The sequence below is a fragment of the Poecilia mexicana genome, unplaced genomic scaffold (assembly GCF_051168715.1).
Source record: "Poecilia mexicana isolate PSO_F unplaced genomic scaffold, ASM5116871v1 scaffold_10, whole genome shotgun sequence".
NCBI classification, from domain to species: Eukaryota; Metazoa; Chordata; class Actinopteri; order Cyprinodontiformes; family Poeciliidae; genus Poecilia; species Poecilia mexicana.
The window spans coordinates 16,787,714-17,252,982 of record NW_028263379.1 but is presented as its reverse complement, the minus strand read 5'-3'; the positions used below and the strand labels follow the sequence as shown (position 1 = coordinate 17,252,982).

At 39.4% G+C, this 465,269-nt stretch overlaps 19 protein-coding genes across 29 annotated transcripts in view; 13 read left to right on the top strand and 6 right to left on the bottom strand.

Annotated features, from left to right (window-relative positions):
• Positions 1–1,149: 1,149 nt before the first annotated feature.
• ints5 (integrator complex subunit 5) lies at positions 1,150–8,342 on the bottom strand. The gene is made up of 4 exons (XM_015007726.2): positions 8,047–8,342; positions 5,924–6,176; positions 3,129–5,114; positions 1,150–2,193 (listed from the first exon to the last, which is right to left on the bottom strand). Exons 1-4 carry the CDS (start codon positions 8,298–8,300, stop codon positions 1,486–1,488), a joined length of 3,201 nt encoding a protein of 1,066 aa, XP_014863212.2. The 5' UTR covers positions 8,301–8,342; the 3' UTR covers positions 1,150–1,485.
• A 4,307-nt stretch (positions 8,343–12,649) lies between these two features.
• On the top strand, positions 12,650–18,010 carry LOC106930250 (phospholipase A and acyltransferase 3-like). Of its 2 annotated transcripts, XM_088009501.1 has the most exons (6): positions 12,681–12,784; positions 12,875–12,993; positions 13,335–13,409; positions 13,702–13,810; positions 15,495–15,763; positions 17,348–18,010. In XM_088009501.1, exons 3-6 carry the CDS (start codon positions 13,395–13,397, stop codon positions 17,468–17,470), a joined length of 516 nt encoding a protein of 171 aa, XP_087865627.1. In that variant the 5' UTR covers positions 12,681–12,784; positions 12,875–12,993; positions 13,335–13,394; the 3' UTR covers positions 17,471–18,010. The 2 variants fall into 2 exon arrangements, with proteins under 2 accessions (XP_014863174.2, XP_087865627.1); XM_015007688.2 differs by lacking the exon at positions 12,875–12,993 and having other exon boundaries at positions 12,650–12,784.
• A 2,119-nt stretch (positions 18,011–20,129) lies between these two features.
• On the bottom strand, positions 20,130–31,274 carry scyl1 (SCY1-like, kinase-like 1). The gene is made up of 18 exons (XM_015007679.2): positions 31,023–31,274; positions 30,326–30,466; positions 28,865–28,987; positions 28,520–28,746; positions 28,355–28,445; positions 28,078–28,233; positions 27,715–27,873; positions 27,516–27,623; positions 27,082–27,195; positions 26,837–26,992; positions 26,563–26,751; positions 26,163–26,238; positions 25,044–25,247; positions 23,987–24,129; positions 23,823–23,906; positions 23,436–23,744; positions 22,245–22,320; positions 20,130–21,334 (listed from the first exon to the last, which is right to left on the bottom strand). Exons 1-18 carry the CDS (start codon positions 31,128–31,130, stop codon positions 21,210–21,212), a joined length of 2,589 nt encoding a protein of 862 aa, XP_014863165.1. The 5' UTR covers positions 31,131–31,274; the 3' UTR covers positions 20,130–21,209.
• Positions 31,275–44,884: 13,610 nt separating this feature from the next.
• LOC106930094 (uncharacterized) lies at positions 44,885–61,050 on the top strand. Its single transcript, XM_015007435.2, has 7 exons — positions 44,885–45,054; positions 46,213–47,779; positions 49,995–50,023; positions 52,748–52,876; positions 53,336–53,402; positions 53,511–53,618; positions 59,077–61,050. The coding sequence occupies exons 1-7, from the start codon at positions 44,954–44,956 to the stop codon at positions 59,707–59,709; spliced, it is 2,634 nt and encodes an 877-aa protein (XP_014862921.2). The 5' UTR covers positions 44,885–44,953; the 3' UTR covers positions 59,710–61,050.
• Positions 61,051–65,145: 4,095 nt separating this feature from the next.
• On the top strand, positions 65,146–74,006 carry rom1b (retinal outer segment membrane protein 1b). Of its 2 annotated transcripts, XM_088009500.1 has the most exons (6): positions 65,146–65,628; positions 65,750–65,905; positions 69,037–69,279; positions 69,854–70,041; positions 70,513–70,759; positions 73,219–74,006. In XM_088009500.1, the coding sequence occupies exons 2-6, from the start codon at positions 65,756–65,758 to the stop codon at positions 73,474–73,476; spliced, it is 1,086 nt and encodes a 361-aa protein (XP_087865626.1). In that variant the 5' UTR covers positions 65,146–65,628; positions 65,750–65,755; the 3' UTR covers positions 73,477–74,006. The 2 variants fall into 2 exon arrangements, with proteins under 2 accessions (XP_087865626.1, XP_087865625.1); XM_088009499.1 differs by having other exon boundaries at positions 65,146–65,905.
• A 3,105-nt stretch (positions 74,007–77,111) lies between these two features.
• Positions 77,112–136,366, top strand: ccdc88b (coiled-coil and HOOK domain protein 88B). Its single transcript, XM_088009498.1, has 28 exons — positions 77,112–77,341; positions 79,160–79,308; positions 81,640–81,748; positions 87,999–88,068; positions 88,263–88,321; positions 90,285–90,368; positions 91,178–91,318; positions 93,901–94,046; positions 94,619–94,700; positions 96,415–96,573; positions 100,668–100,814; positions 100,959–101,136; positions 101,280–101,395; positions 101,530–101,598; positions 103,738–104,433; positions 108,491–108,670; positions 110,738–111,078; positions 111,220–111,379; positions 112,841–113,170; positions 115,103–115,264; positions 116,423–116,700; positions 116,807–116,950; positions 120,408–120,594; positions 124,131–124,276; positions 128,857–128,964; positions 133,078–133,235; positions 135,766–136,104; positions 136,189–136,366. The coding sequence occupies exons 1-28, from the start codon at positions 77,282–77,284 to the stop codon at positions 136,254–136,256; spliced, it is 4,866 nt and encodes a 1,621-aa protein (XP_087865624.1). The 5' UTR covers positions 77,112–77,281; the 3' UTR covers positions 136,257–136,366.
• Positions 136,367–159,179: 22,813 nt separating this feature from the next.
• Positions 159,180–335,729, bottom strand: macrod1 (mono-ADP ribosylhydrolase 1). 5 transcript variants are annotated; one of them, XM_015007650.2, is made up of 11 exons: positions 335,207–335,729; positions 334,140–334,238; positions 332,878–332,985; positions 239,570–239,599; positions 213,162–213,278; positions 178,626–178,747; positions 174,541–174,571; positions 171,739–171,812; positions 166,737–166,818; positions 164,584–164,613; positions 159,180–159,546 (listed from the first exon to the last, which is right to left on the bottom strand). In XM_015007650.2, the coding sequence occupies exons 1-10, from the start codon at positions 335,616–335,618 to the stop codon at positions 164,609–164,611; spliced, it is 1,080 nt and encodes a 359-aa protein (XP_014863136.2). In that variant the 5' UTR covers positions 335,619–335,729; the 3' UTR covers positions 159,180–159,546; positions 164,584–164,608. The 5 variants fall into 5 exon arrangements, with proteins under 5 accessions (XP_014863136.2, XP_014863129.2, XP_087865623.1 ...); XM_015007643.2 differs by lacking the exon at positions 164,584–164,613 and having other exon boundaries at positions 335,207–335,727; XM_088009497.1 differs by lacking the exons at positions 164,584–164,613; positions 166,737–166,818.
• On the top strand, positions 253,794–305,953 carry flrt1b (fibronectin leucine rich transmembrane protein 1b). The gene is made up of 3 exons (XM_015007598.2): positions 253,794–254,004; positions 298,550–299,515; positions 303,599–305,953. Exon 3 carries the CDS (start codon positions 303,619–303,621, stop codon positions 305,803–305,805), a length of 2,187 nt encoding a protein of 728 aa, XP_014863084.1. The 5' UTR covers positions 253,794–254,004; positions 298,550–299,515; positions 303,599–303,618; the 3' UTR covers positions 305,806–305,953.
• A 2,037-nt stretch (positions 335,730–337,766) lies between the features above and the next one.
• fermt3b (FERM domain containing kindlin 3b) lies at positions 337,767–348,301 on the top strand. The gene is made up of 15 exons (XM_015007524.2): positions 337,767–337,955; positions 338,771–338,897; positions 340,399–340,632; positions 341,931–342,047; positions 342,200–342,368; positions 343,127–343,229; positions 343,328–343,435; positions 344,415–344,549; positions 344,748–344,794; positions 344,875–344,999; positions 345,210–345,316; positions 345,443–345,664; positions 346,329–346,453; positions 347,134–347,275; positions 347,500–348,301. The coding sequence occupies exons 2-15, from the start codon at positions 338,774–338,776 to the stop codon at positions 347,677–347,679; spliced, it is 1,938 nt and encodes a 645-aa protein (XP_014863010.1). The 5' UTR covers positions 337,767–337,955; positions 338,771–338,773; the 3' UTR covers positions 347,680–348,301.
• A 630-nt stretch (positions 348,302–348,931) lies between these two features.
• trpt1 (tRNA phosphotransferase 1) lies at positions 348,932–351,725 on the bottom strand. Of its 2 annotated transcripts, XM_015007564.2 has the most exons (8): positions 351,596–351,725; positions 351,462–351,513; positions 351,182–351,263; positions 350,543–350,712; positions 349,559–349,736; positions 349,420–349,476; positions 349,196–349,306; positions 348,932–349,116 (listed from the first exon to the last, which is right to left on the bottom strand). In XM_015007564.2, the coding sequence occupies exons 3-8, from the start codon at positions 351,234–351,236 to the stop codon at positions 349,094–349,096; spliced, it is 594 nt and encodes a 197-aa protein (XP_014863050.2). In that variant the 5' UTR covers positions 351,237–351,263; positions 351,462–351,513; positions 351,596–351,725; the 3' UTR covers positions 348,932–349,093. The 2 variants fall into 2 exon arrangements, with proteins under 2 accessions (XP_014863050.2, XP_087865620.1); XM_088009494.1 differs by having other exon boundaries at positions 351,462–351,712.
• A 20-nt stretch (positions 351,726–351,745) lies between these two features.
• zbtb3 (zinc finger and BTB domain containing 3) lies at positions 351,746–358,375 on the top strand. 2 transcript variants are annotated; one of them, XM_015007536.2, is made up of 4 exons: positions 351,746–351,822; positions 352,141–352,248; positions 353,362–354,167; positions 355,147–358,375. In XM_015007536.2, exons 3-4 carry the CDS (start codon positions 353,365–353,367, stop codon positions 356,210–356,212), a joined length of 1,869 nt encoding a protein of 622 aa, XP_014863022.2. In that variant the 5' UTR covers positions 351,746–351,822; positions 352,141–352,248; positions 353,362–353,364; the 3' UTR covers positions 356,213–358,375. The 2 variants fall into 2 exon arrangements, with proteins under 2 accessions (XP_014863022.2, XP_087865619.1); XM_088009493.1 differs by lacking the exon at positions 351,746–351,822 and having other exon boundaries at positions 351,860–352,248.
• Positions 358,376–358,414: 39 nt separating this feature from the next.
• Positions 358,415–360,481, bottom strand: rnaseh2c (ribonuclease H2, subunit C). Its single transcript, XM_015007588.2, has 5 exons — positions 360,373–360,481; positions 359,476–359,630; positions 359,159–359,271; positions 358,917–359,036; positions 358,415–358,567 (listed from the first exon to the last, which is right to left on the bottom strand). The coding sequence occupies exons 2-5, from the start codon at positions 359,627–359,629 to the stop codon at positions 358,544–358,546; spliced, it is 411 nt and encodes a 136-aa protein (XP_014863074.2). The 5' UTR covers position 359,630; positions 360,373–360,481; the 3' UTR covers positions 358,415–358,543.
• Positions 360,482–362,381: 1,900 nt separating this feature from the next.
• Positions 362,382–368,128, top strand: LOC106930124 (seipin-like). Its single transcript, XM_015007497.2, has 10 exons — positions 362,382–362,802; positions 363,492–363,750; positions 363,823–363,901; positions 364,268–364,411; positions 364,502–364,537; positions 365,778–365,912; positions 366,026–366,123; positions 366,948–367,077; positions 367,183–367,231; positions 367,321–368,128. Exons 1-10 carry the CDS (start codon positions 362,691–362,693, stop codon positions 367,455–367,457), a joined length of 1,179 nt encoding a protein of 392 aa, XP_014862983.2. The 5' UTR covers positions 362,382–362,690; the 3' UTR covers positions 367,458–368,128.
• A 510-nt stretch (positions 368,129–368,638) lies between these two features.
• Positions 368,639–375,564, top strand: LOC106930120 (inositol-trisphosphate 3-kinase A-like). The gene is made up of 8 exons (XM_015007483.2): positions 368,639–368,859; positions 369,026–369,873; positions 370,693–370,777; positions 371,702–371,915; positions 373,213–373,417; positions 373,508–373,609; positions 374,632–374,703; positions 374,798–375,564. The coding sequence occupies exons 1-8, from the start codon at positions 368,763–368,765 to the stop codon at positions 375,020–375,022; spliced, it is 1,848 nt and encodes a 615-aa protein (XP_014862969.2). The 5' UTR covers positions 368,639–368,762; the 3' UTR covers positions 375,023–375,564.
• A 968-nt stretch (positions 375,565–376,532) lies between these two features.
• Positions 376,533–391,500, top strand: nxf1a (nuclear RNA export factor 1a). Of its 2 annotated transcripts, XM_015007461.2 has the most exons (23): positions 376,533–376,783; positions 376,864–376,947; positions 379,336–379,395; positions 380,113–380,320; positions 383,318–383,498; positions 383,585–383,668; positions 383,756–383,860; positions 384,011–384,091; positions 384,617–384,686; positions 384,885–384,973; positions 385,061–385,168; positions 385,900–386,009; positions 388,269–388,305; positions 389,477–389,545; positions 389,674–389,729; positions 389,843–389,950; positions 390,062–390,120; positions 390,199–390,314; positions 390,400–390,442; positions 390,533–390,611; positions 390,751–390,933; positions 391,013–391,073; positions 391,155–391,500. In XM_015007461.2, exons 2-23 carry the CDS (start codon positions 376,893–376,895, stop codon positions 391,191–391,193), a joined length of 2,001 nt encoding a protein of 666 aa, XP_014862947.1. In that variant the 5' UTR covers positions 376,533–376,783; positions 376,864–376,892; the 3' UTR covers positions 391,194–391,500. The 2 variants fall into 2 exon arrangements, with proteins under 2 accessions (XP_014862947.1, XP_014862956.1); XM_015007470.2 differs by lacking the exons at positions 376,533–376,783; positions 376,864–376,947; positions 379,336–379,395 and adding an exon at positions 378,878–379,268.
• A 782-nt stretch (positions 391,501–392,282) lies between these two features.
• atg2a (autophagy related 2A) lies at positions 392,283–418,606 on the top strand. Of its 2 annotated transcripts, none has more exons than XM_088009492.1 (42): positions 392,283–392,813; positions 393,144–393,306; positions 394,525–394,674; positions 394,872–394,974; positions 397,354–397,498; positions 397,678–397,890; positions 397,980–398,079; positions 398,838–399,002; positions 399,703–399,845; positions 400,003–400,078; positions 400,195–400,438; positions 400,661–400,802; positions 401,354–401,452; positions 402,610–402,765; positions 403,342–403,615; positions 405,198–405,270; positions 405,447–405,621; positions 405,701–405,843; positions 406,929–407,050; positions 407,192–407,349; positions 407,733–407,862; positions 408,156–408,340; positions 408,425–408,505; positions 409,731–409,837; positions 409,918–410,010; positions 410,157–410,227; positions 410,697–410,773; positions 411,527–411,697; positions 411,967–412,090; positions 412,543–412,760; positions 412,849–413,078; positions 413,168–413,303; positions 414,106–414,327; positions 414,420–414,521; positions 414,833–414,917; positions 415,223–415,385; positions 415,474–415,543; positions 415,641–415,723; positions 415,816–415,937; positions 416,032–416,186; positions 416,269–416,427; positions 417,173–418,606. In XM_088009492.1, exons 1-42 carry the CDS (start codon positions 392,643–392,645, stop codon positions 417,407–417,409), a joined length of 6,036 nt encoding a protein of 2,011 aa, XP_087865618.1. In that variant the 5' UTR covers positions 392,283–392,642; the 3' UTR covers positions 417,410–418,606. The 2 variants fall into 2 exon arrangements, with proteins under 2 accessions (XP_087865618.1, XP_014862933.2); XM_015007447.2 differs by having other exon boundaries at positions 407,730–407,862.
• Positions 418,607–428,716: 10,110 nt separating this feature from the next.
• On the top strand, positions 428,717–431,990 carry trmt112 (tRNA methyltransferase activator subunit 11-2). Its single transcript, XM_014983667.2, has 4 exons — positions 428,717–428,952; positions 429,798–429,899; positions 430,004–430,096; positions 431,606–431,990. The coding sequence occupies exons 1-4, from the start codon at positions 428,878–428,880 to the stop codon at positions 431,705–431,707; spliced, it is 372 nt and encodes a 123-aa protein (XP_014839153.1). The 5' UTR covers positions 428,717–428,877; the 3' UTR covers positions 431,708–431,990.
• Positions 431,991–434,335: 2,345 nt separating this feature from the next.
• Positions 434,336–446,029, top strand: tgfb5 (transforming growth factor, beta 5). Its single transcript, XM_088009491.1, has 7 exons — positions 434,336–435,608; positions 437,844–438,007; positions 439,311–439,443; positions 439,525–439,635; positions 441,269–441,449; positions 441,846–441,999; positions 444,981–446,029. Exons 1-7 carry the CDS (start codon positions 435,266–435,268, stop codon positions 445,137–445,139), a joined length of 1,245 nt encoding a protein of 414 aa, XP_087865617.1. The 5' UTR covers positions 434,336–435,265; the 3' UTR covers positions 445,140–446,029.
• Positions 446,030–451,651: 5,622 nt separating this feature from the next.
• Positions 451,652–465,269, bottom strand: part of LOC106915803 (uncharacterized) — a 13,640-nt gene continuing 22 nt past the window's right edge. The window contains exons 1-8 of the mRNA XM_014983663.2: positions 464,633–465,269; positions 461,630–461,779; positions 459,809–460,077; positions 457,229–457,346; positions 456,961–457,121; positions 455,592–455,778; positions 453,563–453,699; positions 451,652–453,474 (exon numbers count right to left, since the gene is read on the bottom strand). The exon at positions 464,633–465,269 is cut by the window's right edge and continues 22 nt beyond it. Coding sequence (XP_014839149.1) covers positions 452,422–453,474; positions 453,563–453,699; positions 455,592–455,778; positions 456,961–457,121; positions 457,229–457,346; positions 459,809–459,997 — 1,845 coding nt within the window. The 5' untranslated portion in view covers positions 459,998–460,077; positions 461,630–461,779; positions 464,633–465,269 and the 3' untranslated portion in view covers positions 451,652–452,421. The remainder of the gene's footprint in view (positions 453,475–453,562; positions 453,700–455,591; positions 455,779–456,960; positions 457,122–457,228; positions 457,347–459,808; positions 460,078–461,629; positions 461,780–464,632) is intronic.

Sequence of the window (465,269 nt, the reverse complement as noted above, 5' to 3'; positions counted from 1 at the left end):
TTTTAATACTTTATTCTGTTTATATTTTTTGCCCAAATTAAATTCAAAAATACTTTATCAACCCCAAAGGGAACTTAAATGTTGTAGGTGATTATCCCAGGTTCTTCAGTGGTGTTGTAGATGGCTGTGGCCAAGAAGGATCTCCAGTAGCAGTCTGAATTACAGCTAATCTGAAGATTCTGACTGAAAACACTCTGTTGTTGGAAAGCAGTCTCATGAAGATGGTTGTCCATTTTATTGATATGTTAAAGAATCCGTTGCACCATCATCTCCACAGTAGTCCACAGAACAGAAACAGCCTTCTTCAGATTGACTACAGAAAATATGCAGCATGTAAGTTGTATTGCTAGATTTCATTTAACATAAACTGAATGCACAAAATTTTCCCTGATTTTTGTAAATTAAAGTATTTTTGTCTTGAAAATCTGAAGGCAAGAAATCATCAATTTGAAAACTAAATAAAGGTGTACCCCAAGGTCCAGTTCCTAGCTTTAGTCATGTAATTGATTTTCTATATTTGTATGCTGGTTTGCTGATGACAATTGGTTTTATGTTGTTGGTAAAGACATTGCTTCTGTTATCTTGCATTTAGAGTCCACTGAATTGAATTTAATAGAAATAAAATACTGTTTCTGCCCAGCAGAGCCGACAATAACAAACAAAACTTTTACAAAATTATCAGGACTCCAGGCAGCGCAATTCATCTTAAATAATTAAAAAACCCAACAGCTAAATGCATAAAAGGCCTCACGTAATCGCCCACTTTGGGGATAAATAAACCTGCTTCCTAATGGTAGAAAGATGCAGAAGATATTTAAAGGATAGATGTTGCTTTCTTAGTGACTCTTGAAGACCTGGTTGAGTTCTCTTAAGGCATCACCAGCAATGTTTGTAGATTATGAAGTTTTACATGTAGCTGGTGCAGACATCGTACATGTTTCAGTCCTCCATTAGTCACTGTAACACAGCTCTAGGTAAAACAGCAGAGAGATCACCATGTTGAATTACCTGGAGAACTAGAAATGAAATATGACTGATTTTAATTTAGAAGCTAAAGAAGTGTGAAGAATCTCCATTTAAAACTTATTACCTGTAATGATCTCCAGATTGACCTGATGATGCAGCAAAAAAGTACAAATTCAGCAGCTGTTTACAACTAAATGGAGATTTATTTTGCAATGTGGTATAAACAAGTTTGTTCCTATAACAAAAGATGGAAAGTATGTTTATAGAACAACAAGAATTAGTGGTTTTTCTGGAACCAAAATGACAAATTAAGTTTGAAAACTATCTTTCTTTACAGTTAAACAGTTCCCAGAGCTTTCTAATATAAGTTGAATGGAAAAGTACAGAAAATATCATCTAAAACACAAACTTATACACAAAGCTTTACATTTATGAATATTCAGTCCATTCTTTAAGTAACAACAGTAATCTCGCCGTTTGACAGTAACTGCTGACTTGCATCACCAGTTTGTTTCCCTCTCAGAGCTGAAACCGCCAGCACAGATGTCCCAGCCTGTCGATGTTTTTATGCAGGACGCTGTGGATCGGTGCCACGTACCTGGACACGTCCCCGTCCCGTGAGAAATCCCTGCAGAAAATGCCTTTGTCTGAGCTGAAAACAAACTTCTGGGGCAGCGGCCCGTTGCCCCTGACGTATTCCCAGACGGCCAAGAGCAGCAGCCTCACCTCAAACGGGGTCAGGTGAGCGAAAGCCTCGTGGACGTTGGCCAGCACAGGCGGCAGGAGCTGGCCTTCGCCCATGCAGGACACCAGCAGGCAGGAGGCCTGCAGGTGCCAAGGAGAGTCTGTTGACGAAGCCTCGCGGGAACCCTCCCAGTGGGACAGCAGCGTAGCCAGGAGGCCTCTGAGCACGGCGGAGCAGTAGCAGAGCGCCGGCCGCCCGGCCGCCACAACCTGAAGCAGAGGGAAGAGGACCGGGTGGGCCTCGAAGCACCGCCGGATGTGGATGTCTCGCTCCACGGTGGTGCGGGCGTGCTCCTCAGGGGGCCAGGACAGCTCCCCGTTGGCCACGTCTGGACAGACGTTTTCCACCAGCGTGACGGCAATGACCTTGGCTGCCTCGGCGTTGATGGGTGGCGGCTCTTCGGGATCGGACGGCGACTGTGAGCCGTTGAGGCTGGACGAACTGCAGCACTGGACGATGACGGCCAGGAGAGTCTGGATGTTCTGCAGAGAAAATACAGAAACGCCGCTTACACAACTGGCTTTGGTCTTATTGATTTAGACCCTGTAAGTGTGAAGGAATCAACGACTATATTTACAAAGTGATAGTCAGCAGTTTGCATACAGATAGTATTTACATTACTTTTTAACCTTCATTTAAATTATTTAAAGGGGCAGTATTATGTGTCTTCCAGGCGCAATGTGCCATTTTATAGCATAATTAGCTATAAGACTGAATCAGCAGTTGTTGAAATGTTACATATATCATATATGACTTAAAAGGAATTAGACTTTGAAATTTAATGCCTTGAAATTGGGCCTCTGTTTCTTTAAAAACTCCTGCTCTTTCAGAAACTCGGCCTTCGGGAAGTTATCAAAACATGGCTCCTCTATTAACTCTTTAACAACATTTTTACAAATAAATTAGAGCTCAGCAGATGTGCAGTTGCACCAGGTGTTTGCTAATTGCTGCTGGCTAGTCTGAAGGAGCTGAGTCAGGGAGTTGCAGGAGAGGACTGCTCTGTGAGTCTGAAGCTTGGAAACTGCAGCTCTGAGTAGGAGCTGCGCCTTGAAGGCGGTGCTAGGCCCACCCAAGTGTTTTACACACCTGACTGGTTGCCATGAAGATTGGAGGATTTCTCAAACATGCGTAAAAGAGTCAAGGCAATAATCCTGGTATGTTTTGCATCAGGGAATAACAGCATAACATGATATAAAGATAAAAAAGTTACATTACATAATAACGCCCCATTAAATTGTTTCAAGGGGAAATTACAACAACATCATGAATAAAAATGAAGGAACTGGTGCCCAGGTCTCAATTTGTTGTGTATTTTCACTGATATAGCTGTTAAAATTAATCGCTAAAGGATCATCATTAATATGTATTGGTGTCCATAATGAGTAAACCCCTGATCAGAACTCCATTAGTAACCCACCTGGATGACTCCTGATGGGTCGGGCAGATTTGCAGCAGTGCGAGGCTTCAGTCCTTTCCCGATCACTCCTGCGTGGAACACCGACCACACGCTGCCGGAAAAGTTCACCGTGGTGCCGAACCGACAGTTAATGTCCAGCAGAGACGCGCCCAGGTCAGGGGACACGGACGGGGAGGCCACGGGAGCTCCAGACATGTCAGCGATCTGGCCGCCGAACAGCTCAGCGTTGCCCTTGTGCAGTGCCCCCTCCACCAGCTGCTGAAGGATGGCCTTCAGGGTGAGGGCAGAGTACGCCGCGAACCGGGTCAGGAGCAGAACTGAGCAGCTCACTGCCTCGCCTGACTGCCCCACATCTCGGCCCGTCTTCCCTGCCTCCCCACGTCTCCGCAGTGCCAGGAAAAAATGCGTGACGGCGGCTCTGGAGAGCAGCAGCAGGTGCGCGGGGGAGGCGGTGCGAGGCAGCGGGCTGCAGGACAGGAGACGCACGGCAGCGTGAGACACGGCAGGGTCACCGTGGAGAAGGAGAGGCCCGAAATCGTGGAGGTGCACAGAGACTGCGGAGCCAATCTGGGCGGCCATGGAGGACTGAGCTCCTGCTGCTGACCCTGCTGCACCTGCTGCCTTCTTCTCCTCCTCCTGGCTCTGCAGCGCCGCAGCCAGGTTGAGCAGCAGCTGCCGCAGCTGCCGCCAGCCCAGCGTGTGCGTGTGAATCTGAGCCACGCAGTGCGCCACGGCGGCCGGAACGAGCCCTGCCATGCAGGATGACAGCGTGGCGTGGAGCTGCCAGGCCAGGGCCAGCTCCTCCGGGTTGCGGGCCTGGGTGAGGAGCTGGCAGAGCGTCTCCGTGGCGACGCTGGGACCGCCGTACACCGACAGAAGGCACAGCAGCTGATGCAGCCAGAGGTGGCGCTTCCTCTCCAGGCGCAGCGTCTCCGCGCAGAGTGGAGCGACATGCGAGCGCAGCTCCTCCAGGAACGGGATGACCCTCTGTGGCTGAGAGGAGGCCGAACCGAAAGGGCCGACGTCTGACCCGTCGGAGCGGTTGAAGACCAGTTTGTGGAGATGCAGCAGCAGCATCTGCAGCAGGCGGTCGCAGCCTTCTCGGACTCCTTCGTGAGGCGACGGCGTCGGACCGGAGATGATAACGGATGCTGGCGTCGCCGTGTCTGCCAGAAAGCGGAGGACCCGGGCGCCCCCCGTGGGACTCTGGCTAATGAGGTGGACGGCCAGCCCCAGCATGTTGTCCAGCTCCTCCCTGGGGAGGCCCTGCAGCAGAGCCTGCAGCTGCAGCAGCACTGCAGGCCGCAGCAGCTCCACCAGCTCCGAAGACACGGCTCCGAACAGGTTGGGAGACATGGCGGCGAGCTGCAGCAGGAACGGCACAGCGGCGCGCCGCAGCTGGGGGGACGCCTCCCAGGAAGTGGAGGAGGACGAGGGAGAGAGGGGAGTGGAGGGGGCCAAGCTCTCCTGAAACATTCTGAGCAGCTCCTTCCTGATGCTGTCGGAGTGATGCGCGGCGAGATGGCCCAGGATCCCCACCACGGAGCCAATCTTCGGCACTCTGCTGCCTTTCTCCACCAGGGGCCCCTGATCTTTGGCCCCGTGGGAGCAGAAGTCCTTCAGCCCGCAGGCCAGCACTCTGCTGATGATGGTTCCAGGGAAGGCGGAGCCGATGTGAGCCACCACCCAGTCAAAATGTGGCGAGTGTTTGACCGACGTGTCCAGCAGTGCGTCCACGCAGGCGTCCGGGCACCAGGCCAACATGGCCGCCAGGCACTGGGAGTAGGACTCCATGAGGGAGCGCGTGGCGGCGCAGGACATCCACAGCTGCAGCAGCTCGTTGAGGCTGGAGGAGTGGGGGGCCACCCTGCGGCCGGCGTGCTTGCTGCTCAGCTGGCCCAGAAGGTCCACGGCCCAGGTGGAGACCAGCGGGGCCCAGGCCCGCGGGTTCAGACGGATGAACTCCGACAGGACGCCATGAACCTCCTGCAGCAGACAGGAAGGGATGAAGGAATAATCCACACAAATATTTGATACATGGAACATAATCCCTTATATTCCAAGATTTCAGAATATTCTAGACATTTGAGAAACATTTATCACAAGTTGCCAAGTTTGGCTTCTTTTTCAGGATCATGTCACTGTTTTTATTTGTATCTGGAGCAACTGGGATGCACTTCATTCTATGGCTGCAATTAATGATTATTTTAGTTATTAATTAGTTTATCGATTAGTCCCAACTATTAATCGGACACAAAAATTGACATATTTTGCACATTTTTTATGTAACCACAGAAGTTTTTTTCAAATTTCTATTTTTAAATATGAATTTAAATGGCAAATACCGTTTTTTTTTTGAGTCTTAACACTCCAGTTAATGATTAATCGATTAATAAATTAGTTGACAATTTTTTCAGTAAATCAATTCATCATAATTAATTCAATTGTTTCAGCCCCACCAAAATCTATGACACTAAAACTGTAATAACACAAATTATTGTTATTCCAGCTTTTTGTGCAAATATTTTAGTACACTGGAAATAAGAAAAAAGTAACTCACAAGTAACTTTTCAGCAGGAAGTAGCAGCATGTTTCAAGTCAATAATTCCTTAATATTAATGAAAAGGTACAAGTTCCACTTTTAACAAGACATTTTCCCATGTTATAAGTGTTATCCGATTAATCGTCAGAATAATCGATTACTAAAATAATCATTAGTTGCAGCTCGCTTTTATGGAAATAACCACTTTTCTAAATATTTTAAGGCTGCGTAGGAAACCTGGATGAAGTCTCACCTGTATGATGTCCTCCAGGTTGGAGGTCGCCCCAGAGCTGGCGTTTCCCTCCGTCTCCAGGTTGTGAAGAAACGTCGACACATGCTCGTCGTATACGCCCCTCAGATGCTCCAGCACGGCGCCCCTGCAGGCCGGGACCGAGCGCAGCAACCGCACGGCACAGCGGGCGTGCTCCCTGACGCTGAGCTTCCGGCCCTGAACGGCGTCAACGCCACTGATGAAGGACTTGATCTCCTGGGAGAGTTCCTGGGCACTGCAAGGGAAAGGACAGGATTAAAGCAGGACAACAAATGATAAGTTGTTGCTAAAGAAAAAAAATCTGAAAAAGTTACATATACCAACTCACGGTTATAAACTTGTACTACATACAATATTTCATTGGTACTTGATTTGACCTGGAAAAGCCCCATTCACGTAAAATGCTAAAAATACAAACATAAAACTGCACAACAATCTGAAAACACAGACAATACAGTGTTTCATATTAGTGGGATGTTTTGCTTCAGCCTAACAGGGAAATCAGTCAGAGTTGATGTGAAGATGGACGGAGTTAAATACTGGACAATCCTGAAAGAAAACCTGTTAGATGCTGCAAAACACCCAAGACTGGGGTGGAGGTTCGCCTTCCAGCTGAACTAAGACCTTAAACATACAACCAGAGCTGCCTGGGGATTAGATCATGTGTTAGAAAGAAAGTCCAGACCTACATTTAAATAGGAAACTCTGACAAATTAGAAAATTGGTGCTGCCCTTTCTATTTGACTGAACTACAGATGCTTTTCAAAGAAGATTCTGCCAAAACTCTTCGATGCCTAGATGTGTAAAGCAGGTAGAGACGTTCACTGAAAAGACTCACAGCTGTAAATGCAGCAGAAAGTGGATGCACAAAGGACCAAGGTGGAAATCTTTACTTTTAACGTAGAAAGTACTCCTAGACTAGCGCTTCTGTGTTTTTTGTGTCTGCTCTGCTTCTCAAGCCCACAGTCAGTCGAGGCAGATGGCTGTTTACACTGAACCTGGTTCTGCTGTAGGTTTCTTCCTGATAAAGAAGAGATTTCCTCTCTGCTGTCGCTACATGCATGCTCAGCATCAGGGATTGCTGTAAAGTCAACAACACAATGGAATTGTGCTGAATAAATGAATTGGTCCTGTATAAATAAACTGAGTCAAATTAAGTGTAAATGAAAGACAATTTTTTATCCTACTTTACAATTAAGTAGTACATTTGTATTAGGACTGAAGCGATTAATCAAATGAATCGTGACTATCAAAATAATCAACTAATGTAGTTATCAATTAATTTTAACTGGAGTATTAAGACTCAAAAAGGCCAACTGCTGAAAAAACAAGCTTAGGTCAATAATTAAGCCAAAACTATAGCAAAAATACATACATTTTGCATCTACGATAAAAGAAACCTCTGTAAATATGTTTTTAGCTTCAAATTCTACAAAAAAGTTATCTTATTAAGCACCTTATGCTACCAATTCATTAATCAAGTAATAATAGCTACCAAGTTATTTCTATTTTTATTTCTCTGTATTTCTATTATTGTACAAAAAAGTCTTAAATGAAAATCTGCATATAGTGTCAATGTTTTTAACCGACTAATCAATAGCTAAAATAATCGTTAGTTGCAGCCCTACTTTATATGAGATAAAAATCTTAATAAAATGCATTTAAGTTCAAGGTTATGTAAAAAATATATTAAAAGGCTCCCGAGATATGAATACTTTAATAAGGGACTCAAACTGTTATGTCTTACATTCAGATTATTAAAGCTTCTTTAGACAGTGTTTCTAAAATGAGCATTTTATTCGTTATACTCTTTTTTCCCTCAATGGTACTGTTTTTTTATCTTCTCGCATAATCTGTGCTGTTTACATTTGTAAAAATTATTCTACTGTAATTATATGCAATTAATTTCCCTTCTGGGACAGATACAGTGTCTGTCGGCTGGGAGATAAACAGCATACAGAGTGCTGAACAGCTACAACGCAAACAGATACCAGAAACAATCTGTATACATCATCCCGAACTGAATGGACCCCTGCTGCTGGAGCTGGTTCCGATGTGACAGAGAACATGTCTCTGTCCTGCCTGCTGAGGGCTCCTCCTCCTACCTCAGAGCGGCCGGAGCTGTGTGGCTGTGGGGGCTCTGCATCGCTTTCAGCGGACTCCCGTCAAAAACCACAGACATGGTGGACTCCTTCAGCACCAAGCCGGCACATTTAACCCGTCCCTCCGTCTCAGGGCCTCGAACCGGGGAGTTTATCAGGAGCTTTCTGGGTGTTTGATGAAATTCAGGACAAATACAACCATAGGGCGGTCCACAGCCGGAAGTTGGAACTTCTTTTGCCGTTAAAACCGGAAGCATGATATCCACCAAGTGTTCTCATTGGCGACACCTAGCGGCGACTGTGGGTTTTAACTTTCGTTTCTATTCCTTTTCGATTTTTTAAAAATCTTTTTTACAGACATCATATTTTTTAAAATTATGCTATAACTAAGCCGCATTGTGATTCTTGTCACTCAGGGTCGATCAAATATAAACTTTAAACATGCGACTTCTGCTTTCTTATTTGTAGTTTACTTTAAAGTATTTACATATAAATGGAAGTCTATTGAGAAAACGTATAAGTTTGGGATAAATATGGAGAATTTTACCTCATGTTGAAGTTCCCTAACAGGAGCACTAGATTAATTATGAAGAACAAAATTTTATCAATACATCAGTACAAACTTTACTATAAGATTTATAGGTATGGTTTTGATAGTGTTTAATTTTATCATTGACAAGTTTCTCCATGCCTGGCCAAGACCCAGCAGAGATGGCAGTTTAATAAATGTGTTACAGTCTCTGACTAAATTAGTAAAACCTACAATTTTCATCCAAATCCTTACCAAGTTAATCCAAGTTTATTGTTATGAGGGTAATTTTGTGCAACATTTTGAAATTATGTGACCTTTTAAATCATACATGCCTCCCTCCAATTTATATGTTTATTCCAAAGAAACTTTCCTCTGGGTGATATGTGAGCTGTTAATGTCTTTCCTTATGTGTCTTTCCTTTTCCTTATGTGTTTCCTTTATCGTCCATGGCTATTTTAACTTTCTTTGGTAACACTTTATTTGAATGGGGGTGAATAAGACTGTCATGACACTTTCATTAACATGACATAACACCTGTCATGAACATGAATAAGCCTTCATAAATATTTATGACTGTTGTCATAAAGCGTCATTCGGTAAATTATGACACTTTTAATACAAAGTTGACATTACTCAAAATGTCTTTGTTATGACAACTTGACATTAACCAAGAAATCATTACTGTTTAAACTTTACCTTTAATAACATAAAGTTACATAATTTTTAAAGTGCAATCAGTAATACTTTTATAACAAATTTATATCAGTAATGACTTCTTGGTTAATGTCAAGTTGTCATAACAAAGACATTTTGAATAATGTCAACTTTGTATTAAAAGTGTCATAATTTACCGAATGACGCCTTCTGACAACAGTCATAAATATTCATGAAGGCTTATTCATGTTCATGACAGGTGTTATGTCATGTTAATGAAAGTGTCATGACAGTCTTATTCACCCCCCTTCAAATAAAGTGTTACCCTTTCTTTTCTTATTTCTTTCCCTTTTAACCAGTGATGTTACAAAGCATTTTAAGACAAGGTTTTAATTTCAGATAAGATCAGTAACCTCTGCAGAAGTTATGCCCTGCAGAGGGAAATGAAGTGTAACAGAGTAACAGACCAGTTACTCTGGGGAGAAACTATGACTATTTTTTATGCTGGGAAAACTTTAAAATTACTCTCAAGGAGCCAGATCGTGTTGCTGAAAAGAGGGATGTCTGTTTTCATCCTGTGGCCAAATCTTTGATAAGTGGAAGAAAATGAATGGATGGATGAACAGAGGTGGGTAGAGTAACCAAAAGTTTTTCTCATTTATAGTAGCAATACCTCAATATATTTTTACTCAAGTAAAATTAAAAGCAGATCTCTAAGACATCACTCAAGTAAGAGTGAAAAAAATTGGTAAAAAGGATATGAAATGATCATTATGTCTGACTCAATATTTTACAATTGTTTCATCAGACAAAAATAAGTTATGTCCAAAGTTATGTTAAAGACTAAAATGAAAAAAGAAGGATACAAATAAATAACAAACAAATTAAATCAGAAGAAACACACCCACACACACACAAATGTCACAACAGGCTTCACAGTTGGAAAATAACATAAAAAAAGAAAAGATTGTGTGCGAACAAGAGGTCTCACTTTAACATGAACTGCAGGTTTGTCTCTGTGTCTCATGTATTTTTGGTTGAAACATGTTTGTTCTTTATTCAGTGAAGTTACTCACAGTGAATAGAGTATTAAGACATTTTTTCCATCAAAGAGTAGTGACATCTCATAATAATATTAAGATAAAATATAAAGTATGATGTAGTAAGACTACTCCTAAAAGTACATGTCTTCCAAAAAGTTACTCAAGTAAATGTAATTAGTTACTACTAGATGAATATGCAGTGATTACATTTGATCACAGAGCTTACTTCATCTAGCAATATGTGGTAAAAAAAAAGTAGAAATATCACTTCAGCTTTTCATTCACTTTAAAATCCAAACAATTGTCATATAAAAATGTGAAATAGGTGCATCAAGTAGAATCTAAGATTTTAAATTGTGACAGTCATGACTCTCAGCAGGTGTAAGTTTTGCAGCTGTCTGACTGAGTGTGCAGTGTTGTGGTTCTCACCCACAAAAGCAAAGTTTCTTCATGGTTCCTCATGAGTTTGACAGCACATGATTGTGTCCATCAGGCATGTGGTGCTCTGGTGACCGGTCATCTTTCTATGTATGACAACTTAATAAATCCAGAGACTTAAAGAAACTAAAAGAAATCTAACCAGCACAGTCCAAAAACCAATATTTTCTTTCTTAGAATCCCAGCATTTCATCACATGTAAGATGTGTGATGAAGTGTCATGAAAGATGAGGACAGAGGGCAGAGTCCTCTTACCAAGCTGGATATTTACTCAGGCCAGACATCAATAACTACAGTAATATCTAAAGAAAGACAATATTTCATTTGAATGTATTGATCAGAGATAAAGGAAGAGGTTTTGCCTTGAGTCTGTTCATTTAAAATGAATATTTCTTTGTGTAAAAACCAGATCAACGTCTTCCCCATCTGTGCAACTTTGACTAAATGATTGATAAATGATTTCATCATCCTGGTTATCTCTGGTTAATCAAAGTTAACACACTGTTTGGTTATTAATATACAGTAAAGGTCTATTGCATCAACATCCTTCTTTTTTTTAATCTCATACTATAAAATTTTATGCTCCAAGATACAATCTTTCTGAGTGTTTCAAAACACCCATAAAGATTAGTAATTATATTACAATATAATATGCAAACAATATAATGTATACACACGCCCTTTTATTGGGCACCTTTGACCAAAGTCATCAAAAGACCAGAACGTTTCAGGATGCTGAAAGATGTTTTTATTACATGTTGATTTTAATTTAAAACAATGACAGGAAGCAAAGCATGTTTATATGATTGAAACATAAAACAATTTTTAAATTCATGTCAACCAATTTATTAAAATGTATTTATTTATTCATTTATACTGGACAAAAGGAAAGAAAGGGCATAAACAGAACAACTATAAAAAATCATCAAACAAGTTTGTTTATATTGTTGAGAGTGAAACCAAAAAAATTGAATGAATAATAACTCTCAGTTTAAAACAGAGTCAAGTTTTGAAACAATATTCCAAACTTTAAATATACCACAAAACTACAAATAGTATATGGTACAGCTGCAGACATACCTCAGATGTGTGAGTTTGTTGACAAATAAACTATTTAACGCATTTTACACATTTGACTTCTGTGGGAAAGTGCCAAGAAGAAACCCATTAGACGTCTCAGTTAGTTTACCTGAAGTCATGTCTGGGGAAACACAAGGAAATGTGAAACAATGTGAAACCAAGATGGATGGAGCCATGTACCGGGTAATCTGTGAACAAAAGCTATTAATTCAAATTCAAAAACACTAAAGTGATCCCAAACGGAAATTAAATATTAGAAGCTGCAAAGAGCTTGAGATTGGAATTGAGGAATCTGTCAGTACTTGATATTTGGTGCTTACAGTCACTATCCTGTCCAAACTTCCTGAGCATAAATTATTTTGCAAAAAAATAATAGGCAGAGCTTTCAGTGTACGCAGCTGGAACAGACACTCCTTAAAAGCCTTTCAAGCTGTAATTACAGTGAAATGTGGCTCTATAAAGAATTGACGCAGGAGTCCTAAATACCAAATGAATGCCACGTTTTCAAACATTTCTTGACAAGCTTGATATACTTCTTTGCGTTAGTTTACGCCGTAAATTACCAACAAAATACATTTAAAAAGCTTTTAACAAGATTAATAAAAAGAGGAATAAAGTCTAAAAGTATGAAAGAGTTTAAAGGTGCTGCATTGTCTATTTATTTATTTATTTATTTATTTATTTATTTATTTATTTATTTATTCATCCATTCATTTATACATCCGTTTTTAGGAAGACTGGATTGTTATAAAACCGTAACATAAACAGTTATTACCATTTAAATCAAAATCGGCAACATTTAAGAATATTCGCATCTGAAATGAAGAAACGTGCGTCCATCGTGACGTTTGCTCGCTCGGTGACGTGTTTTTTTATTTTTTGTTGAGGTCACGTGTCAGTAGCAGGCAGCTGAGCCTCCAGCAGCTGAGCTTTAACTTCGGCGTCACTGGTGGCGCCTGGCACTTCACAGAACAACCTGACCCCGTCGCCTGAGGTAAGGGCAGCATTATAACCCTTTAAAATGGGTCGGAACCGGCCTGTTCTGGTAACCGTGTGCCTTTGGTGTGATGCTGCGGCGTTTCAGAGCTGATCTGGGATCAGCGCAGCGGTTCGTGGAGGCTAGGATGATGTAAACACAGACCCGTTCAGGTCAATACGCGTTTAAAGATTAGCATTTTGTGCTGCCACGACTCATTTTGTTTGGTAAGTCGTTAAAATTGGGACGTTACACGTTAAATAACGCGCTAAATAACGCTGTTCATAATGTCACCACTCTATTCTGTTCTATTTTAAATGAATCAAATGCATTTGTGTTTGCATCAAATTAGTAGCAGTAAATATGTAATATTCTAAAGAAGACTCATCTGAGCAAATAAGCATGTTATTATTAATAACACTAATTAAATGCATTTTTATTCTTTTAAAAGTCAGTCACCGAGGCTCATGCTTTCAATACGATGGTTTTAACAATTACATTAGACTCAATCTTTTAAATCTTTGAGCTGCTGTAAGAATTCGTGTTAAAGCTTATTTTGTCTCCGCAGGTGTTTAATCAGAAAGTGAAAGCATTTCAAGCCACTGCGGATTTGAAGAAAAGTCCTGACATGGCTCCAACACTGGTGAGAAGGCTGTATTTAAATAGAAGCTTGTTATGTGTGACCACCACTAGAAAATATGCAAAGCACAGTCTAAGTTATTCTTGTTTTTTTACTATTCACAATTGTTAGATTGTTGTGAATAGTAGAAAAACAAAGTGTTATGTGTATGTAGTTTGACTGAATATGTTTAGTTGAATCTAAAAGTCTTGTGTTGGTTACAGCCATCTCTTGTTTTGCAGTGAAATGAGGTCAAATGTTGCGCACAAAATCTGTTGCAATGTTCAACTTGTTTCTGTCTGTCTTCTGATCCCAGTATGATGAGAAACCAGAGCCAGGGGACCTGATAGAGATCGACCGTGGCTCATACCAGCACTGGGCTGCCTATGTGGGCGAGGGCTTCGTCGTTCACTTGGCACCACCCTGTGAGTGAATCCCACACAGAACTGGTTTCCAAATGACAGATTGGAAAAAATGCAGCTAAAGACAGCCCACAGCGTCACTGGGTGTGTGCTTTTTCAGACTGCAGTAGAGATTCATAGAACTTTTTAAAATCTGAAATAAATGTACTGTCAGTTTTAAAGATTGCTGTGTTTGAAAATAAACAAAGATTCTCAGAGTTTTACACTTTCTGTGCAGGTATTTTAGAACAAACTCAGGCTTTTCTTAGTTTGTTGTGTCAAGTCAGCAGAAGCAGAAAATAATACAGAAAACTGGTCTTATTCAGCAGCGCTCTTCTATTTGTACCTAAAAGTTGAAATGTAAAACTTGAAATTTAATCAGAATATCAATAGAAGTCACCATGTAAACTAGGAAAGCTAAAGTTTTCTCACTAACGCCAACTTAAAAATCCAATATAGTTGCCTTGTGCATGGAATTTAGTGACAACGAAAATAAAGAAAACTGTTATTGGAAGCACCTCTGTTGATTTGTATCAGTTGTAGTATAAAACCTACTGTACTGTAGTGAGCATGTTGCTAAAGTATTTAAAGAACAAAATGCAGAGATTTACCTTGTTAGCTTCTGTTGTTACTAGCAATTAGCCTGATTGCTGAGAAGAACAATGAGGAAATCTCAATTGGATCTGAAACATGGTTAAGTTTGGGTTGATATCACTGACAAATTTAAGTCATTTGAACACATTTGAACACTTTCAGGTTATAAAGGAGATGCTACTGTCTTGTGTTGTTTGACTTGTTTTGGGCTCTTATTCTGATTTGCTATCCATTCTTATTTTGATTTGATCAGCCTGTTTCAGTTTTCCTTTGGTCCAGTTCTTTCTTTAGTTTTGTTATGTTCCTTATATCTAGTTATTTGTTAGTGTTAGATACATTTCTTGGTTCCCCTGTTTGTGTACTCTCCCTCGCCTCCTGTACCATTTTCTCTCAGTCTGCCTTCTTCTCTGTCCTCTCACACCTGCAGTCGATTAGCTAATCAGCCCAGGTGCTTTGCTCCAGTATTCTCTCTCCCAGTATTTATAAATCTCTTCTCCTTTCATTCCTCGCTGGTTCCTCCTGTTACTTCCCATCATGCTCTCCTTGCACCTGCCTCCTGCCTTTTCTGTTCTCCTGGCTTGTTGTAAGTTTTTGTATTTATCTCTTTTTTTCAATTTAATGTTTCACAATCTACTGGATGTCTCTGCCTCTCTGTGTACATGGGTCCACTAGAAACTCACCACAACATGACAGCTACTGTCCACTGTCGCCACATGCTTCCCCAGGAGGAAGGAGAGCTGCAAAGTCAATAACTTGATTCAATCACCTTGATTTCCTTAAATAACTTTTTACCAGTTTGTACGACAAATTGCATTGGATTGTGTTATAGTGTAACTTTGACTGAATCCATCAGTTGACTTAATTATATATTTCTGTCTGAATTAACTTGACTTAACGCACATTGTAAACTAGCACTGAACTGAATAGGGAGCTTCCAGCAACTTCAACCAAGTCTATTTTAATCCTCTACACAACAGTAAAAACATGTAGATTTACTCTGCAGAATGTATCTGTTTTTGTATCACCAGAGACAGTACACTAATAGTAAGCTTACCACAGTTTAAAAACAAGGCCAGCGCGACCTCATGATGTTTTCCTGTTTGTGTTTTATCAGCTGAAGTTCCTGCTGCAGGCTCCAGCAGCATAATGTCCGTCCTGGCCGAGAAGGCCATCGTCAAGAAGGAGGAGCTCTGGGACGTGGTGGGAACAGACAAGTGGCTGATAAACAACGGTCTGGACCAGAAGTACAGGCCTCGCCCGGCTCATGTTATTGTTCGTGAGGCCTGTAATATGGTTGGTCAGGAGCTGCCGTACTGCATCTTCAGGGGAAACTGCGAACACTTCGTCAACGAGCTGCGCTACGGGAAAGCAGAGTCCCGACAGGTACTCTACTTTATGTAAAAGATCACATACATATAGGAATAGGTCAGAATAGGTCTATGTGCTACACAAAATATGTTCATGACATTTTCTGCACAAACTCGCTCAGGAGATTTTATTCTGGTCAGTTCTGCCTATTCTGAGATCGTTTCACTTTGAGCTTTTTTAGGGCATCTTGTCACTTTAAATCCAAATAAGCTGCTCCTGGCCAAGACCCCTCGTGAAAATGGCTGCAAACATCACACTTATATAATCGTACAGCTGTGAAAAACAGAAGTAGGGCTTCCTGCACAACTAAAAATGGAGCAAGTGGTTTCTGGATAATAAGGCAACAAAACACTTGTCTTTTCCTGCAGCCATTATACAGCAGCTGACCAAACGTGCTGGAGCTCAGACTGGGATTACTAGGTGAGGGTTTGGGTTGCTAGGTAGCTGCGCAAGACCTTATGATTCACTGAACAATTGGGAGGTTTTTGTTACTGCTCATTTTCCAGACACCAAAAAATATTAACCTGTTTCCAAAAACCGTCTGGGTGCTTTTTTTTTTTTAAGAGCTTGGTTTGTTTTCAGAAGCAGTTGAGTTCTTTTATAAATACAAAAATGTCCGAAATGTGAATTCTGCATAGTCTTTAATATCGTGAAAAATGTTGACAATACTTCAGGAACACTGAACTCTGACCTTAATGCATAACACAACGGCCCCTCAACGCAAAACTATTAAGTCTGCAGCTTGAATAGGAGTTCAAGTAGAGTTGTTTTTTTATAGTGAGGAAGTCAGGAAATTTTGAACTAACACCAAATTTCAAACTTGATGCATTTTCATTACCCATATATTTACACATTAAAATTACTTCTCGTTTTTGAAAACTGACAGGAAGCTCAGCTGTGGGATATTTAGGACTTTTATGGTTCTGACATTAGCATAGGATAACATACAACATGATCTTTAATGTACTGTACAGCTCCTCTCTGATGTGACTCACACAGCTCCATCCTTCTCTTCCTAACAGTGGCTTTATTTTAAGATCTGTCCCATATTTTCAGACACAAGCTGCTCTTGGCACAAATATCTCAGCGTCGCAGTGTAAAGCTCTAAACCACTGATTAATACAGAAGATGAACAAAGGTGTAACTACATTTAATGTAAAAGAAAAAGTAGTTTGGGACATTTCTTGTGGCAAAAAGATTGTGATAACTTTAACTTAGGTGGAGCTGAACTGCATACAACTGGACACTGCTGATAAGAGCCTCTCTATGTAAATCTAATAAAAAAGACTTCTGTTTTTTTGCAGATCATTTATTGTCTTATAGATATGTGGTTTAAAACTTTAAAACATGTTTACTTCGATCACTGTTGCACATTATTTCTAATCTAAAACATCAAGAGTACCAGGGCAGAATGGAGACAGTGGCAAGAACAAAATGAAAACTAAAATAGTCAGACTGTGGCTACATAAAAAAAATTCAAAAGATAATCTTAACCAGATATGAATAAACCAATCTGTCTGTGGATTGAGTCGCTGCTTTAGTTTAAATTCAGCTTCAGTTTTTTTTAAGTAACTAAAGTTGAATTTTCCTCTGCTGCAGGTGCAGAAGGCAGGTGAAGCTGCGGTGGTGGCTGGTGCGGCTGCATTCGTGGGTATTGGTGTCTTCGCTCTGGCCAGCGCTCTGTTTGGAGGCAGCAGAAAGGAAAAGAAAAACACCCAGTGACTGAAACCACAGCAGCAGCTTTGAATAACTCATCACCAGCGAAGCCTAACGGCCACTTGCCTCTACTGATCACAGATAACACTGCCTGACATTAAATGGAACTGGCTGACTTCCAACTCGTCTTTAACAATCCATCAGCTGAGTTTTAAGGTTTATGATTTGATCATTTCCCTCTATTTCAGGGTCTAAAATTTCTACAGAAAGCACAAAAACAACAATTAATATTTTTACTTGAACAGGTGCTGAAAGAAAAAATGGTCAAATGTTTAATATATGAAGTTCATAGGACAATATTTTCAACAATAAATTAACTTCTTTGTAAACACAGAAGATATTTACGACTGCAATCAAAGTGTAACAATTTGAAAATCAAAATGAAAAATTTTATTGCTAAAAAATGCCTTATGAAGTAATAAATACATGTATTTAGAATGCATAACTTTCAAATGAAATTAATTTCTAATTGTTCATAGAAATGTTTTATTTTTTGTCCTTCAGGTACGTACTTGTTTGTTGTTAATAAACAAAAACATGTGAGAATGTTGGTATCCATTTTTTTTTTGTCAATAAGTGTTACTGGGGAAAGATTAAGGTAAAGCTATCCTGTCAGGTTTTGTTTGAAAGTGTTTAAAAAAACTCTACGCAGCCCTGAAAGTCACTTTATAAGCAGATTTTATAACCCTGTAGAAATTTCACAGTAAATATCATAATCTATTGAAGTGGGAAGTTGATTTTTAAAATCCTTCAAGAAATAAAGACATCATAGAAACACGAAGTTTCAAATACATTTTAAATACATGACTTTGCTTATCTTCTCTAAAACAGCCTCTTTTTTACATTATGACTAATGTATCATTCAGGATGATTTTTAAATGACACTAATGGAAAGGTTTACATTTTATCTTGATCAAATCTTGCCATAAGCCCTGTCATGTTTTTTTTCTGTGACCAAGTAAAACTCCATAATGTTTCTGTTATTTTCTAGTTTTAAGGTAAACCTGTATAGTTTTTTTTAACCCACCTTTAGGCTTCACAGAAAATTTCCTTAGACCCAGATCTAAGCAGCATATTATTGTTTCCTGTGGCCTGTCGTTCATCTCATTGACAAGCTAAAGGAAATCTTCATAGATCACGTTTCTCCATGCTGAAACATGATGGTGGTAGTATCATCCTGTGGGATTGTCACTCCTGGAATCATAAACCAAAAGACTGGTAGGTGTAAATGGTGGTTCCACAATGTATTCACTCAGGGTGGTTAAATGCAAATGGTCAAGAAAACCCAAGATCATCCCATTTCTCCATGCTGGAGATTTTAGTAAGTAGTAACAAATAATAATTTACCTTTAAAGTTAATCACACAAGTGACATCAAGACCCAAAAATAGAGTCAAACTTTAATAAAATCAGTCTGGTTGTGTGTGTTTTTGTCTCCTACAAACTTTGCTTTAATTCTACTTCTTTCTACTCATAAAAATATCATAGACACGGGGAGAGTCAAACACAGGAAGAGCAGGTTTACTGAACAGAGGAAGTAAGCTCCCAACCTGCAGAGGTATAAAAATAGTTGAGATTGTTCCTTATTTCAGAGCATAAACGTTTTAAAGAATGAAGTCTAAACATTTTGAGCAATTGAGAGTTGTCACATGGCCTTTCTCTAATACACTTATGTAGAAAAAAGGTATAAAATGCCCCTGAAAAGGGGAACTAGGGTTCTTTGTCTCCAGTGTGAAGTCAAGCCAACTTAACGCAGAAAGAAGACCAGCAGAGGACCGCGCCCTGCAACCACGGAGAAGCAAAGACTCTGCACTGCTAGTGGGACAAGACGCATCGGCCCTCATTCCTGGTTCCTGATTCAACCTCTGCTCCTGGCTCAGCCCAAAGATCTCAAAGCTGTTGCAACAGACTTGGAAGATGGACAAAGGTCATGGGGTGACAAAGATCTGAGTGTCTGGAGGACATCAACCAGTTCTACTTTGTTTCTATTCAAAAAGGATTTTGCCGTACAGACAAGACTCTGACCAAGGACATCAAAGCTTCCTGTTGCCAAGATCATCCAACACCTGGGTGTGAGTTGAACTGCTTCCCAAAGCCTCGCTCAGTGACACAGCGTAGGGAAAGAGGTTAGGAAAGATTGAAGTGATTTAGATCATTCTAAACTTTTATTTTTGACTTTTAATCATTGATAATTAACCTGTTGTCATAATCCCTGCTTAATAAAGATGCACTAAGCTTCTATTGAGATTTGTGGTCATTCAAATTAAAATTCATGAGCATGGCTCTAGACATGTGGTGGCTTCAGACGTTCTTTAGTTTGGTCAAATAATGACCTTGGAGCTTGTTCTTAGCCACTAAACCTGTTTAGAGTCAGACTCAGGGGTTTTAGAGATTTTCCGGACCCGTTAGACAGAGAGCTGGTCAGTAGTCAGTCCATGGGAGTTGTGAGGATTAGGGTGGGGCTGGCTATTGCGCAATAACAAAATGCACACCACACTTTTCAGATAGTTATTCATAAGGAATTTTAAAAACTGACTGATTCTTCTTCACGAAACTGTTGTTACTTTTCCACTGTACTGTAAGTCAGAGAACTGTTTAGTCTGACAAAACACTAAAACCACTTTGACAAATTAAAGTCTGACTATGTAAAAAATACATAAACCAAATTGTATAACTTTTAAATATTTGTTTTTATTTTGGAATAGCACACATGCACCATGATTTGACCGGTGACCCTCTTCAGACCAAAACCACACAGCTTCTTACAGATTAGCGCCTTGCAGTTGACTCTGTCCCTGGCTTCAAGGATTTTTAATCAGTACAAACCCCAACAGAAACAGAAGATAAAAGGCTACGATGAAAGTATGAGTTAAAAAGAGAGTGCGCTAAAGTTCAGAAGTTTAGGAGCCAAAGTGTTTGATGGTGAAGATTTTGGTTTTGGGAGTTTATCATTAGAGTAGATCTGCAGCCAAACAACAAGGCACAAACATGTACATTTCACCCTCACCAAACTACTATGGATGCCCTTTCCTTTTGTGTCTGCAGCGCCCCCTGCTGGAATCTTAAATCCTCCATCAGACGAGGAAAAATTGTAAACAGTTTCTACTATAAATTAAAATCTTTCTGCTTTTCTGTTTGCTCAAGCTGATTCATCATCGGTCCAAGAAAGGCTTCACTGACATGCCTGCAGCCAGCCAGCTGTGCCCGCTCTCTCAGAGTAAATACAGTGCTATATGTGCAAAGTGAAGACACAAATGTAATCTACTGCAATGGAGATTGTTGTTAGGCCACACAGGTGCATGCATGGACTGATTTTCAGTCTAAAATCTGGAACAGATGGACTAAAAACAGTCATATCCATGTGTGTGAATACGGAACGCACTGAAAGACATTCAGTGAAACGTCACAGGATGTTCTGCATGTTATACGTATCTCTCTTAAAAAAAAAGAAGTAATTTAACACATGATGCACAGGGTATATACATTTACTGTACAACAGCAACTTTATGATTCATTTTGTTAATGCATCCTGCTTTAAGTCTCTTTGGAGTTTCCACCACATTTCTGTCTTTACCTTCACTTTCATCAGTCTTTTAAAGAGAAAAGACAGAAAATCCTCCTTCTTTTCAGCATCCAAGCCTTCTCTGTTAAAGGAACTGCTCAGTTTTCTTTACTGGCTGCTAGTGGAAACTCTGTCCACTGCTGGGCTCCGGTCTCCGTGTGCCAGCCCTCCTGTTCGACCAGAATCAGTCCAGCTTGCGTGCTCCGAGTTTCAGAGGACCTTTGGCGGCTTTACGTTCCGCCCGCTTGGCCTCCAGCTCTTTCCTCCTTTCCTCTCGTTTCTTCTTTGACAGCTCCGCCTTGCTGAGATCTGGGCGACGAAAAGCAGACGAATGTCATACAAACGTTTTCATTTCTGGCCATTTAATATGAAGTCAATGTGGAAAATTATGACTCGGATCTGTTAGATATTAAATCTGTGCTTTTAATTATAACTGATTCGGTGTTACAGATGTATAAGAAGCAGATTGAGATAATGACTTCATTAGTAGTCACACTAATGTTTATTTAAAGATCTATAGTTTTACTGTAACATTGGCACAAAATGATCTGAAGGTACATATGGATTCAATAGAGGTTGAAGGTTGCTCTTAAAAACATCACAAAAAAAGAAACTGCTGCATTATTTTAAAAAGTGTTTGAGTTATTTTGTTGGTTCTATAAACAAAACCCAAATGTGAGCCCCCATTTTTCAGCCTTTTATTTCTAAAACACAGTGAAAATTGTGCCATGCATCATTAACCTTCACAATTATAATCTACTTCATCACTTAAAATCTCATTACATTGTGTTATATCTTGTGGCAATGTGACAAAGACATGAAAATGTTCAAGGTTTGTTTTGTAAGGCATTTTATTACTGCCAGGCTAAACTGAGCTGCTTTTATCTTAAACCTTGAAAACCTGAGATGAGATGCCTGCAAAAAAAAAAAAAAAAACTAGAAATATTTTTACCCGGTTCCACAAAACCAAGTTCAGGTTTCTGACTTAATCAGACAACGGAGTAAAAAAGATCTTAATTCTGCCTGATATCCTGAAATGTTAAGCAACCTTTCTGAAAATGTGTATTTATTTTAGTGGAAACGTGACTCTAGATCTGAGGCTGAGGAACCAAAGAGTTACATTGTAGAAGCAAAACATCCTGAATCACAGAGAAGGAAAGAACAGAACATTTTGAGGACATGTGGAGTAAAAAGATCAGGTTTGAGTTGAAGGACTCACTCTGGCCTCCCTCGACTGACTCCCAGCTCTCGGTGCCCCAGTCTCCGGTCGTCTCTGCGCTCCAGCCCTCTCCAGTCTGTCGACGGGAGACAAAACAAATCATCAGTGAGCAGGAACTCCACTGAGCTGGGGTTTTAAATTATTCAGCCAAAATTATTCTTCGTTGAACACTTTTATTAAAGCAGCCATTATTGCTTAAATTAAACATGTTTTCTTGCCTTGGTAGAAGATGTAGAACAACATAAGCCTGACACAAATGAATCTTTTTGGCTTAAATTCATTTTCTACCATTCATGAACAAGTTTCATTGTAATTTTTTTTTATATTTGCTTTCATCATATTTAAAAAAACATTCCAATTACTAATTTATAAAACCGATTAATTGCCCAGTTCAGTGTGTGGCTGTTCAATTTCAACACACTGAAGACTTTAGTCAGTGGGAAGGTGAAGAGAGCAATCAGTGACATTTCCTGGTCGGCTGTTTATGTCAGCATTACGGTATTTATGTCTAAATATCTCATGTTTAGACATAAATATAGAGAGAAGAGCCCACTATATCTACAACTTCTTTTTTTTTCTTTTTCATTTCAATAATACAGTAATTATGTAGCCTAGTTTCAAATTTAAATGAGCTTCTGGATGTTTAATGCCGTATTTGTAACAACGAGCTTAACAGTAAAACAACGAGGTAATATTTGAATAGTGAACTGACGATATCCAATAAAAATATATAAAAAGGTAAAGTAGCATGACTACTTAATGTGTGACAAATGTGTATTAATCTAAGTTTTAAAACAAAAATAAGGACGTTGCTGAAAAGGAGTTCTGAGAGAAAAGTTGCTGCAGCCAAAATTTAAAATCAAATCAAGTTAATCACGTTTCCAGCAGCCATACAGTGATAAAATCAGATAACCAAATGTGCTGGAACTCTGCTGGCATTGCTAGGTAACGGGGCTGGACTCTGCTGGGGTTGCTAGGCAACAGCAAAGTGCCATTTTATTGTGATTAAATTGCTCATTTTCCAAAAAATATCACCTTGGAATGTTTTTTAAGCACTTCTGCTGTTTTTAGACCCAAATGAAAGTAGAAAAATATAAACCATCAGTGTTGCAGCTGAAAAACACAGATTTAAACATCCAAGACACGCTCAATCTTCCTGCGTCTCCCGTTTTTTTCCTGTTGGGACCTCACCGTGGCAGCAGCCGTGTTTCTCTGGGACACGCTGGCGAACAGGTCGTTCTGCGTGGCGCCCTTCCCGGAGCTGCTGTCCCAGTTGTACTCGCTGGCCAGCCGGACGCCTTCAGGCAGCGGCAGGTTCTTACTGGCCGGCGTCACGTCCGTCTCCTCCTCCCCCCAGTCGTTGCCCCAGCCCTCCTCGCCCGCTGAACTCTGACCCTGGCCTTCCTTCTCGTTGGACCAGCTGTCGTCGGCGTCCCAGCCGGAGCTGCTCCAGTCAGAGCTTTGCTTTTTCACCGCCATGGAGGCGGACGATCGTCCAGCCTACGTATCGAAAGAAATCGCTTTAAAACAAGCACCATGGTTACCGTAGAAACAGCCTTCAGGATAAATGGTTCGTACTCCTCTATCGGTGGCTTTCTTTTTGGATGATGCAGCTCCAGACCAGTCGGTGTTCCAGTCATCAGTCTGAGCTTTTTCTGGATCCTGGAGAAAAAGACTCAATGATTCACAAACTCAAAACGTACAGCTCCATGACAACGCACCGTCAGAAGTAATAAATGCACCTCTAAGCTACCCCAGTCCTCTTCATCGTCCCAGCGGTCTCCGATTTGCTCTTCATCGTTGTCTGTGGCTTCAGGCGTCGGCGACTGGTTGGTACGATCAGAGGCACCGTGGTGAGACGAGGAGGAGAGTTGGGTTTTATCTTCTGCATCAGAGAACAGAGTGAATTATCATCATGTCAGACAAAATACACACAGGGTTTATACATATTTCCCACAGAAAAATTCAAGCACTTTTCAAACATTTTCAAGAAAAGTTCTCAAATTTTTCCACTGGCACACTTTGGAAATAAATAAAAAAATCAGTACAAAAGAACTGAAGAAGATATTTTCAATTCCTTATTTCATATCATTTATTAATAACATACTGTCATAGTATTCTATATTCTACAGCAGAGACAAGCTAACCTGAAATATAACAACATTTTATGTTTTTTATCATCTGACTGAATCGAGAAAGTTACAAAAGAAAATCTAAAAAAAAAAAAGGAAAACGTTCTTGCTAGGTTTTTTTTGGCATTTAGCAAGTAGAAATAATTTTGGTAATTCTAGCTAACCCTAAAACAAGAGAAATTAAATTCAAACAGGGAGAAACAAAATGTGCCTTATTATCTGTACATATCTGGTTTCAACTGCAAATAATGCTTTACAAATGTAGCCTCACAAAACTCTGCAGTTTGAATATCAAACACTTTCAAGGACTTTACACAGAACTCAAACACTTTGCAAACCTTGAAATGTAGAGATGTTGAAAATATTATTATTTATTTGATTCTTCCTTTCTTGTTCTTCATTTTTGTAATTGTTTAGCTGTTTTATGTCCTTTTAATATATTTATGAATTTTATTCTCTTTGATGTTTTATTTGTCTGACCAGAACTTCGGTCCTCTGTATTTTTCTTAAAGGTGCTTTACAAATAAAACTGGATTGGACTGAAAACGACTCACTAAAATTCAATAACCTTGAAGGATTTCAATAAGAACCCTGTGCATAGAAGAGCTTCATTACAATGTAATGCGGTTCATTCTCAGTTTATTCTAATAATAGGAAAAAGCTGTACCTTTGCTTAAGGCTGACGCTCCATCAGTGGCGCTGGTGGGACTGGTGGCGCTGGACGGCCCGCTGCCCTCGGCTGCGGCGCTGCCCTCGCCTCCCGGGTTGTTGCGGATCAGCTTGGAGGTGAGCGAGGAGACGCCGGTCACGGCCCAGCCGGCCCAGCTGGACGAAGCTCCTGCCGGCTGAGCGCTCGATCCCACATCCTTCTCTGCAGGAACGATAACCCAGAAATCAGAGATGCCTTTTCCCCCTTTACATTATTTGATCGACAGATACGTTCATATATTTACATTATTATTACTTCCTCACTTACCAGTCTGAAACTGGTAAGTATGAAGTCTTCCACATCCTTTAAAACTAATCTAGTCAGACTAACACACTTTCAAAAACTGAATACTGAAACTATCCCAACCCTAAAGTAAGTTCAGCTGCAACATCAACCTCTCAAAAATCTTAAAAAATAAAAATAAGTCAAAAAAGACCTTTGGAGTAAATGTAGGTATGTTTTCTCAACATGTGAACCTGAACATCCATTAAATCGATAGAGGTGGTTAGAGTAGTCAAACTTTTACACAAGTGAGTAAAATGTAGCCGCAACAAGAAATTACAAGAGGAGAAAAGTATTAAGTAACTATCAATTGTTTAATATTTCATAATTACATCATTAGATGGACCAAATATATAGTTATGTGGAAATATTTGGTATTTTGTAGATCAAAATAAAAATAATTAATGTAATAAAATAATTACAAAAATAACAAAATCAAGCAAAAGAGAAACATGTTGGTTGAATCAAAGCTTCATTTAAAATATTAAAAGTTCAAAGGTTGAATCAGCTGCAATGGTTCCCATCTTTCTCAAAAACTGAGATTGTATGTAAACATAAAACATCTAAACACACTGAGCCAAATTCTCAAGTCATTACAGATACATTTTGATCAGACATTAAAGACTTAAAGCATTTCTCTAAAACAAACCTTTGAAAGACCTCAATAACAAAAGAGAACTAGCCTGGCACCTTCGCAGTAAAGTGTAAAGGATGAAGGCCGACTCAAGACTTTTGCACAGCGGAGTACAGCAGTGACAGAAGTAGCTGTGCAGGTCAGAGCAGTTTGTTACGTACCGATCTCAGCCAGCTTGCTTGGATCCTCAGAAACCGTCTCCAGCTTGGTGAGGAAGCTCTTGATGGCTTTGAACGCCTGACAGAAGCAGAGAGAGACGAGTTGGCAAACCGTGATCAGAGACCGGATTAAAAATATGTTCAATTATTATTAATCTGGGTTAAAACTGCTGGAACTGATGAAACAAGCTGTCAGAGCTGCTAATTAAAATGGTTCTAACAACTCATGTTGTTACTATATTATTGTGCATTTTAGTGGAAATATCAAACTAACCTTTGTTTTTGCTACTATAAGTGAATAAATAAGTTTTATTCCCAACAGATAAACCATAAATGTTGCTGATTACATAATAAATGATGAGTAAATATCTTTCGGACCGGTCAAGGTAAACAACGGTCACACCTGCTCCCTGACGCCCTTATCGGGATCCACGGTGACGGCGCAGAGCGTGGGCAGGATGCGGGCGGCGATCTCTGTGACGCTGTAGTAGTTGTGTGTTGCTGCGAAGCCCAGCACGCCGGCTGAACGCGAGGCAGGAAACGGGTCTTTAGTGGCTCGAGAAAACGCAGAGACCAGGATTCTCTGCCGGGTCTGCGACGAAAAGGACGATGGAGATCGTCACGTTTTGGTTGTTAAGTTTAAAGACAAAAAACTTCCAGGGCGTTTCGTGTTTTACCCCGGCGTTGAGGTAGGAGGCGATTTTGCCCAAGCACACGGTGGTGTTGCAGCGGATCGGGCCCTGCTCGTCTCTGGCCTGCAGTCGGGCGAAGTGACGCATGAGCTCCTGGTTCAGGTTGGTCTCGTTCAGTTTGGGCGCCAGCAGCAGCATCGACTGCAGCCGCCAGGAAGAGAAACGTGGAAGGTTAACGTCCGCAGGAGGCGTCGCTCCGGCTGCCATGTCCGATTCTGTAAACGTCGTACCTTAACCGTCTGCTCTCTGATGGCGGGGTTGGTGTCCGTGAAGCCGTGGACGACGTGAGGGAAAATCTGGGAGTTGACCGCCGCCTCGTTCAGATACTGAATGAACTGCTCCATCTGAGAAACACAACAAAACTCAGCAAAGTGGATGAATATTCACATTTTACCTGCGATAATGTTTATTATTATTCACTAAACGGCTTTCTGACGCTAATAAACAAGCTTTTAATGTTTATTTACAGTTTTATTTACAGTGCAGTTCAGAAGTGTACATTCACTTCATTTTAGGTTCCTAACGAAACATCGAAACCTTTTCAAATTCACAAATTAAAAGATCTTTGCTACAAATCCAGCTCCACTTGTTTGTGAAATCTAACTCAGGCGCTGCCTGGAGCTAAATATCACGATTTAATCCAGTCGTCAGGAATGCGAAATACCTGCTGGAGAAGTCGTATCCTCATCGCTCGGTCTGTGGAGGAAAACATCTTCACTATGACAGGAATGATTTTCTGTTGGTATTCTTCTGCTGACAAGAACTTCCCCACCTGAAACGCAGAGAGAGAGAAACGACGTTCATAATGCGTTTTCTTTCTCTCACGGTGAAAATAATCAGGTTGATGAGGGATTAAAAGTTGCCTTAAATAGCGGCGTGAGGATGACGGCGCCCGCGTTTCCGAACTCGAAGGCGGTGAGCAGCTGAGGGAGGACCTTATGTTTACAGAAGTCTTCAGGAAAAGAGTCTAGGTGATCATTCAGGTCCTGGAAAAACTGCTGCTTCTCAGCTGGATCCTTGATCTGGAGCAGATTGGAGGGGTTTTCATCATTCTTAGGAATCACTGAATTAACACCAGAAATTCACCTTGAATAAATAAAATTGAAGAACAATTTACATTTTTGAAACTCTCTAACCAAACAAACCCACACATATCTCAGAGATTCAGTAAAAAAAGAAAAAGTATTACTTTCAATCTGGCAGAGAGAAATATTGGATTCGCTGACCTGGATCTCCTCCAGGAAGAGGTTGCTCTCCACGAAGCTGTTGCTGAGGAAACCTCCGGGAGCCCTGCAGTTCTGGAGGAAGCGGGCCGGGTTCGGTCGAGCCCGGGGATTCGCCCCGACCAGCTCACAGTAGTGGGGCACCAGCGACTTGGGAATCTGTATAAAAGACAAACAAGGAATAAAAATTAGACAAAAAGTTCACAATATAGAAAATATGATTAATCACCTTTTTTAACTTCCGTGTTAGAGTTGTAACTAGCTTAAAAACGCAACTTACTTTTCCCAGAGATCGGAGAGATGACGTCCGAGGGAGGGGTCCGTTAAAAACCTCCCATATCAAACATCCCAGTCGCCACACCTCCCCCGCCCTGGATAACAAAAATAAAACCAAATCAATATCAATAATAAATAACAAATATCCTTGAAGCCTCTCTTTCCTCACCATTTCTCCCCGCTGCTGTTGGACGCCTCCGGCGGGTCGTACTTCTCCATGTCCGGGTAAACGGCCTTCGGCGTGGGGAGGGAGACGCCGCTGGGGTCGCCCTGCTCCGGCGCCAGGTGGTCGAGGGCGCCGAGCTTCCACTCTCCGGCTCGATCCACGAAAACCGCCCAGATACCCAGGTTGTTGTGGAGCAGGTGGCAGTCGTTGACCAGAAAACTCAGAGCTTTCTGAGAAGAAAAACGACAGGAATAAAATGAAGCGAAAGGCGACTTTCAGCGCATAATGGATGATTCTTGCTAAACTCAGGTTGGCCTGGTAGGATCTGATATCCTGTCAGATTCTTACCACAATCTGGTGGAGACCCCAGGAGATCTCCAGCTCTCCGGCGCCCCCCTTCTCTGCCTGGGCCTTCAGGTGAACTGAGAGAGGAGTCACCTGCTCAGTGACCACATAGAGGCTCTTATCTGTCTGCAAAAATAAATAAACACGTATTAATAAAGGTGGGGAAGTTTAAGTTATAAAATGACTGACCAACATTTTTAACATTATATGGCTGTAAAGCACCAGAGCTTGAGTTCTTCATATGGCAACATATTGTTGTTCTGTTTTGAATACAGAACAACATGGATGGATGAATTTACAGTCGGGTGAAAGAATGAATCTTTAACACAACAGGACAAAGAATGAATCTGGATGAAGCAGAAGTTTTTTCGCTCTTATCCAGAAAAGGGAAAATACTAAATCACAATATGGTTTATAAACTTCTTTGTAACCTGCAGGAGAGAAAAAACATTGGTACACTAATTTAGAAAGCCAGAAAAAGCTTTGGCATTGACAAACCGAAACATTTTGAGTACTGTGTAGCGCAGCTCATTTTGGAAGAACAGCAAGTTCTACATGAAAAGCCTGAAACACGATATTGAAGTGGATGTCACTTTGAAACTTGTCTGGAAGACAAACATTGTTCACAGAGCAATCACAAACCTGAATGAGCTTCAGCTGCAGCAGTGCATTACAGGAGATTAACACGTTATAATGTAAAGAAAGTAAAAAAAGAAAAACATCCTAAATAATTTTCAGTCTTCAACCACCCGGATTGTCTAAGATTCAATACCTACACATTGAAATCCTAACAGACTTCCTACATATAAATAAAAACTAAAGCCTGGCTTCTTTTTAAGTACCAATACAAAAGTTCACTATGAACTTAGAGCAAATTTTACTACAAACTTTATGATTTAAATTTGAAATCAGCAAAAATGTCTGCACGTTGGGTATCAGAAGACCATTAAACAGACAAAGAATGAATGAAAAGATGGACGAACAAAAGGACGGCAAGACAGGAACAGGACATATAGATTTAGGAAGTGGGTCAGCAAATGGATGAAGGCAGGAGCAGATGGACGGATAAAAGACAAGCAGAACTGATTAATAAATGGAAGGATGGATAAACAAATGGATCACTGAACTTAGATAATGGGAGAGGAAAGGAAGTAAAAGTAACATACTGGCAGACAGTTTCTTCCACACTTATCTAATTTTTTATATGTTCTTATATATTTCCTGAGTGTGTAATAAAGCCACTGATAGCAACAGGATACCTCCATCTAATTAAAACTTGTAGGTGATAAATAAGAGATCTAATCGCTGTTCAGGAAGGATCTAGGATCTTGCTTCTAAGATGACAGGACAAACAGTAAATGATCACTTACCTCTCTCTGAACAAAAAGCATGCACATAAAAAGCATAAGTTACACAGTCGAATATCTGAGGCAAACGGAGTCTAAAGACATATAAATCACATACCTCTAGTCCATCTACATATGCCAGAATGTTAGGATGCCGCAGGGTCTTCATCCTCTTGAAGGCAGCCTTGGCTAGCTGGGTCTGCTGCTCTGTTCCCTGAGCCACCTCGTAGACAAACACCGACACCGGATCTCCTGATGTCTGCAAGAAGTGGGCAACCATTAATTCACACTTATGTAGCTTAAGGATGAAATGCTGACAGTGGATCAATGTGATCATTATTGAGGCTGATAGAAGGAGGAAGTTGGTGTCCAGCTGTCATCTGACCCTGCGGTAAAAATCATGACAGAGAAAGGATGGTTTCAGCTTCTCAGTGATAATAATCACAGCAGTGGGGTCCACACAGTTGGCAATCTGTAACGTCACCTTTTTTTAATGCGATACAGACAATGGCTTGAGCCGCAGTTTTAAATAGGAGCAATTAACTTGAATAAAACAGGGTGACGTGGCGAGATGTACGTGTCTCTGCAGGGGTAAACACCGAGCGCTAGCTACACACACTTCGGCAGAGAACAGAAAACCAGAACAATAAACCTGTACTGGGACTTAACGGATAAAACAACTTCTGAGAATACGCCAACTCTCCTTATCAAGACGTCAAACTCCAACTTATCCTGCTTGGCTGATTGAAAGGCATTCATAAACAAGCTAACGCTAACCGTTAGCGGAAGATCCGCAACGATCTGCCGCTACTTACCTTTCTCTTCCCCCGATGCAGAGTCCATATTCCCGACTTCTCCGGGCTTTCCGGGAGAATTTCATAAGCGAAGTCTTTGACAGGATCCCTGGCGAAAAAGGACCACATTTCCCCCCGCTTCTCAACCTCATCAAACACTCACAGAAACACAGCGACAGACCTGTACAAACTGCAGCCAGAGGCGGCTAGCTGCTGTGGCTAATACTAACCCGAAATGGAACGGATGAAAAATAACTCCGCGAGAACTTTGATTTCTGCACATTAGTTCCGGGATTCAGTTCAGGTCTCTTCTCGGAAACAGGACCTATGGGGAAATAAGTCAAAAGAACCTAATTAATTCATCATTATAAATACGTAAAAAATATTAAAGACAGGAAATTCTAACTTTAATATCAGAATTCACTTTTTGTCTGGTCTGAGAATAAATAAATTTAGAATCATGAGAAAAACGACAGAATTATACGATTAAAGTCAGCTTTTTTCCCCCCAGTGGCCTTAATCCTGAAAAATGCTTAAGATAACCATAAATAAACTATTGATTTGGATTTTATTGCCAATTATGAGAAGCTTCAATTTTAGCTTCAGCCCCCGCCCCATTTTTAAAGCTTAAATGTCTCAATTCCTATTGGCACATCTTGACGACAATTTTCTCATCTCTGTTAATCAGCAGGCTAGGAATTTGAGGGATCTTTGTCAGTGCTGAATGTTTCTTCTCTGTAAAGTAGTGTGGTCAAGGATCAGTAAGGTGAACAAAAAAACAGCCTCAGCCACCAGTTCCATTTTCTTCTGATGACTTTTATTTGTTACTTTTGACTTTGACAACCATCCTGAGATTCTTCTTCTTCTTGTCGGTTTTACTGGTGGTTGGCAACAAACTGTTAGTAACATGACTGCCACTTACTGGTATGGAGTGTGGTTCATGATGGTCTAAATATTTATCCATATCTATACATATATTCTACCTAAACATACACACGTAAAAAGACATACATGCTTATGCACAACTTTGTATACCATTCTTCTGTATTAAGACACATTCACAAACACACCTACTATAATCAAATTCTACCATCCTGAGCTTCCAAGAACTCACTGTTTTTATAGCTAAATGGCAACACACCTGCACTTGAGTGGACCAAGCTATAATTAAACAGGTAAAAAAAAAAAGTCTAAACAGAGAAACAATAAAATTATGAATTTTATTTATAAACTCATCTACATAATGAAATGGTCTGCAAAATAAATAAACCATATAATACAAGATAACCCAAAAAGTTAGTTTAAAGAAAAACAAACAAAGCAATACTCAAAAGAAAACCCTCTAATTGGTAGAGCCCAGCAAGATAATCAATGACGCCATCCAGCCATTTAAGCAGGAAATACTGGGCCGGCCCCTCCCATACTCCTGGCCTGCTGCAGGTCTACAAGGGACAAACAATGGTGAGTAAAAAGGAAAACAAATACCATAAATATACCTTAGAACAAAATAGACAAATTCAACCAATAGTCCAGAAATAGTAGCTTTAACCTAAAACATATAAAAAGATGGAAACTGCAACATAATGCTAATGCGAACAAACCCAGGATAGTAAGTGAAGCAAAGTTCCAAAGTAATGTTTAAATTTAAGCATTATAACCAACTATAGAAAGTAAGTGAATCAGAAATAAGAATAAAGGACAAGTGGTGAACACAAACTGAACCACCTTGTCACATCCTCCTCTAGATTTCTGTTCTTAGTTATCTAGGGATAATTTCTGCTGTTCTAGAAATTCCTCTGCACCGTGGTTTACATGGGGAAAACTAAAAGAGAGTTAAAAATTTTATGGCTGCAGACCCACCAGGTCATGTTTACATGTTTGCAGTTAACAATAGTGACCCCACTGTTATCAACTCAGTGACTTTCTTGTTATTCATCAACATTTCGGGCTTTTTAAAGGTCGATCGACCAGAACACTGCAATCAGTGCAACCCTAGTAAGAACTCCAACAAGGTTCAGAAAGGGATAACTCAACAAATACAAGTAGATGCCAATACCTGAGGCTCTGGAGACTGGCAAACAAAGCCTTGACTGAATGGAAATGAATACTGTTCTCCCCCAAACTACCTAAACCATATTTTAGGAGGTACATAAACATCGATAATTTTGCTTAGATTCTGTTGTACACTCACAGTTATCTTTTTAAAAAGTTTCCTGATTCTTTTTATGCTGATACTGCTACTGATACATAAAATCAGTTGAACTGAACTTATTGGAAGTTATCCTATTGGTGAAAAACTATTTTATAAAAAGAACATCACACCAACAGTGAAACACGTAGTTTGTAGTGTAATTGTGTGGAGCTGCTTTGATGCGTCAGGATCTTGATGAAACCGTAAAATCTTTTCTCTAGTTGAAACTCTTCAAGAAGAGCAACAATCCAAAGCACGCCAGCAACTCCATGTTTAAATGACTCAAGTAATGAAAACCCATTTTTTGAAAGATCTAATCAAATTCTAAATGTAAATCATGTGAATTAAACAAATTCTGAAAAGATTCCTCTAATTATTAGCAGATGTTGACAAGAGTGGTACAATCAGTTGAGAGGCATAGAGGGCAATTATTTTTTTATATGCAGGTTGGCTTTGATTGTTTATTCCCCTCAATAACAAAATGTATCACCTGACAGTTGCAGGTGATACGTACTTCTGCTGCATTTTGTGTTTGCTCAGGTTATTCAATTTTATGTCCTGGAAGTGTGACAACAAGCAAAACCTGAAGAAATCTATGAAGGGGGTGAATACTTTTCACAGACCTGCCTTTAATTAATTGAATGTGGATAATAATTATATATTTAATTCAAACTTAATACCAAAAGAGAAATCTTACGACTTCTTCTTGTTTCAACTCATATTTTATTTGCTTATTTAACCGAGTCAAATTTTTCTTAGTTACATGTACTGTTGCTGTGTTTGTAAAGAAAAAAAAAAATTTTTTTATTAAAAAAAATTAATTTATTTATTATTTCTCTTGTAAATGAATCAATGAGATAACCTGGATAAATAAAAGTCAAATATTTATATTTAATATATATTTAGGCAGTGGGTCAGCAAAGGCAGGAGTAGAAGGCCGGATAATATTTAATGTATGTAAAACATTTTACATTTTTTAAAAATAAGCAAGTTTTACAGGAAAAATTATAACAATATATAAAACAAAAAACAAGCCATTTTGCTCAAAATCAAATTTTATTTCCATAGCAATTTACAACAGTGACATCTAAACCAAAGTACTTTCCATGAGTGCAGTATTAAAGGAAGAGTTTAACTTTAGCCAGAAGTCTGATCTGAAAAAAAAAAAAGATTTCCAACAAAATTGTTTGTCAAATTTATAAATATATATGACACTTGTCAACCATTACTCCTAAATTTTTCATCACAGATCTACAGAAAGGAGCCATAGTGTCAAGATTATGAAGAAAATTTGTCCATATTTTAGCCTCAAACAAAAATATATAGTTTAATTTTCATTCAGGTGCAAAAAAAATTGCATGTCTTTAATAAGCACAGATGATTTTTTTTCCACAATACAATACAAGCTCAGTTGTGTTGTGGGAATCTTTCCTCTGATCATGCCTGGTTTATGGTAAAATTCCCTTTCCCCCCATGTTTCTCACGGAAATGTTTAAGTTTAGAAAAACACCTGTAACCAACACCATCATTATAATTTACACCGATATTGAAGTGAAGGTATTCCTAGCCTAATCTCTCCTAACATTACATCCCGTGTAATGGGATGTAATGTCCATTACACGGGATGTAATGGACCAGATGTTAATCTGGTCCAGCTTAACATCTGGACCAGATGTTAAGCATCTGTTGGTCACTTCCCTCTGAGCAGCTTTACCCAAACAGCAAACTAAAAGCAAGACACCGCAGGGATTTGAACCCCGTCCTGACCAGGTCAGGAGTGCCACCACCGGAGTCTTTTGCTTTTTTGTGCTTGCTATAACTTGGGCAAAAGCAAAACCTGGAGGAACAAAGATTTGTTCCTCCAGGAAAAGAAAGCCCCTCGGCACCGCTGCTCTAATCCTGTTGACCATGGACCTTTCTCTTGATCATGAGGCTGAAACTAGAAGACAGAATGTTTCCCCGATCCCAGAAGATTCCCACAATATTGTATTTGACTTATTCCATGAGTTCCATTTATAGCCATATAAACAAAGCCACGATACCAGGATTCCTGTTCATACTCAAAGCCATTCCCATTTGCAATGTGGCCGGACTTGATGACCAAAAGAATGCTTCTAAAGCTGTAATGGGATAAAAAAGAAACAGACAGTTTAAGGAACCCCTCCCCTCCCCCCATATTAACCCCAGACTATGATTGGTTATGCCAAATAGGGTTTACCACATCGATACGCAACGGTGTTGGATTCTTCCACATATTTAAGTTTGATCCCTAGAAGCTGGCTGAACTCAAGTCATCTTGTTACTCTGCTGATGCTTAGGCTGCTCGATTCAGTAGCAAGTTTAGCTGAACGAGAAATCTGGAAGGGAAAAAAAGAGAATAGCGTTGCACCCCCCCCAAAAACACCCCTTACCAGTAACTACTGAAAGGTTTGACAACGATTTAATGAAAATTATGTTGCGTTGTGCAAATTAAATGTTATGCAGAGCTGACTTGGCATGCAACATGTTGAGTTACACATTTAAGCAATGAGGGGGAAAAAAATAATCTAGGGAACCAAAATTACTTAACTTAGCACCCACGAGACTGAAGAGATGCAGTATTAGAAACAAGCTTGCAGTTCTCGATCTTAATATGACAGGATTCTCAGTGTCCATCACAGGTTAGGCCATCCCAGAGGAAATTTAGAAATTTGGCAATTTGACCTGAGAAACCAGAGGGAAAGAAAAGGCACACAAACACAAAAAGAGCAGGGCTTCTGCAAAGGACGCCAGGGTTCAGATTTAAGCTCAAGCGAACAGGGAGGGGGTCGGTGCTTCATTCAGAGGGTCACACTCATTTGTTGACAGCTTCCACAGATGACTTTGCATTCAGAGGCAGGTGAGATCGGAGTGGACAGACGAGAATGATCTGAAACAAAGTGATCTACACAACACACCCACCACACATTTGACACAATACAAAGATTTGTGTTCTACTCATGTGGTTTAAAGATGCAAAGCAGTAAGGCCCCAGGGCCAAAGAGGTATGTACTAGTAAAGCATTGTTACTGATGATTTCAGGTTAACATAAAGCCAGTTCCAAGATGTTTTGTTTACTACACATTGCAAAAGATTGGGTAAGATGAGCCAGCTTCTTACTACATGCTCCAGGTTAGAGGACTTCGCTTGTGCTTCTGTCTTGTATTTGGATTTCTGTGAAGAAAAGTGTAGGAACACGCGCAACCGAAACATGTGCATGTACTAAAGCAACACATTTGCGCTGCATTTTACTCCAAATATGAGCTGCACCATGCACAGCTCTCCTCAGCACCTTCAATTTGTTAAATCTGCACAGTTGCGCAATGGAGTGAAATGGGAATAACCTGCCTCTTGCACAGTTGCACAAGGGCTGGTAGCTGAGGACTAATTATTTTCTTAAAACTACAAAGATCAACCTGACCCTTTCTGAGCAAACTGCATGTAGGTCATGTTCAAAGGGCAGGAAGATTCCTGAGCTGTCCAAGGTAGACTGCATTCTTCCTTTGGACTTCTGTAAGATCAAAAAGAGAGAAGACACCCCTGCTCCCTCCCCACAGTATCGTAGAACTGACTGTTGTTATCCTTACCCAAATGCTTTACTGCAGATAATGTCAAATCAATGAAGCCTCCGTGTCTTCCTCTTATCACAAGACTATTAAGAAAGCACAACAGTGCTATTTCTGCAATCAAGTATAGCAAGTTGCTTTCGTGGCAAGAATAAACAACGCACGAATAGTGCACTTAAGATTGCCCACTTTGGGATGAATATTCATCTTTCCAAAAGTCATTAGATGATTCAACTTATCTGCCTTCAATTTCCACTTTCATTTGAGCCCAGGTCACATCCGTGCTCTACACCAAGCTTTAGTCATACCTGAAAAAGCACAAGAAAAGCTCCCCCACAACAAGCCCCCAAAAAGAACAAATGCATTCCAAAAACTGTAATCACAACAAGCTATGCATTTATTGTGCAAAAATAAAATCCTTTACAGATAGTTCACTCGTATTGTCAATACAAGGCACAGCAACTAATTGCAAAGGAATTGCAAATGGAGGCATCTAGCCAAACAATGAATGTTAAAGTAAATGTGAACACATTTAGTGAGCTTACGTGACGCTCGATGCGCAAGGAAACTTGTACAAACAATGAGTTAGGAGAGTTCCTGATGGTCTTGGGTATTGGAAAGCACACGGGACACAGCACACTGAAAAATGCAAAGGAAAAAAGCCTTCTCCCCACAAACCCTTCCAAATACAAGTATGTACAAAGCTACAGGACAAATACTGTTACAGCAAGCAATTGTCGGACTTCCTCGACTGAAGGGCTAATACAATTTAGAGATGGATGGGATCATTTTCCACAAATAGTATTTGAATACCACAGGCCTGCGTACTGGGAGTTCCTTCCAACAGCAGATGTAGACTTGAATGTGGATTTAAGTGACGGTTGGGCCTTTACATTAATCTGCAAAAGGCAAAGATACAAACCCCCCTCCCACAAGGCAACTGCAAATCAAAAGTAAAATTGCTTCTAGTAAGGAGACTTGTTACCGCACTCTCTGGGACAAAAGCAGCTTCTCTAAATCCAGGAGACTAGCTTTGTGGAGTTGCTATCCCGCATGGCAAAGTGTCCACTTGAAGCTTGTTGGGAACACCTGGATGATTCCTATTCAAGCCTTTCTTATATTGGCAAATGAGGAGCTGTGAAGTCTAGGAAGAGACTGATTAACGCCCCACAACCCCTCCCTCACATTAAGCTCCCCAACAAAATACCCCCCCATTTCAAACATAATGGTCCAAGCAGGAAAATGATGAAACGGAATTGATTTTGTTAAACACAAAATACCTTCCTACACCTTGTTAAATCACGGTAGTTGCATATGATCCCAATCCTTAGCACTATAGTACGCAAGATGGGCTCAACTTGTACGGGGTGGCTACCACCAGGGGGCTTTCGATGAACTGATGAACTGCTTTAGGGGCGCATGCCTGTAAAAGAAAAACTCCAGACACATTTTAAACACCCCACACCCCCCCTCCCCTGAACCCATTCAAACCCTTTTAAAAGCGAAGGACAACGATTCCATTTCATTTTGAGCGCAAATATTACAAAGATGATTACTTATGTACAGGATCGTTACACCACATGTACATTCCATGCATTGACTCACTGCTTGGGTTAAGAGGTAGTTGTAGCTTATCTGTACCAATCGGGGAGATGACAATGACGTTTTGCAGAACACACCGCATTGGCTGAACAGATGACCATCCACTCTCACAATCCAGTGCTGTAAACTTCTCAGAAGACCTATTAAACGACATTGGGTTGCCTTTCCTTCCAGTTGGGGGGGGGAGAACTATTGATCGCAGGGAGTTGAAGTCCAAACAAGTAGCTCCTCTCGCCAGCACACAACCAAGGCATTCATCACAGCAGACACCACCAATATCATGTCAGCGCAAGAGGAGATGTGACCACGGTACAAAACGCTTTACACCGCTTGCCTGTAAAAAGGAAGAGAGAGCTGTGCGAGAAATTGTGTTCTACAATGGTTTTATAAAAAGTGGTAATGAAGCCAAGCTTCTGAGTGTTACAGAGATACCTCAGCCCAAAATACAAACCAATGACCCGCTTTACACTCCTGAAGCTAGAGACTGCGTGCCCATCCCACTCTGGAGCTGCTGCAGCGCTGGCCTCTCATCTACTCTGCCCTGTGCTTCTGGCGCCCTCTGTAGACCTCCTGATCGCATCGCCTCTCTCTGCTCCTGCCTCCACGCCCTCTGGACTTGTCCTGCCTGGCTCGTCTTTGGTCCTCCCACGCCCTCTGGCCTTGTCCTGCCTGGCTCGTCTCTGGTCCTCCCACGCCCTCTGGCCTTGTCCTGCCTGGCTCGTCTCTGGTCCTGTCCTGCCTGGTCCCAGTCTGGTCCTCTCCCCGTCTCCTACGATTCTGTAGCCACGCTGGTCCTGAATCTTCAGATTAACAAAGTCCATTCTTCCCCACATTAACTAAGTCCATTCCCCCCAACAACTCAGTCCATTTTCCCCGGGATAAAAAAAAAAAAAAAAAAAATCTTCTGTCTTCTGTAAGTCAAAAAAATTTTTTTTTCTTCGATTGACTAAAGAACTTTTTTTTTTATATTGAGAACTAAACTTGTGATCCACTTGAGATGAATACAACTTAGCCATTATTCTGTATAAGGCATACAGGCTTTTTTTTTTTTTTTTTTTTTTTTTTTTGAGTAGAGAAAATTAAAATCAAAAATCTGAAAGTCAAATTTGACTTCATTAAAAAAAATCTTCTGTCTTCTGTAAGTCAAATTTTTTTTTTCTTCTTCTTCGATTGACTAAACTTTTTTTATATTGAGAACTAATCTTGGGATCCACTTGAGATGAATACAACTTAGCCATTATTCTGTACAAGGCATACAGGCTTTTTTTTTTTTTTTTGAGTAGAGAAAATTAAAATCAAAAATCTGAAAGTCAAATTTTGACTTCATTAAAAAAAATCTTCTGTCTTCTGTAAGTCAAATTTTTTTTTTCTTCTTCTTCGATTGACTAAACTTTTTTTATATTGAGAACTAATCTTGGGATCCACTTGAGATGAATACAACTTAGCCATTATTCTGTACAAGGCATACAGGCTTTTTTTTTTGTTGTTGTTGTTTTTTGAGTAGAGAAAATTAAAATCAAAAATCTGAAAGTCAAATTTGACTTCATTAAAAAAAAATCTTCTGTCTTCTGTAAGTCAATTTTTTTTTCTTCTTCGATTGACTAAACTTTTTTATATTGAGAACTAAACTTGTGATCCACTTGATGAATACAACTTAGCCATTATTCTGTACAAGGCAATCAGCTTGTGTTTTTGTTTTTTTTTTGAGTAGAGAAAATTAAATCAAAAATCTGAAAGTCAAATTTGACTTCATTAAAAAAAATCTTCTGTCTTCTGTAAGTCAAAATTTTTTCTTCTTCTTCAATTGACTAAACTTTTTTTATATTGATAACTAAACTTGTGATCCACTTGAGATGAATACAACTTAGCCATTATTCTGTACAAGGCATTCAGCTTGTTTTTTAGTAGAGAAAATTAATATAAAAAATCTGAAAGTCAAATTTGACTTCATTAAAAAAATCTTCTGTCTTCTGTAAGTCAAAATGTTTTCTTCTTCTTCAATTGACTAAACTTTTTTTTATATTGAGAACTAAACTTGTGATCCACTTGAGATGAATACAACTTTGCCTTTTATTCTGTACTCTGGTCCTTTTCTTCTTTTTGTTTTTTTTTTTAAAGAGAAGTCTGTTATTTATGGCGTTATAATAGTAATGGTAACAATCCGTAGGTAAAAAGAAATTCTAAGCCTTTAAGTCTTCTCCAAACTGCATGTCAATGTAAATAGACAAATCTATACTGCCATAGGCATTTGGAAAAGCAACTGATATAACGTTAGGTTTAAGCTGTTTAAGACGGACAAAAAAGAAAAATCTCAAAGGCTCACCACAGAAACACAACTATTTGTTTTCTTAGGTTATACTGCCATAAACAAAGGAGGTTATTTGTTAACTGCATTGGTAGCTCAACACTGCCATAGGCATTAGAAAAATTAACTGACATGTTAAGACAAAGCCATTTAAGTTGGACAAAACAGAAAAACCTCAAAGGCTAACCACAGAAACACAACTACTTGTTTTCTTAGGTTAATCTATCGTAAACAATGGGAGGTGGGGGGTTATTATTCGTTAACTGTATCGGTAGCTCAAAATAGCCATAGGCAAAACTTAACTGATAAGATTTTAGCCCGTTTAGCTCGGATATAAAATCTAAAGCCTCATCACACAAACACCCCTATTAGTTTTTTTTTTTTAATTCATGCTACCGTTTTTTTCCCGTTAACTTTACCGGCAGCTCAAAATAGCATTCGAAACATTAACAGACATGTTAAGCCATTTAAGTAGGACAAAGAGGAAAACTGAAAGGCTCACCACAGAAAAGCAACTACTCGATCTCTTAGGTTATGCTACCGTAAAAAACAGGGAATTATACTCCATTAACTACCGGCAGCTCAGAGCCATAGTCGGGCATGCGTCTAGAAACATCCTGACCACTCCCCGCTTTTCTGCCCATTACGTCACGGCGTTATTATGAGTCAACCAACGGCTAACATTTGCCAAGTTTTACGTCACGGCGCCCATATTAAGACAACAGCCGTTAAGAATACCAACTGAAAAAAACAATTTCTTGAAAAACAGCTTAACCCGATTTCTTGTAGAAAGCTCAACAAAAAACATTTAGTCTGAGAAAACAAAAGATAATCACGTAATGTTTATCTTAAGCGTTCTGAAACTACGTTTTTCAAACCAAGCTAGGCGTTAACTTAGTAATCAAGTTAATAAAAAAGAAAAAAAAATAGTAATCGCTTTTAGCTTAATAATAGGGTCATTACTAGGTAATAAGTTAAAAAGCATGAGAAAAATAACGTCTATTGAGATTGGAGCCAAATGTGAAAAATGAACGGTAAAAAAAACGATTTATAGCAGTAAACATATTGTCCTACGCAATTAAATAAAAAATAAATGAATGCATCTTCTTTTTAGGATTATCTTTTGATCAAAAAAGAAAAATGCGTCAACCTGTACCGTTCGCCTGCCTTACGTGAGATCAAGAAGTGCGTCGATGTTTTGTGAAACGAAATGGCGTCCTTGCTATTTATATCCATCTGGCTCCACGTCATTCGACCAGGGCAAAGACTTATTTGTTCATCCGCTCAAAGTAGTTCCTTCTTATTGCAAACAACTACGCATCTAGAAGCGAAATGTAATAAACTATATTGCTGTACTAACGATGTAATGCCAGTTATTACAGCAAAACTGTAATAAATGACATGACACAACAAACAATTATCCAACTGAAAACGGATCCATATTATTGTGTATCTATTTAAAGTACACAAATCCATTAAAGTATGGCAATAATATAACTAAGGTTGAAATACAAAAACATTTTTGCTTATTGTAGAGATTGTGCTTATATTATTGAGCTTATATCATGATTAAAACCTTTTTAAACCGTAGTTATTCGTCTTCGAGGATAATTTTTTTAAAAGAAAACAAAACAGCCGTTGCTGGCTCCGCGGACCGATCGTAACACGTGCATGACAGGGCTCTTCAGAACCGGATGAAACCAGTATGTAGCTGGGTGAGTTGTCGGATCTACTTTCCTTTTTTACTGCATTGATAAGCAGTTTGTTGTGATTAAAAAACAAAAGAAAGCAGCAGACTCATTACTTTCAACTTCCAGGGACTATATGGAAGAATTGGTATTTTCATTTTTACTGAACTGTGCATTATTGCCTGTAAACAGTTTCTGATGTTTGCTGTATTTTATCAAAAGCCTTGGTCTCCAAAATACTCAAATACCGGTGTTGATACAATGTTATTTTTGAAGACAGGAAATGAGTTAGCATTGTGTAAGGGGAAAAACAAAGCAAGTTGGAAAACTAGATGATTCTAGAAACCTCCAGTGTAATGGAGCTGTGAAAATTGTGGAAAAGTACCAGTTAAACATTGTAGTTACTTTTGTTCACCAGCAGGGGGGTGTCGTAAAATACGTGCTATGAGTCACGTTTCTCCCAATGATGGAAAAAGCTGTTTCTCCCTTCCCCCTTGCTTTTCAATGCAGAATTGAGTTTGGGCTTGGTTACAATAGAAGAAACAAGTCTGGGCATCTATCTTATACAACTGTGTGTATTACTGTGTAGCACCCAATTGATCAGCAGCAGTTGGAGGCTGGGAAAGTATCCTGAGGCCTAGTTTCAGCCCCACCACAAAGCCAATGAATTGATCTCATTCTCTCCTAAACAGGATAAAGTCAAAGCTGTGCAGACCTTTGAAAGAGAGACTTCTTCATATGACGAACAAGGCAAACAATGACTAGTAGTTACCATTATTGTGCTGAAAGGCTATATTTTTTTTTGCAATGAGTCAAAAATCTAGACAGATTATCTTTTAAAGTGAAAGCTGTAACAATGCCTTGCAAAACTATTCAAACCCCTTAAACCTTTGTTACACTTGGTCACATAAACATAGAACTCATATTCCGGTTTTATGTAAGTCACAAAATAGTGACTTTGTGAAGAGGAAGGAAAATAACATAAAAAAACTTAAAATATGAAAACTCTAACCTGCTTATATATTCAGTCATCAATAATTTGCCTCATTTACAATTGCAAGTCCTTTTCAGCATGTCTTTAGTAACTTCGCAGATTAGATTGAAATATTTGCTCATACCTTTTTCCCCAAAAAGTCTCAGTTCATTTAGAGTGGGTGGAAAACATCTACATTTCAGTCTGATTGCAACTACGCCCTTATAATACAAGAATGTGCTAAGATCCAACCCTTTTAATGTACCCCTCGCTGTTTGTCCTGCTGGAAGGTGAGCCTCTCCCACAGTCTCAAGTATTTTGCCACCTCTAGCAGGTTTGACACATTCAGGTGGAAAGCTAGCAATAGTACCTTTGCACTTGTGCAACACTCTTTCATTTCTGGATAATATATTGAACAGTGCCCATTAAGGTGCATCAAAGTGAAGAAGGGTCAATACAAATGAATACAAATCTTCATTTCTAGAAATTGTTAAAAAATAAGATCCTTCTCCTTTCAACATTATACCCTAATATGCATTGATTCATCACATTATAAGATACCAAAGTATTGTGGTTGTAATGTGACATTCCCAAGATATGGAAATGTTGAAAATGCAAGACTACTTTTGCAAGTCACTGCTAATAACAAAGTGCTATCTGATGTGACATATTTAAGCTACATTCACATTTCTACCAGAATTTGAATCATACTGTTTATGCAGTCCTTGAATAATAATTCATTAAAAAAACATTATGTTAGCAATCAAATTTACATATCTGGAAATTATGCTTAAAATAAATTGGTGCTATAATGAAAAAAGGTTGAAAAGATGTGTGTAGTCTGTTAAATTTATGTAATGAGATGACATATGTTTTGAGTGTGATTATGCATGCCTCATCTAGAAGCAGGAAATCTCTTAAAATCAATGGGGAAGAGGAAGGGCAACTCAATAGTTTTGATTGGATGTATGTGCACTTTTTGGAAATAAAACGTGAACTACTAAAAAAACAAAATGTATATATATATTCATTAAAACTGAATGAATGAATATGAAAGAGATTTAAACATGAAGTTGCGTAACCAAGAGTCAAGTTTATTAGTGCAAATAAATGGGGTTTATATAGATTTAGTTTCCTGGGGCTCTGGTCAATTGTCTCCTCGGTGAGGACAAAGGTCCCACCCTTTGTTTTGGTTCGATGAGCATCCAGCTGCTCATGCGTGATGAAAAATCAAGCCACTGTCCAGGAATTCATTCATCCCATTATTCTGAAGTTAGATGTTGAGGGAGACAAACATACACAAGAGGCACACAGACAATCCACCTGTGTACTAAATACTCAGAGGGCTGCAATTTTTGTGCAGTGTTTTATTTAATTAATTTGAGGACTTTGTAGGTTTATTAACTAGATTAGATTATTTTTTTTAGCAATATCTGCAATATGGGTACCAGTTTTTGGAAATGGTGGTAAACTTGGGAGTTATATTTTACTAAACATTAGTCTTGTAGTCAAAAACCAGGGTAAAAACAGCCACAGACTAAGCAGCAGATATTTAGTAACCTGTGGCAGGACGGGATCTGTAGCTTGGGAACCAGGAAAGAGACGCATAATGGACAAGTTCTTTAAACCCGTCCACAGACCTTCTTTTGATCAGACTAAGAAACAGAGGAACCACCATCATCATCATCACCAAGACACTCGTTCACAGAGGTAGGAAGGTTATTTTTACCCAAAGAGAAAGAAAAACAAAATCTAGAGCTTCATAGTAAACATAAAGCTGAAATCAGATGTTTACAAGAAATGTATAAAAAAATAGATTGCAATTTTTTCTCACTGTTTCCGATTAAATCAGACTACTCTCTTCCTGTTTGTCATTACAATTTGCAAAATTATTTTATAACTAATTTTTAGAAAGATGATAGAAATAATGTTTTTGAGCATATGAACTTTTGTCAAAATATGATTCCTTAGCATTTAACTTCTGGGAAACATTTTGGGTAAAACATTGTCTTGTTTCCTTGAATTCTGGCCCATTCTTTATGACAGAACTGGTGTAACTGAGGGAGTTTGAAGACCGTTACAAACGGTCTTCAAACTCCCTCCGTTTGAAGACCGTTCAAACGGAAATTTTCAGTAGACTGAGATCGGAACCTCGTGATGGTCACTCCAAAACAATTACTTTGTTGTATTATTTGCATTACTGTCTGTTTGGAGGACTTGGTGAGGTCCATGGTTTAAAATCCTAGGAGATGTAATGAAATGTTGCTTCTGTATTCACACATAAAGGCTGAGCATGTTAGCATTTATTTTGTAAAACGTTTCAGTCACTGCTGCAACAAAACACCCACACAAGTTAGTTTACTTCACAGTTGAGATGGTGTTCTCAGTAATGCCAATGTCTACCTTGTTTGCACTGTTGTAACAATTGTTACTGTGATTAGTTTGATCAGTCCATGGGACATGTCTCCAAGTAACACTGAGCATGTATGATGGTGCAGGAGTTAAGACTGTTGCCTTACTTTCTCCAAGGATTCACAAAAATTAAAAGGGTGTAGAAATGGATGGATGGATGGATGGAAAGATCTCTTGTAACTATTGTATCATGTTGGCTTTCACAAAATTGTTTAGTAAGACATAGGCATTGTAAACTTTACTGTATTTAAATTTCTAACTTTGAAGAAAGTATTTAAAAATAGCTAAAAGGAATCTCACTCACATTTTTCTGGTATTCAGCAAATACAAATAATTTAGTTAATTCTTACTGACTAATCAAGAAACATGTTCTTTTTAAAGTATCTGTTAAAATGTGTTTTTAACTCCATGTGTGGATACAATTGGCACATTATGTTTCTTTTTAATTTGATGTAGGTATTCGAAGCTCGATGACAGTGATAGGCATACAGACGACAGCCGGGGGCACCATCGCCGCCACCAGTACAGTGAATATCTCTATGACAGCCCCCATCCCGATGCCCAGTATCTGTACCACCAAGACATTGAGAAACTTTATGACCACCGAACTTCTGTTACCCTCTCCAGGGCCTCTTCCTCTTCACTCTCCTCCACTTCTTCCTCCTCTTCCACTTCTTGGTACACAGAGACAAGTGCCAACGAACCCTTCTCCCTTCAGCAAGCTGAGAGGCCGCAGCATTCCCTGTCCTGCTCCAATATCTCGGATGTGCGCAGAGCTTTCAGAGATGATGACAGCAGCGAGCCCATTGTCTTTGCCACTGTCAAGCACAGCAAAAAGGGCAACATTGTCAGCAAGTTGAATGATGGCTCACTCCAAAGCAGAAATAATGATCTCTACGACCTGAACAGAGGTCACAGTCGAAGTGAAGAAGGGCTTCTGCAGTGCAATGAAATAGATGGCGGTAGAGGACGGTCCAAAGTGTCTACAATCGACCACGGGCCCTTGTTTAAGACAACTAGTCTGAACCGAAGCTTGGCTTTCAGTGAGGAGGACATTGTTTTAGGGGTGCCCAGGGGTCCCAAGAGGGCAGTCTCTTCGAGTCAGTTACCCAGCAAGGGGATACTCAAAAACAAGGAGAATAACAATGACATTCGCAAGGCTAAGTCAATGGAGGTACTTTCTCCAAGAGTCACCACGGGAGAAGGTCAAAGTGGGCAGAAAGGGAAAGGTATCACTCAGGTTGAGATAGAGCAAGCCCGGGCAAACTTTGTGGAGGGAAAGTTGCAGTTTTCAGCTTTTTTAGATGAGATCACAAAACAGGTTATGAGTCCTTCCCAACTCTCCATCTTTGGCGTGAACCCCAACAAAACAACTGAGAAGACCCCTTCCCCAGTCCCCAAACCTGAGCCAGTCAAGCCTGAGCTTCCTCCCAAGAAGCACAGAGGTGGGAAACGGAGTGACACCGAGCTCCCATTGAAGCAACACAGCAGGCAAGTGAAACCGACCATCGGCTCGCGAAAACATTCAGACTGCTCCGATTCGGACAGGCTGACAACATACGTAGCAAGGAAGCACCGCGGCAGCCCCCCACCTCGTCACTACACGCAATCTGCCGGCCATGGACGGAAAGATAGGAGGCCCTCTCCAACTGGAGACTCCATGTCAGGGGACAGATACGGCAGATATGGGCCTCATCATACAGACGGAACCAGCACCAGTCCTGAACCAGCCCAACCCAAGCAGCGCCACCACCGCAAATACTATCCCAGCAACTTTCAAAACCAAAACCCACATACCCAACACTTCCCAATGCAGACGCACCATGAGGCTGAGCACGGAGGGCTGAGCAACTCCCCTCCACACTCATCCCAGCTTGCAAGACAAGGGTTCGGCTCTGAGTCCTCATCCACAAAGTCCGACTCATCCAGGGGCCGAGACACTGCCTCCACGGCTACCAGCCACAGCTCAGAGCAGGGATGCCAACCCCAGTCACAGCCCTTGGGGATCTCTAAGCAGCACAGGGTAAGCTAAAACAATAAGATGTCTGATAGTTTCAGCAGAAAAAAGATCTAAGGCCATAGCTGACTAAAATCTAACTCAAGGTTCTTCATCTGAGCCCTTCCTCACAGTTTTTCATCCTTCAAAGCCCACAGATATGAGTGATATTCCAAACCAGGATTAGTTTTCACACGTTATCTTGACACGTAAAAGTAAAAACGAAGGACATGTTTTAAAAAGGTCCACTAAAGTGGTGTTTTGACAAAGGTTGTGCAATTTGTAAGTAACCAAAACTAGTATCAGCCAACTTGATTCAGTCTACAGCACACATTAATGTCAGGTCAAGTCAACCCAAAAGACAATAGCCCACGTTGACTTAAAGTTTATGTAAAACAAAGGGAGTTTTCCGTTGAAATGCACACCCTTGGTAAGGATGTGTAAAATGTCATAAAACAAGTTTTTTGTTGCAGTACCAAATAAAAATGCAGAACCTTACAATTAATATTTGGAGAATGTTTTTCCCCCATGATTTTTCATCATCAAGCCTTGTTTCCAGTTCCAGTTTCTTTTAACTTTTTAATTATTTTAACTCAAAATAATAGAGGCAACATTAACACACATCTGCCTTACAACCTTGACTTAGAACTGTTTCGTCATAAATCTTTTGGATTAAGGATTCTCAGACACCATCATCAGCTTAATAATAATACACAAGTCATGAAAATTAACATGCAGGTTCCGTGCTTCATGTTTTCTTGTCTTTCCCTTTTTTAAGAGAAACTGGGGTACATGTCATGAATGTCATGGGTCATTATTTAAAAGTTGATTGATACTCTAATCAGTTTAATTAGCATATATTATGAAAATAAACATATAGGCACCTTACTTGATTGCATGCTCCCTTGTCTTTCCCATTTTAGAGAGAAATTGGCTTATGACATGGAGTTGGATGGATTACAAAATAAAAGTTCCTTTACACTGATTAACTCAATAAATAAATAACTTATAAAGACCAAGACAAAGCCAATCTTGATCTTAATAATAATATTAATTGAATATGTTCTCTTCTCTTTCCTATTTTGTAAGGAAGTGGGCCTCTGATGAACTTAAACATTCATTTGATAAATATGCTTATTATTTCTTAATAAATATCACTAGTTTTTTTTTTTCAACAAAATACAGATACTAAAATTGAAGGTTGAAGTTTTCAAATATTTTGGTTTGCATAATAATAATATATATAATAAACATAATAATTTGCCCGGACAAGTTCAGAATTAAGTCCATCAAATGACTTAGCAGAGTGAAACTGTTGATTATGGTATAAAATTAGCCCAGATGAAGGTCCTGAAGACAGAAATAGCACTAAATCTCTCTACAGAGTGAAGTGCCTGAACAAATTAAAAGCAACGTTCCTTCTTTCTTGCAGAGGCAGTGCAGCTGAGTCAGAGGGTATGTGTGGGATGTGTCAAATACTCCGCATTGCAAGCTGACTCATCCTCCAGCTATGCAGCAGATAACTCTCCTGTGCTTCTATGGGACATTTCCTTTGAAAGGCTCTAATTTGTCACTACTGTGACGTTTTGTTTGTTCCCGAGGCGTTGCTCCTTCTGTTCTCTGAAATGACTGTGCATTCAGAAAATGAAACGGCACTCCCACAACCCATTTGTACCTCATTCCAGATACCTCGATGAGAACTGGTATGAGGATAATTTTACACATCATTATATAAGACTTCCCTTTCACGGGGTGTTGGAACTGCTCATACATGATGACAACAGGAAAAACCGGGGAACATTTTAGACAGAACAGATCGATACTTGTGGGACTCCAGGCATTATTCAATAATTTATTGAATCTCTCAGATCCTCAGTAATGTGGTCGAGGCGTGTCCTGGTTATACAATTTCCGTTGCCCTCGTTGTAACTCTATCCTGTCTCTGTTTGCTTGCTAATGGTATCAAGTGAAGCTAGTTCTTTAGTCATAGTTATTGTCATTTAAATCTCCAAATCTCTGGAATTCAAAATAAATCATGCAAACTGTGGAGCTGAAGAGCTTTGATTCAGTCACAGGGCTGTAGAAATAATCCCTCCCAGATTCAGATACAATCAGATCATCTACAATTTAGTGAATCTAAAATTCTCTTAAAACGTTTGTGAAATATTTATTGGAAGCCTTCTGTCCTTGTATTTCCTGCCATGTCTCACTTCCTGTCTATGTGTTCTTGTCTTTATTATAGAACATGCTATGCGATCCGGACCACCTTCAGTAAGTGTCCTCTGTGTTTGTCTTTTTTTTCTCTTGATTCGCTCTGTGCGAGAGGATTTATTGATCCCAATAATGAGTGTTCTCCTGTTTAAAAAAGGAGGGGAAAGTTTTGTCATGGAACTAATTTATGTAACAAACTCGATCTCATCGCTAATGCAGTCACATGAAAGGGTGTGGGGGAAAAAAAAAATCATCAGAATGACTATATATATATATATATATATATAGTAATACTACTATTTGCTACATTGTCATAGATGATACATAATTCAAACACCAGATTTTGTCATTTTTGCAAAGAACTTTTTTTTTTTTTTTGCAAATTTGTTCATTATTATCTATTTAAAAGTCAGAAATAAATTCCTCTATTACCTCCCAATTCATTCATTAAAATGTAGAAAGACTTTGAAGCCAGATGACGGGTTCTGTACGGTCCGGTCCTTGATGTCATTCCTATTTTGTAAAACATAAATCATTGATTGGTACTACGCATGTCTTGTTAATGCAGTACACTGTGTGCAGGTTACAGATGTGAACTATCAGCTCTTCTGACTGTGTCTCTCTTTAAACCTGTGGAACAGATTGTACTATTCAGTCTTGATTAGCAAACATTTTCCTTCAGTTTTTCTGATTCATAACATGAAGAGGAATACATGATATCTCTTTGGATTGACATAAGCAGCACGATGACTTGCAACCAGGACTCACTGAAATCAGCTTTGACATATTAATTCCCTTATCAAAGTCCCAATTCTGAGCTACATTGATATGACAAGTAGATTAGGCTGCAAGCTAAAAGCCCCTACTTAAAGTATTTTACATGAACAAATAATTTATTTTCCTCTTTTACTTGAAGAAGAGAAACCCCACCGCAGCATTTATCATAATAACCATGCCCACTTCCACTTTCTGACTAATCACAATTACAACTGAAAAACATTTGTGCTAGTAGTAAGTCTGGGCCAAAAATGACTTTCTCTTGTTTTTGCAGCTCCAGGAGGGAGAACATTATTTTCTGTTCTTGCAGAAAAGGTCTTGGCATTAAATGCGAGGCCTGGTCTCATAGTGCACTGGTCTTGTAGTCAGAAGTTGCAGTTTTTGAATCCCAAAACAGAAAAAAAATAGGACTAATTTAGAAACTGAAATTGTTAGTCCTAGTGAGTTGGAAGTTCCCAAGAAGTCCCAAGGTCAGATATCTTAGTACGCCGTTCTGTTACATCAAATGTAGGAAAAGTTGCTAGGCGGAAGAGTTTACTACCTTATTGTTTATATCTCATCAAACCAGGTTTCCACTGGTGTACTGACAATGTTATTGTACAGTTTATTTTCATCCAAATTGACCAAATGTGAATGCTTAAAATATAGAAAAATGCATAGTTATTGGCTTGTTATACTAATAGTTGTTTGCACCACAAGAAAGGGAAAATCACACTGGTTTTCCAGCTCACATGTACAACAAGCTCAATACAGTGACTTAACGACCACCTCTAAAGCTGAACTTCCAAAGCAAAAATGCACTCAGTAAATGATATATAGGTTTGGTTGAAGGCCTCATGAGAGATTTCTGTTATGGTGAATAGATTTGTAGTCAGAGTTTACATTTCAGAGATTTCTTAGGAAGGAATTTTCACATTGAACATCTGGGATGTCCTCAAAGAGCCTCTCAGGTAGAAATCAAGTATGGGTTTTACACAAAGCTTCAACATTTAGAGACCTGTCCGTCATTTGATTGGATTGTATCTCAGTAAAGCAGTGGTCAGAACTCACTGAATTCAGAGGTCACTCAGTAGACACTTCTTCATTATCCAACGTGGCTGCTCCATGTATAAAATGTAGTGAAAGTTTTGGGAATAAATAGTTCCTTTCTTTTGTCTGTGCTGTTCTGTTTCTGTTTATCCATGTTTTTCTTGTTCATACAACAGAAATATGTCCTGCTAACAGTTTTATCTCCAATGGTTTTCCAACAACTTTGAAAGAGAAAGCATTGAACTCAGATGTGATGCCAATCCTAGACCCAAAGACTGATTTCAATCTCCATTTGAATGTAGCATTTGAAGTGTAGATTAGTTGTAGACTGAAAATGAAACCAGGACCTTCTGGTTCATCGTAAACTACAAAAATGAAACAGAAGGATTTCTGATGCGGGAATTCCTACATGGAAAGTCCCCAGAGTTTGATATCCAAAATGGACTGTTTTTATGTCACAGGTACACAGATCTGAAGAGTATGTTTGTCTTCTTTTTCTGCTTAAATGGGTTGATCGGTGGCAAATACATTGCTATTGGTTTGTAATGCTAACAGCAGTTAGCACTTCAACAACGAGACAATCAAAGTGATTACAGCAGATGCTATAAAGCCCAAATCTCACATCCTGCCAACATTTAGTGAAACCATCATAATTCAGATAGACACATGCAGTAACATGTGATGAGCATATTTATAATCTAATAGGATTGTAGGTAAAATAGATTAGGATTTTTACCTAAGAGTGGCCCTTTCTTGAAAATGACTATTTATGATAAAACTGCTATGGGTGCAACAGCAGGGGCTGATTAAATTTACCCAACAATAACTCAAAACAAGATGTTTGACAATATCCAAGTGCTACTCAGATTTCCCTGATATCCTTTAGCCCTGTCTTTGCAGCACAAAGCAGATAGCAGATATCGCCAGTCCTTATTTATGGAGTCAAGCTGTCCTCCCCTCCCCCATCTCTGTGTTCAGGGCGTTGCAGGAGGAGAATGCTGATCTCCACCAGAACCTGCTGCAGACCGTGGTTTGCATTGAGAGCCTGGAGGCAGAGCTGCAGAGGACCAGAGACGAGCTCAGTCATGTCAAGGAGAAATATAAAAGGTGATTTGTGCAGATAAATAAGGCAGATCTTTAAATGTGCAGCAAGATGACACAAGACACAAAAAATACCACATGTAAGAGGCAATCACTGTAATGCAAGGGCTTGCACAAGGATGTTATGGATTAAATGATCTATGCAGCATTCTGCATCAGCAATACGAGCCGTAGAGTTTACCAAATTAACAGAGAGAGGCCAACTAAAACCGTCCACAGTCGCTGGTCAGGCCTGAATCTGTTACCAAACAACTGCTGCTGCATACTAAGCACATACCGGTCGTTCCTCAGCATGCTGCAGCTACTGGGATGAATGGTTGCCTCACACTGGGCTCCAGTTGGGAGTCATTTGTTGCACACTCATTATTTTTAAGTGTACGTTTGCTACTCTCAGACAGCTGCTATTACATGTCCGGAAGCCCAGCTTAAATAATAATTATGTATTTATTTTCTGTTGTTACAAAGCCTGCTGCAGACACATAGTGGGACAAAAGAGGCAAATAATCTACTGGGAGAGCACCTTCACAAAGCGGTGAGTCTTTGGGTGCAATAATAATAAAAAGATTAATGTGTCTTGTTTTGCAACTTGTTGCATTAAAAGCCTAACGTGTCACTCTGTTCTTCTCCCGTGTGTTTGCAGTCGGAGAGCCTGAGCAGTGAGAGAAAATTTCTGCTGAATCGGGTCTCCCAGCTGGGCTCAGAGCTGAACGACGCCCACAGGACCATCGCAGCGCTGGAGAACATTAACGTGAGTATACTGCCATCTAATGGACACGTATGCACACTTCAACTCAAGGCCAACCAAAGGCTGTCCTGAGGAGAAAAACTCTGAAAATACACTAGCACTATTTTACCAAAAGTAAAGATAGATCACCAGTATGTGTGACATGTGCTACTTCACTTTTACTGACTTTTATTTTATTACCACCAAATACACATTATTTCTAATACAAGCCTCTATTAAAATCTTTATTTGCATAATGCATTAAGGTAAAAACATTTAGATTGCATGGCTGATAATATTTTTATTGCCTTTCTCTGAAGTTGTAGTGTGCAGTAGCTACTTTTTAGTGCTGAAAATTCCAACAAATATCAACTAAAAACACAAAATGTTGGAAGTTATATATAAATACAATGACAGCGTGAGGGAGTATGATTATTCATAAATAAAGGTTTATGCAGGGGTTGCCAACAAATAAAGAAATTTAACATATTTGCAAAAATTACAATATAAAAATATATTGTGCATACGGTGGTAAAACTTTGTAAATATCTGTAGTTTTGGCAGCCTGAGGTTCATGTCCTTGAGGACGCATTGCTTGGGTGTGAGAATGTGAAAAGACAGCTATTAGTTTTGCCCTAAACAGATTTGAACTTTATGGAAGAGGGACAATAAGAAAACTGTTGCTAAAAGAGAGCTGGATGGAACTACAAGTGAGGTTCTCAGGTTTAAATTTGTCAAAACAAAAACTGAAAACCCTAATCTTGTTTGATCATGTCAAGTTCTAAAAGCTTCAGCCAGCCAGCTCTTCTTTGTTGGTAGTTTATTAAAACAATAAGAACTTGAGAACATTGTCACAGTGAGAAAATGTTTTACAGTGCAAGGACGTGTCAATAAGAGCACAATGGTTGGATAGTCCATAAGATGACCCAACTAGTTTCCTGTCCTAATTTGATAATCACTTACACATTACACATTATGAATTAATTTGCTCCAGACTCTGTTCTGAACAAAATGTTTTTGTTCAGAGCAGAGACTGTGCACAGATGATTTGACCAGAGTGTCTTATCAGCTGATCGCTCTTCCTGCCAGTATTTGACCCAGCTTGGTGTGTTTATCAAACACACTGGGTCACAGTGACCGCTCCCATGATCCTGTTGCCTTAAACTCATAAACGTATCCATACCCTCCTTTCAGGCATCCAAATCCTCAACTCTAAATGAAGGTTTTTCTACTAAGCTAATAAAATACATCAAGATTTGTGGCTAAAATGTACAAAACGTGACGGCACTTTTGCAAGTTGTTTCATGTCAATCATCTAGGTTAAAAAAACTTCTTTAACATTCAATGTTATACTGATTTTTGTGTCTCTAAGTCACTTGAAAAGGTACAAAATCCAAAGTGGACGTTTTTATTGATTAAGTAATCTGTTAAAAGCACGGGAAGTTTTTGTTCTGCTGATCTCACCACATCTCAGAGTCAGACTCTCTGTCAGGTTGTTTCCAACCTTTATACTCTCTGCAGCGTCTGTGAGGTGGATTGGTCTCACCGAGGTAGCAGGTTATAATTTTATCACAGGAAAAAAATAGAGTAAAATGTGTTGAAAACAATTATACTTAATTTTGTTTGATTTTGTTTCGATTGCTGTACACCGAAACCAAAGGTTACCTCACAGGAAAGGCGGAGTTGAGTCTAAACACAGATTGAGGAATCAAAGTGCGTCATGGGAAATACAAAGGCTTCACATACTAAACCATGAAATCATCATGAGTTTGAACAAATTCTGACATTAAACATCTTAATGTCTTAACCCCTAGAACCCGACGGACCCACCGGTGGGTCCAGCTGCCACGACCTCGGCTTGCTCTGTAAACAAAGGCTCCACGTGCCTTTAAATTTTTTTTTATTTTTTATTATCCGCTAAAAGAGGCTTTGATCTTTCAAAAACTATTCCGCATAAAGGTTTTGCCCAAAATGTTAAGTTTAAATTTATTTATACCCCCTGAGGGTGTAAGAGGTTTTAAATATGCTTCAGGAATTGAGTATTTTGAATAGAGTTGGAGACTTCTTCCTGCTGCAGAGTCAAAATTAATCTAATTTAAAGTAGAAAAGGACAAAACAACAAGGTCTGTGGGCTTTAAGTGGTGTAGACTTCCATTTGTCACCCCTAAGGAGCCGATCGGGACTTTACTTCAGGGGAAATTGAGAGAAAAGTCATGGATGCAGGTCATCAGCCTCTTAATGACTCTTTTAAAGTCTCAAGTAATTATCTGTTTTGTGCAGGAGGGATGTGCTAGACAGAACAATCTGTTTTATCTAACACAGAGCTGGAGTCATCCTCCTTACTCAAAACTGGAAAAAACATTTTGAAGTTTTAAAATAGCAGACCATCTTATTTTCTATGCTTATTGTGCAAAAGTTTGAAGTCATCTATATTTAAAATTTATTTCCAAGAAACATGAGTTTCTTGTAATCTAACAAAAGGCAAAGAAAAGGTTATTTCTCTTTTGTATAGCATAATTATTGATTGAACAAGATATTTTGAATTGCTAAAAGAAAAACAAAAAACAAGCAAAATAAAATAAAAAAAAATCATCACATACACCAAGAAACACCAAGTATTTCACAAAACAACAACCGCTCGAGACATGGTCACAGTAAAACAAATAAAATTTAAGCAAATAAAGAACCAAAACATGATTGGAAAGACATCAGTTGTTGCCTTTTACACAAAAGCTGCTGTCAACAGTAATGATTTTAAAGAGCTTCCATTTTCTGACGATTTCAGTGAGTTGGTCCAAAAATACTGACTGTAGGAACTCACTGCTGCCTCCTAGTGTCGGTTCTGTGAACTGGTCTCTGATGACCTAAGGGGTTTGAATGTATCATAAAATACATTTAGACCCAAGACAAACTCGGTGCCTTCTAGACCATTAGCAAAATTTTACAATCTATTTGTTGACAAACAGGACAGGATAGTGTAGGAAACTGGCTTATGGACTTGTGTAAAATTATTTTCTGGGGTTAGTCAGGACTCTGGATTAGATCTGAACTGCAGTGTCCTGCTTTGAAAAGCAACCATATACTCTGTTTTTTAGTGGATGGTTTGGGTGATAAAATTTCAGTCTGAAGTCTTCATGTTCACCTTCCTCTGTGAAGATATTTGGATCAGATAGTTAGATATTTAGCTCAATGGAGCTAAATATCTTCAGTTTTAACTTCTAACCTGTTATTTTCTGCATTAAGCTGGAGGAAACTCTGACTCATTTACTCACATTATATTGTACAAACTGATTTATAGAGGACAACATATAAAGTTGCATGCAGAAATGTTGCTGACGGTGTTGTAGTACTCCATAATCTTTAATTAAAAGAGGTCTTAGCACATTGCCTTGAGGTACCCCATATCTGAGCTGCGTTTGCTATGATTTTAAATTACTGAATGACACAAAGATTTATTTGACACAAATCTGTCAAATAAGACTGATCACTGTTGAGACGTCCTGTAGGTTCTTTAATAATCCATTCCCATTGCTGTGATGTGATTAAAAATCTGATTGAAAACCATCAAAGATCCTTTTTTGAGATAAACTAACATTTCAATTATCTTGGCCAAAAACATTAAATTAGTAAATTAGAAAGGGACTGATGATTAATTATCAGGGAAGCATCCAGATCAGTGTTTAATGAAGTGATGCTGATCCATCTTTATTCGTGCTTTACAAATATTTCTCCTCTAAATCACAATTTTCTTTTTATTTCCTGTGGGAACATCTTCAGACCTGGCTCTTCTTTGTCTTTCACCTGCTCACCTTCCTTAAACTTAAGGACAGATCTCACTGTCAAAGCATAAATGTTTAGTATTTCCAAACGTTCGTAAAAATGTGGAAATGCTAAAAATGTTTGTTGCACAGATGAACCTCAAATATGTGACATTAGTTCCCTGCAGGTCTTTCATAATGTCACATGTAGTTTATTGCAACATAATAGCTTTGATTTCTTTACAGATTCACACTAAGACGGTAGGGAATTATGTTTATTACAAGCAGAAACTTGAATTACACAATTAATTATAGTCATATGCTATTTAATGATGTGATTCTGAATTGAAAAATCATTTTCAAATGACATTTGTTCAAGGTCTTCAGAAGGATTTCCCAGATTCTGTGTGAAAACCCATTTTGATAAGTTATACTGAGATTCATGTGTGGTATGTGTGCTCCGTCTTGATTGGTTTGTCACTTTGGTCCGCTGTAGTCCTAAATCTAAATCTGAATCTGGTCCTTTTTTTATTTTTCTCAGCTCCAATCATCTACAGACTGAAGAATTGCCCCTTCACCTGAACAACATAAACTCTTGTTGGTTTATAGAGTGTCTCTGCACATCAGTGTTCAAGTCTTTCAAAGATTCTCAAATGGATTTAGATATAAACTTGGAGCATACTTTTTTCAAAGTGGGGTCCGCAGTCCCTTTGGGAGCCACCAGGGGGCGCTTTGGGGCCTCAGAAAGCTGGAGCGTAGCTATAGAAACAAAAAATAAATAAAATAAAAAATTTCAAATACTTTTTTTAATCACAACTTTTTAATATATTTTTTTAAATCATAAAATATAATCTGTTTTCAGTCATTGTTATAAAATATAAATTAAAATAACTTACTGCATTATTACTTGAAATGCTCATTGTGTTGATTGGCTGCCAGTGAAATTCACAGAGCTATTTTGCTCCTCAAGCTCGCTTCGCAAGTGCAAAATGGGCAAGATTTTGACAATATGAGGACCAAAGGAAACGACCTGCTGCAAAAAATCCTTAGAAACTCACAGAAAACTAAGATCAGAATGCATGAGGCAGCATTTATGCTAAATAAATGTATTAATTATTGAATACTGAAAAAAGTGAGAAAAACTTGCAAAAGTTGGTGTTTCTTTACATTCTGAAAGTTTGCAAAGGAGTCTTTGCCCAGAAGCTAATTGTTTGGGGGACCATGACAATAGTTTTGATCTAAACCTCTATTGTGTTAAAAACCTCTATTTTGATATAAACCTTAAATACACCCTGCATGTATTTAAGGATGTTGTCCTGCTGGAAGGAGAACCACTGGGACTGTAATTAATAACAGATGCTCGTTATGCCTGTGTTTGTCAAGTCATGAAATTACTTTCCATGACAGAATGTCGCTAAAAATACGCGTGATATTATTTTAAATATATTTTTTTGTCATTAATGTGGGCACTAAGTGCTCCCCCCCCCTGTTTTCTTTAAATTTCAGCAGCCCACATAAGGAAATGTATCCATCCACTTTTCTACAACAATGTATTTTTCTTTCTTTTAAACCTAAAACAGAAAACAGGGCTCTTTAAAAATTGCAACAAAATTCCCAAAGTAGATATTTATCAACATTTATAAGTTTTCTATGTTTAAAAGGTCATGTACCATTTGCAGCGCTGACAGCAAACAGTTAACCTGTGTTTGGTTTCTTCCCTGCAGGTACCAGTTTTGGTAAAGGAGCTCCTGGAGAAATATTTTGGTTCTGCTGAAGCCATTCAAACTTTTCTCACAAACTCTTTTCCGACCAGCCAGCAGACAGATGGCCAATCCTGCGATCCTAGAGCAGAGGAAGCAGCACAAGGTTGCCTGAGCGAGTCAGAGGCAGGTCGGCAGAGGGTCACGGCCTTCATGCCGATTAAACAGGCTCTGACCCCAGCTAAAAATGAGGGCAGTCTTCCAGGCCAGCATGAGTCCACTCACGGTCCATCGTTCTCTCTGGCTGAAATGGGAGCAGCTTCCTATAAAACCACAGCTCCCAGTTATCCTGCCAGACCACAGCCTGTTTACCCACAAACCCAGCAGCAGTTACTGCGGAGCGCTGCCCACACCGACGCCGCTCCAGACCCTCAGCACGCCCACGCGGCGGGTGACAGATGGGAAGGAAGAGGAGGGTTGAAGGTGCTGCTCTTCGAGCAGGATGCAGGGGACGTGAACTCCATGTCGGCCCAGCAGATCCTGGATGATTTCATGCATCATCTGCAGGCACACAAGGAGGCCGGGGGAGGGAAGGAGCAGCAGAGTGGGCAGGAGTGGATGAACGGGGTGGAGCAGGCAGGGAAAGTGGGAGACTGAGATCGCCATGTGAGGAGCTTATTCCTGTCCTAATTATTTGCCAGCAGTGATTGTTCTTTAGGTGGCTAAAAGAGTCAGAGGGTGTAGATCTATTTAATTAATACATGATGTTGTGTTTGTAGAGTTTTATATAGCTGAATGAAGCTAACACTTCAAGGTTGGAAACAAAAACAGTTCAGAGCAACTTTTGCGAACAAAAAGAAGAGATTTGCATATGCCATCTGGAATGTTCATGTCTAAAAGATATTATTTTTAAATATTCACACAATGTGTTTTCTATCAAGTTGTAGTCCCCAAAACAGTGCAGAAAATACCGTTACATATTTGTAACACTGAATAGAAAGTCCCCGTTAACTCTGAAAATGTAGAACATTTGTTTAACAGCTAAACAAAAATAGATTTTGAATGATAGGGATGATTTCAGATGAAAACTGTTCACTCAGTTTCATTTACTGAGCAGCTTCAGTTGAATCTTGGTATGAATTAGCACAAGACAAAAACAAACTAAAAATGTATACACCCGGGGTTTCAACGACAAGAAAACACTAAACTGGAAAGTTTAAGCAGAAGGTCTTTCTGTTAATTTTATGTAATTTGTGAATTGTTAAGTCTTTCTAACTGAGGACAAATACAACTTTAAAGAGAAAATTGGCAGAAAATCTCTCAAACATGTTGAAAAAAGTATTTGGCCACACTTGAAACGATGTCATGTTTAAATATAAACTCTTTAATATGCTGTTGGTTCCCATTTTTCAGCTGCAAGAACTTCTTCTCTTCTTTGAGAGGTTTTCATAGAACATTTTTGTGTTGATTTGTTCTGTAGAGCATTTATGAGGTCAGGCACTGACGCTGGACTCAAAGGTCTGGTTGGCCTTGGAATCCCTACTTCAAACCTGTTTGATGGGATTAAAGTCTGGATTATGTGAATCAGATGAATAAAATGTCTTTACTTGGCTATAATGAGTTAAAAATGTTTGACTGACTTTCCAATTAAAAGTGGTGGCCATATACTTCTGTAAATGTTGTCTATCTCATCACATGTAATGCTTTTAAAATGCTTTCCTGTGTTATCCAGCTGTGTTATCGAGTTAAGTGTGTTAGTAAAGATGAGTATGAATGCACAGATGTACATACTTCACAGAATGTATAATTATTTAACACGGTGGTCCTTCCATGTTAAAATAGAGGCTCTATGCTGCTTTAGTGACCTTGATGTACAGTAAAATATGAATGTATGTAATATGAATGGATTTTCAAGCTGTAGATTAAACAAAAAGCAAAATTAAAGTTATTTTAGTCTGTGTAATATCAGTTTCACTATTAAATGTGCACAGTGTGTTTAATTTGTGTGTCTTTGTTACTGCAACCAGTAGAGATGCTTGTAAATGGCTTGGAATATAGACTTATTCCCATTTATTATTTTTTGTGACGATCATCAACTTTATTTCTTCCTTCAAAATGAAAACCTGAGTTGTGTATTTGCAGACCACAGTTTTTTGGTTTTTATTTGCAATATACATTTGTATAAATAAACAGGGCCGTGCAGAGACCACTAAAGGGGCAGGTGCTCAAAAAAAAAAAGGGCACATCTAACCGCATTCTAGGACAGAATATTAACAAAGACACTCAGCTTTCATAGTTTAATAAACAATAACAAAATTGTGAGATATACAATCAAAACTAAAGAAAATCTCTATATAGAGCATACAACTATGCATATGTAAGATATTTTACTAGTAATTTCTTTCTGCAGGTCTATTTTGTTATAGGAACGTACTGCTATATTTAGCAGGATATGTAAATCATAGCTAGACCACCAGACATATTTTGTCTTTACAGAATTACACTTTTAAAAATATGAACAAGGGCACAATGCAACCTTTTAGTGACTGTAATCTATTAAAAAGAGCTGCCTGTTTGCTACACTTGCAGTGGAGATGAAGATGGTCCATTCAGGAAAGCAGAGCTGCATCAAACTTTAACGTGGAACTGCAGAAAAAAAAAAAAAAAAGAAAAAATTAAATTGTTAATGCATGTCACCATGACAAAACCCTACTGAGTATTGTTTAAAAAACTTTTCTCACATGAAGTCGTGGGCAGGGCCAAAAATCGCAACAAAAGATTTCTGATGTGTGCAAATAAAAGTTTATGTTAGGCAAATAACTTTTTAAATTCACGAAACAGGAGCCCGGTTCTGTCCTTGTGTTTTATTGAGCACTAGAAAGTCGAGAAACACCAGAAAGTCGGGAACCAGCAGCGTGTCGAGAGCCAGCAGTGAGTCGGGAACCAGCAGCAACTCGAGAACAAGCAGCAACTCGAGAGCCAGCAGCCAGTCGGGAACCAGCAGCCAGTCGGGAACCAGCAACGAGTCGGGAACCAGCAGCGACTCGACGAACCAGCAGCAACTCGAGAGCCAGCAGCGAGTCGAGAGCCAGCAGCGAGTCGGGAACCAGCAGGAAGGTGGGAGCCAGCAGCAAGTCGGGAACCAGCAGGAAGTCGGGAACCAGCAGCGAGTCAGGAACCAGCAGGAAGGTGGGAGCCAGCAGGAAGTTGGGAGCCAGCAGGAAGTTGGGAACCAGCAGCGAGTTGGGAACCAGCAGCGAGTTGGGAACCAGCAGCGTGTCGAGAGCCAGCAGCGAGTCGGGAACCAGCAGCGACTCGACGAACCAGCAGCAACTCGAGAACAAGCAGCAACTCGAGAGCCAGCAGCGAGTCGGGAGCCAGCAGTGAGTCGAGAACCAGCAGCCAGTCGGGAACCAGCAGCCAGTCGGGAACCAGCAGGAAGGTGGGAGCCAGCAGCAAGTCGGGAACCAGCAGCGAGTCAGGAACCAGCAGGAAGGTGGGAGCCAGCAGCAAGTCGGGAACCAGCAGCGAGTCAGGAACCAGCAGGAAGGTGGGAGCCAGCAGGAAGTTGGGAATCAGCAGCGAGTCAGGAACCAGCAGGAAGGTGGGAGCCAGCAGGAAGTTGGGAGCCAGCAGGAAGTTGGGAACCAGCAGCGAGTTGGGAACCAGCAGCGAGTCGGGAACCAGCAGCGACTCGACGAACCAGCAGCGACTCGAGAACAAGCAGCAACTCGAGAGCCAGCAGCGAGTCGGGAGCCAGCAGCGAGTCGGGAGCCAACAGCGAGTCGGGAGCCAGCAGTGAGTCGAGAGCCAGCAGCCAGTCGGGAACCAGCAGCCAGTCGGGAACCAGCAACGAGTCAGGAACAAGCAGCGACTCGACGAACCAGCAGCAACTCGAGAACAAGCAGCAACTCGAGCCAGCAGTGAGTCGGGAGCCAGCAGCGAGTCGAGAGCCAGCAGCGAGTCGGGAACCAGCAGGAAGTTGGGAGCCAGCAGCGAGTTGGGAACCAGCAGCGAGTCGGGAGCCAGCAGCAAGTCGGGAACCAGCAGCCAGTCGGGAACCAGCAACGAGTCGGGAACCAGCAGCGACTCGACGAACCAGCAGCAACTCGAGAACAAGCAGCAACTCGAGCCAGCAGCGAGTAGGGAGCCAGCAGTGAGTCGAGAGCCAGCAGCAAGTCGGGAACCAGCAGCCAGTTGGGAACCAGCAACGAGTCGGGAACCAGCAGCGAGTCGAGAGCCAGCAGCGAGTCGGGAATCACAAGCGAGTCGGGAACCAGCAGCGAGTCGAGAACCAGCAGCGAGTCGAGAGCCAGCAGCGAGTCGGGAATCACAAGCGAGTCGGGAACCAGCAGGAAAGTCAGGAGCCAGCAGCGAGTCGAGAACCAGCAGCGAGTCGAGAGCCAGCAGCGAGTCGGGAATCACAAGCGAGTCGAGAACCAGCAGCGAGTCGAGAACCAGCAGCGACTTGGGAGCCAGCAGCGAGTCGAGAGCCAGCAGGGACTCGGGAACAAGCAGTGAGAACCAGCAGCCACTCGAGAAACCAGCAGCAAGTCGGGAACCAGCAGCAAGTCGGGAACCAGCAGCGAGTCGAGAGCCAGCAGCGAGTCGAGAGCCAGCAGCGATGTGCCCCGTATTGCATAAGCGATACTGAAGAATGACTATCATTAATGATACAGGGAAGAAGCTTTTTATTTATCTTGCTTTGCTAGCAAAGTCGTTAGATAGCAGCTAGCTAATTAGCACAACAACAACAGCCTAATGTCTGTATGATAAAAATACTGAATCGATAGATAAGAACAGTTTTTCCTCACTTGGCTGTCTCCTCCCCTCAGTAGTTCTTCAGAGAAAGGCAGACGCAGAGGCCTGTCAGTGTCTGTTGTATTTCATTACCTCTCTGCTAAACCGCTACTCCGTGCTGAAGCAGAAACGATACAACGTTCAACGTGGTTTGCTGTCATCTGACAAGTAGCAAGTCTACTCCACTTTATTCACCAAAAGCGTTTTTTTTTTAATTCACCAAAAACTGTTCTGTGATCTGGAACTTTCACTGCGTTGAGCTCCAGTTTGCCGCCCAATCTCACTGTGCGAAAGGCAACTGCGTCACGGGCAAAAGGTCAAAGGTAACAAGGTGACCGGCTTATTATGTTGTACAAAAAATCCTCCAACAAAATGCAAATAATTTTAGTACATGTTATGTGTCAGAAGAGGGCTTAGGAAATAATAATACAAAAAAAAATTGACCAAAAGGGCACTTGGGGACAAGGAGCAGAAGGGGCAGGTCCTCAAGCACCCCCAGCTACCCTCCCAACCCTCTGCACGTGCCTGTAAATAAAGATGTGTGTTGTTCTTAGCATGAAATACCAAATAAAACACTGGGTTGTGAATACTTTTACCAGAGACTATGAAAGTTAATAACATGCAACTCACGTCAAGCTAACTGCAGCTCTGATTCAAGCTGTCATAAATACTTACAATGACAGTTTAAGCCAATTGGTCCCACCTCACAACCTCCCCACATAATCCTCTGTAGGCATAACTCCTCTCATACTTTCACTGTTAATGCTGTTCAAGAGTCATTTTATAAACAATGTGGACTTGGTTTTAATTGTTTTTAACTAGAAAAGTTTATTCTAAGTCTAATTACTCCTAACTAGGAATCAAAGAATTGAGAAATTCAGATTATTTTCACTCAAAACTGCACATCAGGCTGGAAATCAACTTGTTTTTATGTGAAACAATAATCAGATTGAGATCAGTTTTGTCACTTAGTTGAAGAAATTACTCAGGCTGAGGCTTTTGACAGCATAATAAAACATCAAGGTGAATAAATTTCACTTTATTGAGACTAACAGTCAAAATCCCTGTAATCTTCAAACAATAACAAAGCATTTCCTGATTCTTCGGCCTCCATATTGATCAACCTGACAGGTTTCAGGTAAGGCTACTGTAGATATACACCAACAGACCCGCCCATTGTGATGTGTCCATCAGAACAAGTTTGCTGATCAAACACTGGCCTGCTTTCCAATTGGCCCCTGGTCTTAATAGGATCCTGGAGACTCTGATGGGGGATTACGGTTCCAAACTCTCCACTTAGCCCAGTCTCTTTCACCTCCCACCATGGCTGCAGCTGTTTAGGGGGGTGCCGCACCTGCACAGACCCAGCGGGGTGCCATCAAAAGACAACATCACATCACAAGGAAGAAATAGGTGGTTTCAGCTTGAAGGAAGGGGGGGAAGACGGCCTTGTGAAAAAAAATCTTTAGAAAAACCCTGTAAACTCTGGAAACGGATTATTATCTCTTTCATCCTTATTTCGTTTTCGTCTTTTTTCCTCTTTAACTTTCCTGCTGTGGTCTCCACACTGATTTGGATTACAAGGAATCTTTTCAGCACAATTTCTCCAAACGAGTGAAAGAATTTGGATTATCCTCTGAGGTCGACTGCGTCCTTCACCATCTCAAGGATCTACCTGCTTATCCGCTCCACCTGGAACAACTTAGATGAGCTCAACCTGCTTATAACTCACCAAGCAAAAGGCCTGCACCAACAACTGATCATTCCAGTTGCAAAGTTTGTACGACACTGAAACCACTTTCTCTTCTTCTTGTGAGCTGTCAGCTTTTCATCACATCTGGATAGACTCCTTATCTCACGTTTCTTCCTTGTCTTTGCGTTGATCGTTGCATGGTAGTAAGCCATGGCGCTGCTGAAGATGAAGTTCAGCCAGCAGAGGCGGGTGCGTCTGGCCCAGGGCCTCTGGCTGCTCTCCTGGCTGGCAGTGATGTGTGGGGCCCTCATCTTTTGTCTGGGGGTTTATCTCAAGATCGAGCTGCTTCGTAGAGATGAGGTAGAGCGACTCTTACACTCACACGGATGATGAACCACGCACTAGATGCCCAAGTGGTACTGAAGTTTAAAAACAACAAATCTGTCTATTTAGAGTCAGACAAATATGTGACTGTTTGCTCAGACATTTGCCTCGGAGCGCAGCAGTTTACCGAGCCCGCTCCGCTGTCGCTTATCTGTCCTTTAAATGTAAACTTTGCTTAATCCTTCAACAACAAAACAGACAAAATACAAGTGTCAACATGGGCGCTCATGCATATAAAGTCATGTTGGGTGCAGCATGCTGAGAAGCTTCTTTTAAACCTCAGCATTTCTCTTCCAGAATCATTACCATGCAGTGTGTATTGATTGCTGAGGTGGCCAGCAGGCGAAGGTTACAGCCTCTGGAAGAGTTGTGTATTTGTTCACGCCATCCAGTCACCGCACGTGATTGGCCACTATTGGATTTTAGAAAAGATGGAATCGTTGAAATCCAGACGACTACACAGGAAAGCAGCAAGGCATGAGCGAATGCCTTAGTATATCGATTGATCTCCACAAGGATAATCCAATAGATAAAGCCTCAGTGTGACTGGAGTTATGAAGCGTTTGGAAAATGGTATCAGGAAGGAATTACAAAAAATATTCTCTTTAAGTGGAGAAAAACATCATTAATAGTTTTTTTTTTTTTTTTTTGCATTTTGCTCCACTTTATTGTTAAAAAGACTGATAATTAAAATTGGAACCAACACAATGGGTTTTAATTGTCATATTACAGGTGGTCAGAAGATAGCAACCCTCGCTTTGACAGAATACCTGTAAATTTAACAAACAACAAAAAAAGCAAGAAAAGTTGTTTCAACAGCCAGCACAGTATAACGTGGTTTTGTTTGTGTCATAAATCATTGGTAAAAATGTAAGCAGCATCATAGGATGTGTAATTGAGAAGTGACAAAAATTTGGGTTTATATCCAGCATTAGCTAGTTAATGAGTAGCGCTAATGCTAAGCTAATGCTAAGCTAATGCTAAACTTGCTAGTAAAACATTTAAATGCCACCTTTTCTTATATTTAATACTATTTCACTAAAGTTTTATGCCTTAATCAGTCACCTGCTGCGTTGGTGTGGGCAGCTCTCTGCAGTAACTGCTGCTGGCTTTGTGGGTAAACAGGCTGTGGTCTGGCAGGATAACTTCAGCAGAGCCAAGCATAAAAAAAATCCTAATTTTATGGGTTTTTTAAAAAAAGACTTGTCAAAAAACCTGCTGATGATCAAAATAATTATAATCATCTGAGGCTCGAAAAATGTTTAAGTTTTATCATTACATTTTAATAATTTGTTGGAATTTGATAAATTCATTTTTATATCTCTGTTGGTAAACATACATGAGATTTTCTCTAAAACAGTGTCTACATTCAACCGATAGTTTTTAAAGTTACCTTTATTTAAGCAGAAAAGTCCCATTGAGATTAAAAACCTTTACCTCAAGGTAGTCCTGGCCAAAAGGCAGCAAAGGTTTAATGAAACATTGCATTAAATTAAAATGTTTGCAAATTGTTTGACTAATTTTGGTTAAGCCAGAGGTGTTGAACTCCAGTGGGCTGCATGTTTTAGACGTATCCCTGCTCTAACTCAGCACGTTCAAATGGCTGATTCAGCTCCTCAACATGTCACCTAGCTCAGCAGATGCCTGCTAATTAAACACTCATTTAATTCAGGTATGGTGAATCAATAATATCTAAGCAATATTTAAGACATGCAGGACACTGTCTCTTGAGGACTGACCTTGAGTAACCCTGGGTGAAGTGGTTAAAATCTAATAGTTTAATTAGTGCAGATTTTTTTAAAAACTCAGCAAAATATCATCCAAAACTGATGATTGATAGACAATCAATCAATCAATCAATCAATCAATCAATCAATCAATCAATCAATCAATCAATCAATCAATCAATCAATCAATCAATCAATCAATCAATCAAGGGATTATTTACCTAATGGATATGATGATGTTTGAAGTACTGAGGAAACAATTGCATTATCAAATTCCGATAAGTGTGTTAAATCAAAGATCAACCAATCAATTAATCAGTCATATTTGTGCACAAAGAACTTTACAAATACTTGACCACAGTGTTGTACAGCAAGTAAAACATGACAAAAATAAAAAAAATACATAAATAAAGGTAATAACCTATGCAAAAGGAAAAAAGGAAAATAGACACCATTATAATACCTCACTTTGTCTTGAAGACCAAGAATCAAAGATTTTAAAAATATATTGATTAAACCTGTCTTTTGTGGAGGCAGACTATTCCACAGTGTCAGGGCTGCCTCTGCAAAGCTCTTTCATCTCTGGATTTACAATAAACTTCAGCTGCTGTTAGAAGCATCTGATCTGCTGACCTGAAAGTAAAAGTTGGAAATTAAGCATGCAATATTTCAGAAAGGTCTTAAGAGACTTAAAAACAAAAAAGAGAATATTACATTCAACCCTTTTGCACAGTCTTGCAGATCACAAATAAAGAAAAGAAGAAAAAAGTTAAACTACAATCAAAATGTATTTTCATCAACTATTTTAAAAGTTCATTAATAACAGCAATAAAAATCCATCCCCTAAAATAATTCACAATAATAATGGTAATATGTCCAGGCTAGGCCCAGTAGGAATCTAAAACATATATTTAACTTAATTATATAATGAAAAATGTCATTTCTTAGAAAATGCTGACAATGCTAAGGCTACACATTGTTAACAGCAACATGTTAATAGCAACATTAAATTAAATTAAAATGTTTGCAATTATTTCCCTTTTGACATTGACATCCACATCATACAAGATGCTAACTTTAAGTATTTGGCTTACTTCTGCTAACATGCCAACATTAGCATCTTATGAAAAAGTAGCAGCTTTCTCTGATGGTTACGGATAGTTTGTTATAATTCAAATTAAAAAAAGGTTGAAATCTGTTTTGGAATAGCAACATAAAATCCAGTATTATAAATCCATTTAAAGTTAAAAGTCTAACAAATGTACAGATATAATGAACTTTGTATGTGTAATAAAGCACATCTATCAGATTAGAAAGTGAAAAGGGAGAGGAAGTTACAAAGTGACAGCTGCATTCTTTGACTCTTCTCTCGTTCTTGAGGTGATGGAGAACACAGAGATCCATGTAGTACCAAACCTCCTAATGATGGTCGGCCTGGCCTCCATTGGAGCCAACTGGGTTGCCAGTCGGGTGTGCCAGGACTCCCTGGATGCCAGCCGCTTCCCCCGCTGGAAGGTCCTCTTGCTGGGCTGGTATGCTGTGGCTCTGCTGCTGTGCTGCCTGCTCCTTGCTGTGGTCGTCCTCAGTTATGCCCTGCAGGGGAGGCTGGAAGAGTCGCTGAAGGTGAAAGTCACTAAAAAAAGAGTATTGATTCCGACAGATCAAGAGGGTGAATTACAGTGTGACAGTGTGACCTCAATAGGTTAAAAGGGTTAGCTGATCTGAATACAAGATGAAGATGGAATAGCATAAGAGAACTGTGCTAACAGGGGTGAAAAAACTGACAAGAAAATGTGTGAAAAATATTGTTTTTTTTGACACATTTATGAATGAAAACACCTAAAATTGTTGGAAAAGAAACAGAAAACATTCAATGCTGCATCTATTGTAATGCAAATAAAATTTTTATTTAAATTTTTAAAACCTGTTACATTTAAAGATAAAAAAGCAAAGCAAGATTTTGTTTTTAGCACAAAATACATCAGTGTTTGATATTTGTGACTCACTATCTGTCATGTTTTAGATGTGTTTCTGCTTAGCATAGCATCCTTCCTTTGTCTGAAGCCTGTTCATCATGCAGTCATCTAAGTTTTAGTAAAATAACTAAAACATGCAAGATAGAGAGGGTCCTGGTACTAGAACTACTACATTATTTAATTCTCTAAAACATTTTGCAAACGGTATTCTTTGTTGTTAGGTGGGTCTGAGGAATGGCATCCGGTTCTACAAGGATACGGACGTCCCTGGCCGCTGCTTCCAAAAGGAGACCATTGATCGCCTGCAGATGGAGTTTCGCTGCTGTGGAAACAACAACTTCAAGGACTGGTTCGAGGTCCAGTGGGTCAGCAACCGATACCTGGATTTCACTTCCCAGGAAGTCAAGGAGTGAGTAAACAACAACAAATACACAAGTATGATATGAGACGAAGAGAAATGAGATCAAAAGCAGAGAATCTAAAATGATGTGGGGTGTAAGAGAGAGAATTGGGCCGCATAAGTGACAGATGAGTGGACTTCACATCCAAAAAGGTCAAACTACATGTTAGAGAGAGAAAGAGAGGAAGCTTGATGTGCAGAGGAGATGAGGAGATGGTTTAAAAATAGACATGGCCTTTAGTTTTGAAAAGAGAGACAGAGAGGTTGAAGCATGAGAGGATTGGTTGGTCAAAGATTAAATAAGTGAAAGGCAATGAGTAAACAGAGGTTTTGACACGATGCCACTTGTATTGATGTGCTATTCACTTCTCACTAAGCTGAATCCCAGGCCCTTAACATTTTTTAAAAGGTTTTGTTCCTCCTGTCTCCTTTCACTTTTAACCTTTATACTTCTTCATCGTTTTCATCTATTACCTGCAGTCGTATGCGGAGTAACGTGGATGGCCGCTACCTGTTAGATGGCGTTCCTTTCAGCTGCTGCAACCCTGCCTCCCCTCGGCCTTGCCTGCAGAACCAGCTGACAGATAGCAGGGCCCACTACAACTATGAATACCAATCAGAGGAGCTCAACCTGTACAGCCGTGGCTGCAGGCAGGCTTTAACCGACTACTACATGGGTTTGATGAACTCAACCGGACCTGGTGTGCTGTCAGTCATCTTAATTCAGGTGAGCAAAGGTGAAAAAATGTAGCTAGGAAGTAAATCAGTGAGACGGAGTAGTTTATTAGCAGATTGTGCATTTATCTTTCTATTTAAGTAGTCAATGTTGCACAGATATTTAAATAAAGAAAAATAGTCATGGTCCAACCACATGTTAAAAAAAATGCAAACAGTTTTATTATTGAAGATACAGAGTGAGCTTGGCTACAACTGTGTCACAGAAAATGGTAAAGGCATGTTAGCAAATCTCATTTTCTGCAATGCTAACATGTCCAAGTAAAGGACAAGAGGTTATTTGTGCGAAAAACTGTTTAGACTGGCTATGGTTAATTGGTAATCTGGTAATCTTATCCAAGTTTGTGTCAGTGTTGAAAAATGTTGGTGGACAGTAATCAATGTCAGGTGGACAGTAGCCAATGTCAGGTGGACAGTAGTCAATGTCAAGTGGACAGTAGCCAATGTCAGGTGGACAGTAGCCAATGTCAGGTGGACAGTAGTCAATGTCAAGTGGACAGTAGCCAATGTCAGGTGGACAGTAACTAATGTCAAGTGGACAGTAGTCAATGTCAGGTGGACAGTAGCCAATGTCAGGTGGACAGTAGCCAATGTCAGGTGGACAGTAGTCAATGTCAGGTGGACAGTAGCCAATGTCAGGTGGACAGTAGTCAATGTCAGGTGGATAGTAGTCAATGTCAGGTGGACAGTAGTCAATGTCAGGTGGACAGTAGCCAATGTCAGGTGGACAGTAGCCAATGTCAGGTGGACAGTAGTCAATGTCAGGTGGACAGTAGCCAATGTCAGGTGGACAGTAGCCAATGTCAGGTGGACAGTAGTCAATGTCAGGTGGACAGTAGTCAATGTCAGGTGGACAGTAGCCAATGTCAGGTCGTTATTGACCAATGTCAGGTGGTTTGTAACCAGTGTCAGTGTAATCTATGTGGTCAGTGACTTATGTCAAGTGGTAATCAACCATGGTCCTTATGGCTACTCATGGCAGGAGCCAAACCTAAACAAAACACCCCATGGTCTCTAAATCCGGAAGAAATAAAAGCAACGCCACAGTCCTTAGTGACAGCATCACAAAAAACCCCAGAATCTTATTTGCCTTTTTGTCTTCTGACTCACTGCCTCCCATGACAACTAAAACAAAGAAAAAACATCACAGACACACCAGCTACCCTGGTTCCATCAAACATGCGTTGTCATCTCTTTGTAAAGTCCCGGTATTGATGTCACATTCTATTCTCGAGCCCTAGAGGCTGAAACAGGAAGTTGATGCACAACCACACACTGCCCACAGCTGATCACACAATCCATACTTCTAAATGCAGAACCTGAGTGCTGCAGGTTTTCTTCGTCTTCTTCACACTGGGACAGATGGCTGTCATGTTATGGAGGCATCAAGTCCAGCACAAGTTGTTTTTCTGGCTTTGCATCATGTTGCCTGCAGCTGACTGAAAAAGAGGAAAAGGAAGCGTGATATTAAATGTGATGAGCAACATTGTGTGTGAGTGTTGTTGTTTTTAGTACAACTGGAGCCATGAAGAGCAAATAGACACATTATAAAAGTATTCACACCTCCTTTGCAATTTCAGCAAATTTTATTATGTTTTGTTGGGTTTTATGTGATAGAGCAGTACAAAGAAGAGTCCAATTGTAAATAATGGAACTTTGACAAATAAAAATCTGAATTTATGTTCAGCCCAATTTACTCTGATACTCCTAAATAAAATCCAGTGCAACGGGCACCTATTCAGTAAATAAAGTCTGTATGTGTTTGATTTTGCCTCACTATAAATTACAAAGGCCTAAGAAGCTTATCTGGAAACAATAGAGAGCAAAGAGTATAACGCAGACCAAATAACACACGAGTCAGGTCACGACTAAACATGTGAAGAAGTGTCAGCATCATGCTGTGGTAATGATTTCCTGCAGCAGGAATGAGGAAACTGGTTATGAAGATACCTGGAGCTAAATACTCACAATTCTGGAAGAAAACATGATATGCACAAAAAGCTTTAAGCTTGAGGCGGAGGTTTATCTTTGAATATAATAATGAGACTAACATGCAGACAAAATTACAATTAAACATATATTCATGTGTTTTCAATATAAAATTGCTGCTCATTGCAGTCCTTCCAGTCCGACTGAGCTTAAACTGTTTTGCAAAATGGTCAAACACTTTAGTCTCATGATATAGAAATCTGGCAGAAATTTACTCCAAAACACTTTTAGCTGTAATTTGTAACAAGAAGAATGTCAACACTTATAAATTAAGTCACAAAGGATGAAAAGAAATGTACATAGAAAAGATTTTCATTGGTAAAAATGTTGAAAATGACGTTATCTTTTCCTGGTACTTTAGAGCTATGGTCTGTGGATTGAAGTGTGTAGTTGTAATTTTATGATGTAAATCAAGTTCAAGGGTTATGCATACCATCTGACTATATTCTTCTTTCTCTTCAGCTGTCTGTGCTCCTGAGCATGCGCTACCTGCAGACAGCCGTGGAGGGAGCAATGGCTCTGGAGTCTCCAGAGGGTGAAAGTGAGGGTTACATCCTGGAGAAGGACGTGAAGGCAACCTACGCTGACGTCAAAGCCAAGGCTCTCGACCTCCTAAAGTTTGCCCAAGTCGATCCGGCTTCCGAAGCCGCAGGGGCTGAAGAGGGGGAGAAAGCAGATGAAGCCATGGAGAAGGCCGCCACGCCACCTCCGGCCAGCTAGAACAAAGAAAACAAAAAAGATACAAAAACGAGCTGAGGAGGATGGGAGGCAGAGTGGGCATCTGTGTTTCATTTATTTATTTTCATTTTTGGTTGTGTGACTTGGATGGAAGCAGGTTGGGTTTTGAGACCGGTAGGCTTGATTTGTGCTCCATCTATGAAGCAGCCACAGCTCCCTTGAACATGACCAGAACAGGGCAACACAAAGGAAAAATAAATCTTCTCTGTGCAGGACTCCACGAACCATCAGAGAATCCGCTCACGAGGTTGTGTAGTACCTTTTGTTTCTTTTCTTTTTTCTAGAAGACATCCAAAATTTACTCAGGTGTAGCATAAACACAGAAAAAAACATATCTGACATGTTTTGAATCAAATTTGGGAAAGTTAAACTCAGGAAGCTAAGTTTTATCCCATGTGCACTGTATTATTCATCTCTCCGCTGTAGAGTTTGTACTGAACTGCAATGAGATGCTTAGGCACTTGTTAAACTGACACATGAATATTAAATTAAAGGTAGAAGTTTCTAACTGCTTTGTAGTGTCTGCTTCCTTTTGTGCATGTAAAACAATCGAGGTGTTATGGGTTATCTCAGGGCAGCAAGCAGGGGCGGATTAAGAGTCTGTGATTATGCTGTATGTGTGAGTGTGATGGCCTACATGAAGCTGTCATCGCATCTATTCTGGCAGCCCTGAAACAATCTGATAATCCCAGTGCGGTTAATCCCAGAACTGCTGCATAGGCGATAACCAACAAGCCCCTCCAGCAGCACGCAAGAACGCTCACCTTCACACAGAGGCAGCTGGAGCACACCGATGAAATGTGCTGGCATGAAACAAGAAATGGGCTTTTTCATCTGCAAGGAACGGATCACAGTGATTTGTCCTATAGGTACAGGTTTACCCAATGTGAGCACGATCTTCTGAAATAAAATTTGTATCACAGAATAAGTTCAATGAATGTTTTCTTTTGGTTCCAAACAAGCACGTGAATGTCGCTGTCTGTAGCTGCAAAAGGCAAGGTTCTTTAACGAGGAAACACAAATGGAGGCTAATTAAAAGTCAAGGTAAATAACTGATTTTAATGTCAAATATTAAAACATAATACTTACTTCCTAATAAAGTAAAGAGTAGAAGTTATTTACAGGGCTAGTCCAATATGAAATAATTACTTTTATGACAGTAAAGTTCATTTTTAAAAGTCAGCATGATCTGGTAATGATTAAATATGTTGAGTATTAAAGTTTAAATGGCTTCAAGAGTTATATTTTGCTTGAAACAAGAGGAATAAAATAATCATTGTTGCAGTTCACAGTCAAACTGATTCAATTCAGAAATATGTCATTGAGTCAATTCAATACAGAACAATACAATCATAGATTAATTTTTTGCCTTTCATTTGATGCATAATAATAAATTTCATTAATGCAATGAAATTTAGTTTATAATTCCTGATAAAGTTATTCTGTCATTTGCTCCTTCTAAGCAAACATGTGGCAACAGTGGAAATAATGACTTTCTTTTAACAGAAAAAAAGAAATTCAGGCTCAGTATGTGCAGGTATATAACAACCAAATGTGACAAGGAGATAAATTAAATAATCTTATTTTGATATGAGACACTGTTCCAATTAACAATGAATCAAGAACAACACAGAATGCCTTCTGTCATTATTTTATTGAAGGGTCAAAGAAAAGAATGGCCATTGAGATTCTCAATGTGAGAATGAAGGAAAAATACATACACTGCTCTGTTTATCCACCAGCCCTCCCCGCTTGGGGAATTTCCCAGCAGCCTCGTGCAAAAACAAAAAAGATGCAGTTTATTTCACATCTCCGGCACAGCAGCTGTGTGACCCTGGACGGTTCAAAATGAGTTCAGGAAGAGAAAACCAACCTCTCAGAAATATCTTTTCATATGTGTTTAACGTAATAAGCCATGATCTGTCATAACACGTGACAGAACAGATGTGCTTTACATGCGTGAGAAAACCAGCGTACACCATGAATCAGCTGCTCTGTTAGTATCTTCCTCTAGGAGAGAAACATTGATAAACACAGATGAGTGCAGAGCTAATGCTGCAATATTTTTAACAAACTGATTACATTTTCTTTCGGAGTAGTCAAACAGCATAACTCAAAAAGTTGATCAGAAATTGTCTTGCAAGACAAGATTATTTGTTTACACTGTCAAATGTCAACTCAAAATCAAGAGCATGAAGAAGCAAAAAGTGTTTCTTACCATCAAAGTCTACATTTATGTTAGCATTTGGAGTGCATGGTAAAAATCAGAAGATCTGAAAATGGGTTTGAAATTAAAGGCCTGGTTGCTCATACAAAACTACAAACAAAACGTTTTTTGAATTTACAATTTGAATAATTAAAACTAATTATTTTCAGAGGAAAGAGCCCATCTGACTCAACAAACTCATTAACAAAGCTGATGCTATCATAACAAATACCTTGGAAAGGTTTGAGTCAGTCCATTTCCTCTCCTTTGTGACATCATGCAGAGATAGGGAGTTATTTCTCCAGCAGACTCTAACAGCTGTGCTGTGAAATAAAAGTTGCATAACCGCATGAGATATGAAGGATCTTATAGTGACTCTTGTACACTAATTCCACTGCCCTAAACAGTTTATTACAGAAATATTTACAGCTGAAACCAGATATTGAAATATATTGCATGAAAAGATGCATCACTTTGTTTTTGTTTCCTAACAATCTTAACATTTGATCAGACTACAACACTCTCACTTTGGGTCATTTAGAATTAATAAAATAACTTCTGATGACAAAATAATAAACAGAACATTTTTTTATTATTTGAAGGTAACTTCTTTCATCAGTATTTGACAAAATCTATCTATCTATCTATCTATCTATCTATCTATCTATCTATCTATCTATCTATCTATCTATCTATCTATCTATCTATCTATCTATCTATCTATCTATCTATCTATCTATCTATCTATCTATCTATCTATCTATCTATCTATCTATCTATCTATCTATCTATCTATCTATCTATCTATCTATCTATCTATCTATCTATGTATCTTTCTTTCTTTCTTTCTTTCTTTCTTTCTTTCTTTCTTTCTTTCTTTCTTTCTTTCTTTCTTTCTTTCTTTCTTTTAATTCGTCTTGATAAAAAGAGAGAGGAGAAAACAGAAGCATGGAGAAGGAACATTCCCCTGAGTGGTTTCGTTACGGAAATAATGATGCAAGTCATTTATCTGGAACAGGAAAGAATGTAATTCCATTCCCAACCAGCAGAGGTCAGGGTTACACAGTGCTTGATTTACATCCACACGTATTATTGCGGTAAAAAAAAACAAAAAAAAAAAAAAACACCCATCTGAACTTTGAGGCGACGAATCACGTTGTTTTCAGCAACACTAAATCAGTAAACAATAGGAGTACTAAACAGCATCATTTCAAAGGTGAAATATTCCTTTAAAGCAGTTTACAATGATTTTCAGAGAATTAATCGACATTTTTTTTGTTGTTGCCACATTTCAGTCATGTACTTTAAGATCCTGAGATATCTGCTTGAGTGAGGTGACGTGTGTGTCGTGTGTTGAGGGAAAAAAAACGCAACATGTGTGTTTTGAGAAATTCCGGTGCGGTTTAGAAACCAACTGACAGTCATAGAGGAAGAAAGAGGCGAGGTGGAGGGAGGGCAGGGCCGCAGATATGTCAAGCTGCTTCACGCGGCTCAGCATGGATCCTCGCTCTTTGATTCATCACAAACAGAAAAGTTGATGATATTTTGTAATTCTCCATTTGAGTCCTCGTTAACACAACAATGGAGTCCGGAATTAAGGAGATAATAGAGGAATTCATGGGGAGTGCGCTGGCGCAGTGGGTACGTCATTTATCATTTGTCACCTTGAATGAGAGAAAATTTCGACAAATAGAGGAATACAAGACGATAATGTAGGAAACGGTCGGCGCAAGCAGTTTTCTGCAGTTTGTGTTAATCCTAATAATGCTCTATCTTACATTTAAACAAATTCAGAATCTTCTTGATCAGTTTATCTTACTTACAAATACATATAGAAAGTCTAATTCAAATAAATGGCAAAGTCTCGTTGTTCTTGATAATGTGCGCAGAGAAGCAAAGGCTACTTCTCCTTTTGGCTTCCTTTGCCATTTAATGACCAGCGTTTTTTTCCTCTCAGTATTAACGCTTCCGTGTCCTGTAGAGCTGTTTTGAAAATGACACCATTCACTGTGCTTGACAGAAATGTGTCACTTTACTACCACAAACTAGGCTTTCACACGTAAAAATCTGTTACTGTCCCGTTACTGTACTGTAATACCCCTAAATAAATCCAGGGCTACCAGTTTCCTTTAGTAAACAGAGCTCACCTGTTTGAGTTTTTATCTTAGTGTAAATCCAGCTGTTCGGTGGTTTGTTGGAGAACATGAGCGAACACAGAGGTGAAGTTGTGTAGAGGGGCCACATATGGAGCTCATTAATCAGATGAGCTGTGGTGAAGGGTTTTTTCAGCAGAAAGAGGGAAAATTGGATTAAAATTCAGATCCTGGAAGTAAACCTGTTGGAGGCAGCAAAAGACTTGAGGCTGAGGTGGAGGTTCCTCTTCCAGCAGGACAACCATAAACATAAAGATCTATTAAATGATGTAGAAGAATAATAATATTGCTTTAACACATCTGAATCAAATGGCTTAGCTACCTCCTCCTGATGATAACACATTCATTTGATTAATGTTTGCTGAATTGATTTAAAGCTTTATTGCCGCTTCAGACATCACTGGTTAAGATCAAATCATTTCCACATGTTAGAAAGTTAAAGTCTGGATCTAAATCCACTTGAGAATCTGTGGAAAGAGCTGAAAAATTACGTCCAACATTCGTCCAACCTGACAGACTGAGCATTGAAGAATCGGCGGACATTTTTATCTCTACATGTTCCAAAACATTGCCTGTAACTTTCCGATGTAAACAACAAACATTAAACCGACAAAATGTAGAAAACTATTGGAAGAGTTTGAATATTCAGTGTTTTGTCTCTGAAATAATGAGGATTTGTTTCATTTATAAGGCTGGATTTATTTAACAGGAAATCAGTTACTGTGAACTTCAACCTTCTGGTCTGTGTGCAGTGTTTATGGTGACCTATTATACTTTTGGGTTCCCTCTTGTTTGTTGCACTTCACCAATGAAAATCTCATAAATTCCAGCTTTATGTTTATTTTCTCAGTGTCTTTCGAAAGGTCACATCATCTCTGACTTCAACCTGGTTTTCATATGCTGTTGGACATCCAAACGGCTGGAGGCTCTTAAGCTGCTCTGCTTCCTCTTACCAGACAAAGTTTGTGACCAATGGTGCGTTTTTAGAGGTGCCGCTGGAACAAAACCTTCAAAAATATTGCAGTTTGTTTTGGCAAAGCTCATCTAAGCAGAAAGAGACCTTGGCTGCTGTCCTGGTTGGCTGCTTGTCACTGTGAAGTGCTTCCCAGTGTGAAAGCATGAATCCCACCTGTTCAGCCAGGTGCATCTACTCAAGTGGCTTCCTTCCTGTGTGAAAATGTTTGGACCTGGACATATCCTTCCTCTGTCCACACTGTTTTTGCCGTTTTATTTTTGTCCACCTCTCAGTTCACACTTAAGGCTAAACCAGATTTCAAAATAATCTCACAAATTCTACCTCCTGCAGGTTCAGCTGTTTGAGAATATGGTGGAGAACGAGACCAGCATCCAGCTCTACAGCCAGTATATGGAGGTAAACTCCGTTTCCCAGAATGCTCTGGAGCGCTACAAGAGGCTGACCAATGGGATTTTTCTCAATGAAGTCATGAGGATCATGTAAGACTATCATTTTAAGATTTTGTCTCTTTGCTGCATTGCTGCCATCCACACAGACTCCAGTGAAAGTGAGAAATAAATGCTAACTTTATTCATTTCCTTTATAAGAGGGTAAAATGGCAGATTTAGATGAGACAAATGAAATAAGAAATATAAACTGGGTAAATCAAAAACATGACCATGAAAAAACTTTGATTGAAGAGAGCAAATATATTCTCCAGTGCACAATACTTGAGTACATTAAATAGCATAAGAAATATTATCTGATCTATAAGGATATAATGAATTATTTTGATAATGTAGACAGAAAAATCAAAATCTCATTAAAAGAAGACATGTATAAGCTTCTGTTTTGTTCAGAGACTTTACAATTTTTTTTACCATTAAAAATGTTTATTATTCCCATTTAAACCTGAAAAAGACCTCATATGTTAAGAACTGCATTACAAAGGATTAGTTCTGGTTGTTTGGGCTTGAAGCAGGTGTTGATTTCACTCTTCAAGGAGGTTCTTACATTTTACAGATAGAAAACAAAAAAAACAACAAAAAAAACCCCCAACAATTTCCGTTTTGGAAAAATCCAGGAAGAAAACACATGCTCCAAGTTACATTTAGAAAATCATCAGTCATAGAGTTTTTCTTCCCATCTCTGGAGGCAGAACAAGATGAAAAGATGCAAAAAAGCTTCAAACAAACTAAAGCTGTCTGTGTGATATTTATACCTTTATAATGAAGGTATTTAAAGATGTATTTTTTTTTCTGCTCAAACATTCAGCTAATTATAGACAGGATCTTAACTGTGCAACAGTCTTTGCTTTCAGAGGAGAGCGGTAATTAGAAAGTTTAACCTTGCTTTGGCGTCCTGAGACAGAAAGATCTGCGAGCTGCATAGAGATTCAACTTTCCCTTTTAAACCTGTTTTTGGAAAGAAACTCTGTTTCTGTAAAATCATGCGTGGGTGTTTTTGAAAAGAGTGATTTTGCTTCAAAGTTTTCCCTGCAACTGAACACAACATAGGACAAAAAATTAAAACAAGAAAGTTTAAATGCAACATTTAATATTTTTGCCCTAAACTTTTTCACATTTTGTAACATTGCAAACACAAACCTCAATATATTCTATTCAGATTCTCCTGGGCCAACACAAAGTAGTGCACAATTGTGAAATGTAAGACAAATTGTTATTGTTATATATTTTTTTACAAACATGAAAAGTGAGTCAATATATATGGGGAGCTGCCTCTTTGAGGGTATATCTACATCTAGATATTCACATTTTGGCTTGTTGGTGTTTACAAAATGTCTTGCAGTTGGAGAATAGTGTCTGTAAACATCAACTTTCAATTTTTGCCCCAGATTTTCAGTTGGATTTAGTTTATAACTTTGACTGGGCCATTTTAAATCATCCCATTGTGGTTCTGGGTGTGTATGTAGGATATTTGGGGGGGGGGGTTAAACCAAGAATGCCCTGTATGTAGTTAGATTAACCAGTAATGAAAACAATTTATGAAACAAAGATGAAAGTAAAACATTGTGCCTTGATTCTTAAAAATGTTGGACAGGTGTATTAAATACAATATATACTGAGAGTGACAACAACAAACAGGTAGCAAAGATCTTCTAAATAGATCTGTGGGGGATAGATATGCCTCTGAATTGAAGGCAGTACATCAGATGACATGGAGTACTTGTTTGCACCTAGGGAATCATAAAACACTGCTTATGCATAAATACTTTCCAAATAGCTGATTCCCGTGAGTGTATTTCTAATTGGCGAATGTTAACATGCTAAAACGCTAAACTGAAGCGGCGAACACAGCAGACATTATATCTTGTTTTCCCTGAGCCACAGCACAGCCTCAGAGAGTTATAAGCATGGCAGCAGAATCCTAATGCTCTCTCCTTGAATAAAATGTGACGTAACATTCATCACCCACCCTTTCATAACCTCACATTGTTCTGCTGCTTCTGAGAAAGAATGGCTGGCTTGAACGTACGACCCACAAATTTCAAGTAAATCACAAAACGGGGTTCTGCATACTTGCCGTCTTGTTAGTCATCGCCACTGAATTTCTTGTCCTCTTGTTCAAATTTCTGCTGGAGTAAAGCTTCTGTCTGCTGTCAGGGAAGACAAGATTTTAGTGGAGCAGGTGATTAATTTGGTCTGACCTGAGCAATGTTATTTCAGCAAATAATTACATGTGGATCCACATTACCCGCTTCTCAAGCTCATTAAGGTTTTATTTACTCTGCTCAAATGAACAGTTGCATAAGAGTTTCTCATCTGTTGCTGGGGTGTTTGATCAGTGATTTATTTCTTCTGTTCACCCAGAGACCCAAACCCCAAGGTGGAGCGACTCTACAACAGCGAGAAAGATGACCACATGCTAAGAGTCCAGAACTTCTCCATTTTAAATCGACACCTCAGGGCCTTCTACCAGGTAGGGGAGGCTCCCAGTGGGGCGGTGGTAGAAACTGAGCTATGAGATTAAATCATCAGAGGGAACTCAAAACTGTTTACCGGAGGGAATATCCGTATTCTTATGAGTTTCCACTGGAGGAAAACCGCTGAATGCACAATGATCTTCTAGTATGTTTTGAGTTTAGTGTTATTATTAGTACCAGGTCAAGGCTGGATGATTGGACATTAAAACCTTAGACATCTCTTTAGCATAACTTCTGTGACAATAGAGAGCGATGTCTTTTAATTTTAATTTGTGCCTTAAATGTTTAAGAAATTCATATCTTTGCTTCTTTGTTTTTTTTTAAACCAAACTCCAGCGTTTTCTATGAATGCGATGATGTAATCTTCCTCTTTCAACTTAGCTTTAGCAAGTAAGAAATATTGCTGCAAACATGCAACACTGATACAAAAAAAAAAAACTATCAATCTAATTTTTAAGTCCTCATTCACCTTCATTAGAATCCTTTGCTTCCATAAACACTAGTGCAATCATTTTGTTGTCTGGATGGATTGAAACGCCTCAGAGCTCACTGTAAGCTAAAAAAGTCTGAAGATTCATGCTGAAACTTAACTCCAGGCTACACCAAATGGCGAGGGAGAAGAGGCTGAAAAACAGAGAAGTTGTTGACTTGCTTTAAGGTGGTAAAACAGGACAAGATGAAGCTCACGTGTCAGTCGTAGCACATTAATATTTTGCCTTAGGATACTGTATAGAGTTTGAAGTGTGTGCGGGGGTGTGACAGAGCATTTGCACAAAAGAGAAGATGAAACACAGGATTTCCATCCTCAGTAGACACGTCCTTGCATATTATCAGGCCGTGGGGTGAGGAAAAAATGGAGGAGTTTCAAGCAGGGTTTTTATTTATTTTTTTTAGCCACATCTGTGGTTAAAGGCTATAGCATAAAAATCTCTTCAATAGCTCCCAGTATCATGCATTTCACAATGTGCGTGGTTGGCGCCTGTGGCATTTCAGGAACTGACACAATTATTTCCTCTGAGGATAATTCAAAAGCCTCTGTTCTCAGCCCAGAGAGCATTCGCGAGCACCAGTCAGGTGGACTGAACATGCGCTAGTTAGCTTGTCACACAGCTTACGAACAGCGTCTACAAGGTTTCACTTCCTAATTTCTAGTGAGCCGCTAATGTCCCTTGAAAGCTCAGGGCTTCGGAAAACGCAGGCAGTAAATGGGAAGCTCTTATTAGGCACGCTAGAGTTACATCAGGTGCTCTCACACTTGGCTCCACTGTCACTGAGGACGTTGGTTTCCGCATTGGTCACAGTTTTACTTCTCACTCACGCTGTTGCGACTTAGAGGCTCAGGCAAGCGTGCGACTCAAAAGACAATGAACTTAAGCCAGAGCAAGAGTGTGAAGTGAGGCTGCTCTGCTCTCAGCTTCTCCAATACATCAGTTCAGCTAATTGTAGATTATTATGTGTGAAAGCAGCGCCTTTTCACTGGATGCACCTATTTTTACTGTAAAAGTACCATTTAAAATCACTGTGAAGAAGCTATGATTCATTGCATTGAGCCTTTTTGTGTTTTGGTCTGATTCATTTACTCTCTGTTGTTTTGATTGGCTCTGTTTAAATGACTCGCATGCATTTCAACCTTTAGCTAACAGGATTTTTAGTGTTTAGTCGCTTGACTAATAATTTATAGAGTCCTTAAAGGGATCTGTGGCAGCTAAATTATGACATTTCTTAAGGGAAAAGAGCATTTAATAAATAAGGTCTGGTTTTCTTAATTAACCTTGTGTTGGCAGAGCCCCCTAGATGCAAAGGTAAAATTGCCAACGCAGCAAATGTTTCATATAAGGTACGAGACATCTGGTTGATATATTTATTATACATGATGAAATAAGATAATAAGCTTGAGACCACTGGTCTGTGAGCCGCATCTGACTGTGGTCAGAGCAGGAGGTGGAGCTACTTTATTTTTATGTGAGTTTATTGATACAGCAGATACATTTAGAGGTTTGAGAGAAGAGTATTTGTTCTCAGTCATTACATTTTTTTTTATCAGCCATTCAAACACAGGGTGTAGCTGTAGTTTTCTGGCCTGATACTGTGGTGAAATCTTTAATTTGTTTTTCATCTGCTATTAAAATTTAGGATATTGAAAGTAGCTAAACTGTCCATTAAATCCAGTGGAGCAGAAAGCAAACTGTTTGCATTTAAATTGAAATGTAGGTAGAGTTGACCTGTGAGATTGCATAAAAATGTAAATGAAGCACCTCAAAATTTCACTGTAATGCTATATTTAGATAAAACTGGCTCTTTCCCACAACTTTTATGCAATACTGTTCAAATATGTTGAACCATCTCTGTTTTTTATCGTTCTCTGAGGAGCCAGGTTTTCTAACTCCTTTTAACAGATTGCCTGTTTGATTCAGAAAAGTGTTGGAAACGTTTTGTTTCTTATGGACATAATCTCTTCTTCTTCTTTGAAAACATTTTCACTGGAGGACATTATCTCACTATCTTGTTCAAGAAGCCAGTTAGAGATAATCTGACATGAGGTTTTGCTTCTGTCTGTTTCTTTCTGACCCCTGGCAGCAAAAGGACATTTCCATCCAGACTACCCAGTGTTTCCATCCAGAAACACTGGGTTATTTAAATATTCTCTATAAACCTTAGAGATGGTTGTGTGTAAAATCCCAGTAGATTAGCAGTTTCTGAAATTCTCAGCTTTGCCCATCTGGCACCAACAACCACGCCGTATTCAAAGACAATGAAGCCGCTTTCTTTCCCAGTTTCTACTGCAGCAAATCTTCTTCAACATGCTTAGATTGGCTGACTCTTGTTGTTAACAAGCAATTTCTATATAAAAAAAAACACATTATATTTCAGACGTTCATCTGTTTTTGGCCAAGTTTTGAGTTTTCAGAAAAAAATTTTGGGTGCTGAAATATTGTTTTATAAGATTTATAAAATAATATCTGGTATTTTTCATAAATTCAACTAAAGGAACTAGAGCCAACAGTGTCTTGGAGTCAGGCTGCCAGAAGCATAAAGTGATGAGTTTTTATTCCTAAATGAGTCAATTAACAAACCAAAAAGTCTTCGTCTGAAAATGGACAGGGACTGAACTGAATATAAATAAGAAGTCTGGAGAAAAACTTTGAAAGGCCTCCAGAAAATGTTTTCCAAAGCCTGGAGAACCATCAATTACTAAAACTCTTAAAGAGGCAATGCATTAAAAAAATTGAGTTGTTAAGTATTTCAAAACTATTTATAATAGAGGTGGATAAAAAGCAGTTTTTACGTTGAGAAGTTTGGATCATGAACACTTTCAAAGAATACAAGAATATCTCCCTACTTGGAAGCAAAATATTAAGAAACAAGGACAGACTTAAGACTTTTGCACAATACTTTGCCCCATATTCAACTGTCGCAGAAATCACACAGCGTAGCACAGGCAATGTGTGTCGCTCATGTTGTTTTCACATTTCCTCTGAAGGGATGCATTACTGTACCAAGCGATTTAAATTATAGCAGCTGAGAAATTTGAGCAAATATAACCCTGAACTGTACGTGGATCTTGGCTGCACTGCCAAGCAGGGAGTTATTCACACAGAGGCCTGAGCATGCCAACAACAACAAGCCGCTGCTATATAATTTTCAGAGTGTCTAGTCTGCTGCAGGAGTCTATTTGGCATCCGGAGCGACGATGACCATGTCAGGGCTGCAGAGGCTATTATCCTGCACAGCCTGAAAGGAGCAGAGATGTAAGCTTGGCTGCACATTGCAGTTGTTAAAGGAAGTCCTTGCCTGACTCTCCTGCTGTACAGTTTATAAATTAAAACAAGGAGCTGCGATTGCGACTTGTTCCTGCAGCCTGATTTCCCTTTGATGGATGTGAGCAGACTTCCAGAGCATTTGGGGACGGAGCTCGCCAGCGTCAGAGTGTGGCTTTTTGACAGAAATGTTTTTAATTACCATGGATGCTGCTCTTGTCTAAGACTAATTAAATAAAATGAGCAGCAGAAGGATCACCTGCTAAACTCTGACTGCATTAGCTGTAGGAGGAGGCGGAGGAGCACGCTGCAGACCGGCACCACGAAGCCTCCGCTGCTGCCAGGGAAGCCAGGTTTTCTGGATGGGAAATGTCTGAGGCGTCTGCAGTCCAGCTTGATTCAGCGTCATTTGATAGAGCCAGGAGATTTGTCCAAGAGCTCAGAGCACAAATTACAACTCGATGAAACAAGCTGACCACGATGTTGGGCCTTCTGCCGCTCCTCCATCATGCCGTTTCCTCTGAAACACATTATAGATGCTTTGTTGAACAATCAAGAGTTTATTCTGTTTGGCTTTAGAGGCTGGAAGTTTATTAGCTTTAGTAATCTCTGCCTTTTAGAAGAGTTTCTAAATGTGGAATAAGTGGATTTATTTCACATTTAGATCATACAGTCAGATTATACAAAAAAAAGAGTGAAAGTCTAACAAAAGTATTCAAGCTTTTGAACCGTTTTTGTCTTATTGCAAACATAAATGTCAGTTCATTTAATGGAGATGTTTTGTGGTTGGTTGAATTCATGTGTAATAGAGATTTCAGTCAATATAGAACCATTTTTACTGCAATTAGTTAAAATACTTTAGAGGTATTTCTACCAGTTTTGTAGTTCTAGAGAATAAAGTGTTTATTTTTCTTCACAAAAGGATTCAAGCTCAGTCAGATGAGATGGAGAGCGTCTGTGGGCATCAATGATCAGATTTCGCCTCACATTTCAAGATGGAAATACGTCTTTACTTTGACTAGGCCATTCTGTCACAGTAATATGGCTGTATGTTTAGGACGGTTGTCTTGCTGAATCGAGTCTTCTGCTTGACAGTCGAGGTTTCTTCCAGAATCTATATTCCTATCAGCAGCTTCACCGTCCCTGCTAAAGAGAACCGTCCCGCAGCATGATGGTGCCATCACCACCTTCTTCCATATGTTTGTCGTGTTCCCCATCAAATCTTTTCTTGTCAGATCTGCTAAGAGCAACAGGTTACTCTACCTGAGGTCTGCAGCTCCTCCAGAGTTGCTATTATCCTCCTGGCTGCTTTCTGTGATCAGTCCTTCAGTTTAGATGAAAGGCCTTTTTCTGACCAGTTTACAGAAATTAAACTGAGATTGGTTGTGTTGATCTTTATTTAGAGGTGAAACGAACCCTCTGTATTCAGAGGTTAGGAACCATAGCTGCCTGCAAATTACAAAAATCGCTGAACTTGAAACACTTCCTAAAAACATTTACAAATGCGTATTTTAATAGTTTAAACACCAAGCATATCTTAATATTCAGTAGCATGCACAGCGGAAAATATTTTAGCATTACTACAGAAGCCACCTCTTTATCTTCCTGTCTATCTTGGGTCTGATTTGCAAATGAAAGTCAGCAGCGTATCAGCTAGCTTTGTGTCGAGGTTTTCAGCTTCCTAAGCTGCATTTTCTTTCGAATATTTTAGATGTGCTCTACAAAAATTCCACAAATAATTTGGAGTTACTCTGCATAGAAAAATCTCTGAATGCTGAACTGCTTGTAGGCAGAGGGTGTTACGCAGTTTTTATATATAAAAAAGAGAGAACAGTGTATTCTTTTTCTTTTTACTTCTCAATTATGCTGCTTTCTCACATGAAGCCCCAAGAAAGTCCTTGCTTAAAATATGAGTGAATATCGAAAGGTTTAAGAAGCACTTATATGTTTGCAATGCTCTGTAAATCTGCAACAAAACCATCTTCTCATCTAAAACAAGAAAAACTTCAATATTTTAATGTACAGATTTTATGAAGAGCAGTTTGTTGGTAATGTTAGCCACTGTGTGCTGCCAGTAACTCTTGATGCAAGTGACGTCTGATGTGATCTTCGTGTCTCGGTGTTTGTCCCGGTGCCCACATTACCCTCATATTATTACAGAATCAGAGGCGATAACTGAAAACACTTCACCAATTTTTATTCCTGTAATAACATTACCCCTTTCTCTTTGTTTTTACTAAATGGATGCAATTTAGAAATTATAGAAGCAGGAATATGTTAAAGCAAGTTTTACCGAGCCTTCTTGAGCTAAAATGGTGCAATAAATGCCTTCTCATTTGGCGTCTTCTCTTTGTTTACACTACAAATTACAGCAGCCCGGTGGAAAATGTGGCTCCTGGCATTAATCCAGCCCCACTTTCTGCAGACAGACCGGGCCGACGAGAAAATTACTTGTGCTTAACTCTCCACATTCATCCTTTTCATACAGGAAGACCTGCAGCAGTTGATCCTCATGCCTCTCCCAAATGTTGCCATACTGGGGCAGGACCCCCTAACAGGTACGAGATAACAAGATGATCCTATCAGTGGCGCGTGTCTCAGCCTCCAGAAACTCATTATTTCATGCACGAGTCCGTATCTGGGCGATCTATGAAGCACATTAAGGTGATAATGATGGGGGGACTGTGGAGCATGATGATGATGATGATGATGATGATAATGAGGATGATGACAGTTATTTCTGTGTCCTCAGAGGCGGCTGTGGAAGAGCTGCGGAGACTGCTGCTGCTCTTACTGGGATGTGCAGTGCAGGTGATCTCACACACTCACACACACACACACACACACACACACAGACACACACACACACACACACACACACGCACACACACACACGCACGCGCACGCACACAAAGGGAGGTAATTACACAACGTCCATTTTTAGATGAGTATCATAAAACCAAAACTTCTTTCCTTTTAAAAATTGCCTTAATGGAGATTTTTTTGGGCTCCAACTAACTAATTATTTTTGGTAATTGGTTATTCTGTCGATTATTCTGATGATTAATTGGATAAAAAAAAATGAGATGCAAATTTTTTCATTTAGCACTTAAGTTTATTTTATGCTGTTTCAGAAATGCATAAAAATGCATAAGAAATAATTCAATTACTTTCTTTAAAATAAGAAAATGTGGTGAATGCTTAATTATTTTTAGCAAAAAATGCAACAAAAAATCTTCTGACATCTACATACAGCTCAGCCATCTATACGAGTTGATTATTTTTTAGATTAACTAATTAATATTTGTATAGAAAAAAAGTCATTAATAGTAGGTAATACTAGAGCTGTGCCACTAGTTCTGTGTAGAACATATTTACTGACAGATTTTTTAAACATTTTTTTTAAATGCAAAATATAATTACTGCTTTGACCGTGCTGTTCTTTCAACAAATGGCCTTTACTCCAGTTAATGATTAACCGATTACTAAATTAGTTGACAGTCATTTTAATAATCAATTAATCTGATTGTTTAAGCCTCAACATTTTTTTAAGCTTTTATTTATTTTTTGCTTATATCAAAGGTTCCTGAGTTCAACTTAGACCAAAGCAATAAAGAGCTGTTTCAGCTGACATGTTAAAATCACCGCACTGAAAATGTGCAGTTACCTTAAGCCTCCACTTGCTTCACTCGGGAAATGATTGGAAATAATTCACCTGGCACAATTAGCCTGGCGCTTCTCGTCCTTGGAAGTTTCTTCTCTCCTTCTCCACAGAAATATTCAAGCTCATCTCCAGGACTTTCACAGTTTCCCTGATTATTCTTTCCTGAAGCCATTTGTGCTTCTTCTTGGCAGCTTGCTCTGCGCTGCTGAAGGGAACTCAGGATCTCTGCCATGGTGATAAGTGTTAAAGCCAGAGTGATAAGCCAGGAAGTCTGTTGACGGTTCCAAACTTGAATCAGTGGCGGCATCTGAGCCTTGGGGACACTGAAGAAACGTTCCCCCATCATTACCTCCACATGTCGAGCTTTTTACTCCCATACAATGGTTGTGTTTAGACATAGTTCTGTTTAAACGTGATATTTCTCTTAAAACAAGCGACTGGTTTATGCTTTTGCCTTTTATTGGTGGGAAAAAAAGATACAAAACAATTCACTACCAATTAAAGGCCAAATGAACGAGTCATATGTTTCTTTCTGTGCCGTTTTAAGAAGAGTCTCTGAAGATTAAAGAGATTTTGAAGCCAAAGATGAGGGGCGAAACAGAAACATTAATGAAGTCGATCTACTATCGTAAATAGCTGCGATGCTTTCAAGGGTTTTAAATGCAGGAATTTTTAATTACCTGACAAAATGTTGCAATAAACAGCTTTTTCTTCTCTGATCTAAAGAAATTCATCCCAAGGATTCATACACGGTTCAATGGTGTGTGAATCCAGTCACCATGTAATTTAAAATTTTTATGATCTGAAAGCATTTTCCACTTTTACTGTAGCTTGTTTTTCTGGTGTTTTAGAAAAAGTTTTTTTTTATGAGTTCCTAAGCCTGCATATTGCTTTGTACCCGTATCAGATGTCCTTTTTTTTGTTATCTTAGCCTGGTTTTGTATTTGCTGGTTTTGTGCGATGTACAACCCAAAATTTTAAAGTGAATTATTAAGGAGAACCTTCAGCTGACTAAATAATATGAGCCTTACCTTGTGGGGACTGCTTTTTTTCCAAATACAAATCACATTTGTGCATGCACTTCATTCCTCCTCCTCATTTGTTTTGCAGTGTGAGAACAAGGAGACCTTCATCCAGCAGATCCAGTCTCTGGACATCGAGACTCAGGCAGCCATTGCCATCTGTATTCAGCAGGTAAGTGAAGATGTGTGAAATAAATCAGATGAGGCCCTTCCTAAAAAAATAAAAGGTTTTCGCTGGGGTATATTTTGTCCTGGGGAGAGTTTCTAAAGAACACATTTGTCCCTAAATAATATATTGCGCAGTATTTCTGTGGTGTCTGCCTGTAGGCAAAGAGAGCTGGATTATTATTCCTCTTTCTGATGCTACAAGTAAGTGTGAAAATGAGCTAGTTGTCATTCTGCTGGCTGCCTTGTCGAGACCTCTGGCTGCCCCATGGTGATGGATCTTCCACCCGTCATGTCCACCTCTCCACCTCCACCTCTGTCACATCACCGCTTCATCTTTTCTTGCTTTTTGTCATTCCCCCTCGTCTGTTAAAGCATAAATGCCACTTGGCTCCCTCTTTGAAAATACCCCCTCCATTAATAATTGCCAGCTTCACAAAAACAGCATGCTGAATACCAGCGTGGCTGAATTTCAGGAACAGCGTGTAGCCCACCAGCCTTTTTATTGCCAAAGTTTCCAGCCTAATAAATCACAGAGGTGAGAAGTGCTCCTCCTGCGTAGATGGATGCATCCCCTGCTTCCTGCTCATATGGCCTCCACCCGCGAACCTCTCAAAGCCATCAACATGATCATTAGTTTTGCATGCATGAGTCGAGCCAGGCAGAATGTAAAATGTACTTGTTTCTAATCTACGCAGATGCTTGGTATTCAACGCACACTCGCTCTGCCTGGAGGGCTTGTTCCCTGATCTGCTGGTTGGATCAGACTTACATTGATTTTTATCGCAGGAACCTGAAGAACTGTCCTTGCTGCAGGTGACTCAGGATCCGAGAGCGGTGCTGCCTCTTCAGTGGGAGGAGCTGGTGGAGGCAGAAGGTGCAGAGTTACAGCTGGTCTTCAGCTCCATGGCCAAGCAAGTCCAGAGCCTGCTGGCACAGAGAGACACACACCTGGAGGTTCGTATGGTCACAAATCGAGGAATAACTACCTTCTTCCAGGAGAAAATCTGGGTGAGAGCATCCAGGCATGCATACCAACTAATGCACAAAATTATTATTACCGTTATATAATTAGATTTTAAGAGAAAAGTGGATGAAAAGCCCAGATTTGATTTATAGAAACGTGTTTGTTAAATACAGCGGTGGACAGCTGAAATTAATTAGCCCTGCAAAGTTTAACTGATTAAAACCAAAAAGTACATATGCTGGAAAAAAGTAAAAATAGTTTATCATCAGCATTTATAAAGAGCCTCAGCAGCTGAAACAATGTGCTTGATGTCAGAGATAAATAAGCTAAAAGAAAAGATCAAATAAAATTACAAAATGAAACACAGCAATGTGAGGAAATTAAAAACTTAAAACAATACTACAAGGCAGCACTCTGCAGGATGTTGTGACGACTTGGTGAGGAAATTGATTAAGTTGTCCAAATTTATTAAAAGCATGTGCATATATATCACTTGTGAAGAGACTTTGTGGAAAACTGTGGCTCGAGAAATAAAGCAAAGTACAAGCAGAAAGATATTTAGAAAAAGGTCCAAAAAATATTTCTAAATAGTTATATGGAAGATGAAACACATAAATAGTTAAATATGTTTAGATAAATATAGTATAAAATTTGGTTTTTTGTGCAAGATTGGATGCAGGACATGTTTGACAAAGATATGCATTATTTGAAGTATTGAAACTGAAACATCCATGTCGATATAAAGCTCTTGTTTGTTATTATTGAGAAGTCATTCCTCAAGAGCTCCAACAAAGATGAAATAGTTTAATTTGCTCCTCTGCATGTTATCAAGTTCTCCAGGAACATGCAAACTACCCATTCCTTTGATTCAGGTGTGTTTAAAAAGGGAAACATTTAAAGCATGCAGGACGCAAGTAGGGCTGATCAGCCGATACTAACATGTGAAACCAATCTTATCCATTGATCTTATTCGCTGATCTTACCTGTGTCTGCAAACGTCTAAAAAAACTGCCACTGTCCCCTTTTGCTCTGCTGTGAAAGACGGACGGACTGACAGACCCGGCCGCCAGCTCACATCTAAACTTTTCACGTAGACGGGACCCGAGTCTGTCCTCGGGCCAGTTCCAGCATGTGAAGTTAGAACAAATTTGTACTTTTTCACAGATATTGCTCAATGATTTTTATGTGAGTTTAATAACCAACACTGACAGTGTCGGCTTTAAGAAATTATTAATCGAAATTTTAATCTTCAGATGTTTTAAAGATCGATAATTGGACAGGAAACTGTAACCTGTCCTCCTCTGACACCGGTCCTTCAGGATTTATTTGGACACTTTCCGTATTTTGCTGGTTAAAACAGTTTCAGAGTTTTCTATCTGCTGTTTCCCTCAATAAACACAATCTTTGAAATGCCTCAGTATCACTCTTTCCTCGACGCATTTAGGTGTCAATTTATAATAATAGTGTCTATAATCCATGCTAGAAGTGTGTAATTCTAAAGGGTGAGAACCTGACTTTGTACATAGATGAAGCCTTTGTTTTCACTTCCACCTTATTTAGAAATGCATTCATTTCACATTCTGTGGAGTTTCTTTTGGTACCGAGTGTGTGATTCTGAGAGTGTGATTCTTAAGTTATATTTACATTTATTTGCATAGTTAAATGGAGGCATGTCTGGTGTTAGGGCATCTCCAATTCAACATGTTTCAGGACATACAAAGGAAAGGCTTTGATTCCTGCCAGCCCAGCCAGCAGTAACCTTTTCAGGAAGGGAGTGCGATGCTGCAGTACGTAGGACAGACCGTCTGCTCTTCTGTTTTAACACAAAACAAAGAAGAAAACAGTGAAAAGGCGTGTCGGCCATAGCAAACCCGCAGCATCCACAGCTCCTTTGTGTCTGAGAAACGTTGTGGTTTTCGTAAACTTTTCACCTCTAAGGGGAAGGACTTTTATGGATATAAAGGAGTCATATTTTCTCTACCATATAGGTGAAGTCCTAAAATCCAAAACATGAACTAAAAAGCTAAAATAAATAGTAGAAGTAATCTTTAGTAAGGTATCTCTCTCTCTCCTGTTGCTCTCTGGGTGGTGTCAGTTTGTCATCACTTCCTTCTGTCATTGTGGTAAACAGAGCATTTCCTGTGTATGTGCAAAATAAAAATAATCTTGGTAAATATAGACCTTACTAAATGAACTTGATCAAAGCATTTGCAAATGCTAAATAGAAACCATTATTTAAAAAACCATATAGTTTATAATAAGCAAATAAAAAATACACAGTGCTGTCTGCATGGTGAGTTTAAATACTAAAAATATAAAATGTTATTTTCTAAATAAATTCTTCTTTTTCATCTGACTTAAAACTTTCTGTAGGAAAAGTATTTTGAGACATGGTGTAACCAACTCTTTTATATTTTTCTAAGCTAATTTAATCTGTAATTTATTCTAATTTTCTGTGAATTTAGACATATTTCACATTACTAAACCTGCCAATATTTGGCAGAAATCTTTTTATGCTGCATTAAATGAAGTCTTAAGGATGTTTTAAAGAGTTCTCTGCCTTCTTCCTCAGAGGATAGCGGAGTTGTGTCAGGAGCGTGAAACCCACGGCGATTCAACGCAGACGCAGCTGGGGGGCCATCTTGATGATCCGCCGCAGAGTCTGGCCCTCCAGCTGGCCGACAGCAAGGCCAAACTCCGTCGCCTCAAACAACAACTGTGAGTGTTTGTGTGCTTTCCAACAAATATTACATTCCCCATAAGAAGAAGTTCTGTTTTTTGGGCTAGGGGTCGAGTTTAGGGTGTGAAATGAGTAATGGTCAGGTTTAGCGTAAGGGTTACAGAAATGAATGTAAGTCAGTGTGAAGATAGAAAAATGTAGTGTGTGCGTGCGTGTGCGTGCATGTGTATGCGTGTGTGTGCGTGTGCGTGTGTGTGTGTGTGTGTAAGAAAAGCCCTGGAGAACCTTTAGTAAAGTTGTCATAAAGGTCAGCGTTAATGATGTGCAAATTTTGTCTCTCCTCTCAATGCACAAAAATGACTTGTTTCTCAGCAACGACTCGGGTTCTCAGTGTAACAATCTAATATCCACTGTGTATTAAAATGCATTCAAAGGTCAAAGTTCGGCTAAAAGTCACAAGTTATAATTTCAGGGTTTTTTTATGTCTTTCCTGCTTATGTGCTTTTATCCTTGTACTTTTTGCTTCAGCTATCAGAGATCTGACCATAAGGAAGCATCAGGAAGATAAAGCATTCAGCTCTGAGAGTTTTATGGGTTTTTTTTTTTTCAGGGAAGATAAAGGTGATCAGATTTTGGATTGCAAGCAGGAGATTCAGACGATGGAGGATCAGCTGAAGAAACTTCAAAAAGAGGTTCGAAGATGTACCACAGTCTGGATATACACAAAAAAATAAAAGATTTATTTTTTATCCCTGATACTGATCTGAGTCAATTATCAGTAAAGCCTCTGCTGATAGTCACAATTAAAATTGAAATTAGTAGAGACTCAAGCTACTTTGGCGCCTTGGGTGGGATTATAGTTTCACATTTAACAAGTCCACATGAATTAACTGTTAAAATTATAAAACATTTGGCTGTTTGAAAATGCAAACTATAAATAATTAGCCTGGCCTGCAGGAGGATGACAGAAAACAACTTTAGTTTGGGAGTAGAAAAGAACTACTGTCCTATAACCAGTCATTAATACGCGAAAAATGTGAATAATAAACTGCACTTTTTTTGATTATAGGATAAGTTTTATTGTATTTACTTGAGTTTAAATCTGCCTGGACGACTGGATAAAATTGAGTTCATATACATATATATATATATATATATATATATATATATATATATATATATATATATATATATATATATATATATATATATAAAACCACCTGGATATGATATGACATATGGGTTCAAATCCCATCCTGTTGTCTTCCTGCATGGAGTTTGCATCCATGCATGTTGTGCATGCATGGCTCTCCCACGGTATCCTGGCATGGAAACAAGAGTTTTAGGTAATAAGTTAAGGTAAATTAGATAATAATGAGGTATGAATGTGAGCATAGTCGTTTCCTTTGTGTGTCTCTGTGTTGCTCAGTGATGGACTGGCATTTTAGACAATGGATAAATAAACTGAATTTAACTGTTTTATTGAGTAATTTTCTGGAAATCCTAATTTTTCAGAAAAATGGTTTAAACATAAATAAATAAATGTATCAGTAATTTTAATGAATCAGTAATTTATTAAATACACAATTGAATGTAAAACACGACCATTTTTAATTTAAACTCTTTCTAAAATCCTTATTTCTTTGCTGCTGCGCTACAGAGCAGTTCATCAAATTATCTAAACCATCGCTTTGTTTTTTTTGGCGCTATCAGCAAGTCGACTTGAGAGTAAATATATCAACTAGTTCTGAAAATACAGAAGAAGGAACTTGTAGAAAAACTTCATGCACCGGCAATCGATCCTTAAAAATAATAATAAAACACCTATGTCTTGTTTTTTGCACTGTAAAAATGACACAAAGAATGCATTTTATCATCTGGAGAACAGAGTTCGACCATTTCTCTCAGTCCGGCGCAGAGACACTGATATCTACTTTTATAACATGACAAATTGATTACTGTAATTCTCTGATGACTGATCTTTCTATGGAAACCACAGCGCCACTGCAGTTATTACAAAACGAAGCTGCAAAAATGCTGACTTGGTTTAAATGAGAACTCCCACCAACTTTAATGTCGCTGCAGCGACTGCATGGGCTTGGTAGAATCAACGTTAAGATACTCTCACTGGTTTGAAATGCATGTTACGTTGCAGTCTCTCACCTCGGATAACTTACCTAATTTCTAAATGGGAGAAATCCCAGTAACACTTCACCTGAAAGCTGCAAACATTCCTTTAAATTAGGATCTCCTGGGAATGGATTGTGAGCACATTCTGTGCTCACAGTCAAAGGCACATTTTCTTCTTCTTGCATCATACTCTGCTTTGGCTTTTCTGCACATCCTCCCTTGATCAATGCTCAACCCTGTTTGCTGTGTGTGATTCTGTGTCTTGTGTTCCTCCAGAACCGCTCCCTGCAGAACGAGGTGAGGGGAATGCGCACGCTGCGGGACGAGCTGGACTGCGCCCGGGAGCGAGCTGCACGGACCGAGCAGCTCCAGGTTGAGCTGCAGAGCTGCAAACACAGACTGCGCAGCCTGGAGCTGACTCGCACTCAGCTGAAGGTACAAATGCAAACAAAATGCTTGCATGCATCTCTAAAAACACATTGAAACTGGTTGCAGTCCCAGCCAAATCGGAGATATTAAAACCTTCAGTAAAGCATATCTGTAACCCCATAATTCTTCTTGCAGGAAGTGGTAATATGAATATAATCAGAGAAGCTCATATCAAAAAGATCTCAAATTAAATTCACCTTGGAATAGCCAATATCCGACAGTAAAAAGTGTCATTTAATCTTATTATTATTCCCTCCTACGGCCCTCAGTGTTTCACTCAAAAGCGAGCGCGAACAACTATGAAATCCAAAGCCATAGAACAAGATTATACTGCTTGATGTCATCTGGATTTACAGCTCAGAGCTGCTCCGTTGACGAGGAGGAGCAGGAGTTTGCCTCTAGTCGCTGGAACTTTTACAACTAAATAAAATTTATTCTGAACTAGCTGAAATGTTCTGGGGCAGAAAATGTCCTCACATCCTTGTAAAACATCTCCTGGTGTCCTCACTGTCACCTTCTCTGACTTATTTGATTCATTCTTCCTTCTGGCTACGTCCTTGCACTTGTTAGTTTACCCAGTTTGTTGTGAAATAAATGCCACAAACACTTGTCAAAGCAAAAGCTAAATTAATAGTTGAATCTGTAAACATTAACTCATGACCTGCGTCTCTAAATGAGTAATTAAATGTTTTTCTGCACTGTTTTTTTGGGGGCTCATCCTTTCATTGTTGTCTCTACAAGGTCGGTAAACACAAGGACACACTTCAATTAAAAGAGGTTGAAATTATTTAGAACTGCCATTAGAAATATTACTTCACTGAGTTTGTGTAAGAAAATAAATTTGACTTTCTCTCTTTCCTGTAAGGATGAATGAACGGCTTCTAGTCCTGTCACACTTCTGCGAAATGTTTCGTTTTGACAGACGGAGATTCAGCTATGGAGAAAATTAAGAGACATCTTAAAATTATCAGTTTCTCTGCTTTACTTTTAACAGGTCTATGTTTGCATAAAATGAACATTGTTCTTTTACTTTCCGAACTACTGACAACATGTCTCAGAAATTCCATGCAAAAATTTAGCATTTATTTGCAGAAAATGAGAAATGATCAAATTAAGGAAAAAGATGCTCAAATATTGCAAAGAAAACAAGTTCATATTCGTGTAGAAACTACAATACTAATGTTTTAGCTCAGGAAGAGTTCAGAAATCAATGTTTGGTGGAAGAACCATGAGATTCAGTGCAGTCATCTCTTCATGTTTTCCAGAGCTGCACAACACAATAATGCCACTGCATTCACAATTTGATCGCGAAAGAAGCCTGACATCCTACCCTGCAATGATATTTTTGATATCATCACTTTCCTAAAATCATTTTTGCAAAAAGTGATTTTGGCAACAAAATTCCCACTTCTTTCTTCCCAAAACATAATATATGCAAATAATAATAATAATAATAATAATCACTCTTATCTAAGAATGACTTCGGAAGGCGACGATATGTGAAAACATTTTGACTCCATGAGCGACCCAGATTTTCTACGATTATCACAAATATCTGGCATTCATACTAAATGTACCACAATGGACTCAAATATCTGAGTAAGGATGGTGAACGTGATCTCATGGTTCATTGTTTACTCACCTCAGGTTGTTGGATGCTTGAAACTGGTGTAGCAATCTACTTTGTGGTTTATCCTACAAATAATGATCTGACCATTTGAGGAACTGCAGATCATTGATGATCAAGTGATCCCAAACATGGATAAATAAATTTAAAGGGAGAGTGTAATGCTGCTGTGCCTGTCTGTCCTGAGGCAGCACCAACATTTCTACTACACATCTACTATTCAGAGCAAATGAAAACCGACACAAATGCTTCAACGATTTGACAGAACTTAATCTTCCACAAAATGCCTTTCATTTCATCGTGTTTAACCCCACAAAGTGTTTTTTTTTTACTTTTTAGCAGTGTGACAGAAGCATGAATATAGAGGATTTTCCACAGTAAAAAGCTGAGAGTAACTTTTTCCCATTCCAGACTACATTTGCTCTCCTTTGAAATTAGTGTAAAATATATTCCATAGCCGATATCAGCTTTTGAGAGTTTTTTCACTCAATTTGGTGTCAGACTGGCGAATAGTTCACATGCTGTGGGATTGAAATTTTCCCTGCATCTCTGCAGACTTCTGCTCTTTCTGCTCCTGTAGAAGAGCAGGATTGCTCCTCATGATGTTTCTGTAAATGCGGTCTCTTTCTGTACCGTGAAGCAGAGCGCATCCCCATGTCATCTGATGCTGACAAGCTAACATGGTTCGGTTCTGAGATGAGAATCCACCTATGTAGAGGCTCAGACTCTCCTGCAATGAATTCGGAATAATAAAAAAAGGGCATCAATGCACAGATGGAGACATTTTTCTGCTATTGTTACCTCTCATGGTGAAGCATCTGAAAAATACTTCTGATCGCTCGCTGGATCTTGTTCCTGTCAAACTTTGACTCTAAAGTTATTTTTTCTTAATTACAATCACAACTCAAATATGGTTGTTAATTTTTCTGTCAATAAATTATATGATCATAAAGAGCTGAACCAAAAAAAAAAAAACCCTTCAAATTTAAAATTATTTAATTCAACACAGAAGTTTTGACAGGAAATGAGACACAAAGGAAAGGCACAATGAATATCAATTTATATGCATTGTACTAATAACAACCTCAGCAATTATTTAAAAAATCTTCTTGAATTAAATAATCTTTATTTTATAGCAATAAAATCAGATCAGATATTACTCCCAGTAGAGAGAAACATGTTTGTTACTTTAAATCTAAATCTGTTGGAATAATTTTGTGAATCATAATATTTTTCAAATTGCATCAAATATCTTACATACATATAAAGCACAATCGTTTTATAAAATGCTTTCAAAATTAAATTATTATGATAATAGAAACGATTAATGTCAGTGTAGTAGAGCTTTGAACATATAAAACAATTCAATAATTTCAGGCCTATTTGCTAATTTTAATGTATTTATTTCGTGTAGTCTAGACAGCCTCTGATGCAACAGGCAGAATAAAAAAATCATTCTAATATTTCAAGAACATTTCTGCAGCACATCTTATAAAGACCGTAAATCTCTTGGTCTCCATGTTGTTAACGTCATAAATCGGCTTTTTAATTTAAACAGTAGGAGATTTAGCTGTAACAGCATTGTTGCTTTCAGCTGCTCTAAATATCAGAAGTGTTGTGTTCGAGTAGACCTCTGAGATTGAAAGTCTTCTTCCTTTAATGTGCACAAAGCCACGTTTAGAAGACCTCGGTTTATTTCTAGAGGTTTTTTTTTTTTTAGCTATTTGCTTTGATGAACTCACAGTCAGGTTAGTTCAGGATAAGCCAGAGAAATCCTGGATATGCTGGGCTTTTTGGTCCAGATCACTGGTTTTACTTTGATGTAGTAATCTCACTTCGACATGTTTAAAAGCGCTTAAGCTGTAAAATCTTTATGGAGCCACTGAAGAGTCTTAATAAGGCTGTGAAAACTGAAAACACGGCACAAGTTTTATAATCAACCCACATTTTGTTCTTACATCTTCAAATTTTTCAAAAGTTTTCTTTGTAGAAGAAGTAAGAATCCTTTAGGAAAATACAGATACATTTAGGATGGATGAGTTGATTTTATTCTGAAATTATGTGATGGGCCAACACAAAGCTGTACATAATTATAGCTGGAAAGTCCCACCTCATTTTCTAAATTTCTGTACTAATAGAAACATCTAAAAAGTTTGAGATCCTTTTGTGTTCATCTATCCTGAGTCACATTTCTCTGCAGTTACAGCTGCAAGGTCTCTAAAACAGGGATAAGAATCGCTCTTGTTTTTTATTTATTTAGAATTTTTCTATTACTGTTGAAAACTGTTATAAAAATGTGACTCATTTCTTCTCAATAACAGCATTTAACGCAAACCTTGTGTGGATTTTGCACAAGAAACGTCTGTTAAATGTGTCAAAGTTTGTTGCAATTTCATAAAATGTGAAAAAAATGTTGTAGCTAGCATTGCATTTCGGTAAACTAGAGACACTCTGTCTGTGGCCCCTCTTTCAGGAGCAGCAACATCTGTGTGCAGCGCTGCAGGAAACCAAAAGTCTTCTAGAAGAGCAGCTGGCAGATTCTCGGGCGCGTTGCTCCTCCATACGGGAGCTGGAGAAGGACAATCTTCTTCTGCGTCAGAGGATCATGGACGTGGAGGCGGTGGGTGGAGCTGTTGCTCTAGCGTTAAAGTTTGTTCGATATGCCAATAATCTGGTATTTCCAATGATTTTTGTAAGTTTGATGTAAGATCTCGGCTTCTTTAGTAACGTCTGCATGGCGCACCGTTTCTGTTTTGATGTGAAGGAGCGGGACACTGAAAGACAGCGGGTTGACGAGCTGCTGGAGATGAACATGAGCCTGGAGGCAGACCTAAGGCAAAGGAGCACGTCAAAGGGAGGTGGTTCCCCCCCGAATGTCGCCATCCATCAGCGGTTTCTGCAGTCAGAACTGGACTCTGATGAGGAGCCCTGCCAGCTGATCGGTTAGAAAACCCGTCTTTCTGTTCCCCAACATGCACCGCAGTTTTATGAACTGATGCTTTTCTCATTAAAATTTCAGCGACTTGTAATTTCATTTTCTAATTCATGGTGTGTCATGGTTCTCTGTTTGTTCCTGCTGTCTCAGATCAGAAGCCGCTGAGCGTGGAAGTGGGTGAGGCCTCAACGCTGCGGCTGCTGGGAGCCGAACAGGAAAACGCCGAGCTGAGGAGGCGGCTGGAGGAGCTGCAGGCCCAGCAGGAGGTCAGGGTTCAGAAATTCAACATAAATAATCCATCACTGCTCCTCTGCCGTGCTAATATTACTAGTGACACATTGAGCTACGTACAGGATGATGTGATGTGGAAGTGTTAACCGTCTGCGCTCCTTTACTGCAGGCTGATTCCCCCGATGCCAAAGATGAGCTGGCCTGCCTGGAGGTGGAACATCAGAAAACACTCAGAGAGGTGAGAGGAGAGAAGGGGAGGAAAGGGAAGGGAAGGGGAGGGGAGGGGAGGGGAGGGGAGGGGAGGGGAGGGGAGAGGAGAGGAGAGGAGAGGAGAGGAGAGGAGAGGAGAGGAGAGGAGAGGAGAGGAGAGGAGAGGAGAGGAGAGGAGAGGAGAGGAGAGGAGAGGAGAGGACTTTGTGCTTCAGGTCTGATGTCACTCCGACTGGAGTCAGAGACGAGTCTCTGACAAAACCAAAAACACACACAGAGAAAATGTCACATTACGTCTCAAAAAAATTCCTTTTTCACTTAAAAAGACACCTTAACACCTCCTACATGAAGGGTGGCATGGAGGAAAATAATGTTTATAAAAGTGATATTCTCTGCACTCTGGCAGCTATGATGGTTGACCGTGAAGCCCCAACGTTTTGGTGGGATTTATTTTCTTCATTTCCATTACAAAATTATGTTGTGCTATCTCATTTACCCAAGCATGATTTTCACAGGTCATTTTGACTTTGTAGTTTTACTTTTTCCACATTTTGAAATATGTTTTGACATTTCCACCTATTAAGCATTTTGCCTTTTCTCCCCATCATTTCAACTTTATTATTGATCTCCTACTTTTTCTCTTGTGTTTTCAGATAGTTTATCATAATTTTGACTTCAATTTATGCTTCTAATTTCTTCAGTTTTCCTCTAGTTAACATAAAACCCGGTTGTCTTCCTGTATGTGAGCAGCAGTTCAAGATGGAGGAATCGACTCTAAGCCTCTTCCTGTTTGCGTTGGTGACAGACAGCTGTTGGTCTAACATCTGGACTGTGATGTTTGCAGATGACATTAATTTACCGTCTCCAGTGGTCCTTCATGATATTTTTACTCAGCAGTGATTTCAATAGATGTGATTTTTACCCATTCACTTTCATTTTGTTGACTCATGACCTTTGACCTCAACTCATCCAGAGGCATGTTTGCTTCAGATGTTGTTCTGTTTTCCTAGATGAGTTGTCGATGCACTCTTGGAGTAAATTTGGTAGCTTAGCCGTAACCTGGGAAGGGTCACATGGTTTCTCTGTTTAAGGATAAGGAGTCCCAGATTAGACTCATTAACTTTGTTTCTCATTTGTTCCTGAATTTCTTTAGAAAAAAAAAAACCCTTCATGTTGTCAGACAGGTTCTAATGTGATTAATCAGAAGTATTTATGACGTGACTTAGTTAGGTTGCTTTGAATATACATTAAAAATGAAATCATCTTTTGATTCAGGACATTTTGTTGGATCATTTAGTTGGAACAAAAAAGCCAAAAACCTAAAGAAATCAGCCTTATACTCAATAATTATAGCCTTGAATACCTCCACAGTGAATCAGCTGAAAGTTTGTGGAAAATCTCTTAAAATCTGTGCAGCGTGTAATTATTGTATATCAGGAATAATATCTGTATGATGCGGACAGGTTAATAACAGTCGTATGTCTTTGCCCTCTGTGCAACGCCACAGTGGGTTTGAATGGAAGCAATCAAGATGCGATTGAAGACTTTCAACTTCTATTGACGAGAAGTTTAAGAAAAGAAAGAAACGCATTCTGACTCATCGTCGTTGTCGTCTGTTAAGAAATTATCTGTATTTTTAAGAAGCACTCGAAAGAAAAATGAAAGTCTAGACCTCAATCATGTCTTGATTGCTGCATTTCAAATGTGAACCTGATGAAAACGACATCACTGCCCAAATACAAACCAACCATTAGTGTCAAACGGTATGAAGGAGAAAATCACTCATCTAAACGGGCTATTGGTGGAAACAGTGATTAATACTACAGTTTGCCTTTGTATGACAAATGGATATGGTAATTTGATGTACTATGTCTACAGCAGCCGCATCAGCTGTTTTGGATCGATGCTGTTGGACCTGTCAAATTAATAAAATGAATCATGTTCCCTTTGACGTTTAAAGCCTGTTTTTCTAATACTATTTTCTGCTTCGTTCTGCTTTTTAGGTTATTTATGATGAGATTCTTATTCGTCTATTTATACGTTAAATCATTTGGTTTAGTTTCCCATTATGGGATTGTAAAGAGATGGAGAAAGAATTTTATCTGCTCCAGCAAGGACTCAAAGCTTTAAAGTGCTATTAAAATTTCTCTTATCTTCCATTTTTCAGGTTCAAAACTTGAAGAATGAAAATGGCACTCTGAAGCAGCGGCTGGAGGAGCTGCTGAGGGAGTTTCAACACCTTCAAGAGAAGAGGAAGGAGGAAGGTGTGAAGAAGCTGGGCCGAGAAAAGGAGAAGGAGGAAGAGGAGGGGGAGGCGGTGAGAGGAGTCCAGGGCTCTGAAAGCAGCAGGGGAGAAGGGGAAGGATGGGTGAGGCTGATGGAGGAGAGGGAGAAAAGGGGAGAAATCATAGGGGCACGGCGGGAAGCAGGAGTGGGTGAAGAGGGTCTGCATGTTCAAGTGGGAAAAGGCGAAGTCTGTGATGAGGAGATCCAGAGCAAATGGCGGGGCGAGGCTGAAGGTGGGCAGAAAGAACTGGAAAAACAAGAGAAAGAACCAAAGATGGAAGACGCTGGATCAGAGGCTGTAAAGCGTCCCGTTGAAGATAACGCCGAGACGGCAGAGACGCACCAGGACGCCTGCTCCCCATCCGGGCCTGACTTGGCGCTCCTGACGAGCCGACTCCAGGAGGCGCAGGAGGAGGCCGACCGGCAGGCGAAGTCAGCCCAGGAGCTGCGATCGAGGCTGGGGGAGCAAAGCAGGAAGACGTGGGAGACTGAGCAGAAGCTGGTGCTGGTGGAGGCCGAGCTGCAGCGCCTGAAGAAAGCTGGAGAGAGTCTGATGGAGGCTCGCCGGCATATAGAGGTGAGAAGCCTGCAGGTCTGTCAATGAATAGATTCATGAAATCCAATTAAAGGTTATTAAGATGTGTTTGGCGAGTAAGTTGAAGAGCTGAAACTAATTTAGGTTATGTCTCACACCAGTGTAAAACCTAGCACCCTCTACCTTTATTGGCACCACTGCTAAAAGTGATTAAAATCCACTTTATTGTGTTTTACATCAGGTTATAATGTTATTCATCTAAAACATACCTGGAGTTTTGTTTTGATTCTTTCATTCATGTTTGAGAAATCCTTGAATTTCCAATGGCAACCATTCAGGAAGCAAAAACGCTTTCTCCTCCTCAAAGCTGCAGTTTCCCGTCTCACAGACACCCCACACCCCACACCTCCTTCTTTCTGCTCCTTAAGACTAGCAGCAGCAGCCATTGCAAACATTTGGTGGAACTGTGCCTTTGCTGAGCTCATTATACAAGCTACTTCTCAGTGAAACACTCCAAAGAGCGTCATAAAGGAGAAATGTTGTAGTGATGGGCTAAAGGGGGAGTGTCAAAAAGACCAGGAGCTTCTTAAAGAGACAGAGGACCAATTTCAGGGTGTTAAATTGTGAAGTCAAATTTCTATTAAGTTATGTTTGATGCAGTATATACAGCATATTAATAGCAAACTTGATTGTGCTATTAAATGGCACTATGTGCCTGGAAAGTACACAATACAGTCCCTTTAAATTAAACATAACTTTCATTGATGTAGCAAAATGTCACACTGGAAGATTCAGAAAAATCCACCGTTTAATTTGAGTGGGAAAGAAAAACTTTTATCTGCATCTCTGAATCAAATGACTGAATTATTCTCTCCTGTGATGGAGCTCTTCATTTCATTCGGGTGTGCAGGAGACGGGATGCATCTAAAAGTTGCAGAACGTAGCTCTTCAGGAATGGAGACTCTGCACAGAACAACCTGGTTTTAGTCGTGTTGATGTGCGCTTCCCGCAGGCCTAAAGGTTGAAAATGTTCTCAAAAAAAGGTTCAGCATTTCTGAAACACAATATTATTACCAAGAACATGTTTTCACGTTATAACTGGGCCATCATGAGGTTTCCTGCACCACACAGTTAGCTTAGGTTACAGCGTCAAACGAAGTGTCAGTGGAGAGGAGAGGCAGACTTCACTGAAGATGATGAGTAAATCGATATCAGTCAGGATGAAGAGACCGAGTCCATAAGTGAGGTTGGTTATGCCGAGGAAGAGGAGGAGGAAGTACAGAAGGGATGGTCGATGAAGTGTTGTCACGGCCGCTGCATGTTTTAAACTGATTGTGGAACCAGCTTGATTAATGCAACACAGTTTTTCTGAAGAAATTTCCAGTTTTTGACGCATTACTGCTGTCGTTTAATCACAAACAAAATGCAACATTCAATCTATATTTAGCTGTTTAAAGATTATATTGTGATTGACAAATATTAGGAAAGTGAGAACTGAACTGTGCAGACATTTTAGTGATAAGATGTAAATAGTTTTCATGTTTTTTTTATTTATACTAAAGTAATTCCTGCAGAGAATTTATAAAAATTACAAAAAAATGTACTTTATGTTTTAATGAGGTGTAATAATTTGACCTGCATAAGACCAGGATGTTATTCTTAATCTAGTTGGTCTAAATAAGAACGTTTGAAAGTTTATTCAGGATAAAGATGCTTTGTTTGATCTTGACACTTTAAATAATTAAAGGTATAGGTTCGGTGACATTTAAAGATGAAGCTGAGGTGATAAATAGGGAATTCTGATGTGCAGTTATAGAAATTGACAGACTAAAAAAAATAGAGTAAAATTTTGAGTCAAAAATCAAAAATATGACTAAAAGTCAAGAACCAAGGAGTCAAAAACAGACACAATGTCAGGGAACAAAACAAACAAACAAATGTTCTGCAAAAGCAGAATATGCAGCAAAATTACTAAAACTTTAGAGGAGGAACCTAAGAAAACGGGTAGGATAATTGTGTCATGGTAACCACGGCAACACGAGGATCAGAGAAAGCAAACAGGAAACCCGGAACTGCAGAGGAAAAAGGAGAAACTGATTCTACAAAATAAAACAGGAAGTAAAGTCAAAAAACTGAAACCAAACCTTGACAGAACAGAAAACATAAAACAGAAACCCAGAGTTAACACCTTGTCAGGAAAACTGCAGGGAAAAGTGACAGAGGAAGAAAAGTCTGTTTAATATCATTGAAATCACATGGCAGAGATTTTAGGAAAACCGTCTGAAAACTGACAATAAATAGTCGAGGGAGGATTCAAACTAAAGATTAATTATAAAAGCAAATTCAAAAAATGATATTTTATTGTAGTTCAATAATAAACATAGATAAATTAAGAATAATCCAGGCATTATTTTGAGTTTATTTATTCTGGGGGGAAATATTGCAATAAAATAATTGTTTTAAATAAAATCTTTGATAACAGAGTTGCAGGTTCCCCTGCTGCCAGCTTTTAGTTTTGTGGATTAACATTTCAAAAGGCTGCAGAAAACAGAGGAGGATCTGTTTCATCATTCCTCTGTGCACAATCTGTGGATCACAAAGAGTCCTGTCTTCTTTCATGACGCTCTCTCCAGCTCAAAGGTTTCATATGGATTTAGGCCCGGAGGCTGTTAATAGTAAACAATTCCTATTTTGAGAGTTAGGGTTATATTTTGAATAAATATCCTGCATGACATAAAACCACGTAAAATCTGGTATTTCAAAGTTTTCATGAAGCCAGTGTTTTTAAACGCTGGTCGTCAAGGCAAACATCTGAAGTCTTGCTCACACTGAGATCATTTTAGGCGTATGTGAAAGTTTTCAGTCACGTAGGCTGTGCGTTCACACAGGTTTGATGTCTTAGGGAGAGGAGAAATGATTGTTTCTGAAACCAAGTTCCACAGCGGAAAGATTTCAGAGCGGTGGTTTCATGTTTCCCTGTTGCTGTGTGAGCAGTTCGGTGTTTTTTTCTCTGGTAGTGTTACAGCGCCACCACCTGATCTGGCAGACTGAATAGATAATTTTCTGCCAAGCCTTCTGACATGTTTCCCTGTGGAAAAGAAACAGGCCCACAGCATCCCACATCCTCAGCCATACCTAACACTGTCTTTCCCAAAATAATTTCACTGGAGTCTTTGTTGCTTAAAACTCAATTTTAGTCTCATCCGATCAAATAAAACAGTTTTACCTTCTAACATTGTTTAGAGATTTATTCTGGCATCGCCTCAATCAGCTGGTTAGAATGAATCTAAAGACTGTTGTGGAGACTTTGCGACCCCAAGATGACGCTTTTTGTTTAATTTCCATTACAACTAGCTTTGCCTCAATATGTACTGAGGCAAAGCTAGTTGCAATAAGCAATGAATCAATAAATTGCATGATAAATGAAGCTCAGCTTGATAAATTTAATTCTGATCAATATTTTTTGAAAGATATCATAATTCAATGTATTTGTGATTTTGATTGTGTTTTTTATTCCAGTTTTATTTATTGTTTTATTTTTATTTTGGATATCTAAAATGTGTTCCAGTGCCAAATATTCTTTACAAATCAAAGTTTATTGGTCTTTGAGAGTGCAAACTTGCATTACTATGCCATTATCAATATATCAAAACAACATTATTGTTTATCATAAAAATTACTGGGACAATTTATTGTCCAGAAAAATTTGTTATTGTAACGGGCAAGAAGAGCGTGGCTCCTCATTCGGCCCCTCGCTGAAAGAAGAAAGAATATTTTTTCAAATAAAAAGTCATGAATTGCTACAAATGCCAAAAAATGCTCCCCAACTGAAAACTCCAAAATATGAATTAAAAAAAAAGTATAACATCAAAAGGACTGCAAAGATAACTGCAATTGCCCAGAGTAAGATGTAAGATGACACAATTACCATAAAGGATAAATTTATTTTAAAGGTTTATTGGGGGGTTTGCAAACATATATGGCTGACCCGGTCGATCCTAAAGAGAACTGAGATGTGTTCAGTGAATTAACTCACCCAGCATTTATGAAGGGCGGCCGGTTCTGCAGCTCCGTGATCGTCTCCCTGTTGTTCCTGCAGGTCCTTCAGTCGGAGGGTCTGAACATGGAGGAGGAGCTGTGCCGCCTGCGGAGCCAAGCGGAGCTCCACCGGATGCAGACCACGGTCATCGCCACCCTGGAGGGGGAGCGGGCGGCGCTGGAGAGAGACAGGGACACGCTGCGCAGCACGGTGGACGCCCTGCGAGCCGCCCAGCGAAAGGTCAGGAGCAGACAAGACGTGGATGGATTTTTGTTGTTGTTGTTCTGCTGTTGTCGTTCTGAAATAAAGATAGAGAAGTTTTGTGCACTATAAAACATTATTTTAGTATAAAGTTCTCAGCTGCAATACCTGAATAAGAAACAAATGAACTCAGAGCTGAAATCCTTGTCGTCACTTCAGCTTTTTAACATGATTTCATTTAAAAATGAAACCTAAAACCAGCTTGTTCAGACATTCTGCATCAGCAGAATGAAGTCCAGGTGAATGTTATGTTTAATGTCCTATTTGCAGTAAAATTTCAGGACATGAGTAAAGCTGCAAGTTAAGGAAAAGAGCACTGCATAGTCAGCATTAAAGAAATACCATAAAACAAGCTTGGTGAACGCCTCCTGCACAGAAAGAGCTGTTAATGATTTCTGATCTTCCTCCATGTCACACTGATTCTTTTTAAAAAAGAATCCAGCTTCTTTGTGTTCATGCAATTTTTACAGCCAATTAACACCACTTTTATTCAAGTTTTAAGTTTTCCAAGACAAATATTTTTACAATTTGACATTAAAAGAAAGCTTGCTCTCCTTGTTCAGATGACAGTTTAGTGAAGAAGTTCACGGCCTTCTTGGATGCTGTGATTTCCTGACAAGAACTAAATGCAGCTGCTTCCCGCAATATCAGAGCGATGCGGCTTCTTGGCCTCCTCGGTTTATGAATTAAATAACATTAGTTGTACATCTGCATAGTCAGCTTGAAAATAAAAATTTGTACATTTGAATATTTGATGATTCAGTTCATGAAACGGAAAAAGCCACGTACAGCCCTACATCTTGACCACAGCAGCAGAGACTTTGAGCTCCTGGGCTTTAAATTGGTGAATGTTAAATGAAACATGAAGTGCACTCTACTTCCCTGAGCTTCAGGCCTGAATTTAACCCAAATGGAAAAAATGACTTGTTATCCCCCGTCTCTTTTTTCATGTGTGAGCTCACTGAGCTATTCTGTGTGATGATAATGTAGCTTAGCTCAGAAACTGTTTAGACTGCAACAAACGATAAGGTCTGCAGCGAGGATCATTGACGCTAGCCTTCACTCCAAACAGGACATACATCTCTGCAGACCCCACACATCTTGGACACAAACTGTTTAAACTTTTACCTTTAGGTTGGCCCTATAGAACGCTATTTACTAGAACGAACCACCATAAACTCAGTTTGTTCCCACAGGCTATCTCTCTAATGCTTACATTGATACTACACATGTTTACATTAATTCAACCTCGTCTTTTCTTCTTCTTCCAAATTTATAGACTTATATTTGAATCTCTGCAGATTGAGAGCAAAGTTGAACAAAGGTCAAATTCCCTGTTTTCGTGTACAAATATGGCAAATGAAGCCGATTCTGAACTTTAGCTTAAACTGATATATAGATCTATGATGTTGCTGCAGAAAAGTTGCAGTTTTTGTTGTTAAATTTAAATCTTAAACCAGAGGATTATTAAACAAAATTCAGAATAATAGAAATCCTAGCAATCCCTTGGTGATCTAGCATCTATAATTTAGCTTTAAACATAATTTTGCTAAACATTTCAATTGAGTTTAGTTTATTTGGACAGTGCCAATTCACAACAAATGTCATCTCCAGGAACTTTACAGAAAAAAATAATTTAAATTCAATCACACATATATTCCAATTGATCCTAGCTCTCAAACAGTTCATTAAGCTCAATAACACATTAAGTTAAACTTTTTTCTCATATTTTTTATAATGGACAGAAGCAGACTTTCCTACACATAAATTGCTAGCGTTCTGCTGTATTTAAACATAAAAGCTAAATTTTAATTGTCTTCTAATATGAGAAGCTCATGGTTTACGGAGCTCCCATGCAGTTCTATCTGGGTTTTATTTTATTCATGACTTCTGTCTTCACTGTAGTTTATCACCTGGATCACAGTCAGGTCTGTCTAGAGATTCAGTCATGTTGGTTATCTCCTGCTGGATCAAATAGTTTTTTGCCTCGTCTGTCCAGAAAGTAATAAAAATGGCATCATTAATTCATCCGTCTTCTGCCATCAGACTGACCAGCTGGAGCTCACCATCCAGACTCTGAGAGCGGAGCTGGAGCGTCAGGGCCGCAGTCTGGAGACCTCGCGGCGTCGGGAGGAGCAGCTGGAGGCGGAGCTCCACGAGGCCGCCCTGGAAGCAGAGTCTCTGGTCCGAGCGCGCGACCAGGCGCTGCTGGAGGCGTCGCGGCTGGAGCAGGAGAAGGACGTGTGCCAGTCGGAGCTGGACGGCGAGCGGAAGGAGGGCCGTCAGAGAGAGAGGGAGGCGGCGAGGCTCAGGCAGCAGCTGGAGAGCACGACCTTGGCTCTGGAGCACAGCAACCAGAGAGCGTGTGCCCTGGATGCTGAACACAGGTGCACTCATATTTAACCTTCATTCTGCAATTAACTTTTACAAGGCATCAGAGAGAGCTGCTTGCTTGCGCCTTGCCATTATCTGTAATGCGAAATCTTCAGTCAACCCTCCTCTGACCCGTGTTCCTGCTGTGTGTGTAGACGTGTGTGTCAGCAGCTGACTGAGTCCAAGGAGCTCAGCGCTCGGCTGCAGGACCTGGAGAAAAAGCTCAGCTCTCGACTGAGCAGCATGGAGGGGGTGAAGCAGCAGCTGCAGGAGCAGCATGCAGAAGCCCTGGCCAAGATCAGCTCACTGTCTCAGGTGTGTTTTTGAAAAAAGGCTCACGTTATACCCATAGTTCTGCTGCACAAGGTGAATATGCACTCTGGATTTACCTGAACAAAACAAATTCACTGCCAAAGAATTAGATTTTTAAACATGCATCACGCTCAAAAAGCAAAAAGAGAAAAGCGAGGGTTTCCCCCAGTACAGACGACTGTAAAACCGAGGGGGCTGGGATTCCTCTGTGGGTCATAAAACCCCTCACCGGGGGGTCCGGAAATGATCTCCAGAAATTAAAATGAAAGTAAAATTTATTGCTAATTGCACATTTTTCTGTTAATTGTTACAAGACAGAAAAAGACATTAGTTACAAATGCATAAAACTGTTACAGTGGTTGTTGTGATTGTCATTATCCCAATGCTAATTAGCATACTAACTCACTTCAACCAGTAAAAGTTGAGGTTATTAGTTTTTGTGGCTATAATTTCTGTGCTGCAAGCTGGAAAACCTGGAGATGTTGCATTTGTGCACAAATGAGATGATGAACCTGCTGTTTGATGCTGTCATAAATGTACACAAAAGAGAGATAAAATTCACAAGTGATATTATGGATCTCAAAAATACACTCATTAAATAGATGTATTTATAGCCTCTTAAATATTGTTCAAACTCAGAGTGACATGCTAATTTTTTTTAGTTTATAGCCTGCAAAAAACATAACAGTCTTATTCATTATCGTGTTTGGAACAAAATTATGTTTTATCCATCATCAATAATATTTATTATGACCACTCATTGCATGAATGTATCAACAAATAATTTAAAATGTGTGTATTTTTCTGCCAGATTCTAAATTAATCACAAAATAATTTAAATATTGCACATGCATCATACATTTTGAAACTTGATCGGTCAAACGGCTGACCACTAGGTGGCAGCAAAATGATTACAACATGGTCATTGGGGTATAATGAATATGCATCAAAAAGCATAAGTGGTGCAAACCAGCTGGACTTTATTGTCATATTTGGATATATTTAATGCACTCTGCTACTCTGTGAATCCTGTGCAGAAGTTTTGCAAATATCTGGTGCTAAACAATTTAAAGATTGTTTGCAGTTAGATCAGAGGTCCAAAACAACAGAATATCCCTGTTTTGTCAAATTTCTGTGCAGAGGTTACATTAAAAAGGTTGTTCCACATAGAGTTACCTATTACAAGTGTTTGCAAGTAAACAATAATTAAAACCAAAAGAAAGAAGATCCAGTTTTCTTGTTCATCTTGGAGCTACTGCTGTAGATGACCAGGCTTATTGGCTCTAACAAAGTTTTACAAGAAAGGTTGTCCTTGAATCAAATCCCAGGATTTATATTAAACAGATTGTGCAAATCCTCCTGCTAGATATTCTTCTTTATGTTAATGCATTGTTTTTTGTTTTTTTTAGTATTCCTCAGATTTTAATCTTTTAATCCTTTCCCACCCACTCTCCATCTCCGTAGGATCTATCCAGTGAGCAGAGTTCAGCTCAGAAACTGGCTGCCGAAGTCGACAACCTGAGGCAGAAGTTGCAGAGATCCGAGGCTGAGCTCAGGGCGACGACAGATTCTCTAAAGCGGTCTCAGGAGAAAGCCGAGTCGCTCTCACAGCAGCTCAATACGAGCGAATCTCCTCCCGTTTCAAATTCAGAACTGTCGCACAAAAGCAAGATGCCACATCTAGATCAAAGCCCTGAAGCCGGCAGAGAGCTCGCCCTGTGCATGACCCGGCGGCACACCACAGGAGAGTCAGAGCGGCTGCTGAGTGAGAGGGTGCTGGAGCTGGAGAAAGAGGTGTGTAAGCCTGTAAGCGATGTGTGCGTCTGTGTTTATGTGAGGGGTTGGGCCGTATTCTGCTAAAATTGTTGCTGTAGGGACACTCTGCGACTATCAGCTCGCACAAGGCCACTTCCCCGAGCGTGGCGGTTTATTTCCAGAACTTGGGTTTTATCTCTGCTCATCAGTTTTAAAATGTCACCTCGGCTACTGTTAATCTTCCTTATCTCCTCTGCTGCTCCCCGGATGCAGCTCATGCTGTTCCTCTCTGCCTCAAAAACACACATTAACCCCAACATCAAGCTGTTAGAGTGGAGCTGCATCATCTCCAAGGTCAGGAATTTCATCCAGTGCATTTCTCAGCCAGCGCTGCATTATTGCTGGTAAACTTTTAAGAGATTAAGGACAGCTGAACGAAGACGCGGCCAGCTCTGGGCTTTAATTCCTGGTTCAGTCAGAAACATTTTGGTGCAGCTTTGATTCTTATGTAAAAACACTCAACAAGATGTGTGCATTTAAAATATATAATACAATAAAATAGAAATATTACTAATAATTTTAAGTAGTGAAAGGGCTTAAAAGTGTAGAAAATGTATGGTTTTCTTATAATCATCAGGAGATTGTGCCACCCAGTTACACAAATGTTTATGTAGATACAGCTCCAGTTTGACATTATTCAATCTTTGAAATAATTAAAATTAGATTTAAAGGTGTAAAATTTAATTAAAGGGTGTGCACCCAGTTCTGTACATCATTAAAAGCCCAACATTAATAATGCATATATGCCAACGATGGAAGGATGTGAACTGATGGTAAATTATCCCTCAAAAGCAGTTTGAAACGTCGTTACACAGGCTGCAGCAGCAGCGGCTTGAGGTGGTTGTCAAGCTCTCCAACTTTTGTGTTTTGGTATAAAACTTAACAAGCTAACATGTGTAACCCAAACTGCATTAATAGTGGAAAAACTTAAAAACCAAAAAGGCCTCTTCACTCTCCACCACCAGCACATTTGCATCCAGATATTTCACTTTGTCATGTCCATATTTAACCTAGAAGTCTCATTTTATGTTGATAATACTCTGATCTGATTTTCTGCAGCAAACGCAAAAATGTTAACAAATACTCTTAATTTAATGAACTTGCAGGAAGACAGTTTCAGCCACAGTGCAGACAGAATAGTTTAGTCGGAGAGGTAAAATCTCCTTCGCAGGATGGAGGTGCTTATTAAAGCAGCAAATCTATTAGCTGTTGTTCTGTGGATTCGTCATCTGATATAGAAATAGCCCAATTTTCCAATACTGAAATTTAATGACACAGTCAGAAGAGTGAATTGTGCTGCAGGAAAGCAAAATTTTAAAGGTGCCCATTTACGAAGGAAGAAATTTCCGGCGTATGATTGAGTCAGCAATGTTAAACATGAGGAAAATGTGGTTTAAAAAAAGAGCTGTCACACACTAAACCTGAGCTGCACGCGCACAAATCCATGCTCCAACGCTGTTTCCCTGCCTGTGTGTGCAAAAATACCGTCAGGCTGCATGGTGGGAACAGAAATGAGCCGTGATGTGCTGCTGCAGATCAATTTTGGAGCAAGACACTTTTTTTTTTTATGCCGTCAGCATTTTTCCCTCAGATTATGTCTGACAATGCCTAATCAACATATTTAGGCGTGGGTTACACAGTGTCAAGTGTCAGTAATAAGTATGCATATTTACAGGGCGGAAAAAAAAGTTTAGAAATTTACTTTATGACAGGTTTGGGATGAATTTCAGTGTTTATAGATTGATATAAAGGTCAGATAGCCCTCAACGTCTGACCTGCATGGGAGTAATTTAAAAGGTCAGCTGCTGATTCCACTCAACTCCAAATCGCATGGATATTTCCAGAGGTATTTGAATACCACGGCGTTGCTGCAGACCTTGTTAAAATGGAAGCTTTCTCTCCCTCCCTCAGAGAGCCGTGGCGGCGGCGCGGCAGGAGGCTCTGCAGATGCGCCTGTCTCAGTCCCAGGAGGCCTGTGAGCACCTCAAGGAGCAGCTGGAGGCTCTGCGCCGCCACTCCCTCAGCCTGCAGGACTCCTGCACCAGCCTGCAGACGCTCAACACTCAGCTACAGGTGACCACACACACAAGCAGCAGGACGATGATGGAGTGAGCTCGTTACCCCCAGCGTCGCTTCCTTAACGTTTTTGATCGAAACACGTCGGCTATTTTCAAAGAACCGGTTCGACATCGAAGTGTTTAGAATTACCGTCGTGCAGATGGTTGTGTGGAAAGAGTGATGCTTGCTGCACCATTTTACACCTGATCTATAAAATATTAAATGCTTAGCTTAGCAGAAATAGCATAATGTCAATAATTTAGGAACCCACAAAGTTAAACATATTCTGTTTTGTGTGACCCCATTTTTTATTAAACCCCAGACTGTCCTTATGAGTGCACTTTGGTGTTAGAGCAAATATTACAGTGCAAACATTGTTCCTGCACCTGCACTGACATGGATGAAGGATTCAGAACTCTTCAATTGCTCTCAACATTTCAATTTTCAATGTACTTTGTTGGCATTTTATATAATTAATCTGACTTTAGCACAATTTCAAATTAGCTGCTGGATTCTCTTCATGTTTGTTCACTGATGTTCCTTAAGAAACATCTGAAACCTTCACAGAACAGTTGCGTTTACAGAGAGAACTCGATTTGAACTCTACTTAGGCAACTTCTGAAGGCAATTGGTTTCTCTTGACTTTATTTAGGGGTATCAAAGTAAAGGATGGCAAACCAGAGTTTCTGATTTTGCAATTTTTATCATTTCATTCCACATCACAAATGTGCACTCCTCTGTGTTGGTCTGTCAGATAAAATCAGGAAAAAAAACATGCAAAGGTCTTCAGTCAGCTCTCATTTTTATATACTTTCTTCCAAAAGGCCAAACCTCTTTGTCATGTTTTAAATTCACCTTGAGTGGCAATTATTTGAGCTTTCAAAGATTTCTTTTACTGACATTTGCAATTTTTAGAGGAGTTACTTATGTAGTCTTTTCCCTTTTACATGTTCTGTCCTCAGTTTGCTCACTTTGCTCATTCTTTGCTTGGATTGATGGATGCATTTGTTTAATAAAAATAATATAAATAAAAAAATACAACAATAAATAAAGAACAGTCAAAGTCTTCAGGAGACACAAATACCCAAGTGGATAATTTAAGATGCACAAGTCTAGAAGCTAGGTTGATGTTCACATCCATAGACATGGTCTGTCTGCCACATGCACACTCAGGTGGAGCAGGCCTCCCTAAACTCCCAGCATGCAACAGTGCTGGCACGATGCAGCGAGAGCGAGGCCCGGTGCGCCACGCTGGAGGCCGAGTCGAAGGTGTGGGCGCGGGAGCGAGAGGAGTCGGTGTCCAGAATGGAGGCTCTGAGGCGGGATCATGAGCGGATGACGGCGCTGCAGCAGCAGCAGGAAGTGGAGCTGGAGGAGCTGCTGGAGAAATACTCCCAGCTGAGGGCCGGCTACCGCAGCCTGGAGGGTCAGCACAGGGAGCTGGAGGGCAGGTGTGTAAACTTTCTCCCAAAAACAACTTCAGAAAACCAGGACGCTTCAGCCAACAGTCTGGAGTTCAACATTCCTGTTGGTTTCAGTGATGTTTGTGTTTTCAAGGTACAAGGAGCACCTGGATCGTAAAACCCAGCTGGAGGAGGAGGAGAGGGAGATAAAGCTGGAGAGGCAGAAGATGGAGGCAGAAGCCCAGAGGACGCTGGAGAGAGAGCGAGAGCTGGAGCGGCTGAGAGACGACAACGAGAGGTAACCGATCCGGACAGCTTCCTCAGAGTCACTTTCATGAGATCTGATCAGCCTTTCATGGCAGTCTTGTTCATTTGAATGCAGGGAGCTGCGGCGGTAATGCCTCTATACGAGGCACAGCGAGCAACACAGGAATCGATTTGAATGCAAATGTACTAAATAATGCACTGAACGCATTTTTGTCCCTGATTGCAAACGTTTGGGTGTGAGAACAGAGAAACAAGGCTTCACTCCATAAAACATAAGAAATAAAATTCAGGCCCTTCAAGGGAGTGTAAAGTTTGTTTTGAGGACTTTTCAACGAGCTTTATTATAACGTCTGAATTTATGCAGCCCCGTTAGATATTTTTTAAAGTTAGTTTTTGTGCAATAAATCAGGCTTACAGAGATCTACAGTTCAAAATAAGTGGTTCTGATTGTAATTTCTCTTGAGGCTGATGGGTCTATAATATTAATGATCATCATAAGATACTTGTGTACTATAATTAATTAATCAGCCATCATCACGCTGATGCAGCTGATTACTGACTGATGGAACTAATGACAGCCTGCAGAGACGGAGTCTGAACACGTCAGACTGTAAACCCTATTCTATAGGAAACGTGCATGAATGCATAAACAACCAGGTGTAAAATGATTAATTCCCCCTGAATATGCACCTCAAGACGCTTATTCAGTGGTTTAAATTACATTGTCATGCAGTTAGTGTTAACTGTGTTCCTGTTTACCCTGAATCATTACTGCTTCTTTTCCTTTGATGAAGAAATGACAACAAAAAGGTGTGATGTTTGAGTAAGTCTCTGTCAAGGTCATGAAAAACATTCATATTCTAGGCTCTGAAACACCTACAAGAATAAAAAGTTGCTTGTCTGGAGCTCTGCTCCGTCAAGGACATTTTCAAGGACCGGGAGAAAACATTTGTAGCAGATGGAAGGTCGAATCTGACCTGACCTCATGCGCTACGAGTCTTAAAGCCAAAAAAAAAAAAAAAAAAATAGAGAGTAATCTGTAAAAATGTTGTTTGGCCAGATTGGACACAAAACATTTATTTGGAAAATTCAAATGATTTTTGTACTTGGTAAAAATCTCTTAGGTTAAGCAAGCATGTGGCGACCGTAGGAAGAAACTTGTAGAAGAACCAATAAAACAGATTAAACTGAGAGGAGGTTTAACGTGTAGATTAAAAAAACACTAAAACACTAAAGGATCCATTCTGCAAAATTCACTTTTCACATTTCTCTTTTTTCATTCAGGTCTCTACTTCTAGAAAAAAAAAACAGACAAAAATCACTAACAAGCTGTTTTTTTAGTAGTAAGTTCACGTATTTTGATGTTTGGAAAACGAATTGAAGTAAAAATCAGTAGGCACTGGCCTGTTACCTAGCAACCCAACCCCGTTGCCTAGCAACCCAATCAGAGCTGGTCAGTTGGTTTTTCCGCTGTACAATGTTTACTAGAAAAGACGGGAGTTTAGTTGTTGACTTTGGGCCTGTCACGATAACAAGTTTGATAAATTGTTCCAGAAGTTATTGTGATAAACAGTAATATTATTATTTTGAGACCATTTTAAGTAATATAATATTAATGGCAAAATAATAATGCAAGAAGATCAGTAAACTTTAAGTTAACACTGGAAGACGTTTTAAACATGCAAAGTAAATAAACGAAACAAAAAATAAAATGAATTTTGACGCCTTTGTAAACAAAATTGCCCTTCAAAAAAAAGGGCTGATGGAGACCAAAACACCAAACTATAGATTCTTGTCATCCAGTTTTTGGTAGAAAGAGGGAAAAAAAGAGATAAATGATAAATTATGCCAATGGAAATAATTGAGTTTGTTTTAATTTGCCATGCCGTTAATTGATTTATTGATTATTGTGACAAGCGTAGTTGTCTCAACACCTAGAAACAACTTTTTGGTTTCTTGATGGTTGTGCATATGGGTCTGACTCTGGGTCAAAGATATACACTGGTACAACTGGACACTTGTGGTCAGCAACAGCTTATTTGCAAAAATAAAAATAATTTTTTTTTCTGAACGAATCTTAAAAATCAGGAAAGCTTAGCCCTTGAAACTTTATCTCTGAGAATAATTTTGTACAAAAATATAGTTCATTCTAACTTGTTTAAAAGGAAACGAAATAAATTCACTTTACGGGAAATAAAAGAACAGAGTTTACAAACTACTCTTTAGTTTCTCTATTTATATGACATCTAAGACATGAGACTGTCTTGAGTATTTATGCTACGTTGTCTCTAAAAGGTCTTATTTTAGTTCTTTCATTCAGTTCAGTCAGGTCAGAGATTTCCTGTAACGACTCTTAAAGGTGGAGTGGATGAACTCGGTCGCGTTCAGCTTTGAAAGAAGAGGACCCAAGTTTTAGTATTTTGCAAGCAGTCAAGAAAAATTATACCTTTGGAAGCCTTTAAGCCAGACAAAACATTTTAAATTATTAAAGATTACCCTTCACAGCACTGCTACGCCAAACCACATCTGCCGCTGCTGAACCCTGAGAGCAGAAAACCTGATAACAAAGACGATCGTACCGTCTGTCTGTAACAGCAGTATTAGATCTGCAGTTCGCTCTCTAACCTTTGATAATCCAGTTACGTTGTTATTTTTAATATGTGCAAATTTAACTTTGATTATCATTGAAAAGGGAAAGACATGAGAGTGATTTTTCTTCAACGAGAGTTCTTAGAGATTATAAATATCAGATTGTTTCCTTTACCAAAAATAATTTCCTGGTAGTAACTTAAATGTCTGAGGTTTCTTTATTTATTATTGAAAAAGTGCATGATTATAAGATGATTTTGGGCAACAGCACAAAGTTATGTATAATAAAATCTTAGTTCCACCAGCTGTCACAGCGTAGAGAAACAGTTGCCAAGCATATTATCAAAACAGAGGAAGCAATGCAACAGAAACCTGCAAATTAGGTTTCCTCACAAAATTCAATATTTCAGGTGATTGCAGAAACCAATTTACACAATCTTAAGTTTGCTTTGAATCATTGTCCTGTTCAAAATTCTAATTAAACCCAGTTTTCGGCTTCTTCACAGACAGCCTGACATTCCCTCCCAGGATTTCCTGATACTTGATTGAATCCATCCAACCTTGCACACGTTGCAGGTTTCCAGCAGCAGATTAATGAAAGCAGCTCCACACCATCACTGAATCATCGTGAACGAAAAGTGTCTTGTTTATTTCTAATCCTCACAAGAAGAAATGCTGTAATATGAAACAAGCAAAGAGATTTCAAGTCTGAAAAGTTGTGATTAATAAGTACGATCTTTGAAGATTTTCTCCAGGATTTTCCCAGGCTTAGCTCTGCCAGTAGCCAGAGTGTTGTATAATGATGATAATTTCCGCGCTTCTGTTGGAGAGCGCTCGGCAAGCTGTGACTCAGAGTCCTTCACGGGACACAACAGTGACGGTGCATGTTGGCGTTGCAGGCTGCATGCCCAGCAGAAGGACTGGTTGGCCTCGCAGGCGGAGCTGCTGGCTCAGGGCTCCGTGCTAAAGGCGGAGCTGAGCGCCTCCCAGCTGGAGAAGACCCGACTGGAGGGGGAGCTCAGCGCCCTGAGGGAAACCAATCAGAACCTGGACCTCAGCAGCGCTCGGCTCACCAGTCAGTACCAGGTAACAGGACACGCTAAACCCAGACACCTGCTGCAGAGAAACGCAGGAGTTTTGTACTTCACCAGTGGGTTAAACAGGATTTTCTGTTTCATAAATACACAGATAAACTTATAGTACAAACAAACTCATCTGAAAGAATTATGGGCAATTTGGAGGGGTTTCATAGGAGTTCCTAGCAGGTTTTAGTGAGCATTTCCTATAGACATGACAGTGAGGAACGGCAGTAATATCATCAGTGAGGAGCTGTCTAATCTCACATCCGTGATATAAAAGCCATTTTCAGCTTGACATATCAGCCAAAAATGATGAATCTGTCCAAACAGAGACTGAATACCAAGTAGTTCTGAAGGAGCACAGGCATCTCTTACAATCCAAACCACTAAAATACAAACAAGTGCAGCGTTTTAAACACGTCTGAGTGATGAGGCAGATGGAAATTGACTTTCTGCAAAAGGGTTTAGAAGTCAACTAGCAGATGTTGAATTCTGCTGCTTGATCCAGCTGCTCATGAAACCATTTTTGAACCACCTGGCACCATTATAGTACAGCTAAAAGGCTTTTGGGGTAAAAAAAGAAAAAAAAAACATTAAAAAGAGAGATATCACATATGTGACTATCACACAGTGTTGTTTTTGGAATAAATTATGAGCTGAGCTGCACTTTCACCATTTTTATATTTGGGTTTGAAGGATTCCTGTGCTTAGAATTTAGTTTTCATTTTTTACTGTATTAGTGACAAATTTACACAGGCAGCCAAAACCTGGGCTCAACTTTTTCATCTGACTGTTCCAGAGACTCTCACCTGAAATCATCCTTACCTTTTTCAAAGAACTTCGTCTCAAAAGACTCAGACAGCCCAGACCTTGCGCAGCTGTCCTTCCTGGTTGCAGGCAGACTGAGGATCTTCTCTCATCTGTTTCCAGATGCTGGCAGCCTTGCTGTTGCAACAATAAGCTTAAAATTCAAGCTGAACTAAAAAAAACAACAACCTTCAAATAAAACAACAACACCTCTAGTATCTCTGCCAGAAAACCAACAAAAGAAAATTGATTTGTACTTCTAAACATGTTCAAGGAGTTATTTTACTCACCTTTTCTCTCCTATCTTACTCCTCTCATCCACAACATCCAATGAAATGTTCATACCAAAAATGTGCTAATTAAGTGGTGATGACTTTTCTGACAGCCAATAATTACTTTCTCTTGCAGAGGAGTTGGCAACATTGTCAACAAGCAAACTACCATCAACAGTAACAATGTATTTCTCAGCATTTCATGCATTCAAACGCAGCAGCAGTTAAAGCAACAGGGGGTAAAATACTGTCTGTGCCCTGTATAATGGGACACACTGACAGGAGTGGAAATAAACAAGTCAATATTGCAGACATGTTGGATATTGTTGTTGATAACAACCCTCCAACTTCCCAAGTCAGCATCTTGACTTTTGTTAATATTCCAGTCCCCTTAAAAACATGTTGTGATGCGTCTATTTTTATTGTTTAGACAAAACAGGGATTTAAAGACAGTAAACAATTTACTGATAATTATGTTTCCCCAAATGTTAAAAACTGTGACTACTGTGAAGGATGATATTCTTAGCTAGAATATATTTGATAATAAATTGTAAAATGTTACAACTGAGCAACAAAATGCTGAGTGAAACTTACTGTTAACTTCAGTAACAGTAAGTATTATGTATGGTGAGTAAATACATATTTCTGTTTCTTTCTGAACTTTTAACTTCCTAAATCCTGTTTTTAACAATTAATATCACTTTCGTTCTTTTTTGTTGCTCAAGAGAAAAAAAAGGTAGATTTCCCACATTGTGGAAAATGATCAAATATTAGATTTCAACCCAGGAAATGAAAAGAAAGAAATCAGAATGTGATGGTTGTGTAAGACTCCATTTTGAATTGGATTCAGAACAGAAAGAAAAGTCAAATGGAAACATTTTTCCAGTTAGTTGTAGCATAGTAAAATTTTAAATTCGTGGCAAAATCCACATTCTGGCCAAATTTGATGCCTTTTGCATCAACATAGCTAAAATTATGCAAAAAACACAAACGATAACCCAGGAGCCTGAGTATAAATTAAAATCTGGTATATTATAACCTATACAAGAGTCAAATTAGCTCAGGTTAGTCAGGGGTAGCTGGGTTAATCGTGCCTAAATGCAACAACAATTATCAATAGATAAGTCAAAAAGTTTAATCTACTTAATTGACAGCATGAAAGTGTTAATAATATATTTTAGGAGAGAGATCTGCTGTAGATTATATTAGCCTTCTTAGAACCAGGCTAGCTGTTTTCAGGCTAAGCTAACGTCATCTTTACATAATCAACACTATTTTTCAACCACTTGATGAACATTTTTTAAGTATCTCATGTTGCCAAGCTGCTGCTTTAAATAGCTGATCAACAATGCAAAAAACAAAGAAATAATGGCTTTCTGTCTTGCATCTTTTCTCCCAAATTACATCATTGTGTTTTTTATGTAGTGAGAATTATTTCCCCTCAGATTATCTAATTGTGTGTTGAAGTTATTTCCTCTTCTCCACACCAAGTTATTTTAGGTGCATATGGTAGTTTGGATTCTCATTATGCAGCAGTTCAGAGGAAAACATGTCTCAAGGTTCACGTTGCTCCAGTAATTAATCCTTTGCTGCAGCATTTCGCTCTGATGGGGCTACATTTGACAAGAAATAATAATTGGAAACAGATTTGCAAAGATTAAAGTAGATGAGATTATCTTTTTATGTTTACCTTCTTCCTGCCAAAATGAGGTTTTTGACCTTTAAAAGTGGGTTTGAAAATTAGGAAATCAATGGCGGTCATCTGTTTGTAGTCATCTGTTGTTGTTTACTTAGCTTTTTGTTTTTAATACACCATAGAAATAAAATCTCTACAAAGCAACATATAAGTAAATTGTACTTTATCAAAGTAACTTTGGAACATTTGCCTCCTCTCTTGCTTTTCAGGTGTTTGAAATTAGATTCTGAGATGTTTATCACAAATCCTTTAATTATTGGCAGAGTTTCTCAAAAGATTGAAGTCTTTTGTGAAGTTGGAGAACTTTTTCATCTTCTCCTTTTTCATCCTTCCATCCACTTTGTGAAATCATTCATCTAACTATAAAACAATGCTGCCTCGATCATCCATCCGTTTCTTGTCAATGTGAAGAAATGGCTTAATCTTAATCCCAATCCCAAATTAAATCACATACAGTAATCTTCTCAGGAAAGCCTAAAGTGTGACTAAGTTTCTAATTAAGACAGATTTAAATTTTTTCTCTTTTGAGTTGAAATGACATTTTATGGCTGAAGATTTCAAAACAGGAACCAATCGTTTCTTATAACACATATAATTAATAAGTAGTTTGTTTTTCTTCTATATCGAATTTGTAGTGAAATTAAATCTACAACATATTAATTCAAAAATCCAGTTCTTATCGTCCAATTGGTATGTTTCATGAAAATACACTCAGAGTCGGCAGTGAGGTTCCTCAGTGATCCCACTGAGTTGTTTATGTTTGCGCAGCTGCTGACGCAGCTGAAAGGGAACATGGAGGAGGAGAACCGACACTTAGCCGAACAAAACCAGAGCCTGCTGAAGGAGAACCGGGCCTTACTGGAGCAGAGCCTGGAGCGCCGCGACCAGCACTACTCTCAGCAGCAGGAGTACCAGTAAGTGCACACCAACCTGAGGTGCTTTTAAATTTCTTTTGCAGGAATAATAAAAAGGAGGTGGATTAAAAGAGAAAAGAAATCCAGTTTTCAATCATTCAAACAAAGGATTTAAACCCTGTTTTTGGAAAACAACAACAACAGCTACCTTTAAATAACTGGGAGTGAATGAAAAGCCTCTTAGCCGTCTGTGAACAGGAACAGTCAGATTTCATATCAAGCATGCAAAAGGTTTGAGACTGTGAAGCAGCGATTTCACAGTCCAGCAGCACTCAGCGGTCGACCTTTTGACTGACTCCCAGATTAATTCAGGGTTTATAGGGTGCATGCAAAGCTGGTTTCACACTTACAATCTAATTAACCTAATTTTTCTGAATTCTACCTTTTTGAACCTCAATTTTCTGCCTTTGTTCATGAAAGAATCCATTATTCCCGCTAAGATTTGTCCTGTAAAAATAATTTTTAAAAAAAATCACAGCTACAACATTTGCATCTACTGGTGCAAGGCCTATTGAATTGGGTATTTTTTTAACACACTCACAGGTTTGTTTTCAAGCCTGAATCAATTTATTTATAGCACATTAGGCCATCAGCTGAAAGCAAGTAAGAGGAGCAGGTTTCTGAAAATATAAAATCAGGTTTTGATGGGTTTTAATGGAATGAAGCCGCTCTACAGACGCAGGTGGAAGCAGAGTTAGCTGAGCGAGGAGCCGGCGGATGCTGCAGTCAGGTGAACGGGACCAATTAGGAAGTCTGTGATCATCCAGCTGATGGAGAACGGCAGGCTGGGGACATCTGAGAGAAACGGAAGAGCCCGGGGGAAATAAAAAGTGACTTGTTGCCGAGTAGTATTTAGCTTCTGAAATATTTTCTCAACTAGTCAGCTGGGGACTGAAACAGCTAAGAGGAAGATCGATATTGGATTTAATTAGGTGGCAACACACATGATGTTTAATGAGTGTTTAAGATGTTATGTGCTGCGGAAACAAGGAACAGTTTGTTACTGCGTGCGTCGCTTGAAAGCTCCCTTTAAATAGACGAAATGCCTCCTCTGGAGCTTACACTGGTGACAGATTCTGATATTAAGCATTTGATGTGGACAGGAAGCAACCAGTGGAGGAAGAGATGATTAGACACAAAGGATTGTAATTCATTCCTTTGGGACTCGAACCTTTTCACATTACAGACACAAACAGCAAGTTTTCTCTTGAGATTTTATGTCAGATATCGAAAAAGGCGTGACCTGCATTTCCCTAAATCGAAACCCAGTGCAACCCTTTTCTGACCCATCCGGTAGATAGAGCCCACCTGTGTGCTGTTTCAATTTAAGCATAAATCCAGCTATTCTGAGAAAGTCTTAAAGGTTTATTAGAGAACATTAGTGAACAAAAAGCATCATAGAGGCCAAGAACAATGTCCAAAACATTGACCACTGCAGAAAATTTTGCCTTCAATTTTTATTTATTTATTTAGCTTACTTATTTATTATTTCTAATTATTTAGAAATATTTATTTATTTAGTATATAAATAAAATGTATTTATTTGTATTTTATTTATTTAATATTTATTTCATTTCCCTTTGGGATTAATAAAGTGTTTTTGAATTTTGCTGTAATACCTGGTGGTGGCAGCATCATTCCGTGGGGAAGTTGGTAAGAGATGATAATAAGATGTTTGGAGCAATACTGGAAGAAAACTGGTTGGAGGCTTTAAAGCATAGATTTTCACCTTCTAGCTTGAAAACAGCTCTAAACATCCAGCAAAGCATTTATACATGGAATAAAGTCTGGATCTATAAATCTGACTGAGTTCAATAATGCACAGAGAAACGTGTCTGTAGATATGGAAAGCTGTTACGGACAGATTCACAGGTGTAAAGTAATAAACTGTGGTTCTGAAAAGTGCCACAGCCTCTTGGGGCTGAATAAAAAGTCATGCCATACTTTAAAGATTTTTATTTAATAAAAAAAAATTTAATCATTTGTCATCTTTCTTCCACTTTACAATCATAAGCTATTTTGTGTCGCTTTACCACTTGAAATACCAATAAAATAAGTTTTTGGTTGTAAATGTGAAAACGTTATAGCGTTGTTGCAAGGCGATACATCTTTGAAAAAAAAGATCCATGTTTCTGTTGCTCATTAAGATCTTTTCTGACCAGTTTTCTTCTTCACCTGAATTCTTTGATTTGATTTTCACCAGAAAGTGCTCAGAGGTTTGGCAGAGGGGTTTGTTTAAGCCCAGGTCTTTGTTCTGTTTGAACAGCTCTCCATCCTAAACTGAGCAAACTGCTGGATGGCTCATTAAGATGAATAATCTTATTCAAACTAATACCGGAATGGAAATTTGGAAGACAACGAGTCGTGGAATAGCGGCTAACTATTTGCTGCACACAGAGGCATTAGAAGCTAAGTCATATTTTCCTTCCTCGTGTTTGCACTTGTCTCACAGTAAGGAGGCGTTAAATTTTTAATGTTAGCTGTTCAGGTCCGTCTGAGGGGAGTTTGTCTTTCCTCCTCGTGCCTTCACGGTTTTCCTCCTGTAGGCAAAAACATTCATGTTTGAATGTTTGTGGTTTCAAATTGACCTTGGAAATGAGTGGGAGCGTGCATGATTTATAGCCTTGTACGTCTCTGTGAAGGACTAATGACCTTTCCAGGTTGCACCTCGCCTCTCGCCTGGTGACAGCTGGAATTGGCTGCAGCCCCCATCTCCTCTCCTCTCCGCTGCTGCAGCCCTGAACATGCAGCAGGATGGAAAAACCATCAAACGTGTCACCTGTGAAAAGAAAAAACTGATTCACCTTGAAAAGATTAGATTTCCAACAAGGCATTGTGACAGTCGGCTTGGTGTTTATCGTCTTTTGTTTCTGGGCAAAACCAGAAATGAAAATATTATGTGCAACAAGAAAACAGCAACACCACATACATCTTTATTTGCTGATATGTGCATAAACTACCTTCATTAATACTGAATGGACACATGATTACAGAAGAGTGTGCACATTAAAGGCAGAAAATAGTTATACCGTTATATATTTGCTGCTGTTGCACATATATCTGTTCAGCAGCTCTGGATCAATAAAGACATCTTTGCTTTAAAGTAAGCTTACTTTCGCTTAATTTACTTTATCTTAATTTAGTTTACCATTGGTTACATTATCTTAGGATTGTATAGTTTAGATGATCTTATCATTCATACTTTAGTTTAGCTTAGTTTACTTTAGATTGTCTTTGTTTAGCGTAGTAAAGCTTTTTATAGCCTGGCTTATTTTGGTTTACCTTAGACTATTGTAAATTAATATTATTTTGATATGTTTTAGATCACTTTAATTTGCCTTAAATTTTCTAAGTTTACTTTAGTGCGTGTTATTTTAGCTTATAATAGTTTAGTTTGTTTTATCAATTTCTTGTCTTAGTTTATCTTAGCTTGTTTTAGAAAAGCTAAATAAAGCTCATTAGATATTTTTGATTACCTTCAGTTTTCCCTCGTTTAGGTTCATTTAGGTAACTATATTTTCTCTTAGTTTAGATTATTTTGTTCTTGGTGCTGCTTTAAGGTAGCATTGCTGAGTTTATTTCAGTTCATCTTATCTTACTTATTAAGATATGCTATTTGATATCCTATGTTCAGTTACTTTATTCTTGCTTATTTGTTTGTCTTTTCTTAGATTAAATTAGTTTATCTTAACTTTAATCTATTTTAGCTGCAGTTGGTTATCATGGCTTACTAGAGACATGTTTTGTTTTTGTTACAACCCAAGGGAAGAACATCAAACTGCTGCTGCTGCTGCTGCTGTCCAGGATTTTCTTTCCAAAATAGATTTGTAATCTTAACGGTATTTTTCTGGTGAAACATAGGAAAGCGTTTTATAATTTGTTGCAAATTCAACATAAAGAACATTTTTGTCAGGAAAAAAATGTCATAGCTTTTTTTTTTGTATTGTACCCATTACATAAACAAAAAAACAATAATTATATCCGTGCTGCTAGCGACATATTTATAAATGTTCTACCAAACAAAGTAATAAATCACAATTAGGCTTACTGTTACATAATTATGCCATAAGTTATTCTACTGTAGGCTTCACAGCATATTCTTCTTTGTACGGATCAAAACATTTCTGCATGTAAGTTAATGACAATCTGTTCAGCAGCTGTTGACTCGGTTCGGTCTGAACCCAGTAGGTGTGGGAAGAACAGGACTTTTATCTTTTATCTGGCTTCAAAGCTGCCACTGTGTTAGGATGGACAAAATATCCAGTTAGGACCACGAAGCAGCTGTTCACGTCAAAAAATACTGCTTCTGTTATTTTCAGGAGGGTTAGATTATTCCTAAAGCAGCAGCAGCCTGATTTTTAATCTCCACTCGTGTTCATTTAATCCTCTGTGAAAGTTGTGAAAAGATTCCAGCTCAAACATCACAATGCACTCAGCTTTTTTCTTAAAGGTTGCAGTTGAATAAAATAGCATATTAAAAAAATCATCTTAATAAAAGTGATATAAACCGATAACATCGGCATGAAAGAGATCAGCTATTCCCTCCTTCTCGTCTCATGATTCATGCGTTTGCCCTTCAGGGAGAAGCTGAGTGAACTCCGTCGGGAGAAGCAGAAGTTGGTGGAGAAGATTATGGATCAGTACCGAGTCCTGGAGCCCAGCATGCAACCTCCAGCCAGCAAGGCCAAGTACGACCAGAGTTGCACTCACATTACACCATTCTGCAAGAAACACTGCCGTTTACGCTCAGAAATACTTCCCTCATCGGTTTTCCTTTTAACTTGCACACACCAAGTGGTAATTGGTGGGTTTCAAAACTCAGTGGTGCAAAAATGTAAACAGGGAACAGAATAAATTAATGTTTCACTAAATGTTCCTAAACTTCCAGAGAGATCAAACCTTACAGATTTTAACAGTAAAAATAATTAGTTTTACTTATTGTTTAAAATTAACTAAATATACTTTAATAATTTGTAAATATATAGTTACTTTTATGTAATTGTAATTTTTCTTTAAATTTTTTTAAAGCTCATAGTTTATAATACAGTATGAAAAATGTTATTGTAATAATCATTTGCCAACATTGTCAATACATGAAATAATGTAGTGTATTGTGAACAAACTAATTATTTATTTGATCAAAACCATATTGTTTACCATCTAGAGACATTAGGTTACCACAAACATAACTCAATACTTGTTAAATGCCATTTTTTGTAATTACTGGAACATTTGTTTTGCTTAGATTAAGTAGAATAGCAAAATAATCGACCATGAAATAAAAAACATCAGTAAGTTATTTTTTAAAAATTATTTTACTAAACTAGAACTTTCCATTTATCTATAAAATTGAACTATTAACATGAAGTGTCACATATCAGAAAAAGAAACTCAATAATCGTCTCTGATGTTGCAGACGTTTTGTGTTTTAAATAAATATATCAGTAAATTAAATTGATACAATGAATATCTTATTCATGCAGGAGATGAAATTTGCTCCCCAAATGAGAATGTTTCATTTACTTCACAACATGCATTTGTTTTACACCAGAAGCCGAGAACTTTTGTCTCTGATATGAATTATTTTCCTCAGGTTTTATTTGGACAATAATAAAGATATTTGATTATCACAAGATGTTCTGCAGGAGCCATTAAACCAAACTTACTTAAAAATAGCTGATAAAAATGTGACTCTTTTATTTCCAGTCAGGTATTTATTGTTTAGTTTTGAGTGGTGCTTAATTGCATTATTATATGTGTAATAACTTAAAGTGTAGATATTGATTAATTAGTGCAAAATATGGGGAAATATGGATTTGTCAATATCATCGTAACGACAAGATCTCTGAGTTTTCCTAAAACCTGGAGTTAAAACCAGAAATGGTCAAATATTGTTGTAGATAAAAAGTATCTTCAGACTGAAGATGTTTCGTATTCAAGATTTTAAAACAATAATCATTCTGTTGAATAAAAAGAAAAGTTCCCATTAAAGCTTTAACAAGTCAATCAATATTTAAGGTTAACTGCATTTTTAAATTGGCCAAAATAAGACAATTCACATGGGAGAGACTTCAATATGTATCAACAGGAGTTCAGATTCTTCAGAGTCAGAAAAACACGAACATCTTGGAGATTCAGGACACCGAGCACCTGGGATACGAGGTTAATGTGGCAACATTCAAACAGTGAAGCAAGGACGTTTTAAAGGGCCTTGGAGCAGAGCAGTGGTCAAATATGTGGGGATGCATGTATTTATCACAGCGTTTCTTAGCTCTGCTCTCCACATGTTAACGCCTCCGTGAGTCAACATGTTCAATGAGATAAAATTACAATAAATCAGGTTTGTTGAAGCAGAGATGGATCTAAAGTTAACATAATCAAAGATCAGTGCCTTACGGAAATCTACGTTTATCTGTAAAGCCTTTTCTGTCTTTACTCAAATTATATTTGAGTAACTATTCATCCTCAACCTGTTCTGTCAGATTTAAATAAGTTTTTCTGCTTTTTAAGAATTGAAAAAAGAAAAAAACAACTTTATCAGACTGCAGAGCTAAAACATTTTATGATCAAGATGAGTTTCTGTCATTTTCTGATATGTTTTATCAGTTTTAATATTTTAAAACTGAACTCTGTGTGACATTAGAGAAAATCCATTCATTTCTGTCCTTTCCTCATTCGTAAGAAGCACATAATTGCAAAATTGGCATCAATTTGCAGGCCAAATAACGCTGCTGAAGTCGTGGATAATTGTCAGCCATCTGTAACTTTTAGTCATCTCAGCCACTAATTCTGTCTAAATCCTTTTAAGAAGCACTTGAGCATTATTTCTCTGAAAAAGACAAGAACTCGCCACCCTGCTGCTTTCTGCTCCTTCTAACTTCGGTTTCCAGTGTGAGCGTGATGGCAAACATGACAGGAAGAAAAACTGGCAAAAGAGCAGGAGCCAAATCCTCCCTGATAGGTTTAAGAGCTTCGAAGAAGTAAACAGCAAATATACTCAGATATTTTGGGGGGAAAACCATTTTTCATAATTATCTCAATTATTTTGGATCATTTTTCTTGTTAGTCTGAACTTTTGAACATCTTACAATGTTTCTGCCACAAAGGTCTTAACGTGGCAAGAATAAAGCTGTAAGAAATCCTAACAGGCCATGAAGGTGAAACAGAAAACATGAGGAAGGAGGTGCTCTGATCAGATAAAGCTGAAACAAAAGTTTCTCTTACATGCAAAAGACTGCATCAACCTGAAAACGTCATCCCCATGGTGAAACACGGTGGTGGCTGCATCATGATATGAGGATATTAAAAAGGAAACCTCTTAGAGACTGCAAAAGATTTGTTGGAGAAGAAATTCACTTTCTAGCTGAACAAAGACTCCAAACACACAGAGATACAAAAGAGTATTTTAGTTTATGTGTAAGACTGGCCCAGTCAAAGTCCAGAGCTAAATACAATTAAGAATCAGTAACAGGTAGGCCTGTCACGATAACAAATTTTGCTGAGGGATTAATTGTCTAAACAATTATTGCGATAAACGATAATATCGTTTCAAGACCTTTTGACACTGATTTAATGGAAATGACGTAATAATGCATGTGATTTCCTGCCATAGATACACTTTATTTTCGCACTCAAAACTAAACAATAAATACCTGACTGGAAATAAAAGAGTCACATTTTTATCAGCTACTTTAAGTAAGTTTGGTTTAATGGCTCTTCTTTTTTTTCTCTTCTCTTCTCTTCTCTTCTCTTTTCTCTTCTCTTCTCTTCTTTTCTCTTCTCTTCTCTTCTCTGCTCTTCTCTTCTTTTCTCTTCTCTTTTCTCTTCTCTTCTTTTCTCTTCTCTGCTCTTCTCTTCTTTTCTCTTCTCTTTTCTCTTCTCTTCTTTTCTCTTCTCTTCTCTTCTCTTCTCTGCTCTGCTCTTCTCTGCTCTTCTCTTCTCTTCTCTTCTCTTCTTTTCTCTTCTCTTCTCTTCTCTTCTCTTCTCTTCTCTGCTCTTCTCTTCTCTTCTTTTCTCTTCTCTTCTCTTCTCTTCTCTTCTCTGCTCTTCTCTTCTCTTCTCTGCTCTTCTCTTCTTTTCTCTTCTCTTCTCTTCTCTTCTCTTCTCTTCTCTTCTCTTCTCTTCTTTTCTCTTCTCTTCTCTTCTCTGCTCTTCTCTTCTCTTCTCTGCTCTTCTCTTCTTTTCTCTTCTCTTCTCTTCTCTTCTCTGCTCTTCTCTTCTCTTCTCTTCTCTGCTCTTCTCTTCTTTTCTCTTCTCTTTTCTCTTCTCTTTTCTCTTCTCTTCTTTTCTCTTCTCTTCTTTTCTCTTCTCTTCTCTTCTCTTCTCTGCTCTTCTCTTCTCTTCTTTTCTCTTCTCTTCTCTTCTCTTCTCTGCTCTTCTCTTCTCTTCTTTTCTCTTTTCTCTTCTTTTCTCTTCTCTTTTCTCTTCTCTTCTTTTCTCTTCTCTTCTCTTCTCTTCTCTGCTCTTCTCTTCTCTTCTTTTCTCTTCTCTTCTCTTCTCTTCTCTTCTCTGCTCTTCTCTTCTCTTCTTTTCTCTTTTCTCTTCTTTTCTCTTCTCTTTTCTCTTCTCTTCTTTTCTCTTCTCTTCTCTTCTCTTCTCTTCTCTTCTCTTCTCTTCTCTTCTCTTCTCTTCTCTTCTCTTCTCTTCTCTTCTCTTCTCTTCTCTTCTCTTCTCTTCTCTTACCAACACTTGGCATCCGACCAGTTTGAGGGAAACCAGCTTGTGTACATAATTGTGAGTCGCTGTGCACCGAGATGCTTGACCCTCTTTGTGAAAGGTCCCCGTCTCCTGTGTCCTCACAGAAAGTCTAACTGGATCGCAGACAGGATGAAGAAACTAATCAAGCCTCGGGGAGGAGGAGGAGGAAGGGAGGGACGCGCCCTCTTCACCGCCGCAGGCAGCATAGAAAACCTGGCCGACAGCAACGAGTTTACACCAGAGCCACACACACCGAAGCCTGGTGAGATCTCACACACACACACACACACACACGCACACACACACACACACACACCCCCCCCCACACACACACACACACACACACACACACACACACACACACACACACACACACACACACACACACAACCGGCCTTTTTCAGACTAACTAACACAGAAACATCAGCTGACTGGTTTTCACAGAGATACGGCATGAAGGGAGGGAGCAGGCGCGCATACAAATCATCTCATGACTACGGAGTGTGGTCTGCACTGATAACGCTCTCATCTCCTCAGATCTCTCCTTGTAAAGAGCCGCGACTCACTGAAGCTGGGCTTTTTCCTGCTAACCGCACATTGAAAGGAGTTGATATGCGAGGCTTTATTCCCTTTTGATGCCTTCGCTGACATGGAAATCTCACTGCAGGTGTCTTCAAAGCAGTTGCATCAAATTTCACCTGGATTTTTAGCGCTTAAGTTCGGTTTTTAACCAAATAATGGTGTTCTCAAAGTATTTAATTGTCTCAGCACCAAAGACTCTAGCTGCTCTCACCGGGGGTTTTTTAATCATCTTTAAGCCAAAGATGCAGCAAAATAATAATTAATTAGTGGATATTTCTAATGAATATCCCTCCTTCTTGTTTTGTTTTACTTCAGGAGAAAATTCAACGTGACAAACTAAAGTACCTGCTTAACATCCCTCACAGTTCAAGATCAGATTTTTCCATCCAAGCATCCTTTGTTCAGCTCATTACTCATCTAATTTGCATTATGTTTTCTTTTAATGTATTCTCTTTTTTAAAATAATAATCTGAACCGTCTTCAAACAGGGCCATGCGTTTCCAGCAGGGTGTCATGAGTATTGAAACTACTATTTTAAAACCTGTGCTGTGGAAGATGAAAACAAAGTAAACCCTGCACCATTTGAGAACTGAATGTATTGAAAATATCTCTCACTCAGCATGTAAGCCGAAGGGGGGCGGGGGGGAAAGCTGCTGCTGTTTCACTTTTTGAGTTTATTGTCTTAAATGTTGCTATTTCAGCAGCTGGTAACATTGAGGGGAAAACTGCAGCAATCCAATTCACTAAACGGGTTTTGCCACTAAAACGCTCCTGTAATCAGAAGTTTTTATCCCAGTGATTAAGATTAGAGCTGAAAGCAGCGAAGTGCAGAACCTCACTGCAGTGTCCGCTGGAAGCCACGTAAATTTAACGATTCAGTTCAGATTTCTGGTTTAACATCAGGTACCATGTTGAACTTGTGTTTTTTATTTGTCCCATATCATCGATGTACTATGTACATCTGTTTATCTGTGACTTCCTGGGTTTGTAAGCTTGAAAGTTATATCTGCCAAGTCCTGAGCCTTTTCTGTGATTAATGGTTGCATTCACACCAGTCCTGTTTAGTCCGCTTTAATCAAACTCCAGTTCGTTTGTCTTGAAAACTCTGACGCAAACCAAAAAAGTTAACTCTGGTCCGTCTAAAACCTTACGTCTCAGTTTGATTAAAACAAACTCTGGTGCGGTTTGAATGCACATGTGAATACCAAATGTGTTGGAGACCACTCCAAAAACAGGAAGTGAACAAAAGCGTGAAGCACTCTGGGTAAATATAACCAAAACAAACATGTAAGTCTAGCACTAGCGGGAAAATGGCTTGTGGTCTTTTTTAAAAGAGAAATCCTGAAACCGCTAAAATTTGACGCCACTTCATTTTTTTTCACATTTTATGAAGAAGGAAGTTGCGCTTTGTGTCTTCAGAGGTCTTTGTGCCATTTCCTTTCAGCTCTTGGTGCTTCGCCGTCACAGGCGAGGAGGAGAACAGTTTTTCAAACAGTTTGGATCGTTTGGCTTAACGCAATGTGAAAGCAAACCGCAACAGCTGGAAATGTAACATGTTGCAATTTTGGTTCCCAATCAAACCGAGTTTACCACCTGCTTAATGTCAGGATGTGGTAGAACAGTCTTTTTCTTTCTTTGATAGTTTGCATTTGCTCTTTAATGAACCTACTACAGACACTAGAACTTTTTAATTTAAAAGAGTAAAAGTATGGCGATGTGTTTAGTGTATTGATCAGAGAAGATCATTAGGCATTGCAACTTTAGACGATAGAAAATGTTGACTCTAAGGCTGACTTATTAAGCGTATTATTTTTATTTCCAACAAGTGTTACCGTTACTAAGCTAGAGCTGGTCTTAGAGCAGGTTCAATTAATAAACCTGAAGCCACATTTGGTGAGAAACATAGTGGAAAACTTCCCTGATGTTGGAGTTTCAGCTGGAAAAGTTGTGGCTCTTTTCCACTTCCAGCCTCTACATGATTATAAAGGTTTTTACTTGTAACAGAATAGACTTTTTTATTATTGATCTCCAAGGGGAAAATACTTAATTGTTGAGAAGTTACTCCCATCCAAAGTGATCAATAATTTAGCAGCAAGAATCTTTTTTTTTTTTTTTTTACTGAAAATGTTACTTATTTTGTAGAAATATGGTATTTTAACTAGATTAAAAGTTTTAATCGAGTCCCACCACCATGCTTCATTCCGTTCCAGACCTCCGCAGCGCTCCAGTTTCTCCGACACCCTTGAGGAAAACCTCATCCAACCCAGACCCGGACATCTCGGTTCCCGGGACTCCAACCATCGCGCGCTACGGACCCCGGAAAAAGCTGGGCTCCCGTCACGGCTGGGGGATCGGTTTGTCCCGAGGAGGCTCCGGCGTCTCCCAATCGTTTAGTCCCGGCGACAACAAGACCCCGCCCCGGCAGCGGCTTCGCTCCAGTCAGAACAGCACCAACGTCCTGTGGGAGGGGACGGGCAGAGAGAAGGAGACGCCTCAGGACGCTGCTTCCCTGACCAGCCAGGAGAGCATTGATGAGGAAGGAACAAAAGGTGAGGAAGATGTGCATCAAATGTTGGTGTAAATGAAAACATTTATTAAATTAAATGCGCTTTGTGATCTTCTCTTCTTTTCAGACAATCATCACTCCAGTGACGACACATCGGCACAGGAGAAACCTACGGATGCATCTGCTGTAAACTGATGATATATTTTATATCGGGTCCAAACTGTGTCAATGCACACGAGATTTTCTCAAATATGATCTTTATAGTGTTTTTAAATACAAAATGAATAAATTCTTTAAGTCTGTAACCATGTCTGTAAATCTCTTAGTTAAACGTCACACAAGTGTCCCACACCTTGACTCTTTAGTCTCTAAAATAAAAGCCCGAGAATCCAGCCTCCATCCAGATGTCCGTTCTGGGACATCTGGAAAATCTAACAGGTCTCTCCTTTACATCCATGTTCAGATCTCCACCAAAACTCTCCCTGCAAACTGAAAAGAAGCAGCACAGCTTAGCTGGTTAAAGCAGATTACAAAAAGTTATTAAATAAAACTTTGTCTAAGTTGGTGTGTTTTGGTTTGGGCATATGACTTTCATACATAACTTAATTTAATGAAACAATATTTCTGTGAAAAACGTTGCTTTTTTGTCACATTTAAATGTTTAAGATGCTCAAACAAATCTATATAAAATTTACTTGCTTTATGCCAATAACTGACAGTGTTTCAGATCTCTGTGGAGGAATTTTGGCCCACTGCTCTTTGCAGAATTAATTCATACTGGATGGATTTTTTTTAAGGTCATATCACAGCGTCTCTATCGAATTTAAGCTCGGTGAATATCTCAACCCGATAGAAGACTGAGAGCAGAGACTGAGAGCCAGGCCTTCTCGTCCAACATCAGTGTGTGACCTCACAAATGCGCTTCTGGAAGAAAAATCCCCATAAACGCTCCTAAACCTTGTGGACCACCTTCCCAGAAGAGCTGAAGCTGTAAGGGTGGACCAACGTCATAATCCTATGGATTAGGAATGGGATGTCACTTAAGCTCATATGTGAGTCAAGGCAGGTGAGCGAATACTTTTGGCAATATAATGATATCAGCTAAAAGTATACGAAAAGCAAACCTTCAAGGAGAGTGACAATGTGCTCCATCTAGCATGGAAGCTAAAGCTTGTAACCTAAAATGCTATTTTCAGGTTGACCAAGATTATTTCACGCTGTTCGGTTTAGACACATTTGGTTTTAGGTAAAAAAAATAAATAGCTTGAATGCTAATGGGAGGAAAGGATTCAGGGTTGGAAACATCCAGACTACACTGTTGCATTGAGAGCATGACAAAGCTACTTGACTGTCTTACCTTTTCAGAAGGAAACAAGGATTTATCACCGATGGCACTGACTTGTTCACTGACCCAGATATTTACTTTTGGAGTTTGAGCAATTTGACTGACTTCTGCATATAATCCACGCTATTTTGCCGTTTATTCGAAAGGTTTTGAGAAATTCACTTACTGCTTTGCAAATGTCGAGGATCATTCCAGAAATAAACCAAAGCGAATGAGAAACACTGTAAAAACGAACGGGCTGAAAATAAAACACAGTAAAAAAAAAAAAAAAAAGCACTTTGCAAACAAATAGACAAAAGTCAAATGTCATGGTGTAGTCTGGTTTAAATGCCAACGAATAAAACTGAGTTTTCAAACAGGTTTTGAAAATGTCAAGTGTTGGCGAGGTCTGCATGTGAAAGGGCAGGTTTGGGCCCGGCTTCAATGAAAGGGTCTCTGTGCTTTAAAAAGCTGCTCGGTGCAACCAGGAGACTCTGGTCCGCTGATGTCAGCAGAAAGTTAAAGATGAATGAAGTGGGATGGTTCAAAAGAGAGTAAATTTAATGACAAGCAAGTGTTAAACAAGCAGAAAGAGTCACGAGAGACGATGGTTAAAAACCGAACAGTGTTTAGGGAGTTAAACCTGTCGCAAGTGAAAGCATTAAATAGTTCTTTGACGATGAAGAAAGATCAGCGACATCAACCTGAAGTGCTTTTTTTTTATTTGTGGAGGAGACATTTTTAAATCTTCCTGAATTATTAGCACAAACCTGAACAGGAGCAGCATCAGGATCTCCCTAGCAGAGTCACCACTATAATAAAATATAAATACTGAGTGGATTTAATGATAGTAGTCAAAGTACCAAGCGTGGTAATTTTTTCCCTCAGTTTATAACCATAAAACTACCTCAATCTGACACATCAGCCTCATGTGGGCGGCCGACGCCTCACGGAAACAAACTCCCAGAATCCCATTTGCCACAGATAAAGTCGAACTAACTGTTAGATGATAGATTTTATTGAGTTACTCCAATTTCCAAGATATCAGCTCTGTCCATCAACCGGGGTGAATCCTACGGTAAAACACAGTTTAATAGCGAATCTATCTATATGTGTCTCATTGAGTCTGTCATAGAAAGTAGTTTCTATATGTGGACATGTTGCTGCATGTGCAGAATACCGTATAATGTCTTGTTAGAAGGAGCGCCGCTAACAATGCCTGGGTTTCTGCCACAGTCAGCGGCGAAATGATATCGCTGATTTGTCCAATATTAAAACAGCAAAAAGAGAAGGAAAAGTTGGCCTTGTAGCCATTAAAGTAAGGAAGGAGAAATGGAAGAAAAGAAGGAAGGAAGGAGAAAATGGGGGTAGGATATAAGCAGGGAAAAAAGCAGAGAAATACATGAGGTTACAAGAAGAAGGGAAGGAAACAAGGACACAAAGAAGGAAGAATGGAAGGAAGGAAAAGGAAGGAAATAATCAAGTATAGAAGGAAGGAAAGAATGAAAGAGAGAATCAGAGGAAGAAAACGGGCAAGGAAAGAAAAGGGAAACAGGAAGGACACAAAAAGGAATTAAATTAAGGAATGGAGGGACATAAGGAAGACTGGAATGGACAAAACAAAGATTGAAGGAAAGGAAAGAAGGACACAAGGGAGAAATAGAGGTTGGAAAAGGTTGAAAAAGAAGAGAGAAAGAAAGGACTCAGAAAAAAGAAGGGAATGGAAGGACAATGTGAAGGGAAGTAAAGGAAGGACACAAGAAAAGAAAGAAAGAAAAAAACAAAAGGGAGAAATAGAGTTTAGTTACAAAGATGAAAGTTCGGAAAGATGGAGAGAAAGTAGTAAGGTCACAAGGAAGTGTGGGAGGAGGCAAGGAAGGAGAGGAGAAAGGAAGGAAAGTAGAAAAGAATGAAGAAAGGACCCTAAAGAGGGAAGGAGGGAAGACGGAAAAGAAGAGGGGCAGATGGAAGCATACACGCCTGCAGAGGAACCAGGAGCATCGGAGCGGATTCTGTTTGGTACATCATATATAACGCATACAAAGCTCAGCCCAGGTGCTGGGAGAACGAACAGCACTCGTATGCAAATTTTATTTGAGCATTAGAGTGTCAGTGCTTGGAAGTGTTTCATCCATAAACCTTTACAGGCTTAGCTGGAAAAGTTCCTGCTATTTCTTCTGATCGCCACTTCTTAAACTTGGCTTAATCCAAACTCAAAGGAGCGTGGCTTTAAAAAGATGGCCGTGTTTTTCCCACATTAGACATAGTTTTAGGCAGGAGCGGAAACCACACAGGGAGGGAGTAAAATGTTAAATATTAGAAGATAAAATCTGAGATCCAAGAGGGAAAATGTTTTGTCTTCTGCAATCCTGTTTGACGGTGTGGGTCAGGGAGCAAAACAATGCTAAATCCCTTTTGTAACACCCAGATCTGGTCGGGGTACGGCTGGCCAAACAGGGAAAAACCCCACCAGCTGGCTTCGAAAGGAGGGCAATCCCATTTCATTTTAGGGCTTCGCTGAAAATCCAGCCATTGATCTATTTAGGAATGATCTGCCCCGCTGCTTTCATGAGCGTCCTCTTTATTTCCTTCCACTGCTGCACCAAATGGTGTCAGTGTAGAGCTGGCCAGGCCTCTGTCAACAGACAGCCAGACGGACAGATGAAGAGGGAGGAATTAGCATGCAAGCTTCCCAAATGAGCAGACCTGAGAGGTCATTATGAAGCTAAAAGTGCTCTCCTACGAAACAAGCAGCTTCTGCCTCCCTGACAAGGACAAGGACACGTCAGCGTTTCCCCCGGTTCTTTTCTCGGTGATTGCAAGAGACAATAGCAGGTTCTCGCAGGCCTGCCCTCCCCAAGCACATTCTGAATTATGATTTGCAAATGACAAATGGATCGCTAATACAATTCATGAATTATGTAGTTGTCATGGTGACATTAATCAAAAAACAGACTCCCTTTCTCGGCTCTGAATATTGTGTTTGTGGAATTGAGATGCATGACGGGAGCTGCACACCGAGCCGCCTCACTGAACGCAGGGCAAAGCGAAAGCAAGATATTGGTTCTGCCAGTCACTCAGAGGCTTATTATGAGTGCGATGCAACAATCACACGCCCTCAGGCACACAGACAGACAGCCCCCACAGAGGAAAAGCTGAAGTGTGAAGCTATAAACTCGGCAAAGCGGCAAAACCTTGTTCAAATGTGTTTGCTGGTAATTTTTTTACTAAAATTAAACATAGCATCTCGCAAAAGTTTCTCACTTTTTGCAGTAGATTATTTTATTTAGATTTTATGTGAAAGTGCATTATAAGGGAAAATGACATGATTTTTAAAAATGAAAACCTAAAAAGTGCGGCATGCTTTTATAATATCCCCCAGTTATTCTGAGAATATCATCCAGTTGGCTGCAGAAGCTACCTATGAAGTAAAGTTGTGATATTTAAAGCAGAGTTTGGCTTTAAAACAAGATCCTGATTGTTGAGTATCTCATCATGATGAACGCTTCATCTGAAAACATGGCTGCCACTGAAACTGAGGAAAGTACTACTTAGAGAAGCAGCCAAGAGCCTCCTGGTGACTCAGCACAGACCAACAAATCAAGTGGAAGAATCTGTCAACCATTGACAGAAGAACATAAAAAATGTTACTTTCAGTTTCTTTTTCTTGTTAAATAGTAATAAACGCATCAGTTTTTAAAGACACCGCTCCAGAAATAACGATTGGTGACTGGCTACACACTCAGAAGCCAGAAAAGAAAAGAAAAGAAAAAATACTTGTTGGGGCCATTTTCCACATGAACAGATGCCAGCAAAATTCTGACCAATCACACACCAGGTTTGCATGTAGGGTGTGAAAGGTTCACTGGGGGTTATGGCAAGAAGGAGTGAGAACAAGATTTGGTTTGCAGGTCCAACCTTTCAGCGTAGCAAGGAGAAAAACAATTAGCAGCTTAGTTTAGATGGAATGTTTCTCTGTTGATTCAAACACAACATTTCTTTTGAAACATCTCGCTCTGTCCTTCAGCTCTAATAACGCGCACAACGCCGTGTCCATCCACTTCAGAAAAAACCCAATAAGACGATACAAGGTTCTGGCTTCATGAGAAGCACTTTATCAAGATAATAAAATAAGATATCAAACTGACTCACTTGTCACTTGATCTCTGTTTATCCAGCACAATCTATGAGACAAAAAGTGTAGAAAGCTTGAGAACGGCAAGGATAAAAAAAAAAAAGCAGAAGCAACGAAGTCAGACAAAAAGAAGCCTTGGAGAGAAAAATATAGTGGGAAGGAACTCTGCCACAAGATGAGTGATTAAATGTTATCTCCAGCTCTGATTCCTTAAGCGATGAATGATGGATGGCTGCCTTGGTTGGCATCATCGCTGCATCTCAGGAGTCTGCTCAGCTGATTAATTATTGAGCACCTGAGGGGAGTAACAGGATCGGTAAAAATCACTGCTCAACCGTCCTCTTCAGCGTCTGTAGCCTTCCTTTACGTGTAAAGATACCTCTCTGGATTTCCTTTTTCTAACCAAAGATGCTATTATTTATTAATTTTTTAAGTTGTCTCGACCCACCTCCGTGTCCTCCGTGTTTCTTTTTTCCCTTTTTTGCCTTCCCCTGCTGATGTACCTCCAGTCCTGGCTTGAGCTATCAAATTTTAATCACTGTGTCTCACTAAAGAGTCTCCAGCGACCAAAAGCCTCGCTTAAACCACTTAGTGTGCTGACTGAATGGGGCAGACATCCTAAATGCTCAGAGTTGCATTAGGCTTTTGTTTGTGAACATCTGAGATCAATCTCTGCAACTGAATCCAAAGTTCCTCTTTAACCCTTACTTGGTTTTTCTTTTGCCGCTCGGGATATTTAAGGTAAATCACATTTTTAGGTTTATGAAGAATTGGTTCTTCAATATGAGGGAATTGTGTGTTTTTACAAGACTTCCTGTTGTCCAGCTTATCAAAGAAAAAATATATATTTAAGGTAATAACATTCAGAAAAACCTTTTAAAGGTTTTAAGCAAAGATGTGAAACCTCATGCATCTGTTTGTTGTAACAATTCTGCACGAGAAAGAGAAATTAATCCCAGAAACTAAAGTTTAACTCTCGCTGTAAAACTTGGAAAAACAGACCTGTATTCACCTGTGCCTGTGAATAATCTGCAGCCTATCTGTATCTGTTCCCAGCTTTATCCCACTGTGTCATGTTGTGAGCTGATTGGTGGATCCAAATGCAGGCAGGAGGCGGGCGGCAGCATGAGGAAATTAAAACATTATGAGAGCAGTGGAGGAAAATATCCGGATAGTCTCAAAATGAAAAGGTGAAGGTAACAGAGAGCTGCAGAAAGAGCTCAATACACAAAAAAATATTTTACTTATTGAAGTTAAAAAGTAAGATTGGTTACACTAAGTGATGTATTTACATGTTTTTTAAATATTATTGATGATTATGGCTTAAAGCAAACAAAACCCTAGATTATTTTTCTCACTAAACCAAAATTTTATATAAGACCATGTCTCTAGAGTCTGCTGTTTTTATTTCTAAGTGAAATGCAAACTTTACTTTCACATCTGCATAGATGACTTTAGGTCCACTGAGCAACATTCTTCATCTGTAAATATCCACCAATATTCTCCTACGGCTGTGGTTATCCTAGTTGCTTTGTGGAGCAATAAATGCTATTTCTATTCTACTCTAGCTGTGCAGCTTTTTCTACGACACTTTTTTCTTCCACTCAACTTCCTATAAATATGGCTGGATATAATGAAGAGGCAGCAATGTGACTAACCCATCCTGTGAAGGGTGACTGCTGGACAACTGATTCGTCCTCCATAACACAACATTTCTGTAATATAAATCCTGAATTTAGGATTTTCATTAGGCTATAATCACTAAAATTAACAGAAATAATTGCACGACTGTTTTTTCTTCTGTTAATATTAAACATAAATCTAAAATGTTGAAGTAAACAGAGTTTTTCACGAGGAAAAATATAGATTTCAAATCCGACCTTCCTTTACTTGCAGCAGCGGTTTGTTGATCCCTCTCTGTTTTTTTTATTTTTTATTTTATTTTCTGCACAAAATAAACAAAAGAAAAACCAGGAGCTTGGGTGTGTTTCTTGTTTCTGCTGCACCAAACCCTCACCAAAACGTGACATCAAAGCCGAGCCACTCACCAAACCGTGATTTATGTGTGTTGTTCATCATCAATTTTCTCCACTGCTTCTTGTGACTCTAAATTAGGAGCCAGGGGGTAACACTGGAGAAAAAAAAAAAAAAAAGCAATTCAAACCAATTGCTTGGGGCAAGGGGGTGAAATGGGATTTGGGCTTGGAGAAAGCACAGAAAACTAAACCATAACTGTTTGTCAATACAAGCTGATAATTCTTGAATTCCTTTAAATATCTGCCCAGATGAAGCTCTCGGGCATGGAGACACTGAGTTCCTCCAGCAACGCGGTGCTAAACTCAGGGGTGCGGGCGTAACTAAATTAATATTTTGCTTCTGGCGACAGAAATCAGGGAGCAGCAAGTCATTGAGAGTGAACACAATGCAACTGGATGGAAGAAATAACAAGTACCTCTCAGTGAGTGACCCTGCGACCTCTCCTCCTCGCAAACCTGTCAGAGTCTATGTGCTTTCACCGGGCTTTTACTCAATGAGGTTAACCCAGAGGTGAGGCTGCTCCTCTATAACTTCCATCCATCTATTTCTTCTCCTCCTTCTATTTACCTCGTACTCCCCCTCGCCTTTGTTTCACCCTGGTGGCCTTCATCTCTCTCTCTCCTTCTCTCTGGTTCATTCAGGTTCCCTCCTCCTCCTCCATTAATAGTTTGTCCCAGCTCCTAACTCCCCCTCTTACCTCACCCACCATGCACTCCCTTTCTCTCCTCTAGTGTATTAAGGGGCTTTGACGCGCTCAGTAAAAGCTGATTTATTCTCTGGGTGGTATCGATCGGTTTTTGCATTAAAGATTATAATTCATTACCCCGGCCCCTTTTAATACATTAAACACTCAAAATAAAAACAAAACACACACAGTCTACCACACACGCACTAGACTTTTGGATGTCCCCAGGGTGCTGGAAAACACTCTGGTCAAGACGTCTCTTGCGTGTTCCTGCTTCCCACAGCGCCCCCTGTCTGTAAGTGTGTGGACAAGCAGGTATAGACCCTTTATGGAGACAAAACAAATGTCCCCACAATATATATTCATTTTAAGATGAAGACATTGTCCGAAGAAGAATAAGAAGTCACCAAAATCGTCAAGAAGAACACTTTAGCAAGCTCTTTCTACTCCCTTCCAGAATGAGTTTGTTTCTTTTCATGGCCTCTTGTCACTTTAAATCCAAATACTCTGCTGCTGGCCACGCCCCCTAGCTCAAGTCTTACACTCAAGCAGATGCGCAAATGGTTTCTGAATGGTAAGCCAACAACAAACACTTGTCCTTTCCAGCAGTTATTATTGTACAGCGCAGACAGCGGTGAAACCAGCTGACTGAAGCTTCTGGAACTCAGATTTGGTTGCTAGGTGACGGGCTGGCTTGGCTGGGGTTGCTAGGTGACGGTCAGTGCCTGGTTAAATTCAGCAGGTTTGCCAAAAAACAACTCATTGGCCAAACCACAGGCTTTTGGGGTTTTTGTAAGTACTTGGGATGTTTTTAGAAGCAGCAAAGACAAAAGTGGAAGCATAAAAACGTGAAAAATGTGAATTTAGCATAATACGTCGATTAAAGATAAAAATAAAAATAAAAACTCACGGATCTCACTCACTTCAACGTATTTAAACATGCATTTTGAGTTTTGCTCAGAAATGAACCACACTTGGCAACACATCATTAAGTCTATGAAGTGTTGTATTCTGTGTGTGTTTCCCAATAAACTTGTAAAATTTAAAGGTTACTATAAATAACTTTTACAGTACTTTTAAAGGATTTTTTTGCAGCTTAATTTTTGCCTGAGCTTTATAGGGATGAAAGTTCAAACCCCTGCATATTGTCTGTTGACCGTTTCTAACTGTGTCACCTAATCAAGTTGAACAGCCATGACGGACACTGGAAGTCAAGTATTGATTGTTTTGTTATTTTCGCTAATAAAACCAAGGCATTGCTGCAATATTTCAACAAATTTCATGTGCAATATGTGGCATTTTTAATTAGCGAGCTGGAGAAAGTGTAACATATGCACAGACATAGTGTAACTGGGGTTATAGCTGCTATTAACGATATGCTGACTTTTACTTCCTTTATTTTATTTACTGTGTTAACAAGCTACAACTAAAAAACTATTTTGCTGGTTCAGATTTTTTGTTCTTTGTTTTTTCCTTCAGAGGAATTACTTATCCGAGACGGAGGAGAGCATTCAGAAAACTTTGTCTACTGACAATTACTGCTTATTGGATCATTACCGTTAATTGTTTTGTTGATCTCATAACAGCTATAATTCACTAACAGGATTACACAAACCATTAAGATCTTTCTGAATACAGCGCCATAAAGCTTTGCACAAACCTTTGAGTGAACCTCAAATTTAAACCCTGAGTTATAAAGTGATTCTGATAAATTGATAGAGGCCTTACGTTTTACTTTATCTGGTTCTCATTTGAATTTACCCCTACAGTTCAGTAGACACAAAAGTTTTTAATGTACAGTCTGTGTTTGATGATTACTTTTATTTTCCATTTTATAATCAAATCCAGTTTACTGAGCGACCAGATGTTGCATAAGGAAATTATACACCATGATCCTCTTTATATGAAAAGCATGAACAAACAAACTGTAAGCATCTGCGCTGCGGTAGGATCATTGAAATAAATCATGTTTTTCTTTTTTCCATCATCAGATTGTGAGGATTTATAAAATTAAAAAAAAGCAACAAAGCAAACAGACATTTTCATTTTTCAGAATCAAGTTTCTGAAAGTAATTAAAGAGTTTTGAGTTCTAACCTAAAACGTATGGTTTCTGCAGAACTGAAAATAAAACTCGTGGAAAATGGGAAAGATTAAACACATACCTTCTATCTCTGATGCACTTGCTTTGCTACAATTATAAATATCACCAGTCACCTTTATCTGCGTCTCAAGGCGCTGTAAGAACATGGATCCCTTCCAAACAGGTCAAGGTAAGGATCTGTGTACGCCCTGCGTCCACGGCAATGTTTGTCAATAACCTCGCCTCTGTGGGATAGTCAGGATTTAAGAAGCACCATGTGTCCCTTATTGATTTTACCCCAAATGGCCGCACCAATTCCCTGCACAAAACAAGATTGCCCTTCCCCACTGACTTGACTGATTGATTTTGTATCTTGGCTGTGAGGACTTGAGGAGCAATCCCTCTGATTTTCCCTCCTTGCACTGTCACTCTGATGGACAATTTCCCTCTCCATCCATAGCGCTCCCCGTCTCTCCGCTTTCTCCTTCCATTAAAGACTCCTCCACCTCTTAAGCTCTAACTTCTCTCCATCCTACCCCCCCCCCCACCCTGCCTCTCTTTCTCTCTGACAGGCTTTCAGACAGTAAATCAGAGACATTGATCCAGCGCAGCGCCCAAGTGTCCTGGATTCTGCTAAAGAGCCATTTTCATTTCACAAGCAGTTTACTGGCCTCGCCACCCCCACCCGTAAACATCGCTCTCCGCCCTCTTCTCTCGCTCCCTCCATCATGGCCTCATCCATACGCATCAGCCGTCTCACCGAGCTGCTGGATGCTCATCCGCTCTGAGTGCCGGCCGCTGCTGCAGACTCAATTTTCATACAACAGAAACACCTTTAGAAGGCCTGAAAGGTTTCGTTAATAATTCAACACACATAATCACGTATTTATATAGCTCACCACACCTCTTCAGCAGCCGGCCGTTCGGCAGCTACTTCCTCTGGTATCAACAGTTCTGAGTCCCTCAGTATTAGGAGCAAATCATCCTCACCGGACTTAGTTTGACATGAGCCGAGAAAAGAATTGAGTTCCTACTTTCCAGACTGGTTTTCGCTCTCCTCCAATATGAACTCTGTACTTTTCTATAAAGGTAGTTTTTCAATCTGAGTTTTATGGCTTTGAAACTCTGGAGAAAAAGCAGCCCAGAGCTGCTGGTGTATTACAAGATTTATGCCTTTTCTACACTCTAAACATCACAGGTCTGACATTTATGTCTGCACTCTGGAGGAATAACCTCACAGAATGCTTGAATTTTGATGCGACCTGGTAGGAAAGTCTGAAAATGATCGTGAGTGGGAATTAAATTGTTTCTGCATGCATTTACGTGTCTGTTGTTTGCTGATAAAGCTGCAAGAATCATAAGTATTTCTGAATTACTTGCTCATGAATATGCTTTATAACAGAAAATAGGCACAAATGTGAGGAAACTTATGCCTCACAAATCTGTGACATTGACTGTGCAGGATTGTAAATACTGCTAACTTTTGAAATCATTACTAGAGGAAACATTTTCTGCCTGTGCTGATGAGGCGTGCGCCACAGCAGGGACACGATGAACCGTTGCCTCCTATTAAACAGATTCAGACTAATTCATCTGAATTCCTCAACTAAACAACCTTTTATACACCATGAAACAGCTTTTCAGTCGGGTTGAGGTCAGGGCATCAATAAGAATATAATAAATATGTAATTTCATTTTTAAGCTACGAATTGAATCCCATATTTGTGTTTTTTTAATAAGTAATTTTCCTAGACCCTCAACCAAGGCAGTGCAGCGGCGCAGTAGACTCACTGATTCTGCCTCCATGTTTATTGATGGGAAACAGAGTTTAATGTTCCAGTTTTGAGTCATCTAACATGTTCGCAGGAAACCTAAGGCTTGCCAGGAATATTTTTCTCTTCGTTAGAGTTTGTTGTGTTGACGAAAGCCCTTCTTCAGCTCAGTTGTAACATCTACTCCACTCAGCCGTCAGGCTATTGCTGCTTTGGAAAGCTGGACTTCAGCACTTAATTAAATGAAGACAGATAACAACAGGTCTTCAAAGTCAGTTTATTTCTTACCGGTAAGGAGAACAGGTCAGCACCCCTCAGGGTGTGAAGAAGCGCAGAGTCAAACTGCACTTATACACGTCTTCACCCTCACCAAGCACCGAAACACTTTTATCTCGCACACATATGGATGTACCATCACTTCCCGTAGTTTGCTTCGAGTGCTGACACAAGCTTCTTCTAAAGTAAGTTTCCTCACTGCATCTTCTGCAAAGCATAGATCACCAGATGTCCCAGACAAAACGTGCAGTTGTTCTTCACTCCTGCATCTGTTTCCTGCTATGCAAGTAAACGAGCCTTGGGTCAAACTTTTCCATTAGCAAATAACTATAAAATCACAAGATTTCACGTCTTTTTAGAGTCATATTATTCACATTACCATCTCTGAATGTACAACATGTTGGAGCAGATGAGCAGAAGACCACACTAGGCGTCACCCCGGTCAGCTACAAACAGGAAACTGAGGCTGTAGTTCTTACAGGCTCCGCCAAACTGGACAATACTAAATTGGAAAAATGTTCAGTGAGTCTCGATTTCTGCTACAAGATTACGACAACAGGGACCATGTGAACATGAACCCAGCCTGCCTCGTATCAAAGTTCAGGCTGCTGCTGACCCCCTTTGCTCAAACACCATACAGCTTAAAAGATCACATCCATCCTACCTGAGGATAGTCATATCTGTCTGGATGAGTTGATCAGGACGGCCATCTTTTTCCTGGGATGGCCTCCACTCTTTACCCGGTGGCAGGAGACAGAAGGACAGAAGAGACACTAACATCAGTCCTGGATGATGTCTCTCACTCCGTGCATGACTCAGTAGCTGAACTCAAAGCTCCTTCAATGATCAGCTGCAGTTTTCAAACTGCGATTCAGAGCATAGATCTTCCTCCCTGTAATCAGCACAACTCAACCTCAGCGCATAAAACATAAGCAGATGTGTAAAGCAAACCATACATTTAAGTGCTGAAACCGTCCATTTTCAGTGTGGCATTAATTTTTTATTCATCAACTCATTATGTCCAATCAACCAGCATTTAGTGCCGTATTTGGACTTTACAGCATGTTCATTTATTTTCTGTTCCCCTGACTGTAAATTTTTATGCACTGGTTCATACTTGTAGATGAAGCTGCAAAGCTGTTTTTGGTGTTTTTGTTTTAATGTGAAAACTTTTCACATTAAATCTGTTTATGTTTATGAGTCTCTATACAAATGCACTTTATAATACCAACAGATCAAGTTTATGTCCTACTGAGTAAAATGAAGTCCAAGTTCAGGTATGATTAAATCAATCATATTGCAACATTCAAATTAAATCCCAAATATAGTGCAGCCTCGTTCAATTGATCACGTAATGGTTATTGATAAAGTTTCTGTCTGTCTTAAGAGGCCCAGCTGATTGCATCAAGTGACCAGATGCATTTCCATTGCAAATGTGTTCAAAACTTTATCGACATTATGCTGAGAAAAAAATATTTAGCAGTTGTGGTGTTCCAATTAAATAAGAACCACAATTAAAATCATGCATGAATAAGTTTGTTCACGCAGTAAGTAATGAAAAAACATGCTGCACCATCATCCTCCTACCACTTCTGTCATCTTCTTCTTTGTTTCTGTCAGTAGCAACATCCGGTTGTTGATCACATTTGATGCACTGACAAACCACCTTATCCTAATGCAAAAACTTTTGATCAAAACATGTTTTGTTTTATTTTTTTTAATTGGCATGTTTCTATTATGCAAGTTGATTTTTGTAAATCCTACTTTAAGGCCAGAGGAAATGCAGCTACTGATTTTGCAGCGGTCCCTGCTCCAAATCAAGCATGTGGTGACAGTGGAGAGGAATGATTCCCATTTAACAGGAGGAAACGTCAGCATGTCCAGCCATAGTAGGAGCAGACATCTGCTTGACTTTCTGAAGGTCAAAAGGTCACAAAAGAAACACAGATCCAGTAGCACTTTCCACTGGAAATAGCACAAACAGTAAACAGCAGTGAAACTCTTTTGATGGCCACAGTGATCAATAAAGAAATACAAACAAACACGAAAACAAACACTGAGCAGTAATTTTTCTAGAAGGAAATAAAGATACAAAGTTTACGGCTATATGAACTGCAAATAATGCACGGAGAGTAGTAGGAGAAAGTAGCAGAGTTGGCACTGTGTCCTTCAGCAGTTGATTGAAAATGAGTCTTAATTAATAATATATTTAAAGAATGAATTTTAAAATGTGGACTTTTTCATAGACAGTGAAGAAAAGCAACATGGCCTCCACCTCTTAATTTTGTTTCCAGAAAAAAAATTATCGAATTAAAAAAATTAGTGAAATAGATGTTAGGCTAAAATAAACTGCTATAAAATGCTGTGTGGACTGTAACGAAAGACACGTCAGTTCAGTTCTCTCCATTTGAAGGTTTACCCAAGAAATTAAACAGTGAAGAGATGTGAAGATCCCTTCAGTGGTAACACAATGCAAACTCCTTAAAAGATGGAGGTGAATGTTGCTGCTATAAACTTTGACTTCAGATCTGCTGTGTTCAGACACGAGGGGAGAAGCTGAAAAGGATCAGTCCTTGACAGCTGTTAACAGTAAATACATTATTTTCAGAACTTCTATTTCAAAAGTTCAATGATAAAACCAAAAAAGACGAATCTGAAGAATGGACAAACTGCTGTGGGTATTACTTACTTTATAATTTAAATCAGTTTTCTAACATTAATTCATTTTTATCGCTGAATTAAGAGCTGTACCCTGCAGTGGTAGAGATATTTTATATTGTAGTGTAAAAATCTTTTTCGCAGAATCAACAATAGAGATTCATAATTTATTAGAGTTTAGAGAATATCTTAAATCTAATGCCAATTAGTTAAAGTTAACTTTCTACTAATGTACAAGAAAAACACTCCTCAGTGGAAAAGGCTTCCATTAACTCAGAGTAATTTCAAAGATGAATGTTATTTAAAATAAGTAAATCTAAGACATAAAGGTCCTTAGCAATCGGTTAAACTCCCTCATGTCGAGATAAATGTTATTTTAATGGCTTAATTTGGAGTTTTGTGGCATATTTTAATCTAAAAGACCCTGAATACGTATTTACCCCGACAACAGTGCAACACTCTTAGGTTTCAGGTTTAATTTTAATGTGTGAGAAAATTAAACATTTCTGAAAAAGTAAATGCATCCTAAACCTTTTTCCATCCTTCGCAGATTTTTGTGTGAACATTTATATCTGCTCACCACTCCTCCATATTTCCTCTGTTCGCATATTTTGACTTTCCAGACTGACAGCTACTTTGTTTCTCGTCTGTTTTTTAATTTCTTTAGATGGAAGAAAGATGTGTTGGTTATTGATTTCTTTTCAGCCAACTTCGTGTTGACAGACAGGTCCTATTTAACTAATTAAGGATTGAGTCAGTGTCTAAAAAAATGTGGCTAATCACGGTTAGCTCGTTATCTGCCAGAAGGGGTCAATTACTTTATCAGTTTGGGTCAGGCTGGTGCAGATAACCTTTTCTGTTATTACAGACCCATTTCGTATTCATTCTGTAATTCTTTCCCTGATATTAAAAGTGTTTCAATGTCCTGAAAGTGTGACAACAAAAAAACAAATTCTGCACTGCGTATTTTGTTCTTTTTAAGCCTGATGTTTCCAGACATCACTCAACTAGACTAACGTTCAAGGCCTTCATCCTCTTCCTCACAAACAATACAAGTACAACAGGCTGTTGTTCTGTTTCCTCATATTGTCTGAAAATTGCAATTACATTCCTGATTGTCATCACTAATTGGATTTACTTCTGATGTGAGCCACCTGCAGCAGCGTTTACAGTCGTGATTAGGTATAATTAATTAATTGGGTTAAAATGGCCCAAAACCATCGTTTATGTTGTTGCTAAATGCATTTTTAGCTAACAAGACCCAGCTGGAATAATACCTTAGCTTGGCGTTTTTATGAAGGCAACTCCAATCTTGGATCTTGATGTGATTACCTGAATCCAAGCATCAAGAGTCATAACCTTCTTTCTGCCAACAGCTGTAGTTTCCAATAAAGCCTCTGTGCCAAAGGCAAAGTGAAGGATTTCTCTCAGACAAATGCTAAAGTGATTTGCATAATGCATTAAGATGGTGAAAACATGCAGCACAAACATCTTTAAATAAAGAAAAATAAAATATCTGTTGCTAAGGAGAGCATCCTTACAAATATTCAATTAGGACAAGAAGACAAAAGCATAGCAGCAATTTAAATCTGTGTTTATGTGAATGGAATATTTAGGAATCCAAAAATATCCACTATCAGTTTTGATTTTGATCTTACCCCCAGACCCGTCCCAGATCACCAGAGCGGTTCAGATTCTTCACAAAAACATAAATAAACCACAGAACAAAATCTCAAGCTGCAAATACACTCCTGGCTAAAGGGAGGCAGTGGTTTCTATGAATGATTCTTCAAATCCCTGCAGCCACTGTCAACATCACTTACTCTTATTTGAGCGCCTGACTCATACTAAGGTCGTTCTAAAAGACTGTGGCAGATGCAGGCAATTTCACTGTCAAACCTGCATAATAAAGAATAAAATGTCACACCTTTGTGCACCGCAGTGCTCCATCTTTTGAGCTTTTCTGTAATTTTCTCAACAGTTTCACCCGCTTTTGTCTCGACACAAACAGCAGAAGATGTAAATTATATGCATATATTACACATGAACATTGGAGAAATTTCAAGAAGGATGTTCAGGTTTAGCTTTCAGAGCAGGTAGGTAGTGGATGTTGCAATGTGCTGATCTCATGCAGATAGCAGATCATACTATTTAGATTTATCCAAAACAGCTGAGCAGAAAGAAACAAGAGCATAAAGCAGGAAAAACAAACCTCATTCAAATTAAAAGGAAGCACTTCAAAATAAAAGCACAGACATGAGACATTAAACTACTTGAAGAATTAATAACATGTTTATATATGTATATTATCACAAAAACACCTGACTGATAAAGCTCTGGAGAAAATGACTTAAAATGATCAGTTTCTCTTATTTTACTTGCTATAGGTGAATATTTGAGTAAAATTAACATCCTATGAACTATTGACAACATGTCTCTGAAACTCCGAGGAAAGATTTAGTATTTATTTGCAGAAAAGGTCAAGATAACTAAAAAAATGCAGTGCTTTCAGACTTCAAATGATGCAAAGAAAACAAGTTCATATTCATTTAGAAACAACAATCCTAATGTTTTAACTCAGGAAGCGTTCAGAGATCAATGTTTGGTGGAAGAAACAAAGCTGTATATCAAATATAAACAATAAAAAAAGTATTGGTATCTGTATTGATAAAGGCAGTCCTGGATTTTCTGCATTGACTGACAAGTTGAGCATCGAAAGAAGCTTTTTGTGAAAGATTTTGAGGTGCCAGTATAATCCACAACCCAATCAGGGGAGTGATAGTCCTTCAGCGAAACTTTGCCACAGAAACTCTTTCCTCCTTCAGAGTACTTTATCCTTCCAGACCGACAGTCCCCTTCTCTCTGGCGCTCACTCTCCCGCATCATTCTGTCCGCCACTGCAGCGCGGCGAGGGATCCCATGTGTCGTCCTCCACTGCATCTGTCTTAGGGCCATAACACTCAGGACCCAGACGATGTGTTGGAGTCTGGCTGGGAGGGGTGGTTGAACGATTTCCTGGAAACAACAATAAAAACTTGTGAAATGGCAGCCAGAGATTGCTTCACTACTGCAAACCCAGGTGATAATGCTGTCAGCGTGGAGACATGCATTCCTGATCACACCCTGGAGACTAACCCGGATGACAAGGAGCGAGAAGACTTCAGCGTCCTGGCGTGTGGCAGAATGAGGGGGAAAAAAGACACTGATGGATTTAGGCCTCAGATTGAGAAGCCCAGCTTTAACGACGACTCGTTTTTGGCTTTAAATTAAAGCAAAAAGGGAAACTTGAGATTTAGAGTTGGGTTAAGCTGTAGAAATGGGATTCACAGTTAAACTCTGGAGCTTTATTTATCTCTCACAGATTTGCACAACTGATTTGTGGAAGTTTTTAATTGACTGTTGCTCTTTTGTATATCAGCATTTTAAAAAATGAAGCTCAACATGATAGTCTTGCCAACGTGCTTCAATGAATGAAACTGATGTTAGCGCAGACATATTGTGCCTCCCTTGTTTTGTGTTTATATTTGAAGCTTCGTGTCTCTGTGTGGTTTAGGAAATTCACACTTGTGAATCCAACTCTTGCTTTTGAGATTCAGGTGAAGATCCTTGCTCATAAATTAAGTCTGAAGAGTCTAAATAAATGATTGAAATGCCTAAAATGAAGTGGACATTCAAGCCGATGGAGAGCTTTTGCTGATTGGAACTGTAATAATGATGAAATGTGTGTTATTTTGATGCGCTTTGAGGCAAGAGGTTTCAAGCACATCCATAACTCAGATTTTATTAATTTAAATGAAGAATCAGATTGGACTTGATAAAAAAGCCTGATTCAAAATCGCCCGTTTTTGTATCGGGGACAAAAGATTTGTGCAGCTGTCTACTTGTGTTTCTATTTATCAGAGGTTACTGGTGTGAAAATCTCTCAACCCTGATTGATGAGCTGCTCCTGTCAGAAAGAACAAATTGCATCAAGATAAACTCATTTATTGTAAAGTTCTCCTTCCATTTATAAAACTTTTATGCCAATAAATCTTTACTTATTTACTTGTCTGCTACACACACTCAGAGATACGTTTTGTGTCACCTTGTGCGACGATTGACGTTTTTTTGTGCAATTATCTGACAAAAAAATCTGCATATAAATGAATTATCTCTTCACAGTCCGATTAGCTGCGCTGCCCAAGCGTGCACAAACACAATGAGCAGCTGAGACGCAGCATGAGAGGAGGGAGAAAACACATCAAGAGAGCTTGTCGTAATAAAAACCATTCAGCAAAACTGCTAATGGGCAAAAATCACGTCGTTTTGCATACAAAGAGCTTTTCTGCAGAACCTGAAACAGCAGGAAGACACTGATTCCGAGTAAGAGTCGCCTAGATTAAAATGACAAAAGCAAAATGCTGGAGAGGAACAATTTTCAAGTTTATTCTGGTGGAAAGAGATAAAACAGCAAATATTTTAAGACGCCAAAGGATGTTGAGAGGGAGGTAACTTGTTACTCTGCGTCAAAGCCAGCAGGTTTAATGACTGTTCATCAAACACTGGAGCAGACACTGCTGTTAGCACGCTTTCAGAGGCTCTTCCACTTGAGCTTTTCTCCTGGGGGTGTTAAACTGGAGCAGACACACACACACAGGTGAGCCGGCGGGGCCGCGGGCAGCGAGTAATTTCCAGGACCTACGAGATTATCAGCACACGTTCTGGAAGATGGCAGGGAATCAGCCTTCAAGTTACCAAAACAGTTAGCGTTAATTGGTCTTCATCTGTCATCTCAAACAGAGCTGAGGACGGCTGGAGACGGAGAGGGGGAGCGGAGGACGAGGAAGGGAGAGGGGATTACTGACGGGACAGTGATGAAAATTGGTGGCGGGATAATGAGTCTCGTTGTCTTTTCATCCTCTCATCCCGCGCGTCTCTTGCTCTCATTATTCAGAGTAACTGGTTGGAGAGAGGCTTCACAGTCTGCTGCTTATTAAAAAACCCACAGCTCCGTTAGATGAGTTCATCAGTCTCTCCATCCCTCTCTTCCCCCCCTCCATCCTCCCATCCATCTGACCGCAGGCGCTGCATCTATACCCTCCTCCTCTCTCAGTTTGAACTCCTACATCCTTCCTCTGATTCCTTATCCCTAGCTCTTCCATCTGTTTATTTTTTCCACCATCCTGTAGAGCCGAGCAGCGAGACGGAGAGCTGCTGCTGCTGCTGATGAAGATGATGATGAGGCCTCTGAGCTCCAGACAGAGAGTGAATCAAAGAGCTCAGGAGAGGAAAAAGACAATCCCTCTGTGACAGATGAGGCTTTTATATAAAATATGGGGCCATCTCCCAATTTCCTGTTTATGTTCTTTGTAGTTTTCCTCCCCGCAGGCCCACCTCTCCTCCTTCTCGTCCTTCCTTCCCCGTGTGTCTGTGCCACCGTGGCAGATTGCTTGGAATCAATAAAGATGGTTGTTGGCAGACGAGAGTCGTGGGGCGGGACGGTGGCTCGCTAAATGCTCATTTCGCCTCGCACAAATCAACACCTGCGTTGAGGCCGACATGCGACGGCCGCGTTCTGCAACAATTAAAAACTCGTACAAATGTGCTGTGGGGAGAGGCTTGATGGCGCTTGCATAAATGTGCATATGGTGCGTTTTGACAGGCAGGCAGGGTGGATGGGATTTAAACAGCACAGAGACAGGAGGGAAATGGAGGAGGAGGAGGAGGGATGGGCTGTTACAGGGGATGATCAGGGACTGCTGACTGTTCAGTTCAGTTTCACTTTTTAATTTAATTTATCCAGAAGGTAATTACTGCAGGGCGTCCGGAATACAGAGTTTCACCCATTTTAATGTAGACAAGGCAGAAAAATCCACACCCCAAATCAGTGGATACCAGTGGAAGTGTGGGAATAAAGCTGAAGCCCAGGTTGATTTAGCAGCTTTGTTTGCATCGTTGGGTGAGGCATTTCTCACATTCCTGTTGTAAATACTTCACAGATTATCCAAGGGTCAGATGAGGTTGCTGGGTTGTTGAGCTTGATGACGTGGCTCCCCAAGATGGTGGACGGATTCTGACATAAGTAGAAATAAACATAGAGATAAAGAAATGGCTTGATGAAGTAGTTCAAGTGCCAAATATTGAAAAGGACAAATGAAAAGGAAGAACATTAGCAACTTATGTGATTCTCCAGTGTGACATAAATTAATATTTATCATTTTGAACTGCATTAATTGTGACGTGACCGTTCAGACTGCAGACATTATCCAAATTAGTTCCACATATAGAAGATCAGATTCTTTTTCTTTCCGGTGTGAAAAGATCAGAACTGGGAAGTTCAGAGACTGCAGTGAAAAAGTCTGAGGAGTTTTGCAAATGGGTAGGTAGGCCTGTCACGATAATCAATAAATCAATTAATCACATGATAAATTAAAACTCAATTATTTCCATTGCCATGATTTATCATTTATCTCTTTTTTTCCGTCTTTCTACCAAAAACTGGATGCTAAAAGTCTAATTTGGTGTTTTGGTCTCAACTAGCACTTTTTTTGAAGGACAATTTTGTTACAAAGACGTCAAAATTCATTTTATTTATTTTGGATATTTAAAATGTCTTCCAGTTCCAGTGTTAAATGTTCATTAGAGTGTAAAGTTTACTGATCTGATGTGCTCTTGTAGTTTTATTGTGCCATTATATTACTTCAAAATGGTCTCAAAACAACAATATTATCATTTATCACAATAACTTCTGGAACAATTTATCGTCCAGCAGAATGTGTCATCGTGACAGGCCTACATATGGACAAAAAAAACAACAAAACATTGGATTTGATTGCATTTGCCTTCTGTGTGGACTTCGCTTTTATCCATTTGGTGTTTTCCAGCTTAGCGTTTTGCATCTCTGGCTTCATTCATTGTGTTTTTCGTAAAACGGTTTTAGCCAACTACTGACTTCCTTCTTGTTGAACATACTTTTCATTACAAAGGAGCCTGGAGTGAATAACAAACAGGAATGTTTTGATTTTAATTCCTTAAAGAAACAACAACATAAGCCAGCTTTGGTGGGGAGAAATATTTTCAGGTGTTCGCTGAGAGACTGAATGTCGTCGGACTGTAAATTGCTTTCCACTGTGCAGTTCACCGTCCTTGATCTTGGGCTTTGTAGTTTTGTCAAAGTGTAATAATGCTTACATTCCTCAGCCAGAACTACAACACAGGGAAAAAATAATGCAGCGAAAGCATTTCTCAAAAAGCCACAGGAGGAAACCAAAGTGACCAAAGTTTACATGTGTAACACCCAACAAAAGGTAATTTAAGAGATTTCTATGAAATGTTAAGGCTTTTAAAGGCATAAATTTCAGATTATTATTATCAGTATTGTTTATAAGACCCCCTGCCAGTATCAGGAAGAAGAATAAATATAAAATATAGTATGTCTGGAAAACAAAATGTGCTCTGGATTGTTTTTAATCCTTTTATCCAATTCTCCAAACCTTCTCCTGTCCTTTATCAGCCCCTCTACAACCTCAAAATTTAACAACAAGCATCAAACAAAAGCTGGTCAATTATTTTAAAAGGCTGTAAAACTCTTTCCTTCAATAAAAGATGAGTTGCTTTCATATAAATTTGGACTTAGACATGGAATCCTTAAAAAATTTGCAAAGCGCTGCATTTTAGTTTTACTTGACAGTAGTTCAGATTTAAAGCTCAACAACGGTTCAACTGAGACATGTTCTCACCTCAAACATTCATCAAGTGATGAAGACAAACATAACTTTTGAAGGACAAAATGACGAGTTGTAGTTACTTATGCAGTTCACTCAGACAGCTCCGCATCTTATGACACCTTAAAATAGTTTTCAAATATATTCAAAATAAATTAATAAATGTGAATAAGCATACGCAGATTTTGCCCAGACGTCATGATGGGGTGTTGTGTGTTAACGTCGTCAAAATACGTGTTTATTACAGTCACCTATTGAAACCTGTAAGAGTAACTCGTCATAAATTAAACCCTCTTCGAGTATTTATTGTCCCTCTCATCCAGCCTCCTGCACAGAGCGATATGAGACAATGAAGAAGCAAATATTAATGTGAAATGCGTTCCCAGTGGCCTCCTGACTCATTGACTCATATCACATCCAGAGAAATAATCACTTCACACACAAGAGGCCTGTGAGGTTTGCTTTAATAAGCTTTGTCGTGTTTCACACACACACACACACACACACATTTAATTGGAATCCAGATGCAGACGCGTACAGGACATGTGATTCACGGTGGGCTGAGCAGCGGATCGCAGGTTTAACGCAGCTTTAGGAAGATTTTCGATAAAAACAGTTAACATCATTTCCCACCTTAATCACAACACCTCTCTGAAGCAGAGAATAAAAACTAATCAACATGTGAGGGAAAGAAGCAATCTTGCTGCAGGGGAAGGTCTTGATCTGGAGGAGGGGTCTGGATGTGGCGGCGCGTATCCACAGCAACCGAGTCTCAGAAATCCTCTCGTTCAGAGCTTGCTCCTGACAGTGGCCTCTGTGGGGGCAAGCAGAGAAATATTGGAAACTGTAAAACAAGTGAAGTGGACATTTTACCCAGGTCACACAGCGGTTTATGGCACTTTGGCATTTAGGAGCGTCTGCTCGCCACTGTTAGCGAGGATTAGTCACTCCCGATTCAAAACATGCAAGCGCACAAACGTACATCAAACGGACAGCCAGCGTGGGCAGCGCGCGCCAGGTGTTGGAGACACATTAGGTTTATGGAGGAGGCTTGGAGGCCTGCCTGCAGCCGCTCTGTCACACAGGCAGACGGTTCTGGTCCATCTACCCGCTGAGCACCTCTCAGCGCCGCTAAAAAAACCTGCAGCATGTCCATTAGAGTGGAAGACAGCGAGCTTTTTAAAGAAGCACACCTGCAATTTCTGCTACACAAAGTGTCTGTCTGTCTCTCTGTCTGTCTGTCTGTCTATGATCCTATGTTATTTCAGATTCCTTTTAAAGGGGCAGTATTATGTATTTTCCATGCACATATTGGCATTTTATAGCAAAATAAAGTAACTATGTTAACTTCAGGCTTTATACAAATATGGAATGTGACTTTAAAAAATTAGACTTTGTAATTTTACACCTTAAAAGCAGGCCTCTGTCTCTTTAAGAACTCCTGCTCGTTCTGAAACTTTTCCTTCAGGAAGTCATCACAGCATGGCTCCTCTATTAACCCTTTAACAACATTTAACCAGCGTTTCACTGAGAAGCAGCTCCTATAATGAGCTCACCAGATGCTCAGTTCCACCAGGTGTTTGCTAATTTCTGCTGGCTAGTCTGCAGGAGCTGAGTGGAGGAGGTCTACTCTGTGAGTGGGAGCTCAAACTGCAGCTCTGAGGAGGAGCTTCAACCTCGAAGGCGGGGCTAGGTTCACTCAGGTGTTTTGCTGAGGTGCATTGTTGCCACGGAGGCTAAAGGATTTCTCAAACTTTCATGAAAGGATCCAAACAACACTCCATATTTGTTTTTGATGAGGGAGTAATGTTATAAAGCTGAAGATCAGGGTGATGGTATGGAGTCCTTCCAACCTTAAACACCTGAAGCTCATAGACACAGAGAAATAGTTAAAATAAAACTGGAAACTTGGAAAAATCTTACAAGAAGTTACAAGAATAAAGATTTTTTTTTTTTTTTCATTGAGCGGTGTGAATTATTTCATATTCCACTGGAAAAACGTATTGTTTGAATAATATAAAAATAGATCTACTATCAAGAGGAATCCATTTGGGAAGGTTATAATAGGATAATTATATATCTTTTTGATACTTTCTAAAATTAATTGTGGCTGTTTTGAAGCTGAGCTGCAGTCGTCTGGGATCATTTCAGCATTTTACTCACAAACGTTTTTATTTGTTCTTAGCAGAAACAACAAACATGTCTGTCATGTTAAAGAATATCCTTTGCCAACCTGATTTTATAAAGTAATGAGCTGTGAAACTAGAGCCATTGTAGTTTATAAATGAATGTTGGAGAATTACAGATTTAAAAAGTTAAAATATGTTTAATAAAGTTTTTATTGTGTGCATAATTTATTGTGTGTCTTGATCTAAAGTCAGAAAAATATGTAATATGAAAATTAGCTTTAAAATATCTAAAATGGAATTGAACTGATTATGTCAATAAGTTCATTTTTAACACATTTTTAACCCTAAATTATAAAAGATACCCAAAGGAAATGCTTCACATTTCTTCTTAAAATGTTTTCATACCTTATAACGTGTAATTTACTGATCACTTTGCTGAAAAGAAACGAAACTAAATGTCATTTTACTGGGTTAGAAATAAAGAACTGCAGGGAAACTGGTCAAAATTCAGACTTTTTATTTTTATTCTGCTACAACCTTTGATCTGAACATATTTGATGTGCTATTTTCTTTTTTTCTTTTTGCCATTTGCCAAATAAAACCTTCTCTTCATCTTCACCTCGGAGGCTAAAGACGAGTTGGAGAGAAACATCTGATTTCAGCACATCGATCCAGACTCGTGTACATAATAAACCTGATATAAAGAAAGTTTATATACATTTCTGCCTGATGCATTTCAGTGTATAAAACATCGCCACTTTTACACACCTGATTCCTGGTACTTGCGCTTCTAAAAGGTTCGTTATGGAGCAGGAAGCTTGCGGCGCTCTGAATAAAAGTTTTATTAACCCTTTTCTATTTATTTTCTTAAAACATGGTCTGTAATTTAAAGCCACCCAAGGGGAGAAAAGGAGGAATGTTTTTTTAAACAGAAATAAGCCGCTCTTCTGTTTCATCCCGACTTTATTAATGATTTTCTGTATGTTTCTGTTTGTGTCTATAAACGATAAAGCTGTTCTACAATTTGTGCCTGCATCTTTCTTTCAATACTTCATAGCTTACTCCCCCCTGATACTTTAAACTCATATCAAAGCAATAGTGTCTCTGCCAAAGATAAAGATTTAAAAAGGTTAGATACAGATTGAATAAAACATCTGCACTCTGTTGTTTTCTAGATGGATCAAATATTGCATTTATGAGGCTCCACCTTTTGCAGCAGATAAAAGGAACCAGAATCACGCTGCATGTGAGACCGACTGTAAATAAATGTAGACCCTCAGTGTGTCCTGACCGCTCACACTTAGTCCTGCTACGTTTTTATCTTTGGTGAAGAAAAAAAAAAAAAAAAAAAGCAGGTCCAAGTGCATCACAGCTTCATATCTCATTATTTTTAGCCATTGATCTTCCCTGGAGCCAGAGAATAAATAAAGAGATAAAACCCTCCTGGTTGGATCTGTCCACAAAATGAATCGTCAATCTGAAAAGTTGCTTTTAAACTGGCGGCTTTTCTCTTATTTCACCAGTTGTGTGGTGGGGGATTTTACTTTGCATGGTGCAAATCCTTATTTTATGGTATAGCACACATGTTGCCTTGATCCGTCAAGCAGGATTCAGATCAGAGTTTTGCAGCGTGATGTTTTCAGATGCCTGAAGCATTTGTCTGCCTTTTACTCCCACATGGAGACTTAAATCTTCTTCCTTTAATTTCAAATTAAGTGGCTTGGACTGAGTGAGTAAAGTTTGTCCGCTGTGGTTTAAATTTATTTTTTTTATTTCGCTTAATTTGCATCTATTTTTAAAAGCAGCTCCAGAATGATGGGAGTGAATGTTTAAGTTTACGTGCGGCAAAGAGCTGCTGAGATTGTGACGTCATTTCCTGTTAGCATAAACTGGTCAGGGTACGAAGCAGCTATGTTCCTGAGTATTAATCACTAGAAATCAATCTAATAGATGAATATGGATGAATATGGATCTGATGCTGACTGAAGAATTAGCTTTTCTGAAGGCAAATTGGAGTCAAACCAACAATAGGAAAGTGAACTTTATAAAGCTGCAGTGAACTTAGATTTCAGTCACTGGCTCAGAAAAAGTAGAAATAGTGAAGAAATAATCCTTCAAAACGAACCTCAAGTCTGGACTCATTAGGGAAAGTCACATTTTTTAATCCTTTTACTTCCTCAATAGGTGAATCACATATTGAAAATGTAAAATAATTTCAACCTTTACTTTTCACATGTATTCAGCGGAGGTAAAAAAAAAGAAGCCCACCTTATAAAATCTTTTTAACAGAGCAATTCCCGTAGAATAAATGTTATTGACGCAGTTTTTAAAAGTAAAATTCACGTTTTGAGAGTCGAGGGTCAAAAAGTTACTAACACGAATTTTTGCTTTGCTTTATATGATGCAACAAGGAACATGATACCTTAAGGAAATTCTTCAAAATGGGAAAGACAGCAAAACATGCCATTGAGGTAAGGTGGGTGAGTGTGTGGACTGCCACAAGTCAGGACACGGCCACTAGTGTAGCTCAAAACAAAACAAAGCCTTAGTTTAGTGGGTTTGAACCCATCTTTACTCAGGAGTGACAATAACTTTGGAGGAGGAAACTATTGACTCAATTCAAAGCAGCTGAAGCTTTGTTATGTAAGGAAAATGGATAGCCTAAACTTTACAACATATTAAAAATACCTTTATTATAGAGGTTTCTTCACGCAATCTAATGGGTGTATTACTGCATTCATATGATAATTCGCCTGTTGTTTTATTTACATCCCTATGTTCAAAACATGCAAGAATACAATCATTTGTTTAGTGTTTTGGTTGCCTTTTCTTTTGTAAGATATAATTAAAAACTCAAGGTTCAGGTTTCATATGTAAAATCAGTTCCAGAATAAAGATGATAAAGAGTCAAAACAACCAAAAAGACCACAGCACAATATTAAAATGAATCTACTCTAAGCACTAAGATAAAAATATAATGGAATAACTCAATCTTATTCTGTCACTTACACAGCCACCGAATGCAAAAGTTTACCCATCAATGTTAAAATGACTTTGTGACAAAAAAATATTTTCTCCTGTGTGTTTTTGCTAAACGTAGCTTGGATATTTTCACTAAATGATAAAATAATGCCTCAGTTTTGTCTCCCTGCTCTTTAACCCAGACAAATAAGGAAACCAGAAGGTTGCTAACAGGAAATGCTGCAGCTGATTGCTGCTCTGCATCTCCTGGGAGCCTCTCTGAATGGGTTTCTTCTGATACATTGAACTCTGTAATAAGAAATAAAATCAGAAGGCTCAATTATGTTGAAATTTTGCTCACAAAATGCTTAGGAGGACGAAGGTGGAGTTTGATTTATGTAGGTGGTAAAAGCGGGGCGTTGGGGGTTAAGACTGCAGTTGTAATACTGACGCTTAATTTGAATAATTGAGTGAATGAGCGATCATGCTTAGCAGACGCACCGTTTAGCAGCATAACTCTATAAATCACAAATGTAATCAAAACAAATGGGAGAAGTCATCATGTAACAGCACGAGCCAACATGAAATCCCATCAAATTTACGCAGTTACTAAACTTAATATAACCACACAGCTCAATCGTTCATTTCTTAGACTCTGAAGAAGGATGATCCAGAATTAAACTATTGTTAGGAAAGTTTTCACACACAAGCCGTCTTCCTAAAGCACTTCTGAGCTAGCTGGCACACAGCATGCTGGTTACCTTCGCTACAATCTGCAGGAACGGGTCAGGCTGAAGTGGAGAAAGGCAAGAAAAAAATCAAATAAAGACACTACATATGGAACAACAGCAAAACAATGTGTTTGATTTAAGTTGAAATGTTGCATAGCATTTATTGAATGATTTATTTCTTGCTGGCTGCTGGTAAATCTTGCAGAAATGCTGAAAGAAGCTTAAACGTTGACATATAAAGGTTGAATCAACTTATTGTTAAATTCTGTCGTTTCTCCTTTCATCCCCACTTGATAAATATTTATTTTATAAACTGAAATTCAAGCATTGGCATTCTCACTTCAAGAACCATCAGCTGTGTTCTCGACTACTTTATCCTCACCTTTATTTATTTCTTTATTTCATATTCATCCATTTGAGATACGTTAATGTTTATGGCTATCAAAACAATGTGTGCAACGTTAGAAAAGTGTTTCAGCACGCAGCATTCCCAAATGAGCTGCTTTGTTTTTAAGAGGACGGACAGAGATAGCAACACTGGGTTGCCATAGCGACATCTGAGGTTGTTGTGTTGGGTTTTGTGCTTCATGTTGTAGGATGGAGAACATACCATTATGTGTTTGTCCCTCCAAAAATACAAAGTAATCTTTATAATACTTGAAAATACAGAGATTTCCCTCCAACGTCTCCATCATATCCGACATGTGGGTGTATCAGACCAACTGTGTTAATTGTTCTTGTTTATTGTTTCATCCTTACTTCACCATACAATGCTTCCAGCAATGTCACAATGTAAGAGTAATGACTATTATGCTGTAAATGACAAGCATTTTATGAGCTGGGCATATTTTGGTGGGATGTGGGCGGATTGTTGAGACAGTTATTTTGATTTTCTTTGTTTTCAAAGCCAAAATGAGCTTTCAAAAGCAATATTTCAGAGATACAAACTGCTTGTTGGAGCAAATTAAACTTGGATTCAGAGGTTCTGGTGTATGCCCTTTAATGTCACCGGCTAAATCCTGTTTGCAACAGTTTGTGTGACACACATCTGCAGCTCAGTTATAAACACAGTGTAAAAGAGTGCTGGTCGGCATTTTAAGGAGCGTTCACAACCATCGATTGTTGCTTAAAAGCCCCATTCGTACGTAAGAGAGTGAATGAGATTAGGACGTTTGTTTGGAGATAGAAGACATCTCATGCCGCTTGGACGTTTTGCAGAAACTCAGAATGCAGCAGAGTTGAGATCCAACATTTAATGGAGGAAACGTTTTGAGTGATGCAGCTGCTAAGTAGCTTCCTGACTGTGGAAAACCCAGAAGAAAGAGCGGAGAACCCGATCCAGAGCCAGCTGAGCACTGAAACCGCTTCTGCGCTTTCTCATCTGGTTGCTGCGCAGCCTTCCCTCATATCAGGTGTTTGATATGTTTCCACAGGGCGCATCGCTCCATCAGATTGCATCAGGGACTTCTGAAGGTTAAACTCAACAATCCAACAACAAACAAACAAAGCGAATGCATGAATGATTTTCTGCTTGTTACTGCTGGCCGTCACCTTCGTACAGATCGCTGCACTCACTGTAATAACTCTGCCCGTGCCCATCAACTGCGCTGCAGCTAAATAAAGGCAGAGAGCCGCTACAGCCGTCTTGTTTACAACCTCTGAAGTTATTTATGTGAAAACCAACATCAATGTTCACATTTAGCCCACCAAGACATGTCAGTGTTACAATAATCAGCCTGGTGAGGTGAAGTGAATGAAAGCAACTGGCTCAGAATAGCAGGAAGGAGTTGTCAGTCTGTTTTCTTTGGTCGAGACCTTTCTGTACCGGTTATGACTCTCACATCTGACTGAGCTGAAGTGTGTGTGTGTGTGTGTGTGTGTGTGTGTGTTTGTGCTTTAAGACACTATGAACTGTGTGTACATGTGGAGAAAAGTGTATGTTTATTTAATGTAATTAAATTGATCTAAACAGGAAACATTTACTCAGTCAGTGTTTACTGGCCTCCTGCTTGTGTGAACGTGCTGGAAGTGCAAACAGCGCACAGTGGATGATTAAGTGTGTCTTCCCACCACTCTCTGTCTCTCTCTCTGTGTGTGAGAGTGAAAGTAGTTAAATTTGACTGAGCCTAGCTGTCGGTGCTCTAAAAAGTGTGTGTTTGTGTTTTCTGGGGCAGACGGCTCACCAGGAGGGAAGTAGAGCGGGAGGTTCTGCAGATACAGCTCCTTATCCGTCGGCAGGAACACGCAGAAGATGACTCTGTCCAGCTGACACACACACACATTAGCACACAAGACACACACATTAGCACTCATAAATGACCTTTATAACAAGCATATGCAGTAAATGTGAAGTCATCAGTTGCAGGTGGGAACAGTATGTGTGAGAATGCAACTAATGCATCAGTCCATTACTCCACCATTATCTTTCCATTATGAAGCCGCCGCGACCAGACGTTTATTACGCTGCATGCTGAGGACAGAGAGCAGGGGCTGTGCACAGAGGAGGAGCACAAACGTTTGAGACAAAAACGAGTTGGAGGAAATCTTTAATGGTACTCCCATTGTGAGAGTGCGAATCCAGAAGAAAAGCTGCATTTTTAGTGCGTTTCCATCAGTGTTAAGCCGTGAGAACGACACAAAGCAACAATACAGCTTTCAGGTGGATTTCAGCTCTGCTGCTGGGTTTGGTTATTTTATGCTTCATGCTTTTTATTCCAGTTGTAATAAGTCATTTCAGGCTTGCATATGTATTATCAGCTTTTATGTTACTGTGAAAAAGTTGCAAACCTGCACTTTATTCTTTGTTTCCAAGGAAACAGAGTTTCTTTTGATCTCCTTAAGTGGTCCTTCCAATAGTTCTGTCTAAGGGGCTTTTTAAAGGGGGAACATTATTTAAAATCAACTTTTTTGAGCTTTCTATTATTTTATAATGTTATTCCCTCATCAAAAATATACCAGGACTGTTATTTTATTCTTTCATACATGTTTGAGACATCCTTGGATCTCCTGTGGCGGCCATTTTGGGGTGAATAAATGCCTCCCAAATGGTTGTATTACACATACCGTCTGAGCTCTGCTCACATAGCATCACCTATTTCCACAAAGCTCCTCCTCCATACCTTCTCACACAGTTCCTTCAGACTAGCAGCAGCAGATATTAGTGAACCTGCAGGAACTGTGAGGTTATAAACGGCATAATGTAGGAGCATTGTTGCTGAAAGCAGCAGGAGCTTCTTAAAGAGACAGAAGCCCAATTTCAAGTCCTCAAATTGCAAAGTCAAATTTCTATTGAATGTTTGATATCTACCGTATTTCTATAACAACTGAAGGTAACATAGTTACTTGATCATGCTACAAATTGGAACTATGTGTCTGGAATATATATAATGCTAACCCTTTAAGGTTATCTTTGAACTTTGGCTTCTTCACTCATTTTCTCTCCATTTTCTGCCCGTCCTTGCATTTGGCCAGCATGTATGTTGTCTGTTTACAATATAAGAAAACGACCAGATGGGGAACTAAAGTTATCAAAGCCTTAATTCAAAGAGCGGTGTCTGACAGTCGTGTCTTTTAAGAAACAGGAGATAATTCAATTCTGCTCCATAATTAGCTGATCATCAAATGTATGCCAGGTTTCCAGCTACTAGCGAGATAAAAAAAACAGCCTTTGCACACAAAAAAACACAAATTTAATAAGTTTGATTATTTTTATAAATTCAATTAGAGAAGTGTTTGGGATCTTTATGATAAGCTGAGGCAAGAAAAACACTTTATTTAAGTAAAGTGCCTGTTTTAAGCTTTATTGGCTGAAACGACAAAGGGCCAGCGGTGTGAGGGCGCAGTTGAAGCATTTCGGCTTCCCATGATGCATTTTGCTCCACAGAAAAAACCTGTGAATAGGTGAATCAGCAAAAACCGAACCCCAAATAGGTTGGGGTCCACTGTAAACTAGGATAATTGAGAACAAGACGTAAAGCATGTAGAATAGACTAACTTTGCCAGTGGCAGCAGCTCTGACCGTTTATCATTTTCCTGCCTGAGGCTCATTTGTTTCTCCCTGTTTGTATTCCTAGTTGAACAGGACATCTTGACTTTTATTGGAATATTTTGATTTATAACTTACTCTGCGTAAAGCACCTTCGTCAATGGAAAATAGTTTTTTGATGTAATATGGTCATGCATTTTGAATGATTGGTGCAGAGTACAACTTCAGATTTTTGCATGATATAACGCAGATATTCAGATTCAAGCCGGTGATTAAAGTTACTGCAGCTCCTTGCAGGGCCCAAAGCTGCTCTCACTCTGATTAACATTATCACCACCTTAATATTTGTACAGGAGTTATACTTTGTCTGTTTCCAGCATCTCATCCCGATTTATAGCCGGGCTGTTTCCTCCCAGGTGAGGGAGTTTAAGAGACGGATCCCTCTCAGCAGCTGGCTCGCCCACAGCCTTTGGTTTTCAGTCCAGGCTTGCTACACAATTACCATCACTCACCAAAGATTTGCATAGAGTCGAAGGGAAGGTATGGAAATGTGTGGTAACTACATCCCTCGGGCTGAGGTTTAAAAATCTAACCTGCACATTAGGGTGCTTCTGCTCACAGCAGGAAACAGTAAAAAAGAGTGGGGAACTAATTTTGATAACGCTACAGCAGAGAGCCTGCAGATGCTGCTGTTAACAATAACATCAACGAAATGTAATGACTCCCTCGTGACTGCTCATCTTTAATGGAAACACGGCGCAAAAACTTGTGAATACTTTCTTCTGAAAGTGAAAACATCAACATTCAATTAGCATTCAGCACATCCTTCCCAGCCAAGAGCAGCTTGGAAGTGGAAGCATTTAGCTGGTTATTGTAAGAAAGTCTGGTGGACGCAGCGCGCACTAAGTTCATTCCCCCTCAGTGAAAACACCAAAGAGAAAAAGCTGAACCTCGACCGCCTTTTGAATTACGATGAGGACCAAACCAGAAACCTGGTGGGTTCTTGGCAAATCAAAACATTCAATACTTTTAAAAAAAATAACCTTCAGCAGTTAAACACTCTTTACATTATGCTGTATCAAAAATGTTTATATTGTTCTGATGCAATATTCAAATTTTAAATACCATGTTTTTATTGACTATAGACAGACAACTACATTAACTGACAGAAATGAAAGCTTGACAACATCAGTGGGTGTGTAATTAATCACTTAGTGAATTGAGTAACTGAGATAAATGAATGTTTCAGCAATATTCAAATTCACTGAATATCACATGAGACGTCTTTCTTTTTCTGTCTCGTCTCTGTGGTTCTGCTGTTAAAAGTCGGCATGAGATGGTAAGAAACACTCACAGTACAAAACTACTGAGTAAAAATACTACAGTTTTACTGTGTCAGTGTTTCCTCATGTCAACAGTTCAACTATTGCTCTAGAAACATAGACAACAGGTCCAGAGTAGAAGACAAAATATCAAATCCAGTCCTGATTTAGAAACCTTCTCACTTCTTATTTCCCACTTATGTTACCTGTGGGTATTAGAAGTCATAAATATACAAATTGAGAATAGACTAGACTTAAACAAGCAATTCATTATTTCTAAAACGTCTTTTTTTCTCTTGAGTAGTTGTTGCTGAACAGAATTAGCGTAGCTTAGGTTTCTTTTGGTGTGTCGGTAGAAAATAAACATAAACCTTGACCACAGTGTCTATGTTGGTGTTTTTACCCTGTAATCCTCAGTTTGATTGATGCTAAATACAAATTCATATTAGAATCAAACAAACCTGATCAATAACATTGGATGGATGGACGAAAAAAGGAGAGATGGGAAGACAGAAGGAGGTATGGATGTGTTTTTTTTTCTTTTTTCTTTTGTGTGAAGGTCTCGACTCCATTCACCAGCTACGTAAATCCTGGACTTTGGTTCTTTACTTTAGATCACCATCAGAGGTTTAAGGTTTTGGGTAAGTCTGAGTTCATTTCTACAGCTAGTGATGACCAATTACTGAGAAACAATCCACTTTGAGAATGAAAAGTCCTCACACTGGCTTCAGGCTTTGAGAGGAAAAATGTTTTCCTCAGTGTAGCAGCAAAACAAAAACTTCAGCTGAACCTTTCTGACCGCCTGGAACTAATTTGGATCATAAAACGACTACAAAACTCATGAGTCTTACTCTCTTAAAATTATTTTGCTGCCGTTTCATAAATAAATTTATTGCGCTTGATGTGGCGTGTTGGCACGTTGCCTCGTGTCTCGAGTCCATTTTGTGTCTTACTGTGTCTGTAATTTTCTAATTCATTTACCACACAACAGCAATGCGAGCCAAACCAGGCCCAACAAAACTCCATGTAAAACATCTAAAACAGAGGGGGGCTTAATTAAAGAAGAATCGCTCATTTTCCTCTTGTGCACACTCAGAGCTTCAAATGTATGCAAATAAAGTCATTTCTTAAATTATTTACTTTAAAAACCCACAGCAGAGGAACTTGTGGGTGGAATACCAAAAAAAAAAAAAAAAAAAAAAAAGTGCCCTGTTGAGTTACTTTTCTGGTTTTACAGCCAAACATGTGAGGCTCTTTTGGGCTCAGTTGCGTGATGTACATGTTTGATTTGTTTTGCTCGCACAGGCTGACGGCATCGGTCCGCTGGTGTTGCGACAGAGCCTCTGGAGATGAGAGAGCTAATAATAACCCCTGACACCAAGCGCCTGTAAGGGGGCGGGGCTTCCGACCTGACAGGTGGAGGATTCAGAAACGACCGATCGGAAAGTTTCCGATTGTCTCCGATCGCACCCTTCTCTCTCCCCCCCTCCAGTCATCTATTCCATCATTTTGTCTTTTCTCTGCTTGTTTTTTCTCCAGGGGGAAAATGCGTGTGTGCATATGTGTGTGTGTTTTTTTTCTGTGCAAGTCGGGCCTGGTCCCGCAAGGAGCCAATTAAAACGCAGACTTGGCCATGAGCACGAGAGCCACAACTTAGGCGTGTGCGTTTAACTGGGAGGCTGTGTGTGCGCGTGTCGCTGGGTGTTTTTTCGATGTACCCTCTCGCACTTACAAGAAAACAAAAAACAACAGCTGTGAAAGAAATAATACCTGGAGGAAATGGCAGGGAAAAATTGCCAATCATGCAGGAACACACACTCACACACATACACACACACCCACGCGCACACACACACACGCACACGAGTATAGACCCACCTTGTCATGATGCGCATCAAGAAACTCCCTCACGGCTGCTAGCGCCTCGTGCACCGCCTGTTCAGGTGGATATCCTGCGCAAACACACAATATCAAAAATGTGAGAGAACAGGTGCAGAAACAGATCTGTGTCGTTGCACTTGGCTGATGTTGTGTTTTTTTTCTGGAGACAGGTATGTTTTTCTCTCCACTACTCTGAGACTCTGTGCGCCGTTTCCTCACTTCGTCTCACCTCGCCTCGCCTAATCCGGAGAGATGCAGACACAACACACTTGTTGGTTGAGAGGAGACAGACGGAGCAGGACTGCCACAAATATTCAGCAGCTGAGACCTTTTACCAGTAAAAAAAAAAAAAGCTTCAAAATGTTCATTTTCTGGCCAAACAAACAAATTTAATATGACTAAAAATATAGTTTTACTCCATCTGTGGGAACTGAATCGGAATTAAGAGTTTAATTAGTCGTAAAGCTGCAAAACGACTATTTTAGTAATCAATTAGCATGAAAATGATCCACTTTTTATCCAGTACCATAGTTAAAACATAGACTCCTGCTCTGTTTCACTGCTGCTGTTTGATTGACTGAAGAGTGATGAGCATCAGGCTGGAAACTTGAGGACTTGTAGGCTTTAATGGGAGGCCTGTAACTTATTTCATCCTGATATTTCCTCACTTCACCTTCCGTTTGATTGTGTTCAGATTTTGTTTGAACTATTTTTCATCCTGGTGAATATTTTTTAAACAAGTTTCTTCTTCAAAAAGAGAAATGTGAAAACAGATTTCTATTAAAAAAAAACAAACCTTTCAAACATGGATGCTTTGGAGCAGTAAAGGTCAGACTTTTATTATGGTTTTAAAAGATAGAGAATTTATCTAAAGATATATTTGTTGCATCACACAGGAGATTTATTTCAGTGGGTCGGATCGACTTTCCTTTTCAGCTCCCGTTCGTTTGTGGGTGTCTGACGGCAGAAAAGCTGCCAGTATTTATCATCATTTTTTAATCATCTGACAGGTGAAGAAGTTTCCAGGTGGGGAGTTTATTCAATCTGATCACTGTTCAAGATTAATATGAAAGTCAAATACTTCTAAAGTCGAGAGCAGGGTGACTTCATTGGAGCTTTTCTCACCTTGGACTTCTTAGCATGACTGACTGGAGAAACAGTCCTAATAGATAACTTCTGATACGAACTCAATCAAATGGTTCAGAAACAGAGTTTAAAACAGCAGCTTTCTAAGTTCCTGTAAGATGTAGCTGTGCTACGGACTAGATTTCAGTTATTTTTCCTTTCCGCTTTCTTTTTTCCACCAAACATATACCAGTGCTAAAACCAATGCCGTAAACTGTAGTTAGCTCTGTTTTTAATCTAATTTAAAATAAAAACCTGTAAAAACTCTGATATTCAGCATAAATAAAAATCAGATGTGAATAACACGAGTTCATGTGCTGCAGACTTTAAGAGCTGAGCTTACGGCCGATATTGTAGCACAACTTGAGCTGTAATTAAACCCCGAAGAAGTTCTTGACATTATCAAATGGCAAACAATGCCGAAAATCAAAACTGTTGCAGAAAATGAAACTGAACTCCAGTTATAAATTAGACATCATTATGAATCTTTGAAAGACTTCATTAGATTTCTTTTTTAGCAATAAGTTTAATTTTTCATTCCAGGTGTAGAGGCACATGAATTCTGCAACTTTGTCTTTTCATAGATTAGAGTGATTTATTGCCTTTTGTGAATGAAGCTAATCTGTAGCTGAGAAGACAGAAAATCATCTGGCATTTTGTTTTACATTTTATTACTGGATGTGGAAATTGAGTCCATCACTGTCCTCCTTCATGCTGCTCTTGACTTAATATCTTTTCAGACATGGAGACGGATAGAAATGTCCACTTGGACAGTCACCTTCAAATCACATATATTTGTTTTGTAGCAGATCTCTCTTAATAATAAAGGCATATTAATCATAATAACGCATTTGTTTTTCAACTCGTATAAATACAGAACAATGCCAAGCTTTTCCTCTGAATCCACCAATAACATCTCTGAGTTTTTGATGTTGCCAGGTGACATTATTAAAGCTCTCTCCCTTTTTCCATGGCTGGTTGTCGGATCGGAGATCATTTGAGATAAATTATGAAGCTTTCAAAAGTGCCACTTGTTGTTAGGAAGAGTGGTAAAATAATAACATGGTGATACTGCAGTCATCTGTTTGGTGGGATAGTGAAATAAATACAATCTGTGTAGACAACTGTTTCCAAGCTCTGACATCATCTTGGATTTTCTGCTCTGGTTTACCGCTTAGCTAACATCTTTCTCACGCGTTCTTTGTAGTCGCTGTAACGTTCCTGCAGGGGGAGCTCTAACCCCTGCAGCTCTACGCTTTCCAAGCAGCCCAGAAGTCTAATCAGGAAAGAGACGAAGTGGTGAGGCAAAACAGGTGCAGCGGAGAAGAAGAGACAAATTAAAAACCAAATTAATCTGGACCTGTTTGTATTCCAGCCGCGGCAGAGAGGTGTCAACCGGAGCTCATAGCACCGACACCCCAGGCTGTGTTTAAGCACTACCCCAAACTCCCTCTTCTGCCAGCGTGAAAGGGATTACAGTCACTCTGACACAATCTCAGAACTAATCTATCATAATCTGCCAGCTATAATCCCAGGCGTTAATCTGTAAACCACCTCGGGGTTAGAGGAGACGAGAGGCTCGGCACTCTGGGTAAACGGAGACGGTAACGGAACGCGTTCACACAGACGAACGTTGATGCGTCGCTGTGGTCTGGGGAGGAAACGGATACTGACCGTAGATTCCAGTGGAGATGCACGGAAAAGCCTGCGGAGAAAAGGAGGCAGAGGATTTAATCAGAGACACGTTTCCATTTCAGCTCATGTCAGAAAACTATGCTACACATTTTACTGAAAAAAAGATCCTTAATTTTTTTTTTTAAATATCAGCTTTTTAAACATTTTCACATAAACCATCTACCTAATCTGGTTTTTATTAACTGCATCATATTGGTGGAGCTGCAAAGGGAAGCGCCACAGTTTGTTCCTTTATTTTTGGCAGCTATATCACCTCAGGTCACCAATTAGCTTCATCTGACCTGGACTGGAGAATCCTACATTATTTACCAAGCTTATTTACCTTTAAAGCACAGCTTGTGACACACGACTGCTGCATCTTGTTCATAAATAATTCAATTTGTGATGTATGTCTTTGAGCAGAAGTAAAAAAAAATCTTGCATTTCAACATAAAACTATTCAAGCATGAACTTTTTATCATCTACTAGAAAAACAGAGTAACATCTGAAAACTCCCATTTGTAGATATGTTCATAGTTATCCTAACATGACTAATTATTAACGCTAATTTTATATTTTTCCATTTAAACTACCAAGAAAAAAATCTACTTTTACCCAGACATTAAATCCTTTATATATGAGTGGATACTCTCTCTATTCATCTGAACTACTTAAACAGTTTGGCACAGTTTTATAATCTATACTTTAAACCACTTGCTAAAATCTGCTGTTTCAGAATAAGGAAAAGACTCATATGTTGGTTCATTCTCAGAACAATTCAAATGGTTTTCTGTTTTAAATTCTGTAATACTTTAGAAAACTCTAATAAACAGAGATTAGCTGTAGTATCGTGTAATTTTGACCTTTCATACTATTCTGGAAAAGTGAGAACAATGTTACTTCATTAACAAATCCTTTTTCAGTCACTATGAATTGGAAAATAAGGAGGCCTGTAAATCACTAATATGGAGTAAAACCAGTTGTGAAATGAATTTAGATCATTCAAATCGGCGGTCTCTGGTCTAATAATCTTGCATTTCCATGGAGGCAGATTTTACAACAGCTTTCCATTTCGATGCATTCAGTTTCCAGACACAGTCACAATAATCTATCTTCACAATAACTTTGCACTGACATCCATTTGTTTTTCATTCATTTCTATAGGCTAACCCTGAAACAATGGGGTCTACCACATTAGGACCAGGTTTTGGTCCCCATAAGGCCCATCAGTCTTCAGACGGTTGGTAAATATGCCACAAATGGTCAAATATAGGACAGCTAAACAAGCACACACACACATATATACACACACCTCCACGTGTACGTGGCTGTAACTGTGAAATAAAAACTGCAAGTTCCTAAAAAAAAAAAGGCTGCAGGCGTCTGACACCTGCTGTTCTTTTTTTCAAAACAAAAACATTATTTCAGAGTAAACAACTCTGTTCACCAATGTCTCATTTTGCTCGAGATGAAAAACCTCTCATGTGGTTTTCTATATAACACCACTACTGCACTGTTTGTCAGTCTGCAGTTTTATCAGGCTTCTCTGCAAGCGGCAACCCATGTTACATCCATCATGTTTGTGTTATTATCGTATAATAACACTCTTGTAAGTAGCGTCGAGGGTCCAGAGTTTATTGTGTTATCCATCTAGCAGAATCTAATCCTCAAGCTCACATTGAACAATGTGATAAAGCTGCTTATGTATTTAATCCATCATCCTGTGTTTCATGACTCCAACCATATTAATTATAAGGAAACGTATGGAACAAAAAAAATAAGATTTTAAAGTCACGTTTCTTTTTAATATATCCAAAATAGTTGATAAATGTGTTCTAGATAAAGTTAAAGGTCTGAAACAACCAGTGAGGATTTTGCTTATTAACAATTGTTTGTAACCTTTAATATTAAAATGGAGCAATCTCTAATTTAACAAGAAGCATCAATCTGAGCTCGATTCTGTTGCTTCCTTATTATAACTGAGACGAAGGCTGAAGGTGCTCAGAAACAGCTAAGTTACACGACTAATTTGTTTTTCAAAGTTCAAAGAAAAGCTTTTCTTTATCCTGGAATGTATTCAAGCACCTGATTAACGTATTCAGTTTCATAATTTAATCAGAAAAGCTTTAAATGAATGATAATAATAAAAAAAATTCCTTCATTTAAAACTTGTAAAACATTTATTCTTCATCAGTCAGGGCTGTCTCATTCAGCACATGCAGCTAATTCTCTGCAGAGGGACGAAATAAAACCTCTTTCACTCTGGTCAGTAATGTCATTGGTACAGATTATTATTCACAAATTATCTAATATTATAATCTAATATAGTACAGTAAATTGTTTTTGAAAAGTCCAGCTTCCCATAAACAGGGGGTCTTAAATAAAAGTTAGAGGTTTGGTCCAGGTTGTCGTTTTGCTTTGTTGTCAAAATGAATGAACTTTTATTCCAGTTTGACTTTGATTTAGGTTTTAATTTGACTTCTATTCTGACTGGTTGTACTTTTTCATTTACTGCACACGCTTAATGTTAACACTAATCGGGATGTTATAATCTATGCTAAGAAATTCAGTCAAAATAAGTCCACTTCTAGTGCGTCCTCGTTATCAGCAAGACATTTTTCCTGAGTCCGTCAAACCAATATTTAGTTTATTTTGTTGCGTTGTTTATTTTCTCTGACGTTTTTCGTTCATTGTTTTGTTCTCGTTTTATACAAAAGTGCTTTGACTGATTGATTCCCGGCTGCAGGTTGGATACTGACTGCTGATAGGAACTCCAGAGAGCTGTAAATGTGAAAGTGGAAACTGTTTCTAAAAGCAGAGTATATTAGAAAATAATTACACACAGACATCTTTGGAAGAAGCATGGCAGACTGCCTGAAGCGGCAGGAGCCTGAGTATACAACAATTATGTGACCCCACAGACATATTGTAATTAAGATGACCTCAGCTCAAATGGAGGAAGCTGAAAGCTGAGAAAACTAAATGCGTGCCAAGAATGCATCTTTGAAACACTCACTGAATAGTCAAAGAAGGCAAAATAAAACAATTTGTCTCACAGATCATCCAGAAAGGCCTCAAACTTATGAACACAGTTACTGTTTTAATCATTTTTAAATATTCCAATCAAAAAAACATCTAAATTATGCCTATAATTAATAAATAAGTGCACAAGGCCACTCCTTGCATACACGGCAATAAAAAGCAACATTAAAGAGTTTAACTCTCAGCATTTTAAGGAGAAATAAGTGTAATCCTACTTGAGTTAAAATGACCAAGATGACTGCGGGTGAACCTAAACACGTCTAACAGATCCAAGATGTTCATTAGGATAACTCATGTGCAGCACTGTAACTATAAGTCAATAAGATCCATGTTTAGCAGAACCATGCGAACCCGCAGCCCGTGATGCGAGTCAGGCTGCCAGAAAACTTCACGTTTGGCAGCTTCTCAACCTGCTGTCAGATGCGGCAGCGCCGGCAGATGCCAGGACGCTCTCCCCCCGTCCTGCTCAGATCATTTAACCTGACTGCTGAGCTTTAACACACAGCGACGGCAGATGTGACTCACGACTCCCTCGAGGCCAAACAGAAACATATGACTTGCCGTTTTGTGGATGTGCAGGGATGACTGTTGCATCTGTCTGTGGGTTTGTCAGAAATGAAACGACGCAGCAGCCGCTGATAAATGGCGTGTTGGGTTTTATTCCTAACCTCCACACCTCTGCTTTTATTTCATGTTTCTTGTTTTTCTCTGACTTTGTTCTCTGTGAAACCTGCAATCCGGCGTGTTCTATATAACCTAACAATACAACACTCCTACTCCCTTTTCGCTTTCCTCTCTCTGCCTCAGCATGAACAGAGTTTCCTTTGAAAAGACTACATATGATCAATCTTTTTCTCTTTACCTCTGGTTTTCCTGCAGCTACAGATTCTCACCACAAAGTAAACCCTGTGATTTAGTTCTATTGTCCTCTGTTGGTCTCTTACAGATTTCTGGGCTTTCTGTATTTTAACCTCGTCTGTCATCGTTCCTCCCTCCCTCCCTGGCTGCTCCCTGTCAGATTCATCTCATCCAGATGTTCTCACCACAGATCGAGCAGCGTTTTCGGTGGCAGTCTGCAGGCTGTTCCAGTAGCACGACCTCAGAGCTCTCCTCTCCCTCTCGCCAACCCCTCCCTGGGCAATCGGCCCCACGGTGTGGATCACATCTGCAGAGACAGAAACAGAGGTGTGAAGATGCTGCTTTCCTGTTATCTGTTAATAATCCTGAGGAGAAAAAAGAAAAGAAAGTCTCCATTGTTTGATGAATGCACCCAAAATCCAAAATGAAATGTTTTCTGTGGAAACTCATCTTCTCTCCGGTCCCTAAAGAAGAAACACGTTTAATGTTGTTTCTGTTAAATTTAACTCTGACATGCAGGGCATTCAGAGTTTATAAAAACTCAGCATTATTTCCTCACTTGAAAAAACAATTTTACAATTAATCTTAGTTTGTTATCTGCAGTTAACCTGATGTGCAAAGGGGCAGATCTCATCAAAATGTAACACAAGTGTGTGCATGACTGTGAAACAATATTCACTTTATTTAAGACCTAAATGTTTCAGACAGTAAAACAAATCCTATCAGACACAGATAAATTTGGTAAAAGTATTTTATTATCAACTCACTGATTAAATTGTGTTCAAGTCTGATTGTGACTAGAAATGGACGGCAAATAAAGCTTCACTTTATGATGCAATATCACAATCTGAAAGGCCAGCTTGTCTTATTTACTACAATGTTATATCTAAGGTGACACCATGTATTTTGGTAATGTATTTCAAAAGTTGGATGGATTATAATTGCCTTCAATGCCTTGTTGTTATTAAAACTTACACAGAGGGCTGAAAAAACGAGGCTGTCACCATCGACATCAATATTGAAATCAATCCATTAAGTTTATTCGTATTGCACATTCCAGAAGCAAGGCAGTTCAGAGTGCTTTAAATCACAAAAACACAAAATAAAGAGTTTTAAAACCGATAAACATTCCATTTTGTTCATCATTAGAATAAACTACAAGTGTCTGAGTAACTAAGGTGAAACTGTTTGGAGGCGTGCACTTTCTAAAATTAAAATTTATCAGAAAAAAGCTGTAGATGTGGTAAAATAAGCGATGTGTTTTCTCTGTCTCTCCGTCTTCAGCAGGTTGTGATGTCATGTAGGCGTCGCTCCACTAACTGCATTGAGGTAATCTCTTTAGCGAGTTTCCTCTCAGGTCTCTAAGATGATTTTTTCCCCCTAATTTGAGGTTCAGATTAAGTGCAGAGTAACTAAATCGAGGTGAACCGGGGAGGTTGGCGGTGGGTGGGAGTGCAGCAGAGACTCTCTGCTCCACGCTGAGCAGGACAGCCGTGCAGATGTGGTTTAACACATGAACGCAGCCGGCGCCACACATTGTGATGAGACTCAGCAGGCCGCTCACAGTGTGAAACCCGCTGCTGTCATAAGACCAAGCCGGACCCACTCTCTTAGAAGAAGAAACTACATACATACAGAAAGAAATGTGGACAAGCAAGAGTATTTTTCACCTCACAAAAGGATTTTTCTTCCCACGCTTTACGGCAAAAATAATTGTTGCATTTGACCACAGATCATGTCCGACGCTTGGAGCCTCCGGAAAAAATATTTTTGCTGCTCGCGCGAGTGTTTTCTTTGCCTAAAATAAATAAATCATCTTCCTATTTGGAGATTAAAGATTTCTGATCTTCACAGCCCAGGAGAAATAAGCAGCAACACAATCAGTCAGGCTGAAACTTATTACCCTGTCCAGTAGGAGATAAAGGAAACTAGAGGAAAGGTTATTTTTTTCTGATTTACCTGGAGGCTTGCAGGAATCTCCTCCTAAACAGTGGATATTGACAGGAAGCGAGAGAGGCTTGTATGATGTCAATATTATTTGACTTTGTGATAAACTAATAAAAAGTTGGAGTTCATATGCAGAGGTTTAACCAGGATGCAATTTTCTTTGTCCCAGCTTGATTATATTAGAATTGACCTGGGAGTGATCGCTCCACTCATCCCTGTTCAGTCAAATCATAAATTAAGACGCTTTCTATGAGGAAAATTGTTCCTCATGTCAAACAGTGGACATAGATGTAACTCTATGTCCTGCCTAAATTACTGGGCACTCTCTTTAAGCATTCTTGATCCTGAGCTGAGGAGTCAATCAACTAATTGATTACTGATGTCCAATAAAACATGTTCCTGTTCACTTAATCTGACAAGTCGAGAAGATTGATTTGTTTGGTTGAAAGATGAGACACTGCTTACCTCCACTTGTGTAACTGCAGGTAATATTCTGCCGTTAATCAAAGAAACTTCATCTGTTCAGCATTTTTAAAGTCCAGAAAACCTACTGCACTGATATTCAAACAAGTAGTTTTTAAACTGACTTTTCTGATAGAATAATCTATAAAACCACATCTGCACTGGCATGTATGGAGAGATGATGCAACATTTAGAATAGCAGAGGGCAACCGCTTCATTTTATGAACAGAAATTGGACAGTTTTATAGGGAAAAAGACTTTTCCATAAGAAATATGGAAATGGTCATAGAGGCGCTTATTGGCAACACTAAACGATCCCAATAGATCCTCTATGCAAGGAAAGTGGATGAGATTTGTGAAAGCTGTGTTTTTCTGTTTAAAGACAGCTTGACTATGATTATCAAAGTGCAGAAATTTGGCTTCATGGAGAAGAACAACGTCAGGCTGAGGTCAAAGGACGCAGCATTCATGTCATGGTTAAATGAATAATCTCAATTAGCAACCTGATCAATCAGGAGGTCATTGTGCTTCTAAAACAACATTTTACTGAGGGTTTTACTTTGTATGTGTTCTGTATTTTTAAATAAATCAGTAAATACTCTCTACAAACTTTCCTCCTGCATGTTTTTCTCATCATAATTTGAATTAGATCAGACGAGCTTTCCACAACAAAAATACAAGTGTGATATTAAAGTGCAAGAAACAAAAACAAATGCATGGAAACGTACTACAAACTTATAATAATAAATAAACAGATAATTATTTCTGTGTCTCCAGTTCCAAATAAGCATGTTTTCAGCTCTAGTTATCTGCTACTTTTGCTCTCCTTGACCTAAAGAGGCTGACCGATGCATAAACTGATGAAGTTTGGAGGTAAATTTTTAATCACTGTATTGTTGAAACAGCTTTGGTTGATGATGCAGAACTGAATAGTTTTTGTTCATCAAACAATTGATTGTATACAAGCACTCAGACTTCCCCAGCAACCAGTAAGTATAGCATTAGCTTGAAGTGGCTTTTTGAAGCCAAACATCAGGTTGTGGGACTAGAAAAAAAATTACAGATGGACTGACAGAGGTAGATGGTGTTAAAGCATCTTTTTGACAGCTGCACTACTGGAGTGCAGTTATGGTAAATGGACTGAACTTATATAGTGCTTTTCTTGTCACACTGACCACTCAAACCACTTTACATTAGCACTCAAACACACACACGCACACACGCACACACACACACACGCACACACACACACATTTATACACTTGGGGTTAAGTGCCCAAGGGTCACATCGACATGTGACAGGAGGATGTTAGAATCGAGCCAACAACCTGCAGATTGCAAGGCATTTACCCACTTCATGTACTGAAATATGTAGAAGAGAGATTTTCTGCTGCTTCCCTTCACTTTAACCATGCCTACATAATTACAATCTGATGTTGGAGTTGGGGAGAAAGAAGTGAGCAGCAGTGGTGTAAATGTACAAAATAACGTGAATGTTTTCAGATTTTAAGATATCGCCGTCTTTCCTAATTCCCTTTTTTCACCTCAGAAGTGGCTTATAGTACAACACAGACATCTATAGAAATGCTGCCCGTTTTCAAAGTGAAAGGTTGTTTAAGCTTTAAACAACCAGTGGCACTGAGACACTCACAGGTTAAAATGTGCTGGGTTCGGTTTGATTAAACACCGCCCCCCCAAAAAAAAACAACAACCAAAATCCAACAAATTCTCAGAGGTAAAAATGTTGTGCAGTCAAGTCATGCGTCCTGATCCGTTTATCAGCAGCAAACAAGGAGCACTTTCTCAAAACGTGTGGGTGCAAACTGCTCACCGAATGTGCAACACATGTCAAACTATGTAAAGATGAACTATAAGCCACAGAAAAACAAATATTTCTCTCTTTTTTTGTTTTAACAGAACCCGCCCACCTCTCTTCTAATGTCAAAAGTCAACACCTGGGTTGAGTAAAGTGTTAAAACAAATTCAGTTGATTTTTTTTATTATTGCAATCTGCAGCTTGATATCTTGGTCAAACAACAAAACATGTTAAAACCATTTAAACCTCGATATTTGATACATTGGAGTCTAATAAGTTTGGTATAACTGTCAATTATCCACAACAAGAATTAAGGAATATATGACTTATATGACAAAACCCATTTTCCATTTTCTAACAAACTATCAGGGCTGTTTTATCTTCTGGTTGATTGTTCTAAGGTCATGTTTTTTGACAACAATCAAAGGCATTTGCTGATATTTACTGACTGATACTGAAGTGTATCTGGGACGCAGCTAAGCAGATGCTTAATTCAATCACCTGCTGAGTTGTTGAAGCCCTTTCCCTTTCCCAAATGTTTTTCTGTATGTGTAAAACTTCCCAGATGGCGGTGTGGAAAAAGATTCTCACGCGTTAAGTTTATTTGATGCTCAAGAGAGTGCACTTTCAGAAATGTTTTATTGTCATCAGCTAGCTGTTTTTGCCACCTTTAAGACCAGAAGGCTGTCAGGTCAAATCAGGACTTGTAACAGTTTATGTTCACTCTCTAAAATTATATCAACCATAGCTCTGCTCTATAATGTCTGTAAATGGTGTTATTTTCAAGCCCACTCCAAGTGACTCATGCCAGTTTAGCCCCTCTATAGACACACATCTGTGAAGGACGGAAAGCCTGAGGGCAAAAGCTTAAAACCATCAGAGTAGTAAATTCTTCATAATGTACAAAGCTTGTTTCTTGATGGATCTGACAATAATTTGTCACATAAAACAAAATATTGTTGGATCTGTTTTGCTGTGTTTGAAAGACAACATGGCAAAAGTTAGAAAAGCAGATTAAGATGTGAAAGGGATGGGCTGGAGATGCACAGAAGATGCATCATAAATAATACAAATCAGAAAACTGATGTTATGCTGATTGGTCATACTTTACTCAACAGATCAGAACCGCTGGGCTCCATGGCTCTGCAGTTCACTATAATTGATTCAAAAGGTTAGCCAGTATTAATAGTTCACCTCTTTAAAGTGGGATTAACATTTTATCAAAATAATGCGAGTTTTGTTTCAGAGAAAACATCAAACCTTTATCAACCCGAATTATGTCTAAAATGTCCTACATTGGTTCCAAATGTGAAGAAATCAACTCATTTTGTAAGACTTCCTGTCCTGTCACAAATATAGCATGTGTGCATTGGGATGAAGGGAGTCAAATTTACAGTGTAAGATCAAAGTGAGTTACCGGCACGTAAAATCGTGGTTTCTTTCACAGTGTCCTTTTTAGATAACTATTGGTCACCAAACCGTCTTGGGATGAAAGTCTGATGCTCCGTCTATAATCTGTAAGTCCTTTCAAATAATTATTTGCTGAATTATTTAGAAAAAGGGTTTGATGCTTAGTGGATGAAGTGTCATAAAAAAGTTTAAAAATTGATGTCATTAAAACCTGTTTTTGTGGGATAAATAATTACTTTAAAAATACAATAATGGACGTAATTTGAGGTAATGAGTGTCAGGAAATTAACACTAATTTACCACCATTATGTTTTCTGTGCTGGCAGGTGGACGATGGATAAGTGTGGTGGACAAGCAAGGAGTATGATACGCTTTCAAATTTCAAGTAGCTTCAGCTAATGATATTCTGTCTGGTAAAAACCCAGACTGTATACCAAACAAAATGTTAGAAAGTCACAGTCACCATTATCTGGTCTTCTTTATATGATTGGTACGATTGCTCATTTTTGAGAAAAGCAAAAAACCCAAAATATTTAAGGTTACACATTAAATATTATTGTGAATTTTTTTATTTTCAAGAGAAACGAGCCAGAAAACGGGATTCGGCCTTTCTCCAAACTAGTGGGAGCTACATTTCCTACCACCTGTCCTTTTTAACAAACTACATCTGTGAGAAATGTGTGAGCGACTGAAATTAGGCTGAAGGATAAAAGCCAGGTGCTGCAGGGGCGAAGCACTTTTCCATCAGTCAGTCTTTGGCCAGCGGCGCTCAGTATCCAGGTAGAGACGCTGTGTTGCTATGGCGCTGGCCGCGGATAGAGACAACATCTCTGAGGCTTCACTTTCAGCTTGTTTCAGCTTAAACAACGGCGCTGTGGTTTTTATTCAAACAGCAAAATCAATACAGAGAGAAAATGAATGTGTAAATACACGGCTAGATAAAAGTTTCAGGGATTTAACTCGAATCGATCTTAAAATAAATATTGTGCCCCTGATTTCAACAGTTTTAAAGTCTAAACAGCTTAAATAACATTGGAAACTCAATACTTGGTGAATTATCAGTGATGATCATTGAACCAGCCTTGTTTGTTTTGACTGACAGCTGACAGATTCTCTTATATATATATATATATATATATATATATATATATATATATATATATATATATATATATATATATATATATATCACAACATTAATCACTTCCTATAACATTTATGTGTTACTTGCTTTTTTAATTCATATTTTTAATAAAGACTTTTAGGAATCACCAAGAGAGTGGGTTTCTCGCCACTTCTGCTGCATTTTGATCAAATAATAATCGAGGTCAGTTGCCTTATTTTTCTCTTTTTGCAGATGGTTAGAAGCAGTAATACTAAAATAAGCAGTTTAGATGCCAGAGTTGGCTTTAGTGATGAAAATGTAATACGTTTTCTAAACTCAGCAGAGAAACTGTGATGCAAAAATAACCGAACATAAACCACAACATGCAACATCACTGCAATATGTATATATAACTAGATAAAACATTGTTACTATGATACCGGGGTTTAAAAATATGACAAAAGTAGCAACTCAATGGCACTGCTTCAGTGTTATGTTAAAATTAGAGGAGTTATCCACCAAAGAAACACAAATGTTAGCAAGAAGGAGTGGTTAAAATACGCTGAGGGAAATTACAAAGCAAAGGTTTGTGAAATTTGCTTTAAAAAAAACTAAAATATTGCACCTATTTCTTTAATAAGAAGAATCCAACGCAAGACACAAGACTTATTTAAAATAAAATTACCCACCAATCAAGCAAAAAAGAAAAGCCAAACCAGCAACAACCTTCAAACCTGAGGATGCAGAAATACGTCTGCTGTAGTGAAGCTCTAATTAGACAATTTAATCCCTAAAGTTGCTCGACAGTACATGAAGTGTAGTGGTATCAAGTCGGATTCCTGTTTTGTCTTTTCCTCGTCTTTCAGCGGTCTACTTTGGAAATCAAATTGCTTTTCTTGCTACAAGTGCCACTTGAGAGTTTTCTTTCATCTTCATTCGATCCAAAATGCATCACCAGATTAAAGCACACACACATTTATTCTGCTGTTAGGCAACAGGCCGTAAGGTCCGGCTTAAATTAGTACCTGAAACTAACAAACCAGTGAGTGGTAGAGACAACAACGGGTTGGCGAGCGGCAGAGAGAAGCAGCTCACCTGGAACACAACACACTGCGAGAGTTAGCCAGCTTTACACTCCATATTGACTGGAAAATAATTGGCAACCCTGCCGCCTTGCAGCACTGCTTGTCAAGTTGCTATTATGCGTGTTATTTCTGTCGAGGGTCACTGGTACGGAGAGGCATTATTTTAATAATTTAAAAAGTTTTTCAGTCACCTAATAATTTTTTTTTAAGTTATCCGTCAATGTGTTTATAATCAGAAATAAAGGTTAAAGAGAGCCACAGTAGCACATTTATAAAGATGAACTAAATCATAAGGTCAGACATCGCTCACTTATCCACTAAGGTCAGGTAATAAAAATCTCATATTCAATTTATTTCACACATAATGATACATTTCAAGCATAAAATCTCATTTCTTGATGAATATGGCTGATAGGTAATGAAAACAGAGCATCAGAACAGGAAATATGAAGGACTAAAGATAATAAAAACTGATTTCCCAGGAAAAGTTGAGATTCTCAAGGGCCACATTTCATTCTTTCATAATGTAAAAACATTACGAGTCTTTCAGTTAATAAAATTTATACACACATTATTACAGCACTGTCTCCCTCACACAGACAGGCGGAGACGTCAGAGCGCAGGAGAGGCCCAGAACAAGCTCTTTAATCCAACCCTCTGAGACCTGGAGGCCATTAGGCTGGAAGATTCATCACAGTGTTTGGGACGGCTTGAAACAAACCCACTCGTCTTATTTCCAAGTTGGACTCTGACAGGCGAAGCCAGAAAGGCTTCCTCTGTCCGATCCGCCAATACGCTTTCCAGGAATATTTGTTGTTGGAATTATTATTTTAGTTGTGAGTATTGACAAAATAATTCTGCCAGAAAACCACAATCAATGTTTAGTGAGCGATAAAGAACCAGCTCATTAGTACCTGGTGCTGGAGCAGAGCTAAGTCTACAAAAAAAAAAATAAAAAATGTTGAAAGCTCTTTAAACACAAACTGGGAGATTTTTAACAGATTTGTGTGATAGACGCAGGTTTTACCCATCAGTCAGTTTAAATCTAATGAAACCTCACACTTTCACTGTTTAGCAAGTCATTACTGATTAATTAGTGTTTCATTTTCTTAAAATCGAACTAAACCTCAGTTTGGTTTCACAAGCTGAAGGTTTAGGAACAAGAATTCATAACAACCCATAAACATACGGTGACTTAGATAAAGCAGGATATCAAATTAAATATCCATTTACTTCTGTAGAATTGCAGATGTTGATGAATATTTTAAAATTTGATTTACCTCTGGAAAAGAAAGTGATGTTACGTTAAAATATAAACAAAAATGTGTAAGTTTGTAGAGTTTGCCTCATTCCTCACAGGATTTTCTTTCTCCTGATTTTCATCCGGTTCCTGGTGAATTTGAAACTTTCTTTTCAACTTGAGTTAAAAATCCAAATCTGTTTAAACTTCAATTGATCTTTACGGACGGTCTCATGTTTTACTCAAGCACCAACTGATGCATAATAAAAATGAACGGATGAATTGTTGATGGTGCGTTGCCATGGTTCTGCTGCAGCAACGCAACATCTGACCACGACAGCTCAGACTTTATGCTTCACAGTTGATATGAGGGATTTTTTCCGTGAATCCTGTGTGGGAGTTATGCCATCATGTTGTCTGTGTTGATGTCTAATTGATATCTACATCTGGCCAAAGAATAATATTGAAGAAGTGCAATTTCTTCAATATTATTATAGAAGTCCTAATTTTTTTGTCAACTTCCTCTCTGGAAAACTTTCTGCCTGCACAGACATGAACTTTCATAGCAGCGTCTTGCTGTAGGTCCCATTTCAGTGCATTTGGAGATTTCTTTTATGGTTTGCTGTCGGGGTGAACTTGTTTGGACCAGTCTGGTTATGCTGGAAGTGTCAAAGACTTTCCATAAAGTGGAACAGCTGATTTGTAATTTTAATGACGTAAAATCACTTTCCAGACTAACAAGCTGTTTAAGTCTGAAAGTTTGAACCAAACAGATAAAATCTCCAACATGCTGAGTAACCACATCCTCATCATGTTGACCTGAAGCCATTTTATGTGTCATTATAGCCATTTGAAGTGGGAATGAATGTGGCTGTGTCCTATTTTATTATGCATTTAATGAAATGTTTTAAAACATTTTGTGCAGATTTAATTGTTTGGTTATATTGCTTGAGATTTTTGGACTTGCTAAAAGTGATATTAAATATGAGTTTCCTAATTTCTTTCAGATGATTATAAACTGGAATTGTCAGAGTGACTGCAACATGAGAAATCTGACACAAACTCAGCTTGTTTGCCTCTGAGAAACTTTTCCATCCGAGACTGAAATATATTCCAGCCTGAACTGATTTGCATCAGACTGATCACTTGTGATTTGGTTTCAATTCTCTTGTTTTCCTTTTCCCACAACATTACATAAATGTTTTATTAATATCCAGACAAAACTTTTGACGGTGCAACAACAGAAACAATGTTTTAGTTGTTTGTTTACAGAGCTTGGGGCTTGTCGAGTCTAAACTTTTTTTTTTGCATCTTACTTCTTGGTGAACTTTTCCTCACTAATAAACTTCTTTCTACACAACAATCCCAGTTATAATTTCTGAAGGAACACAAGGCAGTAGTAACATCAGATAAACTCATATTACATGAAAAACAAACAGTATTCACAGCAAGCAACAATAAAAACAGAGCAGATCTGGTTTGTTTTTCCATAATCAGAAATCTGCGATATTTAAATGGAGACAGATAATTCACTGTGGTGATCTGTGAAGGTAAAAGAGTCAAAAGAGAAGAAAAGAGGCGTGACGTTACATCACTAGAAACATCTCTGGCACCTTCATGTTTTAAACTAAAACAGTGAAGGGAAAGCAAACGTAATTACACAAATAAACGTGTTTATATATCCCTGATAACAGTCGACTTGATATCACCAGCTGAGTTCATAATTGCTATTTTAAACAACAGTCAGTGTTTGTGCTCCAGATTCCTGGACTCATGTTGCAACATTTCAAACAGGACTCATTAACACCAGCAGGTAATATAAAAAGACCTGTCAGCGTTTATGAACAAAGAACCTGCAGATCCAGCTGTAAATAGCACAGAGCCACACAGTGCACCGACCCATATATAATGATAAGACGGGCAATATTATATCAAAATGTGATGAAAAGAGACAAAGAGTTGATGTTAAAGCTCAGTTGCTGTTTTTTATTGAATTAGGCAGAATAAACGCAAAACTAACAGCAGTTTTCTCACAACTGTCTAAACATGAGACTCACATGACTCACATGACTGGTTGTGTTTACTCCATGCACTAAAAAAAGTTTTTTTTTTTTGTTTTTTATTGTCCACCAGCTATAAAGTGATTCTGGCAATAGAAACAAAAAGATTCTGTTATTTTCTTATATCAACCTTTAATATCGGGTGTAAAAGCCGTAAAATGTAAACTTTTCAATCACAGCCTCCTCTGGAGTTAACATTTAAAAATAAATTTCCCTCTTGGTTCAGTTTCACTCTCTTGTACGTTACTTCATGCCTTTTTCCTCATTTCTGCCTGACTGCTGTTTGAGAAAAATATTACAAAACCCTGAGATAAACTAAATGGCTCCTAACTGGGAACCAGTAGACTGAAATATGAGATTTTATGGAATAGACCAACACAAAGTAGAGCATAATTTGACAAAAACTGTGGCAACATGCAGCTCTGGAGAAACTAAGATACCACTGCACTGAACCCCATTGATGGTTATTCCACCAAATATTTATTTCTGAGTTAAAACATTAGCATTGTTGTTTTGAAATGCAAATACATTTGTTTTCTTTGCATTATTTAAGATCTGAAAGCACTGCATCTTTTTCGTTATTTTGACCATTTCTCATTTTCTGCAAATAAATACTAAATATTTGCTTGGAACTTTGTAGACATGTTGTCAGTAGTTCACAGAATAAAAGAACAATGTTCATTTTACTTATGAAAGGTAAAATCAGAGAAACTCTAGCTCTAGCTGTATGTTAGAGACAAAAAAACAGACGTTTCATGTGTTTATTTGTTAAACATTTTGAGAATCATGTATTGTTTCCATTCCACTCGACAACTACGTATTACTTTGTGTTGGCTTCTAATATACAATGCCAATGAAAGTGGATTTGAATACTCTTGCAAGGCATTATACTTCATTAACCTATTAGGAGTTTAAAAAAGAAAAAAAACTTCTAAAACCTGAGATTCCTAAAAAAAAACAAAAAAAAAAAACACAGGAGTCAAACCTGACAAGAACTCCCCCCTTTGTTGTCCGACATTATCAGCAAATGCACACTTAAAGGAAGGAAACAAGCAAACATCACTCCATGTGTGAAACAGATATGCCCAGATCCATACAGGAAATCTTCAGGCGGCCTCGCTGAGCAAAGTGTTTGCCTTTTCCCTGCTGCTCTGATCTGTGAAGCTGTATGCTTCACCCTTCCTGCAATCATTAGATAGTAGACAAGGAGCTTTATTGCTATGGCAACTTATGAAAAAACTACATGCTCTGATGCCTACGAGTCCGCTTCAGTCGAGAAGGGTTTGGATGAAGACACGCTTCAGAGCGTTCTATAAGAGAGCTGTTTTCAGGGGCAGATTCAAGGAAACGTGTCTGAGTTTTGTGACAGCCGTTCATCAAGCTTTTCATTAATGAACAAGAGTGTATCCCCTGAGAAATCACTTAGCCCGAGAGCATGAATCCTCCTCACATAAAAGAAATACAAAGCACCAGTAAAAGTGTGTTTATGATGTATTAATAAGGAGTATTCGACATAAACATCTCCTGTTGCACAGATTATCAGAGAGCTACGCTATGTGGCCTCTTTTATACTGTATAAAATCTGAGATAATTATCCAGAGCACTGACAGAGGAGATTTAATGACTTCTTCACACTCCAAGAACAATCACCAGCTCAGTGGTGTAAAAACTCTTACCCAACTCGATTTTCTTTTTGGTAGACTCTTAATAAAACAGAAGGCTTTGCTGGAGCACAAGCCTGTGTGTGTTGATGTGTTGGTGGCTCATGTGAGCGACAGATCATTACCACAGCTCCTCAGCAGTGACGATCCCTCCAGAGGAGCCGCCGTGTTAATTAAGATAAACATTTGGATGCTGTAATGGGACGTTCGCTGCTGATGACCCTGATGCCTTCCCTGTGACGCTGCTCTCCTTTAACGATCTGAAGCTCAGCTTGGTGCCTGGGTAAACATCTTTGATTTTATTTTTGCATATTTCTGTGGTATCCTAATAAAAATAAGTAAAAAAAAAATGTTTAAATGGAATCAAAAACAACTAACAATTTGTTTGAGAATGTCAGCTATTAATTCACTGTGTCATGCTGGATGTCTGCATCGTGTCTGAGTGTCCGCCACAAAACTTAATACACATTACAGGATAAAATAGCCTAAAGCTATGAAATGTCAACTCCAGCATGGCTGCAATAAATCAAATACAGTGCTCATTATTTATGTACTAACAATTAAGAAGCCTGAATATTTAATACATTATGAATGTCAAATAGAAATAAACAAGGATAAGACTAAAATGTGACTCTAAAAAAAAAGTGTCTATAAAACTTTAAAACTCCGTCAATAACTGGATATTTACTGATATTTCCATGTAACACGCATTTAAATGTATCAGATTATCAGACAAAATTGCTAATTCCTGACAAAAATAACCAGAGTTCTTACAAAGCATCCATCTTCATTCATCCATCCTCTTGACCTGCTCATCTTTGCAGCGTCTACAGGTGGGGCACATCTGTCTCGATTAAACCCCACCTCTCCACTGAACTACCACGCACACACTCATTCGATTTAAAGTCCTTTAAAGTCTTCTGACTTTAAGTATTTCTGATCTTAATATCCCCTCGATCTTTAAAACTCTATCCTGCTTTGAAAGTACAGCTTGGATGCAGCCAAAGTCTCTCCTTGAACTCCGCTGACGCACACAGCAGGCAGAAGCAAACATTCACACTCAGCAGTGTGGGAAACAAAATATTTTAATTCAAAAGTTTCAGGAATCAGAAAATATGAATTCATCAAAAAGATACATCAGTGTCTGGATGTTACAGGCCGTGCCGTCAATGATCCTGACTAGCTCCTGTGGCCTTCGATTCTATCAGGACACTACCCTGCTGCCGCCGCGCCGGATTCATGCTAAGGCTGACCCTTTCCTCTGGGAACAAATGATTTTCCAGATGTCCCAAACAATCAGGCAGACGATTCATCAGAGAAAATAACTTTGTGCAGTCCAGCCAGTACTTCCTGCAGAATTTCAGTACAAGTCCTTTACGCAGAATAGCATCTTTACTGCGTTTCTCATCAAAAAGCCGTTGACTCACTGTGCGGCGGCACTGAAGTTTTAATCCCGCCATCTCAAGGACACAAGATCACACTACGCATCTGACTCTGTGTTTTACATAATGTGGTCATCATCTAAGCAAGTCTGCCGTAGATTTTACTTCGATTGTTGAAAATTCATGAGCACATCTTCTCTCACAATGAATGTATGTCACGCAGGAGTTCCTCTGCTGCAGAATCTCTAACATCGCAGCAACGACTCAAAAACAACAAATTAAAATCCTCTCTCTCTGTCAGTTACATACCGATTATTAAACCTGTTTATTTAGTTTGCAGCTAGTTTTAGGTGGTTTTAGCTGTTTTGCATGTCATTCTGCTCCAGATTGGCGGCAATGAAAGGTTTCTGCTATATTTTGGCAGATTTATGTCGTGTTGAAGAGATCCAGCGCCGTTATAAAACTTAAAAATCTCACTGAAATTCTCTTTCTCCTACTTTCCCTCTCTGTGGACGTAAGCTGTCTGACAGAAGAGATCACAAAGCGACTTTTATGAGGCGAGGTGGACTCAAAAATTTAACTATTATCTCAAATATTTTTTTAAACTTGCTATTTTAAAAAAGTACATTGATAATTAAAGTGATTAAAATTAGACTGCACGGAGTAATCTGACTTCTTTGGGTCAAAGAACAGGAAACAGAAGTTTGCATCTGCACTTGCTCCAATGTTCAGGTGATAAAGTTTTAACATTAAACATACACACAGGCAAAATGGCGCAAAACATGATCAAAAACTCACACTGAGCTTGTTCCACTGAAAGTTAAGCTTCGTCAAAGTAGTTCTGACCATTTTAAGTTATTCTGTGAATGGTGGCATAAAACAGGGACAGATTATGTTGCGTTATCTACACGTATAATTATCCAAGTAAGAAGGTAACGGCCTGAGTAATGATCCAATACACCTCTAGCTTTTATCTGATTTTTATTAAACTAAAAGTGCATCACCGATTAGCTTAGTTTTTTCCGTATTTGACCAGCCGATCACCGATCAAAGCCAGTCAACGGAGAGTTGATCGAGCGCTGGCTGAATAATTACTGCATGTCTAATGCCTAGCAGTGATTTACTTACATTTGAGGACTGTTTTGATGCAAAGCAATGACAACTACAAGCTTTTTTCTTCAGAAATAATGATTGCTGATACAAGAAAGCAATGATTTTGTCTATATCTGTCTGTCTTTGGTGGGTTAATTACGTTCAGCTGCTTCTGACTGCAGAGCAAACAGTAGCATAAAAAGTTGATTGTAAGTTAACACTATTTGTAGCGAATTTATGGACATAAAACCACAAAATAAATAGGAAAAAAAACATTAGTTGACATCCATTCCCCCCCCTAAAAAAAGCAAAGTATCAGTCTATTTAACTCATTACTGCAACTACCAAAACGTTTGACAATGAAATTTTTCTTCACATAAAGATTCACTGACCTGTCATGAATAATAAAAAGTTTAAATTTTTTTTCTCAATAATTACTCTTTGTATTTGTCATAATATAAGCAGAGGCGCATGATGTGACACAAGATGGAAAACGTGAACAGATCTTTAAAATGCTCCAAACAATGGCACGACTTCCATTAATGCATTAATCTGTCTAACTGAAGCAATTACAGCTTTGTTGGGCTTAATTTGATCTCTGAAAGCCAGAGTTTGCAGCTATAATTTGCTTGATTTGTCTGAGTAAGACGCCCAAAATCTTTTTTATCCTCCATCCACTGAAAGCGGGGCAACACAATATTTGCATTTCTGTGTTTGCTACATAATCGTCTTACAAGATTCAATCAAAACCGCTCAATAATTACGCTTTAGAACAGCAGATGTTAAAAGGCACACTGTTATCTCAGGACTGCTCATTCAAACAAGCTGAAGGGAAAAAATATTCTCACATAATCTCAACATCTTTCACCTAAATGCAGTAAATAATAACTTCTCTCTGTTTGACAGTTATGAGGTTTTATTCTGCTGAAATATTTTCATGCTAAGCTAATCCGAATTCGCAGCTCGTAACAGACAAAACCACATCATCTCTGCTTTAGCTTCTTTCTACCAGCTCTCAGAATGTGTTACGATTGATTTTAAGATTACTTATTGATCAGTGGGCTCTTTCGTTTAGCTGAAAACTGAAGGGGACAAAGTGTTTACGCTCCAGCCTTCGAGGCTCTGCAGACGTGACAGACGAAATCCCATTTTTAGTCTCATTTGTTTTGCTTTTTTATATATATCACAAATCAGTGCCACCAGTTTAACTCTCATGTTTATTCAGTGATTTTAATGCAGCTGAACTGCGACTTGATTTTGTTTGTGACATAACTGAGCTACTATAGAGGGCCTGTTGAGAGGGCATAAAAAACCCAATCTATATTTACACAATTCAGAAAAAATATACTTGTATGAAGCTGCTAATTTCAGAGCCAACAGAGAGCTGACTATATGATGAATCACTGCAGTGATTCATCCCTCGTTGGGCAATTTATAGCGGACGAGAAAGCAGCGGATGACTCTGGAAATACCAGCAGAAACCAATCAGATCATCCACAAGAGCTGAAGCACAAACCGCAGCTCAAACACTCGCCGACACATGTTTAATTACCGTGGTCAAACTCCCAATCACGCATGAAGGCACAGAGGAAGACCCTCTGATCACAATTAAACAGTTTGTTCTCTGTGAGCTGCGTGGTTTTTGTTGCCCCGCGTTGCGTTTCCCCGGCAGCTCGCGGCGGCTGCGTGCTGTCAAGGAATTGTTCAGCCAAGCTGATGCATCACCGGGAGCGCCGTGCAGCGACCGGGTTCGCCGCTCGGCTCGCCGTGCCTTTTGTTGTGCCGGTTCAGTTCAGCGGTGGGTCAGTTGTTGGTCATTCATCTGCATGTCATCTACTAAATGTCACCGTGGCAACGCTCTCAGTTTCAAACAGAAACAGGTTCTCCACGTCACCCAGGGCTTTCGGCTAAAATGTTCCCCGTTTATGAAACTGAACAGGTAGCAACAGAAATATTGGTACCAATTCACAATAGGTCTAATAAATAGTTTATAGATTTTATCAAATCATCTTTAAATACTTTAGAAATCATTAATAACTGTTTATTATGCATTGATCAAGGACAAGAAGGAGACAAAATCTACTGGTTTTTTGCCAAATAATGAGCCAAACATGTTTACCTACATGTTTTATCTAAAGTTGTTATAGTAAGCATTTCAGACTACCTTGTAAGCACAAAATAGTTTTTTGGCATATTTTCTCCAACAGGGTTTTCAATAATATCCTAATTTAATAATTGGGTCAGTATAACAATTAAATATGAAAAGGAAGAACTGAAGACAATAATTACCAAATAAACAAACATAAAAAGGGTAAAGTAACAGATAACAGGACTGGTTTCCAAAAAACACAAAACAAAGAAAAATCAGGAAATTAAAATTCAAAATAATCTAAAACCAATTAAATCAATCAGATCAATATGAATAAGAGCAATGGGAAAAGTAGAATATGTCACGCAATACAAAACAGAAAAAAATGTAATAACTCACCAAACTTACTGACACAGTAACTAGTGATTTTACTCATTGGCGGAGGGGCAATAAACCCCTGATGAACAAGCTTAGCAGCACTGTGTCGGTCACATCGATTTCATTTAAATTTTAATCACTTGCTGATACGAAGACAAATGCAACAAACAGACCGACTCCATCTGCCATTATGGGAGCAGAGTAGAGCATCTTTAACCAACAGAACAAGCCAAGATGATGATGATGATGATGATGACAGAAGTGGTGAAACTTCTCTATCCACTTGTTGTGCTGTGAAGGCCACACTGACCACCGCCGTCGTTTCCTTCTTTGGCTCCGACTTCTGAAGCTAACTCAGAGCTGCCCTCCAGTCGTCTGACAACAATGCATGAGGCCAGTGACCCTCAACTACACTAGCAACAGAAAAAGCCGTTTCCTGCATAAATTGAGCCTCAGTCTTCATGAAGACCCAGCAGCACTTCCAATCTCCTCACCTTCAAACTAAAGTGCCTAAAATTAAATCTGAAATCATCTTCTTCACTTTTCCGAGTCCGCTCCCGTATCACTCTCTCCTCATCCACCTTTTCTCTCACACATCCTCATCCTCCCCTACTTTCTCCCAACATCTCTTCCTCAGCGTCGCTCATTTCGTCTTACTCCCTCTATTAAATATTCTCCTCCTCTCCTCTCCTTCGCTCTCCTTCCGTCACCTGAGGTAGACAGTTCTGTCAGGAGTCGGCCTTATTTACCGCCTCTCTTCGCTCCTGTTTACATTATCGATCGGTGGGGTTGCTTTAGTTCCACCATACATCAACATCCCTCCCCGTCTTCCTCCCGCTCCCCCGTCCCAGTGCTGCGGCTGCTGGCTCACATTACCCTGAAACGCAGACAGAGTGGGGAGACGAGGGGGAGCTAGTGGAGCATGTTGCGATGTGTGAGGGATTTATGCTTGAAGGGGAGAGAGTGTAAGCGAGCGAGCATGTGAGGAAAAGTGTTAAATGGATGTGTCTGCTCAAAGTGTGCATGACTGACCGTAAATATGTGTGTTTGTTGCGAATTCAATATGCTAAAAACATACAAGGCTTCCTCATGTGAATGCACAGAGCTGTTATCTGACTTTTCCAACAGATAAGGGACTCTGCCTCTGAAAATCAACTCTCTCTGGTAGAAAGCATCTCGACATCCAAACGTCGGAAAAACATCGGTTCGTCTGCTGCAGTAAATTCACCTGAGAGGCTGCGGATTTAACTCCGGTTCGTCCCCAGGAGCTTTCTGCAGGAGCAGCGTCACGGTGAAACGGCGCAGACCTAACGTCCAAATAGACGAAGCAGAATAAATGCCGTTTTCTGAAAGTCAAAACAGGTAAATGTTTGTAAGAGAGACACTTGGAGAGCGGCGCTCCTCTCCAGAATAAAAACACCAGAAGGTGGACAGACACGGCCCAATTAAAATAACTGCACCTCATTGGCTCTCTTTTTTTTGTACAGGCTGCAGTGTTTTATTGCGTTTCTCAAGGTTCGACTCTGTTTGTTGATTAATGAGGAAGGAAAAAAAAAACAGAGCTGCTCCTTCATGCTGGTTTTGCACCAGGAGTTTTACCTTAAACCCAGCAGCGGCTTTCATCAGAGCAGCTGCACGCTGTGCAGAAATATGTATGCAAACGCAACATTTTGTTGTCATACTTAAGGGGGATTTATTTTTTTCTAATTGTCATCGTGTGACGTAAAAATATGCAACTCTGCCTGAGAATGCTAATTAGCAAGAAATGGGAATTAGTGAAACTAATTGACACGTTGCGTCGATTCAAAGGCAACCGACAACAGTGACGGAAATTATAAATAAAAAAAAGAATGAGAAAAGGGAGAAACAGAATTAAAAATATAGTAAAATGCAACATTCTAAAATAAAAAATAATGATAAAAAAAATTAAACCAGATATACTAATACAGCTGAAAGCAGAAAACAATAAATGTAAAAAGAGTTAGGAAATAAAGAACAAGTAAAAAGGAGAAACATGTGAACACTGCAGAACCAGGAAACAATAATAAAATTTAAAAAACAAGCCCTACATGAACCCATTTTGCACATTTTAGCAAAATTACACACCTATGAAGAACATTTTGTCATCTTGCTAAAGAGGAAAATTTGCCTAATTGTAATCATGTGACATGTAAAAATATGCAGCAGCTCGTGAATGCTAATTAGAAAGGAATATGAATTAATGAGGCTGACATGGTGTGTCGACTGAAAAGTAGTTGACTAAAGTAATCTGCACCGAAAATAAAAAGTGTGAAAGACAAAATGACTAAAGACATTAAAAGAAAAGTTTCACCTATAAAAATAAAATATTATCAATAATGAAATAAAACTAAATAAGAGAAAAAGGAGGCTGATGTGGAAGTTGGAACCACCTGATGTTGTAAACTAATGTTTGGTGGAATATTTTATCTGTTTATATTGAGAAGCTTTTTTTACATTTATTTTTTAGAAAGAGTCCTTCTTGTCCCACAATGGGGAAATTTAGGATTTTCGTTCTTTACTGCCTTTTATTTCTCCTTATGGACAAATTAATAAACAACAAATGTTTTACTAGATTTTATTTCCGTACATGTCAGGTGTTGACATATCCACTGTTTTGTTTTAACTGTTTTTTTTTTTTTTACTTTACCAAGTCACAATCTCACCTTGTTTTCTGTCTTTACGTGATACTTTAGATCCTCCTCGTTCACAAAGCCAGTTGATTTTCTGTCCTTGTGTTATTTTTCTACATGTGAAACGTATTTATATTGAGAAATCATGAGGTGAACCAGTGACTGGTCGACCCAAATTACTCCAATATTTCATGGACAACAGATCCAGTACATCACAAAAGAACCCAGAACATCATCTGAAGCACTGCAGAGGTCAGAGGTCATGACTAAACAACAACAACAACAAACAACAACAGACTGGAGAAAATAAACTTTGGGGAAAATATTAGGTGAACCCAGCAGTCAAAAGCCGAAAGGTTTTAGCAAGATGAATATCCTGTTACATTTGATGTAAAACTGAAAGTATTTCACAAAGTGAGCATCACACTGGCATTCAGACATGGTGGTGGCGGTGTGATGGTCTGGGCTTGCTTTGCTGCTTCATGACATGAATGCTTTGCTGTAATTGATGAATCCATGAACTGGAAATCCTGCAGGAAAATATCCCACCATCAGTTTGTGCACACTGGGCTCTGAAGGACATCAGCAAGTTTCTGGAAGTTTTTGGAGTGGCCTAGTCAAAGTTGGAATCCAAATCTTAATTGACACAGAGGGGCATGATCTTTAGCAGGGCATGTTAAAAAAAAAAAAAACCAATATGATGTAAAAGACTCAATTTATTTTTTTTTCAGTAAGTAAATAAAGTGATTATTAGTCAAGTGCTACATGTATTTTTATTTGCTTGTTTTGAAATATTTGAGTGACTACAAAGGAAAAGTCAGTAGATGTCTGTCACTGGTGAACCACTTATTGAGTGCTTCTGTAGGCGGGGCGATTGTTAAGTTTTAAACATCGACAGGCACCACCCAAATCTTAATCTGCTCTTATCAAAAAGAGAAACTTTCAAATGATAATTTACTGAAAGAATTAGCTGTTGTTCTCCGTTAACAAAAAAAAAGACGCTCTTTGAAAAATATTACAGCTTTTAAAAGAACAAAGAAAAACTGGAGGCATGTTTCTATTGCCATTTTAATAAAACAATTGCAGCGTTATCAGCCAAATAACCAGATAGCAAAAAGGGGGTCAGATAACTTGAGCGGGGCGAGACGGGCTGGATGTTGAATACAAATAGTTTACTTAAGCCTGATATTTAATTCATGTAGCATCCGAGGCTATCGCTAATGCGCGCTTTGATGTCAGTTGTTCTCTTATACGCAGAAAGCCTCTCTCTCTTAACACAGAGCTTTGAGGTTTTATCTCGCTCTCCGCCTTAAAGTCCCGAACACTTATCAGATCAATTAGAATAGGAAGACGTTTCTTTCATCAACGTGTGAAAACACGGATCGCTCTGACCCATTTATGACGCGAAGGCTTGTTTGCAACAGACGCGCTTAAAGGAAAGAATAAGTTTCATGTTATATTAAAATCACGTCATTCTGTATGATCTTCTTCATTAAACAGTAATAAACACAAAGGCTGGAGAAGAGGAGTAAAGGGGAAAAACACAGACGGGATGGATGGCGGAATGAATTTTGCATGCTTCCTGCACATTCAGCCGGCTCAGAGGCAGCAGGAGACTGAATGTGTGTCTAGTCTTTGTCATAACTGGGCGTTTCACTGGCAGAGACCTCGGGAAAACTTGACAAAGTGCCATCCGGTCATTCCCACTTCTCATTCTGTTTGCCTTTTCAGCTTTTCTCCCTCCTTTTTGTCACCCACCCTCCCTCTCTCTGACTCCGTCCCGCCCTCGGTCCCTCCATCCTCTAGCGGCCTCCCACTATTCTTACCTGGGATGCCACGAGTCGCTGCTCCTGCTTTTCATACTTAGAGACCCGCCATACGTCCATCTCCTCCCCCTCTCCTCCCCTTTCTCTCTCCTCCCGCTTCTCATACCTCCATCTGTCCCTCGCCTTTCTTTATCTGCCTTTTAAAGCAGAAGGCAGGAAAAAGGCTAGCCGGGTCCTTTGTGAGTCCGGCCTCAGTTTGTGCTCAGCCAAGCACACACAGCTCTTAAATCCAGGCCCGGGCTTTAGGACAAAAGGACGACTAAAGTCTTACAGGGGCCCATGTGGCCCTCCTTATCTCTTTGCACCTTTCCATGAAAGAGACAGAGGGGCAGTTACTCTAAATAAGAGGACGGAAAAGAGAGGAACAAGATGCAGATGCCAGAAAGGAGCGGACGTAATTTTCTTCATCAGAGAGCAGCAGCAAAGACATTCTCTCCTCGCTCTCACTCCCACTCCTCTTCAACTCCTTTTCCCTGAGCCAAGCAACACTGACGGTTTTTTTCTTTTTTGATCCCCTTTCCTCCTTCAAGGCAAATGAATTAACTGAATGAATTAACACCCAGGCTGCTGCTGCTGTGATCATCATCATAGCGCTCCTCCTCATCAGCAGCAGCAGTTTTGATGAAGCTTTTTAACACTTATGAGGATCGCACTGCTGACGCCGTGGCAGGAAGAAGCAAAGATGTCGACAACCTTGAGAAAAAGAGAGAGAAAAAAAGCCCCTCCTCAGCTAGCGAGTTATCACAGTCTGAGTGCTACAGTCTTTAGCCGAGAGCCTTGTCAAGTCTCTTGGCAGTACTGAAGAAACCTCGGCGCTGATGATGAACAGAGGAGGAGCGGGGAGGAGGTGAGAAAAAAAAACGAAAGCCGGAGTAAGATTCTAGCGGAACCAAATTTAGGAGTGAGGAAGACTGGGTGGGGAGGAAGTGAAAAGGTACAAAGGTTAGGATGAAGATGACTAGAGCGGGGGCAAACAAGGTGCTTAAGCTGTTGATCATGACAGGCAGAACTACCATGTCAGAGACACAAGAGTGACAAGGTGACGGGCGGGAAAAAAAAAAAAAAAGAACGAGACAGAGGTTTCCGAGACGGAGGATGTAGAGGAGTCCAGGAGAGCCCCAGTGAGGATTTTTAATTAGCGTTAATTGGCCACAGAGGGAACAGACACTGGGAGACTGAAGGCAGGGAGGGATGAGAGGAGAGAATAACAGGCAGTTTCTGACAGAGTGATATCTCTCTTGATTTGTGCCTCTCCGTTTCCTGCAGCACTTTTACTATCTGAGCCTCTCCAGCGCCGTCTGCGTTCCCCGCCTCCAACTGTGCGAGTCCCACGCTCCCCAAACAGTATATTTCACTTTCTACCGATTCCCTTGTAATGCACGACACTGCAAAAACACACAGCGTGTGACAGATGAAACAAACCAAAGAAATACGAGGGAAAAAAAGAGAGAAAATTTCCGAAAAGCTGAGAAAGTAGAGAAGTAGGATTTAGCACGGTGAAAGAAATCCAAAAAGAAATCATTAACCACGGAGGATGGTTTCTGATTTCTGTCTCATATTTGAATATTATTATCCTTTAATCTCCTGAAGGAAATCATTAAGTATAAGTGTTATTCAGCCCTTTTTTAAGTCTGTCTCGGATTTTAAGAAATACTTCATTTATTTTTCTAAATTGGGGTTTAGTGGTATAATTATGAGGGCTCAGGAATCATGAAGTCCACAGCACTTACAAACTTTGAAAAGTTAATTGCACAGAAATATAAACATTACATCATGCAATAGTCAAGTTTCTGAAAAATAAACAGAGTAAAAATGTTCAAGGAATCAAAACCACATCACGGTAAAATGTGCAAACTTTGCACATTTAGTGTTTGCTTAGTTCATACAAAACAGCAGCAAAAATATTATTGGCTCAATGCCTTGATGTGTTGTTGAAATCCCAATATCTAATGTTTGAGAAGAATTAGATATGATATGCTTGTATATATTTTTTTTACTAAAAGAAAAAACTTCATTGGTTTGGTTTGGTCATTTATATTCATTTGATCAGGGGTGTCAAACTCATTTTTGTTTTGGGCCAAATCCAGATCATGAACGCCTTTAAAGGGCCGGTTGTGCCAGAATGTATTGATAAATCCTGTTTGCAAACTTTTAAAATATCAATGAATTGGGTTGTGCTGCGGTGGAGCAGGGGTTAAGCACAACCCACATATGGAGGCCTTAGTCCTCGACGCAGCTGTCGCAGGTTTGATTCCCGGCCTTGGCGATCTTTGCTGAATGTCCTTCCCCCTTCTCTCATTACCCACTTTCTTGTCAATTAACTATCAAATAAAGGCCACTAGAGCCAAAAAAATATCAATGAATTCTTAAAATTACATATTATTGAACATCTTTCCAGTTCCTCCAGGATTTCATGATTCTTTTTGTGATTTTTCTGCAGTAAAAATTAAAGTGTTTGTGGTACTAATCTGGAAATATTTGCGCTTATTTATGATGGTAAACGTGACTTTTCATTACTCGCTGTATAGATCATGGACTATAATCGGACATTAGTTAAGGCTGAGGCAGCTGTTGAATACAAGTAAAACTTTTTGACAATTTTTGAGAAAAATCTGCAATAAACTTCCAATTTTGTGTTTGTGCAAAAGTGGGGATTTCTTGATTTTCCATGATAAATCTCAAGAAACTGGAGGGACCGACTGATATAATTTAGCAGAAAACAGATAAAGACTGCATTGATTTGATTAATAATATAATATTTAAGCACTCTTAGTGTTTAGTGTAGAATCTAGAGGGCCACATAAAAAGCTGCGGCGGGCCAGATTTGGCCCACAGGCCTCGAGTTTGACACACGTGTGCCAGAGGAAATCTGCTGCAAACTTGAATGTGTGGCACAATGTAGCAGAGGAACAATTTGAGTCTAATTTATTGTAGTAAAAATACAGTGGCTCAACAAATGCAATAGATTTTTACACCACATTAATTTGCAGATGGCTCTCCGGTCCAGGAAGATTCAAGACGGTCCGATTGTAACACAAATATCACAGATCACTGTTTTGCTAATGAACTGCAAACAAATATGGTTTTCCACTAAATAAACACAGACTCCTGTTTGTGTGTAAGACACTTTCAGCATTTAAAAAAAATAGGACAAATATGTAAATAAATATTACTTTTTTCTATAATGTCAATATATTCATACACTAAAGTGAGGCACATTTTCTCAAATGTTTATAAATCTGAATATGAATAGAAAATCTTCCTGGGTAGACTAAAAAGTAAAAGTGATCAAACATTTTCTCTCTTGTCAGCAGTTGTTTTTTTTACAGTAAATATTTTGTCACATGCCATAAAAACAGCAACAATGTAAGCAGACAACTACGAATATTTTAGGTTAAAATTACAGGAGAATAAAACATAAAATGGCATAAATAAATAAATGAATATGAAACAAACGCCTCGCAGCTCTGATTTGAGCACAACATATGCAAAGTCTTTACTGGGCTGCAACTTCCTGTGTGATATTCTCATCACTTTCATAAAATCAAAACTTATTCTCACATACTAATCACTAAGAGTGAAGCAGTGACACGGCGTTAGAGGTGAAACATTAAAACCGAGCCACACTTTGAATCAACGTGTTTCCCCGTCAGAATCAGACCTGAGAAGCTCAAACTTTCTCAGCTTCAGCAAATCGCTCGGCATAAAGTATTCTCTGTTTTTGAACAAAATGAGCAGCATTGGTGCCTTTTCCTCTTCTGAATCGTCACGATGGGCTTTTGTGTTTCCTTTTTTCTTTTATTTCACTAATATTAGAAACAAACAAGTTCTCTCCACACAACTTCCTCACCGAAGAGTGTTAACAGTGTGAGTTAGAGTTGGAAAAAAGATTCGACTTTTAGCTTCTGGCTGATCACCAATCAGGGTTTGTCAAGTCCAACTCTCGTCACCAGCTGATTTTCTGATGCATCTCAACAAAAACCAGTTTAAACGGAACAGATCAAAAAAGCAAAGTGTGGCCTTCAATCAGGCTCTACGTGACAGAGGAATTGAAATGCAGTTTCATTTCAGCTCCGACATGTGGTCTGGCATTTCTCTCTGCAGCATGAATGCAAAAAGAAAACTGCTCAGTTTAGAAGCACCTACTGCTTTTGAGATGAGCTGCCGACAGGAGCAGCGCTGCATGTTCAGCTCCCGCAGCAGGGCAGCGAAGGAAGACCTTACAAAGACACTGTTTGGTTTTTAACTTCCTCTGAGTGATCATTTCACATTTAAATAATGCCCAAATCAAACCACAGCTGTTGTTTTTAACTATGCCAATGGTAATGTCTGTCGGGCTGCTGTTGCGCCCATAAAACCAAGCGGCGCAGAGCAGAAGGCGGGAAAGAGCTCTCGAGTGACGCTTGGTTAATGTTAAAGTCTTAATGGGTCACATTTGTGTCATTTCGTACTCGTTATGTTTTCCGACAACAGAAACAGGAAAATACATAAATGAGATCATATCATTGGGAATTTGGCTGTGCTAAAAGCCGGACCCTACGGGCGGAGAGAGCTGGAGAAGCAGATGGAGGGGACTGAGACGAAACCCACCCGAGAAAGAGCGGCACTGGAGCACAAAAGACGATATGAAAATGCAATAAACCCAATCTGAGAGCTTGTTTATAGTTTCACAGAGATCCTCAAGCTCCCATAACTGCTAGCTGTCCTCATCAATAAAGCCTGAATATTCCTCTAAGTTCTGTGGTAATGTAAAGAAAGCCCAAGCAGCCGCAGAGCGCGCACACATGATTACCTTCATTGGGAAGGCATCGGATGAGTGATGAACTCAAAGACAGTATTGACAGCCGCTCCTCTCTCCACTCACAACTCTCAATATCCTTCAGCTAACGACTGTGTCTTCATCAGTTTGGTTGATTCCCAACTCTTGAATCAATCTTCAGCTACAGCAGCATGATTTGGTCTTTTTCTGCAAGAACCGCAAGGCGCCGGTTGCCAAGCGCCAAACAGCAGAAAAGACGGGCTCAGATTAGCTGATGAGGATTTCACACGTTCATAGGCAGACATTTCTATCCGCGGCATTCACAGCCTAAGGACAGAGGTAAACGAGCCAATGTTGGTTTTAAATTCTTCACTTCTCATGAATGTTAATGCCGCTCAGCACCTGGTGGAAAAGTTTAAACAAGCGCCTGCTAAAAACGGCTGACAACTTTGAAGGTGGCATCAGAGCGAGGAAGTGAAAGTTTCTGTGTCTCTCCCCAAGTGGCTCGGCTGGCGGAGGTTTGGAGAACCTGAGCTGATCTGACGCCGCTGCCTCATTAGTTATGATAACACGGAGAACAGAACCAGGACTGCAGAGATCCAGATCAGAACGGAAGACGGGTTCAGATGGGAGGCAAAGCTGAGAACAATGACAGGAAGTAAACTGATTTTTATCAGTACTATTACAACTCAATCCTCATTTAGTGTCACCAGGTTATCACTGAAGATGGACCACGCCACTAATGCAAGCTCTGCATGTGTCGGGTTGTTTGTGTTAATCTCTGATCTGTTGATCTACTCATATTCTTCTTGTAGTTTTGGTGTCAGTTTGCATGTTTTATTCATTCTCTTTGCCGTCACTCTTTTGTCTTTCTAGTTTGCTCTGACTTTGATATGAAACGGAAGATCATTAAAGTACAAACCTTTCAAACGTGCACAAAGCATCAGGAATTTAATCAAACTAACCAAAGCATACTAAAAATTGAGCTTCGTCAAAGTTTTGAGATATTAAGTTGGATTTTTCTGTAGTTGTTAAACAGCAAAAGTCTGAATGGCAGCTTCAGCTAACATTTCTGCCTCATGCCTGTTCGTGTAGAGAAGTGAAGACATGGTGAGTTTTGCAGCTAATTTTTAAAATAGAAAAGCAAGCAAAAGGCCCGTGGGGATAAGAATAAGAGGTTCTGCACAGAGTGGTGTTTTAACTGGAAAGCAAAAACATTTATGGTTCTGACCTCCTCCGTTCTCTCTTGACCCGCCCTCCTACATTTTTCCTCAGCAGTGCTGCATCTCAGGACGTTTAGCAGGGGAACACGGCCAGCTGGGAGCTCGTTGGCAGGGTTAGAGGCTTATCGGTACACAGGTGAGCTCTGGTGCACTCGGTTAACAACAAGTTGGCCGATGTTCCCTTGTTTGACAACTGCCAAACACAGAGCGGTTCTCCTGTGTGCGTGAGCGATCTGTGGCAGCCATCAGGCAGAAAGGTGAGCAACAAGCCGAACAACAACTTAACCTCCCTTACAGGTGCTTCTCAATGAAACAGAACAGCAAAGAGTAATTTCATCAGTTTTATTGAAAACTCGTATAGAGGATCGTTACAAAAAGAGTGATAGATTTTAAGCTGATTATATTTCTGTAAAATTCTGATTATTATGGCTTAAAGCCAATAAAACCCAACATTTTGTTTTTTTCATAAAGTTAAACTGACAGATAAGGCCAATAAAATAAGACTGCCTAGTACAGTAAATGTACTTTAATACTGCAAGTTGAAGACTCGATGCAATCTGCTGTTGCAGAAAAACGTTTCCTTAGATCTAAACTTATTAAACTAATTTGAATAATAAGCTTGTTTGATAACTCGGATCAATTGGAATGCATGTATGACTGAATTGAAATGATTTTTTTGTTGATTGCATGTGTTGTAAATTGGTGCTATATAAATAAACTGCATTTTCATTTAAGCTACAAATGTCAAACTAATCTTATATAAACTCTGAAATATATCCCTCTCTGTGATTTAGCAGTTTTCCCTTTTGAATTACTGATTATACATTTCAAGAAGCAGCTGTTTATGTTGTTTAAAACACAAATGGGCGCAGCTGATATGTTTGAGCTGTCATTTGTAAACATCCCGACCCCGCATGCGAACTTTGGGTGTTGCTAGGTTACGATAAAGTGATGCTGCTGGCTAAGTGGCGGCAGGATCTTCATGGACGGTCTGTGTGGAGGGCTGACAGCTCGTCCCCTGGATATCTGGCAACTGGTGAGTCACATGCTCTTGAAATCCAACATCTGGTGGCAAGCCCGTACAAATCAAGATCAAAGTGCCGGTCCATGAGATTGGACCCGTCTCTCAGCCAATCCACCCCTCTCCTGTCGAGTTTCATTTCATTTCTCGCCCTTTTCCAGGGCTCTGCCTCGCTCACGCTTTGGTTTTCTTGCTAGCTTTGTTATCCCTCCTTCTCTTGCTGCTGTCTTGCCTTTCTCTCCCCCCACCTGCAGAGAGGTAATCAAGCCCTGTTGTGAGTGTTTAAGCACTGAAGCAGACGGATGTTGAATTATTCTCGGGACTTAATATTTTGTCTGCTAGGAGGGAGAGCCAGCCTTCACGCCACATGCTGGGTAATGGTCGTGCACACATGAGCGCGCTGCAGAGAGGCTCGTGCAGACACCCACACGCAGTCAGTCGGTGAGTCAGAAAGCTGCCACTCATCCAGATCTCATGCTGACAGAGTTACAGGTACCAGAGTGATAGGACCTGACAGGCTGCTCTCTCCGTCTCCACTGATACGCCGCCATCCTTACTGTACGCGCAACATGCACACGCTGAAGCAGCAGACTGGAGCCAGACAAAGGCGCACAGTGATCAGCAGCAGCAGCAGCAGCAGCAGCAGCAGCAGCAGCATCATTTCACAGACACACAAACTACAGCTAAGTCTCTCAAAGTTACACAAGCTAACCAACAAAGAGGAACAGGAAGTGTAAGAACCCATCTCCCCATAATTCCCCCCTGTATTCAGCTTCCCTCTCATCCCTGCTCTCCCCCACGATGCTGCTGCTGCTTCGTTTCTCCTCTGCACCGCTTCCCCCTTATCTCTCACTTCTACTCATGTTCTCCTTTCTGCCTTAAGCTCGCCTTTATCAGCGATTCTCTTGCTCTTTTTTGTCTCCTCTACTGTGAATATAAACTCTCCATGGGACCAGACGCTGATATTACACAGCTTCCTTGTTGCTTTCATCTCCGCTGCACTCATACCTACACACACACACACACACACACACGCACACACGCACACACACGCACACACACACACACACCTGGGTGGCCATAACACTGAACAAACTTGGCTTCCGTATTATTGCAATACCTATTAGCGCCATCATTCTTTACAATCCCTCAGTTGAGTTTTTTTTTCCTCGTCTGCTGCATCTAATGCTGACTCAAGTGATGTCATTACTCGGGGTGATTTTATCAGATTTTGTGCAGCTCTCTGAAGCCACAAATGGTTTTATTGAATTTTCTCTACATACTAAGCAGCACTGCCCTGAAGCTGTGAAACAAACTTTGAAGTCTGAGATGAGAATCAGCGCACTTCTGCTTTCAGTGTCTAATTAGGAAAAATAATCCTGCTATTCAGAGTCTAAATGGCTGATATCCTTATCACTATTTATTGTTTGGGTTTTTTTTTTAATTTATTTTTTTTTATGAGGAGTAAAAGGCTTGATGCCGTTGCTTCATGTTAAAACTACCACTCACTGTGAAGCAGGGGTAAAATATTACAATAAAGCCGAATCACATTTCTAGAGTGATCCAACACTGGCCCTCCCCCTCTTCCTATCCTACAATTCAATTTGAACTGCAAATGAGAAATGGGGCGCTCTTCTTTAAGCTGATACGGGATCAGTTCTCGCTGATTTCTACTACAAAAGTCTAAATTAGGCATACGAAAATTTGACTGAACCTTATTGCTGCTCCTGATGGAGATCACTCTGTCCTCTGGTTCAACTCTGAGTCAGAGCTAAACAAGTTAACAAGAACTACTTCAAAAGATGAACTATATTCCTCTGAATTAAAAAACAAAGTTTATTTTATTGACATTTTAACACAAATTGGCAAGCTAGAAGTTATTTTTACCTTCCTGATATTTAATGGGAAATCTTTCCGCAGAATTAAAGAAATGAAAGAGTTTAATTAAACAATTATAAGAACTCTAATTGTTTAGCAGCTTTTATAGTATAAGGAAACAAAACACAAAGCTGCATCAAAAGTTATATTTACATTATTTTTTACATCCTGTTTTGTAATCCAGATTGGGATCAGCAACAGCTTTCCACATGCATGGCTTGATTTCAATGTGGAAACAGAATGGAGTGCTTCTCCTCTCTGCTCAAAAAAGCTGATTTTGTATAAAATCCCTCCTTTAAAGAAATATTTGACTTGTTGGAGGAACTCATGTCTGGCTCCAGATGATTGTTTTTCTCTGTTTTTGTTTTCGACTTATCCCAGGGCTTCGTTCTCTCGGTGAAGCCCTGGGTTCTCTCTGGGTACTCCAACTTCCTCCAGTCCTAAAATGATCCGGTAGATTAACTGGGTCATGTCAAAAGTTCCCCTTTGATCCGTCAAGATATAAACAATTAATGGATGGATCTACCTAAAGCAAACACAAGCAAGTTAAGTCTAGATTATAAGACTTAACAAAACAAGTTTTGTAGCCGCATAATAGCAGAACTATCAGTAATTTTCTGAGGAATGAAAATGGTAAGATAATGATTTAATTGGCTAAATTATTAATACATTTCTTATTGCAGTGGATCATTTCTCCTTTGCTATTGAGCCAAAACCTCTGAGAGGCGCAATTTAACTGAACGTGATCTACGAACATGGCTATTCTCTTAGGCTACTTCTGTTTTATGTCCTCAGCATCAAATATTTACAGCAACTCAGAGAGAGAGAGTCTGTAAAACACAGCAGTTTTTAAGCGTCTCTTTATTGGTCTGATTGTACTGAATTTAGTTGTTCCATTTGATCAGCAGTTCAGCCATTTTACTGAGATAGTTGTACCAAGATGCCTCCATTCTGATGAAATATAGATAAACCAGCTGCTGGGTGCATGTTAGCAGCAAGCATTGTAGGGTTCACTTAAATCACAATGGGGATTACAATGGTTTTATTGAAAATATAAGTTTCATTAGGACATGACTCCCTTTTCTTTTAACACTTAGTTCACTAACCTTACCAAACATGGAGAACCAACACCTTTTTGCTCTTTCCTTTGGTTTATTGTTTTGTTTGCATTTCCTTCCAGTTCATGTAAAGCACTTTGAACTGCCTTGCTGCTGAAAGTCTGCTGCATAAATAAAGTTGCCTTACCTTAAAGACGTTTTATTGATGATATTTAAACATTTTATATAATGTAGTTTTAAGATTTGCAAGCAAACAAGATGTCAAGTTGGTCCAGTGACTGGATTGTGGATTATGTAATTGTTTAAAGATATAATTCAATTGATTTAAACATTGATAATTTGATTATCTGTCTTTAATTTAATCTAAATGAAATGTAATTTAAAGGAGCCTTTAAGCAAGTCTGATTGGCAAAATAGACGCTTATAATATTAATTCTTGAATATTCAGTGACCAAATATTTAAGGGTGAGCAACACAAAACCCAACGGGGACGCCAGCATTTTCAATCAGCACCTAAAAGGAGAGATAAATATTATATTTGACAGTTTTTTAAGACTAAAACTTTTCCTATTTGCAGTCCCATAAGGAAAATTGAAAGAGACGTTTCCTCTTTCACTAAAACACCCGGTAAAATATTTACTATCATGTAGATGCTTCACTTGTATCATTTTCTACACACTTTGGAGAGTTGCCATTCATATCTATTTTGAGAGCCATTTACTGAGATACAAATGGACAGAGAGTGTTACTGTGGTAAATGTACTACAGCCTGCTGGTGCTGAAAATGATCCACTTCAACTGTAAAGAAAAACACTTTGAAATGTATCTAGGAGAAGACGAGACGTTCGAAGCATGAAGCGACGCCAACATTTTAAACTGTTTTACTTTTAAACACAAATATTTTCTATCTTACCAGCTTTACCCTTTAAAGTGAGTTTAAACAGCAGGTTAAAGCAATCATCTGGATGGAGCCCATCCCACACCTGCTGCTGTGCACTGCTGGTCAGCTCACTGAAAGAAGGCTGCTACACTTCGTCCCCACTTACAGCAAAAACAGTTTAATCTGTTTGGAAACATTTCAGATGATAAAGAATAAATAAATAATAAGAAAACGGTAGAGATGGTGTGAAAACTGAAGAAGCAACACCAGTTTTGTGCCAGCTCCTCGCAATCAGGAACCAGTTCCAGGTTCTGTTCACATCATTAAAACTGAATTATTCATGTTCACGGTTCAGGACCTGTTCTCGTTATTCCTTCTTATGAAACAGTTTTTTAACAACATTCTGTGAAACAGTTATCCTACTCAAAAAGGAAACTGCCAGCTCACTTACATCGGTTTGATTCTCACCTGCTGTCTGCACTTAAATGGCTCAAAGCTCATTTTTAGCTAATTAAGTGAAATTTTGACAGAAATGTTGCCCTTAATGATGCTTTTTTAATTGTAGCTCTCTTAAAGTATTACAGGTTTGGTTTCCTTCTTTAATGTTTCTGTTTAAACTTGCTAACTAAAACAAAAAGAAGGTAATATCAGTGCTGCTAGTTTTGATACTTAACTGATCACAGAGAAACCTGCAGCTTCATTCTCTGACTTTTTTTTACCACTAAAATATTATTTTATACCAAAATAAATTGTGTTTCCAAACAAACATGGATCAGATGCATATAAAATAATATATTTTACATTGTAAACAAGGATCTGGTCCATGTAGATGAATTCAGCAGCAGTTATGTATAATTTCTGTCTTTCTAATAATTTGGCTTAATATTTTCCTGTCAGACTCACATGAAGTGACAACAGAAACCTGGTGCAGTTTAGAGGTTTGAGCTCAGCTTCCAGTTTATATTGTTATATTTGAAGAAAAAAGTCTGGGTTGATTCTTCTCAGGATAGTAAGACTAAAGTTTGTCCTAATTGGGTCTCAATTCACACCTTTGGTCCAGAGAAAGATTAGTTAAGATTGTCCAGTTCATTAAAGTGTTGAACAAAGTTATAGTTTTACTACAGTTATACAGCTACAATCATCAATAAGCTTCTGCCGGAGCAGATAGCCCAGCTAGCTGAACAGATAACATTAGATTGCTACAATTACACGATAAAGAGCAAAACAACAAAATGTTAATATATCAGGATCTTAAAAGCTGTTTTTAAATTATAATGTTAAAAATTATAAATAATTACAATAAATAAACATTATTATAGCTGTGAAAGCTAAAACATGGAATAATAATTCTTGTAAAAAATGAATAAATAAAATAAATTTGACCATATTGGTTTACATTTTGTGTAAACTATAATGACACTGTGATATTTTAACTCAGATTAATCATACAATATGAATCTCAAGGCTAATTTCGGCATTAAATAAAACCTAAACTGTGCTTTCTGAAAACATTCTCTGCTCTTCTTGCGTCTTTACAGGAAATTGAACAGTGCAGATTCCCCTCTGCTGCAGCCACCTTGCATCATTGTCACCCTTTCCCACACATTCACACCTGGATGCGGTCCAGCAGCACCACACCGAGCCGCCTCACCCAAGCTGCTGAGAGCTACGCAAACACGCATGACACTTTACACTCACACTTTGCCGGGAGGCCGTAGCCACAGGTGATCTTGGCCTCCCCCGTCTCGCAGCCGTGGAGCGAAGCGCACTCGTTCTTGAGCAGCGGACCCGCAGCCCGGTGGATGGCTCCGTCCACTGCAAACACAGACAATGGGAGACTCAGGCAGCTGGTCTGCTTCTGTGAATCCGCTGAAATCTGACTGCTTACAGGAGCTCAACCTTTGTTTCAAGTCCAGCGGGCATGTTCACCGGAGCCCCTGCTTAGTGGGAATTGGACCTGGATGATGTGTGCATTTGTTGGGATGGCTGGGAGTCTGTGTCATCTAAAGACTCCTGCTCAAGTCGAACCACATCGCTCCTTGTACGCGAGGGTCTTGAATGGATTTCAGGGCTCCTGCCTTCGGTAATTACTGGATTTAATGTGTTATTAAAGACTCAGCTGATCTGAGTTTTTGGTCAATTAGCCATTATTAATTAAATTATCATAAATCTACATAACACTTAGAAATGAGCGTCTATTTCTGATCCCCGCCACATCTAAAGGCCGTGACTGTGTTCATTTCCAGAAGGGCAATGAAGCAGCAAAAGCAATTTTGCAGCAGAGCAAATTACGCTTCAAGTTGGAAGTTGAATTCCTTGTATCCTCTAAAGTCAATACTCTCACAGACTTGGACTAAGCAGTTTTATCATCTAAGTTCTCACATATAGATCCAATATTTACCCATCCATTTAACAATTTTTTTTAGTTATTTAGTGATTAAAACTCGCTAAGTTTTACCAACTCTTTTAATTAACGCAAATCGTCCTGTGATATGATTGGCTTGTGCTCAGACTGTGTATAAGTAGCAATCACAATTGAACACAGTGCTGAAAATATTGCAGAATCCAATTTGATTCGTAATGTTTTTCTAACTCAGCATAATGAGGAACCTCTGCAGTATTTTTGTGTGTTTTGTGTCCTCAGCAGAGCAGAGATGAAAGGAAATTGAGGGATGAAAGAGCCTGGAAATGATGTCCTTGGAAAATTGTGTTTCAGGCCGTTTGTTTAGTTAAAAAAAAAGGGGGTGGGGGGGGACCACTCCTGCAGCAAGAGCACTAGCAATTTATTAAAAATGTTCTAAATTACTTGTTTTCATAACATTTGCTTTATCAAAATTGGAAACAACTGATTGAAGGATGACTTTTTTAGCAGTTTCACATGACTGAAGCAGCAGTAAGAAAGGTAATATTGATATTTTGGATAAAGGGAAGACTGAAAACCAAATATGAAAACAGACGACAGCTTCACTGGTTGACACAAAAATCTTGTTCTAAACACAGAAACATCACAACAAATCACCTTCAGAAAGACAATTCCTGAATACATTCACAAACTTCTGAACAATTTTTTATTATTCTTATATTTTTTTTAGGATTTTGAAGCACTGCTTGCTGTTATCTCTGCCAGGCAGCCAGAGAAATTGATGTGCTGGGAATCAAACCTACTGTAGTTAGGTAGCTCTGTGGAGGACTGGTGGCTTCTCTGTATTTTAAACCATTCCTATCCCAGTGTTTGAAACAACTTTAAAGTGGTAACAATCCAATTTATTGCACTTCAAATTCTGACCTATTTGCTCGAGAAAATATCTTACAGTATTGTCATCTGCAGTTCAAGTCGACTGTTTTAGTTTTCCGTTAGATTTTCAATTCATGGTTTTGTAGAAAGTAAAATAAAACCCAGTGTTGGAAATTAAAGCCTGGAAAGGAGTGTTTCCTGTCCACTGTCACCACGTGCATTATTAGTACGAAGGATTGCTACGTTCACACAGCAGGTCTAAACGCTCAATTCAGATTTTTCTCGTGTGGTTGTTTATACTCAATAAATCAGTTAACGACTCCAAAGCAACCTGCAAGCGCATAAAAAAAATCCCCGCAGATGTCGCACAGCAGCAAATTGTTTACAGAAGTTACAATGGACGTTGGCATCTATGGATCAATATTAATGTTATTGAGAGCCAACAGCACTGCCACAAAATCTAAACAAGATGAAAGAAGTTATAACTAATAGTGATGACCTTCTGTGGAGTATTAACTTGTGTAGAGAAGTGGTGGGATTGTGATATAACACACTTCACTGACACGCACTTCTTTCACAGTTAAAATTTTCAGCCATTGTTTATGTCTGTATTGGCTGCATCTGGATTCTTCTGAGGCAGAATGTCTCGTATCGATCATGTAAGACTTGGAAAAAATGTGACATGACCGTTCAGACTGCTTTAAAACAATCGTACGCATATTCAGATTTTTTCAGACATCCATGAAAAAGTCAGATATGGACAAAAAACAAAAATCTATAATCAGATTTGGGTTGCATTTGCCTGCTGTGTGAACGTAGCCACAGTCGATGTCTGGGTTTCTTTAGAGCTGTCCAAAGTCGGCCCTGGAGGACAGGTATCCTGCATGTTTTTGTTCATTCCTCAGTTCAACACACATGGATCAAATGAAGGTTTCACTGGCAGATCTCTGGAAAACGCTTCACACTGCATTCAGTCATCCACACGCCGATGGTGGTAAGCTACAGCATAGCATTACTTGTAGCTCTCTGACCAGAAGGCAAGGTGGGTAAAATGTCCTGCCCAAGGACAACAACAGAGATGGAGCTCGAACCGACAACCCATCCACTACAGGATGAACTTTAACCTCCTGAGCCACCGTAGCAGGAGGCAGGAGAACGACAAGTCAAACATGGTGCAGCTTTTATCTCTCTCAACTCCTCAGCAGCCATCAGTGTTACTGTGAAGTGTCCGTTCAGCCTTAATCACTGACCAGCGAGGTCACAACATGTCACCTCTGCTGTGTTGTTAAATTGCAACACAGAGGTTAGTTCTGTAAACTGTTTGCATTGGATTGACTTTAAATTGCATCAAAAAGTTAACCAGCCATCCAGTGTTTTTTAATCATCCGCAGCATCTGCTCTGTGCCAAGATGTTAAAGACTCTGCTTTTGTGCTGAAAAAGATCTAAAGTCAGAGTGTGGTGTAAACAATTCGTAATTAGCCAAGAATAAAACACATCTGTCAGTAGCGGTGCTGTCACTGCATTGGGAAACTTGTCAGCTCTTGGTGAAAATAGTCCTGTAACACCCATCCATATGTCACAGCTCAGCATGTCGGCCCGCGGTGCTCGTCTCCGTCTGACTGTATACAGACCAGCTGTTACAGCGGTGTGCGAGTAGCTCCAGGCAGGGGTCTGATGTTATCTCAACGTTATTGTGTTAAGTTGGCATCTTGCATGCAGTGCCGAGCCGTGGTGTGCCTTGTCATGCTGTGCCGTGTCAAACTAAGGCTGCACAGTGAGCGAAGCACAGGAGCGGGGGCGTGACAGACGAGCTCTGAACACTGGCTACCCTCCTCAGGGTCCACCAAAACAAGCTCCAATGTGTGTGTGTGTGTGTGTGTGTGTGCGTGCGTGCGTGTGTGTGTGTGTGTGTGTGAAACACTACATGTCGATGAGAGTGTGTAACTTCTCAGGCTGAGTTTTCTGTGGGTTTCTGTGTGTATTTGGACACGGCAACTTTGACGCAGCCCGACTGTGAAACAGAACAAGTGTGATAAGAGGGAGAGAGGAAGAGATGAGGGGAAGCAGCAGATGTAAGAATATTCAGCTGGGAGGGAGAGGAAAATACACGAAAAGCAGAGACAAAAGTAAAATAAAAGGGAATTAAGCACACTTTTGTTTTTTATTCCGTTTGAGCACACACCCACACACGTGCGCACCCACACACACACACACACACACACACACACACAAACTCACGCACGCACCCACACACACACACACACACAGTAGATGAACGTATTACTGAGCGATGGTTTATCAGAGTATACCAGCTCCAACTGGACATTATTAACTGGAATAATCTCATTAAAAAGCAAACAAAAAAAGTCATGTTAAAGCTGCAGTATTTAACTTTTATTTATTTTTTTACATATTTGTTAAAGCTATCATTATTTTGTGACAGTATATAAGGTGAGACATAATCTGTAAAATTAATCAAGCCCCTGCTGTCAGCAACAAAAATACACATCTTGGTCAGAAACAACCAATCAGAGGGAGGAGGAGGAACTTAGCTCCGCCAATCATACTTGTGTACGTGCTGCTCAAATCCTCCTGCTATGCTACAGCTAGTTCAAGACACCAAAGCCTGCCAGGAATGCTTTGGATTTAGCAAATCCACTGATGACGGAAGGTAAATAGTTTTCCTGCAACAGTATTGCTGCTTATCCATCATTGAGCAGCGCATACACGAGGTTTACTGATAGCACAAAGATCTTGCTCCTGGCTCTGTTTAGTTGTATCTGACCAGGAATAGTAGTTCTGGGAGGAGGAGGAGATTGATCCTTTCACAGATTATCAGTCTCATATTCTACTGTCAGGACATGGTGACAGTTTTAACTAATTTCCGTAAAAGTTATATACTGCAGCTTCTATGCAGATAAAAATTTTGATTTTAATTACATCTTTTAGTTATGTGAGCATGAAGCAGTGATACTAAACTGGTCCCCAGGCAGATGCCAGTGCACAAGCTCATCCAATTCAGCCCACAAAATATTAAGTTTTTCCTAGAATACACACAATCTGATGAATGAGTCAGTTGTATCACCGCTCAGAGCAGAATTATGACTGCAGTGAATGAATTATGCTCTCACACAGATAAAATTCATGAGCAAGTTCTGGCCTCAACATGAACAAAGTTGGCCTTTATATGCCGATGCTTCAGATGCACGACACAATTCTTGTTTTACAAAAAAATCCAGCAATTACCCAACAAGTAGGAGCTGAAGAGGAGCTGAAACCTGAATTTTTCATATATTTTTAAAATCAAGAACCTTTTTATGTAATGAAGCTTAAACAAGACACAAGGTAAAGATGAACCAACCAAACATAATTCCTCTCACGTTAACGTGAGACACTAGAGAGGAAAAGAGACAAATAAGTAGGGCAGAATTAAACCCTCATTTATTTAAAAATAATATATAATCTACTAGTTTCACTCGCCTGCTTGGTAAAACAGTAGACAAAATAACATTCAGTGTACTTTATGGATACATCTACCTTTGATTGTGCATTTATTTTTTCACAATTCCTTATTTTTAGTGCCTTTCTTCTCCATTTGTCAGTTAGTTATTATTCAATTTTTACAGCCAAGAAACACAAAAAAAATATTATTCTATACCAAAATTAACTGTGTTTCCAAACAAACATGTGTCTGATGCATTTAAAACAATAACTTTTACATTGTAAACAAGGATCTGGTCCATGCAGAGACGCTACAGAGACATCTAACATAAATCAAAGAATGTAAATTCAATTTCTTCTGAGGCCGGTTTAACCAAATGTTTTCTAAAAACGGCATTTGCTCGACTAAACCAGCCCTCAGCAGAGTTCTCTTGAAAAGACAGAAAATATGACACAGACTTTCATTAAAACACTGTGAAAATGTGGTTGAAAAGCTGTTTGATTCGAATGACTGGGCTTGCCAGCCCTGATTTTAGTGCATTTTTTTATTTGTCTGAGCTTTCTGGATTGGCCAAAATAAAATACGTCCATCCTGTGTTTGGGGAAGATTAACCTAAAGCTCTAAAGCAAACAAAAATCTTTATTGTGTCCTGGCTTCTGTCAAAACAAATGCAGCTTTCCTTCAGGCGCTGCTGCAGTCAAACATAAACTTTGATGCCATTTTTATTTTATTGTTCCCTCTTAAGTTGTGTTTGTATGCAGGACGTATTCTACCAGAATTCAAGAGCAGCCATTTTTATTTAAAGTCAAGACTGAAATCAACTGAGGGAATCTAAAACAGGAGAACCCCAAAAGAAGGCAGCGACGACATGCTGTGATCCTATTGGCCGGGACGGTTACCAGGCAGGGTTTCCACTTTGCTCCAAGACGCCGAGCAGACCTGAGGTAATGGTTTAACCTTTGCAGGGAGGTTTGAGTGCAAGAAATAAGCAAATAGAAGGAGACATTTTGTGCAGAAAGGATTAAATCTGAGTGCAGAAAAATAGCTTTGAGGAAGAGCTGAGAATATTTGAGTGTGAAGACAATTTTAACCGTAAACCGCATTTGAGATTGAATATAAAAGGTTCTGCACTTAAATTGAAAATGTATCCAGAATGTTCAAAGGAAAATTTCCCCTGTGTATTTCCAGTGTTTTAATCATTTTTTGTGGAAAATAAGAGCAGAGGAAACATGACAACACCGTCAGGGTGAAACAGATTCAGTAAAACAGACAGGCTCATCAAAGGATGTTCGCCACACTGTCTGCTGTGAAAAATATTGGCCCTTGAGCAAATAGTGCTGATAACCCCTGTCATAAACCACTCATGCCTGCATGTTCACATAACCTGATTAATGCATTGTTTGTGCAGCTTGATGAATTGATCCGCTTAAATCAGGGCCACAGAGCTGACCTGAAATCAGATGTGCCACTCCCATGCTGAGGCGGCACAAGCTGAAATAACGCCAGATTCCCACCGAGCCATGCAGGATCTACAACGCCTCTCATCTAACAAACTTTTCCACCAATCCACAAGTCAAAATTATAGCAGGATCCATCTTCCAGGGCTCAAAGCAATCTATTTTTGGCAAAACACCAGGCAGACTTTATTGGTGGTGACAGTCGACAAAGAAGGCTTGTGTTCACTGAAGGCTTCGGCTTGAAGCAGACTGCTGGAAATGTCAGAAGACAAAGGGTTTGTTTCTCCACTCTCTCTGGAGCGGCCCTACAGTATATCACTACTGAGAAACACATTCATAAGAGAGAGAAGATCACTGACACCATCTGTGAAGATTCTCTGAACTAGACGCATCGAGTGACCCTTTTCATCTATTTTGTAATGTTACAGCCCAGATCTTCAGGGCGTTTTATTGTAATTTTATGTGATGGACTAATGAATGAAAAGCGTCTGCAAACATCAAGTATTGTCAGCTAGATTTATGTCTGTACTTTGACTGGGCCTATTTAGGGCAAGAATAAAAGCTCAGCTATTACCCATTCCATACATTTACAAATCTGTCTATATCGTAGAAATCTTTTGGATTTAGGTAATGCAGCCAGGAGATGTAAACCAGTATCTATACAAGAAGCTTATTGATAAAAAATCCCAAACAGAGTTAAATGCACATCATGCCAAAGTAACATCATGTAGTTCCATTGTTTCCCACCGGTCACCTCAAAACTGACCGGTGGGAAACAATAGCAGCAATCTAAATTGCTGCTAGATCACAGCAATTTAGCTGCAAACTTTGACACATGTGGTCCTAGAGATCCTCAAGAGTAAACTCAAAATTATAAATGTTAAAACTCTTTAACTGCTCTTCTGTACTCAGCAGCTCTCCGCCGCTCCACTGCTTTGGTTGAGACGCGGTTTGAGTTTGCAGTGACATAAATCACGGCACAATCAATGAGTCAATCAAACTGCTTTGGCGCAGCAAATGGCTCGGTGTGGCTTGTAGTAACCCTGAAGTGAGGTGAAGGTGTTCAAAGCTTAAAGTGTTTTATAACCTAATTCTGCTCTAAACTTCTCCATAACGTTATCCGTCATCTGCCTGCTGTAGTCCTTGGTTTTGATATTTGATCTCAAATGTTCTCTAACAAACCTCTGAGGTCTTCAGAGAACAGCTGTACTTATAATAGACTCTGCATTTCTATTAGATGATCTCTAAAAGCAATTAGGTACAATTAAGTCATTTAGGAGCATTGAAGTAAAGAAAACACTTATTCATAAGGCAACCAAACACCATTAACTTTGCTAGTCTATCATAAAATCCCAATAAAACACTGAAGTTTGTAGCTTTTCTGTGACAAAATGTGGATGTGAACAAGGATATGAATACTTTATTGATGCAGAAAACTAAGTTCACTCACACATAAAACTCAAAGGGGTCAAATATGAAAAAGTGTTCTCTAAAAGGAATGATAAATGGGAGGGCTATGAGGCTAAATGGTGTGCTGCCCTCCTCACTGAGACAGCTGAATTCCTTCCCTTGTATCTGGGTTAGTTTTGCCAATACTGATATAAGGTGATTAGTTTTATCAACGAGATCTGGGCCAAGACTGCTCTCACCCATTAGACCTCCCGGCTTCCCTGAATTATTTGTGTCTGCTTCAGTTAAATCTTAGATAACTTTACCTCATAAGGTCCACGTCTGTTACAGCTTCTCTTTTTTTGCTTTACGAGGCCAATAATATCACATTCTGCCCCTACCTAGTGATCCATACTTTAAGCTGCTCACATGCATTTTAAATACTCTCCTTTTAAGAATTATACCAGCCATTTTTGTATCTTACTGATTGTAGTGTTTACCAAACCTCTCAATTTCTGGTACAGAAAAAAAAAATAAAAAAAATAAAAAATAAAAAAAAATAAAAAAAAAAAAATATATATATATATATATATATATATATATATATATATATATATATATATATATATATATATATATATATATATATATATATATATATGTCTCACAACTTGAGGCCCCAACATCCAATCCAACAAAGCAAGAACTAACTTTTAGAGTAATTAATTATTGGAATAACAGCCACTACATTGGTACTATGTATTTATAATTACAGCAAATTCAATCTAAACTGCTTTTGACTGATTTAATGCTACGCTGATTTGTGCTTGAGGGCATGTTCAATGCTTACACCTCTAGGTCACTTTTATGATCTTTAACAGGGAGTTTATGTATTTGTCTGTTTATTTTTACTTTGGAGCAACACATTTTGAATATATTTAATCTGCAATATATCGGCGTATTTACTTATTCTATAGAGGAATGGGAAATACGGCAATAAAACATTAGTAATGACAGACTGTAAGGTCATCAGATTAAACTTAACATTAATCCCCAAAGGTGCTTTGATCTAAATCTTCTGCAATATTGTTACTTTAAAGCTGGTACAATGTAAATTGTGATTTTTCTGTCAACAAAATCATGTGTTTTTCCTTATTTTAATATTTGGACAGAAATCTTCCACCTATGTTATTTAGTCATTCTCTAAATATGATTATTATTCATTAAAATACACAAAATCACTTTAAAGATCTTGAAATAGTCCAGCCGGCTGACCTCTGACCTCCTGTGCACTGTACATTGATTATGTGATGTGATATAGTAGTACAACACGTTTAATACTGACAGGACTCTCTGGAGGCTGCCCGTCTTAAGTGGTTGCAATCAGCTCTGGTGGTTTGTGCTGCAGCCGTCTCTGTGGGATTGACGGCTTTCACCAGTTTCCTGTGTGAAGCAGCTATTAACAGTTCTCATTGGTGAGTCAATAATACCACTCAGGGTGTTTAGCTACAAACAAAAAGAAGAAAATAAGCCCAAAAGAAATGCAGAAACATCAAAACGATAACCTCAGAGTACCTTCTTCAGGGAAAGTATTTTAAGGTAGTGCTGAGCAGCTGAATTAAATAATTCCTGCAGTAAGAATCATCACGGCAGCCTCTCACGTGGCATAGGTGCATATTATAGCAGTGTTCGTGATGATTTTTTAATTCCTTCTACAAACTGCAGCCAGCACATCCTGTCCATTTAGCAGCAAATGAGGTCATTTTGACTCCGCAGCCGCCCTGTTTGCTCGTACATGAATCACCCTGTGTGGATTTAGCTGAAAGTCTCTTTGAGGATCTTATGTTTAACTTGGACTGCTTCGAGTCAAATGAAGATGAGAGGGTGGGGGTCGAATAAACGGTGCTCACTCCGTCTCAGAAAACAGCCTGAAATGTTTCACTACAGTTAATAAATACTAATTCATCCCATCAGCCTCTCCTCAACTCCCACCTCACTAATGCAGGAAAGCTATCGTCTGACTGCCTCCACCGAGGGAAGAGCGCGTTGGCTTATTTTACTGGCTGTGGCAACTTCTGCCTCTGTGGGAGCCGGTGTAATAGCCCAGCAGGAGTTCTGCACACCACTGGGTCGACTGAGACAGTGCTCTGTCACTTCAATGCAGCCGGAAATATGAAGGAAGAATTCATGAGTGAAGAGGGAGTGCAAATGAAAGATGCGTTTGATGTGAAGCTGCACCAGCGGCGCTCCCTCACCGCAGGAAAATATGCAGGTGTATTAGTGCTGAAGGTCGGCCTGCGACCGAGAGCATCGATATTATCTATCACGTTCCCAGAACTGTAACTATGAGGTCCATCTGCTCGTGCTGCAGAAAGCAACAATGGCTAAATTAAAATCCATTTCTCCTCATAAAATATTTAGATGCCTAAACTGAACAGAAAATGGAAATATTTCAGCAGATTTGTTTTTGCAATGTCACACACAGCCGGAAATTAAACATAAAAACCAAAACAAAATCTGCCACAACAATAAATGTGCAGACAGAATAATTAGCAAGATTGATCATCTTGGTAAAGCTGCATTTTTTTGGCTGGGAGACCAGAGGGATTCTGCCTGACATTGTGCATAGCAGGCCATTCTCGCAGTCTCCATACCAAAGGCATTCCTAAACATCCCCCCAGCTGAAGAATGGACTGAGGAAGGGGGTCGAGGTAAACAGCAGCGACATGTCAACAGGCCTGAAAAGTCCATGAATCCTGACCGGATAGAGCTTTTAGAGGACAGAACCTAAATCATCATCAGACTCCAAATGTGTCCACGACCAGAAAGGGCAAAGATTTTCCTGAGTGAAATACAGCAGAGGGTGAAATGTACTGGATCATCTGTGTATTTTAACCAGATGAGACCTTGGAAAATAAAGGTGTAATGGATTTATGACTTTCAGCTTAAACAAGACAAGGACAGAGAAATCAGCCAGTGGTGAGAACTGACTCATTTTCAACTGGATCAGTCTTTTAATCAGTCGGTATGCTTTATCAAGCTCAACCAGATTACTGGAACAAGATTTTTTGGTGTGGATAATGTCACCAAACAATGTTAAAATCAAAAGAAGAACAGCAATGTAAGATGGAATTGAAAATCAGACTATATTCATTACAATATATGTAAGTCTGGCAGCAAAAATGAAAGAAAGAGCAAGACTTTCATCAGATAATAGGAAGGCTGAACAGGATGCAATACAGTCTCCATGATTTATCCTTTTAAGATCTCAATTTCTGCTTATTATGCTGTATTTGGAGAGTTACTGTAAGGTTTTATATATCTAGAATATGACAAGGCAACTGTTTAGATACTAGTTGTGCTAATTCCCAACATGCAAAAGCTCTTAAATCATCAATACTGAAGTCAAAATAATAGAAAATCTCTGATTTCAAAGCAACTGCTCTCCCACACAGGAAGGGACGTCTCCGCTGCATTTAATATAAAATATTAAAGATCGCTTTGAAAGCTTTGAAAAAATATTTTAATTTGCTGCTTTTATAGCTACTTATAGCTCTTGAAAATAAATAAATTTCTGCTGCTCAAGGTTTTTGAAAACTGAAAATCGGAAATCGACCACTAAAATAAACTTTAAAGTTGCATTTCTAGTTTTTGCTTGAACAGATTTCAGGTCATCTGAACAGCAGCAGACTGACCTTAGACACATTTTGTGAAGATATTTAGAGAAAAATGAACTATGACTTCTTGGGAGTCTGACTTTTTGTGGAAGCAAATGACTGAAGAGCAACTAAGTGCAAACCACTGCATAGCATTAACCTTTGTCTGTCTTAAAATGTGCTTTGAAAGAGGCATTTCTGTTTGCCAAAAGGAGAACATATTGTTCTCTAACCCTTAATTCACAGCCTCTGAAAGATTTCAAAGATGCATGTAATAATAATTACAAAATTTAGATGCTTGAACTTGTTGCACTCACATTTCTAAGAACAAAACCATTGGAGAGCTGCATGTCTGATCGTATATTCTCTACCAGTGGATTTCATCATCCTCATCTTTTAAAACAAGACAAACAAGCAGACGCAGAGTCATGAATTCATAGCAACTACGGGAAACTAGAGCTCGACGTTGGAAATATTTGAAAATGGGTCTAATGGGAAGTGACAGCAGTGTCGATGGCAGATGTAACAGTCCGGTGGCTTTGTGCATGCAGCTTTAGGCACCAATTTGCAACATGCTGAGAGAAGAAATTAGGTTGTATTTCACCAATGCTGAAACACACACATATTAATGCCCCGTCACACCAGGGGGGCTTAACACCAATAACTACCCCCCCCTCACAGAATTATTCATACCCCTTAAACTGTTTCACACCAACAATCACAAACTGCTATGTATTTTACAGGAAGCTTACTGAAGACAAAATGTAAATATCATTTCTGATTAGGTCGATACATGAATCAATGTTTTTGTATTGCACCTTCAAGCTGCAAATTGAATACTGACAAAATCACTTGTGATGTCTTTGTTCTGAAAATATGAGTTTAGGATTGGTTTCACAATTGATAAAACTTCAGCTTGCACCTCTTCGATCAATTTGGATTAACGTTTTATGACAGATGTTTATTTATTGCAAATGACCAAAACAAAAATAAAATTGCATCCAATGTAGCCAAGGAATCTTCATAAATCATCACATTAGTAGACGGAGTCTATATTGCGCAAACTTAAGGTTTCCACCATTTTGACGACGAGGTAGCGATTAATTATGCATTTCCCCATGTAAGGAAGAGTAGCAAGAAGAAAAGTCATTAATGTGACAAAGTTAAGCTGTCTTGTTATCACTTAACCAGAAACTTGTGGCTGAGACATAAGAAAGAAAGGGCTGCTGCCATGTTTTCCTGTAATGGAGGAATTGGGTTGAGCAAAACATGTCCTCCACAGTGGTTCACGCTGTCGAGAATACAAGATATCACCATCACAGTAACAGGGCGTGAATTTTCAAATATATTCCAAGTGTTGTGAACTTGCATTTCTCATTCTAATGTAATATTTATCCAGTTGGATACAGTCTCCAAAATGCTAGGGGCAACGGGGTGATGAAAGTACAGATAAGAGAGCAAAGAGAAAAACATAATATTCACTATAACTGCTGTTGTGCCTGCAATGTTTATCATAATGATCATAATCGCCACTGCTAGGTTTTCTATTCAACTGATATTGATTGAGATGTCCATCTTCACTCTTGCAACTTTCAGTCAAGTCTGTGTTCTTCTTGCTCTTAAAACTTAAACTTGTACCGTCTCTTTTTGATTGTACTTTGGACACTAAAACATTTTAGTGTTTCTGAATATCTCTTAACGTCTTGCACTGTGCTCTCAGGGGGAAGACGCAGCCAAACCTGCGCATGTCGGTGGTTGTTTTGTAAACTGTTTTCTTTACAGTACAATGACTGAATTCAAATTGTTAGAGATCTCCATAAATCCTTAGCAGACTCATACGCTGCAACAATCTTCTTTTGTAAGGCTTCAGACAGCTATTCTGTGTTCACTCTCACTTCAACAGTCTGGACCGAACCTAACGAGGGCAAACCTCCTTCAAAATGCTAAGAATCTGTATGGATTAAATTATTCAACATTAAAATTGATATAAAATATTCACATGTCCAAAAATGTTAAAATTTCTCTCATACAATGTCCTCATTTTTCCACAACTGTATTTTGAAGCAATATTAAATGTTACAAAAACAGGAAATAGTGACACCGAGCCTGCATGGAAGCTGTACACAATGCATTTAAATTTATCTCTGCAATATCCATGTATCTGTGATCTTTCCTTTAAATGACTTTCTCTAATATCGCCTTAATTAAAGCAGCAGGAGAGGCGAAGCCCACAGAAACCCCGCCGCAGTGTCAAAGGACACTTGTTGTTCATACTCCACTGACCCCGTCACATGCAAATGGGCCACCTAAACAACCAACAATCAGCCGTAATTGGCAACAACTAATGCCACCAACAGACCTCAACAGAATAAATTAGTCATGAATTTTAATTTATATTACAAGACAGTGAAAGAAAATCTTTTAAGAAGTGTCAAACTGATTTCCATATTAAAAGAACAGCATTCATTATTTAGCCTTCATTACCACTGAAAATATCACATCAACGTTCCCGGCCGCTGAAGCGCAGTGTTCCAGGAAAAGGAGAGATTGGAGGAGACAAACAACAACAAAACAAAGGGTGAGACAGACACACAGCTGGAGAAAGAGAAATGAGTTTGGAAGCGGATCAAGTGGAAAAAAGGGAGAAAGTCAAGAGAGAGAGAGGATAAAAACTGGAAAGAGGTGAATTTTGAGCACATTAAAAAGATGTGATGCATGGACGGACGCGGGAAAAAGGTGAACATTATTAGTGATTTGGCTTCTTTAGAGCAGTGAACAGCCAACAAACAGACGGCTGATCAGTTTAGGTGTTATCTCTCACAGATGCTGGACTGAGGAGGACGGGAGGCAGGGGGCTGTGAGGTGATAATTGGCGATATGTTTACCTGGCTAGTGCATTCAGCCCTCAACCCAACGCCAACTAAACACACACCAGAGCAGGAGGCACAAGATTTGAGCTTTGATACATTATTCCACATACCCTGGTGCAAAAAAATAAAAAAAAATAAATCAAAAATACTGCCTTTAAACCTTCTTCTGTAAATTTCATGCCGGCTACGCGCTGAAAAAACCTGAAACCGTGGTGTTTACATTTCAGGATGAAAAGTGTAATTCTCCAAACCTGCAGGGAGTGCAGCACATTTTAAAAACAGAAGCTCTGAAATGTTGCGCTCACAACTTGCTCCAATAATCATATGGGAGTATATTCTGACAATAAAATCATAACACTTAAAGCTGCAGTAGGTAACTTTTATAAAAACTGTCATTATGTTTGGACAGTATAAGACAGACAGATAATCAGTGGAAAAAAATCTAATTCCTCTACCTACTTTATATTGTCCCTGTCAGAACCAACCAATCAGATCCAGGAGGAGGGTCTTAGTGCTGTCAATTGAGTTTGTGTATGCGCTGATCACACTCACTCCTTTGCACACTACTCACAAACCATTATAATGTAAATAATACATAAAACCAAATAAAACATTTAAAGTGCACTTTTTCCTTATTATACGTGTATTTTTTTCCTTTTTCTGAGCAAGCATTTACCCTAGAAAAGTTAATTAAGTGCAAGTTAAATGGCACTAAATAATTAGATTTTAAAATCTTAATAATGCAGCCAGACGCAATTTTTTTCTTTTCTGATTTGTCAGTTAATTGGGTTTTATCTCTTTTTAAAAATATTTTCTTTAAATATACCGGTAATAGCAGATTTTTGAGACTATATTGTTCACTCCTACTCTTAGTGTGTTTTCACACCGGAAAGTCCGGTAGACTCTGTTCGCTTGGAGACAAAAGTTGCAACATTTCTTCCATTTTCATTTGGTTGGATTTGCCTTCACACTGCACTCTATGAATCAAACCCTTGAGAAACCTGTTCACCTCCTCGCCTGCAGGGGCGCTGCACAAAGAACGAACAAAGAAAACAAAACAAAAAACTCGAAAGATGATATGGAGCTCAACTTTCTTCTTTATGAAATGTAAACAAAAATGGAGTAGTGTCAGATTTTAGCTATCAGAACTAAAATATGTAGGTTGTAGGATTTATTTTATGTCTTTAGTCAAAAACCACAAGTCATTTTTCCCACTAGTGCTGAACTCGCATGTTTGTTTTTGTTGTATTTACCCAGAATTCCCTGGACCATAGTTCATTTCCTGTCATTGAAGAGGTCTCTAGTTTCCTTGGTATTCACATATCCATTTGAACCGCACCAGAGTTCACTTCAACCAAACCGAGACCGAGGGTTTAATGTGAACCAGAGTTTGGTTTTTGGTCTGCATCAGAGTTCAATTACACGATCACACCTTCCCAAATGAACTGGACTTTCTAGGCAAATTAACTATTGTTCGATTGAAAGGATGGTGTGAATGGACATTTTGAGAGAGTTCTGATCAGACCAAATTAAGTTGACACTTTGCCTATAACCCTTAGAAAAATTGACGAAATAGCTTTAAGGTAGTAGTATGAGCCTTTTGCTGGTTACTGTTTAAATCAAGTCATATCTCTGATAGCAATAAAATAGATTTTTTTGCACCTTTCAAAAGATATCTGAAATACCTAACATGCTCAAAATAACATGCAGCAATAAGTAAGATCCCATGGCTTATTAATTAACACCGAATACCACAGTATATCTGAGGAAGGCTTAACAACATTGGCATATTACTCAGCCCTAACAACACACAAGGCAATTATTGTACTGCCAAGACGAGTTTTGCCTCCTCCCAAACAACACACAGACACGCACACAAACAGGTAGATTGACACAAGAGTAAAACCAATCCTAATGCCTGTCCTGTGGAATAATAACACAGCTGCCCTTGCCAGCTGACCTCTTATAGGCCAAACAGCCTGTCTATCAAACTAATGGGGTGGAACGCTGGCATATTGCTTCCCTACAATCCCTTGGCAAAGCCGGGACACTCATTTACTTCATTCAGCTTGTTGCCAAGGCAACATTTAGGATGGGTCTGTTGTTGGATGGACGCACAAACATGCAGACACACACACCTTCATATATGCACACATGAACTCCTGCATACATTGTCACAGAAACATATCGCAATCTGATAAATAGAAATAAATGTGTAGCACATGCGAAGCCAATAACGTGACCCATTACAATCAGCGGTGAAACAAACAAATTTATGTATGACGCCGGGAGACAGGCAGCTCTGCCTGCATGTGGAAGGCACACAAAGTACCCCTTTGCCACTTTTCTCATCTCCACACCCCAAAACCAATCTACCACTCTCTCCCTTCATTCACAATACATGCTCTTTTGTTCATTTGTTCTAAAAAGCGAGCAGACAAGCCTATTCTCTGCTCGTATTTGTCTCCGAATACAGATGAAGAGAAAGCAGAGAAAGAGCGAGCTGCAGACACATGGGACCACAGCCGAGGGACTTTCAGCACATGGTATCAAGCCCCATCCTCGCTCCTGAGGATTGATTATAGATGTCAGCTCACACAAATTCAGTAGAGCTTTTCAGCTCTGCAAGAAAATCCTGAGAGAAAAGATTCAGGCTTTTTCCCCCCCCCCACCCGTCGCCAACAAATTAGAAAATGCAGGAAGCTGAATTTTAATTGAGAACCTGCTCATCTTTTGTAGGCACTGCCTGAATGTCTTGGAAGATCCAAATCAGTGAAATGCCAGCAGTGTCTGCATGACTGCTTCACTACCAGCTAAAACATGCCTCTTTAATGGGGCGGTATTATGTATTTTTCAGGCACATGGTGCCATTTTATAACATAATCAAGTAACTATGTTACCTGCAGTTGTTGTGAAAATGCTGTATAGATCAAACATAACTTAAAAGAAATTTGACTTCGCAATTTAACGGCTTGAAATTGGCCTCTGTTTCTTTAAGAAGCTTTTATTTTGTCTGATACCCGGCTTCATCATAACAATGCTCTTTATTATGCCGTTTTCAGCCATCTTGAATGTTTCACTGAGAAGTAGTTTGTATGATAAACTCAGCAGATTCACAGCCAGATGTCTTAAGATGATTTTGATGTTAGGAAAATCCCATTGGCTTTTATACCAATGATTGAAGTGCATGAGATCCACTCCAGTTCCTGTTTTAAACAGGGAATATCACTGCACATAAAATTTTACTGTATTGAAGAACTGGTTGCAGAAGAAGAATGCACGGAGGAACTACAAGTAACTACAAAGTTTGACCTTAAACATTTTATTTTTCCTTGTTTTTAGAAGCATATTAAACATTTTGCTTATATTCATATTATATTGAAGGCCTTCCTTATATTTCTGTTTCCTAAGCATCATTTGAGTTGCAAAAATGTGGATCTGCACAGCCAACCCAACCACAAAAAAAAAAAACAGTCAGTTCTGATAGCAACTGTACATCTCCTCTGGTGAGACGTCTTTCGTGAGAACAGAAATGATAGAATAGAAATATCCTTTACTGTCCCTCAGTGAGGTAATTCAGGAGCACCAGCAGCAAAGAGAAAATGGAAGCCTGCACAGATGTAAAAATAAAAATAAAACTGTAAGGAAGAACAAATTTCCAGGATAAAGAATACTGTGCAGGTTCTCAAATGGCAAATTCAAAGAATATGAACTGAGTATGATAATTTTATAGATTTTCTAAGTGATGAAATGTGCCCAAACTGCAAGTATGAACCAGGAGCTAATAGTTTTGCCATTATGCCACACTTTTCCATTTGCAGATGATGGTTTTTAACAGAGCACATATTTAAAGTTTGGGATGTGATCTAACAAGCTTTAAACCTGACCTGTCTGCTGTGTTTGTTGGTCTCCATCATGCTGCTTCTTTACTAATGTTCTCCCAGAACAGCTGGTTTTCCACTCTGGACTCGTTATGAGACACTGGAAAGTAACTGACTGTACTGGATTTAAGTATATCAGAGTAACAGGAATAAAATACATCACGCGTCTTTTTAAGAATTTCTTTTGGAAGTAGATTTGGTCAAGAAGTAGATTTTCTTCTGGCTGTAAATGTGACAAAATGTGACAAATCAAGGGACTGCATTTCATTAAAATGTCCCATAAAGAATCAAAATGTTTTCTTTTCCGCTGCTCTGCAACATTTAGAATCAGGTGTCACATATTCAGAATTAAACTTACAGTGAAATCCAATACCAGTCAAGCAACTTTGAGTCTGGATCATAAATGCACCAAATGAACAAAGGCTGGCTGTAATGGGAGGTTAATGGGAGCCATGTTGCTGCTCACAGAGGTCAGGAGACAATCCCTCCAGAGATAAGGAGGAGCACAAAAACCACAGCTGCCAAGGCAAAGCTCAAATGATGCTGCAGAAGCCAGAGTTAGCCAAATCATGTGGGTCTTAGTGTTCCTTTGTTGCAGAGAGTAATCTTCTTCCACAGCCCACAGCAAGGAAGCACTGTTCATGGAGCAGTTCATATTGCCGATGTGTAATAAAGGGACTTTGGGAGATGCAAGGAATTCACAAACCCGACGCAGTGGATCAGTAACAGGCTGCTGCTCCTCTTATCCACTATACTTTAAGTACTGTGCAATAAAAATGTCAGTAGCGTTCATCCAGTTATAAGCTTTTGTAGCTAAACAAAGGATTTAGCAAATTATTAGGTGGCAAGGAATAAGCAGACAGGGTGAAGCCTGTCACGAATTATGTGAGCATGAATCGTCTCAGAAATAATGGTGATCAACGACTCGGCTGACTTCCTGTTCTCACCTTGTGCCAATATCAATTTTACATTAGCATTATTAGCAGCTACTGCTGCTCAACCACCATCCTGCTTTCTTCATATTATTAGGCTTTCCCTCATCCTGTCGTAAAATCAAACTGTGCAAGTTGGCTTTGTAACCTTTTATGATGTGAAGGGAAGATGCTCCAACCTGAAAGCAGCTGGACGGTTCTTAGTGGTATAAAATATACAGAATGTGTCCTAAATAAAGAGGAAGAAAGGGAAACAAACAACATGGTCAATGTTGTAGTAGAGAAAACCTTTCCATTTGTGCTGAGATGTAAAAAAAAAAAAAATGGAGAGGAAATATTTGTGTGCACCAGAATATTGTAGCAAGTTAGTGTGTTAGATTGTTAGATTGGTGGAAACATGTTGTCCACCCAGTGTTTGTCTTTTAAATGAAAGCATTTGCATGCATTAATCTAGCTGATCTAGAGCATCATGGGAATCTAATTACGGCTTAGGACATTTGGAAGTATAAACATGGCATAAAAGGCTGCTGATTTAAGCAGTTTTATATTCTTTGAACTCAATAGGGGAATTTCTTGCTATCTAAGCCATAATAATCAGGGATTGCCAAATGATTTTCTGCGTTTACCAACAGGAGTAATAATTTATTGAGTCTGTCTGGTGCTAAGTGAGGATTGCACAGTGGATTTTCAGAGATAATAAGGTAAAAATATGTTTCTCTGTTGTGCTATTTTCTCTTCATCACAAGAGTTTTATAACCCAAATCTTAACCTTGTAGGTTTGGGAACCGAGATTGGAAAAAGGTTGAAGTTGTCTTTGAGCCATTTCTGTGTTTATTTATTTACTAATGATTTACTCTATTATGACCCATTTTCAAATGTAAAGTAGAAACCACTTGATTTTTGTTCATTATGTCTTTGTTTTCCAAATAGTTAATGACGTCATGCACAAGATCTTAGGATACTGATAATATCTGCCTGGCTCCTCATACAGCTTCGTTTCTCACAGTTACAGTAACTTTAAACCTTTTAAAATTTTGACTTAAGCTATTGGGTCAAAATCTGAGGAAGTACATATTTTTCTTTTATATAATTCATAAGAATATAAACAAACATCTGCTTTTACTTGAATGGCATGTCCAAACATATTTCCTAATGTGAAGAAAGGCTCCATGAAATGAGTCTCGATGACATAGAAATGTTTAAAAAGTCCTGTATTACTAATTTTAAAGTTCCAAGACACTCAGAAAACTTAAAAACAAATCAAATAATTTGATACAGATTTGAGAAACAAGTAGATGGGCCACTAAGTGGAGCACAAGTTTTCTCCACACTAAAATAGATTCAGATTAAGGGGCATATTTTTTTTAAATTATTATTATTATGACGCCCCAATGAAAAATTAATTTATCTTTGGTCTTTTATGAAGAGGTGCCAACATTTGTAGAGTGTGCTGTGATAGTCAGAGTGAATGGATCAATAAAGTAATTTTAGAAGATGAACAGCGCCACTAAGTCTTACTGTAAGGCTTAAAAGCTGAGGTAATATGAATGTAAAAGTTTTAATTATCTCTAAGGTAATGACTACAAGAGTTATCTTCTCAAACATTGTTTCCATGTCCTTTGATTCATGGTTAGTGTTAAATATGAGTAGAAACCCCCAGAAAGCTGTAAAATGTGCAATTTGTTGCTTCAGGGTAAAAATCAGTGATACCCCGGGGGTAAACTGTACTGTCATCTTTCATGACTGCACTACAGATGAAAGAAGACACTGCTGCTTCCAACCTTTGGAGATTATCTACCTGGTCTTGAAATAAACAAACAGGTTTGGCTTCTCATCCTAACAAAGTGCTTCAGTCTGACAAAATGTGGGGCCAAAATACTGAGAAAAACACAAACCACAGGTAAACTCTGACATTTATAATCAAAACGTCACCCATGTTCTGGGGATTTTTGTTAAATTTATTTAGAATCAAAACAACACTGACTCAAAATTAATAAGAGATGTGTAGGGAGTGAAATAAAAGCAGAATAAGGGGCCAAACATGTAGACCATCAATCATGTGTCGTCACAGATGCCGCCTCCTGAACTGTGTGCTGATTAGCCAGATGGTCTCTGTCCTCTTTAGCCCAAAGGATTTAATGTCCATGATTTCAAAATGTTAAATTCATCAGAGCATAACGTTGTCTTTCCCTCGGTTTCAGTCCACCTCTGATAAACCCTGAGAATGTCTCCGCATTCTTTTCTTAATGGTTTTTAAGTTGTGTTTATGCCTACCGTTACAAACTGCACTCCTGAACCCATACAATGGCTTTCTCTTTTCAATATCTCTGTTCTGAAAGCAAATCCTCACAGGTGCCTGAGGATCATGGCCATGTGATATTAGTTTTTAAGCCTGTCCATTGCAGAAAGTTTATTTCTTCCAGGATTATGGGAGATTTTCTATGTATCATCAGTCGGAAACTAGTAAAATGTGCAGCATTTAAATGAAATGTAAATGTTTGTCCTTCACTGTAAGTGAAGCAAGGCAGGAGCCATAAGGTCAGAGGTCAGAGGGAATTTGTTGTTGCTCTTTTAAACAATATAAAATGTTAACGTTACTTTTAGTAAGAAAATTATGAAAAACATTTTAAATACTGTTAACCAAATCACCTTCACTTGTTCTGAAAATGCTACATGTTTAAAAAGTGGCTGACTTTGCAGTGTGATGCCTTGAAATTGGGTCTCTGTCTCTTTAAGAAGCTCCTTCTCTTCAGCTCCTAATTAGAACAATGCTCCTCCATGATGCAATTTATAACCCTTGCACTGAGGAGTAGTTTGTACAATAAGCTGATAACCAGGCGCTTGCTTATTGCTGCTGCTAGTCTAGTGGAGATGTGTGAGAAAGGTGCTGTGCTGGTAAAATTTAAAGAAGACGTTAAACCTAAATCTATCAGGCGTATCAATAAGTCTTGTTGCTATAATAATTGTTAACAATTCTTAATGTCTCAAACCATTTTTACCTCAAAAAGCATATTTATTGTGAGATGCTTCATCAAGATCATAACTTCCATCATTAGTCATTGAAAGATTTGTGTAACTTTAAAAGCATATTTATATAAATCAGTAAATTACATAAATACTCATGCTGATTTTGGCTACTTTGGCTTAAGTAGTGCACCACACACAGTCTTTTTATATTATAAGTTCTTTAATAAGGTCTTGAATAATTCTGAAGGGCATCTGTGAACTTCAGCTGCTTTTTTATTGAGGCACTTATTTTCAATCCAGTCCTCTCAGGGCTACATGTTTCAGGAAAACATGTAACTGTGGTATGACTGACAAACAGAGCAATGACAATATTGATTGTGATGTGACTCGCATTTCCAGCGTTCCTCTTTCTCTTCCACCGTCACATTGTCTGTGCCACTGTGCAGCACAAATTTACATTTTATTGCCAACGTCCAAGTCCTTCAACATGTCTATTTTCAGATGGTTTGTTTGTTCACTTCAAAATCACAACCTTCCAAGCGCAGGACTGAACCTGAATCAAGAAGCATCGAAGTGCTTATGCAGCTTAGCAAAGAGCAGAATTTTAAATTACATCCCCCTAATCCGGACGCCGGAGTCCTCATTACATCTTCAGTGTCTTTATTGTTTTGAGGACATGGAAAAAAAAAAAACTTTACAAATGTGTCCAGTGGACTACATGCACCTGAGCACTCAACACAAACAGTATTAACTTAATATAAAGTCTTATTTAATAATGTTGTATGGTGTGGTTGGTATGGCTTGTTGTTAAAGCCTGAACAGAAACAAAATGTTTCAGATATATCCACTATGAAGAACAATATTTTGAGTCTTCTTTGGTGCAAGGCTGGCATTGCTATGTAATTACACTAATGTAACTTTTTTTTAATCAACGACAGCCGATGTATTAGCTTGAATCTGTTTGTAATTATGGTGTTTGCAATTAATAAAAAAGTGCAGAAAGATTCAATTTCAGATGCTTGTTCTGCTAAATCGTCTGGTATATGTGGAAAACACTCAGTTATTCCTCAGATTTACGAACAGAAGGTTGTTAAAAAGGGGGATATCATGTATTTTCCAGGGATATAGTGACATTTTATACCACAATCAAGTAACTTCAGTCGTTTTAAAAAGGCTTTACATATCAAAAACAATCAAGCAAGCGTCATAGCCGTATTTGATCCCTTGATAATGGTCTCTGTCTCTTTAAGAAGCTTCTACTCCTTCCGATACGCCCCCTTCTGCCTGTCAGTGTTAACTGCTGCTGCCGCTAGTCTGGAGGAGGAGCTGAGTGAGGAAGGCATGGAGGGATATCATGTGAAGAGGAAGTGCAGCTGGAAACTGCAGCTCTGCGGAGGAGCTTTGGGTAAATAGGCAGTGCTTTGTGGCAGCAACACTCCAGGTATATTTAAGAGGAGGAAATTACATAATAACACAATATAAAGCTCGAAAGGTCGATTTTGCATAATATCCTACAAATTAAATGATAAAAAACACATGCCTATTTAAATGGCAGTGTCCAAATAAAAACTTCAAAAAGAGAATAAAAAGCTAGTACTGCCTGGGAACATACAAAAATGCCTGAAAAATGTGAACACTCTGATGCTTAAGCTCCAAATATAAAATGCTGATTGAAAAATATAAGTTCAAAGTCTTGCAGTCTAATTACCTAGTCCTCTTCTGGTTTTATTTTCTACTTATAAAAATCTATCAAATCAATGAAACATTGACAAATGCTGAAATAAATGAACAGCTGCATGACACGGACATTAAAGTGGGTTCGTTTCCTGCTTGTTGATGCGCCGCCGGAGCGCAGCGCTCCTCTGCATTGATGAGTGGAAACAATGTCGGCAGGTGTGCATTTGATCAAACCGAATCAGATTTACCCAGGTACCCTTGAGACTGAGTAAGCACCGTAAAGACCTTTTGTTGCCTCACCTCTGACTAAAAAAAAAAAAAAACAATCTCAAAAGCTGAGTGAATGAGAGCTGTGTAACTCAGCGTATAGTGGGAATGGCGATGTATTCCTGATGATGTTTGTGTGTTTTTTCCCCACTGGCCTCGGCTCGTGCATCTGTCTGTCCCCAGCGACCGACTCCAAAACACTATTGGACCTTTTGTTGCTTTTGTCTGTCTTTTTCTTTTTGTTCTAAGCATCATTTGCCTCCTATTTCTTTTGTTTTTTTTTCCATTCTTCACTCATCTCTACCCTCACCTCTCTCTAATTAACACCTACTGCAGGCTCTATCTGCCATGGAAAACCCCCAGGGACGAAGCTGGAAAAGGAGACGGTGAGGAGGAAACAAATACAATGAGACTTCAGAGAAATCAACTGAGAAAGTGAGAAATGGGAAGCAATCGGATTCAGAATGGGGCTGCTGGGTACGAGATATGGTTCAAAAGTATAAACTAAACCAGTTTACCGTGCTGTGAAAAAGTACTTGCCCCTTCAAAGATGTCTCATTGTCTTTCTTTTTTTACACATTTAAAATAAAAAAAAATGATTGCATCAAAGACAACCATAATTCATACAAAGTGCAGTTTTAAAACGATTATTTCGTGTATTAAGGGAACAAATAAATGAAGTCACGTCTCAAGTCCTTTGCTACAAAACACAGCCATGTCTCGAGTCTCAGGTCTTTTTGAAGCCAGGTTTCAGAGAGAAACTTTTTGGGAACACCCACCACGAAGGTGTGAAGTACTCCACAAGCGCAGAAAACACGGCTGCAGGGTTTATTTTATGTATGCACGGGCCGATAAAAATGCGGATGACGTCTATGAAAGTAACCTGGGATTCTATTTCACCTGAGCAGAACATGAGGTTCCATGTTGGGCTGCATTGATGCAGTAACTCATGCAGAAGGAGGCCCAAAACAAACAAGCAGTGACTCAATAGAAACACTCAGAAGTCTGACATTTCTAATGTTGCTCCAAACGAAACAATTCTGCAAAGAAAAGTGGGCCAAAATTCATCCAAGGCTAAGTTAAAGACTGATTGTAATGAGGATGGGACAGCCAGTTATTTGGTTTAAGGAGAATTACTTTTTCACCTAAACTCAGATGAATCTGACAGCTGATACATAAAATAACTGTTTGAAAACTTCTTTTTGTTTTTATTAGGCTTATCTTTGCCCGATACTAAAATTTGGCCAACGATCTGAAACATCTGTGTAAAAACAACAAACAAAACAAAACAAAACAAAACAGTAAGAGGGCAGCACTGTATATTCACCTTAATGCAGCAGTCAGATGAATACACATAATCAACTGCTCTCCATAAACCATCTGTCTCTGCAAATCCACCAGAGACCAGGGGACGACATCAAACGCTGCCGGAGATCTCGAGGTACTTCACTGTTCGCGTGCGTGACGTGATGGGAGGCGAGTGGGCCGCCCCTTCTGATGCATCGAGCCGGTTGTTAAGGAGTCGGGGTGGAGCCTTAGTGTGCATGAAGACACTGAGGACTTCAATGGATCATTTTTAGCCAAGCAAAGCCACTGTTATGCGCTGATAAATGAACACAGAGAGGCAGGCACGCTGGTGTGTCCTAAATAGTTCACCACGGCGACCGGGAACACACGCAGGAACACGCAGAAACTAATTGGAAGGGTAAAAACGGCAGCATGGTGGAGCGAGCGGGTGGGTCTGTCTGAGAGGCTGAAGCTGTTTGAGTGAACAAAGGCAAAGAAAACAACCACAGGCAAATGCTCACTCCTCAAATTTGCAAACTCCAACGTACACACACACACACACGCACACACACACGCACACAGGCTGTGTAAACGGTGTGTGTGTGTCCTTAGCGAATGCAGCCACTGCATTAGTAGTGTAGATTTATTACAAATATTGATTAACCACGGACGACTCAACATCACACTTGCGTTGCAAAGCACTGAGTCAACAATACGTAGAAAAATGACTGTTTATTTCCGCAGCACTCGCACAACAATAAATTATGAACTATTGACTTTGCACCTGTGTGCACCAACATGGAGGGAGGAAACGAGCAGACAGGCACACGCTGAGCAGCATGCAAAGGCACCATGAACACCTGCCACAACAAAGACCTGCCTGTTACCAAACACAAAGGAAAATTCACACCAAAACCCCCACTACTGGAGCCACCGAATTAAGAGACGTTTATTCTTGAAATGAATCCTCTGGCCGTGATTTATGGTGGTGTCTTTGCATTCAGTTCATGCTAGATGGTAAACAGTCAGACAGGTTGGTACTCACCTCCACCTCCTCCAAGCAGGCTCTTATTGGCTGAAAGAGAGGAGAAGAAAAGAGCTTTTCAACAGAAGTGATCTATGCAGAGTCTAATGGGTTTAACCTTTTGTCACTGATTTTGATGTAAACCAACAAAAACACATTCAGATTAGAGGATTTGCTGCTAATGCTTGTGTCTGCAGCTTGTTGTTGGATCCATCTTAGCCCAAAACTGTAAGCTAAAGGACATATAACCTAATTTGATCAATGTTTCTGTAGCATTATTTCCTTTATTTTCCTCAAAAATAGCCACTTACAATGAAAACCCATCAAACATATTTTGTCTCTTCTTTTTAATAAAAAAGAAAAAAAAACTTTTTTTTATCATCTGAAAGGAAAATCACAGATTAACAGCAGCAAAAGGATAATCAACCGAAGCACACAAATGCACACATTATGAGACAACAAAGTATAAAAAACCCTCTGAAGTAAACAAACAAACATAATACAAGGTGAAACCCTGTTGGAATAAAGTGTGCTTGTTCAAACTTTTCAACAACTTTTTCAAATAACCTTGGTGTTTTTTAGATGCTTGCAATATTTTCCTTTTTCAAACAGAAATTTAATTAATCCACAAAAAACCAGGGCCAAACTTGTTAGTCCTCTTAATGCTTCCAGCCCTTTCTGGATGTTTATTTTGCTGGATAACAGCCTGCAGGCATTGGCTGTAGTTTTTGACTAGCTTCTGACAACCCTGAGGAATCCCAGCTTGTTCTTCGACCAAATTATTTGATGACCTTCTGACATGAAGCTTCATCTTCAGTTCACCCCAGATCCAGGTTTAGGGCTTCAAGTCAGTCAAAACTTTATTGTTCTGGAGGTTCTCTGGAGTGTCTATGAACTCCTTGGCTTCAAGTTTTTTGCCTCATTTGTTCTGTGTGGATCTGCTTGAATTTTGTGGAAACCTTTTTTTTTTTAATCCTGCGCCCTCTTGGCAAAATAAGTCTGAGCCAAATGTTTGCTTTGCTTGATGCTTTTTCCCCCCAAAAATATCCAGTTTAACCTTTATGAGCTTTGAGCATCACAATGTTAAAACCAATGGTCAATAAAAGGTTTTAGTTGAAGAATTGTAATTAACAATTAACCATATTTAATTTAAAACTATATAAAATAAGCAACATGTTCAATTCAAAAACCCTTTTTGCTTCTAAACTGTTGAATAAATGACAGAGTTTGGGACATCTGTGCCTGCTTGCAGCATGTTTTGCATTTTAGGGTTGAATAGCTTTGGTGATAAGCTAACTCCTGTTTGCACAAGTTACACAGAACAAAAGTGTTTCCAGCATCACATCAGATAAATTTCTGAAGCAGAAATTAATCCCCAGTGGGACAGGATAAGTGGATGTCGCTTGTGTGTCAGATTTCCAGGTGTACCAGAAACGCCTAAATGTAAAAACAAAAAAGATGTGATTGACTTAATATTTTAATACACAAAGTCTTATTTTTACGCATTAAAATTAATTTATTTAATCAAAATGTAAGTGTTAAAGTCCTGGTTCTAGATAAACACATCACAAAAAGAAATGTTCAGATTTTGGTGACCTAAGAGGCCTTAGTTAATATTTCTTTGAAGGTTTTTCTGTGGACTATTCTCAGAAATGTTGGTTCTGTACTTGACCATTTCTAAAAGTTTTCTTACCCATAAACCATTTACTTATGAATCATTTATAGACAACAAAGCTACTAAACTCAGGGACAAACAAACCTATCAATGAAAACTTGAGCACATTTTGTTCTTATTCAGTTGAACCCAAATTAAAAACCATAACACTGCTTAAAATTGAGACGTTTTGTGATTTAGCAACATTAAAAGTCATTCAGAAGTATCTCTTTTGCACTTTATTTAGCCACAAATAAAGTGCTCTCTCATGGTCAAATATTAGGACTGGACAGAAACAAAAGCGGGGGTCATTTTGCAGTCTTTTAAAAACAAATTAGAAAGAAATTAGAGGTGGTTTAAAATCCTGTCAAGTACTGTGTTTGTCAATGACCGCAGCAACTCCTCATTAATTTTCTGTATCATTGGTCAAAGAAAACTGTTAAAAAGAATCACAATAGGATCATTTGTGAGCATTTTTGTTTAGCTGTAATGATTAACAGTATTTGGAAAAAATATTCCTGAAACGATGCATCTGATGGCAGAAGATCAACAATGAAACCTCAGTGTGATTTTTATTCTAAAATGGACGGAAAGGAACGAGGGGAAGAGGCTCATGCTGCCATGCTGGAAACATTAACATGACCCAGAGATGCATAGTCATGAGCGAGCTTTACACGGCACAGTTCTTGTTACCGACAGACAGACAGTACATGCGTCATGTTGCCTTGGCTGATGCTGCCCTATTGATTTTGTTTGTCACAGAATGTACCAGAAAATAAGTGCAGCTGGTCACAGAGTTGAAAAGAGGAAGATGCAGCTCTTACATAATCATGTCGGCATCTTTTCTTATTTTATATGAAAGAACATATATATCTGGTGCGCTTCAGACTTATTTGTTCTGGCTGGGGTTTGTTTTTTTTAATGAACTTGGACCTTTAATGTGTTCAGGTTAGTTTATGTTTACACCTTCATCCTGAAATGTTCCTGTGCCACCTGTGTTTTGACACCACAGTCAAATGTTTGCTCTACTGATCGATAAATCAATAACTGCTGGTTTCAGCTTACATCATGATAGTAATTACAGGAAATTTAAGTATTATACATTGTTAAGGATTTTTTATATTAACCCCTCAAGCCTTTGTATTTTTTTAAATGACAGCAGCTTGACTTCATTTTTTTTATTTGTCACAGAACTAGAAACTTCAGTGTTTTTTTTTTTTGAATTTTATCTGATAAATCAATGCAAAGCAGTGCGTAGTTCCACCCTTTTGTTCGTCTTTACCAGCTTTGTACATCTAGACAATGAATCGAGACATTTTTAAAATATGCTTCAGTTCAGTCAGACTGGATGGAAACGTCTGAGCAGGCTTTTCCCAAACATTCCCATTTAAACACAAGAGCATAACTTTGATCTGAAGCTGCTCTGATAAACATCCAACCAGCTCTGGTTGGTTGGATGTTTATCACCTGCCCTCCCTACAAGTGTTTCGGTCTTTTGCATCTACTAACTGGTTTACTTCCAGAGCTGCCCCGTATTTAGTTGAATGAATGACTTTATTTTCTTATTGTACACTAAAATCATAATGAAATCAAGAGCATCTCTCCCACTATCTTGTATCTCCATGGGGATGATGTGTTCAGGGAGAACAGATTCAGTTTTCTGTCACTAGTAGCTTTTCTCTTATAAGCCAAAAAGTCAAATTTTGGTCTAATCTGACAATTAGACTGAGTCCTTGTTAAATTGTCAAAAAGTGTTTTAATATATAGAACAAATTGTTCTATATCAATTAGGGTAGACTAATTGAAATGACTATTGAAAGACTGAAAGATTTGAAAGACTATTGTCTTTCAAATATTTTATCCAAGCTATCTTTCTCCCAACATTGGTATTGAGATGGTAACCATGATTTCATATACTGCAAATTACATAAATGTGATTATTTTATTATTATTATTATTATTATTATTTTATTATTTTTATTATTTTATTCATCTCTAGTGCCAAACCCAACTAATCCTTTGTCTATAATATACAAAAATATAAAATTAGTCCAAACTTTTACATTCAGGAAGAACAAAAAGTGAAGCCAGATTTATACAACTGAATCTCATGTTTCTCCACATTATCGCAGGTCTGTAACATGTTTCAGGATCTCTCATTAGGATTAGCATTCACCGCTCCAATCTCTTTCACAGCTCTCCGTAGCACCAGTTTATAGCCTGTTAATTTTATACATGTGCCATTTCTGGTGCCGCCACCCTGATTTGATGGGTAGAATAAGAACCAGCAGGTTCTAAATCTTATCAAGGAGAACAGAGAGGCACAGCACATTATTAGAGGCTAACTCCACTGCCCACGAAGCTAATGAATAAACTCATGCTGAGTCTCCGGTCCTAAGGATTACAAACAATTCAGTGGGAAGAAAAAGAGACAAAATGGCTTGATTTTCCTTTTAGTCATGGAAGTCCCTCTTAACACAGCTTTTCTTACCAATAACAAAAAGGTGACTGCTGCTTGAATATAATAACATAATGAGCTTGTTTAACAGACTGAATTAATGCTTGTAGCTTAGCTGGCCAGCATGTCTCCAATCATTACCCTCCCCTGCTTGTATCATGTCACTGCACAGCTTTAAAAGTGTAAACTGCTGGCAGGGTGATAAGCCTGGCTGTGGCTGCTTTCAACATATGCGATACCCAAGTGTTTTCTCACCCGCATAACCAAAAAACGTGTGGAGTCAGCAACACTAGCCCAGGGACATCTGCAGTGCCTTCAGTTAACTCAAACCTGACCAAAAACTCATAAAAAAAAAATCACGTTTTTCTGGGGGTGGTTCCTGGTGTTTTTGCATCACATCCTCACTGATGTGACCATGTTAGCATAATCTGATAAGCACATAATCTCACTGCGAGAGGCGGTTAGAGAGACGTGTCAGAAAACACAGGGGACATCCCTCATTTTAGTTACCACTTGCCAGCAGGCACTGAGCCAGCTGAGACTGTGCGTTGTATCAGGAAACTTGGTTTTAAGGCGGGAGGAAGAGGAGCTAAATCTACACGTGTCTGAAGATTATTCAAACATCAAGCTGTGCTGCCTCATTACCAGTAAATAACTTGTTTTCTGCCTTAAAACTTATTTTAATTCTTAATGTGGGCTACAGCCTGACGTTTCATCTACAACAGATGAAAATCTTAACACTTGTTTCAAATATGCAGCAATAACGTTGCACAACCAGAGTTGCTAGCTAGAAAGAAAAAACCACATGACTTTATTGCTACAAAGGCTGAAAATTACAGATTTTACAATCAGAAATGTGAATTTGTGAGCCGAACATCATCACTGTGTTGTGTTTGCAACCAAACTCAACATTATATCTACCAAGCATTACACCAAAGTCAAGGTTATATCTGAGCAAGAATAACAGTATGCTGCACTGTCCCAGGTGTTAAACACTATTATACAACCATAACAGGTATTTTAACTTAATTAAATTTCTACAGGGAAATTGTTTAACGAGATCATTTGGCTCATGAAGAGCCCAGATGTAATGTAGAGCATTAGGAAAACGAAGTACACCTACAGAGGCAATAACCTAAGGTACTCATTTTCCGTCTCTCACCAGGTTGTGGATGTTTTCTGGCCCATTTTGCTTTGCAGAATTGTTTGAGTTCATTGAGTTATTCAGACACTCATTTCTGCACTGCTTTTCAGTTCCCACAACATCTTAATATCTTTTCAGGCGCTCTGCTGTTGATCTACTATGAGTTTAAACATATAAAATCAAGTCCTGACCAAACTTTACTGACAGATGGACTCATATTTGACTCTGGAATACTTTGGTCCATCCACGACCGAATGGGTCCGAAGTGTTTGTGCTGATTTGTTGTGTTTGGTTTGGTTTGAAACGTCATATGTCGAAATGATATTCTTTCTCTCAGCATCTTATCCAAACAGTGTCACATTTGATATTGTGCTAACACACACCTGTATGCGCCAAAGTAGGGATTTGCCGAATGTCCTGACTTTACAGAAATGCTTACACCGATGACATTTAATTAGTAGCAACTGGCCTCTTCTTTCCTCCTATGGAAGCAGCAAGAATATACTTAGTTTGCCCGATGAGTACTGACAGACGAGGAGATTATGTTTTTCTCATTACTTTATTTATTTCTGCTTTTAAATATGGGCGCTTAACACTGCTGTCTGAGGTAATTAAGAAGCTAGTTTTTCTTAGGTGAAAGGGGTTTGGCACTTCCACAGCAGGTTTACTGGACTTTCCAACTTCTAAGTTGTGAAAATTATCAGGCCCTCCCCTAGGTGCAACATTTCTGAGTAGAAAAGTCATAAGTTGCTTACTAACCCTGACCTCATAAACTAATCTGGCAACACGCACACATTTAAAACACGATGAAAGCTGCAGTAATGAGGTATGTATTTCCATATCTACTCTAAAGCTCTTGCTATAAAAGGAAGCATTTTGGATCCATTCTTTATAGATAGTAAACCCTAAAGGAGCTGGTGCTGAACTGTTTTCTTTGACTTTAGTGACTATGTATTAATATGTGCTTGAGATTTTATAGAATCTTGTATATTATTGTTGTCACTGTTTACACTCGTTTATCTGCATATAGAAACCTTGTCAGATCTGTAACAAACTGATAAAGGTATGTAGTGAAGGGTTGTTGTTTTTTTTACCATATTAAAATGTTTGTGTATTTTTGGTGTGCTGGTTATTTCCAACTTTTGTGACTCTAAGGTTTGGATTTCAGCTAATCTGTTACACAGAAACCAAAATGCTAGACTGGCTGAATGCATTAAGAACTGAGAAATGCATTGTTGTTGGCTTACTGGTAACAAACTGGTCACTGACTGCAATAATAAGCTAATCCTACTGGTTTTCTGACTTGCATTTGAAACTGGGTTATTTAAGGTCAAAAGTCATCCCCAGATCAGAGCTGTGACTGCTGAGGTGAATGAAACTCTTGCTGTTTTACAGCCTGGGAATAAATACTAAAACAAATGTATGTAACATTTAGTGCAGAGAGATAAAACGCATGACTGTAAAGCTGCTGACTAAAAATAATCTCATGAAAGAGATGCAGATAAAGGTAAAAAAAAAAAAAAACTTCCATAAGTATATGCTGCAAGGCAACCAATATGTTGAGAGGCTGAGAGTTTAGACCACTTGGATGAAAACACCTTTGACAGCTGAGTCCCAGTTTCACACCTGGGCAGCTGGGTCTGAGGTGCATGTCATTTCCTGACTCCCATTCCCACCTTTCATGTCTGTTTGAACAGCAACAATCTATTAGAGGAGCCACAATACAAGGAGAAAACCTTCACAGCTATAAAACTGTAGGGCACTGAGCTGAACATGTGGATTCTTGCTCTGAAAAAATATTCACTCCTATGTGGGTTTCTTTTGTTTTTGTTTTTTTAAGCACACATAAGTGTTTCAGACAATCAAGGTAATTTTAAAAATCAAACAAAAGTAACCAGAGTAAATATAGATGAGTTCACTAATCACACAAACCAACCTAGCCTTACCTGAAAAGTAATTACCAACATTTTTAAATCATTAATTATTTTTTTGTTGTTGCTGCTTTAAGCTGAGTTAAAATAAACCAGCCACACCCAGGCCTGATTACTGTCAAATCAATATTCAATAAATTAAACAAACCCTGTCCAGAAAAATAAAGGAGGCTTTAAAACACCATGTCACATGCAGATTTAGAGAAAGGTGGTGGAAGTGAGATGACAGGCTGCTTTACTGCTTCCGGTGGCTCAGTCAAAGTCAGGATCTAAATTTAACTGAAATGTTGTGGCATGACCCAAAATAAACCATTCATGCTCAAAATGGCTGCTAAGCGGATGGATAAAAAATATGTTTTGTAGTATGTCATTAGGTTTAAGGGCTTCAAATTGTGATTATGTTTTTCTTTTTTTTATGTTTACCATTTGAAAAATGCATTTTGTATTTAATCCTGTTATGTTTTTATGATATAAAAATTTGGTTGTCAGCTGAAATATTCAAGTGACAAAAGATCAGAAGGAATCTGTATATTTTTACAGCACTACATATGTAATACATAACATTGCAAAATTTATTTATTTAAAGTAGTATTTTTATACAACTTAAAATAAGTTGTAAGCTGTAAATATTTTAGTTAATTCCTTAAAGTAGATGTGAGGAAAATGTGAGCTGCTTTACTGCTTCCGGTGGGTCAGTCAAAGTCAGGATCTAAATTTAACTGAAATGTTGTGGCATGACCCAAAATAAACCATTCATGCTCGAAATGGCTGCTAAATGGATGGATAAAAGCTGACATTTTCCTGAGGAAAATGTGAGGAAAAAGTCTAATGAAAGTATTTTTTCATTTGACTTATTCAAATGAAAAAAGCCAAATAAAAGTATTTTTTATGCAAGAAGAAAAATGCTGTCAGTTAGATTTTCAGTTTCAAGCTTGCAGCACCCTGAGGTGAGAGAATCATTGCTGCAATACCCAAATCACAGTTATGAGCTTTGTTGGTGATCATAGTATGAATAGTGCAGGTTTAAATGCTTAAAGTATGATGCTCAAGAGTCATTTACCAAAGGCACCGCATCCTCTGGAAAGGCAGGAATGCAAGAGTGTGAATTGGGTATTAGTGTGATTTGTTGTTTAAAAAAACTTTATTTTACATGAGAAACACATCATGCCCAGTGGAGAAATGTGATGCTATGAGCCTGTTTTTCTACCAAAGGCCTTGGGGAACACTGATGGAGTCCATGGCATCATTGACATTCAGAAATACCAGAACATTTCCAACAAAAAGCTGATGCTTTCTGCCAGCAAACTGAAAATGGGTGCTTAGGTCCATCATCAAGACCAAAGGAGACGCTCAGATCAAGACAGAAACGCTTAACCAGACTAAAACGAGCCAAATCCTACAGAAACCGTGTGGGGTGATCTGAATGGAGGAGAGCATAAGACGGCTCATACATCTGGATTATTAATAGACTCTGTACAAGGTGGCATGTTCAGAAATCCCTTGCTCTCTATGCTCTTCAGGCTTATGACCAGAGAAAACCAATCACTATCCTTTTGGCAAAACTGGGCTTTGCAAAGTATTGACAGCAGGGGAGCCATTAAATTTGCCACTAGTGATTTTCTTAAAATACTAATTTCTCAAGAGAAGTGTTTCTATTTTTTTTTTTCTTTTTTACTCAACTGATTAGATGTCCTCAAATTAAAGGCTGGATTTCTCTAAATTATCTGTGTGAGAAGATGCATCTGTGTAAAAAGTCACATTTATTTTAAGATTTATTACACGTATTCACCAGAGATGCCAACAAGCCTGTCTGCAAATATCTATTAAACAAAATACTGATCGTATATTGGTTTGGACATGATCATACTTCCTGTTTTACTTAAATTGATGCCGATAATCGACAGGCTTTATCAAGTTTTGAACAAATTTCCAATTTCACAGCTCATAAAATCTCTCATTCCACACGTGGAGAGAAAGCACACCCAGAGACGAGAAATGAGATTTCTTTTTTGTGTCTAATATCGGCTGCAGTACAGTCACTCAGGCTGAATTATTCTGTGACTGGTATTAAATGAGAGCAGTGGCTCTCTCACAATGTGGGAATGTGTTTTTTCACCTACTTTTGTGCTCGGTGCCCTGGCAATTACAGTGAATGTAAGTTCAACTTATATTATCCTCCATTTCGTTAAGAGTTCAGAAGGCCCATAAAGGGACAGATATTCTTTTAGTACAAAGGCTAATATATAAATATGACAGGTTTTGTGACTGTTGCCTTAAGATTTTCCAAGGTGGTCAAGAAGGCCTCCGTTTGATTTCTACACTTGAACAGACACAACCACTTCACAGTGGACTTTTACATAGATTTAACAATAAGCCGTGTTATTTTGTCTTTTTCTACGGCGTCAAACCTTACATGGTTGGAGGGAAGAGCAAGGAGTGGCACACTTTGTGCTCTATGAATAAACACAACAAAGACTTACAAAATAAGACTGAGTTATTGGACAGACATCAAGAAAGCAGCCTGACGACACCATAGGGAGGCTGCGACTGCTGTAAACACTGCTGCCTTCAGATATGGCTGGACAGCACCAAGTATGACCTACTTAGTCTGAAGCTTGCTGAACCCTTTAAGGAAAATTCGGGCCTTTTTTCCACTTCTTGGCCACAGACATTTCTAGAAATGTAATGGTATAAAAAGGGAGCAGTCAAAGTAGTAAAGTAGGGATGCAAATGAATGGTTTTGAATTAATTAATGAATTAATTTAAAGTTTACTCATCTTAATCAACTGATGATTAATTGATAAGGGGCCATTTTCTTATAACCCTAAACTTTCCCTTCTACTATATAAGCAGTATTTAATTGCCTTAATGTCTTTGTAAACTTGTGATTTTCTAAGTTAAACTGAGATGCAACCATGTATGTAGTTTTAAGCCAAAGCCTCAAACCTGCTGCTTAATGTCTGAAATCATGGAAAAATCTAAATAAAATCAAACATCTTGTTCATTTGAAGATCTAGGTATTTTCTAGATGCCTACAGGTGCAATCTGTATTTTTTTCAATCATGAAGTACAAACAGAGCTGGAATATCCAAACATCACGCTGTTCTGCTACGAGACGGGTTCTGTGCGCCAGAGATTAATGTGTTTTGGTGCCAAATGTGGGCATCAACCTTCGGGAAAAAACAATGGATCTTGTGAAGATGTTAGCTGAAGATTAAGGCAGAGCATTAGTTTCCTCAGTGAAACTAAAAGCCCAATCAAAGTGGAAGAAGCCATTATTTCAGTAGCAACATAAAAATGCCAGACTGGGCACTCAGGAACAAAGACTTTACCGTTTGGAGGCATGTCCTGTGTTCTCGTCGAACTATAATTGAAGTGTTCGGACATAACGACCATTGTTATATTTGGACGAAAAAGGGGGAAGCTTGAGCACCATGCCAGCTTTTAAGTATGGGAGTGGAGGAATGAACAATATGTGGAAATATTGAATAAACATCTCAAGACATTCTCACTCCGTCACTCCAGTTTTAGGAGGAACGGGACAAATTTCCTGCAAACTATTGTGAGACGCTTGTTAGGTGATACACAAAACGCTTGGCCCAAATTATGGAACTGAAAAGGCAGCGTTACTAAATACAAGAAAAAATGTGCACAAGAAGAAATGCGTGCAAACTTCTGAATTTGAAGAAAGTAATATAACTATTTAATTATTGTGGCATGTGGCAAATAGAGATAATTTTGGTTTTGCTAACTGAACTAAAACAAGAGAATTTTAGTCAGATTGAAAGTTTAAAAAATAATGAATATTTTAACTTGAAAGAATAAAAAAAAAAAAGCAAGACGAGTCACTTCCATCACCACTGTAGGTGCGATAGCGCCATTACAACGTTCAAAATAAGGGTCAAGGTGGTTTCTTTTGCTTTTTGAAACAGTTTAAAGACGTTTTCACTAACAAGCTCTGAATATCATGTCCTAAAAAAATAATGAGATTTAGAAAAGTGTGCGCATGCATGTCTTAGCGAAAAGTTTCCTTTATGAATCAAAGTGCAGATGGAAATGAGCACCTGTGGATCCGGCTGACACTTTGCCCTCTACTTCCCCACACGCAACACCAAACGCTCACTGCGTGCATGTTGGAGCATACAAAAGAACCTGCTGATCCTCAGCTCTGGATGATGAATCAAGACCAGCAAATGAAAGCCAGAACCCAGAGGTTGTTGTGGGGCAGGAAATGTTCACACTGATGAATGAATGTTTGCATGCGCGTCTTTCATTTACGTATTCAGTGCAGCAGGATTTTCTCGGATACACGTTTGAATTTAAACAAGCAAAATCAAACTCATGCATAAAATCACAAAAATGTTTAAATAGGTGGCAATGAATGAATTTGTAAAACTAATAGTGATGAAGATGAGAACTTTGAGCTTGTTAGTGATCAAGGTGTTTTTTTTAGATAATGGACAATATATGAACAAATTACTATTTCAATATTATTGTTGGAACTATTTACTCTTTATAATTATTTCTTTGAATTTTGTTTAAATTTATTCTTAGTTTACTTTATACTTTAGGTTATTTACAAGGTTTACTTGTAGGTTAATATTTTTTAATTTTATTTAATCTTTGTTTCCTATAGGTAAAGGGACTGGGGCAGGACCAGCATGCACTGGAGTTGTCCCTATGGTTTTATTGCTTCCCAAACTGGAAAAATAAACCATGAATAGCAACTTCCACGTTTTTTGGACATTGGGCTGTGAACAAAACATCACCATGGAGCAGCAGTGGCTCATTGATTGTTTTTTTTAAATAGGATGCGGTAGAAGCCCACACCTGGCAGAAATGATGGTTGGCCTCCAACATTGGTCAACATTTTGACCAATGTTAAAGGTCAAAAAGAGCGCTGGAAGCAGAGTAATGACATGAGATGGAGAGGAATGTCAAAATGTGTTTATCGCTTATTGCTGTTGCAACATTTAACCAAAAGACACTGAACCTCCAACTATCCATGTATTCTCAGATTAAACCTATTTGTGGATTTTTTCTTTTGGAACATAACCCCCAAATTATTCAAAGAAAATTAATCTATTCACTCATTTTTTTTCATACAACATGTAATATATTCAACAGAAAAGCAGCGTGGGATGCTGAAATCCCATAGGTACAATGTTGGTTGACGATAATGGCAGCAGTTTGCAATGCATCGATCCAGAAGCATCACTCCTTTCTCTGGGCGGTGATTGGCTAAATCCTAAAAGTGGAGATAAGGAAGACAGTAGATATTGGTTTCAGAGATAGTGCTAATATGGTTTCCACTACGCATATTAAAACATATTTGGTGTTTGTAGGCAGCTGCAGGTGTTTTTAGAGATGCAAAGACTCATGGATTTCAAAAATTCATGGGTGGATGTGGTCTGTAACCTCCACAACTACTGGGGTTCTACTATGATGCCATGTTGTAATTGCATAACTTCCGGTCTGGAAGTTATGCAATAATTTCTTGGTGGCAACATCAAGCTTGTAATAGTGCAGTAGTTAATGGATTTTAATGTAAATGTAATTGGGCTAATGTGTATATTTTGGATCCTCTGGAGATTGGAGAATATTCCCTGAAGTTGCATGCTGTATTATAATACTACAATGGCAAAAAGCACAGCTCAAATGAAGCTTCAGAATGCCAAAAGTAATTAAGACATCCATCCCATGACAATTGCATGTACACTGCATTTGTAGCTAGTGTTAAGTGCAAATTGGACAGGCGCTTCAAGGGATGAATGAACCGAGACAGGAGGAGGTGAAACAGGGGAAAAAAATGTATTCATGCACAGATTCTTTTCATGTCGTCAGACACTCCATAAAAATCTGAGCCTGTCTGTTGCAAATATGAGCCGTTTTACTCTGTCACACATGAGTGACTTTTGCTATTACGTTGCAGCTGTTTGGTGAATGCCAGCCATGGTGCTCTCACTCAATTTTGGTAAACTTGCAAGCACTCCAGTACTTTATCGTACTTTCAGCTCAAATCCAAGAGTAAAAAGAGCCTAAGATGAAAAATCACCCAAGTTCCCTTCCTAATGCTCTCCTCCACTTTACCTCAGTGTGATGTAAAACGGATCACACTCTTAATGTTGAATTGAATGCTTTGCTGTCCTTTGGTGTACTAGTACTGGGTACATAATCATATCCATAGTTGACTGCCTAGGAGGTTAAAACAAGCTTTCCCAACTTCCTGCCGCACAGAAGGTGAACTAACTCAGTGTTCTACCTTTACCTTTCCTGTTACAAAAACCATTATAATTAAATCCCCCTTACAATCATTATTCATAGGATTATAAAATTATTAAGATTGTCTCCTGCAGGGTACAATAGACCTTTGATAAATGTGCAATGATCCTATTTAATGCTGCTGCTCTCTGCGCAGATACATAGGTGCTTGAGACAGAACCAGCCTCCGAGCCCTGTGGGGGAAACAAAGGCATCAAAGCAACTAAGATACTCCATGTGCATGCACAATCACGCAGGGACGGAGACGAAGCCCCACACACACGGGAGGGCGCAAACACTAAGATGTGTGTGCCCAAACACAGCGGTCGCCTGCAGCCGCACATGTACACGCACATACAAATGCAGCCAGCCACGGTTCAGTGTTTGGGTAACCATGGGGACAGCGAAGCCGAAGGTTTGCTACTGAAATCTAGTTAATTAGAGAGAGGCAGAATAATGCCGATACTCAAGGGAAAGTGTTTCGCCATCTGTTAATACCCACAAGCACCCTCTGCCCGGCCGCGCGCAGAGGAAGAAGCCGGCCGCCGCTGTTGGTGCACAGCAAACACTGCTTCTCCCACGGCGCTCCGGTACGTGGAGGCCAATAGTTTCTTCTTCTTACTGGTATTAGATGACTAATTGGAATAGCTAATACTGAGCCGCTAAATAAAGCAGGCTTGCATCTGCTGCTGACATACACCAATTATCGCGTGGGGAAGGAGATCGGGGTGATAAGTTATACAACTACATCCAGAGAGAAAAAAGGGGCGAGATGGAAGGAGGGATGGTAAGTTGACACGGAGGAGGAGGAGGAGGAGAGCGCGAGGTGTCGGGGGACGGAGGAAGGGCTCGGAAAGGGAGGGGTGATGGAGGTTGAGTGAGTGAGTGTTAGAGGCAGAGACGAAGTGAAAGAGACTTGATGTTGGAGAAGAGAGAGATGCGGGACTAAATTTGCCGGAAACGTAGAGAAAAACAACAGGATGGAGTGTGCTTCGTCTTTTTAAGGAGGTAAGTGATGAAACTAAAGGGGGAGACGGACCCGTTGGAGAAGGGGATCAGATTGATGGATCAGTGGAAGAGCAGGAGCCGAATGCTGAAAACCCGGGCAGATAGAGGAGGAGAAGTTGGCTATGAGAGGAAACCCAGATAAGATATGAGCTCTCAGCTGGTTTTGGCACAGCCTAAAAACTAATGTTTATTCACCTGCATGCGTGCGTGTGTGTGTGTGTGTGTGTGTGTGTGTGTGTGTGTGTGTGTGTGTGTGTGTGTGTGTGTGTGTGTGTGTGCGCGCGCGCCTCTCTCAGTGGATTATGTTAGGAGACAGGAGTAATGATGATGATGACGGAAACGGGCTACAATCTACTTTACATTCAGCTGTGTTGAACCAGTCTTCCGTCTGTGCTTTCTCCGTCGCTCCATCTTATTTTTCTTCCCTTCTCCTCGCTCTCGGAGCCCACACCCCCTCACCCCCACCCCACCACCAGCCCCTGCAATTCCCCCAGGCCCCCAGAGCAACCTGTTTGTGTATTCCTCCCTCTCAAGCTCCCCTCTCCATCCTCTGCCCACTTGTCCTAACCACCATTACACCTCTTTCAGTCATTTAATTTCTAGCCATCATTCATTTGGTCCACTCGAGAATCTGAATCAATTTGCCGCTGTCCTCATGTCAAAAAGGACAAAGCTACTTATAGGATAAATGAACTAATAGTGCAAAGGCTCTACCTGACATAAGAGATTGATTACAGAGCGATTAGATAAGAAATGACTTTTTAAAAGCAGAGGACAGCCCATTAATTAAAACAAAAACAACTTTCAAAGGGAAAGAACTTAAAACACATGAAATACATATACAGCCTAAAGGAACAAACAAGCTGACAGATCAAAAAAGAAATACAATGACTGAGGTAAAAAAAAAAAAAAGAAGGAAAGAAAGAAAGAAAAATGCACTTGGAGGAAATTCATCTTATTGCAGTTCTCTCTCCTGCACCTGTGTTTACAGCCCTTTATTGGTTTCTCCCAGCCCCCTTGGCAAAAGCAGCTCCAGAATCTTAGTGAATATGAATGTGCTTTCAAGCTTCCTGCAGCCTCATTCACACCTGATGAACACACAGGTGCACACATGCAGACTGGCTTGACGGTAAAGGTGGATCCCAAAGACTGAAGTGAACCGGAATATAACTGGAGACAATCAGGCTGCACTCAATGTGATCTGATTATTTCTTTTCCAGTGTGATGAAATTAATTTCAATACATTCACACGACCAGGCTTGCAGTAACCATCAGACTGCCTGGAAATTAGCAAAGCAAAGAGCAACAGGAGCCAAGGTCTCCAACAGCTCGGGGAAGAGGCTGACTAGAATTCAAATGTATGCAAATGAGCAGTCATGAGGAAGAAAAGTAGCCGAGGTGTAAAGGTGTTTTCACTTTGGTTTTTTTCCTCATAAATCTTCTTTACTTGTTCCAGCAACAGCTGGTGGCAGTTTAAAGGCTTTTTAAATGCTGGAGATAAACAGACTTCCAGCAACGTGATGCCAAAATCAAATTAGTTGAACCTTTGAGCGTAAATGAGGTCATTAACTGGCAGATAGCTGTGACAGGCTCGGAAATTTGATTTATGTCAAGTACCCTGAAAATATTGGGAGAAATATATAAAAAAAAATGTTTAAAAATGTTGACAATTCAGTCTTTTTATATCACAATGTACCTAAGTGAAACCAGGCTGGTTGTGAAAATGCCACTACGCGATGAAGAAGAAGAACTTTAATTAGTAAATGTATATTCTGTATTGATGAAGTGAAGCTTTTCGAAAGCAAAACATATTTTTTCTACACATGGAGAAATGTTTGTGGTTCATCCAAGGCATTAGAGAGCAGAAGAGATCAAGAATTTCAGCACCCAACAGGAAGGCTGAACAAAGGACAGCAAAGTTTTTCTGTTTGTTGCTTATGTAATGTGTTACATGATATGGTTTATTTTGAAATGTTTGAATTTCAGAGAGAAGGTAAGGATTCTCTAATAAATACACAGGGAAACTGCCGTTTTCTGAATATTAGACATGCTAACTGCACTAATTGGCAAAAATAAATAAAACAGGAACTCAATCAATTTGTTGAAAATATTTCTAAAATCCAGATTGTAGAACGAGTTAATCTAATTAAATTATGGAAAAGCAATTTTGGTTAAATGGCACCGTTCACACATTTGGCAATTCAAAGTACTTCACACAAAATCAAAGGAAAAACATTAAAACGACAACATGTAAGCTTTGATGAAAAGAAAGAAATGTTAAAATGTAAATTAAAGTAGTGCACAATAGAAATGAAGATATCTGAAGAGCCTCAAAGCAAAGTACAATTACTGTGAAAGTTATTTTTTTAATCAAAATTGAAATTTAGTTTTTGTAGCAAAATTTTCAACATAATAATGTTTAAAATGTGATAACACTGGCATGTATTGAAGCATTAAAGTGTTTTATTGCTCTTTTCAGTTGATACGAAATAACATATTGAATAAATATTGAATTATTTGTCATTTCTAAATGTATATTTTGACGTAAAAAAAGTTGCACGCAGGGTTTCGTTTAAATGACAGCTGCAGCAATTATTATCTCTGAACCAGCTTTGGTTTGGTGTCAGGTTTAGTTTTTAACATCTATGACCTTTTATTTTGAAAGTGGATCTTTCTTGTACTTCCTGAAGACATGGCAGTAAAACAAATTAGCTTTTAGGCAGCTTTGCACTTGAAGCAGCATCCGTATATCAATTTTCAATTTATTAATTGTTCTAAAGGCCCAAAGCACTCAGAGTTGCACTTAAAACTTATATGAACACAGAAATGTTAACGCTATTCCAGGACATTCAGATAACATCCAAGACCAAAGCTAAGCACCATCATAGCTCATTAGCTAAAACTGACACTTCTAATGTATACAAAGGCAAACCATCTCTGTTTTTCTTTAGTTTGACAAAGCCTTGTGGTGCTAACAAATCGAGTTTGAGCAACCAAGTCAAACATAAAGCCCATCTCCATCACTTAAACAAAACTTTCTGCTGAGCATTCTTAAAAGATACTCTGCAAATCCCATCATAGGGCCTTAATCCAGTACAAGCTGTCAGTTCTGACAGTTTCTGTGGGAGAAGTGAGCTGCTTTACGATGTCGAACTAAAAAAGAACATTGTTGTGAAACAGCCTGAACCATTACACACTCAGCTGACCAGAAACCACAGAGACATTCCCCTGAATCCCTCCCAACCTCTGAAAACACCACATCTAATGGAGTATGAGGCCATTTTACAGCATAACAAGTATCTCTAACAGTGTTAATGTGTTAATGTCTCCAAAGGAAGTCAATACCATAAGACTGAGGACCATCTCAGTCTTTAAATGCGTATGTGTGTTGACTGTTTGGATTATTTTCCAAGAGGCGATTTGTTTTGGGTCAACTTTGTGAGCCTAAAAATTATGCTACACATCAGCTGGCTGAATGAAGTAAATACTACCATGAAGACATGCGGTTGTTTTGTCTCCTTACAGAGTTAAAGCTTTAATCTACATTTACTTAAGACATTAATTGCCTTTGCAGGGCTGTTAAATAGATACTATAAGGTATAACTACACCATAAATTACAGTAATTTGCCACAGACGCACTAATAATACCTACAGAGAAAATACTTCCATTTGTCATGAAGACGTTCATAAAACAAAATTAAAGAAATATATATATATATATATATAAACTTAAAATGAACTTGACCCATCTTTTCAAGCTATTTCCAGCAAAATATTCAAATATTTTCTGCAGCATGGAATAAATCCAACTTACTACACTTGATGTTCTTCAGTGGCACGCATGAGACGACAGACATGAAGGAAAATCTTGCTGATGCAATCCTAAGAGAAGCTGACTATAATAACCTTTTTTTTTAAGCACAGCTTGGATAAAATCGCATTATACGGTGCGGCACCTCGGGCGTTCATGTCAGCGTCTCGCATTATGATACAAAATGGGTCAAGCTGCACATTATAATTTGAGCCGTGGAACGATAACGACAAATCAGGCAGCACTGCCTCATTGAGTATATCAGATATATAAGCGTGTGTCAGTGGATGAGATAGGATACAGAGCAGAGCAATAATGCAACATAAAGTGTATGTATGAGATCATTTAAATAGAGACTGAGCAGGATCGTGCGAGAAAAGGGCGTTATACGTGATTTAAAGTTCAAAGACGGAGTAGTAGATAACGTTGTTACTGTGGCCAAGAAGCCTGGTGTAGCAGGCTTTTAAAATGATTCAGACTGAGTCCTTGGAGGCCATCTTTGGACAAGCGCCAGAGGGTGCTGGTGGTGCAGCAGCAGCAGCAGCACCTGCACCCAGGCCCCCAGGGGCCACACGGTCCCTCTACAGTTGTCACTGTGTGCAAAGCGGCTGCAGTTGTGTGCATCTGTGCACAACAGGAGATTACGAGGGAGTCCCCGCATTTGCGCCCAGGTCTGGTTGGCGAAAAATCTGCCGGCAAAAGCTGATTTGATTGTTGCTGTGTTTGCAGCATTCAAAGGGGCTGAGCCGCCGTGACTCTTCAGCCCAAAGGTAATAAATGCTAATTAATTGTGAGGTGTGCCTGTAAGGCAAATAAAAATCATTGGTCACGAAGACTGAATTAAAACGCATCAATATCAATTTAACCAGCATTGACTCCGAGTTATTAGGCCTACAGGAACCTTGTCTTTGACCGCCAAGTCTGATAATTGCAACGTGAAGCATGTGAGAGTGACTTTGTGTTACTTTAGCCAGCATGTTTAAATTAAAAAATGGCCGCTTTATAAATTAATAGAGAATTATGCGAGCCAGAAATATGTTACATGTAAATGAAGCATTGTGACCTTGGGAGCGAAAGGAAAAAGGGTTTACACACCTGTGGAAAGATTTGTTTTTAATTTAGGTTTCCACAGCTTTTGAACAAAATCAGAACACTGAAAGTAAAAGTCATGTCAGTCATTCTGAACTCAAAACTACATTTGACACAATTTTTATTACTCAAGTTGATTGGACAGGAAATCACAACACCAGCCAAATAGCCGTAGCTGTGTTTATAACCCAAGGTAATTTGGTTTTATTAAATTAATATCAAATATCAAACAAGATTGTCAAACTAATGAGTTGATTAAATAATTAATCCATTTCACTAAGCTTACTTTTTAAAATAAAATAAGCGTCCTGATCGAACTCTACTGTATAAACCAAAGTGTAAACTAAATGTTTAAAGTTTTGTGTTAGGATAAAAAGAAACATGAAAACATCAACTCTGATCACTTTCTCTGTTCAGCAACAGGCTTCTGGCTGGGCAGCCTGCATGCACCAACAATGTATTATTCATTGACAGAAACACTGATATTCTTAGACCTGTGGCTTGTTGTTTGAACAAAGCACATTTCAAGAGTATTTCTGTGAACTTTTAACATTTTTACATTTAAAACCACAAAACCTGATGCACTTTATTTGGATTTAATGCCATCCACCCTGAAAACAACATGCCCACCATCAGAAATAGTAGTGGTGGTGAGAAGACAGACTTGGCTAACTACTACACAATACTGGAAGAAAACCCAAAGCAAATGTTAAATCTGCATGCAGAGCTCCTCTTCATCCAACCTGACTGAACTTGAGCTATTTAGTAGTAGAAACAAATCTAATCCTTAAATGTACAAAAATGGTAAGACACCCGCAAGCAGCTGGGCAGCAGTTTTGTTATTTGTAATCATTCTCACAACTTTGCGTTGGTCTAACAGACAAATCCCAATTAAAAAAAAAACATTAAATACTGGAGATGTAACGTTAGAAAAGTTGAAGAGGCGTGAATAAACTTTCACAGGGCAGCAGCTATGGGTGCGCACCTGTCACTCTTTTTGCGCAGCGCGTTGTCAGGAGTTGTCGGGCCGTGACGACCTGCTGAACCCTGTAACAGAGCTCAAAGAGCCGCTGTAAAGAGCAGCCCCTATAGAGCTCACTCACCGGGGCAGAAACCAGCCTCCACACGGGACAAAGAGGAGGAGGAGGAGGAGGAGGGTAGAAGGTGCGCTGGAGGCGACACCTGTCAAGCTGTTGCTAAACATGCCGGCTTTATGAAAAAGGACTGGAGACTTCGGGGGATAAACTGAGCTGGAATCGGAGATTAGTTGCTCCTTTATTGTCGGTGTTCATCACTCAGACCTCTGAGGAGAGCAGGGGGGGGTGAGGCATTAACGTCAAAGCTGTTTTTAAAAGACTGTGTTGAAGTTAGCGTCTGATCTGTAGGCTCACACTGGGTACCTCGTTAAAGGGCTATTCCGCAGCACACGACTCTGGACGTCCTTTGATCTGTTTTAACTCCAAATGAAAAATAGTCAAACTGGACTGGATTAGTCTATGAAACGTCATTTGTGAATACTTTATTCCATCTATGAAAAAAGTGTGATAGCAATGCTTTTCTTCGCTTCTTCACCATAATAGACAGAGTCCATTTTGAAAAAAAAAAACAAAAAAAAAAACACTACAGGCAGATCAAACCGGGATGAAATCATTGCCAAACATATTTACTTGAGGCCACCTATGACAGCGCCCACCTCAATACAACTACACGACGTAGGAAGTCCAAACATGGGGAGAACCATTCAACACTGATTACAGCTTTAACAAAAAAAACAGTTTGTGAAAACTTTTATCTGTTTTTAAGCTACAAACCACCAAAGGCCTGATCCAGCTTACCAAGCAACCCAAAATTGTATGGGTGATCTTTATCTTTTTTTAAGCTTAAGATGGCGTCCATTTTAAAAAGCCCATCTAGACAACTAAAACCTGGTGACACATAACTTGTTTTGTTTGTTTGTTGTTTTGTTCTTTTTAGGTTTGGACTTTTTCTGGGCAAAACCCTCTTACATGGGGCCCTTCATAAGGACAACTAAATAGGCACTGATTTATCTGTCAGATATGAAATTATTATTCAATTTGCAAAGAAAAATCTGCAATATTTTAGGCATTTTTGGGGGTACATGATAAAAACTTCAACACTTGGAGTCCAAACGAAGCCTCAGATATTTTAGACAAATTGGACAATGTACAGTTTATGATTTAAGATGCATTTGTTTTGGGATAATAATTAAAAAAACATATTTTATGCTCTATTGACCAGTTATAACATCTTACATTTGATTCATGATAAAAGCTATCCAACAAAAGGGCAAACCTGCAAAAATATTATACTTTTTTTTTTAATTCTATAACACACAGTAATCTGGAAACCTCTATTGCTTTGTGAAAACTTATAAAATGGACAAACATAATGCTGGCCAGGCTTAATTCAAGCTAGAACACATAAAGAGTGAATTTTTACAAACTGAATACAAAGTTTCACCCGAGTATTTTTCCCAACACTTTAAGAATTCACAACCATCCAAATCAAACATATTAGATTTTAAACTGAACCGGGGCAAATTGTTGTCCGGAGTTAATCAATTTAGCGGAATAACCCTTTAGTCAAACGTCGAATCAGATACCAACTTCAGCGTCTTCCTTTTGAGTTGACGAACTTGACGCAGATGGCACCTGAGCGGTGCGCATTGAGCGCAAACAGCGGGAGAACCGGGATGTAAAAAAGGGATGCAGGGGGGGAAGCTTTGCATCCACCGCCCACTGCTCTCTCTAAATCCCACGCATACACACACACACACACGTTTCCCCCACGCGTATTAACCCACTACAGAGCGCAGAGTAAAACCGCGGGGTGGGAGTTAGTGCTCGTCGCGGAGCTTCGGTGCGGGCAGATTCAACCTCCTTCGCCCCGCTGTAGAAGCTGTTGAACCTGCTGTAGTACCTGCTAACCGGAGAGGATAATATAGGAAGGGACGCCCCGATGGACGCGAGCAGGAGAGGCTCACAAGGTATGGATCTGGACCGTGTTGATGACTGTGCGTTTGTGGAGGGAAAAGAGTCGGTCCCATTACTGTCATGCTCGGTGTGCTTCTGCATGCATGTGCGCTGGTTGGTACTGTGTGCAGTCGTATTGTAGAAGCGCTTTTACGCAGCAAAATGTAAGGGGGGAAAAGTTGTGGATTTAACCTGCAACGTTTAAAATAGTTTCGAGCAGAGCGAGATTATAGACGGGGATTATAAATTGTGAAGACAAAAAAAAGAAGAACTCCCTCTTGCACGATCTTGCCCGTCTCCATCCTTCACAGTAGCAGCGATGTGTGTGTTTTTAATCACAGTATAATTGCGTGCGGTCATTCTCCATCATGTTTGTGCCTTTGCATGAGAAAAAGAAGCCCTCCTTTTAATCTCTCACTTGTGCGCCAACAGATGTGCTTTGCAGCTTCACTTTTGAGTAGGACACAAGCGGGACTAAAACCACACACAGAAACAAACAAACAAACAAAAATAAAACACACACACACGCACGCACGCACACACACACACACACACACACACACTCTTTGCACTAAACCCGTCGAAAATCTCCTGCTGGATGCAAAGATATATGCGCAAACGCACGCAAGCAGACAGATGCACTGTAAATACATGTGAGGGATTATTGTAGTGGTACATCACACCAAGCCTGCAGATTAGAATAATATTCTCAGGGCCAAAGATGTAGAGAACATGGGATTAGATACATAAAGAGATGGATGGATGATGGATGCATGCATGGATGGATGCAGGGAAGCCAAAAAGACGGGAAAGACAGAAGGAGACAGAGAGCAGCAGAGAACATGAGATTAAAGTGTAATGTCCTAGAGAGAGACAGAAGAGAAAAAGGGAATCCAGGCCAAGTCGTGTAGTTAGAGGGAACTGCCATGGCAGAATGTGGCAGGAATAAAGACGAAGAGAAGGCAGCAGACACTCTTTCTTTATCGCCTCCCTTTTGATCTCCTCTTATTCATCCATCCGAAAGCAAGAGGGGAGAGCTGCTTATATAACTCTCACTTTGAAACCTATTAAACCAAGAGAGGGGTGGGAAGGGGGGGGGGAAGAAAGAGGAAAAAAAAACACAATAACCCTTTTAGAAATTGTGAAATTGCGAGACAAAATTTTGAAATAAACCCCGGAAAGAGGAATAGACACTTTTGTCTCTAAAATCCTGCAGGCTGAACTGAGCCAGCGGCAAGTTTTTAAATGCACTTGGTGCTAAAGGATATGTAAATGCGAACTTGTTCTGCACAGCATGCGCCTGCTGTTAACGCTTTTGTAGGCCCTAATTGAACTCCAAGAATTACTCCTGACATATTAATCTGGTCTTTTAATCAGCCCTTCGTCTTGTACCGTTGACTTGTGCAGCTCTGCAATCAGGATGCAAACGCTGACTGCAGGCGATAAAATACAGCATTAAAATATGATCTGAGGGCTCTGTGTTACAAGCAGAGGCTCAACAGGCTGCAACCGTTTACAAGAAAAACTGCATTTTAGATCATCCCTGCTCACTTCGTGAAAAGCGCTTCTACAATACGACTGCACACAGTACCAACCAGCGCACATGCATGCAGAAGCACACCGAGCATGACAGTCCCCATAACCCTGCATAACAGTAATTGGAGTGCATAGTCTCCACTGGCATGGCTAGACAAAAATGAGATTTATTGGGGGAAAAAAATATAACTCAAAAACATCCTTTACAGTTTTGTTTGGATAAACTTAGAAATGGTAAATAGAACCAAAGCACCACTGATGCATTCATCATCCCAATTGTAAAGAACCACTTGGATCCAATATCTGTTAGGCATAATATTTGCGGCGCCACACATTCAAAGTCTAATTGCTAGAAATATATAATATATTTGGGCACCTGAATGGTGCGTCCCGTCTGTTGATTTTATTGATCAAAATCTTAAAGCTCAGTGAGAGTGGTGGTGGCATTGTGATGATGTAAAAGGAGGTGAAAATGAGGGCCAATCCCAGCAATTTTTCTATTAAACTACTAAAGCACTGCTACAAATTGTATACAAACCAAAAAATAAAAGCGTGGCAGATCAATCGGTTGAGATTTGGGTGTTAATAAAAGGCAGAGAAGCTGTGGGGGAGATAAACAGAGAACAGTCCATCTTACAGGTTTTATGTTCTGATCAGTTGTTGTGTTTTGATCACTTTGTCAATCCATACTTGCATTTTGTAGCAATGCATCGCAGTGTAGTCCCAACCTCCTTGTGTTAAACATGATGATTCTTGTGTATCAATTTATTTTTCTTATGTATCTTTGTTGATTATGGCGACAGAGTAGAATATAATTAATTATTTATCATTAGTTCAATGTTATTTTAATAATGCTGTATGTTGTGAGTGTACATGGTTTTTATTCCTGCTTTGAAAGTTGATGTCAGTGAAATATGATGGATTATTTGATTATGAAATCAAATTCACTATGAGGAGTTTCCTGCTGGTGGAAAACCATATTTAATTAGCCTAGGAATACATTACTGGAAATGTATTTAAATAACTGATCCCCAATCATTGCAGTACAACTAACAGGTGTCTGCAACTTTGAACCAGCCAAAGAGCCATTTTGGCTGGTTCATCCATATCTCTCTCTCTCTCTCTCTCTCTCTCTCTCTCTCTCTCTCTCTATATATATATATATATATATATATGTATATATATATATATATATATATATATATACTAGCATAAATAGTATAAAATATATGATACGATTTGTGGAAATGTTCAAATACCAAATATAAAACTTAGAAAAAAGGAATTGAAGCATTTTCTTCTGTGTGATGTTAATGTATGCGAAAAGTGATGTGAAAAAGCAAGGAGTCTAATTCTGTTGTGGAAATTCAATGCAATTGTTCCATGGAAGCATGAAAAAACTGCTAAAACTTGCACTTTTGTTGTACCCATATTTAAAGACTGTTGGTCCTTCATCATTTTCATCAAAGTTATTAAAAATCCTTGTGAAATGTCCACAGAGCCACTCGTGGCTGCAGGTTGCAGACCCCTGAACTAACCATAATTTAGTTTCAGGTGGTTGGAGCTGCTGCTTTAAATTTTTAGCTGTCAAACAGACTATGAAATGTTGCCATTGCTGGTATAAATTGCTGCATGGTTGGTATAAAACGTCTTGCAGTAGATGAGCCTGACCAAAAGTGCAAAGGTACAAAATGATGAAGGACAGAAATGGCCAAACCTCCAATGCAGAGGACTGTACATGAAGCCTGTTTCACAAAACAGTTTCTCTTTGTTAGCTGGACTGACGCAGCTTAATGGGGTTGACCTTACCTTGCCTCTGCTACCTCTCAGTTCAATAGAAAGGTATCCATAGAGCTCAGGGTATGTAAGGCTTTCTGTATTTGGGTGTACAAGGCAGGATGTGGCGATCTTGAGTGGTTGCCTTGTAAAAGGCCGAGGCAGATTAAAGAGGGGCCTCGTCTTTGAACGACCATAGCACAAAACTGGAGAGCTGTTGATGCAGCGCAGTATTCATGGTTCTCAGTTTACTTTAGCAGAACGCCTTAATGATGATGGGAACATGTAGCCACTGAGACATGGTCAAGAGGACTTGCTAAAGTTTAAGCCAATGGTCAGGATTGGGTGAAAGGGGATTGAAGTGAGTTTGAAAGCTGCATTGGTGAATTTATTTCAGAAACAGTTGATCTACTGGGATTTTCATACAAAACCATTTCTGGAGGTTATTAGATAGTGATTCAAAAAGAAAAAAAATACCTAGTGAGCTGCAGCTGTGAGGACGAAAACGCCTCCATGAGAGGGTCAGAATAGAAGTAAACAAGAAGGCATCGATCTATCCTGCCTTGTATCAATAGGTTTGTTGCTATAGCGCCCTTCTGATGGCTACCTCCAGCAGCCCTAACAATCTCACACTGGTTACTTAAAGTGTAACAAATTTTGGAAAATTTTCACAAAGTGGGCTGAGCCAAGAGACGCTGAAAGGCGAGGGCAAGCGTGGGGATAAGCGGAGGGGGTAATCAGGGCTGTGGTCAGAGCGAGAGAAGCTCTGTTGCTTACTCATAAACTTTGTTGATACATTTAGCGATTTTCCAGACTCCAGCAGCTTCCACTCTCACCATCTGTCAATACAGCAGAGCAGCTTTGGCTTGTGGTGGAGATTCTTGTGAATGTGCAGCAAACCAATCTGCAGCAACTTTTAGATGCCATCATGTAAATATGATCCCAGAATCTCAGAGATAAGGCTCAAGGATTTTAATGAATTTGAAATTTTGAAGACAAAAGAGGGTCCAACCCAGCATCAGAAAGTTGTACCCAATATATTTCTGTGCAAGTTTCAAGAAACATTGAATAACTCCCATTATATGAATCCATGTTAATAGGTTCCTCGGTGAGTGGGTTTCATTTTAAGGATGGTCCGTATTGTTGTGAACATGATTCAGTCTGCCTCTTGTTGTATTCTTCTCTACACAAAAAGGAAAAGGGTTCTCTCTGCATGCTAATATGCAAGCGTTTCCACTAAAGCTGCACGCATGCTTTGCGACGCTGGGCCTTTATTTTATTTTTCCGTGTGCTTGTTGGAGCTTTGTCAAAGCAGAGCAAACCAAAACGGGGATCTATAAGGCTCTAAACTGTGGGAACCTTCTCCATACATTGTGTACATGGGATGTCATTTTAAAACAATATTTTGTGTTTCCTGCAGCGTGATGTACAGGAAACTGTTCTTACACACTCTATAAAATCAGTCAATCTATTCTGCATGCTTTAATGTAAATTCCCAGCTGCATGACTCGAGGTTCCAACTCCTCCGCACTTTTCATCAGCAGAGAGGGCATCTTCCCTGGTGGCGGTTTGTTCGGTTTACCAGTGTGTGATTGCATGTTCATGTTCAAGAGCACTGGGTCACCTCCCTGTGGCTGCGCTGTGCTTCATGTATCTAAGTAATACGTCTGCTCTCCTCAGGCGCTTTCACCCTCCTATCTAATACACCGACCTGATTGATTTCTGACTCTGCTCATCTACTGATTCATTATTTTACAAAATACGACCCTCATCATCTCTATGACCTCAATATGCATCTTACTTACGCCTATTAAAAGTGGAGACTGATTGACTGTGCATCACTTTTAAATAATACACTCAGCTGTGTTTATATTAGCCATGACATTCTGCATCAATGTTTCATAACTGAAAATGTATGCAAGAGAGAATATGAAACCGGGACCAGAATTTAACTAAGCAACAATACTTACAGTAATTCCTTTGGCATGCTCCGAACATTTCCTTTTATTAATGACTCAATTATGGAGCTGGTTCCAGTCCAAATCAATTACCAGCCGGAACAAATGAGAAACATTCGAGCTGCTCATGCCGGTTTAGCTTTTGCTTTATTATTATTTTTTTCATTCTATTGTGTAAAGCTGAAAAATGCTGAAGTAAATTGGTGAAGCACAAGCTTTAATGACAGACTGCAATATTATGAGGTAGGAGTGTGCATCATCTTCAACAACCAGGAACAACCCAAAAAAGAGCCGTGTAGGCCGGGACTCCCGGCTATATTTGGACCTCCAGATATACCTGTGCATTAGTGTGTCCAGGTACCCCACCTTATTAAAGCCTGTGTGTGGGAAATGCTGCACTTGTAGCCGGATTTGGAGTTTAACCCGCCCCCGAAACAATGATTTCGTAACTGCACTCTGAGCAGCTTTAGAGCCACTCAGACAGAGAGAGAGAACTGCCTTCCTGATTTAAAGTGAAGTATATTAGGGCTCACTTTATTATCCTCCACTAAGACTTGGGAAGACAACGCTCCTTTAGATGTAAACATTCGTGGTGACAGTGATTAAATCTATAATCAGTCAATTACTCAAGCTGAGCTTGTTGTCGAACTTAATTAAACTTCAAACTAGTGTAAATATGATGTACACATAATATCTGCGGTGTTTTATATTGTAACCCAAATACAGTTGTACAGTTTGGGCTGCAGAAATATCTGCCTTGCTACAGTTTGGTAAACCCAGCCGTCCTATACATTTTTCAGGCCCAAACTTCAAACTAGCCCAAAATACAAACACCAGTTATACCAGTATAAATATCAGATGTTATAAATACCAGTTATTAAAGGACTTTTTCTGAACTTACTGCAGAAATATCCAATGAGATCAGAAACAGAAACCTGTAAAAACCATCGATCCATGACGGATGGATGGATAGATGGATGGATGGATGGATGGATGGATGGATGGATGGATGGATGGATGGATGGATGGATGGATGGATGGATGGATGGATGGATGGATGACGGACGGACGGACCATTCAGAGAACAGGACAGTAAATCCTGTCGGGTGATTTCCCAGAAGCCTCGTACTCCAGTAGAAACAGAATAAAGGAAACATCAGCAAAAGGACAGAGAAACAGACTCACTAAATGACGCAAGCTCATTTACACCTGATGTTAACATGTGATCTGTATCTGTTTAATGATCCAATTTATGGGGTGTCGCATTTACACTTGGCAGGGCTGCTGGAGTGCACAGGAATGTCACCCTGTGAGCCAAACAAAGGCAGCCAGAAGGATCTGTTATTGTTTATCTGTACACCACACATCATAGATCAGAACTGAGGAAGAGAGGCTCGTAAAGTTTTGGCACTGCGTCTGCAGGTTGTCTCCCAGCTGCAACAACTTTACTGAGGCTTTATTTATTTCAGACAATGTTATCTTAGTCATTTCTGTAAAAAGCTCCAAACTGTCCTGGTCTACATTTTCAATTATCTTTTCAAACAAAACGACTGAGATGAAAAAGTAAAATGATTTTTTTTTTTTGCTTCATGCTGAAATTACATAGCTGTGGCTCTCCTGTCTCCAGAACATTACATATATCAGGAAAACAGTCCAAACTTAATTGGATGAATTTCTGACATTTCATATGATAATGTCAGCTTGTAAAAGGACGTTTTTCAATAGAAAAATATTCACAACCCAAACCCATAATTAAAGGTACATACTGAACTCTGCGCTGGTACAAAACCAGGAAAGCTGATTAACATGCACATTATCTTCATTCTGTCTGGATTCAAACTGGATCTCAGTATGCAAATGAATTAATCATAGTTGCTGAATGTTTCAAAGAATCGCTTTGAGTATGCGACTGACAGCCTACTGTTAGGTAATCCTTCAACCTGCTGATTCATTTTTAACCTGAAAGAGCCTTTCCAAATTATTTTGTCAATCTGCTTTGAAGAAGAATTTGATCCTGCAAATCTGAGGCAGCTCTATATGCACATTTTCATCATTTATGCTGCCCAACCTGACAAGTTCAAGAATTTAAAAAAAAAAAGATGTTACCTGAGAGGAGTAAGAGGCAAATAAAATAATTTAAAGAAAAGAGTTCTAGTGCTGCCTTTAATATTTGCATTAACATTGGATTCACTGGACCTACTTTATGCAGATAAACCTGGCCCACAATCCCTTGCAGCTGCAACATTCAAAGCAACACTCAGTTATTTTCCTACAGTCGTCCTAATTAGCATTAATGCAAACGCTCTGGAAGGAGGGTGAGTGCGGGCAATCTGCAAAAACAATCTGTTCCACTTATGTGGGTTTTTCACACACTTTTTGTTCGTTTGTTTTTCCAATGATAAAACTTGGAACTGGATTATTACTTTAACAAAGCTGGCCATGTTTATATAGCCTCCTGACAACAAATGAATAATTAAACAGAAGCCATTTTATTCCAGATGTGGTTGCACAGCAGCTCGCAGAAATGTACACGTCCTTAGTTAAAGTCAGGCTTTTTGTGACTTAATAAAATGAGAATAGGATAAATAATTGTAAGCACAATTTGGAAAAGTAAATCTAGTAAATTTGATCGGTATTGCTCAATGGTTCTCAATAAAATAATATTTTAAAATTTAAGGTGTATTCTAACCTTATAACTTAAGACAGTGTCTGGTGTAACAAACCTGCCAAAATTTCCAGTGGCTGGCATTTTAAAGATTGGTAATCGGTCAGAAAACTGCAATTGGTGCACCGCTAATACCGTGCTACAAAAGAAAATGTTGAACTAATACTTTCTTGCTTTAGTTGCTTCTGTTTTCTTGGTACATGTCCAACACCAGATGCAGTAAACTTGATTACCCAGAAACAAAGGTCAGCCATAAAACTTCAGCTAGTTTGTAAATAGGTCACATACAGCCGACACGGTGGTGGCAGCATCATGGTCGATGAGGGCTGCGGACGAGAGACATCCTCAAATCTGATGCTGACTTTGAATCAAAAGGAGGTTCGATAAAAAAAAATAAAACATTTTAACCACATTATGTTGCTTCCCCTAACAGATTTGTTTAATCTAAGTTGTGCTGGATTTATATTTAAAATTTATACTTTAACAGGGGTGGATACACTTTTGAGAATAAGTTTATATTAAGTCTCTTTCTCTATAAACTCCCAGCATTTTTAGTAGAAATCTGTGAAAAGTACAGAAAGTGGGTAAGACAGACCTTTTGAGTAATCGATCAAACTCAAAGTGTTTTCTGAAGTATTTTCACTTGACCCAGAAAACATCGAGATCAAGAGAAGATATGAAGGAGAATTCATAAAGACAACTTCCGTGCAAAGACAACTCAATTGCTCTTCCACCACGCTGTGCATTAGCTCGTTTTGCAGCAGGTCTGCCGTGATGAACCCTCCAGAGTGGAAAACAAAAGCTAAAAGCACAACGTGTGCTTCATTCTTACTGAAGCCATGTCATTTAGTGTTGTGATTGTGCTGAGATAATTGTTGCGTTTCTAAAAGTATCTTCATCGTTTCAGCCATGCTGACTTATAAAACACATCCACACACACATAGTAATCCAGTAACCCTTTCTGTCTTCGAAGGCACCGCTGCGGTTTCTGTTCTGACTCTGATACATAAGCCCACGGTGTTTCACTTTTAATGCTGCTGCCGTAAGGAACTGTGGGAAGGCGTTATCTTCATTCTATTAAAAAAGGATGGTCCAGTATTTCCTATGCAAAAGGAGATAAGAGAACGCAATGAAGCACCTTTCTCAGCATTTAGAGACTTCAAGCGGTTCTTATCAGGGCTGCAGCACCGATACTTCTGGGTCATTTCCCTCACTTAGGAAACCTCTTTTGGGAAATAAAATAAAAAAAACAGGGAGTATGAACGCAACACTGATGTTGAGTGGTGGGCTGTTCAGAGTCTGTCATCATATCAAAGCAAACCCACGCAGCCATGCTGGAGATGGCCTGTGTTTACTTTAATTGTTCGTTTATTTGGTCATCCTGCATTAACAGGTGTTTTTGTTCACAAAGGATTTTTGGACCAACATTATGTAATAATTGGAGTAATATGGGGGAAACAGCCTTGCAAAAGTACCAAACACCGAGTAAACCTTTCCTCCTTTTATCATATTACAACAGCGACTCAGTTTATGGCAGGGTTGTCCAAAGTCGGTCCTGGAGGGCCGGCATCCTGCATGTTTTAGTTCTCTCCCTAGTGGCACCAACAACCTCCTCAGTAAGTCAGTGTTCTGCTTAGGCCTTCTAACGAGCCATCATTTGATGCAGGTGTGTAAAACCAGGGAGAGAACTAAAACATGCAGGATGCGGGCCCTCCAGGACCGACTTTGGATTATGGGATTTTATGTGACAAAACAAAACAATTGAAAACATAAATGTGGAAACTGTATTTGTTTTTATCTCTCTTTATTCTGATTAGATTTGGAACTAACGATTATTTTGTACAGAGCCCTGCAGGGGGCATGGGGAATTTTTTTTTTTTTTTCTTTTGCGTCCCCTCGCAAAAGGTTTTGCGTTCGCTCGCAATAATCTACTGATCAGTTCATGCAGCATAATTGAAACCATTCAGACGAACACAGCAGAGACACAATCAAAACTGTCAGATGACTTATTACCCCGCGATAATCACTCAGAAATGGGCAAAATAGTTTGGATGTATTTTTGTTTCTTGCCTACTTACGGAAAGTTTCTGTTTATATCATAGGTGTGTGGTGCCTTTCTTCTATACTTAAGAAAAATATATAAAACGTCAAATGTTTCGCAACAAGATATTAACATTCACGGAAAAACCTTACATAACATTGTATTAAAGCAGAAAGTACGGCGGCCACCATAAGAAAGACTTACACTGTTCAATTATGCCGCATAAACTGATCAGTAGATTATTGCGAGGGAACGCAAAAGAAAAAAAAAATCCCCATGTACCCTGGAGGGCTCCATAATATTGAAAATCAATTATTCTGATGATTTAAAAAAAATTGGCACAGTTATTTTTTTTTTCACCTCTTAAGCTAAGTTTATACAATATTAAAAATACATTAAAATACAAACAAGTCATTAATTCCCTTTTTAAATAAACAGTTGACTATTTTTTATGATTAACCGATTAATAATCGGATAGGAAAAGGTGCTTGATAGGACATTTTTTTATTTATTTAGTTTTACAATTTGAACCAAGTGAAGCTAAACCTAAACCATTTGAGGGGTTTTGGCTAGAACAAAGAAAAAGAAGGTTTTTATTCCCCCCATCTTAAATGTTGTACAGTTCCGGCGTCTGACCTGAATATGTTGCTCTTTGGTCTTGGTTAATGATTATTTTGATTATTTCAACCATCAATTCATCACAATTAATGCAAATAATCATTTCAGTCCTAATTTTTAAACCTGTAAATAAAATGTAGTGTTTCTTAAAATCAAGAAGCACACCAGACAGGTGAAAAATGAAATTATGGAGTTTTATAGGTAACTCTGGAGGAGAGCCACTCCTCAGGACAACTATTGCTAGAAATCCAAAAACCTGACCAACACAGAATAGTGGCGAGAAGGTAAAATATGAGACAATCTGCTGCAAATAACTGTATCCACTTGCAGTAGAGGCATGAGAACTGATTAATCTGGACTGGAATTATTTTTGTAGGTCTGGTTATACTATTAATTTATTCTTTTTCCAATCTACCAGACAGAGAAGCAAACTGTGCTTCTGCATAGTTAACGCAATGCTGTTTTTTTCTTTTTTCTTTATTTATTTATTTTCAGACTGTCCCAGAAAGACTTCATAAATAGTCAACAGAGAGATGCCTTTCACAAGCGGATGTTTTGAACAATTTAGGTTGCCGTTAAGACTCACAGACAAAAACATACGCAGAACACATGCAAGTAACAGAACATGGTAAACTGCGTCATGACTTATTGTATTTGAGTGGAAGAGGGTGAGATCGGAGCGGAGGCACAGAGGAAAGGTCAGAGCTGAGCTTGTGTTTGAGCAGGAGGATTGACTTTACAGTGCCTGCATTATTCCCTCATCTGTCCTAAAACGTCCCACAGGAGCCCCTGGAAATATTACATTTGATTAAACACCATTATGAGCTGAAAAAACTGACATTAGCTACTTTAGGTGAGAATAAAATGAGGAAGTAATTTCTATAGAGCGATGAGCAGATTCTGCACACACTGCATAGGACTGCACCAACAAACAACTGACTGCTTGTGGATCTGTCTTTAAAGATGGCTGAATTATGCATACTGACCAAATACATATTTGTAATCATTTAGACCACTAAATAGATGGCGAGTCACACAACTTTAATCAGGTATTAAATAACAAAGAACTCAAAAAATGAATCATTACATTTTAGCAGCTGGAAACTGATTTGAAACCCAATTATCACAACAGGAGCAAAAATGTTCACCTGAATCTTAAACTTTGTACTTTAACAAAAATAAAAACTCAGGTAAACCCTGAGTTATGCAGCTTTTTTTGCTCCAGCTTAACAAGAAATAACTAAAGAAAACGGTATCACCGATGACTGACATTTACGATGAATTTTGCTTGTTACTGTGGGAGGAATGGTTGCCGACTGAGAAAATAAAGCCAGCCATAAAAGAAAAGACGGAGGAGAAGTTCGATTGTGATGAAGAATGGTTCTTTTTTTTTACTCTCCTCTTATAAAAGCCTCAAAAAGCTGATAGAAAAAAAGCAGAGGTATAAAGCTACCAACGAATGCAGAGCTTATAGAAAAAGAGATCTGTCATTTATGAACGTGTACTCTTTGTAGGCTGCTCCAGCTCCGTAAGTGTGCTACTCAACACATGAAAGAAACGGCATGAAGGATTTCATCAGTAGGACTTTATAATTAGAGAATTACAAGAGAATATCAGATGAGCCAGAATAATAGAAGAAGAAAAAAAACTAATGTTGGAGTCCTTCATTATAATGGGAAAAAAAAAAGAAGAACATTTGTGATGCAGTCGGTGCGCCAAGAGCTCCAGATTGTCCACATTTCCCTCGTTTCTCACCAGTTGCACCACAAGTCTGTCTGTTGCAGTCCGAGCGCGTCGCCTGCGGCAGAAATTACTGTTGCCATGGCATGTGAAGAATGTAATTTATCTGGAGCTTGCATGTTCAAAATTGTTGAATCTTTTTTTTTCAAATTTGGGGACGGGCGCCGACTGTGTCGTGTTGCTGGCAGCGTTTTTCCCTCAACCAACCCGTTGCTTAATGACAAGCAGTGGGGGTTCAGTGTAATGTGTTTGTGTCTGCTGAATGCAAATAAGTATTCCATCCTCTAAATGTTTGTCTTGAAATGCGGCAAGCTCTTTGCTCTATGGCTATATTTTCAAGATAACGCCTTTTTCAGCAATGAGAATGAATGCTTGAATGGCTCCAGGAGGAGCACAGTGGAAAAAAGAAAGGAAAGTAAGTAGAATGCTAAACATCGCAGAGCACATTTGGATTAAATACCAAAGTCATTAAGAGTAATGACACAACTGTTGAAGTAAAATGGCTTCGTTTGGAACAAAACAAAGTGTCTAAATAAAAGCAAATGCCAAATTACCAGCAGCTACCAAGGCAACAAGGAGTAAGAAACGCTGCCACGGTGTTTTAAAGAAATTTACATCAACACAAACCAATTACAAGGTTGTGTTCAGGAAACGTAGCAAACAGCATGCTAGTGTAAGTCTGTGAGGTTGACCGACAGAAATAAGCAGCGCATTGCTAAAGTTTTCATATCCACTTTTTGTGGCGTTACAACCACAAAACTCTGTATTTTCAGTTTTTAATGCTATTAACCAGCACAAAAGCTTCAATAGCAGAAATGTTTTCCAAATAAAAACCTAAATGTGTATTCATCCCATTATTCCCCAACACAAGTCAGCTAATTCACAAAGTTATATTCTTCAAACCTATTATTAAAAGCAACATGTTAATTCACAAAGGGCAGAAGAGCTGCATGTTTTATCCGTTATCTGCCTCATGTTATATAATACTGTCAGAACATGGTGACAAATTTAACAAATTTGTAAAAAAATAAAAAATTAACTAATAATAGAAAGAAACTAAAATAAGACATTCAAGACTTTCCCTGTGAAACAAGACTTCAATGATGGAAAATATATTTGTCTCTTTTTGAGCCATTGGTTTACATGAGACATAACAGTTCAAAGACGCTAAATTGTTTGATTTCTGGTGGGAAACTAAATGGGACAAATGATGGACCAAATTATGTTTAACAACTTATTTCATTGCAATTAAGAGTCCAACTGTGTGGAATATGATATTCATATAAATACAGCTGTTTATAAAACAATATCCTGAGCTTGAAACGTCTTACAGAGACACTGATCATCCAAAAAGGGCGAGTTTGGCAGAAACCAATAAATACCAATAAATGGGAGCAATGATAAGATAAAGATAACTTTGGAGGAGCTGCAGAGATTCATAGCTTAGGTGGAAGAGTACAAAGACAGTGTGATGGGAGAGGGATAAAAAAAAGCAAATAACTAAAGCATTTAGAAGGCAATGGTCATAATTTTTCTGTTTGCCTGAAATACAAAACACTATTTCTAGAGGAAAACTAACATTATACTTCAGCCCTAATACATCATCCCCACTGTGAAACATGGAAGTGGAGCTGGAGCTTAATAAACAGCAACACTGGAGAAAACCTGTTAAAGGCAGTGAAAGACTGGAGACTGGGGCGCAGGTTAAACTTCTAATAGGACAACAAATCTCCAAAACACAGCCAGAGCTGCAACAGTTCAGATCGAAGCACATTCCTGTGTTCAAACGTTGAAAATCCAGACCTAATTCCAGTTGTGAGTCTTCGCACCGAGCCTCTTTTCAATCTGACTCAGCTTGAGCAAAGAAGTATGGGCCACAATTTCAGTCTCTGTATGTGCATCACTGATAGAGACACGACTCTAAAACCTGCAGCTGTGCAACACGAACATGTTGTTCTACGAAGTCAGGGAATACAAAAGCACAATTCAGAGGGTTGTTTTTTTTTGTGACATTTTTTTTGCCTCATCCTCCTTTAACTTCAACATGACAAAATGTGAAAAGGCATATGTGAATATTTCTGTGACTGTCCTGAGGTAGTAAGGTTCCTAAGATCTTACTTGTTTTTGCAGGTGTTAGCCTTGATTTTGAGCTTTAATAACTTTTCCTAATTACCCTGAGGCTTTTCTGGAGTGTGTTTTATTAATAGGAACCAAGGTGACCAGAACAGCAGAGGGAAGACAGATCAGCAGCAACATCAAGGCTCCCACAAATGGCTTCTTAGTTTTTGAACTCGTAGATTTTATTTACTTATTTTTTCCTTTTTAAGCTGAAAACGGAAAAAACAGCAACAGGCGGTAACAGAAACGGGACACAAAGTGCTGGTGGGAGAAAGGTAAAGATCCTGTCAGCTGGATCTGAGGCTGCGTACTTCACATCTTATTGGATTTAAAGTGGCCTATGGTTTGTCTGTCATCTCCCTCACAAGCCCACAGGAAGGACTCCAGAGATTCTCGATCAAAAGTACAAGTGCCGAGCCCAACGTAGCGAGAGTAATAGTGACTTATCTAAGAGTGCTTGCTGGTGGCATGTTGTGCGCAGTGGTGAGAGCGTGTGTAAAGGTGTCTGATCCGTAAATTATCCCCCTCTGTAGCTGCTTCCTACCTCACTCTGAGCTGAAGAAAGGGAGGGAAAAATAAAGGCTGCACAAACCTTCAATCATATTTAATGTGCTTATTTATCCACATACTGTCATAAGGGGGATGCGTATGCACGCCGGGCTGCCTGTAGAAATGTGTGTTACGCTGAAATATGAGGTGCATCAAAGCATCTCTGAGTGCATTATATCCCAAGCCGAGGTCTGAGTAGTTTTCTCCAGGTTTTTTCATAGCAGATAAATTTGATGCATTCCTCCTGTGCTGATAGAAAGCAGTGTTAGGCACATATTAAATCTGTTTCGCACGCGAGCCAGGCCACTCCGTCCACCGCCAACCTGATCCAGGCGACGCTCCCGCCACCGAATGTGCTCCTGTTAATATCGCCGCTCTGCTGCTCGCGACTGAGCAGAGAAATTAATTCCAGCGCGTCGTCGGAGGATTTTACTCACAACTTCAGGGCTGTCAGTCTGTAAAACTCAAGATAAAACCTGCATCAGGCCGCCCTAAGTAGCTGCCAACCCGCCTAAAAGCTTTCATCTCGGACGTTTTTTGTTTTTTTTTTTAGCTTTCCTCTTGCTTAATGTGATTGTGGTGGGCTTTCCTGGCCTGTCAAGAGTAACATGTCAGGATAAACAGCTAATTATTTACAATCTGTCTTGTCACTATTATGATGAAAAACAGGACTGAAAAGTTTTTCACGGTAGAGATGGGGAAACTCATCGTTAACTTGTGATGTGAAGTGAGGCGAAGTGAGAAGGTGAAGGAAGCGGACTCGTGTGAATATGCAGTGGGCACCGCAAGGCTTCAGCCATCAGAGGCCCCCCGGAGAGATGATGCAGTTTATTTGCAGATTATGCATTGGAGAAAAAAAAGAAAGAAATCTGTGTGCTGTCTCTGTAGAACACAGCGTGATGCCTGGGTGTTTTAATTATTAGCTGCTGTGTTTAAACTGAGCTGCCAGCAGTTTTAAAAGTTTATGCAAAACACCCTCAGTGTGTGTCATCTGTTCCTTTTGCCTATCTTTGCCTCTTCAACCCTCCCTGCCACAGCATTGTCCTTTTTGATTTTCTTCGCAGCTCCTCTTTTCGATTCTTTGCTCCATTTAAACCCCAATTCCTCCTCCTGCTCCTCCATCACTTTCTTCCTCTCCAGCCGTGTTTTCTCTCATAGTCTCGTTTACTGCCTCCTCTGCACCTCGTTCCTTCTTTGCAAACCGGCTCCCCCAGGGTGAAAACTCTACAGCTCACTTTGTCTCCCTGTCTGCCTCCGTCTACGCTCCCCTCCTTCCATCTTTCTTCCTTAGCCTCTTTCTTTCGCTCCATTTTCATCTTCTCACTCGCTCTCTGACAATAGGTTTCAGGACCTATCTATTGAAATTTCCCATTTGCGCCGCTTGCCTCTCAGCGGCTGATCACCGTCGGAGGTTTGTCCTGCCTTTACTGTTCGGAGGAATGAGATGGGGGTGGAGAGGGGGCAGAGGGAGTGAAAAGAAACACAGCGAGAAACACCACCAACACACACATCTACTAGACCCGGGTGGTTGGAAAGGGTTTCATGGAAAAAGTTTCTATTTGATCGTCATGCTGTGGCACCCAAATAAAACTCACCCACAGATAGGAGGATTGACTGTGTTACATAAACAATGTCGGAACGGATATAGAAATGTTTGCGCAAACATTTGTAATTAGTCCAAATGATTTGAACATTTTAAAGGATGAAGCCCCAGAGGCTCTTCTCATACTTTATTTTTTTATTCTCTGTCCGTCTGATTTAGGAAAGGTGGGCTAAGGAAAATTATTTTCATTTGTTAAATACTCGAAAAATAAAATGCATAAAAATAAGATTTTTTCCATTGTTTACATGCATCTCCTTACAATTTGGTAGCAGTACCTTGAAACTTGGCTCAAATGTTTTTGGTTTTCCTTCTATAAGCTTTTCACAGACGTTTGCTGGAATTTTGGCCCATTCTTCCTGACAGAATTGATGTGACTGGGTCGGGTTTTCAGGTTCTTTTTTAGCACTGAGTGTTTTGATGGTCACTCCAAAAACACCGACATCCCCGTCTTTATGCCACTTTGTCTGTATACTGAGGGTCACTGTTCATTTGGAAGAAAGAAACTCAAGCTTTAACTTTCTGGTTGATGTTTTAAAATTTCTCCATGATGTTATTTTCTCGTAATGCCATCTGGAACTGGTGAAACGCACCAATCATCCCTATGGAAAAACACCCCAATAACATGATGCTGCCACCCCCGTAGTTCACAGCTAGGATGGTGCTCTCAGGCTTTCAAGCTGTTTCTTTTTCTCCAAATGAAGCAATGGTCGTTATGTCATCATCCCACCAAACATTGAGTTTCCCCCGCCAACTTCCCTGAGTGCATTTGCAAATTGTAAACCAGCTTTTTTAAAGCTACTCAGATAAATGACTTCTTCCTTGCCGAGTGGGCTTTCATGCCATGTTAGTACAGGACTCATTTAACTATGGATTACCAGCCTTAACAAGCATATTTGCGAGGTTTTAAGATATGTTATCTACATTTTGCACCCACACATGTTCGTCTCCTTTCTAAACAGCATGCAGGCTGAACTTTCCCCTGCTGTTTATACCTGCGTGTAACTGTTTGAACAGATGGTTGTGGCGCCGTCAGGCACTGGAAAATGTACTCAGAAATGAGCCAGATATGTGAAGGAACACAATTCTTTTTATAATTTCTTGGCTTATGTCCTTTGATTTTTCCATGATGTCAGACAAGAAGGCGGCATGTTTCAGGTGTCACCTTAAGAAAGATAAAGTCTCTTAAAATACCTTAATTCACTCACAGTTGAGTCTCTATTTAACTCAAAAGTTGCAATTAAGCTATCAGAAGTTTACAAAGCCATGACATCATCATCTGACTTTTCCAAATAGCTTAGTGATTGTAAACTTCTGATTTAAAAAAAGGAACATTTCTGGCTATTGTTATTCCATTCTTTAGTAGATAGAAATAATTTTGATAATACCAACTAAAAATTAGGCCAATTTAAAATCAGACACAAGTAAAAAAAATGTCTAGAATTGTTGCTTCTTTTTTTTACAGTATGTAAATATTTTTACTTCTCTGTATTTGTGGTGTTTATGTATCATACTTTTCTTTGCTTAAAGAAAAGCATGTAATGCAGTGACTGATGGAATTTAACATATTCTACTTTACAGTTATTTAAATAGAAATTATTTCTTAAATATTCTGTACAACAGCAAGAATGTGCATTTAAAACAGTCTTTTTTCTGTCAGCCAGTTTTATAAAAGGATATCGCTCTTTCTCAAGTACTACTTCACCCATAAGAGAGAAATATTAGGAGTGCAGGGGGAAAAAAACAAGAATAAAGAGAAATGAGATGAAAATTTAAGCAAAAGAAAAGAAAATCAAGCAGTTTGGCTAGAAATGCAACAGAGCTAAAGAGGATAAAATATTTTGGGGGGAGAGGGGGGGACCTTTTAAGACATTTTAAAACAGATGTTACTTAGCACCTTGCAGCATCCTGCAGATTTCAATCTTTTCTAAAAGCAAATTCAGAGCTAATTGACCCCAACACAATTCAAAGTGAGAGGCAGAAGATGGAGGAGAGGCAGGGGGAGACAGAAGCCAGGATTGTGTGAAGTGCCACAAAAAAAAGAGTGGGAGGTAGTGTTGTCACAGTGCATAATGCCGTTGCTATCATTGTTGCTGCCTAGAAGAACAAAGAAGAGAGAACTACAGTGTTTGTGTGTCAGGGGGATAAAGTCGGTGCAAGTTCATGGGTCAAAAGTGAACGAAAAGTACGCAAGCGTGAAGAAAAGACTGCGAGGGCGAATAAACCGATTCTTTTAGGAGTAGAAAAGATCTTTGCCTGGATGTTTGTTTTTAGAAGAACGACTGCTGGTGTCAAACCACTGATCACTGAGATACTGTTAAAAAAAACATTATTGACTGTGTTCAACACATTTGTCTTGACATTTATCAGCATTGTGACATTTATTCTTCCAGAAAAAAAAAATGGTGCAAGTTTTTGAGCTGTGCCTCCCATTCCTGCATCCGTGTACAAGGAGACTTGGTTTTAAATGGCAAAACTGGAATGACATTTTAGACCAAATTACATTTTGCAATTATAAAGTCTACAGAAAGTTCAGCTTTACCCCATAAAGCACATAAAATGTGATGAAGCTGAGACGAATTTCAATATCTCACGGCTACTTACAAGATGTTACACCTCTGAGCTAAATCAATGGGTATAATAATCATATGACATCCACAGTGTAGCTTCAATTGCAGGTGACTAGGAACAATCCAGATGCACCTTAATGCAGAGCCAGTGTAGAGCTTGTTTTGTGTGCTTTTATTATTACTGTCAATAACAGTCGGCTGCAAATCTGGATAATATGCTTAGATGCAGATGAGCAGATGTTAGCAGCGATGCATGCACTGCAGTGTCCTTGATCAATTTTTGATTTCAGTGAGCAAACAGTGTGTTTCACTGACCATGCTTTACAAACAGCATAGACAATTTCAGGACTGGCTTAGCTGAGGGTTGTTGCAGTGTAAGGTCAGTAACTCATAGGATGATGCTGCTCACTATTTTGTGTATTTGTACTCAAACAAATTGCACTGAAAGACACAAACGTGGCGCTTATTTCTGGAAGTACTTTAAAACATTGGTTAGAAGAGAAGTGTTGCAAACTTATCACTGCTATATATTAATACTAATATGAAGGAGTGTTTTCAGACATGTGGCAGTTTCAGCCTGGGATAAAAATCAGCTAATTTTCCATTGATAGGTAATAACTGGTGATCAATCAAATATTAAAAGGAAAAGAAAGAAATCATAATTCATTTTCTATTCTTTAAAATGAAGGCCAGTAAAAGCCTGATTGGTGGATCTTCACCATAAAACCCATCCTACAAACGACACAGAATTATTTTACCAAGTATCATCGGGTCACAGAAATTCGACTGCAGGCTGTGAAGCAGGAACACTGTGGTTCTCCCAGAGTTTCCTCTCGAGACTTGATGGGTCTCTGAGGAATTTGTTGGCTCTCTATAGGCCTGAGGTTGTCTTTGTCTTGTTTTCTGTCTGCTGTATGATTTACCATTAGAGCATTATTGTAAACACGTTATTTACATCATTAATTTCCTGGGGATTTCTCTTTTTTTCACTGAAATGGAATGGACTTTTTTTAAGGAAGCAAATATAATTTTTAAGATATGCTGAAAACATTTTGCGTTTATAAAACCAAATACTAATATGGTTGGTTCATAAATCAGAAATGCATATTTTAGGAAATTGTTCAGGGCTAAATGATATTTTAGGTGTAAATATAGTTGTTGAAAATTTTATTTTTTGTTGTTGTTGCCTTTCTTACGGATGTATCCATGTTTAAGACTCTTATTTTGAAGTTAAAATTTTAAGTTTTTTTTACTGCTGGGATGGTGGAAGAGGCTAACAAACCAAACATAACACTTTCACAAAAAACACTGAAGTCTCACACTGCTTTTAATTCATTCATTGGGTAAAGTTTAAGTGGTAGAAGGATAAAAGACAAAAACAGACATATGTGAGCACAAACAGCTGAAATCTGCAAATACTTAAAATGCTTAGAACTGCCTATTACGATAGTTCAAACTCCAAATATACATTAATATACATTAACATGCCCAGTAGACACGATCTTGGCTCTACTGCAGTGTCATGGGAACTTGCAGACAGCACCTCCCTTGCTGTCTGAAACTCCCGCTCTACATCCTGGAGTATGTTCACCAACAGCCCCCGAGGGAGATACATAGCCCATTTCTCCAGGTTGATCGCCATTCGAGTGGTTGCATTAAGCCGACCAGCCACTGAATAGGGCTTGGCCAACTCAGCCTGGTACTTCCTGATCTCACCGATCAGGTAGCGACGGTCTGCGGGGTCCATGTTGTTAGTCGCGTTCCTCACCGGTTTGGTCAGATCCTACTGTCAGGATTTGTGGGTGGTTGTGGTGGTGAGAATGAACGCAGAGACCCAGGTTGTAGAAGAAAATTATGAATTTAATGAAGATGCTCAAAAACAGTCCAGATCAGGCAGCACGGCAGAAAGATTAGCACACAGCTAAATACCGGTAGCAACTGAAAACCTGAAGACTGAAGACGAGAGCTAGACCAACACAGGACTTAACAGTTCGACTGTGAAGGTAAGCAGACCAACGATGAATGACGTAAACACAACGTACGACAAGGATCCGACAACAGACAAAGACAACAGGTGGGACAAAATACACAGGGAGGGTAATCAAGAATGAGACACACCTGGGAGGCAATCAACGGGGAAGACACAGAAACAACAGAGACTCAGGACAGAAACTGAACACAGAAAAACCTTAAAATAAATACACAGAAACACAGATCATGACATGCAGGAGCTAACATCTACAGTCTTCCTTATTGTTGCTCCTGGAGGTAGAGCCAATCAGAGCCAGGGAAAATAAACAGCACTCAGAGATCGGCTGCTTTGTAAATGCGCGCCAACCAAGTGTCAACTTGCTTAAATTTAGTCATTTCAATTTCCTAAGCTGCATTTCTTTCAAATATTATAAATATACTCTATGAAAAAAGCTGCAAGTAAGTTAATTTTTTGTAAATAATTGGAAGTTATGTTCCTCAGAAAAATGTGCGAATCCTGAACCAGCAGGGGTCCACTAACAACTCTTTAGCTGTTATTCTATTTGTGAAAACATGAAAAAGAAAAATGTCCATGTTTCTTTGGCATTAGGACCACCTAAGAACTAGACCAACATAAATAATCAAAATTATATAGAAGAGTCAAACCTGCACTGGGTTACTATACTGACATGCTTTAAAAACAAAGTATGTTATTTTTTAAAGCCTTTCCTCTATTTGTAGAGAAAAACAAAAGGGAGTGTTGTTTGTCCAAAAGATATTGATAAAATCTCATCCAGTCTCGATCCGTTTCACAAGATAGATGGATGGTCACGCATGGAAACATTTCTTTTTTATAAAATCCTGAAATAGGCAACAGTATATAAAGTGGGTCAATGACATTTGCAATCGGAAAGATGAACAAGATTAATTCATCATTTATCTCATGTTTTGCATTCAGAGTATTTCTTTTAATAGTTTAGTATTCAACTAATGTTTTTTGTTTAGCATTTGATCTACTTTGTCCCTGACAGTTGTGGCAAAAGAATTACCGGCAGCTTTAAGTCACCTCAGTGAATGCAGCCTAACTACATTAATGGAAGATCAAAAGTCGTATGTTTCTTGGTTGACTTTTTGAGAATCTGTTTAGAAACGTACCTGTGAAGACCGAAAGCACCGAGACGCAGCATAAGAAGAGGATATGAAGATTTTAATCTTGTTTATCTGAAATTTTAATGTGCAAACTCTGAGCTGTGGCACAGAGACAGCAGATGTAGGGCTCCCAGTGGCAGCCTATTTCTGGCAGCGAGGTAATATATAAGGAAATAAGTTTCCATACAGTAGGTGAAGTCAGTGGTAAAGAAATGCTCTGATCAGCAAAGTGAGACAGCTAAGGAACAAACCTTCAGCACACAGATGTATAAATAACATTCCTCTCTCAGCTCCTACAGCTAATTTTTCCTGTGGCTGCAGGAAGTTAGCACTTTTAATGAGACAGTTTTCATATAAAACCTACAGATACTGAAGATGCTTCCTCCTACCATCAAAATCACGGATTTTAGCTCAGTATTTGAGACGACGAGAAGAATGAAAACACAAGGCTGTGAAAAAGTATTTACTCCCTTTACTTTTTTTTCTTTTGCTTTTCTGTCAAACTTAAAACGATCAAAGAAAGTTTAACAGCCAATAAAGATAACCCGAGTAAATAATGTGGTTTTCAAATGATTACTTTAGAAAGTGGGAAAACAATCCAATCCAACCCAGTAACTGTGTAATTAACCACATTTGGGTTTAGATTCACAAGCTAGGAACAGATGAAGTAGCACATCATGCCCCAATTGTGGCACAATTCAAGAATAGATGAAAAAGTAAGACATCCATCGGTCTGGAAAGGGTTATAAAGACTCAAATGAACCACGGTGACAGTCATTTACCCACGAATGAAGAAGATGTGTACAAATGTATCCAGAACATCTGAAGCCCTGCAAGCCTCATTTGCCTCAGCTAAGTTCAAAGTTTGTTAAGCAACAAGAAAGAGACTGGGTAAAATGGCTTCCTTATTGTTTGATAGAAAAACAAACAGTGTTCGCCAAAAACAACAAAGTCTCAAATTTGCCAAAATGCGTCTTGAAGATTCCCAAGACTTTTGTGAACTTTTCTATGGACAGATGATACCAAAGTTTTAGTGTGCTCTGTTACATCTGGACGTGAAGCAGCGTTTCATAAAACCATCATACAGACAGCAGTGTGTCGGTCGGGGCCAGACTTTCTGAACAACCTGCTGTGATTGAATAAACCATGAACTGATCTCTCTATCAAAACATCCTGGAGGAAAAGATCGGCCCTCAGTTCATGACCCTGGTGATGCAGCAGAACAATAATATGAAACATACCAGCAACCACCTGTGAATGGTTCAAAATAAAAAAAAAGAAGCTTCAGGAGCTGTCTAGTCAAATTCCCGATTTAAATCAGATTGAGATGCTGTCGTGTGACTTCAAACAGGCTGTTCATGTTGGAAAACCCTCCAATGTGGCTGAATTACAACAATTCTGCAAAGAAGAGTGGGCCAAAATTCCTCCACAGCGCTGTAAAAAGCTGACATCAAACACTTGATGCCAGCCTTTTCTTTTTTACCACTAATTTTAAGGTTTAAGGGGGCAATTATATTTTTTGAGCAAGGAGCCAGCTTGATCATAATTTTTAAAGTCCATTTTGTATTTACTTAGATTATGTTTGCCTGATACATGCATCAAAAACAGAAAACAAGTATCATTAGGAGTGAATACTTTTTCAAAGTGCAGGACATTTAAAAAGTAGCTTCAACTGTCTGCCCTATTTACTCACTGCAGCTAATTGAAGAGGAGCCCAAGTAGAAATTAACTGCAAAAGGAAGCCAACCCCTGGTGTGTGTGTGTGTGTGTGTGTGTTACAGCGGAGTGTCAAAGTGATGCTAGATCAGGAAAAACACACAGTATTGAGCTTTTCTTCCCTTCAGATCTTTGCTGATTATCCTGCTTTGTTGCTCTCCTCACCCTCCCCTCCTCTCCTCTCAGTCTAAATGGAAGCTGTGTGTTGCTGAGTTGGAAACCAAGTCACATCCCTCTCACACTTCTGTTTAGCCCCTCTTAAGAGTCTCACACTCCTTCCTTTCCATTTTCCACCTCTACCTTTTTTCTCCGTCTATCCTTGACATGCTCTCTGCCCTCCCCCCCCACACCACCTCTCTTTCTGTCCGCGCCGACACCCTCGACTGATTCTGCCGGAGTCATGGCCTTCGGAGCCTGACGAGAATCCAGAGCCCTGTGTGCGCTCTTGTGAATCGGCGTCTGCGGGCGAAGATGAAATATGAACTGTTAAATATGAATGCGGCGCGATGTTGTGATGCCGCGCGGCCGTGTCGCTCAGGCAAAGGTGGTGAAAACGGGCGCGCACGTACAAGAAAGCCTGTGCGGTATTATTCTGCATTACATTTACCATTCATTTGGGTGCGATACTTGCCATACAAACACACACAGACAAAGGTCCCGGATTCAAGCTTCGCTGACTTTAAACCTTGCTCAGGCTGACAGTAATTTCTGCCTCCAAATTACATTCCAATGGCTTCATAAATCTGCTGCCTCCTCCTCCATCTTTTCTCCTCCTCCCCTTCTCTCCCTCCTTTCACTCCAGCCTCACTTCATTTTTCCTGTATAAGCCTCCCCCACCTCCTCATCCCTCCATCTACACCTCTATTTCACTCCACGTGTCTCTTTCTCCTTCTCTCCTCTCCCGCTCTCCTCTCCTCCATCACTTATTTTCTCGTTTCCCCCCACACTCCTTCTCCCTGGCGCTGGCTTGGTAAATGAGAAACAGGGAGGCTGAGATGGGGAGGTTACGTGTGCGGGGTAGTTAAACAGTAACATACACATAAATCCACACAGATGCACCCCCCTACACGCACACACACACACGTGCGCACACAACACAACGTGTAAATACACACACGGGTGAGCACACACCCGCAGTCAAACATCATAAACAGCACATTACTCTTTGATGGAAAGACAAGCGTTTGTGTTGCCATATATTTGAACTGGCTCCCCGCACATTTCAGTGTGTCCACATGTGTGCACTCTTTTTAATGAGAGTGTTCATTTTACAGATAGTACCTCCAGGCGAAATAATTGCCAATGTTGGGCCCCGACGGCTAGTTCAAGTGTTCTCCGGCCGGTTGTCTTTATGGGCCGAGAACACACCCATCAGCTCCCTCGCCGCCGCTTTAACTGCTGCTCTGCTGCAGCCGGCGTTCACACGCAATGAATACACGGGCGTAATATGCATAAGCACACAACACAGACGCCGAGTCGGGCATTAACACCGACACACGTGTGCACATGTGCTGCAGGAGAGGCCAGCAGTGAACAATAGACCGGCTGACAATGGGGCTCAGAGGAGTTCTCTCCGCCGTATTAATATTCAGAAGAGCGGATGTTGAGAGAGTGTGCGTGTCAGCAGGGACGCATGCTCATCAACCCCACTAACACCGAGGTTAGGCAGCCACATGATTACAAAGTACTCAGACTTTGAATCTCTCAATGCTGCTCCTTTTGCTTCTGTGTCCAAGCTCCCTGCAGCGGACGGAGAGCGCAGACGATCTTTGCTGGTGCAAATTATTCCAATCAGGCCTATTAAGGGAGAGGTGGAGAGAAATGGAGGGCAGATTTTGTCAATTTCTTGCCATCCGTCCACATCAGTGTCAATTATGTGTTAATGCAGCAAGAAAGAAAAGGAAGCCTTTTAGAGAAGTAAAAGATTTTATATTTTCATCTGTTAACCTTTTCACTGAGAATTCATTAGTTTCTCATGCAGAAGTTTATGATAGGACAAAGAAATATGTGAAAGTGGCTTTAAAGGACCTTACAGTGCAAGATAATACACCCAGCTCACAAAAATGAGACAGGATTTCATAATTATTTCCAAGAATGCAAGAATAAAAACAATCCAGAACCCCCATTTTTTTGTTTTCCTAGTAAGAGTAAAGGCTTTGAAATCTTTAGCTGCATTTCAAAGAATCTATAATGAGTGTAAAATCCCCATATCTGGATTTTTATTTTTTTATTTTTTGCTTGTCTAATTCCAAGGTCCTGATGCCAAACAAACAAACAAACAAAAAACAACAGAATAGAGGTTGTAATAATCTCTGCACTGTGTAGTTTAGCAGAAAATCACGTAACAAATCAGATGCCAACTTCAGCAGCATCAGCAGCTTTACTGGTGAGCTCCTTGCCTGATATATAAATTGAAGGGGTGGAGGCTTATGCAATGTTTATGTAACACAGGGTTGTCAGCAGCCTGAGTATTCGTCTCAGTATTCATCGACTATGTCAACAAAACACTTATTTTCTTTCGAGCGTCAAAACACGAGTCTCAAACTCAGATTCAACAGTGTTTCAAGTCTAAAGCACTGGCCTTCATATCCAGGGCTCACTAAATTAGTTTGCACTTACAACATGTCAACATAAAGCCACATGACGAGAGCTGATGGACAGCTCTTTGAAAAACAGAAACTGACGAAAAATATTCTGGCATTTTGAATATTGCAAAATATGTTTTTGCATGAAATCCACAGTGTAGCCCTAATTTTTCAGCTTTCAACCCAAAGCACTCAGTGAGAGAGACGTGTAACTTAAACTGTGTAGACTGGGAAATGAGGTGCAATTGACTGACTTTTACTGGTCCATGACGCTTTAAGGTTTTCTTTGAGATTCTTTCTGCTTATTAAAATATCCCAATGACTATGAAACATAGAAAGTTTGCTGTAATTTATTTTTGAGTCCAACAGAGAATAGAGAATGACAATATATTCCCATTTATGGATTGAATCATATATCCCTTATCTCTATCTGAATTGAACTAAACATTCAGTTTAGCTGATATGCTTATAGACAGAAAAAAAGTTTTAAGTTTTATTATACACAAAAAAAGCAAAAGGAAACAATTGTTTTGTATTTCATCTGCTTATCATCAATCATTGCAAATTTTCAGCAAATCTGGCAAAATGTAAGACCTCAGGAATCCTCTTAATCATCTTAAGACCAATCGCTGTTTTATAACTCTCAAATTTAGAAACCGATCTCTCCTAGAGATCTAATAATGGAAATCAGATGGCAACACAAAAAGTGAATATTTTTCGATACAGTGAATGCAGCATGCTGAACACTACCACATTATGCTGACAATAACGCTGCTGTGTGGGAGTCGTTACTGTACGATGAAGACTGTACAGCGATTTATAGCATCAGCAGGGTGGTTGAGCTGAGGAAGAATGGACATGGAAAGCCATTTTAAGAAAACTATCTTCTGTGAGAGAGCGAGAGAGAGCAAGACGTGCAGCAAACAGTAAGATGACTATTAGAGCAAAGTTGCTCCATTCTAGTCTTTTGACATTTCAACCTCTGCTTGCCATTTAACATGATGGACTTGGGAAAATGTTTGCAGTGTTGTTTGAGAACTACCAGTCTTAGCTAAGGGAATGTTGCACTAATTGTTAATAACTTCTACTAATACATGTTTAAATTATGAACCCCGTGATCCTCTTTTTTTTTTTTAAATAACTGTAAAACCCTGTTGAAGAGCAACTGTTCCCTCACGCAGTGGTGTGATGTTGCCTCTGCTCATCAAACATAAATGTATACTATAGATGTACGTATTGACCATCTTCCAATGTTATAGCGCCTACAAGGAATCGAGTCAGCTAAAATTGGCATTGGCAGGTCAAAGCTGTACATAAATCAGAGGTGGAAGATTGGCCATAAACAGCAGATATGAATATCCTGGATATGTATCTATCCACATTGTTCCACCATCTGGAACCTGTAATAATTGATGCTCAAAGTTGCGCATCTGCACACCCTCCTGTAAACAGACTTCTTGCCACTTCTATTTGCTATTCATGCAGTCATCAGCAGCACTAAGGTGTCCATGCCGTTATGTTACCGTCAGTTCACTCAGCCATGTTGTTGTCACCGGGCGTCTCTGCCTTCACTCAGCTGAGGAAAATAAATAGCTAATATTTCATCATTACTATTCAAAGCAAAACCTGTGGGTGAATGTTCACACAGGCCACAGTGAAAGTCACACAGTGCTGAATGCCTGAAGGCTGCACAGTTGTCACTGGCTGGAAAACAAAAAGCAGAGAGATTTCTGTCCCCATGAGGAACAGGACATTTCTGTGAACTGTGTTATGCATAAAAATAAAATAAAAAACCAAGAACAACGTAAGATAAGATGCGGCAGGGTCAAGGAGTTATTGTTATTGACCAAAGTAGTACGGGGTCGCTGGAGTATGAGAACCAGCTCTTTTCTTCCATTGTTCATCTTCTTCTCCACATACTGGTGTTCGTATAAGTAAAAGAGAAAGTACATATATTTTTTATTTCAGGTCTGCCCGTCAAATAATTCATATAGACAACTTTACAGTTTACTGTTTAATTTAATAAAATCTAATCTAAATGTTGCATTACCTTATACACGCTTGAATTCACCTGAGAAGAAGCTAAATAAGACAACAAATATACTCCAGGAGTAGACATCAGTGAATCAAACACTTATTTAGCTCTTCATTGCCTCTATAGTCTGCTCTAATCTCTAGTATTTTGGCATAAAGCTGCTCAAAGGAACAATTCCCGAATGAAAGCCAGATTTATTTCAACCTTTTTATAGCATCAGAGTAAAGGGCTTTGATGATAGTGAAGAGATCAGATATTTATCTCCCACTGGGATGCAGTAATCGAACAATACTTAAGTTTATAAATTAAAAAGATTTAAACCCTCAGTGATTCAGAGAGGCGGTTGGTTTGTAGTTAAGATGCATTCATTGTGTGATTGATTGGACCTGGTGGAGTCAGAGTGATGGCAGGATTACAACGTGAAACTTTCAATTTACCAGTCCGTCCACGCTCCGAACCTCAATATTGATCACGAGATGCATCATGACCTGAATATCCTGAAAACAAGCTGCTGAGATTAGAGCTACCTGCATAGGGGGGAGAAACTCAACCTTACAGAGAAGGCGAAGAGCTCCATCATGCATGGATATATTTATGCTGCAAAATAAATGGCGACAGTTGTTTAATGATGCATAAAAAGTTTTAGAATAAGAGATGGCAAGGTGGTCAAGTTAAAGGAGCAGCAACAAAATTTTTGACAATGCCAAAACAGGGGAACAACCTGCTGGGGTTGACAGAACTGACAGAGAGTTGTCTCTGTGTCTCCGAAACAAAGAGACAGAGAACGCATACGTCCTGCTGATGTCAGTTAAAATGGTTCATGATGACGAGAGAAGCTCACTCATTACAACCAACCTACGCACAGAGTAGATGGACTACAGCAGCAGAAACCACACCCGATGCCACTGATGACAACTAGGGACAGAAAACTGGATCTTCAATCCTTTCACAAAATTGGACAATAACCAAGTGACAAAATGTTGCCTGGCTCAGTGAGTCTCAGCAGTCAGCTGGCGGTGTAAACCTGAAACTATGGATCCAACCTGCCTCGTATGAGTGAGTGATTCAGGCTGGTGGGGTGTTGTACTAGTACTATTACGGAGTTATTTTCTCAGCACACTCTGTGCCCCTAAGTACCACTTGAGCCGAGTTGAAACACCACGGCCTACCCAAGCATTGTTGTCACCAGATCTCAATTTAACAAAGCCACTTTGGGATGTGGTGAACATGTAGAGTCACATAATGGGAGTGCAAAGCACAAATCTGCTGCAACTGAGCGATACTATCATGTCAGTATGAAACAAAGTCCCCAAGTAATGTTTCCAAAACCTTGTTGAGCCTGTGGCTTGAGGAAATAAGGCAGTTCTAAAGGGGAAAAAATGGTTCAACCTGCTACAAGGTCTGCCTAATAAAGTGACTACAAAGTGGACATGCCAAAGAGTTTTGTGGGTAAATTTGCACGCCATGCATCTTGGGTGGCATGTTTATTAGAAATGTGGGAGACACAATGCCAGACAGTAACCTCCTGCCCTTTCCTGTAACCTTCCACACACCTTGATAAACATTTTTATAAACTCACGTCTGTCTAAATGTTTTTGACTCTTGGCTGCCTGCTTTTCTCATTCATGCACACTCCCCCACCCCTCTCCATCTCTCTATGACTGGTTTGACTTCTTAAATCCCTGACAGAAAGTTTGAAGGGCAGCCTTAACTTTATGCACACGTCAGGATCTAATGGGTGATGGCAGCGAGCTGTGGGGAAATGCTGCTGATCTTCAGTAGGCACTTACAGGCACCAATACAGGCAGATATTTTGTATGCAGTAGATAAAGATTAGCGAAGGGTGTAAGAAAGGTTGGACCTCAGAGCAAATCATATTACAGGAGGTCGTTTTAAACTAACTGCTCTTAATATTCAAGGTGACCGCTGCTTTTTATACACAGCTAATGATGCTAAATTATAGACTTTAATTCAGCTTTGGAACTCAAGAAGAACAATACACTTCAATGTAAACACAAACATCAAAAAAATATTTAGAGAGGAGTGTGTTTACCATTGTGGTGCATCATTAGAGTTTGGAAAGTCTGACTTTTTACTATTCTTGCAAAGTTTTTCTTATGTGTTTCCTTTTAATATGATAATTGTTTTGATCTGGTTTAAGGTCATGCCTACAGACATGTTAGCTTAGCAACTGCAGTCTTCCTCAATGAAGTAATCTTGTTGTTTGCACATACAGATTGGGGTTTGATGTTGTTCAAATAAACAATCATCCCTGGGAAGCACTGCAGCATATTAGGGATCAAGGTTTACCAGGAGAGATTACCTCTTTAAATGGCATGAGCGTGTTTTGGTTTCCCAAAAATAACATGTTGAACGATCAGATCACAGCAGTTTTACACTTTAGCTCAATCCTCCGTATATTAACCTTAGAGAGAAAGAAGCTCTGGTTCTTTTGAAAGCACTGCTGTTAATACAGGGAGGATTTTCTCTTCTCTGACAATAGTTTTCATTAGGGCTGTCCCAATTACAATACATTCCACTGATACTGATCTGAGTCATCACATTAAATTAATGCCATGTATAGGTTTGAGAACTACAGCTTTAAAGTGCAGTAAAAAGCACACAGCATATGTGACGGCAGCCTTCTTCATGGTCTACATTTGTATTGTGACTGCATCCCACTTAACTAATTTATCGTTGCTAATCTAGTGCATGCAGTCTCAGTATTTCTCGAGAGCAACAGATATTTTGTACCAAGTGGAGTTTCTACAGGACAGAGTTTTGTTTCTATAGATAAATCTAACCAGATAAATAAGACTGTCTTCAATAAACGTGCATCTTTATCTTGCTGACTGTGCTTTTATATGAAGCATTTGACTTAAAGTTATTACTTGTTTATGACCTGTTTTGATGCTAGTGGTTGATAATTAGGCTAGTTGCAAACATTAATATGGTTCCAGGTAATCGCATACAAACAGATGGGTTTTTTTTTTCTATTATTTTTCTCCTGCTCTATAAACTTTTCTTTGATGACTGATGTTTCGGCTGCTTTGGTCTCCAACTGTCTGAATACAACATCCAGAACAGGTTACATGACAGACATACAGAGGCTACAGCCTCCGGTGCATTCTCTCATTCATTGTACACAACATAGGGAAAACACAATATTCAGTTCATTTTAATTTATCATGCAATTAATTATTTATTGGTTATTGTGACAGGTCTAGCTATGACTGTTATAAACTGGTCTACCAAATGACAGATGCATGGCTCACTGGGGGTACAACAAACACAAAATCATAATCATAGGTACACCAAGGGTTGAGTTTTAGCAACACCTTGATTAAGGTCTTGTTCTGATAATTAGCGTCACATATCAGTCTATTTTCACCAATGCTCCTGATGTCAACTGGTTATTTACAAAATGATGTCTGATCAATACAGTGTTGAGTGAGTGTCTAGGCACCGAGTAGTGGCTTTCTACCCCGTCTTCCATATTTCTGAAATGCTGTTTGATGACCATAGATGATGGATGTGTTTTGTGTGGTATTTTTACTTAAAAATTAAAGAGAAATCAAGTATTATCTTACAATAAAATAATATGTACAATATGAAATATTTATATTTGGAGCATCAAAATAAATTCTCAAATGAGTTTACTTTTTCATCCATAAAAGTTATTTGTATATAGATAAACAATTTACTTAGATTTACTTAAAGTATATTCTTTTTCAATTTTCTTTGATTGTTTATTTTATTTACCCAAACAGTATTATGAAATCACTTCGTCTCTTAGTTCCAGGTGTTCTGCATGTTTCACTACTTTAGACTTGAGACTTAAGATTTCTTAAAGACCATTTCCTAAAGACATTGTAAAATCTGCGAAAGTTACTGCCTAACAATTTATTCAAGTTTAATATAACTGCGTATATAACTGTGCATATGTAATATGCTATAACTGTATAATTTTATTTTATTTGGACTCCTAGTAGTTTTAAACTTAGGTTACCTAATTTCAACACATTCATACAGTATGCATTAAGTATCATGAAGGTTACTTATTCTTACAATCTAGCCAGCTATAGAAATCTCAGTTTTCAAGCCAAATCTAATTAAATCTATATTTTGCTATGAGCCTGTTAGTGAATAACATGACAAAATTTTATTGCAGTTGCCAAAAATAAAATACAGCTATTTTTACCAGAAACTACTCGTGGTTAATAAAATAAAAGAAGAAACTGTTGGAAGAATAAATAAAAAAAATGTTAGACTTATCCATAAAGGCTTAGTATGGAAAATATGAACATATTTTAGAGCCCAAGTTCCTAGAGAGACCCTGTTACTCCTGAAACTCTAATGAGATGTTTTAAACACCCTAATTACTTTTACTGACTTCTGTAATATCTCTGTTGATGTTACTGCATTTTTATGCCTATTATCGTTTCATTATAACTCATTAATGTCCATTTAATATTATTTTCTTGTCAATATTTTTTAAATGCCTTAGCAGTATATTTAATCACTTTATTCTTTTTGTAAGCTATATATCATCCTGTTTAAACTAACTTTTATATTCTTGGAAGTATGATTAGGTAATTTCTTTAATCAATCAACTTTACTTCAGTTCAAGGCAGTTCAAAGTAATTTACATTATAAAAACACACAAAAAAGCCACAAAATACACCATACAGTCAGCAATTGAGAAATCAGAAACAAAAATTACATTTTAATGAGTGGCATCATCAAAACTATCAATACACATCAAACACGTTGGTCAATGTTCCATTTATTATGATTCAAAAGCAACCATAAACAGGTGGCATTTTATTTTTAATTTAAAGAAACTCAGAGTTTCAGTCGTTTTGCAGTTTTCTGGAAGTTTGTTCCAGATTTGTGATGCATAGAAGCTGAATGCTGCTTCTCTTTAGTCTTTAGTCCCCAATATGTTCTTTCTATGTAAATTATATTTTTCAAACTATGTTTAGTCTTCTGTCCCAAATGAATCTGCTTTCATCACATATTTCAGCTTCACTCTGCACATAGAAATCAGTTTACAATCCACAAACCGGATATCACATTGCTGCTGTTTTTATGAATAGGACAATTTATATCACTACATAACCGCTTTCTATAAACTGCGCCCAGTAAAATGCATTCTTTCCCATCTGTTTAACCAGGGATGCTGCTGAATGTAAAACAAAAATGCACACACATACCGTCACCTTGAATCTACACTGTCAGGCGTTCAGTTTAGGCATTAAGCACCCTTCCTGAACACACACACAGGCTCTGGCTTTAGTCTGTTAAACAAATCCTACTCAGATTCATCGTGTGTCCTTCAGGAAGGAAAATGAGGACAGTTTTATTTGTTTCTGTTTGCGTTTTTGCAAACTGGATGAAAATCTCCCAGTTGGCTTTGTAGTCTACTTACTGTGGGTTGAAGTGAACGGACGAATGTGAGCAGCAGAGCAGTTAATGGCTTCTGATGAATCTGTCTCTGTGTACTCTGTGTGTGCCTGATGAAAACCTTATATTTCTAAAACCAGTGTTCACCAGGGGTTTCATTTTGCTCATAAGATACAGGCACTTAGCGAGTGGTGGTTAATGAAAGCTCCTCAGCTTTGTGTGAAAGAAAAAAAAAAGAACCGACATAAAACATGCCGTTTGCTTAATGGGAGGTTTGTTGTCCGCTGGGAGCGTAATGCTGTACATATGCAGTGTTGACCTTCAAGAAGCATTTTCACAATGTACTTAATTTTAAAAGGTAAAACCGTTCTGAGGGGGATAATTATTTAGTCGTTTTAGTTCTCCATATTGTGCCAACAGTGAAGCTCAACATTATATCTTGGCGTTGCTTAAAACACAGCTGGTATTTAAAAAAACAAACTGAAACTCGAAAAGAAAAAAATAATCTATATATCTTAGGAATAGCATCCAAACTCCATCACCAGAATTTAAATACTGCAGGAGCAATAAATTAGAATATCATCCAGATGTTACTTTATTTCAGTAAATAAATTCAAAATGTTGTTTGAGAAGTAGTGGCATAGGAAATGCCAAATGCCAGCCTACTCAAAGTGTGTCCATTATACCTACTCTATGGTTGGTCAGGACTCCTTTAGCATGAATTACTGCATCAGTGCAGTCCAGGGGTCTGCTGAGGTGCTAAGGAATCCCAGGTTCATTTAATAGTGCCCTTCAGCTTTTCTGCATTGGTTCTGGTGGCTCTTCTTCTTGACCCCATAGATCCTCTATGGGGCTCAGGTCAGGCCAGTTTTCTGTCCGTTCACATGCAGTGAATGGACATGGTCACGCTCACTAAAGCAGGGGTTGGTACTGTTGGCAGTGAGGGCAGGTTCCAAGTCCTGTTGGGAAATGAAACCAGGATCCCCATAAAGCCCATCAGCAGAGGGAAGCACAAATTGCACTGACATCACCTGATAGACGATGGCACTGATTTTGAACTCAGTGGACCAACGCCAGCACACTTTGGCAACTTCCCACTGAACCTTAAGGAACTTTAATTCTCTGGCTCTTCATTCCTCCTCTAGAGTCTGAGACCTTGATCTCCAAATAAAAAGTTAGACTGAATTTATTCTGAAGACTCTGGACCAATGAGTAACAATCCTGTCCACACTTTAGATGTCCTCTCTGGTCTTAACTCAAGGATTGTGACAGTAGAAGCCAACATATTGGAAACACGGATTTAATAATTCTATCCACAGAGGACTCTCGCACTGAGAGGTAATTCCTGCTGCCTTTTCGGACTATAAGCGCCTATGCGGATTACTTCCTGTTCCTCCCGATGTGGAATGATGGGGAATGGACTGTCTGAACAGCCGAAGTTTTCCTCCAACATGTCATTCTTCCAGTCCTCTCACATCACCATTTTTGGATTAGACTCTGCCGGAAAGACAACCGTGTTCTACAGACTGCAGTTCAACGACTTTGTGAACATGGTGTGGACAAATCGCTTCAACTTCAGTTCAGTTTACTGAAACTAAAATAGTTCAGTTTCAGTAAACTGAACTGGCAACCAAATCCTTTTAATTTGAAGAATTGGCCAGACCTTTCCAGGTATCTAAGTTTTCTTCAGAAAATGTTCTATTATTTATTTACAAAAAAAAATCTGTAATATACAGGAGTGTTTACTCCGGAAAAAAAAATCTAAGTTTATACCTCTCTGAGTCTGCTTTGGTTCAGTTTACCCTCTGCCCACCTCTTCCAGTGCCTTCCAGGTCATAACTGACTTACCAGAACAGCAACTACTGGGGATGCGGCTGCGCAGCAAACATGACCTTGCCATGCAGTGAGACACAGTTGGGGACACTAGTCAGCAGTGACAAAAGTTTAAAAGTAAAACACGGTGCTGGCCTTTCTGTAAATAAATCAATGACGCCCAGCAGTAAAGCCTTGTTCTCCCAGGTGGATAATGGTTTTTATGGGTCATTTAAGAAGCTAATCAGTGATATTTAATTGACTGTAGCTGAACGATAGACCTTTCATCGATGCTGCTTGTGCCCTCACCTCTGGCCCAAAATCAGCTTGGGTGGGCTTGAACAATAATAATGATGGTGTAAATAACACTGGATAACCAGCCAAACTCCCTTACCTGGCAAAAATAAAACAAGAGCGGCAACTTAAGCTTATGTGTGGGAAGCTTATCAAAGACATGAATTTTAATTAATAAATTCATATGAAAAAACAAGAAATAAATGGCAAAAAAAGTCATGCTTCTGTATCTGGTTTGTGTATGTATCAAGTTGAACAGTTCATTTTGTTGTTAATGTAGAGGTACATTTACAAAGTTATAGTTATTTCTGATTATTATTATTACCACTACCATTGTTTTTAAATATCAGTATCATATTATTATTAAAATAAATGGATTAAACAAATCCATAGCTAAATAACGGCAGCAATAAAATACTAGTAAAGCAAAAAAACAAATATTTCTTCAGGCTCGTTTCCTTTCTCTCCACATGAATTCTAATTTCTCTTTCCATTCTGCTCTGTCTTTTCAGATGATTGACGGCCATCCCAACCAGCGGCTGATCTGCTAAAGTGAAGGATTTTAAAGAGACCGCAGCAGAACTCCTCATTGGAGCTCCATACCTGCACTGCTCCAGGTGGATTGAATACAGAAGTGAATATCCACTGAATTTTCAGTTGATTTGTGTAAACTAAAGAGGATAGTTGGACTAAAACTGAGGGACAGCAGAAGAGGCTCTGTCCATCATATCCTCTTAACATCTTTATTATTATCATCAAACTGTGACGTTTATATAATCATAATTGTGCTTGTAAAACCTAAACAAGAGATCAGATTTTCTCCTTTGAGGACTATTTGCTGCTTCTTCTCATCTCTCTCCCCAACTACGCATCAATTAAAATTACAACCTGCCTCTTCAAAGCAAGTGTGACATGGCACTGTACTATTTTAGCATGACCTAGTGCTTGCATGGGGATCCAGGATTGCTTTTGACTTCCAAGAAGGACCCTTAAGCTCCCAGCCATCCTCTGACTGCCTGCCTGCCCGCCCGACTGTAGCATTTGGGTGTGGAGGGTTTGTTTCAGAATTAAACCTCTGGACACTCAATGAAGATGACTTAAGTTGGCAGGCCTGAAAGCTCCATACCCAGAAAGAGAGAACAAGCTTGGCAGGAGGACTAACACCCGCCCAACACACACCAATGTGGACGCTGTGGCGGCTTTGAGCCATGCTGATATTGCTACTTGTGGAGCCCTGGAGAACAGGCTATCATCATCCCTATCATCATTCACCCAAGCTGAGGAAGATTCAACAGCCCAAAGGAAAGAGGCTACACATCTGAGCGATTCAAAGAAGACTGTGAAACTGTGCTAACACAGAGAGATCCAAAGCAGCATCCTCAATCACACGCACAGACACTCTAATACTCTTCTCCACAAATCCCTGATACAGGAAAAACAAAGCTGCGGCGGACGTGAAAGACACAGAGACTGAGCAGGTTAGAAAGCCCTCGGCAATCACACACCGGGTCGATCAGACCTTTTACACACACGTCTTTGCTGTGCTTTCATCACATTGAGATTCACTACACCTACGGGTCGTTTTCTGCTGCATGATAAGAAAAAAAAAATACAAAGACACACAAAGGCTCAGTGCTTCAAGGATGACCTTTCCTAGAACCTGTTTTAACTGTGGGGCATGTTGGTCGGCACACATCAAGTCAAAAAGTTGAGGTGCGCCAAGAAACTGGTTGATTATACAATCCACTAACCCTATCAATGGTTGATCTCTTTTCTGCCATACCTAAACTGTAACAAGCTACACTGATAACAGTCTTCAGTGTGGAACTCTTTTTCAGTATTAGTGAGAAGTTGAAAATAAATTCACAGAAACAATAAAAGGGGGAAGAAGATTCAGGTTGCTACAAGATAGGAGAGACGTCAGACAAAGATTTCCTCCTGACTAAATGCAAAAATGCTTTTTATAAGTGAAAATTTTATTTATTACAAAACACATATCCAAACCAACCCAGCCCAACGTGTAAACTGGTTTTCGCACTCCTGGTAAAACCTGCCATGAAATGTTTCTGATAGTTGGCAAAAAGTGAAGAAATTTTTGTTTGATCTTTGTTTTAATTCAGCCAAATCAAAGGATTTTAGAACCAACAGCCCGTTTCACATCTTAGTAGTCTGGACTTTGACTAGACCTCCCCAAACCTTTTTTTTTTTACTTTTTTTTGGAATTTTGCTTTTAAGCATTTAGAGATTGACTTTGTGAAATTTTGATCGTTAACAAGCTGCAAAACACAAGTTTGTTTAAACTCGATGTAAGGATCTGATGACCTGACAGCAGAAGTCATGATATAATAGGTTTCAGCAAGTTGTCCAAGACTGGAGGAAACAAATTAACACCACAGATCACACTACAATCACTATGTTTGTAGACGTAACGTTTTCTTCCCCTTGAAATGCTGTTATACTCTTTCACAGCTCTATATGGCAGTACATCTGCTCAAACTTGAAGCTGGACACAACTCGTTTACTTTGAATGGATCTTGCAAAAATTAAACGAGTATCTGGTGATACAAACAAGACTTAAGTCGCAATAATCTGTCACGTAAAATGAAAAAGTAGATATTCTGGTCTCTTTAGTTGGTTTTATTTGTACAGAAACTTACATTCCAAACCTTTAAGATTTTATTACATTAGTAAGCATTTTACTTCCAGACACTTGAATTAGAAAAATGCATACAGTAGAGAAAATATACTTTGAAAGGCTGATTTATATTTCTTAAGGTGAATCAATTAAAATCAGTTTCTGAATGTCAAAATGCACAAAATTGGAGACACAGAATCTCTGATCAGTGCATCTCTACAATAAAGATGAGGCTGAGGAGTGAGAAAGAGGATGAGGGAGTAGGAGTAAGCAAAGGAGGTGGTCTGCTGCATCCAGATCTCTGTTAATAAGGAAGAGAGGAGAGGAGCTGAGGAGTTGTAGGCAGGAAGACTAAACCCCTTCTGATTGATCCAATCTCAGTGTGCAGGAATCAACAAACAACTGGAGAGGAAACGATAAAAGAGGATTAGAAGAAAATAGAGACAGTGGAAGAGAGGACAAGGATAGTTCTGTAAACAAACCTTAAAGTGGATATAATGACAGGTCATGAAGGGAAGGCGTGTGGATGGGCGAGATAGATGGTGTAAAAGATAAAGAAGCAGAGAGAAGAGACAGCAAGAGATCGAATAAGGGACGGCATAGGACAGAAAATCTGAGGATCATTAAAGCAACATGTCGATTGGAAACCTTGGCATGTGGGCGAAAATACACAAACAAGCTTGTGCCAAGAGGATATTTATGAGAGGGAAGTGGGGATGTTGTGGCACTGAAACATATACTAGTTGATATTCATAGAGCATCCCAATCTGGTCTCAGCTCCTACCTTTACGCTCCCTTTATGTGCCTGTGTATATCTGTTGTACTTTTTCTGTCTTCCAAACACAGATTTGAGCTAAAAATAAGATTATGAACAGAGAAAGTGAAGTCAGGGTTAATGCCAAATTCTGTGACACAGACACTTTTTCGCCCTGATGTATCTAATATCGTGTCAGGCAGAGACAGGAGCTGGTTGTTGTAGATACCGATCTCTGTCACATTTTCACAGAGACATGCAACAGAGGCATATAAAAGTACCAAGCACAGCTATTTTTACACCTATCTAACAGAAAAAAAAACAACACCCAGTCAGGGATTGGATCCATTCTTCTTTCTGCAGCGAACTCAGCTGATACCGACTTCAGTCTTCACTGCCAGAAACTCATTTCCCCTCTCCTCCCATGACTGACTGTCCAAGTCTCCATCTGTCTCCTCACCCCCTTCCAACCTCTTCATTTCTTCTATTGTCGCCATCTCTTGTTTGCTTTGCATGGATTTTGACTGCAGCCGAAGGGCAATTTTGCATCGAGCACAGAGTTCACACACGAACACACATGTGCATATACAGAAGGGGGGCAGAAAAGAAACTTGCCTTTGGAGGATTTGTTTATCAAATGTGCTGTCAAATCATGTCAGCCCTTTCCCATCAGGGCACATTTTCCTGCCTCAGGCTAGCTGAAGACAAAGGGTTTATTGCTTAAAATGTAATTTCAACAAATTTGTTACTGTACATGGCTCCAATTGTACATATAGTTGCACTGAAATGGAAACCAAAGACACTATATTACTTAGATTGTAAACATTTGTGCTATTAAATTTCAATCTATAGATTTTTTGGGGGGGGGTCGGTGGGGAACAAAATATTAAGCAAAACACATACAGTGCTAAGAAAAAATTTTTCAGCGTTTTCTCAACTTTAAATCTTTTAGATCATTGGAGTATATATATGAAGGACAACCTTAGTTAATCCAAATCTTAAATAAATACTTTTATTTTAAGTGGAAACATAGTTGGCTCTATGCAAAAAAATAAATAAATAACATTAGCCACACCCATTCATTTTGAAAGGTTTACAAAGGTTTACAAAGTAACTGTTTAAGGTTCCAGTAAACCACAGTAGCAGCAATTATTAACAGAGAGAGGAAACATGGAACAGGGGGGAACTAACCTAAGGTAAGAGGTAGTTTGTAAGAAAAGGCCAGATTAATTTGAAAAGCTTTTTCTTTTCAAGAACTGAATTTTGTTGGGGTTTTTTGTGTTTTACATCTGCAAGTGAGACAGTAGTTTTTAAGAGTGCTTTAATAATATTTCTCTGAATGAAAAAAGGTTTCCAGACAAAGTGTGTCTGGAAAAATTTACAAACAATAACCGCTTGATGAAAATGTGCATTATACACGTTGTAGAATTTAAAGACTGCACATTACGTGCACTTAGTGCTCAGTGTGGTTATTAATTTGTGTTCACAGTTCACAAAGTGGTCATGACCTCAAACAGACACATTATGCATCAGAGTAAACCTTCAAAAATCTGTGAAATTAATGTTTCTCTGTTGAGTTATTATCCTCCTTTTCTGCCAGGGTCAGATCTAACACTGTCACAGCAACTTTGATACTTGTGTTGTTTTCAGATCCATCAACTGCACCAGAGCCAATTAATCTAATCTCCTTCTCCCCGATCTATCCTCCATTTCATTTTTGTGTCACGCGCTCCAGTTCTGTTAACCTCATAGAAAATAAAGCCCTCTTCACTTATTTCCCCCCCATTTCAACTGTCAGTGTCCAATTTTCTCCATTTCTGTTGTCTCTTTGCTTTCTCCGATTCTTATGATCTTTATCGCCGGTCAACCCACCCCTCGTTGAACTCACTGGATCTAAATGTCACTTTGTCTTCTGCTTGGATGCTCTGACCCATATAGAACTGGACAGTTTCTCTTCAGGGCGTCTGACTGTTCTATTCCCAACTCTTTTCAACTCTTGAGAAAAAAGGCCTCACTTTTAGCCAGCAGGTGGGAATTGAAAACTGAGCGTCTCAGAAATCGCTTCAGCTGTCAGGGTTTTTTTATTTTATTTGAATGTAATATATCAGTACACCTTTGGCTTTAGAATGATTGACCTATCCTAGTATTAATATAACTTTTCTTTCTCTTCAGGTCAGGAACCATTCACCAACATGGCAGCCGAAAGTCTTGCTGAGCTCCGCGATTGGCTCTTTCTCCTCCTCCTGGTCCTCACCTTATTGGCTGAGGTGCTGGAGCTGGCGGCAGCTGCAATCGCCATGGAGACAGGCGAGGGAGATGAGGGAATTGTTTGTCCCTCCGTGTGTCGCTGTGATGAGGGTTTTGTCTACTGCAACGACCGTGGCCTGAGCATAATCCCTCCGCTGCCATTAACGGCTGCTATCCTCTACTTGCAGAGCAACCGGCTGAGCAACGCCGGGCTGCCACAGTCACTGGAACGCAGCACTTCTATACGAGTGATATACCTTTACGCCAACCAGCTGGATGAGTTTCCGATACACCTTCCTCCGTCCCTAAAGGAGCTTCATTTGCAGGATAATAATATACGAACGTTACCACGATCAGCTTTGGCCAAGTTACCATTATTAGAACGTTTACACCTGGATGATAACTCAATATCAACAGTTAGCATCCAGGATCGAGCCTTTTCTGGGACTCCAAGGCTACGACTGCTGTTTCTGTCTCGGAATCACCTGTCGAGCATCCCAGCAGGCCTTCCCGCGTCACTGGAAGAGTTGCGACTGGATGACAACAGGATCAGCACCATCCCAACGCATGCCTTCCGTGGTCTCTCCTCCCTGCGACGTCTGGTCCTGGACGGAAACCTGCTGGCCAACACGCGGATCGCAGACGATACCTTCTCTCGTTTATCTAACCTGACGGAGTTGTCGCTGGTCAGGAATGCTCTACAGTCACCGCCAGTCAACCTGCCTTCAGCTCACCTGGTTCGACTACACTTGCAAGACAACGGGATGACCCACATTCCAAGGGCAACGTTGGATGGGATGAAGCGCCTACAAAGGTTGGACCTGTCAGGAAACAATCTGACCAGTCTGCCACGAGGGATTCTGAGAGACACCGAAAGCCTGGAGTTACTGCTGCTTCGAGGAAACCCCTGGAACTGTGGTTGCAACCTTCGCTGGCTTCATTCCTGGTTGCATGGCCGTGGGTCAGCAGTGACAGTCAGAGGCCTTGTCTGTCAGGGGCCAGAGTCTGTACGGGGCCAGTCGCTCAGAGATCTAACATCACTAATGGAGCAGTGTGAAGGCCCCCCGGCAGGTTCTAGTCCTGGAGAAGTGGTGAACCCAGTCGAAAAAAATGGAGGAGGTGAAGATGATGTTGGAGAGAGTCCAGTAGTCCCTCATGGGACCACCACAACTGCCCCTCTGTTGGTCCCCACACAAGGTTCTCTCTTCACTCTGCGGCCTAAGTGGCCAGGTCTCATTATGCCCCTGCCTCCGGGGGAAGGTGGACAAGTATCTGGAGAGGCCTTTGAGTTGACTGTTAAACCTCTCTCTTCAGACAGTGTCCTTGTGAGTTGGCTGTACCCACAGCCAGCACCCTCCTTCCGCCTGTCATGGCTAAGAATGGGAAGCAGCGTAGCTCTGGGCTCAATGACAGAGACTTTGGTTGCTGGAGAGAAGAGGCAGTACCTCCTTAACCAGCTCACTCCACGTTCCCGTTACCTCATCTGCCTTCTGCCACTGCGACAGGAGGTCTCCTTTGGGGGATCCAGCATGGGCTCATCTCGAGCTGGAGGCATGGACACAGATAGTAAAGACTCAGCTCCAGCCTGTGCTCAGATAGAGACTGGAGATGTCAGCTCTGGAGGGGATGGTGCAGACAAAGAGGGACAGGACTCTGAGCTAACAGCTCTGCCACTGGCTGGAATTATAGGGGGTGCCACAGCATTGGTGAGCTTGCTTCTCATCTTTGCCATCTTCTGCTGGTATGGACAGAGATCAGGTTACATGTCTGGGGACTCGGGTTCATACAGCAGAGGCCGGGGTGGAAAGCATTACGATGACTACGTAGAGTCAGGGACCAAGAAAGACACTTCCATCCTGGAGATCAGGGCCCCTCCTGCAGGCTTTCAGATGACAGCTATGGCCCATCAGTCCCTGCAGCCTAAGCTGGAGGACGTTACCTACATCCACACCATTTTCCCTTCCTCCTCCTCCTCTTCTTCCCAAGCTAATGGGACCTATCGGAGCAGCCATGGAGCTGGCAGTCTCAATGGCACTATCCTCAGCCAAGCCAGCCACCATCATGTCACTTATGGCACCAACCGTGGCTACAGAGAGGGTGGCATCCCTGACATAGATTATGCCTACACGTGATGATGCAGGGCACAATCCCTGAGCTACCAGAGCCCTGTTGGCTGGTGGCATTTTGCCCTTGGTTTCCAAAGTACCCTCTGTGCCTCTGATGGTTCGATTCTGATTGGTTTGCTTAGTAGATGATGATGATGATGGGACAATGTTAATAAGCAACAGAAGTAAGAGTCCCACTATACTCTTCTGCTGTATCCTACAAAATACAGTAGGCTCTTCTCTCAGCACTGCTTATTGTTCTAAATGGTTATGTTTCCTCTTTTGGATATCTCAGTGTCTTTCAAACCTACTGCTCTTCTCAGCTCATAATAATACACGGTAAATTATTTGAGGTTGATATACTAGGCTTAGCTGATTTAGCAGGAGATATATTTATAATATGAGGAAAAGGCACTTGATGTGTATAGAGATAGCGCTCATATCTTCCTTCCAACTGTAAGCTCTGTGCTGTATAGATAAAACGGGTGACAGAAAGGAGAAATCAATGGTTGTTATAACCCACAGATGACAATGCATCATGGCTGACATAAAAAGATGTGTTCCTTGCTCCCTTCTTTCCTCTGGTTTACTCCCCCCCCTTTTAATTTTTCCATCTTTCCGCCTCTTTTTTAGTTTTTTTTTTCCTTTTTTTGGAGCTGAAGCTCTTTTCCTTTCATTCCTCTCGTGTCTTTTGTGGTGCTGTGAGCAGAGGACGACTTTGTTCTCGCCAAAGGAGCTGACAGCAGTGATAACAGCTCTGACAGAGACGGGAGACACAAACCACAGCATGGGTAGACTAATGAGTGGGAAAGAGAGGGGGAAAGTGTGTGTGAGGGGGTGATGGATAGATGGGTGGATGGAGGAAAAGAAGATAAAAGACGACAAGGGGAAAAAGAGAAGGGTGCTGTTTGGGTGGGGGGGGTGTAGTCTCTCTGAGAGGTGGCTTGCTTATGGCAGAGAGCGAGGAAGGAGAAGAAAGACACAGGAGTTAAGTTGAAAAAGGGCGTGTGACCAATGAAGCGGCAGGAGGCAAAAAAAGAGGACAAAAGGAAAAGAAGATCGAGGGGAAGAGGGCTGACAACTGGAATAATGTGACTTCTTCATCTTAAAAAAGGATATAATTTTGCCCGCAGCGTGGCCACTGCTTCCAACAAACATGAGCGATAAAAGACTGCATGATTCTGTCAAAAACTTGATTGAACTTTGTTTGATTTATAGAGCGAAGAACATTTCAATAAATAAAACAAAGTGAGGAAGAGGCAAGAAAAACAAAAGGCAGAATAATCTCCAAGCAAAAAAAATATTCTGAATTAAGAAGAACAGCATGAACCCAGTTTTTAATTCGGCTTGGTCTTATTATTAAATTATCTTTCACACAGTAATGAAAGAAACTAATCATGCATCTCCTAATAGTAACCCATTTATCTTCAAGAGTAAGGCCAAACTTTTTTATTTGGCAATAACTTGGAGCAGCAGATCATTTTTGTGAAGGAAATTATAATGACTGAGCTCTTATTACTCGCATTATGGAGCGTGGGGTTGATTAAAGACGTTTGTTTTCTTTCTGTTGTTTTTATTGTGATTCAGGAAAAATAAAGAGGGGGAACATACTAATAAAAAATATCTATTATATTAAATGTGATTTTGCATTCTGATATTCATGTGTTCTCCTACAGCCTGGTTGATCATACAAAAACCACAATATTTTTGAATGATCAACTACATCGGACATTAATTTTAAAAAAAAAACCACTTCTCAAAATACAAAGTTTTCAAAATGCTGTGGAGACATCATAACAAAGTAGGACTTTTTCAGTTTGTTGTAATTCTCTCAAGAAAAGGGAAAAATAAACATATTAGCATTACATGTGTGAATGAAAAATGTCCACAATCCATGTTGTTAAAACAAACACAAAGATTCCCTGAAGACAGAATTCAAAAAGGGAAAAAATGAAGTTGCTCACCGACCGTGATGTCAAAATCCAATATGGCTGCCATTAGGAGGTTAGAGTGAGGAGTTTATCTATTAAACATTATTTAATAGTGTTTAAATGGACTAAATGCCTACATAGCTGTAAGCTTATACTGCCAAAAGTAATTAGTGTGGACACTGAGAACAAACCTTGGTAGAGCCTAACGGTTTTCTGACCTGCAGCTCAAACATGGATCATGGATACATTGGGTTTGAGGTCTTCTCCAGATGCAGGTTCAGACTTAATAAGTAAATGAAGTGCAGTATAAGTGGCCACTTTCACTTTTTCTTGACTCTTTAAACATTCCCAACTTCTCTTTTTATGTAATATTTCATTATAGATCAATGATCATGAACAGTTTTATGGGCTGTTTGGGTCTTCAAACTCTTCACTTCACACTTTTTAAATAGCTTCTGTCAACAAATTTCTACGAGTGTCTCTAAAGGCAACTAAAGTGACACCAGCTATAGAACCATGGATCTAGTAAACCAACCCTATCAGATTTTTTATGTGATCTTAGATATGTTCAGACACTAAATATAAAATATATAGGGTTTTTAAAACAATGGAGTTCATTTTTAATTAAAAACATAATATGATTGTCCAAGCCCCAAACTTAGGAAGCTAACAATAACTTCAGGTTTCTGTAAACCAGACATTGAAATGGAAATTATAAATAAAGACACAACCTTCTCTCACAGAAAATCATTTGAAGCTTTCTCTGTTTCAGGTCAGTTAGTGACACCAAACTTATTTAATATCTAATAAATTCCAGCATAATGAACGTTTTTTTTAAGGTCTCTTTTTAATTTCCTCTTTCTAATTAAGAAGATTACAAACATTTCTCTTTTTTTTATTTGGAAAAACTGCTTGTTAATTTAATTTGTAAAATATTTTGACCTATTCCTCCATACCACAGCAGTCTTTTGCGATGGCCACTACAAAACATGGACTCTGTTGTCCTTATGCCGTTTTATGGCGACATGCTTAGGGTTACTATCTAATTAAAATGCACACTTTTGCCCAAGCTTTCTGGATGATGTCTTGACATCTTCCTTTAAGATTTCCAAACAATATTACCCTTGACATGTAATCTGTGAGTCCCCAGTTACCTGGGAAGCGCACCGGTCCCTCCTGCAGCAAACCACCCAGGCAACATGATGGCTGCCACTCCCATTCTCCTCAGTAGGATGGTGCAAGCATCACACTTTTTAACCCAAATGTGACTTCAGTTTTAAAGTCAGACCTCAGAACATGACTCCAGCAATTAATGTTATTGTCCCTGAGTGCACATGAAAAGTGTAATTTTTATGTTTGCTTTGGAGTAATGGCCTCTTCGTCTGAGCGGCCTGTCAGCCCATGTCACTACAGGATTCTGGGAAACGGAACCGATCTGTGATAGGGCGTTCCCCTGATGTTTACACTTAAACAGATGAATATAGCACCTTCAGGTCTCTGGAAATTGGATCCAGTATTGAAGATTCATCGAGACATTTAGCAAATACCGTATAAATCACGGGGTTTTTCCTAACTGACCTAAAGCATGAAAAGTTGAGGGAAAACAGGTGTGTCTTTGAATACAGTACATGTATGTAAATGTCTTGTTTCAACTTTACATTTCACATGAAATGGGAAGATATTCCTATACATTTTGGATTATCTAAAACTGCAGCCTCAGTTAAATCTGCGATTAATTGCAGAATCCATTTTAACTTGCATTTTTTGTATTAAGATAAAGCACTGAAAATCAGACAGTTTGGTTAACCTAAATTATTTAAGATGAGCTGATAAAGTGTTGGCAGAGAAACATTTGTTGACTCAGGGTGTCCAGTTTTATGGCCTTAGATAAGCAAAGAGGATCTGCTAACAGCCCGACCGCTTCACTGTGCATCTCAACACCAACACGTCCACAGGAAAGCAGCCCCTGCTCTCTGACTGCCTCTCACTGAGCCCACCAACACACCCAAATGCAGGAGGAACTTTGATGGAAAATCATTTTTAAACAGCCAGATTTCCAGATGAAAGAGGAGGAGGACAGAGAGGGAGAAAGGAGAAACTTAGATAGAGCCTTTAAGTGTTGAAACCCGTTCCTTCTTTCTTTTGGTTGTACTCTTCTGATTTTCCTTCCTGTGTTGCTGTGTATCGATGATAATCAAGGAGCTCTGGTGTGTATTTTTTTAGTTTCTTTATATCTGTATTTTATTTTTCTTAAAATCACTTTTTGAAAGAGCAGTAAAGCTACCATTCATTCTTTCTAGAAAATCTTTCCTTTAAAAATATCCTCAGATGTGATAATGAAAACACTTATGTATAGACAAAACCGAGTGCAAAATGCTGTTTCATTTATTGATCTGTCGTCTTTTTTCTACGCGGATGAATAAAGACTTGTGAGAGGAAAACCAGTTTTCTGTGTCTTCTGTGTGTGTGTGTGTTTGCATGAATTGGGTGGATCATGAAAGTAACAACAAAAGGAAGAACACACCAAAAAAAAAGCACCACGGTGGCTTAGAAAGACACACGAAAAAAGAAACTTCAATGGTAGACTGAGATTATTAATATGATTTACGACGAGACGGTGCAAACCTTGTTAAATCACACACACTGGATGAATACATCAGCTGCTTTATGATTCAATTTGGAGGAACCCGGCAGACCGGAGTGAAGGCACGCACTTATTTAGGTTTGCGTGCGTGTTGTATGTTTTAAAGAAGTGAGGCTGCGTGTGAGAGCGCTGCTCTGCAATGTTTGGGTGAAGACATGCCTCTCATTCTAAGTGAGTGCTAATGCTTGTGTAAGCATGGATCAATATAACGAACGCAAGAGTGTATAAGTGTCCATCTTTGACTTACTGCTTGTGATGGGCGTTTGAGAAGGAAACACGCGGAAAGCATGAAGAGATTGCTTCGTGTTTGAGAGCTGAGTTATACGACAGATTGAAGGATGTCTGATTATTATACTTCTGTGTTTGAAGCTCACTGTACATTTCTCTCTTTGCTCTTAACAACAAAGGGCCGAGATCTCATCAGTCACTACACAGGCCTTTTTGATTTTGCTGTCAAAGTCCATTATTGAGCGTAAGGCCCTCCAGCTTAATTATTCTAACTGGCATTACACCCGAAGAAGAAGATGCACACCCAGAGACGGGCGTGCCCGTCGCTTCAGTCTGAAATTTAATCTCACGCTGCCACAAATGGGATCAAAGGGGGAGTCTTCCATTAAGTTACGTCTACTAACACATCACTTTTCTTAAAATAATTAATCTGGGAGAAAGACTGCTGCTGAAGCACAACAGTGATGTGTCACGTTTCACTGTTTTCCTTTTAAATCTATTTCATTCTCCATGTGTCGCCTCTTTGCTTTTGACAAATTGGGCCGCTGATGTGCAGGAGAGCGGTTTAACTTTGTGTTTTCTGCACCACCGTGTTGTGAAGGGTGATTTAAGGCTGCACAGTAAGGTAAAGGAGCCCTCCGGTGTTTGCATGGATAATAGGCCTATTTAGTTAAAGGTCAATTTATTCTCCCTAAATGCGCTTGTTTCAGCGTGGTCAAACAAATTCTTGATCCAAGTATTTTTGCACGGTTAGTTTGAATGCAAATTTTCCCACAAATTGCAGGTATCCATCAGAGAAAGCTGCATGGCAGACCACACATTTGCATTTTCTTTTAGAGTTCGAATTTAAAAAACAGTAGTCTACGATAGAGCACAAGTGAAAAACAGTTTTAAAAAAAAGGGCACTAAAGAAATACAAGCACATGAATATATATTATCAAATGTGTGTGTGTGTGTGTGTGTGTGTGTGTGTGTGTGTGTGTGTGTGTGTGTGTGTGTGTGTGTGTGTGTGTGTGCGTGCGTGCGTGCGTGCGTGCGTGCGTGCGTGCGTGCGTGCGTGCGTGCGTGCGTGCGTGTGTGTGTGTGTGTGTGTGGTAACTCCCCAAAGAACTGTTAGGAATCCAGTATTTGTTAGTTATTATAGTGAAAGCGTTAACACTTTGATTCCTGAGGTAAATTAACAGCCAATGGATTAATGTGATTCTATTTACTATGAAATCAAAATAAAGCAAAATGCTTTATTAAATATTGAATGCTTGCTTTAACTAACATTTCTAATTGTATGAAAATTTTAATCTATTCTCTATATATTTTGTCCCAACTAAAAAAAAAAATAGAAAGGCTCAAATTTGGTGTGTCGGCAGACCAAATGCATATCATTCTTGAGCTGCAGTCGGGGGACGGACAAAATCAGCACAGGGGTCAAAAACAGCCCCCGTGCCGCACATTGGACACCTCTGACACCGACCAATGTCCCTTTTCTAATCTCTTTTGAATGGGTTTCCATCATCAATAGGTTCCACAGACAGTAACTAAATCAGCACAACAAAATTATACATTTGTTTGATCAAAACTCAAGTTGTGATGTTGCAAATTAAAATGAAAAACTGCAATTTAAATATAAATTGGTATTTTTCTTAATAGAAATTCAAATTTAGATTTTTTTATATATAACACACTAACAGATGAGGAATTTGTATTCCATACTTTACATGACAAAGTAAAAACTCAGCTAGAATAATTCTCTCCCTTGCAGGGTGGACAATGTGAGCAAACTTCTAAAAACCTAATCCAAAGCAGAGTGACTATTATATTTATTTTCGTGCCCAAAGTCACTCAGTGTGACTTTGATTGTTCCTCTTGCTTGCGGCCATCATGACCTCCGACTCCAAATAGCATCTCTGTCAAATTAATTTTCTGTTTCTTATTACGTCAAAACATATTTCTTTAGTGTTCACCATGAGTCATATTTTTTTTGTTTACTTTTCACAGGATCATCATACAATCTTCCTCAGAATGCATTTTTGCCCGACAAAAGAGACGCATGCATTTTAAAATAATCCATTGTTGCTTTTGCTGCGTTTATGTCCTGAACTGACAGGATAAAAGGTGATTCTAAAGAAGTGTGAACTGGCAGGGTAACCAACACTGACAGGTTTCTTTTCACACAAACACACAGAGAAACAAGCGACACACCTCAGAGGGATGAAGTGATATAACAGCAGCAACAACAAAAACTTGAAGCCGCGGTGGTCTTTTGTAGCTTTGGATGGAGGGGACATGAGCGAAATAAACAAGGCAGGGAGCAGAGCAAGACGGCCTCTGGGGCGTTTTGACAACGCAAACTGTATAAATCAGGCTGCCTATCAGAGAGAGAGACACTTTAGTGTCACTGTTAAAAAAAAAAAAAAAAAAAAAAAGCCTCTAGTTAAAAAGGAGCAGAAGCTGTTCTAGCATAACAAAACTGTCCTTTACAGCAGCCTTTGTCTTTTCACTTCAATCTGCTTAATTCTCACTGATGCACTTTTTCTAACCTTGCTAGTAGGCAAAAAAGAATTAGATACTAAAGAATATTAAATACATTTACAACTTTAAGTATTCTTTCCGCTGCTTCCCTCATTATCATACTGGTCTTGAGTGAGTAGCATGCTCTTCTCTGCCTTGTAGTTTAGTATAAACCCTTGGATATTCTGTTTCATCAGCCCATCCACATGGTTAATCCATATAGAGAGGAAGAACTCCTCCAAAGCTTTCACTGAAGTCGACCCGCCTCTCCTGGGCCGAACCACCCCGACACCTCGGCAACGTCTCCTTACAGGAAGCTTGTGATTCCTCTGGAGCAATGACTCTCAGCCTTCCCTTCGGCAGAAGTAGACACATCTCAGCTCCAAAAAATTAATAATTAAATTCCAGGAGCACTGTAAATTATTCATAGTGTTAAAAATGCCAGACAGTGGAACAGAGGAGAGCTCCGGCACAAACACTGACAACTCACTGCCACTTGCTGAACTTCACTCCAAAATAGAAAGCAAATGAGAAACACAGAAGTGTTGATAATTAGAGTCCGAACCCATACATTAACTGTGAACTTTTTGTCAACATTTAGCTGCAGGCACAAATAAAAGGGACTTTTAAGTTAAAACAATGATTAGATCAGCTTTTCTGTTTCATTAAGCTACAAATAACTGAAACAGTTATTTTGATTTGTTTCTTATTAGTTTTTTGGGTTTTTGTTTTTTACCAGGTTTGCTGGAAGCTGTTTGTCTAAGTTTTAGTCAGGGGAAAAGGACACTTCCTCTTCCCCATTTTTCCTTTTTGTCACCTTAAATCTTATTTTAAAATATATTTTTGGTGGTATAATCCATTCATCACCCACTGGTAGGAGAAAGATCCTAGTGAAACAAAAGGGCTGATTGGCCACAAGGACTGGTTTTAAACCAAGTCAGTAGCTGGGTTAAAAAAAAAAAGTGAAGCCAAAAGATGCACCCAACGCTCTCTGTGCAGCCGCGCCCCAAACCCCAGACCAGCCCACTCTAACCCAGAGGCAGATGGGCAGTTATCGAGCAGCGTGCCAAAGACAGGACCCTCTGTCTCCAGACCATTATTGAGCCAGCCTGGAGCCTAAATGTATTAATGACTAAAAATAAAAAGCAACGACAGAATTGGAAAAGGCAAGAAATTTAAAAAATAAATAAATAAATGAAAACATAAAAAAATGTCACCGAATTTTTCTTACTTTTCAATTTTCATAAAAGCACTAGGATGGAGAGCGACAGGCCATCAGTAAAGCAGCAGAGGAAGATGTCATCAGGTGCTGCTGACGGATTGAGATCTGGGTTTTGTGACGGCCGCTCCAAAAACATCAAGTTTGTCACTTTATAACCGATTTTGGATGTTTAAGTCATTTGGAAGAATTTATATGTGCTTCAAGTTTCTGTTCGATGTCTTCTGATGTTGCTTCAATATTTCCACATAATGTCACATTGAATCTGCACCAAGTAAAAGCAAAAAATTGTGTATCAGCATATTTTCCTCAAATAATTTGGAGTTGCTCCAAAAAGGAGAGGTCCCTAACTAACTAAAGCCAGAAAAGATTTAGTGTGATTTAAAGTCAGACAGTGTAAGAAAACATCTGGTTAGAGCTGCAAAATAAATGTCAGCACTTCCCTTCTGGTACAGCTGGTGCACCAATTTCAGAACAGATACCACAGGAAATGGCTAATTTAGATTATTTTTTAATAAACTCAGACTTGCAGATGTCTTTGTGTTCAAATATTTACTTGTTTGTTTGTTTTTGCATGCTAAGCATTTTCTTGCAAACAGCTTTCCAATAATGCTCTGGTTAAGCGGCAGCGCGGTTCTCTAAAAAGCCCCAGCATACATTGTTGTAAGACGTCTGAGGTGGATTTTGAGCTTGTCTTCGTCGAAGTCCTGTTGTAGAAACCAGCATGTTTTCTGCTCAATATTTTTGAAACTTTCACTCGGATCACACTTGGTGGGATTCATTCTCGCATCGATTTGTGCAACACTGCTCCTTTTTCTTCCCTTTCTTTGTCCCCTTGGCTATGGACTGAACTCAAAGGCCTAATTATAGAGAAGTAGCGGTGCAGCGTAACCAGTTTTAATATGGTGAAAGAATACTTAACACGTCACTGTATGACAAACAAGTTAATGAGATTCTTCCTGTTTTAGGTCAATGAAGCTAAAAATGGAGGCGCTCTATTTGCTTTTTCACACAGCTGTGCTCCTCAAAACCAACAGATCAGCCCATCAGTCAGTCCAGCTCTAAGGGCTGGACAATAGCAACAACAGGATTTAAGTGGATAACAAGCTCCTATAAATAGTCTTGTCATTTCCTAAGCTCTGATAATGCAGCAGACTCGACAGCACGCACATCAGGCAACATTTCACAATAATGTCTGATAGATCGCAATTACAGGATGGTAATTGTGCACATTGTGTGCCGTGTGTACTCCCTGTACCCTCTGCATGTGCGTGTATGCAATTATGTGACAAAAGCATCATCTGTGATGAGGACATGTGAGTACACAAAGAGCCTCACTTGTCTTGTCTTTACGAGCTGAGAGAATGAAAAAAAAAAAAAAAGCGTATGAGGACTCAGGTCTCCTTTAAAGCCCATTTTAGAGGCTACAGTTATACGGCCCGTGTACTTAATTCACTAAGCCATTACTAAAAAGATGAAAGAAAATTGAGGCTTAATGTAAAGCTGCATTATACTTTATCATTCAAATAACACTGCCTACAATGAGGATAATCTTCCCCCAATGTGTTTTTAATTTCCATGTCAAATGTCCTTCTAATCCTGACTTCGATGCCTTAGTTTTAGTCAAAATTATTTGCACAGCTCATTTAATTAATGATGGATGCAAATAATTAAAGTCTACATAGGAAACATCCCTCATTAAAGGTGGAGACAGAAAGTCCTAAATCTTCATAAAACTTGTTGGAAAACTCAATTCACTCATAACTGAAAATGCAAATGCTGCGGAGTAATTAGAAGATTAAGTGGACAGACAAACAGTAAACAAAGTGTTACTTCTTTGTGCGTCGGTGGCTTTCACATAAAGCTGGAACTTGGAAAAACATCTCTTATGATTGATTTAAAGCTTTTTTTGTGTTTAAGACACAGCATGACCAGACAGCAGTTTTCTACATTTCTGATCTACTTTATTGAGCTTCTCTATTTAACCTCATCTGATCAATGAGCCCCCACTGTTCGCTGGCCACAGTAAAGGTTTACATAAAGGCTTGTAAAATCCATGTTACCAGACATTTTAGGTTTATTTCTGGCCATAAGGTTATTTTTTTGTTGAGTTATTAAAAAAAAAACAAGTAAAAGAAATTGCTTAATGGGATAACATAAAGCCCAATCATGTTAACTTTATGTTTAGTCAGAGTGGCACCTTGTGTTTGTTGACATAATTGTTTTATGAAATGTAGAAATCACGAAGGATATGCAAAAGAAAATACAATAAAAAAAAAAATTGAGAATTTAAGTCAAATTTCACTATTGGGCTTTTGTGCATAATTATTTCCATAATCAGCTTATCTCTCCAAGATAAGAATTTTAGGTGGTTTGTTGACCACTGCTTACATGGCATCTGTCATAAAAACAGTTACTCTGAACATGTGCAGAGCCTTGAGGTAAAGTGATATTACCAGTTTCTGTGTAGCCAATAGATGATTCCTTGCTTTGCAAGATAAGAGTGACGTAAAGGTCTTGTACAATCATTACAGTCACAACGCTGCAGCTGAGAGGAAGTGCTTTGAGTCCCAGTCTTAGCTGACATATGATCTGTATAAATGTTTCTTTTTTTCTTGGCTAAATGTTTGGCCCCCATTTATATATTACGGTTTCAAGTTAGATCAGTTAATTTCCTGCGACGTTTTTCTCCTGAATAAGTGTTTCTGGCAAGTTCGACTGACTGATGCTGTAGGTGTATTAATGTGCACATTCTGTGCAAGTGATTAACTCTGTTTCACTTCATCCCATTTTAATCAAATTTAGCTGTGAAGATGACAGCAATGTGTAAATATATGAAATGTTTACCCGACAAACTCATAAAAAATATGTGCAAGTTTTAAATGCAATTCATTTTTAAGCTACAGTCCTCAGTATTGCATTTTAAGTAATTGATGTAATTCATTTTCCTTTAGCGCAGCTCTCATGACTGAACTGAGGCTTATTTCTAATTATTTCCAGTTCAGTTTCATCATATTAAACAGACTGAATACCCAGCCTTCTTGATATAAGGTACAAAAGTAATGTCGGTTTCACTTTATGTGCAAACATATAATTTCAAATATATAAATAATAATATTTATTATTAGTAAGTGCACACTAAATCACTTATTTGGAGAAAGATTTATATTTTAAATACAGTTAAAAATTTGTTTATGGGTTAATTAAAAAAAGTAGAAAGTGGCAAGCAAATATTTATGTGCACTGTCGCAGTTTTTTTTTTAAATTTCGTTAAAAAAAACAGAAAAGGTTTTGTCATAATCACATGGGTCTGCAACTTGCAGTTCTGAAACTACATGCGGCTTTTAATCCCTTGCAGTGACTCTAGATAACATGCCAAAAATGCCATGAATTGAGCAGTGTTTTTCACATAAAGCTAACAAAACAACAAAATTTATGGGGGTTTTTTAAACTGCTATTATGCAATATCAGGATACAGTTTACAAAACAATTTTTTTTTGTTTAGTTATTCCCCTTGACAATTGTTTTTATTTTTAGTAAAAAAAAAAAAAAAGGTTGGATTTTCTGTAGTAGGAAAGAGAGTAAAGATGGCTTTTTGGGCTGTAAATGGTGCTGACCCCCTGAATTACGATTATGTCACAACCACTGGTCATGTATAAAAATGTTTAAGCAAAATCAACTTGCATGTTATTTGTAGACATTTGTAACCTTGTTCTCACTGAATTCTGATGCATAATATTTTAAACAATTGTTGAGCAATAAAATCTACATGTGTTAAGATGTTGGGATATTAAGCAAAGAACTTCTCAACACAGACCTCATATTTTCTGCAAGTAGGAGGTCAGTTGTCCTGAGACGTTTTAGATCTGTGCCACCATAAACGGGTGTACATATAGAAGGAATCGTTTCTCTTGAGCAAGTACAGTTCCACACCTTCTTCCACTTAATAACTTTTCAGCTTCTACAGAAAGGAAATGGCAAAGAAAACTATGCAAGCTGACCCATAAGGATGTTTGGTTCGGTTTGAGCCACACAAAAAGTTTATAAAGGTGGCACACAACCAAAATCATTTGTTCGTGGTTCCTTTTATTAAGAACCCAGTTTTTTGTTTGGCTTTATGGCTTTTTTTATTACTGTTGTAATACTTTATTTTTTATGCCCGAGTTCCAAATGTTTCCAACATCGCTCCATTGTGTTCTTCAAGCAGTTTGGATCAAACTTGAGCTTGAAAGCTGCTATAAACTGAAGCAGATTGAAGTTCTTTAATTGCAAGCTATAATCATTTATTTGTACTTCAAATGCTCGGCTGTGTCCAACGAGTATGCAAAACAAACTCCATCAATAGCTTCCTATTCAGTGCGGGTGCCATCATTAATGTCCGCTGGGAACCACAATTCTGCAAAACAAACATATTTGAACGCAGCATTTGCCTTGTTGACAGAAACTCTGATGGGCCAAGTGCTGATGACCAGGCTGCCTCCTTTTCCCTTTTATTCCCTCATTCACTCCATCTCCCACATTGGCCCAATCAGGCTAATGAGGCTCGCACTTCCTCCATCCCTTCCTGCTTGCTAAAGTGCCGATTGATTGGAGGGGTGGGAATGCTTTTAACGAGGGAGGGGTGGGAGAGAAATAATTAGCACAAATGAGCTTTTCTGCGAACTCCCCCAATTTGGCTTTTCTCCTTCTGTTTATTTACTGACCCGGACAACATTAGGGATTAACTCTCTGAGGATATGTTAACTTCTCAACGTCAGCGTGTAAATCAGCGTGATGCTGCCAATTTCTTTAATGGCACTTTTCTGCGGAGCGATGATGTCTGAGCTCGAGAAACAAAGTGTAAAGCGACAGGAGAAGTTCAAACTAACTAAATTGAGACACAAAAGGGACACTGGAGCATTCCTCGGGCCACTGAGGCAACGAACCCTGAAAACTAAAACTTTTTACTTCAACGTGAACATCAAACCCATTACCAAATGACCAGTAAACCACTGTTTCTGACAGTTTTTCCATTATTAATTCAGACAGATCAGGACAGAACAAAAACTAGAGCAGCAGAACTGTAAAAAAAAAAAAAAAAAAAAACACACACAATGCTGTGTAGTCACAATTTCCCACAGGCTCCAAACTTCACCCATGGCAAAGACACAGACAGGCGAGGACAGAGCGGACCTAACGCAACCTCAGTGCAGCGAGAAACACTGAGGAACATGACTGTTAGTGTTCACACGAATCAAAAAAGCCAAGATACAAGAAAAGAACAGAAATCTAAGCAGAGATAAGTCTCTGCAAGAATCACAGTTTTTAAAAATGGGACTCAAAGTAAACAAAAGCAACATCTCTGAGCATCATTCATTTTTCTGTGATATTAAGGATTTCGTGTCCAATATTCAATTAAATGGAAAACTCTACAAAAGACTGACTTTATAAGAACTACAGTAATCATAAGACAAGTAAAAATAATCATAACATATTTGAACAAATTTCATAAAACGTGATGTTAATAAAAAAACATGTGCAACTAGTGTTAATTCAGATGTGAGCAGAGCTTTACACCTGACATCTTATTCTGTCGTGATCAAATCACAGTTGCCAACTTAAGATGAAAATAAATATTTATTTTGATATTATAACAACTTAGACTGAAATCAGTGACTAATTATTTTGGCCATACAAAATCCTCGATTAGCATAATTATGTAGCTTATAACTGCAGTATGTAACAGTATGTAATATTTACAAAAATATGATTTTACATATTTGTTCAAACTATCACCGTGTCGTGACACTACAACATGAGACAGATAATCTCTCCGCCTCCTCCGTCTGAATAAATGCACACTCCTGGTCAAAAACAACCAAATTAGAACCAGGAGGAGTGTCTTTGTGCTGTCAATCAACCTTGTGTACACGCTGCTTAATGTGATAATGGTGGAGCAACTACTTCCCGTTTCAGGAAAACTGCTTATCCGCCGTTATTGGTAACCTTAGCATTCACGACAGGCTCTGCCTCCGCTGTCTCCTACTTATTCAAGATTGAGTTAAAAGGTCCAGAAGGGCAAGAGAGGCATCCATCTCCTCAGAGACGCTCTCCATCATATTCCTGTTCACCTACGATGATCTGTCAGGGAGTTCTGGGTCTGTTCTCCTAGTTAGACATGCCCAGAAAACCTCTAAACCAAGGCGTCAGGAGGGACTCATTCCTCATTCCTTTTGACGCAGAGGAGCAGGTTCTCTACTCTCCAGCAATAATGGTTGTCGAAGCTTCTCACCTCATTTCTAAGGTTGAATTGACTGCTGCGCTGCCAAGCCCGTATGATGTCATATCAAACATCAATACCTGTCATCTAGGGTCCATCTGGCCAATAAAGGAAGCTGATGAAATCAGTTTCTTTCCAGGATCTTGTTTTTTCCATCACAACCAATATCTTTTGACCATATAGGAGGGTTGGAATCTAGAAAATCCAATAAATTCATAGCTGAACCCAACGGCTCTTCCTTCACCGTGATCGACCAGAGCAGAACTTTTATTATTGCAGATGAGGCTCCAACCCCTTTATGCATCTTACCATCAGTCATGAACAAAACATTATGATATTTTAACTCATCTTGAGATAAAGATTCACAAACCTGAGCAAACTGTTGACTCTTTAGAAGAAACAGTGGCCTCAAACTTGGAGCAAAAAGAAGAAAAATCATAAAACATTACTTTGGCCTTTTTTCAGTTGCTGCTACATTTCAATAGAGGAATGCATCTCAGCTACCAACTAAGCTCTTTGAAGCATCTTGGAGGGCAAACAACTCACAATCAATGTGATTGTTTGGCTCACAGTAGTTTGGGGAAATTCAGTAGATAAAGTATGGACCTTTGGCTGCAGATCCCAGGACATGGACTATAGTTTGTTTTTGTTTTTTGGTGGGGGGGTGGAGGGGGTTCTCAGAAACAAAGAAAAACAGTCAGTTTATCTGTAGGTTAGATTGATGAGTGCCTTTTAAAATGTCTTGATCGGATGCATGTGTTGCTGAGAATGTCACCACCACTAGTCCACCACACCCACGCACACACACACACACACACCCACGCACACACACACACACACGCACGCACGCACGCACGTACACACACTGCTCTGTCCAACAGCAATTAAATAAGCTTAAGATAAATAAGGAGAAGCTTTTTCTTCTGCCAGGAACAAAAGAGACTTTACAGGTGCTGCCTATGGAGTTACATGCACTTGTTGTTGGTTCACTGCTGTAGTCTTCAGTTCCCACAGGGATTACTGAAAAAAATCGCCACCTCACCTCCTTTGCCAGTGGGAGCCTGGATGATAATGTGCTTCAAAGACCCTGATTTTCTAATATCTCTGCTTGACAGAGTGCAAAAAGATCTCCTTTTAACACTATTTTTTAGGTTGTTATGTAATTCTCAAGGAATCATTTCTGAACTCCAGTCAGTTTGAGTATGTGGTTGCAAAAAACAACTTTTAAAAATTACTTTTATATGCAAATACTAATAACCATAAATATTCTGAGAACCCCTTAAACACATTGACATAAAGACAGCTGGTTTGAGTCATAGTTTGTCATTTCCTGGAAAAAACAAGGATCAAACAAGCAGACCATGAAATGTAAAATCTCACGAAAAATAATGCCTGACCCAATAATTTATCCAATAAATACATTCAGAACTACTGATGCAATACAAATTTGCCTGGTGGTGTCAAGAAAACTGGCATGGACTTGTGAGATCTCTCTAGGTACACGCAGAAAGCAGGGTAAAAGGCCTGGGGAGTGACAGTAATCCTGTATTGATTTAAGAATGATTAAAGAAATGAAATGAAATACATATGTGTGTAATGGTTGGAATCAAATACATAGATAAGTAAATAGTTGAAATGATTTATGTCTTATAATCACAATGTCTGTAATGTATGACTGAAATATATAATCTGTATTCATGATCTGCGGTAACAGTAACAACTTAATTGTTATATATACATTTTCAATGATTTCAGATAATGGTAAAACTGATTATGTTTTGAGTTGATTGTGTTTCATGGTACATTATAAGAAGATTGTAGAGTTAAGCACAGAGAAGCACTGAGCTGGCTGGGCGGGGACCTCAGAACAGATTGCCAAAAAAGGTAATAACTACCAGATGGTCAGCAGGAAAAAAGAGAAGTATTGCAAAGGAGTTGCAGCAGTCGGACGCAAAAGAGGGAGGTTTGTGTATTACCAAATGCAGGGTGGAGCGAGGTTTGGGAAGACGGGTACTTTCCGATGAGATAATCGGGGAGAATGAGTCATAAGATCTCTCCCACACACAACTGTGGACCAGGAGGGTTTAAAAGCCAGCAAGCTGGGGAGGAAACTGTTCTTAGTCCGCGGCGCTGAAGGAGAATCAACAAGAGGACGCAGGCGAAAGATCAGCGGAGGACCACACCCTGGGACCGGGGGGAAAAAGTTTGAGACTTCTCGCCGCAAAGAAGGACAAGATCCGTCAGCCCCAGCCCTGGCCCCTGAATTTGACCGTTTTCCTCTGCCTCCACCCTACGATCCCTATTCAACAGCAGCAGACTTGGGGAAAAGACAAAGGTCACCTAGTGATGAAGATTCTGTACGTCTAAAAGAGGTTGGACAGATTGACTTTGCTGCTTTTCCGGAAAAGGACTTTGCCCGGCTAAGACAGAGACTCTAACCAAGAACGTCTAAAGATTTCGGCTGCCAAGATCGACTAACATCGGGTGTGAGTTGCCCTGCCCCTAAAGCCTCGCTCAGTGAGATTAGTGACATAGGTTAGGGATAGAAATAAGATAGGATATGGTTGATTTGGTTGATATTATAATTTGAAATTAATATTTGTTACAAGTTTACAATTACTTTTATTAAATCTGTTTGTCATTTACCCCTGCTAAAGCTTGCTTAATAAAATATAATAAAAATAAGAATGGAGGTCGCGGATATTGAATTCAATTGAGTCACTGTTTGATGAGGGTTCTTCTGGTATAAGTAAAATCTAAATACATGATTCTAGAAATGGGTGGCTTCGTACTTTCCTTTGGCGAGCTATAAATAATGGCCCTGGGACTTATATCTAAGTCACTAAATCCAATCTAGCCGATAACAAGTGCACGTTATTTTAAGGAGGAAAGCTACCGTTAACAGGAGTGGTTGTTGGAACTACGCGGCAGCTAGAGCTACTCTGTCGACTGTTTCTCAACTGAAAAGGGCCGTAACTTCTGGATCTGAAGGTAGTTAGAGCTAGACGAGTTTTCTCCGCCACCAGTTTAAACAGAAATTCTCTAGTAAACCTATGATAGGGTAAAACCCAGGTTTCAGGGATTTTCCGGACCTGTTAGACAGAGAACTGGTCAATAGTCAGTCAGTGGTGAGGTTAGGGCGTGGCTGGCTATTGCAGAATAACGAACAGTGGAAAAAAAACAAACAATTTCCGCCTCACGTTAATCATTCTCCTATTAATCAGAAAACAAAAGCAAATCTAGGAATCAGCTCAACACTCATTTCACACCTTTATGCTTTTTTCTCTTTCACCTTTTATTAGATTTTGCATATCACAATATAGTTTATAGACCTAAAGAAATCCGGTGGCATTTTTATGTGACGAACTAGACAGTAACCCAGCAACTGCATCCTATTTCAGTGGATAGTAGAAAGAAGGAAGAGTCAATTGTGTTGCAAGGCTTTGTTGACAGAACATCATATTTCCTCTGAAACTGAATTTGCATCAGCAATGCCAATTTGCCTCTGTAAGAGCTTTTGTATACAAGCATTTGACAGGCGTGTTGTAAGAAGCTAAGCTGCCCATTAGCAACTGCTCCACAAAACACCCAGTCAGCTCTTTGGGGCTACTGCTATAGGAACTGGAGCTAAGAAGGAGCAGTAACTACTGCAGGGAAAAACACTGCAGGTCACCAGGGATGTGTAACCTGTTCTGCTTCAGAAGAGCAGCATATGAGCTAACTTTACCTTTCAAGTAAACAACACAACTCTGGCTTAATTAAATTTTACAGATGTTAAAAGCCCGGCCGAGCGCGCCACCACAAACACACAAGGCGTTGATAATTTTAGCACCTGTACTAAGGCGTCCTAGAAGCCCGTGGTTTTCCTCTGCAAAAAGCAAAGTCGGAGTGACATTTTGCATCTTGTAATATGAGCTCGTCCTAAGAGGAGCTGACAAGCGCTCTAGGGTGGATATATGGTAACTACAGCAAACACGGAGACGGAGAACATACGCTGCAGGGCCTGCGAGACCTCAGCTGCAGGAGCAGTCTCTGTTCTGGGATTTCCAACAGAGCCTTAGACTCCTGTTACTACTAGTGAGGCAGGGTGGATCACAACAAGCAGCCTCCCCTGAGTGAAACCTTAGATAATTGACTTGGTGACAAACTGCCAGTGCCTGAAATACAGCCTTGAAAACATTCATTACTGAGGCAAGGAAAAAATACTACATCTGGCTACAACTTGATTATCCTCTGAAAACGGCTACATGTGGATACTTTAAACAAACAGATTAACAGCTTAAACAAAGAAATTTGGTGGTTTTCAGAATAAAAGACTTAATCCTTGACCTGATGCTTGAAAATCCCACACGAAGTTGTTATCCACCCAACATTACCAATGCATGTCCAGTTTTAATCCAGCAAACAAAGTAACTCTAGTGCAGGTGAACTCTAAGAACTTATTTTATTCTCACAAAGAGAGATTGAGGCCAAGCAGTTGTGAAAGTAGGACCATCTGCCAGGCCGGTTTCTGGCGCTAAGAATTGCGATAAGCCCCAGTGACAAAGCCAGCTAAGAATCAGTGAAGCTTTCCAAAATGAGTGTGACGCTGTGCTGCTGTAGAGTAATGCTCTCATAAGACGCTCTACCTGCAGAGCCAAGGGTTTGTAGGTTTTATCCTCTTAAAAAAAGCTGGAGAAAAAAAATCACCAAACAGGATCAAAGAGCACATCCTCCCCTCCAGCTGTTCTGGTAGATGTCCTGCTGCTCGAGTCCATTTATTCATGGCTTCCCAACAGTCCGATACCTTCAAAACTGATAAACACGAAACCCTGTACAGCTCCTGCTCATCATCCAGCATAGAACTCATAGGAATCAATAAAATATCCTCCACCAAGAGATTTATATTTAATCACCCAAGTAAAAAAAAAAACAAAAAAAACAGTAGGATTCAAATATTAATGCTCATCCCATTGAAACCTCCATCTATCCATCATATATATTATTAAGAACTGAGTGCATACTGACAGATTTTCTAAATCATTAAATCTAAAAGATATTCTACTCTCCTTTTTAAACAAAATAACTCTTGAAATATCTACATTTTCTTCTAAGTGCTAATCTATGAAGTTTTAATTCAGTCCAGGCTATTTATACATCACCACTTCACAACAGATGTAATCTAAAGAGACTTTTGAAGACAAACGGGTCCAATTTATTTGCAATTACAGTGTTAAGTTTTTGTTCAAGGAAGCACAATGTGACTTGCTGCCAACTTTACAGAACAGCCAACTTAAACTTTTTAAAGTAAAATACACTTTGGTCAAAGAAAATGTTAACTACCCCATCAAATAGTTTACTGGTCCCTATTTTATTGCGTCATACTTGTGTCACCAATGTGGGAGTGCAGACAGAGACATGTAAGAAAGCTTGAACTGGTACACAGTATTTCTAATTAAAAACATAATCAGTCAATCACAAATACATTAAAAACAACCAATCAAAATCAGATTCTTCATGAAAAAAAATGTATAAAAGCAAACTAAAGGGTAAGAAAGAACATCATATGGATATGAACATTTGAATTTGCAAGTTTAGGAATATTTAGTTTATATGGTACTACATTGTTTTGTTTTTTCTCATTTTACAATTTTAGGCCATGTAGAAAAACTTCATATTGCATCAATAAAACTGCTGCATTCCTGCCAGCAGAAAACAGACTCTGTGATTTGAATGGGAGTAGATGTGACTTCGGGGCTCTTTGGGGTAATAAAAGCTTAAAATCAAGCACAACAATGAGTTTATGTTATCAAACATCATAGCACGTGTCAAGAAAAGTACATGTCAGCTGACTGTTGATTCAGACACATTTTATTTTATTCATAGTAGCGTCTAAAGCAACAGTTCAGTGGTAGATGTTGAATGCTGTTGTCCAGTTCAAAATGGAAATCTGCCCCTGTAACTTGTAGAGTTATGACATTTTCCCACCACTTCCAAAACTGTAAATGCATTTTGCATGTGGCAGGTGAAATATTCCCGCATGGACTCAAGTTTTAATAGAAAGAAACTCACCAATACAGAGAGAGCACTTTACCCTACACAATACCTGATAAAGGTTTACTGTAAGGATGAATTGTTGGATCATTTGTGACAATTTGCTATGGTAACTGTCCTCTTTCCACCGTATTATGTTTGCTATTAAAGAATGTTTGGTGATCTGAAATACATGAGCATTAAACTAAAGCAAAAACAAATCATTCTGGCTGATAAAATATACCATGATAAATTTTTTATGAACTGCAAACTGTCTGCGACCGACTAACTCGATGTCTTTAGGAGAATTTCAGGGTTAGATATTGCGCCCTCCTGTCCTTCTGCTGCATTACTTTCTGACTCTTACTGTCCATCAGCATACCAGCGCTGCCACCCGTCCGTCCATCTCTGTTTTCAAGGTTTCTTATCAGCGAGGGAGGTTTCAGCACAGTCCAGAAGACACTCCAGCTCCCATCCTGTCTGTCACCTGCCGTCCGACTCTAATCTTGTATCTCTCAGCTGTTGCCACGCTGAGAGGGTTTCCAGTGCCAACCAACAGCTTTATCTCCGACCAGCAGAGGAGAGACCCTATCTCCTGCCCACACATACAGTACATATGACAGCACACCTGTGCCGAAAAAAAAAAAAGACAACTTCAACGGACAAAACCCGAAAAGCACACGTGTGGACAGATCTACACACAAACACAGAGGTAAGACGTAAAGTTCTAGATAAACTCAGGAAACATTCAAACAGACTCTAAAGTGTAACCGTGACAAGTGCTCTAAAGACTGAGATAGGACCAAAATATTATTTATCACTTGACAGTGCATGGCTTAATTTTAAGGACAGATTTTTATAGTCTGGCTTGAAAGATTTATCAGCGTACTCTGGTGCTGCTTGCTGAATAAAAAGAGGACCGAGTTTCAGAGAGGAGGCACTTTATCTGTTTTAAACCATTTTCAATTACACTGCAGCTTTGCTTTTCTGCAGAGAAAACTTGACCGAATCAAAGTTGACCATAAAGCATAAGTGAAGAACAGGATCTTTGTAGGTGAAAATGCAACTCGGGAGAGCCAAGCAAATTTGCATTTAATCAGTCTGAAAAAAGGTTTTAATGCAGAGTTAGTTGGAAAGACGTGAAGTGAGTGTAAGCACGCACACACTCGCTCTAAGAACTCATTTCTCCAACGACATTTCATTGTGCAATCCATCTTAATCAGCGAGCCCATCAGAGACAATATATCCTCCCCTCCATCTCCATCTCCATCTCCAGACGGAGTGATTGAGGGGTGTAAAGAGGAGGATGTTTCTGCCCACTGTCTCCTCCCACCCAAACGTCCCCTCCACCCTCCTTACCAGGACAGCTCTTAAGTGCTTGTGGGTTTTTATGTTTGTAGTGTTTTATAGGAGTGGGTCGAAGCCAAGGGCTGTAAAAGTGTGGAATGAGGTAGGGGGTGGATGGAGGGAGGACAGGGGGGCGGAGGAGATAGGAGGAGGAGCTGAGAGTTACTGTAAATCCGATCTTTATAGAGAGAGACGCAAACAACAAACAGGAGGAGACGAGGTCCATTTCAATCATTTGAAGGAGGAGGTCGAAATTCTATCCAAATCTTGCATTTTAAAATGTAAAGTAGCCATCAGGTTGTTTTAAATCATATTGCAATCAAAAACATACGTAGACAGATGCAGAAGACCTAAACAAGATATGGAATAACCGATGGTTCAGTTTAGTAGTAATGCTTTCTTAACTCTATTGGGAAAAATGTCTGCCCTTTTCTGCAAATGGAAGCCTGAAAGCTTATGTTTAGCCTGCAGCCGGCGGTTCATTTTACATAGATGCTGTAACGCGGAGCGTTTTCCCAGCGTTTACTTACATTGTGATTAAATAAAGAAAAAAAAAACATCTCCAACAGCCAACTTTACATGCCTTTTAACTATAAAACACAGCTGATTGACAGCATCCAGCAACAGGTGGAAGAGGGGGTGTCTGTCCTCTGTACAGCTGGAGCAAATCCCAGCATAGTCTCTTGGCAGTCACAGAGAGGTTTTTATCTTTAACAAGTGTTTAAACCAAACACTTGGATACAAAAATGGTTGTGGTATCAAAATGCTACACTTTTTTAAACTATTAAAAAAAAAAACAGTCTGTGTTATGCTTCCTCTGTTACTTTCTTGATTTTTGGTGCGCCTTTAGTCTGAATCAGATTGCATCCATGTATTTATTACCGTCTCTGTATCTGTGTGTCAACTTCTCTCTACCAGCAGGGCCTGGAAGCCTCCTTTTCCCAACCTTCCCACCAGTCTGTCAGTATTACATATAATTGGCCACAGTTGGCTTCAACTGAACGCTTGCCGCCTTAGGGGCTAAATGATGCTTCAAGGCCTTTCTGAGCAGCCAAAGAAAATCCACAACACTCCCCTCCACATGTCAAAAACCAAAGGCGCCGTCTTGGAGGCTGTTCAAGCGAGAGTTTTGCTGTTAAGATTTGCAAAAATACTAACTCCATCTCCACGCGATGTCGCCTCTCAATTCAATGTCATCTTACCTAAAGTGCGACTGTCACCCAAAGCCTCTTAGTCAATCAGTTAGTCACTGTGGAAAAAGGTCGCCCTCGTAGCCAACAAAGCATCCACATACAAAGTCAGCTGGACAGCCAATCAGTCAGACAGAAAAGGATGTTCAGACTCTCCTGCCCAAAGCCCTTTTCAGGCTAACCTGTACCTGCTTGTTGCTATGGCAATGCAGAGCGAGATTTAAATACAAGCCTGTGACCTCTCCCCGTCTCTCTTATCTTCTTCTTTCCTCTCTCCCCGACTCCTCTCTGGGTTTTCTCAGCCGGAGAGAGCGCCGGCTCTCACGCTTCTGCTCTCAGTCATCACTCCTCCGGTGTTGTGGAGTTTTTTTTGCGGCTTCCTGCTCTCACCTTGTTTCGTCCTCTCTGCAAAACGGCGCTTTACTAGCCGTTTCGTCTTGTTAATTCCATGCAACTCTGCATCCTGCGACTCTGTTAAAAACCCTGTAAAAAAAAGTACAACCCAATACAAACTCGCCTCCCCAGACACACGCAGACTGTTACTTTTTGTGTAAACACTCATAATTACCTAAATATTTGTAGGCAGAGTCACAAGTACACACAAACAAAAAACCAATAACTCCACAAACGGGAGTCAACGATCAAAATGTTTATTAGATGCTGGCACAGCATCCGTCTGCTGACAGTCAGCTGCCAATAAAAATCTATCATTTGAAGCGGAAGGCTCATCATCAGGCATTGTTTAGACTGGTCTGCCCTTCTCTCCCCCGATACAACTACTGTGCAAATACACAGATTAAATTTCCCCCAGATACTAAAAGTACCTCAGAGGCGACGCTCCTGGAATAATAAACCAGTGTTTGGCTCCATCTAATGGTTATCGGTGTGGATTTAATCCCACTTTCAGGCCTCCTGAAACCAAAGCTACTGAGAGGTAATAAATATTGCAGCTGAAATGAACGATTGCAACACCAACACATGAGGATTTCAATAACATTGAATATTCTGCCGTCTTAAATCCTGAATGTGCTTCCATTCATAAAGGTTTAAAGTCATATCCTGTTTAAGGAGACAAATATTCCTCAATCTGAACTTTTTTTTTTTACCAGAAAGTTGCAGTAAAACAATTTAGACATTGACAACAGTTTTATTGTTCCTATGCACTGAAGCTTCTCATATCCTCAAATTTTAGATTCAGTTTGTTTCTTAGGTTCCTGCACAGTTTGTCCATCTATAAGTTCCAGCCTTTTTAAAACATGAAATACTTAAGTTTACGAAGACGTCACAGTGTACTTACACAGATTTTAAATGTGGAACCTGCAAAAACCAGAAAGCAGAGGGATGGAAGGAAACAAGGAAGAAAAAAGGGAGGACAAAAGTGGGGAACTAATGAATGAAACGGGAAAAAGAAAGCACACAAGGAAGGAAAGTCATGACAAGGGCAGAAATAAAAGAAGGAAAGAATCAAAGAAGGAAGAAATGAAGGAAACAAGGAAGGAAGGAAGCAAGGAAGGAAGTTTTATAAATGGGATAGGGAATGAAGCTAAGAGGTGAAAAAAGTGATTTTCAAAAACTAAAGCAAAGGCCAGTCATGCATAATGACTCTGGATTACAGATAAATGAAAACAGATAATGTCAGTTTTGTTCTCTTCATTAGCAGCTTAAAGGTCAAACATCATCATATTTTAGATGATGATGTTTGACCTAAAATCCTTGCAACTATAAAGCATACATAAATCAGCACTGGCCTTTCCATTGATTTTCAAAGACAAGACCTTCATGGAGGAAACTAAGCACACTCCATGAATTACCAATTTTCTGCCTCAATTTAATAAACTCAAGTCATTGTGAAGGACTTTAGATTTAATGTACTTTACAACATTTCTTTAATTCACTGAGGCTTGTAGACATTAGTTTCTGCATATTCACCCTAAAGTACAGCTTTTCAATCAGACTGGAACCTGGACTTTATCTGGATCTCTGAAACAGATTGATCTTTTTCATTTTCAGTTATTTTATCACAGATTCACTGCTGTGTTTGGGATCCTTGTACTTTTTCATCACCACATTTGGTCCAAGCTTGACAGATGGCCTCACATTTGACCTCGGATCCTATAAATCAAGCTAAAAAACACCATCAGTCCAGCACCGTTCGTGCTGTGCCATCCAGCCAAAAGTTAATATTTCAGTGTCATCTGTCCAAGCGACAGTTCCAGAACTTTTGCAGTTCATTCAGAGGCAACTTACAAACTTAAATTGTTCATCTACATGGAAACTTTTTTTTCCTAACTGTAAATTTAGGAACCTAAGGAAGAAAAACATTTTGGTGTCAGCAAATTTGTGTCACCAGCATTGACTTTGTTTCTCATCAACCCCAAGCCGGTTGCAACAAAAGTGTTAAGAGATCAACTTCATACAATCAGCTCTGCCAAAAAAGATGCGACCGCTGTGTTGGTTTGTTATGATGAAGAGAAAACTAAGACGAAAAGCGAAGCTTTTAATTTACCGGTAGATGTACGTTCCTACCCTTATCTATGGGCAAACTTTTGTCCTTCTGCTGTTTTTAACGGACAGTTTTTTCCTCTGCGGTTTTTAACACACACACACACACAAAACTAGATGATCTCCTTGCTATGCACACAGAATGCTTTTCATCCAACTAATTAATATCATCACTGCCACATCCTTGTTTATTTGCACGTCTCATTTGTCCTCTAAAAACTGGCCCCAAAGAACTTTGCTTAAAAGCGTGTGCTCTGACGCAGGCTTTAGAAGTTTAATGTCGTATTTTGACCAAAGCAAGGATTTGCTCAAGAAGGAGGAACCTGTGACAATTTGGGATTCATACTTTGAATCCTACCTTAGGATTTCAAAGTATGTTCAAGTCTAATCAATGTGTCTCAATCTTTTTTATTTTTTCTAATCAGTCTCTTCAAACATCTTTCCCTTTGAGAATTCATGAAAACCCTCCACGAGCTTCCGTTTATCAATCTACTTCTTCAAAACTTTTAAGATATTGGAAAAGACAAAATATGCGGTACTTTTTATTGAACATTCAGAAGATGCAGAAGATGAGATTTCCACTTCTCATCAAAATCTGATCTGTGCAGTGGAAGCAGAAATGGTTTATCTTATTGGTCATATATTCTTAAATGAAATTAGTTTTTTGTTGATGTTTTATGGGCTACTAGGTACATAAATTTCCCCCGGGATAAATAAAATCTACCTATATCTTTTTCACTGGTGTGAAATTTAAGCTTCTACTGTTCATTCCAAGCTAAAAAGTCCCTTGTCATATTTATATTAAAATTCTTTTGTATTTTTTACCAGCCCTACACAGCAGTTCTGTTGTTCTCACTTTCTTCAGTGGGGTACTCAAATTAGTTGAAAGAATATCTTGAACACCATGCAGATAATCACTTGAAAGCCTGTGGCTGTTCTACCAACATACTGAAAATACATTATGCACATAATTACAGCTCAGACGCCGCTCACAGATGTTTCCTGCAAAATTTATGCATACGCCCATAAACGCACAGCCAGGCTAAATACTGCTGGAACCTTTTAAATTCATAATGCCTTTTATATTTCTCCCTTTTGTGTTTTTCAAAATGTTAAATTCTTGTACTTTTTGGGAAACAAAAAAAGGAAAGGAAAAAAAAAAAGGATTTTATTTTATGATGCAAGAAAATGATCATTTTTCATGTAGGGTGGCTGAAATTGTGCACAGACTTGTCTAAAACAAAACAGAACAACACCCATACCTGCATTGACAATGGCATCTATCTCCAGCTTGGTGATGTCACCACTGTACACGGAAATCTTCTGGTCTAACGTTTCATTCCTCAGGTAGCGACTAGGCGTAGAGGCACCTGAGGACGGGAGCAAACACAGCAGGGCTCAGCTTGGTTTGCAACAGAAATCTCTATGAAGAACAGGGATCAGCAGATGGGTAACTGCGACACTGGAAGCATATGAGCTCCCTCTAGTGGTACCTTCAATTTTTGTCATGCAGTTTACAGATTTATCACTTATTTAAATATGAGGTTTATTACAGCCACATGCAAGATTGGCTCTATCACAAAGCCCTAGGCCGTTCACAGTCGTTTAGGACAATTTATCACCAGAGAAGGAAGACAAATCAATTCTGAAACAAGTAGAGGAAGGAACCCGCGTGGCTTAAAATGAGACATTTAATCAGTCATGTTCAAAATGTCTTCTTTTTACATTCTTATTTTGGCCACAATAGTTCTGATCTTCACAAATGAGAACACAAGGCCTTCCATGCTGTAAAGTAACTAATTATATTTATTCCAGTTACATTTTACTTGAATAACTTCAAGTATTCTAGAAGTCATTTTACTCTCTGTACTTTTTACTTCGACTTGAGTGATATTTTGAAGTAAACTTACTTTTACCTGAGTATAATTTCCAATTACTCTTTGCATTCCTTGTTCATGTGTGTGGTTTCATACTTCTATCATGTTCAAAATAAAAAAATAAAAACTGATGTGCAAAAGTGGGATTTGGTGTTTCCTTTGCCAGAGTTTGATATTTATATTTTGTAATTATGTAATTTATGTTTTACTATTGTTTTTATTTTATTTTATTGTAGTAAATATCATAATTGGCACATCATTTTACATTTTTGTTCATGATCAGTTAGAGCTTGAGAACCCTTTTTAGCAAATTAATTTTTACTCCTACTGAAGTATTTTTTAATTTTACATTTTATTTCTACGCAATTAAAAGCATGTTGGAGTACAATTTTTATCTACCCATCTCTGAACAGCATTAAATCACATGCCCATCGAAGTATGGTCCTCTGCTAAGAATGTAATTTTTTTTTAGGAATAAGCACTTTAGTCAACTTAAAGATTTGTTTGCTTATGTATACTTTTGGTTTTTAAAGGAGGTTGTTACAGTATTTTTATAATTTTATGCTGTAATAAAAGTTGTTTCTAATTTGTGAAAAGAATTTCATCTTCACCACTCTGAGTGATGCAGATGTTGACAGATGTCTGACCTGCTGTGGGAGTCCACACTGGGATGTCATCCAGTGGCACCGAGCCAGAGGTTCTGTAGTAGCCGCGCCTGTCCTTCACAGACAGAGACAGCAGGAAATCTAGGGAGAAGAAAAAGAAAGGGGCACTTATAATCTAACAAGAAATCTTCCTAACCTCCTTTAACAGTTCCATATTATTTTATATTATTATTATTATTATTATTATTATTATTAACTTCTGTGTGCTTTGCTGAGATTTTAGGTGTTGGACTAACATGAAGTAGTGCATAGTTCTGAGAATAAAATAATGAACAGCTTTTACAAGGCTTTATAAATTACAATTAGAACATTTCTGCTGCTTTTACTCTGTTACCTCAAATTACTCTACTGTCCAACTTTGCATAATCTACTGTTATTGTTGCCATTAATTTCATATCTACTCTGTTTCTTAATTTCCCCATAAAGTCACACCTGAGCTAATGATTCCAACAACTTCTTGTTCCCTTCCTGCAGATGCTGCACTTGACAAGGTTTTGCATAAATTGGGATAGGTGTTTTTGTAAGGTGCCCTGAGAAGACTTTTGTTGTGAATTGGTGACACACATTTTTAAACGGAATCAAATTGATTATATCTAGGGGCTGAATGCAAATGTATGCCACACCTTTCAGTATAATATGCTTAATTGTACTTTGCTTGTTATGTAGGTCGATAAATAAAATCCACAAAAAACACATTTTATGTTTGAAGTTGTCCTCAGTCCAAAACATGGGAAAGATTTAGGTGGTGTGAATACTTTTACAACGTGTTTAAGAAAATAATTTTTTAAAAAAAACATTCAGACCGAAGTAAAGCTTCATGTAAGAAAATAGCTTCAGTAGCAGTTACTTTAGGAACGCTGCACATACTAAAATATAAAATTAGGGAACCCTGCTTAATACGAAGTTAAAAACACCAAGTTGACTGTCTTTTGGGTTTTATACATTATTTATCAAAAACTTAATACAACTTTTTGTACCAGTTGACAGTAGGTGTTTTTGTCTGAAAACTCTGTAAAATATTATTCCCTGCCACTGCTGGACATTCTCACCCTTGGCTTCCTTCCAGTCTCTCTCAGCAGAGTCCAGGTTAATTTTTAGAGGCATGGCGGTTAAAACTCCAGTGTGGAGGGCCTGTACCAGAGCGCCTGTGCCCACTCCAAAGGCAGCACCGAGGGCAAACTTGCCCAGCCAGCCTCTCCTCCCCCTTGATGAAGAGGAACCGTTAGCCTGGCTGGATTTGCGAAGCGCCGCTGTGGTGGAGAATCTGTCACCTCGGACTGCGGTGTTAATATGGCTTCGTACGGGACTCGTTACTCCTGTCCCTCTGAGCTGAGGGCTACCCGGAGGTAACAAGTGCCTGAACTTGACACCTGCTGTCTGGAAGTCAGCTCGGATACGGGACAGAGCGCTGCAAGGGAGGGCTCTGATGTGTGAAACTCGAGCTGACGTTAGCAGCGCCATGTTTAGGTAACACCAAGCAGACAGCAAAGAGTTGTGTTTCAAAGTTGAAGTGTCGGCCACTCTGCTGTTAGCTTTCACTTTCGATGCAAACACACCCCTCACTGCAAAATCTCATGTGCCATTTTTGTTTCGGAAGTTAACGGATAGAATGTACCATCAACCAGGGGTGTTTCATGATCACCACTAACTGATTAAAATCAATAAATATTAATAACTGCTGTATCATTCGGATTCTGGTATTCATAATAAAAGAAAAGAGTGGCATCTAAACTAAATATCATATTAAACAGGGCTGTGTTTTATTATCTGTATATTACATAGTCGAGTGAAAAAGGAACAGTCGAAGCTAACGGTCACAAGTCAATGTGAGCTTTACGGCTGTCGGAAATTACACATTGAGGTGACACAATGGCCGTTTAAATGTAACGGTGTTCTGGTTCTAGCTATCTGTTACCTCTTCAGATTTTTCTGCCGTAACACGGATATATAACTTCTACCGTGATGTTTACAAACCGAAAACTATAACAGGCTGCGTTAATTTTAAATATTATCATTGGATAAAATTCTTTGAGACTGAAGTGAAAGCTTATAAGTTATGTTTAGCATTGGAACAATTTATATGCACGACAAAAATACCACTTCCTTCATCAGAATATCCTATCCGTCTAAAATGAAAAGCTATCGCAGATGTTTGCACTAATCCTTTTATGAGAATATCCTATCTTTTAAAAATATTGTAAATACAGAGGTATTGGTAAGAGTTAAACAGTACCAGACGGGTAAAACAGGGTTTTATTGAAATTAAATTAAACACAGACATCTACACAGATCACCGCATGTTCTTTTTTGCACGTTGAATGGCAGTGTGTTATCAAATGCAGCGTGGCCACAATGTGTCCACCGGATTGCCCAGGTCACTGTGCACCTGAAATGATAGGATTTAATACACTAATATTATTACACATCTTCTAATATCTATATCAGTAATCCTAACCTATATCTCAATTTAATGACTCATTTACAATGCTTAACGTTATCCTTGATGTTTAACATTATTGCCATCAGATGTCAAATCTCCAGAAAAGTTTCCTTTTGCGTTAAACATTGGAGATAAAGTAAAACATTCCAGATACTGTAAACATAATAATAATAATGACAATTTAACCTCATATAACCCTAAGCACTGGAGATAAAATAAAACATTGGGGACAACGTTAAACATCCTGGACAACTTTAAACAACGGAGTTAACATTGGGAATGACATTGTCCCCGATGTTTAATATTGTCTCTTTTTCAAACATTCCAAAGGAATCTATCTTCATGTCAAACCTCTACATTCAAAGACAAACTCCCAAGATTTTCTGGTTTTATTCATTTTTATGTTAATAGATTGTGGGAACATCCCTGCAAAGAAATAAAAATTCCCAGGTTTTGAATGTTTTAGTATCTACTTTTGGGGCTTTGAACTTTCTTGTATTGGTAGTTGGGTTTTTTTGTTGGTTTTTTTAAATTGTTTATTGGTGGGGCTCATTTCTTAGTTCGAAAGTTAAATTTTATATATTGTCAATTCACACCAAACGTCATCGCAATAAACTTTGGAGTAATTTTAGTTCAATCACATGTACTCCAGTTGCTAGTGCAATAAGCTCAGTTGATTATTAAAGGTGATATATTATTTTTGGGCATTTTGGACATTTTCTTTTTGAAAACATTTAAACATTGATTAAATGTTTTCAAAATGTAATCAACGAATCTGAAATGTGTTTTTAAAATTCACTTTTAAATTTCTGTACATGACAAAAAGTGACGATATTTAATTTGTTTTAGGCTGCGCTTAAAAAGGCATTGTTTAGTTTTACGTGAAACATTTTATTAATTTTAGCAAACATCTAAATTAACATCGTTATTTAGCCAAATCAAAGAAACTTGACTTTTGAAGTTAAGGAGTAATATCACACAGCCTTACATTACTAACTTCTGACATGGCAACCCACACAAGTGTTTTAAATGTGAACCACACATAGATGTTGCCTAATATGTATCATTCAACACAAGCCGTCAGTCAGAAGTTAACTGGTGTTCACATTTCCGCCTGGCGGAAACTGACAAAGAAAAAAAGGAACAAGATTTTCTTTTCTTTCTTTTTTTTTTTTACACGGGTGACACAAGCAGCAAAGGCAGAGGCTTCACCACACACCACAACCTGCCCTACCCAAGAGAGGCAAGACTAGTGCAAATTCTCACAGTAGACCAGGGAAACTTCTTCAGCTGTCTGACAGAGACAAGAGGAACCCGCCAGGTCCAGTTCTTAAAATCGTGGACGGAGGAGACTGACGGTACTGTCTTTTACAAGATGTCTGTGTTTGGGTGGGGGGGGGAAGCATGAGAACAGAGAAAACAGCACTGGGTTTTTATATTTTGAGCTTCTTTATGAAATATAAAGATATAGAGGTAATTTAAGAAGTTCTTTTTGACTGTATGAATTGGACACAAATTATAATTTATTACTTAAACATAAAAATGTCGAAAATGCCTAGGCCTTCGAGTAAAAGTGGAGAGTTTGAAGCATGTTATCTTTATGCATTGCCACCATCATCTGTAGTTGTCTTGTAAAAAAGATTATGATTTTGAAACGTACACATATTTTAGAGCCAGAAGTAAAATCAAATTTTATATGGGCTTTTATTTACATGCAGGAGGCGAGTGTGTCACCATCGAATGAACAACCCAGCCCATGTTGGGTTTCTCATTCCCCTCCTGCATGCATTTGAAAAGCGGAAGTATGCATCCATGGTGATAGTTTAAGACCGAAACAGGAAATACTATTTAAACTTGACATGTCAGTCACAGTGTATGTTTGTGTGTCCATGTTACTCAGTATCATGTGATATTGACCATGGAGAAGGGCTATCTTCCACTAAGCAGCACTTATAAAGTTATTTTTATTGTTTCTATGTAAATAAAGAATAAGTAGGGAACATTTTTACTCTAACAGAAGAGATCTTATGTGTGTAATTTGTGTTCATAATGTTGGTTTTTATCCTGTTGGAGATGTCACGGGCTGTAGTGTTTTAGTCATTGTTCGTGTTTCTCTTGAAAACAGTCCTGTCTTCAGCCTTCCCTTCTCACACTCTGCTCTTGTCTCTCTCAGAGTATGGCGGCGTGGGATCTGTCAGTCAAAGTGGAGGACCTGGGGCCTGATGCCCCTCCTGTCACTATCAGCGTCGCCTCTGACCTCCACGTTGGAGGGGTTATCCTCAAGCTGGTGGAAAAGACACGTGAGCCAAGCTATCTGTTTTCAGCCGTCTCTCTCAATCATGTGGGCCGACAGTAGAAACTTAGTCATTTCATGGGCTTACAAATTCATATTTTAAAAAATGTTCAAGCACTTTGTGCTAGATTTTAAGGAATTTTATTGGTATTTTATGTGATTATCTAAAACAAAACTTTGTTTAGTGCAAGGGAAAGGATAAACGTACAAATCTGAAAGTTGTTGTTTTGGTACTGACTCTGACATCCTGAAATAAAGTTGTCTTTATACATCACTTAGTCAAACAAAAAACTAACACTGTCCATCAATTCAACATTCCAGTGGTGAAACATGGTGGTGGCATTATCATGCTATGGGAATGTCCTTTTGGAAGGTTAACTTCCACACCAATCTGAAATATTTTGTAGTCTCCCCAAAGGTTTTCTTCCAGGATTCCCCTGAATTTAGCTCCATTCATCTCCCCTTTAGCTTTGATCAAATTTACTGTCTTTGCTGAAGATTTCACATTTCACACATGATTCAGTTACCACCGTGTTTCACAGTGGGGATGCCTTTTGATGTGCAGGATTGGTTGTTATAATAGATAACTTCTGAAGGCTTCTGACATTTGTTGAACAGCATTTTGTTTAGGGATATAATAATAATAATAATAATAATAATAATAATAATAATAATAATAATAATAATAATAATAATAATAATAATAACCTTGATTTAACCAGGTTTGTCCCATTGAGATCTGAAGATCTCAATGGGACAAGGCTCATATGAAGAGAAAGGGAAAAACACCCAACAGTTGCACTTCTGTATCTTGAAAGTAATGGGATCTGGCATAGCCTTCAATAAAATCTGATTTCTAGAGGTTGAAAACAAATTCATCCACACCAATCAGTTTGTAAAGCAAATTGAAACAGAGTTTGTTTCTTTCACTTCACAGTTATGCAACACTTTTTTTGGTCAATCAAAGAAAATCCCAATAAAATATATCAGGGAGGTCAGAGTGCTTTTCTAAAGCTCCCAACAAGAATTAAATCATGTCGTACATTCGGCGTTAGATTCTGTTTTATAATTCAATTCCATACAATTTATAGTATTCAGCTGATGGTTTAATGTCACTTAGTGAAAGGTTATCTCTCCAAGGAAGCCTGTCTGATCGCATAGAGTAGTTGACTTCGGCAGCAATCCCTCCTCCTGAGCAAGCATGTGTTGCCACAGGGGGAGAGGAGCCTCTGTTTCGTCAACAGGAGGAAACATCCAGCAGAAAAAGGCCCAGTCCATCTGCTGCAACAGCTGGCAGTTAAGAGAAAGGAAAGAAACGGATAAACATAATAACACAGAGGGCCAGGAATACTTTCTCTGGGAAATAAATACCAAGTATGAAGAGAGCACTAATGTTTGTTGACACGTAGTCTGCCTGAGGGTATTCAGTGCCAAAGTGTTATGAGATTAAAATAGCCAAGCATAAGTGTCTGTAACTAATCCAGGTATTTCCTTCTTGTCTTATACAGAGATGCAGCGTAACTGGTCGGACCATGCGCTGTGGTGGGACCAGAAGCAACGGTGGCTCCTGCGGACAGCCTGGACTCTGGAGAAATACGGGATTCACGCTGACGCCCGTCTGCTGTTCATGCCGCAGCATAAGCCACTTAAACTGGGTCTGCCCAGCGGTAAAACTGTGATGCTGAAGGCCTGCTTCTCCAACCCTGTCTTCCAAACCGTGATGGGAATCTGCAGGATGCTCAGTAGGTTTTTCTTTCTTCCCTCCTTTCTGCATTTTTTGTCTTTCTTGCATTTTTACATCAAAGCGTTGATGTTATATTTGAGTGTTTTCCCTCAGTCTCATCAAGCAGCTCTTTGACTTTCTTCATTACAAGAAAAAAAAAAGGATTTCTCAGTCTCTTTCGTGCTTTCATTTATTCTAATTTAAGCAGTGCTTGTTCTCATTTCCTCATCAGAAATCCCCAGAAAAGGTAGCAGACTGAAAATGGTTTAAATAGCAGCAAACTTAAGGGAAATGACAGAACTGGCTTGGAAATAAAAAAGCTTTCAGGGTTCAGGCTTTGAATGATCTGACTGACACTAAAACCATAAATTAAGCTGGAAGTTGACTACCAGTTGGTGCCTGAATGTATGAACATTGTGAGTGTGGCTGGAACCTGACAACATTGCACCTACTAAAATTGCCCAGAATGGTGAGATTTGTTTCATAATTAAAAAAAAAAAAACTTATGAAGAATATACAGACATGTTTTCACCAGTTTTCTTTAATCACGTATGATCTGACATCCAGTCACGGACCTCATCTAAAAACTGACATTTAACACAGAAAATGACACAGCCTTTGGCTTTGGGGCACTGAAATGTTACTTAAGTATGACCTCCTGATTTGAGGTCATGGATGCAACATTGTAATCATACTGACAAAATGAGAATATTTTTGTCTTCAAGCTACTTTTTAATTCATTTGAATGTATAATGTATAATTTGTGCCCAACCTGTAACTTCCTGGCCAACATCTTCAGATGTATGATAAATATTTCCAAAAAACAATGTCCTTTCTTCATAATGACATTTATTTTGAGAAGGAAAACTGTTCTTCTTGTAGTAAAACACCCACACAGCCTGATGTGATTTCACAATTAAGTTCCTGCTCTCAGACTTTTCTTACACACTTAACAATGGTCAGGCCTGTGAAAAACATTTCAGTTTTAGCTTCATCCAATTTTTCCAAGATCTGACTTGTCAGAAGGTTGTGCTTTCAACATGGTGAATCTCTTCTCTTGCTTTTACCCATCTGTAGAGCAGACTAGGTTTTTGTTATGATCTGCCATTGCATTTGATCTTATAAGAAGTAAACTATAAAGGATTCGATCCTGTTATTGTACTGTGTATTCTGCTATCCCAGTGGTAACTATAAAAGAGTAAATCTAAACCTAATGAAATAGAATACTGAAGGATTGCTCTAACATTCCTCAATATAAAACACATTTGATATTTTGTAGCGGTAATAAACATCTGTTTACTTTCCCGATCCCCACAGACATCCGCCATCCTGAGGAGCTCTCCCTCCTCCGACCTGTGGAGGAGAAGAAGAAGAAGAAAGACAAAGATTTGACAGAGGAGATCTACGACCTGACCGAGGTGCCCCTTTCCTCGGGTACACCCACCACATCTTTTTTTTTTATGCACACTGAAGGCATATTGACGAGGCACAATGCTTGTTGAAAATAAGTGCATGTAAGCCATTGCGCTTCCCGTTTTGAGCCTGAATATCTCACAGCAGTCTGTGCACTCCCACTTCCTGTTCAGTTTCCCGGCCCTGTCTGTATAATGGCATGCCAGCTCATTTCGCTGACTCAGAGCAGATGGAGGGCGTCTACAAGATGCTGTCGGTCACTCAGCCTCCTCCTGCTCCAGAGGTCATCGCCAAGCAGTACCGCCCAGCAAGTGTGGTGGACAAATCTCACATCCACGGCAGGTACATCTGCTTCTAGCTCAGGTGGTAGCATCGCCCAAGGAGCTCCGCTTTGTAGATGCAGCAACTATTTCTTCTATTTTTTTTGTGCAAAATTTACACAATCTAAACTGAAGAAAATACCTCACATTTTCCTCTATGATCTAATTTTAAAAAATGCAGTTTGTTTGAGGAACAAACTGCATTTATTGCAACTGTGACAGACCAGATGCTAAAATTACACACTGGTCTGTCACAACAAGAGGACATGATTACACCATCATTACTCATCATTTTAAATGACATTTGTAACTTTAACTCACAAATATTTCAATTTTCTCCTGATTGTTGAAGTGAGAGTGAGAACCATGTTGAGACTGTAAGCGTTGTCTGAAGAAGATTAGAAGATTAATTTTTCAGCAATATTCTAATTTATTGAGATGTGCCTGTGTATTTAGAGGATTTTCGGATTACTTGAACAGCTTCCAGGGGAAACAGTCTTTTTAGTTAAAAACAAAGAAAAAGAAAAACATTTTGTTTCTTTTTACTTTATTGTCTCTTTATCCTTCGCTTTATTTCTACATTAACTGATTGAAAAGTTTACAAGGAAAACAATGACAATTTTCTAAACAAATTGTATTCTGGGCCCATTTTCTTGTTTTTTACAACAAACTTTATTTAACTCTGGAATTAATTTAATGCAAACACAAACATCATTGTATATATTCACTCATAGAAACACAAAACCTTACAGACTCTGTGGTTTCCACCTCCCCCCTCAGGTGGTTGGATTCATCACGTTGTCTCATGCAGCAAGGCATCCAAGAAAATGACCGGCTGTGGCTTCGCTTCAAGTATTACTCTTTCTACGACATAGAACCCAAGGTTTGTGTGTGCTGTTTTAGTGCAATCATTGTGTCTGGGACTGGTAATGTGCTAAAGGTCTATTAACTCATCCATCACCTCAATCTTCACCCCGGCAGTACGATGTTGTACGTCTCACTCAGCTGTATGAGCAGGCTCGCTGGGCCATCCTGCTGGAAGACATCGACTGCACCGAGGAGGAGATGATGCTTTTTGGAGCGCTGCAGGTAAGATAAAAAAAAAAAATGCTCTGAGGGAAGTGGATCATTTTCTCATGAAAGCTTTAAATGTCAAATTTAGCAGAAACTCTCGTGTTTGAGTGCAAATATACGAGATGTTGAAGAAAACTGCTGTGTGAACTCACATTAAAAGCATTCTGTGTGCAGATTTAGATCTACACGTAATTTATCGGAAAATGTCAGGTCTGATTCAAAGAGGATAGACCTATATTTTAAAGGTTTTTGAGAGAGAAAAATGATCAGTTGAACCCACAACAACTGTATCAAAGACTGAAGTCCAAACATTTAAGCCACACAAGTATTTCAAAAATAGCGGAATAAACTCAGAATGCCTTAAAAGGCAGAAAATGATAAATTCAACATGTACAAAACGGCAAACGTCTCATGCCAACTGTCAAGCACAGCGTTGGAGTTATGGTGATTTGGGCTTGTTTGAATGCGAAAGGACTCATTCACTGAGTCTACTGTGAACGTTTCTGTGCACAAATGTGTCTAGAAAAAAAACTGGATCATTCATCAGGGAAATGATCCAAACACAGCAACACATCTAGAGAAGAATAACAGAAAAAAGGAAAAGACTCAAGAGGTTGCAATGGCCTAGTCCAAGTTCAGGCCTGAAATGATTTGAAAGGATGTGGCAGGACCTTAGGAGAGGTTGCAAGAACTTTAAAAAGATGTGAGACCAAATAGGGCAATAATTCCTGGTTGTTCCTGTGAAATCTACAGAATTATGAAGTGGACTCCATTTTACATTTATTTCAGGTTTTTTGATTTTATAAAACAAATACATTAGAAGCTGCTGTTAATACTTGTGGGTATTTGAGTAATTTCAAAAGCTTCCTTGCAGATACAGTAAGCCTGCATTTTTATGACCTATATTTGCCCTGACTGTCAGCTAACAGCTTCTATATGAGGGAGACACTTATTATGTCTCTTTCTGTCCTCTCTTACATGTAAAATCATTTAGTACCACATCAATAAGGTGGCCCTGTCGGAGCCCCAGATGATGAGCTCCAACGCGGCCCTGGACGACCTGGAGTCGGCCCTTCAGTCCCTGGAGGTCAAGATGGAGGGAGATAGCAGCTCTGCCTCTGACCTGCTGGTAGCTTGGATTTTAATTCTTAATTGCTGATAAATAAAAAAAAAAAAATGAAGCTCCACCATTGAGCAACTGAAATGTTTTATTAATTTAGGTTTTATTTTGATTGATTGTAATAATAATGATAATAGGGGAAAAAAACATATGGTAGGTAATTTAACAAGAGGAGCAGAGAATCATCTTTTCTGAACTTCTATTCAGGAAAACATGACAGCACCAGAACTCAACGACTACTTGAAGATATTCAGGTCAGATTTGAACACTGATTCTCATATGACTTCTAGAAAATATTTTTGATGAAACCAAGCGATGCGACTCTGCATTTCAGGCCCAAGAGGCTCACTCTGAAGGGATACAAGCAGTACTGGTTCAAATTCCAGGATACGTCCATCTCCTACTTCAAGAGCAAAGAGGAGAGCATTGGAGAGCCTATTCAACAGATTAACCTTAAAGGTACAGAAAACAAATTTTAATTTGAAAGAAAAAGTTGTTTTATTTAATCGAATGATTAAACATAAACAATTCGATAGATGAAAAGGGGTTCTTCTTTAAACCGATGTTTCCCCCTTTTGAAAGATCGCCTCGCAGTGAAACTGGTGTTCATAATTCAGCTAACCCCTAATTATCAGCTCTCGACGTCCTACTTTGCTTTCCTGCTCTTAGGCTGTGAGGTGGCTCCTGACGTCAACGTTGCAGCGCAGAAGTTTCTTATCAGACTGCTGATCCCTGCACCTGAAGGCATGAACGAGGTCTATCTGCGCTGTGAAAATGTCAGTGCCATCGTTCTGTCGTGTGCAGCATTCTGTCTACTTATCTCTGTCTCGCCCACTCGGTTGCGCCCACAGGCACACCTGTCTAACCCCCCCCTCCTTCTGCCTGTGGTTCGTGTTTTGCAGGAGCAGCAGTACGCTCAGTGGATGGCCGGATGCCGGCTGGCCTCCAAAGGCAAGAGCCTGGCAGACAGCAGCTTCCAGAGTGAGATCCAGAGCATCCGTTCGTTCCTGGCCATGCAAAAGACCAACTCTGGCTCCAGCAATAACTCAGCCGCCAGCGACGAAAGCATAAACACTCACAGTTTGGTGTCACCACGCTACCATAAGAAATACAAGCCCAAACAGGTAGAGGAAGAAAGAGTATTTGCACTTCTGCATAGCCAAAATACACAACAGTATTAATCTGGTTTTAAATGGAACCTATTATGCAGAATTAAAATTTTGCACATTTATATACTTCCATTTGGGTCTCTACTGCTTCCAGAACCAGCCTAAGCACTTAGAGAAAACCAGCCAGCCATTTTTTGGCAATAAGTTAATGGCGTCTGGAAAATGAGCTGTTTCAAAAACTTCCCAATTGTTAAGTCTCAACCTACGGGCATTGTGCCGTTACCAAGCAACACCAGCAAAGTCCACCTTGTCACGTTGCAACCTAAGTGGAGCTTCAGGGCCTTTGGTCAACTGGTTTTACACATTTAAAGTGAACAGAGGATCTAAAACATCTCATTCTGAAAGGAGCTCAAACTAGGCAGAATAGAGTTAACAAAAATCTCATTATTTAAGAATGATTTTCTTAAATAACAAACGTAATGAACATGTTTTGTGTAGCCCATAGAATTATCCTAACCTGCTAAAGGGAGCATGGGACTTTTATCTGAATGTGTGTGTCATAAAGCATAAATGTATTTTTCATTAAAGAATTGATGTTAGTACTGTAGAGCTAAGGAACTTGTCTTTAATTTTAAAATGTAATTATATCTAAGAGGTTTGCCTGTGCCTGCTCCTCCAGCTGACCCCTCGTATCCTGGACGCCTACCAGAACGTAGCTCAGCTCTCTCTGACAGATGCACTGATGCGCTTCCTGCAGATCTGGCAGGCTCTGCCTGATTTTGGACTCTCGTATGTGGTTGTCAGGTAAAGTTTAAATAAATTTGATGCTGCAGAACACAGGAGAGAGGATTGTGGGGCCCCCAAATCCCTGAAAAATCAGAAGGTGGCAGTAGCACCTTTTGATTATAACAGGAAACAGCAAGGAAGTTGAAATAACTCAAACTGAATCCCTACCTTTTGTTTCTGTTCATGTATAGGCTAGTGTTAGTCCTGCAGTACAACTGGCTGCTACAGGAATTTAGAAATGTAGTTGTGCAATGAGCCATGGTTAAAACTATGTGGGGTTGTGTGTAACAAAAAGTTGTTGGTTATTGTCAAGACATGGTAGTTTTATGAGATAATTATGGCACTATGTGCAACAAAATGTAAATTATTTGGCAGTTTTTCTATGGTGTTGCTGACTGTTATTTTTATATTTATTATAAATAGCCACCATAATTAAAGTTCCCCTAAGATTGATATGCACCAAGTTAGGAGGAAATTATAATTCATAGTCAAACAAAGATCTTTATGTTGAAACTATTGCCACTGATGACCATCTCCTCCATCTCCTTACACATAACTGAGCTAAAATAGCGATGAACGACAATGAGCATGACGAAGCCATGACCAAAGATGGGTCTAAAAGTACAAAATAATGTGTGAAATAGTGTTCTAGGAGCTTTGTATGAGGTTTATTAATATAAATGTTTTCTGGCCAACAGGTTTAAGGGTAGCAGAAAGGACGAGGTGCTGGGCATCGCCCCGAACCGCCTGATCCGCATCGACCTGGGAGTGGGTGACGTGGTGAAGACTTGGCGCTACAACAACATGAAGCAGTGGAACGTAAACTGGGACATAAAACAGGTCATAATAGATGCTGCTATAGCAGCTCAAATTTTTTTAATTTTCCAGTTACCGTCAGGTGTTTCATGTCTCAGATACCCAAGATTGCATAAGGTCGCGCTGAAATGTTTTAAAATTATGCAGTGATTGACTAAAACTATTTTAACTGTATTTTTTGTCGTTTTCCCCAAATCTGATCACTTTGTCAAACTAATGCCTCCTCCTCCTGTCACCTTTATGTCCAGATGGCCATCGAGTTTGAAGGGAACGTGAACATCGCCTTTGGTTGCGTGACGGCCGACTGTAAAATTGTTCACGAGTTCATTGGAGGCTACATTTTCATGTCGACGCGCAGCCGTGAGAAGAGCGACACGCTCAATGAGGAGCTCTTCCATAAGCTGACCGGAGGCCATGAAGCGCTATAATACTCAAAAGCACAAAGACTGATTCATAAACTCCCTCTCTCTGTGAATCCCACCAGGAAAAACACAAAGTTATGTCTCATCTGTCATCCAAACAGACAGATTTTAATTTACCATGTGCCACAAATGCAGATGATGTTTAACAAAGAGAGTTTAGGACTCCAAACGTCCAATATGGAATGCTTTTGTGATGGACCGCTGCTGGTGCAAACAATAGAGGGCCCAAAACCAGAAGCCTGGTGATCAAACGTATAGAAATATAAAGCTGACTCAGGCAGCCACTTCTCCTTTTTTTTTTGCCTGACTAACAATAACTGTAATCAGCATTGCTCTGGAGGGACTTGTATTGAATACAGCTTTAACAGCCAAATTCAATTAATAAAAAATATACTTTCTGAAGAGGCTCATTTGTCAAAATATTTTTTTTTATTAGGGTGATGTAATATTCTGATCATAAATGTCATGTTTTAATTAACTGTAAGCAGAAAATCATAATTAAGAGAAATAAAAGCTTGAAAACATCAATTATTGAACTTGACTGTATTATCCCAGCAGAGAATTTAAAAGTGCACAAGTTAACTGTTTAAATTGAACATATAATAAAGTTTTGTCTTATCTTCTGTCACCATGGTCACAACAGCGCTCATTTGTTTTCTTGCTGAAAGCTCCTAACCAATTATCTCAATCATGCAGAGTGTGTGTGTTTCCATAATCTTGTAAGGAACTGTTGAGGCTGCCCGTTAAACCACAGTGTCTGCATCCTGTTTCCTCAGACTCGGGCTAAACACAGTATCTTCATATAGTCCTTTATTTAAAGTTGCTTCTACAATTAAGCTCTACGTTTAACTTCATCCTTCCCGTCATCAGCAACAAATTTTCCCATCCCTGTTCTAAAAAAAAAAGACATTACCGCAGATACTGCCAGTATTTTGATGAAAAGTTTTGGTTTCATGAGCCCATTCTTTCATGTGTTTGCTGCGTCAACAAAGGCTCTCTTCTTACTACAACTTTGGTTAAATATAAAGGCAGCGGGGATGAGGGGTATCAGATCAATGGGAGCTAATTACAAATACATGCCGAATAATTTGATTGTTTGTAATTAGAAAACCCTGTGCGTTTTCACTCCACCTCATATTTATTCGCGTCTTTACTTTGCCACATTAAATCTCAATGAAATATGTGAAAATTTGTGGCTATAATGTGACACCAGTACTTTAGTAAGGCACAGTATAAACAAAAAAAGTACCAAGTCGGCTTATATTTATCTGGGTCAGTATTTATTATGAAGATAAAATTGGGCTGTAAATGCAAGTCCTGTTATTTATAGGAAATGTAAAACTTGTGACGTCATGGAAACCAAGGAAACATACGGCAAAGCTGGATTCAAGCTTGGTGAGAACATCAAGCTCAGCAGCTTTTACTGCAGGGGAAGGATGCATCCTGAAACACAGCACAAGAAATTACACAACTGGAATGTCGTTTGGCTTCTTAAGAAGAAATGTGTTTTAGTTTTCCTCACTTGTAGGCTTGAGTTTTAGGGCTCGGGTGAAGTATTTAGGAAGGAGTTTACCCTCGGCATCACCTGCAGTCAGCAACACACCATTCTCTGACCAGAAGAAGTCAATACCATCTGTACAAGCCAGACACAGACACATAAAAAAACACTTGTAAAAGGATTGATTTCTTTACTCACACAGGGTGGGTGGAGAGGATTAAACTGCAGCCATTACCAGCTAATCTTACCAGCCAGAGCTCTGGAGACATCAATAAACACAGCTAGGTCACAGTTTTTCCTCATGCCTGGTGGGAAAAGAAATAATGCTGCCATCTGATGTTCAGCTCATATAAGCTCCTAATTTTTGGATTCAAACATAGAGGATACCGCTGATGATGCCATCTTCCCCTGGAAGTCCGGTTGACAGATGAATATGAGTCCTATTCATGCGGCTCAGACCCTGCTGTTGAATGGATGGCCAGTTGCGGAGGTAGGAGCCATGAACGGCCTCGGCAGGGCAATCAGGAGAACCAGCTAGAACTGGTTTTAGCTCCAGATCCATGACCTGAGCAGAGATGAGATTCCTGATGAGATTTAAAGTTCATAACAATTTGTTCAATTAGGTAAAAAAATGTTTATAATTTTCCACATATCTGACTGGCACCAAGGAGAGCAGAAGTGAAACTCAGGTAGGCAAAGAGAACTTCTTTACTACTGGGATGACTGTGGCTCAGTGTGGGAAGATTAGTCATTTTGCAGTCCAAAGGTTGTGTTTTCGATTCCAGCTTCCATCATGTTGATGTGTCCCTGGGTAAGGAACAAAACCCCCAGCTGCCTGAATGTGAGTGTGGTAAATGTGGCTAATGAGAAGCACTTTGTGTCGTCATGGCAAAGAAAAATGCAATATAAACTCAGTCCGTTAACCATCACCATTAACTGACTGCAAAAGAAAACACTAAAGTGTTGTCACTAAATGCTGTCACTATCACACTGCATGTGGTCAGCTGGAGGTTTTCCTGTGTAAAGGAAGATCTATTTTTTCACCATTATCACCACATGCTTGTTCAGGATGTGGGAGTGCAGCAAAGTCCAACACTTGATGCAAATGACTTTTTATCTGTTCATATTAAATGTGGATGGTCATTATCAATGTCTGAAGTGTACAGTAACTTTTATTGAATTATACTACCTTTAACTGGATCAGAATTTGTACACTGTGCCAGAATTAGGTTGGTTTGAATCTGAACCAAATCGGATATAATTGCAAATGCGTTTAATTTTCATCATGAAAACTACGTTTGTTGTCAATTGGAATTACATACTAAACTTAAATGAATCCGATTTAATTAGGAACGTGTCTGCTCTGCCTGCCTGTAGTGAATGTCCCTGATTGGCCCGAATCTGCAGCCGGCCATCCTCTGGGTGGGAGCGGAGCTTGAAGCGCTGCTTGTCACTTGTGGATACGACTCTCTCTACGTCTTCTAATGTGTACAAGTGGAACTGTGGGTGAGCCAGGAGGTCCTCCACAAACAGGAAGCCATCTGTGGAGATACAAGTTGTTACAGCTATGGTCACATTTTACAGTTTAGTTTGAGTAAATCTACATGATATTTTTAAATTGTTTCCATGATGCAACATTTTTATATATCATTGACTAGACATCTGTTGAGTGAAACATTATTGTTGTCAAAAATAAATCAAATTCATTTCAGTTTATTTAGATAGAACTAATTCACAACACATCATCTCAATGCACTTCCCCCAAAAACGTAAGATTCAGTTCAGTCACACAATCAAACGACGCAGTCAAGTTCAGTTCATTACTAAAATTGTTTTAAGACGTTTATTATCAACAGAAACTACAACTGCAATTAACTTTAAACTCTTGCAAGCCCATAGAAAATACTCCTAGTTCAGTTCTTCTGTGTTTAGCCGTGTCTCTCTCCTGGACGAATTAATCATAAGAAAAGTCATTCAATTCTGTCTGAAACGGTGAAAGTGTCATCTCACCTGTGGCCATTTGAAGCCCCATCTGTGTGGCTCCATGACGAAGCACATAAGACATGGATTTAGACAGATGGACATCTTTGTCCTGGTGGTAAAGAAGGTCTCATTTGATACACACTCAACTCTCTTCCAAACCTAATAATAGCTCTGTTTTATATTTAGAACCAAGCTTGCACTGTGTCAAATCTGTCATGCTGCCTGACAGCCAAAAGTACACATTTTTAAAATCAAAAATTAGGGAGGCAACACATTGGCAAACTGTTTCAATTAATAGGGATCTCACCTCCTCACTACGCTTCCCTCTGCCTCCTCTTTTTCCTCCTCTGCCTCTTCCTCTGTCCATTAAAATACAGGTAGATCAGATCTTGTGCAGGAAATTTAGGAACGAGTTATTAATTGAATTAATCTACATATTACCGTGACAACTTTACGCTTTATTTAGTAGTGTCAGCCCTGCTCTATAATTATATTTAAGAAGCAGTCGCCCATATTATTTTGGTCAGTAGATTCAGCAATCGTCCTTGTTTCCACTTCCTGTCTGTTTCACACCTCCGCCTGTAGGTGGCAGCACATCCTTATGCGGTGAAGTGGCACCACAGAGGAAAAGCCGCAGCCACTGTTGAGAAACATAACAGTTGATACAGGTAAATTAATATAGTATTTACAGTTAATATAAGGCGACGAAGAAGCGTTTAAACGAATTGTTTCTGGTTCAACCCCCACTCAGCCTCAAAGCTTCCGGCGCTAAAATTTTAACTCAGGCGCTGAGCTAATTTTGCTAACTAGTGTTAGCATAGTTGTGCTAATGCTAATGTTTTTGTGCTTGAATAATATTCGGAGATATTCGTGGTTTTTACATGATGTGCACAATGTTGTGAGGGACGTTTCGGTTTTTTATCTGCAATGCATACCTTGTTAATATATGTCATACGTTAAGGTTCAGTCCTTTTCTTTGGACGCAGAAATTCAGCCTGGTTGCCATGGAGAGTAGGATACGGTAAAGCAGAGCAGCACTTGGAAGATTCAGCAGCCAGAAAGGAGTTTGGAGACGGAAGCATTCTGTCTTCATCGTGAGTTATTGGTTTTTTTTCCACTTTATATATATATATATATATATATATATATATATATATATATATATATATATATATATATATATATAGTCAAATTAGATATTTATAATCAGCACAAAAACAGAAATATATGCAACATACTTGTTCACCCTTATATAGATAGATAATAAAATTCAAATATATTAAACAGACGTGGAAATATGAATTGAAGTGAAAACCACTGATTATCACTCCATCAAAGTGTCTGTTTGGGGTTAACAGGATGTATATGCATCATCTGAGCATTTTGTCCTGAAATATACTTGGAAACAGAAATAATGGGCAAACGTATGGATTTGAGTTTCACAAAGACCAAATTATGATTGCTAGATGACTGTGTCAGAACAGAACCAAAATTGCGGCTTTTTTTAGGGTGTTACTTGTCTGGTCCGTATATAAGAAAGAAGAAAAAGTGGTGAGCCAGTGACACGGTCATGGACAGCAAAGGTTCATTGATGAAAGTGAACCATGACCTGATCTGATCAATTTTCTGGGAAACTCATGACATCTGGGGACAACAAGCTTGTTAAAGTGATGGAATGCCTAAGGGAAATTTTTGCTGTGAAACATTTGACTCTACATTTGGTTTGAATGTTACTTGTATGGTTGCAGACCATTTACACAATTTTATTTCATTTGCGTCCAACCGGTGTGAAAACAAAAGTATTTCAAGAAGAATTAAAGGAATAAAACAAGTTTCAGATATTGGCTTAGCCTCCAGATTTCCCAGATCGCAACACAATCAAGCATCTGTAGCATGTGCTAGACATACAAGTCTGATTCAAGTGTTCCCAACCTGCAACTTTCAGAACGTGGCATGTTTCCACTAGAAAGGCAATTATGAGTTGGATTAGACATGTGCTGAGTTGACGTAATCAACAAAAGATGTTAATTGTAGAGGTGCCAGGGAGGACAAAAACAGAAATTAAACATTTTCTTGTTAATCCATATGCCACATTTTGCATCAATTAACTTGAAACATTATTGTTGTGTTTTATTCAGAACCTTTTGAGGGATTTTTTTGTTTGTTTTATCTTTCTACAGTTGATTTGTATTCCCTTCTTGTCTCAGGTCATGGAGTTTCCTCAGCATTCCCAGCAGTTGCTCTCAGCTCTGCGTTCCCAGCGGCAGCGGGGCTTCCTTTGCGATTGCACCGTACAAGTGGGTTCATCCCGTTTCCTGGCTCACCGGGCGGTTTTGGCCTCATGCTCGCCTTTCTTTCACATGTTTTACTCAGACTCTCCAGCGGGGAGCAGCACCAGCAGCTGTGTCACACTTGACAATGACATTGTCACATCTGCTGCATTTGGCTTGCTTTTGGACTTTGTCTATGAAGGTGTGCTGCAACTGGACGAGTCTCCTCCTGTGGAGGACATCTTGGCTGCCGCAAGCTTTCTGCACATGAATGAGGTGGTGAGAGTGTGTAAGAGGCGGCTGCAGAGGCGCGGGCCCCTGGCTGAGGCCGACAGCACACGCTCTGAAGAGAGCGGCGGGTTGAGGAAGGCACCAGAAGCAGCTTGTGATCATCCAGCTGAGTCCCTGGTGGCCATGGTTGCAGACCACTCAAATCCAGTGACCACAGCAGTGCCTTTGTCCTCAGTATCTGAAGTGGCAGATGGGACTCAGTTGGAGTGTGTGAAGTCTGAGCAGAGGACAGGTGGAAGTTCATCAAAGATACAAACTCCTCTGAGCCCTGACCTTGCTGATACCACCCAGCCAGGCATGGACTGTCCTCCTTTGCCCCCAGCAGGGGAGCTGGTGCAGAGCCAGACAAACATATCTGCCTTTGTCCCTGTAAGTCTCGCCAAGATGAGCCCAGGGGGTCAAGGCGAAGGATCTGCTCTCTGCAGTCCATGCAGCACCACAGAGACATACAGGTAATGGTCTCTTGTTCCTTCCCCGTTTTAATCAATCTAAATTAAAATATGTGTGTCCTCCATCTTTACCTCCAGTTATTATACTTTACAAAGGTTTTTACTTTGTGGTTTCTGTGTAGATTATTGAAAAATTTAAAATCTGAAACATCTTTGTACAGTGAACATAGTTGGTCTGAGAAACCCCACTAACAAACTTACATATATGTAAGTTTGATAGTGGTTTGTTACTAACATATATGTTAGTTCCTAATACTAACATATATGTTAGTGCAAGGATTTATGGTGCAGATTAGCATTGCCTAACCCCACGTTAGAATGTTTTGATTTAAAATACTTAGAAATGGATCACATAAAGAAGGCTGTTATAACAACAAAATATTTTAAACTATCTTTAGCATGTTATATTAGCATGTAGCACTTATCAGTACTTAACGGTAGTAGTTGTGAAGATGAGTCTGTGGGTGTATTCCTTGTAAGAGGACAGAAACTCTGACCTCACCTATTAGATTTCAGTAACACTGTCGAAATTAAGCTGTCATGAAGCAGAAAACGGCTAATTTTTTTTAGTGTTCTTCCTGCAGTAAAAACTTCCACACAGAAGAGTGTTGTGATAATGATGCTTTCACTGACGGGGCCAAAATCAGACTTTTGAGTTTCTGGTTGAGTTTTATCATGAGTCTGAGCAGGTCAATCTGATAATCAGCTGAATCCTCTGTTCATCTCCACAGGTTGTTACTGTTTATTACTTAAATGAAGGAACAAACAAGCAGTTAATGAGTGAATTGACCCGTGACCTGGATTCCCAAAATATGTATTTTTGTGTTATTAAATAAAATGAGTAAGTGACAACATCTGCATAAAACATAACATTGATTTCTTTTAATGTACAGATTTCTGATGGCTTTATTAGGTAATCCAAGGTATTCTGGTCTCTGTTATTTATATCTGATTTTGAGTCTGTTTATCTGTTTTTAACCAGCTACAGTGCGATCCAGCAGCCTTCCTCCTCTTCCTCCTCTCTGCTTCCTCAGAGCCAGTCTGGTGTTCGGTCTGTGGTCTCTCTCAACGTTTCAGAATCCCACCTTTCCGTCAGAGGACATCCAGAACAGCTCAGACCGTGTGCTGACCGTCCTGCTGAGAATCTCTCTGAGACTGACCACAGAAACATTCTTACCAGAGAACAGAGGATGGTTAAGTCAATCCAAGCACCCACCCTGACCAAAAACTTCCAGACCAACTCCAGACAGTCGGCTCTTCAACAAGCACCATTACAAATCAGAATCCAGAGCGCAGTAACGCTCCAGCATCAGAGCTCAGACCTTCAACGCGCTCCTCAAATGCGAACGCTTCAACGTCCAGAGGACAAAACCGAAGCGCCGCTTGTGGCTGGAAGACGATCACATCCTCCAGGTGGAGCGAGGACAGGAGACAATGAAGAGATTTTGAAAATCAAAGAAGAGGCAATTATTATTTCTGATGAAGAGCTAGAGGAGGAGAAAGAAGACATCGGGGAGAAAGAATCGGTGATGGATGTGGAAGAGGAATACGAGGAGGATATCCAGGAAGAAGAGCTGAATAGTCCTCATTTTGTTTCCACACATTCACAGGGACTCCTACAAATAAACCCTCATTCAAATGACTACTCCTTCCCCCTCTCGCCCTCTTCCTCATCTTCGGGCGTCGGACCCTCCTCCCAGGACACTTCCTCCTTCGCTTCCTCCCTTGTTCCTCCGTCCTCTCAGCAACATCCGGACCCTCCCGGCTACTTCCAAGAACTCCAGGACTCCATGGGAAACTTCGTTGAAGACGTGCCAACATGTGGGGTCTGTGGCAAGACATTTTCATGCACATATACTCTAAGACGCCACGCCATTGTGCACACACGCGAACGGCCTTACGAGTGCCGCTACTGTTACAGGAGCTACACGCAGTCTGGGGATTTGTACCGACACATCCGCAAAGCTCACGACCAGACGCTGCCCGCTAAACGCAGCAAGGGAGACACAGAGGGACCCCTGCTGCCGCAGCCCCCTCCTCACTGCTAACACGCTCCCCACTTATTCCCAAATATGTGAACTTTAACCTGATCTATTAACACTAAATCAAAACTTGCATTTAGTAGTGGAACAACTAGGCCTGTCACGGTAACAAATTTTGCTGAGCAGTTAATTGTCTCAAAAAATTATTGCTATAAACGGTAATATTGCTTTTTATACTGATTTAATGGAAATGACATAATATTGCAAGTGATACCCTGCCAAAAATAGATACATGTTATTTTCAAAAGAACATTTAATACTGGAAGTGGTAAACAAAACAACCAAAAACAAAAATAAAATTAACTCTCAATCTCCGTTAACAAAAAAATGCTCTTGAATAATAACTAAACAACATAAAACCAAAGTGGAAATAACTACATTCAACCAAAAGAGTGCAGATTATGAAGGCTATAAATCATTAGATTTAGATAGAGAAGTTTGGCATCTCCGACGACCTGATGCAATAGTTCACTCCTCCCTTAAGCCCAGTTCACATTTCGTGCAAAGAATATCCACAGAAATAATAATTTTCATTTATCAAGCGATTAATTGATTTATTGTTTATCGTGACAGGCCTAGACAACTAACAATTTTTATGATCATTTATTTGATTTTGTTTGTCTTTTGTGATGTTTTTAAAACACTCAACAATGTTATTTTGTGGACAAAGAGTTTTCAGCAAACAACGTTAATTAAGTTTGTGCTTGTTTGATTATCTGTTGAAAAACCCCAGAAAAAAAATTGGATTAGAATCACATTGACACCTGACAGTAAATGCAATATGCAGTTCATTACTAAAGTAGCCGTAACTCTTGACCTGTTTGACATTTAGTGATGTTAAAACTGCAACCTTTGTAGGACACAAAGTACAAAAATGAACATTATCTATTATTCACTGCACAAAACCATGTTTAAAACATGTGGTTTAAAAATTAAGTGAGTAATATAAATAATTTAGGAATAATCTAAAGCTTAGATTTAATTGATCCTAGAAGTTGAGCAGTTGTTTTTTTTTTGTTATTGTTACACTTACTGGTATTATTCAGGTTTATTTTTGCCCTTTTCACAGATTGTTGGTTCAGGTTATGAATACCAAACTAACCTAATGGTTCAGTTTCACACCGAGGTTAATATTTGCTACTGTGTTAAAAAAGCTTTTTCAAAAGATTGCACAGTTAAGAAACGATCGATAAAGACCAAAAAGCCTCTCCTAACAGCAGCAGCGGTTGAATCTCCTCGTAAGCACAAAAGCAAAACATGCTTCAGTGGTTTGAGTATCTGCTTGACTAACATTGACATATCGCTGTAAGAAAACCATGAAAAATTTTACCTCCTACTTTTTATATCTGAAGAGTATTTTATAGTTTAGGTTGTAACAAATGATTTTGTCATTGTGAGTTCAGTTTCATAGTCTCATATGGTCATAACAACTGGTTATTAATGAGCTTTATTAAAACATTATAAAGAATTGTACACCAAGTTGTTTACCATGTAAGTTAAAAAAGGAATTGATATTATATAAGTTGTACTATGTATTGGTGTCCTGTTACTGTGAGCCAGCAGATTTAGATGGAGATAATGTTAATGTTGTGTTTTGCTATCAACAGGATGAAGCCAAAAGTTGGTTACATTTCTGATGCATCTCTTTCCTGTAGAAGGTAAATTTCCGACAGTATTTATTCACTCCATTTTGCCTCGCATTTCATTCTTTGAGTACATTAAACAAACCATTCCAGGTTTCAGCTGATTCATACTGCAACAGTCAGGACAATCCGTTAACATTTAGATTCACTAAACACCTGCACTTTTAATGGACCAACATTGGCTCACCTCAAACCGTTCTTCACTACACCCACTTCATGCCTTTAACCGGAGGCAGGAAACCAGATGAAGGGTGGAGTAAAAAAAAGGAGGTAATCCACTAAATGTTTGCCTTATCTTAATGTCTTTGTATGTGCCTGATTGAGTCTGTGGAAGTTCTTGTTCTGCACTATTTTAAATGTTTCAAGACACTTTCTATAAAAAAAATGTTGAAATTACTGTTAAAAAAAGAGTTTTAAACTGATACTTTTAATGGACAATAGCAGTGATCATTTAGAGGGTTTTGTGAGTGCTAATGTCCAATATATAAATGTCACATTGTGAATAAATGGTGTTCTGTGGCACAAATGTTTAATTTTTTTACTAATTCACAAAATTCTCTTCAGCTTGTGTTTTAGTTTTCTTTTTATTTACAAAAAAAAAAACATTTTATTGCTCTGAGACAGGAACACTATATAGATTAAGCAGCAATAAGTGGGCTTTGCTTGTGTCACATGTAATCAGCCTCAAGTGTCTTCAGTCTTCAATTGTCCCATGGATCTGTGAAAATACAAAAGATGAGCATCAGCCAACATGCGCAACCTCTTAGATTCAGATTTTATTCCAGAAAAAATTGATAGAAATGAAGGATTGCTGTCAAACACACATTTCAATTGGGAGTATTTATTACACTCAAGGGTAAGAATCTTTTAAAGTTTGTTAGTTCAATGATTTATATGAAGGTTTTTTTGTCAGAGTGGAATAATATAAAATATTATTTCAGTGGTTTTACAAAAACTGAGAATTTGGTGTGAATTTTCCTGTGCCCACACAGGCTCAAATATATGCATACAACCTCAGTAATATTTGAATTATTACAGTTTCAAAATAAAGTCCATCAATGACTCACTGCCTCAGCCAGCTCGGGCCAGTCCATCGCCATCACCACGATGTCGTCTGAAGTCGGAGGCGTTTCCAGGTTCCAGTAGGTGAGCTTGTCAAACACTGAGGTCACCTTCACCGTCCTGTCCTGTGGACAGAGAGTCATTGGCTTGTATCTGATGTTCTGCCTCTCATGGACGGTGGATTTCCACGTTTTCATGAGCCAGAGAGTTGGAGAGGTTTCCGCTGCTGTGGAGAGCATGAGCTTACCTCCTGGTCAGAGCCGTGTCCGTCGACCTCCTTCAGAACCAGACCCGTGTGGCCCTGAGGACAGCTGATCTCCTGTCCCTTTAGCCCGCGTCCTCTGAATGACACTGTCTTGTCTGCAAATGGACAGATATGTTAGTTACAAACAGCATAATTATGAAGTGGAAAGAAGATTATACACCTTTATTGCTTAGCTAAACTACATGATAAACACTTTCTAATACATGAAGGAGAAATATGACTAAAACACAGCAGTATTATGGTAACTTGTAGACCGGTATTACCGGTAGCAAATACAGGTCTACAATCTGTCTTTGTACCTTTCTTGTTTTCTTTTGTTGTTGCAGTGAAATACTGAGAGACCTGGGCGTGCCCAGTGTGCTCAATCTCACAGGGCATGAGGTGGACCGGGGCTTTTTCTGCCCGCTTTAGTGAGGACAGGTGGAGACAAGTAACACTGGCATTACAGGACATCCTGCAACCAGAAGACAAGAGAGAAATTAACCCTCATTTCTCTTTCAACATGAAGTCATTTCAGGCTTGATTACTGATCAATTTCTAAGCTATAGGAACTGTTTCTAATTTTCCATCTATAACATGAAGCTGTGTGGAAAATAAATGCAAAAAATCAGGGACAGTTTCAGATTCGGCCTGCAAAACAAAACCAAAAATAAAACGTATCAGTCAGTTTCTCCAAGTCCAGCAGTTTTAAATGTTATTTTCCATTTTGTCTGATGCCTGTTTAAATTTGTAACTTTAATGAGTTAAAACATTCAGCTGTGAGATTCATTCCCTACTTTAAGACATATTATTTAATTTATGTCACTCTCGCATTGCCATATTTTGTACATGTACACAGTTTCAGTACTGTATACGAAGGTGAAAACCATACAGAGCCTATCAACACCTCAAACCAACACTAAAGCATGGTGATGAGTTGGGCTTTACTGGAAATGTATCTTTACTCATTCCAGAAATAGTAAACGGGAAAGACCGAATCATTTTAATGATCGACTTTTACGTAAAACCCCTGAAATAAAACAGGGAGCACTTTCTTCTTTTTTTACTATGACTGAAGCTGCTGCTGGATCTGATGCTTCGCCTTGGTGAAATACAAAAAACACGGCTTATTAAATAAAGACAAAGCAATATTTGTTTCACTCAAATATCTCTAAACTGCAATGGAAAAGATTTGTACAGAATAAAACAATTATTACCTTCCTTCTGTTTCCCAAATGTAACATGAAATGTAAACATGGACCGTTTCCTACGGTTTCCGCCAGCTGTCTTCTTCTTTTTACTAAAACATATTTTGGCGCGGTGTTTCGGTTCAGACAGCGGATACTGCCCCCTGCTGGGCTGAGAAGGCATCATTCTCATCTTCTATTGGACCCTACGGTCGGAGGTAAATCTGCTTAACTTGTTTGGAGAGGCAACATGGAAAGTTTAGCTTTTTCCTAATTGTTCCCGTTTAGATTTTAGGTAGCATCATAACTACTGTGAATATTACGTGAGGTAAACTAATCACCTAAAGGATCAACTTTTCTTAGACTACTGCACTGCACAAACATCCCCCACTTTCTCGATTTCCGCTTCCAAATCTCCAGACTTTTTTATTTGCAATATTTTAGAATGATTACATGTTTTGGAAGGACTTTTAAAGTTCTTTTGCTGATTTTCCAGCTTCTCACTCATTTGTTTGTCCGTTTTCAGAAAAATATTTCTAAAACTTCATACCTCAGCAGACCATGTGTTTATGCAATAAAACAACATATCAAATTCCAGTTTTAAATTAAATCTTTAGACAAGGCAAGTTTAGTTGTTGAGGATCATTTGCACAAAGTGCTTTGAGAGGAAAATAAATGAAGATAAACAAATACAAAGGAATTAATTTAACATAAAAATACACAATGAAAATTTAAAAACAATTATATAAGGTATGAATAAAAATGTGACAAAAACAATGTCTTGTGCTATGGATCTTTTGTATGGACAGAAATATTATTTGAAAAATAGTTGCATGTCATCAACATTAAACCCAGATCAAAGTTTGTGATGAATTGCAATTAAGATGTATATTACTGAAAAACTAGGTTCTTTTTTTACCCATAGCAAGTCATAAAAACTGTTTCTTCTCATGTATTTAGCAATAGAAGAGAAAAATTACAGTTGTATGCTTAATGTTTAATTTTAAGGATTAGTTAGTCCTGCAAGATGGTCTAAAACCCTCTTCTAAGAGAAAAACTAAAATTCCCCCAAAGGTTAAGGACAAAGCTTCTTTTCTTTGTGTTACTTGCCAGAGGGAGTGTAACAAACTAACTGTGCAGAGTAGCAACATTTCCTTGGGTTTCTATGTCATAATATCACTAAAAGATGTTTTTTTTTCTACAACTCCCCCACCAAATTAATCAACTGGAGCATAAAACAAGGCTCCTCACAGGACTGGATTATACAGTGACAGCCATCATGCAATGCTGCAATCTCTAACTATTCCAGTCAGGGTGGCCAATCTGTGTTTGAACTGAAGGATCTTACATTAAACTGAACTTATCTGATTTGTACTGAAAAAAAAACTGAACAAAACCAAAATACACTAAGTATATTAAATCAGATGTATTCAGATGTGTTCTGTGACTTTCTTATGTATTTCTACACACCTGAGTCAAATAATCAGGTTGTTAGCAAGACTGGAGAACTTGACTGCATACTGAGGAACTAATTCAGCCATTGGATTCATGTGTGTTGGACCAGGCACACATATAAAAGTTGCAGGACCGCAGCTTGAGAACTGAAGTTGAAGACTGTTCTATTAAACCAAACTGTATGGTAGTGGACTATAAATTACTGAACTGGTCTGCAAACTAAGCTGAGGTCATTACGCTGTGCTATATTAAGCTGAACTGAACCGTACTGCCCTGAAGTGAACTGAACCAAACCAAACCAAACTGAACTGAACTTTTTGACATTAACTTGAACTAAACTGAACTGAGCTTTATTCTACTGAACTGAAATGAATGATGCTCACTTGAAATTGAATTGTGAACTGATAAACATAACTAAGTTGAAATTTACTAAACTGAACTGATCAGAACTAAGCTGGACTGAACTTCACTGTAGGGAACTGAACTTTGAACTAAACTATAATAAATGTGTACAGTAAAGAACTGAAGTAAACATTATTTACTGAACTGATTCAAATCAAACTGAACTATATCACTGAACTGAAAAGAGAAACTAATGTAACATGGACGAAAGGAATTAGCTTAAAAACAGAGCAAATCAAAATGATTTGTCTTGGAGTGAATAATTACTGGATTGAATGCAGGTGAGAGAACGAGGAACGGAACCGTGATCAGATGGCAACCAGAGAAATAAAATCAGAAAAGCAAACAGAAATCAAAATCAGATAAAGGGAATAATAATAAGTCAAAAAGAACAAGAAATGAAGCACAAGAATGTGCTTCATGAAGACATGAGGCATGTCTTCATGTGGGCTGGGCTAAACTTCATCCAATGACAGATTTTTAAAGCCCTGATGATAAGACATGTAAAGGAGTCGTTTCTGCATTTCACCAAAATCACTGCAGACGGAGAGACTTCAGGGAACGATTTCCTAACAACTCTCAGTCGGCCAACAGGAACCAGAGGTGAGTTTCTAAAGGAAGGGAGAGGACAGCTGCAGGGCTTCTGCTGCTGCTTACCCAATAGATAAATGTTTTTACAGCTTTGAGTTTAAAGAGAAAAGCATCAGGAACTTAAAGTGTTGACTTCTTAATAATTTTTAACTCTTTTAGAAACTGTATCCAACTAAAGTTAATAAAACTTAGGACTGACCCTCAAACTTTAAAATACATCAGTTTCAAAAACAGTTGTTCATGATTACAGTCCAAAGCCGTTTCAGGCTTTACTTCCACATATGTTTATTTAACTCTTTACTGTTTAAACAAGCTTTGTGGTGAGTATTTTTCATTGTGTGTTATTTTATCTTTTTAATTGGCTGAATCGTTATTTACTGGTTTTGTGCAGCGTTTGGTGATAGTTGGACACAGTTCGAAGTCATCTGATGTGAGCGGGCCCACATTGTGACTCAGATTGTACTCGGTGGTTTTTGCTGATCTCATTTCTTTGAATTTTAAAGCTTGTGCCCTTCATTTGTAATTTCATTTGCTACACTTTTTGTTTTCTGGTTCATGTGCAGTGCTTTCTGTCCTAATTTCCAAGAAAATCTGGAAAAGTTCAGACATTTTGAATATTCAATGTCACTTGATGTTTACTGGGTCATTTGGGCTTCTTGCAGTTAATTCAGTTTGCCAAAATGTCCTGTTTTTTTTTTCAGGTGTAATGGATCAGGAAAGCCACCTGTCCTCAGAGGAAGAAGTTGGAGAACCTTCTGTCATCATCGGTCTGGTTCTGTCACGGTTTCAGCATGCAGTGGTCCTGTGGTTCTCCAGGGCAAAGCGCAGACTCCTGCAGGGGTTCACTGTGTTCTCGACGGTACTTCTGCTCCTCTGGATCGCAGCTTTTTTATACGGGACCTTCTACTACTCCTACATGCCCAAAGCGGCTTTTTCTGCACCGGTGTACTACTACTATAGGTGGGTGTGGTGGGTTTGGTGTGACACAGAGAAGACGCGAGCTTGTTGTTCAAATTTCTTTTCTTATCACAGGACAGACTGCGAATCGCCATCAGCTTTCTGGTGCTCTTATCCTGTGGCCAACGTCTCTTTGATGAGAAATAGGAAACATGTAGGTGCACAAAATGACCATCTGCAGCATTTCTTGCACTGCCATCCAAAATTATTCATACATCTTGAAATTTTCCATCTTCTGTTATGTGACAACCACAACCTTCAATGTATTTTAATGTTTGTTTGTTTTTTGTTTTCTGAAAATGCAACAAAAAGTAGTGAATAAATACGAAGCAAGCTGCACAGTGGTGCAGTTTGCAGCGCTTGTCTTGCAGTAAAAAGGCCTTAGGTTTGAAGCCTGGGGTCTTCCTGCGCAGAGTTTGAATGTTTTGGTTCTGCTCAACTCTGGTTAACCCAAATAGCATCTAGAACTTAAATAATTACTGATTTGTGGAATTTATCAAAAGATTATCATCTCTTGCAGGCGCTGACATTTGGCCAGGTGTATCGGATGTATTTGCAGCTGGAGATGCCCGACTCACCAACCAATCATGAGGTGGGAATGTTCATGATCAAAACCACATGCTTCTCTCAGGATGGAGGCCAAGTGGCTTCCTCTGCTCGCACTGTAAGCTGCTCTCACTTCAATTTTCAAACACACTTTCTGCTTGAAAATGATCACTCTCTGCAGTGAATCTCAAAGTGCTGTGTTTCTCAGGCAAGCCAGCTGCAGAAGGCCTCCAGCTCTCGCTTTGTGAGTACAGCACTGACGCGTAATAACAGAGTTAGATGAGTTCGGCGTGTGCAGAGCTCTGCTGGGACAGACGGCGATCTCTGTGTATCACTCTGATGCCAGATTGAATGTCACAGATATGACATATATAAACACTGACACTACAATCCATGCTTAAATGCTTAAATGCCAACCAATGTCACTGAAGATTGCACATAAATTCTATACAAGGATTCCAGTTGGTCTGAGGATAAGTAATAAATGATGTGCAGTGGAAAACTTTTATGACGTCCACAACTTTCTCTGCATTTTGCTTCCAACCGACCAGATTTTCTTATCTTTTAAAGGGCTGATCAATAATTACAGGGTTTCTCAAAGTCTTTCAAAACTGCACCCCTTTCGTTAGCTGAATTCAAGAAAGAGCATAAAGTAAAATTGCACAACAGTTTAACAAAGTGATTCCCAAAGATAGATTTGATAAAAACCAGGCATACGATTTATAATCCACTGAAGAATGATGCATCTCTCAGGACTGATGTTGCATAATCCTTCACTTCTCAATTCTCGTCATTTTTTTTTTTTTAGCAGTCGTTAGGAGGGAACTAAATTGTAAGTAATTGGTGAGGTTTAAAGTTTTCCACATTCATTCTGGATGGCATCATGCGAGATCATCCCTGCTAGCATTCATTAAACTAACCCAATCAGCTTTGTTTGATTTTTACTGCTGGGCACTGATACTCCTTTATGTGCCAGACACATTTACTGACACTTTTTACTGTGTAAAAAGTCTTCAAATTAATTAATCCTGTTCTTGCAACAGAAGAATCTCACACTGGACAATCTACTGTAATCCTTAATTTGTGTTCAGGTCTCTATTTAGTGTGGAGACAGTCTTTCTAGCAGAATGTCTCCACAGGTAAACTCACAGTTTGAGAGTTGCAGCAAATTGCATCTTAAAAATTAACAACCATTCGGGGATCTCAAAATGTTGAGGACAAAAAAACTTTTTCCATTCTATCCTCAACAATTTGACGGGAGCTTTAAAAGAAGCTGTTTTCTTTAGTCAGACAGAATCCAAGCTGAATCTCATTTCACCCCTGGTGGTTTTTTTTTTTTTTTTTTTTTCTTTTTTGGATCATGACTGAGTCCTTCTGCACAAGAATGATTTAAAACTTTCCATTTTAGGGCTTTTTACACGACTTTACCAAGGTTCTGATATATTTACAGCGCTTGTATATAAAGTGTGTTTCGCTGTGTTTAGGGAATGCTGCGGTACCGATCTGACCTGCTGAACACTCTGGGAACTCTCCTCTTCCTCCCTGCATTTCTGAGCGGAGCAGCCGAGCAGAAGCAGGTTGTAGAGGTGGAGCTCTTCTCAGAGTTCACAGACGACCCGGTGAGAAATGCACAGATTTTTTTAAAGTGGAGATATTTTTACTTGAGAGAAGAGGATTTCTACAGTTTCTGCAAATGAACATGCTTCAACGTGCTTCCTTTGTTTGTGCTCAGTACTCTCCATCGGTCATGGCTGTCATTGAGATCCTGTCCAGCAAAGTCCAGATCTACTCATCCCATCTGTTTGTGCACGCCCATTTCACTGGCTTGAGGTGAGACTGACAGCCAACGCATTGCTGCACAAAATCCTGCATTTCTGATGTTGCACTTGAAAGAGTTTGGTTTGCAGCTGGTTGAACATAAACCAGCTATAATGGGATTCACATCTCTGTAAAAGTTCCACTTTCACCTGATCAATCTACTGACTCCTGCTGTCTCTTCCTCACTGCTGAATCACTTTAGATGTTTTTAATTTTGTGACTTCTTGGTTGAGTTGTTGATGAGCTCCTGGAGTAATTTTGTTATACCGACAACTCCTGGGAAGGTTTACAACAGTTTCATGTTTTGTTTTTTGTTTTTCCCCCCATCTTTTATCCTTTAGTGAATTAAACATTTGGTCTTGGAAATGATCAGATGTACAAATATTAGTTTCTTCAATGAATGATGTGTTGCTTTTCTTCCTGTTCCTGTCAGAGAGGTTTTATTAAAATGATTTCTTGATTCTGTGAGCCAAAAATCACACAATAAAAAGGCTGTTAAATTTAACTGAGTTTTCAAAAAAAAAAAAAAGGATTTACATCCTGATTTAACAAGGAGGGAAATTTCTTCTTCATATAAACCCAGAATTGTTTTGGTAACTTTCTTTACCTTAATAAATTGTTTGAAATCTGAATTTTGTATTTATTCATGTTACCCTTGTCTAATCTTTGCAACACAAAGGTAAAAAGAGGAACCTTTTTTCACTGCTCTGTAAATCCTTCTATAGTGAATAACATAAGGTGATTCTTTTCACCTCCCTCTTAGGGACCAATGCAGCAGACTGTAAACACTGATTGTTTTTAAAATCCTCTATTTCTATTTGTGTCTCTCTTCTCAGATATTTGCTGTTCTACTACCCCGTCCTGTCAGCCCTTATAGGTGTTGCAACTAACTTCACCTTCCTCAGCTTCCTCTTCCTCCTGAGCTACATGAGGCAGCTGTTGAGGCTGCCTCAGAACCCGGAGCAGGTGAGAGGAAACTTTAAACCAGACAAAGTCAAGGGAGCAGGGCTGCAGCCTTGAAATATGTTGCCGTGTATTTTCTGTCATCCACCTCTGAGGTCTGTCTTACAGATCACTACAGATGATCTCCAGCCACTGGATGAAAATGATCTCAGTGCAGGTGCAAAGAAATTCAATATTCTGGCACAAACACGAGTATAGCTTTAACTTTCAGGCTGATTTTTACTGATGGCATAAATTCATCTGCAGATGCTGCGGAGCGGCTGGGTCCTCTGCAAACTGATCCCACAGACATGAGTGGGGAAGAGCGCCCCCTGGAGCGTACCAACACAGACATGCAGAACGGACACACACAGAGTGATATGAGCCAGTCTGAGGCAGCCTGACGTGTTTATTGAAAGAAAACTAGTCTGGAGATTTAAGTAAAGGTATCAGAATTAAACACTGAACTGTAATTTGAAATGCTTTTTGGGATCATGTACTCTGAATCCTGTTTACAGATTGCATTATAACTTCAGAACACTTTTTATGTTTTGAAGTTACTCTCTGTAATTAACTCATTTTTGCCGATTGTGTTTTGTGAAATGAATTCGGAAGTGAGGGGGGAAAAAAATCCAAATATTTAGAAAACAGTTCCTAAACATTTTAATGTTTAAAATTATTTCCAGATTCAACATTTTAGAGTTCCCTGTCAATGTTTCAGCTCAGGCTTCAAATAGGAAACCTGGAGACAAAAGATGGATGGATGGATGGATGAATTGATTTATGGTTGGAGGAACAAATTAAAATGGACATATGGATGGATAGATGGCTGACTTGATTTTCCTGACTGAAGGAACAAATTAAAATAGATGGGTGGATAAATGTTTTGTCAAAGCTAAACATCCATGAAATTGAGAAAGGAACTAGATTACAGTTTAAAAATGATTATTTTTAATTCTCTGTTATCCCAAACCTATCCAGTGCAGGAACCCTGAGTTGTAGCTGAACGTAAACTGTTGCCTCAGTTTCCACATTGCTGTTGCGTATCACAATAAAAAGGCTTTACTGCAGGAAAGTTTCTCGTTTTTTCCAGGGAGTTTTTTTGTGCTTGTAGTTTATTTTGGCTCTTTTCTACACAAAACTTATAACATGAGAGAAACGGCTCAAGGCAGAGCTCAGTACAACTTTAACTAAGCATTTGCTGTAACTTTTAATTCCTGCACAGCGCCATTCATTTGTCTACAGTTTGTGCTATGGATTATCATCTTGATGCATGAAAGGCTTCGTTTTGAAACCTCCATCACACACAAATGTCAGTTTAGGATTCGCTGGTATTCCAAATTCATTCATTTTTGTCTATCTAAACAAGCTTTCCTGTCACAGAAGCAACAGAAAAGTGATAAAAACCTTGAAGGTTGTTTTATATTTAGCAGTGGCTCTCTAATCTTTGTAAATCAGATGACGTTTCTCTTTTAGTTGTTTCCAATTATACATTAAAAACAACTTATTTTCACTACGCGTTGGATTGTGTAGCCTCTATCTAATGAGGACTGTTAGTGTGGCTGTTGTGATAAAAGTGGAGGGAGGACATGGCACTCCACACTGCCTGGCTCTGTCATTCCTGGACGTCATCCTGCCCTGAGGCGCTGTTGGCTGAGCTCCATCATCCAGCCCAGAGTCGAGCTTTGGAAACATCATAACGTCACCACATGCAAACTGTGGTTCCAGCAGAGAGAATGAGAGCGGAAGGTAACTCGGCGTCGGGCACAAGGCTTTGCTTCTCTGTGAATTCAACGCTAGATACAGGTAAGGGGAGTCCTGCAGCTTCATGAGGATTTATTCAGCAGTTTGTATCATTTTAAAGAAAGTTTTAAAACTTTTTCTGCTTCTATTTTTTGTACACTTGCAAATGCATTTCCTGAATCATATTCAAAACTGTGGCTCTCTTGTAAACATTTCCCTGTTGTGCAAGCACATGTTGTGCCCATGGAGCAGAATCGCCATCTTCGCTCCAGTGGGGAAAGAAACATGGATACAGGAGAGGATCTGTCATGCTTAAAGATGGAGGGGATCAAGATGGAAGATTCTGACTCGTGCACCGGACTCTCAGATGAGACACACCAGCATCTGACGATCAGTGATGGGCCGTCCAGCAGCTGCACTAAAGCCAAAGGCAAGTTTAGGCCAAGGCTCCTGGCTACCAAAAGCTTCCCCCCTTACAGCCAGTGCATCGGTGGACTGGGAGAAGACGAGGACTGGGACTGTTATCTTGACTCGGAATCCCCCACGGCTTGCCAGTCTAATGCAAAGGAGGAGAAACCTGTAGCTTATGAGGCGGACGACACTGCAAAGTATTCCCGGGATGTTCTCAGAGCCAAATGGAAGTCGAGGAGGAAAGAAAAATTAGGAGGCAGCTTCGACGTTGGCACAGACGGCTGCGATAGAGGGAGGCTGAGTGGGAAGAGGAGGGTGGAGAACAGTGGAATACAAGGAGAACACTGCGACGAGGACGAGGGGAAACACCGGAGAGGCAAAAGCTCCAGTCTGAAGAGAGGTGGGAGCAGTGTGGAGAAGGAAGACGGGAAACCTTCTCCCACCTCTGCAGCTCACGAGAACAGCAGCAGTGTGGAGGACCCTGAGAGGCAGAGCCGGGAGGATGATGAGGTGATGGAGCCCTCAAGTCATCGGCATCCAATCCTCTCCAAGCTGTTGCACTCCTCCACCTCCTCGTCCTGTTCCTCTATCAACCTCTCATCAGAGAGCGACGAGGTCTTCAGCGACCTAGATGATGTCGTGTCTAAAAGAAAAACCTTCAAGAAGGTCAGAACACCTTATCCAGCAAACACCAATTCACGTTTTTCTGCACATTTTTAGGCATTTGTCCAGTTCATCACTGTTATACCCTCAGTGCATCTGTCTGCTCTGGTTTTCCATGGAAAAGAAATAAAACCATGTTTCTCAACTGTTCTTTGCGCCTGTGGTCAAGCTGATTTGCATGGGCTTGAAAGAGGACTTTGACACAGTCGGATTTGAATGGCATTTGCATGGAAGCCTCCTGCTTCTGCAACAGATATGAGTAAAGGGAGGAGCAAACAGTGGGAGGACGACTAGAAAGTAGCTGTTTCTCTGGCTTCAGTGTGTTTGAACTATCAAGCACTAAAAAGTCATTAGGACTTTAGGTGATTAGGTTTACACTGCTTCAAATAAGCATTCTTCATCACTTAGAATAAAAACTGGAATAGGTTCAGTAGAATATAGATAATTCTAAACAAGCAGTGAAAACTGAAACCTTGTTTTTGTTTCCCCAGTGTCTCTACTGAGCATGCTCTGCTCTGCTGTAGCTGTTTTTCAGTTCTTCTGTGCCACGTTTCAGTCTGGTAGCAGCTGTTTTGTGTATATACAAAGTAGATCTTAAGTTTACAGCTATGCTCTGTTGGGAGACAAAAAAAAAAACACTTTAACACTTCTCATTCTCCCAGACTTTCACAGAATATTTTCAGTAAATAAGGCTAAGAAATTCCCATCCTGGAATAAAAACAGAAATAAGAATTTACAAAACCTTTAGATAAAATGTCAGACTCATGATTCCAATGCATCTCCTACATGAACACATTTTTTTTTTCTTTGATTGTCCCTCAGAGTCGCACATGGAAAACCTTCCTGACCATGATGCATTGGTCACTCAAGCGACAGAGCTCCTGGGTTCAGCTAGCTGGACATCAAGGCATGTACTTCACACAGCAACTCGCATGTTTTCATACTTAACTTTTTCACTCTTTCACGTGTTGTAAACACAAACTTAAATTTAAGTTTATCTTAATGCCTTATTTTAATGCCTTTCTTTGTAAAGAAAGCGTAAACGTAGTATTCTCATATCTGTAGAAAGTATATAATATTGTGTATTTGTATTCATCCCCATTGGTCAATAGTTTTGTTGAACGATTTCTCTGTCAACTTTGCAAGTCTAAAGACTAAAACCATCTCCCATTTTAAAATCCCAACTAAATCGGATTAGATTGAGCCTTCCCATTTCAGCACGTTTACATTGACCCAAACCATCCCACTGCTGTATGTTTAGGGTCATTGCTCTGTCCAGTCTCAAACTGCTCTGAATTTATCTACACTCATCTGTCTCCATAGCATAATCATTCCACCATCACAGATGGCAGTTCTGTGGAATAAACAATTACAGGATCTCTGCAGCTCCTCCAAAGTTACCACTGGCTTCTTGGCTGCTTTTCCTAAATCATGCTCTCTTTGCCAACCCTGTCAATTTAGGTAGACGGTCATGTGTGAGTTAGAAGGTGTGCCAGACTCTTCCCATTTATTTGATTGACCAGAGCTGTGTGAGATGCTGCTTTAGTTGTCCCTCTCTACTGTGTCCCTTGGTCTTCATGACCAAACCTTTGAGGCCTCCACACTTAACATTTATCACTTTGCATTGGTTTTTCACATAAAATACCAATGAAATACCCTGGCAGTTCGTGACTGTAAAATGAGACACTGCTAATTGTTGGATGTGAATCACTTCATGTCCATTATAAAATTTCTTTATTTAAACAATTGTGTAATTACATTGAGTAGATCAAGATTTATTGTCTCCTAAATCTTTTACTGCTTCTTGTATCTTACCATGTTCTGTTACCAGGTAATTTTCAGGTTAGTAAAGGAGGGGAGGTGCTGAAGCTGTACAGTGAACTGGAGGCGAAGTGTCTGGACAGCCTGATGAGAGATCCGCTGAGGCCCTTCGTCCCGCAGTACTATGGTTTGGTCACCAGAGGGGAGCACTGCTACATCCGCCTGGAGGACTTGCTCAACGGCCTGAGGAGGCCTGTTATCATGGACTGCAAGATGGGAGTCAGGTATGGCTTTTCGCTGACCATTTAAATGACTGAAGAGGATTTAAAAACAAAGAGATAGCATGTTTCTTTTAAAAGTAGAGTCTAACCTAATGTTTTGAAAAGTTGAGCTCGCTATATTACTTTCAGGGATCATCTGTTTTCTCCCCATTCCGGTAGAGCTCTTGCTGGAATTTTTGTTAATAAAACGTGTTGTATTTACTAGAACATGAGTTTATTTCTGTTTTTATACAAACCGAATAGTCAGTTTATGATTTTAAATGACTTTACGCTGAAAATCAACTGATTTGAAACATGAACGCATGAATGAAAGGTTAAGTGAGTATTGATGGATGCATGTTCAGAAGAAGCTGCTTATCCCTGCAGCAGACTCAGAGATCTGAGTAAAGGAAGAGGAGAGTGAATGACACCTGGTGAGTATTGAATCTGGTCTTTTGGTAAGTTACCAAAGGAACGAAGTCGATCCTGGATTTGTTTAAGCTGAAAGAACTAAGACGGGTGTTTTGGCATGAGTGCTTTTTCTTTTTGACTTGGATTACCTGAAGGTGTATTGCAAGGGTGGACAGTCAGGTGAGTTACAATTGCACAAAAGGACAAGAAGGATCCGCGGGATCAGATTGTACAATTAATCTGTTAAACTGGATGTCTATTCTTTTAAATATATGTTCCAGGTATTTGATTCCTTTACACATCCAATGTTTTACATTATTTTGTTGTAGGATGTCAAGGTTGTTCCAGATGAGTGTACGTCTTCATGGATTTAGTGAGACTGTCATTTTTAGAAACTCCCATCATGCAGTCAAAGAGGAGCAGATATTAATATTTTTAAAGAAAACATGTCATTTTATACTTGAGCTAATGAAAAGTGGGTTCAAAATCTTTGTTGTTTCATAGTCTGTTTTACATCTAGGATTCATCCAGGAGGCCTGGTGGATAAGAAGTAATGATGGAAACTCTAGTTCTCCTTTATCTTTGGTCTTCTTTAATACATCTTTTTAACATAACTTCAAAATAATTACTGTAGCTTGCAGCTCCACAAAACCCATAGCTTTTCACAAATCTAATACTTTCATTAGCTTCTTTAGTTCAGATGAAACATGCAAACTTGCAATCATCCATCTGAAGACAAAGCTTTATATGGAAATGCAATAAGACCAAAACATTTGATTTCTTTCTATGAAGCAGATCGAAACAACTTTTCCTTAAATCTGTGAAGGATGGAAGTAGATTGAGTTTCCGAAATGGTGCCAAATTAAGCGCTTATTGCCAGGATGTATCATGTGATCATTTTCCCTTTCAGAACATTCCAGGAAGAGGAACTGGTCAAAGCTCGAACCAAGCCCAATTTGAGGAGCGACATGTACCAGAAGATGGTGAAGGTCGACCCATCAGCACCATCAGCCGAGGAACACGAACAGAAAGGAGTGACAAAATGGCGCTACCTACAGTGGAGGGACACAACCAGCTCCACATCCACCCTGGGCTTCAGGATTGAGGGCATCATGGTATCGGAGAGAAATGCTCAGTTCTAGCATTTCAATACCAAGAATGATGTCTAACCGTGCAAAATGATTGCTGTCATTGCTGATTTGCAGATGGAGGATGGAAGTGTCCAACGGGATTTTAGAAAAATTCACTCCTTGACTCAGGTCACAGAGGCGTTACTCTACTTCACCAGGAGCCAACTGGACACTCTGGTCAGTCACAGTCACACTGTAGCAGTGGAAAATATAACCTTGAATCAGATGACAACTGGAGAAGATTTTATTTAAATCTGAAGTTAAACCAAATACAGCCATTGTTAAGCTGTCAGAAGACGCATTTGAAGCTGCAACAACATGCTGCATGCAGAGATTTTCACTTAAAGATTTGGAGGAAAACATGCAGGAGAAAAGTTTTAAAAAACTTTTAAATTATTACCTAATTTGTTTCTGTTGGCTGAAGATGTTTTTCACGTTCAGTCAGATTACAACTAAAGACTTCAGTTTAATTTATTTTGTGAAAGAGCTAAACAACAAACACAAAAGATGTTCACCTTCCAACCCTAAATATGCAACCAGAATGACAATCCAATGGTTTGGATTAAATAATATATCTGTGTTAGAACAACCCAGTAACTTTAGACTTAAATCCAATTGTAAATCTGTAATGAGACAAGAACATTGTTGATCACATCTCCATCCAGTCTGATTGAGATCCAAAGATTTGCAGCTGTAATTAGAATGAAAGGTTGTTATACGAATGATTAAAACAAGACAAATTAATACAAAACCATTTACCAGATTTTCATATTCAGCACTTCTAGAAAAAGAAGAAACATATTTTTCATTTTGGTTCCAAATGTTAAATGACTTTGTGTTGGTGTGTTTCATAAAATCACAATAAAACCCATTACAGTTATAATGTAACAGAATATTAAAGTTCAATGGGTATAGATACTTTTGTGAGGCTCTATAAATGGCTTATCAAACAAAAGAAATATTTTGAAATTGGTTACATACTTGACCTTTTCTTATCATTTTGGCTGCTTTTAGTTCATTTTTAACCAGCAAAATTTTGGGAAGCCTGGAGAATTGTTGATGAAACATGGCAATGAATTCTGGCTATTTGGAGGAAAGGTTTTAACCTCACATGTACATTCTTTGCACTTTGAGTTTAATTCTGTTTTTCCCTGTGATATTTGTGAAGCACAGACATTCATGTTCATGTGTGTTCCCAGAATGCGTACCACTCCAGGCTGGTGGACCTGAAAGACGCACTCAGGAGTTCAGAGTTCTTTCGAAAACATGAGGTTCGTAAACAGAGAGAAATGAAATCCACATACCGGTCCTGTTTTGCTTTGTCGTCATAGACGTTCACTGAATCTCTTATTTCCTGAATCTCAGGTTATTGGCAGCTCACTCCTCTTTGTACACGACCACAGCAAGGCCAGTGTTTGGATGATAGACTTTGGGAAGACAATGCCTCTTCCTGACTCGAAGGAGGTCCAGCACGGCGTCCCTTGGGTTGAGGGGAACAGGGAGGACGGCTACCTGATCGGTCTGACCTCCATCCTCACGGCTCTGAGCCAGGCCATCAGCCTGGCCAAGGGGCAGCAGGAGGGCACCTGAGTGGAAACATGGAAAGTGTGAAACATGAAGTTCTCAGAGTGTCTGTGACACCAGCACCTGGATTCAGGGATGAAGCAGGAACAATGGCTGCTTCAATGAAGCTGAAATTCAAAGACTTATGAAGTGGAAGCTAGTCTTGCTTATTGTACATCTGGTATGTACATACGCCAACAGTGGGAAGGGCTTTTTTTAAATTTTTTTTATAAAGAATGAAGTTATTTCGTGTGTGTTTTTGTATTGCATGTTATATTTAAAAAATGTTATGCATCTTTAAGAACGACATTGCGCACAACCTCATGTGCTGCCTGTTTTAAGTCAGTACATGTTTGTATGTTTAGTGGTAGCTGTGCTTTTTGATAAGGAACTGATAAAACGCACATGTTGCTTTTCATGGTCTATGAAAAAAATACATATGCATCTATTTGATTCCAATTAAATGTTTTCTTATTTTTTACTTTTGGTCTGGTGGTCAGACATTTTATACACTTATGGTATGGCAGCCCAGGTTAAGTTAAATAAACTGAAAAACTCTGTCCACCTCATTATTACATTGATATTTGGTACAAAAAATAAGGAAATGTGTTTGTAATCCATTCTGTGTAGCAACAAGATTTTTTAGCAATAAATCTTAAGTAGGTGTAAAGTCTAAATCTTTTTAAATGGCAGATCATTTGTAATAAAAATGCATTTGAGTGTTGGCAACCAGAGTTGAGCATGGGTCAAGCCCACGTAAATCATCTGTTAATTTTCTATCTTTATTTTTTTATTTTTTGGAGTTTGTTTGAAGAAACAGTGGATGATATCCATGCTCATCATCAGTTTAGTCACGCACTGATGTGGGACACAATCCAGTTCTTCAACCAGAATTTGCTGCAGTGTGGTTGTGTAGGTCAGTGGCACAACCCCTACTCCAAAGCTAATCCATTTCGAGCTCATTAATTTCTGGAAATTAGCAAAAGGATATCAAAAAATCATCACTATTTCTAGTTGTAGTTTTTTTTTTTTTTTTTTTTTGCTTAGATTTCAAAATATTATTTTGACTTAGAATTACCCAAATGACTTAGCACCAGCATACAATAAAAATTCACTAGGTCTTCTGGTTCAAGTCTACTCTGCATCCCCATAATCAAAGCCAAACAAGCAACAATTGAGTTGTTATGCTCCAGTAATCTGGAACAAGCTAACATAAAACTGCAAAACTGATGAAACACTGAGTTCATTTAAATCAATAACCCATTTGTTTAGAGTTGCATTTCATAACTGGAATGTTTTGTCTTTTGCTTGTTCTATTTCCCCTTCTAATCATTTGGAATTGTCTTGTTGCTGAAAATGTGCTATACAAACAAAATTTACTTTCCTAAAAGTTGATTATATATATATATATTTTAATGCAGAGAAAAGTGAAATAGGTGGCATTACACATAATAAAATGACAGAATCCGACTCTGGTCGCAAAATCTGTGGTGGCTAACTAAATTCGACATTACACCTGCAGGTTTTGGTCCATTCCAATAGGTGGCGCCATGATGCAGTTTGTCCACTAGCGAAATCTTAGCCGTTCGTGGTACAAACTGAGCAGGACATAGACATTCACCCTCGAAGAGGTCCTTTTAAATGTTTTCAGAGAGAGAATGATGACATTTAAGTAAATTAGTGGGTAAAAATTGTTCAATAACGTCTTGGATAGGAGAAAAATGAAAACCGTCGCGCTAATTCCAACAGCTAGCTAAAAGCTAAATTCAACCGCTCTTCCACGCACAGGTAAAACAAATAAAGTTGGTGCATCAGGACTTTAACATTTTAATTGACCTGTTTGTTGTGTTACATTATACTATTAACAGGCGAATACACTTGAGGACCCTGATTGGTAATGTTTCGGAGAAATTACCCTAACCTAGCCGTGGTGACCCGCGTTATAAGTGACGGTAAGTGATCCAAATTACACCAAATTTCTCAAGTTAGCCTCTTGCTGGCCTAGTTTCCACATAACTGTTCAATTACCTGCATATTTTTCGGTTAAAATTTAAATACAGTATAGAATATATTTAAAGATAAATAAATCGTAGTTGGCTTTTTCGGCGCCTGAATTCAGCACCTGCTGCGTCTAATTTATTTCCACCTGACGTGGAGAATGTTGTAGTCTTAATGTCTGGTGAGGAATTAAAGATTTGGTTCTAAAGAGAGCCTTCTAATTGTTAAGATTAGCAAGAAGAGCTACTGTCGGGTTGTTTTCCTTTATCAGGGGTCACTTCCAAAATAAAGCATCTCCTTTCCATTTTTGTTCTTGGGTATCCTGTTAGTAAAACCTCACTTCCACTGCTGCTCTGTTAGGAGTGCAACTATATCTTATAACTGTAGACATTCTGGTCTGTCAATAATAATAATAATAATACCTCGCATTCCAAAACATATTTGAATGCTACACCAACAGCTTAAAACTCATTAGTTTTTCAAATGTGATGAATTTTTAAAAATGGTCTTTGTGCTTCATTTGCTTGTGCTAAACCCATTCTCTCTAGTATGCATCTTCCTGTGATGGACTGACCACCTGCTGTTCAGTACTGTACTCTGCTCATTGACAGCTGGAGGGGGTGGGGGGCAGCATCTTTGTGATGCTCTGTGGAATAAGGGAGTTAGTTATATGAAATGGATTGATGAAATTGAAGAATGGTTAATAATGTCTATTATGTCTGTTGAGGCAGATTTTTGCATATGCAATAGTAAAAAAAAGAAGCAGATTCCCCATAATGCACAAAAAGCAGAAAAGGAAAAAATGAAAATGCTTTATATAACCAAGTAGCTGTGGGTTACTAAGTTTTTTTTTGTTTGTTTTTTTCACCATTGAATTAAACTAAAACTAATGTGATGAAGAAAAGTGATTGAAATCAATGTCGTAATACGGTAAGTGTGTGATTTTACCCTTGCTCTTTTATTTTAAGTAGCTTGCAACATTGTTTGGATGCATACAATGCTGCACGAGTGTCAGTGTGCGTTAATGTTATTTAGCTTAACATTAACCCAATCCCCTTACCATGGATGGGACGTCGCTCCAACTTTTTAGAGAAATTGACCTCTGTATATGGTGTACAGAGGGGAAACACTAAAGTGATCATTCTGTAAAAGAGAAATGAAATCAATAATTAAACCAAAGGTCAAGAGACGATGGCAGAAACAGTGGGGAAAAGAAAGAAGTGGCCAGTGGCTTAATATTCAAAGAAAGCTGGCGAAATAGAAAGGACATAACCATATCCAAGGTTAGTCAGTACATTTCTTAAATTAGAGAAATTATACAGATTGTTATGAGTTTTATTTAAAACAAACAAAACAAAAACAATGGAGCATGTTTTACCGTTAGACACCAAGCAATGAGAGAAGTGAACTGGTAGGTAATTTGTAAGACACGAAATTTAAACTGGACATACAGGACCTTTAGGACAACATTTGTTGATGGAAATATTACTCTTTTTGTTGAGGTAGCTCAAAAACACTAAATTAATAGCGACACTATGAAATACTTTTAAGGATAGTTTTACTGCACCATACATTATACTTTTATTTGAGCAAAATTATGTTGTATTACCCAAATTCTACTCTTATTTGAGTAATATTTCCGCCAGTGGGGTAGCGTAAATAAATGTTTATTTTCTTATTTACTTACGGAGTTTGTTCGTCCTGATTAACACTTCTTCCCGCATGGTGGCGGTAATTCACAAAAGCTTTGCTTGCTAACCACCTGTGAAGGAGAAGAAGACGACCAACGGGCGCACCACATTTCGTCGTTGTTGTAAAGTTGCTTTCAGCGCAAAACCCTCCTTGAAATTTGATAAATCTTACTACCGATATCATAAAAGTTAACAGCTATTTTTATTTTTATTTTTTGCATGTTTCTTGTTGCTGTGTGTTCTCTTCTTGTTAAAACGGACTTTAAAAATAAAATGCCCCGCCCTCTATTTTTGACCCGGAAAAGAAATGGTGTTGCTTCCGTCGTCTTCTTGATAGCACGGGAGGCTCGCTAAGCTATGCTAAAAGCTAGAACTAACCCCTTATGACGTCCTAGTGTCTTTTGTTTCATCCGGAGCCATGTGGGATGATTGATTTGTTTTCACCGTCTCTGGCTTGCATTTTATAAAAGAGAAAAGTCGGGGCCCGCGGATTGTCTTCCCCAACAAGGGCTGCTCTTTTCTTTTTTCGACTCAGAACGAACACTATTGAAAGAATATGGCGGACAGCGGGCATTACTACAACGGTGAGTACCACGTTTACTGTCGCATTAACCTTACATCTGCTCTCCTGCTTTCACCACTTCCCTTCAGGCCATGAAGACTTTATGGTGAAAAGAGAGGTCACACAAGCAGATTTCACGGTCCACAGAGGTAACATGTGGACGTATAGATTACAGATGTTTAAAGTGTATAGTTTTAATGTCTTTTTCTTATATTATTTAATTCCTAGAGATTATGCATATAGTTCTAGACTTAATAAAACCTATAAGTCAAAAACGTAAAGCCTTGTGTTTTGACACAGAGGGCCTTTTTTAAATGAACTGTCTTCCATTATAAGTTTTGATCGAACAGATTGAGATTTGGAGATATTTTCGTTATCCCTTTTTTTATATTATTTTTTTTACATTGTATACAGAAATGTGAGTAGTTTTATTAGGTAAATGTAGTTTTTGTCTTGATGAAAATATGATTTAAAGGCTAGCTAGATGTAATGTTTTGCTATAGACAAAACATTTACAGAGAGTTTTTGTTTTTATGATTTTTGTTACAGAATGTATATCTAGCAGCTAAAAGTTCTATATATTATGATTACATGTACTCTAATTGCATGTTAAAATGCATATACTCCAAGTAATTAGTTATATGATACATTATCTTTAAGATGTTCCTGTTACTTCAGCTGGCCCGTAACACCTTCTTATGATTCAGATTTTGTCCGTTGAGTTTGTTCTTTTTCCAACAAAGAAGAGATTTCTAATCTTTAAATATTTGCTCGCTTAAGAAATCTCTTAAGTCCTTTTTGAAAGGACTTGCTTTGCTTTGTCAGTTTTATGATACTCAATTCTTATTTATTGTTTACCCTCTCAGAGCATGATGACAGAACCGCACCATTTCGCACCCGTAAAGGCAGAGGACCCAAGAGTCGGCCATTTGACAGATCTCGGAGAGACCGCCAGCGAGGCAATCACTCAGGAGGGTTTGGAGGCCCCGGCCCCCGGTCCAGGCTGCTGGAGGATACAGATGGAGATGTTACTATGAGCGACAGCTCTCAGGACAGTAGCTCGCAGAACAGATTGTAAGTATTTCTGGACTGGTTCTTGTGAGCTTATTACATAATAGGCAGTGTGCTCTATTCTTTGTGAGTAGATTTGTTTCTCAGCAGGACAATTTTCTGAGCACAATGTGAATTTAGTTTAAAAAATATAGATTAAAACTAAGTCCAGACTTTGGATGCTTACCTGGTAACATGCTTTTAACCGCATGTTGCATTAGAAGGTGGTTCTAAGTTTGTGGTGTCCATGGTCAGTCCTCAAATGCCTTCTTATTTTAGACGGCCCACCCCACCCCCATTCATGCACTGGAACAATTTGTCAGAAGGCTTCTGCACAGCTATATGACCTGCTGTTGCTACCTTGCTGTTGCCTTAGTTACAAGTGCTGCTGTGGTTTCAGCCTTCTCAGTAAATCTAGTTGCATATCAGCAATGCTCTTCTAGCTGTAGAATTAGCATCAACTCTGATCATTTACACTAAAAACTGAATCTTTTTTATAGTTTTATTCACATAACTTCTCACGCAATGTTGTTGTTGTAGAGGACAGAAATACTTTTCTATAAAATTAACTTCCCTAAGCAAAACATTTTTGAATTATGGAAGCTCTTTATTCATGGGAAGCCCCAAAAACTCAAAGGCAGATGAAACTGAAATAATACATTCTCTGCTGTTGGCAGTCACAGTGACAGGAAAGGAAATTTAAGTGTCCTGCCCATCAAAAGTATTTGGCAAAACAGACTTAAGACTATAGAAATTAAACATCTTGGAGATCGTCTCTGTAGCTTTTGCTGTTGTGAATGCAGAGCTGCTTTGTCTGACATGACTATAAACAAGAATGTAAAAGTATTTAGAATCTCGTTTTCAGCTACATCATTTCAAACATGAAGGCACCTACTGATAAACCTGCTAAGCTGCTTTGTGTTCAGTGATTGTGGATATTCCACTGTGACGACAAACTAACGCAGCCAGGTTTACTGTCCCGGATCAAGTTGTACCGGACTCTCTGTGTACGTTTGATGGATAAAAAAATGAGGCTGTGGAACTTATCTTAAAAACATTAGATTTTTTCCAGAGCTTATTAGTCTTCAATTTCACATATAAGGTAAAGCTAACAGAATTTTTGCATTAGGTGGAAAAAAAATATCCCAACAGTGTGGGATTATATAGAGCCACTATATAATCCAAATTATTTTGTCACATTATTATTTCTGTCACCATTAAATATAACCGACAGTGGATATTGTAAAGTTGGTGAAACATTTTGCAATATTGACTTTTAAGTCATTGAGAAAAATAGTCCTTTGTAAAAATGTATCCAAAATATGTAGAATAGAAGGTAAAGTGTTTTTTATGCTATCAGTTGAACTTAATACATATTTACAATAAATAAAAATACATTTATTTCCAAATAAATATTTGGAAGCTATTTCTTTGCAAGTTTTTTTGTATACCATTTTGAAAAGCTTCAAATCTGACCCTCAAAAAAGATCTTAAATTTGGAAATCCCTTAAACATATGAAAAACAGTAAATGGCATGAATGACAATCATGTTTACAAGAGTATTACACTGCTAAACCTCAGTACAGCTCGGAGTAGTGTACTCGGTATATAACACATCAATGTGTTGATCCTGAGGCCTTTGATAAAAAACAGCATATAGAGTTCTAACAATTTGTCCGAATCCAAATTAACTCAATTTGTCATTTGTTCTGTGATGCTGTCTGCTATTCAGCAGCTTCTTCTCTGAATGACAAAATACTTTTAAACCAGACAAAATGTACAGTTAAAAGATTTGGACAGTAAGCAGAATCCTGTTCCAAAGACGGCCTTGTTTCTTTTATTTTATTTGACCTTTTTTGGGTTTTGCAGACGTGCCATTCCCTGTTATGTCTTTAAATAACCTCCTGTTTCTTTTAACTGTTTCTGGGCCGCTGTCCAAGAAATATTTATTGTAAATGTGAATGAAAGAATAAACAAAACAAGGAGGAAAAACATCAGCTTTGTGGCGATTTAAAACGTGAACTGTGTTGGAGCTCTGTAGTCTTCCATGAACAGCTAATATACATTAAAGGGAACCAATTCTGCAAAATTACCAGTTAGCATGTTTTTGTATTGCCATTTGGATCTCAACTGCTTCTAAACACAACCAAACCTTTAAAAAAACCACCCAGCTGTTTTGGCAATAGGTTGATTATTTATTTTGTCTGAAAGATGAGCTGTTTCAAAAACTTTTGGAATGTAATGTCACAAATCAGCAGATACAGCCCTTCACCTAGCAATCCCAGGGAAGCCCAGACTGTTACCTAGCAACCCAAGCTGAGCTCCAGCATGTTTTTTCAGCTGGTTTTACCACTATATGTGCTGTACAATGGCTATTGGAAAAGGCAAGTGCTTTGTTGTTGACTTTATCATTCAGAATCTACTTGTTGCATTCTTGTTGGTTGTGCAGGAGGCCAAACTTCTGCTTTTCAAAGATGTATAGCTGTATAATTGCTCTTCTACTTGCAGCCTTCTTCTTGTGTGAGCATAAATGTTGAGTTGGGGGTTGCGGCCAGCAGCAGGTTATTTGGATTTAAAGCGTCAAGAGGCCCTAAAACAGTTCATTAGGAAAGAAGCTCAAAATAGGCAGAACTGAAAAGACTAAAATCTCATTATTGAAAAATGGAAATTAAGCATAACATAGCAGCTTTTAACATTGTAAGAGATCATATGAAACTAAGGGGCTTTTTAGAGCAACATTCCTGAAGAAATTCAGCTCATTTAAAAAAAAAAAAGCAAAATCGTTTCTTGTGCATAAAGATGTAAACTTTGTTTTGAATGTCAACCTCACCTCTGTTTTGTCTGATTTTCTACTCCATTTGTTTGGAAGCAATAAATACTGATTTAAATTAGGACGTCTGTTGAGCACAAATGTTTATTTTAAATTAAAAAGAAAAAAAAAAAAATATATATATATATATATATACACACACATGGGATGGGACGTTTAATTACAAAAATCCCATTTTTGTTGTTCTTTAGCAATCCTTATGGAAGACCATCTCGGAAAGGAGATGGACGGTTTGACAGAGAAAGGCGGCAGGGGAAAGGAGGAGGAGGGGGAGGAGGAGGAGGAAGAGGACTTCCAGTAGGTGGCAGCAGTGGTTTCAGAGCAGACCGACCTGGAGGTGCAAGAAGCCGGTTAAGTTGGTACAAAGTAACGGTGAGGCAATTCAATATTGATCATTTTGATATCCCTGGATTTTAACTTATCAACCGAGATTATATTGAGCATTTTCTGATTGTCAGATACCACATGGAAGAAAATATGAAAAGAAATGGTTGATTACAGCTCTTCAGAACATCTGTGCGATTCAATACACACCTGTACAGGTGAGTGTTGGCGCTGCCTCATTAGCTTTTCTTGATGGATATTATAGAACAGTGACTGAACCGTTATCTCCTCATTACTCCGTCTAGTACCACGTTGACCATCACAGGGCCCATTTCTTTGTGGAGGATTCAGCTGCAGCCAACGCTCTGCGCAGATGTTCTCACAAGATCACAGATTCAGACGGCTATAAGGTATGATGGAGCGCCTTCTGATTATCAGTCGGTCATAAAGCAAATTTTGTCTCACACTTGAATTGAACAGTTTTTGTCGTTAAGCTTGTGCACAAAAACTCAACTGCATTTTATCTATTTACTTTCCTTTGTTTCCATTGGTCCCTGTAGGTGGAAGTCCACGTCAACCCAAGTAATCCACCATCCTTCCTGCAGTCGGACCTGAAGCCTGAAGACTTGGAGCACCTGAAGGTGAGTGCCGGACATTCGAAACCCTCAGTTTTTTTTCTATTAAAAATGTCTTTCCAGTGTTGAACAGTACAGTTTAGCTTTTTTTTTTTTTTAAACCATGGCAAATAAAAACAGAAGGTACCTCCTTCATTTATATTAACTAGTAGAAAAAAGTTCAACAAATCGCAGAAGGTTCTAAAGAACCTGATAGGAGAAGAAGAAGAGACCATTTCATAACTAATTTGTTTTCATGTTCTGAGTCAGATGGAGTTCAAAGTAGAGCAGAAGTATTTTTAAATTCCCATTTCACAAGTTATTTTAATTTACTGGATGTAAATGATGATGTAAAAGCTCCAGTAGGAAGTTCATAGGTGTGCAGGCTTAAACTCAACTGCTCTGGGAAAGAAATGGATAGTTAAAAAAAATCTAATTGCATTGACTAGAAATGGAAGAGATGCATAGACTAAATCAGTGTGTGTAAGCCTTCCTCTCTGAGGAGGAAGACGAGGAGCTCATTCATGAATGTCGATGTTGTATCTTTGACAGCAATGCATGGCGAAACGCTTTGATGGTTCTCAGCAAGCACTTGACTTGAACAACATTCGAACTGACCCAGGTATATAAATATTTTCCTTCATGAAGAAGTAGTGAGATCTTTTATCTTTTGGCTGTACAGTAAGTCTTGTAAAGTTTGTTTTGTAGTGAATTAACATTCTATTTTTGAGTTCTTTGTAGTCCAGAGCATAAAGATGTGGTAACGTCTACATCAGCTCAGTTAGCCAACACTACAAATGGATTTGTGTTTATTTAACAGACTTGGTGTCTCAGAACATTGAAGTCATCTTGAACAGAAAAACGAACATGGAGGCAGTCATAAAGATAATTGAAGAAAACATTCCTGAGGTAAGATTCATGGTGATCATCAGATAAGCAGAGAGATGTGAATAAAGCATCAAATCCAGCCACTAATGGTTCTTTTCATCTTTCCAGTTGACGTGTTTGAATCTGAGTAACAACCGTATTCACAAACTGGACGATCTTACGGACTTGACGACCAAAGTGCCGAATCTGAAGGCGCTCAATCTTTCTCAGAATGAGGTGAGACGAGCTACTAAACTGACCTCTAGACCCGGGGTCACGAGTGGCTCCTTAAATCATCGGGATATAAATATTAAAGAACCAATTAATACTTTTAATGACTGTAAAAACAATTGCAGACTTTATATCAGTTTTTCAGATTTTTTATGGGATAATAGCTTAGATTTTCACATCAGAGTTACATTAGTACCAGTAATATCTTTTTATATCAAATTTTCTTGCTGTTTGGTTAAACCTATGCTTTTTTATTTCCTACCAATGTCAACATCACATTTAAGTGCAGGCATCTATCCTGTGTTTGCAAAAGTTCTTAAAATAATGTTGGTTTTTTTCTAAATGAGAAATTTCCTCTTGTAGATATTTATCAGAAATTATAAGTTCTCTTTTTCTTGAAAAAATTTTGTGTAACATTTATGACTAAAATTGTATTTGGCTGAACTGAGGGTAAAAATAGCTGTATTGTAAAGGTTGCAGACCTCTGACCTAGAGTCAGATTTTCAAACTTTTTCTGAAAGTAATTGGTTTTGCTGCATTTTATTTTTCGAGTGTCAGAAAATATAAATTCATGCCTGGTATTTATCTGTCACCTAAAATCCTATTAAATACATTAAAACTTGAGGTTTAAAGTGAAATCTTTAAAAGTGTATAAATACTGCATTGCATTGTAATATGCTAACATTTTTTTCTCACACCACCTGTCCTTTTGTCCGTTTCTGGTGTGGATATTTTAGTTAAAGACGGATCGTGAGCTGGATAAGTTAAAAGGCCTGAAGCTGGTGGAGCTGTGGCTGAGCAGGAACCCTCTGTGTGACCTCTTTAAGGATCAAGCTGCATACATCAGGTCAGTCAACGATGCTGTGCGGTGATGGCAGATGTTTTTGCAGGGGAATGCCAATCTGGAAGTGTCACCGTCCAAATGAGATAATCCTCCGCTGGAGTTGTTTTCAGGTTATTGGGTTTTTTTTAACCATAACTACTTATTTTACAGAGCAGGGCGAACATTTGGACCAAGCAACTGATGTCAACTAAATACTTTGTGTCTATACAGCAAACAGAAACCATCTTAACTGCACCAGGACAGATGGTGTCCCAGAGGACTGATAAACAAAGCCATTAATAAGATTATTTCCAAAGCTCTGATTGCGTAATGTTTGTACTCGCACCAGAGCACAGACAGTAGTTCAAGACATGCAGAAGTTTTCTTTGTATTTGCAGCAAATGGCAATAAAAACGTTTACTGCTGTCCAACTTTGTTTTCCTTTCACACTGCTAGCTAAACATTCCTCTGCGAGGACTCCAGACTGCAGAATAATCTGGTCTTTCTTTCAGTTTGCTTAAACCCATTTCACTCTGAGCATTCAGCCTCTTGCTGGCAGTTTTCAGTGTCACTTTGGGGAATCGTTTTCAGCTTTGGTTCTCTGGTTATGGTTCTCCGTTGATGCTCTACCCGGCACTCCCCTGCTGTCATTCTACATAGTTTTCCTCTCATCTGTTGCTAAACACACAATCCTCATATCAAATCCTATCAAAATAAATTCAGAGTGGCGCAGGAAAAAAAAAAAAAATGTTTTGTGCATTCCCAAACTCGGAAGTTACAGCACTGCTGTTTGCATGTGCTGTATTGGAAAAGGAAACTCATTGCCATCTTGAAAGATGTTTGGACGAAGCAAAGAAAATGTGCAGCCATTTTCTCCCCTCCCCTCACAGCATCAGTGCCCTGACGGCGCCTGTCTCAGGCGAGTATGGAAGGCTGGATAGCCTATGACGGGTAAGATCCCACCTCGAAACCTCGGGACGACCTAAGGCAGGCACAGTCACGATTACTCGGCCTCAGTCCCCCGTGAGCTCAGGCTCAGCGAAAGCACGGCGAGACGAAACCGAAGAGTCGGGACTTCACAGGCCAAGCCGTTTGGGCAGAGGTGGAGCGGGATTTACCACGGATCACTGATCCATGTGAAGAGAGCCAAAGAGAGAAATTTAGTCTCTTCCAATATGTCTGATCTTACGGGCTACAACAGCCCCCCCTGCTTTACAGTGCAATAAACGGAAATGTTGGCAGGTAGCCTTCATCTTAGAAGAAACGGATTCTGAAGTTGAAACATGGCACAAAAATCACCCAGAAAGCTCTTCAAGTTTCCAAAGGCTGCAGCCGGCACACACAAAAAAAAAATCACTTTGATGAGCATATGGTGCTGCATCTTATCACTCCAGTTGTCTCAACTGTTCACGTAGCTGCTCTGTAACAAATGGAGCTAAGAAACAAACAAACAAACAAAAAAAAAAACAGAAAAACGCACATCAAAACAGAGTTGTGCTAACTCCTAAAACTGCGCTACCAAAGTTGTAGCTGCTAAGCTTGTTCAGAAGAGGAAAACTATAAAATGAGTGGTGGGACTGCTGGGTCCAGCTGCTTCTGAGACCTGCTGTCCTCTTTGTTTCTTCAGCTCTGTCCTCAGGTTGTCTATCTCTGCTGTTTCCACACACACAATTAGTTTTGTGATTGACTCCACATATTGGGGCCCGTTGTGACCATTTCTATGTGAAACTGACCTTATATTTTTTACCCAGACGTAGACTCGTCTCTTCCTCAACATCTTGGTGAGAGTTTTGTGGGGAGAGTTAAAACAAGACTGGCGGTAACCACCTCTCTCCCAGCCATGCATAACCTCTTTGTTTTACTAACTCAACATGGATGTGCACCTTGGTTTCCAGCTCAGTCTAGTAGCTGCTGGTGTGTTTGTATGTGTGTACTCCTAGAAAAGTGTGCTTGTGTTGCTCCTCCATGTCAGATCTTTGTATATCACCAAAATGGGGGGGAGAGCGTGAGTATACTGCTGGTAAGTACTCTCTGGGCTGGGAGAAGGGTGCATAGCATAAAACCGAGGGAAGGCTCAGGGTGTTTGTGTACATTTGGAAGACAAAAGTACTCTTGTTGCTGTAGTGTACTCATTATTGAATCTACATGATGACATTTGAAGGAAAAAGTAGCATTCTGAAGTTAAATTGGGTCAGCTTGGGGATCTGCTTAAATTTTCCTGTTTGCATTGTGGGTAGTGTGGGATGATAATCTTATGGTTTTTTGTCGTTTTTTCTGCACCAGTGCCGTGCGGCAGAGGTTCCCCCGGCTCCTCAAGCTGGTAGGTCCACATATTAATCTGTCACCGTCACTGCTTATCAATTATCATCATCACCATCAACTCGTCTCTACTAACTCTGGTCATATAAAACTAATGCATCTTGAAAAACTTGTTCTGAGGACTTCTTGGCATTAAAACTATTTTATGCATCCTGTTCTTGGTCATATTTTGTTACAGTACAACCACAAGTTAAAATAGGCCATCTGTAGGCAGACAGAGGAAGTGAAGCGTTGTTTTTATCTAAGCCCAATCCAAATCTTAGAGGTGTAAAGTGCATTTTTATTCAGGCTCCCTATGCCACTCCTTTCACTGCAATTAATGCTGCAGGTTTTTGTGTTGCGTCTCGACCAGCTTCACATGTAGAAAGACTGACATTTTTTATATTCTTTTAGATTTATGGATGATTTTTGTCTATCACTTTTTGCCACATATCCTCAGTTATATTTCAGTCGGCACCTTGAGCTGTTGAAGATTACAGGTGTCATATATGCAGTATTTTTCTTGGCTTCTATTAGTTTTTCCATTCTAGTCTGTTGCCCCATCCATCTTCACATCAACTCTTGAGTGGCTGCTCTCTCCCTACAGGAGAAATGTGTCTACACTGCAGAAACAATCTTATTTTTGATCTACTTTTTCAGAAAGATACAGGAGCTTATTTTATAAGTTAATAATTTTTTAATATTGATGTAAAGGTGCTAGTTCCACTAGTAGATTATTTCACTTGTAAGATGTTTTTCCATGTTATATATGAAATACTTTTTAAAGAAATTATTGCCTTAAAACAAGATTATTTATCTTACTAAGGAAACTTATTTGGATGTTAGTTTTTTTGTACTTCGTGTACTAAAATATTTGCACTAGAAACTAGATAAGATTTGGTAAGATTTTGTTTTTACAGTGGAAATGCATTCTACACCTAAAGATTTTCCTAATTTAAATCTGAACATCAGGTATCAGCTTCCATTCACTTCACAACAGAAATGTGCTGCTTCACTTCGGTCTGTAACATTACGCTCCCAATAAAATACAACCATAATGCGGCAAAATGTGGACATGTTTTGTCACATTATGAATATTTTGTCGCTGCTCTGTTTACCTGGGTTGACATGCAGATGGTTGACCAGAAGAATCTCTCATGATGAATCTGTTTTTTCCTCTGGTTTCCTGTCAGGATGGACACGACCTCCCACCTCCCATTGGATTTGATGTTGAGACGCCGACTGCCATCCCGCCCTGCAAGGTTCGTTCATTACTGTTGCGCTCAGACTGTTATTTTCCTTCTTTACTAGCTTGTCTGTTTGTATTAATGCTTTATTGTTGAATATTCTCTTTAATGCGCCTTAAGAACGTCTTTATTTGTTCATTTAGGGAAGCTGCTTCGGATCAGATGAAATCAAGTCCCTCATCCTTCGGTTCTTGCAACAGTGAGTTTTAAATTTCACCATGTTGCATATTAAAAAAAAATAAAATCCTCCTGTTGTATCCTGTAACACTCTGGAACAACATGAGAGAGCCTGAATGTTTGACTGTGTTGCAGGTACTACAGTATATACGACTCTGGGAACAGGCAGCCTCTGCTGGATGCCTACCATGATGGAGCCTCGTTATCCATCACTACACCCTACACCTCCCAGAACCCCTCCAGGTAGGACAGCAGTACAAGAAGCCACTGAAATTCTGATTTCATTTAGGAAAGTTTTTTTGTCTAGAGGATGCTTCTTAAATCTGAGCTTAGCAGCTGTATTTTTGCGTTTAGGAGCAGTCTGGGCGAATACTACAAAGACAGCAGAAACCTGAAGAGGATCAAAGACTCCAGTGAGTTCGAGCTCTTCATCCCATGTTTTGTCTGTTTCTTTTAGATGCCTGATGTTTTTTAATTCTCTCTGCCTTTAGCAATGAGATTTCGGCTTCTGAAGCACACTCGACTGAATGTTGTGGCCTTCCTCAACGAGCTGCCAAAAACGCAACACGACATTGCCTCATTTACCGTAGATGTGAACACCTACACCGTGAGCTGAAGCTTATTCCAGAATCCTTCACGTAATCTTCTCTTCCTGTTTGGTTCCTCTGTTCAATAATATTTTCTTTTTACAGAATACACTACTATCATTCACAGTCAGTGGAGTCTTTAAAGAAGGTAATTTTGGGAAGTTCTTGATTTCAATTTTAGTTTTTATCCACAATAAAATTTTGAGCTGAACTGGATTTTGTTTTGTTTTATTTTCAGTTGTTGTTGATGGGAAGTCCAGAGAATCTACGATGGCCTTCTCCCGGGTCTTCATCACCGTCCCAGCAGGAAATTCTGGGTTAGTTTATTAAATGGCCATCAATAGGCGTCACATTTTTGTGAAAATAATAAACCTTGAGGATATTTTTAACAAATAAGAGATGCTCAAGCTAGTTAGAAGTAGTAGAGAAAATATAATCTCGATTCTCTGTTTGCAGTCTGTGCATCGTGAACGATCAGCTTTTCATCCGAATGGCCACCACAGAGGAGATCCGCCGAGCGTTCGTGGCTCCAGCCCCGACCCCGTCTTCCAGTCCCGTCCCAACCCTCACCGCACCACAGCAAGAGATGCTCACTGCTTTCTCGCTAAAGTCTGGCATGAATCTGGAATGGTCACAAAAGTGAGTCTTATTTTTACCGACTTATTTTTATGAAGTGTTTCTGAAGACAAGTGTACTTATATTTTGAAAACCTTTGCAGGTGTCTGCAGGACAATGAGTGGGATTTCAACAGGGCAGCACAGATTTTCACCCAGTTGAAGGTAACATTTCACACCAATGTTCTGTTTTTAAAACAAATGATTCGGTAAGCTGAAACCCTAATATTCTTCTTTTCCCCACAGGCGGAGGGCAAGATCCCAGATGTAGCCTTCATAAAGTGAATGCTTCCAGTCAAACCTCTGTGAAATAAAATCAGCTGTAATTTTATTTAATAAATTTTTCTTTTATTGTTTACTTCTTATCAAGATTAGGTCTACCTGTGTTAACTATTTTACGTGCTAAATGGCAACTTTGACCTGAGGGCTAATGATGCAGTTTTTGTTGTCAATGCAATGTTACTTGATAGTCATTTGTATAGACACTAGTGAAAATGTTCATAGGATAAAAACATACAGTCAGGATTAAAATTTGTTGATCTGAATTCCTTATTGTTGTACGTTAAGCAATAAAATATATTTTGACAACTGTTTTACATCTTTTTCTTGGATCGTAATTAAGCTAAAATTACAAAAATCTATGCATATTTGCATTTGACATAAGAAAAAAAAACTGTCTGTAAATAGTATTAGTAAACTAGAAAATTCCAGATGTATCCTTTGCTACTAATAATCAAGTGTACATGAAAGAAATGCTAAGTTAATGCATGTTAGGCAATACAGTTTTTTTACTTAAAAATTAAATGTTTGCATTTTCATATGCATTTCTAAGTGGATACATAAAAATCTGCAGAATGTGACTATTTTTATTTTCTTTGTCAGAATAATTGATAAAATACTTGATTACTAAAATAATTGTGAGTTGCAACCCTAGATTTGTTACATTTAAGTGAGCTTGATTGAACAGTAAAAATGTCTGGGGGAGGGATGGTTTGGAGGTATAAAATCCAATCTTAGTCAAACTAACATGCTTGTATTGTGGATATAACAAGATATCATTTCCTTTTATTTTTCCAATACTGGATTGTAATATTTGTATTAAAATTGGACCAAACATTAACTGAAAAATCTGGTGTCATAAAATATGGGCATTTTGAATTTGATATTGATAGAAACTTGATAGCCTCACACTTAAATGTAATATTAAAGTTCAAAGAACTTGCAACCAGATTATTTTTATTTACATAGCAATAGTACATAAACATGCCCTGAGTAAAATGGCGCTTGGATAGCGTCCTCCTGCTTCCGGGTTTTGCGTTTGTCTCGGTGACGTATTACGCACTAACGCTCAACGTACTTTCAGTTGGCGTATGATAACAATAAACAACCCCGAAACAAGAGAGACGCATCTGCCGGACTTGTCGCTTTAATTCGACAGAAACGAAGCGAAAAGATGAGCCGAGGGAGCCACGCTCGCTTGGAGTGAGTCATCTTCATGAAGCGGAGGAGCCTCGCTGGTCCTGACACACAGGAATTTTGTAGTTTTTGCGTGAAGCTCCGAGGAGAAGTGGAGTTACGGTTTGTCCCCTTCCTTAGCTCCCTGTAGCTAGCTGCGGCTCATTCCTGGTTCCTGAACACTTTGTTTCAGTCTGTTATGCAGTTTCCAGAGGACTGTAGCCGCACTCGTTCTCCTCCGCCACCTCTCTGCTCCCTCTCCCCGCACTCTCTGGCCCTATGTCTCGCTGGCTTTTCCCCTGGTCGGGCTCAATCAAGAAGCGGGCCTGTCGGTACCTTTTGCAGCACTACCTCGGTCACTTTCTGCAGGAGCGGCTGAGCCTTGACCAGCTCAGTTTGGACCTGTACAACGGCAGCGGTGATATCACGAATATCAACCTCGATGTGTGGGTGAGTTCACGTGTAGGAAGCACCAGACGTCCTGTGTTATTGTGGGACGCCTGCTCTCTTGACTGTGTCGCAACTGCACTCCCGAGTTCAACAACAATCTCCAACGTCATGTTTTAGCCTAGCTCCTGTTTCTTCGAGGAAATGCATTCAGGAGAAACGCATCACCTCCCCTCCGGATTAGAGTTATCTTTTACTTTCCTAGATGGATGTATTTACCACATGCTCAGCAAACAAAATGTCAATAGCTAGTCTGAGGAGGCATTTTTTTTCTCTTTGTTTGCCCTTAACACATCCTTGTTTGTTGTTCCTCTTTATTTGACCTTCTTACAGGCGGTCAATGAGCTCCTGGAGTCTCTCGGGGCTCCCCTGGAGATAGTGGACGGCTTTGTGGGAAGCATACAGGTGACCATCCCCTGGCAGGCTCTCCTGACTGATCATTGCACCTTAGAAGTTTCTGGTCTTCAGATAACATGTCGACCCAAGTACCGAACCAGTAAGTTTAACACTCAGGTTTCCTTTCAGATCTACACATGATCCAACTGGTTTTATGCAATGCAGGAGATTAACAATTACGCCAACGGCAGCCAAAATATTATACTGATCATTACAGCAATACTAATGCCGTCCATGAATGATGGATGGTAGTTTTTCAGTTTCCCTACCATTAATCTTCCAGGTAGAATTCAGTTGAACTGTAAAACATTTCTGTCACTGTTTGTGTTAGAAAAGCCTCACATATGAACCTGAGAAAGAAAGAATGCCTTTGAAAGGAAGTCAGTGTTTTCTGGCTTGTTAAGGCTGCAGGAGCAACAGTTCACCAGAGCAGTCCACATTTAATGTCTTATATATCCATGAGTAAATTTACAGTCCAGAATGCGTCCTGTTTCATAGAGCGATGACTGGCTTTAATATGCAGACTGCAGCCGTGCCTGGCATTCTTGTTGCAGTTGCATCAACTATTTCATTACGGAGGCTGTATATACACTGTCACTAGTGCTGCGTCTGATTTATCATCAGCTGATGCTTCATTTAAATGAGGTGTGTGAACTGAGTTATTGTCTGCATATTGTCTGTCAGTGATTTGATTTTAACAGAATTAATCTTTTATTTAGGTTATAAAGATAAAACTAAGAGGCAATTGATGCTCCTTTCCCATCTTTTCCATTTTGTAGTTTTGGTTATCTTGAACCAGAGAAGGAGCCGCCTGACAGCGGACGTATAGTATTTTTGAAAAGTAATTTTATATAGTCCATGCTGTAATAAATGTCTGAATGTAATTGCTGAAGATCGCTCATAATTATTTTTGGTGTCATAATCTGTCATATCTCCATAAGTCAGTTGGCTCAAGGGGAACAGAACCATAATTAATGGGAGTAGGGTGAACTATGATTTATTTTTTAAATAAATTGAATTGAATCATATGTAAGATTTGATTTTTTTTTCTTATTTATCTTCATACTTCATCATATTTGTATTTTGCATCTAACAAAGAATCTAAGTAGGCCAGTTATTTTCTCACTGGACTGTTGAAATATCCAGACATTTTGACAATTTCACTTTTAGTTTTGTTTGTTCCTCATAGAGAACCAGCAGCATTTCCTATATAACGTCTCAAAGCACAACTACGCAGGAAGGGAAGCTGCTGATCTGTAGTTAACGCTCTGTAACATCAGGATTACTGTAATCATGCCGTCTTGTTGTTCATCTAAAGGCGGAAACTGGGAGTCACAGGGATGGTCGTCCAGCATGACCTCCAGCATGCAGCTGGCTCAGGAGTGCCTAAAGGACCCTCCAGAGGCGTCCGAGGAGCCGCCTGCCCCGCTGGAGGGACTTGAGATGTTTGCACAAACTATTGAGACAGGTGAGCAGATCTTCTGGGCCTTTACAGAACGATCGTTCATAAATTATGAAGAGTTTGATAGCGGAAATGATTATCCTCATCTTCACATGTGATGCACCAAAACAAATTTGTCACACCTTAAAGTAAAAACTACAGTTTGACAACTATAAGCTGATGTTCTTTATTCTTTTAATCTCTTTAATGAATTGTATTTGCAGTTCTCCGCCGCATCAAAGTCACATTTATAGACACCATCGTCCGCATTGAGCACCAGCCCCTGGACCTGAAAACTGGTGTTGCCTTAGAAGTGCACATACAACGGTAAGCTGCTGATTTATTTAAGATTTTCTGTAACAATATAAAATATAGAGACAAAATTTTATTTTTTTACTTGTTTTGTTAAGTTAGATGCTATTTGACAATGTTGTGAAAGAGCTATAAGAGGTATAAATTTATATATACTACAAGAGTCTGCTTAGGATTGTGCACAGATGCAACTTCCCTTCATTAAATGTAAACACTCATTGCTGCCTTTCATCATAGATCAAAATATTTGTGACATAAAGTCATGTTTTGGTTTTATTGATGAAAGTTTAGTTAAACACTAGACATTTTTCTTAATTCTGAACCTACATTTTTTTCTGACCAGAGCCAAATATAAGTTCACCCCAACATTACAAATACTTTGTTTTTAATAATTCACTGGTTTCTACACATACCTTTGAGAACAAATCGATCTCTACTACAGCAGCACAAATGTAATCTGCAGTCCTTATTAGATGGAAAGCTCCATAATAAAAAAACGTATTCCTCACAGTTCAGATTAAAACTGAAATCTCTGCTTTTGTTATCAGTGTTGTTAAGAAACTCTTACATCAGCGCTTGTGCTGCTGCCAGTGATGAAAGGAAGCAAAATGGAGACCTGAAATTGGATTTCATCTTCTCTGCTCCTCGGCAGACTTAAAGACGAGGCCCTTCCTCTGATATGATCATGAATGTTTTTCACCGAAGAGCTTTTAGGGTGAAGCTCATTTCAAACTGGGTCAGGATTGACAGGTCCATTCCCCTCCGCTGCACTAAAGGTGTCTTGGACATTTAATAAATGAGTGTGATGTGGTCACAGTCAGCAGATCGGAGGCGATGGCTGTGTTTTACTGCAGTGTATGTAATCATGTTAAGTGCAGCGGTCAGTCTTTTTGAGTTAATTTGAAAAGTAATCACAGTAACCTGCATTCTCAGGAAAAACGTAAAAGTTAATACTTTCTAAATGCTTTATTTTATTTTTTTTTACGCTACTGGCGTTTTATAGAGATGACAAGAAAGAGTTTTACAGTTCACGTCAGTTTTCATTTAGTTTTTATGTTCTGCAAAGTCAGAGGAGAGAAAATCTAGTTTTCAAAAGTGTAACATCATAATCACAGCATTATGTGTTACAACATGTTTATTATAAATATGCTCAGCCTGAAGCAGTCAAGCTTTTGCTTTTCCAACCCGTGTTCCCTGCCTCAGATGAACCCTTCCTTTTATGCTGGTGTGTTGACAGAGCTGCTCAGGTGAGTTGTGTCCATGTGCGGTCAGTGACTCTCCTGTCATGTTTGCAGCAATGCAACATGCTGGAGTTCATTAACGTGTGAAACAGAGGTCCGGTGATGCAGGAAACCTAGACTGCAGTAGATTGATCTGCAGCAGCAGCAGAACACTGCGCTGCAGATCCAGATGTAAAGTTTCCTCTGCACTCAGATCGATTGTTAGATTTCAGCTGGATAGGACATGCATGACATCCACTTATTTTTTTATGATTATTAAGGTTGACATTGTCAAATTGGTTTAGTATAAAAAAAAAAACAACTTTTCTAGAGTTATATTTTGATGATCTAAATGTTTTATTTGCAATTGCAGTTTAAAAAAAGGGAAAAATCTATTTCTCAGTGAAATTCCGTTTTATTTAGAGGTGCAAAAGCCCAAGTCTATGTAATGGATACACCGAGTGTAATAACTAGAGCTGCACCAGGTATCTAATTTCATACGTCGGTATTCTTGGATGCTTCATTTGAAATGTGATTAATTCAACATCTGCATATAAACTACACATCTTGCCAGTTAGATGGACTCTGCCTGCTCTGAAAGCCACACCAGGTGTGTTTTTAGTGTTTGAGATGCTAAGACTCATGGAGAGTTTTAGATAAATGTGTTAAGGTAAAGAATGAAACGAGGCAGAAAAATATGAGTTATAATTATATTTTGGGTCACCATAATTTTTATAAATGGCATCAGTATTGCATAATTGTCATATATCATGCATCCTAATGGTAACTAAATTTGTTTCACTTAGTCTGCCAGAGATCAAAACTGTCTTAATTTTCCGCCAGAAGACCTACTCCAAAAGTAGTTTTCTTTTTTTCTACTCGTTCCTGTAAATACATTAAACCTAAGATCTCCCTCTGTTTTCAGTCTGTGAATGTACAATAATCTGCCAGGAAAAGCCTGATCGCTGCAGCTTTAATATTATTTTCCTTTCTCTGACCAATGAAAAACAGAGGATTAATTCATCAAAGAGTTATTTCCTCAGTTTGAGTCAACCTGTCACACTCCAGGTCTTATTACTTCAGTTTATAATTCAATGTCTGAGTTTTAAGAGATGTGTGTGTGTGTGTGTGTGTGTGTGTGTTTGTGTTTGTTTGTTTCTTTCTTTCTTTCCAGCCTGGAGTACTTTGATGAAGCCGTGAAAGATCCTTCCAGCCAGACTGCCGTGCCTGTCGACATCCACCAGCCGCCTGCCTTTCTGCACAAGATCCTCCAGCTGACGGAGGTTCAGCTGTTGTACGACATCATCGGTGCTGTTCAGGTAAAGGATGCAACTAAAGTCGGGCAGGTTTTGGATGCATCCATCCATCCACTTCCTACACCTGCTTATCCTTGCAGAGCCTCAGTGGGGTTGTGTCTGTTTCCTGTTACAGTAAAGCCTTGTTTTATAAGAGGTAAACAATTCTGAACCGGGACAAAAATGCTTGTTTTATCTCCCAGGGTCCTCTTGGGGAGGTGCATCTAAACTCAGCCACAGCCAGTGAAGGAGAGGAGGATGAGGAGAAAGAGGACGACGAGGAGAAAGAGGAAGAAGCCAAACCCTTGAAAAGCAGCGCCTGCCCCCCGTCTCAGCCGCTGCTCATAGGGCGCTGCTCTGGCTCTATTGAAACCACAATGAAGATCAAGCAGAACGACATGCTGCCTGGACCAAAGGTGTGTGTTTCTGTCTTATAAATGTGCCGCGTTGCAGAAAACGGATGTCCTCTCATATCGATGCCTCCGTCCTCCTCTCTGCTGACCAGTTGGAGTTGGACGGGAGGGGGGGATGTGTCCACCTGCTGCTGTCTCCAGATCAAATTACCCATCTAGCAGACCTCCTGGCAGCCCTGTGCATCGACATTGGTACAGTTTAATATCTGCTTTTCTGACATCACAAAGAATAGTTTAGATCTTTGTTTCTGATTACCATGATTATATTAGCTTGCTTATGAGTGTGTTGTTCATTTAAATGGTTGAGATACAGTAACTTGCAAACATATTCGTGCCCCTTGAACTTTGCAACCACAGACCTCGTTGTCTGTGCAAAATGCAAAGTCATGCACGTTGTTGAGGTGGACAAATTAAAGTTTTTACAAATCTAAGAAGTGTGGGTTGCACTTTTATTGTGTTTTGGGTCACGTTGCTGCCACCTTTGCACATCTAGATGATATATTTTTGGATGCTTCTTTGTGAAGTAGCTCAGTCTCAGTCACACTGGGTGGAGAGCATCTGCTAGCATCCATTTTCAAGTCTAGATTTTGGTCCATACTTTGACTGGACCATTCATTTCTAAATGTATTTCTGTGTTCATTGTAGCTGCTGAAGAACACTCTTCTGATGCTCTTCAGCTGAAAATGTATTTTTGTGTTTCTGTGCTTTTATAGCACTGAGATTTTCTCTGAAATGTAAATGTTAATATAATCACAGATTATGTGAACATTTGAGCTTCTAAACTGGATCTGTGTATCTTGTAAAATGCTTCAATCTGACATTTGTTTTTGAGTCAAGATGGCATCAGTAAAATTTATTAATTGGCTCATGGATGGTATTTATTATGCAGTTTCTATGTTTTGTCTGTCTGTTCTATTACTAACATTGATTTTGTTTTGTTTTACCCTCAGAGCCGGAGCAGAAGTGTGGTGGCGTGAACAGTCGTCCGTTAGACTCAGAGGACCTGCGACTGATCGAGGAGGATCTCAGCAAGCAGCTGGGATCCAGTCCTAAAGACAGGGAGTGGGAGAACGAGCCCCACCTGGAGCCCTACGTCACCAGCCTGGAGAACGGAGGTATGACTACCAGAAGTTCACCTGTGACGCTGATAAAGGCCTAAATTCAGCTCAGATTTAGACATTTCATGTGTAATTAAACTATAGCAGGATTCATTCTGATGGATAATTGTTACAAAGATAGATTATTTCTCATCTTGAAAACAAAAGATTGAAGAAAAGCGTAAATAAGTCCCTTTATTGTTTTTGTCATTATTTTCTGTGTTGTTTTTTGGTCAAATAAAAATAAAAATTGCACTTTCCAAATAATTTATTTGAAGAATGTAAAATATTGTTTTTGTAGGTATTGTTGCAGTCATTTATCCAGTTCTTCTGATTTCTTTGGTTTTTAGGTGGGGGGGGGGCTTGTCTTTGACGTTTCAGAGCATCAAACAAGTTTTATGATTGAAAATAATATGAGAAAATAAAAAAAGCTGTTTTTAAATTATGATTTCAGTTATCTACCCCAATGTTAAAAAGTAATCTCCAATCTTATTAAATCATGACTTAACTGTGACGAAAAACATTTTCTGGAAAGCAGAAATACGTTGTGTTAGCGTCACCCAGGCTTGATTAGTGCCAGACTAGTAGAATCAATAGATGAACTAAATGGATCCTGTCTGATATCAGACCTACAAAAGATGACAAGAACACGTGAAAGGGTACGCTGCAGTAAAGTTAAGCACCGCAGCGTTCAACCTTTGACCTTGTGTTTGTCCAGAAATGTTTTACTCCATGGGCCCTGCGGGAATGAGCAGCAGTGTTACGTCCACTCGCTCTGGCAGCGAGCTGTCGGACAGCGACATGGAGTCCTCCACACACAGTCTGAGCAGCCTGACGCACCCGGCAGCTCTGACAGCACAGGTACAGCCTCCGTCTGTGTGCCTGTGTGTTTAAACATGTAGCAGAGGACCAGGATGAGCCCATTTGTATCCAGGATGAATACTTATTGAACACATATTTTTTTTTAGCAACACAGCAAAGTAAATTCTGTACTTTCTTTTGGTTTCTTTCATGCCAGGGCTTGGCAAGCTGTCCTAGAAGATATCCTGTAGCAGGATGCTTATCCAGCCTGCCACATACCAGCAGGATCAGAGGTATAGTCAGCTATTTGAGTAGCAAACAGAGTCTAGATTAAATAAAACACTGGCTGCACCTTTGTTTTCAGTATTAACGACGAAACACAGCTTATTATTTCTGTTTTTAACTGCAGGGCGCTCACACAGTGGCCAGGCAGAGCAGCTGAAACCCGAAGCCTTGCTGCGCCTGACCCTCGGTGGGCTCACTCTGACCATGCTGCAGGAGGACCCGCCCTCTGATGGAGCCTCGTCATTAGCTCAGGTGTCTCAGGTGTTCTTCCGAGGGCTGCTTTCATTCAAGGAGAACATATTGGCCAATAAAAACTTCAACCATCTGAGAGAATGCTTCGCCGCAGCCTGTCCACTCTCCAATCTCAGGTAGAAAAGAAGTTGAACTTTATAAAACAGATTTTAGTAAGAATAGTTGCTATTACAATAAGGGTTTTAGGTAGATGGATGTTTTCTTAGTAAATTGTAGTGAAAAACATTTGGGAGTAGATATGCTTATGGAGTAATACGTTACAATTTTCATTCGCTGGAGTTACAGCCCTCGGTGTGTTTCTTCATTAAACCGATTCACTGTGAGGTTTTCTCTGGTAGGTTGACAGGGGCAGCAGTGCAGGTGACATGTGAGACGCGCAGCGGGAGACGCCGCTGTCGGGCCGTGACTTCGGACCTTTCTTTCAGCAGACTGGAACTGTTGGAGTGCCTCTGGCAGGATGGAAAACCTCAGTACTGTGAGGTACAAAACAACACGTTTTAAAAAAAAAAAATTATTATTACTGTTTGTGAATGTGAAAAGTTCGTCATTATTGGTCACACTGTCTTTGGTAAGTAGTTTCATTATCAGCGACAAGTTGCTTTGCAAATAATTGTTTTTCTGCAGTCTAGAAAAATCTGGAGTATTTTTTAAGTATTAATGTTGAAGAGAAAGAGAAGTTAAGTTTTATAACTGCTTGTATCTCCAGACTTTATTACTTGTCTGGTTGTCTAAATATTATCCAGCTGTTTCGTCCATTGATCAATCAATCCTTCCTAGAAGGTTCTGCTACTGATGGAAATATGTCCTGTAAGTTAATTGTGAACTCAAAGTTCGGGAAGCCTCGAATCATGACTTCATGTAAAATTAAAATAATTGTCTTTCTCTTTACATTGTCTTCTAATGTAAGGCTATTTTGCAATAAAACATGAGACTCATATGTCGGTCAAGTATTTGTAAAATTATATGAATTTAGTATCTCAAGCCAATAAAACTTTGTTTTTTTTATGGTTTTCTTTTTTTTCACTCTGCAGTTACTTCAGTTCCAGAAAGCTGGACTGTTTACAGTCGGAGCCGCAGCCAGACCCTGCGCCCAGCTACACTACAGCCTCACTGAGAAACACCTGCGAAAAGTACGAACCATGTTTTAACACATTAAACTGTTTAAAAAAATTTTTATTTACATCTTCAAGGTCGAACAGATGAATGTAATCCTTTCCGTTAAAACACTCAGACTTTTGTTTGACACTGATAGAGACAGAAGACCCTCTGCTATTTTCCCATTACATTAGAAACTGAGTTTGTGAGAATCACTCCAACTCAACAAACTGAGAATATTTGTTTGAAACATTTTTTTTTCTACATCACAATAACTGGAAAAGTACAGTAGGTGCCCTAGATGTCACACCAGAGCCTCGATAAGAAACTGTCTTTGAGCCCACTGCCTCGCTTTCTGTTGACTTTATCACCCAATTTAACGAGTTATCTTATGCCTCCTATATGTTAAATATGTTCTCAGCTCAATTATTTCTGTAAATTTGACTCATTCTGCTGGTTTTCATATTAAAAACTTTGCTTTATTCTTCATTTAAGCCTCATTGGCATCAGAATGCGAGGTTGTGTTACTCTACATCCTGCACCTTATTTTACCAAGCACATTGATTTACAGAAATTATGCTGCTCACCTTATGGTATCTTTTTAAATAAATTAAATAAAAGACTTTATTCATCAAAGTGCAGTTTTCTTCAGTAGTCTGTTCCTTTTGTTCTGTTAAAATAAAGTCTATTTTCGCTCTATTTGTGGCCAGTCTAGCACCAATATGAAAGTATATGGAGGTTTTATAAGGTTACGGATCCAAATGTGTTAAAAAGTTTCCACAATATAATCTCCGTGGTTCTTATGAGAGGCACTGGAGTCTTGGAGCAATGATTGAGTTTCAGATTTAAGTAATTGGATCAAGTTGTGTATTTTTAGCTGTAATGATTTTTGTATTTATTGAACACCTCAACAAAAGTCACTCCCTGCTATCAAGTCAAATTCCAGTTGATCATATTTTGTTTGAGGAAACGCCAAACTGTAAACAATGAACTTCTTCTTACAAGCGTTCGCAGATGTTGATCCAGAAAGATTGTGTTTTACTAGTAAACATCAGGAGAGGCGTTTCAGGAGTAATCTGACACACAAACTTGGCTTTACTTTGAGTTTCGTTTGTGCTGGAGGATAAAACGTAATGGCTGCTATCAGAACGTTACTGTCTATAATTAAATGTATTCATCTGTGTGTTTGCAGGGTAAGCAGCGTGTGCTGCGGCGGGACAGCGTGGTACGGGTAGAGCTGGCGGAGCTGAGCGCCGAGCTGGACCTGGACATCCTCAGCCGCCTGGGGAGCCTCAGCAGAGCCTTCAGCCACTGTCCGAGCCAGAACTGTGGACCAGGACTCATACAGGTGGAACCGCCAACACTGCACTGCCTTTTAGTGTAATGCAGGCCAGAAACCCTAAAAAAATTAAGACCCAACCCAGAAAACACTAAAGGAACTCGGAGAACTCGAAATATAAATCAGCATTTCTGCATGTGCTTATGTCCTTCTGTGAACTGTCGGCAATCAAGACCACAAAGTATCATCGTTGGACTGCTGACTGGGCAGAAAGGCATGTTTAAAGCTCACCTCTCATAATTTTGTTTAAAATGAGTCAGTGTGGTTGTCCAGAGTCATGAACTTTTATGTCATCGCCACACAGAGAAACCAAAACTATTAAAATCTTTGTATGAAAACATCATTCTGCCACGTCTGACTGATCAAACTTGTGCTGACGCAAACATTAAAAAGCCGTCTGGGTTCAGAGGGAATCAGTAGTTCTCCGATCATCCTAATATCAACCTTTCAGCCTCCCGGCTCCGTAATAAAGCGGTGGTCAGCTGTGATTACAGGGTTGATCGTGACCGAATCTGCTCTATAGATCCAAGTTCAGCTTTTATTCTGGAAATGAGTCCAAGAAGGGTCCCTTTTCTTTCTTCTCAGACCCAGAGCGTCGAACTTTGCTCGTCCTTCACCCTCCTGTCCCCCAACGCCGTGCTCAGACTTCGCTTCCCCATCCCAGACCTGCGGCCTCCGCCGCTGCGTCGACCGCCATCCCAGAGGGCAGTGAGGGAGGAGACGTTGGTGCTGGAGCTGACGGAGCTGGAGCTGAAGCACCAGGAGGCCCCGGACCTGCAGAGCCAGCAGCCGGCCCCTGGGCAACAGTGGGGCCCCTGTCTCACCCAGCTATTGGAGGCCTCTTTCACAGACATGCATGGTGAGGGCGCACAGAGCCACAAAGAGGGGTCTAGTTGGGTTTTGTTGCACTATTATACCAGTGTTCTTCTAGTCTTTACCAGCATATTGTTTCTGCTTCACCTCAGAAGGTGTTTGTGCAGGTGTTGCATAAATTTAATATATTTCAAACAAATACTTAAAGTAAAATTATTTGTGTTACAGGACAAAAGCATGACTTGAATGGTGCAACACTGATCCAATCATATGGGTCAGTGCTGCACCATGCAAACCCTCTGTCTGTACTCAAGATGCACTCACCTCAGCATGCCAAGCGGTTAGAGCTACTCAAACTGATGAAAATTAAGAGATGACATGGACAAAGTAATGTACTGGTGCTTTAGAAATTACCTGTATATGAAAAGGATTGATATTTGAATGCAATGTTTTTTTTTCTCGTACATCAATTAGTCAAACATATATTAATATGTATAGATTGTGGACAATTATATTGATAAAACATCCTCTTCTGTAGTTATTTCTCAAATGCATAATTTAAACAGCAATATAGAAAATAAGCTCTGTGTTTCAGTGAAGCAGAAACCTGCTTTATAAACCAACAGTTTGGTGTAATTTAATACCTTTATCACCCATATTTAATATTTGAAAGTGATGTGGTTGGCCATTAAAAGTTTTATGCAAATCATTCAATTATTTCTTTACTTGGTGTTCAATTATGCATTTTTTGACAGATTTTACACCCTAAAACAGTGGTGGGCAACTCCAGGCCTCGAGGGCCGGTCTCCTGCAACTTTTAGATGTGTATCTACTTCAACACACCTGAGTCAAATAATGAGGTTGTTAGCAGGACTCTGGAGAACTTGACTGCACTCAGGAGGTGATTCAGCTGTTGGATTCAAGTGTGTTGGACCAGGGAGACATCAAAGAGTTGCAGGACACCGGCCCTCGAGGACCAGGATTGCCCACCCCTGCCCTAAAACAATGTTTCTCAACCCTGGTCCTCACTGCCCCCCTGTCCTGCATGTTTTAGGTATTTCCCTTCAGCCACACACCTGAATTGTATCTCTGGGTGATTAACAGGCTTCTGCAGTACTTGATGGTCATGCAATCATTTGAATCAGCTGTTCTGGAATAGAGGCACATCTAAAACATGCAGATTAGGGGGCATAAGGACCAGAGTTGAGAAACACTGATCTAAAACAAGATTTCCTCCCAGATGGTTGATTCTAATTAAATACACACACACTAATGGACTGGTTGATGACGCTGGAAGGTGCTTTGCTGCAGCAGGTTAACCCACTAGGAGGCACTAGTATCACTGGTTGTGATTTGTAGATTCAATTTAAAGGGAGTCAGAGTGAGACGTGATTTACACAGATCATTTGCTTCTGTCTGAGTATGAAAATAAAATACAATATCTCTGTTTAGAAAAGATAATAGACCATGTTGTAAAGCTTAATGCAGTGCTGTATTTGTGGTTTGATTTCTAACCTTGACTTCCTTGTTTGTTGTCCTTCACTTTACAGAGTGTCCTTTAAATTCGACATTTGTCACCTTCTTCTGTAAATACTTCATCACATATTTACTTTGATGTGTCTCACCAGGATCGTATGAGGGCTGGGAGGGAGGCTCCTTCCCCTGCATCAGAGTGAAGAAAAACCGCGACTCTTTGCCAAGGTTAGGCTCCGTGGTGATAGCGATGACTACTATAATGGACAAAATGCAGGACGGTAGAAAAACACTCACCTCTTCCAGAGCTGTTTTGTTTAAGCCTTTTTATTAGTAGACAATATTTTTCAGGAATTTAAGTTTATTTTTGAGCACACCCACGCTGAGAAAGTTTCCATCAACAGGATATCGGTGCGTGTGCGCGGCGGTGAGGCTCAGGGCCCAGCAGCTGGTCTGAGTGGGATGAACCTGGGCCTCATGAAGGATCTTGGGGCCACCTTCTTCGAAAGCCACTGTGAATTCAACGAGAAACCCAGCTCGCCGTTTTCTTCTAACCGCACCATGTTTGAGACGGAGGAGGTGTGCTAACACTCAAAACTGAGAAATACCAACACGTCAGCCTTCTTGTTGCTAACTCGATACGTTTCGCTTGAATTAGATGGTGATTCCGGCCGACCCGGAGGAAATGCTCCAGTTTCAGGAGCAGTGTGTGGCTCAGTGTCAGTGCGCGGTGGACATCAGCTTCCCTCTGGCCTACATCCTCCTGCCCAGCAAACAGGCTTTCCAGAGCATCTACAACAGGTTTCTTTCAACCGCCTTCATCTTGGACTCAAATATTTCTACTGTAGCTTTAATTTTTTCTAGAGGATTGTCCAAAAGTCTTACACCAAACCTCATTTCTTGTTTTATTTCCAAGCAGCCAAACTTTCTCGTAAGAACATCCAGGTTTTCTAAAAGTACTAAAATTTTGTTTGTGTTTTTTATTTTATTTTACTTTGGTTGATTTTTATTTATTTTGGCATTTTTCAATAAATTTTTCAAATAACTCTACTTTTAGCCAACACACCTGATTTAATAAATGTGTCCTGTGCAGAGCTGATTGACATGTCGATGAGTGAATTCAGCCTTTTGATTCAGGATTATTGGAGGAGGGACGCATTTAAAAGTTTCAGGATAGTTGGCGCTCTATTATTATCATATGATAAACAAATTAGCAAAACACAGAATGTGACTAGTAACAAAAGTAATGCTAGTAAAAAATAAAATTACAAAGATGCAATAGTAATAACTTTGTTAGCTGGATCTAAAACAAATACCAAAGGTAAGTTTGACAAAGTTTTGCCACCAACAAGGTGATTCCTCTCAAAACATTTGGTGGCATCACAACCACAAACCACTGGATTTATGGAAATTTTTTGTGTTAGACTAAAATAAAGAAGCATATAATTATGAAAGGGGAAGAATTAAGAATAGCTTAAAACAAATGTAAAAGTGTGACATGCATTTGAATTCAGCCCCATTTATTTTGATACACCTAAATAAAATGTGCCTCACATTAAGCCTGGCGCTCATTTGTTTTTCTTCCGTTTTTCCACTTTCAGCACAGTTTGCTGTCAGATGCATGAATAAGAAGAAAGCGAGTCAGAAAACATGGAAAATCAGCCAAAGACAAACTTTGATATTTAAGTACCATTGATCAACACTACTTTAAAATAATTACGAGTAGATCTGCCTTCTGGAAGCAAGGTGTGAATTAAGTTTTTGTTCAGAGTTTTATAGTGAAAGTTTAGTTGCCGTTGAAGCTGATTGTTGTTTTGTTTGCTGGATTCATGTCATTTTGTGGCGTGATCTGAGTTCTCCACCATCCTCCTTTTTTATTCCAATAGGATCAATAATGACCTGTTGATGTGGGAGCCGCCTCCCCCTCCTCTCCCCTCGGCCCCGGGCCCCGACCAGAGCCGCCGTCCCTACGACGAGTTCCAGCTGTGCAAGTCGGCCTTCAGGCTGGGCAAGTTCCTCTGCTCTGATGGAAAAAATTTAATCCTGACATAGATTTATGACAAACAATAACAGCTGAGGTGCCAAAATATCTACTATTGGCTTTTGTATTGTTTTTGGATTAAACCGTTTGCTTCACACTCTGCCACAGACTCTGACTCAGAAGAGGATGAGCCTCAGTTTTACTTGGCCAGCGATTCATCTGGAAGGATGCAGCAGTCAGTTCCTCTTCCCAGCCACAACCTCAGCCTCCTCTCCCTCACTGTGATTATTGGGAAAGGTCGCCTGCAAGCCAGAACTGACAGGAAGGTGAGCCAGGAGGAAGATGGATTCAGAGGAGGGCACTGATGAGTTTTACTGCATCAGATGATACAAGGAGAAACATTTTTCCCCTTTTTAAGTATGCTTAAGTGATTCAGCAGTCGCGTTTTAGTCTTCCTCTTCAATGTTTGTACTTTATATAAACATATGATGTACATCGATTGCTAACGAGACAAAGCACGTCTTTTTCCTGTAGTATTTCCTCTACATTAATGACCATTTTTAATGTCTTAATATCTGCTTTACAATATTAAAACTCTGTGGAAGTTGAGGTCAAGTTCAGTTTGAAATTCATGTTGCAGCATTGCTTTGTTCTTGTAGTTTTTCTGTTTTGTTTTATTTATTTATTTTTTGTTTTTTTACGTTAGGAGGATGAAACTCAGGGAGAGGTTGTGCTTGACCTGGAAGGGGGGAAGATTTTCAGCGTGGCGCAGCATCAAAATGATCCAAACCTCAACTTCCTGACGCTGGAGAGCAAACGAGTGGAGCTCTACCATCGAGGTGCACATTGCGGTCTCATCTGCAAACATTTTCATTGTTAGATAATGCCGATAATTCAAAGGGCTTCGATTGAGACCAGAAAATTCTGGGTGCCGCATTTTCAAGGTGTGAAGAAAGAAAATCAAGTAAAAAAAAAAAAACATTTATTTGGGTTTTAACTCTGTCCAGATATCCTAAATATCCGTTCATTCAACCATTTTTCTGCCTTTTCGTTAGAAACCAGTCATCTGAACTTATTATTTATTTGTCTTTGTGATTCGTTGGAAACATGTATATATTTTTTACCTTTCTAGCTGTGGTTAAAGACACCTCCATCCCAGAGAGGTTGGAGATGCCCAGCTTCACGCCACCCACACAGTTGGACCCCACCATCTACCCCACAGAGCTGGGAGTGAGCAGCGTTCGAGGACGGGAAGGGGAGCCACAGATGTTGTCTACAGCCATCAAAATCACGCTGGACATGCAGAGGAACGTCAAGGTTCGTCTCTCTTCTGCACCAAGTCTCAGGCTGCCACAGGAAGTCTAGTATTGCCTTCAAGAAGACATTTTTGCCTTTTCGCAGGAGTTCCTGGTCGCTCTTCAGCTGCAAGGTGCCACCATGAGGCATTACATGACGCAGAGCAACCAGAGCTGGCATGAGCAGGTAAGGAAGTCAAACAAGGCCTTTTTCCATTCAGTCTGTCTCTCCTAATATTTATTTGATTCAATTAAACTTTTGCAAACTGAACAACAATTTTTGATGTCGTGAAAAATTTTTTTTTGAAATCTGAATACATATCTTGGTTCCTACACCATCTGGAAGTTGAGTTTCTTCCTTCTTCGTGCCCTTTTTATTGTGTTCTTTATTTCCTTTCTTGTGTCTCTCCTTCCCTTTCACACAGGCCCTTCTTTCTTTTCTTCCTGTCTTCCCTTTGCACATCCATCCTTTCTATTCTTGTGTACTTTATCTCTCTCTCCTTGTGTCCTAGGTCTCTTCCTTCCTTTTGTTGTCCCTTCTTTACTTCTGTTTCTTTCTCTTTTCTTTGTTACCCTCACATATTCGGTTTTGTGTCATTCTACTCTCCCTTCCTTCCTTTTTTGCCTTTTTCTGTACTTCCTTGATTCCTTCCATTCTTTGTACTTTCTCCCTCTCTTTCCTTTTTTCTTCTACCCTTGCCTCCTGTTTTCCTTCCACTTTCCTTTCCCTCTTTCCTTCCTTTCTTGTGCCATCTGTCACTTTTCATCCTTGTGTCCTACCTCTGTTCCTTGTGCCCTCCCTTCCTGGTGTCCTAACTCATTTCCTTCGTTCGTTCCTTCATTGTGTCCTTCCTGCCTTCCCTCTGTCTTTCTTTCCTTTCCTTCCTCCTTGTGTCTTTCCTTGTGCATATTTCTTTCTGGTAACTGTTTGTTATTTCCTGAGGTTACGTCACTCATGTTCTCGTTTGTGATTGGCTGTGCATTCCTCATGTAGGCGCGTCGGCTTCAAGAAAAACAGATTCCCTTCAGCACAGCTGGACACGGCTAAGCTGAAAAAATGTTAATTTGAGATGTTTTGTTTTCTTGGAGGCAGAAAGGAACAATGGAAAAGCCAGACAGTTTGGACGCACGTGATCCAAGTGTAATTATACTTGTCGCTGTAATTAGTCTGCTTTCTATCTGGAGGCTCTTTAGAACAAAATAGCCGTCCCTTCCAAAAATAAGAGCCTTCTAGCCAGAGATAACAAGCACATAAAGTTGCACCCTGACAAGTAAAATGTGATTAATCGTGACAGTTTTCTTAACCTCAGTGTTCTTTAGCCTGTGCTGCAGCTGCTGGTGTTTTTGTTTCACTGCCCAGTAAAATCATTTAAAATGTTTATCGTCCTCCTGTTTGTTTCCTTCACTTCCAGCTGATTGACTTCCTGGACGTCATCGACGACCCCATCTTGGGCTACACGGCACCGGCTGTCATCACCGTCCTCCACACACACCTGGCTTCCTGCGCTGTGGACTACAGGCACGGACCTGAAGAGTGTTTATTGAACTTAAGGCAAAATTACATGTTTATTCATCTCTTTTGGTTGTTTTACTCCCAAGGCCTCTGTATCTGCCCCTGAGAGTCCTGTTCACAGCAGAGTCATTCTCTCTGTCCAGTAACATCATTGTAGACACCGCCACCTTCCACCTCAGGTACTGGTGACCTTTGACCCAACACCGCATTTACCACAGCTATGCTTTAAGAGGACTAACTGAAACGTATCCTTGAACTTTTGAGATCAATTCAGTGATATTTTTGGCTGTAAGATCTTTTTAAAAGTCTATTTTGTTGTCATCAGATTCATCCTGGATGATTCTGCTCTCTACCTCTCTGACAAATGTGAGACTGACACAGTGGACTTGAGGAAAGGTAAAACATGCAGGATGTCTTTTACACAAATGGCCATTGATTATGTCAAGATAGGATTGTGTACTAATTAGGGATGCAAGTTATCAACTAATAAATTAAATTTGATTTATCCTATCGATTGGCTAATAGTTAATTGATAAACGGCCATGCATGTTGCAAATGTAAGTACACCCCATGGTCCAGCATCTTCCTGAAGCACCTGCAGCAGCAACAAGCTGAAGTGATTTTTCTGTTTCTCTTTCTTGAATTGTTCCTGGTGTGTTTGGGATTATTGACCTCCCGATGATCCAATCTTAGCCAAGCTGCAGACTGGCTAAGATTGCACTCGTTTTTATTAAAGTAAAACACATTGAAGCAGGACATAAACCTGTGTTTAGATGAAATAAGGTGAAAGCTGGAAGAATTGATGTAACTCTTAGCATGAGGGACGGTGATAGAAGATCACCTTCTGCGTGTTTGTGTCCCTCAGATTACGTGTGTGTTCTGGACATTGACCTGCTGGAGCTCGCCATCACCACATGGAAAGGCAGCGAGGCTGGGAAGCTGGTAAGTCCTGCTCCGTGTCCTCACCGTTCTGGTTTTTTATCATATTTAGCTGCACGCAGAGAAAAACAAACCAGTATAAAGGTAAAGAAACATTATAATTATGTTCAAGGTCCACAAAAACCCACTAACAAGCAGTTGGCTGCATGTTTATAAATATTTATTTCACCATAATTAGATTTCTCTATAATAATGGCTTCGGACAGTAATTTGGCTCAAGTTTTACTCTCAACTGGACCTGAAACCAAAATCAGCAAGAAAATGCTAAACAAGTCTTCCCACAGCACTGATGCAGCTGAGCTCTGAGCCAACCAATCAGGGCTAATCAGAGCTTGTGTATTTTATTTTGGTATAGAAAATTGTTTTAGTTTATTCACATAGCTTATTTGATGGAGTTGGGTTGTTTAGTTTCAAGCTGTCACAATACATGAGCATTGACACTTGCTAAATAGTTTGTAGCTGGGAAGAGAAATGCGTTGAGAGATTTTTGGGAACTGAACTGCAGTGCTGCAATCAGAGCTGCAGAGCTGCAGCCCGACAGCACGAATGAGTGATCATATTTGATTAGCTGTCTTTCAGTTGTTAAAATATCAATTTGATGGCATCTGTGGAAAATGAGCAAAGATACCGCCTGAAAAATCAACAGCAATCAAAGGTTGTTGTCAACTTCTGGTACCGAGCTCCCTCATCCCGTCACAGTGAGCCTGGTCGGTTTTTGTCATGAAGGTGCTTCTGATGGACTCGTTTGTGTTTCAGTCGCAGCCTCTCTTTGAGCTGCGCTGCTCCAACAACGTGGTGCACCTCTACACCTGCGCAGACTCCTGCGCCGCCCTGGTCAATCTGCTGCAGTACCTGGTGGCCCAGGGGGACTTGCACCCCCCGCCACGACACACCTCGCCTACTGAAATAGCTGGTCAGAAATTACCGGTAAGACATTTTACTCAATTGCACTTCGTTAACCTGAAAGACATGTCGCTTTTTTTTTTTTATTGATTAATGAACCTTACCTGGAATCACCAACAAGAAATATGCAAACCTAGGAACTTTGAGACTGGAATTATAAACCTGAGTTGGAGCAATAAAACAAACTGAAGCTATGCTAGCGTTGAACATTTGTTACAAGGTGCTGCGGCTAATAAAACAACACGGTTTCCATAAGTAGTTTTGGCTTTAATGTCTGTGTATCGTTGTGTTAGCTGTCAGAAAGTCCTGCGACTCTGCCGCCTTGTCCTCCAGCTGAGACCGCAGAGATCAACCAGTATGACCTGGCTGATGCCTTAATTGACACAGAGAGGAGCTACAGAGACAGTTTAGAACCAGGTATTGTTTCTGAACGCGGTTATCCAAATATTATTGATTTAACTTGATGTCTACGGGAAAGTATTATTGTCATTTTACACAGCAAAAAGCACAAAATCTTACCAAGTATTTTTGTTTAGTTTCTAATACAGATACCTTTGTACACTTGAAATGAAGACAAAACTAACTTACAACATATAGGAGCTTATTTTAAGTAAATAATTCCTTAATGCTGGACTGGCAGATTATTTCACTTTTAACACAGGAAACATGTCTTGTTATAAGTGAAATAATCTGCCTGTGAAACTTGTTCTTTTTTATCAATATTAAGGAATTATTGACCTAAACAATGTCCTACTGATAAGTTACTTGTCAGTTTTGTCTTATTTCTAGTGTGCTTTGGAAACTAACAGAATTTGAGTTTTTGCAGTGTGTGTTTAGTTTAAGCCCCTGACTGCTCCTGTTTTTTGCAGAGTCTCCTTCCCTGCCTAAGGGCTCTCCCGTCTCCGTCTATTTGTTTCCTGGCGAAGGTTCGAAGCAGAACCCGTCCGTTCTGCAGAGGGAGGAGTCTGAGGGGCTGGTTGCCACGGCGATGGAGGCACAGCCTGATATGATACTGGATGATGGCTCCGAGGGCTCCACCGACAACGACGACTTCTGCATCCTGGAGGCGCCTGGCATGGGCATACCTGTGAGTGCTCAGCTCCTTCTTCTTCTTCTCCTTGTTTTTATGTCGACCTTTCTTTCTGAGGCTCTTCCTGCTTGTGAAACTCTTGCAGCCCAGAGACGGGGAGCCCGTGGTGACTGTGCTGTGCAAGGGGCCCATCAAGGTGAAGGACAGCCACTTTTCCAGGCCTCGAGGAAGCTCCGACCTGCTGCGAGCTCCGAGCGGATTCCCAGTGCCGCACACCAGGGTGGTGCTGAAGGAAATCTCTGTGGTGTGGCATCTCTACGGCGGCAAGGACTTCGGTGGCAAGCCAATGTCCGTACATGCTCAGAACTCAAACAGGTTTTTTTTTTTTTTTTTTTAAATTTACATCCGTTTTGTTTATTGCCTTGTGCGTTTTTGTGCCGTTTCTCAAACCGTCTCTCTTCTAGGGGTCGCTCTGTCCCTGTGGGTGTTCGTGGTTCTCCGTCTCGCTCCGTCGCCTCCGCCCGTCCTCAGAACTCCTGGCGCTGGGCTGGAGGCAGCGGCCGTCAGCACTCACTGCTGATGGAGATCCAACTCACCAAGGTGAAGCATTGAGTAGATGCAGTGGCTTGCACTCAAAGTCTCAATCTTTGAATTTTTTTCACATTTTGTCAGGTTACAACAGCAAAGTTCAGCGTATTTTATTGGGACTGTTTGGCAAGAAAAGGATAAAGACACATTACTTCCTTATATGAAATTTAATAATCTGAAAAATGTTGGATGTGTTTTTATTCAGCCTGTGTTCACGATTTAGTGCAGTTGTAGTTTTCCACCAAACATTTTGCATGCAGGCCAGAAAACTTCGTCGTCTTCGTCTCTTCATTCTGATAAAATCCCAACAGGATTGAAGGCTGTAGTTGTAAAGTCATAAAACATGAAAAAGTGCAAAGGAATGAATATTTTAAGAAGTTTTGTTTGTGTTTCAGCACATTTTTAAAATGAAAATACATTATTTCTTGACATTAAATAATGTAATCTTTATTTAGGGGTGTCTCGATCCGATATCAGCTAAAACCAAGTATTGGAGTAAATCTGCAATATAATCACTCCGCTGCAGCATTTCTAACCAGCAGCGCTCGTATCCTTCATTTAATGATAATTGAGTCACTTGTTCTCATATCTATAGTTGTTGATGATCGTTTTCTGTTTGAGTAATGTCACTTGACAAAGCGCTTTTCTCACTACAAAATAAATAACAGTATGAATATTTTGTGCTGATAGCATATTGGGTCGACTTCTGTATCTGTCAGTACTCACAAAGTTGCATCGGGATGCTTTAATTCGTGATAGGTGTTCATTTTTATGTTTGTTTTTTACCATTGCATCTCCCCCTTGTGTCCTCCAGGTGTCCTTCCAGCACGAGTCCTACCCAGTGGCAGTAGCAGGCCAGGACGGGGACGGGTCGCTGACCTCTGGGGTCGGCCCCAGCGGGGAGCAGCCTCTGTCCCGGCAGGTCTTCATCGTGCAAGAGCTGGAGGTTCGGGACCGCCTGGCCTCTTCACAACTCAACAAGTTCCTCTACCTCTACACCAGCGAGAGCATGCCCCGCCGAGCCCACTCCAACATGGTGAGGACGGGTGTGTGTGTGTGTGTGTGTGTTGAACTGCAAACTGAGACGGAGTGGATCAGGATGAAATCTTTGCTCTGCTCTCGTTGCAGCTGACTGTGAAGGCCCTGCAGGTTTTACCAGAGTCGGGACTCGGAGGACCCGAGTGTTGCCTACGGGTCAGCCTGCTGCCGCTGCGACTCAACATCGACCAGGTAAGTCCTGCGTCTTTGACCAAATATGGATGGAAAAGCCTCCTCTTCCTCCTTTATGGAGATGTGACACCAGGAGGGGGATTACATTCTCCAGGTTCTAATCTGAAGGTTTTAATCTGTAATTACTTTCATCCCTACTAGAAAAACCTTAACATTTTGTTTCAGCGTTTTTATTTTTCTTCAGCCACATTGAAAAAAATGACAAATCTAAAGAAATAAATGAACTTGATGATTTGGCCTTTGCATCACAATAAGTCAGTTTCCCTCTGTGGTTTCGTTCTCCTACCAGACTTTGTTTTTCTCTTTTCCAGGATGCGCTGTTTTTCCTGAAGGACTTTTTTAGTAATCTAGCATCCTCTGTTAACCCCTACATGCCTGTGGATCCTGCTGCTGAAGGTCAGTTAAAGCAGAAACTTTTTTCCCTTTGGTTGCTTCAGGTTTTTGTTTTTCATATCATAGAAGATTTACTGTAAATACGGCATATGATTGCTGCTGGAGCACAGCCTGTGGGAACATGCCTGTAATGACTTGTTTTTGTCTTGTTTTTGTATTGATATTGCTTAAACTTTTCAAATTGGGTCACTTTACAGCTACAAACATAAATGTATTGGGTTGGTGTTTCAGGGGATAAACTAACCCAGAGTGGTGCATCACTGAGAAGCTCATTTGAAGACTTGAGTTGTTCTTGTTTCTTCTGTCAGTCACAATGAAGGTGGATCCTTCCCAGAAAGGCTCTGAGGAGACCGGAGCAGACGCCGGTCTCGGTCCTGACCTCACAGCCTCCGTGGAAACCACCTACAGCGAGCAGAGCTCCTCCTCTGCCGGCTCCTCCTCTTCCTCATCTGAGCAGCCAATCTACTTCCGGTGTGTAGACGGTGACGGTCGTCAGACAGAACGATGGCTGAAGAAGCATCAGAGCCGACTGAATATTCCTTCTGTCTGTGATTTTCAGGGAATTTCGTTTCACCTCTGAAGTGCCTATCTGGCTCGACTACCATGGGAAGCATGTGGTCATCGAGCAGGTGAGAGGTCATGAGAACAGCTCAGACACAGAAACCCAGCCCGTCCGTTGCCACGGTAACTACAGACGTCCTTACAGCGTGGTGTTTTGTTCCTCAGGGGACGTTTGCAGGGATTCTGATCGGTCTGGCTCAGCTGAACTGCTCAGAGCTGAAGCTGAAGAGGCTCTGCTGCAGACACGGGTAAAAACGACATTCAGACGCCATAAAACAATTTCAGATCTGATAAAACCCTGACAGACTTGAGACTGCTTTCATGTTTGAAACGTTCCCAGTCTTCTCGGTGTGGACAAGGTGATCCAGTACGCCGTCACAGAGTGGCTGACAGACATCAGGAAGAATCAGCTGCCGGGCATTCTGGGAGGCGTCGGCCCCATGCACTCAGTTGTTCAGCTGTGTAAGCTGAAGCCTTCGCTACAGAAACATTTACAGTTTTAAACCTGCTTTAATTATTTTAATCTTCTTTCCTTCCTCTCTGTGTGTCTGCTCAGTCCACGGAGTGAGGGATCTCTTCTGGTTGCCTATAGAACAGTACAGGAAAGACGGGCGCATTATTCGAGGTCTCCAGCGGGGGGCAGCATCGTTCGGTACCTCTACAGCATCGGCTGCACTGGAGCTTAGCAACAGGCTGGTGCAGGCCATCCAGGTATGAAGATGAAACAAAATTAAATGTTTTGTCCAAATGTGAAGATGTTTTAACTCATGTAGTGCTTGTCACCTCGCTACAGGCCACAGCAGAGACGGTGTATGACATCCTGTCTCCAACGCCTCCACTGAATCGGTTCGCCATCACCGAGGGTCGGGCCCCCGCCAGCCGGCCCCGCAGAGCCGCGCAGCCGGCGGATCTCAGAGAAGGAGTAGCCAAAGCCTACGACACCGTCAGAGAGGTGCGGAGTTTGAATTTTTCTTAAAAGATAATTGACATGATGGGACCCGTCAATCAATCCAGTGGATTTAACAGCAACTGACCAATCAGCAGTCACAAATTGTCCCAAAGTGAACGCCCCTTACCTGGAGGAGCTGTTGGAGTTTATCTTTACGAATGCGATGCGCTCATAGAGGTTTGGTGGAAAATAATTGGAGATAATGGTTAAATGTTTCCAGTGGGGAACAGGCACTTAAGAAGCGCTTTCAGAAGATGGAATAGAGTTTAGTCCCAAACTCAAAGTGTAAAATATGGATAAACGTGTGCAGCCAACTTCAAGAGCAGCAGAATACTACAGTGACCAACAGTATAACTAACATGTTTGTGTTTATGAAGGTTTTTGTCATCATTACATTGTACGCTTAATGGTTAAATCAAAGACTAATGCATCAAGCTGGGTCCAATAAATGTGAGCTGTGCCTACAAATGGGTACAGTTTCTCTGTCAAGCAGTAAGTTTTCAGGTATGTGGTGCAAATATTCATGCACAGCCTGACATACATGATCAAAACATAATTCAGATATGTGATATTTTGAAAACCAACACAATACGCAGAGAAGAATGCCTGGATATGATGACAGAATCACATTATAATGTGATAAAATGTATGAATATTTTGGATATTCAGAGCTTTTTTTTTTTTTTTTTTTCATTTAAAGTTATGACCAAACCTGCTTAATTTCCAGTGCTGACCCTTTCCTCCGCAGGGAGTGATCGACACGGCTCAGACCTTGTGTGACGTGGCGTCCCGCGGCCACGAGCAGAAAGGTCTCCCCGGCGCAGTGGGCGGCGTCCTGCGTCAGATCCCGCCCACGGTGGTCCGACCCCTGATAGTGGCCTCCGAGGCGACCTCCAACCTGCTGGGAGGCATGCGGAACCAGATCAAACCCGACGCCCGCAAAGAGGACTTCCTCAAGTGGCGCACAGAGGACGCACAAGAATGAGGACGGTGTGCGGGCGTGAACAAATGAATGAATGCGAGTGGGAACACCGATGTCTACTGGGGGATCTGGATGTTGGTGTGTGTGTGTAGGAATGTTGTTCTGAAATGCAAAAACAACACAAAGACTAACTGCTTCTGCAGCCACTGACACAAAGTTTTACACACATGTAACCACACCTAACTCTTCTGCTGCTCATCATCCCTCGGTCTGCAGGTCGCTCTTCATGTCTCTGTAACAACATATCGCTGCTTTTATCTGGCTTTGATTTCAAACCAACCAGGAGCAGGAAGGATCAGAACGAGATGCAGATTGTCGCCTCTTTATGTCCTGCTAAAACTGGTTTTCGATTCAGTTTTAACCCGACGACTGTGAGCAAGAAATCAGAAAGAAATGGCTTCAGTTCAGGGAGTTTGCAGCAGGAAATCAGTGATCCTGAAGCTCAGTAAGAAGGAAGATTGTGTGTTTCATGTTTATCCATGTTTGTGAATGGTTCATCTTGAACCGTTGGTTTGGTTTTGAGCCCGCTATGCACCTGCTCCTCTCAGCACTGATGAGTTGTGCCATAAACCTTCCAGAGTGACCTTTGAACCCGTCTGTGTTGCCTTTCTCTGACCTGTACCCTCCAAACGTGACTGAATAGAAACACATGAAGCCCTTTAAAAAAAAATCCTGTAGCATTCTGGACTTCATGAATTTGTTTTTACGGACTGATTTCAGTCGGTGGCTCTCCTTCCTGCTTCTGTTTTGCATAAAGCGGTTCTGGGGTCTGAACGGACCCAGACTGACTCTTTCCACATCTTTAGATGCCTTCCTAAATGTTTTTTTTTTTTTTTGTTGATGTTGTTGGTTTTTTTAATGCTTAACTGTTTGTTTTGTGTTTATGTTGAAGCATAAGTATTGTTATACTCGTTTCATAATGAGTGTTGGGAGGATTTGAATCTGGTGACAATGGAGGAAGGAAATGAGGAGTTTTACATTTTTATCTTTCTTTTCCTGTTTGTGAGTGAGGGACTATTTGTGTGAATGTGAGAGGATGAGTGAGTGGAGGACGCATGTCTGTGAGGGTGACAGGTTTATGCTTGTTACACTACTTGTGTGTAATTACTATTTACTATAAAAAGTGTATGAATGACCTGTATATTACAAAAACAAGTATACAAATTAATACAAAAATAAAAAAAATTATATAAAAACTGATCATGTTTGATGTGTTCTGTTAAAGCCCTTGCTTTTGATTTTAAGTTTTGTACTTCATGCAGTTTTGTTCTCATAATTGCCCACAAACACCTGTGACAAAAAGTCTAAAACCGAAGTAATAACGTTATTTATGTAATTTTAATAATAAAAAAGTGTCTTAAGTGCCTTTTTACAGCTGCTTGGGTGTGGGACTCAAGAGCTTTTTTATTTTTCGGCACTAAAGCAGTATAAAATCAGAAAGTGAGATTGATGCTCAGTTTTCTAATGGTCTAATGGTTCCCATTTGGTAACTTTCCAGCAAACCTTTCTTCAAGCGAATATAAAAGCAGCTTGGAGAAAAATATCAGCAGCTGTAAAGGTTGTGGTGCGAACCAAACAGAGCCTTTTCTGTTATTTCCTGTGGCCTTTGACCTTTGCATCTCTGCATGCAGCTGCAGGTTGCTGATTGGTTTGCCAGATTGTGCGGTTGTTCTTTAAGAATTAGTTGCCTGCTGAGAAGTCTTGCAAGTTTTACTGCAGCCCTTTGCTCTGATTGTACTGACCTTTGACCTCTCCTCCAGTCAGTGAAGAAATTTATCTATTTACCAGTAGGGAGTGATGTTCTTTTGTTTCCTTCCTTCAATTCAGACAGGCACAGATTTCATTCTGTGTACTGTTTACAATCAAGACACTGATATATTCTTTATGTTAAGATGTTGACACAAACATGCTCATAGTGATATGAAAAGTTAAAGGAATGAACCTCCTTTAATAAAATACCAAACTGCTTTAGAGTTTGGTACTTAAGTGGACCAGAAGAAATTTTTAAATTACTGCTTAGACTTTTTTTTCTCATGATTGAATTTTTTATTGTCCAAACTAGAAAAATATCTATATTAGTTAAATCTTTGCAATATTAAATTACTTTTATTAAAGAAATTGCATAGTTTTTGCTGTTATGTCAATATTAGAAGATCATTATGCAATTCTGAAACAACTAAACTTATGTTGTCCTGATCTTCAGAAAGTATTCTTAACTTTTTGGGAGCAACATACTGCAGTACCTGGAGAAAACAAGCTGCCATTGTAATTACAGGGTGCCTAAATATATGTGTCTGGTTTGTTATGTCACGCCTGGCTGCAGCTATCATGGCTGTGATCACAACTGTTGTATTCAAGGATTTTTTTGTACTCAAATTATGCTAAAGTTGGCTAATAATCTACAGGAAGCAAATGGATATAACATATCTTTTTAAACAGAGAGTAGATTGCAATAATGGTTACTTTAAAAATGCATTTAAAGTTGAGTCAATGTCACAAAAACATGCTAAAATTACACTGATTGCTCTATTTAGTTTAGAGAAACCCAAAGAAAAAGCAAGAAAAGTTAAATTAACCCAAAAACACAGGACCTGGACAAATATTAATTTATGTCAAATCAGCAAAGTTTCGTAAAAATAAATAAAACATTTAGTGAATTTCCGATGGGATTAAAACAATGCAGAGTACTAGAACTGTATCGAAAACGTCCTACTGCTTTCAGACATAGACATAATATAAGAGTAGACCCCGCATGGGCCGCTCCGGCGCAGGAAATACGGCGGCCATCTTGGAGCGGTATTCCCTCCTACTTTGCTCAATCAAAACAGCAGAAGATGCCTCAGCACTGAGGGATATTGTTGTTCGGATCTATGGATTATTGATGTGAGAGCTCCACAGACAACATTTCACAAGTAAGATGGACATATTATTGTGTATATATTGTGATTAGAATATTACTTTACTGTATTTATGTCCACCGGCGAGATACCAGCTAATATTAGCTACAGTGCTTGGTGTAATCCGGGTTCAGCCCCGCTATGAAGGCTGAGTTTCCGTAAATCTAAAAAATAATTATTCTCCAACATTTGAATTAGATTATCTGACACAAGAGCCTATATTAGAAATGAAACAATATAACACATATTATAAAACTTATATTGTGTGTTATAACATTCACCAGCAAAGTTTACACAGGTGGTCAAGACTATTATTTATATGTAATTCTTTCACTAGTAAGATGCATCCCAAATCTTCCGTTTTTGTTTTGAAAGTTTCCTAAAGACACGATGTGAGGAAGAAGAGGGAGATATCTATAAGGAGAGACGGATTCACTGCAGCACGGATGAATCTCGCATCGGATTTTGGACTCAATCTCAGCTATGAAGCTGTAGTTGGTTTCCAATTCAAGCTTCCAATAGCTAAAGGGCCATTCCACTTAATTTTTCACTACTTTCCGCATCTTTAATCAACTCTAGTTTAAAAACTAAACTACTACACCTAGACACTTGAAACTTGGACTGGATTATTCTCTTCTTCAAGCTGAATATTTAAAACCTTGTTTGTGATTTGTGAAACCTTTTTCTGATTTGTGAAAACTCAATAAAGTTAGATTTTCACCATTTTTGGCACCTCTTTCATTACTAGAACTGCTCTAATTAAAAAACTACAACTCCTAGACCAGGGGTCACCAACTCCAGTCCTCAAGGGCTACCATCCTGCAACTTTTAGATTCACCTCTGCTCTAAAATGTCTGAATTCCCTCACCAGCATTCATTCATCTCTGCAATAGGCTGGAAACGAGCAGTTTATTTGATCCAGGTGTGTTTGAGCAGAGACGCATCTAAAAGTTACAGGATGGTAGCCCTCAAGGACTGGAGTTGGTGACCCCTGTCCTAGACACTTCAAACCTGGACTAGATTATTCTGCTCTAATAGAAGAATATTTATAACCATGTTTGGGATTTGTGAAACCTTTTTCTGATTTGTGAAAACTCAATATAGTTAGATTTTCACCATTTTTGGTATCTCTTTCATACTAGAACTGCTCTCATAAAAAAAACACAGCTCCTAGACTCTCCAAACCTGTGCAAATCACTGCCAGTTCAGACTTGTGGGAATAATGCATTTAGTGCACACAAATTTTTTTTTTCATAGCGCATGCTCACTGCGTGCTATTTTTACCCTTAGCAACAGTTGTCATGCTTCTGACAATGATGTCATCAGCATGACTTCAAATGATGTCTGTGTCATGAGGCCCTTCTGAGGATGACTTTATGATGTCATAGAGTCCATGACATCACCAACTGATCAGTTAATTCTCTGATCAGTTACCACAAATCAGTCGACACAAGATTCATTTGAACGTTTTAGCTCGCCACAATAAAAATGACTGACGAAAGCCCACAGAGGCAAATGGATGTGAGGCCTAAGGCCTCTTTTTGGACAAAAGTCAAAAAGACATTCTCCAACAAAGTCCATCCTGGCCAAAGAAGCCCAGATTATAAGAAAAGAAAGTTTCTCAGCGAACTTCTGTGGGAGGTAATTGAGAAGGTTGCAGATGAACCAACTCTGCATCTTGTCCGACCCACATTTGAGGAACAACATAGCAAAATTTTGATTTTGCTATTGAGAAAAACTGGAGATATAAATGTGGACGTACTCTCTGAGTTGTCAGAAGAACTCGCTGAAAGGATTTTCCAAAGTGTTGCGAGAGATGCATTCCACTTTGCCAGTGGACTGCATTTAATCGCATTGCTCGATTACCCAGAAGGACACGAGGTCATCGTGGAAAAATTCAAAAAGCACCTGGAGAATCCCGTTCGCCCAAAGAAGATGTTAACATCCACAAAAAGAAAGATCCGAGAGACGTTTTTTCCTACCGAGGACTTGTACGCAGATGAAAACTGCCTGAGTGAAGCTTATACTCAGGTAACCATGGACCCTGAACAATTTTTGAGGGACGCAAACAGGATGGGCTTCAGGCGAGGAACAGAAGACGAAAGGAGAGTTATGGTGCAAAAGATCCTATGGAGATTGATTTACAAGTCCAGTAATAGATCTAGCTATGGGGCTTACAAACAGAAGGACACTGAACCGGTCCAGAGAAAGCTTGCTCCAGAAATCTGGAAAGAAGTCAAAGACATTGATTTTGTGTTTTTTGAGAAAATGCAAAAAAAAGTCTGCAGAGACATCTTACAGCTTCTCTGTGGCAATGAAGATGTAGTTAGAGAACTGCTCTTCAAAATGATCAAAAGCGACAACCCAATTGTGATTCACAAGGTTGTGGAGTGCTTCAAAAGAACCCTGGCACGACCGCGGATAATCAATCTCCGAGACACCTTTCTACAAAAGGCATGGGGGCTCATCAAAAAGGCTGCGTGTGGTGGAGACGATTCTGACGAAGAAGAGAGGCAAGAACCCGCCAAGAGTGAACCAAACGTTGAGTTTAGTCCACGCTTATCTGGGCCTGTAAATTTGGTCAACCCAGAGATCGGTACTGACTCGGAGGAGTCAGGACCGGTCTCCGAGTCGGGACCAGCCTCCGAGTCAGGACCCGCCTCCGAGTCAGGACCAGCCTCCGAGTCAGGACCCGCCTCCGAGTCAGGACCAGTCTCCGAGTCAGGACCAGTCTCCGAGTCAGGACCCGCCTCCGAGTCAGGACCCGCCTCTGAGTCAGGACCAGTCTCCGAGTCAGGACCCGCCTCCGAGTCAGGACCAGTCTCCGAGTCAGGACCCGCCTCCGAGTCAGGACCCGCCTCCGAGTCAGGACCCGTCTCAGAGTCAGGACCCGCCTCCGAGTCAGGACCCGTCTCAGAGTCAGGACCCGTCTCAGAGTCAGGACCCGCCTCCGAGTCAGGACCCGCCTCCGAGTCAGGACCCGCCTCAGAGTCAGGACCAGTCTCAGAGTCAGGACTCGCCTCCGAGTCAGGACCCGCCTCAGAGTCAGGACCCGCCTCCGAGTCAGGACCCGCCTCCGAGTCAGGACCAGTCTCCGAGTCAGGACCCGCCTCAGAGTCAGGACCCGCCTCCGAGTCAGGACCCGTCTCCGAGTCAGGACCTGCCTCCGAGTCAGGACCAGTCTCCGAGTCAGGACCCGCCTCCGAGTCAGGACCCGCCTCCGAGTCAGGACCAGTCTCCGAGTCAGGACCCGCCTCCGAGTCAGGACCCGCCTCCGAGTCAGGACCCGTCTCAGAGTCAGGACCCGTCTCAGAGTCAGGACCCGCCTCTGAGTCAGGACCCGTCTCAGAGTCAGGACCCGTCTCAGAGTCAGGACCCGCCTCCGAGTCAGGACCCGCCTCCGAGTCAGGACCAGTCTCCGAGTCAGGACTCGCCTCCGAGTCAGGACCCGCCTCAGAGTCAGGACCCGCCTCCGAGTCAGGACCAGTCTCCGAGTCAGGACCAGTCTCCGAGTCAGGACCCGTCTCCGAGTCAGGATCCGCCTCCGAGTCAGGATCCGCCTCCGAGTCAGGACCCGCCTCCGAGTCAGGACCCGCCTCCGAGTCAGGACCCGCCTCCGAGTTAGGACCCGCCCCCGAGTCAGGACCCGTCTCAGAGTCAGGACCCGTCTCAGAGTTAGGACCCGTCTCAGAGTTAGGACCCGTCTGAGAGTCAGGACCTGTCTGAGAGTCAGGACCTGCCTCGAGTCTGGACAGATGTCTGAGTCAGGACCAGTCTCAGAGTCAGGACATCTCTCCAAGTCAGGACCCGCCTCAGAGTGAGGACCCGTCTCAGAGTCAGGACCCGACTGAGAGTCAGGACCTGTCTGAGAGTCAGGACCTGTCTGAGAGTCAGGACCTGTCTCAGAGTTAGGACCTGTCTGAGTCAGGACCCACCTCCGAGTCAGGACCAGTCTCAGAGTCAGGACATGTCTCCAAGTCAGGACCATCCTCTGAGTGAGGACCAGTCTCAAAGTCAGGACCTGTCTCAGAGTTAGGACCTGCCTCGAGTCTGGACAGATGTCTGAGTCAGGACCTGTCTCAGAGTCAGGACATGCCTCGAGTCTGGACAGATCTCTGAGTCAGGACCAGTTTACGAGTCTGGACAGATGTCTGAGCAGGACCTGTCTCCGACTCACGACAGACCTCTGAGTCCTCATGTCTAATGGTGTTTTCAGGATTTTTTCTCACCAACAGAGTGACACCGTGTCAGAAGTGTCAAAACTGGATGCGTTTCCTCAGCAGAATTTTGCAACCTACCAGAGCAGATGATTATGGCCTTAAGAGTGCGTACAAGTTTTCAATCTGAGAATACCGGAAACCTTTAGTCATCCATTGTTACAGTCAGAGCAAGGTGGGTAGGATGTACCGAAGAGTCAGAATGGGAGGCCGAGGGAACGGTGGCGGACTGGAAGGCTAGAAGAGGTTCGAAGAAGAAGGAGAGAAGGTGCGGGACTGACGTATTCTTAGAGAGGTGGGGGTGGAGGAAGCGAAGAAGGAGGGAACAAAGGAGAGACATTGAGGGGGGGCTAGTGTACCATCAGAGGTACACTAGGCCCCCCTCAATGTAGAGGTAGATGTGAGGGGTCAAAGAGGGTGGGGGGCGATCTAGCGTACCATTGAGTGGTGGGGGGGTGGATGGACGGCGTATTGCAAGAAGGGGGAGGAGGTCTGGCTGTAGAAGGAGGGGGGCAAAGGAGAGACATTGAGAGGGGCTAGTGAACCATGAGAGGTACACTAGCCCCCCTCAATGTAGAGGTAGATGTGAGGGGTCGAAGAGGGTGGGGGCGATCTAGCGTACCGTTGAGTGGTGGGGGGCGGACAGACGGCGTATTGCAAAAAGGGGGAGGAGGTCTGGCTGTAGAAGGAGGGGGGCCAAGGAGAGACATTGAGGGGGGGCTAGTGTACCTCTCATGGTACACTAGCCCCCCCTCAATGTAGAGGTAGATGTGAGGGGTCGAAGAGGGTGGGGGCGATCCCGATCCCCCTATAAATGCTATTTTATTTATATAATTAGGGCTATTGTAAACAAATATTTTAGTAATAGCGTAATCTATCGATTATTCTTACGATTAATCGAGTAATCATATAAAAAAATTGACAAAATAAAGTACTGGTAAATCTGGCATAACAGCAGTGTTACTATCTGATATCAATATCAGTTCAATTTTTCATTTTTGAGCTTCCCTAACAGCTACTTTTTTGTAGTTTAGAAAACTAACCTGTAATAATAACAATTCGCTTTCTAAGTTAACCTGAAAAAAGTTATACAAAAATCTAAAATTAATTTCAATTTAATAAAAAGAGGCAGGCTCACAAATATGCTTATTAAAAATGTCTATGATCCAGCTTTTAGTTTATGTAGTCAGTCAGATGAACTGTCACGTTGCCCCATACATATCAATCTTTGAGTTTGAGAATATGGGAAATGTCGCCTGAAGTGATGGTGGTGGTGGTGGGCCATAATTTAACAGTTTGAATATTTTAAATTAAGGGGAAAAAAACTGTTAAATTATGGAATAATTCTGTGGAAAGTCCGTAAAAAACGAGAAAATGTATTGGCAGAAAATTACCAGGACATTTCCTTGTTTTTTTAATGGAAAAATTTAAATAAAATATTGTTAAATTACGGGAAACTTCTGACGGAAATTCTGTAAAAAAAACACTGAAAATATTCTGGCAGAGAATTACCAGGACATTTACTGTATTTTTATATACTTTTTTTTCCAAAATTTCCATCAAAATATTTTCCATAATTTAACAGTTTTTATGTCAAATTTTGCAATATTTTGTTAACCCAAAACTGAAATTCTCTCTCTATTTACTCTGTCTTTTGTGATTTATTCAGTAACTTTTAAAAAAAAAAAAAACATTGGACTTTTCCAAATACTTTTGTCCTCCAAACCATTGAAGTCTGTATTCTATACCATATGTTAATTATAGTGTAAAATATATTAAAGTTAATGTATTTAATATATTCTTAACATAATTTTTCAACAAAATTTAATTCTAAGTCCACAGGAAATGTAGTTGTAGAACACAAAACACTTAGTTTGACCTCATGCAAAGTGATGTAAAAATGAAACCATTCTACAATCAATTTGCAGACTTTATTTTGCAATTTAAGATCATAAATTGACATGTCATCTAGTTTTTATAACTAACATTTACTATTATATATTAAGAGCTCAACATATTCTTGAGTTTGCTAATGTTTATCTTCTGTACATCACAACTAATTTATTGCATTTTACTATACAAATTTTCAACATCTAAATTAAATGTAAAGCAGTCTTGACTCTAATCTTTGAAGTCAAATAAACAATTTTGTTCAGTTATTATACTATAAGATGGAACATAAAAAAAATTGCTTTTGAACATGAAAATCATAGTGGTAAACAGGACCAACATAATTCAAAATAAATGCCGAAAGTCAATGATTATTTTTATGAAATACAGGCATAAATATTTTGTTAAAAATCAAATGCTACATAAACCCAGCCGATAACACTTTATTTGAAGGCGGGTGAATAAGACTGACATGACACCGTCAAACATCTGTCATGAACATGAATAAGTCTTCATAAATATTTATGAATGTTGTCATAAAGCGTCATTCGGTAAATCATGACACTTTTAATAGAAAGTTGACATTATTGAAAATGTCTTTGTTTTGACAACTTGACATTAATCTACACAAAAATGATTAATGATTGATTAATAGTATTCAGCAGGTTGTTTTCTTGTCAGCACAAAGACGGTACTCTTATCTTTCATGATAGTATTATAAAAATAAAGCTGTGGTCAATAAATCCCCACATATGATTTATTTACAATATGTAAATAAGTTACCAGTTCAGACACTGCTAGGATCTCAATAGAGCTTTGGAGCTGACGTCACAGCGTATGACGTTTACGTCGCTCGCTGAAGTTGGTTTCCATTTCTAGCTTCCAATAGCTAAAGGGCGATTCCACTTAATTTTTCACTACCTTCCGCATCAATAATCGACTGTAGTTTAAAATCTACTATATCCAGACACTTCAAACCTGGACTAGATTATTCTGCTCTAATAGCAGAATATTTAAAACCGTGTTTGGGATTTGTGACGCCTTTTTTTGATTTTTGAAAATTCAATAAAGTTCGATTTTCACCATTTTTTGGCATCTGGATCACATTAGATCTACTCTAATTAAAAAAATACAACTCCTAGACTCTTCAAACCTGTACCAGATTATTCTCCTCTTCAAGCTGGATATTTAAAACCATGTTTAGTATTTGTGAAACTTTTTTCTGATTTGTGAAACTTTAAAAAAGGGTGATTTCACCACTTTTTTTTATCTTGGTCACACGAGAACTGCTCTATTTCCAAAACTACGACACCTAGACTCTCCAAACTTCAACTGGATTATTCTCAACTAAGAACATAATATTTAGAACCATGTTTGGGAGTTGTGAAACTTTTATCTGATTTGTGAAAACTCAATGAAGTTCAATTTTCACCATTTTTTGCATCTGGATCACACTAGAACTGCTCCAGTTCCTAAAATACAACTCATAGACTCTTAAAACTTGGACTAGATTATTGTGCTCTAACAGCAGAATATTTAGAACCATGTTTGGGATTTGTGAAGCTCTTTTCTGATTTGTGAAACTTCACTTCACTTAACAGACCCCTGCAAAGGTTCTTTCCTTCCAACAGCCAGCATGATCGACAATAACTCGAAGAATTAATGAGTTACAACAACATTTAATTTCCCATTGGTTAAAGTGGTTAAAGTGGTTCATTAAAGCGGTTTTGAATTATAATTGAATTTGAAAAAAACCGCATGGAACATGTATGAATAGTAATCTGATCTTTAGTGAAGTTTCACAAATCACATAAAGGTTTCACAAATCCCAAACCTGAATTAAAATATTCTACTATTGGAGCAGAATAATATAGTCCAGGTTTGAAGACTCTAGGTGTTGTAGTTTTAGAGCAGGAGTAGCTCTCATGTGACCAAGATTCAGAAAACGTCTGAAATCAACATTTATTGAAGTTTCACAAATCAGAAAAAGGTTTCACGAATCCCAAACATGGTTTTAAATATTCTGCTATTAATTGATAATAATCTGATTCAGGTTTGAAGTGTCTAGCTGTTGTAGCGTTGGAATTAGAGCCGTTCTCGTGTGATAAAAGATAAATAAAAGGGGTGATGTCACCCTTTTTTGAAGTTTCACAAATCAGAAAAAAGCTTCACAAATCACAAACATGGTTTCAATTATTCTGCTATTAGAGCAGAAAAATCCAGTGCAGGTTTGAAGTGTAGGAATTGTCGTTTTTTAATTAGAGCATGAGAGAGGTATGTTTCAGATACCATCTCGGAACTAACTGTCGCCGAGTCAGAGATCGTCAGGACTCATTATGGTGGTGCAACAACAGTAGTTCTCGTACACATGTTAGCGCTTCAGCTTTAAATTACTTTAACAACAAGCTGTCTCTCTGTGGCTCATTCAGCTCTTATTATCTGTGACCTTTTAAACTTTTGCTTGATCATGAAGCTACTTACGCACAACATGTTGACGTCGCACGTGAAGGGAGTAACCAAGGGATACCCGCTGCTCATCAAGGTAAACCGCTAACGTCGGCTAGCAACTAGGCTAATGCTAACGCCGAGCTATTCGGATTTAAAACGCTTTCTTATCTAATTTTCTGAATTCAAGTCTGTAGAGTTTCATAGAATACATCTAGTACTCAACGAGGTTGCTATATGAAGAATAAAGACAAAAAAAATGTATATCCCATTTGTAGTAGAATAAGATAGAAATCATAAATAAAGAAAAGTAACATTCAAAGCACCTTTATATGTTATTTAAGTAAATATATGCACTCACTCTTTTTATTTATAGAAATATCCATGTTTTGCGTAAAAGTTCCTGGTACTTTGCTATTTTGTCACATTTAAACATTTTACTGAATTGTATCTCTAGGTGATTAACAGGCGTCTGCAGTACTTGATGGTCATGCAATCATTTGAATCAGCTGTTCTGGAATAGAGGCACATCTAAAACATGCAGAGGGGTCGCTGTGAGGACCAGGGTTGAGAAACACTGTTTTAGATCAATAAAGTTGATATTAATATGATACAAAAAAACAAATAAATACAAAATGCAGATTTTAAATGAGGATTTCATTTGTTAAGATGAAAATATAAGATATAAGGGAATGTACATATGCCAAAAAAGTCAGCTTAGTTGCCTCGTCTGTCCATAGAATATTTTTTGAACAGTGTTGGGACTCATCAGGATGATTTTTGTATGTATTACTGAATCATAAACCCTGACTCTAACTGTGGTTAACTTAAAGCCTTAGAAATGGCTTCATAACTCTCTCCAACCTGATTTGCTGTTGATCAGAGACCCTGATAGTCCAATCTGACAGTGTGGTGTTTATGAATGATGTGATCTTTGTGCAGGCCACTGAGGTGAAGGTGAACGAGGTGGATTTCAACCCTAAGTTTGTCTGCCGGATGATCCCCAAACTGGAGTGGAGCGCTCTGGTCCAGGCTGCAGACCAGGTCAGTCAGAGATCAGCAGTTTTCCTTCCATCCTGCAGGGCAGAGGTATTTAACATTTGTCCAGACAAGCATTTGTGACACGGTGTTTGTTTTCCGCTCCTCAGCTGGGTCATCGAGAGGACCTGCCAGGTGAGCTGGTGCCTGACTATGAGAAAAACGAAGACTTCCTGAAGAAAGTGCACCGAGTTCTGCTGGAGGTGAGGATCGCTCAGACTTTACCGTCCACACTTACAGCTGCTGCAATACTTACTGCAGAGTCCTGCTTGAAATAATAGTGATAATATGTGTTATTGCTCTGGATTAGAGCTTTGTTGTTTTATTTTATTGGTACACTTTGTGTTCCCAGTAGCCAGAGGTAAGGCTCTGTTCCTATTTAAACTGGTTCTGTCAGAGGAAAAGACTAACTTTTGTCAAAGGGCTGGAGGCGAAGTCATAGATGGCAACTACCAATCAGAATATTAAGAACGCCACATTCAGAACTCTGGAGTTACTTCAACTTTTGATTTGTCTAATAAAAAAACTAAGATATAAGACAAACAAAAAACTGTTTACTTTATAACAACAATAGCTCTCTGACTTTTCCTCTGTTTATTGTGATGTCACCCTTCATAGATCTGTAGCGTCAGTAGTGTCCCACATCAAGATCTTTTTACTGCAGCTCTTTTCCACTAAATTCAAAAACATGATTTCCAACTCTTCTTAAACACTGCTGGTCTTTTGATCACATCAGATAACGTGATCCTGCTTCAGATTCTGTTTAGCCCTTGTTTGCTGCTGGACAAGGATTCAGTCTGTGGTTTTAAAAACGAAACGGGTGCAAGATTCTGAGATAAACCCTGTTTTGTGTTTTCAAGCTTTCTACCAGAGGATCAGACATTTACTGGATGAATTATTTATTGACGTCATGGTGTGGCTACAAGCTAGCTGGCATTAGCCCAGGTTATGACCTGGAATCACTTTGTTAGGCCTGTCATGATAACAAATTTTGCTGGATGATACATTGCCCCTAAAAGTTCAATAAAGTTTTATTTCTAACAAACATTTAACACTGGAACTGGAAATATTGAAAATTAAATAAACAAAACACCTGAAACAACAACTAACATGGACACTGAAGTCTCTGCAAATAAAATTGTCCTTCAAAAAGTGGACTAGTTGGGACCAAAGCACCAATTTATTCCTTATTGCAATACATTTCTACGATTTGGTGGAAAATCTTAAATCAAATGCTCTACAACCTGTAGAGCATTTTTTCCCCCTCAGTCCAGACAAATATACTTTATATAGAGCTGCAAAAGCTGCATGACCCCTGGAAAAAAAGATAACTTAGCAACTTTCAGAAATACATTCCAGCAGGCATTTGTTGTGGTTTTTAAATAATTACCATTTTATTTTTATTTTCATGTTTTCAAGTACAGAAAACATCAAAGTTTCACAAAAAAGGAAATAAATGCATTTTCTGAAGTGGAATGTTCAAGATTAGTTGAAAACAATGTCAGGAAATAAATGGGCCGATTTATTTCTTGACAAAAAGCCTAGAATGACAAAATGACTGTTGTGTGTTGTCTGAGTGTCGTTTTCATCTCAAACCACAGAAAATAAGATTTTTATGTTCTTAGAAAAGTTTTGGTGTTTAAAAAAAAACAAAAAAAACTAAAGTGCCGTCTGGTGATGACCTCACTCAGCTCCTGTCTGTCCTGCTGCAGGTGGAGGTGATTGAGGGATGCCTGCAGTGTCCTGAATCGGGTCGAGAGTTCCCGATCTCCAGGGGAATCCCCAACATGCTGCTGAACGAGGACGAGGCCTAGACGGCTCAAACTTCCACCCAGACGGGACTGTTTTGTTTTTCAGAGACGAGCCGGACTCTGGTTTTAGTCGGCTCCATGGGAGAAAAGGCCGCATCCCTCGGTTGGTTGTAGTTATGACATTTTAAGCGGCTCCTGCTGCCAGCAGATGGAAAAGATTAGAAGAATAATGGATGGAAATGTTCCCTGAGAGTAAACCCCCAACCCCAGTGGTTTGATCTGTATTTATTTTTGTAACTGTTTCAGCTTTTTCTTTCTCAATAAAACTGCTTCCTGACAGCCAAAATCATTAGGTTTTTGTGGAAAATATGGATTCACTTATATTACAGATGTAGAACCGCCGAGAGGAACTGCTCTGAACCCCATCTCGCCCTCTCTCAGGGTTGGATGACGTGGCAGTGGCTTGTCTATATTTGGCTTTAAGGAAAAAGAGGGAGAAAAAAGCAGGCAAGCTGGAAGTTGTTTTTAAGGAAGTCTGTTTTTTTCTCCCTCTCCTTAAAGCCACACATTACAGCTCTGTAACCCACACACACGACACCCCACCTGGGCGGGATCCGCGGATCTGAGATGTCCCACAGTTTGCCGGAACCTCCTGACAGACGGAGGCGAGGCCGCGTTGATGAATGAAGAGGTTTTCCGTTCGTTTCTGGCCGTCTTTGGATTAAAGCCGGAGTCGAGTCAGAACAGGAGCGTGTTTGTTCATTATCATTTTTAGAAACTCTGCCAGGACAGAGGATAAAAGGAAGGGTTGGCCTGACCAGAAGCCTTGAGGCTGCCTGAGTCTCTCCTACCTTTCCCTTCTACTTACTGCAATTACAGGCCTGCACCCGCAACTATAATAACGGTATAATGTGATGGCAGCAGAGCAGCAATAAAAGCCACCCCTGGCAGATTAATAGTCCTCCAGAAGTGCTGAGCTGTAATTAACAATGAGACTGAAGAGGAACAGACAGAAAAGAAAGGAGCTCGACTCTGAGCGTGTAAAGCTGAAGATAAAAATGGATAGGCTGCTTTCTGAGCGGTCTAATAAAATCAGGATGAAGTTCGTCAGCTGGCAGCGCGAACAAGCTGGAACTGCAAATCACACCCGGGATCCGACCCATGAATAATTTAAGGCTGTTTTCATGGTGCAAAAGGTAGAGGCCTGGGCCAATACTGTTGACACTTTTCATCTCGGGGAAAACAGGAAATGGCTTTAATTGCTCCGAAGGTCGCACATTTCAGCTCAGGGGTCATGTTTCATTAATGAGAACAAAGTCTGTAAAAGTTGAGCTGATGGACTTTTGAAGTCGACGTCTTTTCAGGGAACCTGAAAAAGCTGCAGTGCAGAGGCATTTTAAATTCCTGTTTACTGTTAGTGTCCACCTGTATTTAATTTCATGTCTCAATTTGAGAGTAACATGATTATTAATTATTAGTAATAATTATAATTAATAGAATAGTAATAACTTATTTTATTCTCTAAAGCACCCCTCAGTTTTATTTTGACCTGGTTCTTGGTTCAAATTCTGTATAGAAAATCTTCTATAAGCATATTTGCCTAAACTATTATTAATTAGTTCATTAAAAAATATACATTCAACAGGCTAACCACACACTTTGTTGATATTGAGTCGAGCAGAAAGCTGAATTTTTCACATGTTGATGTCAGAAGTTTTTGTTTTAGCTGCAGATGCATCCTTTGCTTCAAACGATTAAGTCTAAGTAAACATTGTTATTGCGATTTAGGCAATTGCATGTTTATTTTCTTGTTTAAAAATAGAATTGAGTTTGCATATTTGCATTTTTTCCATGTATTTGTAATATAGTACAAAATGAGCTTAAGCTAAATGCAAAATCAGCAGTGTGCCAATTTGTATCTGATTAATTGTTGGAATAATCAATACAACTATTAGTTGCAGCCATGCCTGAGTGACTTTTACCATTTTAATGTGATAGAACAGCTCAAAGTAGAGCTTAATTGTGAAGTGCAGAGAAATAGAGCAAAATATTCAAAAAGGGTTTAAAAAATTAACTTTGCATTTGTATTCCAACCCCTTTACTTTGTTGTCCACAAATGAAGTCCACTGGCAGAAACTCCACTAAAGTTGGAATTAGAAATTGATAAATTGGGAATTTCTCGACAGTCCCAACCTTAAAATCCAATATGGCGGCCCTGCATATTAAAGTAGGAGCTTACTAGTAGAACAGTGGCTGTAACACCTCAATAACCCCAAAATGAGACAATGCAGGATATTTATATCCTGTTCTACTCTGAATGGGCTTCCAGTAAGTGAAGTGAGTCCAAATATTTATTGTGAGCTAAATGGAGTTTCCTTCTTGTGTTTTGCTGACCCCTACAGAGTTAATGGCCTGGTCCCCGGTAATAAACCTGCGGTCAGCCTTAACGTTGGTCAGGGATTATGGCGCAATCCTGGCACACGGGATGTTTACCTGCTGAGCTGCATGTCTGATGGGTAAATATTGCAAAATGTGCAACTCTGTGAGCCTCTATAGTGAGAGGATTACTTCTGTCTGCATAATGACACACACTCCCTTCATCCTGGTGGCATCCGCCCCACTAGCACCTCTTCCTCCTCCTCCTCCTCCTCCTCCTCCTTTTTTCCCTGAGAGGCTCTCTCTGTTTGGGGCTCTGTTTCTCACTGACGATCTGCAGGATAATGCACTCACATCATCCGCCAGGTCTCTGTGTTTTTACCAGACATACCTCGCTCATTAAGAGGAGGATTTCCAAATTCACCGCAAGATTTCTTTCTATTTCTGAACGTTTGCTGCAAAGGGACTTGTTTCATGTTTCTCTGCTTCGTGTATTTTTGTTTTATTCCCCATGTTTTTTGCTAATGTGAGAAACAGTAAAGGACTTGCCGTGTTTGTTCCAACATAAATCATACGCGTTTTTCATATACATGTATATTTTCTAAGTGCATCCAGCCTTCTCACCTAAATCGGGGGATGGGAGGACCTTATTTGGTCTTTTTGGGACTGTAGCTGTATTTTGTGGAAGCGGATATGGGCCAGTTTTCTGCTCCACAGATGCGTCTTTCAGAGGTGAGAGCGCCGGAGCCGTGCTGCCTCGGATAAACTGCAGGTTTTTCTGTTTGGAGGATTTGCGACATGGGCTGAGCTCCTGTAATGATTCTGCGTTGGTCTCCTGAAAGCTGCTCAAATATGCGAGGATGGACGGCGGGAAGCGGAGACTGATGAAGCTTTAATTTCTCACGCACCGGCACCGGAACAGCTGGACGTTAATTCTAATTTAGTTAGAAAGACGAATACGTCAGTGATTTAGTTTATTTTAAATCTTCATTTTTTTAAGTAATGACAATGCCTATTTTATTTCTAATATATGATGGGCGCATGTACAACTTAATGAGAGCAGAGAGGAAAAGTTGGTTATCTGTTTAATATTATTATTATTATTATTATTATTATTATTCTAATAGATCAGAGGTGGAAAAAGTTGAGACTGTTTGCGCTTTTGGATCACATTTCCTGCGCGTTTGGTTCGGAGACGCAGCCTCGCCGTTCAGGGAGATCATTTCTTCCCTCATCCCCTCGACCATGTGGCTCCCCTTCCTCGCCCTCCTGCTCCTTCTGCGGCTCTCCGAGGGGATCAACACGTGTCAGTCCATCGACCTGGACGCGCAGAAGTCGCGGCGCATCGAGGCGGTGCGCGGCCAGATCCTCAGCAAGCTGCGCATCCGCAGCCCGCCGGAGGACGACGACGATCCGCCGTCGGGCTCCGTGCCACCCGAGGTCATGCTGCTTTACAACAGCACGCGGGAGCTGCTGAAGGAGCGCACGCGGCTGGCCGAGTCCGCCTGCGAGCGCGAGAGCAGCGAGGAGGATTATTATGCCAAAGAGGTGCAGAGGATCGACATGCAGCCCCCCCGCACCGACTCCAGTAAGTGTCCGGAGGTCAACGGGGTCAGCCGTACATATGGTTTAGTGCCAGAATGTTTTAATGCACGGTCGTCACTGTTTTAATAATTAAAGACAATATATTTTTATTTGACTTGCCCTCTGAGGTGAACACGTGTGTTTAGATTTGGAGAAAAAAAAAGACAAATGAATAACTAATAACTAATATGTATCTCATTTTCTGAGAGAAAACCACAGGGGCAATTTCATTCATAACTGAAGATTATGAGTTTAAATACAATTATAGAAATTAAATGTCTTATAACCACTTTTTATCAGCTCCACTTTTTATCAGTGGAGCTAATGTTCATTTGACTTGAACCTTAGCTCCACTTCCCAACCTCAGACGCTTTATGTCATCCTTTGTATTTAGATTTATGAAATAAAAAAAGACGCCAAACGTAAATCACATCGTATTTTTATGTCATTTCTCTTTTTTTTTAAATGAACATTTTACCAGCTGATAAATTACATTTTTCCCAACATTAAATCGACCCGTCAGAATGTAAACACCGTATATTCCTTATTTACTGTTCACTGGTGTGATTTACACTTTATTTCCCTGTAACAAGACAATCTAATCGATTCCCAGGTGATTATCTGTGGTTATTCTAGCTGCCAGATTTATGGGCTGAGATCATTTACACTGGATTCCCACTAGGTGTCAGTATATGGAGTGAATTTCAGTGAGGGAAGGAAACGTAATGACTATTGAAGGGTTAAACCTAAAGTGGCTTACTGTTCAAAACTGTTAAACCATCAGTAATCTCCCTATTCTTTACTTTAATTTCTCCAAAAATCCCTGGAGAAATGTTGATGTTGCATCACAGTTTGGTGCACAAAGTTTGTCATTACTTGTTTAGTCCACGCCTTGAAATGGCTCATTACAGAGAAACATAGATCAGAGTTTTAGCGCCCCCAAAATGATCAAACAATGAAAAAAAGTTTTATTTTGAAAGGCTAAATAATTCTTATTTCATGGCTAATTGTTTGGTTGCAGTGGATCCAAACATGAATTATGAATATTTTATTTTTGAGAGTCCAAATTAAATAATCAACTAATTTAGTAATCAGATAATCTTTAGCTTAATTACAAACCCCAAGTTTCTTATTGTGTTAGTATTTTACGTTAGTTTTGATGTGAAAGTAAAAATGAATCCTTTAGAAGAATGTTGGTTCTTCTTTATGTGTTTTATCACTTTCAAAATAAGAAATACTCTGGGTTTGAAGGGTACGTGTGAGCTATACTTTAAAAATCAACGTTTAAACTTTATTCTGCCAAGTTTAAACCTCCTCATCACATGCAGGGTCCCTGGTTTCCATAGTGATAAACGTCTACAATCCCTATCTGACTGAAATTCGTCTCTGCTTTTCAATTAGTCTTAATCGTAAGACTAATCGTAATTAGTAATTAGTCTTTTATTGATAAATCGGATAAAAAATTGCCGCATTCTGCAGATTTTTATTAAGCCACAAAAGCTAATTTTATACAATATTAGAAGTACATTAAAATGCAAATAAACAGATAATTATATATATTTTTTAAAATAAGGAAATAAACATTTTACTACCTAAAATGCAATAACATAGCATTCCTTTAGTGCACACTTGATCATTTGTAGCAAAGGATGCATCTGCTGCTAAAAATACTACAAATACTAAACTTTTCTGATGGACTTTACATCAATGAGGTGTAGGGATGATCTGTTTAATTGTTGGATTAATTGATTAATAATTGGATAGGAAAAGGTTCTTAATTGGATCACTCCTGGATTACTGTATTTCTAGATGTAGAGGTTGATAGAGGATCAACCACTCTAACAAGAAAAAAGCTTCCCTGAGAGTGGGATTGCTTCATTTCATAAAAGTTTTTGGCGCATTTAAAGTGTGGTTGTCTAAGATGGGGTGTCCAGTGTGCTGCGCTGCTGCAGAGGAACCATTTAGCAAGTCTTTTGTGGTGGCAGCGGGTTTTGGTTTAACAGACCTGTGGCAGATTGAAGGGTAATTGAGCTGGGTATTATGTGATTACATAACCGGGTGATTTTTCATGCACTCTACCCATCAATCATCCATACGTTATACATAAAACCCAACACTTTAAGCCTGTAATTTAGCCTGAAGACTCTCATCAGCAGTAATTATGTCCGAGACAATGCATCAGTCCCACAGTCTGAAGACTTGACCGTTAGTCACAGTTCTGGATTTCTTTCCCGTCCAGATGCCTTGCAGCCGGCGGCACCGAACCTCTACTACCGAGTGGTCCACTTTGACGTGAGGGATGTGGATCTGATCAACAGCACCCTGGTCAAGGCTGAGTTCAGGATCTTCAGGGCTCCCAACCCACAGGCTCGGGCCTCGGAGCAACGAGTGGAGCTCTACCAGGTACACTTTGTCCATGCTTCACATGTTTCATGGTTAAAATCTATTTCCACAAGTTATAGAGATGAAGAAATTGTTAAATTGTTAAAATCTCCCCCCTCCTTCTACCTAGCAACCTAGCAACCCAAACTGAGCTCCACCACGATTGGTCTGCTGGTTTAACTGCTGTGTGTGCTGCACCATATCCGCTAGGAAATACAAGAGTTTTGTTGTTGACTCACCATTCAGAAAAAAAACTTTCTTTTAATGTGGCCTTTATTTTGAAAGCAGACCATTTCCTGTACTTATTCGTGAAGGACCTGGCTGTGATTTAATTTACTGTTAATGTTGTGTGGTGTAGCATCAGAGGACCAGTTCCCTGTTACAAAGGAAGACAAACATGGTGTTGGCATTTTCTCAATCACTGAGCTCCAAATATTTCTTAAATAAATTGGTATTTAAAATTTGTTGTTTTGCTTCCAACAATCATAAAACTATACAATGACCCTAAAAACAAATCAATTAATTTTTTTTGGTGTGGAGTGATGAAGAAAGTGTAGAAATGGAGAAATTTATCATAAAACTCTAGTATTGGAGATTTTTTAATTTATGTGGATTTGAAGTTTTTCAACAGTAGTAATAGGAAGACTGTTTTGGTTGCCGCAGATTCCTTACTCTGTATGGTTTAACTTTTTTTTGTTGCAGTTTTCATTTAACTTTAGGTAGGAATTCATAAACATGGTACAATGTGCAGTTGAATCTAAAGCTTTTATATATAGTTCAAAAATTTACCAAACATTTTTAAGTAGAAAAAGTAGCTGCATTGTCCAAATTTGGACAAATATAAGAACAAAAACATAATGTGCAAAAATAAAAAAAAACTTTTGCTCTTTAAATGCAATAAGGAGAGCAGAGTTTTCTCTGACTCAGTGTGTTATCATGTCTTAGGCTGAGCAGCATCACGTCTAGATATATGTCCAACATTTTAAATATAATCTAATGTTTGGCAGAGCCTTTTTTTTTTTAAACCCAGCATGTTTTATGAAAGGATTAAAATCTGTCCAGTCATCCTGCTGTCTGCTTAAACCCAAAGTCATCTGGACTCTTCATAAAGTTCCCTGTTTAAGTGTCAGCCTGTGTGAACAGCAGATTTTTGTTTTACACAAACACACTTTCTGTTGCACGTGCAAAAGCTAGCCAGTTAGCAAGGCCGCGTTATTCACTGACCATACAAAATGTGATTCCTGTGTTTCCGACTGGTCTGCCAGTTCCGTCTGCCAGAGTGCATGAACTCTGTCCTTTTCTTCCTGTGGGTTTGTTCTTCCAGATACTGAAGCCAGAGGAAGACAGCACGTCCACTCAGCGCTACATCGACTCTCGGACCGTCCAGCTGAGAGCTAAAGGAGCCTGGCTCTCCTTGGACGTCACAGAAACAATCAAAGACTGGGTGTCAGATCCAGGTTAGCTTCCTGCCGCTTATGATGCAAACATCTGTTTGTGTGGTTCATCTTCATGTTTTTTCCTTCCGCACTCTTCTTCAGAAAACAATCTTGGCCTGAAGCTGGGCGTCCACTGTCCCTGCTGCACCTTCGTCCCATCCACCAACAACATCGTCCCTAACAAGAGCGAGGAGCTGGAGGCGCTGTTCGCTGGTTCGTTCTCATGTCTTGGCTTCAGATTAATTATGCGTTTGAGGTTCAGCCTGGTGAGCAGGACTGCTGCCTTTTTTGTGGGCCGCACATTGTTTGTTTAGATGTTGACTGTTTATACATGACTGCACATTATTTGCATGTGAAAATAAACGGCATGGAGAACCGCAGAACACAAAAGGAGCAAACTTAAACCTCTGCTGCATCACTTTGAAAATGATAAATGCAGCCTTGCAGATTTATTACGATACCATCCATCCTCCAGATCATGAGCTGTGAACTCAAAGAGGAGAATATTATGTAAGAAGCTTTAAAAGGGATCCATGAATCACTTGCTCACTATCGTGCAGGAATAAAGGCGAAACTGTTCCTCCGCACACTGAGATACTGTTTAATTCCAGACTGTCTGTGTTGCCTCATGTAGGCCCTCAAATTATGGCGCTCAGAGGATTTGCACTCGGCTCTGCCAAGTCTGATTTTTTTTTTCTCACACTCGGGGAAAAAAAACATGCAATTTGTGATACTCGGAAGACAAGCAGGGGCTTGTGTTTGTGCTCTGGTGGTTCAAAAAGAGACAGTAAAATCATAAAGTCAGACGAACTGTCAGGTCGTCAGTGCTGGATTTTTAAAAAAAAAAGTCTTATGCAGAACATCTGTATCGCATTCCTTTATGCTTCGTTTACCCCTTAAAAAATGTCAAAACCTGGAAAATAAGATTTTTCTTTTGCCTTCCTCAGAAGCACGAAGCACATTGGAGAAAGAAAAGCACAGCTGCAGCATTTGTCTGCAGCTGTGTAACTTTGCATTTAGATGTTATCATTTGTACGCGTTTTAGTGGTATGGTCACTAAAAGTGAACCCAGTGACACATTGTGCACGCTTAGTTGCAAGCATTTTAATTCTCTCAATTTCTATATTTTTGTTTTAATGTTTAAAGTGTAAAGAGGAAAACAATATTTAATATTTTAAAAGGATTTAGTTTTTGTGTGGCAAGAGTTTATATTCAGTAGAAGCCAATGAAGTTTGTGAGAGAACATTAGTGAGCAAACAATGAGCACAACCAAACCTTTATAAAAACGAACACTGCATATTTCCTGACCTGATAACAAAATCCCTACTGTAAAACACGGTGGAGGCAGCACCATGCTGTGGGAATGCTTTTGCTTGAACAATTACAGAAGAAACCTGTCAGAGGCAGTAAAAACCTGAGACTGAAGCGAAGGTCCCGCTTTCCAGCAGGGGGAATAACCCAAACTGTACATCCAGAATGGCCTAGTTAAAGTATACACCTAAACTTCAAATGACAATTTGTGGTTCAGCTTGAAAAGTGTGATGTTGTGCTTTAGCTATCTCAATCAAAACACGTAAAGCCGCATGTGGAGCGAGAAGCGACTCAGAGGGGGTAGATACATGCGCATGCCACACTTTTCAGATTTTATGTGTAAAACCTTTGCAATTTGTTATTTTGGTTTATCACATAAAATCAAAGTAACAACTGGAAATAACTATTTTGAGGAATCCGGAATAATTTGAGTTACAACAAGGTTCGGGATTAATAAAGTACTTTTTATCTGAATTGGAGTGAATTCTAGAAGAGCTGGTGGTTTTTCATCCGACCGTCTCGTCGCTCTCTGTAGGTGTCGATGACGAGCGGCTCCGTCAGATGAGGAAGCCCGGTCAGGTTAAAGGCCAGCCGGATTTCAGCACCAAGACGCCACACCTCATCCTCACCCTGCTGCCCAGCGACCGAGTGGACAACCCGGCCAAGAAGAACCGTAAGCGGCGGGCGGCGGCCACAGAGACCACAACCTGCTCCCGGTAGGCCGCCTTCCAGCCACTCGTGTGCGGGTTTCTCTCTCTGACTGACAGCTCTGACACTCCTCCACTGTCTTCAGTTTGGTCATTTTGAAGAATAGCTGCGGTGGATGCCATATTTCATTTTTTTTCCCCCCTCCTGACCCACTTTGCTGAGTATTGTGTGGCAACCCTAACAGCCCTGACCCTGTGTTTAGAGAGCAGGCCGACGGGTGTGCAGTGTTTTATTTAGACTACCCCGTGCTGCAGGAGAAAACTCTGGCAGCCCTGCATGCTCATTACTTTGTGATGGCGGTAACCTGTTGTAATTTTCCCATGACCCAGCTCTGGGTTGCTGCCCTGCAGAGCGGGATGGAAAGCTGAAAAGTCACTTTGTGCATCTGCCTTTGTGTTTCCCAGAGGGTCGGAGCAGGGCTGCTGCCTGCGCTCACTCTACATCGACTTCAGGCGGGACCTCAACTGGAAGTGGATCCACGAGCCAAAAGGTTACAAAGCCAATTTCTGCGCTGGTAACTGTCCGTACCTCTGGAGCGCCAACAACCACTACAACATGGTGGGTTTCAGGGCTCAAACGCTAAAGTAATGTGTGACTGGAGCTGAACACTCTGGCTGGTTTGTGAAGAATAGATCCTTAAGAGCACTGGAGATGCACCGATCCAGGATTTTGTGACTACTTTGTGATCACAGATCCTGTAAAATCTATATGTTTGTATTTACTTGTTAAGCCTAATTTTAAAAGTAGACAGGGTGTAAAACTGGGAGCTGGTTCCACAGAAGAGGAACCTGATAACTACAGAATCTGCATCTACTTTTAGAAACTCTAGGAACTAGAAGCAAACCTGCAGGCTGAGAAATAATAATCAATATATAGACTATTTACTGAACTCTGATCCAGAAATGCACAGCATTCTGGGAGATGTAGGCAGAGGAAAGACTTTAGCTGCTCAACTACTCACGGCCAGCTAAGAAAAGTTTGGTGGAGTCTAACTCACCAAACTTTGCTATATTTGGTTTCCTAGCAACAACATGTTGAGCAACTGCAGGTTCCGTCATCCTGCCTTATATCTGCTTAAAAATAAAAAATAAAATGATGGTACAGGGTGAAAACTGTGGATAAAAAAGAAAAATTCACACCACCAGTTTGGCAGTATTTCAAATATTTAAAAAACAAACAAAAAAATGATGTAGTTATTGAAATCAACTGATGTGAAACTCTTACAATGTGACACATTTTTCAGCCAAACATCTACCAATAGACGTTTCTGCTCTTAATTACTCTCCAAACACCTACTTTTTTATTTCTTTTGATGAATCTTAATTCACTGAAGATTTTAAGAAGAGCTGTCTCCTTTGAAGCAAAGTAAGAAGAAATTGGTGGTTTGAATGTTTTGCACAGCGTCCTCTGCTCACTTTTGGCAATGACAAGATAAAAACATACCAGCATGTAAAACCATCCCAGAACGCCACCACAACGTCAGACTGACGTTTCTTAGGTGTTTTATTTTGCTTATTTCAGCAAGATTCTCCCAAAAACCTAAACCCCTTTCTGCACGTATTAAAACCGGGTGTCCCTGTAGTAAAGGCCTCCAGCTGGTTCTGTAATCTGTCTGCGGTTCTGACATGTCGACCACCGAACACATTTGGCTCGCAAATTGATCTGTTCAGCAGCTGAAATCATATATCAAGAAACGATGGGAAAACATTTAACTCTCAAAACTACATTTGGTTTCAGTCCGAACTCCAATAGTGTTATGAAAAGATCTGACGCAACAAGGAGGAAAAAATGCTCCTTTCCTAACTTTCCTGCAGTTTCTACATCCAACTTGTGGTTTTTCTGCTGTTTTCTATTGACTAATAGCCTCAGACCTTCAAATCGCTGCATTCTTATTTCGTTTTGGGGGGTTTTTGTGCCAATTATTATGGAATGAAGATTGTCGACAACCTTTTCCAGTAAGGCCAAGTGAAGACAAATGAGTTCTTTTTTTCCAAATTATATTTCCCTCCAATGTGAAGATTCATGGCCTCTCGTGCTAAATAATTTTCACTGGAAACACTGACAGACATGTCAGCGTGGACGCTCAGCCAAATTATATAAACAGAAACATCTGCGATTGTCAAGAAAAATCTGAGCAGTCTCTGGTGAAACGGACCCCTGCCTGATCCAAGCTCAGCTCAGCTCTCTGCCTGACTTTAATACATGGATGGTTTGAAGTGTGGGAAATGTTTTTCCCCTAAATGAGCTTAAAGACCGTTGTTTGTGGTGGCTAGCAGCTCAGTTAGCTGAGGCTGGTTCAGCCCAGAATCATGAATGGCTGCCACCTCACACAGCGTACAGGCTGACTAAACACGGTCAGCTCCACAGGCATGAAGGCTGCTGCTGCAGAACCGTCAGATCTGGAAAATACAGACTGTCCTTGAAGTATCTTTCAGATCTGGACATTAATGAACGATACAAAAAAGTCATAAAATATCTAGTTTGTTTATTTTATTTCCTGTTCCCTGAAAAAATGTCAGAAATTCTTAACATTAGTTCCGTCCGTCCGTCCGTCCATCAATACGTCCGTCCATCCATCCATCCATCCATCCATCCATCCATCCATCCATCCATCCATCCATCCATCCATCCATCCATCCATCCATCCATCCATCCATCCATCCATCCATCCATCCATCCAGTCTGATTTTTCAATCCTAGTTACATTTTAAGTTTCTAATATTTTATATTTTTTATATTTATATTTCTGCTCACAAACTGATTATCAGGATATCAGTAAACATAGAGAATATCCATTTGAGAAGCCAGCATCACCATGACATCCCTCAGATAAAGACATTTCATGACAGATGTTCTGGTGCTACATAATAAACCTGGTATTAAGTGGCTGAACACTTGTAAAATGTGTGAGAGCCGCTGACCCGAACCCACCAGCAGAACACAGTAGTCGCTTCAGGAAAACGGGGAGTGAGTCTGTGAGCCAGCAGACGATCTCCAGAGAGACTCCCAACTGGCTTCACATCCACATTCCTCATTCAGACCGATTAAACTTTTACATTTTTGCCAAGAAGAATGGTGAAGCGTTTCAGAAGAAAAATGTGCCACTTGTAGGATAATTCCCTGAAATATCCGGAGCTGCCAGAAAGGCTTTAATGAAATAAAGAGTCTGAATAGTGATCCATTGGTTTAACACGGTTCTTATTTTTAGACTGCAGAGAGTTGCATGTGAATTTATTAGACTAAGTCCAGAAACTTTCCACCACGACTGTATTGTTGACTGTCTTCTGGCTGCTGTTTTGCTTTTACCATAAAAATGTGAGAATGGCATCAAGTTTTCTTATATAACTCTTATTTCCCACAAAGTCAAACCATGCTGTAGTTGCCTGGCAATGTAAGAAAAACAACCTCACAACTCTTGTATAACAACCAAAACCCTCAGCCAAAACCCTTGCTGAGGCAGGATCTCATCGTTCTCAGAAGAACAAAATGATTTTCGTGGTACTTAATAAAAAATCTTCTCCTGTCTCTCTTCTGGTCAGATCCTGCCGCTGTACAACAAGCTGAACCCGGAGGCCTCCGCTTCCCCCTGCTGCGTGCCTCAGGACCTGGAGCCCCTCACCATCATGTACTTCATCGGCCGCACGCCTCGAGTTGAGCAGCTCTCCAATATGGTGGTCAAATCCTGCAAGTGTCGCTGATAAAAGCAGAGGAGCACTCTGCAAACTGAGATGGATCCTTCCTGGCAGACTGACTCAGACGTCAGGATTTTTTTTTTTTTGTTCCTCACAGTCATGCTTCACTCTCTGGAACTTTCCGTTTGACGTTGGACCCTGTAAATATGACTACATAGGTTTATTAAACGTGTGTTTCTGTATATTAAAACTCAGAAAAGCCTTTGTTTTTCCATCAGGACCGAGCCTCAGTGGTAGCCACACCCAGACGTGTTTGTTCTAAGCTTAAAGGTGTTAATTTGAATCCGGCGGCGGCGAGGTGAGGCCTCGCAGACTCTGCAGAGATGAAAAAGCGAAGGAGGGCAGGGAGCAGATAGGAAAGAGAAGCAGGAGCCGCGTCCAGGCGGGGGCCCTGCCAGCTCTCTGCGGTCCCCAGGCTGAAATCTGCCCGCCGTAAACAGGATGTGAAAGGTTTCCAGACACCGACCCGACCACTCACGGAACGCCAGATTTAAACGCTCCCCTCGCCTCCTCTCCTTCTCTCCCTCTTTCTCTGTGCGTCGCTCGAGGTTCTGGGATTTGTGGTGGGAGGAGAGAGGGAGAAAAAAGAGGCTTTGAAAATGAGACGTGGGATGATAGGGCCGCATTTGGAACGGCTACACGTTTGGAAGGTGGTATTTTGCAGCCGTGGCAAATTTGTAACTATTCAGGCCTGGCGCATGCGTCTCATAATCACACTCCCTGTTTTTCATCGTGCAATCATTATCTTATTATAAGAGGGCGGCCTTCCTGCTCTCTTGATCATATTCTGTGGCACCTTTTGTCTTCCAAGCTCCTCCTTGATTTAGAGTCTCCAAGCATCCACACTGACCACTGTTGATAAAATATCTAAATGCTGGAAATAAAAATAAAAAACATCTCCGGGTCTGATTTTAAATATAGGCTCTCTGGTATGCCAGTGGTTTGTGTGTTGAGGAGACAGTGTGCGTGTGTGTGTGTGGAAATCATGTGTGAAAGTGATTCTTACAGTTTTATTGTGATTGTGCGTAGAGCAAGATTAGTTTCTGTCCCAGCTGGTGATAAAGGGACAGGAAGCAGTCCAATCATGGCAAAACACCAGGCTGCCACAACAGCAGCCAGATATAGATGAATTAGGCGGTTTGCGTCAAGTCCAACCACGGCCACAGGAAGTGCTGGTTTTCAGCCTGATGGCTGTGAAATTATGTAAGTGGATATGTCCAACATTATTCTGGTCAACTCTTTGTGCAACAGCTTTCCTAAATGAAAGATTTAAGGACTGATCCACACAAATAGGAAACCAGCTGAGCTTTTAGGTGGTGGAGTTCCAGTCAGAAGTTTACATACACTCATCCTCCATTATTTTTGGGAAGTTTAACTTTGTGACCTGGTCTTTTTTTCTGGGTAGAAGTATTATTGAGCAAATTCACTGATTCAAAGACGCTGTAGGGCTTTTTTTTTAAACCATCAACAAGGCAGAGGTGGGGACTCCTAGTCATTAATATTAAGAATTTAGACGTGATTGGATAAAATTTCAGACTTGGGCTAGAATTTGACTTTTAAACCATTGACTTGGGACTTAAATTGGACTTGAGCCTGTTTACTTGAACACATTTAAGTAGGTCCCATTAATTAATTTCACTCATCCCTTATTAAACAGGTTGACAGAGTTTTTTCCAGACTCCGTACGTATGTCAAAGCTGCAGCACAGCCAATCAAATTAACAAGATTTAAAAATTTTAAAAATCGGGTGAAAAAAAACAGACGAAACAAACGATGTCTTTTGGGTACATCAACTATGAAGTATCCAACAAAAAACGAAGTGCAAAATGTAAAACCTGCTAGAAGAGGATCTCAGGTGGAGATGCAACAGTTTCCAACTTTGACATTTGAAGTTGCACAAAGAACTGTAGGTGGTACAGCAGATTTTTTTTTTAAAAGAACACATTATCTATTATTTACATCTAATATATAACTGAAGCATTGTCAGAAACAAACAAACAAAAAAAACTCAAAGGGACTTGAAATTCCAAGTTTCAGATTTGAGACTTGACTCGACTTTTGCCTGACTTTACTTGAGTCTTGACTCGGGACTTGAGGATAAAGACTTGAGACTTGGTGAACACTCCCTTGGTCCCACCCCTGGAACCAGATCCCAGTCTTATTTGTTTTTTAATCAGAAATGGCTTTTAAAGGTGTTGACTCATTTTTTCACCACAATTTAATTTCAGTTCAATGCAATTTTAAAAAACACTTGTTGCACAAGTAATGTTTTTTTTTATTTTTTATAATTTTACTCTTTCGGCTCCTTAACATTGTGAACGCAGCAGTTTGTCTGTTTTAACATCGAAGGACACATTCAAGATGCCTCTGAAGCTAAAATAGTTTAAAGAGGTACAAACTGTTTTTGCAGCCATAGCAGTAAACTTGTTTGTCTGAGCCGCAGCAAAGCTACGTTTTCACTGTATATAAATGCGTCTCATGTGTTGGGGTGTCAGGACTTCAGCTGTGGTGAGGCTCCTTCTTCCCCCCAGCATCTGTTAGTCCTTTCACTTAACTACCCCTTGTTATGTCCAACCTGTACTTATCCCACGATAGAGCTCCTTGCTGTTTGCTCTCACACTGGAACCTTGTCTTTGAGAGGCACACACACTCTGGTTGTTGACCCTTGCTTTCTCACGCACACCCTTCTTTCTTCAAAAAAAAAAAAAAAAAAAAAAAAAAGCCATATATGAATGTGTACGTAGACCCCCGGGGCATAGAGAGCGCTCTCATACATGCAGAACATACAGATGCCATGATTCATGGGCCTGGTTCGTCACACGTTCACTCATGCTGACAGAAAATGTAAAGCAAGCCTTTGACAGAAGCTGTTAAACATTCAGAAAGATGAACAGAAGGCAATTCTTCCTTACATGCACCTCATGAGCTCACAGTGCAGCTTTTGGATCGGAGTCCCAGCTGAAGTCATTTCTACTTTTTCAGGCAGCTAAATTCAAAATACGGCTTCTCGGGGCAACGGCGCCCGCCATAAAAGCCAAATGAGGTTATACAAGCTGCAGAGGAGGATGGAGGTTCAGATACCGATCTGCAGCCTCAGGATTATTAATACCTTTGAGGAGTTACTCTAAAACTGGAGAGGAGGGCCTGTTAGAGCCTCTTTGTTCCCTCTTCGCACAGAGGAGGGCGTAATTCCTGTAATTTAGCTCCATATATGAATAAAAGGCTGATTGAGTTTAAGGAGAGATTTAGATCAATTTACTCACAGGTAATCTGAGAAATACACAGATTATTCAGCAACATGTTCATTAGGGTGATACAAACTTGTGTTTCTCTCTAAACTTTTCAATTTATTTTCTTCATAAAGCATTACGCTACATTTTTCACAGTTTGGACGACAGCATATTTATGTGTCGGAATGGCCTAGCCAAAGACCAGACCTAGATTTGATTGAGAAATCAACAAAAAGTGGCTCCACAAAGTATTGACTCATTAGTAAAATCCCATTAAAATACATTAAGGTTTGTGACTGCACCGTGATTTAATGCGAACACAAACTCAAGACGTGAATACTTTACACCAGACAGGATCCCTATCCTGTTATCGCCGTGATAAGTTTTTCTTCTCCGTTTGTTCTCTCTTTGCTGCTTTTGTTTATGCTTGTCAATTTTTCCCGTCCTCTCACCTTCCAGCTGCTCAAACACTCCTTCCTGAGCTTTGTTTTCCTTCCTGCTTTAGAAGAAACTTTGGGACAAAGGTTAGAACTGAAATGTGATTCAGAACAAGCTACTGGTTTCCTGAAGTAGACACCTTCTCTGTAATTATCCACACTCTGAATTGATTGAAACGACAATGAAGTAGATAATGTACTAATTCAAAAATCAACCCTACTGATTAATTTAATGTACTTAAAATATTCAAAATAAACCTTTGATACATTTTAAAACAGTTTCAAGTTCTTATACAAGTTCTAATTTCGTTTTAGAGCTCTGGAAAAAAAAAAAAAAAAGAGACCACTGCACTGAAAACCTCCTGGATATTCCACCTAATGTCAGTAGTTCATAGATTAAGGGAACAATGTTCACTTTACTCAAACATATACCTATAAAAAGAAAAATCAGAGAAACTGATCATTTTAAGTTGTCTCTTAATTTTTTTTTTCCATAGCTGTATATGGTAAATATTCAGGTTTTTGTTTAATATTTGTCTGAATAATTTGGAAAACGTGTTATAATAACTGTTGATTTAAACCACACGCCAAAGTGATCAAAAATATTGACTCATGGATATTAGAAATTGCATAATTTACAACAGTTTCAAGACACAAGCGCTGCATAAAGTCTGCATGTAGCCAATCCGCCGCCAGTCCGTCCCGCCATCATTCCCAAACAGAGATGCTTGTATTCCTCCTCCTGATGTGGACTCTCACCCTCAACCCAGTGGGGAGAGTTCACCTTGAACCATGGGTTCGTTAAATTTAGTAAACTGATTCCTTTAAAAAGCTCTGTTTGTTCAGCACTAAATCTCAACACTTTATAATTTACAAATAGTGTTATTTATTGCATCGTCTCCAAAGAAAGTCTAAAAATGAAACGGGTTTGAGATCACAAACCCAGACGCAGTAAAAACAGCCTGAGGAGTCATAGCGACTGAACTGCTGATGCGTCGCACTTGGCGCACCACCTTCCTCTCTTTCGAGCCTTCTGTCAACAAAGTACAAAATCTGTGGGAGCCTGGATCTGAGCACTGCCTCAGTCTGTTACTTATTTTGGCCCCAGACGAGGGCTTAATGCCACGATATCTTTGTGAACTAGATCTTGATTCTGAGTATGCAGGAACTGACTGTTTACCCCTCATTTACCAAGAAATGAGCTCACTCAGGTCTCAGGGTGCAGATCATTACGCATCTTCTGCTTCACAGAGCATCTGCAATTCTCTACTGGTTTTATATGCTTTGCTGCACATATTTAACATTTTTGAGGGATTCAAAATGTACTTGTTGCATTTTTCTTCCCACTGGTGGACCCGTGTTTTATTTTAGCTCGGGATTTTGAGACCAGAACTCAAGCATCTTCTCTTACGACTTTTAGGTCAAGAAAATTAAATATAATAAAAACTAATCGGATCTTACAAAAGCCACTATAAGATAGCCATAGACTTTTGGTTGAGGAGCTTTATGACTGACCAAAAATCTAGACAGCACCAAAATTAAATAATTTAAATATATGCTTCATTGTGAGCCTTAGGATGACATTATAAGTGTTGATGTTTTAGGGAAAGCCGCTAAAAGTCATGACAAACATAAATAACTGGTGCATATGCAGAAAAAAAACAAACGTAAAAGATGTTCAAAAGAAAGATGACTTTTTAACATCTCATAGAAGTTGGTACACATCGAATGTACTAAAAACTTGAGGTTTCCTGTTTTCTTTTTTAGAAAGATGTCCATTCATACTTTATCCTTTTTTTTTTTTCCTGTTTTTCTCCAGTTGAAAAACTTTTTGGCCAAAATATGAAACAGTACACCACTGTGAGGTGGTAATTCAGTGATTATTTTGGGGAGCTTTAACAACACTGGGTAGATTTTATGGCTTTCACTATTTTGATTCTTTCAAATTTTCATGAGTGGTTTCTCGAGTCAAGAAATTTAAACCCCCTGGTTCCTTTATCCTTTAGATGACTTTAAAACCTCAAGACTTCAACGGTTTTTGTTTTTTTTTGTTCACAACTCATGAATCACTGACACTGATTCTGAACACATGTGATGATCTTACCAGGTTTTAAATATCTTGGATCTTGAGTTTGATGTTGTGGTACTGGCCCTTGCAGTGTTATCCTGTTTTAACTGGGTGGTGTCCAGTTCAAGCTTTGACACAGTGTGTTGTCATCAGTTTAGTTAATACACTAAAACCTAAGCAACAAGAGAAACCCAGATATTCAACTCTTCAACATCGAATTAATACTTAAACTTTTGGCATGTTAACTGCAGCTTAAATTTAATTTTGGGGGGGGATTTTAAGTAATAAGCCATAAAAAGTAAGACATAAGTCTGTAGAAGAAAATGAATACATGACTTTGAGAAAACTGACACTCACTTTTACTCTGAACATACTGTCAATCACATTGATGGCAGCATCATGCTGTGGGACGCTTTTCCTGTCCCAGCAGGAACAGAGAAGCAGGACAGAGATAGTGGGAAGATTGATCGAGTCACATGCAGGAAAGTCCTGGAAGAAACCGTGTTAGAGGCTTCAAAAGACTAGACATGTATCTGCAGGTTTCAGCAAGTTAAATTTAAGACTTTTTAATGCCACCTTGAGTAAATTTTAAGGCTGAAAAACTTTAAGTATAGAGGAGGGTTTCAAGATTCTGCTGTATTACAACCAGAAATGTTGGGCGTCAACCCCGATATTTTGAGAGCTCGTTTATAATGATGCTAAAACCAGTGAATTAACCAACATTAACGTCGAACCCATCTTCACAGTTACCTAGTTGGAAGTCAGAAAACCAGTGTGATGTGCTAAGAGTTGTGCCATCCTTCTGTTTATTCAAGCACCAAAGAAACATGTTCACTAACCACAGCATTGTGTTAAAGATTGTATGAGAAACAAACTGTCCAAAAAGGTGCAAATAAACCATTTATTTATTTATGAATGTATCACTTAAACCGGAGGCAGCCTTATTGGATTTCACTTTTGTGTTGGATTTAGACTTCAGGGAATTTCCTTGTGTATTTTCCAACCATCTTGGAAAGTCCTACATCAGAGTGAATACAAAATTAAATCTTAGCTTTCATCCAAACATGCAGTGGCAATGGATAAGAATATGATTGAATGAGAAACTTAACAAACTGGAAAAGTACAAGTAGTACTGTATCACTATTTCAGCAGGTTTTTAGAAACTGTTTTTTTAGTGAGCTGGTTCTTGGAAATCTTAGTGTTTACAGAGCTGAAACTTCAGAATCACTGTATCAGATAATGTGTGATGTTAAAAGGAAAAAATGCAACAAATGAAATATGAACCTTGGTTTACATGTAGTCTATTTTTAACAAAAGCATAAATATGACAGTTGGCATAAGATGTAAACATGAATCAACCCTTAAACTATCAGCGCCAGTAGGGAACAGAAGAGTCTGTCCAGATGCTGCTTAGCAAAAATATAAAGAAGTTGAAGTTTGGGAGATGACTTCATTGATGACCTCCAAGAAATTCATGATACACGATGCAGCGTGGCAAGGCATCAAGGTTTGTCACACGAACTTTGGCAGTATGCTGTATTTATGGGGGCCCATCAAAGGCCAGGAACTGAATCTTTCTGGGTCTCTGCTAGAGAAATGTCTGAAGGAGAGCATTCTGGAGGAGGTGTTGGGGGATTAGATGGTGGCTGCATGCTGGGCCTCCTCACCTGCAGGGGGCTCCACCTGTGTACCGGTCGTTTCTTCATGCTCTTCCGCTTGGGCTTGCGTGGATGCCTCCTTTTCTCTTTGCCATCTGTGGGCTCAGTGAGGTCGCTGAGCGTGTCCGAAGACTCGTCGATGTAGGCCAAGTTCTCTCCGAAGAAATTCAGCAGCTGGCAGTCTGACGAGGAGGCAGCAGTGCCTTGAGGGGATGGAGGGGGCAGTTCAGGAGTGGGTGGAGGGGAGCAAGAGGGAAAACTTTGAGGTGGGGTTTGACCGCAGGCACTGTTAAGTTCAGATTCAGGTTTTTGTGAAATGCTTTGGTCTTCTTCATGTTCTGTGGCTATTTGTAGGCCTCTCAAGTCCCCCTCCTCCATGCCGCTGATGGGATGAGAGCCTAGGAAACTCTGGAGTACTGAGAATGTCAAAGACACCGATGAGCCATCTGACTGGGAGTCATACACAGACTCATAGAGGGAGCCCTCCTGCATGGCTGTACCTGTGGAGTCCAGCTCTGAGGTGGATTGGGCCACAGGGAGGGAGAATGAACGGGCCAGAACCTGGTGAAAGGGCCTTCCTTGTCCCTGAACACCAACAGGAGCATCTGGTCTGCCCCCCAGCGCTGCTTTTGGGACTGCTGGCTCTCCAGCTGCGCTGCCCCTTGGCCGAGGCTTGGCCACCCCAGCCCTCTCTAGAGAGGACTGACCTTCCAGCTGGCACATGGAGCTGGAGAGGCCGGCCCAGCGGTTCTGCAAATGTCCGTTCTCAGAACCTCCTCGAACCCAGTGTCCCAGGGTGACGTGGGCTCCCCGGCGGATGCGGCGTCGCTCACTGCGTTTCCAACGCCGGCGTTGAAGAAGGAAAGGGTCGTTGAATTCCAGAGGGTTTGGGATGCGGAAGTCCATGTTCTGGGTCCAGTCTGTGGCGTGGGCCCTTAACTCCTCCATCTGAAAGCAACAGAGGGAAACAATGGCAAGGGGGAAACGATGCTTCATGTCTCTCTTGATTAAGTTTCCTGACCTTAAAATCTCTCACCTCAGCACGCGTCCTCTTGGACAGAACCCTCAGCCAGTTGCCTATCATGGTGAGGATGGAGGCAAAGTAGGCCAGGCCAAACACTATCCACAACAACACAAGGGGCTTGAAGATCGTCCCACCTTCATAACCTCCACCTGAAGAAAAATACTGGACTTAGGAACGTCTTATATATTGACCTGGATAATTGCAGTCAATAAAAAAAAAGACAAAAAAGAATAATAACAAAGATTACCCATCATGTCATGGGTTCTTGTCATTTTCCAAATTTATCTCAATTTTAGTCTTTTGGGAGAAAAGCACTTCCAAATGAACAAACTTGCAATATCTCCAACTCAAAACCCTCAAAACTTTCCACTAAACGTGAGAACATCACCTTGGTGCACTGACATCAGAAACACACTTCACATGTATGTTCTAGCAAGCTGATGAAACTCCTGATGACATTTCTTTTCCACAGTAAGGTTGAAACTGATGTTAGAGGCACAGAAACCTCCCATATTTATAGGCAGACTATAGGGTTTACGACAACCTCTCCACACTGATGTCAAATCTAGTAGTGAAAAGCTATTTTGGAGATTAAGTGACTTCACACTTGCTGAGGCTTTCCAGATTTGATGTATTAAAGTCATGGTTCAAAGTAGATTCTCACTCCTCCAGGATATGACAATCCCAAGTGCTTAAGCAAGAGACTCTTGAACTTTTCTTGTTTCTTAAAGACATCTCACCCCTCATCCCAAAGCCTTCTACTCTCTATTCAGCACAATGTTCCTGCCATTGTTGTTTTAGCACTTAAGCACACATCTTTACCAACAAAAAGTGTGTTCGTTCTAGAAGCTCCTTCTTGCCTCTTCGGTGATTGACTCTCTGATAGCAATGTTTACCATCAGCAACAAAGCTCTGAGATGTTATTTTGAGTTAACAAGAATAATTTCATGCCCTGCCTTCCACTGAAGATCTGAAACATAAAACATTATGTGGCAACCACAAGAAATAACCACCATTTCTTTCTACTCTGAAGTGCGGCTGAGACAGCACATATGACTTCAGCTGGTTGGTAGTTCTTACATAACCTGGAAAAGGGAACAGCACTGAGAGGAATTGCATGGTGCAACTGCAATTAGGAAAGTATTTATTGTCAAGCATCATAAATGTGGCCATTTAGGGTTCAAGAAATGTTAGCAGTATGTTCTTTAATTTTCACACACAGCAAATGTTTGTCGCAGGCTTAACATTTCCAGATTCTGGTTCGATTCACCTTTGAATCGAACCAGGTCGCTATGGCATCACCATAGCGACCTGGTGTTACAAAGAAGCTTTGGTGGTGTGAGCAATAGTCATATTGCTCACACCAGGGTGACACATATTATAACCATGGCAGGCAGATCTGCAACTTTTGCAATCCAAAGAACCATTTTTACCTGTCTAATAAAATAAAACTCATTTAATGCCACAAATTATATGTGCCGTTTTGGAAAATAGATAAATTACTAGACATTTTGTTGTCATTTTGAAGAACCTCTGCTTTTTCCATTTTTATGTCTTAAAATAAAGAAAAACATAAACAAATTTCTATACAAAAAAAAACAGATTAAAAAAAATTTGTTGCAGGAGTCTCAGGTTGCAGACCCCTGCCTCCACCGATGTATATTTTTTCTGTATAATTTTAATGTAGTCTGATAGTATCACCCTTCCATTCCTCTCTGCTCCATAGATAATTTTGAATCACCATAGCAACCTGACCTAGCAGGTTACTATGGTTACTTAGCAGGTTCTTCTAACCTTTCACATGTAGCAACATGGATATAAAACCTGAAAACTTTCAGTGATTAAATAACCTTTTAATGGATTTGTGCGCTGCAGTGCCATTACTCACAATTTATCAAAAAATTTACTTTTTTTTTTTGCAACCTGGTGCTTGTGATTTGTTGAGTGAGTCTTGACTACTACGGTGGCCAGAAAGTAACACAAGCCCGCTGGTCCTAAAGTTTTTCAAAATGTTCTAAAACACGGTGATGCATGTCAGCACCTGGTACGAAGTCTCCAAATCCAACAGTAGTAAGGGTGATGACCACGAAATACAGCGACTCCAGAAACGACCACCTCTCCACTTTCTGAAACACGACCGTCGGGACAGCGAGGAAGATCAAGCAGCCAATAAGGATGGAGAGAACTGCTGACATCACGCGCACAGTTGTGGGCCTGATTTTACGTTTCTGCAAGAGAGGCAGCAACAGCAGATTTAAATACATAGTTTAGACGTGGAGGTCTCTAAGGAAACTTGTGCTGTTTTTACGCCGGTTTAATCAGCAGCGTATGTTCAGTTATACTTCAGCTAAAATGTTGAAATACAGAAATACATCTTCCTCTATTAAATCTTTGCACCCTTTTTCTAGCAGATGGTATTCAGGAGGTGGAGTAAGTCACTCAGCCCTGCCACATGCCTCTTCTTTTCATGGGTGAGTTGTGTTTAAAATGAGTCAGTAAACCACCATGGACACCCATTTCTAACAATAACCCTTGAAGCATTGCATTCAAATGTGAGAATGCATAAAATAGCTCGCTGGAAAACTCACGCAACAGAAAACTGACATAGAACCATATAAAGTTTGAATTTAGATTCACATTTGTGCATCTGCTGCTTAAAGATGGTACAAAATGATCTACAGCACAATGGAGGCTTACAGGGCTTATAATACAAACTTACAGTAGTTGTAAGCACTCTCAAAAATAATCTCAAAACAGATTTTTGAGTTTGTGCATAATTCTTCTCACCAAGATGTGCTGCTCCAGATTAAACTGTTCCAAAGAATGGCAACCCAGTGACTGTGCAGGGCTTTTAATAGCTCTTAACTACATTTTATACGCAGCTGATGACCGTCCGGATGTTATTTTCTCCTAAAAAGTACGGCTGAAACTGAAGGTAGAGGTGCAGAAACCTCCCAGGATAAAAGGACAAACCTTAGATTATAAAAAACTAAAACTTCTTTGTGCAGATGTGATGGTGTTACTGTTGTAGAATGAGTTGGAAAGTTGCAAGGAAAACCCTATTTAGCGTTCTGAGAGCACAATAGGGTAAAAATTGCTTAAAGGTGGAATTAGATTTTCCAGATTAGCTCTGAATAACTAAACCCAGTGTCCAGGTGGACAGTGTGATGGTGTTAATTTAATGAGAAAGGGGCCTGAATCGGCACTCTAATATAGTTTTCAAGTAAATCTTTAGTATCAAAGAGAAAGTCAATTTTCACAGCTACCCTCTATGTGTTGTTGATACTCTGATAGGAAAGACTCAGCCTCAGAAACTCGGTTTCTATTTTGGGTTAGAAAGTCATTAGACGTCTTTCCTTTTCCAGGTTTAGTCTGAGGTTCAGCTTGCGTACAGGACAGACCATTCTCACCAAAAACAGCTTCTCAATCTTGGCCACAGCTCTCCGCAGCACCGTGCCCATGTGATCACCCACTCCAGCAAGCAGGATGCCAAACATGGGGATACCGACCAGGGCGTAACACACACAGAACAGCTGTCCAAGCCACGTCCGAGGGGACAGATTCCCAAAGCCTGGGAGACACACACAACAAAACATCACACTGTGAACCGATAGTGAAAATATTTGAGAGAGATCAATGGTTAAGACAATCGGATAGATGTATTTTGTTGCTCTTTACCTATGGTGGTGATGATGGTACCACAGAAGAAGAAAGCGGAGCCCATGTCCCAGCGGCTGGTCAGGTTGGCAGAGAGGCTGCTTATGTCCAGGCCTGCCTCGACAGCAGACACCAGTTCCTGCAAAACAACATGTAAATGACCAGTTCTTGCAAATATTTACTCATTGTAGCTTTATTTGTAATTTTCCTCATTCCACATGTAAATTTACTAAACACACTCAAATGAAAGTAATAAATTAAAATGTGTAATTAAAATTATTATAAATGTAATATGATCCTGCACAAAAATACCAATATTTTTGCAATTTTGTTTTACTACAGATAGAGAATATGTATCTGGTATGATCAGCAGAAATGTGGTCTATTTAATTTATGTTACTGTGACATGTTTCACCAGATAATTAATTATTTAATAAAAACATGGCTTTAACTAAAAGAGGCAGAGGTGAAGACAATCTTACAAGAATAGTTGAACTGTATTCAAGGTTAAATTGAAACTCAATGTAAAGGTGCACAAAATAAAATATTTCAGCTGTACTGAACAGGATTCATGTCACATAATAAAAGGTGGAAAAATATTTTCAGTGACGTCCACTTGAAGATTTCTTGACGTCACAAAACCCTGGGATTTTTAGCAGGTGATAGTCACCGTAAACTGTTCCTGTCTGCTTTTCTGTTTGCAGTGTCCTTGTCTCTCTTCCCATTTTTCAGAAAAATGCCAGAGCAGATCACAGGGCGCCGCTCAGAGAAAAGATTGCAGGTGGTTGTTATAACTCAAATTAATAGAGTCGTATTTTTTGACAGGCGTCATAAACCAACGGTGTTTTTCCCCTTGCAAGCGAGCCCAAATAGTTTCTGCACAATGAATGTTCATATCACCGTTGCCTTCCTTCTCTGTGAAGCTTGAATTCCCATCATTCTCCGTTGAAATCTTTTTGTTCAGTTCTTATGAGATGCCATGTAATTAACATGGAGCGGCAGCAGAAAATGCCAGAGAATGGTTTTTAAGAGCATTTCCAAACATTTTAAAGTCTCTTATTCTTTGGTGAAAACAATGCAAGACATTGTCCAATCTTCCCTGGATTAAATATCTTATGTCCATAAAAACCAAGACCTTGAAGATCCTAATTATTGCACCAATCAATCATTGTGCTATCAGTGAGCAGTAGAGCTTGTTTTGCAGAACAACCAAGAGCTCCTGTGTAGATCTAAATATTTATTAAAATATGTCAATAAAATGAGTTAAGGACAGCAGTAACCTTTAAGTAGTGCAGACACACTACATAAGTGAGAATCGTTTGGTGAAAGTTATGCTGTCCTACTGTTTTGAAAGAATGTGATGAAAAACTTTTAGGCTGCAGGCAAACACCGTCTGCTTTAATTTTGATAACATTCAAAGAGAGAAACATGTGAGAATGCTTCATAGCATGTGGGCGCAGTCATGTGATGAGGTGGTCATTATTTTATTATGTTATATAAAGGACATTAAATATAGCCACAGTGATACAAGTCGGTTCTTCGGACATTTTCTTCGGACATTTATTGATGTTTTACGTTCTGTTATGCCGCTTTTAACGGTTGGTGGTTACCATAGCAACCAGTAACTGACAGCTCCTCCGCCTTTTGTTCTGTTGCCGATCTGTAAATGTGGTATGTATTAGGATCAGCTCTGTATTTTCTTTACAAGTGACGTATATTGGCATATATTTTAGACAAATCTAATCATATACATTGTTTCATTAGTAATTTTGCTATGTTTTGTATAAGTTTTTAGCTATCATTATTAATGTTGTGCAGTTTAGCTAGATTTAATTTTACAGTTGCTAACTGCTGCTAACTGCTCATTGGGAGCTATTGCTCTGTAGCTTTAGGGTTATTTATTGCATTTTATTTGATGTATAGGAGCAGAAGCTGCTGGACTGATGTTAACCACCAACTTCATTTTCTCTTTTCTTGTGTGTGTTTTAATTTTTGATTCAAAGTAATGTTTCATTTGTGTGATAGTCTTTGAGTGTTACAAGTGTGATTTTATTTCCTGTACTAAAAACATATTGTTATATATATTATTTATGTTAAAGATGAGATTGGTTATTTGGGTAAATGATGTAAATTTATGTTAAATACCACTATACGGTCACAATCTGCCCCTTTTTCTGTTGCTGTCCGTTACTGTGGAGCAGAAGCTGCTGGACTGATGCTAACCACCAACTTAATTTTCTTTTTTGTTAGAATAAACAAAAAAGAACCTGTGAGTGTCTGTTGTAAAGACAACCTACTGGAGCTAAGTCAAACATAAGAGGTTTATACATTTAAAGGTGGTTTTACAAAATGTTTACCCAAAGGACCTGGGTCCAATGGAGCACCAAATTAGTCAATGTCTTATTATTTTCCTTCTAAAAATATGTGAAAAAATCCCAATAAAATACATTTTAGCATGTGGTTGTAACATGAAGAAATGTGGAAAAAGATCAAAGATTAATCATATTTAAAAAAACATATATATATAATTTGCGCCATAAATTAGTGCAATAAAGAACAGGAAACTCAGGAGAAATATTTTCTTCATGTGTCTGACGATACCTTCACAAGCTCTTGGAAATTAACCTCAGTGACGCAGGAGTTGTTACTGAGGAAGTCCTGCTTGGCCTTGAGCAGATTTACATGTGCCTTGCTCTCCTTTGGCGTCTCCAGGGTGACAAAAACGAGCGCTCCCATGCCCAGGTACAGCATGACCCCCGTCAGCAAGGTGGTGAGGGTGGTGCATCGCATTTTTCTCCTCCTCGTCACCCCTACCCCTCCAGGGTCTGGGGGCTGGTCCGGGGTCTCAGTCAGGATGCACCAGGATGCAGCTGGCCACAAACAGGAAGTTCCTTTAGACAAGCACTGTATGCATGAGTGCAGATATATACAAACAAGGTGGACAAGTGTTCTGGGAAGAAACAAAGACCCTTCTTACGTCTGTGGGTCAAACTGTAATCAGATAATGTCACATGGGTAAATTTTTGTTAGTACTTACTGTATTAAATAGCTCCCATTTTTCCCCCTAAGTGTATTTGTAATTTATAATTTTATTTAATAATAAATTACATTTTTGAAGCTCTTTTTTAATCGTTTTTCCATTTTGTATGAAAGGAAGATTATGACTTTTCCATCTACTTCTTAATACCGCGTGAAGTTTTATGAGATTAAAGACAGAAAGACATTGACGATGGAGAACAATTTCGTCCTGTTTTAAATGAACAAGCAATGCTTTAAAGAAGACAATAGGTTTCCTTTAAAGTTGTTGCTACATAAATTGTGTTGGACACCAAGGCTCCAGTGTTTATTGCCGAAAACATGTGAGATTGTAGCACATTTGGGGCTGTTTTCAGCTTGTATCGTCATTGACTCAATTTAGGAGAGAGATAATGTACCATGGTGTAAAATGAATATCTTAATGATCCCTTTATTGCTTCTTTCATAGTACAAGTACAGCACTGTGCTAAAGGTTTAAACAGATTCTAATTTCTCTACATTTTTCTTCAAGAAGTCAGATTTTCTTGGTAATCTCTGTGAAATAATCTCCATCAGTGACTTCTTAAATTTTCCTTAATTTTCTGTCCTGTCCTTTGCCTGACCATGAAAGCATGTTAGAGAGAGTCCTTAAAATTTAAAAAGTGGAAGAACAAAAGTGACAAAAACCCTATCCTCCATTTTGTATTCACTCAGGTTAACTTTAAAATAGACATTTTTTTTGACTATCTGAAACAATAAAGTGCCAAAAAGGAAATTAAATCAGAAAAGGTTAATTTCTATTTTCCAATGTTCAAGCATTTCCTGTTCTCAGAAGTGGGTAGAGTACCAACAAATTGTACTCAAGTCAGAGTAGCACTACTTTAACATGTTTTACTCAATTACTCAAGTAAGAGTAAATCAGTATTTGATAAAAAGGCATTTCAAATACTGAGGAACATCAGTCATTTAATTTAAAAATCACATCAGACAGACCAAATTATAAAGTTATGTGGAACAAACGTTAAAATAATTCCAATATAACATTAATAACATTAATTAAACATTAATGAATGTTTATAATATTAATTTAAAATGTTTTCCAAATCATTTTCTTTTAAAATAAAACTAATGAAACTTGAATAAAAACTGTAGGTGTGTCTGGTGGTACTTTGGTTAAAACAAGCTTGTTTTTCATTTAGTGAAGTTACTCAGAGTACCTAGAAATTTTACTCAAATTAAAGTACTAATACTTCATTATAAAATTACTCAAGTAAAAAAAATACAGCATAGTAAGTATTTTTTTCCAAAAAGCAACTCAAGTAAAAGTGACTTGGTAAATGTAGCTAGTTACTACCAAACGTTGCCAATAAGAAAACTTGATAACAAAACAGGAAAGTGAGTCTGTACCTTACTGAACTGATGGCAGGCTCATCCCATGTTAAACCCCCAGAGATCATTTGGAGAAAAATAATCTTTTCCTCTTTCCTGGTTGTATCTTCAGCGCTCAGAAGAGGAGAAGTGTGGCTCCATCTCTGCTCCATTCAAGCCATTTAAACACTTGTGGACACACAAACGTACGCGTCAGTACACAAACACTTCCCAGCTTCTCTCAAAGCTCTTCCATTGAACACTGCTGGAGGGAATTTATCACGAAAACCGGTACAAAAGTGACAAAATGCAGGCCACCCTGCCAGCGGCCTCTAAGATGATTGGACTCTGCCAAGCTTCCAGAGAAACATCACACAGCATTAATCAAAAACCAGGTTTATCTCTTATCTTCACTTGGCTCCTCGTGCTTTTCTTTGAGCCGCGTTTACCTCAGACACAGGCGCTCAGACAAACAGGGCTGGGATTTAGGTGCTGCTCGGCCCGGGTCGAGCAGACCCGGTCGCCACCACGTGGACTCTGACAGTGTTCTGAGATTTCCCAGAGCCAGGCCAATTGTTAGCATTCTGCTCTAATGGACTGCTGCCTCTGTTTTGCGTGGGGAGTCCTGCTAACCAGTCCTGACAGATGTTTTTGGTTATATCACTGTCTAAACCTTCGCTGGCACATTTTGATATTGTGCTGAGCTATTAGGTTGGAGAAAGGAGGCCGACAAACTGAGATCTAATCTTGAGGTAAACATCAGCGCAGGTGGGATAATAAATCAGGAGCTTAGCTGTTTGGAAAGAAGCATGAAGGCAGGACCAGTTATAAAAGAGGTATTCTTAGGTTTACATTTACAACGGGACAAATCTTACCAAACTGTGGTGGACTGGAGGAAGATAAGCTCGGTTTGTGCCACTGCACAAATAAGACAAAACTAACTTACAAATAACTTTTCAGCAATATATCGGAGCGTGATTTAAGTAAATAATTCCTTAGTACTGATTGAAAAGTACTACTTCCACTGGCAGATTATTTCACTTATAAAAATACATTTTCCCCATGTTATAAATGAAATAATCTGCCTAGTACTTTTTCATCAATATTAAGGAATTTTTGGCTTCATATGTTGCTGAAAAGTTACTTGCAAGTTGGTTTTGTCTTATTTCAAATGCACAAAGATATTTGCACAAGAAACCAGGCTGAAAATACTTGTTAAGATTTTGTGTTTTTGCGGTGTATACACAGTGCATTGATACTTGTACAACATTTCCACATCTTGCCACTGTGCCTCCACACACCTTGATTATTTTATGAGCTAGAGCAGCAAGGTAATGTGGAAAGAGAAAGTAAACTGGAGTGCATCTGTGTCTCTGAACATCAATTTTCAGGTCTTGCGACAGATTCCCAATTGGATTTATGTCTGGCCTTGGACTATGCCATTTTTGTACATGAAAACACTGTAATCTAAACCCTTCCAGTGTTGCTCTGGCTGTAAATTCAGGATTGTTTATCCTGCTGGAAGCTGAAGCTCTGTTGTATTCTTTCAGCCTCCAACAGGTTTTCTTCCAGGATGACTTTTTTTTTTAGCTCCCACCCGCTTCCCATCATCTCTGACCAGATTCCCTGCTACAGCGGAACGAAAATATCCCCACAGCATGATGCTGCAGTGCTGGTTTCCCTCCAGACATGGACCAAAATGTTTAGTTTTTATCTTAATCTGATGTGATGTTTTGTGTTTGTCTATCACATGAAATCCCAACAAGGCACACTGACGTTTGTGCATGTAATGGGACAATATGTGGACATGTTAGTGGATATGAATACTTTTGCAAGGCATAAGGACGACTGTGGGAAGATGCTCCTATTTTATTACCCATATACAATGTAAGGGGGGAAAGTAAAAACCACAAATAAAGTTTATTCTCAAAGGTTTTCAAGAATCTAAGAGCACTTTAATAAACACGATTTTTCTAAGAAAAGATACATTTTGTCTTAGAAGATTTTCTGTTTACTATAGTCATTTAAAATGACTTTAAGCCATTAAAATAAATATTTAGACAAAGCACTATAAATCCCCAAGCAGCCATATTAGGGAGTTTCGTGCAGTTTAATAATATCTCGTGAGATTTCAGGCCTCAGGGGGAGTTAAGACCTCTGCAGGAAAAACATTTTGAATGATAATACAAAACGGAAACAGATGGCATTTACAGTATTACATAAATGAAAAAACAAACAAACAAAAAAAAAAAACACGAATAAACTGCTAAAGCCAAAAACAAAGAAGAAACCCAAACTAAAATTTGCAGACTTGAAAGAATTTTAGTGGCACGGCTGTTGTAGAAACTTCAGACAAACCATCAAAGACCGAGATGACCGACTGTGGGAGAAAATGTAGTCTCTTATGCAAGAATTTACCACGAAGGTCAAAAATAAAGGGCCTTCAGTCATAATCTGGCCTGAAAGTATTCAACAGAGCCAACCCTGACGTCAGGAGGAGATCACAGGTTTCAGTTCTGGTTTCATGCTCTGGGAACAAAATGACAGAATGTTTTTGGGGTGCAGTAAAAGCGGAGACAATACTCCGGCTGACAAATAAACATGTGGATAAATCTGTCAAAAAACAAGCCTGTGTTAACGCTGCAAAAACACAAAATCTTACTAAGTGTTTTTGTATAGTCTTTAGTATGTTTTGTGTTAAAACAAGACAAAACATACAAGCAACTTTTCAGCAAGATGTAGGAAATTGTTCTAAGCCTTGACTATTAATGAAAACTACTGGTCCCACCAGCAGATTTGTTCATTTAAACATGGGGAAAATGTCTAATTTTCCATATTTTTTTCTACTTGTTTTGAGAAGTGCATTTTTTGCAGTGAGGTTACTTTGCTTATAGAGCCCATGCTAGATCAGCACATTAATAAACTGTGTTTTTATACATTCTGACAAAATTTGTAGCAGAGGCCTCAGAGCAGCAGACACGATAGAAACACTTATCCTTATCAAGACAGAAAAAACCGAAAACTCTAAAAGACGATTCTTACCTTGAGTTTTGGCAAACGTTGGTATCCAACTTTACTTTATGCACAAACTCTTCTTCTTCTCCCACCATTCAGGAGTGAGCGATGAGCTCAGCGTGTGTGTTGTGCGGATGCATGAGTGCATGTGTGTGTTTTCTCCTTGGAAGGTGTTTCCCCCGTTCTCGTGACCCCGCATCACTCGGGCAGAGGGGAGCGGATCATATGAGGGTAGGAGGAGATGAAGGAAAAGATGAGGCGGAGTGCATGAGAAGGCTATTACAGCGCTCTGTGTGTGTGTGTGTGAATGTTTGATGGAGTGGCGTCACAGCAAAAGGAAGAGCAGAGGGCCTGGAGTTTCCTGAGCTGGACATCAGGGTGTGTGTGTGAATGTCTGTGTGTGTGTGTCTCGGCTCTCTCTAAATCCATCGCTTGTCTGGGTTCTGTCGATTCGGGAAGTCAGAAGAGACATTTGTTTCTTCAAAACCAGAATTACGGTCCACAGTTTTTGAAGCACTTGAGAAAAATGTGCATTGTGAAAGAAAGCAGGCTGAAAAAGCCGCAGAGCTCTTCAGCAACTTCTAATAATGTGTTTGTGACCAAGAGGCAAAGGCAGAGGGACGTTGATAATTGCGGAAACACTTATGTGATTTAACCAAGATAT

Coding starts and splice junctions, on each gene's coding strand:
- ints5 (XM_015007726.2), bottom strand. CDS start 8,300: ATGCTTCCGGTTTTAACGGCAAAAGAAGTTCCAACTTCCGGCTGTGGA. Junction 6,177..8,046: donor ACAGCTCCGGCCGCTCTGAG/GTAGGAGGAGGA, acceptor TTTCCCTTGCAG/TGCCCAGGAACTCTCCCAGG. Junction 2,194..3,128: donor ACCCATCAGGAGTCATCCAG/GTGGGTTACTAA, acceptor TTTTCTCTGCAG/AACATCCAGACTCTCCTGGC.
- LOC106930250 (XM_015007688.2), top strand. Junction 13,811..15,494: donor CGTTCACTTGGCACCACCCT/GTGAGTGAATCC, acceptor GTGTTTTATCAG/CTGAAGTTCCTGCTGCAGGC. Junction 15,764..17,347: donor GGAAAGCAGAGTCCCGACAG/GTACTCTACTTT, acceptor CCTCTGCTGCAG/GTGCAGAAGGCAGGTGAAGC.
- scyl1 (XM_015007679.2), bottom strand. CDS start 31,130: ATGTGGTCCTTTTTCGCCAGGGATCCTGTCAAAGACTTCGCTTATGAA. Junction 28,988..30,325: donor CATATGTAGATGGACTAGAG/GTATGTGATTTA, acceptor TTATTTTTGCAG/ACAGATAAGAGCCTCTATGT. Junction 23,745..23,822: donor AGAAAGCCACCGATAGAGGA/GTACGAACCATT, acceptor TTCGATACGTAG/GCTGGACGATCGTCCGCCTC.
- LOC106930094 (XM_015007435.2), top strand. CDS start 44,954: ATGGACAAGTTCTTTAAACCCGTCCACAGACCTTCTTTTGATCAGACT. Junction 45,055..46,212: donor CAAGACACTCGTTCACAGAG/GTAGGAAGGTTA, acceptor AATTTGATGTAG/GTATTCGAAGCTCGATGACA. Junction 50,024..52,747: donor TGCGATCCGGACCACCTTCA/GTAAGTGTCCTC, acceptor CTCTGTGTTCAG/GGCGTTGCAGGAGGAGAATG.
- rom1b (XM_088009500.1), top strand. CDS start 65,756: ATGGCGCTGCTGAAGATGAAGTTCAGCCAGCAGAGGCGGGTGCGTCTG. Junction 69,280..69,853: donor GGCTGGAAGAGTCGCTGAAG/GTGAAAGTCACT, acceptor CTTTGTTGTTAG/GTGGGTCTGAGGAATGGCAT. Junction 70,760..73,218: donor TGTCAGTCATCTTAATTCAG/GTGAGCAAAGGT, acceptor CTTTCTCTTCAG/CTGTCTGTGCTCCTGAGCAT.
- ccdc88b (XM_088009498.1), top strand. CDS start 77,282: ATGGAGTCCGGAATTAAGGAGATAATAGAGGAATTCATGGGGAGTGCG. Junction 104,434..108,490: donor AGGCTCGCCGGCATATAGAG/GTGAGAAGCCTG, acceptor TTGTTCCTGCAG/GTCCTTCAGTCGGAGGGTCT. Junction 115,265..116,422: donor CGCTCAACACTCAGCTACAG/GTGACCACACAC, acceptor ATGCACACTCAG/GTGGAGCAGGCCTCCCTAAA.
- flrt1b (XM_015007598.2), top strand. CDS start 303,619: ATGGCAGCCGAAAGTCTTGCTGAGCTCCGCGATTGGCTCTTTCTCCTC.
- macrod1 (XM_015007643.2), bottom strand. CDS start 335,618: ATGGCGCTGCTAACGTCAGCTCGAGTTTCACACATCAGAGCCCTCCCT. Junction 334,239..335,206: donor AGACTGGAAGGAAGCCAAGG/GTGAGAATGTCC, acceptor TCTTCTCCCTAG/ATTTCCTGCTGTCTCTGTCT. Junction 239,600..332,877: donor AGATGCCATTGTCAATGCAG/GTATGGGTGTTG, acceptor CCTCTCTTTCAG/CCAATAAGAGCCTGCTTGGA.
- fermt3b (XM_015007524.2), top strand. CDS start 338,774: ATGGCGGCGTGGGATCTGTCAGTCAAAGTGGAGGACCTGGGGCCTGAT. Junction 342,048..342,199: donor CGAGGTGCCCCTTTCCTCGG/GTACACCCACCA, acceptor CTTCCTGTTCAG/TTTCCCGGCCCTGTCTGTAT. Junction 342,369..343,126: donor AAATCTCACATCCACGGCAG/GTACATCTGCTT, acceptor CTCCCCCCTCAG/GTGGTTGGATTCATCACGTT.
- trpt1 (XM_088009494.1), bottom strand. CDS start 351,521: ATGGACAGAGGAAGAGGCAGAGGAGGAAAAAGAGGAGGCAGAGGGAAG. Junction 351,264..351,461: donor GAGGGAAGCGTAGTGAGGAG/GTGAGATCCCTA, acceptor CTTTACCACCAG/GACAAAGATGTCCATCTGTC. Junction 349,737..350,542: donor ATCAGGGACATTCACTACAG/GCAGGCAGAGCA, acceptor ATCTCTGCTCAG/GTCATGGATCTGGAGCTAAA.
- zbtb3 (XM_015007536.2), top strand. CDS start 353,365: ATGGAGTTTCCTCAGCATTCCCAGCAGTTGCTCTCAGCTCTGCGTTCC. Junction 354,168..355,146: donor AGCACCACAGAGACATACAG/GTAATGGTCTCT, acceptor GTTTTTAACCAG/CTACAGTGCGATCCAGCAGC.
- rnaseh2c (XM_015007588.2), bottom strand. CDS start 359,629: ATGTCCTGTAATGCCAGTGTTACTTGTCTCCACCTGTCCTCACTAAAG. Junction 359,037..359,158: donor GACACGGCTCTGACCAGGAG/GTAAGCTCATGC, acceptor CTCTGTCCACAG/GACAGGACGGTGAAGGTGAC. Junction 358,568..358,916: donor GGCCCGAGCTGGCTGAGGCA/GTGAGTCATTGA, acceptor GTATTTTCACAG/ATCCATGGGACAATTGAAGA.
- LOC106930124 (XM_015007497.2), top strand. CDS start 362,691: ATGATAAGACATGTAAAGGAGTCGTTTCTGCATTTCACCAAAATCACT. Junction 364,538..365,777: donor AGGCCTCCAGCTCTCGCTTT/GTGAGTACAGCA, acceptor CGCTGTGTTTAG/GGAATGCTGCGGTACCGATC. Junction 365,913..366,025: donor CAGAGTTCACAGACGACCCG/GTGAGAAATGCA, acceptor GTTTGTGCTCAG/TACTCTCCATCGGTCATGGC.
- LOC106930120 (XM_015007483.2), top strand. CDS start 368,763: ATGCAAACTGTGGTTCCAGCAGAGAGAATGAGAGCGGAAGGTAACTCG. Junction 368,860..369,025: donor GAATTCAACGCTAGATACAG/GTAAGGGGAGTC, acceptor CTGTTGTGCAAG/CACATGTTGTGCCCATGGAG. Junction 374,704..374,797: donor AGTTCTTTCGAAAACATGAG/GTTCGTAAACAG, acceptor CCTGAATCTCAG/GTTATTGGCAGCTCACTCCT.
- nxf1a (XM_015007461.2), top strand. CDS start 376,893: ATGTTTCGGAGAAATTACCCTAACCTAGCCGTGGTGACCCGCGTTATA. Junction 383,499..383,584: donor TAAGTTGGTACAAAGTAACG/GTGAGGCAATTC, acceptor TCTGATTGTCAG/ATACCACATGGAAGAAAATA. Junction 390,121..390,198: donor GAAGAGGATCAAAGACTCCA/GTGAGTTCGAGC, acceptor CTCTGCCTTTAG/CAATGAGATTTCGGCTTCTG.
- atg2a (XM_015007447.2), top strand. CDS start 392,643: ATGTCTCGCTGGCTTTTCCCCTGGTCGGGCTCAATCAAGAAGCGGGCC. Junction 392,814..393,143: donor ATATCAACCTCGATGTGTGG/GTGAGTTCACGT, acceptor ACCTTCTTACAG/GCGGTCAATGAGCTCCTGGA. Junction 400,079..400,194: donor ACATACCAGCAGGATCAGAG/GTATAGTCAGCT, acceptor TTTTAACTGCAG/GGCGCTCACACAGTGGCCAG.
- trmt112 (XM_014983667.2), top strand. CDS start 428,878: ATGAAGCTACTTACGCACAACATGTTGACGTCGCACGTGAAGGGAGTA. Junction 429,900..430,003: donor TGGTCCAGGCTGCAGACCAG/GTCAGTCAGAGA, acceptor TCCGCTCCTCAG/CTGGGTCATCGAGAGGACCT. Junction 430,097..431,605: donor TGCACCGAGTTCTGCTGGAG/GTGAGGATCGCT, acceptor GTCCTGCTGCAG/GTGGAGGTGATTGAGGGATG.
- tgfb5 (XM_088009491.1), top strand. CDS start 435,266: ATGTGGCTCCCCTTCCTCGCCCTCCTGCTCCTTCTGCGGCTCTCCGAG. Junction 439,444..439,524: donor AGACTGGGTGTCAGATCCAG/GTTAGCTTCCTG, acceptor ACTCTTCTTCAG/AAAACAATCTTGGCCTGAAG. Junction 441,450..441,845: donor GAGACCACAACCTGCTCCCG/GTAGGCCGCCTT, acceptor TGTGTTTCCCAG/AGGGTCGGAGCAGGGCTGCT.